Here is a 544215-nt window from a genome sequence, read left to right as displayed (position 1 = left end):
CGCATCTTGGGGATACAGAGTCCTATTGCGGTCATCATCGAGGAAGAAGTCCCAGGCGGCATTGGCCTGTACTCCGTCTCTCTGCAGCTCCGCCTTATTCTCTGCCCACACCGACTGAGTAAAGTCGCGAGGCGGCTCGCTGGGACTGCCAGGAGTATACATCCATTTGGTCGACAGGCGGATAGATTGGAGGCTGCTGAGGCGCAGGGGAATGTCTTTGTGGCTGAACCGCACGTACGGAAACGAGTGTACGTCTTGGATATCTTTATCCCAGTTCCATAAAGCGTCGTAAGCAGGAGTGGAATTGTCGACTCTCATGCACACGAAGCCGTCTTTGGGACTTTTATCGTTCCATGCATTTGGATAGTCTGTGTGAAGAGTCAGCTAGGTGCAGATTGGTGTGTCATCGGTTGTTTACTCACACATGAGCGAATCGTTCAACTCGCCAAACCTCTGCTTATCACAAATTGTTGTGACATGATCGGATGTGGCTGAAACAACCCCAAGCAGCAACGCGACCGCGTTGGCGGCGACTACAACCAACCTCATATCGATGGTTGTTGGCCCTTTTCCTCCACAGACAAAAAGAAGGTGGCTAGGGGTTAGTAGCGGTCATAGAAAAAAACGCGTCGTCGTCCGACTTTTTGGCTCTGTTGCATGGTCAACGATAACCCCGCTCTCACCACAGCCCAGACTCTTGGAAAGTCTTGGCCCACAAATTGGACATACGTGAACATGCTGGATACGCCAGGTTCAACTTTGAAACCTTGGCAAAACACGCGCTGTAATTTATTTAAGAGCTCGCTAGATGGTTGCGTCACTTGGCTCTCGAGATCCCTGTTGACGCGAGATAGTGGGCAGCCAATCAGAGCCACCGAAAAGGCTGACGTGGCCTTATTGGCAGAGCTCGGCATCCTCGGCAACGTCATAGCCACCTTGGAACTGGAGACGAAAAGTGGCTGTAATCTCGCATATCTACGAAGATGGGTGGCTTTACAGGTTATCTTCCCAGTATGCAACTATCGCCGATGGAACAGTTGAGCTGCGGTGACCTTAACCTCATGGAACAGTAAGAGCTCAATATCGTCCCCTTTCTGGCCAGACTTGTACATAGGAGGACAGACTGTATTCTCGCTTGAAACGTTGGAGGACACTTTCGTTAGAATTAATGAGATAGCAATAATAGGCGAGGAGTGCTTTCTTCTAAGTAGGCTTTTTGTGCTGGATTGTATGACTTTCTCTATGTGGATGGGAAGAAGGGCGTTAGGTTACTAAAACTTTAGCTGCTCTTTTGCTTTAGACGGTGTTTATGCACCACACGCGAACCACGTGCTCATAGAAACAATTTTCTAAAACTCTTACAGCTGCGAGGACATTTTTATGCTTTGACCTGGTACACTGAACCAATAATGGTAGCCTCTTTCCGTTATATAGTTGCTAATGCCTAATTCTATTTCATTCTAGGGTAGGTGGTTGGCTTGAGGGGCTCACCTTTGTGGCTGGGTCGATTGATTGATGGTCTGTGGCCGATCTGCGCGACCCGTCCCGAGCCCCTCATCAAGCAGCAGAATGCTCTTCCTGCAGGAGACGCGCCTTAGTATCTCGCAACAGACGCGCGATGCTGAAGACACCTCGAGTCGGCACTGCAAACAAAGCCTACTCGAACGAGACACAAAAAAACGCGATGAACTAACGGTTGGCAGTGCATCGGAAGCGCGGTCGCGTCAATCGCCCAACGACTCCAACCTGCTCCGATCACACAATCATCCCCGCGTCCGTCGATACCTCCCCTTCCCAATCCGACTCTGTCCCCCTAATGCTGTTCCAGCGCCTCCTCGACGATGCCGAAAGCCCTCCTAAGACACCAGAGTCCCCGTGAACAGTCGGCTCCCCATCGACGTGCGACTCCCTCCTCCAAACGAACGAACCATCGATCGAACTCGAACCCTGAAAGCTGAGGGCTGCATTGATCGAAGAACATCGCTGTAGGCCGGCATCCCCTGTGATGTCCCCTCTATACCCCTTGCTCTAGACTGAGCATGGCGTCCTCGCCATCGCATCGTCCTTGATATGATCAACGGCTCCTGTGACATTGCCCCGCCATACCTTGCAGACACGCGCGATGCTGGATACTGCTGCTATCGTGGGGTCAACGCTTGCCCATGTTGGTGCATCTCCGTTGTGAACTGTAGATAAGGTGCAAGCCAAGCAAATATCCGGCCCTCCATCAGAATCGCTTAGAAGAACAGCTGCTTCTAGATCCCAATGCCATCCGTAGCTTTCTGCCCATGCTCTGATGGCTGGATATAGCTCCCACTCTCCAGTGGGCCAACAACCATTGTCTCCGCCATGCTACCGCCCTGATGGGCTCCCTGAATGCTGTCTAGCCTGTCTCAATAGCCTCTCCCCCGTCGAATGGCATGAAAACCCCGCACGCGGTATTGTGTGGTGATCGTTCACCAGCCATCATCTCACATGCTGTGCTCTCAGACTGTGGCTTGCATTAATGCTTGCCAAGACTGGTTCTCCTGCAGGGACTCGTAGATTTGGTGTTAGCGTTAAGCTGTATTGCTCCAAGCCGAACCCAACAATTGCACCCTACGATGCCGGACAGTTCAGCGGCTGCATAGGCGGAATTTACAAAGCAAGCCATCAGCATTCATGCTACTAGTTAAGCTTGTGACAAAATTCCTAGCGTGAGAGTGTCCAGCTGAGCGGTGAGGGTGTACGGTAAACGCGGCATATGTCTGAGACGACGGCGTCTAACACACAATGATCCCGCCATCCTCAGAAGAGGGACAGTAGCGACTGCAGACCACCTGCCGAGTGTCTGACGGCGATATGCTTACGCGGAGATGGTGGAGTCTGGCGTTGAGAGCTGAACATGACGTATTCTGGGGGCGCCGAATATCCGAGTCTTCGGCACGGCGCTTGCCGAGAGCATCACGAACCGAGCCGTGAGATCCGATGTGCCCTATCATGATCTGGAACAGGTATTGAAATTGTCTGAGAATGTCAGGAATACGCAAGAGGCTTTCGTTTGAGACGACTCCGCAATGACAGCATTGCACCCTGTTGTCGTGCATACACCAACTCTGTCTTTGCTTAAGAAGGGACCATCTCCACCCTTTTTGGTGTCTAGGTTCTCTAAGCTGGTTCTTCACCATTAAACACTGCACTCTAAACTCTCGATACATCTTCATCTTCCATTTTAAAGTATCCACCATGGGCTGGTTTGATAGTGAGACGATCTCCAAATATGTGGCTAGCTCCCCAACTCACACACACCAGGCGACTCCGATCAGGCTCAGGCCTACGACCAGGTTGTGAACCGTCCTCACGAAGCCGAGTGGTCTCACGAACTTCTCGGAGGCGCTGCCGCCTTCGAGGCCGCCAAGGCGTATGAGAATCACGTCTCTCGGAACGGTTAGTGACAAAAATACCGTAGACTATCGTCACGACTTGGCTAACACAATCACCAGGCCACCCGGACTCTCACGCAAAAGCAAAGGAGATTCTTGCAGGAGCCATTGGTGCCTTTGTGGACCGTGAGGTTGAGACTAGGGGCCTGGACTATGTCGATCGCGAGAAGGCAAAGCACCATGCTCAGCGACAGGCTGAGGAGCAACTCGCTCAGGAAGGCCGTTGGTAAATATCGTCAAAACTAGCGTTGCACTTGAATCCTGGAATAGTTAAATATGACAAACTTTCTATGTCAACAAGCATTGCTCAGCATCACTTGACGTAAACCATGAATATATTGAGCGGCTTACTTTCCCATATGAATAGGGAGAAATTAGCATATTGGATGAAGCTGGGTCATCAAGAGTCGTATTTTCTTTTTATACTTGAGGCTTATGGGCCACGTTTCAAGTGCTACGTACCCGGCGACCAAACCTACTGCTATTCTGCTAGCAGTCAAAACCCCAATGTGTGAGATTGTCTGGGAGCCACCGCTTCAAGCCATCATCCCATTTGATAGTTTGTCTCCATACATCATTCTCTCATAGATTTGTAACTGAAAGGCTTGTCCTCGCCATGGCTTTTAAATCAAATCATGATCGCAGAACTTGCCCAAAACCGCCGTAAAGTCATGCTCGTGAAGTGAAGCAGCGTCTCGCACCTTGATGGACGCCGTGGTAGAGTTGGCAGGAGTCTTTGGGATCAGGTCCTTACCGTCAACGGCAAGGATACTGAGAACATGGGCTGCTGCCTTGGCGTTGATGGTGATTGTCTCAGGAACTGGGTTGGTGATGTTGTCGCAGGCTTGGTGGTAGCAGGCATCCTGCTCCGCTCCAGTGCCGGTGAAGAGACCGCCAACGGGCTTCTTGATGACCTCGAGGAAAGGAACGTAGTCAGTGCCGCCAGTGAGACCTACGGGAGTGACCTCGATGCCCTTGGAAGTAAAGTGCTCCACGAAAAGATCCTCAACCACATCGGATCCAGGAGGCCCACCAGGGCCAATCTTCTCGCCGGTACCATCGAAAACTCCATAGAAACCACGCGAAACCATGTCAAAGTTGAGGTAGACCAGAAGCTTGTCAACCTCTTTGGGAGTCAGACTGTTGACATATGCCTTGCTTCCCCACAGGCCGTTCTCCTCTGCTCCCCACCAGCCGAATCGGACCTTGAGGTTGGTTGAGAAGTGCTGCAGACCCTTGGCAACCTCGAGGATAAGAGAAGTACCCGATCCATCATCGTTGATGCCGGGGCCGGCCTTGACGGAATCGAGATGGGCTCCAAGCATAACCACGTTGGTGCCATCGCCTCCCTTGGTCTCAGCAAACACATTCTGCGTGATGCGCTCCTCAATGAGCTGTTGAATCTGGACGTAAGCCTCGACTGTCTCTCCCGCCTCGAGTCGGGCTTTCAACGCCTGTCCCGGCTCTTGGTCGATGAGAGCCGCGGGAACATATTCATCAGGGTTGGGAGTTGAGAGAGATCCAGCGGTGAGCTTGGCAGGATCAGAGTTGTAGAGAACAACAGCAACGGCACCTGCCTTGGCAGCAGCCTTCAACTTTCCAGCAAAGGTTGTGGCATCAGGGCAACGACCGCGCTCAACAAGGACAATCTTGCCCTCTGCACCGAGGCCTTCGTAGTTGTCGGCCGAACATCCAGCCTCACCCTCGGGTCCGTGGACTAGCTCTCTCGTGATACCTTCCTCGGGAGTGCTGGGAGTATAGGTCAGGGCGACGGTGCGGAACGTCTCATCATCGACTGTGACCTCCGCCGCTGTGGTGTCGGTATAGAGGGCAGGGAAATCCTCCTTCCACGCCTTGAAACCCTTGAGCTTCTTAAGCTCCTTGTAAATGAAATCGACAGATGCGTCATATCCAGGAAGACCAAAAGCGCGGTTTCCGCCATTGGCATAGGCGATGTCATTGAGCTTTTGCAGGTTCCTCATCAAACTGAGACGGTTAGTATGCAAGCCTCAGGCCACTAGATGAGAACATACCCCTTTTCAGTAATGAGCTTCTGGAGCTTGTGAGACTTGACCTGTGGTCTGCGGTCCTTGCCAGCTGCCCCCAAAGACGGGAGCAGCGTCAGAAGAGTAGCTGCCGTGGTCAACTTCATTGTCGACTTCAAGGTAGGATTCCTGTCTCAAGACAATGATGGGAACACCACATAAGACTGAGGAGGGGGATGCAGCTTAATATACTCCATATATGATACCACTGGCTCAATCCATCGACATCAACAAGTCCCTCATCAACGTCACGCAGGGCTTCTCGCGCAATAACCCCACCTCGTGAGTTATCGCGGAGCTATCGACCTTTGGAAGGTGGCTCGGGAGTTCCATCGGCCGCCAGGAAGATCAGGCTTGAATCGGGAAGGTCGAAAAAGAAGCTGTGCTGACATTCTTTTATCAGCGTTACATGCCAAGACGACACTAGGAATATGCATAATCCCGGGCCTGCCAGGGGCAAGGATCCCCGCCTCGGAGTTTCATTGATGGATTGACGTTTTTTTTGCAAAGAAACATCTGCAAAGAAACATCTGAGGGGTGGATGAGCAGCTATTGGCCATTTTACTATGATTCTTGGGAGTTAGTGGCAAGGTAGACATGATATGAGAGCAAGGGTCAAACACCAAGCCCAGTTCGAGTTACTCGGGTGATGACGCAAGTACAAGGTAGTCGTGATACGCTACTCCGCAGCACGCCTAGGGGACTTTTGTCAGGCTTGGCTACCTGGTCTCGGAGGTGGATATCTGATGGGGAAGCTCAAGTCCTTTTGTTCCGCGCATCTGACCTGGAAGCGATGTACCTGTACCAACAAGGCAGATATTTGAGGATCGTAGTCAGGTGATATCAGTTCGGGATCAATCCTCCAGGCGACTACGCTTTGCGAGCAACTATCTTTTGAACAATAATTGAACGCTCGTTTCAGCAATCTCGGAATTGTCGGGTCTTGCTTGATGGAAGAGACTTATTGCGTTGTGAGAAAAAATCTACCTGGTTGATGAGCACCTTCATCTCATGAGTTCGTGCGCCTTTCGTCACCGCCTTCTGGCCTAGTTATCGTCTCCCCTTACAATACGAGAGATTTCTGCATCTAGTTCTATAGGATATATGAAGCAATTTTTACGAAGCAATTTGAACTGTGTTGGGTAGAAGATAGCGAGGGCAATAATAGGCTTACATCCTAGCACTGGTCATACTATATTACATGCCTGCTTTATTTAGTAGAATATCAAAACATCATGGGATTTTTTAGAGGATAAAATAGAGTTGCAAATATAAGCGACCGCCTATAAGATACACCGGATAGATGGTATTTAAGATGATACTTAGTATTGGACTCCACGAGGTGGCTGAGGCTTAGCGGATATAGAGAAACCTTCAATCTTGGAAGATATCCGGGTAGCCGAGTTAGGTTGCAATAGAGACCTACTAGAGCTAGAACCGTCTCCAGTGAGATGGCATTCATTTAGAATTGCGCTAATGCAAGGGCGATTTATGGCAGGGTGTGGGAAGAGTGGTTGCCGGTTCCGTCCACCCATCAAGGTGGCGTGCCTGAGTAGCAACTATCAAGTCCGGTACGTTATGCATGGGCGATCTCTGCATGAGTGAAAGACGATTGAAATATAAAGACTAAGGGAATCTGAACTGCTAACTAATCTGAAAACGTAACTCATCACTCTCATCAAACTCGACAAACATGATCGGGAACTTGACATTTAGACCAAATGATACTCGTGCAACATCTGTCCAATCTGAGATCCTTGCAACTTGGACATCAGGAACGCACGAATGCGCTCCGGCAGCCAGGGCGCCAACTCCTTACCATCTCTCAACTGAGACATGGCATCCAGCAAGACTCTGACGTCGTACGTCGAGCCAAACACCTCTGGGACAGCGCGGTCAACGCCGGTGAGCTGGTAGACAGACTCCATTCCCGTACGCACAGCATACTCGGTCGTGAAGATGCAGTCACGGGTCGTCTCGGCGAACTGACCGATAAAGGCAAAGTTCTGTGACCCATCCGGAACAACGTCAGGACGATCTCCAGCCTGTCGTGGCATGAAGAAAGCAGTGATGTATGGCATCATTGTAGGAACGCACTTGACAGCGTCAGCAGCCAGAGTAGCGATCTCGCTGGTTGGCACGCCCAGATGGTATAGCCACTCCTGGACAATCTCTTCTCCGGTGCACTCCTGCATGGGCTTCTTGACATAGTCTCCCTCCTTTTCGACGAGCAGACCATAGATCCAGCCGACAACCGAACCCTTGGGCTGGTTCTTGAAGTGAGGCTGTCGATTCACGGTCCAGCTCATGATCCAGCTCGAGTCACGGACAGTGACAATACCTCCAGTGACGACCTTGCCGCTGAGGGGGTCCCGCTTGCACACCTTTTGGATGTACTCAGGGATACGACCATCCAGAGTCTGGAACGTGGCCGACTCCCACTTTGTGGCCTTGATGTCTCCGCAGAAGACCTCAGGACGTCCAAAGGCGGGATCCTTGGCTGCGATGCGGCGCCACAGATCCCATGCTGGAGCTGGGCCCTCGTGAAGCTTAGGAACAGTGTGGTGATCACCATAGCCCGTGTTTTCAGTCAGAGATCCAATGGTCATGAAGACCAGATCATCAGGGCTCAGAGCTTGGCCGGACTTTTCGCCATCCTTGATCCAATGGATGTAAGTGGCCGTCTTCTTATCCTCCTTGATGTCAAAGTCGACATCCTGAACTTCGGTGTTGTACTGGAACACAACCCCCTTATCCTCAAGCCACGTATGCAGCGGCACCACCAGAGACTCGTACTGGTTGTACCTCGTGAATTTCAAGGTTGAAAAGTCGGGCATGCCACGAATGTGGTTGACGAATCGGTGCAGGTACAGCTTCATCTCCAAAGCTGAATGCCAGGTCTGAAAGGCAAACATGGTCTGCCAGTACATCCAAAAGTTGCTCTCGAAAAATTCTTGGCTAAAGACTTGATCGATCCTCACGTTCTCAACCTCCTTTCGCGTGGCCAAGAACAACTTGGTCACCTCGGCCTGTGCCTTTTCGCTGAGGGTAAAGAGCTTGCCGGTCTCAGCGTCTTGACCTTGCTTAATGGTGGCTCGCTGAAGGGAAAAGTTGGGGTCTTTCTTGTTGAGCCAGTAGAATTCATCGAGAACGCTGGCTTCGTTTTCTTCAAGGGAGGGAACAGATCGGAAGAGGTCCCAAAGACACTCAAAGTGAGACTCCATCTCTCGACCACCTCGCATGACGAACCCCTTCTCAGAATCATGAATTCCGTCGAGGGCACCACCAGAGATGTTGAGCTCTTCAAGGATGGTGATGTTCTTGCCTGGCATCTGAGCGTCACGGACAAGGAATGCGGCTGTGGAGAGACCAGACAGTCCAGAGCCAACAATCCAAGCCTTCTTCTTCTCGATGCCCTCAGGCTTGAGAGGACGAGCAAAGGCTTCGTAGTTTCCCTTGCTGTAGTACATTGTGAAAAGATGTAATATTCAATGTGAACTTGTTGATGCTTGTTTCGTTGTCGTTATGATAGACATTTTCGCAAATCGACGCGATGAAGCATAGTATTTATGCTTAGGCATCTCGTGACAATATCCAAGCAAAAAATGGAATTCTCACGACAATCAGATCATACACAGCCTGTGATGCAATTGAATTCGTCGCGTCCGAGGCTTCAATTCCAGACCGAGGATCACATGCTAGCGAAGACCGAGAGTGGGTCAGTCGCGATAGTTATCGTGAAGCTTACGTCGCCTGCTTTCAGTAACGAACGGGTGACGGTGGGGAGATCATACGCGGGACTCGATAGCAGCGTGACTTGTTGTTCTTGGCTTAGTTGATGGGCTTTAAGGAACGTGCGGCGGTGTGAGGCTCTTTTGCAGCCCATTGTGTCCGTTGCCAAGCTGTCGGTAGTGACGCGCCGCGTCCACGGTACTGAAGGATTCTAGAAGCCGAGGTGACAGCTTTCGGCCCTTCAGGGGCTGAGGTGCATGAATTTGGCAGTTGACAATGATGCTATTGGTCAGTATGATAAGACTACTTGTGAGCATGGCCACGAAAGTCTCCAAGGTTCTCGACATTCCCACTGCATTCACATTTTCGTTCGTATTTCCATTCATGTGATTTCCCATTGACATTGTTTTACTGTATGGTCCGTGTCACTCAGTGTCCATTTACAGAAGCAGCACCTATTCCTCTTTTGCTCCATCAACACTTAGAAGCGCATCTGCTGAAACCCCTTCTCCAACAAGACCTGCTCCATCTCTCTATGGCCTTTGGATATGGCCAAATCAAGCGGCGTCCTTCCGTTATTATTCTTGAGGTTCTGGTTCGCTCCCGCTCTCAACAACGCTCGTGCAGCCTCAATGTGATTCTCGTAGGCTGCCATGTGCAAGGGAGTCCACCCCTCTTCCTGCGCGATATTTGGATTCGCTCCAGATGAGAGTAGGTATTGAATGGCATTAGTATTGCCATGGTTTGCAGCAAGACTCAATGGGGTCCATCCAACGTTGGTTTGAACAGATGTGTCGCATCCATGCGCGAGCAGAACCTGCACGACGTCTACCCGGTTCTTCTTGGCGGCCACATGCAACGGCGTCCAGCTGCTGCTATTCGGGGCCCTCATGTTGGCGCCGCGCTTGATGAGCATCTTGACAGTCTCAGGATAACCCTCGCCTGCTGCAACACCCAGTGGTGTCCACCCACTATCATTGCGAGTTTCGATATCCGTCTTTCGGTCCAGAAGGGCCTCCACAATTTCCGTGTGCCCATTGCCCGCGGCCGATGTGATGGCGGCCCAACCATCGCTGCTGCGAGTGTCGAGAGGAGCACCCTTCCTCAGCAGCATCCTCACAATCTCCAGGTGACCGTTGCAGGAGGCTGAATGCAAAGGTGTCATGTTTTCCTTGTTCTGAGTGGCAACAACTGCTCCAAATCCAAGTAAACTCCGAGCTATCTCAGAATAGCCGCGATTCGCAGCAGCGTGTATCGGAGTCCATCCGTCCTTGTTTGCCTTATTCGGATCCGCACCAAACTCCAGAAGCAAGACGACTGTTTCTTTGAAGCCACAGAGTACCGCCGTGTAGAGTGGAGAGTGACCACGGTTGTCAGCCAAGTCCTTGTCTGCTCCAGCGTGAAGAAGCGCCTTGACAATCTCGACGTTGCCCTCGCTTGCAGCCGAGTTGAGAGGCGTCCAGTTATTCTTGTTGGGGGTTCTGGGGTCTGCGCCTCTTTGAAGAAGCAGCTTGATGACTTCAGTATGATTCTCATTTGCTGCCGCATTGATAGGAGTCCAGTAATTCTCCCCTGCAGCTCTAGAGATATCTGCTCCGTAGTCGAGGAGAACACGGACGATATCGGCATGGCCAGCGTCAGCGGCCAGATACAGCGGAGTGCATCCAATCGGCGTGAGAGCGTGAACACTTGCTCCATAGCTCAGAAGCAGCTTGACCACTTCAAGATGGCCGTTGGTGCATGCATTGTGCAGAGCTGTATGGCCCTTATGCGAGACATGGTGAATGTTTGCCCCGTATTGAAGAAGAAGCCGTACTACCTCAACATGACCATCGTCCGCCGCTGTACCAACTGGAATCCATCCGGCAGAGTTGGAGATGTTCATGTCCGCGCCTTGCTCTAGCAAGTACCTCACGACGTCGAGATGACCATTGCCAGCCGCTGCATTGAGTGGAGTCATCTTGATCTCGTGGTCCTTGTGAATCAAGTTCTTGTCGACGCCATGTTCAACGAGAATTCTGACTGAGCGGAGATGGCCAAATTTGGCTGCGCAGTAAATAGGTGATTGGCCGTCGGTTGAAGCTGTGTGCATGTCTGCGCCGTATCGTAGCAACATGAGGAGAGCATCCGGTTGGCCGTGGTTGGCTGCGGCATTTAAGGGCGTAAAGCCATGTTCGTTGCCTGACTGATAGTCTCCTCCATGATTGATGAGGTATTCCAGAGTGTGTAATTGTCCAGTTACAGCAGCCGAGAACGCAGGTGATTGGCCATGTTCTCCAGTGGCCAAGATATCTGCCCCCATTGCGACAAGTCTCTGGAGTTCACCAAGATCGCCTTCTCGAGCGGCTACATTGAAAGGAGACGGCTGAGGTCCATCATCGGATTCATCGTCAGAGTCGGCGTTTGGTGGCGCATTGACCGCCTGAACGTATGAGGGTGGAGGAATAGAGGCATGGGCATCCTCTATCTGGTTCCAAGATGGCTGAGGAGGACGAGGAGTCGCGGCAAATCTATGAAACGACTTGGCGGCTTCGACCATGCGCTCCATAGCCAAAGCCAGACCTTGGCGCTCGGCTTCTTCTTCGCTCCCTACAAATGAGAGCTGCTTGGTGGTCTGAATAGCTGTCTCGAGCTGTTGGATCTCAATGGTTAGAACAGCTAATGCTGAGTGAATCTCCTGCTGAGGGGCTTGCCGGAGAAGGGCGAGGCACCTATGAAGAGAGCCAGGTCAGTGCATTGCAGATGCGTCAAAAGAGAAAAAAGTACTTGCATCCGTATCATATTAGCACCGACTTTGAAAGCCATGTGATGACCTTGCAGACGCTTCCGATTGTTCGTGATAGCCCTGATACGCCGACCCATGGTCCACGCCTGTGCACCGGCTTTGAGGAAACTATTTTTGCGGCCACTCTCAATAATGGGAACAAGATCTCTCTTTAGGCCCTGAAGAGTGCCACCTGCGTGATTGAGGTTGTTCTGAAGATTGGGCCACATGCCTAGGCTCGCTGATGGATGTACCATGAGCGTAGACGAGTGGGATCCCCAATTGAGGTTGATCTCATCCAGGGCCTGAGAGGCATAGTGAAGATCCCATCCTAGGCCTGCTAGAGTTGAGTCTTCATCTGGTACCTTGTCTTGAATGAGGCTGTTTGTGAAGCCAACAAGCTGTGACGGGTTAGCCTGCTGCCCCATGAGACACGCATATTGGTGAGATAAGTACCTCGTAGCAGGATCCTTTCAGAGCGGCCGAGCTGCTTGCGATTGACGAAGGATCCATGGCTCCATTCATAGATATGCTCGTGGTGGTGATGGGCGGGTATTCAGACAGTTCTCTTGGCCCTGCCGCTTCATCATCAGGAATTGAAGGGTTTGCTCTGGTCAGGGGCATCTGGCTTATGTTGGCTTGGCCTAGTGGGGAACGGCAGATGAACTAGGAGCGGCTTATTGTTATCTGGTCGATCCTTAGCACGGCAGTGTTGTCTTGTTAATTAAAGCGCCAGGAGAAGTGGAAATTTGACCTCCATTACTGGTAAGACGGTTCAACTTCCGGCCGACGATGGACCAACGGGCTGATCACTAGCTAGCAGGACCAACAGTAGGTCTTGATTGGCTGTGGAATCCACTAGGATATTCTGCCTTTCCATTCGGGCTGAAGACCCTGTTGCATGCTGACAACGCGCTCCATGAGGATTGGGTCAATTCTATGGTGTGGACCGGCGTGCATAGCTAGGCGCTACGACGGTTCTGCTAATCAAAGAAATCTTAATGTGTACTTGATAGACTGTTTCAGCATGCAGCATAGGGATGATGCTCTACCTCTTCTGTGGGCTTTAGGCTCGATGATTCCTGATGGAGGGCAATCTAAACATGAAGAAGGTAAGGAGGCTATTGATAGGAGCTCCTGCCGAGAATTTCCTGATGTCTATTCATGATTTTAACTTTGTTTATAAGCTTTATTTGGCCTGGCCAATAGTGCACAGCCATCTCGCCAACTCTACTCCAAGCTGAGCACCTTGATCCAGCATAATCAGATGGCCTGCATCTTCGATGACTACAACCTCTTGAGCATTAAGGGTCTTTCCCAGCCTGTGCGCATCCTCTGCTGGGATCCATTTATCTTCAGCTCCCCAGATGACCTTGACTGGAATACTCGTTCCAACCTCCTCGTATCTCCCTTCCACCTCGTCTGTGGTCCTTGAGCTTGCCTGACATAGCTCCCGAATGAAGCCTTCCTTTCCACCCTTTCTAAGCCAGGGTGCCTTGAGAGTCTCCATGGTTTCTTTCGACAACTCAGAGAATGCGGCGTTGTGAATGTAACTCTCCAGGATGCCGTCAAAGGCCATGTCGGGCAACTGCTGGAAGTGGTGGGGAGCATCGGCGACAACTTTGAACAGTGGCTTTCCGAATGGCCCAATCGCAACAACATCAATCAGACAGAGACTTGCGTATTGGCAGTCATGGAGTAGGTAGGCCCGCAGACTGACCAAGCCGGCATTGTCGTGAGCGACGACATGGGGCTTCTGATTGCCCCAGTCGGCTTGCCAGGATTTGAAGAGCGCTGCGTAAACTTTGGATTGCCGAGCAAGGTCACCGTCGTACTCTACCACAGGGCTGGAGGTGGCGGCTGTTCCGGGCAGTTTACGCTCTGCGGGTGATTCTCCAAAGCCTGGTCTATCAAAGATGTAGACGTGGAACTGGCGTGCTAGAGATAGAGCAAAAGGTTCCCATAGGCGGGATGTCCATGGGGTTCCATGGATCAAGATGAGTGGTGGGGAAGTCGGGTCACCTAGTGAACCCCATTTGACGGTGTAACTATGAGTCGAGAGTTCATAGTGAAAGGTGTGGTTCAAGGCGGTGCTGTTTGTGGATGTAGCCATCTTTTCTTATGACGAATTATGGTCAAAATGCCAAATCTATGTTGAACGGCGATAGGGTGTAGTGTTTGTATGAGAAATAAGCTTACAAGTGAAGCATGATTAGAGGTTAATATGAGGTGAGAAGCTGGGATATTTATTCCGACAATATGTGACGTAGAAACAGCAGGATTTGACGTGGCTTTTTCGATTGGTAATATGACGAAGCCGATCTTGCATCCGTCCTATCATTTATCGTCTCGGCTCGGGAAGCCTACCCGTTGGTGGTGTTAAGGTGCCTACAATGCTTGATAACCTCCAAAGTGAAACCGAGGCTACAAGTAGCATATCCACATGGACCAGCGTGTTTTATCACCGCCCTCGAGATATTTTATAAAATATTTCACACATGCAACTCGTTTAAATTGTTTAAGATGCTCATATTCCAGTCTCAGACCCTAGCTCCTCGTGGCTGGCCCCTCTTGATGGATGATGTAACCGCGCCCTTCGCTTGACAGAAAGAATCGAGGAAAGAAATTTCCCGCACACATTGTCCCTTCACGCCCTTTCTTCGACAGAAATATTTCCTGATTTTTACAGGAACCCGTCAATTCATCCGATTCCTTGATGTCATCCCTTGGGAAGTACAGCCGACACCACAACTGAGCAAGGAAAACACCATGTCAACAACGACGGCCGTCCAGTTGGAGGTTCTTGGCGGAGGTTACGAAGAAGCTGCACCTCATTCCACGAGATCAAGTCTCCGCTCAACCCGAATTCGTCATTCGGAAAACGCCAGATCGCTTCAGCAAGATGCCTCTGATGATCCAGCTCTCGAAGCCTCGCGCATCGCCGACAGCACCGTTCCAGATGGTGGCTATGGCTGGGTTATCATCCTCGCCTGTGCTGTCATTGGTTGGTGGACCATAGGTCTCAGCTATGTTTGGGGTGTCTACCAACGTGCGCTCCTAGAGAAAGGAGTCGGATCTCCTCTGGCCTTGTCCTTTTGCGGCTCTCTCTCGCCAGCGCTGATGGCATCAATAGGCATGCTCGTGTCTCGGGTGATGCGATCTCTCGGCACTCGCAAGCTCTGCTTCGTGGGCATCACGCTGATTGCACTTGCAGAGATTGGCGCAAGCTTTGTGACGGATCATCTCGTCGGCTTGTTCTTTCTCCCTGGAGTGCCGCTTGGACTCGGAATGAGCGCATGTTTCATGTCCTTCTCAGTTGCTCCAGCTCAGTATTTCTGCCGGAAAAGAGGATTGGCAAATGGAATAGTCATGGCTGGAGGTGGTTTTGGGGGCGCTATTATGAGCGTCGCAACCAACAACATGATTGAACGATACGGTGTTGAATGGGCTTTTCGAATTACTGGCTTTCTCATTGCTGGTACTGGACTTCCTGCAGCTTGGTTGATCAAAGAGAGAACACCGATTCACACGACTGGGCTCATCGACTGGACTCTCTTCCGACAGGCCAACTTTGCTCTCCTATTCTTGGCTGGCGGTATTGGCATCTTTCCACTTCTTGTGCCACCCTTCTTCATCCCCCTCTACACTCAATCCATGGGACTCAGCACTAGCACAGGTGCAGCATTGTTGGCGGGATTCAGTTGCTCATCAGCCGTCGGCCGGATCATTAGTGGTCAACTCTGCGATATCCTCGGGCCATTGAACACGCTTGGGGCATTCTTCCTTGGCAACTCCCTCACCATGATTGCGCTATGGCCAGCTTCGACTACCTTGGCCCCCCTTGCTGTCTTCGCAGTGTTAAATGGGCTGATGAATGGAGGCTTCTTTTCGTGCATGCCTACTGCTGTTGGCAACGTCTTTGGGTCGACTCGTGTCTCGACGGCGGTGGGCATGATAATTGTTGGATGGGTCGCAGGTTATCTTTTTGTGAGTTGTGATCCCCTGTGATTCTTAGACAGATGCTAACAATGAATTATCAGGGATCTCCCATTGCAGGATACCTCCTTGAGGCGTATGGCGGTGCTGATGAAGGACTCCACGCTTACCGACCAGCCATGTTTTATGCTGGCTCCGTGTCCTTGGTTGCTACTGCTCTTGTTGCTATTTTGAGACTACGAATCAGCAAGAAGCCTTTCGCAAAGATCTGAGGCATTGCAAGGATAGGGGCAGTAATTGATGGGAGCAGAGTCTATGGCGGTAGAGGTCCTGGGCGACCACTCCCCGGCAGGATCTGGTTACCTTGTTTAACATCTAGATTAATTGGCATCTCAAACTTGAATCAATCCAAGTAAATACCCTTGATTACCCTGAAGCGCCCGACAGATGTATCTGGTCCAAGAATTGCAGCGCAGATTGCCGAGGCCGCCTTGACACTATCCGGAACGCCTCAGCCAAACGCGTCCAAAACACCTGATTGGAAAAAGGTTCACCAATTCTCCCGGAAATGGAAGTGGCGCAATCGGCCAATTGCGTCGTGTGACGAGCATGAACGCCTGTCTCAGCGTTGGTGGCAACATCACGCCAACTCAGGACCTTGTCTGACAAATCTGCTCGGTTAAAATCATTCAGGAACAAATGCACTGTGATCGATAAGGTACGTATATGGCGAAGCTGACGAGTGAGGACGCGTTTTCTCCAATTGTACCTGATCTACGATCAACAGACGCGTTTTCGAGGTATCGACGTTATCAGACATCAAACGACCAACTCCAGACAAGGCAATTCCAATGACTCAGGGCAAGATTAAGATTGAACGATTCTTGACCGCTTCTTCATGCCTTGTCACGCCATTCACGCCCGAGTCACGAGGAATCGCGTCCGACTCGCGGACGAGCCAAGGTTCATCAGGCGAGTTAATCTCCTGGTCAACGCGCGAAAAGCGTGTTTCGAGGAACATATGACAGTCCAATTGCCAGGGCCACACCCAGATACGGCCTTGTACCACCGAGTCTTGCCGTCAGAATCGGACGAGAGCTCGGTAGATTAGCTTGTGCAGTTCCAGGTATAACAATGCGTAAACAAAGGCCTGCCAACTGAATAAATACCTTGTTAGGCCCGGAAGAAGCTAGCATATCCCGTGTCGATGCACTTCCAAGCACGCGATTTATGAACCATCAACTCTTGGATTAATAACAACACACACACAATGACTGCGGCCACAGCATCCCACATTGGTCTCGTTGACGAGTACCTTGCCAAAGGAACATGGAAGGTTTCTGAGAATTCAAACTCGACATACTCGCACCAGGGCCTAATGCAGTATGTCTCCAATCACATCATCTCCCAGTACTGGTTGGACAAAGTCTACACTGAGGAGATTCGCAAGTACGATAGCGAGAATCGCTTCCATATCCATGATCTGGGATTTTTGAGCGCCTATTGCTCAGGCTGGAGCATTGAAGATATCCTTCTTCAGGGATTCGGAGGCGTCGAGAACAAGATCCAATGTCGTCCACCAAAGCATCTGAATACCGCCCTCAACCAGATTGTCAATTTCCTCTTCACTCTCCAGGGCGAGCTTGCAGGAGCCCAAGCCCTCTCCAGCTTCGATACCTACCTTGCCCCATTTATTCGAAGCGACAACTTGTCTTACGTGGAGGTCTTTAAATACCTGCAGAGTTTCGTCTACTCCTTGAACGTGCCAACTCGAAGTGGATTCCAAGCGCCCTTCACCAACCTCTCTCTGGATCTCATCTGCCCAAGTCGGCTTGGCGATCAGTCCGTGATCCTCGGCGGACAGCTTCATGAAGAATGGGTCTACAGTGACTTTCAGGAAGAGATGGACATGCTCAACAAGGCCTTTGCTGAGGTCATGATGCAAGGCGACGGAAATGGCAACATCTTTTCGTTCCCCATTCCCACCTACAACCTCTGCGAGGGTATTGACTGGGAGTCGCCTCGCTGGAAGTCCATCTGGGAGATGACAGCTAAGTACGGCGTCCCGTATTTTGCCAACTTTATCAACAGCGACCTGGACCCTGAAGATTTTCGATCCATGTGCTGCCGACTTAGACTCGACCTCAGCAAACTCCATTGTCGAGTTGGTGGTCAGTATGGCGCAAGCCCTCTGACTGGATCTATTGGAGTAGTGACTGTGAACCTGCCCAATCTCGCCTACAGATCCAACGGCTCTAAAGAAACATTCTTGGCCGAGCTTTCAGATACTCTGAGGGTTGCTAAGGACTCACTGGAGATCAAGCGGAAACTCGTGGACTCGAATGCGGCTCTTTACCCATACGCGGCTCACTATCTCTCTGCAACAAAGGGCCGGACCGGATCTTACTGGACGAACCACTTCAGCACCATTGGAGTTAACGGCATGAATGAGGCCTTGGTCGCGTTGTTTGGAGAGACCATCGTCAAGCAAAAGACGTTTGCTTTTGAAGTCTTGGACTTTATCAAAGAGCGTCTTCAAGAGTTTCAGAACGAGACGGGCAACCTCTACAACCTGGAAGCGAGTCCTGCAGAGAGTACATGCTACAAGTTTGCGCGACAAGACAAGATACTCTTCCCGGACCGGAAGATTCCGACCTTTTACACCAACTCGACCATGCTTCCAGTTGACACTACCGAGGATCTCTTTGAGGCCCTGGATCACCAAGAGGATCTTCAGTGTTCATACACGGGCGGAACTGTCTTCCATGCCTTTTTGGGTGAGCGCTTACCGGAGTGGAAGTTGGCCCGAGACTTGATCAAGCTCTTGACATCGCGCTTCCGCATCCCGTACATCACCCTCACGCCAACTTTCAGCATCTGCAAGACGCATGGCTACCGCGCAGGAGAAGAACCTGAATGTTTGCTCTGCGGGGAGCAATGCCTCGTCTACTCTCGAATCGTCGGCTACTTCCGCCCCACTAGAGACTGGAACAAAGGCAAAGCTGAGGAATTTACTGCTCGCAAGGTCTACCGGTACATCTCGGACTCGCCACTATCGGAAGCTGGAAAAGGAGAGACGAAGCTTCAAGAGCTTGAACGGCAGGTTGCTGAGATTGATGATATTCCCGTGGCGGGACACATCAAGAGCACTCTGAGCGACTATCCTGGCAAGATGCAAGCGTCCATCATGTTTACCTCGCGTTGCAACCTGGCTTGTCCTTGGTGCCACAATGGACCTGTTGTTAATGGTGTGCGTGACGACGTGACAGCTCAAGATGTCTTTAGGCACATCACTTCAACCTCTCACAAGTGCTTGGTCATCTCTGGAGGTGAGCCAACCATCCACAAGGGTCTCCTACCCTTCATGCGACTCCTTAAGAAGGCAGGAGTGACTATCAAGCTCGACACAAACGGAACTTCTCCCGAAATACTACGCCAGGTCTTTTCAGAGAAGCTGGTTGACTTTGTTGCAATGGACATCAAGTGTGCCCTGGAAAAGTACAAGACGGTTGCCGGCAAGAGAATCAAGCCCAAGGTTCTCCAAGCGAGCATCACTCTCATAAAAGAGAGTGGAGTCCCATATGAGTTCCGTACAACAGTCGTTCCGTCACTCGTTGACATGGAGGATCTATTTGAGGCGAAGCGCTTGGCTGGAGGGGACTTGAAGATGCAGCGTTTCCGCAATGGAGATACGATCTTGGGAGAGGACTATCGAGACTTCCCGGAACATACGGAGGAAGAGTTTGATGCTCTGGTTGCTCAAGTGGCCTAGGAGTGAAGGGCCGTGTGATAGAATGTTTGATGACTTATTGAAGGGTGGCTTTTTGATATTTTAGATTTAAGTATGCTCGCTGCGTGTCTCTTTGGATTGGAATCTCATCGTATTATATACAAAAATATCATATATATACATCTTCTCGAGGTCGTATACTTTTATCCCATCCTACTTCTTCCTTACCGCCATCACCAAATACACCGGCCTTTGCAATACCCGATGCCCCGAGTAAGGGTACGTCTTCAGCTCCTCTGGTGTCGGACGCCACTCGTCGAACCCAGTCAGCTCAAAGCCCGCTTGTAGAAAGGTATTGATGTAGGTTGCAACCGTGCGATGATGCTTCTCAACCCCTTCGATGAGCCATTTCGTCAACCGCACGCCCTCCTTGTGGTAGCTGTCCAGTGGCCAATACTCTCTTCCCGAGGCTTCGTCCGTTATGAAAGCTGGATGGGATGGTGCCGTGTAAACTGGATGCTCGACGGAAAAGACAAACAAGCCTCCACGTTTCAGGCCCCGATGCACATGTTTGACAAAGTCTGTTAGGTGAGCAAGGTAATGGATCGTAAGAGAGCTAAAAGCCACTTCGTATCTATTCACGCAGCTCTCCGGAAGCATCATAGAGTCCATGTCGCCTCGTTCGTATCTGATATTCGGGTCGTCGGTCATGGCTTGCGCTCGGTCAAGCATGTTTTGTGAGATGTCGATTCCGAGGACAAACTCGGCTCCGGCCTTGCGAGCCCATCGAGCAAACCATCCGAAACCACATCCGAGATCCAGTACGCTTAATCCTTTGAGATCGGGGAGGTAGGATTGCATTCTTGGCCATTCTGCGGCACTGCCGAGGCCGTTGACTGAGCGATCGAGGGCGGCGTATTCGGCAAAGAACTTGCCGTTATCGTAGATGTTTTGCGGCATTTTCCGTAAATCGACCACCTCGAGTTATCGTAGTTTTGAAGCAGTATTGAATGAAGTGTCAAGTATTTGTTGGCTCTTGGCTAGTCGGAGAATTCTCCGAGAGGATTAAATCGAGGATATAACGAATATTAACGCGTTGAGAATTAACGCGCCTCTTCGGCCTTTATGACCAATGAGTCAATTCTCCGCTTATGGGCCCTTTTGCATGAGTCATTTGACAAAAAGAGACTGCAGGCCAATAGGTTGCATAATAGCAAGGCAAATCAGGTTTAGTTGGCATGGCATCATTTGAAATCCACAAGACGTATTACTGCCTATGTACCTACGCCATCACTCTATATACAGGGTACTCGTCTCCCTCGTTGACAGGGAGAATATTGAACGTGACATACGAGTCGATGCCCTCGGGCTCCAGCGTCACCAGAGCGTGTGCCGCGTTCTTTTGTCTTGTGCTGACCCAGAAGCTTCCTGCAGGCATTCTGATTTCCTTTCGGATCGTTTCTGTCGTGACGGTCGTCAAAGCGGTACCTTGATAGAGTGTCTTTCCCACTGAAGCGCTCGTGATGTTCAGCGCCTCAACCTCGCCGACAAAGTCTGCCTTGAGGGTATCGACCTTGACTCCGGCGATTTGAAGTCTTTCCGCGGCATCCTTCCACGCTCTGGGGAACACGTAGGCCTCGGGTCGGGTACGAGTGAGATTGGCAAGAACTGGAGTGGTGCTGAGGAATTGGACTGGAAGTTCCACGAGCTTTCCAGACTCGAGCTCAATGAACTGCCAAGTTCTGTTGGTAGGTTGAGGGGCATCGGAGATGACGATATCATCATTGCTCTCTGCAAACTTCTCACGTGCGCCCTCAACGACCTTGTACACCTCATCCGCGTTATCCGCAGCCGTCTGGATGAGAGACTCAACCATGATCAACCCGGCTGCGACTCGTCGCTGGAAGTGCTGACCACCAAGCATGATACCTCTGGTCTCAGTGAGGAAGACAAGAGCCTGGCTCAGGGCAAGAGAGACATCGCCGGCTCGAGCCTCAGTGTTGAGTTCAGTGAAAACCAGAGGTTCCTCCTTCAGAACACCTGTGATGTAAGGGCTCCAGCGCAAGTCATGAGCTTCCATCGCAGCAGCAACGTTGGGCACAAAAGTCTCCTCAGCCAACTCCCGAATATCCTTGTGAATGTTCAAATTCTTCATGGCCGAGATCTGACCATCTACAGCCTGAGCCCACTGATCCTTGGTGCCATATGCGCGGTTGGCGCTATACTCGTGAGAATCAACACCAATGTGAGGGTTAAACTCCGAAATCAACTTCTTGACTTCTCGAGTTTGTGAGCTTGCTTGCTTGATGTGATCTCTGTTGGGGTCGAAACCGGTTGCAAGGAAGCGTTGAAAGTAGGCCACACCATCGGGGTTATAACGAGGAAGAATCATAATGTCCATCTTCTTCAGGATGGATTCAGCCCAAGTAGAGTTGGTATCAAACTTTCCGAGCAAAGCAAGGAGAAGTTGATCGCCGCCTGGCTCGTTGCCATGGACGCCACCTTGAAGATAGACACGGAGCTTCTCGGACGCAGAGGCGTTTGTCTTAGGCTGCGTTGAGGTAGATAGGAAGACATATGGGATTGAACGGCCATCTTCAGACTTGAAAGATGGGTTTGTGTATGTCATCCAGTCATTGCGAGCAGCAAGAGTTTGGAGAAAGTAGTCTAGGGTCGATCAGCGGAACGTCCGGAAGTAGAGTCACATCCCCATACCTAATGTGGCATCGTCGGTTGGGCCACTTGTGCCGTTTTCAAATCCTGCTGGAACGCTCTTGGGGTCCGTGAAAGGTGGAGAGTAAAGTTCAACACCCTCAACGTCTGGAAAGTGCTTGGCGGCCTCATCGCTGTCTCTGACGAGAGCGACCTGGTTGTCTGCGTAGCGGTGCGCTGCCATAGCCAGGCCTACATAGAGTAGGCCAGCGGTGAGAGTGGCTCGGATCGTCATTGTGTCTCCTGCCGTCTTGATGCGATTGACAGTTGTGAGTGCTGGACACCCTCTTCTATGGACGATCGTGAAGGAAGCTGAGCTCTTATAGACTCGTCGGCTGCAGATTTCCATCTCGTGTCCTTGGCCGGCGGCCGGCGGCCAGAGCGTCGCCTGGACCTTCTCCAAATCACAGCGTCTTCAGACTCATCCCCACCGATCTGCGCATAATTAAGTGATAAAGAGATAGGACTACATCCCAAAAAGGTGGTGTTCATCGCCGGGAAACATAAACCATCTCCTGACGCCGGGCCAACCAACGACTGCGACAGATAAGCTTAAACCGATTAAAGAAGGTGCTTAATAGTTTGGCATGTTTAGAAGCTGGGATAGTCGCTGTCTAGGTTGCAATACCAAGGCGGGGGACGTGGATTATGGGGTGTGCCAAGACGCCGGAATGCCTGCCCAAATGGATCCTTCGTTTATTACCCCTCCTTGGATCATTCTTTTCTGGAAAGGTCTTGTGATTGTCATGGCATGATGTCAAGGATTTTAATTATGCCGTTGATATCCTCGGATCTCGCTGTCTATAGTCGACACTTGCGGGATATAACTTGATGTACGTGGGGAGGCTGGGTGATGAAGGAATAAACCCCGGTGTAACCAGTCTTTGGGGCATTTGTATTAGCTATCACTAAGATTAGAGTGTGTGTGTCTATGACTAAATAGGTATGGCTGGTGAAGATTAACATAACGTCGTTTGAGTGCGTAACATCATCAAGCCGACCTCATGTGACGCGCAAGTATCCTGTATTTCTGTTTGCTCTCATGATCCTTCCCGTGAACTTTTCCAACCCAAGCACCCAAGGCAAGAAATTGCCTCATATGCATCACCCATCTCCGGCCAAGGTAGTCCTGGAAGCTTAGCACTTGACATGCGGTTTCCATCCTACCTTTAGCACTCGGGCCAATAGAAGCAAACCAACACAAACTGAACTGCAGAGAGCGGCCCAGATATGCGCACCAGTGTAGTCATCCTTGGTTGCAGACTGTATACGACCACCAATGGGGGGACCGGTCAAACCGGCAAACGAGATGATGCTAAAACACATGCCAATTCGTGTGCCCATGGCATCCAGTCTCTTGGTGATACTTGCGACTCCAGTTGGCATGAGACTTTGGAATGCACCAGACGCAAGGCCGTAAAAGGTCGTGAAAACCCAAATGCCCGCCACGTCGTGGACTGCCAGCCAAGAAAAGGCAACGACAGCCACGCAAAATCCAGCTGGCGCTATCGTGTTGAGGGGCCCAATGCGGTCGGCGATGATGGGCACCAGAACTCGTGCGGGTAGACCTGCACCGTTGATCAGGGTAGTGAGGAGCGAAGCATCAGAGTACGAGAGACCCAGGGCATCTCGGCCATACGAAGCGAGCTACAGTCTGGTCAGCACAGTCACTTTTGGTCTTAGGGCATATGGAGGTATGCCACTCACATAATAGAAGGTGTAGTAGACAGGCAACACGAAAAAGAACAGGCCCGCTACATAAGAGATGTAGAGCTTGTCCTTGAAGGCGTCCCAGTCAATGATTGGTCCAGACTTGCGTGGGGGAAGTCTTGGACGCATAAAGACAGCCACAAAGCAGAACCCGGTCAAGTTGATAAAGCCAAGCACTCTAGCTGTCCAAGGCATTCCCAATATGGGAAGCAGCTCTCGGACGACAAGTGGATATACAAGACCACCAAGAGAGTTTCCAGTTGTCACAAGTCCTATTGCGATGCCTCGGTGTTTGTCAAAATATGTGGCGACCAAGGCAAGTGACGGGGCAAAGATGATGCCTCCGCCAAAGCCAGTCAGGATACCCTGAGTAAGCATCAACTGCCAGTACTTTGTCGAGATGCTCATTAGAAATATCCCAAGAAGTTGCATCGTAGAGCCAATGAGAAAAGTCGGGACAAAGAGGCCAGCATCCAGGAGTCGGCCAGAAAAGGCACTCCCGAAGAACGTTAACCAGACTTGCAAGGAGCCAATCCACGATATGTCAAACGATGATTGAGGCAGCACCGATGTGTAGTAGGATTGAAAACTTCCAAAAGAGTTGACATAGCCCCAGGTTGTGAAAATGACAATCCAGCCCATGGCAACTTGTGTCCATGCCCGTAGACCGCCATCCGGAGGTTCTGGCAGGACGATGGACGATTGATGGGTTCTTCTCGTTCCAATTCTCTCAAGATCTTGTGCCTCCATCGCACTCAAGTTCTGGACAGGTGCCGTTTCAGCCCTATGATGATTGACGTTAGTCGAGATGATGCGATTCTTCACAGACGTTGGGGCAGTTGGGAACTAACGGTGTCGCCGCCGGTATCGGGCTGGGGCTGGGAGATCCGATGTGAGGGGTTGAGCGAGCCATGATTCACAAGGTATGAGGCTTTACAAAGATCACCTTGCAATATTTCTGTGAACAGAAGAACGAAGGATGATCATCAGTATTTACATTCAGGCTCCTATTTCGGAGTGGAGAAACAGGTTACATTTACCTGATGCTTCAAATTCTTCACCATGGATCGGAAATCATAGGCCGACTCGGCTAAATTGCGCATTTGAAGCCCACAAAAAAAGGTGGTTCTCTACGATAAGGATATTTCGGCTGTCGTGGTCGGGAATAACGGTTGCAACGGCCAACGCCTAACAGAGGCATCTAGCAAAGCTGCTAGAACATGTTGGGCAAAAGGCTGAGTTTAGTGAATGTACTGGGACTGTGCTTTTTGGTCCTGACAATAGCGAAGATCTTTATCATGAAGTTGAGACATGTTGAAGGAGGCCAACCACTGGAAATGACTTGTACTTTATGTGACCCATGATAAATACGATGTCACGAGTCCGACTCTCTGGATAAGATAGCATGATTGCAGGGGAATTGTTCCGTAGTACTGCCACGTCGTTGGTTTGAAAGACACGTCATTAATGACAAAGAACAGCTGGCGAGGTGGATGCAAATCAACAAAAAGTCGGTAACACACGATTAATTTTCAAGGCTTCATGCCTACCGATATGATCTTTTCTATAGTGAAGACAATGTTCTATCTGGCCTTACAAACTCGAGTTCCTCTCCGGTTGTGAATTTCTCCAGGGTAACTTTGGGTCATTACCCAACATCAGCCCAATGGCAACGTCAGCCATTCCATCAGTCTAGCAGTGGGTTAACTCGAACATGGAACGTATAGAACTGTAATAAGAGACATTTCAATTGTTTATTGGTGCACGTACTATCAGCCTCTGGATTAGGCAGCGGGGACTTTTCCGATCCATCGGCAAGACCAATCCCGCTCTTCGGAGTTGGCGTCCTATGCAGTAACACACCCACTAGCAACACCACAAGGAGAACTATTTTTAGGTCCTGCCTACTATCGCAATAGAATGAATCTATATGAATGGCTCAATAACTCCTGACTTGGCAGCATTTTGCTGTTTATTCCTCTTTTCCGTGGCGCAATCTTCCGACGTCGCGGAATCCCGCCGCTCAACTCCCGCCCAACAATCTTGACACACGATCCTATTGGACACAGGCGTCTTGGCAAGGCAGCTTCAGCTCATCAACACACGTAAGCGGGTTGTTTTCTTGCGGCCTCGAAGTTCAGCTGGCCAACGGAACATCGTCGTTGAAGCATGTGCTCGACAGGGAATTCAGCCTCACTGGAGTCTGGAAATGCAGTTCAGCTCGCAACAGCTGATAAAATGAGAATGCAATGTCTGTTTGGCAAGATCATGCCTGGATCTCTTTGACACTCAGTCGCGTCAAAATGTCGGAATACACGCACGTCAATACCCGGCCTATGGTCTGGGTCTCGCGCAAGATCATGACCATCTTTTCGATTCTCATCTTTTTCGACATTGGCATGATGGTCATCACTATCATGGCCGTGACTGGCGCTGAAACTGCTGACCCACGGGATGTTGCGCAGGGGGCAAAGATCGATTTCCCCCCGCCAGGTGAACAGATTCAAGCTCTTGAGATTGGCCTGGTAAGCTTCCTAACTAATTTGCTCCCATTCATAAAGTCGGTATTGACTAAGTGATTCCAAGGCGGCATTTGGCCTGTTCTTCCACATCTTGTTCGCTCTCATCTTCCTAGACCGGGTGAAGAAGGCAAAGCAGGCAATGGACTATGCAAGCGGCATTCGACTGACAAAATTTGTACTCTACATTGTTCTACCATTTCTGGTAATCGAGGTGGCTGGCTGGGCAGTCTGTCTCGGGTTCCAGAGCTTATACGCCCCCGTCATCAAACCCCGGAAGCTTCTCGCGTGCCATTACCTCGGACCAGATCTGGTTCAGTGTGGAATGGTTTCTTCATCTTGGGTTGGAGCTATTGTTTATAGGCAAGTCTATAGCCTCTATGAAATATCATCTTCTGACCTTGACTTAGCTTCGTTCATTTCATCTTGCTCATGCTGGTCCTTCGAGCTTACTACCGTATGGACCCAGTGGCCGAGCCCCCACCCCAGTACGCAGGCGTACCATCAGCAGACGATACGCACCCGTCTCTGTCGCAAGACCAAGATGCCCCTCCATCTTATGAAGAGAGGGAATCGGGCTATCTTATCGGCAAATCGACCAAGGCGCAGCCTCAAGCTGTGGAGGTGTCAAGAATGACAACGTTACCGGAGTAAAGCAAGAAAAGGGATTCTGTATTTTGAAAGATAATCAAAGGTAAAACACAAAAAAATCCGTCAATGTTGCGTTACTCGCAAAACGGTGAGGGATCTTTTCGAACCGAAGTTACCAATTCCACCACTTACACCTATGGCTTGCACAGTAGAGAAACCAGCTCCTGAACTAATATTAGGTTTAGTCTGCATGTGACGGAAAACTATGCTGATAAAGTGGTTTTATTTGTCGCACTCTGTTAGCCTAGGTGTGTGACTGTGTGTTCAGCTCTGATAAGCATAAATGAACGAGCCCTTTGTTGTCGTCAGTGTATTCTGTCCGAGGGCCCGACCAGCGATTTCCTAGTTGGCGTTTTAACACATAAATCAAACAAAAGAGATTGAGAGTCTCAACTCTCACTGACTGACGCCAATACGGTCTGGTCAGCCTGCATGTTGACGTACGCTCAAGACAACCCCTTGTCGCCTCGAACTTCATGGTTTTACCCCAGTCTTCTCTTCCACTGCAATTTTAACCAAGCCCAAGGGAACGAATTGTACAGTGTAGTTCCTAGGCTGCCTGAAAGCTCTGGTTGGTTACTCGTTGTCTCGTCTTACCCAATGAAACTACGGCTAGATGTTGCACAGCCGGCCCCTGAAAGCTGTGACTGTCATCCACACAACCACCTGGAGGGATAAATAATCAGTCCTTTTCGGCCGAGTTCTAGACTGGCCAAGGCAGAATGAGCAAGCAATTCCTACTCGCTTGTCGGTAGATCGGCGAGCCTTGCGACCTTAACTATCCAATGATGGTGTCGAGTGGCGTCGATAGTTGCATGCGGCTGAGCATCAGGTGCCCCCTTAGGATGAGACACGTCGAGCGTCTCGCCACCTCAAGGAACCATTTGAGCTTGGGTATCTCAAAATGGGAGAAGATCAAGGAGGCTTGGAAGTTGTGCTGAAGAGATTTTCTTCTTTCCATCAACCGTCTGTCTCGCTCGCAGCATTACGATCGTTGGCAAGCAGTAGGCAATCCCTTGTTGCCCACAAGGCTTTGGATCAGCCACTCATTAAACCCCCTGGTCAACGGTTTGATAAGCCCCTCCTTTTGACCTTATCTGTATCCTTAGGTGCTCATACCTTCTTTCCTGTTTCTTCCCTCCCTTCTCCGCTTTGCTCTGCGGCGCTGCTCCACCGCTTGTCGACAGACTCACGAGCCTTGGAACACGCGTCAAGATGCTGCCAAAGATAGTGTTACTCGCTGGCTGGGCATTTTCTACTGTCGCGGCCAGACTCGTCTTTACCAACAGCAACTGGGATGTCGAGCAGGGGACGCCTTTCACGCTCCACTACGAAGGCTGTGATGATGGCTGCACCATCGCCCTTATGACAGGCGCTTCTGATAACCTGAGAGTCGCGAAAGTAATAACAAGTGAGTTATTATCTTACCTACTCTAGACCTATGCGCTGGGGGCGTGTTTAGGCTTATGGTTAACGATTGCAGCGAGTGCGACCGGCGATAGCTTCACTTTCACTCTGAATCGCCTTGACGCAGGAACATACGCTTTTAGAATTACCAATGGAGAGGATATCTCATACAGTGAACAGTTTGAACTAGATGGAGACTCAAATTCATCTGAGTCGGAAACGGCCGCTTCCTCCGAAACCCTGGCCGAGTCGACAACCACGTTAGAAACGTCAACGTCAACGTCGGCATCAACTGCATCTAGTTCGAGTATCACTGGGCCCGGTATGGGAATTGAAGCATCTCATGCGGTGCATATTGCTAACTAAGCTCCAGCATCTTCGGCTGACTCTAAAGATACTGTGACGTCCACATCATCTGGGACATCCTCAACCCTATCAACGGCCGCACAAGCAACTACAACAGCACCTAGCCCTCCCAAGCATGGACTAAGTGCGGGCGCAATTGCTGGAATTGTAGTTGGAGTAGTAGTTGTCATCCTCATCGTCCTTGGAGCTTTGTTCTTCTGGATGAGGAGGAGAAAGCAGAGGGCGGCCAAAGGATCAACGTCAAATACTGACCCACGCGATTTACAGCCTCAAATTGCTGAGTTGGAACAGCCAAAGAAGATTGATATCGTCGTCACCCCAGCCACGCCGGCTGAGATGCGCGGGTCTACGCCGCCACCTCCGGCTGCGGAGCTTGCAGGCCAGGGAAGATTGCCAGAGTTGCCGAACACGGAGAAAGCCACCGAGAAAGAGTTAGAAGGAAACGTGGCTGCTATTGTACCTGAGTTACAGGGAGATGAGAAGCAGACTGAAAAGGAACTGGAGGGCGACGTGGCTCGTCCTGTGCCAGAACTGCAAGCAGAGGATAAAGCGCTGCCTGCTGAGCTTCCCGCCGAAACCGCACGAAAGGACAATGAAGAGCAGCAGAAACAGTCCCCTGTCTTGCCGTTCACAGAATTACCGACCTCTACCGAGGAGCCACAGAAAAAGGAGACCGAAACGCCTTCCGCAGCCCAAACACAGACCGATACATCAGCATCTCTGTTGCCCAAACCATCTAGCGAAGCTGGATCGACACCTGTTACTGAAACAATTTCTCCAGTGTCACCAGTGTCGGATGAAGCGAGCCACGCAATGCTCATGGAGCAGTATGCACAGCTGGAAGCACGCAGGCAAAGGATCCTAGAGCTCAAGACGATCGAGGAGGAGCAAGCAGCATTACGAGCACGACTGAGCAAGATGCAAGGAGGTAATGGAATAGAGTAACTTTTCAAAGCGATTAAGGAAGCTAGTCGAATTAATTAATTATTTACGGGCCCAAAAAGAGGTATACCTGCTAGAGGGTTCTTCTCATCGGGACTCACCGCAATGCAGCCAAGCTTGAGATGTGTGGCAAACAGCTCATAGTTGTCAGGGCTCTGCAAGCTCGAGTTGCGATCCAAAGCAAGAATCTTTGGGAGTCCCGGCTCCGCATCCAGAGACATGTTTCCAGGCAACCCGGATTTCCGCAGGTTCGCGTGGACCGTCTTTTGAATGACGGTGGATGCTCGGGAGGGAAACCAGCCCCAGGCGTCGGGCCTATCGTAGACGTAGCACCTCTTGGGCAAGATTGGGAGGTCGAAGAATGGGTCGCAGTAACCAATCTGGAGCGATGGCTCTCTAAGGTAAGCCATGAGAATTCTGTCATTGGAGACGCAGTCCCTGTAATACTCGCGACAGAACTCCTGGATGCGGGTAGAGTCTGTTCGGCATTTGTCTGCCGTGTCGGAAAAGATTTTGGCGACATGTTGACGGATCGGCCCGTCCGAGAAGCCAAAAGCTTCCTCCATCCTCCACGCGGGGCCGTTGAGTGCCGCTTCCTGGGCAGCGAGAGACAGTTGAAGGCAGTGGGAGAGCGACTCTCGCATCCTGGGAACTCTCCCGCCACTGCAGTTCTCACGTCGAATCCTCCGTCGTTCCCGGAGGTACTTTGCACGCACGCCCTCGGCAGCTTCACCGTTGACCATGAACTGAAGCTTGTTGGACTGGTAGGGGATGAACCCTGCGATGTGGCGCCCCTTGATCTGTGCGAACGGCAAAGAACCCAGTAACTGGATCGTATGTTCACCGCCGGCCGTGAGGTCGTAGTTTTCAGCAACGTCGAACTTGACACTGATCGTTTTGCCGCTGGGGATGGTGGTGAAATGCTTCCTCTTGAGCCTTGTATAGTCCATTTTCGGCACTATTCCCAAGAAGGCCACGCGTTTGCCTGCCACAAAGTTAGCACGTAGAACAAAGTGCAAAAGACCATTAACGAGCCTCTGGCAAAGATCTCGGCTCTCTTGATTGGAGCCCACTTGTGAAGAAAGGTGGCATAGTTGAGGACCTTGATGCTCTCCACGTTGTGGTTGAATATGGTTGCCTCAAACTCGAACCCGCCCTCACGAACACGCTTCAAGATGACATCCAAAGGAATGGGGTACGAAACATGCACGTTTCCTTGCGCCCCTCCTTTCTGCGGGGAAGCTGTTACCCACGACGCCAGGGCAGTCAGCGCCGTGAGGAAGAAGGTGACTCTCATCGTTGGGAGTATGCCCTGTGTGAAAGGCTGGTAGAGTTGGGGTCAATATTCATAAAGACAGTCACGGCGAGAACCAAGCCGAGACTTAGACCCCCTTGTACAAGAACAAAGGGGGCTGGGGAGCAAGGGTAAAAGTGAACAGCGAACGTGAATAGAAGGGGAGAAAAGGTGAATCGCCAAAAGAGCAGAACACCACGTTGTGGTACTGGGAAGGTCCCCGGTTTATCTAGCTTCCCAAGAGCGGAACTGCCGAAACAATGGAAGTATTCCCAAGCTTGTTGAAGACAGATCACCATTTCCCACTCCGTCTATGATGCTTTTCCGGCAAGAACATTTTCTGGTTCGGAACCCACTCTGCAGAGGGGGGATTTTAAGTTGATCGGGTCTGCTGTGTGAAGCAGGTGAGTGGAGGCTATGATGCGGCTCATGACGCCCTTGACTTGTGCCTGGACAAATCCCGAGATTACGCCTGTGAAAAACGAAGGTGTCTGTAGTTCGGAAATGTTCCCAACATGGTACAATTGGTTCTATCGGTGATTGAAGTTCACGCGAGGTTCAGGTCTTAAATCTCGTTTTCATCTGGTTCCTCACCGTTAGAACCGCACGTAGCGCCCCTCCACTCTCGTACGGATGTTTCTAAACCGAGTTCAGACAGCTAAGGAAATCCCCCATGAGTGGATGTAGATTTGCGCCTCATCTGAGCTTTGACTTGTCGCTTCCTCAATACTGCCACCTCCGCTACCACCCAACGATTGGGCCTCCTCCACTGTTTTGAGGAATTTCCTTGATGCATAGGATGCCACGGTTTGACCATTGAAAGCGGCTGCCACCCAGAAGGGATATGTGGCTTCCAAAAAGACAAAATTGTGGCACCAGCTGTAGATATCTGAAGGCAACCCCTAGTGATTCAATCGATGCGAGTACGCAGCGCAGCTTGGGGTCGGAAAATACTGGAGGGGTGATTGGATCCTGCGAGTGATGAAAACTGATACCCTTGAAGGGGCACAGATGGCTACTTATCCACGGGAAGGTCGCTTTGTATCATTTTTCAAAGCATTCTGGTGACATGCACGAGGCATCATGGCTCTGTCATCACTTGGGAAGGGCCGATCAACTGCATTTTCGACTGATTGCAGCGTAATGATGCATCGGCATGTGAAGTAGCTCCTTCACTGTCTTTTGAGAAGATGTAGTTGTGACGTTTAAGACTTGTCAACAGCTTGATGACACTCAGAAAGAATTCAACTTGGTACATAAGTACTATTGCGTAGGACCGACAATTGGACGGCCGCTTGCCATAACCTCGGATGTCCCGACTGACGCCTTGCCACGTTCTTGACCGGTAAAATAATGCACACAAACGAGTTGGGTTTTGAGAAGCCAACCGGAGCTGGTTGGCGCGCAAGTGAGCATCGCAGGACATGGCATAATTTAAAGGTCTGAAGGTCAACACAGCCACAGCACACATCTTAGCCTCCACCAAATGACTCAAGAACCGCATATCTCTGCCAAGTATCTCCTTATTTGATGTGATTTGACGACAGACACGGAGTTAGAGATCAGATTGTTGTGCATAGACCCTGGTTTGGCCAACTGATATCACATGAGTTCGTTGGGTAGGTGATGTAAACGAATAATTGACGTCGATGAGCGGGATGTCTCCGTCGCAGGGGCTGCCCCTGAGATGTACACACTCGACGAAGGTCTTTGGTTGAACTCGGTGGTTCGTCTATCTTTTCGATACACAGACCATTCTAATAGCGGGATGTCGTCGATGTGCCCCCAACTCCACCTCACGGCTGATCAAGCAGTTTATATCCGTCACTGTGCGGTAGTATCCGGCCCGGAAGCTCGGAAACGTGCCGAGGAAAATGGCCGGCCAAGGCCTCCATTTCCGACCGTGTTCCGGGAAACGTCTGCCGAGACCGGCCCCGAAAGCGGGTCCCATCAAGATGGACGAAGATCTCAGTCTCAGGAAAGATTGGGGAGATTCTCCTTTCGATGGACGGGGTCTGGGCTTCTTGTTCTGTTCATGATCTATCGTGGCGACTCTGTTGAATCGGCAAGCTTCCTCTGCGTCAAGACCATTCCCAACTGCCCTGGGGTGCACCAGAAAGCCCCTGGGCTCTTTCCACAACAAGACGACAATGATACACCAATCTTGACGCTTGAATTCTCAAAATGACGCAAAATAACCGAAATGATCAGGTCTTGAAAGCAGAACGTGCTCTTCATGACCAATACAACCTCCTACCTCGGTCGCAGCTGGTACCCTGCTTAGGAATCCTCTCTTTCTGCATGCTGATCAGTTTCATCGACCAGAACGGAATCAGTATCACTCAACCCACGATTGCCAAAGATCTCGATGCGTCGGCAACAATTTCTTGGGCGGGCACCTCGTCATTAATTGCGAATACCACTTTCCAGATGCTATATGGCCGTCTATCCGATATATTTGGACGAAAGGCTGTCTTTCTCGGGGCTGTTGCTTTGCTCGCCATTGCAGACCTTCTATGTGGTCTGTCGCAAAATCCTGCCATGTTCTACGTATTTCGAGGTGTGTCTGGAATCGGCAGCGGCGGCATCGCCAACATCGCCATGATCATCGTTAGTGACGTCGTCACCCTTGAGGAGCGAGGCAAATATCAAGGGATCTTCGGCACTATGGTAGGCTTAGGCAATCTGATAGGACCATTTCTTGCCGCCGCTTTCATCAAGCGTTCAACCTGGAGAGCCTTCTTCTACATGCTGGCACCCCTTGGTGCCATTGCAGGGGTGGTTTCATATTTGTTTCTGGCGAACACGCCACCTACAGCGACCTTCAAAGAGAGTGCAGCAAGGATTGATTACGGAGGTTCATTCACAATATCCCTAGGAATCATACTTCTGCTCATACCGATATCTGGAGGTAACTACCAACCCGTTAATGCCCCTCTGTTCGGCAGCCATTATTGACTGCATGTTTGTTACAGGCGGCGCCTATTTTGACTGGAACTCGCCAATGGTCATCAGCATGCTTGCGATTGGGTCCCTCTCTTGTCTTCTCTTCCTGCTCATAGAATGGAAGATTGCCAAGCTACCAATGATGCCTGGTAGGTCTCTTGGCGGTCAGATGCTAAGAGTATACTGACATAATAAGTAACCATATTCGCAAACAAGGAAGTTGTGATCTTATTGATCCACTCCTTTCTCTTCGGCGCCGTGTATCAATCGTACATTTATTATCTCCCCCTTTACCTACTAAACGCCCGGCAATTTGAAGTACTCGAGGCGGCAGCAATATCAACCGCCTTGTTCACCTTTCAAGCTGTATTCTCTACACTTAGTGGCTTATATATATCTCACTTTAATCGTTATGGTGAGGTGATCTGGTTCGGGTTCGCCACATGGACACTGTAAGTTATCTTCGCGAGCAATACTCTTTATTATCATGCTAACCCTGAGGTTCCTTCTAGTGGAGCGGGTCTCTGTCTAACCTTCGATCGCGATACTTCACCCGGAGCCATAATTGGACCTTTGATGGTGATTGGCGTCGGAGTGGGCTGCATCTTTCAGCCGACGTTGGTGGCGCTGCAAGCCCACTCACCCAAATCTCGACGAGCCGTCATTATTTCAAACCGTAACTTCTTTCGATGTTGTGGTGGGGCTGTTGGACTGGCGATCTCGGCGGCTATACTTCAAGCCGCCCTTCGATCCAAGTTACCAGCAGAATACGCATACCTGGCTGACAGCACCTATGCGCTCCCGACTGACTTGGAGCCGGGGCCCAGCGCAGAAAGAGTGTATGATGCTTATATGAATGCGAGCCATACTGTGTTCTTGATGCAGGTTCCAATGATAGGTGTGTCTTTGATTGGATGTTTATTTATTAGGGATCAGGGCTTGGAAGCAAGAGTAGAAACGAATCACGGCGAGGAGGAGCCTCAAGGGACGATGTTGGGATCGCAAGACAATACACCAAAAGTCTCATAGCACGGAAAAGGAAATTCTCCCATAGTCTCTGTTCTATCAAGTATAAATAATGTCCACAATCACCAAGGCTTGATATGGGTGATTGGCTTCTCCTTTTATAGGCTATTACTATTAGTTTAGACCATATATATAGCTTTAAGGATAACTATATATATACATATACATATAACATACATGATAAGCATGCCAGACAGACAAGTATGCCGGACAAAAATCCCTCATCCTACATCCTCTCTATTTAATCAATTGATTCTCAACCACCCAGTATATCACAGGCAAATAATAAGGCTAGAATCCTTCTTGCCCTTCAAGCCTATCGAAACAACCCAAAAATAAGTCTCCGACGCGCTGCAGAGCTCTATAAAGTCCATCATAGTACTCTCTTTAATCAAGAGAATGGCATTACTACGCGCTATGATTAGATCCCTAAGTCACGCAAGCTATCCAATCTAGAGGAACAGATCATTATTCAGTTCATTCTCGACCTAGATTCGCGAGGATTCCCCCCCCCGGCTGCGTAGTATAAAAGAAATAACTAATCAATTGCTTACTGACCTCGACGCACCACCAGTCGGCATATGCTAGGCTTTAAACTTTATTAAGCGACACCTAGAGCTTAAGACGCATTTTTTTCAGAGATATAATTACCAGAGAGCTAAGTGCGAAGACCTAATCATTATATATAACTAGTTTACGCTTATAGCGAATACGATTATAAAGTATAGTATCTAATTAGATAATATCTATAACGTTGATAAGACTGGCTTTATGATAGGTATAATTTAGAGCGGAATAGTCGTCATAGGCATAGATAAGCGTGGAAAGCCAAAATCAGTGCAGCCTAGAAATCGAGAATAGATTACGGTCATTCAGGCGATTAATGCGGATAGCCAAGCGATCCCGCCATTCATCATCGGTGTAGGCTAATATCACCTCGCTAACTAGTACCAAGAAAGCAACCTCCCGGGCGATTAGGCTATTACGACGACCTAAAATAGCTAGACCGATAACGGGACCGGTCTCGAGTGGCTCAAGCACTTTGATTAATATATAGCCAAGCAAATAAATAGTCGCTATTATCTTCTAATCCTTAATAACCATAAAAGTCACTACTCTATCGAATTTGAGAGATATTGCGAGGAGAATAAGATCATTAGGCTTTATATGCCGCCTCATTCATCTCATCTACTTTAGCCCCTTGACGTCGGGTACTTTAGCGTGCTTAAGAACGCTTATGGTTAAGAAATAAAGCATCTAATTAGATGCTCTATAACCCACGTTTCAAAGACCAAGTTCTTTCCGGCCTTCTATGCCACATTTCAGGCCACCATGACGGAAAAGAATATCAAGTCAGCCTTCAGAGGGGCCGGGCTTATTCCTCTTAACCCAGAAAGTATAGTCTCGAAGCTTAATATGCAGTTACGGACTCCAACGCCGCCTAAGGAGGAGGCTAAACCGTCGACCCCTTGGGTCTCAAAGACCCCAAAAACTATGCTTAAGGCTCAATCTCAGTCCGAATACCTTAAGAGACGAGTTATAAGGCATAAAAGTAGCTCCCCAGAGTTAATTCTAGAAGCTATACGGTCTTCTTCTAAGGGAACAAAGATAATTATACATAAGGTTGCCTTACTCAAGGCTAGGGTCAAAGAACTTGAACAGGCAAATAAGATACTAAGCCGGCGCCGGAGGGCAAAAAGAACCCGACTCCAGAAAAGAGGGGTAATAACAATAGAGGAAGGTAGGCAGGCAATTGATCAAATGGATATAGATACTCAGGTAGTAGCAGAATCATCGCGGAGTAGTAGTCAAAGAAGGTCAGCGCGACCGGGTATTAGGCGTTATGGTGTCTACGGCAAGTCCGGGCATAATGCAAGGACATATCAGGTAGTGATTAAGATATCTAGGGAAGAGTATAGCAATTAGTTTTAATTAATTAAATAGCTTATCGTATTTTTATTACGGTTTTAGTCTTAGAGGTATAAGATTTCTGTCCCACTTGCTTGACTATCCTACTTGCTTATCATATACGTTAGCCTAACTTTCTAATAGTTATAAGCTAGATATAAACCTTACGCATTAAAATCATATTTACTAGACTTTAACGATAGGCTACTATTAGCGACTTCTCTAGTATTAATATATGCTCTTTTAGTTACTTTAAAACTCGTTTTAAAAAGGCTAATTGACCTGTAATGTTTTTTCTAAAGGCAATACCCCCCGGGTAAAGGTCGAAATGTCCTCCATCGACTCGAAGCGCCTCCCCACGCGGCGCCCGGAAAACGGCTTTTTCCGCAGCCTCCAAAGGTGCCTGGTGATCCCAAGTTGGAAGCACGACGAGGTACGGCCGGGTGCTTGCGTGGATATTTAAGACAGGACGGCTGGTGGAGAAGCTGAGGAGTGAGCGGGCAGTTATCATGTTGGGGAAGTCCACGCCCTCCGGTGTGATTCTCTTCCAGCCCTCGATAACTTCCTCCCCCATCATCAAAGCCATGGGCGAACCAGGTTGTCCGTCGGAAATTAGAGGTATGTAAACGGGCTGGCGACCCAAAAGGCCAGCGAACGTGTCAGAGATTGCCGCCACAGAGAGACGCAGTGATGTCATGAGTGGTGCCTTGGTGACAGCAGCGAATCCATCCACACAGGGACACTGCGCAATGCCCGCAGCTATCGAGTGATCTTCTGCGAGGAGAGCTGTGACGTGCATGCCGCCGAAGCTGCTGCCCCAGACAACTATGCGTTCGCTGTCGAACATCTCGGGTCGCTGCCTCACCCACGCGAAGACATCTCGAAAGTCTTGCAACTCTCCCGCCACTGACATGAGATTGCGTGGCTCGCCGTCGCTGTCACCAAAATGTAGGTAGTCGAATGCCACGGCGTGATATCCCTCAGCAGCGAAGGCGGCCGCGAAAGTAGGGATGCCCCCCGCTTTAATGGCACCTATGCCGTGGCCCATGATGATAACAGGACATGGTGACAGCCCGGCCGGTGCTTGTGACTTGTAAAGGGTGAGGGCAATACGGAAGTTAGGGTGTCGGGAGCTTGGGATCCGAATGTCCTCAGTGGCCACCATGGTGTAGATAAGGGGGCCTGGAAGCAGAAGCGGGAATTGACAGGCAGGAGCCGGAGTTGATAATGGTTTAATTGGCTTGAAGCGTCCCTCTTCAATAAATATGTTTCAACTTTTGGTGGTGCGGAGCTCCGGGGAAACGCAAGGCTCCGGAGAGTTGCCAGCTCCGAAGAGTTTCAAGCTCCGGAGGGTTTCAAGACCCGAAGAGCTCCAAGCTCCGGAGCGTTTCAAGCTCCGATGAGCGAGCTCTGGTGGTGGACGAGCCGCGGCCCGAGGTTTGAGGCCTCGTCCAGGGAACAGACAAATACCATTCAGATGACATCATGACTCCAATTTGACTTCTAGCAGAAGCCCTTCCTACAATTCCGACCAAGCGCCATGGTTTCGTTCAGGGACCTGGAAACCGCTCTTCGGCATGGGCTGAGCAACCCGACGACCCAGCAGCTGCGCCTTTTGGCTGTCTTGGCCGCCCTAGTCTCCGTCTATGGCCTTAATTCCACGCTGAATGCACGGTCCTTGAGCAATCTCTCCAAAGCCCGCACCTGGAACTGGAGGAAAGAGATCATCCTGATTACCGGTGGCTCTAGCAGAATCGGTGAGCTCGTCGTCCGGAGGCTTGCCAAGCGTGGCATCAGGGTCGTCGTGCTCGATGTCGTTGAGCCATCAACGCCCTTTCCCTCCAACGTTTACTTCTTCAAGGCGGATATCACCTCCCCCGATGCGGTCCGCGATGTTGCCGCGGCCATTCGTCAAGATGTCGGTGAGCCTACCGTTTTAATCAACAACGCTGGCATCGCTACTATGCGCACGATCTTAGACCAGACGAATACCGAAACGCAGCGAACGTTTGAGATGAACGCCATCTCTCTATTCACTCTTGCCAGGGAATTCCTACCGCACATGATCAAACATGATCATGGCCACATCATCACGGTAGCGAGCATGGCAAGCTTTTTTACTTGCGCGGCGAACGTGGACTACTCCTGCACTAAGGCTGCCGCTTTGGCCTTCCATGAGGGTCTCACCCAGGAGCTGAGGCATAGATACAACGCCCCACATGTTCGAACCAGGCATGGAGTCACCTCTCACGGTATATTTGGCTGTATAGCAGGCTGACCCGGTGGCGTCCCAGTATCCTTCATCCCATATGGGCTCGTACGCCCATGATCGAGAGTCTATATCAAGGAAGAAAATTCCCAGACACTCTCGTCGAGGCCAGCGTCGTGGCGGACGCGATCGTCGCCCAGGTTCTCCAAGGGAAAAGCGACCAGGTGATCGTCCCGGGGAGACTTAGTTTCGGTTCGATGATCCGAGCATTCCCTACGTGGTTGCAAGAGATACTCCGGGACTCGAGAGCGCAGCTTTTACCTGGGCGGGATCGACCGCATGCTGCTAGTTGATTGCGCTCGAGCGAGTCCTCGGGTGTCACTGACGGCGGGTCTCAAGGAGTGAGATGCTTCTTCACTCTAGTCAAATTGATATTACTGAGACATTATATGATCACAATCGTGCCTCTGATGATACCTATGCAGAGCTATGCACGGCACGGCAGAGGATACGAGCGGTACCTGCTTTACTTCCTGGCTCACTTCTAGCCTAGACGTGATCCACAGCAAGTTATTGGAGCGTTTCGCTTAGGAGATAACATGGGACACTTACTAGCCGTCCATGGAGGCGCATTACACATATACTCCTCCCCGCTTACATTGTCGTCTTTCAAATGCCATCAAGAGAGGTGATAAAATGATGGCATGTAGATTTGCTGCTAGATCTACTCTCGCACGGCTCCAGGAGTCCCTCGGCATCCCATGCTTGAGGATGCTACGTATCTGCCGAGAGGTCCCGCATATAGCTGTGCTGAGTTTAGCAAGGAGGGGGATTATGCGAGGGATTATATAAGGGATGATACTCCGGAAGTTGCCAACGGCAGTCCGTTGTCAAAGGCCAACAAAGCCAATTTTAATGCCCAAGGTTCACATCTAGCTTGCAATAGCTTGCAAAGGCAGCTTGCAGAGGTCGCGAAGCTGGCTGGGCGAGGGTTTAATCCGCGAGGCAGGGCGTTTTTAGTTTGTCCACTCGATCCCTCGAGACCGGTTGCGCTTCCTTCGCGACTGGATTTTTAAAACACATCTCTCAAGTCGGTCTGCGGTGCTGTCTTTGAGACCATGTGGCAAGTCGTATTTCGTGATGGACAGTTCGGAAACAAAACATTCTTCTCTACACCGGCAGAGTATTACCGTGAGCTATATGGCATGTGTTTGAGAGAGCATAGACTGCCATTGGAGAGAGTGGAAGTGTTATTGGAGGCGGCGCAACTGATGATGGGGCACTTGCTCGACCACTAGAGTTGCCAGAAAAGCAGGATATATACTCAATTACACAATCTTTTACCTCTTCGTGCTATCAAGGCTGGTCTCTTAACCAAGCTTGTAGCACCGACCAACACGATATGCACTAAAGCATGGTTTGCAATTCGAGTACAAGGATGTCATCCTGATCCTTCTGATGAGTAATAATTGTGCAACTTGCGACGCTGGCATCATCTCCCTTCTGAACAACAGATAATGATCCCATCAGCGCTCAACGCCCGACGATAGAGTTAAAAAAAAAAAAAAAAAAAAAAAGTCGCCCGATATCACGCTGTAGTGGCCATTTTCAGCAATGGCTCGCAAACCTCGAGGGCTTTCGCTACCCTTCGCTCTAACGTTGACCCTCACCATCACTATCGTCAACGCGAATTATCGGCCACGATGGACTCGTCAAGATCCCTGCCCAGACAAGATCAACGCCGTCATCCCCGTGGGCTCACCATTCGGCAATCATGAGGCTGTTCATGAAGCCATGAAAACGTGCACAAACATCACCGAGCTATCCATCTATACTGGCTTCTTCGGATGCACCGGATTCCCCGACCGCTATAGCCTGCCCTTCGCACTTGACGCCAGTGATCGCTATCTTTCGGCCCCTCAAGTCTTGACACTGGACGCCTACGAATTTGACTACAAGGAGTGGCAGAGCGTTCTCCCTCCCAGGCCGCATTGGTCTAATGATGACGGAAGCTGGCCTTCCTCATCCTCATCCAACTCCATCGTTGTGATGGCTGTCGAGCTATACTATCATGCCCGCTGGTCGCTTGATCGTCTTTTTTATCCATTGATGGGAATATTCAGAGGTGGCAAATCGTGGGAGTGGTGGACTTCTCGCGAGTCGACCAAGTGGCGGCGGTGGAATTCTGGCAAGGCAGCCAAGTGGTACAGATGGAGAAGGCTACCAGCCGAGTACCGATCAAAAGACAACATGGAGCTATGGCTTGAAGCCATGGACTTTTCTCATGTCCACACTCTTTCCATCAAGCAGCATGGGACTCCCAAGCCGAAAGGAGACGCCCTTTTTCATCGTCTGCCACTGGCGCTCACCAGTCTTCGCTCGCTCACGATTGGCGGTCGATGGGTGGACTGGAAAACTGAGCTGGAGAGGTGGGAGGCCGAACCTGGACCCCTTCCAAAACAAAAGTTAAAGTCCCCGAGGCCGCCGCGTGCTCTTGAATTTACCATGGCTTTGCCAGCCTCGTCTTTGACCAATTTTACCTGGATCGAAAGTGCAACTATCGATGTCGACGTCTTTGACGCTGTGCTTCAATACCATCATGGCCCGTCACTGAGACAGCTCAAGTGGATCAATGCAGAGGTCGAGAGAGATCCAAGGCCTACTTTATCAACAGAACAGTTGCAAAATCTGGGGAAATGGGCCCCAGGGCTGGCGGACCTGACAATAGACCTGGACCGCGAGTAGGAGGACTGGCCTAGAGAAAAGCTCAGGACGCTAGGGAAAAGTCTACCAAAGCTGAAGAACCTGACAATCTACCTCAACTTGGAAGCCGTCAATGGCCAGAACGATACGATGCATCCTATCACCCACTACGGCTTTCCGTTCGCGCCACAGTCTCTCTCGCAGCCTCTGTTGGACGCCAACGGGGCACGCGACATGTTTCTGTTGCTTCAAGAATCCCAGCCTGGGTATGAATTAGAGGCTGTCCTGTTCAGAGAGGGAGACTGGGACGGTCTGGACAATTTAGCCACACGCTCCTACGATCTTTGGTCGGAAGGCTTGCGTAACTGGGCAAGGTGCACCATCCTTGAGCAAGACGGAGGCCGACTAAAAGATGGTCCGAGATGCTACGCAGAGTACAACATCGAGTACGAGAGATTTAAGGAAGGTCGACAGGGGGAGGGTTTATACTAAAATAGCACTCGTGTTTGCTGGCCGAAGGATTGGGGCTCTGCTCGTGAGCCTCCGAGGTGGCCGACTCAATCTACCTACCTATGCAACGTTGCAGTGCTGTCGAGATGCGACTATTCTTATCCCGGCGATAGAGTACTAACCAATACAGAACGGCTCTCAGAACAAAGTTAATGACTTATTCAGAGGTACATGATGTAGCAAGTGATAGAGCACTTTCGTTGACGTCCAAGCTTGAGAGCCGCCTTCTATGTCATCATCTGCCTTCCCCTCCGTCCTAATACCTCTCATACAGCCACAGATGTCTCGGCCACACAATGAGCTATCTTTACTCCGACCAAGTATATCCCTCATCCTTCTGCAGGAACACTTGGCAGTGAGACACGAGATCAACTGACACTAATCGATCTCGCAAAAACTGGCCGGCTGAGTAAGATAGGATGGATCAAAGTGGCAGAGGCAGAAGTGGAGTTTTGGTTTATAATCTGGCAAAGATGATCTCGTTGCTGCACGTGTACCGGTGCCATGAAGAAGCCTCCACGGATTCCCTTTCTTTCCATGGCTTGGTACTTGGCACAATCCTTTGCGCAGCTGATCAGCTTACTCCTCGTATAGACAGTCCTAGCCATGGCCTGGATCACACAATCCAAGCTGGACACTCTCCAGCCTTCAACTTGCAAGTCGAGGCCTCCCGAGCACTATTCTAGTCTTGAATGTCCCAACGAATCAAGAACTTCAACTCGAGTCTTACAATGGATAGTTCAAGAAGTGCAGCCAGCCCTATCGCCCGAAACCGCAATAGGTGTCCCTGGCCGAAGCCACTATTTCATCGCCGCTGACAGGCTCAGCCCCTCCACCAAATTAGTGCCCGGCGCCGAAGCAGATGGAGCCTGCTCACCGATTCCGCTTACCTGCTGTAAACTTCTGACTTGCGTCATTTCAATTAAATGGGATCTTGGTGTCGGATTGCGAGATCGCAAGGACTGTGCCGTGGAGCTGCCAAGCTGTTTAATCGGCGAACAACGGGGAATACAATCCTATTCGGGGCATGAATTCGCGGGAAGCATTCCTTCCTGATGCGTGTCTTGTCTATTCTAAGAGTACAATTACCAATCTTCCCAAAACGAGTAACTGTCAACTCGTGATGCTACGCCGTAGGGCTGTTCCTTGAGCACAGCCCCCCTTGGTCCAAGGCTCTCTGCGGGGGTCACCGACGCCATGGTTAAGCTTGGGGGAGTGGGCGGAGCTGAGCCTCGCCAACTCTGTTGTGCCGCTGTTAGTGCTGATTTCAGCGAGATACGATTTCATTGGGACGGGCCTGGGCGCAGCTGAAAGCCTCTGATGCCGATGGGTGCAAAATAAGCGGCAAGAGGCTTGAGATTAGGCTCAACAGTACCTAGTGGGCCCCGAAAATAGCATCATCGGCCACTGTCTCACTGCCCTCTCGCAAACTGTGAGATGGATCTAGATCCCCGATGATGGCTTCGGAGCTGCGCCCTCTGTCGTGATGACTTTGGAAAGAGGCACATTGGAGTGAGAGCTTCAATGATAAAAGGGACTGGACATTCCGTCGTTGAATCCATTCTCATTCTCATCATCAACACCATCCTCCTCTCACTTCAACAACCAACACAACTCACATACACAACCTTTCAATCGTTGCTTCTTTCAGCTTCATCTTCAGCTTCAATTTCCTTCTTCTCTTAATCTTTCTTTTCAACTTCACCCAAAATGCGCTACTCCTACACTCTTCTCGCCTTTGCCGTCACGGCTCTGGCTCTCCCTACAGCCAAGCCCGCCGACGATGGCAAGTGGACTCCCGGCAAGTACGAAGGCAAGGGCACTGGCTTCGACGATGGCAAGTGGACGCCTGAAAAGTACGACAAGAGGAACGACGACGGTTCCTGGAAGCCCGGCAAGTATGAGGGCGAGGGAACCGGCTTCGATGACGGAAAGTGGACTCCCACCAAGTACCCTGGCGACAAGCCTAAGACCAAGAGAAACGACGATGGCTCTTGGAAGCCTGGAAAGTACGAGGGCGAGGGCACCGGCTTTGATGATGGCAAGTGGACGCCTGAGAAGTATGACAAGCGCAACGACGACGGCAGCTGGCGCCCTGGTAAATACGAGGGTGAGGGAACTGGCCATGATGATGGCAAGTGGAATCCCACCAAGTACGATAAGAACCACAAGCGCAACGATGACGGTAGCTGGCGCCCTGGCAAGTATGAGGGTGAAGGCACTGGCTTTGATGATGGCAAGTGGACTCCTGAGAAGTACGACAAGCACCACAAGAGGAATGATGACGGCTCTTGGCGCCCCGGCAAGTACGAGGGTGAGGGAACTGGTCACGATGACGGAAAATGGACTCCTGAGAAGTACGACAAGAAGAACACCAAGCGCAACGATGATGGTTCTTGGAAGCCCGGAAAGTATGAGGGCGAGGGTACTGGCTTCGACGATGGCAAGTGGACACCCGAGAAGTATGACAAGAAGAACACCAAGAGGAACGACGATGGCAAGTGGGCCCCTGGAAAGTACGAGGGTGAGGGCACCGGCTTTGATGATGGCAAGTGGACGCCTGAGAAGTACGACAAGAAGAACACCAAGCGCAATGACGATGGCAGCTGGCACCCTGGCAAGTATGAGGGTGAGGGTACTCCCTACGACGACGGCAAGTGGAAGGGCAACTAATGGACTTAATGTCTGGTGATAGACTGGGGTTGACTTTGACTGTACATATTGGGCATCTTGTTTGGAGTTTTTCCTTGTCCTTTTCAAGTATTTAGATTTATTCCTTTTTCTGCATATATAGAGTGTAGACATAGCATAATCTGCATATAGAACATACAGCTTGGTTACTTCACTTTCCTGACTATCGATAATATTATTGCACTTTCATAATTGCCTGGCATGTTTAAAGCACCTGATTTGACTTACGCATCCTGGCAACACGATCTTATACAAGTCCACCAAACAGTTCAAACTCGCAGATCACTCTATTTCCCAAACTTTCGCATCAAAAGAGACAATCAAGCTTGCTATAATTTGGCCTCTTCAATTTTAATATTGTCTATAGAGATCTGGTGGTTTTTCTTTCGGACAAGTTGAATTGCGGGTGAATCCTGTCGCTGAAAGCCTCTTCGTTCAGAAGAAGGCCCAAACCAAGGAAAAAGTTCATCCCTCCGTGTTCTCACTGGTGCATAGGTATGCATCATCTCCCAAACCCATCCTACAAATAGAGGCTTAGCATACAATAGAAAATTTATTAAATAATACATACAGACTATCTTGCGTTAGTTAAATCGACCTACCGTCTTTCTCAAACCTCACAACCAACTCCGTCGGCGTAGGGTAAGTAGGAACGGAACTCCGTCTCACGAAGGAGGCTAAGACGGGCTAGTCCGCCAGGGTGATCCCTGTGCTCGCCAGTTGGCACATGGCTTGCCTCAAAAATCAAGGTTCGGTCGATGCCGAACGCTCAAAAGATGGATGGACCAACATTACTCCGTCAATGGCCTGTTCAACCCGAGATCCAAATGCCGAAGAAGCGGCTGCCAATCAGCGAGAAATGGCATCTCAAGGCAGAATGTTGACTTGCATAGATGGCTGATGACTAGAGACTGTGGCTGCATATCTTCAAGGCAGCTGAGCTCTTGGTGTGACTCTAGATGCAAGATACAGGGGTCAGAAGTGGCTCACTTTTAGCCCCCAACTTCGGTGGCTGTGTCAGCAGAACGCCCGTGAAGAGAGGGGCCTGTTGCCTAGGGTGGGTGGCATTGCTATCTGTTGGCGTGCTTGTGTAGATCTATATGAGCGGTGTCTGTCGCTCAGGGTCTCTCGCTTTCGTGCCAAGGACTTCCATCTTTCTCAATCCATCACACCCAACAGCACGACACCGGCCATCATGGACAATCTGGAGAACGAGCATCTGATAAGGTACAAGGTCAAGTACATCGGCAAAGGAGGAGGCGATGTGATTCTCGACAAGAACCCAGACTTCGTCTATGACGCAGAAGAGCCCCCCATTTTCGAGCACATCGACGTTCGACTGTCAAGCCTGAGCACCATCTCAGACAAGGTAGACTACAGCACTCTTGCCAAAACCGAGGTTGCATCCGGACATTGCTACATCAACATCTTTTCGCCTGTTGTTGCCGAAGCCCTGCGATGCGTTGTCGACTACTTTCCGGGCGTCTACCTGTCGGAGATTGTCATCAGAGTCCCTGAGCCGTACAACATCTTTGTCTTTTTCGAGAAAGAGCTCACAGAGTACCGCGAGAGACTCGAAAAGGCTGCCGAGACGGATCCATTGACCTGCACGAACCGTTTCGCGAGCAAGCACATCGCCATCGTCCAAGACTTTGTCAAGAAGCGGATCCAGGCGCAAGTCGACGCAGAGAGAGAGCGCCATGCCAGAGGATACGCCAGCTTTGACATGCTCTGGCTGCTCTATAAGCCAGGAGCCGACATGTACTTTGACCGCTGGAACATCAACGAGCATGAACCTTTTGTCATGACTGGCGTCGAGTTCACTTTCATCAACGACGCTGCCGACTTTTACAAGGTTCGGCTCTGGAATATGGACGCCGACTTTGACCGAGTTGGACCCGCGCCTTGGGAGTTCAAGGTGGATCGCTTTCCCGGAGAAAGGAAGATTGTTGACCTGCCCGCGTTCCCCTGCGAGTATCTTCACTTCTCCGAAGATGTTGAGAGCGAAAGCATTCCTGCCATCAAGAAGCATCTCGTCAACCGTGGAAAGAAGTGGTACAGCCTCAGACGCGAGGTTCGCCCCTATCACTTTGATGGCTTCACAACCACTTTCCCCCGAAAATCCTTCAACGACCTTGCCATTGTGGACAGCCGTCCATTCCCCCGACATCCAGAAGACCGCAAGATTCTCATTGACTCTATCGCCCATCCTTCAAGCCCGCTCAAGATCTGCAGCTGCGAAAAATGCGAGGAGCGCATCTATCGCCATGCGGTCAAGCCAAAGTTTGTTGGCTACTCCAACATCAATCCTCAGAGCGTGGAGACCTTGACAGAGCATCAGTATTTCCTCTGCGATTCCATTGTTGAGGCTTTCTTGTTCAAGGCAAAGTCATGGCGTGAGTTATCCCACTTGAGAGGTAAATCCAAGATACTAATAGTTGTGTATAGGCTACCTTCATGTTGATGGGTTCCAAGAGGCTTCCTTTGATGGCCCTCTCTTTGATGACCTGGTCCTCAAGGATTCCTCAAAGATGTACATTCAAGATCTCGCAAAGCCTTATATTAGAGGCATCCAAGAGAACAAGCCACAGAAGCAGCTTCGCTCCGGACTTGGTCAAATTCACAAGCCCTCCAAGCAGAAGCAGCCATGGCCACCCGAGGCGACTACGATCAAGGGCGACGGACTGACCATGCTCCTCCACGGGCGACCTGGAGTTGGCAAGTCGTATACGGCAGGTTAGTATTTAAAAGCCGGCAGAGATATGAGTTACAAGCTAACAGATCTTAGAATGCATTGCCCAGTACACAAGAAGGCCTTTACTTTCACTGGATACTTCAGACCTAGGCCCCAGACCAGACCGAAAGGACGAGAGCCTCGTGAGATGGTTCAAGCTCGCCGAAAAATGGGGAGCCATTGTCCTCATCGATGATGCCGAAGTCTTTCTAGACTTTGGCCGCACTGATCTTGTCGCCAACTTTCTCCGAGCCTCGAGCTACTTCAAGGGCATCTTGATTCTCACTACCAACCGGCTCAAGGCATTTGACCACGTTCTCATGTCGCATGTCAACGCACAGATCCTGTATCCTCACTTTGATGATGAGGAACGTACTAAGCTTTGGGGACATTTCTTCCAGAAGCTGGAAGCCGACGCTGACGTGAACATGAGTGTGATGGAAGAAGTCAAGGACTATGTCAAGTCCGAGGAGATCCAGGCTCTGGAATGGAATGGCAGAGAGATTCAAAGTGGTAAGCAGCCATTCAATAACAAACAAAATTAATGACACTAACACTGAAATAGCCTTCCAAGTCGCTGTCAAATTGGCTGAAGCCAAGGGCGAAAAGAATGATCAAGGACGCATCCTCGTTACCGTTGACAATCTCAAGCCCACGGTGCAAAACGCAATCGGCCTTCGGGAGTACATCCTGAGTGAAAGACGTCGCGATTGGCGCCCACAGCGCCCGCTGAGAGAGCATAGCTACGATGCAGTTGAAAGGGAAGAGGTGCGCTCGCAACCTGAGCACTAGGACCAGGATAAGGACCAGGATAAGGACCAGGGTGTTCAGGGTTGTGATTTTGCCAAGATTGAAATGTCATGAAGTAACGAAGGTTTAATACGGCCGGTAACAGGTTGGAATAGTTTGTTAGTTTATGGTATCTGCAATAGCCGCTTTATGAATCACGATCACTACAACCTTTTGTCGCACCCTTGTTTCTCACTCCCCGTGACATGCTGGAGGATCATTCTTAGTGTCAGTCTGATTGGCTCACTCGGTCTACGGTCTCGGACCCACAAAAGGAGCCGTTAAATTCCTCACAGCAGTTGTTGCCTAGCATGCATCCTTCAACCTGTCTCCTTTATATGCGTCTTACCTCCCTTTGATCTAGGCCCATTAACCTTAAGATCAATTTTTCTCTGTTTACCATGGAGTCCCTACCTGACGAAATATGGCGCGACATCTTTGCCAACTTCGAAGGGTATCTCCCATACGAAAAATGGTGGATGTACGGAGTTGAAGTCGACCTTTCACCCGTCAAGACCCTCATGTCGATATCTCGCGCGTGCAAAAGATTTCATCGCATAGTCGAGCCTCTGCTTTACCGCACGATTCTGGTTGCGGCACATGATAATGATAATGAGGAATCCCTCGTTCAGTTGACCAAAAGCCTGGTCTCTAACCCACATCTGGGACACGACATTCGTACCATCACGCTGGGCAACGGCTGTCGACAAGGAGATGACGACTTTCGGGAAGCCCTGAGGTCAACTTGGCTCTCCCTGGATGCACCTATATCCTTCAAGAGACAGCTTGGGAAGGAAATCGCCGACCACAGAGTGGTAGGGATGGCGCCTCTCATCTTGGCCCTGTCACCTCAGGTGCGGTTGGTTGACTATACCTTCGACAACACATCGCCGTGTACAATGTGGATTTTGAGTGGACGCCCAGATTTGGAAATGAGTCTCAAGGAAGACTATTACGACGACACTGAGTTGGCCGAGGAAGACGAGGGAGCCTTGAAGGAATATGAACTTACGCAAGGAGAGACCTATGCACACTATGGCCTACCGCATCTGGAAGAGGTACGCATTAGGCATGGGGACTGCACCGACAGTCACACCCCCATGGATGAACTTGAGCCAGTCCTGCTTCATCCTAACCTCAAGACCCTGCGTCTGCTCGGAATTGGCTGGCTATCGAACCCGATCAGCAACTTCAAGTTCCCAAACGAGCCATGCAACTTGGAAACCCTTGAGCTCAAGGAATGTCTCTTTGACCATTCGACCCTGGAAAACATCCTGACCCGCTGCAAGAGGCTGAAGTGGTTGTGCATGGAAACGGCTGGCGCTCGAAGACACGACCTGTATGTTGACGAAGAAGATTGGGATCTCGACCTGAGCAAAGTCGGAGACGTTCTCAGGAGGCTCGGTCACAAGCTGGAATTCTTCAATCTTCATACCATTGAGTATGACAACTGGGGTTTCTTCGACGGACGTCTCGGCTCCCTTCGCGATCTCAAAGCACTTCGACACCTTAAAGTCATTCTGAACAACTTTACCGGACGTGTCAGAGCCCCCTGGGATACTGATGGAGAACAAGAGATACCACTGGCTGAAGCCCTACCTCCGATGATTGAGACGCTGCACCTGCACTGGGACGAGGAGTACTACAGCCACGTCGAGTACAAGCGCTTCTGCGACAACATTAACGGGGCCGTGTTCAAACTTCTCATGGCAGCGGATGGTTTTCCAAATTTGCGCAAGATCAGTATAGAGAGGCATGAAGGGAAGAGACAGAAGGGAGAGTCTGAGTGGGACAAGAGCGTTGATGGGTGGGAGGTTGAGGTGACAGAGAAGCATTTGTGGCAGAGATACAGTTCGAGTGGATGCATGCGGACTCTCATTTACCTGACAAAGACGAGTTAGAAGTTACGCGAGGTCATTGATACTGTAAACAGATAAACAACCGATGTTCACGGTGAAAAACGCCAAGAGTTGTTGGTTGCTCAGTGTCTCCAACACGAGCCATGACCTGACAGGTCAAGACCCTTGTCCATGTGCTGTTGCCTGACTCCACCACAGTCGCTATTTAATTAACGGTCTTCCTGCACTGGTTCACGCTGTCCTCTTCCCTTCATCTCAACTCCAGAGCCAGTCCTGGAGTTGTTTCTTGCTCTGCACTCTTCCAATCAATCTAACTTTGAACCTCATTTTTTACATCATGCCAAAGTCAGTCAAGACGGCGGATGAGTACGATTTTGTGGAGCATGAAGAGACCGCCGTAAGCCCCGAGATCCTCGCCAAGATCCGTGAATGGCTCCAACCCACCGATTATCTCGCCGACTCGGGTGAGTTCCGACGTCATCTCGCCTCGCAGGCTCTTGGCACAGGACTCTGGATCTGCGAGACGGATGAGTACAAAAAATGGCACGACTCTCCCGACCACGGCAGCCTTTGGATCAAGGGTGTTCCAGGTGCTGGCAAGTCCGTCATGGCAGCGTCCATCATCCACCATTTGAAGACAACTGAGAACTGTCCTGTTCTATTCTTCTTCTTCAGAAACATTGTCGCAGCCAACTTTTCTCCACGTGCTCTCATCCAAGACTGGCTGGCCCAGCTTCTCCCGCATTCCCCCAAGCTGCAATACGTCCTTCAATCCCGCCTCGAGACCAAACTGGAGGAGACTTCAGACAACGATCTCATCGACATCTTCCTCAATGGAGCCTCTCGACTTCCAAAACTCTACTGCGTGGGAGATGCTCTCGATGAGATGACGACCGAAAATAGGCCTTTCCTCGACAAGCTCAACAGTCTCGCCACTCACCGCCCTCAGTCGTTGAAGCTTCTCATCACCAGCAGGCCTAAGCAACATCTGCAAAGTGCTTTGCGCGACTCTTCAATCGTCCACATCAGTCTTCAGCAACGTCTTGTGGATGTCGACATCATCTCGTATCTTCGTCATCGATTTGATACAGCCGTCATGTCCGAGGACAAGCTTCAGATCAAAGAGGAGCTCATTGACATGGTCGCCAAAAGGTCTGAAGGCCTGTTTCTTTATGCCAAGCTCACCATGGACCAAATCGAAGCTTCTCTTGCCGACGATGGTCCAGAAGATATCGGCGCACTTGAGAAATCTCTTCCTATTGGCTTGGAGCAGACATACACCAGCATGTTGGCCAAGCAGCGCCAGGAGAAGGGCATCAGTACAGATCTTCAAGTGCTTGTTCTTGAAGCCGTCACTCATTCATCCCGACCTTTCCGGTTGAGCGAGCTAGCGAGTTTTGTCAAGTTCATCAGTGCGGATCTCGATGCACCCACTGGCTTCAAGGACCTTGTTGTTACCTGCTGCGGACCGCTGATTGAAATTTTGGAGGATGAGACTCTGCAAGTTATTCATCACTCTTTCACCGAATTTCTACGCGGTGATACCCGCACCGTCTCAAAGGATGGCGCATCCTCTGACTTTCCAGTCATTGACTCTCTCGAGGCACACAAGAAGATGGCCATCAACTGCCTCCAGTACCTCCAATCTGGAACTCTACGCCTCCGTTCTGAACCTCCCATCATCTCGGCTGAAAACTTGGGAACAAGGCCAGATGAGAATGATAAAGAGTCTCGAGAGTTATGGGAAATGCATATGTTCATCCGCGCGGACTACGGCAAGAATGGGAAAGATGACGAGAAATACCGAGAGGCTCGCCTGCGCCATCCATTTTTGGGCTATGCCGTGGAGAACTGGTCATACCACGCCAGCAATTACGACGTGAAAGACAACGAGTTTTTCGACACTGTCCAAGAATTCGTCAGGCCTGAAGTTTTGGCCTTTCGAAGATGGCTGTCTCTCGAGTGGGGTTCGGCAGCGTGGGTGGATGGGTTATGGCAGGATATCCCGACAGTGCTTCACATTGCGGCTTTTGCTGGCATGTCTGAGCTTGTCTCAGAGTTGATACAGAAAGGAGCATCTGTGTCGGCTCAAGATGACCGAGAGCGCATTCCCCTCCATTGGGCAGCTGAAAATGGACATGCAAAGGTTGCATCGCTGCTCATCCAGCATGGATGTGATCCCAATGCTGAAGACGCGGATGGTCTGAAGCCACTTCACATTGCCGCCAAGAAGAACCATGCGTCAGTGGTGACGGTTCTCTTGGAAGCCGGTGTCAAGCCTAGCACAGGCAAGACAAAGATTCCCAAGGGGGCATTATACTGGGAGGTCATTGAGGGAGAAAACGCGCTTCTACACGCCAGTCAAGCCGGACACACAGAGACTGTTGAAGCACTGATCCCATTCTGCAGCTCAGAGGAACTGGAACAACTCCTCTGCGAATGCTGCCGATTCTCTCGGACTGACTCCGTCCTGAGCATTCTCGAAAAGACTGATGTCTCCGTCAACGTCATGTGTCACGGAGGGTCTCCCCTGCACTATGCTTGTGTCTCAGCCAATGTCAAATGCGTCGAGGCTCTGATCAAGCGTGGCGCGGATCTCAACAAGATGGCAAGTTTGGGAACCTCACAGTCAAGGCTCAGAGTCTATCCTCCTCCAGGCATGACACCTCCGTTACTGGATTTGATAGGTGTATGGAACAAGAGCAACAACACTGCGTGCCGCTCCATCCTGAAGATTTTGGTCAAGGCTGGGGTTGATCTCGATCAGACTAGCAGCTCCGGAGACACCGCCCTGAGGAAATTGGTCCAACCTACACAACGTTTGACTGGTGGCCTCTATGTGCCAGCACTCAATGCCTTGTTGAATGCAGGAGCCAATCCCAAGATAGGAGACAGCAGTGGAAGTGCTCCTTTGCATATTGTTGCCGCGAGGAATCGCAGCCTTAAAGGTGTGCAACTGCTCATCGAACACGGAGCTGATCCGAATCAAAGAGACAGTGCTGGAAGGACACCTTTCGACGAATTGATTGGTTCATTCCACTATGACAAACCAGCGCATATTGAGTATGCAAAGCCCATCATCAAGTTCTTCCTTGACAACGGGGCTGATCCAGAGTGCCGAGATAACGACGGGGTGACCCCAATGGCCCTTGGCCCGCACAAGTTTGGGCCCGAGATCTTTGGCCTGTTGGTCTCAAAGTGCAAGTCTGACTCGACCAAGAAGGAGTGCTGGTTCGGCTTGTCCCGTGAGTGGGACATGGCCAAATTTACTGAGACTCTTGGGGGTATGCTTGCTGCTGGAATGGAGATTGATCAACGAGATGAGAATGGTCGTACTCTTTACCTTCACTCTCTGACCCATGCAGAGAAACGACGTATCCTTAAAGAACACGGCGCGACACCTGGCCTCTCAGACAACCAAGGCAATAATGCCATCCATCTTCTTACTGCCGGGAATCGTGGGGATCGCAAAGTGCTGGAGAGTCTCTTTGCAGATGGATTGGATCCTCTCAGTACGAACAACAACGGAGACACACTCCTCCATCATTGCGCCGCTGTCTATCACAAGACACCAATCAACTGGAAGTATGTGAGGTGGCTGCTCAGTCTCGGCATACCCGTCAATGCTGTCAACAAACACGGTCACACTGCCTTGCATGTGTTCATAGACAAGTTTTGCGAAGAGAGCAAATCCAAGGAAAAGCGAACCGACTTTATCTACGCCATAAATGATAGCGCCAGCGTTGACTTTGAGATCCGAAACAACGATGGCTTGACTGCCATACACATGGCTGCGATGAGGTCTGCGGTGCAAGTATTCCAACTAGTGGACGCTGGGGCTAATCTCTGCTCCTTGACAAGAGACTCTCAGAATGTTCTTCATCTAGCTTGCCGAGCTCGAAAGAGCAACATTTTGGCTCAAATCCTTAGCCATCTGGGCAACCTCGACGTGAACCAAGCGGATGACTTTGGCAGAACACCGCTTCACTATGCTTGTGCCTCGGGAGGAGCAGAGTCGGTAGCACTTCTCCTCAAGCACGGTGGCAATGTCAAGGCCATTGACTCGCACGGATGCACTCTCCTTCACGCTTGCGCAGAGTGCGCGGCAGAGCAGAAGACCTGGGAGATCCAAGCTCATACATCTGAATGGATGCGAAGCCCACGGGATCCTTTTCGGCCGAGAGGCTCTGTCAAGTACCCTCGAAGACACCGGTGGGACGCAGATATGCACAGCAAACCACCAGCGCCGGCCTCGGCTGTTGGTACCATCTTGAAGCTGCTCCTGGATGCCAACGTGGACTCAGCTGTCGTCGATCAGTCGCGCAGCACCGCCTTGGACATTGCAATCCAAGAAGGCTGCGTCGAATTTGTTGAAATGTTCTATCGCGACGAGAAGCTATTCAATGCAGCAACAAAATCTCTCGAAGAGAATCACGGTGCTACTCCTTTCGTTGACGCGACTCGGCGACGCATAAAAGCTGAGATGGCGCTGATGCTGCCGAGGTCTTGTTTGGCGATGCTGGAACAGGACAAGTCTATCTTTGACTACATCATCCGCTGTCCATCACGCTTATTGTTTCTCATGCCTCGGGACGACGTTGTGAAGCTGGTCGACCAAGGCTTCGAAATTTCTCCGAAGAAACCTGCCTACTACGTTCTTCTGCAGGAACTCATGAAGCCCGGCCACCTCCAGCTCATTGAGAGACTACCCCATGTCATAGCTCAGTATGGCACTTACGAGGCAGTAAAAGAGTTGCTGAGCAAAGCAAGGGTCGGCGATGATGGTGCCGAAATGCTAACTCCCCTCCAATTTGCCTGTCGTGAGTCAGAATGCAACATGCTCACGATTCAATACCTCGTGGAGAAGCTCCATGTTGACATCAACGTCCGATGTGCGCATATGGACGCAGAAGACAGATACGATGAGGACGAACCTTCTCCAGGAGGGACTGCACTTCATATACTTGCGTCAGCCGATCGCTATTGGCAGCTGGATGCTATGAGGTACCTTATCGCCCACGGAGCTGATGTCAATGCTCTCAATGGGAAGAATGAGTCTCCAATTCACGTTGCGGCCTCTGGAAAGCAGAATGACAGTGGAGATGGGGGCTTCTGGAGGTCGGAGGCTGTGAACATCCTTCTTGACCACGGTGCTGACCTCAACATTGTGGACGAAGAAGGCCACACTCCGCTCCACAAGGCGGCCGATTCGGGAGATGCCACTAAGCAGCTCCTCCACAAGGGGGCGGACCCTACTGTGGGACGTCGAAGCCCAGTGTTCCAAGCCATCTATCATCAGAACCTGGAAGCGCTCGAGGCGCTCCTTGACCACGGCCTTAGTGTGAACGCTGTCGACGGTGACTACGATACCAGCAGTTTCCGCCATTCATCGAGTGGGCCCCCTCGCAAGCGGTATCCGGTTATGCGCGCTGCCTTTGCCGATAAGATGTGCACCAGCGTCCCAGGTTCCATGCCATTACTTCGTACCCTTGTGGAGCGAGGAGCAGATTTGTATCTGCCGTTGAACGACGAGGAGACTATCATTCAGTATCTCTTTGAGGTACCGAGCTGGTACGAGGTTTCAGATACCCTGCTACAGGAACCATGTGTTTCACGAATCGACTTCAACCATTGTGACCAGATTGGTCGAACTGTCCTGATGGCTGCCTGTCGCTGGGAGGGCCGTGTCCCTGGATACTTTGAGCGTGGAAGAGTGGTTCCCAAGGCTCAAGGTGCTCCTATTCGTATCTTGGATCAAGGAGCGGACGCCACATCAGTTGATGACGATGGAAAGACGGCACTTCATCATCTCCTTGACAACGCTGCCATGCCAGAAGAAATCGTCATTAACTTCATCAACAGAGAAGAAGTCGTCCCTACCCTCTGGTTGGAAGACAATGACGGCTTCACACCATTTCACCGTGCTCTCCGTACGCTTCGACCTAGTGTTTGCAGCTTGTTCCTCGACAAAGGCGCATCAGCCTCTGAACCCGATCCTGAGGGCCTCACACCACTGCATCACATCGCGACTCAGTGTTTGAAGATTGAGAGAGAGTTACGCCACACATCTTCCCACGAGGAACTTCCAAGCGACTACTTTGATCAAAGCTTGTCCCTCTGGAAAAATATCATTGCCAAGGGAGGCTCTATCAACGCTACCGACAACGCTGGAAACACTCCTCTGCACACGTACCTGTCGACCCCAGAACGGTCTAGCAACAGACGCAAGGATCCAGGAGTGTGCCATGTTGATCACTTTGACAAGCTATTCCCACCAGACAGCGACGTCGATTTCTCAGCCGCGAATGAGGCGGGCGAAACGGGACTTCACGTCATCACTTTACGAAAGAAGCCGAAGTTCGGCAAGCCTGGACACGACAAACCTCTCTTTGAAGTATTATTGAATAGAGGAGTAGACCCGCTGAAGGAGGATACAAAGGGGAGGACCGCTTTGGATATTGCGAGCGCTTGTGGGAAGGATGAGATTGTGGGAGTTCTGCAAAGAAAGTAGTTGGCGGTGGTGAGGGGCAGGAAGAGTTTAGCTTCGTGAACACAATAACTAGATTTAAGACAGATCCTTGTATGGCGACTTATGTTGATCGAGAAATAATTTGAGCCTCCTGGTGCCATATGCCATCTTGAGATCTAACCCCCGACTTTACGGATGTTTCCTTCTGGTGATTGTCAGCCCAGGTTTTCTCAAGCGTCTTTCAGTTTCTATTCTTCACTCCCACTCTTCCAGAATGCAGCCCTCCTGCAATTGCTGCTCTACAGCCGAGCACGACCATTCAAAGAATACTCGGCTACAATCTTCTCCGCTGCAAGCATGCCGACTTGGTAAGCCGTCGACTGCGTGTGGCAACTGTATCAAGTTAGTATCCTGAATCATGCAACATCCGTACTAACATACCTCGCAATGATGGGCATGACGCTCAAATCAGCAACTCTTAGTCCGCTCACGCCAAAGACCTTAAACCCAGTGTCGACAACCGCACCATCCTCTTCACTACGCCCTATGCTGCATGTGCCACTCATATGCCATGTGCTGGTGCAGTTCTTGCGCCAATAGTCGAGGATGTCTTCGTCACTGTCGCTCGCGGGGACGTCAAAGTTGCCTTGTGTAGGATGGGCGTCCTTCTGGAACTCCGGGCTTCTAGAAACCTTCATAACATCTTTGGTCGCCTCGATGATGACCCTTTTGTCGTATGGGTGCGAGGCAAATGAAGGGTTGAAGATCAACGGCTTTGCAGGATCTGTAGACGCCAACTGTACGTTTCCGACGCCCTGGGAGTTGTGCACAAAGACCATGATTGCCAACAAAGGCGGCACCGTATGAGGATCTGTGTAATACTCTTGCGCGATGCCTGCTGTTGCGATCTCATAAGTGGGGATAGTAGGCCGTTGAAGTCGTTTCTTCTCACTTGCCGGGAGGTTCTCAAATTCCTTGCTCTGGAGCACAGCATCGCTCTTGAAGAAGCCCATATTCATGCTTGTACCAGTGGTCACGTAAGGACCAGTCCGATATAGTTCCCACTCACGCTTGGCAGCGTCTTGAAGGGCCTTGCTGCGGAAGAAAGCCGTGATGTTGTCGGTGTGCTCGGCACGGCCGAACTTGAGTGCAACATGGTAGTGGTCCTTGTAGTTCTGACCAACATTTGGATTCTCGAGAATCTGTTGAATTCCAAACTTTTCCAACTGGTCTCTGGGTCCAATACCAGAGTGCATCAAGATCTTGGGAGTGTCGAGACTACCAGCTGAGAGAATGACCTCCTTCGTTGCCCTGAGAATGGTTCCATCCAGCAGGGAGATCCCGACGGCCTTCTTGTTCTCGAAAATGACGCGATGAACTGGTAAATCTGTCTTCATATGCAGGTTGTCTGGAGTAGGATATAGCAAGTCGGCGGCCGTGGCTCTTGTTCCTCGATACATGGTCTTTGGGGCGACGAAGATGCCCAAGCATTCGCCGTTGCCGGCGTCAGTGTTGATATCATAGCCATTGGCCTCCCAAATTTCCATCGAAGAAGTGGCATAGCCATCCCACTTATCCTCGAACCCGATGTGTAGTGGTCCCTGGTAGCCGTGATCGTCACTCTTTGGATCCAGGTATTTCTTGACTCCCTCAGGTACCTCGGGGACCTTGTCGTGATACGTTTCGAGCTTCTTGAAACGTTCCTTGGCATTGTCCCAGCTCCAAGCAGAGTCACCGGTGATCTCAGCCATCGTATCCCAATCATCGCGAGGCCCGATTGTCCATGTGGTAAAGTTGACGGTTGATGAGCCCCCCAGACCTTTGCCTCTCATGAGGTCTATCTCGCGGCCAGCGAGGTGTTCTTGGGGACTGCTCTTGTATGGGTTTGCTAAAGATGGTTCCATCATTTGAACGAACAGGTTTCCCATGATTCGGTGGTCAACATCGCTGCTCTCACCGCCAGCTTCGACTAACAAAACCGAGGGGCGAGTTGTGGCATGTGCAAGGCCTCTGGCAACACTGCAGCCAGCGGGACCAGCACCGACGACGATAAAGTCATATTGGATTTCCGAAGAGGTCATTTTTCGTGAAGAAGGGTGAGAAATGAATCACAAAGTTGCAATTGAGATCGTCGCTTGCGCCTCAGAGAGAGGCGCCCCCTCTTTTGTACCCCTACGCCAAACCCCAGCCATGAAGCGCCCCCTCGGGATCGGCTTTTGTCGCGGCAGATACAAGCGGCATATCCATGTGGCATCCAATGACAAAACAATAGCATGGTACTAGACGAGCCAGGGGACATTTGGACTCAACTAGGAAACGTGAGTGTCTTGATAAGTGAGACAATCGCGTTACTGAACCAACCAAAGAGCAGCGGGCTGGGCCATTTCCCGCAGTGAAATATTTTAGACCTGCAAAAGTGGGCGGAACTATCGTTCCGATGTGGGTGCTCTGTGAGTGCTCTGTGACAACCTCGCATTTCCTTTGCCATTGCCTAAGAGACAGACTGAATTCGTCTTAGCTCGTACCCTCTTTCAGCCCGCTCATGGCATGGGAGGCAACGAACTTCGCAACCAGGACAGATAATATCGTCAAACTGAGCATTGAAGAAAACCAGTGCGCGGGATCAAAACCCAATGATGACAAGGCATGGCAGATCTTTGAGCCAGGCTACCAACTCGATCTAACTTCACTCTGGCTCTTTCCAGTTGGTCCTAGCCAGCCATTCTTCAAACGTGCTCGCCTTAACCCCAAGATCTTGCCAAGAAGTATCCTCATCCTTGTCCATGGTCCCATAGCAAATCCTTTCCTCTGGCGCCTCGGCGATCCACTGCATCATCTGCTTTATGTCCTCTCTGTACCCTTCGCCCACAGTCGCCGCGACTGTGTCTCCCCATTGGTCGATGGTTGTCGACTTGAAGGAAGATGGTGTCGAGGTTGACTTTGTAAAGATGTCGGAAAAGTCAGAAAACCGGACCTTTGGGCTCACGACAGGATACGTTTTGGATTTGGTTTTTTCCGGTCCAACTGCGAACACCTCTGCCCTTGATTTAGCATCTACTCAATCGGTATCACGTCAGATAAAGAGCTGTGCTTACCTGCCGCAAAGACTCCAATATCATATGCTGGATCGACCCAATCTGCAAGTGCATTACCGGGAACGGGAGCGCAAAATCGCACAGTTCCATCTTCTAAAACTCGGAGCATCAGCACAAGTCCCCAACTATTTTTGTCAAGGTTGTCACACCTTCTTTACGGCAGTACTGTGGCCACAGCATGTTGCTGTAGAAGAGACCTGATACAGCCCGTCAGTTTATCGATAGCAACGCCTCGTGTCGTGGGCCCTACCAGGTAACAAAGCAGTGACGGCGGGCAAACGCTGTCGAGCCCACTGCTCAATCTGATGCTTATAGTCAAAGTGATAGACTTTGGTAAAGCGTCCGCCACTAGCTTTGGTCAAGTTCGGCAGGCTGCTCATTACAAAATGCTGTATCTTGCAGGCCCCTGCTGCATCGACAATGTTTCGACCTGCTTGGAGCTCATGCTTCATGTCGTCTTCGGTATCGACGGTTCCGCCCGCAATTCGGTTTTGGGTAACGGCAAAGACACCGTATGCATCCTTGAAGGCCGAATGCAAACTCGGCCCATCGTATACGTCTCCTTTGACGAGACGCAGTCGATCTGTTGATCCAAACTCAGACACCAATCGTTTAGCGCTGGAGCCCTCGATATCTCGTGTCACGGCCCGGACGTTGAATGCTGGAGAGGTCTTTTGGAGTAGAGCTCTCACTACTCCTCGGCCTTGGTTCCCGGTGGCCCCAAGGACGACGATGGTACGAGTTTGCGGAGCTGACTGCATGGTGGTTAGAGGTGTGACGAAACAGTAAAGTTCGTCATCAATCGTCAACGAGCGAACGGAACCCTTTTAAGCTTGGCCCCCATACCCGCGGATTACATCATTAATCGGAATCGGACCCTGTAATTGGTTCCCAAGCAGGCTTCGAGTTCGATATCAGTTCATTTCATTGTCTTTCTTCTCCAACATTTCATGCAGGACAGCAGACTTCCGGATATAGACTCCAAATGAATCCACAAACCGGAGATACGGATTTACCCTGCATCAAGAGCCATTTGACCGAGATCGTAGGGCTGCAATTCAATACCTATCGTGGAACGGACCAAGTTTAAATGCTCGCAAAAAAAGGACCTATTGAAGGAGGAATGCCAAGGGCCGTTGCGAAGTGTAACAAGGGTCGGTTGGGAGGGGGCTTATCTGCTGATTAACAGCACCTTTATCGTCTGACGTGTTCCAGACCCAAACGGCAAAGTTGGACTTGGCCATGCAGGAAATCAGCGAGGAGTCATTGGGTGTGCGTTTGGCAAAATACAATTTGCTAGCATAGCACAGCCCTCTTCTTTCAACCTTGGGCCATGTATCTAATCTAATGAACAGAAAGAACTGGAACGAGGATGTCAGCCTGCATGAAACATTCTGCCCAGCTGTCGTGTCTACAAGTATATAGCATACACCCCATTTTCTAGGGATTTAGGTACTCGAGCCTCATCCTGTCACATCCAAACCTAGTCCATTCCAACCTTTCTCATTCGGATGGGAAATCTCATCATGGCTGACACTCCTCAACCTGCTGCTCCCAACCTCACCAATCTCATCTCATCGTACTCTATTCTGACAACACTCTCATCATGGATCTCAACCCTCGACCTATATCATCTCGCTCCCACCATTCATTCATCCTAGCCTCGCCACAAATCTTCAAAGTCATAACTCGTCAATCTCTCTGTGATGGACGGGGACTAGCTGATCGGCAAGAATTCCGCGGCCTGTATAAAATCTACGATTTCGACAAGGGTAGTGGATTACTTCGACGCGATGAGCCGGTTGAGGTTCGTCTCTACAACCTCAAGTGCGACGAAGCCGGTGCCCTTCCCTGCGTCAAATGTGGTATCAACGTTTGCGAGGAATGCAGGTACTACCCTCGGACCTTACCCGAAGGGAAAGGCAGAGACCCCAAAGGAAGGCCCCATCTCAACGGGTCATTTCAGATTGGAGCCGTCATGTGCCTATGCCCCCCTTGCGATGCTGTGATGGAGGAGGAGGTCAAAGGCAAATTCCTCAATGAGTTATGCGACTGTGACGCCCTGAGATACTGGATATGCTCTAAATGTAGGCAAGAGGTGGTCGATTTCACAGGATATTACCGGGGTGAGCATACCGCGTTAGAAGGAGAAATTGAAGGTTTTGGTCCTCTACCAACTAAGCATATCGATGATGCGGGTTGGATAAGGGCGGTATGTCCCAACTTCATCTTGAAACAAAAGAAAATGCACTAAAGAGACTCGTCTAGGCGTGGTGCATGTGTGGTGCAAGTGTTCCTCGGCATACACGGATTAGATGCACTTGGTGCAAGAGGCGTCATCTGCCAGAGTCGGAGTGGTTTAATGAGTTCAAAAGAATAGGGTCCAAGGTGCCTTGGTTTGATGATGTATGTTTGTTATATTGCCTCATGTTTCCAGCCAGGTTTCCCTTGACTGACTTTTGTATAGGACCCCGACTATCCGCACTGGCGGACTGACGATCATGGCAAATATCCGGTGCCATATCCAAGGCTGGGCTATAAACGACCTGCAGACAAGTATTGAAAGTAAATGGGTTGATATCAAAGAGTCATAACGAGTCATTTACCACGCTGGGGGAGATAAGTTCCAGGTGTGCTCGGATTTACTCTAGGAGCCGACAAGCCCCGGATATTTTAGATAGCAGGGGACATTTGAAGATGCCAGCCATCCACATTCGATAAAAACGATATCTGTCAAGAGAGACACCAGAGTTCGGGCGATGATAACGGAACTAAATTAGGTATGTTGCGTAAGCCTATTATGGCCTTAAAGCAATGAGGCAATAGTCAGATCAAACTGGACTCACAGAAAGTCTCTCATAAAGCTATGAATACGACACCCATTTGGGGTCTTTACACTATGAGAGCTCACTCATAAGCTCACTCACTTCTCATATGAAAGCTGATAAATCTCAGTGAGCACATTTCGCCGTGTGACCAACCTCGTGATAAATGTGGGGCTGAGTCAATTGTGCGGTTTTGCTTTGGCGCGTGAAAAAACACATCCTCTCATCTCTGCTATTACGATACTCTTACCGTTTTTAGTTCTGTTCATTTGGCCTCATTCTCCGTGTTTTATCTTGCCTTTGGAAGAAAAATGAACGGCATCGCCCATCACGCTCGCCTTTGTGGGACCAAGTTACTCTCACGTTCACCTCACATCAACATGGCTGCTTTCATCAACGCACCCTCAATAGGCCTGAGTTTACAGAAGCAATGGACAAGCAGTCAATCATGCAGCAAGAAAACACCCTGCCAAAAGTCGGCTCCTCTCTCCGCGACATCCGCTGCCTTCTGGAGCTCTAGACCAACATGGAACCGAGCTTCTGTCAACACGTTGCGCTGTCTCGCAGGCTGCACGTTGGGCGACTTCACGGCCATGTGGTTGTTGCAAGCCTACTATCCGGATCTTAGCATGGGCGTCGTAATGCCAATATCCAGTAAGGAAGATCTCATCAACACTGCATCTTCTTCCTTCTAACGAGAACAGTGGCTTCTGGCATCTCAAGCTCCATCCTGTTGGAGACCGTCATGCTTCGTATCGGCCGTGATGGATTATCATGGCTCACAGCTGCAAAGACGGCCATTGGCATGAGTTTCATATCCATGATCACGATGGAGGCAGCCGAGAATGCGGTTGACTACTACCTCACCGGCGGAACTGTCTCCCTCAACGACCCTGCGTTCTGGCTCGCTGCTGGCCTGTCCATAATTGCAGGGTTCTTTGCTCCTCTTCCGTATAACTACATTCGCCTACGCAAGTATGGAAAGGCTTGTCACTGATCGGATCCTTGATGTGGCCGTTACTGGTAGCATCGGGCTTCGGTACACGCATCCTCACTCCCTGTACAATATTCAATGTCATAATAAACCAAGTAGAATTAACGCTATCATGTGCTTCTCATACAAATGTTTTTCGATGCCCAACTCAGAAACTCTTCCCTAGTTCCTGTACCCTCTACTTCCTCCTCTGAATACCCAGGCACTCGAGGAAGGGACTATCGTGACAAGCCACCAGATAAGCCTTTTCTGTTGAAGACTCATTAATGTGCTTGATCTTGCACCACGAAGGAATGGCAAAAGTGTCACGAGCCTCCCACTTGAAGACCATCTTCTCGCCCGATGGAGCCTCAACCTCTGTTCGGCCAGTTCCTTCGTAGCAGTGGTAGAGGTATGACTGGCTCTCTTGCGACTCCACCGAAGCACCGGGGTTCAAACGCTCGGCTTGGACAGTAAGGATGTTTGATAGAGGCTTGCCATCTGCAAGAGTGTATTGATAGATGGCGTAGTCGTCCTTGCTGGCGTTGAGGGCCTTCTCTACCGGGCCCCATGGGAAACGCCACTCGCAGGGGTCACAGTGCCTTTGGGGGAAAGGTTAGGTCATGATCAAAGAAAGTATAGAAAATAAAAACATCATTTACTTACTCGCTAGGGTAACGAGGGTCAGAGTAACCCTCGGCAAAGTGCACTGGGGCGAAGCGGAAGAGGGGGAGGTTCAGCATGTCCAACCAAATGACAGGCTTATCACTCTCATTTCCATGGTCATGCCAGTGCCAGATGGGTGTGACAACAACATCTCCCCGAACAAGAGGCATCTTCTTTCCCTCGACGGCAGTGAAGCCTTCACCATCCATGATGAAACGACAGGCAAAGGCAAGATGTCTGTGTGCTGGGGCAGTCTCGCCCGGATTGACGATTTGCAAGCCGCCATAGATGGTGTCTGTAGTATAGGGAGCCTCTAAGGAAAAGTGTAAGTACACGATGAAGAATCGACTATGACTCGGCAGGGGGCTTACGCATGCTGGGGTTCACTAGCATCAGGACTCTTCTCTCGGCCTTCTCCTCGGGCACCAACCGAGCAGCTGTTTCCAGATGCGGTAGAGCGTCTCGGTATTTCCACATGTGAGGCTTCGTGGCAGGGTTAGGCGTGGGAGGCACCATCATGTTCATCTGCGACCACAGAGGATCGAGGTGTTGGGCAGGGAGAGCACTGAGATAGGACTTCATCTCCTCTGTCTCGCCGTCGGTGGCGCCGGCGCTCACGGTGCTAGTGTAGTTTCCCATCGTGATAGTTGGTGTTTAGATGTGTGTTTTCGTAGTGACTGGTTGTTGTCTGGAGCTAGTCGGTCTCGATTCTTTATAATATTACTCGAGAGTCGTAAGCATCGAACGATTACACAGATACCGGTACCACTGCCGCATCTCAAGAATGGAGAAAGGATGAAGGTCGGGAAAGTCAAACAAACATGGACTAATCACAAGTCTCCCAGTGCTGAGCCACGCTTAGGGGAAACGACTTGCAGCCCGGAACAAAGTCCGCCGAGCACAACCGAGGCGATTCCGAAATCCCGGAAGCTCCGTCCAAGATCCGCATTCCGATCGGACCACGACGTGGTTGGCTCCCCACGTGGATCCTCTCCCATGACGCTTTTCGGCAATCTATTGTACAATTACCTTCCACTAGACATTGATGAGAGGGGTTTAAAATCAAGACTTGGACCATCAGAAGCTGAGAAATGCGTCACCTTACCAGTAAACTCGCTTCACTATCACGCACAATGTCTACCACTTCTTGGACACGTCTTATCCGTTTTGTCGATGACAACGGCAACGAGACTTTTGGCGAGCCAATCATTCAGGATGACAAGGAATTCTCTGATCGTCTAGCCAAAAATGACCTTTGGGCGGTTGAGTACAAGGGCACAAGTCCTGTTGCTGAGCTCACCAAGGGCGAGAAGATCCATGTCACGACTGTTCGGGAACTTCTCCGACCTTCCGATGTGCCGATTATTCGATGCATCGGCCTCAACTACATCAAGCACAGTATGTCACAATGTTTTGAAGAAAAGGGCTCCATACTAACACCCAACTAGTCAAGGAGGGTGGCCGAACACCGCCTCCATACCCCTCAGTCTTCATCAAGCCCGCGACTTGTGTCACTGGCTTCAACGATGACGTTCCCATTCCCAAGATTGCCCAGGACGGCACCGTAGACTACGAGGGAGAGCTGGTGAGTTATCATCCGGATATTTCGTAAACTACGACTAATGTGATTATGTAGGGCATCGTTATTGGCAAGACCGGCAAGAACATCCCCAAGGAGTCTGCCCTCTCACACATTGCTGGATACGTCGTTTCCAACGATGTCTCTGCCCGAGCGTGGCAGCGTGACCCCAAGAAGGCCGGTGGTGTTCCCCAGTGGTGCTTCAGCAAGGGCTTCGACAAGTTCGCCCCTCTCGGTCCTCTTCTCGTCTCTCCCGCTGTTGTTGGAAACGCCTCCACCCTCAACTTGAGGACAACCGTCAACGGCGAGGAGAGGCAAAACTCCGATACTGGCGATCTTCTCTTTGGTGTTGAGGAGATTGTCAGCTTTATCAGCCAGGGAACTACCCTCGAGGCTGGCACCGTTGTTCTCACTGGCACACCCTCCGGAGTTGCCATGGGTATGAAGGAGCCCAAGTACCTTAACGACGGCGATATTGTGGAGGTTAGCATTACTGGACTGGGAAGCGTGAGGAACAAGATGGTTTTCGAGTAGATATAGAACTCAAAGATGGAATAATAAAAGTACATTTAGACCTAAGAATTTCACACAAATAGTGCTGGGTATTGTCTTGAACTCGTCCATTTTGCTAGTTACTCATTAAGTAGTTCCCAAACCCCCTGCATGTCGTTCAACCATGACATATCGTTTACATCAAAATTGAAATCAGCCAGATCTTGGTAAGAAAGATCCGGCATTGGAGTCTCAAACTCGTCAGCCAACTGCTGTACCAAGTCAGGCAGCTCGATGTCAGCAGGGACATCTGGCCCTCCCCCAGTTTGGCTCCCTTCGCTTGTTCGACAAGAAGTCCTCTTGCTTCCCCCTTCATGCCCGGGCAAGCCCCCAGGCACAGCCTGCAAGATCTTAGACGAAAGAATATGCAACGCCGCCACGCACCTTCGTGCAGATTGACCGAACTTCTCGTGAGCTTTCAGTACTGAAATAGCTTGGCCCCAAGAGCGCCCAATTTCAACCGCAGGAAAGGCATCTGGTCTTAACTTTGCGGCGATGAGGACAGTGGCAGCTGAGTACACATAGTAGACGCGATACCACCATGCAGGTAGAAGACCAACGGTGCTGTCCAGAGTTTGGTGCGTGAGAAGTGTGGTAATAATATTCTGAGCCGTGGCAACGCAGAACATTGCGCCTTGCTGGATGACGCGGATCTGTAAAGTGTCGTCGGCCAGACTGTTTTCTGCCGGTGATTGTGTAAGGCAGAATCGCGACAGCAATGGTCGGAGAAGCAGAATCCGAGCATGAAGAAAGCTATGTCCGTTCTTAGCCATTCGTACCGAGGATATCTTCTTGGGGGTACTTACCGCATCCGGAGGATCACAGCCTGACGACGTGATATTTCGTCCTTGTTCGCCTCCAGCATGTTCCACTTCAGGTGATCTGGAAGTTTCTTCTCCCATTTACTAAGCGAACGGTCCAGCTGAACGACCTTGTCGAGATCTTCGTCATCGTTATCTAAACTATCATGGTCGGGGACGTGATGCTCTTTTGCTTTGCATCGTCCACTATGAGAGCCTCCGTAGAGCGCTATCATGGTTTGGTGAATTATCTCATAGAGTCGGACTGACTCGACAAAGAAGCTGTAGTAACCTGTGTCTCTTCCCGATGTCACATCTCTCGGGTCAACAGGTGGTGATTTGTTGGGTAACGGTACGGCCATTGCAGGACGCTTTGAGATCATGGCAGGACGTCCATGAGTCACAGACACCATCCTACTTGTGTTAGCTATGCTTGACAACAATTCTTCGTACATACCTATCCATGAGAATACACCCATACCATATTCGTCGCAATAGTTCTCGCTCCCCTAGATCAGATCGATCTGCTGATGTCTCTGGTAGGTGAAGACCCAAGCCTTGAGCCATTCTAATTGCTGAGCCAACAACCATCCACGTCTGATGCGGATTGTAAGTGCTCTGAAGGTATTGGCTCGTAACCAACAGACACTGCACTAGCTCAAGAGATCCAGACTCCCAGGGGCTCATTGGTAATAAATCTTGGGCTCGGCGGAAGTAGGTCTCGCTTGACTGTTCTCGTTGCTCAAGAGACTGAGACTCATGTAGCTGTGTGGAAAGAGCAAAGATGATGTTGAGGGTAGCAACAAAGATGCGTTCGTTGAAATCGATGACTGTCCCGGCAAAGATGGCATTGTATGCATTGGTCCAACGCTTTCGGTCAAGGAATGGATATAAAGGGTCTACATAGAACCAGTACAGTTCCATGAGATGATCTGCTTGCCGACGTGGAGGGAGAACGTAGGAAAGTTCAGGAGCTGGTGCATCACCGGCGCCTGCGACCCCTAGAACCGAACGTGAGGTAGCCGGGATACTGTTGGACGGACCTGTCCCTGGTTTTCCCAGGCGAATATCGATAGCCTTTTTAATTTGAGCGGTGAAGGAACCAGCACTACTGATTCCAAAGAACTCTCCAGTGTTGGTCCCTTCGTCAACGACAGCCGTCATGGAGTCGATAACAGATGGACTCGTTGAGCATGCCGATGCCCCAAGTTGCCTTTGACCTTGTGCCTCGTGTCTACTCCCAGGTGTTGTCCCAGCCGGAGATGAATGTTGTTGTTGAGGAGGTGGGTTAGACATAGCTTGCACTCGTATCTGAGCTTCAGACATGTGCGCTACACGTCCTAGTTCAGGGCTTCTTGCAGAACCAACATTTGGAAGAGTCTGAGGATTTGCTCCCTGTGGCACGATATTGTTGGTATCACGACTCAGCCTGATGGATGGGCCTTCGGAGTCGCGAACACGGACAAGACTGCCTGCACTATATTTGCATTGGTCTCGCAAGCTCAGCTTCCTGGAACATGATCCACAGACTATACGATGTTGTTAGTCAAAAATTTTTGAAGTAATTAATCCATTATCAACATTTGATATGGCTGTCGCCAAGTCTCGTCATCCCACACCACTGGGACATCAGGTGATGACTTGCCTGGACGTACACCATCACATTTGACCTTTTTCGCACGACAGGTATCACAAGCGACGTCAATCTTGAGTCGCTTCGACCCACTTTGCCTACTTCCAGGGCCCTCGACAACTCTCTGGGGAGGCTCCATCGGTTGCTATGCCGCCGTCTCCCTTAACGAGCTCGGGACAGGTCCGGAACAGGTGCACGTGACTTGACGCGATCCGTTGAGAAATGAGAGAGACCAAGAGATAAGCAGGCTGTAATGAGACGTGTGGAGTTGCCCCGGAGGATCAGGGCCTTGATGAGCGAGAAATCCGGGGTCGGAGGACGTGGATAAGGAAAGATTTCGGAATCAGATGAAGTTGAGTTCCGAGGTTGAGTTCGTCCCGAAAGTTCGTTCCGAACCAATCGGAAGCCTTGTTTATTCATAAGCTAATTACTCCACATCTGAGTGTCCCAGTGTCACCACCCCGTCCATCAACTCCTCCTCCGCAAATTCTTACTTTCTCATCTCTTCCCACTGGCCAACTCCCTCGACCGGCTCCATCCATTTCGGCCGGTTCTTGACAAAGATCTCGTTTGCCGGCTTGAGATTTAGCCTAAAGATAAGTCAGCTTGCTGTTACCAAGTGCACGGTAACGCCTCCACTTACCCTCCGTCAAGGAGTGGCAGCCGAATGAGATGAAAGGTTCCTTTGGCTGCGGCTGGAATCGTCCATAACGTGCATCCACATGTTCGACAAAAGTGCTTTTCCTTCTTATTTCCGCTGGCTGTATCAGAGAGGATGAATTCGCCGATGGCGTCGTCGGCAGCGGTTATTTGGACATCCTTTGTAGCAAACTTGCCAATCTATTATCTTGGGTTAGAAATTTGCCCTGGATATAAATCAACGCTTGGTTCTTACCAATTGGTGTGCTCCTCCAGCTCCTTTGCTACAATGCTCACAAAAGCATGACAGAACTGTGACTGGCTCTGAGGAGATGCTGAACTTGACAGCGGCACAGAGGCACTGTCCGGAATATGGGGCTGGCATAGTGATTGTGAATTTCTTCGTGACTTGGATAAGGTTATGTCTTGTAAACAACCTTGATGGCATCATGATATATATGAGTATTTCAACTTATGTATATGTGGTCAACGTGGAAACTTACACACATCATCCACTCGGTGTGGCGGTTTGAGTCCCAAGTCCACAGTTCCAGCGTTCTCGGAACCGGAACTCCTGCCTGGACAGGTTCCGGCCGACCAAAGCCGCCGACCCAGTGACACATCTTCCGAAGGCCCGGGATCATGTCTGCTACAGGTCCACCTTTCGGGTATCCATCCTCTGATCTTGGCCAGAAACGACCATACCCTGAACGCATCTAGGGACGGCGACAACGGTAACAGGGACTTGATCTCCATCTATTTAGATTACAAACGTTGGTAGTTGGGTTTCATAGATTAGAGTATGAAATACTTATCAACCCTAGCTAATTGTCGTAACGGTACTAAGAACAAGAGTTATAGATTGTAGAGTCTCTATCATTGGGCGGGGTATTTAGTTGACCATACCTTGTCATAATCTATTTTCTACTCCTGATCATGCAATTTTATCTAGCTTTTTATGGATCAAAAGTCAACTTCTCCAACTTCACAACAACCTCTCTCACGATATCAGCCGCCGAAGAACCCAGAGAGAAGCGGTATTCTCCTTCATCGACCACCCACTTCTTAAGACCAGTGTCATAGTAAGCCAAGTCTCTATCCTTGACCGAAAGTTGCGCCGTCTTCTTCTCGCCAGGCTGTAGCTGCACCTTGCTAAAGGCCACGAGAGCCTTGATCGGGTGGTCTGCACAGGAGGAAGCTCGTCCGGCGTAAATCTGCACCAACGAACCTCCGGCCTTGCTTCCTGTGTTTGAGACTTCAGCTGTGACAGCCCAGGCTCCGTTGTCTCTCGTGACATTCTTCAAATCGTATGTAAAAGTCGTGTAAGACAAGCCGTGACCAAAGGGGAAGTTGACCTTGTCCTTGTCAAGGCGATCAAAGTGGCGATATCCAATAAAGACTCCTTCCTCGTACTTGACCTTGAGTTGGTCATTAATGTACTCGCCAGGGAAGTTCCCGTGCGCGGGGCAATCCTCGAGACGCTTGGGGAAGCTGACTGGCAGTCGACCTTCGGGGTTGACGGCTCCAGTGAGAACGTCAGCGATGGAGTAACCGCACTCTTGACCGGGGAACCAGGCTTGCATGACGGCAGATACCTGATCGAGCCAGGGCATGGCGATAGCAACGCCGGTGGAGTTCACCACGATGGTGTTCTTATTGGCAGCCGCAACAGTCGAGACCATGGCATCCTGAGTTCCCTTGCGAGGCAGGTTGAAAGAGTCCTGATCGCGACCCTCAGTCTCCCATTGGGGGTCGTGACCAGTAAAGACAATAGCGTAATCAGCATTCTTGGCAACCTCGGAAGCTTCTCCGAGGAGATCAGCATCATGGTCAGACTCGAGCGAGAAGCCGAGACGAACACCACTGCGACCTTCAAGAATGGTCAAGCCAATCTTTGTCGGGGGGTCACTACAGATACGCAGACGGTATGTCTTGCCAGCCTCGAAGCTATATCGGAACTCAGGCTCCGGAGCTGCCAAGAACAGCGAGCCCATGGGGTCCGAGCAGTTTCCAGGCTGCTCAAAAATGAGGTCATCGTCAACAAAGACGCGGGTAGGTCCCAGTCCAGAGCAGGCGATGTAATGTGTACCTGTCTCGGCTGGCGTAAAGTCTCCAACAATCTCAAGTCTTCGCCAGAGGGACTCTTGAGATCCTAGAGGCGAATACACCGAGGTTGGCTGAGAGATGACTGACACAGGCTCAGTCTTGCCGCTCTCGAACAACTGTCGACTGAAACCCGGTTGTCCATCAAGGCCGACCACAGTACCACAAGAGCCATCCTTGCTAATCGCTGGAAGAAGACGCTCACGGTGAGCTCCTTTGGCAAAGGTAAACTCGACATCATCTCCAAGAGCTTCATGTAGGGCGTCCCAAGGTGTGACTTTTCGGTAAGCATTGACCGCAGCACTACCACCACCGTGGGCCATAGCATCCTTGGCGAAGCCAATGAGAGCAATCTTCTTCTTGCTAACCTTGTCCTTTGACAGGGGCAGAAGGTTTCCCTCGTTCTTCAACAGCACGATACCTCGCGCACCAGCTTCTCGAATCATGTTCCGGAGTTCGGGGCTATCAGTAGACTGTCCGAGAACAGCGGGATCCGCCTCATCCTCGAGGGCCTTGAGCTTGAGAGCGAACTGAATAACAGACTTTGCGCGCTCGTTGATAACCTCTTCTGTGACTTCTCCCTTCTTGAGTGCTTCGATGACGTCGGCCTCCTTGCGAAGTCGAGGAGGGCCGGGCATCTCCAAGTCTAGTCCGGCGTTGAGGGCGGAAGCGACCGAGTTTGTACCACCCCAGTCACTCATGACGAGGCCATTCCAACCCCAGTTTCCGCGAAGAACGTCCTTTAAAAGCCAGTTGTGTTCGTCGCAGTGAACTCCGTTGACGTGGTTGTATGCTGTCATGATGGCCCAGGGCTTGGCCTCCTTGATGGCAATCTCGAAGGGGCGAAGATAAATCTCACGGAGAGCCCGCTCGTCGATAGTCTCATCAACCGTCGTTCTAGCCGTCTCCTGCTCGTTGGCCACAAAATGCTTAATCGTTGCGGAAACACCAACACTCTGCAGACCCTGAATGACTCGAGAAGACATTTTTCCCGCGAGGAAAGGATCTTCACTGAAGCTCTCAAAGTTTCGTCCTCCAAGAGGATGTCGATGAATGCAAACCGTAGGTCCTAGGATGCAGTGGGCTCTCTTGCCCCTCGCCTCCTTGGCGAGAGCCCGGCCAAATCTCTCGGCGAGCTCTGTGTCGAAGCTCGCTGCGAGATTGCATGCTGCTGGGAAACAGGCGGATTTGATACTAAGGTCTGTAGCTGCCGAACGGACTCCATTGGGGCCATCAGCTGTCTGAGGATATGTTAATGTGTTTTGTGTAATGGGAGCTTGGATCTTACCTTGATCGCTGGAACTCCCTTTTCGGGCAGACCGACAGTCTCGGAGAAGTTTTGGCCGGCGAGCAGGGATATCTGAAAATAACGATATTAGCTCCAAGACTAGGGCATGGTTGGATTGCTGACGTACCTTCTCCTCCAACGTCAGCGACTTGATGATCGCATCAATGTCAGTATTCTTGGCCATCTTGTAATCTCGTTATGCCAGAATAGCTAGTTTCAGACTTGATCGAGAATCACGAGTGATTGACACAACACCAGCTCACTTTATCAACGTGCTCCATTCAGCTATGGGTCGAAGCTAACTGGAGAGCTAGAGGTAACAGCCAATCATGCTCAGATCCGAGATCCTTTCCGGAGGGTCCAACTCCACTTGCATGAGGAGTTGGTGATTCTCGGCTAAGAAGTTCGGCTATTACGACATCGAATATTACGCGACCAAGGTATTCGAGGTCTGTCTTGAGGTTGAAGAGATCAGTTAATTTTGGTGGCCGTCGTTCTCGCCGTAGTCTTTATAGCCGATGCTAAGTGTCTATCTGAATGGTGTCAAGCGATGGACGAAAAAGTGCGGAGATCCCTGCAGGTCTACGGGTACCAGGGGGTGTGTGTTCAAAGCCTCAGTCAGGTCAATAATTGCTTCTTATTCCTCGGCATCCGGAACTACGAGCTAGGCACTGCATCTATTTAACATCGTATAGTGGGGACTTCGGAGCTGAGGGGAAAAGGAAGACTAGTATCCACGGCTACGAGACATGGCCTCTTCAGAGCATCCCGGTAGCCAGTTTCGGGTGAGGCTCTGTACTGGCAGAACCATTTTCTGGTATCCCATAGACCTTTTAACTGAGTGGAAACTCTGTTCAAATGTGCACAGTTTCGTATATCCAAAGTGTGATTCAGGCTTACACTTTAGATGGCGAACATCGACTGCACGAAAAAGCTGAAGATGGGATCCAAAAGATCAATTATCTAGCCAAGGTCTGGATCCTCTTCCTAGACTATACTATATGAGCTTGAAAGTTCTCAAGCAATTAAGGCCGTCTGATTAAGCAAGCTCAACCTGATCGACCTGCTTGTCCTTCTTGTTGTCCTTCTCCAAATCTCCACCCTCGATATCCGCAAGCTTTCCAGCGAGAGCACCATTCGACTTGCCCTCAAACACTTCCTGGATCTCCTCAAGAGTGTGGCCCTTGGTCTCTGGGAAAAGGAACCAGATGACAACAATGAGCATGGCCAAAATGCAGCAGAAGACGATGTAGTACTTCCAGCCAATCTTACCCATGGCGATGGGGTTGACCTGGTTTCCAACCACCAATCCAACAAAAGTGCTGATGTACATGATGGAAACACCACGACCACGAAGAGTGTAGGGGTAAATCTCGACGATGTATGCTTGAAGCAGAGGAGCCCACGCGATGGCGTAGAAGAAGAAAGTGATAAATACGAAGCCAACGATAGCTCGGCCAGTTTCCTCACTCCTTGTCGAAGCAAAGTGGGAGCTAAGGGCGGTCCAGATGACATACGAGACACACATGCCGCATGTCGAGGTAAGGAACAGGGTTCGGCGTCCGAGACGATCGACCAACATGGCACCAACAAAGATGGCAGCCAACCAGTTGGAAATCTGCAGCAGACCGTTGATGAGAGTCTGGTCCTTGGCGTTGGTGATGCCGATAGTGTTAAGAACGAGGACGAGATAGTAGCTGCATATGGTTAGCATATTATCAACAGCCGAGGAGAAAGCCACACTGACCTGACAAGGTTGATTCCGTTCCACTGAGCAAACCAGCCAACAATAACAGCGATAAGAGTACGCCTGCGGTTCGCAGGTGTACGGACAAGTTCGAGCCAAGAGTTCTGCGACATGGCATCGGCCTCGTGCGTCAAAGCACCCTCAATCTCTGCCATCTCAAAGTGGACAAGAGGAGCATCAAAGTCACCTCCAGCATGGTATTCGGCCAGGATTTTCCGAGCTTCTTCCCTTCGACCGTGTGCGACGAGCCATCGAGGTGATTCGGGGAGGAAGTAGATCGTGAGAAGCTGAAGAGCGGGGAGAGCTCCCTGGAGAAGAGAGGGGATTCTCCAGCTCCATGTTGTGTCGAGCTTGAATGTTCCAAAGGTGCACCACGCGGCAATGATACCTCCCAAGTACTGTCATCCTCCAGTTAGTTGACGCGTTCCCATATTCCATCAAAGGGCTTAAGACTCACGAAAGAAGTGTTGTAGAGAGCTGTCAACTTGCCACGATGCGTCGGGTACGCAAGCTCAGTAATGAGAATAGGGCTAGGCTGAGCAAGGAAACTGGTGAAGAATCCGAGAATCGCTCTCGCCGCGATGAACGTGTGAAGGTTCTGAGACACGGCTTGCATGATGGCAAAAGCAACACATGTCAAGGCGCCAATGGTCATGGCCGTCTTTCTACCAAATCGATCGCAGACGTAGGTGACGAGGAAAAGGGCAACGACTTTGCCGGCAGGGTAGACCGAGTTCATGGCTCCGAGCATTGCACCTTGAGGGTTGCCAAAGTATTGTCGCCACTGAGGGAGTGTTTGAAGACCGTTCATCATGGATCCTGAGATGTTAGCGACCATGACGCGCAATTGGGGTCGTCGTAGAGCTCACCATCGTATCCAATTGCGCCGGATGACACGAGAGGGATCAGAAGAAGGAGGTTGAGCTTGAGGAGATGAGGCGTGCGATACCATGGTCGAGGATCGTTGGGAAGGACCTAAGATGGTCAGTACTCGTGATAATCAAGTCGATTGGAATATTTGACTCACTGCAGCGAGCTCAGGGCCGACGACTGCGGCCGCCCCTTTTCTCTCCTTGTGCGATGAAGAACCCATGATGTCGTCGAGGGTGAATGAAGCGATTCCAAGACAGGGATTGAACAGATACCTTTGGGTCAGACAAAGATCGATGGATGCAACGCAAACACCAAGGATGCAGGTCTCGATTCTCTTATATCTTTGGAGATGCAGGCAAAAAAGAAAGGATCAAGATTTCCCCCAACCCCACACATTTTCTATGAGGAGTGACCCCACGGGGAGGGATAGTTCGGGGGATGGCCTGTCAAAGGGTGGAGTTTGACCGTCAAAATCTGGACAAGGATCCGACGCTACCGTTTAAGCCTTGGTCTCTTCCGAGTTTTCGGACCGGATTATGATTGGTTCTTGGCTTCTAGTTCCGATAATGACGGCTTGTGATTTGACAGAGCCTGACTCGTGACTCTAACCCCGACGCGTCAAAGCAAGGTCTCACGGGAGATGCCCATTTTTAGCGGCCAAACTCCGAGGCCTCTTCCACGTGGGCATCAAGATTCTTTGAGGCTGAATGAATGATCAAGACCGGTTAAATAACGAGTCGATACATAAGCTGGAACTAGTATTGCCACACGGACACATAGCTCGGTTGAACGGGGTCGCGTGTTGAGATCCAGAACTTCAAGGTAGCCGAAGAGAACCGAGATCGCGAAAACCATCCGGTCTGCCTCCTGTCTCTTTATGGATGTTTTCCATCATGATGAAAAATAACAATTACGTGTCTTTTGGCAATTTATCTCATAATGTTGGAAGATTCTTGCGTCTGTAATGCTTTGTTGTCGGGCAAAAAGCTCTTGAGAGATGCTCCAGTTCTCTAGGGTAGGCTGGTTTTGTGCAGCAACAAGAAGGTGGCATGAACATGGTGATGTGATGCCAAGCAACAATACCTCTCATAATGCAGATAGGTGTAAGTCTTCTACTGCAGGAAATAGAAAAAAACTATAAAAAAAATGCGGCCACCATGTTAGCATGGATACGGATATGTTTCACTAAAGTGTTATTTGTCTTTTTTATTTGAGTTGAAGCGCAGCCCTTGATGTGATAACTGAGTCGATAGATAGCCGTGCAACAAGTAGTCAGGCATTTATCAACGTCAGAGACCCATTAATGGGCTCATGCCATATTCAGTGCGAAATCTTGCAAGTTTGCAAGTCATGTGATGCCAGCTGTATGTTCAGATGGGACTGCCAAAGAAGCCACTGCTTGAATAGTAATCATCGGATCGCCGACAAATCCGCCCGTTTCGCTAGACACAAAGAACTCATACGAATTTCTGCATTTGGATTTGCGACATATAATTTTTCCTTCCGCTTACGAACTTTTTGCTGCCCATGTGTCGCTTGACCACCCGACACTTAGCAAAGCACCCCGCGCAGTGGTGATGATGGCATGCCCTCGATGTAGCCCGCTCGGGCTTGTCTGACATATTTAATCGCAGTGTCAGAATGTCATAGTTTCCCAATGACTCTGAAACAGTGTGATTAGTCACACCGTCCGAACTTGTCGGTGATGGTGCGCCTTTCGCCGAATGGCTTCGGAGGTTATGACACTCAACCAGCAGCACCACCACAATTGGATAGTAATCTTGATCATCGTGCACTATTTGGAACCATTTCCTGATTACTCATGATTATAATGATGAAGGTGATGCGATTAAAAGCCACTCCCCCACAGTATCCGACCCCTCCGACGCCGGGCATGAGAAGAAGAAGCCTTCATAAAAACCTCTCAGCTGAACCAGCATTCATCTCTTGCGATTTGCTAGCATACAGCACTATCTCACTTCTGAAGAAACTCAGCACTAAAACATGTCGTCTCAAAATAGCAACCCCCCCACAGTCTTTGTCGTTGGTGCAACTGGCGCACAAGGCATTCCTATTGTTCGCCACCTCGTCAAAGACCGCGCTTACAAAGTCCGCTTTCTAACGCGCGACGCCAATTCCCCACGAGCAAAAGCCCTCATCGCCCTCGGGAATGTCGAGCCCCTTGTTGGGACCTTTGCCAGCGAGGAGGACCTCCGAAAGGGCTACCGTGGTGCGCAGTATGCATTCATCAACATCGACGGGTTCAACTGTGGAGAGAAGACGGAGACATTCTGGGCCATACGAAGCTATGAGCTCGCTCTCGAAGAAGGCATTAAGTTCTTCGTCTATGGAAACCTCGACTTTTCGTATAAGAAGAGCGGATATAACCCGAAGTTCCGGACTGGCCATTACGACGGCAAAGGTCGAATCGCCGAATGGATCTTGCAACAGAATAAGGATCCGCAAAATGCGGCACGAATGGGTGCTGCTATCTTCACTACTGGACCTTACATGACCATGTCAATTGCGGCGCATACTCCCATGAGTCCCCGGATTGAGGATGGAGTCGTCACATGGAGGGTTCCCCTCGGGGATGGCGCCGTGTGTCACGTTGACTTGGATGATTGTGGACATTATGTCCGTTGGCTCTTTGAGCACCAAGAAAGAGCAAATGGAATGGATCTTGAGGTCGCCATTGACCTGATCGGCTATAACGACCTGGCCAAGGCCTTTGAGAAGGTGTCTGGACACCCAGCCCGATATATCGACACCGACCTCGAAACCTATTGGACTTCTGGTCCTCTTGGAGATGGAACTCCAAGCAGCGCATACAACTCTGACCTCAATGATCCCGCTGCAATGACAATGCGCCAGAACTTTACCGGGTTTTGGAACATTTGGAAGGCGTCTGGAGGAAACAAGGGTTTGGTCCAGCGAGACTTTAAGCTTCTAGATGAGATTCACCCTGGAAGAGTCAAGTCGGCCGAGGAATGGTTTAGGAAGGAAGAGAAGAAGGGAATTGAGCAAGGCTTGGGGAGTTTGTGGGACAGGGTCAACAATCTCAGGCCAGTGTTGAAGCTTGTCGAGGATCGGCGGAAGGGTCGTCTATGACAAAGGTCAACAACACGCTTGATGTGTAAGAGCAGCGAACACGCCCTTCTTCACTCTTCGAATTGAGACATGGTGTTTTATGTCACTCTTTGTGGATATTTATTTGCTGAAATCTCCCTCTCAGCACCCCGCGCGAGTTAGAACCTCGACGACCTTCACTACTAAGATAATTGCTACACAATTGCATCATTTGAATTCAGGTGATGCTATGTTGACCAATCCAACCACCACATCCTATCAAACCCAAGCAACTGGGCACATGACTCACAGACTCAACCTGCACTGGGCTAGAACAGTCGGCGCAACTGCAGGGGATGATTAAGCCACAGCACCCGTTGGTCCAGACTCTGTGGAGCACACGTGGGAATGCGCCATTGTTTCGGAGGTTGATTAGCCCCCCGAGCAGGGCTGAAGTCAACCTGCGAAGCTGTTCGACGAGGTCACGGAGTGTAAAGTAGGCTCCGTTAAAGTCCATCGCCGACAGCTGGCAGCTTCTTCTCCTCACGTCGGACATATTTCGAGTTTGGCTAAGCGTTGAGGGCGTTGGAGAAGGATGGGTAAGGGCTTTTGTTGACGCTGGGGGAGCCAACTCCCCGTTTGCCTGTATGCTTACCCCTACGCTTACCCTGGCGCCAGAGCTAAGCACTACGCTACCAGAGAGCTGGTTGTACAAGGCTTCTGGAACACCAGTACAAAAGGGCTGTGTAAAATTCCAAAGAAAGATCCTGATGATATCGTTCAACAACACATCCATGGCCTCGGTGCAATGCTGAGAAACATGGTTCGATCCTCGCCCGCAAAAACCTGGGGTTACATGAACCACCAATCTCAACCTCACCTACGCCATCTTCCCCATATCCGTTCTCATAGCGGGTCCTTCAAGATCTCTAGCGTCTCCTACCGGTCAATAGCCATGCATCTCCCCCGCAAATGAGACAATATCGTCGCATCTCGCGCGACAAGAAGCCCTCGGAGCCCAGTTCTGAAGCCGACCTCCCCCATCTTCGCGTTCATTTCCCCAGGTTTTAGTGTCGTTTTCCCCGCCCTCGGCTTTTCCCTTGCTCCCCACAAGGGAGATCTTGCCCTATTCCGGGGTTGAGGTCATCTGGTCAGTCAGTTCGAGGGACATAAATACAAAGCATTGACCTTGTGAAGTTTTAATTTTTTGCAAAGTCAGGGCTCCAGTGAGATCAGCATTGACTTCAGAGAAGCACTCCAGTTCCCTTTCTTTAACATGACAGCCGCGCAAGACAATCGTCAGCTTGCTGACTCCAAGGAGGCGCCAGACTTTGCTCATGTCAACAGCGTGCTTGAAGATGAGAAGCCCTCGGCGGTGGAAGAGCGGGACTACACCGGCACCGCGAAGAAGACAGATCCTGAGGAGATTCGTCTCGTGAGGAAACTCGATCTCTGGATTATGGTAAGTGGCATTGAGCGTCTACACTTGACCATGGCTAACATTTGACAGCCATGCCTCTGCCTCATGTATTTCCTCAACTACGTCGATCGAAATGCCATCGCCCAGGCCCGACTGAACAATCTCGAGGAAGATCTCAACATGACCGGCACCGAGTTTAACACAACCGTCTCAATGTATGTTCAAACGCAGGAGCTGAGACTTCTCAGACTGACACAGTTCACAGTCTGTTTGTTGGCTACGTCTTGATGCAGGTCCCCAGCAACATGTTGATCACCAAGGTCAGGCCGGGTATCTACATGAGCGCATGGATGTTGGTCTGGGCAGTTGTTTCTGGTAAGTCTATCCCTGCAAGATCGAGCTTGGCTGCTTGGCATCAGATCTCTAACCCCATTCCAGGATGCACAGCACTTGTCAAGAACTATCAGGGTCTCTTGGTTTGCCGATTCTTCCTCGGCATCACTGAAGCACCCGTGAGTGCCCAATTGTTCGATCCCACGGCTTATTATTGACTTGAGAAGTTCTACCCAGGAGCTACCTACATCCTATCTATTTTCTACACCAGAAAAGGTTTGTGGGACATGCTGTCGGGAAACGCAAAGACTAACTAATGGCCGAAACAGAGGTCGCCTCTCGAATTGCCCTTCTCTACTGTGCCCAGATCCTTGCTACCGGTTTCTCTGGGCTCATCGCCGCTGGTATCTTTGCCGGTATGGACGGTCTCAAGGGAATCGAGGGATGGAGATGGTACGTCCCCAACGCCAAGCACACAGCCCCAAACTAACCCCATACCAGGCTCTTCATCGTCGAGGGTGCTGCGACTGGTCTCGTCTCTCTCATTGGCTTTGTCCTTCTCCCCAACACCCCCCTCACGACCCACTGGCTCAACGAGCGCGAGAAGCAGCTTGCTCACTCTCGCATGGAGAAGGACAAGCTCTCTGATGCTTCTGATGAGAAGGCTTCTTCTTGGGAGGGTCTCAAGCAGGCTTGCTCTGATAAGAGGACTTGGCTCTTCTGCCTTATGCAGAACTTCCATCTGTCGGCTTGCTCATTCAACTCTTTCTTCCCTACGTGAGCCCCCACCCTTTTACTGCATATATACGAGTTTAAACACTGACTTGTTCGTCCATCAGTGTCGTCAAGACCCTCGGTTTCAACACAACCATCACCCTTGTCATGACCTGCCCTCCCTTCATCTTCGCTGGTGCCGCTGGTATTGGCTTTGGATGGAGCTCTGGTCGCTTCCACGAGCGCACATGGCATATTACTGCCGGTCTTAGCATTGCCATAGCCGGTTTCGCCCTCGCTGCCGCAACCTTGAACACGGCTGCTCGCTACGTGGCTTGCTTCATCTTCCCTGTTGGCGCTTATGCTGTCAACTCCGTTATCATTGGATGGGCCGCATCTACTCTGTCTCAGACAAAGGAGAAGAAGGCTGTAAGTCTGCCATTGACGCACAAGCCCCCGAGAGTATCGACGCTAACTATCTCAGGTTGTTCTGGCAATGACCAATGTCGGCGGCCAGATCGGCTACATCTATGGTGCCTACCTCTGGCCTAAGAGTGACGGACCCCGATATGGCATTGGTTTTGGCGCTTCTGCCGGTTTCGCCTTCTGCTCTATCATCTGCGCCTGGTGCATCCGAATCCTCCTGGTTCGGGAGAACCGCAGAATCCGCGCTTCCACTTCCGAGCATGTCAACCTTTATGGATATTAAAAAGCTGGGAGGTATCAGCTCCCTTACGGGCCATTAATAGGTACCTGGGACGCGGTGGGCTCGTGTATTTTCATCTCGAGTTTATGATGATTAAAGCCGAATGTTTTACGGTGCTGAGAGAGGGATTTGATGATATTATGAACAGGATGTTCTTCATTTGGGATAAGGAATAGGCCGGAGGAGGTGTTGGGCAACGAGTGGCAGACAGTCGAAGTCACAGGAAATCTTAGGTTCAACAGTAACTGGAAGATATGACACATTTGATCCAAAAGCTTTCACCGCATAATGACTCTGTAGATGCCAATTGAAGCTACGAGAAAACAACCAGTGAGCCGAACTCCTATTGTACATGACCCCAAACAAATCATCACGCTTAAGCAATGTTAACACGGACCGTACTTCCATCAACCTTGAAGTCAGACACAATATCAGAAGGCCACCTGGGCAAAGCCACAAAGTGATCTTCCCACACTTGCTTGCCCGAGCCGCGTCTCGCCATCGTCACCTCATCCTGCCGTGTCTTTCGTACAGCAGGACTAACCTTATAAAGGCTCTTGTAGATACTTGTATGCCGAGTGGCGTCTCGCAAAGCCAAGTGGGACGCCCTCAATACGGTGGGCTTCGTATCCTTCGCATCCAACCATTTGCTGCCCTTCGACCAGTCCTTGCCATTGTATCCCCACTCCGCATACAGCTCTGTGCACTCCTTGTTGAACAACTTTCGATCCTTGGCTTGGACCGTAATCTCGACGTAGTCGCCCCGAACTCTCGGCGTGAATTTCGGGTCCAGGCAGGCAAGATAGTATTCCATAAACCCTGGCTTGGAGCCACGAGCGTCATTGAACACGCCCTGGAAGGCTTGCAAGATTTTGGCCTCGCTAACAGACCCGGGCTTCCACTCTGACTGGCTTCGCACAAAGAGCCGAGAGAGCGAAGAAGGATGACGATAAAGCGACGAGGAAATGTCGATTGACTGAAGCGTCTGATGAAGACTTGTCTGCAGATCGTTGAGGAACACACTTCTTCCAAGCAAAGTGGAAGTTTTCGAGTCCAAGTCATTTGGAGACTCCACAACGCGTCCTTTGTCAATAAGAGAGCGCATCCGTGAGGAAATCGGTAGCTGGGCCGAGGACGACTGGAAGCAGACGTGGTAGGCGCATGTCAGGAGTCTGTAAGTTCCTGGTTTACCAATCTCTCGCAGGATCAGGAATAGACAGGAAGATTTCCCTTCGTCCAGGATAAAAATGTGGTCTTGTTCGGGCTTGATGTGTTGGTGGAGAGGGATGTTTGCCGTCAGGTACATGGATACGGTTGGACCCTTGACCTTGAAGAGCGACAGCCCACCCAGCTCTTGGACAAACTTGGGAGCCGAAGGGAACGCTAGAAGGTGGATCAAGTTGATACCCAGAGTACCCGTTGCGGCATCAACGGTCGCGTTGAGGAACCATGGTCTCTCAACTTGGGCAATTGTGCTCTCTCGCATAGTGTGCCAAGTGAATCTTCCCGGCATCAAGTCCGATTTGGGGAAGTCATCTCTCTCCTTCTCGATCTCATCGTCAGTCTTCCACTTTGCTGAGTGGGCGCTGACATTGAGGAAGACGGTGCCCTTCCGGTCCTTGAGCTTACTCCACCAGGACTCGAAGGTGAAGTATTCCCAATCGTGAAAGTTCAAATCGGGTGCCTTGAAGATCCAGTTGGGTCCAGTGGACCTCCAGTTGGGCACCCAGGAGGGACTTCGATCCCAGACCTCCATAGCAGCTGCGTTACGCAAGACATCGATATTCCGCAGCTTGAGAAGCATGTGGGCGAAAACGCCCAAGAACATGTGCTGGCACGAGAGGCTGTAGTTGGCATGGAAATTGAACCCAGAAGAAGGGTTGCTTCCAATCAAAGCCATGATTCCAAAGATTTTATCGCGAGGGTCGGTGCATTGCGACTTGGAAACTGCTCGCAGAGTCTTGAATAGGCTCTGGTCCTTGAACGCCTGCTGGCCAAGATATTCAAGCCAAGGAGCCCTGGTGTTTTCCCACTTGATGGAGAGACGAGAGGAAAGTGACTTGATCGTTGAAGCGTTCATCCAGAACTCGACGTCGCCAAGCTGGAAAACGGCTTGTCGTGAAAGGATGAGCTCTTGGATCACCCAGATGCGACTAAAGTACCGATATTGAAGGAGGGTGGCCAGGTCGACGACAGGAACTGTCGGTTTCGACTTTCCATCTGACAATTGGAGTTGTCGTCGCAGAGGGTATGGCTGTGTCGTTGGTGTGGTACCAAGATAGAGATACACAGACCGACAGGCCGAATAGATCTGTGCCATCTTGGAGACCTGAGCGTCACGCTCTTTGACATCATTCTGATTGATGCAAATAGCGTCTACCCAAATCATGCGGCATCCCCTCACTGGCCGCATGAGCCGAAGCATTGACCAGCAATTCTTCGTCTGTATTAAGACATCCCACCAAGGGCCGACATAGATTGGCATGGAAAAGGAACCGTCTCCGTTCTCCCCGGCCCATGTGTAAGAAGTGGCTTCGTACTCGGGGCATCTTTCGTTCTTGTAAACTTCAAGATCGAGGTGGATAGGATCATCCGCGCTGATGGGTGCCGTGAGGGAGATCAAACGGAACTCATCCAGGGCCAGCCTGGATGGGTAAACTGGTGAGATTGGCACTTTCCCGTTGCCTGCAACGGGAGCAGCCGGCTTTGCAGCTCCCTTGGGGGCTGTCGTGACATAAGGGACCGTGCTGGGCCAGGAAAGGTTTAACTGTCCCAACGGTTCATCGCGTGGTGGCGGCGTAAACGGGCCGGTGGACTTTTGCTGCAGGATGAGGCTTTTGAGATCTGGCGCAGCACCGCAAGTCTTGCACCAGGGTGTCCCCTTCTGGACCACAATAAGTGGTGCTTTGCATGTGGGTTTATGCCAGCGGGTCATGATGTGATAAGGATGGAGAAAGGGGATAATTTGTGCACATTACAACCGAGATGGCAAGCGATCTACGGCAATTCTTAAGTACTCACCAGAGAAATCTTCAGCGCCAGATTGCACAGTCGTATCAGCGCCAAAGGGTGAGACGGCAGTTCTTGGCTTCAGGCATGCTGAATGTGTTATTGGTCTCATTGAGAACGGGCAATGCATGCATAAGCGCCCTGATGGAGATAGCGGGCCGATGCGGGTTGGGCGGGAGCATCCGCAATAATTACGAAACAACTGCGCCTCACGCGATATTATCCCAGTCCTTGCAGTTAAAAAGTACTTGGATTAGAGACTGAAGACCACACCACCGAAAGTAGCTTTTATCAGGTCTTTCTTGTCCTTCCCACCAACAGATACACCCTTTTCTTCAGTCTGTCTCACGGCTGAAGGGAAGCGGATTCATCATGCCATCGAGGCGCTTACTGTGCATCGGGGCGCCTACGAATTCGGCATTAGGCGCGATGTCGAGATAATCATTGGATTGATCGTGTAAGGGTCCCTTGTGCCAGTAAGCAAAAGTCATTCAGCCCTCCAGGGCTGCAGTAGCTAAAAATGTACTTGACGGCTTGACAGATGTCAACGCATGACACTACGCATGTGTCGGCATATCATGTGGTGGGCAGCTTCTTGGCAGGAGATGACCTGAGCAAGAAGTTCATAATCACTGAAGGGGGAGATGCTCTACTTTTAGAGGGAACAAAACCTTCTTTCCATGTGAGGGAGCAACCTTCAAATATTGCTATACATGGATGAGTTCCCAGGGCCCCGGACGGACGGTGGCAGACTTGAAAAAAAAAAGACAAAACTTGCAAAATAAGGTTCCTACAATCCCCTAGATCTAGTTCAATTCCTGCCATATAACCATATTCTGCTATCTCTATAATTTTGCAGTTTTCTACAGTATCTCATGGCTTTACCTCAGAGAACCCTGACTGACAACAAATTTTCTCCACAAGACCTACCAAAGGCAACGTTCTACCTACCTAAATAACTTGCTTTAAAGAGATAATCAAGCAATTTGAAACAGCTTAGATCAAGCCCAGCACTTTCATCTGCCGCCTGGAGGACCTGGAGAAGAGAACAAACTGGCAGTCCGATGGTCGGAGGCAGCCGGACAGTTTACCCTGGGCCGACACCGGACCCTCTTATCTCGGTGTCCTTTTCCCCGATGCCGAATGCCGCGACCAATAGCACTTGACATGTTGATATTTAACCAACAAATATTGACGAGCTTTTGACATGAAAGATTAAGGAACTTTATTAATATTAGTTCTTCTAGAACTAGCAAGGCTTTGAATTATTCTGGTTGCTACCATTCTGTCACAGTGAACCTTCAAGACTACGAGTGAAACAGCTCTCTGGCTCGATCACACAGAACGCAGCGCACCATGGTCCACGCAAACCCTTACGGATCCTGGGTCATAGGATGTCCTAGATATTGAAACTCCTAGCTACCGCTTGTACCTTTTGGGGTATGAAGGCCAAGTAATACCCCAAATCGCCAAGATGTTGGAGTTGGCTGCCAATGTCGCCAAGAGCGCCCACGAGGCAGACGCCAAGCTCCTACGAAAGGATTGCATGACTTGGAGACTTGAGAACGCATTACTAAGCTTCTAGAGAGCAGGAGACAAAGATTCTGATGGTTCTGAAAACATGGGAGATCGAGGCCAGTCTCAAGAATTAAGATCTGGACTTCAGGCAGGGATGCCAACAGCCAAAGTCCCGCGCCAATTAAGAGATTAAAATTCACGTCACACCATTTCCAGCTATGCAGTGGACACACTCCAGGCATAATGGGCCCCAGTTTGTCGGGATGGGCTGAGGCAAGGCAGGTTTCCGTTAACTATAGCCCTACCAGCCAGGAGTCCGACGCTTAACCATTGAACAAAACGTCCCGTAGAAGTTGCTGTGTAATATGCAAGATGACTTTGATAAATCATCTCGCCACTTCTTTCATCCATCAGCAGCACTCCGCGGGTTCCGAGGCCAGGGACTTTGGAAGACGCAGGGAGGGCGGCACTCCGCTCCGGATGGTTCGATCTGTAGTTATAGACGCTATTCCAGGTTTAAGGCCTAATGATACAATGGACCGCTGCGACAGATAAAACAGCCACAGCTCGCCGGAGCCGAAATATCAAGCTTGAAAGGGATTGGACGATGTCATAGCCAAAGAGGAGTGCTTGTACTGAAGTTGTATTGAAAGTGGCGACAACGGTGCATGATGGCCTTCAGCAAAAGCTTGACTGGTTGACAAGAGTCGACAAAATCAGATGATCGGTTATGTCGACAACCATAAATGGAATGTGACAGACGCATGTAAGAAGCCAAGATCAGCAACATGGTTGGTGGCAGCTTGGGAGTTCCTAGTGGAAAGGAACTTTGGGAGCCCACTGAAACCAGGCCCATGGAAACGTGGTCCATTTGTAAGCCAGGTTTCTTCAATATGGCCGACCTAGCTTTGACAGCCATTAATTGCTAGGGTCTGAACTTTGGGATCATCTAAAAGGGTGGAGTTTCAGCTGAAGACTTGGGGAAGATGTTGTTACGCATTAAGTGATAGATGAAGCATCTGGAATCTCATTGAATTTTTTATACGGGTTTGTTGGTTCAGTAGGGACCTCGGTGACTTTTGGGTCAACTTTTTACCGTGACAGGGCAGGATACGTCAGGTGCAGTCAGCATCCTTCGCCCACATTCCTGGATTCCAATCCCGTAGCGAGGCTGACGCAGCATTGAAAAGTGATATGCTGCTCGGACTTTGTTGGCAGACGAGTCCGAGGTTCCTAACATAGCATCGTTCTCTGAAGAACGTTTGTTTGACCACTTGGTTGGGTTGTCAGCGATCACCATAGGGTTTTATCCAATGGGATAATGCCAAGTCCGGTGAAATCTTGTAATAGTACTGGTGCAACACAACATCAGACCATAGTGTTTCCCAACTGGGACTCATTTTTCGATCAAGCTGTGATGTGTGCACCATGATCGTGATGATACCCTTACATTCCCTCTCCCTGTCTACATCAGCTGCATCAAATGCATTTCATGGGCCCAAGAATAGATGCAAGAAGATATCCCGTTCACAGTCCGTCCAGCTGGCAGATATATCTTGGCTTGGTTATCCCCATCTTTCGACCTGCCGTGGCTTCATCTCAGACACAACGCACTCATACCCAAAAAACAACGTTTCACCCGCCCCCCGCCATTTCTCCAGCTACAAATCACTAAACCTATAAGCCTATCAAGACCCAAGTTACATATTTTTTTTTTAGCTTGAGAGACTGTTATTAGCAAGGGGCAACCGAAATTGTCACCCCAACTCGAGTCTCACAGCGACAACCACCCGAAAACCAGCACAATAACCACACAATCAGCAAAATGCCATCCGCAACTCGTAGCGGCAACAAAAGAGGAATGGGCAAGTTCAGGAACAAGCTGAATCAATCTCTCGAGGAGAAGAGGAGGGAGAGGGAAGCTGCCGCTGCTGCTGCGGCCGCTGAGGAAGAAGAGCAAGAAGAGGAGGAATTGGAGGAAGAGAATGAGGAAGAAGAAGATGAAGAGAATGGGGACGACGAGGAAGAAGAGAATGAAGGCGAGGAGGATGAAGATGAGGAGGAAGAGGACGAAGAAGAATACGACGATGAATAGAGAAACACCATCAATAATTACTGAAACACCAGAGAAGTTCTTTAATACCCATATCAGCCATCCTATCAATGTCATACCTCCCCTAGCGACATCAGGTCTACCAGTTCGCGCCGTTCTTTCCTTCCTCCTTCGTCTTAGCTCACCAATGGCCACATCGCCTTAGTCAGCCAATAAAATTCTTTCTTATCTCGCGTTCAACCACAAGATCTTTATCATTCACCGCATCAACTCTACTCGAACACTCACCAATGGCAGTCACCGAATCAGTCAGCACTGGCCGCGTAGTCGGCGCCTTGGCTTGCCAGTTGGACTCGTATCTTAAGACTCTTGATGCCGAAGTCATTTCGTGCGTCAAGGCGCCGGCAGAAGCTAGCAAAGGCTCCAAGAAGAAGAAGCAAGAGGTTGCTCCGCAAGATGAGTGGTTAATTGAGTGTGCCGATTCTGTCCTGTTCCCTGAAGGTGCGAAAGCTGTTCGTTGTCAATCAGGATGAGTCTAACTTGGCTATCTCAGGTGGCGGTCAACCTTCAGATCACGGCACTATCACTCTCTTATCTGGTTCTGATCAGACCCCAATCCCCATCAAAAACGTTCAAAGACATGGCCTGCGATGCGTCATCTACTCTCCTCAGCCTCTATCTCCTGGAGATAAAATTCGTCAAGAGGTAGACTGGGCTCGTCGATGGGACCACATGCAGCAACACACTGGTCAACATCTTCTCTCCGCCATCATGATGAACGACCATGGCCTCAAGACACTTGGTTGGGGCATGAGTGCTGCCGGAACTATGAATTATGTTGACATTCCTCGAAAACCAACCGAGGAGGAGATGCAGAGCATCCAGTCTCGGTGCAGCCAGTTCATCCGTGATAATCTTCCCATCAAAGTCGAAACCCCAGATGATGCCAAGCACGAGAAACTTCCTGGAGATTATGACAAGTCTGAAGGCGTCATTCGTGTCATCCACATTGGCGATATTGATGTCAATACGTAGGTCTTCGCTACCCAATTTACCGCCTTAGTACTGACCAATAACAATAGCTGCTGCGGTACTCATCTTTCTCAAACTTCTCATATCTCTCTCGTCATACTCGGCTCTACCCAGTCAGTGCATGGAAAGAACTGTCGTCTCTCGTTCATGACTGGAGATAAGGCCGTATCACTCGCCAATGCATCTGTTGGCGCCGTCGGCTCCATCGCAAAGCTCATGTCATCCAGCAGTGCACCGACTGAAGTTCTTGCAAAAACTTCAACAATGTGCGATACTGTAACAGAGTTACGAAGAGTCGAGAGAAAGCTCATGCTTGAGATTGCCAAATACGAGAGTGATCGAGTCAACGCAGTTATCCGCAGCGAAAAGAATGCCTATGTCTACCGCTCGGATGGCGGGATGGATTTCATCAACAAGATTATAAGCGAGACGAAGGAGTCAGTTCAGGGAACTGGACTTGTGGTTGTGTTTGCTATAGGAGAGTCTAAGGGCACTGGCCCAGTGGTCATTGTTGGCGATAAAGAAGCAGTAGAGGACATGGCGACTAAAGTCAAGGGAGTCGTCAAAGACATCAAGGGCGGAGGTGGCGGCGGTAAATGGCAAGGAAAGGTCAAGGAATGGCAGCACTCTGAGTTGACGGCGCTGAAAGAACTGGTAGAATGATAGATAGAATTCGAATAGACTGTACAAAGAAGATACACGACTAGATACACAATATCATGAACAGGGAAATGGAAGAGAAGTCTTGAATTATTGTCTGTTTCCTTGAAAAATTGTTCATTCTGACCAGCCATTGGGCCAATCATTCACGGATGGGTATGTAACTAACTCACACAACATCATAACACGTTCATGTTCTCGCTTACAAAGAGCTCGCCTTTTCCACCATATCATCAAACTATCACAAACTCTTCATCCTTGACTTCTCCATTCTGTTCCCACGTCCTTTTCTCCTCGAAATCTTCCAATGCTTCTCCATCCATCTTTCCATGCACATACGCTTCGCCAATCAATGTCATATAGGGACCAGAGCCAGACTCTCTCATCACCACGGGCACAGAGCAGCCATACAGGATGCAAATAAAGTCACCCTCTCTGGACTTTGGCGGGCAAAGACCAAAAAGAGGCCACTCAGTTTCCTGAACAGTCGCTGTGAAGAACCTTCTGTTCCACGTCACGTTTCGAACACGTGTGAGATACTTGCGAAGCATCTCAGAGTGCCCTTGCAGGATCTCTCCAATGTTGAGATCTCCGTTGTTGAAGACGTCGGCAATCTCCAGACACCTCAGGCAGGCTCTCTGATACCACGGCGGGGGCACTTGGCCGTTGTGGTTTCTGTCAGCAACTAGAGTCCTCCAGATAGGGTCCGGGACACTGTCCGTGTCTTTTCCAAATCCAGGCCACTTGCCCATATCCAGAGACTCTTTTGTGATAACACCACCTGTGTTTCGCGCCGAGACATCCTCGATTTTGGCCAGTCTAAATCCTCGTGCAAAAAGTACCTCTCTCCGTGTAGAGGCACTGCCTCCTTTACCCCCTGAGCTTGAATCCTCATCCTGGGGCACACGGTCAAATCGGACATTGCATGGCTCTTGAGAGGAGGCCGCGTAGTTCGGCTGTCCAGCGTGACCGACCAATACCTCTCCGTTCTTGCGTCCACTATAAATCTCGTCAGGAAGGCCAAACTCAGAGCTCGATAAGAGAGGTATCCAAGAGGGCAGCGTCTTTCCTCCTTTTACCGGCATTGCCCAAGGACGGCAGATAATGTCCAGTGAGTTGGAAGACCTAACGCAAAACTCGGTAAAGTCCTTGTAGACTTCAATCTCACTCTTGGAGTAGTCGGCAGGAAGATCATCGCGTCCGCCTTTGTCGTATTGCCACAAGTGTCTAGATGTGTCGCTGGCAATGCATTTGAGGCTGTAGATGAGGTCTCTTTGATCACTGGTGTCGAATGTCTTGAGAGACGTTACCAGCGACTCGATGGACTTGATAGGTCTCTTGATATCTCCATTGTGCTTCCTCAGAAAGAGATTGTTTGTTGCTTCGAGAAGGATCGATGCACCGGAAGCTTCAATGTCTCCCAGAGTGTTGGGGCCCTCTCTCCAGTCAGAGAAGTCAAACAGAGACTTGATGGTGTCCTGGTTCGAGACCAAGAGGGAGGCAGCATCAGCAAAGTCAGACCAACGCACTATAGCTCCCCCACAGTGTACTGTCGCGTCCTTGGCCAGGGCAATCTCTTGGACGATCCAGCGCCTCGAGAACCAGCGATCTCGCATGAGTTCTCCCAAGGCATACCACTTTCTTGCCTGCTTCCGATCATTTGCGTGCCTGTCAAACACTGCAAAGTCCATCAAAGTAGGGATAAACTCCATGGCCTCATCGCTTCTCCTATCGCGGTCACTTTCACCCAGCCAGATACAGACATTGCTCGCACTGCTGTAGATGTTAACCATGCGAGATAGCTGCTTTGTTTTCTCCGCCGAGTTGGCTTGATTGATGCACAGGAAGTCAACCCATAAAGCCACCTTTTGAGCGCCCTTCCCATGACTTCGGAGACGGAGAAGAGCTCGGAAGAGATTGTTTCGAATGCGCACCGAGGTCGCTCTCCTCGCCGCTGAACCCCATCGTTCTGGGTTGGTCACACTCGGTTCATCGTCGTTGTCTCCGAGGAAATAGATGCGTCCATTATGGCCCTCCGATCCCCAAGAGTACGAAAGAGCCGCATATTGACGAGTCTCTCCCCGGCCGTTCAACGGCCACGTGTCCATTTTGCAAATCAGGGGGTAGTGAGGCTCGGGGGCTGGCAGCAAGATCAACACTCGGAAGCTGTCGCCCTCGAGATCCTTGTAGGTTATCTTGTCCGTGACACGTTCGCCCGAAAGGTGATTGTGCTTCAGTGAGTCCGAGCAGCCGTCACCAGGTTCCAACGTGCTGTGGGCCTCGACATGCTCAAGCCACCTCCTCTCCAACCTCATCTCTGACTGAAGTATCTGCTTCATGTCTGCCACCCGGCTCATCTTTTCCCGTTGCTCCAGAATCGCCCGGATGTGTGCCTCGAGATCTTCAGTTTCTTTAATCATTAGTTCCAGCAACTCCAAGAATCTCTGGCGGGAAGGATCCTCAGCCTCATCGTTCGTAGAGTCAGAGTCGTCGGGATCAAGAAACTCGCGCATGCCTCTAGGCAAGGCATCGAAGCCTTGCAATCGCTCCGGACGGCCGAGGAGAGAAACGGGTCTCCTTTCACGAGCCCAGCGTGGCCCACCTCGCCGATGTTCCCGTTCCTCTCGGCGAAATGCAGGATGGGGAGCTCGCTTGGAGAGAACCAAGTCCCTCACCTCTCGGAGTTCCTTCTCTCTCACATCCTGCTCAACCATCTCCTCAAACTCTTGCGTATCCTTACGCTTCAGTATCTCACCATCGTTTTCGACTTGGCTTTCCTCATCCTTGTCGTCTTTCTTCTCCTCTTGCTTCTTTTTCAAGTCCTTCAACTCTCTCTCCAAACGTTTGATCTCACGATACTCTGTCGAAATCTCGTGCTGGCATCTTTCCTCCTTCAGCCTTTCAGTTTCTAGCTTCGTTGAGACTTCGCTCGCCTTCTTAAGTCTCTCAACTCTGTGTAGTTCGGCTTCTTTCTTCTCAAGTCTTTGTCGTTGCTTGCGGCTGTCCTTTTTGACCTGTTCCAGTTTCTCCGCCTCTTTTTGTTGCTCTTGTTTATGTCTTATTTCTTGGCTCCTTTCATCTATGGCATCCACCTTCGTGTCGCCCTTTTCACTCTCTTCGTGCTCAACTAGCACTTCATCATCCGCTATCTTTTCCTCCGCGTCATGAGCTGCGTCTCCCGTTTCAGCCTTCTCGCTAATTTGTGAACCCTTTTCGTGCCCTTCCTCCACTTTCTTTGGCTCTTTGTCGTCGCCAATCTCCAAATCTCTATCTGGGCTCATGGGTCGGCTGCGGCTGCTGGCCCATGACTCCGAGTCACTCGAGTCTTCCTCGGGCTCGTTAGGGGCGTTGAGGGCCTTCAACTCAGCCTCTAGTTCCTTCACGCTTTGTGTGAGAATCGCTTTCTTCTGCGTCAATTCCTCCTTGTTCCTTCTCCTTTGGGATAATTTCTTCTGGACTACCAGAGGGCTCTGTTTCCCTGGCTCTTGCCATATCTTCTTCATCGTTTGATGAATCTCGCCGACTTCAAGTCTATCGAGAGTGAGCTTTAATGCTGACTCTGTTTCTTTGAATCTGTCCGCGAGATTCCGTTGAAGACTGTCAATGTCTGGGTCATTGGCCTTCTTAAGCTGCTGTCGAATAGCCCTATTCTTCGAAATGGCGTCATCTCGTTCCTTGCCGGCAGCGTTCGATATCTCATCTTGCTCGCTCTTCAACTTTTTCTCCTTTTCTTCCCAGGCTCTTATCTCAGCCTCGAGGGCTTTGATTCTCTCATCAGCGACATCGGTACCTTGCTCCCGAAATCCCAAATGATCCCATCGGGGTCTGGCCTTGGATGGCAGCTTGGGCAGCATGGTGGTGGAAACTCATGGGACAGTGAAAACTATGAAGAATCGCAGGAGGTGCCCGAAGTGATGATAGATGCAAACGCACGGTCACCAGAACAATGGTGGGAATTTGAGAGTTGATACTTGCTAGGTTCTTGAAAGAGGGGAACACCATCGCAATCGAGAGCTCGCCATTCGCCTTCTCAGCCTGCATTTCCGCCGTCAACACCAGCTGCATGTCAGCAGCCACTCGAAATCCAGTGACCACACTCCAGTTCATTAGTGTATTTAAATACCACGAATCAAGTCCTAGAAACAGGAAGCCTGCTTTTCCCCTCTGCTTTCGCTGTCCACAGTGGTGGCTAAACAAGAGCTGAAAACAAGGGGCTGCATCTGACGAATGATGCTCGTCCAACGAATCACCCCCACAAAGTTTACAAGGTAGCATCCGGACATCCGCTGCATGCAGATGTCAGTGAGAATTTGGACTATTTACGCACCTGTGCGGTTGTGTGCTAACATGGGGGTTGAAAATGCCGATCCATCAGCTTTCTCCCATTTGTTATCCTCCTGTCTTCTGCCATTCAGTCCAGACAATTGAAAGCGTTTGTAATTCCTTGAATTGAGATGAATTGTTTCAGATAGATGACGGATTACCCACCTCTTTTACAGATATCCTTATAGTTGCTGCGTGGTAAAACATCCCCCAGTTCTCTCGCAGCCACTGGCTTGCACAATGCCCCCAGATAGCTACCCTCCAATAGAATCAGGTGAGACCATGCATTTCCACTTGCAGACACGACCAGTCAGCCACTCTAGCTAGGGAGGCTTGTAAACAAAGCCGTGCTGAATAATTGAAGAGCATGCCATATCGGCAGGTCTCCATGTCAGATCAAATCCCACACTCGCTTCAAGCTGACAGGACGTTTCGGTACTCGAAAGACCCTTCCACACGCTTGAGCTACCCACACGATCGCTCCACATCCATACATTGGATTATACTATCATTGAACCTGAGGTATATCGGTTTCGTTCTTGTGCGAGCAAATGTCGAAGCCATGTACGTCCCGTCCGACGAAAAGGTAGGTGCTCCTCTGCGTTTTGTGCCCATCATTCTGTCTGACAGCCGATGGGCATTTCAGCGCTCTGTTGGGATCCCTCTTCTCCCAAGCACACCCAATGTGTCTCTCGATGCTGCCGGCCTAGTCGCCTTGGCCGATCTCACCACGATTCAGGAGCGAACGGTCCTAACTGGGACAGCTACCTTCCTAGACGCGTTCATCATATGTCCTGGGATACATATGCAGCAAAAGTCGACAAACCTCAATGGCGGAGAGCATCCTGTCTGCGCCAACATGAACACAGGAGACGTCTTTCGAATCGAGAACCCTGCCACAGTCTTTTATCTGCAGCAAGTCAGCAAAACCGGACATCTTACGAATTTGGCAGTGTCAGAGCTTGGAGAAGATTGGTGGTCCAAGGTCTTCTCTATGTTCTTTACAGCCCAGAATGCATCAGTGGCTTCTACCCTGGCTTATGGGACAGCAGTTCTCTGGACCATCTCGGTCGTTATTCTCCTAGCTTGTTCATACGATTGGTGGGGCCTGGTTATCGTTCTTGTGCTCATGGCTGCACGTCTTTGCAACGTCATCGTCGTTCGCCGAAGGGCTACTCCAGGTTGGTCTGGAGCAAAGGAGGGATTTGTGACGGGCGACCTTCTGGTCCTACTAAGCCAGGATCGTTGGGTGAGGATCCAAGGGAAAGTTGACCACCTCAAAGCTGTTACGTCTGGTCAGTGGCTGCGAGATCAGAGAAATGTCGAGGGCTGGATGACGGCTCTGGCAACACTGGCTGTCTATCTCGCTGCAGCCTTGGTTAGTAACGCAACTCAGTTCGGGAAGATCTTGATCTTGGTCCACCTTGGAGGCTCGGCGGGATTGTTGGCTGTTGCAAACTCGACCACCAAGAATATCCTGGTGATGCACGGCCATAGTCTTGCAGTTCAGGGGAGCAGGTCCAAGTATCAAAGACGTAAGGAGCTGATTCTCGAGCTGATCAAGGAAACCGGCCGATACGATTGGGCGCTGTCGATGGACGTGATCAAGGAGGAGGACATCCGGAAGCTCTCGGCCTACGAGCCAAAAATGGACCATCATGAAGTGAGTACGTTGCGGCATTATGCGACATCAGTGGAGGTTTAATGCCAAGGTTGTATTAAACAATATGTTCGTTTGCTGGTTTGCCTAACACTCAATTTATATGTCGTCGTTAGAATCACAAATGGTTGCGCCGCTATCGAACGATTCTCAAATTCTTGGATCGGCCAACGTTTATTACCGCCGAAGAACATGATCCGCAACAAGGTACCGTAGGTGACCAAGATAGAAAGTTTGAGAAGAGATAATCCATCCCGAGAGCGGGGGAGCAGGTCCTGACGTAATCAGTTTTGTCTTGCCCACTCGGATCCATGATATCACGCGTTCTGGATATAACATCATTCGACCAGTATCCAACAGCAGTCAACCTCCATTAGGTCTGCCCTTCCCCAGCTCGATCTTTTGACTCCTCAAGATGGTCCGCGTCTTCATCACAGGCTCAAGCGACGGAATCGGCCAAGCAGCCGCCAAGCTGTTAGCTGAGCAGGGCCACCAAGTCACGCTTCACGCTCGGAATGCAGACCGGGCTGCCTCTGCTCAAGCCGCCATACCAAAAGCAAAGGCAGTTCTCATCGGCGATCTTTCATCCATCGCAGAGACGAAGAAACTCGCTCAAGAAGCCAATGCCGCGGGGCCTTTTGACGCCATCATCCACAATGCAGGCATCGGCTACGGCGCTACATCGTCCCGGCAGATTACCCCTGACAAAATCTCGGCAGTCTTTGCAGTCAACACGCTGGCGCCATACATTTTGACTTGTCTCATGGACAAGCCCACGTCGAGGCTACTCTTTATGAGTTCGGATAGCCACTACAGCGGCGACGAGACACTACGAAACGCTACGCAATCTTACTCGTATGGCGACAGCAAGCTCCATGATGTCATGCTCGCCAAGGCCTTTGCCCGACGCTGGGAGGACATTCAGGTCTTGAGCATGCACCCTGGATGGGTGAGGACGAAAATGGGCGGCAGGGCTGCGCCAGGGGGAACAGATAAGCCGGCAGTGGCCCTAGCGGACTGGGCGGCTGGCGAAGGTGTCTTGGCAAGGATAAAGTCGGGTGCTTTCGTGTCGACAAGCAGGGAATCGACGTCGCATCCAGGGGCTGGTGTCGTGAGCAAACAAGAGGAGCTCCTCGACATTTGCAAGCAAGTTTCTGGAGTTTCTATTCCAGGGGAATAAGGCCAATATCACCAACACCTCAGGTATCTATAATGAGATGACAAATCAACCAAATCATCGGGTCCGGTCATTTCCCCATTGGGGGGTACGTACTTGTGATTGTGTGCTTGTGCTCCCAACGCGCATATTCTGCCAGAACTTAACATGGATCCAACAGCCATAGCCAGATGTAAAGACATTCGTTGAGGAAGAACAGTGAACTTTATTGCTTCACCATCAAGAGAGATTACAAGGTCGTAATAGGCCCGCCGCGTCAGCACTTAGCAGGACTAACGTTAGTTGATGCCTACCAAGACACGGATAAACACTTTTTGCAGGACCCGCTCCCTAGTCCGAAACAAGTCTCCCGCGATCCTTCCAAGGAGAAACTCATCCATCGACAATACCAGCTTCCTTGGCAGCTCCCTCTCTCCAGAAGCCGATGTACGGCCAAGTAGCTCTTTATAGACGGTAGACAGATACAATGCTCTAGCCATGACTGATCTACCCCTTCGCCCTTCAAGGTAGGCTCCGAGTATCAGCTCAAACAAGACCCCAGTCCCTCAAGGCTCATCCCTGCAGATCACCACCAGAGGGCAACAAGCCAAAGCTCTCTCGCACAAGCACGCAAAAGGTGCGGACTGGCTGCATCACGTGCAAGAAGCGACATATCAAATGTGACGAGAAGAAGCCCAGCTGTGGCAACTGTCTCAAGAACAGACGCCGCTGCGAGGGTTACATTGAGCAGCAATCCAAGACAAAGAGTCCTCCCGGCGTCATTCAGTTTCGTCTCGATTCAAAACAGGCTACACGTGCCTCTCCTTCGCTAAGCCAGATCCGCATCAGTCAGGACCCCCTCGATGTGCGGGACGCAAAGAGTGTCTTGTACTTTCACGAATTTATCAACTTGGTCCAGGGGCCTTGGTTCTCAACTGGTTCCAATGGGGACCTGTGGACTGCGACGTTGCCTCAGTTGGCTCATAGTAACAGCACTATTCGTCATGCCGCAATAGCCATCGGTGCCCTAAGTAAGTGGCTCACTTACTCCAACCATGACACACTCCGGGACGCATCAGTACCGGTTCAGCCTGTCACTGAAGGCGATACGCATTACTTCCGAGCCGTATCTCACTACTGCCATTCTCTCAAGCTTCAGAGCCAACAACAGTCGATGCAAGACGCAGTCTTCCTCTCAGTCTTGTTCCTATGCTTCGAGACACTGCGAGGCCACAGCAAGGCAGCGTTGGATCATGTCAACCACGGTTTGGCTGTCTTGCTTGCCCTGTTGACAGACCGAGATTCAACTCGCCATATCAATGCCCTGGCTCCCAACCCTAAGCCCCTTATAGCAACAGTCGGGGATATCTTTACTCAGCTGGTAACCCAGGCCCGTTTCGTTCTTCGAGGAAGCCTCGGCACCAGCCCGCCGTTACCGCACTTTACCAAAGGACTCCGAGATAAGAAGCACACTTTTGAGTCCTTCATGACTCTAATAAGCCAGCTACCCCGTGGACCTGCAACCAAAGGGAACATTCCCACTCTGTTCAATAGCCTGGACGAATTCGAGCTGTACTTGATCATCGCTCGACGGATAAGGCCCGAGGTGGGCATCATATCAATTGATATTGTGCAGAAGTCGGGGATTCTTTATTCAAGTGACCCATTCATCATCACCGCCTTCTGGCGCGCTCTCACAAGCGATCCCCGAATCCAGAAGGTCTGCGATGAGTTGTCCGCCGAGATGCGGGCCTTGGATGCCGCCTACTTGCCTCTATTCAACCAAATTATCATGTCCAATCAAGACTCTCCGACTTATCTGAGAGCCATTCATCTACGTTTACAGTTCCTCGATATCTACACATTTGAAAATCCAACACACTACCACGACCTCAACATATTACAAACTCAGACCCCGTTATTCCGAGAGTATCTTTCCCTGGCAAACATAGCTCTACGCATTGCGAGACAGAACTTGAAGAACCCAGCACAGCGGCTCTCGCTACAGTGCGGCCTGTCATGGCACCTACTCCTCGTGGTCTTCTTCTGTCGTGACCCTCTGCTGCGTGACGAGGCCATCTGGATGCTTAAGAGTTACCCAGGTCAGGACGGGCTTTGGAACGCGCAGTCCATGTATGTGTTGGCCCTGAGGACCAGGGAGTTGGAGCGAACCAATTCCGTCGAGGGAACACCTACAGAACAATGGGAACGCCTTTGGAGACGAGAATACCTCTTTGAAGAGGGTGGAGAGCGTGTTGTATTCTGTTTCCTCGACAAGAACGAGACGACTGGCGAGTGGGAAGTTGTTGAAGAGGTGGCCGAGGTTCGCGGAGACCTTGATAATGTGCCCTGGAAGAGACGGCCGCTTACATCTTCTGGGAGGCTACTTATATCAGATATCATTGTTCTTTGAGCATTTCCGAGGTCACGGGCCCCTGGCTGCCTCTCGCGCTTTGTTGTTCGTATTACTTTTCGGATACATGCAAGACGTTACACGAAGATACACAAACTGGTAGAAGGTCGCGGGCAAAGTCAAACTAATTCACCAAGGGGGGTAGTATTGCAGGCAATGCTGATTTAGATTAAAGAAAATTATAAGGATAAACAGTCTTGTGTATGGAACCTCTGAGCCTGAGCTTGATGGGACCATGGCGGTTGTTCCAAGTCCGTCCACCACTCTATCGCCGCCGTGTTTATAGCCTCTACTGATCCAATGCTTGGCTTTGGCACTGCAGGGAGTTAGCATGAGCCTATTGTTAGCTGAGGTGAAACTGACCATTTCGAAATAAACGCCCTGCTTGTTGATAAGCTCCGTATGAGTACCCTTTTCAACCACCCTCCCCTGATCAAACACAAAAATGACATCAGCATTCTGGATAGTCGCCAGCCGATGAGCTACGGCAATCATTGTTCGTCCCTTGCGAGCCTTCTCAAAAGCAGCCTGAACAATCTTTTCAGACTCGGAGTCGAGTGCAGAGGTTGCTTCGTCGAGCAGCAAAATCTTGGGGTCTCGGATCAAGGCGCGGGCGATGGCGATTCGCTGCTTCTGGCCTCCAGACATGGAAACGCCCCTGTTACCAACATCGGTGTTGTAGCCTTCGGGGAGGGAGACGATAAAATCGTGGATAAAAGCGTCGCGGCAGACTTCATGGATTCTTTCGTCGGAGATGGAGCTTGGGTCAGCGATACCGAACAGGATGTTGTCTCTGATGGTTCCTCTAAACATGGTCGGCTCTTGAGGGACAAGAGATAGGTTGTCTCGGTACTCGTAGATGTTGAGGTCGTTGATGTTGGTGCCGTTGCAAAGTAGAGCGCCCTTGTTGGGTTCCAGATCGTAGAAGCGCTCGAGAAGAGAAATAATGGTGGTCTTTCCGCATCCAGAGGGACCGACAAAGGCTGCGTACTGACCTTTCTCGATGGTCAAGCTCAGGGACTTGAACACAGGAACATCCCGCGTGGGATACTTGAACGAAGCGTTCTTCAGCTCGATCTTGACGCCACCTTCTGTGTCAGTGATACCTCCCTTGCGGCCCTTGGAATGAGACTCCTCGACGTCTGCTGACTGGTGAACATCGAGAATGCGGTTGGCTGCTGCCTTTGCCTGCGCTGCGTTGGGCGCCATGGCGAATCCGTAACTGGCAGCCTCCGCACCCTGGATGATGGCGATGAAACAGACAAAGAAAGCCTCCATAGAATACTCCCCCTTGGCCAAAAGGTTACCGCCATACCAAAATATTAGAGCCTGACATCCAAGACCAGCACTATCCGCAAACCCAAAGATGGCCGAAGTCCAGCGAGCCTTGTTGTTAGCAGCTTTGACGTGACCATCCAAGAGCTGGCGGTACCGGTTGTTGATGGAATCTTCCATGGTGAGAGCTGAGACGGTTCGAATTGCTCCGATAGCCTCAGTGGCAAACTGTGAACTTTCCGCAAAGACAGCCGAGTTCATTTGGTCAAACTGTACTTCATGTCTGAACTTCCAGAAGCCAGCGCCCAACATGACAGGCAAGGCGACAAACATGGCAATTATGCCGAGCTTCCAGCCGAAGATGAGCGCAATGATGATGCAGCCCGTGACGTTGAATATGGCCGAGATCAGGAAGGCGAGGTTCAGGCCTAGAAGCTCCTCCAGCTGCTTCGCGTCGCTCGAGATGCGAGAGCTCAGGGAACCGTGGGAGTTGTCGTCGTCGTCAAAGTATGCGAGCTTCTGATAGAGCATGTCGTGGAGATACTGCGCCTTGTAAGCTGCGCTAATGCAGTACTGGACACGAAGGCCGATCCATCCTTCACAGAAATACGACAGGCCAACGCCGCCGGCCAGGGCAAACCACATAAGACCCCAGAAGTTGCTCTCGCTTTTGATGTCGCCGCCCTCAAGGAGAAAAACACCAAGGACTTTGGCAAAGAGCCAGGCTTGAAGGGGAGTGCCGGCGGCCACGGCCATGGCAGAGAAGACGATACCGATGTAGAAGGGGAACTGTTCTCGCTGCTCGTAGAGAAGCCTTCCAAAGCTACGGGCCAAGCTTCGAGGCTCTACTGGCTCATGCGTTTGACTCTCCTCGATGGTTGTAGGGACCCGGTTCACATCGTCCAGATGATCCATCTTCTCTGATTCGGCATCAGACACCACCGGAGTCTCGCCTTCTGGTTTATCGCTGAATCGCAGCGACTGAGCCTGGACCAAGGCACTGTACACTCCCGACAATTCCATGAGACTTGCGTGAGTACCCTCTTCAACAGCGCGACCCTTCTGAAGGACAATGATGTTGTCGGCCTTCTTGATAGTAGACAGTCGATGGGCGATGGTGATGGAAGTACGGTTTTGAGTGATCCTGTCGAGGGCAGCTTGGACGATCTTTTCACTCTTGGCGTCAATGGCACTGGTGGCTTCGTCGAGGATGATGATCTGAGGCTTCTTGATAATACTTCTGGCGATGGCTAGACGTTGCTTTTGGCCTCCGGACATCTTGGCGCCACCATCACCGACCTTGGTATCGTATCCCTGAAGAGTTAGATTATTGCAAAGATACGAGAGGCAAAACTTACATCTGGCAGGCGGTTGATGAACTCGTCGGCGTAGGCTTCTTGGCAAGCTTCCTTGACCAGCTCTCGCTTCTTCTCCTCGGGCGCATCTTCAAACTCGGTTCCTACAAGACCGTTGGCAACGTTCTTGAAGATGGTGTCGTTGAAAAGGAAAGGCTCTTGCTGAACCAAGCCGATCTGAGCTCTCCACCACTTGAGGTGTAGCTCCTCGAGGTTGTGGCCGCCGACTGTGACTTTGCCACCCATGGTGGGATTCAGAGGGCCTTCTTGCTTCTCGCTCTCTTCCTGCTTATCCTTCTCCTCATCTTTGTTGTCTTTCTTAGCCTCGATAACCTGCGGCAGAACTTGGTGGTTGCTCAAAGAATACCATCGCTCCAACAGGCCCACAACCGTGCTCTTTCCAGATCCCGAGGGTCCAACAAGGGCAGTGTTCTGTCCCGATCGAATGCGAAGATTAAGTCCGTCCAAGATCCTGACGCCAGGTCGGCTAGGATACTCAAAGGTGACGTTGTCAAAGATGAGATCTTCAGAGGTGATGTCCGGCTTGAGGTCTCCAGAAGCAGGGAGGGGTGCGTCGATGACGGCAAAGAATTCGCATGCGGCAACCATGGCCTTGCTGACGGCCAGGAGAGGTGTCGAGATTCGTTCCATGGCGGTGAGTACCAACATGACCGACATAAGCACGATGATGACGGGAGCAGGGCTGCTCATGGCACCGGCGGCATATCGTTGAGTACCGTACCAAAAGGCAAGGCCAAAGGCGCCAAAGATACCAAAGAACTATATCATGTCAGCATATTTTTGCAGATCCATCAGAGTCAACATACCACCAGACCAAACTGAAGACCTGCAACTGGGGCAAGCTTGTGACCCTCCTTCATGGCCTTTTCCACCCACTCCCTATAACGAGAGATGATGCGTGACTGAGCACCACAGGCCATGACCAGGCGAATACGTTCAAGTGCTTCACTCGCAACAGCAGTGCCCTCAGCATCGGCCGCAGAAGTAGCAGACTGGCCCTTGACGATCAATGGCAGAACCACCGCCAACACAATGAGGATATACAGGACCAGTGAAGACGTCACCAAGGTAAGGTCCCAGCTCCAGACAAAGGCGATGATCAATGAGGCCCAGATAGTACCGTTGTACTCGAGAAATGTTCCCAGACGCTCGGAAACGCCGACTTGCAGGGTGTTGGATGTCGAAGTGATAGCTGTGGCAGGGGCACCTGCAGGCATCGAGTCGATGGCGTGGATAGACTGAGAAAAGAGCGAGCGGATGTAGTGAAGACGGATGGCGGATGAAAGTCGGATACCAATCATCCTGAAGCAGTACTTGTTGATGGTGTTCAAAGTCCAACGGCCCAGGAAGAGCGCCATGATGTACAGAGCTTGCTTGTTGAGAATACTCTTAAACTTGTCTGGCGACATGGTAGACGAGTCCCTAAAGTAGTCTGTAAACTGACCAACGAGCTGGCCAAACACAATGTTCATGAGGGGCATGGTGATTCCAGCGCCTATGGACGCCACCGAGGCGATGGCGTAGACACAAAAGTCCCATTTCGTCGCATAGGTGAACACTCGAAAGTAGTCGGAGATGGCTGGCGTTCGTTGCGGTCGAGAGTCTGCGTCTGCGGTTTCGTTGGTAAGGATGGGTATCTCTGTGCTTCCCTCGCGTCCATCGAGAGTGTAGGACTCAGGAGATGGAGGGGCGACGGCCATGTTGGTGGCTTGATACTATTACTCGACTGTTTGGAGAAGATGGTGAGCTTGGTCGTAGTGTTGCAGGGGGACTTCTTTGTGAGGAGAAGCAACAACTCACGATTGCCGTAGTCCAAACCCCTCCTCAATGGTATTGGCAACGAGTATTGTCTCGGTATTAAAACCAAGACCCTCAATCATGCAAGGGAAAGGAGAAGAAGGAATGGTAGGTAAGGAGTGTGTAGAAGTGAACAAAAATACGAGTATAGGACTCAATATAAGGGAACAACCAACAAAGCAAGGAAAAGAAGAGCAGAAGAAGAGATCTTTTCAAACGCAGGAGAAACAGACATGTCATCAATCAATCCATATTGATAGAAATAATTACCTGCGAAGCTATCCCTGCCTCGTTCGGTCCCGCACATCTCGTAAACTCGATTTCCTCTTTGGGCTTCTTACGAACGCAAGGATCACCCGACCCACCAATTTCGCGAAACAGTCTCGGACTCGAGTACAAGCCGTTTTGCCTGCTTACACACACAAACACAAGTACCCTTTCTGTCGGGTACGGGGTTTACATAGGACCCGGCAGTCGCTTGGTATTACGCACATTGAGATGGAAGTTTTTGTCCAATGAGAAAGGACGTGAAAGAAGCCAAGCACGCGTATCTGCCCCTAAGAGGGTATTTTGCGCTGGGCATCGTGAGCGACGTTTGGCAGATGATGACCAACAGGTCACACAGGAGGCGGGGTCCGTCAAGTGTCCGCCTCCCGTCATTAAATTCGTGGTGAGACGGGACGGTGACGAGGAGAGGGCCGTTGGCGGAGTGTCGATGTGGCAGTGGCATGTGCTTGTTGTTGATGGCGAGGTTAGTGAGGCAAGATGATGATCTTGCTGACAACCTAAGCAAGCGAAAGAGTCAGTGAGGCCATGTTATCATAGTCTAGTCAATAATATCAAGCCTGGCATCAATAAATGACAACAAAAAAGAGAAGTAAAAAAATCAGCAAAAAAGACAAAAAGAAAGGGTCTGGCCGGGGATTGAACCCGGGACCTCTCGCAAGCTTGCTTTCGGGTTTGCCCTAAGCGAGAATCATACCACTAGACCACCAGACCGGATAAGCGTCTTGAGCTCTTGTTGATGCCGGCCGGTCTCGAATTGCGCCCCTTGAGCTGGAGGGAGTTGGGGAGACCATCACTCCATCCAGCCATCCGCTTCCATCACCATCCTCAGAGCCGACAAGGAGTCAGCGGCTCGGCCAAAAACGACAAAGAAAGGTGAGAGATTTGAGGAACGTATTTTGAGATATTGGTAATAAAGATCTTCCAAAAGAATGGGAGACGTCCAGGGAACAAACGCAAGGGAACCCCTCAATCACGTTCCAAGGGTTGATGCCTCAGGCACACACGCTACGACGCGGATCTCTCAAGCTGAGGAGCTGAGGTCGACGTCTCAGGGTCAAGCATCAAGTATTTACTATTAAATTCTTCAAGAATGGTACATAGGCATGAGCTGAAGCTTGGTTTTCTGACGTAATTGCATTTCATTGTAGGTTTTGGGGCTTCCTCGTCACTCAGTCCAAGTTGCTCTCTCTGTGTTGAGCTGTCGCATGATAAGCCAGCCAAAACCTCACTAACATTTGATCAATCACACAATGCCCACGAAATCGTATCTAAAAATACTAGGAATAAGATTCAAGATATCCACACATAATAAATAAAAACGCTCTCTTTCGCATTTGCATTAGTTGCAAGCTGCTAGAGCAAAACCCGTGGTTGCCAATCTGATGAAGTTACCCTAGAGAAGCATATGTGCCTTAATGATAAGGCCTTGACAGAGTCACTGCAAAACAAGTCGTGTGGCAGTTAGCGCTCTAGCAGCAGGCTGGGCCTCCGTGTAGGCAAAAAGCACGTGCTATGTCACCTCCAGACGCACAAGCCACAGCCAAGGCGGCCCCACAACTCAGCCCCTCAGCTCCTTGGCCCCTGAATGCAGACGATCTTTGCATGGACCTCCACTTTGCCCTACCCGCCCCTTAACTAGCGCCTTAAGATGGCTTCACACGCGCTATCAGATCGAAGATATCTGAAGGTCGTTGCCCGTGGTGATCATAACTGGCGTGCGCTTATTAATTAACATATAGCCTCCACAACCTAATCGAGAATATCTGTTACAAATGTGATCAAAACGATCGGAAGAGAGACAATAGTTCTGATGAGGATTGATCGCTATCGTGCGGCGAAGTGGGGATCCTCTCACTCATGCCCAGAACCATAGCAAGTACGACAGAAATGAACTTTGAGAATGATCTTTTTGAAACGAATGTTTAAACTCCCAACCTCGACCAACCACCTTGACTCATAACCGTATCGCCACCTGAATATTCCCCATCACCTTTTAACCCTTCAAGAACCCCACCCTCATATGTCCATTGCCCCCTCTGTTGGCTCTAAAGTAATATGGCACAAATGTAATCTCCCGCTCATCTCCCACCTCTTGATCAGCAGCCGCCATCCCGGGTGCGACGCCGCGAGGCTTTGAATCCCAGTTCGTCAATTGCCTCTGCCAGCACTTTGACTTGAGCACAATGTATTCTTCACCAGTCTGCTCGCTCACTCGCTTCTCTTCGGTTACTGGAGTATCTCGCTTGAGAATGGTGTCCTTGAAGTGGTTCTTCTCCCACTCGTTGTCGACGTCTTCCGCGCAGTAGATGATAGGTCCACGAGCCAAGGTGAGGGTGTTTTGGTTGGTATGAGGGTGTGGTGAAATGTATCGTGGCTCAAAGTTGCCAATCCCAAGGGTGAAAGAGGGGCTGGCTGAGACATAAGCAGGGCTGAGGCTAATGTACCCCTTGGAGATGTTAACTTGGTCTGCACTTGGGCTTGGTGTCAGCGTGTATTGGCCTTGGGCCCACGCGGGCAGACGAAGACGGATCGTGGTCTGAGTCTCGGGCGCCGAAAGCCGGAACTTGATGTTTCCCTCAAGAGGCCAGTTGGACTCCTGCTCAAGAGCAACAGTTTTCCCTTCAGCCTCAAATGTCAACTTTGCAGACGTGTAAAGATGGACATTGACGTATGCCCCGCCATCTTGGGCTCCGTAGTCCCAGAGGTAACCTCCCAGGCTTCCGTACAACCTCGCCAAGTTGGGGGGACAACAGGCACACCAGAACCAATCGTACCGAACACTCTTGTCAGCCTCTGAGCTGGCGAGTTGGTTGACGTATGTAAACTCCTTGCCGTTGAGGCTCATGGCTGTCATGACCACATTGTAGAGACTGAGCTCAAGGATATCACCGTAACGCCCATCGAGGTCAAGGTGAAGGAGTCGCTCCGCTAGCATCATCACGGCAATGGAGGCACAAGTTTCAGAGTAACAACCTCCTTCGTCGGTGGACTGGGGAAGGTAGTGATCAACGCTGAAGCCCTCCCATTGCTTGATGGAACCGATTCCGCCTGTCAGATACATCTTTTGATCAACCATGTTATCCCAAAGGCGGGACAGAGCCTCAGTCCATTCCCTGGGAGCGGGAATCTCTTGGCTCTTGATTTGATGGTTGTAGATGAGATCTGCCACAGCAACCAAGAGATACACAGCGCGGACACTATGCCCTTCAATGGTCTTTTGTTCGAGAATTGGGAGATGAGCCTGATTAACCCAATACGAGTCATGCTCAGGATAAGAATCAGGCCGAGCCCAAAAATTATCCTTTCGCTGCTCCGTCTCCCACACGTAATAGTGCTTCCCGTCTTGACCCTTGGGGTTACCTCTCTCTTCGAGGAAATACTTGGCGAGGTTGTAGGCCTGCTGGCTGCCGGTCGCGCTATATAGACGGAAGAGTGCGAGCTCGATCTCTGGGTGTCCGGGATAGGCATGTAGTTGGTTATCGGCAGGGCCAAAAGTCTTGTCGATGTGGTTGATGTATTTGAGGATAGGTTCCATTAGGAGGTCATTCTTGTAGTAACTCTTGTGGGCAAGGGCAGCTTCGAGAAGATGACCAGCGTTGTAACTGCAATAGAGGTTAGTATTGTGGTTGAGACTTGATCAAGTCCACTTACAGCTCGTGCATATCCTTGACGTTGGTCCATCGCTTGTCAGGCTCGACAACCGTATAGTGAACGTTGAGGTATCCATCTTCATGCTGGGCACTGCGTATCATCTCGACAAGCTCCTGAACGGCCTTGTCTATTTCCTCATCATGGTTCTCCCCTAGCCAGTAACAGGCTGCCTCAATCCACTTGGCAATGTCACTATCCCAGAAGAGGTGGAAAGGAACAGGCCACATGGCATGGTCATCATAGATGGGGTGCCATTTCAGCTTGAAGCAGTCATAACGTCCAGTTGTCTTCAACTGTTCAAGCTGAGTATGGATAGAAGTCTTGCGGATCGTGTCTCTCCTAACAGACAACAAAGTCTTGCCTGTAAAGGCAGACTGAGAGAAGACCGACTGAGGATGGGACATGACAAAGGGGCAAGCTGAGGTCTCAGTAAAGATTCAGGTCAGTATGGAGGAGATAAGATGCTACGGAGAAACGGGTAGCTAAACACAGATCTCGAGCTGACAACGTATCATGGACTTATATCCAGCTGAGGCTATCACGGACCCACGACTCGCGCCTGAAGCCCCAACACCCCCCCGCAGCTTCCAGCCCATCTTCCGCATCTAGACATACCAGCTTGATAAGCGGAGAGGCCAATGAGCTTAGGTCGGCGCCCTTCCACCGGTCGGACGAAGCAGCCGATGCGGGGGTCGGGGTGTGCCACCGACGGCCGGGAATAGCGCCCTTGTAACTTGGTAATAAGCGGCGGCTCGTCATTGGGCACGGCGTGTCACAAGGGGCACCCGGGCAGTTTAACCTGCCCACTAGCAGCTATCATGAACTAGTTGGTTGACTCGCGATAGTGGCCCACTAACCCAGCCCAGCCCCTTGTTGCTTCAAGGAAGGCCATCCAACCTTCGCTGTGTGTTGGGACGTGAAGTATTCTATCTCAGGGCTTGTTTTAGTGTGGATAGCGGCATCAGTCCCCATTGGAGCGCATAGATCAACAGAGATTATGATGTAGTTCTCTCCCCATTTGTCCTTGTTCCATGCCGGTGCAAAAGGTCCACCTCCGTATCTCCAAACTCTCCCCCGCAAACCCAATCCTGCATGGGTTTATCCACTTCCCCGGAATCTGCCAAGGCTGTGCTGGATAAGAGAGTTGCTTCAACAAATGTTCAAGGGCCATCCGAGTATATATATCCTGGGTGCTGCCTCGAGTTGAGGATCCTGATCAGCCTCGACAGCCTTATCACCATCATCACAAGCTACGCCTATTCCTGACTCTCACTGCAAAGTCAACTTGAATATCATGGCGCCGCCTGAGAAAGTCATCCCGACTGAGGTCGAGCTTGAACAGCTGGACTTGGATGATCAGCATACTCAAGACCTCATCCAGCGTGCTCAAGCCAGTGATGCAGCTGACCGGCAATTGACGGTGCGACAGGCACTGAAGAAGTACAAGAAGGCTGTTGCCTGGGCTCTTTTCCTGTCCACCAGCCTTATCATGGAGGGTTACGACCTTGTCATTGTTAGTTACCCCAAATCTGATATATGACGAGATTTAACACTGACATGTGGCGAAGATCACCTCATTTTACGGCCAGACACAGTTCAGAGAGCGATTTGGTGTCTGGGACCCCAAGACTGAGCAGAAGCAGATTACCCCTGCCTGGCAGTCTGGCCTCTCCAACTCGGCCTTGGTTGGTCAGCTTGCTGGTCTTGTAGCCAACGCCTTCTGCCAGGATAGGTTTGGTGCTCGATACACCATGATGTTCTTCCTGGCTTGGATGGCTGTTATGATTGCTATTCCCTGCTTTGCGCCCTCGCTGCCTATTCTTGCATGGGGTGAGGCGATGTGTGGTGTCTCTTGGGGTGTTTTCCAGGTGGGTTGACTCAACTTGTCAATTTGCTGGTTGCCAAAGACCTTAAGCTAACATGTGTGTGTTCAAACAGACTCTTTCTACTACTTACGCCTCCGAAGTTGTCCCTACTGTTCTTCGACCCTATGTCACTGCTTACGTCTGCATGTGCTGGGGCGCCGGTATCCTTCTCTCCGGTGGTGTCGTCCGTGCTGTAGCCGGCATCGAGGGTGACATGGGCTGGCGACTTCCCTTCCTCCTCCAGTGGATCTGGCCTCTTCCTCTCTTCATCGGAGCCTACTTTGCCCCCGAGTCTCCCTGGAACGCTGTCCGACGAAACAAGCTTGATGTGGCAAAGAAGAGTTTGATGCGACTTCACGAGGCCAATGCCGAGAGGGAGGCTGAGGTTGAGGCTACGCTTGCTTATATCCGACATACTACTGCTCTGGAGAGGGCTGAGACGCATGAGGCTAGCTTTCTGGACTGCTTCCGTGGAACCAACCTTTGGAGAACTGAGATTGTGAGTAGATTTCGGATTCAATGTTTGCGCAAATGGCTAACTCTTGGCAGAACTGTGTCGTCTGGGCTGCTCAGATTCTCGGCGGCAACGCTCTCGTCGCTTATGGAGTCACTTTCCTCCAGTCCGCAGGCTTTTCCGAGATTGCCTCCCTGAACCTCAACATCTCTCTATCCGCTTGCTATGTCGTCGGTGGCATCATCTCCTGGTTCCTCTTCCCTCACCTTGGCCGAGCGACTCTCTACATGAGCGGTCTGACATTCCTCTTCTTTGCGAACCTTGTTATCGGAGGACTTGGCTTCACCAAGAGTGAAGGAGCCCAGATGGCTATTGGTATCATCCTGGTGGTCTCCAACTTGGTCAACATGGTCACCGTTGGTCCTGTTTGTTATCCCATCGTTGCTGAGACTCCTTCTGGACGTCTCCGTTACAAGACCATTGTTATTGGAAGATCCGTGTATAACCTCACTGGTCTTGTTGAGCATACTATCACTCCTCGAATGATCTCTCCTCTTGGTAAGGCCCTTCTTCATTGACGCTCTGTGGCAAAGATACACTAACTATCTGCAGGTTGGAACTGGGGAGCTAAGGCTGGTCTCTTCTATGCAGGCACCAACCTTCTCTGTAACACTTGGTGCTACTTCCGTCTTCCCGAGACCAAGGACCGCACCTTTGGTGAGCTCGATGTGCTCTTCGAGAACAGGATCCCCGCTCGCAAGTTCAAGTACACTGCTGTCGACCGTGAGTATATGCCTCTCCCACTGAACATGTGGCATAAACTGACTCATGAATAGAATTCGCCCAGTCACACGACGTCAAGGGCGAGGATGCCGCTTAATTGTTTTCTGGCCCATGGTTCTGGTCATGGTATTACACACTAATCAGTTGCAAGGGATGGGAGCTACATCTTTGCTTTAGATACAGTCATGTAGATAAAAGACCGAGTCCCTTCTTATCTTCAATCTGATTCATCCCTGATTCCGACTTGCCCAGTTCCAGACTCAGCTGCTGAGTGGCTGGAAGCGGCGTGAAATAGCCATCTTAGCCTTGAAGCAATCGCCAGCCACAGTATGAACTAGCGTCGACTGGGCTGAAACTGACTCGGAATTCATCCACGGAGAAAAACGGTTGTTGGGGGGAATCTCCGCACGCACAAAAGCAGGGCCATCCCTGTCTCCCTCGACAGAAGGGGAATCTTACGAGAATCTTAGCCCGCATCAACTGGAGGTGGTGTCAACCCCTGTAGATGGCAAGGCGACTCGCCTGGAAGGGATGTCTTTTATGTAAATCCTTCCCTTAACCGCGTGATTGAGACTGGGATGGGCATTTCCCGAGTATTTCCCCAGACGGAAGCTCCAGTGAAAACGGTGGGGCTGGGCTTTGTGATCAACCTGATGCTTGAAGCCGAGTTGGGACTTTGTCTGGTGACTAGGGTCGGCATCGACTCAAGGATGAAATTTGTGGCTATGACAAGAGATTTTGTTGCTCAAAGCTTGGCGTTGGGCGATGGAGTTAGATGTGTTTCTACCCTCGGAGAAGTCATGTAGATACCCGATAAACTGTATCGTTTCCTTATCTGTCAAACATGATATGATATCGTCTGACTGATATCGGCTCTCTTGAATACGAGGTAGCATAGAAAGCTCAAGTCGCATCCAAGACCTCCAGCCCGTTATACCCCGCCTCTCGACTCAATCCTAAGACTGTGCGAATCTGCCCCATCCTCAACTCCTTTTCCTCCTTTGCCTCCCAAAACATCGAAATCTTGACCGAAATCCGGATCTCACGACCATTCATAAGGAGCTGCGAGAGGCACTCGTGGGATGAGTCATTTAGAGCATTGCGCGGCCCAGCATTGGCAGCGAACCGTCTCCAGTTTTGCTCCCTTGTCGTCTTATCTAGCTCAGGGCAGTGTAGTGTCAAGTGCATCCTGTTCTAGAAAGCTGGGTCTATGGGACAGTCACGATTCGAAGTCATGATCAAGAGGCCGCGGTAGCATTCGAGTTCCTTCATCACTCGGTCAGCGACGAGCTTAGGATTAGGGAATTAGAAATACCAACCGATGAAACACGGCAGCAATCTCATTGTGTGTCAGCTCGTTCGAGGATCGTTCCTACAGGAAGACCTCGCACTCGTCAAGCAGAGCTATGGCATCCCAACTTTCGGCCATTTTAACGACTTCGGGTAGCCTAGATTCGACACTGTCTGGTTACTGACCGAGCTCTCCTGCACTGAGAAGGTAAAGGGGTTTGCGGGCCTCTTCAGCTCCGGCTTCAGCTGTAGGGGTTTTGCCAATGCCTGGGCTGCTGAGCAATAGTATAATAATGCCGAGCTTCTTGTCCTCAAAAATGCCGTCGAATGCAACTTCGCTGGCAGCATGGCCTTCTACGAAGGAGAGCATCAGGTTCTTGTAGACTGGTGGAAGTAGGAGCTTCTAAAAGACGTCGTCGTTTCAGGTTATGTCAGACAGGTGATCAATGTCGAATTCGCACCGGAGCTTTGTTTTGAGTCAGTATCCTAGCACTTTTGAGTTGCAAAGAAGAAAATGATGATCTTCGAGATGGACCGAAATAAATCTAGCCATCTACAGAGGGACTCTGTCTGTCGACAGCCCACCGGAATCTGCTCCATGTCGAACCTGGGCATCGAGATGGAGTTCCTCCTCCGAGAGGGTTGTTGAACTTGAATCCGAATCTCTGCGAGTGCTATTCTTGACACAGATCTGAGGTAAAATAGATACAGAACCGAGAGACTCAAGTTTATAACGTTTATGCGAGTGGGAGTCCAAGTATGCCGCAGCATCTCCCATGACTTGCTCCTCAATTTTTTAATGCCCCATATTAGCTTTGAACTGACTCAGATCACACATAATATGTCGTACAGAGCGCCTGCGGTCACCTTAAAGCATAAAAAATAGTAGTTAAAAGAGCCTTATTCTTCTAAAAATAAAGGCATCGCCTAATACGGTAATATAACGGCGCATTGCCCCTTTAGTGGGACTGCTCTGACTAATTAGAGCGCGCTTTCGTTTAACATAATGATTGTACCCTACATTTATCTGGCAGTCTTTGCCTCTGCTCGGGTCGATGAAGGTAACTCGCCCAGAGTATGTCCTATGTTGAACACCTTGGAGGTTATGAACCTTCCTACCTCATGCAATGAGCCTTGATATTGTCTCGCCTGGAGATTGTAGTAGGCTGACGGGATAGACTTCGAGCTCTGTAAGCCTTCGGATCCTAGTAAACTGGTGGAACTTGAGTTCTGTGGTCACATAACCGCATCGTTCTCCGTCACAGTCGACGTACTTGACGGTCACGAGCGAGTGCTTCTCCGAGTGACTGTATTGATAGTCAATGGTAATAAAAAAGCGTCCATAGCCGTCTCATGCGTGAAAAAAAAGTTTTCCAGGCTCAGATCGTTCGGTTGGATCGCCGATGTGTGTAGAAATCGAGATGAATCTCTGGTCAAGGACTGCGGCTGCCCTTGATTTGGGCGGAGTTAAGTTCTTCACTTGAAGGATGACAGAGCAAATGCTCGGCCATTGTCCGCCCAAGAAGTTTAGTGAGGCACTCGTATTTGGGTGTATTCAGATTGATGTGAGGCCAGATGCCTTGGTGGCTTTGCCGTGGTACAAAGATTGCCTGTACGCCCAGCTGCTGCTATGATTGTCATGTCAGACCACATGGAGGACTTGGATTAATACGCTCTGCACGAGTTCGATGAAAACAAGTCCAACCATCGCTCGCCTTTAGAATCTTGAGTGTATTCTCGTCTAGATCGATCTTCAAGTAGTCAAACTCTCTAGATGTAGCAGCCCTCTAACCCTCGAACTCTATGCCTTCTCGCACAATTGAACGTATATTATTAATATCTACCCCCTGGGTGACCAGTCCTTCGCTACCCGCAGCGTAAACGCGATCACGCTCTAATAGCTTCTAGCATCGCAGTACATTCCAAACGTCTTCTTTGACGTTAGGCGCGACTCTCACACCTTATATCGCTATTCCAGCGTGGACCTAGTTGGCATTTGACACCTACAACTCGTGGAGTTTACAGCTCGATCGGGCGCCAGGAGGTTCCTTAACGGCCCGTTAAATTGTGTTGAAATGGACGCTGGTCTCGCAACGGAGGGTAGACGCGCCTGCGCGGAAGTTTAGGAGAGGGACATCGGGCACTTTTTACCTAACAAAGGGTAAAGCTACGGTTTTCAATTCAGCCGCTATTACAGTAGACATAAAGCCGAAACGTGGTGGCAGTGAGCTTGGCAAATTGGCGAATTGGTAATCAAGAAATAAACGCCGGTGGGATAAGTTACGGAACGGAACCCCAAGTAGTTAACGGCCTAGACCCTTGCAGTGTCGGACCGAACCAGCTCACTTGCAGTATTAAGCGCGCGCGACATCCATCTGGCCTAGATCATCTACTGGTACGCGTCAGCACCTCTATGAATTTCAGACCCTCGTGGATCTTGATGCCGGTGACATAGCCCCTGGTCTGTTCCATAGCAGTATAGGCAGCTACTTATTACTAATTATTTGAGATGTCCTTTAATTATCGCCAAATTGATTGTGCAACCGTCCGTAGCATCTTCTAAGCAGCTAGGAACGCCCAGAATCTGATAGGGTTAGAGACAATTAGTAACCCTGGTTGTTCAGAAAAGACGTCTACAAATGAGGGCATTCGGCACCCTTTGGCACCCCTGTTGCAAACCCAGTTTATAAACTTTAGCCTATACCAGGATGCAGTCACGGGGAGAAAAATTACAACTCTATTCCAAACGATGAGGTGCTTCCCCAACTTTACCTGGACGACGGAGCAGTCTCGGAACGGCAACCGTGAGAACAAGGGGGAAGATAGCTCCTCCAACCAGAGATGCTTCCGGGTTTTGATATCGGAAATGGGCCGACTACCTCGACTTAACTGGGGATCTGAGTATGAAGGTCCTATACTTTCGTTGCTTATGTGATGGTGATCCGAGAATAGATGGGTTGACCAGATCCAGCCCATCGTTCTTCTGGCGACGCGTATGCACCGGTTATGGCGAAAGAGGGTTTCCGAGAGCTCGACTGATTTCTCAGAATCAACCTCGCCTAAGCTTGTGGCCTTGTGGCTGTGTCATCTTTCCAATCCTCTTCACCTTGTTTAGACCGCACCATATTGTCAAGTATAAAGAGGGCCCAGAGGTCATGCCTTGATGAGTTTGCATTTACCATCAGTCTCTCACTTGCTGAGCCTTCTCATTGTTCAAATTATCACGTCAACACTATCAAAATTGTCACCAGTGCACGGTATCACCCACAATGACGCTCGTCTCAATGCTGCGATGCGCCGGGGCACTCATAGCCACAGGCATGGTGTCCTATGCCACTGCCAAGGGACCACCCCATCGTTCAGGACGTCCTGTTGCCGACTTTGTTTTCCAGAATGGATCCATCTATACCCTTAACGCGGCATCGACCAAAGTCAGCTCTCTGGCCGTCAAAGACGGAGAAATCATCTACGTTGGTAACGACGCCAAGGTCGTGCCCCTGATCGGGAACGCAACGCAGGTCGTGGATCTGGAAGGCCGCATGGTCATGCCTGGCTTCGTGGATCCGCATATGCACGTCCTGCAAGCTGGGCAAGATCTGCTCAAATGCAACTTCAACTATCAACGACTCAACGTGGAGCAGATTCTCGAGCACTTGCAGACCTGTCTCGATAGCGACCCAGACAGCACTGACGATGACTGGCTTGACGGCGTTGCCCTCAACTACATCCCTCTGGCCCTTTCTGGCGAGACGCTTACCAAGGAAGAACTCGACACCTTGAACACCAACCGCCCTGTCTTTGTTCGTTCCAGTGATTACCATACCTTTGTTCTAAACTCGCGAGCCCTGGCTCTGTCTAACATCACTGCGAGCACTCCGAATCCCCCTGGTGGGATTATCGAGCACGTTTCGGGATCCCAGGAACCGTCTGGCGTGCTCCTAGATGGCGCCAATATTCTCATTGCTGGGCCTCCGCGGCCTTCCGAAAAGCAGAATGCTGATGCCGGCCGCGCTGCGCTCCAGATTCTACGCGAGAATGGCATTACAACCTGGCAAGATGCACTGGCGACCAATGAGCACTGGGGTCCGTGGCAGATCATCAAGGAGCAGGGCGAACTCAGCTCGCGCGGGTACTTTGACTATCGCATCCAGCCCCCGTCAACGCTAGAGGAGGTTGATGCGGTAGTTGATGAGACGGTAGAGTTACTCGCGTCCCGTAACGACAACACCACCATCGGACCCGAGCCAACGCTGAAATGGCAGTCGATCAAAGCACTCTTGGATGGCATCATGCCCTATTCCGCCAGGACGGCCGCCAATACGGATCCTTACTGGCTTCCTACCAATGGTACAAACGGTACTGTAGAGTGGGCGCCTGACCCGGACGAGTTGGCCCGCACGTATTGGGAGGCCGACATTCTCTCCAAGACCCTCGGAGGCTTGTTCCTTAAGGGGGTCGACGCGCAGCTGCACACCGACGGTGACAGGGCTGTCCACATCAGCTTGGATGCGGCAGAAGACTACCGTAGAGCTCACCCAGACGCACCTCCGATCCGCCTTGCCCTGGCCCATGCTTCCTTGACGCTGGAGGAGGATTGGCCGCGCTTTGCCGAACTTGGCGTTGATGCCGTCTTCAGTTTCCAATGGTCCCAGCTCGCCCCCATGTGGGTGCCCGAAACGCTGCTGAGCCTGGGTGAGTACCGGATGGATAACTTGGACGCGTATGCGCGCATCGAAGAGGCTGGAAGGCCACCTGTATATGGTAGTGACTGGCCTGTAAGTAGCTGGATGCCCCGCCTGTTTTCCACCGCCCTAGCTAACGTTATACTTGTAGGTCGATCCTCTTGACATCTGGTTGGCCCTGAAGGCGGGAGTGACTCGCAGAGGTGACCCAGAGAACCCCAACTCGCCGGCGTCCATCGGTGAAGACTATAGGGGCCCCTTCCCTGGTCGCGGCATCACTCGCGAGTCCGCTCTTCGAGCCATGACAATAAACCCCGCCAGACTGCTCCGAGCTGATAAGCAGATTGGATCGCTAGAGAAAGGCAAGGTTGCAGATATCATCGTGCTTGACAAGAACTACTTCGAAGTGCCGGAAGAGGAGTTGGGCCGGAACCGAGTACTCCTTACCATGGTAGGCGGAGAGGTAGTCTACGTCGAGGATAGTGCGCAGACGACCTTTGCCCAAGAGATCACGCCAAAGTTTCCCAACGACAATGAGGCTGCTGTCAGGATGGCACGCAGGTCGCTGGGTGGTGTTGGTGGTAGGAATCTGGGTGAAGAAGGGCGCGCCGAGATGGCTAGGCTGATGAAGCGAGGAGAGTGTGGCCACGGTTCGCACGCGCATAAGCATTAGTGGTCATCCATAGCTGCCGCCATGGAAGGTTGATAAAACCTAGGTTATGGTATTTTCCAGCATTGGGTTTTAGCGATGGCCTATGTCAACAACTGTCTTCTTCGTTATAGGGGCTGATGGCTTCCTTTAGATACATTATTATAGTTAAGATTACGGTGTTTTGTAGCATTGGGTTTTGATGCTATCATGTGTTTATAAGTGTGTTCTTTAATCTCGTGTACGACCAAGACGTCATTGAAAAAGAAGAATAGTTAACATGGAGAAAATAAAACCAGTAGAGGCCTCCTCGAGGTGAGATTTCTATCATTAGTAGTTCTGAAAAGATCAACCAGTCCATGCTGCAACTGCACCTTACAGAATTCTACAAGGGCCTTGTGCCTTTTATGAGTCCTTGACGACTTCTCACACTTGTAATATTAAGATTATAGCAAGCTTATATACTGCGGTATAGAAAAGCAACGTTGTTTTAACTAGGTCACCAAGAATTAGATAAGAGAGAAGCTTTCTTGCCCTTACAAACAGGGGCGCTTAAAAATCTTATTGATTCTAAATTCTCCACCGAAACCGCGGGTGCTTCCAGTCTAGATCCTCAATACCCTCGGCATCAACATTGCCCAACGCGGCTTCCGCCTCCCTTTGCCTTATATCCCTTCCTCTATTATCCCGCTTCATCCACAACAAGGTCAAATACATAACAGACATTATGACGACCTGCCCGGCCAGGTTTATCCCGTTACCAATCGGATAGTCAGGGCCATCGGAGGGCAGAAACGACCACATTGCAATGAGCCCACCAATATTCCCTATCATAACGTTCCATCCGATGGCAGATGATCGAGCTGTATCAGAAACAACATTGGCAGAGACCTGGCCATTCGATAGAGGCGCGTAGGAAAAGATGAGGGCAGCCACGAAGAAAAAGGCTGCGTACCTCACCATCAAGTCCTTAGATGCGAGGAACATGATATAACCAATGGCGGTAGGTATCGAGCATAGGGCCAAGAAGATTTGTCGCTTGTCAAGTTTCCAGCTGAAATATGGTACCAGAAGCGTGAAGAAGGCCCCAACAATGTACGGTGGCGCAGTATAGAGCTGCTGCTGAACCACACTCCGGTCGCTATAAATCGTGCGTACAATCGTTGGCGCAAACACGCTAAGACCTTGGACCGTGATGTTATTGAAGAAGAAGGCCACGGAGGTTGCCATCGTCACCGGGTTGATAATGCCCCTGAGGAGCTTCTTCTTGTCGATTCGATCCAGAACCTGTGACTGGCTAACACGCTCAGATCGCAAACGGTCCTCGGCGAGCTTCTTCTCCTCTGCCGTAAGCCAGCGAGCCGTGGCAGGGCTATCGGTCAAGATGAATAGAGAGATCAGGCCAAGGACCATAGTGATCATCCCCTCGATGCCAAATATCATCCGCCAGGTACGAAGAGATCCGAAGCTATCCATGGTGAGGATAGCCGACGCAAGCAAGGCACCGAATGCTCCAGCCAAAGCGGCTGTCACGATGTAGCAAGCGATTCGGAAGACCAATTCAGACGCTCGATACCATCGCGAGAGGTAATAGGCAATGCCAGGTAACATTCCAGCTTCGAAGATGCCCAGAAGGAAGCGAATCGCCATAGCCTGTGGCACGTTTGTCACAAAAGCATTTGCAACTGAGCAGCCGCCAAAGAGGATGGTTAAAATGGGTAAGAACCAGCCAGGTCCGATTATCTTGCAGAGGATGTTGGAGGGGATTTCGGATATGATATAAGAGACATAGAACAGGGAAAGGGTGGCGTTGTAGTCGATGCCCTTCATCCCCAAGTCTTGCTCGAAACCGGCTAGACGAGCGTTTCCTGGATCCGTACAGATAAGCTTGAGTCCTCTGGAGGGGAACAAAAAAAAAAGGAGACCTACCGATATTCGAACGGTCGATAAAGCAGAACAAGTAGAGAATGCTGACAATCGGCAGGATGTGCAAGTCAATTCTCCTTCGAAGTCGGGCCTCAGCGGCTGGGTCAAGATGAGCTTGGGCGGTGTCGGCGGCCAGGAATAGTTTCCCAACACTAGAAGAAAGAGAGGATGTGAGTAACAGTCGGAAAGAATATAAAGACGGGACAAGGACATACTCTTCACGCAGGTCGACGGCAGTGTCTGCCTTTGGTGAATCAGAATCGGTCATGTTGAAGTGAAGATGAATGGTCGTTCGTTAACAACTGCAGGTACACTTTGGAAGAGTCTGGCAAGTGTAGATATTCCAAGGGGACAGGACCGGGGGTATTAATAAATGCCCATAAGGCATTCGTCGGGCTGGATTCAACTCAACATTCGGAACGAGACTCGTTCGGCGATTAGAGTATAGTAGATCCGGGACTGTCCAAGACAAAGCCACGGAACTAGGTACCGGATTCCGAGACAACTAGCATGGGGAGTAATGTTTCTACTCGTTTGATTAGAGCAGCCGAGGTTCGTAGACCTCATATCTACCACACACTTCTTTTCAGGGACCCCTGTCGGCCTAGTCGCTGTACCCAGGCAATCTAAGTTAGACTTTTTTTTGGAGCGGGGGCCGTGGCATCGCCGGGAGGGTCTGTGAGGCGGCCAGTGACGCGTTGCCGGATGCATGGATAACGCAAGAAACGCAGGGTGATGAGGCCTAATCGGAGCGCATCCCGCTCGGGATTGAACGTGAGGGGCTGGGTTGGTAAGAATCCATGTCGTGATATGCGGCTGAGATTTCTAATGGCTGAGTAAAATTATTAGGAATCTAAGGTATATATATATATTAATACGGAGGTTTATCTTGAAAGTTTCATCTAGAAAAGATGCAGCTCCCCAAAGCCAGTCTCTTTGACGTTCGCCCTTTGCCTTTGGGTTCTCGGCATGGGTCGAGATCCTCGGCGTGAGAGGCCAGCCTGCGGATATAATTGAAGTGGCCGGGCCTGTTTAGGACACCGTAAGGGTCAGAGAGTAATTGAGTACCGTAGACTTTAGCGATGAGGTCCTGAGCTTCCCTGATGGTATCCCTGTGTCGGTCTTCCAAGCCTGGGGGTCCGTAGCACCCGTGCATCGCGAAGGCACTTGCCCGGTCTTCTGGCTCAGTTATCCCATCGAGGGCCGGGCTTCAACTATAAAAAAGAACACATTAGAAGGCACTTACCCATTTGCCGACCAATCTCGGGTCAAAGTACTCTGGCGCACAATATTAATGGATGCTGTCACTTGCGGCCTCATAAAGACCCCTTTCATCTTGAGCGAATTCCACCTGCTCTCAGACCCCAGAATCTGACCCAAATGTTTGAGCCATGGGGGATTCGTTGCTAATTTCCACCCAAAACACAGCACGTAGAGTTGCTCTTGATGCATTACGTGCACATGGAAGCAGCCCAGTGTGGCACTGGGAGACCAATCTCTATTGCATAACACCACGCCCGTTCAGGACGAAAAAGGGCTACGTTTGACTCTATCACCCAAAGGCTTGACCGGGAGACGAGGTCGCGACATGTTTCGGGGCACCTGTCCCGGTTATGCTAAGAGAATTTGACGAAGGATACGTGGTTATTGGAACAAGGTCTGTTTGGAATTTTCCCCTGACAACAAGTCGACACAGGAGCTTCATTAGTTACGTGCACGGTATTATGGACGGTGAGGTTATTCAGGATCTTCGAGACCAGGGGAAAGGGATGAATGAGACAGACTTTAAGCTGTTCAAGATTGTTTAGATTGGAAAAGTATTGACTCGGAACTTGACTGTTAACTCTTTGCTTCACATACTCGCCCAGGTGCGATTCCTGCCTGAAATGCCCTCGATTCTACGTGTTTCCATAAAATCTGCAAGGCAATCAACCTGCCTCAAACGTAGCGAATTGACGCTGGCGCTACTTGTCATCTCTTATTTAATTCGTTCAGCTTGCAGGAAACGCTGCAAACCCCTCCCCAAGGTAAGGCAGGCTGACACCATGTACGCGCCCAACATTCTGACCAAGGGCTACAAAATGCTCATGCGTGGATATTCTTCTCAGAGCGTGACACAACACGCATCTCAACTTGGACACCTTCGGAGCCATTCCTAGAACCATCCCAACGATGAATCCGATATCAGTGTTTAGCGCGACTGCCGGTGGCATGCGACTTCTAGACTACTCATGCAACATCATCAAGGTGGCCTCGAAATCGATCGAATCACCGGAAGGAGTTCCCATTGATATGCATGAAATGGAAACGGCAGCCGAAGATCTAGCCGAGTCAATCAAGCAACTATCCATAGATGCTTGCCAGGAAAGTGATAAAGCTCTCATGACCATTTGTGCTTTATCTTGCGATATAACACAAGCATTCTTGGCGATGGCTGGAGCTTTTAAGCAAAATGTGCTCGGTAGTAAGCGGGAGATAGTTTCCGCAGTTCTCCGGGAAGATGGATGGGAACGAAACATGAAAGCCTTTCAAGGCAGGCTTTTAGAACTACAGCTTCGACTCAGGCGCCACGTCGAAATGGAGTCACAGTAAGTGAGAATTTGACGTTCCACGGAAAAGTAATGAGAAGGACCGTCTAATCCAAGCCAGAAAGCGCAACCACCACCCGCAAGTGGCCCTGGTGTCTATGGCTGCAAAGGTTATCAGTGTTGAAAACAAGGGGGATTCTAACGGGGTTTGTGCCAATGGCGCAACCTCTATTGCGGATGAACTCGTCGGAGTATGTTCGATCAAGTGGCTACTTACTGAAACTCTATTAACCACGACTTATTAGACCCCCTCGAATACAATGATGCTGTCTTGGACTCTAGAAGCAAGTCCATCAAGACCGCCAGCTAAGGAGAACGCTCAAATACTGGCCGAGGCATTGGAAAAGCCTTGCACTACAACACGAATTGATGCATTCTCTAGTCAGATGTTATTGATACACCACAAGTTGTATTTGAAACATGGGCATTTGTTTCATGGGACTGTTTAGTAATGCGAGTAGTCATGGCGTTGATATGAAAAGTGTTGGATTGAAGAGGTGGATGCGTAGAGCCCATCAGCTCATCCCATAGCTAGCTCAATTTAAATACATCCATCACCTGCCATAGCATCGCTGCCTCTCTGGCTTGAGGAGCTGCAATTAAAAATCCTATTGGCTATCTTAAGCCTATATAAGCAGCGGTACTTGTCCTTTGGCCAAGGTTACCAAATTAAGAATCCTTGCGGTAAAAAGCGACCACCTTGCCCCAGAACGTCTTAGGCTGGTCGGCATTCTCGTCTCGTCGGGGCACATCAACCCTCTCACCGTCGAGACCAGTGCTGGTGACAGCGTTCTGCTGCTTGCCGAGGTAAAAGTCGGGCATGAAGAATGTGGCGATCAGAGGCACGGCAGCGAGAACAAGCGCACAGGTTGCGATGTGGCCATTGATAGCGGAATAGGCACGAATGGCGCCCTGGCGGACGGGGTCGTTGAAGGCGTAGTCGCTGCGGAGCGCCTTGATGTCGTTGTAGAGCTCCAGCACCTTCTCTTGGCTAACGCCGGGCAGCTCCTTGTACATGCGGTCAAGCATCTCGTTGGTCCAGATGGCGGATGACACGGCACTTCCAATGGACGAGCCAAGAGTAGACCACAGAGTGAGCAGAGAGATCATGGAGGCCATGTCCTCATGAGGCACCGAGGCCTGACTGCCGACACGAACACCCACAACGTTGAATGAGCCCAGACAGAAGATGAGCTGAGCGAGCACGAGGCGGGCCGTGTCCTGGACCATGTCGCCGTTGGGCTTGACCAACAGCCCGTAGGCAAGCAGTCTCGCCGCAGCACCAAAGACCATCAGACTCTTGTATCGGTGAGTCTTTCGCTGGATGAGACCGACGATAGGGCCAATAAGACTCAGTCCCATGGTGGTAATGCCCAGGAAGATGATCCACTGGTAGTTGGTCCAGTTCTTGATGATGAGAATGTATGACGAGAAGTACGTGTTGCGGACGGATGAAGCCATCTGATTGAAGGTGTAGATGGTGACGGCAGCGAGGAACGTGCGGTTCTGGATAATTCGCTTCGTCATGAGAGGCTTCTTGGCGACGTACATCTCAAAGAGGACAAAGAGGATGAGCAAGACGAAGCCAACGACGAGCATGGCAATGATACTCGCGTTGCCCCAGCCACCCTTGGCTGTCTTGGCGAGAGTGAAGGGCAGAAGGATGAGCGAAAAGGCAAAGCCGAGGATGATGAGACCAATGATGTCGATGTCGATCAGGCCCTGGTAGAGGAGCTTGGCCCAGTATCCGAAACCCCTCGAGGAAGTCTCGTCCACGCCAGTTCGAACGCGCGCCGAGTCGGCCATTGTGACCATGCCCAGCTTCTCTCCACGTCTCTGCATGGAGTACAGAGTGAAGATGGCGGGCATGAGCAGCACAGGAACGATGATGGCAAACATACCCAGACCCCATCTCCAGTTGTCGTAAAAGCCGTCGGCGATGAAGCCATTGACGGGCACAGTGACGACAAAGGGCAGAGCCAGGGCAGCACCGAAGAAGCCTCGCCACTCGAGAGGAGTCAAGTCTCCCACAATGATATCGCTCAGAAGATCGAGACCGGACTTTCCGACCGACGTGAAGGAGACACCGATCGTGTACGCGGCAAAGGTGTTTGCACTGGCAGCGACGACAAAGCCGACGACGTAGAAGACGAGAATGACGACGTAGGTGGTCGGTCGCGAGGTGATGTCGGCCAACTTGCCGATGAAGGGCTTGCTGATAGCTCGAATGATCTGACTGGCGGTGCTCACGGCGGCGAGCGAGCTGTGCGTTCCAAAGGTCGAAGAAGCGAGGACATTGAAGACGGAAGTGGTGATGCCCTGATCGAGCGCGTAGGCAAACATGGTCAGGCCAATTGACACGCCCAGAAGCCAGAGCAAGATCTTGCCAGACTTGCCCGACTGGTAGAGGACCTTGTTGAAGGCCTCGACCTTGCTCACGCCGACTTCAGTGTGGCCTTCAGAGTCTGAGGCTGGGTTGGGCTTCGAGTCTTCTCGGGAGAGGACGGTGCCGACTGGCCCGCCATCTTTTCCGGCGGCATTGGCGTCCATCTGTGACGAACCCGCGGCGTTGACCTCGGGCTGGCCAGCGTCTGGAGCAGCTGGCTTAGACATGGTGATGGCTTAGCTTGAGCTCTCTCGAGTCTGAGGAATGAGAAGGAAGAAACTGGAGAATATTCACGCAGATCCCGAGGAGACACGAAAAGAAATACCCAAAAATTGTGGTACAAAGTTCGCCTCCCCCCATGCTTCCATTTTATCTGATCAAGGATGATCTGTACCAATCCAGGTTAACAAGTCCCCACGCCGTAACCAACGCCAACGTTGGGACGGGTCAAGAATGTAACGTCCAAGAACCAACAGTTCGACGCTAATCCCACGCATCACCCACGCGTTCCAACAAATGGGCCACCGGAGAAAGATGCGGGGACCTTCGGATGTGGTGAGTGCCCCGAGAGATTATCAAGGATCTGATAAAAGAAAGTTTTTTTCCTCCTCAAGTGTGGGTAATACCGACTTCGGCTCTGTACGCGAACTCAACTTGTCAGATGGGACTTCTAGTGCTGATCCTGCCCTTGTTCGGTACGAACGAGTTTTTTATTCACTTGCTTGGCGCCCACATGGTTCGTTACCTCTTTGGGCCAGGAGGGATGTAGCCCCGGTCAAAAGAATGCTAAATTAGAGCGTTCACGAGGTAAAATCTGTTGGTACAAGTCCAACCAAAGGAGACGCTGCCTGGTTGAATAACGGCCAAGATCGGGCTTGACACAGGAGAATATCGGACCATTCTCGCCGTTCCTGGACGAGGTCGTAGCGCTTACCTCGTTTTAAGTAATTATGCACTCATTAGTAATAGCCGAGAGACTTGATCGACTGACTTATCATGCACGTTATCGTGTAGGTACTTGATCCTGGTCCTTCATTGCTACTGAAGCGGATGTTGCCTCTTGACAGAAGAAGTGTTGCCATCACCATCGACCCCAGGCCTTCGTTACTAAAAGTCGAGCCACTGGACTCTTGCTATTAAAAATGTGCGTGCTCTTTGGCTCGAGTGCTCTACGTAGATATTGATGGGGTTTGGGATCTATCTGGTATCGAGATTCAACAACAGGACATTGAGGGGAATCGTCTATGCAATCAACCACCTCGTTTACACCTCTCGAACAGTAATCCTTGCGGCATCGCAGAGGACCCTGAACAAACTGTCTGGCCTGGAATAGAGCGTTGGGATGGTGTCAAACTCTGCCACCTTACCACTGTCCATCACCACTACCCTATCACACGTGGAAATGATGGTGTCCAGTCGATGAGCTACAGTCAGAACTGTGGCATCACCCATAACCTCATTCAGCATCACTTGAAGCTCCATGTCGGTCCTGCCGTCGATAGATGCCGTGGCTTCGTCAAGAATGACAATCTTGGACCGTCGGACGAGAGCGCGGGCAATCGAGATCAGCGACCGTTGGCCATGAGAGATGTTGGCACCATTCTCCTTGACCTCCGAGTCTAGAGTCAGACTCGGGCTGGCACTGACAAGCTCGGACCCATGGTTCTTCTCAAAATCACTTCCCTGTTCCACGCTGGAGCTAGAGTCTGGTTGGTCAAGTCCAACCCTTCTCAAGCATTGGCGCAGCCAGTCATCGTCGTACTGCTGGAATGGATCCAGGTTGTATCGGATGGTGCCGGCCAGGAGGATGGCGTCTTGGCTGATGACGGACAAGCTTGATCGGAGCAGATGAAGACCGACCGTGTGAATGTCCACACCATCGATAAGGATCCTGCCACTTGTTGGCTCCGTGATCCTCAGCAAAGCAGTAATTACTGTTGTATGGTTAGTTATTGCTTGGAAAATACAGCCTGCATGGAAAAGCGTTGGGGATATTGCTTACAAGTTGTCTTTCCTGCTCCGGTGCGGCCAACGATGCCTACCTTCTCACCCGGCTTTATATCCAACGTCACATCTCTCAGTGCAGGTTCCAACCCAGGACGATGACTGAGAGTTAGAGACTGGAATTGGACATGCCCATCACGCGGCCATTCACCATTCTTCAGGCCCTTGTCCACGTCCTTGACCTCATGGGCAGGCTCTTGCTGAATGTCAAACACATAGTGAAGCATCCTCTCGACCGAGTTCATGTTATTCTCAATCTCGGCGCTCTGTCGAATCATGTTGCCAAAGACGGCCTGAGCTGTGACAACGTATGACAGCACTACACCTCCCGATGATGGAGGGATCGTGTCTCGAAGCCCCACAACAAGCAGGCCAGCGACGAGCACGAGTGTCGCGCCGCAGAGGTCCAGACGGAGATTGAGCCAGCGTTGACACGCCACCGAGAGCCAGTAGGCCGTATTCTCGGTGTCGATCTTGCGTGAATTATCCGCGACGAAGCGCGACACAGCGCCAAAGGCCTTCAGGGTGGGCAGACCAGATAGTGACTCGCCGAAATGTTCGTAGATGCGGCTGCGGAGCAGATTGTTGAGACGACGCAACTCGCGCGATGAGGGTCGGAAGTACATGCCCGTCCAGGTGTAAGCGAGTAGCAGCGCAGCAGCGATGGCTATGAAGGGTGGTAGGATGATGGTCACGACAATGATAGTGCCAATGGCTTGTACCGAAGTTGAGATGAAGAGACGCAAGGTCTCACCCACGACGTTATCCACGGCATCAACGTCTTTGCTGAACCGATGCGTGATACGTCCCTGGGGCGTCGTATCGAAGAAAGCCACGGGCGCGAGGAGTACACTCGACATAGCCGCACGGTGAAGATTGTTGGAGCACCAGAAGCAGAAGAGAGCAAATGTAGCGTTCATGAAGAACAGACCCAGAGACTGTCCAATGCCAAACGCCGCATAGCCTCCCATGTATCCGTCTTCCGAGATGGACGTGTACTTGGTATCTTGCCACCAGCTCAGCCACAGCGGCGAGACGATGCTTGAGCCTTGATAGATGAAGATGGACGTGATGAAGAAGGGAACCGTGAGCCAGGCGTTGCCAAACTGCACGTAGCGGATGTAGGTCCTGCCGCTGACGGAACCGACGAGTCTCTCCTCGCTTTGCATGATCTCATTGCCTCGGCCCTTGGGCTTTTTCGTGAGGATGCCCTCCTCCTTGGCCTTGACTTCTGAGTCCTCCAGCTGCTCGGAGTCACCGCCAGACTGAGTTGACTCAGAGTCTGAGTCAGGGGCTCCTGCAAAGCGAGAAAAGGGACCGTCTCGACCAGAGAGAAGTTCATACGAGCCTTGTTCCACAATGCGACCTCCTTCCATGTAGGCGATATGATCCGCCTGCCGAGCGAAAACCATGGAGTGCGTCACCAGAACAATAGTACCTTCATTGTTTCTCCGCGCTTGGTTGATCACCATGTCAAAGACCCGGGATCCAACATGCGCATCCAGAGCTGAGAAACAGTCGTCAAGAAAGAGTAGCGGACTCTTCCCGTAGATGGCTCTAGCGAGACTCACACGCTGCTTCTGGCCGCCTGACAAAGACACGCCCATCTCGCCGACGACCGTCATGTCGCCGTCGGGGAGTCTCTCCAGGTCCTGGTGCAGACAGCACCGCCTGAGAACTTCATTGTACCAAGCCAAATCCAATGGCCTGCCAAAGACGATGTTCTCTCGCACTGTCTCGCTGAGCAGCCAGGCTGTCTGCGGGGCATAGGAGAGCTGGGACGATAGCGACGAGGTTTCGAGGTTGAGCTGGCACGAACGCGCCTGAACAAGTTGCATGTCTCCCAGGAGCGCTCTGAGAACTGAGGTCTTGCCTGATGCCACAGGGCCAACGATGCAGACAAGCTGGTTCTTCTTGACCACGAGTGAATCAAGGCGTAGTCTTTGGCTTTGGCTCTTGCTCTTATTGGCTTGCACAGCTTTCTCATTCGGGTCGTCTGCCAGGAGTTCCTCGTCATCGTGATACGCAAACGTGGCGTCTTCGACTTGAATCACCACATCAGTTGATGATCCCTCACTACGACCTGAGTGCAGTCCAGAGTCATTCTTCGGGACCACATCAGACGCGAGCATAAAGGCAGATAGACGCTCAAGTGCCGCGCGAGCATCCGCTATCGCCGAAAGTGCAACGGGCAGAGCCTGCAGCGGCGTCCTCAGAAGCAAGAAGAAGGCGAGCGCAGAGAAGACGACACTTGGCTCCATGCCATTCTTGCTCGTCGCTCCATAGCACACGATGCTAACAACAGAGGCGAGCGTGGGAGCAGTGTATGAGACGGCGATGTTGAGAGCCCGGAGAAGCATCCTCTTGCGGATGTAGACGACCTCGTCAGACCTCAGTTTTCCGACCTTTGCGAGCAGGCTCTTCTCATACGCGTTGGTCTTGACGAGGCGGATCGTTGATACGGCCTCAACGACGGCCTTGACTCGCGCGTCGGTAAAGGGCATGCTGCCTCGTCGCAGGCGTAGTAGCATCCCCATCATGTAAGTCTGCAGCGGATAGAGCAGCGCCAGAAGGCCGAATCCAGGGAGTGCGCTGTAGCCCAGCGACCACACCGTCAAGGCGAAGCAGAGAAGGATCTGGAGGATACTGGTCCACGCTGAGTGAAAGAAGCCGCAGCAAAAGTCCACACGCGTCACGTCGGCGCTCATCAAGCTCATCAACTTTCCCGTGCCAAGCCCGTGTTTGAGTTTGGCCCTCTCAGTGAGCTGCGTCGTCGCCCTGCGATAAATGGCATGCATGAGGGCGCCTCGCAGGAGAATGCCCGTCGTGTAAGAGCGGTAGAAGCCATGGACATTGGACGTGACGGAGAAGATGAGTAGAGCAAACAGGCCAACCGCGTAGCCAAAGCCTGAACGCAAAGCCGACTGCGATGGGTCTTTCAATGTCGCGATGAGAAATCTGATGAGAACTGGAGAGACCATTTGCGACAAGTCGCCGCACAACTTGAAGAAACCGCCTATCCAGAACCAGCGGAAGCAGACGTCGTTGAGAGCCAGGGTCAAGACAGTGGCGTCAGTTGTACGCCTCGCCCAGAAGGGTCTCCATGTGATCAGCCCAGAGGGAACTTTTTGGTTACTGTTCTTCTCCAGCCTCTCAGACCAGCATTTTTCGAGTTTATCTGCATGATCCTCGGCCAATCTGTTGCCGGGCATGTCATACAGGTCGTCGGTCTGAAGAGGTCTGGTGTAGCCCGTTCTCAAAAGAGGAGCCAGCCAGTTGAATAACAATATTGATAACCAGTTTGCTGTCGACTCTGGCAACGCTGTCTTTTCTCTGATGCCGGCATCTTCTGCGCTTGAAGACGAATGTGAGTGCCGTTCCGTGAGTGGTGTGTCGATGGGCTTGGTTGACAGGAATGGCACCCTCCTGTACCATTTCCTCGGTGGGAAGCTTTTCCCATCGTTGGGCGCCATGTTGGATGCCGAGGATGGGTCGAACTTGTCGCTCAGCAGCAGCCTGCGTCGAGTCCCATAAGAGGCGCACTCCCGTGAGCTTGATCGATAACCCACATCTCACTGATTTTTTCGATAAGGGGGAGAAACTCTCGGATCTCTCCGATTGCGGAGCCACGGCACATGGGATGTACATGCCAGGTAGTGCATTACGCTAAGTGTGATGAAATCCTCCGTCTTGGCTCAGCGTTGCAACCGAGTCTTGGCATTAGTCAAGATCCAGCGGTGCCAAGTTGTCAGCATTATATAAAGTGAAGATCTGCGGATCACGCAACAGGGTGTGTGCCAGTTCGGGAAGGTGTCCGGCGGGTGAGAGAATTGTGGTGAAGAGTGACATTCAAAGGAGCCTTTCGTTCGTCCCACAAGTTCTTTCGTATTCATCATCCATGGGGGTACCCATTTAGTCAAGGTCAAGCCGTCCAATAACCATGTCCAGGGGGCGGGATGACGACAGGGCCCCGGGGAAAATCTGGGTTACATAATCGGACACGGAAATCCGTCTCTTCTTAATCGAGGGAAGATCAGCGATCATGGCACGTACTAGAGCATCCATGTCACTAGCACATCCAATGAAGGAGCAAGTTTGATATTAGTAATCGGCAGCGGAAATAAAGAGCTTGCTGTTGAGTGACGTCGACACGGCCGGCTTTGGTTAATTTATGCTTAATACGCCACCCTCCAGGGGCGCAGCTAAGTGCCGAAAGCTTGACATTGTGACATGCGGAGTACATACGCACTGTGAGCACCTCGCTTGCACAATTGAGCAACTTGGTTTGGACGTCGACCACTCGCATCGGGGGAATAGCAAAGCCGTGTCATTGTGAATTGTAGAGTTGAATAAGTAGCCATGTTTTAGATACTTTAGATGGACTGGTTGCCCGTCCAAGAAATATTACTTTTCTATTACAAGAATCCGCTGTGCTATTATCCCTGTGCGCTGTAAGTATTTGTTTGATTTGTGAATAAACCAGCACCCATATCAACTACCAGGTTACCCGAGACCTCGATGTCATTTACTAACAGTGCTTACGCAGGTCATTAACTCTCGAAAATGGGCATTTACATCGAAGACACAGAGTCTCACGTCGAGACGCTTCTGGGCAAGCCCAACAAGATATCTTTCAAACTACCCGACGGCAAGACCGAAATATGGATCGAGACCACCAAGAACAACACTGGCACCGACCATGTTGTCGGATCCGGAGACCGAGCCTTGGCTCGTTGGGCAACGGATGGTACAAAGACTAGAATCTCCCCGGCCATGGTCAACGATGATAGAGCCGAGTTTGATCAAGTCTTTGCACTCGAGCTGCTAAGCTTTGATGAAGGTTTTTCTCGCTCGCCGTTTGCCTCTGAAGGCCAACAACAAGACCTTGCTCTGGCATGGGCATCGGTATACGCCTTGTGGCTTCATCCTGACCACAGAGAAGATGACCTTATTGCTATCTCGGTGGACAGCGAGCGAGTAGGTGAATACGTGCGATGCACTGGCTTGGGAGTGCTATCACCATTCTCCCCAAGCACAACCCCAAAGGATGCCATCTACTGGATCTCTCGCGACGTGTTCTGGCAGGGCGCAGGTGCACCAGACTCGCAGCACTGGCTCCGTTCCCGGCCAGAGGTGACGAACTTCCCAGGCTTCAATGGCACCATGGGCGTCTTTGCAAACCAGATGGGCTTCACGCGCAAAGGCAACGTCTGCACCGTCCATCCAGTGCGGCCAGCCAAGCCCAAGCCTGGCACCGTCATCTACTCACGCTTCATCGTTGAGCTTGGACAGTTGCTGCAGATCCGGCATATCGATGCCGAGAACCCTGTCCATTTTGAAACGTACAAGCGGTGGCAGAACTCGGACCGCGTTAACGCGTCATGGAAGGAGCGCGGACCGGACGAACATCATCGCAAGTATCTGGCCGAGCAGCTTGCCGATCCGCACACCATGTCGTGCGTGTTTGAGTGGGACGGCGAACTGGCTGGGTACACGGAGCTGGGGTGGGCCAAGGAAGACAATGCAGCCTGCTTCTTCAACTCCAACTGCAATATCACCGTCGGAGATCACGACCAGAACTCGCACATCATCGTGGGCGAGGAGAGGTTCCGTGGGGGTAAGCGGTACCAGGCTGTGGCGACGTCGATCAAGCACTGCTGTTTCCTTCGGGATCCGCGGACAAAGCAGGTCATTGCCGAGCCTCGCTTCGACTTGAGCCATGTTCACATCCAGGACAAGTATTTGCCGCAGGAGAAGAAGAAGCGGTTCCATCTGCCGCACAAGACGGCGATTCTATTCGCTCTTCAGAGGGAGAGATTCTTCCAAGAGGGGCATTTTGTCTAGGTAGTTAGCTTGGTACAGTATGTGGGTAGCAAGTAGTCATCGTATGGATCATCAATGTCAGGAACTTGAATATCAAATGGAAACAGCCGAGCCAAGCCGAGTGATCGTCGAGTCGGAGTGAAATTGATCCGATAAATATCTGGATCTGGAGTCAACTGCGTAAACTGCCCCATTCGGCAGGTAGGTCAACAAGGTTCACTAGTATCGGCCGAGTTAAAAAAGCCGCCAAGTTGATCCCCGTGTTCGGTAGAGGAAAAGGGGTAGTGATATTCCTTCAATGTAACACTCCCACCCCCATTGGAGCGCAACAGAATTTTTAGCAAATTTTCATCTCCGACAAAGATGAGCGATTATCAATCAGGAAAATCAGGATAATCTAATCAGATGATCACTTCAATTGCCTCATCTCACAAAACAACAAGGAATTCACCCCGCCCCCACGAACCATGACGAGCTTAATGTAAAGTACCGAGGGCGATGAGGTAATATGGATGGCGAGATACATGGGAAATACTTGGAGGCAAGTACAGCATAGGTACCTCGATTGTTCCACCGTGTGACCGATCGCGGCACTTGCTCGGTAGTGTTTGAATATGTAGTCGCGCATAATACACCAAAGAGTAGACTTTTCTAATGATTATGCGCTCTCTAGATAGTTGCAAGATCAACAGCAACATGAACGACATGGCATCCAAGCCTCAGCCACCAGTCACGCGGCTCCGGCCACTACATTCTCTCCAACAATTGGGTACCCTATACTCAGAAACACCTGGAGATGAGCCTCAACTACTGCATTGGACAAGTTCTCTCAAGGCAATCTCGGAGGAGAAGACATCTGTGAAAGCCTTTGTAGAGCTAGTCTCACGCATTGTGATCCTTGATCAAGACGAGACGTACTGTATTCAAGATTCTACACGCGGCGGGATCATCTTGGCCCGCTTCAGCCATGATGGGAGCCAAACATTTGACTTCCTTAAATGTGATGATGTCGATGACATCCCGACTGACTTTTCGATTGGCAAGGGAAAGGTGCGTTAATTCAACGAAGATCAGTAGTTCATGGGTTAACACTAGGTCAGGCCTTGCAGCTGCACACAGATGCAGCAACCGGACAAGTAGCGTTGGCCGCTCAGGCCAACCTCATACCTGCAGCAGCTCTTGATGCCTTGGGCAGGATGCTGGATGACCTCATCCTTGGTCTGAAAGGAGAATGGACACAACCTTCTGTGCTCAACTTTCCATCAAAGTCCAGACCACTGCCTTTGTGCCCTGAAGAGTCAGATGGACCGGCTTTACTTCACCAGTGGTTCGAGCAACGCGCTGCAGAATATCCTCATAGGACGGCCCTGGACTTTCTCGTCAGCCTCGAAAGTGGCAAGAGGATCCAGTATACGTATCAGCAGGTTGAGAACGCTGCCAACGCCCTGGCGGCAGATCTTGCTGTACAGTCACAGCCGTCTGCTAGAACAGTTGCTGTCCTGATAGGACCCTGCCCGGAGCTGTACATCAGCTACCTGGCTGTTCTGAAGGCTGGCATGGCCTTCTGTCCTATTCCGGTGGACGCCCCTGAAGAGAGGAAGGTGGCGCTGATGGAAGACTTGAAGCCAGCCGCAGTCCTCGTGGCTTCATCAGCGCAGTCAGTGTTTACCAGAAGCACCACAATCAGTGCGACTCCCTATCTTGCAGCATGCGACACCATTTCGGAAAGACAGCTGTCCTCATCTATCAAGGAAACTGACGCCGCCTACATCCTATACACATCTGGAACCACTGGCATGCCGAAAGGTGTAGTTGTGAGCCACATCTCGGCAGCATGCACCATCTCCGCCCTGAGCGTCCACTATGGCTTTCCCTCACCTACATCACAAGAGCCCATCAGATGGTTCCAAGGCGCAGCTCCAACCTTTGACATTTCCCTCTTCGAGATCTTTTGGACACTCAGCTCGGGTGCAACGCTCTGCTGCGCCCCTCGCGAGTCGACTCTGCAGGACATTGACAAGATTGTTACAACTGTTGAGGCCGACATAACCAATATCACCCCTTCTTTTGCCAACTTGTTGGACCCGACGTCGCTCCAAGGTCTCATGGTTGGCGGAGAGATACTGAATGCACGTCTACTGCAAGACTTTGCACGCAAAAATCCAACCGAGGACCATGGCCGTAAACCTAGCGGCATCTACAACGGGTACGGACCTACCGAGACAGCCATCTACTGCATCGCCCAGGCCCATGTTCCAGCAGATCAGCGAGGCTCCGTCCTAGGAACGCCCCTAGCTACGTGCGGCACCCTCATCGTCGATGAGCAGTCGACAACCCTGAGCCCGGTGCCTATGGGCTCGATAGGAGAACTCGTCATCACCGGCCCACAGGTGAGCAGGGATGGCTACCTCAACCGTCCCGACGAGACAAGCCGCGCTTTTGTTGACGATGAGAGATGGGGTAGAGCGTACAGAACAGGTGACAGAGCTAGGATAGTTTGGGACCCCTCTGGCAAGCCCGTGGTTGAGTTTCTGGGAAGAATCTCAGATGATCAGGTCAAGCTGAGTGGGAGACGCGTCGAGCTAGGTGAGATCGACAGCGTGCTGGGCAGCAGAGTCGAGAACGTGCGAGAGGTGCTATCTTGTGTCTGGAAACAAGAGACTTTGGGCACTGGCTCCGAAAAGGTTGTGAGCCTCGTCGTCTGTTCCGAACTTGACTTCGAGGCTGTCCGCCAGAAATGTCTCGAGGCTGCTGAACGATACCTCCCCGACTACATGAGGCCCTTCAAGCTCCTTCGGGTCGACGCACTCCCAAAGTCTGCATCTGGCAAGGCCGACCGCAAGGCTGCTTCGGCCTACGTGCGGGAGACTCTGAAACACGACCACGTATCGCAACAGCCAGAGCCTGCTCAAGAAGAACCCCTGGCGGACGCCCAAGATGCCGAGTTGGAGCAAGAGCTCCTCAGAATCGTGTCTGGCATTCTTAGTGACAGCTCGGCCACTATTACGGCCACCACGCCGCTCGCTGATGCTGGCATGGACAGTCTCCGCGCAATGAGGCTCCTGCGTGATATCAGGAAGAAATGGCCCAGCGCCGGATCTACAGAACACCTGCAGCCATCTTTGGCCTCGCTTCTTGACTCTGGAGCGAGTATCCGCTCCGTATTCTTCCCCTCGGTGCGAAATGGAGATGTGTTGGCCAAGGCGCAGCGTCAACTCGCCGACTTTTCATCCAGACACATGCCTGAGGCCCTCGAAAAGCTCAATATCACCAGTGAGATCGATGTTGAGATGGTTCTTCCCGCAACATGCACGCAGAGTCAACTGGCTGTGAGCATGGCAATGGACAAACGCAGTTACATCAGCCATTCTGTTCTGAACCTCAAGCCTGACGTCTCGTCTGAGACTCTGAAGGAGGCTGTTGAGGCTGTGATGACTGAACAGGCCATCTATCGATGTGCAATGCTTCCATGTGACGATCCACTGTCACCGTTTGCCCAAGCCATCCTATCCCCTGAGGCATGGCGTCGATGGGACAGCAACTCAAACCGGGTTGTACACAGAAGAGAAAGTATTGGCGATGTCAAGACCTGGCTCGACTGGGCTGAAGAGAATATCTCCCTCGATTCTCAGAAACTGTACCATGCACAAATAATTGAGCCTGAGTCCGGTGCTGGTCTCTTGATCATCAGCGTTGCCCACTGCATCTGCGACGGCGCATCGCTTGAGGCGCTCATGAGCGATATAGCCAGGCGGTATGCTGGTTTGGAACCTCTACCGAGACAAGGCATCTACGAGGCCATGTTGGAGTGGATGTCCAACATAAACCCCGAGACGGACAACTTGTGGCGAGAGTTGGTGAAAGACTGGGAAACTGAGAGCTTTGATGCCCTGAGCGGTAATGGATCCAAGGCATCAGAGTCTGGGCATGGCATGGTCCAGTTCACGAGCGACCTCTCGTGGCAAGCTTTGGAAGACAAGAGCAGGGCCTTGGGCGCATCTCCTCTGTCCATCCTACAGGCGTCTTGGTCCCTGCTCTTGCAACTCTTTTCAGAAGCAAATACCGGAGACATCGTCTTTGGAAGCGTCATATCAGGCTCTCATCTGCCCTCCCACGCACCCACCTTTTCTGTGGTGCCATGCCGCGTAGCCCTACCTGAGAAGCAGACCATCAGCGACCTTGTCACAAACCTTGCATCTTCCTCGAGGCTAGCGCAGAGCCACCGACACACATCGTTTGGCATCTTCAAGACGTTGCCGTATAGAACTGCCCTGGCCTTGCAAGCATATGCTCAATCTGATCATGAGGCAGTCCCTGTCCCTTGGACTGAGATCCAGAATCCGGCCATACGTTACGACTTTGCCATGTTTGCCGAGGTCTTGCCAGGGCGGCTCGACAAGATGACGTTCAAGCTGACATATCGCGGGGATGCCCTCTCAGCGCCCTCGGCGACATGCATCGTGAGGCAGTTTGCAGCACTCTCCGAGGCCATTCTTGACTCGTTCCCTGATGAAATGGCCCAAAAGCTACCAGCACGCCTGCCTAGGAGCTTGCTCTCTGCAGAAGGGACAGTTCCGGCTGTAAAGCCAGAAGGGGTCAAGGATCGAGCAGAGCTACTACACTCCCAATTCGAGGACCAAGCCGTGTCAACCCCTGACCGTTTAGCCTTGAGCTTCTACACGTCTCTAGACTCGCCTCCAGTGGAGATGAGCTATGCAGAGCTAGATGCTAGAGCCAATGGCTTAGCAAACATCTTGCGCGAGGAAGATATTGACATCATCCCACTCTGCCTCCAACGCAGCGTTGAACTCTACGTCGCCATCTTGGCCATCTTGAAGGCTGGATCAGCCTGGTGCCCCATTGATGATACATCCCCTGTGCAGAGGAGGACTTCGCTGATAGCTCGGACCCAGAGCAAGGTATTGCTCACAACCACTGAATCATTGCATTTGGTCCAGCCTTGCCTCGACCACGAAAGCCTGGAAGGTGTGCGAATTATTCTTCTCGACCAGTACGCCTACCACAAGTCCTCAACAAGGCCCGACCCGCGTCGCAGCGTCATGTCTTCAGGCGCCCTCGGCGGTAAAGATTTGGCCTATCTTCTGTGGACATCAGGCACCACTGGCGAACCAAAGGGAGTCATGATTCAGCATTCCGCGGCGGCAGAAGCCATGCGCGACCTGCAAGTTCAAGTTGAACATGACGACAAGACTGAGCAAGTACGCACGCTACAATTCTGCGCCTACAGCTTCGACGTCTTTGTGCAGGACCTCTTCTACACCTGGGGTCTGGCAGGCAGCGTCATCAGCGGCACAAGAGAACTGATGCTTGGCACATTCGTCGAGTTCATTTGGAAATCCTGTCCCACTCATGCTCATCTCACCCCGTCCTTTGGTGCCAGCATCGACGTTGAAGAGATCAGGGGATCGACTCTACAATACGTCACCTTCATTGGTGAGAAGCTCACAGAAGACGTCGCCGAGGCATGGGCGGCTCCTGGTATCACCACCCGCGCGTACAACACCTACGGCCCGGCTGAAAACGCTGTCGTTTCTACCCTGAGACGCTTCTACGGTAGGAGCAGGGATCAGGCCAAGGCTGCCAACGTTGGCTTCCCTCTCACAAACTGCACGGCCTATGTTGTCCGCGAGGTTGATAACCGCTGGGAGCTCGTCCCACGATACGGAGTCGGCGAGTTAGCTCTGGGCGGCGCGCAGGTCGCAAAGGGCTATCTAGCAAATGAAGCCAAAACGACCAAGGCCTTTATCCAGGGAGGTCCCGGTATTGACGAGCGCATCTACCTCACAGGGGACATGGTGCGTCTCAACGACCACGGCTTCGAGTTTCTCGGAAGAAACGATGACTTGATCAAGATCACTGGCGTCCGCATTGAGCTGAGTGAGATCAGCGCTGCCTGTGCGAGTGTGAAAGACGAGGAGGCGGCTGTTGAGCACGTCGAGACGCTGTATCTCCCTCGTCCAGGCGACAACAGCAACAATAAAGTCGTCGTCACGTTCGTCTCCGTCAAGAAAGCTGCTGTTGACACAAGCAGTATTAGAACACAGGTCTTCCAGAGGGCCAGAGATGTGCTACCTACGTACATGGTACCCGGACACGTCGTGGTGCTCGAAACCACGATGCCGAGGACAGCGTCCAACAAGGTCGACCGCAAGGCTCTGCAAAAGATCTACGAGGAGTCGGACCCAAGTAGCTTGGTTGTAAAAGATGGCCCAACAGAATCTGACGGCCAGCAGATGAAGCTACAATGGACCGAGGAGCAACTCTCTGTTCTCCAGATCATCGCCGACCATTTCCAGGTGGCAGCTGAATCATTGGCCCCAGATGATAGCTTGGCCTCATTGGGTTTCAGTTCTCTGCAAGTCACCAAGCTAGCGTGGTCCCTGAGGCGGCAGCTGAATCGCATGATCGGGGTTCTGGATCTAATGCGGTGCCGATATCTCGGCGAGTTGGTTGACGTCGTTGTCGGCGAGCAGCCAAACCAGCCGGAGCAGCCCAACGGTGTGGTGCCACCGGAAGCTCCCTCCTGGATAGCTTCTATCAAGGACACATTGACCAGCAAGCTCCGTGGCGAAATGCGTCCTCAAGACACACTGTACATCCTACCGGCGACTCCAGTGCAGGAATCGCTCATCGTGGAGACCATGCTCGAGCCTAAGGCGTACTGGGCCCATCGTGTGTTTGACTTGAGCCACCTGGGCGAGATTGATGGCCATCGATTGAAGAAGGCGTGGACAGCGGTTGCCAAGAGGTTCGACATTCTTCGAACCATTTTCGTTCCTCTCACACAACTAAACACAGAGGACAATGGAAACACCGTCGCGTGGTCCTCTCAACTCGGAATCCAGTCCACGATCCTCCAGATTGTTCGTCGTGAGCCAACTGTGGGCTGGACCTGGCTATCCAAAGACAAAGAACAGGACCTAGCCAGCTGGGCTGAGAGGCTGCAGACGGAACTCACGCCGACAAGAACAACTCAACCCCCCTGGTCCGTCACATTTGCCGAGGGCGGTTGCAAGCTCATGCTAAGCATGCATCACGCTCTCTACGACGCTGTCGCGTCAGAGATCCTCCTTGACACAGTCGCGAAGCTCTACGAGGAGCAAGTTGAAGGCAGCTCTGACGGCGTCTTACAACTCGAGACGGGTATGGAGCTAGGTCTTCTGCCAACCGCTGCCCAGCGGAGCGAGGCTTCTTCCTTGTGGCACAGTCATCTAGCGGATCTCAGGAAGAGCGTTGGTGCCTTGAACGCCCCATTCCCTGACCTGACACAATCCCGACAAAAGCAGATACAGAGAATCCTCAGCTCAAGGAGGGCCATCCCTCATACATTTACCTCTGCCTCACCCACCCTCCCCACACTGCTGCAATCTGCATTCGGATGTGTCCTTGCTTCATACCTGGAGCTCAAGGCCGTCATGTTTGGTCAGGTCGTGTCGCAGAGGATTCTTCACCCAGATCTCGCCCGCGTAATGGGCCCTGCCATGGCCACCATTCCCGTCGTTGTCCGAGGCAATGCCTCCTCGGCCGAGGAGCTCTGGAGCGAGATGACGGGCGATTCGTCCAAGCTCTTCCGGAGCGCGCATGCCCTGCATCCCGTGGACATCAAGAAAATGCTCAATGAGAGCAGCGGGAGTAGCAACGCCCCCTTCCCAGGCCTCTTTGTGTATCACCCGGCCACTGAGGAGGACAATACCACTCAGAACATGTTCCGGGAGGAAGGGCAAGCTCTGTCGCTCAACGTGGAACATCCCCTTGCCTTGAACATCTTCGAGGCCGACGGCACTATCGAACTCACTGGCGACGGGCGTCGCATCTCGCAGGAACAGCTTGATCTCATGATGGGTCAGATCATCGGCCAGGCCCAGGCTATGCTGGACTCACCACAGCTCGCTCTTGAGCAACTTCAAAATACAATAGACCGCAGTCTCATTTCCATCAGTGGTCAAGCCACCTCGGACCACGTCAACACGGTCAACCCAACGGAGAGACTCTCCCTGCATGCATCTGAGCATCCTGAATGGATCGCAGCCGAGGAGGTCATTTTCCAAGACTCGGACGAGGATCAAGATGAGATCGTTACCAAGACCATAACCTACGCCCAGCTGGACAGTCTCACCAACGCCATCGTCTCCAAGCTCTCATCTCACGAGTCCCGTCTCCAGCCCGACGACGTCGTTGCTCTGTACATGAGCAGAGACCTCAAGTCCCTTGCAGCAACCCTGGCCATCTTCAGGGCTGGCTATATCTATCTCCCCGTGGACGAGGAGCTACCTCTAGAGCGAAAGAGGCTCCTCATCCGTGACGCCAACGCAAAGCTAATCGTTACCACGGAGGAACTAGTTGGTGGCCTGGGCTTGAACCTCGGCAGTGACCCAACGGCGTTGCTGATCCCAGATCTCGACGCGATACTCTCTTGGCCCATTTCTCAGGGACAGCGTGAACAGCCCGGCGACAGCGGCTACCTTCTCTATACATCGGGCTCCACGGGTCGTCCCAAGGGCGTTCGCGTTTCCAACAAGAGCCTTTGTCACTTCATTGACTCTTTCAGTTCTCGCTTGATCGAGTCATCACCCAGCACGGCCAACCTCGGGGGTGCCGGCAAGTATCTCAACCTCACGTCCCGGGCCTTCGATCCCCATTTGACACAGCTCTTTGTACCCTGGCACCTTGGCTATCGCGTCGTCATTGGCAAGGACCGTACGGCCATGATCGGTAGCATGAAGGAAGTCATCAATCAGCTGGGGGTTACGCACTTTGGTTCCGTTCCCTCCGTCTTGACTCAGCTGGGACTGGGGCCTGAGCAAGTGCCCTCGGTCAAGGTGGTGACGACTGGCGGAGAAAAGGCGTCGAGTGAACTTCTAGACCTGTGGTCGAGCCGCCAAGAGGGTCAGCAGCATGAGCCTGTTCTGTTCAATTTCTACGGGCCAACTGAAGTCACCATCGGCTGCTTGGGTCACGCCGTGCATCACGACTCCAACGCCCGTAATCTCGGACTTCCGCTACAGGGCCTTGAAGCCCTGCTCTTATGTCCTGATACTGGGGACAGACAGGTCATTGCCAAGAGAGGACAGCCCGGAGAGCTCTGCATTGCTGGTCCGCAGGTGGCCATGGGCTATCTGAATAGACCTATTGAGAACGCGAAGAGCTTCCAGACCACCACGCTACTGGGTGGCGGTGAGAAGAGAATGTACAGAACAGGCGACATGATGAGGATGATGCACGATGGTACCCTCGAATTCTTGGGAAGAGCGGACCAACAGGCCAAGATCCGTGGTCAAAGGCTAGAACTCGACGAGGTCGTCTCTTTTCTGAAGCAAGCTGCTGCAGGCGAGGGCGACCTTGACTTTGCCGCTACCGTGGCTGGCAATGGCACCGACAGCTCACAGCAACTATTGGGATTCGTGGCTCGGAAGGCGACAAGTCTGCTGAAAGGCGAGATTGAAGCCGAGGTCGAGCCCTTGAGAAACCAAAGCCGAGCGATGATAGCACTACTAGAGAGGATCCAGCAGAAGTGCGAAGCTGGGCTGCCGGCCTTCATGGTGCCCACCATGCACTGGGTCTCGAGGATCCCATACTTGGCCGCCTCGGGTAAGGTCGACACCAAGCAGCTGGCCAAGTTGGCAACCGACATCCTCAATTTCGAAGACGAGCCTGCATCTCCATACACTGATGACACTCTGACTGCTAAAGAGTCGGCAGTCGTGGCTGCCGTGGAGGAGGCTGTGGGCGTCAATGTCAAGGCTACAGCGACAAGCAACATCCATCGCCTGGGCATCGACAGTCTTTCGGCTGTCCATCTACTGTCCCTTCTGAGAATTCGAGGCTTTCCCAATCTCAAAATGGCAGAAATTCTGTCATCTTCGTGCACAGTGGGATCACTAGCTCAACTGGCCGACAAAGACTCGAGCAGTACATGGCCAACGACAGACACACCGCAAGAGGTCGATACGGCCAAGAGAGTGGATCTTGGGCCAGTTCCTGTCGGTCTCAGTACTGAAGAGATCGAAGCTGTCTTGCCCTGCTTGCCTCTGCAATCCGCCCTTGTCGCCCGGTCTCTGGTCTGGCTGAGCGCTAACAACGTGGGTGACAAAGACAAGGACGTCCCGTACGTGGCACAGTTCCACTACCGTCTCTGCCACGGCACCGATGTCGCTAGGTGGAAGGAAGCAGCCGAGAGAGTCGTTGCATCTGAGGCCATGCTGAGAACATGTTTCGTTCAGCGTGAAGATGATGGTCGGATCCTGCAAGTTGTCCTCAAATCGCCTCCCTCACCTTTCGACGGCGGAGAAGATCTAGCCGATATCGTGGCCCAGATGAATGTACGACCACCAATCAGGCTGCAAATTGGAGACACAGATGAGTCCGGCGAAACGGTCGTCTCACTGAAGATCCACCACGCCTTGTTCGATGGCGTGGCTATCGATGTGCTTCGGAAGAGGCTGGAGCAGAGCTACAGCGGACAGGACACCATCGACAGTACAAGTCTCAGTGCATTGACGAGCCTCTCTAATCATTGCAACCTCTCAGGTGCACAGATGGAAAATACAAGACACTCGTGGCAGGCAAGGCTACACGGTCTGCGACCGTGCCGTGTTGGGGCCGACAACAACAGCGGCGCCATGGCTCGTTCGACTCTACGTCTTGGCTACACAATTCCTCAGCTCAAGACCAAGCTACAGTCTCAAGCGGCTGACATGCCAGTATCAATCTCTTCCGTCTTCCAGTTAGCAACTGCCCTCTGTTTAGCTCAGGTTACTCGACAAACATCGATCATCTACGGTTTCGTCTTGTCACTGCGGCCTCTCCTTGATCATGTCGCCCCAGGTGTGGAAAGTTTCGTCGGTCCGTGCCTCAACACATTGATCCAGACTCTCAGTCTCCAAGGGAACGAGACACTACCCGCGATTGCCAGGAGAGTCCACGAAGCACACATTGACGCCTGCCAGGGCGGGATGCCGCTTGTCGGCGTGGAAATAGTACAGCGCTGGTCTGGATCCGAGGATAAGCTGTTCGACAGCTTGCTCAGCATCAACGTTGTCCCTGAGCAGGAGGCGAAGCTTGAAACAGGGCAGATGAGTCTTTTGCGTACCCAGAGCAAGAGTGATCTGGCCTTGGCTATTGACGTCGACCTGCATGCCGACGGCAAGATCACCTTGACGCTCTCTTCGGGTGGTGCCTTGACAACGCCGCAGCTGGATGACATTGGCCAGCTGTTCGAGAAGATTGTGGGCAGCTCAACCGACGAGAACGCGAGAGTCGAGGACTTTGTCTCAGTGCCGCATGACGCAAACACGTCTACTCACATTGCCCAACACTCCCCTGCTGCAGCCGTGTCAGAGCCAGTTTCGACAGACAAAGGCTATCAAGAGTCCCTGGCCTGCGTGAAGAGAATCGTCAGTCGTCTCCTGCATCTGAACGTGGCAGACATACCGGACAAGAGCTCGCTGTATCAGATCGGACTGGACTCCATCACCATTCTTCCATTCGTCAAGCTCATCAACAGGAAAGAGAAGATCAAGCTCTCTCCTGATGCTGTCATCAAGGCCCGAACCATCCAAGGTACTGCAAGACTTGTTCAAGAAGCAATGGCTGAGGCTATCCGCCCCGATGAGAAACAAGATACACAAGGCGGACTCAACAACAACGTCAACGAGCAAGACATGTACGACAAGACTCTACAACGACTGGCCAAGGAGCTCATGTTCGTAGCAACGCCCCTTCAGGAGGGTATGCTCAGTGCATCTTTAGCCATCGAGGACAACGCTTACACCTATATCCACACCGTCCAACTCTCCGAACGCGCTCTCGCAGTAGACACTCCCAGCCTAGACAACTTCTTTGCTGCCTTTGGCGATACAGTGCAAGCCTGCGAGATCCTGAGGACGCGCTTCGTATTCACAGAAGATGATGAAGCGCCTTGGGTTGGTATTGTGTCTCCTACTGAACAGAGCGATCTTGTCAGTTGTCAGGTAGTCAAAACCGGCAGGGTGCAGCTAAGGATTCATCACGCCCTGTACGACGCAACATCGATCCAGGCCTTGTGGCGTATCCTGGGCGAAAACTACCATAAGCGACTCCAAGGCCATGATCAAGAAGCTACACTGCATCTGTTCAGGCCATTTGCGAAGACAGTCGCCACTGCGCAGAGAGCCTCGGTCTCCTTCTGGACTAACCTGGTTCAAGACTACAAATACACGCCACTTGATTTCCCCGAAGACTCACTTCAGGCGTCATCCGCCTTCCATTTTACGCTGGGTGAGCAGGAGTTGTCGCTTCTACAGACAAGATGCAGGGAACTCAGCGTCACGGTCAAGGCGGCGCTTCAGCTAGCTTGGGCCAAGGTACTATGCGAGTCCCTGTACCGACAAGGAGATGTTGTCTACGGAGAGGTCATCACGACTGGCGGCGGTTTCGTTGACGATGCCATGCTTGGCCCCACCATCAACACGATACCCATGAGGGTCAATCTGGCGGATCAAGGGACCGCCGTCGGTGTTGCAGAGGCATTGGCTCGGGTACAAAGACTAAACGACGAGGTGAATGGTGACAGCTCTATGGCCTCTCTCAGAAAGGTCCAGACACTGTGGAGGTCTTCAAGCCGAGATGCCCCTACGAGCCTGTTCCAGAGTCTGTTTGTGTTTGATGGTGTTGTGGGATCTGCAGAGACCGACGGCGACGAACCGTTGTTCAAGCCTGCTCAAACTCAGGCAGAAGACAATGGACCTGCTTATGACGAATACCCTCTCATTGCCAGCTTCCAGATCAAGAACAGCGCCCTTCGTGGTAAACTGAGAGCCAAGATGGCACCAAAGGAAGCGAGAGCCTTGGGGAGTCGCCTAGAGGCTGCGGTAAGATTCATCATCGCGGGTGAGCCAGAGGGTCCGATGCTTGATATGAGTCTCATGAAGGCGGACGCAAAGAAAGAGCCCGCCCCTAACGGAAGCGCTCCGAGCGACAAAGTTGATCTGAACGGTCTAGCTCCAACTGCCGATGCTGTTCTGGAGTTGGTCAAGAAGGTGCTCGATACAAGATGTAAAGGAAAGCACGTCGACTATGATACCAATCTGGTCAATGTCGGCCTTGACTCGATCTTGGCCATTCGCCTGTCAAAGCTCCTAAGGAAGAAGATGGGAATCACCATGAGCGTCTTTGACATGATCAAAGGTGCCAGCGTCCGTGACATGGCCAAGAGAATGACATCGGCACCAAAGGTCGTGGCACAAAAGCCGGAACGACAGGTGGTCGCCCAAGAAGACGAGCAAAAGGAGTTGGTGGCGAAGCATCTTGGGCTTACAAAGGAGCACGTCAAGTCCGTCCTGCCAACCCTCACAGGACAGCGTGCGCACTTGGAGCAGTGGCTACACAGCGGCAAGAGGTTCTTCGAAGCTCCATGGGTATACCGGGTTGCTGACTCCATCGATACACAGAGAGTTGTGAGCTGCTGGGCTGAGCTTTGCCAGGTCCACGAGGCTCTCCGGACAACTTTTGTCTGGACAGGCAAGGCCTTGGTCCAAGTTACGCTGAGTGGGCAAGAGGGACGGGGCTTTACAGCACTCAAGGACACGTCAAAACCCATCCAAGCCTTAATCGAAGAACACGTCGGCGAGGAGAATCGCAAGCCATCCGATCTTAGGCAGCCTCCTGCTCGCCTCTCGTTCCTAGAGGCCTCAGACGGAAAGGCAGTTGTGCTCCGTCTGCATCACGCGCTGTACGACGCATGGAGTATCAAGATGATTGAGAAGGATTTGAATGACATCTTGAGTATCGGCAAAGCACTAGAGGCTCGTGTGTCTCTCGGAGACGCAGTTGATCAAATCAAGGACATCAGACAACCTGATGCCGAAAACGCGTACTGGAGAAATTCTCTCTCGCACGCTCAAGACACTGTCCTCGCCGGCGATACATCGACATCGGAACAGAAGTCGCCTCTCGGTCGGCATTTCAAAACCAGCTATCCCGATATCATCCCCAGGAACGCCATCAAGCGCAATGCACGCACATCAGCCGCCATCCTCCTCGCCTACGCAAAGGCACTAGGTCATGTCACGAAATGCTCCCGCCCTACCTTCGGTTTGAATCATGCTTCGCGGTCCCTTTCCTCCGCAGACGGGACGCAGACTCTTGACTTGACGGCCGCGAGTGTGCCGACTCTGACTGTTACGCCGTGTTGCGTGGACCTGGGGTCTGAACATGCGCTGGACTGTGTGCAGGATCATTTAGCACAGCTCACCAAGTTTGCGCAGGCAGATGGTGCGCAGAGTTTTGGTCCCAAGTTCAACTCGTACCTCAACGTCATCTACGCGGGAGAAAACGCCAAAAATGAGCGAGAAAGCAAGGTGCTCAGCAGGTTCAGGCTCAGCGAGCCTCTCGCTTCAGATTACTTCACTGTCACGGAGCCGTCGTCCACTATATCTACCATCGAAGGGCTTGAGACATCCCCCTTGTGCCCGCACCAATTCTTCTTCACTGTCATTGTTGGTCGAGATCAAGATGTCAGAGTCTCGGTAAGTGGTAGTGATGTGGGAGACAGAATCATGGTTGCCAAGATGGTATCGCATTTCGGATCTGAGTTGGTCAAGATCATCGAGAGCGGGGATAAAGACCAGACAGGGAAATAAAACGGTAGAGAAGAGGGTGGAGAAGGCAAGGGAAGCGAGTGGTCTGACACCACTAACAAGCTGAGAAGGGGATGTCACCTCTGATCCTTGCCAAGAAAAGTCGTTGCATTCCGCGACGGGGCGAAGGCCTGCCCCCTTCGCTCTCTGCTGCAGAAAGACTAGGCATGGGTCGCCTCAGTGTTGGACCGCATCACTCGCTTATGCACCAGGCCGGGGGTTGTGGTGATGTAGGGTAGGTAGCACGAAACGCAGTGAAAGAACTGCTAGGATGCGAGGGTTTGTCGCAAGTCTTACTGCTTATTAGAGGTTATGGTAGTTATCATTATTCTTTTCTACAGCATTTCTCATAGATTTGAGAAGGGTATTGTTTTATTTGTTGGCATCGACGTCTAATATCCTTACTTGACTCCAAAACTATTCCTTTCCCACCACCCGAGCAAGATATCAGACCCATGCCCAATTATCCACCAAAGGACTGAAAGAAAGTTTACATGAATGCCCCATACATAGGTACCAACATAAAAAGATATAGGCTTTCAGAGTAGCGGGCACTCAAGAGGCCGTCCTACTCCAACTTGAAGGATCCGGCGTTGGCTTGACAGCTTGAAGTCTTGGAGCTGCCAACGACACCTTGCACAGGCGCTCCACCAACATCACATGTCTCTGCAAGGAACCTCTCCATAGGAAGCATGTTGGTATAAGCTACCACTACCTTGACGGCAACAGCTTGCGGCATATCAAGGCCAAGCAAGTGGAGGCCCCTTGCTACCTCCGGAGATATGTTGGGTCGTTGTGGCTCGATGAGGGGGCTTGTTGGAGGCATTCTGATAGAGGAACAGCCGAGCCTCGGGGCGGTGTGTCGAGGAAAAGGGGGAGACTTAAGAGATGGCGTCGTGGATGTGGAGGTACTGGCTCAGGAAATCTGTTAGAACGATCGAAGAAAAGCAACGGCACATAGACCAAAGCTGGGGTGATTGTGTTTGAGGCCCCCTAGAATATCAAGGGATGAGTAGAAGAGATGGTACGAACGAATTGGTGTTTGCCGGCATGGAGTCGCTCTTGGTCTGACATTGACCTGTGGTGTCGGATCTAGAGGCCATGTTTGTGACAAGAGACGGCTGTAAGTGAAGGAAAACAGTACGCTTTTTGTGGCTTTGTTTAAAGGGCTCCGGGGAAGCTTGCAAGGAAATGGGGAAAAGACGAAGAGCATGCTAAATTGAAGAGAACGACGGCTTGCTATTTATGTTTCTTCTAGGCGAAAGCAGATGGAAAGGAGCGTCCTCGACAAAAAGGCGAACCTAGAGGCAGACGGAGCCAGGCGCAGCCAAGGCCCATTTACCGCCTCATCTCTAACCGGTTCGAATGAGCAAAACGTAAAATGCTGTTTTCTACATCCGAATGGTAGGCGCGCGACTGACCTAGCCTGGGAGGAAAGTGAATGAGAGTAATGTGGCTAAATCTGCTTTTTGCAGTTTTGAACACTGGTGGGTTGCAAACTGCAGATTTTAATCTGCAAAGTGCATAAATTTGGGCTTAGGCCGAGTTTTTGCAGGGAGGAGTCCGCAAACGGTTACAACGCAACACATGCCATAATTTTTGCATCTTGCATTTTGCCGAAGTTTAGACTGTGGTAAAGGTGCGCTGGCCCTGATTGTTAGTGGCTGCCGACGCATGCGTGTCTCATCAGCTCGCCGTTCCACTGAGTTGTTGGCTGCAACCCCTGGTCAGGTCATCACAGTGAGTCTGGAGCTGGCTGTCTTTCGGCCTTTAAGAATAGGGCCATCGCCCTCAGCCTCCCTCCTGACAACAAAAAGCTCGACCCTGCTTTTTTGTGAGCTTGGTGGCGCGATCAAAAGAAGTCATCAGCCACAATACCAAAGAGGACAGTTGTTGATTCCCAATCGAAAAACAACACAACATAGAATCGACCCTGCCCACGATTCCACAAAAACTACAAGTTGATAACCGACTCTCACATCTCAATAATTATTCCCCGCCATTGCGATTATATAATGACAAAGGATTGGGAACCTCTTCGGGAGGAGATCCGAAAGCTGTATATGTCTGAGGACAAGCCGCTTGACGAGGTAATGCGCTTGGTCAGGGGCAGGCACAATTTCATTGCATCGTAAGTCTTGATTACCCTTCTTGAAGTATGACTAGATAGACGCCCTTCTAATACTTGGAATCAGCGAACGATCCTATCGAACCCAGCTCAAAAAATGGGGCTACATGAAGTATAGCACTCAGGCCTTTCCCAAGCCTAACAAGAGAGCACATGCATCCAAACGTTCACGCCAACGCCCTACGGCAGCATTATCAAACCCAGAGGGGATGGGCATCTTTCCAGGCGAAGTAAGTCTAACGGAAGGCTTGCCCGCCTTCTCCACGCTCGATGCTGGCCGTGTCAACTTCTTCTTCACAACGCCTGATGTGCCATCGGCAGGTGTCTCGGCACCTCAACCCAACGCTCTTAGTCACGAAACTCAGACGCCTGCGCTGTTCCACCTTGGCCAGAATGATCAAGATGGTGAAGGCAGGACTCAACTTCATCGAGCGGCGTTGGGTGGAGACCTCGACCAAGTGCGGATGCTGCTCAATGCCGGAGTTTCTGTTGAGACTCAGGATCATTTGGGGAACACGCCCCTTCACTGCGGCGTGACTTCTCAGAATGTTGCGATTGTTGAGCTCATTTTGAAATTCGGCGCCGATATCGACGCACAAAACCACCTGGGGCTCGCCCCTCTGCACCTGGCTACTTCTAGACCTGATCTTGTCCGGGCACTTGTTAATCAAGGTGCTAACTCATCGATCCAAGATGAAAAAGGTGACACGCCTCTTCATCTTCTTATCCCTATGGATTTTAGGAGAGAATCTAACGACTTCTATATCGCTGCTTACACATTACTGAAGTCGGGAGCGGATATCAACAGAGGAAACAAAGCCGGTACGACTCCGTTTCTCCAACTTTTGGACCAGCCGTATTCCGTGAGATTATCTGAAACTATCCAAATCTTCTTGCAGGCGGGCGGCTCCGTGCACCAGAATCTACCAGACGGCAGGACGCCTTTGCAGATATTCCTTTCCCGGGCAAGAACAACTACACTGTATTGGAACGCTCGGCACATGAAGGCGCTTGAAAACGACATACTGAAGCATTTCCTTGCCAATGGAGCCTCAAGCATCACGCCACTGCCGTGTGGACGACCACTCATCTCTGCCTACTGCCAGGGATATATCACTTGTTGGAGGAGCGACATAACTATTGGGAAAGAAATCTTCAAGCGTGTTACTCCTGATGAAGTAAAAAAAGAAGGCGATTCATGTCTTCTGGAGCTCGCATCCGGCCTTCATAGTTGGCAAAGGACTGAGATTGGGGCATTTATGCGAGTTCTTCTTCGTCATGGCGCAGACCCCAATTGCCAAAGCTTTAAAGGAAAAAATCCCCTAATTTTCCTATTTCAAAGCTCCAAAGGCACACCACTGGTCATCGCGAGCGCCCTCTCTTGTTTGCTGGAGTATGGAGCCGACCCTTGGCGCCAGGATTTTGATGGGGCATGCGCGCTTTTCGAAGTCGCGAAAACATTTCCGGAAGAGAAGTTCGTGCGGATGATGCTCAAAGCAGACCTTCCGAGACAACAAAGCACACATGGTCCAGATCTCGAAAGCTCTGGTGCCACAGGAAGCGAGGTTTGGGATGAATGGCAGCAGGCAGCGCGAGCAGCAGACTGGAACGAGGCGAAGCAGCTCATCCTTCGTGAACCTAGCTCTCTTGGCAACAAGATCAGCAAAGTGATCAGAGATTCCGCGTTAGTTGTCTTGGCAGAAAAACACGTGCAGCTCGCTAAGGATAAGTTCGAGAGAGACGACAACGCGACGGAGCTTCGGCGCAGATTCGTGGCTGGCATCTTTCGTGATTGTAGACAAAGTGGGGTTATTCCTGACGCGGGCTGTACAAACTATCTAGTTGACCTTTGTTTGTAATGACTGGGATATGTTCTGGGGTTATGAGTTTTGAGACGTCATGATGTTATATGACGCTCGTCTTATTCGTTTGGGTCACAGTTATTCTCCATTCTAAGGACTTGATTGCGATGCCTTGTCTACCACTAAGTGCTTAAACTATTCGCCTGCACCCTGGTCCAAATCGCGCTGAAAGAAGCTGACGTTCTTTTACTTCCTATTTTGTGCTTCGTTGTCGTCATCTTATGCAGCTTGGGGGAGGAGCCTATTACAGTCGCCAAAGGGTAATCGCCGCGTCAGACCTCTATTTAGCCAGAATGTCCAAATAAGCACTTGACAAATCAGGCAAATCGACCCCAGATGATGACCTTACGCAGCCCTGGCGCGTCCTTTGATATCAAAACGTCGATCCCCCGCAGTTTTTTTTGTATTCTTGGTCCTCTCGTTCTTTAACATCATTGCACACCTCACTGGTAAATCATGGCGACCGATACAACTCACGAACTGTCCCAAGTGATATCTCAAGGGCGTACAAGCCTGACACAGCCGGCGATACCTACCGAGCAATTCGAGGTCCAAGAGGCGGAGGGTGGGCAGAGCGAAATTATCTACCCCAAAGGATGGAAGCTGTGGTCGACAATGGCCTCGCTCTGCATTGCGTGTTTTCTTAGCGGTCTGGTAAGTTTCTGACCCCATTTAACTCTTTAATGAAGCTCGTTGTCCTGTAGCCTTAGCCATTTACTTTGCTGACGGGTCTCGCAGGATCTAACCATTGTCGCGGTTACGGTCCCAAGTCTTACCGATCAGTTCCAGACGATATCAGATATCGGATGGTACTCGGCTGCATAGTAAGAATCCCCTCATCTTGACGGACGAGATTCTAACGCAACCTTCAGTGGCATGACCATGAGCGCTTTCGTATTTTTGTATGAACCCTTGGCCTCCATGCAGTCAAAAGATCTTCTAACGCCGGCTTCAGCATTGGTCAAGTCTATACCCTCTTCTCCGTTAAGCCCATCTTCCTCATCGGCCTCGTGGTGTTCGAGATCGGCTCCCTCATCTGCACCCTCGCCCCGAGCTCTGCCGTCTTCATTTTTGGCCGCGCCATCAGCGGACTTGGTCGCGGCGCCATCAATGGTGGCATCTTCAAGCTTTTGCGTCACTGCTTCCCTCTTTCGCAGCAGGCTCTCATGCACAGCTTCGTTGGTGCATTTCAGAGCGCGGGTCTGGTTTCTGCGCCTACAGTTGGCGGCGCATTGGTCGACGCCTTCTCGTGGAGAGCGTGCTTTGGCATCAACGTTCCGCTTGGCGTGGCTTGTATCGTTTTGACAGCCGTTGGCATTCATGATCCTGCCGGCAATCAAAATGAGGGACTGACTCTCAAAGAAAAGCTCAAGAAGATCAATCTCATGGGAACTATCCTTATTGTACCCGCTATCACTTGTCTTCTCATGGCCCTGCAATGGGGAGGATCAAAGTACGGCTGGGGCAACTGGCGAATCATCTTGCTCCTTGTCTTCTGCGCAGTCTTGTTCGCGGCATTCGGCTATCTGCAGCATATCCAGAAAGAAGAGGGCATTTTGCCTCCCAGAATCTGGAAGCAGAGAAGCATTCTCGCAGGAACTTGGTACTCGGCATGCGCTGAAGGTGTTCTCGCCGTGACCGAGTACTACATGTCCATCTACTTCCAGGGCGTACGAGGCTACTCGCCTACTCAATCAGGTCTTTTTGCTCTTCCTATGATCGGCGGTCTGGCGGTGGCTATGGTTATCTCTGGTGTTGGAGCAACCATGTTTGGATATTATTACCGTAAGCCATTCTTTAACCACTCATCGGCCCAATACTGACATCGACAGCTTTCATGTTGGCGTCGAGCGTTCTGGCACCTATCGCTTCTGGTCTACTTACAACTCTCAACCTGGAAGAACACGTAGCTAAAGGCGTTGCCCTCCTAGGCTTCCTTGGTGCAGCAGTTGGCCTGGGCCTCCAGGGTCCACAAGTTGCGCTCCAAGCCGTGCTGCCTATCGATGATGTGTCTCTCGGCGGAGCATTTATCAACTTTGGATCAGGCATGGGCTCAGCTTTGTGGATATGTGCCTCGGCAACAATGTTCCAGAGTCGCCTGGTTGATGAAATCCATTCTTCTTCGCCTGGCACCAATGCTACGGAGGTCCAGGATGCCGGGCTCACAGGACTACGAGAACGCATCGGTCCTGAGAGATTGGGGAGTGTTCTTGCTGGATATGAGAATGCCGTTGTGCAGACACTGTATATCCCGTTGGCACTGGCGATACTCACCATCGCTGGCTCGCTCGCCATGGAGCGAAAGTCTCTTAAGAAGAAGCAATCTTGAGGGCTTATGGATGGCTGCTTGGGACACATGCATTACGCCAAAACGCTGCACACAATTTCTGGGCCTGGTCCTGAAGAGGTATTCAGCTGTTCGATTCGCTGACAAGCTTCTCTGTCGCGCAATACCTTCATGGTTAGGGGGATAACGTTAGACAACAACTCATCAAGACATCCGGGAATCTAAGGATACTTGATTTCTAGTCAATTAAGCTTTTTGGTATAATGGCTCTCTACCTTCGAGACAAGGAGACAGCAAATCGGGGTTGGAGTTCGTGTCTTGTACGGTCGAACAATTCAAGTTAGCCAAGTCGAGGAACGAGCCGCGGGATCGAAAGCTAAAGAAAGAGGGCGTTTGCTGTATGCAGTCATGCCTAATCAGAAAGGAACTTTCAAACAGGCTGGCAACCGTGCTTGGGAGCCTTGTCGTCGCTCCCTGCTTAGTCTGCCTCTCGTCGGGCATGATGGTTAACCCAATGTGTAGGTTGGGTATAATAGTACTCTCGAACGACGTTGGTGATAATTACTGCCTGGCTCATCCACCAGCTTCTATAGCTATCCTACACCACGACAGAGTTTATCTATGACGACTAGAATCCATGTGCATTAAACGATGTCAATCATTACACGCGAGATAAGGAGTTGCTCCCAGTGCAGGAGTCAATGAGTGCCTGCTCGTCTGACGATAACTTCGGCCGCCGCCGCAGGCTGGACAATAAGGGACTGATGCACACAAAAATTATCCATTCTAGTGTGGTACAGACTCAGAAACATTACCAAGTGCTTTGTTGCGCGTTAATTATCGGCCAATTTAGTCTTATGGGTAAGGGAAAAACAAGTGTCCAGCTGGTCTTTTAAGGGCGCAAAACCGTTTCCCAAGATCTTTGCGAGGTGATGTAAATACCTTGATAGAAAACATCTACCTTTGTGCTACCATTGACAGATAGCAATACAATAGATGCAGGATCAAATGCTTCGTGTGGACGGTTGGAGAAGCTAAGCACATCACTCCCTTCGTTCATCATTCTTAGACTCGTATGAACTTGAGTTGATTCTCAGTAGATTCAGCATTGGGAGCCCACCCAGAGTGAAACCATATCACTGCGTGGTGTTGGCATGTCTTCCCGATCTTCAGAGCTGCCCACCATAGTGGCGGCACTTACACTGAAATAGTTCTCTTACGACTAAACATAAAACTCAAGGGGGAATATTGCAGAAAGGCTCATCTGGAACGGTAGTGTTATCGCAAACCAGCCCTGCATCGCTTGGGCAGCATTCCGTGCCGCCGCATAAACTACCGCAACATCAGCTCTGCTAACCATATAGAGCAAGAATAACTGTAAATGGGGCTGAGAGTGTGAGCAGAGAGGACACTTACAAGGACTTTCCAGGACAACTGGTTGCACTCGGGACAAGAAACGTGGCTGGAGCACCCGTGCAGAGGCCAGAGGACTGACCTTCACGGCCGATTGTTGGGCTACAAATAGCTAGATGGTTGAAACCTCTGTTAGCTCCAACGGCATATTGTCCATAGTTGGCGTATAGTATACTCACGGTCTCCAATGAGGTCCTGAACAAGGTCACAGCATATTCCGTAGCAGGAACTAGGCGATGGGTCAGTTGATGCACGCTTCTGGGAAAGGAAGGGAAGATGAGGTTCACACTGAGCATCCTGGAATCGGAGCAGTGTCACATTGCGGGCCGGTCCTTGATCTCTTTAGCGTTTATTCACGGGGGACAGGAAGGAAGGGATACATACAGTGGGCAGCACCCAAGGACTCCATTTCTGATTCCACAGTAGTTTCCAAGTTCGCAACAACCACCATCAGGGCACTATCGCTTAGCATCCATGCCATGGCATGGCAACCTTGAAGAGACAAACATACCTGGATGCTTGTGGGGCCTACTGTCATGTTAAGATGGAGAAACTAACTACAGGCGCTACTGTAACTTACAAAGAAAAGTAAAGCAATTGTTTGTCTCTAGACTGCAGCCGTCGTTACGACGTATCAAGCCCCTCGGGTGTGTTCTGGTTGGCACAAGGCTGTCGGTTGTGAGCGAGGGAGGGACAGCATTGTGTCCATGAAAGGCGGCTGGCTCTCGTCCAAAGAAGCCATGCTCGCTGTCTTCGTCCCAAGGAATGTCGCGGTACGCCCTGTCGCTGAATGGTTGGTCGTTTTGCTGACGTGCGCAAATGGCCACCACTGCAAGTACCTGGATGAATAGAAGATGGCTCTGCATCCTTGCTGCTTTGGATATCAAGATGATCAAAAGTTGACAGCTGTCATCCCTGGAAGAGTAGAAACTGGCAAGCTGTTAATAAATGGTGTCTGGGCTCGACCCATGGCATTCTCCGTCGTGGCTTCTGGGGTTCTGGCTAACCCTGCCGATGTTCCGTCAGCTAATACCGCCACTTGACGGGATAATGATGGGACGCCCTCAACAGCAGTATTGCAGTACAGTGCTTTAAAGTACGTTTCTTAAACCGTTGCCCACCATTGGCCGCCAGCCGCCCTCTCCCTCGTGATCGTCAGCCACCCCCGTTGCCGTGATATCCGATCGAAACCGGCTCTCTCCATTGTTGCACATTGCTATTGGCTATTTTACAATCTACCTTTCATTGTGCCAAATTCAAGGCTCCCCACTTGCAACACCAAGAAATATCTCCTCAGACGGGTCTCGAAGAGTACGACTACGACCGATAGGGGCGATAGCCCTGCAGAAGCTCCTGCTCTCCGTCTGCCTGGTTCTCAATGTTCTTATACCCCGACCGAACGCGCCTCATGACATAGACATCTAAAAGAACCGCAAGAATAGCAGCAACTCTGCCAGCCTATTAGAGGCAATGCAACATGGGAGGGCAACATGGGGCAAGCTCACAGTCCGACAGTCGCAGAAGCGAACATCACCTTGTAGAGCGTGCAGATCAAGTGTCCGCTGCAGCGCGCCAGGATCTTATGCTTCACGTCGTAGGCGGCCATGAAGACAAACCCAGCGATCCAGAGCGTACAGCCAACAGCGTCGATGATGAGGCGTATTTTCGGAGGCAAGCGATAGAAGCGGGAGAGAATAGTTACAGCGACTAGTTGCAGGAGGGTGAAATACGAGGCTGCAGAGAGCTATATTGGCGGAATGATCAGTCATTAAGCAGATTACCGGTTGTGTTGAACTGATTGTTTCTCACCAGGTGAAGGAAGAGATGCCGGTTGTGCAAGTGAAATACAAGATAGGAGACGATGGAGATCACGATAAGAAAGGAGGCCGTCTGGAGGACACGGACGATGAGAAGAGGTAGGAGAGGATATGGCGAGTCATGCGGGCGGTGTTTACCGTGCATCGCAAGTGACTGCATTGTAGTCAAAAAGATCCCAGTGCGGAGGTAGCTATGGTTGAGGACTGGGCTTGTCTCAGGGGGAAGCGATTGATTGTTCACGAAAAGGAGAATGGAAGGAAGAGTATCTTGACAACCTTGTAGTAAATAAGTAAATACCATGCTCGCCGATGTACTTATGTGATAGAGAGAGGTGGCTGAATTCTGGTGAGGCCCGTGAGGGTAGGTGGCAGACCTAAGTCTAAAGTATTTCTCTTTCCACGGTGCTAAAGCGGTCAGGTCGAGGGGGCGAGTCTGATTTGGGGATGGATGAGATGTGGTGGAACGAGGAGGGTCGCACGCGAGGGTGCATCTGATTATTTTACGGCTGTGTTATTTCCGTTGGGTTGCTCAGAAGCCCACCCCCCACCGCTTCTTCGAGCCCTTGACCGAGCATATGATTATCCATTGCCCCAATCGCAATCAGGTCGTTTCAAGAACCAGAGGAACGCCATCTGCGCCACGATTCTACTCAGGTGATCTGTCTTGCGCGTAACCGTCTCTATCTCTATGCGGAACACGTCTAGGCTTGATGGCATAGCTGCCGCAACTCCTTTGATCTAGTTGGCCTCGAATCGGAGCGGCTCGTCATTCCCTCAGCACCACCAGTCCGCACGGTGTATGGTCAAGATAAGACGGCGTAGATGGAGTTGTTTCGTCCAGAGGAGCGTCGCGAGATCGCCGGCTTCTAGCTTCCACATCTAGGTAAATACGCGGAGTCTTTCAATCTCAACCTTGGACTGGCCCTGTTGCCACGCAATTGCGCATAGCAGCGGGCGAAGCCGATTTGGTCCACCATATATGTTATACTCGGGCGGTGCGCGGTCTGGGACTGTTATCAAGCGGATTTGCTCGCGGAGGAGGGGCGGAGGAAGATACGTCACGTTCAACATGTCGTGGCTAGTACGAAGCTTGTTGCCTCGACCTTGAGGCAGTAGAGGGCCAGATGGCCAGTCAATTTTCTCATAGGAGGAAGAGTGGTTTCATCTTCTTATGGAGCTCATGGATGATTGGTCAACTTCATTGTCAGTGGCTTGCTTACCGGCTGCACCCAAGGCAGCTGATCACAATGCCCCAGCCCCTGACACCCGATTTCTGTGGCTGGAACACGTTGGAACCACCGTTTACCTGCCGGTACTCCTATTAGCCGGTGTAATTAATCTGCGCCGAGGCTGCTCCTTCCGAGAGATTTGTCACAACCTATCATTTTCTTTTGAGCTTCTAGTTCTCTCTAAGTAGGCCCTCAAAATTTGAGACAGGATTCTACTTATACATCGGGTTCTATGGATGTTCGCATGCTTCACCAAAGACCATCCCGAGTCACCAGCAGTCTCGTTCTTGTGCTTCAGTCTGTCAGTTCTGATTCATCCTACTCAGGAGCTCTTGATGTGGTGTTGGGATGTTGCGACATGTGGAGCGGCTGGTTGTTTTCCCTGACCCCATTTCGCGACTTGGTTGCAAAGCTCCACTGCTAATATGCCTCGTCTTTTTGAAGGGTTGTGGTCTCTCATCATCTTCATCTAACGGCCGTTTCTTCCTGCTTATTTGCCCTAGAGAGTTATTAGATGCAGATGTAAAAGCGCTAGGTGAGACACCCGATGCTGCTGGACATCCTTTCAGGGGCCGATGATCATCGTAGTCGTTAAGTGCTCGCTCCTTCTGGTTCCCTGGAATCATCATTACTTCTCACCATTTCTTGACTTTTCCAGACTTTGTAACCCTGTCTTATGCTCCTGATGATCACTACTCATCTGTCGCTGCTTGATGAAAAGACTTGCCACCAGTCCAAGCCCTGCAAAGACTGCAAACATGATGTACATAGTCCTTAAGGCCGTAAGAAAAGCTCCTCTGGCAACTCTTCCTTTCTCGCCCTGTAGCTCAGCTACCGTGAACACGTTTGACGAGGCGCTGGACCCTGACAGCATCTTTGCCAGTTTTGGACCCAATGCCTTTCTCAGCTTGTCCTGCTGTGCCTGCATTTTGTTGTTAAATACCACTCCACCAATGACGATAGATATTGCGCTGGCCAACTGCCGGATGAATCCATAGGTCGAGGTGGCAGATCCAATATCGTGTGGCTCAACATTATTTTGGAGGGCGATGAGTGGTGACTGATAGTTAGGGCCCACACCGATACCTGCAACGAGTTGATAGAGAATGATTTTGGTAAAGTCCTTGTTGAGGGAGAGATCGACGAAAAGTCCGAAACCGACGGTAGCGATCGCCATGCCGGCGCTGACAACGTAGAAATAGTTCCCGGTGAGGCGGATGATGAAGCCCGAGGCTGCTGACATGATGCACGTTGCCAGGAGGTAGGGGAGGATATAGACGCCTGACATGAGAGAAGAAGCAGTTATAACACCTTGGAAGTAGAGGGGTAGCCAGTATGACGCTGATAGTGCTATAAGGGCATGGCAGAAGCATGTGGCAAACGCTCCAATGTTGGATCGACTAGCGAATAGCCGTAGAGGAACAATTGGGTATTTAGCATGCTTAGCCTCGACGACAACAAAGAGACATGCCATCAAGGTGCCAAAGATGATGAGGCAAATGGTTGTTGGTGAGTTCCAAGGAAAGATGACGCCTCCAAGCTCCAAGCCAAGTAACAGAAGGATAGTACCGCCAATGACAGTCAAACTCCCAAGCCAGTCAAGAGCCTTGAGTCCGTCGACCATTGGTGTGCGAGGGTTGTGAAGTTTGAGGACAAAGTAAAGAACAACTATACCGACTCCGGATATCGGCAGGTTGATATAGAAGCACCACCTCCAAGAGGCTCGGTATGCAAAGACGCCACCGATGACAGGTCCCAGGGCACTCGATACTCCCCAAACGGCGCCAACTAGACCATAATAGAAGCCTCTCTCACGGACTGAGAAGAGATCTCCGATGCAGATATTGACCAGTGTGTTGACCCCGCCACCTCCAATGCCTTGAACAGCACGACCAACAATGAGCATGGTCATGTTGACAGCAGCGCCGCACAACAAGGATCCAACCCAAAAGATGATGAGTGTATCCAAGAGAATTGACTTGCGGCCCCATATATCGGACAATGTTCCCCATGTCGGGGCGCAAGCAGCATTGGCTAGTACATAGGATGCGCCAATCCAGACATAGCCGGTGCTGGAGTGCAAATCTTCCGAGATGGTTGGTATGGCGGTGGCGACAATTGTAACGTCCAGAGCCGCGAGGAATAGGGCGGCTAGAAGCGAGGTAGTAATTATTGTGTTTTCGAGCTTGCTTCGTTGCGTTTGAAGCGGCTCAGGCGGAGGAGAGTCGGGACTCGTTTGTTCCACATCATCGAGACTTGAATGTCTTGATTGAGTGTTGGCCTGAATCTCATCTTCTCCTGTGATTACTGCCATTCTGAATAATTGCTGTCATTGGGCAAGGCAAGGATGTAGTTCAATTCGACTGGAAAGCCTCCTGTTGTGGCTACAAAAGAGTCAGCGAAGATGACGAACGGGGGCAAACACGCAAGTGGGATTTCCGAAGAATGGCGCCATCTCGGTCCGCTGAAAGCCGTTCTCGGAGAGAAGCACCAGATCCGTCCCCGAGACCCCGATCAGAAGATGTAAAAAACGATCATCTGACATGTTCTCGTATTGGCCAAGACTGCGGGGACGGCAGCGGGTAAAGTCATCCTTGGCTAGCGTTGCAATGCTTGCATTCCGAGGTGGATTGGAGAACTGAGGTGCTTGTGGCTATTGGCCACCAGATCGTGACGTGTACTGGCTTGACTCAAACATAGAGATCAGGTTATGGTTTAGTTAGATACCATCCAACAACTATTAGGACAAAAAATGCATCTGATTCAATTGTAAAGGCCTCAATTGGGCGACATAGCAATTATGCATCCTCTGCACAGTGATGGCACTAGCTCCGGCCGATTGTAAAGCCACAGTAACGATGCCTTTAAACAGAATATTTGCTGGTCATTGATGTTATGTCCTATTCTGAGACGACGTTCTTGCGTCCTCCCCGAAGAAACTCTTTCAAATTCTCGACAATGATTTCCTGCATGTTAACCGTCGTCTGATCCGCACACCAAGCCAGATGAGGAGTGAGGGTCAAGTTAAGCTCCTTCGCCTCCTCGCTGAGCAGAACACTGTCTTGGTCGCTACCAGCAGGCTCATGCTCAAACACATCAGTAGCTGCTCCATGGATGAGCCTCTGCCGGAGAGCTTGTACCAGTGCTGTTTCGTCCACCAAGCCTCCACGGCCAACATTAATCAGCACTGCATCGTGTCTCATACACTGAAGTTCCTCTGATCCTATCGTGTTTCGGGTCTGTGGTGTGAGGGGAAGTGTGATGAAGAGCACGGTAGCTCGACGCAAAACTTCATCAAAGGCGATACGTTTTTCGCCAGGACCACTTCCACCTTCTTTTCTTGCGGCGACGAGAACCTTCATTCCCAAGGCTTCACAAAGACGGGCTATCCGCTGTCCCAAAGCCCCGAAACCAAGAATACCAACGGTTTCATTACCGCAAGTATGGGGCGGCTGGCCCTGGGTATCTTTCAATATGTTGGACATACTGCCAGATGATGCCCAAGCGTTAGGGGAATGGTCGAACAACGAGTTGTGGAGACGGACGAAAGAGCGTCTGACTGAAAAGTACTGTTGCTGTTAGAAACCATCTGGCTATTACCGAGGGCAAAACTTACAAGTCCGAGGGCGTGCTCGGATACAGCTTCAGTCGCCGCGTGTGGTGAGAACATGACGGTGATATTTCGTTTCTTGCACTCTTCCAGATCAATATGGTTGGTTCCAGTTGTCTCGGATATCACGCATTTCCTTCTCCTCAATCAGACCCTTGTCCTTTGGCAGGGGACGGGACTTACAGGTACGGCGCCTCACCCAGCGTCTCTGCGTTGATAGGAACAGTTGTGAGCGTTACAATACTCGCATCGTGAATCCTCGCAGCGATGAGAGCTTTGGCAGCTGGCGGAGTGTACTCGTATGTGATGAGCTCATGTGTGAGCGGTGAAAGGTCAATTGCCGGTGCGGGGACGTGGATGGTTTCCAGCTTGACAATGACATGGTGAGTGTCATCAGGTAGTCTTGCGGGACTCTGTACTTCTTCTGCGGCTTGACTGGCCATTTTTTTGAGCTTAAAAGGGAACAAAACCTGTGAGTGGGAGGGTGAAGATGAGGGGTTTGGAGAGGCCACCAAACGATAAGGTCGACCTTGACGGAGAGATAAGCTTTGTGGATTCCACCAAGGTGGAAACGCTACTACGCACTTGTCGGCTCTAGCAGCTTTTTGTTACACAAGGGAGGCCTCGGAGAAAGATGGCCCGCAGTGACTAGGGAATTCCTGTTTCTCACAGGAGGTAGGTGGGAAAGCAATGTTCAATCTGGTCAATGGATAGTGGCTTGACGATTGGCTCCTCAATAGAATCAAAATTAGCATGGAAGCTGGTTCATGTATGGACTGCAGGCTGTTTCTTTCACTTAGCAATGTTATAAGATAGATGGAAGGCGGCCTAAAACGAGTTGTTGGATCTGAAGAGCTGTGTTGGTTCTGATAGCAGGTGAAGTGTTGCGCAAAGTTTCAGTAGCTACAAAGCAGCTCAAAAAGCACCCAGCCTGTAACTTTGCTGTTCGTAGAACCTGCTGTTGGTCAAAACTTCATCTCGCAACTCCAGTATCTCAGCCAACTCACCCATGCTTCGTAAATGAGCTGATCGTTGACCCCGGAATTTCTAGGCAACCATAAACATCTCAGACAAGATTCGTAGCGATCAGTGGGGTTTAATGTCTTCATTCTCGCGGGCTGGTCCCTTCTGTAAAGTGACTTCATGGTTCAAGTTATAAAAAAAAGCCCGCATTGGAGCCCTCTACTGGTTTTCATTAGCCGGATCTGGATATCACTGAGATGGGGGACGAATGTGAAACGGAAAACATTCGAAACTGGTATGGCTGGTGGGGAAACGACTCTTTGACAAGATATGAGGATTTGAGCCCTAGGACCTAGATCCGAGGAGGATGCAATAGTAAGGGCACTCCTTGTGCTGAGAAAGTTACCATCCACTCCTTAGTCTCAGCTCATCGACAAGGAATACCTGGCGGTGGTCTTCCCGCTGCTCATTTCGCCAAGAAGTACCAGATGCTCGGAATTGGAAGGGCGATGCCAGTTGATGAGGCTGGAATCTTGGAGATCTTGTAGCAAGAATCCACAAGCTTTATCAGCCCGAAGAGCTTGAAGGAACGCGTGGTGGCTATGCTACTTCTTGGTACTGCTGGCCAGTCATGTACAGACTATTTCCTAAGCAGCAAACTGGCTAGCACAACCTTAATGGTAGAAGAAGAATGAGTGTAGACTCACAGGGACACTCGTTTGGTGATGCTCCGTCTCGGTGGACTAAGGAACTTCAAACACGACGTTTCGGTCGCACACGCAGCCGATGCCCGACACCCTCAGCTCGTGTTGGTGAAGACATGATTAGTACTCCGTACTGCTGAGTCTTTTCCTTGGAGCTTCAACAGTAACCAGCCAGGCCACGTTTTACCTTGGCCCACTCTGTCCGATCAAACATCGTCAAGAAAGATGGGTAGATAAGACGGTAGCTATTTCAATAGCCAGGTACTCCGTAGGTAGGCAGAAAAAACAGATGGACCCTTTGGGGGTTTCTGTGTGATGGTGATGCCTCAAGGTTTCAAGTCAAGATCCCCAGCGCACAAGTGGCCAGGTACCCCTGACGAGCTAAGAGAGAGTGGATCAGAATGGGGCTTATCACGTGAAGGCACGCCTGCCTACTGGCTCGGTAACTCTGCTAAGCAGAGTGTGTCCCCACCAGTCCCACTTGGCGCTCCTGTCAAGTGTCAGGCACGATCTTGCCTCGATCTAATTCTCCACTGCATCTAAAACATAGTTAACAATCCCATCATTCATTATCGCTATCTACCTAAGGTGGATTATCATATCTTGAGCCGCTTGCAGATTCGCCTTGATCTCTGGGGGCATATCCACACCTCGATTTTCAGCATTTTGTACCTAGCCGTTACACTGAACCTTAGGCACTCTCTGCTATCTCTACAACAAAGCAGACTGCTCTGCTGGCTGTTTTATTGTCTGCCTCCTCACGATTGACGAGAAACATCAAAATTCAGCACTCCTCCATCCAGAATCGGCCCAGCCGGCGCGCCCTCCTCACCTCGTCGTCCACTGCTGGCAGTACCCCCTCGAAGGGTAGAAGTAGAACCCCACACAATCCTTGTCTATTCATTGCTACCCTCGATCGCATGTCTTGCATCACTGACGTCCACGAATCAGTACCCTCGACCAGCTTTCATTCCAGTGCATAAAGACGAGACCCCAGCCACAAGAAGAAAACTTTTCAGCCTTAGCAATCCAGAATCAACATGGGCTGTGAAGACAAAGACAATGACCATTACCCAGCACCAGGCACGAGATTCGGTGATGCATCCAAGCCAAGAGGCTCCGCGGTCGGCTTTTTGGATCTGCCTGGAACGATTCGCCGGCGCATTTACGAACATGTGCTCGCCGTGGAACGCCCCGTCTATCTTTTCCAAGATTTCGTACCTCGTGTTGAGGCCTTTGCCCCCGACAAACCCAAGTGGTGGATTGCTTTGTTGTACACCAACCGACAAATCTCCAGCGAGGCCAAAACAGTCCTATACGGCAACAACAATTTCCATTTGATGGACAACCCTCAGAAGCATGGCACCCTTTTACAATCTTTCTTGGAATGCGTTGGATCTTCCAATGCGACGTTCCTGTCCCGCCTCTGCATCAGCTTCCCGGTCGCGGAGAAGGCACAGGGGCAACCTCACGCAGTCACCATCAGACAAGACAGCCTTCACACCTTGAACATTGTTCAAGAAAAGTGCACCGGCCTCAAGACACTGGAAATGCAACTTTGCAGAGAAAATTCCGGACTCCTGGCTGGGGCACGTGAAGAAGACGCGCAGCGTGTTCGGGACGCGTTGGCGCGAATTGATGCCCAGTTGAAGGCCATTCCCTCGGTCAAGAAGGTTGTCGTCAGACTCTACATCAAGAATTTACCCTCTCTGATCATTGATGCAATGCGAGGACTTGCATGGGCGGTTCTAGACGGCTAATGTAGCTGCTGGACAGGCGGTCCAAGCATGGCTGTAGATCGATCCGGGCAAGCACCGTTGCAGTTACGGTGTTTTACGGTACCGGATAGCATTTCCGTCATGTGTTGGCAGTTCCGTTCTTTGTTGTTAGGTCAGATGGTGTCTTTGAGAGACACTATCAAGGATAGCAATCTCACTGTTGCAGGGACTTCGCATGGTGTTCATTGGGTACGGAAAATCATCTTTTGCTAGCTGTGGCCGGGCTTGCATGGGATTGAGGGAGATACCACCGCATCATTGGCATTTCAAGGAAAACTGGATAACATTGATCGTCTAAAACTAGTGTTGGCCACACTGCCGATTCCAAAAGCTGGAATGATGCGCATCATCCGTAGGGGGGTTGCAACGTGAACATGCTGCCTGATGGCTGCCAGCCTCTCCTTGAACGGCAGCTTCTCTTGGCGATTATTGTAATCCAAGCCCAACAGGTGAATTGGTGTGCTAACAACCTGGATAGCAGCAGGCATAATCATCTGCGCAGTCCTCAAGCTTGCCTCCTCTGAGCTGAATAGAGGGGACAGTGAGCCATTTACGGGAAGTTGATGTAGCTTGGGGGCAATGATGCTTGGCATGTTGAAGGATGCAAAGACGGTAACGGCGTCTCTTGTGGTAAATAGAGCAAAACTCCGTCGTGGAACAGCTGCTTTGACGGCGGAAGACCCTAGGAGTTTTGCAAAGTATCCGTCTTTGTAGACGCAAAGTCCAGTGCTGACGGCGGTTGTGGCAAGGAACTTGGGCATGGTGGATGAAATAGTGGTGATGTCTAGTTCGTTTGAAGCGGCGTATATGGAATCGCACAAGTTGGCTGTTGAATATGTCCCAAAGTAGACGAGGAATGGAATGATGATTCCTCCAACTGGTGGCATCTTGGGCCGGCTGAGAAAAGACCGTATAGTTGCGCCCAGCGAGGCTCCTGTAGCTGCTTTGCGGACAACGACACTACTCCGTGAATTAGCAAAGATAGAGTAGATTATCAATGGAACGAGTACGCACACATCAATTGCCGTGACCCATGGTGAGACGAGGGCCGAGGCACATGTCGCAGAGAGAAGATCAACGCCAAAGATTGCCCATATCGGACGTTTCTGGGCCTGGACATCTGGGACCGTAGCCATGATTGCCTCCGACTTATCCAATCTTGACAAGTCAAGAGTATTGCACGCCTGGATGTTGAAAGCGAGTGAGCTCAGGTGAATATGGATGCCATCAAACGAAAGAAGAAAATGAGTTTGCTGCGATAACCTTGGATAATTCCGCTAATAAAGTCAACCACTGTCGTCGGCTACGCTAACCTTTGTCTGAGCCACCCTCCCCAGTTTCTCCCAATGTGGGGAAGATCCATGACCAATAGCGAGGTTCCAGCGCCCCCTCTTCAAGACGCACTTCCACAGCAAAACCTGGAACTATTTAAGGGCGGTATTTGACGGTATAAGAGGTGAATACGTCGCCAAGCTGATAATATTCTTCTCATTGACTCAGACGCTTCTCCGTAAAACGAACTCTGTCACGTTACCTCCTCTTGTCTATACTCCGATGCATCCACAAACTCATCATCAGAACCACCAGAGTCTTGACCATCACCTCTGCTCAAGTTATTAGACGCAACCACTTCCAGCAATCGATAAAAAGCCACCCTCACCTCTTCCGTCACAGGCTGCTCACGCGTTTCAAATTCTTCCCTCGCCGTCAAACCATTCTTATCTCGAGCCTCCACATCCAAACCCTTCAGACCAAAGCTCGCCAGCGTCTCGAGAGTCCTTTCATCACCAGACTCTGCGGCGGCGTGGAGAACGGTGGTGCCTTGGCTGTCACGCAAATAATCTGCACCTAGTCGGAGAAGCATCGCTTGTCCTTGATGAGCGTTAAAACCCACGGCCATGAGAAGTGGCGTGATGCCATTGTTCTGGGAAGCGTTGATGTCTGCTCCTTCTTCATACAAGAGTTGAAGCACGTCGACGGCGTTGTACCGTGCAGCAAATGCTAGTGGTGTAGCTGGCATTTTAGCAGTTTGAGGATCAATCTTGGCACCAGCCGCCAACAACCTCTTGACGGCAGGAGCATTGTTTCTTTCGGCTGCAAAGTGCATAAAGTTTCTGCCCTGTCTCTCATCAACCATGTCAATATCCGTTCCCGCCTCTAGGAACAGGTCCACCAGCTGTAAACACGTGGACTGCGGCATGTCCGAATCGAGCGCAAATCCAAGCGCTGAGCTTCCGCCTGACGACTTGATGTTCACATCTGCGCCGGCATTGACAAGAGCTCGAGCCTTGACTACGTCGCCCCGTTCGGCCGCGTACATCAGGGGTGTGCGGCCGGATCCGTCTTTTGCGTCGAGTTGGGCGAGAATTTCAGGGCTCCGACTTTCGAGGATTGGGGCGAGATCGACGTGACAATGTCCAACAACAATCTTGTGGAGGAATGTGAGACCTAAGTCATCTATACAGCCGGACAGGGGGAAAATTCTTTCTAGCTCCTCAAAATAGGCCGGTGGCCCGTCTCTTGATAGGAGCATCCTCCCTACTTGGTGTCGCGCCGAGGTGCCGAACATGTCTTCTTGATCAGGGTCCGCGCCAGAGACAAGAAGAAGCTTGATGATTTCGACTTTTGTAGTCCAAGGCAAGGGTCCAGTCAAAGCCAGGTGCAGCACTGATCGGTCGTCCCCATAGTAAACTTCGATGACTGCTGACTTGTGGACTTGAAGAATATGTCGGATATTTTCCATAGTGCCTACCTGCACCTGGTATAAGATATTCATTGGAGACAAGAAGTATTCCATACGACGGCGAGGTACGATGGCCAGCGTGAACCTTTCGGTGGTGTCGACGAGCCCATGGATAGCGTAGTTGAGGAACCAGAGTGGAAAGGCGTATGTGAACCTCAAACGTACGTATCTGCCATTCGAGCATGAGGACAAGTTGCAAGCAGGTCTTGATACTGGACAGCCAGTGTATCCAACGAAAAGAGAGCCAATGATAGACCGAAGAACTCGGGGTAGTCGGAGCGAGAGACCTTGATTTGACGTGGCGTGACATTTGCATCGGCAGTTGCTCAAGCACCGAGAGCCCATCAGTCGGAGGGAAAAGTACAGCACAGAGTTCAAGAATTCAGGACAGAAGGTTGCAGTCAGTGTTGGCCCAATACTGGCGGGCTCTTGAGAGCCGAATTGGCTTGCACGTAGCGTTTGCTGGGCCAAGACGTCGGACACCAACCTTTGGATGATGGCAATTCGTTCCCCGGCCTCTTGTTCTAGCAGCGACGGTTCTGGAAGCCGTGTCTCGTCCTGAGGTTCAATTGCTGAAGCCTGATGGCCTCCCTGTTGGGGCGATCCAGAAGCGTGATCCACGATGGTCTCTTCTGAGGCACTCTGCTCGGTGCTCACCGACGTTGCATCGTGAATGTCGGAACTCCTGCGCCCGCTGCCATGTGGTCTGTTTTCCTCCAGTCTTTGGACTATCACAGTCTGACTGTGGTGGACATCAAGACGAACATCTCGCAGCTCCAATAAAATTCTAGTCGACATGGAACTATACTGCAGTTAGACATCAGCCTTGCGATTAGTGGGGTTACTTACGTATTGTGAGCCACGAGTAACTCGTTGATCTTCAGCCGAACCTCTTTCAGTCGGGTTTGAAGCTCCGAAGCTCGTGACTTCCTGAGACACCATTTGACTCTCTTAAGCGTCATCTTCTCCCCAAGAAGCTTTTGTGCCAGTGCATCCAGATCAGCCAAGATGGACTCGGCCTTCGAGAGCTGCGCCTCCAAATCGTCAAGAGCCGCCACGCCATCTGGTGTGTCGAGTCCGGTAGCTTCAGCAGTTTTTCTCACGTCGTCAACACGCGCCAGTACAGCCTTGAGGTCTGCAGCCTCGTTAGACAGCGCTCGAATAAGATCAGGTGCATTTCTGAGTTCAGTCTGCAGATCGCGAAGAGCGCTGAATGCTCGGGTAGCGACGTCAAGCAGCCCAGCCACAGAGGCTACCAAGGAAATTGCCTCGGCCATTTTTACGAGAGACGCTGGCTCCGTGAGATTCAAAGAATGTGGATTATCGGATCAAGTTGCGTCCTGCTTTGAGGGTTCCCCTCTTCTTCAGGTAAGCCTCAAACTTGGAGTCTGCCTTGGGTCTAGTATTTTCAGCTCGGCTGCATCTCGACGCCCGCTATTGGTTTGGCAACCAATGACCAGGCACCGTAGCCCTCCATCTCAAGACGCTCTTAGTGAGAGAAATGATTGCATAAGAGGTCGACATGGCAATAGCGTGTGTCGTGCTGTAGTCGCAAACCTTGTCGTTATTGATCACCAGGATTTGCGCACGACACGTGGCGCACCATTGCTTTTCTAGGCTACTCTTATCCCCAATTAGGTTCCTCTAGCTTCTTTAAGATGGTACCATTAGATGAAGTCCGCAGTAGCATCCTTGGAGCACCTGGCATCGTATGAGTTGCCATAAGTCCCCTCTCCGCAACCCCCCTCAGGGTTAGAACTCCAACAGACAAAGGTACCCTTAGGATAGATGATCATATATGTCGATGACGAGGCAAACTGTCCACATTATTAATCCACTTGAAATGAATCACATTAGTCCACGACTCAGTCTTCCTTCGACATGCGGCCTTGCTTCCAATGTGCACCAAGGAGCAGCTGTTTTCAAGCCCACCCTTAGCGGCTGTCCTGTCAACGCCATGTTCACTGAGAGACAAATCACATGTTCATTAGAATAGAAGTGCATCAGCAGCATCGCCATAATGAGGCGAGCAGATCAATTCATCAAAAACTTTTCTCAAAATGCCAATAAACTTTTCCCATACCCATCTATGTCCCTTTTTTATGCCCCATTTTCATCATTCGTCTCGTTTTCCCAGAATTAGGATTAAGTATAAGGTACCAGCCAATAGACCGGTAGTTTTTGAATCAAAAAAGCAAAGGCAGTACGTGACGCGTTCACATCTTGCGCTTGAGAACAAAGAAGTTGCCGATAAGCAAGCCTCTTGCGACGATGAAGGAAATGCCTGCTAGCACGATCATACCGAGGTAGAAGCAGGCAAGGAGCTGAGAGCCCAGCTTCTCTAGCATCATTCCGCTCAAGGGGATGGCGAGAAGCAGGGCAACAGCGACGCACATATTAGAAGAGCCTGTGGTAGGGTTAGCGATGTCCATGGGCTGTAAGTAGATAGAACGTACCAAAGTAGCGTGCGTAATCCTTGGGATCGCATGTCTTTCCAGTACATACTACAACACGTTAGTCATAGCACAAGAGATTCCAATTAGGATACAAACATACCTGGAGAAAGGACGTAGAAAGATCCAGAAAAGTACCCCCAGAGTGCGGTAAAGATGTACAGCAGAGTGGCCGATGAAGTGGCAAATGGGATGAAGAGTGATGCCATCAAAATGACAATGATAACCATAGTTGTAACCATGGCATTGAAGGGTCCGACCTTGTCGCCGATGAAACCTGTCGAGAAACGACCAACGCATGAGCAGGCGCCGAGGATGGAAATAAGCATGTAGCCGTCCTCAGTGGAAAAGCCTGCACCTGCGGAGATGGTAGGTAGAAGGCCGCCAATGCCGTAGACGACAAACTCGACAATGCAGACACCAAGGGAAGTAAAGACAAACTTGGGGGACTTGAAAGCAGACAAGTCCAGGCCGACACCCCCCTCCTTCTTGCTAGCGGACTGACCCTCTGTGAGTCGACGGAAAGGGAGGAAGCAGACCACACCAAGTGATGTGAAGCATGCGACAATGAGGGCGACGAGTCTCATGGACCAGGCCCAACCAAGGCTCTCAAATGTAGCTCGAAGAGTCATTGGGTAAACGATGGATCCAAGGGACGTGCCCATCACGGCAATACCCATGGCGAGACCCCGGCGGCGGATAAAAAGCTTACCAACGACACTGACTGCAGTGACAGCGCCAATGCTGGTACCAATGCTTCCAAAGACACCAAGGCAGAGCATGAACTGCCAGTAGGTCTTGCATTGAGCCAAGAGCAGAAATGTAGCGGTCGAAAAGAAGGCGGCGATGGTGCTGAGAAGCTGAGGGCCATAGCGGTCCAGAATAGAACCAATTTGAAAGTTGAAGATGAGGGAAAGGAACAAGTACACTCCGTTGATCCATCCGACCTCACTGGTTGAAAAGTCACTCAGTTGGTTGAGGCTCAGGTGGGACTGGACTGTTCCAAGGGAGTTCATGAATCCTACACCGTGTTAGTGCCTACCACCATCCACATGCACAAACACTTACCATAGGAGGAAATAAGGAAAAACATTGCTGCCAAGACACAGAGCCATGCTCCAATGTCTGACTCAATGTCCTTCTTCTTCTCCAACTCCTTTTCAGAGTCAGAGTGCGAGTTATCAGGCTCGGAAGGAGGAGCAGAAGGCATGGCGCTCTCGAGGTCCACGGTTGGGACCTTGTCGGTGAAGAGCATTGCCGTGGGAGACTGTGGTCGCTCCATCTTTGTTATGAAGGGCTGGTTAATGAACAAAGCTCTGAAATTGCTGTGATGTTTGTTGCCAATCTACAAAACCCATCACCAAGAGCACCCTGTATTTATATGACCTAGACAGATGCCTCTTCTCCCGGGGTCCCACAACATCATGATTTTCACTCCCGGCCGAGAAAGCAATGTCACGACCAAAAAAACAATTAAGCTTGTTGACGATCGTATCAAGACGGATTGTGGTCCACATCTCGAGACTCTGTTGGTCCCTGAGCAGGGAAGAGTTTTGAAGACCAGTCATCAAAAATCTAATAATGGCCCAAGCTCGTGCGATCAGAGCGGCCAGACCCGCTCCATTGGGCTGGCACGTTGCGAATTGTCTGGTCAGGCGGTAGCACGAACCCGCTGAGGGGAGTCCACCCAGTGGGCCGTGTTGCCAGAAGATGCTCTCTTGTGACTGTCAGAGGCGGAAACTCGATGGTAATAGTATCCATGAGTACGTAGTGACGTCGCTACAAGGGGCCTCGGTGAGCTCACCATGGGCTGCCAGGTACCACGCGGCGCCAGGCACAGGCACCATGGTACATGACGGAGACGGCGGAGGTTCAAGACCGCCAAGTAAGCCCCTGTCACGCCCAACGCCACTTTCTGTCGAGCCGCCATGGATCGAATGCCGGCGATCTGGCTTTGGATCGGTGTGTGCCGCAAAGGTTTCTTCAGCCGCAAAGTTGCAAGGATCACTCGCCTATGACTGTTTATTTCGTGATGTTTTCTGATGGCTCAGGAACCCTCATATTCACATCATCCACTTGAGACGTACCGTAGGCCCGAGTACCAACGCCACAGACCCATGGCATTGCGCCCCGTGCAGAGTTTTTACTACTTGGACCCGGTAGCTATTTGTAAACGGTCCCCAGCACGCCATCTCCCGGGTCCTCGCTTGTCCAACAGATGGTATTTGTGTGACAGTGCAAAACAAGGTCTGAGCATTGACTGGTCTCGTCTCCGAGCACGGAGCCACGCGGCTCAGGATCATGGATCATCGGATCAATTGAAAGGTCAAGATCGGAGGCTCGGAGTCATTGATCCCATGTTTTTTTTTTCTTTTCGTTCCAGATGGGACAAGGGACACACCGAAATACGCCAAGCTTCGAGCCAAGATTCATGGTCCAATGCTCCCCTTGTAGACCCTGTTGGGTCAGCCCAGTAGGAATTAATTCTTCGCATCCCGCCGGGAATTTGACGGTTGGTTCCTTTCATCCACATCGTGAAAATCTTTTAGAAAGTCTCGACTTTGCTGACTCCCGCGTAACTCGGACAATGCGCCAGGGTCAGATTTGAAATTTGGGTTCCGAGTCCTGATCATCTTGTTGCCACACGCATTGGCGGGATGGGCAGACTCTGGCGCGTATTTTAGAGTGCGAGCGCTCCTCAATGCCAATATTTGTAGTCTTTGCATTGCAGCTACAGGTAGGTAATACTGTGCTCTCATAGGATCATCGTGACGGAACTGATCACGTCAAGGTCCATATGCGCCATGCGAGCGACGTCGCGAAGAGTGCGCAAGGCATTGATGCCTCCCATCTCGTTACATGTGGGGATCGCAAACCTGGTGTATAATGATTAATTACCACTTTAGCCTCTCCCTTTCCATCAACTAGCCGAAAAGTAAATGAGAGGTTGGGCAGCTTTGACGGCCCAAGACCAGGCTCAGACTTGCGTTTGTGAAGGTATCGCCCGTAGCCCGCGTTCGCTGAAGTTTTGACCAGATAGTCCTCCTACTCCTCCCCTTTTCAGGTCCCTCTCTGCTGGTCGGCAAGTGCATCACGACGATCAGTCGATACGCTGCACCATCGAGTAGAGATATCAAAGAATCCTTGGTGCGTTGAGAAAATAAAGTGCGCTCGTACCGCTAGATGTAGATTGAATTTATCAAACACGTACCATGAGTGATTCTGGCTCCCATTGTCCACCGATGCGTAATGTGCCCGTGCTCGGTTCCTGATGCAAATACCGACGGCCAAGGTCAAGGCAAGTTCAAGTCGGGTTAATATTTTGTGGAGCTGCCATGCATGGGCTGGGTCCGTAATCTGTGCCGTTAATTCGTTACAGCTGTTCAGTCTTTTTATCAAGATTATCGTTATCAATCAGTTGCCGCAGGGTAGCTGGCCACCAGATGAAAGAGCCACAGCACCCCAGCCTTTGCCAGCACTCAGAAAGTCGAAGTGATTGAATCTGCAATGGAGAAATTACGAGAAAAATGATTGTGTCTAAAATGCGATTTTTTTTTTTTTTCCCTTTCCCCAAATGAGGGAGAACCTCATCCCGAGCACCAGGTCTTTTTACTGTTTACATCTCTCACATTAGGTATGCGATGCACAAGATTGCACAAACTGCGCAGTCTCCAAATATCGACATAAGAAGGTATGTATACATCGAACCAAAACCTCTAAAGTCTTGATGGGGATGCTGAGTTACGAGTAGAGATCCATTTACACCAGGAAAATTTTGTAAATTTCACGTCTTTCGAGTTTATCGCTCGTTACAGGAGTGGCTGATTATTCACGCGTAGCACATGCAAGGATCGAACGTACATTGTCTTGATAGCGGGCCTTGTAACCACAAAGAATTGAGACATGGTTTTATGTGACACGCCGTTCGTTGAGTTTCTTGTTATGGCTGAATTTGCAGTGTGTAATTCCGCACCGTCACGTGACGGTGATAAGTGATGAGGATCGAGGGGGGTTAAATTTGCAGTGAAAATTGCTCATCACAGCCGAGACGGAGCGGCCATAGCACGGGTATTCCCCAATAAGGAGCGGCAAGGGGGCGGAAGCGCCTTAGGCTGTTTCACTGAAAGTTTAGCCCCGCTTGATGGTTATGATTACGCAGCAAAGTATCCCAACTACCTCTGGGATTAAATTCACATTGTATTTCTTTTTTCATGCTCGTCACGTCGGAGTGTGTAGTAATAAGAATTAAAGGGCTATGAATCTGCAGCCAAATAACTTCAGTCGCAGTTATAATATACATACCTAGGTAGCTGAGAAGTACTTATAGGTTAGCTTTCTTCAAGCGTCTGTAAGAGTACCTCTTTCCAGGTCTTCGAGTCTGAAAGATTTGAGGGAGAGGTCGACCAAGAACAGAAAAAAAAAGAAAAAATTTAAAGGGAGTGTCTCTCACTTTCACTACTTATCGACACCTTGAGGGCAAATGCTCTCACTGAATGGGATTTACCTAAGCTTTAATGATTTCTGCCTTTTGCACGGTTGTGGTATTAAATTTACGGAAAAAAATACAAGTCAGACAAACAGTTCCACTCGATATAAAGCAAAGCTATATTGTGCGTCAAATTTAACTTAATTAATTCAAGAATGTAATGTTTGGCTGTTGCCTTTTCCCATGATCTTCCTGTCTCCAACCGCCGCAGGATCATATGCAGCAATCTTACAATTCGTTACAGATTGCGGTAGACAGAAGTTATTTATCCCAGTGCGACGCTGATGCTCGGCAGAAGAATTACTCGTCCTTGAGACCCAAGTTCCAACCCTCGAGCTCTGCGGTACTGTTGAATGCGGCCAGGTCGACGTAGTGAACCTGGCGATTACCTCCTCGGCCAAACTCCTCTCCAGTAATATTCAGCAGCGTCAAAGACGTCGTTGATGTCTTAGATGCGAGAAGCCCTGGGAATTTGTTGTCGATGAGCTTGAAAATCTCCTCTGGGGTGTAGAAATCCTCTCCCTTTGACTCGATCTCATCCTTGAAGAATTTGACGTAATCCCTGGAATGTTTCAGGTCGATTTTAGGCCCAAAGCTGCGCAGGGTCAAGGAGTGGCCAGGAATGATTCTCTTCGGCGCCAGACTTTCAACAAAGTCAAGTGTAGACAGCCAACCCTCCGTCAACGCGGGGGAGAGAAGGTCGGCCAACCAAAGGTGAACTGTATGGCTGTAGACGGCGTCTCCAGCGATGAGTGTAGAGATCGAAGGAATCCAAAAGAGTGTCTCGTCTATGGTGTCGGCAACAAGGGGGCTGATGAGATGAATTGGGGTGGACTCGTCGCCGGGGAGCGTGAAAAAGGTAAAGTCGTAAGGAGTCGGGATCGCAGGTTTGTCGACGACGGCGTCAGAGCCCAGAATACCCTTCCAGGTGGCAATCTGTGAGACCAAGTTAGCGGTAAAAGACAACAAAGGATCTCCGAGCACTGAACCCAACCTTTTGTTCAACCTCGTTCTCAATCAACGTGACTGCCCTGGAATTGGCATAGAGCTTAGTCTCGGGGAACCGAGCGAGGAAAGCAGCGCCGCTAAGGTAATGATCAGGATGGAAATGAGTTGAGAATGCGGCGACAAGGGGCTTGTCGGTGGTGTTGGCCACCCAGTCCGCCAAAGCGACGGCCTGCGGAACTGCAAGAGGCAGATCAACGATCATTGCAGCCTCTGAGCCGATGACCAGAGATGACACCATATCCAGTGATGGACCTGGATTGATAAAGTTTTCGACACGGAGCTTGGGCTTGCGGGATGCCGAGGCCGCACCCAAGCAAGCCATGGCCAATAGAATGAATTGCATCATGATGAAACGGGAAGATGAGAGATGTATTGAGATGGATGCTGCTTGTATTGAAAGCTGTTTCTGGCAAGGGGATAGCATTCACTTTAAATTACACTCGAGTAGTCGGAGATTTTACATGTACGATCCGAAATTTCATAAGTTTGTGAACTTTGAAAACATGTCGGCATTGGGTGGGATGTGATGAGGTGGGATATTGAGGTGGGATGATGATGTCGCACTACAGTAAGTGGGATAGGATGAGGAGATTTGGTACCAGCGCGCCCCCAGCGGCTCGGAAGGTTCGGGTTATGGTGGGATAATGGCAGGCTAGAGTATTACAAGATGTACAGTAAGGATTTCTTTTATTAGAAGGTAAGCTTTTTACCACCTATGATATTCGCCATAGACATGGACAGCCCGATTTACATCGAGACCAAGCAGAGGACACCGCTCGCGATGCCAGATGGTAGGATATCCTGAACCTTGCCGGATCTCTGAATCAGCAAATCTGGAAGGTCGCGCTCATCAAGGGTTTCGCTGTATGTTCAGTAATCTCTCGGGGGCCTGCTTGCTTTGGGACTGGTACCAACCACCATTTCCGTCGGACCGATCCTCCCCAGCACATACGCCTCGATTATAGTACCCGAATCATCATCATGTCCCTTTTCACGTACTGCATGCGTGTGGACCGGTTCCTGGGGCCCATTTCAATCCCCTGATCAGCCTGGCCACGCTGGCAGCTCGACTCTCGAGCCTCCCGAGGAATGTCTAATGTATTACTGTACACCAGCCGATGCGAGGGGACCTTGGCATTGAATGACGCTACTAAGTAGCTTAACTTTAGCTTAAGTACAGTGACATTTCGATGCGATGGTCACACCATTAAGCTCAAATAGCTGCAACCGATTCCCCCGGTTGAAACACAACTACTGAGCTAGGCTCTGGTTGGCTGCGTCAAAAGCTGCTCTGCAACCGCACACTCCATCTTGGTATGGAAAACTTTTCAAGACGAATAGGTAAGTTGATCACTTGAGTTTCACTTGAACGACGAGACGCTTCGTCGTCGCTGATGTTAAAAAAAAAGACCTCGTCTGTCTTTGGACTACCTACCCCCGATTGACCCTTGACACACAGCCTCGTCAAATACCGGAAATTTCACAAGTTTCATGGCTAATGGAATCTCTTTAATTGCTGACGTTAAGTAAAATGCATCTTTATTCGTTCAGGTTCATGTCCCTCTGATGAAGGAATGGCGGGTTATTTAGGGTTGCATGCAAGGGGCTCGAAGCCGATTGGAGGTCACTGATGTTTACCTCGGTTAAGCTGTGATTGCGCGTTGGGTCTCATCCCATGTAGGGAGTTAAGAAGGGCGGGATCAAGCATCCAAACTCACAGAATAAGTTATTCCTGAGACTAATTTGATTATTGGAGGATGCCATCGTGTGAACATGGACGCCTCGGCTGCTCAGTTTAGGAGACAATTCTCGTCTTTACGGTCAAGCTGACATCAACAATCATTGGCGTGTAGAGGGGGTGGCTGCTCAGGCTCTCGTTGTGACGCTCTCACGCCGAATTTAGCACCCTCTCTTCCATCACCATCTTCACAGGAACTGAACTTACCCACCCAATGGGAAGAGGAGATGAGAGGCGGTGAGGGAGTTGGCAGCTCTGAGTTGCACTGCAAATTTAACCCCTCTCAAGGCACATATGCTGCGGCTTCCATCCATTAGGAGCGCCACTGGGCTTCACTGCGAGTTTAACTGTGTTTGACGCGACGGCCATCTTGACTTAGAATGTTACCAACATAACCTAACCCAGGAAGGGCATAGCATAGCTCCGTCACTCGGGTGTGGTACCTGTGATTCACTGCAAATTTAACCCCCCTCGACGCTCATGACCGTGAAGCACCTCTCGGATTAAATTTGCAGCAATTCCCCCCTGTCATATGCCGGTGGCCCAGTGATTACTCTCTTGGGCGGTGAAAAAAAAAATCTACCTGCAGTGAGGTCTTCTCACCACGTCTTCAGAAGTACTCCCTGTCAGGGTTTACCGAATCCCAAGCTGGAGCCAGTGCTCTGTCAAGGGGCCCAAAGAAGCGGCAGGGAGCTTCTGAGAAACCCAACGGAAATAACACAGCCGTTACTGAAGCTAGTGCATCTCATTTGTGGGATGCGGTAACGATCGGATCACGGCAAATACGTGCAGGAAGGCTTCACTGCAAATTTAACCACCCTCGATGCTCATGACCGTGCAGCCGATTGTCCTGGTTGATTCTAAAAATAAGTTCCCAGCGCCTTTTGTGCCTGTCACGTGATGGTGCTTGGCTACGGAGGGAAGAGATCCAAGGGGCTTTACAATTGCAGTGAAGTTTTTGGTCTCTACGAGTGGTACAATGGGCAGTGCACTGCAAGTTTAAGCGTCCTTGAGACACAGTGGATGCCGCACAGGCCCGTAAACGGGCTTCACTGCAAGTTTAACTCCATTTAACGTGACAGCTCTCACTTGAAATCTCACCATCATACCGCTTAACCCAGGGAGGGCATAGCGTGGCTGCAAAAACCCCTGCCCCCTGTTGTCCTTCCCTTCTGCAACCCGCCTTCACTGCAAATTTAACCCCTCTCGATGCTCACTCATGACCACGAAGCACTCTCGGATTAAATTCGCAGCGACTTTCCCCTATCACGTGATGGTAGCACATCGATCCTCCGATCATCACCTGGGGGTTAAATTTGCAGTGAAAGCACTCTTTTTTGCTTCTTTTTTGGCCCCCACCGCCTTGAAATCATTTTTTTCGGCCCCCACCTCACGGACCCTCGGCCGTAAACACTCCCCAATCTTAAGTCGTTTTGAGCACCATCTCAAGATGAATAGACCAGTTCGTTTGGGCCAAATTAGTGAATACTTAATTAAATGGCGAGAATCTCAAAACCACTTTGTTGCCTGTGTTAAAAAAAAGACCTCGGCTCTCCTTACCAACCACCAATTACCCCCTGTAATGCAGCCCTGCCACAATTCAAACAATCACGCATCACCGTTTTATCAGATGAAGCAGCACGCGCGCTGGATCAGGCACATCCTCCGTGACTCGCCTTGTGGGCGTCTTCTCTAACCCCCGCATACCGAACGGCATCTTCCGCTTCACAGCAATAGCCGCCTGTTTCGAGAGCGGATGTTAGTGGTGCCGCTCTTGGCACGTCTCGACTGTCGTCTCAAGCTTACCAGACAAGCTTAAATTTGGTCGCGATGTAACGCTGTGGAGGAAATGGTCAAACCGCCAAAGGTTAGAGGAGCACCCCTTGTCGCGTTCCTGGGGATGACGCGACCTCGTGGCGATTGTTTATATTCCCGGATAAAGACAAAAGTTCCTTTCGTTCCTTCTTTTTTTCTCCGATTCAACTTCGACTCTGTGTGTCTCTGTTCATCAGCCCTGGTGGCGTTCTTTTCTCTGCCCAGGTGGCCATTAATTTCTCTTAATTATTATTCTACTACTGTCAATCATGTCGCTCGCATCTTGCCCCGTCTCCGGCTCAGCTGGTGGACAATGTCCTGTTAGCGGAACTTCACGCGCAGGTCAAATGCGCCGCGGATGCGCATTCTCAGGCATGGCCCAGCCTGGGGACATTCATGCCGCATTTGATGTATGTTTCCCCGAAACACTTACAAAGCAATCGCTAATCGTCTAGATTCCACGCGGTGTTGATGCTGAAGATTGGCTTCGCACGAGGTAAGTTGCACTATGTAACTAATAGACACAAGCCAACACATCAATCAGAGAACAAAAGTCAATCAACGAGCTCCTCTACACCAGCTACCCATCCCGAAAAGAAGTCGACGGAGTCAAGACCCAGCAAGAGCTCGACAACATGAACGCTGATGATCATCATCTTCTTGCTGTCGCCCTCGGAGCTCCAGCACGACAAGTAATGCGCCGGGCAGAGGAGATTGGTCCCCAGACTGGATGGCGCGATGGATACCTTAGCGTCGAGCACGGCTTCTGTCCTCCCGACTATGAAGAACCCGTTAGCGCTCTTGCGAGGTCGCCAGGAAGGATATGGTCCGATCTGTGTGAGCGTATGCCGGGATGTTGTGCGCGAGGAAGAGTGAGGGAGGCGGTTGCTGCGTTGCCCCTGGTCGAAGGCACCGAAGAGTTCATTCCCGACCAAGCTCTTTGGGCCGCTGTGGTGGCTCTCGGCATGCTCTGCTCCATCTACCGATTCGAGGACAAGCACGACGGAAAAGACGGAGTTGCAATCCAAACCAGCACATCAACCAGGCCCCAATGTCCCATGGGTGACGACCTCTGCGAGGAACTTGTGGGTATTCCTCTCTGCATTGCTCTCCCATACTTCCAGATTTCTCGAAGGATGGGCAGGATCTTGCCCCATCTCTCGTTTCCCGACCAGGCTTCGTACAACCTCAAGATTCGAGACCCCAAGTCCAACTATCCGTATCTTGCGAGATTCGAAAATACGGACCTCAGATGGCCAATGTTTGGAGAGAGGGCCGAGGTGGCGTTTCTCAAAGGATGCGCCGATACATCTGGTGAGTGCACTGACTTTGACGCAATATCACTACTGACGAGTTTCGAATAGCTTCCTTTCAGCACGGCCCAGACGCAATTGCCGCGTGTCAAGAGCATGTCATGACCGGCAACGTCGAGGGCCTACTCCACGAGATGATCCGTCTCAAGGAGATTCTTGAGCGGATGCCCAACGCCTTTCACAGCATCTCGCCAAATCCCAACGCAGGAGACAACTACGTCTCTGCTGATCGATGGGTCAGATGGGGACTCTTTTCTGCGCCCTTGTCCAGGCGATGCCCAGCAGCTTCTGGTCTGCAATTTCCCCCCTACCTAATGATGGATGCGTTCTTGGGCCGAAAGACGTAGGCTAGCCTCCCCTAACCTTGGATCTAATACTGACATGCATAGACACACATCTTTCCTCGGCATCGAGGCCGTCCATCTCAGAGCATGGCTCCCATCCAACCACCGCGCCTTCATAGCCGCCATCCAATACCACTACTCCATCCCCGAATTCGTCCAAAGATCCGGTGACCCCCGCCTCATGGGCGTTCTGGAAGGCATAGTCGAAGCCTACGCGGGTGAACGCGGCTTCATGGGCGTCCACAGATACAAGGTTTTCGGAATCCTTGAAATCGCTGGCAAAACAGGACGCACGGCGACAAATGGTCTTTCTGGGGCTGCTGATGCGACTAGACCTTGGGAGGAGACGCACCGGCAGTTTTCGGAGGCTATGAAGGAGCGACTTGAACCTTTCAGGGGGAAACTTGACATTGAACCGCATTCTATGCGTGGGACTTTTCAAGAGTGCCGGTATGTGGCCAAGGTGGCTGGTTGCTCTGCCATCGACAAGGATCCGAGCCGTTCGACTGCCCTGGTCACTCTTGATATCAGAGACACAGGTATCACCTTTGCTCCAGGTGATCGTGTCGCGGTGATGCCCCTGAACAGCTGGGAAGAATGCGCAAAGATGGTGGCAGCACTTGGACTTGATCAGCATCTTGAGGAGCCAGTCGACACCACCGGCATGTGGTCACGGTTCGAACAACACCTATCTTCCGTGAAAAGAAGTTCCCACAGGCAACTGACCGTCATCGACATTCTGCGACGTGGTCACCTCGCCCCCATCACCAAAGAGCTTGCTGTCAAGGTGCATGAGCTTCTCCATGCTTCGTCCAACACGGTACTGCAAGTTCTAGCGACTGAAGAGTGGCCTGTTGGAGGTTCTCTGGGCGACCTCCTCCAGAAAGCCATCACAGACACGCCGCCCCAAATCTGGGATAAGGCCTTTAGTCTCGACAATCTTGACTGGCTCCCTGAGCTTGTTCAGCTCGAAGTTCCGCGTACCTACTCCATCTCCAGCCACACCAACGAGTTGCTCCCAAACACAGTCGACTTGACCATTTCTCGTGCCGAGTACAAGCTCTGCTCCATGTTTTCCCAAGGACAGCACATTGCTCGGGCTGGTGTGTCGAGCGGCTTCTTCAATCCTCACCCGTCATCAGCCGAGACCTCAATCTTGTCAGACGATGTCTTGCTCGGTGTCTCAAGGCCGGTTGCCTTCCAGCTACCCATCGACCACATGGCTCCTTGTGCATTCTTCGCTGGAGGCAGCGGTATTGCACCCTTCCGGAGCTTCTGGCAGCACAGACTTCAAACATCGGGCTTGTCTGGAGGACGCAATCTGTTGTACCTCGGAGTTCAGTCCCGTGAGAGGTTCTGCTATGAGAGTGAACTTCGGAAGTTGGTCAACATGGGATTCATGGAGGTTCATCTCGCCTTCTCACGAGACCCCCGTGGTCTGGCGTATGACGATATCCTCCGAGATCTCGTGGAAAAGGAGACGCCGCCTCGTTATATCGATTCCTTGATCATTGAGCAGGGAGCCACGGTCTGCGACATGGTCATGTCTAAGAAGCAGGGCGGTCTCGGAGGCTACCTCTACGTCTGTGGTTCAGTGTCGGTGTTTGACTCTGTCATGAGCGGCATCCGCAAGGCCATGTACACGTACCGCACTGCAACCATGGAGACTGTCGACCTCATCATCAACAAGGCCTTTGCGGAGCGTCGGTTCATGCTCGATGTCTTCATGTCTCCCAAGGCTCTTCCCTGCAACCTTCCCACCATCTCTCTCTCCAACTTGGCTCTTCACACTGGTCATCGGCCAGGATCGCGGATGTGGATTGCCGTCCATGGGAGCGTCTACGATGTCACCGACTTCTGCCCCATGCACCCTGGAGGAACTCTCATCATCAAGTCCAACGCAGGTGTTGACTGCACCAAGTCGTTTGACAACCTTGCGCACACCAACAACCCCGAGGTATCGAGTCTCCTGACAAGGTACTTCATTGGCCACTTGTCTCCCAAGCCCGATTATCACGGAGACACGGAGCTGTCGACCCTCCATGATCTTTGGTCAGCCTACCTACGGGTCACCGTCGAGACTCTTGTGGCCCATCAATTCGAGATGCATGAGATTATGGGAGCTTCAATCGATTCACCATCAGCTCACGACCCCAATGGTATCACCAACATCTGGCTTCGCGAGGGTCTTCCCAATATCATTGCTCTTCGAACATTTTACGGCTACCAAAGTCGTCTCCTGCAAGGTGGCTTCGCAGCTCTCTTCGGCCCCAAGCTGGAGGAGCTCGTCCTTCGTCTCTCCTTCAGCTTTGCCAGCGCTGGAGGACCAGGTGCCGCATGGAAATTGCCCGATATTCTCGGGACCATTGCTCGAGCAAAAACAAGCCAAGACGCAGCTCACAGCACGAAAGAGATCAGCGCCCTCGGAGACTTCATCTGCGATCCAAGCTCCGAGTTGCGCTTCCAAGAGCGGGGTGTCTTTTCTTACGCTACAAAGAGCGTGCAACTCGACATTGAGCTTCTGGAAAATCTCCGACAAGAGGCCTGCAATGGTATGGATGCTTTTGAGAGTATCGCATCGGTCCTCGACTCTCCTGACAAGTTTGATGCTGACTCCACTCCTATCGCTGCTCTGTCTGCCTTCCTCCTGCAGACTCTTGAGAGGATGGCGCATCGCTTATCCATGTACTACGCCCAGTTGGCCCGTCTCTCAGTTTACCAGCCTGAGCTTGAGCATAACCCTGCGCGCACACGATGGGCTTTTGTCAGGCGATGCATCCGCGATGGCACCTTTTTCGTTCTTACTCAGGCTGTCGATACTGAGGCCCTGATGGACGGACAGTCAAACGCGTACTACATGTCGGGAAAGTCAAGGCAGAAGACTCACTTTGAGAGCATTCTGTCGCAAGTCAACGAGCGCATCACTTCGTCTTCTGCAGAGGAGCCTTCGAAGATAGTACAGCCGACTTCAGTCAATGCAATTCATCACGAGAGGGGAAGAACGGTTACCAAAGACACTACCGTCGCCTCGGCTGCATCCCGCCTGAACGTCGGAGCGATTGAGAGTATGGAAAGCTTCATGAAGAAGAACAAAACGGAAATCCGGCGTCTAAGCACCATGCCAAGTCCATTCCAGCTGGAACACCTTCAGAGGGCTCTTTCGTCAATGAACCCCAACGCTCTGACTCCCAGTCACGGGGTGCCCGTGGGTAAGATGCCTGGGTACGACAGTCTCATGTCTCTGGCCTCCCGGACAACTGGCTCTTCTAGAAAGAGCTCGTTCAGTGCCGCTTCCAGCGCAGGCTCTCTAACGCCATACCCCATCATGCAAGGACCACCAACGCCACCAAGTGATGCAAACATGGCCTTGCAAATGAAGCTGGTGGGACTAAACAGAAGGCAACGCACTCAGTCCACGACGTCCATGCACAACTTTCCGTCGGCCTCTGAGGTGAGGGATTCGAGGAGGAACAGATCTGTCTCGGGCACTAGGAATACCTCGAGGGGGCGGTCGTTGGACCATGGGCATGGGAGGGAACAATCGGCTAGCAGGTTGTTGGCGTTCAAGTTGGGTGCTTTGGCTGAGCAAAAACGATCAATGACAGCCCCGACGTTCTAGGCGGATAGTTTGTAGTATAATACAAGTGCGCTGGTCGCATCATACCAATAATGCAGGTTTTCTGGGGCTTTGGGTTGCCCCACTACGTACCTATCGTAACATGATCACAAGCGCCCTTGTATGTGTGTTTATTTATCGAAATCAAGAGTGCGTAAATATCGTAAATCCCAAAGGTGTGTGATACGTGTCCGGCTGCATTATCACAGCCCCGAGGCGCCTAATGAGGCCCACTCCAACACGTTGCGCCTGTCCTAAGACTGCTGTGCAACCGTGTCTCACAGCTCAGCCCCCATAGGCAGATTCGCCACGGAGAATTATTAAAAAAAAAAGGCTCTCATTCTCCAAATTTAAGAAATTTTCTGATCGTCCTTACTCCCTTCAAGACCTACTCAGCACACTTGGGATCCCAGCCCTTGCAATACCCCGCCAATATCCAGGGCCCTGACACCTTCAAGGTGTATTTTCCTAAGGACTCAGCAACAGGTGAGCACACAGACTGGAATCCACCAGACTATAGGGTTTACCAAATTTCTTATTGCTAGCTACTAACCCTAGGAAAGGCATATCTATTCCTCGAATTCACCGACGCTGAAGCCCAAGAGGCCCACTATTTAGCTCCCCGAGTAGTCGACGCTAAAACTCGACGGATCCAAGTCACTTGTGGGTGGTCTAGGGCCCTAGTCCCCTTGTGTGCTTGGAGTCGAAGCAAGCCCAAGGCATGGATGACAGAAATGCTCAAGATGGTTCCATCCATCGTCCCAACGAACAAGAGAGCGTCACCACAACCAACGTTCACGAAGTGGTCGTCGATCCGGAGGCAAATCCAACCAAGCAGCTAGAGTCCCCTGGTCCCGAAAAACTCCATCTCTCATTCGCTTCACAGCTGAGGAAACTTGTCAAGGAGCATTCAGAAACCATGGGTGACTCGGATGACCTCCGACGGATTCAAGATGTGGCATCTGAGATCCTATACTCCCGTCCGAGTACCATCAGGATTCTAAGCTACATAGAGATTTCTATGATTAACTTATTCTATTTATGGATTGCTATCGATCTTCTACTATGCTTTGGGCCCATTCTTCTCCATTTCCTATTTGCGTCAGTACAGCCCCCATCCCCTCATCTAGGGATCTGAAACGCTCATCTAAGTCAAATCAGACTTCGAAGTCCCATGGTCGACTTTCGATATAGTCTGTTGATGATACACAAGCTTTTATTTTTTATTGCATTAGCTTTTAGGGCTGGTCTGCAAATGCATTGGCGGCTTTCTTTCTTTGCTGCTTCAGTGGCGTATATGTTCGCCTCCTTTTTCGACTTTCGGCCGTTTTCCACATTTGAAACGTATTTAAAGATGTTTCTTGTTCCCTTGGTTTTTGTTGGACTCTTCCTCATTTCGGATGAGCGGAATATCAGTGCCGCTAACATTGAGCAACACTTCCTTTCCCTCATTGGCAGAATCAAAGATTGGTGGCGTGGGAGTATGCCAAGGGAATTCCCTCTTGAACCGGTTCAGTTGACCTGGGAATGCGTACGTACACTATTGAAAACGACTGTGAAAGAGTCGCTAATGAGTTCGAATGACAAGATATGTAGCAACACACGTATAGCGGTTGTTCCGCGGTCATTCGCGCAGCGTCTGGTGGAAATTAGAAAGCAAACATTGCCAGTCTCGCCGATCTCGGTTCCTAACACGCCGACGATTTGGGGCTTTCCCTCGACACCTACCTCATCTTCAAGCCATCAGAGCAATCCTTGGGCACGAGATACCCACAACTGGCAACCCCTGTCTCGGAAAATTCAGGGGCAAGCAAAGCAACCTCAAGCCGCAGCTACCAGCCTTCCTACCGCCATACCCATGACAGTGAAGTGCAGATATGTTCTCTTCATAGTCGACACAGATAGGCTTTATCTTCGCACAATCGAGTCTCAGTCCCTATCCAACGAGCAGCTCTTTGACAGAATGCGCCTTGAATACCGCCTGTTGAAAGGGTGGTTTAGGACATGGTTTGGGTTGTGGATATTCTCACACTGCGATTTTTACAAGGCAAGTTCGGATTGCCCTGTACCTTGACTAGACTTTCTAATATTATCCATTAGTTTGAGGCATGGACGAGGGAGCGATACTGTGAAAGGGGGCGCGGCATTCCTCCAGCGTCGGAAGCTGGATATTTCTACATGCCTCGACCCATGGACAACGAACCGCCGATTTCCAAACATGAGTTTTACGACCGTTTCTACAAAAGAATCACACCCGAGCAGCTCAGAGCAGTTCATGGAAGCTTTTACAATGGCCATGACGCCGTTGATCGGATCCCTCAGAAAAAGGGCCTCAACGAAATCACCGTCAACGGTCGGTCACAGTTTTGGGGGATTATCGCTCGAGAGAAGAAATCAGGGAAGAGAATGCTCATCTACATCTTTCTTTCCTCCCTGCCTGGTTTCGTATTTTTCTTCTTGTGGTTGTTCGTTTTGGACAAAGGCAGCCTCCAAGATGCCTCAACCTTGCTCATGGTTTCTTTCACGTTGCTCGGCATCCTCTACGCGGCACAACTGCTTTAGGATAGAAATCTCTAGCTCCACAATATGTTTTTACTTAAGAAGAAAACCGAGGTGCCCGTTCTGGTCCACCCTTAAACTCTCTTCTAATGGTCCGGTCAAGGTTCATTTTGACGAGATGCCTCTGTGACTCTCTTTCGATCAAAATGGCCAAAAGGGCAAAGATGAACGCACTCTAGGAGAAGACTGATAATACAGTTTCTATATCATAGCATTATATCCTAATACCAACATAGTGGCCTTTTTTTTTTTAACCTTCTGCCGCCTGCAGAAGAAGAGCTATACCTAGCTGCATTATCATGAAAGGTTAGTTCTAATACACGAGGCTGTCAAGACTGGGTACTACATGGTGGTTTGAAGGCTTCATGAATCTGGTTCTAATCCGGTCCGCGAGATCAAAATCGCAGATATCTATCACTGACCGCGGCTGGTCTGGGTGTTGGTTGGCAAGGGCGCTGACAGCCACATCACTCATAGGAAGACTTAAGAAAGTGCCACTTCCTTTTCACATCTGCTGTAAAAGGAATCTTCAACCAACAAATAGCAGTAATAAAGCAAACCCATCAAGCTAGATAAGAGCTGCATCAATCTTCACCCACACCCTCGCCATCCAACTCTTCCTCATTGACATAAGTATCCTCGTCAAACTCTTTGCCGTCACTATTCTGGACTCTTTGCGATCCATAGGCTTCCATGTCAGACTCAAACCACATGGTTGTTGACCGGTGCCCTTGAGCTAGGGGAGGAGATTGGGCATTGAGCTGGTGTTCCCTCTCAGAAATTAGGTCGTGCATGTCAGCAACGGCTCCAAACGGAAGCGAGTTCCGAGTTACGGTGTATCCCCACCAGGCTATCTTTTCAGAGGACCTGCGTGAATTGACTATCCGCCGCGCTGGCAGGATGAGGCGGTCCAGATGTTGTGCTGGTTCATCTGCTGTCTCACCAGAAAACTGGAAATCTCGAGCCGTCCAGGACCTTAGACCATGGCAGCCGGCATCTGGATTACGGAAGTAGTGTACGGCTTCGCTGGGAACACTCTCCAGCCAGAAAAACGGCAAACCGTCCTGCGAGATGGGGCCGACGCAAGCCGGTGATCGCCCACGCAGGTATTCATGAGCCCGACAATACTTGACAATGGGTCTATTGGCCTTGTTCGCCACAAAGTATTGGAGGTCTGATCCATCACGACTCTCGGCCACTCTCTGCACGGCGTATTCGAAGACGTGGAGATCTGGTCCATCACGGATCCCCACGTACATGCAAGTTGCCTGGATCGTTTCATGTACAGTGTTCAGTTCCTCCTCCCACGTCTCCAGAGTCGCGTAACCCCAAGTCGGTATTGTAACATCTTCGGTGTCGTCAAAGTTGATGTTGAGGGTAGAAGAGGAGGGGTCTTCTGATGGCCAAAGCTCCAAAGACTCAATCAATGCTTCCCCGATGAGGAGAAGCTCGTCCAGTGGTCTCTTGCTACGTTTCATCAGGGTCATCGTGTTGCGAAATACAACGTCCGCGCTGGCAGTGTAGTTGACCAGTGCAGGGTCTCCATCATCTGCCAATGACAGGAGGCCGTAAACACGGTCTTTCTTGTCTTTACAATCTGACCCGGCGAACGCTCGTATCAGTGACGCGAGCGATAAAGACTCATCCCTGGGGGGCCTTTCAGGGTGCATATCCTCGAAACGCATGTACCACCACCAAAAGTATCGCCATCCTGGGAGACCTTCCAGCCTTTCAGTGCCCTCGACAGACGCAATAAACAACGCCAGTTTATGGGCACTAGTTTGAAAGTTTCGAAAAAATAGTGTCGGGTCACCGGCTAGGATAAACTCTTGACCGATCCATAGCCGTGTCCAGTACCGAGCCTTGAGGATGTTCGACAGCGGTTCTAGCCAAACCTCTTCGGGAGTGCTTAAATCTAAGTTACCAAGGGGACCTGGACCTCTGCCGCTAAAAGGCGGGATTAGAAGGTTGTTTATATACGCCAATCTGAGTGCTTACCGGGAGGCTTCCTCTACAATTCCCGCCATTTTTTTCAAAGCGTGGATAGTCGGGTTATCGATCAAGTCACCAAGCCAAATAAACACTTTCTTGGCCTGCTCGTAAGTCTGGCCCATTTGCCTGACTTGTTGCTCTTTCTCAGTCACCTCCCCTTGGTTGATACACAAAGCATCAACCCAAAGCCAGCCGGTGAGGTTTGCGTCGCGAGCAGCACCGAGAAAGTCCCCAAGATTTTTCCCAACCTCTTTCACCCCTTCGTTGATATGTTCCCCTTCGATGTAGATGGGTCGTCCAGGCAGTTCCGGGTCCCATGTGTAGGACAGGCAGCTATAAGAGGATTCAGACCTTTTCACGGGTCTCCTCATGTGCTTCATTACACATCGAATTTTCTCTCCGCATCCTGGTCTGATCCGAATTACTCGAATGTGTGTCGATGTTTTGTCAGGGCCGAACGGCGTGTAAGAAAACGTGCGGGGGGGTTGTGGCGGCAACGGCATCCTAACCTTTGCCCATAGCACAAAGTGGTAAGGCAAAGAAATTCAGGCAGAAAAAAAATTAAGAAAAGAGCGCTGAGAATGAAAGACAACGGTAGTTGATCTGGTAGATGGGGTTGAGGTAGGGATAGCGTGACAAAAAAGAAAGAGGAAAAGCGTCATTGTATGGATGGACACTCGCTGCCTCGCTTGCAGCATCACTGTGATTGGGCGAAGTGATTGACTTGACGTGTCATTTATTTAGGCGCCTGCTTGAAAACTGAAACCCGATAAGAGGCTGTGCCCTGTTTTCTCAATGCTTGTGGAGCGAGAACTTCCTGACTGCAAGGTCGCTTATGCAGCCACCTGCCTCACTACCTTCAGCCCAGGCCGTTCAGACAATTCAGCGTTGCATAAGGCTGACATGCATGTGAGCGTGGCTCGACCCAACTGGGCATATCAGCCCTACCGCACGCAGTCTCACCGGGCGTTTAGTCTGTTGCCTGGAATATGAAGGAAGCCATGCTCTGATTTAGGCCCCAGTAGTCTTCTCGGTTTACCTTGTAGCCCCTAGCCCGAACTTAAGTCCCCGAAGCATCATATCATACTCCGGAGAGTCGTCATCCTCAAACTCTCAGCCGAAGCGGCCACTATTCCTGATTTGGAACGGGGATGGCCTCAAACTCCTACCCCGCTTTTCTGCCCTCTCGAGGCTCCACATTCAAAACATGGAGAGAAGAACACGATGAGATGATCTTGTTTATTAAATTAGTAAATGTTCTAGTTCATGTCTAAGCGCAAATGGCATCCACGGCCTTCTCAATAAACTCCTGGTTGGTGTCCTTCTTCATATCATCCTTTGCAATCTTCTTAAGATCCTCCATTCGGAGATATTCATCCAGGCCGATCTCCTCCCTAAGATAAGGGTTGAACCGGATATACTTCGTTTCCCTGTGCTCATCGCGTTGGTTGAGATGTGTCATGTGTCGCGAAAAGTCCTTGCCCTTGGCGTTTGTGTTTGTCGCAAAGTCCATCACCTTGGAAGCAACTCCAACAAGCTTGAACCAGGACTTCTTCGCCTTTGCAGGGCTCACATAGCCCGTACCCAGGCTGATAACACATGAGATGGCAGGGGCAGCGTCCTTGGGGTCAACGAGCTCAAATCTCGTGTACCACAGCTGATCGATGGGGTTGTTGTTAAGAAGACCGCCGTCCCAGAAGACCAACTCGGGGTTGGTTTCGGGGAACTTGACTTCAGGGAAGAAGGTAGGAGCAGCTGATGTAGCTCGGGCGGCCAAGCTGATGGTCATCTGGTCTCCGTGGTTCTGCATGGCAGTGTTGAGCTTTGACTTGGTGTAGATAGTCTTGTCCTTGTATGATCGAAGCAGCACTGACTCAGCTCTGTTTTGAGCAGTTGTGCAGCAGAACCTATGAGGCATTAGATGTGCACATCAATCGGGGGGTGGGTACTTACATCCGAGCACCTCCTTCATGCTGGAGAAGGGCGTTTCCCTTCAACCTCTTGTCGTTCTCATCAAGGCCGTACTTCTCAACAACGTCGTCAATGGCCTTGCTCAAAGCCCCACCATCGAAGCGGCTATCCGAGAAAACAGCCTTGCTGTTGTTGAGGTACGACGAAAATGGCGCCCAGCTAATATTGTAACCATAGAGCCGAGGGCTAAAGATGTCCTTAGCGATTTTGTCGTACTGGGCGATGGTGTCGTCGACGGACATGCGCAGACGGAAGAGCATGATACCCATGATACCGCCAGTGCTAGTGCCTCCAGCGAGCTCAAAGTAGTCTGCCGGGCGGGGAATCTCGGCAAGACCCTTTCGCTTCTGAACTCGGAGCATGAGTTCTCTGAGGACCTCGAGGGCCATGATGCCTCGGACACCACCTCCATCAAGAGCGAGGAGGCGCAGGCCCTTGGTGTGTCTTGTGATGGGAGCGTAGACCATTGTGATAATTGAAGGGGGGATAAGTTGAGGAGAGAGACGAGAGGCACACGACAGGAGAGGTCTGATATATATATTCACATGCTACAGATCTCGACCCCTTATCCGTCATAGCTCTAGCCCAATATGATTGTTCCAAGCCGAAACTATTGCTCCCTCCCGTCGATTCATGCCTCTTTTGGGGCGCCGTCGACGACAAATATTGGAAATAGGCGAGCTGAAGGGTCTGGGCGCACTCCACCCGCTGCGGGCCGCCACTAGTTTGCGCCTCTAGTGAAGACGAGCCCTGAAGAATTGCGCGGCACTTTCTTCGCTTGCTGAGTAGATGACGGGCTGAGACCAATTGCGCAAGTCAATTGGGCCTATCCTTGCCTTTGATCCATATTCAGCTCAGCTTGGAGCCAAAGAATGCAACCATACAGGACAGTCCTTATCAGTTCTGGAGCGATCGCTGAAGAGACCCTGGTTCACTTGCTGGAGCCGATGCCTCTGTAATATCCACTGTCTCACCTCGGGCTGTCCCTAGTGAGCCCCAGGACTTGGGCCCTGGGGATGGCAAAGTCGGAACGCGGTCTTTTCACAGTCGCATCTTCCTCTTTTCCCCTTATCTTATTACTACGGCGACATTAAGCAGCCAATGGCTTGGCAGAACCAAATCTCTTCTAATTGAGATTTGTGGAATCACATTCTTCTTTCGTGACACAAGTTCAGCTCTGACATTCCACGACTACAATCAGCCCGCCACAGTCATCTCAGATGGCTTATCAGAATGAATCCCTTGCATCAGTTGGCAAAGACAGCATATCACTAGAGTCAGTTAATACACGCCTTCTACCTCCCCTGACTAGCCTTGCGAGGAAGATTCCTGAGCCTACAGTTGCTGCAATTGACCGCTCTGACCAGGCACGCATGCGCCATCTGCCTCGCCAAGCTTCCACATAGATAAGCTCATGTGCCATCTCCAATGCAATGCACTGGTCAAATCAATGTTTGTGTTACGGAGGATGCCATTGTGGCTGATGGATCATTACATACAATAATAATAATAAGTGTTCCAGAGGATTTTTCTTGTCCAATCTCTATTGACATGGTCAGTTAAGAGGGAAGAAAAATGTCTACCTCGACTTATCAAAAAGCGTTGGTTGCCATCTACAAAGAGCTCAGACCAGAGCATCTTGTGGGCCACAATGGGCAGATAAACATGTTTTCTCGTGATTCAAGAGAAATTCGGAAGTTTCCTGTTGTGGTTAGTTCGTCGCGTCCAACATAAAAGACGAAAGCCAAGCCTTCACTTTTTCTTTCCTCTTCTCGTATTCTATTCCCGAGTCCATCCTCATCATGTGGGTTCCTGATTACCTCTTATTCTTAATTACATGTCCAGGTAACTTGCCTCATTCTATTTCCTTTCTTCAGCATGTTCAAGACTAATAACATATATAGCAATGGATCAGAGAGACATGGTGCTCGTGGAGCAGTGCTTCCTCGATATCTCTGTAGATGCCGTCCTCCATTACGATGGGGTACCAGCAGTCGAGCCCTGGGCGACCATGTATATCGACGCCATCCACGAGCAGAGGTTCGGTGATGCAATTTGGGCGCGCTATCAGATTTTTGGAGATGTGATAGATGGTATAATTGATGAAAGGCAGACTGTGCTCGAGAGCATTGAAGAGGATGCGGTGGGATACAAGAAGAATGCGCGAGAGGCGTTTGACGAGGCCGTGGCCTTCTACAAGAGTACTTCCAACAATACGGACGGACATCCTGAGGTTATCGAGATCATCATGCGCATTGATCAAGAAGATGTCAGTGATAGATATTTCCCAGAGGGTGGTTAGAGGAGTTTCAACTCCCCGCATCTGATAATTGACAGACAATCAGGATTTAATGCCAAAGACGGTTTTTTGCTGAAATAGGCGCTTAGCGTTGCTAGTGCTTATTGTACCAGATGACCGCGTCGAATTGAGGGTATAAATACAGGTCCATGGTGCCGGTGATCCGTTCGCTTCGGCAAGTTCACGCATAGCGGCATCTCAGCGAAAATGGCAGAAACAGCGCCCATTCCCATCATTTTGTGTGGAAAGACAGAAGGCATTGGCCGGGCAGTTATTGCGGCTCTGAAGCCTGAGATCGAAGGTGCTCTCCCTTTTAATTCCTTTAGAGCCTTGTTGACATGCACAGTCGTTCACTTTGTTCTCGCTGGAGAATCAGGTCAGGCCATTATTCCCCCTCTTCTGGCAGGCCAGTCTCCACCTTCGCATCCCGAGAGCAGCACCATCGGCAGCGGGAATTACTCTCAGGTTCCACGTACCATCCTTCTAGGCGGTGCGTACGATGAAGCGACGATAGCTCCGTTGCGAGATGCGGTCAAGGCGACTTCAGGGGCGCGTAAGGTTCCTTGGATTCTTCAAGATTTAACGCTGCCGGCTCCTCCGGTCGGCACGCCAGAGTACTCAGCGCTCATGACCAAGAGGTCCAAGGACGCTCTACTGAAGTTGGAACAAGATGGAAAGCTAGATGGAAGCCATGATGGAATTGAGTGGTACTAAGATAGGTTGGAAGGTATGATGAGTTAAATTGGTATTGAGCTTTGGAACCAGTTCCCCATTGCAATTGCAGCTCAATAAGATGTCAAAATATTTCATACTTTCACCGCATCTCCATATCACCACATGCATCAGCAAGTTTTCAGTTGATAGTCATATTCATTCAATTCCAGCGTCTAGAAAGTAATTCGTGCATACAAATGATCGAGCAGTTGGCTCAGTCTAGTTCTTGCCCACACCGTTGTTGATGAGCTTGTTAGGAGTTCCAGATCCAACACTGGAAACGACACCATCGAGAGCAGTCGAGACAATGTAGTCGCACAGACCCTCAGCCTTCTGGCCCAGACCCAGAAGATAAGCACCAAGGCCAGCCACATGGGGAGAGGCCATCGAGGTACCAGAGATGGTGTTGGTCTTGCCACCAGGCCAGGTGCTCAGGATATCGGTTCCAGGAGCAAGGACATCTACAATCTTGCCAGTGTTGGAGTAGTAGGCCAGGGTATCGTTCCTGGTGGTGGCTCCAACGGTGCAAGCACTGGGCTCAGAGGCAGGAGATGACTCAGATGCGTCGGCGCCGTCGTTTCCAGCAGCGACGGCAAGGAACAGGCCGGCATCGACAATGCTCTTGGCAGCGTTGTTGACAGCGCTAGAGAACTGTCCACCAAGAGACATGTTGACAACAACGCCCTTGGGGCAGTTGGCATCGGCGGCATGGCCAGCGACAAAGTCCATACCAGCAATGACACCGGAGCTAGACTTGTTAGCAAGTGTAAGATGTTTAGATTTGGGTACTTACTTGGTGCCCTCGCCATTGTCATCGAGAACCTTCACGGCAAAGAGGCTGGTCTTCTTGGCGACTCCATAGGTGGTAGAACCAATAGTTCCAGCAACATGGGTGCCGTGACCCTGGCCATCGTTGTCGCTGCCACCGGCAAAGTTCTTCAAGAACTTAGCGCGTCCATCAAAGTCCTACTATCATGTTAGCCACATACAGTTTTTCAGGGTCACGAGACTCACGGGGTGGTCGACGTCAATGCCGGTATCAACAACATAGGCGCAGGTACCCTCACCAGCGCTATCGTCGTAAGTGTAAGTCTTGCCACCGGCCTTGTCGCTAGAGATGCGGGCAAGACCCCAAGGAGCATTGTCCTGCTCAGTAGTAGCCTTGATGGTGATGACAGCGTCCTGCTCAATGTACTCGACCTATTCTTATTAGCCTCATTCATCAACCCCTCCCAGGTCACTCACATTAGGATCGTGCTTGAGCTTCTCAATCTCATCCTCCTTCAGAGTAGCAGCAAAGCCATTGAAGCTCTTGGAGTAGGTGTAATCGGCATCAGCCTCGATGGAAGACACAGCCGAAGAGACAGAAGTAGCCCGAACGCCACTCTTCATCTTGACAATGTACTTGCCATCAACAAGCTGGACGCCACGAGGGCGGAGAACGGGAGCAGGCTCGGCCCGCTTGGAGGGGGCGGCAAAGGCCAGGGGCAAAAGAGCGAGAAGAGTTGCGGTGCGCATATTGATAGTGAGCGTCAAGCTACAAAGTAAAAAAAGATCAAGTGAAAGAGTGTTGTTAGAGCGAGTGCTGAGAGCGAATGTTGCTGTGAGTCTGAAGAGCTGAGTTGCTTGATGATAGAATCTTGAGAGAAGAAGCCCATCTATTTATCTCCTCGATTCCCCTTTAACAACCCCCATGTCTTGGCTCCAACTTGAAGCTCTTGGATCTTCTCGGCACGTAGACCTATGGTGTCTAACATGTGCTCGCCGATCGCGCATGTCTTAGATCCCTTATCCCGGCATCGCAATCGAGACCTTCCTAAATCGAGCGCCGATCTCAAACGGCGCCTCCTTCAACAGGTATAGCATAACATGTAATGCAAGTGATGCAGCCAACAAGAGTTCTCACACTCGAATTCCCGGCAGAGTCCGTTTGCCATTTGCCACGAAAATCAGGAACGCGTTAAATATGAAGGAGTGCATAATCGTCGAGCCGAGCTGTTTGGCATGTTGTTTTGTCTTGTGAGTGGTGAGTTGATTTGGCGCCAGGCAGTGGGGTTGAATTAGCAGCTTCAAAGATGAGCCAATCATATAGCCGAAACGCGTCTCGCAGGGTTAAAGCTGTTGAAACGATGTCGTCCAAGGTTGCCGACCAATCACGGAGATTTCTGGCGATCTTTTTCCCGACAAGGGAGCTGGATTTCCCCCTGAACAAAAGTGCAAGGCTTTGCGATAGCTTCATTCAAAAGGTCCTAGATCAAACCAGATTCTAGAAAGCTGCCGAGGCCGGAAGATATGAAACACCAAGTTTGGCAGGTGTAGTGGTGTTCAAAAGTGCCAATCACGAGCACATGTCGTTGTTTGAGGCCATCCGAGGGGATGAAACGGGGATTTGACAGAAGTTACAGTGGGGGACATTTAGTTTGCATCGCGTGATTGCAGATCGATGCATTTGAGGGTTTTCAGACAATCCCTTTTCGTCTGATAACGGTTCGGGGTTTGATTGCAAAGGATCGTGACTGACAAAGGTACCCTCGACTTTGGGTTTGTAGCAAGGTATCAGCTTTGAAGACGCCCAAGACCTTAACTGATTACGATACCAAAAGTTCCCGAGATGGAGACCCATCAGTACCTAGTTATCAAGAGAGTTCCTGAAAGGAAGCTGGTGAGGATTAGGAATGCAATGCAGCACTGCGGGCTTCCTACCCTGTAGAATAGCAATGATGAGGAAGATTGGAGTTGTTTCTTGCTACCAAGTATCAAGAAATGGTTAATTGTTTAGATCATGAGGTACATTATTCATTCTTAACTTTTATCTGTCGGTTCTGGTGCTGAGCCCAGTGTTAGAAAGGGGAGATTGTTTAGTACTGCATTCCAAGCAAGAACAATAAATGCAACAGCAACATCACGTAACACCCGCTGAAATCTGTGTCCTGACTTTTTAGTAGAAAAGTTATTTTAGAATAATTTTTACCTAACGAAATTTAAGCAATCGCTGGTTGGTATTGCGGCACATCTGCAAAGAGAGCATCAGCCATTATTTAAAAGGAACACGGTCAACGAAACGCGTTACTCGAATGCAGGAGCTGGAGGGATAAGCGGCACCAGATGTGAAAAGGCAAAAGTCTACGCGTGCGTCAAGCGCCTCATTTATAACTCGTGAATGGCATTACAGGCAACCGAGGTGATATTGAGGGCAGGGCATCTTAGTTCCTCGTCTCACTAAGCTCTTTAACAGTACAAAGTGCGCACAAACACTGAACCCCTTTTCCCTCCAGCTATAAACCACACTACTTATTAAACCACTTCTATTTATATTTTTCATTCTGTCTCTATTTGACATGTTTCGCCGGTTGGTCCCGAAGAGGCGCCTCTCTCTCCTCCTCCGTATGGCCGTCTCCTGGTGGGCCCTACCATTGTGCCATAGCCGAGCGGCCTAAAATAACAAGGTGAAATGCCGCACTCATACACGGAATCCTGAGCTGATGAGCGCAAGATCTCACCCTCGCTAGGCAACCGAGGAGCCTCAATCCGACCTTGACTACTAATAATAGCCACCCCACCACGCGGCTTTATCCTACCTAGTCTCTCTTTTTTTCCATTGCTGCGTGCCCACTCACAACACCCTCAGCCAAAGACAACGCGCTGGCAAAGGTATCGGGTATCATGTACCTCAATATATCACAAATAAATCCCAGAATTAATCGGAAATACCTGTCACTCAGATACTGCGACTTGTCGGCATTTTCGGGGCTTGGGTTGATGATGGATGCTGATGTCATCCGTCAGCCGCAGCTGAGACCTGCTGTGTGAAATCGCTGTAGCGGGGGAGGATGCCTAGTTTATTTGCTGATTCGACTTCTCCAACTATTTTCATCGCGACCTTTACCCCTCGCAAAATAGCCTCATCAACGGCCATGTTCAGGAACCAACGGACAGACACGCAATATGTCTCCATTGCGCTCTCGGACGCGTCGACGTCCAAGTTGGTCACCGACCGAAACTCCCAGTTTGATGGTTTGCAGCCGCGTCCGGTCGCTGAGTCGAAATGGGGAATCGGCTGGAAGACCTTGACTTCAATTATCTTCTTTTATGTCTTGGGTACGCCACTCGTTGATCCACGTGCTCACAATCGTTGACAATATAGCACTGCTCATCGCCATTGCGCATTTGGTCCTATATCTCAAGTTGAATGGACGCCTCACTCATGGAGACGGCCTCCCTTCTCAAACCTACATTGCATCGGTTTCAACCTTTTTTGTCAACGCCTTTGGGGCTAGTTTAGTGGTTGCTCTAGGCTTTGCCTTTACGCAGTGTCTATGGCGCCTGTATCGCACCCAGCCCATGACTGTCAGGAACGTCGAAACCCTTTACTGCCTCCGATGGAGTCCCTCGCTTCTCCTGGACTGGAAGGCTTGGGCCGCGGCACCCTTCATGTGCCTGCTGGCCTCAACCATGCTCTTCCTTGCCATCGCTAGGATCTTCCCTCCCGGTGCTCTCACTGTTGTACCAAGAGATCTGGTAAACAGCACTAATCGAGCCGTCCCTACTTTCAAGTCAGACTTTGTGGGCAACACCTCCCGTGTCGATTCGGCAGCACATGCTCTTGGTTCCTATACTGTTACCACTTCAATATGGAGATACGTTGCTCCGCACTCTATTTTGAGAAGGATTGCTTATGCCTCCCTATCTACGGGTGAAGTCTTGCCGTCTCAGTCTCCGTGCGGACCGAATTGCACTTACCATCTGGTCTTTGAGGGTCCCTACTTTCAATGCGAGAACTTTACCGACATAATCTCGGAGGCGAACTATGCGTCCTTCGAAGGGTATCCTATATACAAGTACTTCTCGGCTGGCTACGTTCCCGACACCAGAGCCAATCCGCCGCCCCGGCTTGTGAGCGACAATGCAAAGAATCCCGAGAAATCAGTTGTCGCCTTTCCCGACTTCACCATGAATTTGACGTTACCCATTGGCAAAGATAGCGACGATACTCTCAACCTTGTATCAAAAACTCATCATCTCAAGTGTCAGTCCGCGGCAGTGACCTACGAACTCGACGTGAAATTCAGAAATGGAATTCGATCGCTCTCTTATTCTCTGCGGGATGATGTTCGCCTGGTCTCGAGCCTATACACACCATATATCGTGCCCCCGGGCCTGTTCAATGAAACCTACCTCGCAGCTGACTGGTCCAAGGAAGAACTTGGTAATTTCAGAGTCATGAACTTGCTCGCTCTAACGGATTCTGTGGCTAAGGCTATCGGGGGTATATACCCCATGGTTTCGAGCTTTGACAGCAGCGACGACACCGAGGAGAGCATCAAACTAACGAATGGAACCAAGCTAAAGTACAGGCCATCAAACAAACAGTTTAGACTCAACTATTATGGCATACTTGGTTAGTAGGGCTGCTTTCAATGCATGAGCTTGACTGATCCTCTTTGTAGAGCCCAATGGGACGATCGCTGCCAATACCTTCTTTAACAAGAACCGTGACAAATTCGACGAACTGTCTGCAGATCCTGACTTTGAAGTATCTGCAGAGATGCTCAATGATGCATTAGTCAACGTCACAATCTCGGCTCTCCACGCTTTCCAGTGGTGGAACACGACTGCCAACGTCACCATGTCAACGTCACGCAACTTCTACTCCTTCTCCAACCCCCTCAACTTCTACGTTCCCTACGGTGTCGCACTTCTTGTGGTTTTGCCCTTCCTGATCTTGGGTATCATCGCCCTGAAACAGAACGGCGTCTCGGCCATGGAGGGCAGCTTCCTGCAGGCCGTCATGACAACAACGGCGAGTCAAAGGCTCAATGAGGCCGCTGCTGCGGGATGTCTGGGAGGTGAGGGAAACATTCCGGGTCACCTCAAGGAGAGACGGGTCTTGTTTGGGGAGCTCGTCGGTTACGGCCAGGGTGAGCCAGTGAGACGAGCGGGCTTTGGGTTTGAAGATGAGGTTGTGCCACTGAGAAAAGGTGCGCGTTATGGTGCCGAAGTGAAGTGAGATCTGGATTCAGGATGCCACAAAATTTTAAGCTAGTCATCCAAAACCTATGTGTGTAGTTGTTAAAACCTATATAATCGAGGCTTGTTATGACTTGTAGGCAGATTATGGATTGGATCACGACCCTTTGCAGGCACTCACTACTAACACGAGAAGATGAGATTCAAGTCAGATGTCACATGTTGTAATACGAAATAAGCACGGCCATTGGGTGGACCTATTCTTGATAGCACTTGTTTATATTCACATGCAATATCACATCAGTGCAGCGAAATGCTAGTTGCTAAACTCGAGACACTGTAACAAGTCGAGTCTCATCAAATATCGTAACAAGAACATAATAATCATCTCATCTCATCTCCCATTCATCAAGCGCACATGCTTAGCAGTTCGTGGTGAAGCCAGTAACAGTGCAGTACTTGCCATCAGGGCCAGAGCCAATCTTGGTGGGCTCCTTGCCGCTCGAGTTGCCCTCGTAGCGGTCACAGTTCTTGCCCTTGTTCTGGCAAGAGTTGATGATCTTGCAGGTGTCGCCGTAGTTGGTGTTGATGCCGCAGAGGACACCGCCGTCGACGGCGACAGAGTTCTCAACGATGACGTTGCGGGGGCCGCCGTTGTCCTTGCAGTTTCCGCAGCTGCGGGAGAGCTTGCCGTAGTCCTCGGCGTCTGGAGTGTGTTAGTGAAGGCCGTGACTGGGAGTTGAGAGACTTACAGAAGTCCTTGACGTGGACGGTTCCGCGGCCGTTGAACTGAATGATCTTATCATCGGCGTGGAAAGCACCACCACCGTTGATGTAAGAGGTTCCGCTGGTCTGCTTGAGGGTGACAGCATCCTCACAGACATCGGCCCACCAGCTGTGTTATGTTAGAGACGAAGAGTAAACATGTCATGGAGACTTACACGTTGTTGAGGGTGCTGGAGAAGGTTAGCGAATCTGGTCACTTCTAGGGCTTGAAAACTTACCAAGTTCCCTTGCAGTGAACGCCCTCGGCCTGGGAAGCACCGATGATGACGTTGGACAGGGTGGCACCATCCTCAAGAATGAACATGGCATCCTTCTCACCAGTCTCCTCCTGACCCTTGCAGACGGAAGCTATCAAGATGTTAGTGCCGTTAGAAACAGACACGAGAAAACTTACGGTTTCGCTCGAATCGCTTCATGCCACCATCGTAGCTGCCCTTGACAGGAACGGCAGTGGGGAAAGAAGTAGAACCAGCACTCTTGGGGAGAGTCTTGGTGACGGCAGCAGAGCTGGTGCCAACGAGGGCAGCGACGAAAGCAGCAGTGAACTTCATGATGATGGTTGAGCTTGGTTGAGCTGGGTTGAGGGTGGTTGTTGAGATGAGGAAGCTTGATGAGTGATGAACTTTTCTTGGCTCAGCGGATGATCATCAGTTTAAATACTTTTACATCCTCTCAATCCTTCATGGCAAAGCAAAACGGCTAGAGTGAGCATTGATGAAGTGGTTAGCATCCAACAAGAACCCTTCCCATCTCGTCTGCATCAGCCACGAACCAATGAGAAGCCCAGTAAGCATCCAAGCTTCCAAATCCGGCAATGAAAGCTCTCAACTCGAAACTCCGGCTAGGGTTACATGATGAGTCTGTCGACGACGCCGATTCGAGGGAAAATTTAACCATAATCTTCCGTCAGCCCACGACAAGGTAGATCCCCAACCCCCAAAGACCCCTTACCTGTCGAATACCCGGATGATCAGTTTAAAGCCGAAGAGTGTGGGGTAAAACAGCCCGGTAGATGGAACCAGAAATCACGGAGTCGGACAGCGGTGTTTCCGCGTGTCTCTACCCCATGATTGGCGGGTCTTTTTGTTTCTTTTTGCGTCAAGGTTAATCCACCAGTGTGAGGAGTATAGAGCAACATGCATGATACACCTCGCTTCGTCGCACGGATGCTCACAGGTGCCGACTTCCGTTTCTTACGAGGTGTAGATGTTATTGCACCTAGGAGAAATCAGTATTTCTTTCACCGACCATTGATCGCCCCTATTTTAGTTTTCTGGGGTGCTGGGGAGCCTGGTTTTGGCCGCCGTGGTATGGTTTTGGCGTATTAACCTTATTAAAGGAGTTAAGAATATGCATATCGTTAGTCTGCGCCAGCGCTTGCTTGTCTGGGGATGGATGTTTTCGCTTGGCAGTGACAGTAATTACAGGAGAACCTATGACGGGACTAGCTCATACAGAACTAGAACCAAATGATCCATACATCATTCAAACCTGAGAAGACATATTCACATTCCCGTCTCTCCCTCGGAAGTTTGCATGAAGGACGACCTACTCTTGAGGACATGCTCTTCTCACTTCACCCTGTCTGCATGACACATCCAGGTAGCATCCAAGCTATTCATTAGTAAAAAATGCCATTCTACATATTTGTACGCCTCATACCGCCATTTCATCACACGTTCCCTTGAAGTCTATGGCCTGTCGTCTAGACTCCACTTATTGTTCCATGAACTCGCCCGCATTGTCGGGCCCGCCAAGCAACAAAATGCCGAAGAGAACCCCAGTTCTTGGCGGTGATTTCACAGATGGCCTTATCTCGAGATTAGATTAGATAGCAGGGCCCGATCAAGCGAAGTATAAAAAGCATGGACACCGAGCACGAGAGATTTATGGGTGCAAATAGAGTCACTTCTATGTCTATATCTAACAGTATGCTACACTCTATACATCATTTTACACATTCTCTCTTTGCAGACCGGCTGCTACAAATTACACGCAAGCAGCTTAAGACGAATGCTCCTCATCCGTCGTCTGACCTCCACGGCCCTTGTTGCTCTGGGTGTTGGGGTCCCACTTGCTCGAGGTGATGGGGTTGACGTGCTGCACATACATGGTGTCAATCTCCTCCAGAGTACGGTCCTTGGACTCGATGAGAAAGAAGAAGACAATGGCGACGAGGGCAGCACAACATCCGGCAAAGACGAGGCCGTAGAAGTAGTCGATGGCATCAACGATGAAGCGGGTGCTGTTCAAGTTAGTAAGCAGCTTTAGTGAGATTATCGAGGGACTTACAAGAAAGAGATGAGGAAGTTCCAGAGCCAGTTGGCAGCTGTAGCGAGAGCCATACAGCGGCTACGATACTGCGAGGGATAAAGCTCGGCAACAACAGCCCAGACGAGAGGACCCCAGGTGGTGGCAAAGGCAGCGATAGCCAGACAAGAAAAGGTGACGAGAACGGCACCAGCTGCAGGAGTGTTGAGAGGATCTTCACTGTCGAGGGCAAAGTGTCCGACAAAAGCGTAGACGCTGAAATTGTTAGCGACGTTATAAAGTAGATCCAGGGTCGACTTACAAGAAACACATCATCATCCAGGCACCGCCGACCATGAGAGCCATACGACGACCACACTTTTGCACAACGTAGAGACCGGCGAATGTGCAGGCGCAGTTGACGGATCCGAGGATGAGCTGGGTGACGTAACTGTTGCTCAGACCAGTAGAGGCAAAGATAGTGGTTCCAAAGTACTATCTCTGTTAGCATATCTCTGTGTAACGGAGTCGAGGAGACTTACGAAGAAGAAGTTGATACCAGTAAGCTGCTGACCAGCCTGGAGAACAATTCCGAGCACGGTACGGTAAAGCATACGGGGACCAGTGAAGATCTCGTGCCACTTTGTGTCAGGCAGAGCTCGCTCTTCGTCAAGCTTCTCCTGGATATCGGCGATCTGACGGTTGACACTAGGAGCATTGGGCTCAAGACCGGCCAGACGAGCAATAGTGTTTCGAGCTTCCTCCTCACGACCCTTTCGGTAGGCATATCGGGGACTCTCAGGGAGGAACAGAATACCAGCACCGAGGATCAGAGACCACAAGAAGGAGAGACCATTGGGGATTCTCCAAGATGCAGAGTCGGCCTTGGTTTCGGTACCCCAGTTGACCATCTCAGCAGTCCAGATACCAAGCGTGATAAAGAGCTGATATGTCGAAACGAGGATACCTCGAATGATGGCGGGAGAACTCTCACTCTGGTACATGGGAACCACGACAGACAGAGATCCAATTCCAAAGCCTGTAACAAGTCGACCGATGGCGAATTGAACCCAATGCGTCGTAGACGAGATTTCGATGATGGTACCAACACAGGTTGACAGAGCTGTGAAGGAGATGGTAAGGCGACGGCCAATAGAGTCGGCGAGGTTTCCAGCGATAAGAGATCCAATCAGACAGCCAGCGCTGAGCAGACCGACGATTGTTCCCTGGCGGACAGCACTAAAGGTGTATGATCCATCGTCTTGTAGTTCTCCGAAGCGGCGGGAGTAATCGTCCATCAAGAAGAAGCCGGAAATCTGGCCACTGGTACGTGTTAGAGGGATCAATTGCAAGAGTGTCAGTCAACATACCTGACATAGCCAAACTTGAAACCACCAATCGAGGCAACAAGACCCAAGAAGCAGGCAAGAAAGGTAACCTTTTGTTCAGCCGCATCGTTGGTGGTGTGCTTCCTCTCTAGGTGTTGCTCCTCACCCGCCTGTTCGTGGCGTTTAAAGAACTTCATGTTTGCTTTGATGTAAAAGATGTGTAATAGTAATCAATGGTTGTTATCAGTGATGAGTGATTGAACACAATCCATCGCAAAAGAAGCAGCGAAGGTCGGCCTTTTGGATGCCATTTTTGTGGACCTCCCTATCCCATCTGGCCATCGTGGGCACCGAACGATACACGACTAAGCAGAAAATCTACGGGTCCTTCGTCACGAGATGGCGGAGATGCCTATTGTATCATGCCTGCAGTTAGAAACGCCGGTGTCTGGGGTGGTCGGCAGTCTCGGCCTGAGGCCCATCACGTCACTGGATCTGATCACGAGAGAAGCGAGATGGGCCAAGCCAAGCAAAAAAAGTCAATCCAGATGATCTGCGTTCAAACTTTTTTTTTTCGTTATTACCGAAGAGGCCTCTAGCTTGGTCGGCAATTAAGGCCGGACCCGGCAGTGATGACGCAGTTCACTCGTGTCATTGGACGTGATGGCATGAGAGGCCCCAGTTGTTTTCTTCTAGGGTTCTTCTTTGTTATCTCTTGGCGTGGCGACCCTTGTCTGAGCGTGGTCTGACAGGAGTGGGATGGATGTTTCTTTTCGAATTTTGGCTGAAGACACCGGGTATTTAAGAATAATAGTATTCTCTTGAAGATATATCTTGACACTTCACACCTTCTCAGACCTTAAAGCTTCTCTTTCACCTGGAATGATCATCTTTTCCGCATTCTTCTTCCTTCACATTCCAGCTGTCGCCTCATCCACAGCCCCATTGGAATTCACCACTGGAACTGACCGAGCATCGGCCCGACTACCATTTTTCGCGCTCATTAACCCCGAAGGACCGACACTCGGAGTCGCGAAGAGCGTTTGCCATGATCGATCAACTGACAATTGAGATACGGGCTTTTTTTGGTGAACAGTGGTGTGACTTGATCTCGCAAGATCACCACGCTGCATCTGCCGATAGATTTACTGCAACGTCTTGTCAGATGCAGAGTCTCGAAGCTGGCGAAGATGCTGGAATGGCGCAAACTCGGTCAATTAGACAAGTTATCTATCCACACCGTTTTTCACCGAAGGTCCCGGCCGGAAAAGGCCGAGTAAAGACGTCACCTACCGGACCGACATCCACCAGGGGTCCGTCTTCAACGGAAGTCCGTTGATGCCCGTTGAAATGACACGGTCATGATAACGACGATGGCCATTTCAAGTCATTTGACTGTTTGTTCGCGTGTACTGAGCTGACTGCCGGTGTGAATGATCTGCATACTCACACCTGCGACCGAATCCTTCCAGAACCCGCAAGAAGCACAGTCATGATTCAGAAATTCTCGCAAATTCATCAATCCCACGTGCGCCATAAAACACTCTCCCCCTGACCGTCGTCACTATCTATGCGGCTCTGCGACGCCGAGATATCCACATGCGGCCCGAAACCACAACTCGGTGATTTTGTGGAGTTTGTGGAAAACGGGGGCACAACGTGTAGAAGCGTTGAGAGACTAAAGCAAGGAGTTTGTTTTTTTATCTACGGGGTTTAGAAAAGGCCGCATGCGACTGCAGTTCGCCTCATTTCAACCTGACTCTCGTGCGACTCTGAGTTTGACTCCATATGCAATCTTGACCCCGGGCCTGCGGTGTCACTTGAGGACGGCCATCGCAAACCTGTATAGCGGTAAACATTCATGAATCAGTTGCATATGGTTTCGCCAGGCCTATCTGTCAAGTCTTGTTCCAAAGCCCTTACAATTCCCCCAACTTCCTTTCCTGATCCTTCTTCCCTTTGGCGCTCCAAACCTCGATTCGATTGTACAGAGAGCCATTTACAGACTTACCCAACAGTCTCCTTTTCTTAGTTCCCCCATTCTCTCCACCCTCCACGTCCTCTTCCCCATCCTCCTCATTACCCCCCACATCTCTCAAGTCGCTGTTATCTACATTCGCAGAAGGACCAAAGTCCCCAAAATCTGTGATCGTCTTCATGTCTTGGAAGTTGTCAAAATCCCCCAGGGCCCCCAAGTCCAGGTCGCTTATCAGCTTCTGAAAGTCGGCGTACCGCACATCTGACTCCGCGACACTCTTCTTCAAATTATTCTTTTCTACTGTCTTTCTGGCTGCCTTTGTGATCGTCTTACTGCCACTAGGTTTGCCCTTCTTCCCTGACTTGGTGGCCTTGCTCCCAGGGGTTTTAATTGGTCCCAAGTCGTTCCAGTCTTCGACGAGATCCTGCTTCGCGGACCGATAAAGGTGGGCCAGGAGTTTCCGGTCGAGGTCCGTCTCAAACTTGTGTAGAAGCGGGCGCGAAAAGGGGTAGAAGTACGCCGTCTGCTGGAACCCGCGTCTTTTCAGCAAGCGAGACGTATGCTCAAACAACAACGAGTATTCGATTGTGTGCGCAGTGAAGAAGTAATCTTTTGCAGACTGGCGCATGTCTGCATCAGACAGTGTACCTCCAGGTACCTGCGTAAAGTCATTCCTCTGAGCCTGGGCCTTCTCTTCGTCCCATAGAGGGAACCTCTTCCTCTTGTATCTCTGTGTACCGGTCATGTCGCAGTAATAGTACTCGAGATCGACTTCCGGCACGTTGGTTCGGATCAGGAGTTGCCCATCAGAAGACATTATGCGAGGCATCTTGTGAGGGAATTCCTGTTTCGTAGCTACGAGTTGAATGATTTTGCTCACCTTCTGTAGCTCATACTCGTACAAAATGAAGGATTGCCAAGCTGCTTCATAACTAGATAGTTGGACTTTAGTCGCCGTTCATCGTGGGCGTGAGGGAACTCTTACCGTGTCATGAGAGAGTTGGTCTCAGAGGTGCCAAAGACGAGATTGTGAGGGTTCTGACTGGTCGACCATCCATTCTCGTCTCCAGTCATCATGAAGCCTCCATATGCAAATCCTGATAGGTGCAGCCACTGGAGTCGTAAGTCAGTTGCCTTGCTTGGGAGAGGGAGGCCCTACCTCGGCGTTACTAAATATGACCATCTCCTTGGCCCAGTTAAGCGAATCTGCAATCTATAACGAGCATTAGAAACAAGAAAGCTCGTAGATAAGGATGCACTTGCCTCGGGCGCTGACACATTGCCCATCACCGTCTTCTGGCTATCCTCACCAGTCCGCTTATTCACTGTATCCAAAATTTTCTGTGCGTCCAAATACACCTGCATGCCAACAGCATTTTCATGTGTTTCAATGTTTCCCTTTGGCGAGAAGCGAGAGTGGAATCGTTTGGAAAGAGCCTGCGCCTTTTGCTTTTTCGAGAGAGTAGTCGGTTTGTTGGGTCCATTTCCATTTTCTTTGGCGTTGAAAATCTTTTCGTATTCCTCTGCGATGCCATCGTAGCACTTGTCTATTGTTGGAGTGCCGTTCAAAATAAAGTCCCGGATCGAATTTGGTTTGCTGGTAGCCTTGGATCCGACCTTGGCCATCCATGCATCCCAGTCTTTGACATGTATATAGGTTCTGAAGATGCCAAACGGATCGATCGACATCTGTTGGCAGCATTAGTCTATGTGAAAGTCATTGGCGTCGGTTGCATATTGACATACAAGCATGTAATACAAAGGACTGGGTGCTGTTTTGGATAGCATGAGGTGGTCTCCGCCGTTGTCCAGGTTAACCAGATCCACGCACTCCTCCAACGCCGTCAACAAGCGATCAACCTTTGGAATTGGGACGATATACAACGGCTCCATGAGTTCAAAGTTGGTGGATCGAGACGGCCTCCCGCCTTTTCTTGGGATAGAAAACATCTTCTTGACCCAATTTAGCCAAAATGGCGCAGCTGAGCCGTCGGTTCCGACCCTGAGGGTTTCGGTTCCCTCAATCAATTTGCCATTCTTGTCTCGCACCCACACGTCGAGATGCTTTAGCTTTGTTTCGTTAGCACTCGTCGGTTTTGTATTCTGTAGCCAGTTCTTTTCCACCGCTGCATGCATGTCCATGAAAAAAATGTTGCTGGTTGAGCTGTCAGCAACGAACTGTCGACAGTTGCTGACATGACTTACGGGCACTCTTGGGTCCAGTTCTTGTTCTCGCCATTGATGAGATCCTTGACGAGCGACACAGAGACAAAAACCGAAGAGCTGCTGTCTCTAACTTGAGGCACGAATAAGTCCTCAAAGTCATCATGTAGGACCTGCAAGTAGTAGGCCGTCTCGGACGCCTGAGCGGGCTTTGGAGCATAAACATAGCTCTCGCCCTCATCCTTGGGTTTGTTCAAGCCATGCCCTAGAGAGATGGCTTGGCCCAGTTGCAAAGTAGGATGGCTTGGTTTGTACTCAAAGACAAGATTGTCTATCCCGGGAAGAATGTCCTTGTTTGGCACCATCAGCTGGAAGTTTCGCCTGGTGCCGGACGCCATGTTGACTGGTGGGTGGTATGAGTTTGACGCAGTAGGACTGGAAGTGGTGAAGAGTTGCGCTGGTCTTCCCAGAGGCATCCAAGGCTATTACTAGAATTAAGCAAACAGAGGGCTCCCCGTATCTAGGGTCCAGGAGAGTCTAGACTGTCTCCACGGGGTCAGTGTCTCGGTTCGGTCCGGGATCGAGCGGGTCAAAGCGGTTACGACGGCGAACAGGGCAGGAAATGGTCTAGTCTCAAGTCGCGACGCAAGCTGAATTGCGCCTGTCTAGGGAAAAGTAGCGCAAAAGAGAAAAGCTGGGGTTCAGCACTATCAGGTGGCGGCTCGTAAGCGTTGACATCACCCGAGTGTGCGGAATTGCGCGTCGCTCGTTTCTCCGCCACTCATTGGCTCTGGAGGGTTGCTCACCAGTTTCGAGCTCGTCTATTCTGGTGTGCTGGAGCTGTTATCGCTTCTCCTGTCACATAAACATGCGATTGCTCTCACATAGCCGCAACGAATTTCTCTCCAGCCAACTCTAACAATCCATAGCTGGAATTTGGAGCCAAAATGAACGATGCTCAACAGTCACTGAAACGTCGGAGATCCTTGACATCCGAGGATATCAACCCCCCAGCCAAAGTTCAAAAGCCAGACGTCGCATCCAATGACTCTGGGCTCAAACGACCCAGGTCACCATCTTCAGCAGATGGCGGCCCACCGGCCGAGCGCCCCAGATTGTCCGCCGAGTCGACTCTCGTGGAACCAGAAGACAAAGATGAAGAACCGCTCGAGATTGGCGGGCTCCAAGTTTACAACATTCGCCAAGCCCTTGTAGGCGCTCACGGCGAAGAGTTTCCTCTCCCAGCCTCAAACACAGAGAAAGAAGACAATCTTCCAACGCCGTCAGCCGTTCTTGGCCGAAAGAGCCCACTCGCCAAATCACTAACAGCTAGCGTCGCATTCGTGGGCGATACGAAGCTACTGAGGTTCATCCCTGCCAAGATTTACATTTACCAGAGCGCTGCCACTACCAAGGCTCTGCATTCGCAACCATATACTGAGATTGTCCGTGTTACCGGTACTGAGAAACTTTCCCTCGGTACCTTTGTGCCAACACTCGCCGGCAGCGGCTGGGATATTATCCAACTTGTTGATCCCAAGCTCGGCTTCGTCGAGACCACCAACGGGCTATTAGACGATCGGGGACTCTTTTTTGAGACTGATCTCGTCTTTACGGGGGCATTGCAACCTGTGTCAAACTTCCTTCGTGACTTTTTCCGACAGAAGGAGCCTGGCATTCGCTTTTCAGCAGGCTTGGCCGAGAGCGAGCATTTGACCGGATCGAGTTCCTGGAGACCCTTATGCTCTGAGGCACGCTTCGAGATGTGAGCGTCAACATCTTTGACATTCTCGAGTTTCGCGAGATTGGAGTTGAGCTGCTGGGGACTCGATTATACGATACGCAGAAACAGGGCATGAAGTGGCACTTTGGCTTTGGCTTTTTTGGCCGTTTACACGTCACGATGCCGAGATCAGTTGTGCCGCTACAGGTTGACTACAAGCTGCGCAAGATTCTGTCTGTTTGGGAGCTGGAGCTGTGTCTCAAAAACGATGATTGGGTGAATGTCATGGGCATCGAGGGACTTGCAGTGAGATTAACATTGATCCTTGGAACCTGGGACTGTGCCCCTACCAACACTGGCACTAGCTCTCTGAAGTCATGCTCATCAGCCGCCTTGATGGTAGCGACCCAAAGATCAGCAAGCTGACATTTGATGTTACCGCTCTCATGCAGCTTCGGAGCGCAACAATGCAGGTTCGCGGATTCTACAGCAAGGGTAGGTGTCATTCACCTGATGACAGATCCGTCCCCCAGTATACTAACGCAAAGAGAAAGAACACATGGAGCTTTCTGTCTTCCTTGGAAACTTGACACTCAGGGACGTCGGCGAGATCTTCTACGAGCTCACCAAAGTTCATCTTGACGTCTTTGACTACGATGTGACCTTTGACGCCTGTCCCTTACCATCTCATCTACGGAGCTACCTCTGTACGGAGCCGTTACTATCAACGGCCACACATCTATTCGAGGCTCCCTCAAACTGTCAAAGGATGGTATTGAGGTTCGAGGAGCTATTGGTGACATCGCTTTTGACGACTGGGACCTTTTAATCCGAGAGGCGGGCTTTGACGTCTTTATCGCCAGCAAGATGAAGGGAGAGAGTGCACGTTCAACAAAAGTCAGCATTTCAGGCGACGTCAGCTTCCACGGTATTGATGCCTGTGTTGCCTTGTTCACCGAGAAACACCCCAAGCTCGGATGGGTGTGGACGGTCTATGGCGAAGTATCAGGCGATTTGTCCACTTCCCGTCTTGTTCCAGCCCTCAAGGGCAACTCAATGCTCGATATCTCTCTCAAGCGTCTAGCGATCATCGCCTCGAGCCGTGATGCAGCTGCTGGAACGCTTCAGGGTGTCCCATTCAGCATTGTCAAGGGCGTGCAGCTGTGTGCTAGCATCGACAGCATCGCGGCCATAGAAGCACTTCTTGGTGGGAGCGTCAAGGGCATGGTTCTTCGGGCTGCTTATACCAACGGTGCTTTTGCACTTGGCATATCGCTTCCGGCTGCTCGTACCATCCGATTCAGCGATACTATCTGGACAGGTCCGATTGAGCTGAGCATTCTGGCTGATCCAGGTGTTCCAAGCCCCAAGTTGGTGATCGCGGCTGTATTGAATTTTCAAGTGGATGGGCAGCCAGACGACATGCCTTTGCAACTCGAGTTAACGCTTGGGGCTGATCTCATCGGAGCGACGGCATCTGCAAAGATGCTAACTCCATGGGTCAACCCGTTCGACGCTGGAAAGAATGTGGTGATCAAGACCTGCGTCATGGAAATTGGCATCATCTATACCTCATTCATCGCCTCTGGTACCCCTGGAAGCCTCGCTTTTGGGGGTCAGTTGGCAATAGGATCTAAGACAGCCGGTGCCACCTTCAAGTTCAGTCAAAACCCCAAAGAACAGCTCGTGGACATTTTTGTCGAGGACCTCGGCGCGTCCGATCTCATGAATTTTGCATCTCTTGTGGCAGATCGAGAGTTACCCACCGTTGCGGATGATCTCTTGCACTTTACCAAGCTCAATATGTACTTCTCAACGGGGACCACTATTGGGAAAGACGTATATCCACCAGGAATCTCAGCGAAGGGCGACTTGAAAGTATTCGGTAAACGAGCCCAGTTTAATTGCACATTGGGCAAGGCAGTCAAGATCATTGCAACGATCGAGCAGTTCTCACTTGGTCCTTTGACTGTTTGAGGCGCCACCAAACGAGATCCACTCGTCGACATTGAGTTCTCTGCACAAGCACAAAAGATCTTGATCGACGGGGCAGTGGATATTTGGGACGCGTCCGCCGCTCTTCACTTGGATATCGGTCTGCTACCAAAGGCAACATTTGACTTTTTTGTTTATCTCAAGCTATCCGACCTCTTCTTGCTGAAGCTCAAGGGCACAATCGACATCAAGGATTACAAGACATGGGCAAACACCGACTTTGCTATGTACGGACTTATGGAGCAGCGTGTTATCGACTACGTCACGGCCCAGCTCGACCAGCAGATCTTAGCTGCTCATGAAGCTGCCAAAGAGGGCTTTGAGATAGTCAAACAGGACTTGGAAGCTAAGGAAGCCGTCTTAAAGGCCGGCTGCGATGATGCAATCAAGAAACTTGAAATCGCCAAGGCTGTCTGGCTCGCCAAAAAGGCTCAGGTTGATAGTGGCTTTGCAAATGCCAGCGCGTCAGCTGCAGCAGAGAGGAAGCGTTTGCTAGGCAAGGTTGACGAGACAGAGCGCGACTTTAAGAGTCTCATCAGGAAAAAGCAGAAAGAACTGGAATAGGTTCGCGCCAATGCGGACAATGCCATACGCGTCGCTCAAGCTGCCGTCGACTTGAAGCAACGCGAACTGGACGATGGTGTCCGTGTGGCCCAAGCTGGGGCATAGGTCGCTCGAGCCGACTTCCTACGGAGAGCTGAGATTGTTACAAACGACATCAAAAACAAACAAGCAGAAGTCTACCAAGCCAAGAGAGACAAGGGACAGTTCAAGGACGCTATTTGGAGACTGGAGCGACAACGGGATGCGGCGGAATGGTTGGGCAAGTGGGAGTACAGAGGCCGGATTGCAACCGCAGAAGGACTTCTTTTTACGACTGATCAAGGTTTGAAATTATACGAGAAATATCTGGAAGAAGAACAGGGGGCTCGACTTGCTTCCGAGTACGTCCAGAGTGGAGGCGCGGTCCGGACAGCTGAATTGGCATTACAGACGGCGCAGCAAGTTCTTACGCCGGGACTAAACCTTGCAAAGTAGTCATTTACCGAGGTGAACACGACGCAGCAGGCCTTAATCCAGGGAGCTATCAGGGGGCTCAGATTAGCAGAGACGGTGAGTGACGAGCTGAAACTGTTTGAGCTGGCCAAACGTGGTCTTGCCGAGGGCGAGAGAGCAACACAGGCACTTCTCGACACCGCACAGAAGGCCGTCGATGAACTTTCAGATTGCGTCGAGTTCATCGGCTTCGAAACAGCAAAGAAGGGAGTCCAATTAAACACAAAAGAACTAAACCTAGCCCGACACGCCGTTGAGATAGCCGAGGATGCCGTCGAACTAGAGCTAGATCTCGCCAAATGGGCACCCGATCACGTCAAGAACACATTCAACATTCGAAAGGTTGAGTTTTCGGGTTCGGTGCGCAGTCTGGTGCACCCGGATGAAGGTGGACCGCCTCTGAGGGTCAAGATTGAGGGGACAATCTTGGGAGAGGAGACTAATTGGGAGATTGTGTGGAAGCCTAAGTTTGACTTGGTCAAGTTTATCAAGGAGCTGTTTACACTGTTATGGGAGAAGATCCAGGAGGGGATTGTTTAGCAGAGCCTTCTTGAGAGGTTATCTTTTAGCATGAACGAATGCATGAGAGCGCAATAGTTGTCAGTATTGGAGGGGTGAATACGCGAGTCAGGTTAATGGGTTATCGCCTTGTAGGAGGCTAGTAATGACATGACAGGACCAAGGTCAGGGCGGGTTGTGAGTAAAATACACGATTATGGCGTGTGTAAAGAGCGTTGTCGAAATGAAGGGTGCGCAGTGACAAGAAGTCAGAACACATAAGATGAAGATCAGAGGATGTGCAACAGTAGCTGTATCAGCCAACCCAAGTTCGTCTGCCGTTCACTTCATCAAATAACCGTTTGCTTGGCCCTCCACCTTTGTACCCGTTTCAGGGGAATTAAGCTTATATTCATCAAAAGCTCCGGCACCTTCTTGGGATGAGTCGGTCACAAGTTAAGCCGATCTTACTCGACTGCAGAATCTACCCCTGTAATATAAAAAGAATAAATGGCAATTTACCAGGGATCATTCAGAACGCCATCTTTGGCATCAACAAATCAGAGGGGCATGAAGATCAGACTATGCACCCCTAGCATCTGCACCATGCCCCAAGCGACATGGTGAGGCGTAGTCTAGCCAACAAATAAAACATGCATCACCCCGCGTCGCAACGCGTCGTCCTCACAGAAGTGCTTGTTTGCGCTGTTGAGAAAGCCCGAGAGCTTCAGAAGTTACGCGATCTTGTGAGCTCCGCATAGCTCTGCTCATCTACAATGCTCCTCGGTCGTTCGCTCACCTATGTCTTATCGGCCTTCTCCATCGGAAACGACAAGGAGAACCTGGACAAACCACAAGAAAATGGCATCACCTGGGTGACAAGAAACTGGCAGGTCAATCGTGATCAGCCCTTTACCATCGAATGGGATGGCCACGAAGGGCCAGTCTCCGTGACTCTTGTGAGACGGGCAGAAGATAAATGGCAGTCTTTGTGGAAAGTGGCCTGTAAGTATTGTCCCGTCATTGTTGTTCACTCACTAAATGGCTCTCAGCCGGCAACACAGAGAGCTCTCTGGTCTTCCGCGTACCAGAGCATCTCTCTGAAATCCTTGGAGACTCCGAGTACGCCTTTCAGATCAATGACACTTCTGGAAAGTCGGCAATATCACCGCGATGGACTGTCGAGGCCCGTCAAGCACAAGGCTCTGGGATAATCACGCAACCAGATCCAGCCGAGACCAGCACCTCAGAAAACAACCAACCGACAAGTTCCAGCAATGGCGATACCACCCAGACTTCGGATGGCGGGAGCCCACAAAGAACAGTATCAAATGGCAACAACCAAGATTCCGACTCGAACTCGGGGAATTCAGGCTCCGACTCAAACTCCAGCAGCGGCAACGACTCTAGTAGCAACAACTCATCGAGCTCTTCATCCTCCAAAGGTCTGAAGGCAGGGGCCAAGGCCGGTATTGGTATCGGCGCTGCTTTGGGTGCTGCCCTTGTTGCCGGTCTCATTTGGCTTTTCATGAAGAAGAACAGAGAGATCAAGGCGTTGAAGGCGGCTGCCGCTACATCAACACCAGGAGACAATGCTGGATTGGAAGTGGCAAAAGAGCCGCAACAGCAAACGCATCAAGATGGATACACGTACGACTCGACATACCAGGGCGGTCAAGGCCCTGTAGAGTTGCCATCACAGCACAATCAATTTCCACCGCCTGTCAGCGAGCTACATGACCAATCACGGCCGGCTGAGCTGGCGTATTCTGGGCCAACGGTACCTGAGCTACCAGCGAAGCGGGAGGGGTAGTGAAGACTTCGATTTCAGGCTGAAGACGGCAGGCGTCTTGGAAGGCGAGATTATGGTACAGCTTGGAGGATTGTTACGCTGTTCTTGAATCAGATACCCGAGGTTAATGTTGTTGTAATATCTGGAGGAGTTCAAGATGACCAAGGCTCAGAGTCGAAATCTAGACATGTAGTGACCCAAAGAGGGCCAAGATGTGAATTCCTTAATGGAGCCCGATCTTGAACGCAGATGAGAGTAGTTTCAGCAGGAGTTTGAATCTTATTCCCCTGACGATTTTGTCAAAGAAGGCACATGCTCGTTTGAATCCAACAGCCTCCTCGTCCTCCAGAGTTGCCCGAGACGCCCAAGTCCTGTTTTCAACTACGTGAGTGAATATCTAATGAACATGTATGTGCCATGTTCGTATCAATACCTCATGGCGTAGCATAAGCCACGATAACACACCTCCAATCGAACTAGGACATTCAACCCACTCACTCACTCATTCACACTCTCCTCCCCCTACAACCTTAGGGAGTATGAGAACATTCATATGCCATAGTTGATCCAAATTTTGACCCAAAGAAAAATTTAGCATGCTTCACTGGCATCTTTTGGGTTTCTTTCACATGTGTTTCAATAGCCGATGTTCCATGTTACAGTGATGAGATGTTAAGGACTCCAAAAGCAGTGCGGTTGCAGACGGATGGGCTTCACAAGTTCCAGCTTGAGATGCAAGACATGCAGGCCAATCCGCTCCGAATGTTTTTTAGACTTGAAGAGAAAACTGTAGTAATATCCTAATCGTTTGCAGCCCAACCCAAACTCATAACAAGGACCAGACTCACTCTCTCACCCTCAATGATTAAAAGAGAAGAAGGAACTGCCTAGACCTTCATCACCGATCTTAATGTCCCACCTTGAGCCCCATCTCTTTTGACATGCCACTGAAGGGACAAGTAGAAGGCCCGGTAGGTGCAGGTGCAGCAGCAGGCGCTGTGCTAGGCGCAGTGGCCGCAACACCAGCAGTACCATTTCCCCGAGGCACCTGTATCCTAGCGACAGCAGGATTATCTGGAAACTCCTCCCCGTCGCGGACATACCACCTAGCAAACAGATCATTCTGTATCCAGATGACCTTACTGAAAGACTTCACAATGGCGGCTCTCCTCGAAATCGGAATCGAGCTGTGGTCAAGGATGGCCTGTGACATGACGCTCTGTATCAGACTGAGAGTGAGACTGATGTGGATATAGTCGATGCGGAGCTCTCTGCTCTTTTGCAAGCCGACATGCATAGCACTGACTCGTCAGAAATATTCACATGGGAGAACAGAAGACCTACCCAACACTGTCGAGATACTCCCAAAATGCCATCTTGGACTGATCGGACGAGCCCTTGCTGAGTTGCGACATCTTGGTGAGGTACGAATTCAAGAAATTTTGCCGCTCCATCAGCAGAGAGCTGTCTGAACTAAGCTCATCCTTGGACGGCGACTCTGAGCTGGTGTTTCGGACTTCGAAAGCGCGGGCTGTGATGTCAAACTCGGAGAGCTTGTGGTAGATGATGTGAACGACGGCGGGGATGAGATTTTGGATGTGCTGGGCTCCATACGCGAGAGCCTCGATGTCTCCTGTGGCGTGTCAGCTGTGACTTCAATGGCATCTCCAAAAGACACCGTCAGCTTTGAGGTGAAAGACTTACGGTCATCCCAGTCGAGAAACTTGTGCAGGTAGTCAATCCTAGCTTCAAGACTTGTGTAGAGCGACTTGCGATCAACGTGATGCATATCAGGAGCCATGGTTGCGAAAGAGAATCAGACAAAAGACAAGCTCTGCCACGTAACAAGCTTCGATGGGTCGACCGGTATTTAACATCATCACCCCATCTGCAAGCGTCACCATGGCGTCTCGCCGATGGGCGCGCCACAGGGGATCATGCTCTACCGTCTGGAATGCAACACCCAAATCCCCCATTCAACCTTTTGTGGCTTCTTCAAAGGCATCCAACCCGCTCTCGTCTTGGGTTTAGCCCGTGCACGGATTCGTCTGGGCGGAAATGCAGTCCAGAGCCGAAGCGACCAATGCCAAGGCGGAGGGTTTCCGGGGTATCAAACTCTAGCTGTAGATCTGTTGCCCAGGATAACATTGAAGTAGCCGACTTGGAGTGATATTGTTGCACAGGTGGCGTTGGATGTGTCAGGGCTGTGCAGTAGAGGCCGGGGAATGAAAGACTGTTTCCGATGTAACCTGTGTAGCTAATCGGGGCGTGTTTATTGGCTGGTGATAGTCTGCCTTGCGTCACGTCACACCATCTTATGAGTCGCTTTGACTCACTGTTGACTCACGATGGGTGCCTGGAGGTCGATGCATTGAATTTCCAGTGAAGCCATCGTAGTGAGCATTAAATAGACTGAATTTCTCATGTTTTTGTGCTGAACATTAAGACACAGTCATGGCGACTTTAGACACTCTCACTATATCTGACGACCCGGCTGCCTCCACTCTCAAGATTGCAGTGGTTGGCTGCGTGAGTAGGCACCTTGAGTAACAAAGCGACTATGAATTGACGTACAAACCAGGGTCACGGGGAGTTGGACACAATCTATGCGAGGCTCGAAAGCCAATGTGGAGCAAAAGGATGGACTCTATCCGATATCGACTTTCTCATCATCTGTGGTGACTTTCAGGTGCAACCCCAAGACACCATTGCTAGTACCTAAACTCACATAATAGGCTGTTCGAAATGACCTCGACTTGAACTGCATGTCTGTTCCTCGACGGTATTTACGCATGGGAGACTTTCACAAGTACTACAGCGGTGCCGCAAAAGCTCCAGTCTTGACTTTGGTGATTGGCGGTAACCACGAAGCATCCAACTATCTTTTCGAGCTGTATCACGGAGGCTGGCTTGCACCAAACATATACTACCTCGGAGCGGCTGGAGTCATTAATTATGGACCTTGCCGCATTGCTGGACTTTCAGGAATCTACAACGCCTCGGATTACCGCAAACCTCACGAAGAGCGACTTCCGTACGACAGAGATCTCATCCGGTCGATTTATCATGTCCGGGAGTACGATGTGCAAAAGCTGCTTCAAGTCACTCAACCAGTTTACATTGCTCTTAGCCACGATTGGCCTACGTGGGTTGAGTTGTTCGGGAACCATGAGCAACTCTTTGCTGAGAAGCCTCACTTTTTCGCCAGTGCCAAAATCGATAACCTCGGAAGCAAACCAGCTGCAAAAGTTTTGAACCAGCTTCGACCTTCATACTGGTTTTCGGGGCACATGCATGCCAGATTCGAGGCTACAGTTGAGCATCGCGGTTTAAAGATGGAGGATTCAGTGAAACAGTTAGACCTCCCTGATACTCTCAAGGATGTGCTTCCGCTCTTCAAGTCTCGACGTGGACCTTCACAGGAGGTCTCACAGTCTTCAGACAAGAACCAGCAAACAAAATTCCTTGCCTTGAGCAAGGTCGGTCAAGACATTGCAAGTTACATGGAACTCAAGGAGCTAGAGGTCCCTACTCGCCCAACCGGTGGCCACGCGGAAATCACAAACGAAGGAAAGTTTCATCTTTCCTACGATGCAGAGTGGCTGGCTATTACTCGAGCCTACGATGACGCCCTGAGGATCCCAGATCCTGAGACCCTGATCGTACCTCCCCTCAAAGGCAAACAAAAGTCTCCCGCATCAAGCGTACCCAAACACAAAAATTGGGTCAAGGAGAACATCATTGACAAAGGTCTCTTGAGAATTCCCAACAACTTTGCCAAACATGCACCCGAGTACGATCCCAATATTGGCCAGAGACGAGAGCAGCCTCTGGAGTATCCAAACCACCAGACGGCTGAATTTGCCAAGTTGTTGGGAATTTCCAACAAGTTTCATCTAGAGGATAGTATTTGATTTACTTGGTACTGTCGGCGACTCTTACCGAAACCGAGGAGACTTCGTGTTGGGTTTGAGATGCAAATGGTAGCTCTTCAAATCAGCAGGTGGTTGGCGTTTGGAGTTTGGGCTGCATTTTAGAACTTGTACATGGGATTCCGGCCTACATAGAAGCTTCTTTTTCGGGTGCAATCAGGCAAATCATTACGAATTCTTGTTCTCGTGACACTGTACGCATGATCAAATGGTGGTTTTGACTGTTTCTTGAGTGTTTGAATACCCAAGACCACATGGTTGCTTTGGGTCTGCGTGTGCACCTAGCACTCAACGGTTACCATATACTATCCTGTCAAGTCCATGACAGATCATCGGATTCCACAGAAAATGCTCAATCATTATTGAATGCTGTTCCAGACAGCCCTTAGCCGAGTGGCGCAGATCAGAAGCCATGCTGATTACGAAGTCTTGGCGGTTCGAGACCTCGATCGAACACACGACAACCACGTCAGTCTGGAGCGATTTTCCAAATTGAGAAGATTTCAACGCCATTCACGTTGTATTGTTGAAGAATACAGTAAAGATTAACCGAGGGCCTGCAGAAAGACCGTGGTCTAGAACGTTGAATCATTGACGACCAACGCTGCGACGACATAGATCAGCAGGTCACTGATACATCTGGTCTCTGAATACGATATAAAGAGCATGAAAAAAGGTAATCAATAACTCCCCGGTCTATGACTCTCACCGCTTGTCTTCATCCATCACTCACAATGGCGCAACCCAAAGACACGTCCGACATACCCGACATGGCAGAAGACTTCTTCGACTGCGAATACCCAGACCCCAAAGACCTCTCTCCCGCCCAACACGAGGTATCAGAAATCATGCTCAAAATGAAAGACGACCCCACTCTAATGGGAGTCCGCATGCTCGGCAAAGATGGCATATTTCGATCCTTAGATGCCGACCGCAATGTCGTCGATGCCGTCGCTTGTACACCTCCCCTCATAAAAGCCCTCTTAGATCGCATGCCATATGATGCTGAGACTGAGAAGAGCTTCCGAGGTGTTGATGGAACAAAGACACCCAAAGCGCAGTGGTATAATCCACTACCCGGTATCTTGCCACCCCCATTGGAGGAGAAGCATCGCGAACGGTCAGAAGAAGTGCTTGAGGGATACAGAAAACAGTACTATGAGAGGAGAAAGAAGATTGACAATGGAACTGCCACACAGTGTGCTGTGTGTTTGATGTCAGATAACGATCTCGGCCCAGGACTTGGGAAACGCAAGGCACAAGATTAGGCACTCGAGGTGTACGCTGAGTGGTTAGTAATACCTTCGAAAGAGGACATTGGAAATGTTCCAAGGGGTTGATGTGTAGGCAGAGTCCATGAAGTTAGCATCCTATCTTATAGATGTGATTCATAGCCTCTTTAATATGCTAATAACGCCAGGGTTTGGTTCCAAGCTAAGAAAGATCTGACTGGTAATGCCAATTGGTAACTATTTCTATGGGACTCGCCGAAACCTCAAGTCGATGCATCTTTCTTCTTTTTCAATGACGTATCCGTCATACACAGGATCAAAGAACACACGAAGAGACACACGACAACATCAAAACCGTCGATGCACCTTTACGGCAAGAGATTATAGGAGATAAGAAATGTTTAATGATTGATAGGTTGGGGGAAAAACCTCTTTACGGATACAAAACCCCCTGACCATGGACAAGACTCCTCAAATATTACGACCTTGTCAAAGAGCTCAGACGATCAGTTCTAGCCCAAAAACTCCACCTTCTGATCATCTCAATCCGTCAAATATTCTCGTATCCCTCAAGCACAATCTTTGTCATTCAGTATGTCCGTCATGGAATCAGGGGCATCCAAGTCCTCTACAGACTTGTCGAAAAGGTTGCAAATGCTGTTGCATACGTAGTACCCATACGCCAAACACCTGCTGTTTTCCAAACACCTCTGCTTGCACCCTGGATGGGTTGTGGTATATTGCCCAATGGAGCCTCTGGCTCTTTTCCGAAGGTTGCATTTGCCGTTTGTCGAGGAAGACGCGGCGGCGGCTCTGCATTGTTCCAGCTCCTCCCTCAGAGACTGCTGGGTCTCGAGGCAAGACGTCTTTTCCGCCTCACAGTTCGGGGCAAAGGGGTCCTCCTCTGGCTCCTCGACCTTGAACATGTAGCTAACGCCAACACGGCTAATGTCCCTGCCGCCTTCCCTACCGACGATACAGCGTCGACTAGCAGCGTGGTAGCTGCAGACAGGGCGGGAAGCTGCCTGGCAGAGGAGGGCGCAGTCGCGGTCCGAACCAATGTTTTCGTGGAGATCGCCAGAGCGATAACTATCACACTTATACTCGACTGTGTAGCCGGGGGTGATGGTCTCGCGATGACCTTCGACACACGTAGCGGAGGTGCCTCGAGCGGCAAAGATGGTGAGGAGAGAATATATGACTGAAGACTTCATGGTGCTGTGTTTTGGGGTTTGTGTTTGATGCTTGGTAGGGGTGAGGAGTGATAGTGATGGGGAAAGGAAAATGGGTCTTTGGTTTAAATAGCTATCTAACAAGGTTTTTGCCTTCTTATTCATTCTATAACTCCTAGGTGCCGATCTCTCAAGACCCGATCTTTCCGCATATTCTCGGCCTTACTAGGTTTACTAACGCCGAGAACCATATCCATTCCAAGATCAGCCAATGTTCTATGAGTTTCCAAGATTCTCACTGGAAAAGAAAATTCTCTGGGAGGTACCAATAGTCAAGGTTCACTTTCACTGTCTCATATCGCCCAAGTCTAAAAGTGCCTCGACGTAAAGCTGAATACCATAGTTACTACTATGAGACAATGCCATCTCCACAGGATTTTACTTGGATTGTGTAGGTAGTTAGTATACCATGTCGACTCAATACATCTAGACTAGACAGTAGGTCTAAGTACCCCTGTTAAGCTCATTTATTGCTCATGGTCTGTTATCAAGGACCTTGACTATGAGAAGATTGTGGGATGGCCAATCGGACATTATAGAAGAGAGGCTAGCAAGGATCTTCCGGTCCGAATCCATTGAGTCGAGACGTAGGTGCACATCGCCATTCGCAAGATACCTGCTGTTGTGAGACTTGCATAAACCCATCACAGCACCGATGACCCGTCACATTACTGCTTGCGGGGAAGTCGCTGCAGTGAAACAATCCAAGACATGCATTAGGTCCTCCTCTTCATCCCTTACATATCACAAATTCGGACTTTATCAGGCACGGCCCGCTTTCCGTATTCTACCCATGTCTCTTGTATCCAAGATCTTTGATAGACGGAATGGTCCGTGTTTCAGGTCCCTTTGCACGCCCAGAAACTTTATGCTAAGAGTCTTCCCTGTAGACACAAAAGCGCCTAGCTCACCTCTAGGACCTCAGTGCCAGGTCAGCTGTGTACACATGCCAGCTAGCCTTCTCCTTTACTCACCTCCTCTTTTTGTTTTAGCTTTGCATTTTTTGACTGTGATAGCAGTTGGCTTGGACAAGGAACCCTCACATGCCAACCAGGGCGGTTAAGGACCTCACTTCCAATCATGAAAGTCACTGCGGGTCCAGCATTCTTTTGGACGCCCCAATAACTCCAATATGGCTAGTCGACATCTTTCTACCAATCAAGAAAGCTGTGAGGTCTAGGTCAGGACAAATGAGTACGTAGTTCTAAGTTGGATGAAACAGAGACAGAGGTTCCAGACAAGAAAGATGCAATGACGTGTCAACTATCATGTCTTTGCCCTGTCCGTAGATCTTGACTTGCAAATCATCTGCCGTGGCTGTCTCAATTGATTTATTGATGACTTTGAATAGCTGTCAAGTATCCGACTCGACGTCAGTAGACTTACGATCGGGGAACAGGAGCCGATGAGACTGCAAGGTCGATCATCGGGGATCATATGAATCACAGCCCTAATTGAGAAATGTGATTTTTGTTTCATAACATTGGTCTCAAAGAGTGAGCAAAAAGACATGGAAAGGTGCACTAGCTAGTGCCCGGTAGGTAGGATGAGCGAAACCGACCTAGCACTCTGGAGTCAACAGTCTCTAAACAGCAAAGATATTCTATAGGGCTTCAGATTTATCGAGCTGGATTGAGACATAGACACGGGATCTAAGACATACAGATCCTGTCTGTCAAGCTAAACCACTCGGAGGCGATTGTTGAGGCTGAGATGCTGGGCTTTTGCACATGATGCCAAGGGCTAGAGGTGCCTAAAAGCGTTATAGGCAGACGGAAAGATATTGGCTAGACTTCAGCCACCCTCGGATCTCAAGACAGCCACATTTCATACACGGCCGAGCTAGATGCGACAACAATAGGTTTCCTGAAAATCTGCGACCTCGAGAATTTACGGTATGACCAAGTAGCCCGTATTCGCTCAAGATGATCACAAGATTTGAGATGGTGTGCTTATCCCTAGAAGAAGGTCTCATAATGAATAGTAGGCGGCTTCTTCAAGAAGATCAACCTGGTAAACTCACCAAAATGAGAGGTTGACGCGTCTTCACAGTTACACACAGGAATGCTTAGGATCGAAATGATCAAGACTCATCGACTTGGACATGTGACGTATGTCAGAGACCACGATTCATTGCCTACCCAATGCGCAATATGTGAGACAGACCGAGCGTATGCAGGTCTAACAAAACGGGACTAAAAAAGAATCAACCCGCGGCGAAGAAGAGGGCCGTCTTAGATGGTCCCTCTCCTGTGTGTGTAACGTTAGCAGCTGATAGGCTAGTGGATGTGGCTAGATCTTGTCTCGAGTTACCTACTTGGTATGATTCTCTCCGTTCTAGATTCAGAGTACTCCCTTGCGATTTGAGACCTCGCATAGTAAAAACATTTGCAACAGCAGCCGCGATCTACCAAAGGCCGTGGCCCATTTCAAGACCTACAGAAGTCCTTCAGGATCATGGGCTTTGATTGGAGCATGATTACTGAACAGGGGAAGGTACAACTTGCTTTGACTCGGGAAAATAACTATGAGTAAGTCTCCGAAACAAAACCTGGACCTATGGTCGTCACGCACTTTGCTGAATCAACTAGACTTGGAGTTCAACAAGGGTTGAAAATTGTGAATCCTAAGAAGCAAGCTTCAAGTGAGACATATGATATCAGCGTTGATAAGAGCCGAGGCTGTTCTGCTTAGGGAGTCGCTATTACATCGGCCTGAATAGAAGTAGAAAAGCTAGGCCTTTGCCTTCAGCTTTGACCACAACTTCATACAAACTATCTGTTTTAAGAATCGCCCATCATGAGATATTCATCTGTACTCTTTGCCTTCGCCCTCAGCTTCACCCATGCCAACGCTGACTGTGTCGATGGTCATCGTGAGGTCATTAGCCCTGGCTACACGGTCGAATACAAGTGTGGGTTCCTCCGAGCAGGCGAGCTTCACAAAGGCATAACTTCAGAGAAAGCCTGTGCCGAGCTCTGCCGTGACATGGGACGTACTGTCTGTACCTTCCATGGCCCTACTCAGCGTTGTGTCACTGGCACTGAGGGCGGGAAGGAGAGTGCCCGAGCCGACGCTGTCTACATGGTCAAGGTTGAGGAACCTGAGACTGAAGATCCCTTTACGTTGGACTGCGAGGGAGACAAGGATGCTTGTCTTCAGCGTGAGGCTCTGCTTAACACCAAATACAAAGAGCTTTTGGCTGAAAGGAACGGCATGATGGCGGCGAACTGTAAGTGATCATGACACCTCCCGGCGACTTTACATTCTAATACACATATCACACAGGCCCTTCCCAACACACCAGGTATGGCATCATCAACAAAAGAGAATATCGAATCTGGTGCTCACGCCGTAAGTCACTCAAGCTCCACGCCTATCAAACAGGCTAACATATCAACAGACCATAACGTCGAGGGATTCAAGGAGGAGCATAAGAATATCTACACGCTTGCTGCCTGTGCCGACCTGTGCTCTCGTCGCGCTTGGTGTAACCACGTCTTGCATGGGCAGTTTTGGACGGTGTGCCGCCTGTACGAAACCCCCAAGGTCTCCCACACGGTTACACCCGAAACTGTTAGCCATGAATGGAACGCGGCCGTCAAAAAATGAAGCGCCTTTCAGAAATGCTAGAGAACATGCGTTCAACACGCCTTATGTTTAGAGGATACTCCTGATTGGGTTTCAACAACCGGTCCAATCTCAAGAATGACCACACCACCACACATCCAGATAGCTAGAAACACATAGCATTCCTTATTTTATCTTTTCTGCTTGGTCTCTTTTTCAATTTTTACCACTAAGTAGTCGTGCCGATATGATCAACCAACCACAATGGGGCTCAAGTGTCATTCCAAAACATGGCCGTTCTTACGCCTACCCGGGAGGCCGGTGTGAGTTTGGGCCAAACTACCATCTGGGGTTGCTGGCAAGAACCAATGGCCTCACAGGTAAAGTTACTTTGATGTACGAGGACGTCGGTTTAGTCGAACTCAGGGAGGGCTCAGGGAAGACTCGTGTTAAAATAGCGACTACATGGGATGGTGGACGGGAATGGAAATATTGGGAGTCAATCTTCACACTACGCATTAGGCTGTAGTCAACGATCTTGGCCCAGGGCTTGGGAAGCGCAAGGCATAAGAATAAACACTCGAGATGCGCCCTGAATAGTCACTCTTAATCAATTTTAGTGATACCTCCACAGGAGGACCGACATTGAAAATGTTCCAACAGGTTGAACCTAGAGCAGATCCTATGACGTCAGTGCATCTTATCTCACGGCTGTGATTCAGTCTCTTCAATAAGCAAGGCAAAACAGATGATGTAACCGCAATGAAGAATACTTTCGTTTGAATGGACCATTTTAGGTAATTAACTCAAAATGGTGTTTTCTTTATTTTATTTCTCCCATTTGGGATGCCTCACTTGAAGCGAAAATATCCAAGTGAAGCAACGACGCGCTAATTGGGAACAGTATCCTCAATTGTAGCATTCTACTTAATAAAATATGTCTGTTTACTCACAATTGAAAACTCAAGCAGTTGTTTATTATTTCTCTCTGTCTCGTCTCTCTTATTCTCTTCCCTTCACCACATAATTGCTGATCTTTTATCTCGCAACGCATCAAGCTTCGCACCAAACCTCGCTTTCTTTCGTCCTGCTGAGTGTCTCTTTGCTTTTTGCAACGAACTACCTTTTCGGTCAACATCTCGTAAGTTCCCGTATTTCACTTTGTGGCCCTGATGGCCTTGCTGCTGACCGTCTGTTATCAGGTCTCCTCTGCCCAACTCTTCATCTCACACCACCATCTCGTATCAGCCGGTAAGTACCTTCTTTCATTCCACGTTGTCTACAGACTCTTGAATTGTTGCCTGACTGATATTAGCTTCATCATGTAGGACATGTCGATCAGGGAAACCATCGAATTTGATGAAGTCACTCCCAGCTTGACCGAGCCGGCCAACGAGCATGTCAACGATTCCGACAATGAGACCGACGTTGGGAGCGACCATCTTGTTCAGCCTCCCGAATCCGACGACGATGACGACTCCTTCGGCGAATATTTCGATCACCACGATTCCAGCAGCCCGAGTACCTCCGACGATGAAGCCAACGAGTCCCTTCCCCTCGAGTCCGATTCCCGCACCCTCGTCGACGAAAACCATGGTTCACCTTCGTCCAAGACTAGTCGACTCTCCCAACTTTTCACCAACTTTACCGATGAATTCCTCGACATTGTCGAAGAAGACGCCCAAGAAGCTGTCATCGCAGCCGCCAAGGCTCAGAATACCGATCTGGGCAAGATGGTGAAGCAGCACGACCACGAGATTGGCAATCTGATGGACGAGTTTTATGATCATGTCTCTAGCCAGGAGAAGAGGGCCAAGGCAGAGTCAGAAAGGGTCAGAAGTGAGATGAAAAGCCTCAAGCGATCTATCGACAAGAGGGATCAGAGCCACATCGCATTCCAAACCGATGTCAGCGACCGATTCGCCAGCCTTGAGCAGAGCGTCGTCGACCGTATTCTTTTGTTGGGGAAGATTACCAGCAGCCGAATGACTCGTCTTGAGAAGAGCATCAATGCGAGGTTTGCTGAGCTTGAGGAGAGGATCGATTAGGAGTCGGAGCCTGGAAGCAAGCGTCGCCGTGTTGATTGAGTGATGGATGGTTTATGTTGTGGGAGAGCATGTTGGCGAGCGACGATTGAGGATAGATCGAGGAGACGCCAAAAGTATGAACTGCGACAGATAGTTAGTGCAGATAATAATGACGCATTCTTTGCCTTCTTGTAGTCGATCTTCTTGACTGCATTGCCCGGTGGCTTCTATAAAAATGCTACAGCCAACGTCTGACTCTTCCTCGTTCTATGCAAGCATGCATACAAATCTCCCTATCGTGGCTTAGATCTCGGACTCACAGCCATGACACAGCCCTCGTATCCCAGCCACTCCTGTTTCCACTAACAATGCATCCGGATAAACCTGCGACGATCCAAACAGCATCGCCCCTTAGCTAATCAACAAGGATACCCTGCTCATCTTAGCTTGTTTTGGATTTCAATGGCACAGAGCACAGACGAATGAATAAATAGTGCCGTCGCCCGCCTTGGAAGATTACGCAACCCAAGGTGAGGTCATTCTCAACCTGTCTGTCGCGCCCTCAGACAAGATGTCCAGCGTCAAGATCATTATTACCCCTCCAACGCCTTTGGAGGCTGAAGATCCATTTCGTCGTCGGCCTCCAGTCACTCCGCTACCTGATGTGCCTGAGAAGTTGCCACTGGAGTCTGGCGATGACGCAGAGAAAACAGACAATGGGAGGCCAATAATTGATCCAACGGAGAAAGAGGTCTATGTGACTCGGCCAGATGTCGAAGAATCCGAAAAAGAAGTCTACGAGCCCAGGACAACAGTATTATATGCCGACGCGGTTGAGAAGGAGGTTTATCACCCGACCCAATCTCAAGAGATTATTGTAGACGAGAAGGAAGTCTACGATCCCCAAGATGCAGCTCATCAGGCTTCTATCGATGCATCTGAGAAGGAAGTGTATCACTTTGAGACGGAATCCCATCGCGTCGATGCCGGGAAGGAGGTCTATGATGGGAACGCGCAGATTCCCAGCACTCAGCTGGTGTTACATGCTAGAAAGGATGCCTACAGCCCCGAGCCAACTCAACCTCCATCCAAACAGTCTCAACCACAGCCCACATTCTCTTCGCCTCAATCACAATACTCCGAATCCCAACTCAGCTACTCTCAACCAAGTTCACCCGCATACTCTCAACCTCAAACCGAAAGCTCGAATCAGAGCACGCCCGAGCCACAAGAGCCTCAGGCCCAGCCACAGCCAAAAGGTCGGCTCAAGAAACTTCACCAAACAGTCGTCAACAAACACAAGAAAGCTTGGGAGACACTTACCGACCAATCCAACGCCATCATCAACGAGCAACTGGCCTGGATCGAAAAGACACAGACCGACGTCACCAACAGTATCGTCACTGGGGCCACCACACGATACGCGCGCCTTGAAAAGAGCACCACTACGCGATATGCACAGCTGGAAAAGGGTACTACGAATCGATATAATCGTGTTGAGCAAAGCATCAACGACCAGATGGTTCGTGCAGGGCAGTGCGTCAACAATTATGCCAAGATCAAGGATAGTATTCCTGGGTTGAAGCAAAAGCCACAAGCTTCTCCTGAAGCAGAGAAGCTTAAGTAGATGTCATGTGTTCGTTTTGTAACAGAACGGACCGGTAGAGTTGTACTTGGATGAGGCGGGAAGCTCGGATTTGGTTGGATATGGGGTTGTAAAATAGCAGGATATGCACGTGGGGTTCTATATAATACCCGCCTAAGCAGTCTTTTCATTACGAATTAAGCCAGATTTTCAGAAAGATCTGTTGCAAGCATGGTGAGAGCTTCAAGTCAGTTTCGTTCAGTTACTTAAGGCACATCCTAAAAAGGCACCTTTGTAGTAAGCCAATTTCGAGATCAGAGTGCACGCCCCTGGGCTCGAGTCGGAAGGATATCCGAAGAGTGCAGCCCTAAACAAGGGCTGGGAATTCGAATTTAATATACTGTACACATCCTATCCCTATGCCATGTAGAACAGGCACCATAGGCCTGCCGTTGGAACAGAGAATTTGAATTCAGCAACCCCTCCATCTCTTCATACGTGAATGTCGTCAGTGGGTACCGTTTGCCATCCCGCTGCAGCTTCAAAACGAATAGAAAGCCCCGAGAACTGGCTCTTCCAACTCCCTGTTCATAAGCGTCGCCGGCGAAGCGCCCCATAGGAAAACCACAGACCTAAGTGTCCTTGGGCCTACTTGACGGCGTGCACGTAATGCTCAATGTGGGTTAGATTCACAATTTTATCAATGTAGTATACTTCTTCGTGGATGCTAAACAGCCTATGGCTAAACTAAAAAGTATTCACTTTTGGCATTATAGGCATCCTGTTCCAGAGATTTATCTTCAATTTCGTAGCCCAACTGCCACCCACTACTCCCCCTCAGAGACGCCTACACAGAGCCTCTGCAAAAAACTCGACAAGCTTCGGCGCCGTCTCTGAAAGATCATCATACAAATCAAAATGATTCTTCCCCTTGATAGTCACCAGCTCCTTGGGATCCTTGGCGGCTGCAACGGCATTCTTACTAAAGTGATGCGTCTGTGCCTCTGACCCCGCAATCATGAGCAAAGGTCGAGGCGAGATGAGATGCTGAAAGTTGAACGAGTCGTAGGACACCATCAGGTCGTAACTCGAGAGAGGCACCTTTTGATCCGATCTCTTGTGTTGTCCTCTCTTGGTGCCGTAATACTGAGCCGCATCCTTGAAGAACCCATCCGTCTCTTCAGGGACCTTTGACAAATCCGTCTCAAACATGGGAGGTGCTTCTTCCTGAGATCCGTTGGCGTGAGTTGTGCGCCATTTGCTAGCTCCTTCAAGAGCTGCTTCAATCGCAGTCCGGCTCTCTTTGTTGTGTTCGTAGAGACCTCCGTTTCGGGTCATCCTACCAACACAGGCAGCACTAACAGTTGCCAAAGCCTTGATGCGATTGTCCGACTGCGCAGCGTAAGAAGTATAGCCGCCCGATGCACAGATTCCAAGGACACCGATACGTTCCTGATCGACCTTGTCTTTCAAGGTCGTCAAATACGTAACGGCGGCCTTGTTGTCTTCAACCCTCTGGTGAGGGTCTTCAAGACCACGAGGTTTGCCGGTACTTTCACCCTGATAACCAGCATCAAACGTCAAGACTGCAAAGCCTGCTTTGGAGAGGGCGCGGGCGTAGTCGGCAGACGTCTGCTCTTTGACTCCAGTCATGGGATGACTAACGACAATAGCGGCTCCATTGCGAGGTTCTGATCCCTCGACGGGGTCATAGAACTCGCCGCAGATTTGCAGCTCAAAAGAGGGGAAGTAGACTTTGGTAGGTGAAGACATGGTAACAGATGATTGAATTGAGTGTTGAATTACTGTGACGAATCTGCTGCATTGGCCCTGCTTTTATATCCCCTCCTTGTACTTGGACATGTAATCCATTGTAATAACGTTGAAACTTTAAAGCGCCCGAGAACTTTCGGGTTTTTCGGGTAGAGAATTCAAATCATTACTGGTGTAGTCACGCGGGTCCTGTCATAGCAGCATCATTGCCTCCACCGGTTTGGCCGGATTTAACTCCGGCCTTATCGCCGTGGGGATGCGCTCATGTGCATGAAGGCACAGGCTTGTGATATTCGGAGCAGACCTGTTCTAATGCATTCACGTGATCCAAGGGCTTGAAGAGATGATGATTCTAGCAACCAACGGCAATAACACAGCCTTAACACAACTGAAGCTAACGTGAGAGGGCTGCAGACAGGCCCCGTTCAGCTTGGTTTCTGTTGCAGTTGGAAGTTGCTTGGCCTTCCAAGCACAATAAAGTTCGGAAGACAAAGAACGGAAATAGGCTTGACTATCCTATTCGCCGACAAAAACTTCCACGGCGGTCACAACGAGGGGTTCGAGTCAATCACATCTGTTTCTATTAGGGATACTTCAGTCAACATCGAGCTTTACCCAAGCAAGTACTCAAAGCATAAGGATATAAGAGATATGCTTATACTGAAAGCATAATCCAACCTCTTTGTTATTCCAATAACAGTGGGGTGAGGTACGGAGAGCAGGGTTCTGTCGGCTTATGGACAGACCTTCAGATACACCAAAACTTCAACAACCCACGGTGGACTTAGTCTTACGACCAATCTCACACAACAGGATGGTATCCTTACAGCCGCGACGGAATTCTTACTTAAGTGCTCCGTCTACGCCTCTAGCCCCGCAATCAGAGATGAGACGTTTATTTTAACCCAGCGGTCGATCAGGGCCTTAACAAGTGGAGGCAGACATGCTCTTGGCGCGCCCTTTACTTGACAAGATCAAGGCCAGAACCTTTGACTTCTTTGGAAGCGTTGCCAAGTTGACACACGAAAAATGCCAGAACTTTTGAATACCCTGATGCTGACTCTTGACAAATTGCAATGTCATCGCCACGCCCTTCAATGACATGGCCAAAGGGAAACAAGGTCATTCCTCACCCTATTATCCTCACAGCTAATTATATATGTAAACCTTGAACCTGTCTATCAGAAAAGCATCCTCAAATAAATCGACACATCAACATTTCTCCTCTCAAAACTGATCCTTCGCAAACTATGGCATCTTCAAAGACAAGCCTTTCAACTCGGGGCGACGTGTTTGCTACTCCGACCAGCAAGATTCCACTGTTGGATGTGGTTTGCGACTTGTGGCATCCAGAGACCAACCCGGGTGGATATGTTAGTCTCGGTGTTGCCGAGAACGTATGCTATCGAGACAACATGACGTGGGCTAGATGGCTGACGGCTCTTAGACTTTGATGCACGAGGAAGTCATCGAGCACATGACCAAGAATGTAGGCCCACCACAGAAATCACGATCACGCTGATACTAAATGTTTGCAGTTTAGCGTCGACAGTCATTCTCTGACTTATGGTGACGGTTTCTCCGGCTCCCATCGCCTTCGAGACACGATCGCGAGATTTGTCAATCGCAACTTTCACCCTCATGAACCCGTCACCAAGAACCAGCTCCTCATTACCTCTGGCGTGGGCCAGGCAATTGAGGTGACCGGCTTCTCAATCTGCGATAAAGGTGACGGAGTCTTGCTTGCCCGCCCGCATTATGGAAACTTTCCCATTGATTTGGGCTACCGAGTCGAGTGAGTAAAGATCTTGTGACACACATATTGATGAATGTAAGGCCTGCTAACTTGAGACCAGGGCAAAAATCATTAGCGTATCCTTTGAAGAAACAGATCCATTCAGCCTAGAAACTGTCGAGGTCTATGAGAAGACTCTTGCGAATGCTCAAGCGCAGGGAATCCGTGTCAAGGCACTTCTTCTCTGCAACCCGCACAATCCCCTGGGTAAGTCTGCGCCATACGCCCCGAGGCCTGTCCTAATTTTCTACGAGGCCGTTGCTATCCTCGAGAAGTCACTGAGGCATACATGAAATTCTGTCAAAAACACAGTCTTCATCTTATCAGTGACGAGATTTATGCTCTATCGGTTTGGAAGAACCCCGAGTTCCCTGACGCGCCCGAGTTCACCTCAGTACTAGCTATCAACCCTGATGGCATCATTGATCGAAGCCTGATCCATGTCTTTTGGGGAATGAGCAAGGTCAGGACTTGAGAACGCAAGCGCAACCAGTATGCTAACTTTTCAAGGACTTTGGATCCAATGGAATCAGACTGGGATGTGTCATAAGTCGAAATGAGGCTTTCATTCGGGCTTGCGAGGCAAACTCTTACTTCACCTGTCCCTCGTCTTTATCTGACCTGGCTACCTCGTGTATCCTCTCCGACGACGCCTTTGTCGAATCTCTCACCAAGACGAATCGTCTACGCCTAGCCGAGAACTACATCATGACTGCCAAGTTTCTAGAGAGTCACCAAATCCCTTACAAGAAAGGCTCTAATGCTGGCTTGTTTATCTGGGTTGACCTGTTTGCTCCCATCCAAACACAGATTTCAACCGCCTTGAAGAAGCAGGGAGACATTCCTTCTGAGAAGGCATTGGGGGATCTCCAGTCGAAGCTTTACACGACTTTACTGAAACATAGGATCTTTCTCGCACTTGGGGCTGACTTTGGGGGTAATATACCCGGCTGGTTTCGCATTGTGTTTGCTCACGAGAAGACGTACCTGCAGCTGGGACTGGACCGCATGATTGAAGGAGTTGAGGCATTCCGCCGTGAGCTTGAGGCGGATGGCATGGACTCCATCGCTACAACGCTTGATAGTGTCGTGGTATAGAGGCATGTGTGAATTTGACATACCTTCTTTCTCCTAGATCTCGGCAATGGGAATCCCACCCACATCAGTACAGTAAAGAGCCGGACAGCTTAGCCCACTTCCTCCATTACTTCAATCTACCGTAGAGGCTGTCTTTCTTTCTCGCAGCATCGCCAGTTTTACCACCTATTCCGCGACTCTTTGCACTGGCTCGTGGCGTTTTTCTTTTGACTATCGCTTCTCTGAGATTACTAATTGCTTAATGATGGACATCCATTGCTGCCCGGAAATAGACACTCCAGGGCCATGTTAGACTAAGCATTCATGATTTAAGGAGGGGTTGTTCTGCGGTACGCACACTGGGTTACAAGCTTGCAACCTCCCATATGCCAAGTCTCTTCCCGGATCCCACCCTTCCCTGCTGGTTCGCCCCGAGCTGAGGATAAAGCAGTACCAGTTCAGAATCATGACCCTGTAGGTTCGTAGGTAGTTATGGTAGTTATAAGTGTGTCCCGTAGTTACGCACCTCGGAACGATATTCTGTAAGCATGCTGACAGCTTCGGGTCAGCTACAACAAGCCACTCAAAGGGCATTTTGTATCACTACCCAGCATGCCAGCTCTGCCACGGGAACTATTACACAAACCATGGTTCCTGTAAGACCGCGTGTTACACTACTCCTTGTATCACTCAAAAGCTCATGATATGTTGAGCGTAGCAAGCGCGTCGTCAGCCCTTTTTCGGATCTCACCTAAGACAGCTACACGGCAGAACCGATCGACACTGCAGCTGGTAAATGATGATAATATGAGCTTTCAATCAACCGTCTTACCGTAAAACGGATCAACTGTCAACCTTGCCCCGCCTGCCAAGGCTCGGGGTTCCCGAGTGTTTTTTGTACTTAAACCATGCAGGTCCCAGCTAGTTTCCTGAGTCACATCATGATTGAGAAGTATCCTCATTATGAACCTGTTCACTTTGTTCACAACATTTATGTTCCAACTGGGACCGGTTGCTTCCGCCGATGCAAACCCCAAACCTTGTTCCAATCTGAAACTTGGAACTTTTCCTGGCTTCCGGATCCTCCACGTTGAGACATCTGAAAGACAAAACTATACACCTCCAGGCTCTCAGTTGACTGTCGACATCTGCAATCTCAGCCTCTCTTTGCAGCATCATAACTCCGATGATGTAGTTAGAGTGGGGATCTGTTTTCCACTTCACAATTGGAACGGTCGATTCATGGCAACAGGCGGATCAGGAATCTCAGCTGGTGATGAGATGAATCTGGCTATACCAGCGGCCCAGGGCTACGCGGCTGGATTCACAGATGCAGGCCTGACACTCAACAACACTATTGACTCCCAGACCACCAAATGGTTCCTCAGAGACGACGGCACAGTCAACGAAGTGCTGTTGGAGAACTTTGCCCACCGATCTGTCCACGACTTGGCCGTCATCGGGAAAGCTGCCGTCAAGGCATTCTACGGAAAACAGCCTGCGTACTCCTACTACTCCGGCTGTTCCCAAGGTGGTCGCCAAGGTTACTTTGCAGCTGAGAAACACCCCGAGGATTTTGACGGCATTTTGGCCAATGCTCCAGCCATCAACGCCCCTCAGCTCTCGCCTGCGGAGTTTTGGCCTTCAGTATTGATGACCAACATTGTCACGCCACCTCAGTGTGTGTTTAGAGCATATCAAGACGCCATTGTCGAAGAATGCGATGCACTAGATGGTGCTCGTGATGGCCTCATCTCTGCGCCTGAGAAGTGCTACTACGATACCTCGAGACTTGTATCGAAGAATATCGAGTGCACTGAGACCGGCAGCACAGTTATCATCACCAAAAAGCATGCTGAGTTGGTAGCCAAGATTCTCGAAGGCCCTGTTGACCCCAATGGCAAGACCCTCTGGTATGGAACTCCTCCCGGGGCCGACTTTGATGGTTTGGCCAACACAACAACTGTCAACGGCTCAACTGTTCCTATCCCATTCGTGACGGCCGAAGCATGGTTCAAGTACGCCATTGCCCAAGATCCCTCCCTCGATACGTCCAAGCTGTCCCTGTCGGATTTCTTTCACCTTTTCAGGCAGTCAGTCAATCGACTGACTGACTCGGTGGGATCAGACAATCCCGATCTCACGGCATTCAAAAACGCAGGCGGAAAGCTCCTCTCATGGCACGGCATGGCTGACCCTCTAATCATGCACGGTGGCACAGTACTTTACTGGAATAAGCTACGCAAAAAGGCCAGCAGCCAGGCCGAGTTGGATAGCTTCTACCGTTTGTTTCTGGCCCCCGGAGCAGGACATTGTTTCGGGGGAGCTGGTCCAAATCCAACGAAACCACTGTCATCTCTTGTGGACTGGGTTGAGAAGGGAATTTTCCCCGATACCCTCTTTGCGGAAACAACCATGGGTGGCAATTCTGTTACTCGCAATCTATGCCCGTATCCTAGCACTTTGCGATATGACGGGAAAGGAGATGTGAGCTCTTGGCAGAGCTTTACCTGTTCTCAGTGATAGCTCCGATACTGGATCAACCTCCTCCGGGTTTACCGTCGTTGCCCCATGATACCGGGTCCGGTCTCAACAGAGTAGACTTTCTAGTTTGGCAAAGAGCACCAGAACCCGCAACAAAACCTGCAAAGCTATATAATTGAGGTTAATCTTATGCCCACTGCACCGGTCGGACGGTGGCATAGTTGAAAAAAAAAGAATATTCCTAGAAAATAAAGTTTGCTATCCCTTCTATCCTGTTCAATTCCAGCCATATATCTTCTGCCATCTTTAATATTTTGCCATTTTTCCCTTTTGGATGTTGGTCTCTCTCATTCCCAGCGGAGTCCAACCCTTTCTAGAAATGTCGTCCGATTGAGGCTTTACAATGATCTGGTGGTCTGGAACACAATAAACTATTATGCCAACTGCAAAAGTTGAAGATTCGTTCTAACAACCGAGGCAACGTGGTCAATATGCCACTCAACAGCTAGCCTACAGCTACCCCCTTGCCTAGCTTTCATATTCTCCTCTTTCATAGCAATATCAACAAACTTGGCAATAGCTCTTTTTTATCGCCATAACCGATCCTGTCTTGAAGACGTGTCATGGTAAATGATCATGGATTCCACTGTCAGCTCAATGACTTAGCCACGCTTTTAACTTTTGCCAACTCCTATGATTCATCACTTTTGTCCCGCTTCACATCATCCCAACATTGAGAAACAATCGTTGATTCCATTCTTACTTCAACAAAGTTCCCTCACTCCTTCCAGCCATCTCCAGCCCCCAGCATCCAGTTCAAACCCACCAAGTGAAGATCGTGCTTTTCAACAAACTTGGCCGGATCAAAAGATCGTCTTTGCACGAATTCTTCACCTCCAACATCCTCCTTTGTCAGATCCAGCGTCGTGGGCTGTCGGAAAAGGAGAAACAAATATCGATGAGGCTTAGAGCTGCAAACGGTTACTCTCACATCTCGAACAGGCAGATATACCTACTCATCCTTGGGGCCGGGTCCAAGGTACTCTGTCAAGGCAGGTTGAACCTGTGCGACCATGCCCTCATCGCCGCTCAGAGGCATCAAGCCTGGAAGAACCCAGTGACGCCAGAAAGCAAACTTGGGATCATCTGGCGTGGGAGCATCAGGGTCGACGAGCAAGAGCATGTATGTCGCATCAGACGGGCTATCGGGCTAGAAGGCGTAAGCATCTTCCGTGAACTCGAACAAGCTCCAAACCTCTTTCGAGAAGCGAATACTCGGGGCCAGTCTGCATTGCGAAGCACGAAACAGGTTCCCCAACTTGAGGGCCGTCCCGTCGAACGCGACGTCGAGCTTTGTCGTAGGCTTGAAGTCCTCCGGAATGAGACTGGCTGCCACGCCGGGGACGAGCTTTGCCTCGGCCAGAGAGGCAGACAAGGCCTTTGCGTGCTCGTTGAGAACCATCTTGAAAGAATTGTGTAGCTTCAAAAGAGCAGCTGAAACAAGCTCGGTCGATGACGATGACCTTGGTTTTGATGCTACCCCACGTTTGGGGGTGCATCAGACTGTGATATGACTGGTGGAAGAAAGCCAGTTACGGTACATTGTCATCATGCCCCCAATGTTGGCAGAGGAATTCAGCCACAATCATAAGCTGCATTGTCTTGTGCAGTGCATAGCTGGCCGTGCGCAAGGACGGAGAGTCGGGGCAAGCGGGGTGCTGGTCATATCCAGTGAGAAGACAGAGAGGGCTGGCAGGATCATGTGCAGGGACCCTCAAGAAGCCTTTCAGACAAGCAGTGGACCCTCCAGGTGTGATTATCTTATCGAAACGTATCTGCTATCGAGATGCAGCAGGGCCAGGGGGCCTCTGTGTCTAGTTCAACCACTGGTTGATGTCGAGTAAATGCTCCCAATGTCTTAGACTTGATCTCCGTGGCGCATTGGGCGGAAATCCGGGGTAAATTAGCGGACAGGTCGAGAATAAACAAGAGGGGCAGTCCAAGAGGCGGATCCGCTGTGCTCAGCCGTCGGACGCGCAGAATCGATGGAGCCAAACCCTGGCGTCGGTAATTGAATCATCTCGCAGAGAATTCCCAAACAGACCAGACACGAAAGGAATGCCAGTCCATCAGGTTATCATGGCTTGTTTCACCGACACAATGAAGGGTCGAAGGAGCGTCTTTCTGACGCTTTCGTTTCATGTTAAAGAGTGTGGGTCGATCCCAGCTAATGAGAGCGAAACCCTTGAAAGCTCAGCCAATGTCTGCTCCTAACGAAACAAGCCTTGGGCCAACACAACTGGATCCCTGCAACACCACGGCATCGCTCGGAGCAGATCATTTCACGTTATCTCGACCATATCCAACACTCTTCATCTTCTTCACATTCATGCAACACCATCCGCAACGTCTTGCTTCCACCATGGCAGAACCCAACCCTCAGTCGAATTCTCCCCTTCTCAAACTCCCCCGCGAAGTCCGCGATGCCATCTACCTCGAAGTCTGGCGCTTCACCGGTCTTCGCCAACACATTGTAGCCCACTGGGGAGCCTCGGACTCTACAGACGCCAAACCCCATTACTGCCGCTGGAAATGCTGCACAGAATTCGAGGTTGAAGACCGGCTACAAGAGTTAATCGAAAACGTCCGCATCCAGAAAGGAATACCTCTAGGTCATAACATCTTGGGCAGCCCCGTCTCTCCTGGCCTTGACTACCAGGGTCTTCTCTCCTCGCCATGGGATAACCACTGGAAATGCTGGATTGAGATCGCAGAGGGGTACGGCAGAGAATATACAACGGCTTCTTATGGCCAGGTCAATGGTCATTCCACCAGCACGTCAGGCTGTCGCTGCTGGAAAGACATAGCCAAAGATCCCGAGGATTCCAAAGCATCCTGGGATCGAAAGCGTACACCACCACCCAAGCCTCCCAGTAGATGGAAACGAGCCATCGAAAAGGTCAAAAAAGCCAAGGAAGCAATTAGACCGCCTCCTTCCCTCGAACCGACTTGGACTGGTGGCCCTTATATGCCAATGTTGCTGTCTTGCAAGCTCTTGTAAGAACCTCCTAAAAATTCATAGCTTGACTGACTTTCTAGGTTTCCTGAAATCGTCCAGTCTCTGTACAGGTCAACCACCTTTATATTCACAGACCTGAAGGCTTGGCAGTTCTGGCTAGGGTACTGTGAACCACATCCTCAAAAGTCAGACTGGCCAGAGCTTGGAGAAGCACCTCGAGCTTTCCTCAACCACGCCAAGAGTATAGAGTTGTGCCTCCACCCATCTTTTAGGTTCGAGGTGCCCTGTACAGACCCAGGTCTGAGCGCTCATCCGGAACAGCTTCACGACCCGTACGACTTTCACTGGCTCAACATAGACCGGTTCCAAAACCTCAGGAGTCTGAAGATTTGGATGTCTGCCCGAACTCTCTCCCAGTTCAAAAATCCGGTCCTTCATCAGTGGAATCATCACAAGATGGATCAATTCAGCCTGGACGAGCTTCGAAAGACAATGTTGTCTTTTGATAACCTAGATAAATTCATCATTAGCACCCCTCTTGCTCAAAACATAGGACCAGAGGACGGATATGTGCAAGGCGTGATGAAGAAACCAAATCATCATATCTGGAAGAGAGGCACAGGTGATCATTTTCATCCGCTGATGGACATGGATCTTGGCGTAGGCGGACCCATCACTTCAGTCATCACAACTCCTGAAAGGTATGTTTGCTCTGATGCTCCTTGATTTGTCTAACGCTCTCAGAACGGTGCATCCGTGGAATCATCAACTATCCTTCTCTTACTCTTTCCGCCTGACGGGGCTCATATAACTATTGGTGGTCGAATACGTAATCGAGGAGAATTAAGTTGTGTTATGGAATCAGGTCAACAGCTTGATAAGATCAAGTCTACACTAGAACAACCTTCCTGATGAACCCCTCTACACTTTGTACTGCAGTCTCGTCCTCCGACCTTATAGTGATGATACCAGCCCTTTCCCATTCTTTCTCGCTCTTCTTGGTCAAGACAAGCCCGTTGTACTCTCTGCCTCCCAGCAAGAGCACCACGTCAACAGCACCACCACTCCCACGAGCTTTTCCTTCCACGGGCCTTCCCTGGTACAAACAATCCCATCCCGCAAATAGTCGGCTTGTACCCGGAATTTTCACTTGTAAGTGGTAAGGTACCATCTGTTCAGCCAGTTCGAGTTCGATCAGGGGCGCTTCAATCTCCAGTGTCTGTTCCAAACGGCTTCCGGGACTTGTCAGGCCATGGCTCTTTGGGAAAGGGTTGGGAAGAACCTGGCGAATCAGTGATTGCCTGGTATCTTGCTCCATCCGAGTGTTGGCCATCGACAATGTCGGGAAATCGATATTCTTCATGACTGAGAGCCAAGACCAGCCCGGATACTCGGTGTTCGAGTCTTCACTTGACCACCAGAGAAGACACTCTGCCAAGCTTGATCTGAAAGCGCCGTAAAAGTAGTCGTCGTGATGCTTTCGGGAAAGCAAAGTTGCAACTCCCGAGATGGCCACCATCCTATCCGAGGCAAAGGACAGCTTCATATTCGAGTAGTCGCGAACCAGTTCACACCATGCTTCTCCAAGAGCCTCCCTCTTACTCAGTGATAGAATATGGTGCCTAACGAGTTCCTTTTCCATCTCCTTTGGTTGGTCACTCTCAATAAGCGGGTGCGTCATTCGACACTCCTTGAACAAACCACTCAAAGTCCAGTGCAACACTCGTCGGGAGAGGACCCGCTCCTGGAGGCACCATCCACGCTCCATCAGAGGGTGTCTGACTCGGTAGGTCCAGCGAGCACTATCCAAGGTAGGCCGGAGCTGAGCCCACACATACCTCTGCCAGCCATTCTCGTCCCTGAATGGCACTGGAACTGGTTTGATCTTGAACCGTCCGAGTGTTCTCGCTCTCAGGAAGCCTTCGGTGCTGCTGTTAGCACAAGAAGCAGCAATGCAACATAGAGAACCAGAGTAGTAATCGCCCATCCTTCCCGCTTCAGTCGCCCAGTCCCCTGGGTCGTTTGGTCCATCTGATTGAACAATGCAGATAGCATCGATCCAAATGTACTTGACTTCCATCAGTCTGGTGATGATAATGGCATCTTGAATGGAGGCTGGTAGATCTTTCATCCAGATTCCGTTCAGGCGAGATTGTAGGTTCTTCGACGTCGTTCGTGCTTTGCTGTTCCCTGTTCCCTTTCCCCAGCAATAACTCAAGGCGATGTACTCAAGAGCTTTCTGGTCTGTTTGGATCAGCTTCACCATTTCGTCACCGTCCAGGCCAACATCGATGAGCCTTGTAGGGACCGCGGCTGCCACAGATGCTGCGCACTGTGGATGTTGGGACTCGCAATTCCGGATCCATGGCCAAATTTCCGTCCGAATAAGCTCCTTCAAGTCCTCGTTCTCAGGACCAGGCATTGATTCTACAGACGTCAGAGAGTTCTTCCACGAGCTAGGCATTATTCAATACCCTTGATTGAGATTGTTTTCATCTCCTGAAGATATTCTTGAACCAATTCGATGGTAGGAATGCCTACGTCGTGATAGGAAGGCGGGGGGAATTCAACGCCAAGAGCAAGTAGTTGAGGAGGGGGTTCATAAGCAGGGAATATGTTGGAAGAAGGGTTGGTGGTTGTTAATCTGACTTTTATGCTGGATCCCTCATATCGCCATTCTGTCATGAGTAGGTTCTGAAACGGTTCGCTCAGTTGGCAGTCCCAAACGACGTACTGCCATATCAACTGGCAGAGTGGACATCCCGCATCAGCAGAGGCTTGTAGCGATAGAAAATTTTCATGGTGGTCAAAGGGGCGAGGGTCTTTTGATGAGGTATAACTTGTGTTGAATGCGGAAGAGAACGCTTGGCATTTCTGGCACAACGATTCAAACACGCGGCGAGGGTTTAAATCGGTTATCGAAAAGGAAGCCGACATGCTGAGTTTGGTCTCAGGGAGCTTTGAGTATGGCCGTTGCGTTGTAATGCGAAGGAGGAGATGCGAAGCATGGGTTTCAGCGACTGAAGTCAATTAAATATCAGGCACCAATTTTTTTTCTTGGGCTATTACGCAAGCGCCACTTGATTAATCACACGTTTTCAAGTATTGTCGTTAATGTGGCTTGAAAATCGTGTCAGATGACTGGCCTCAGCCTGGTCCTGAGTTGCTTGTTCAGCCGCAGCACCAGCCCAGCTGAGGCAGCAACAGCTCACTTTGATGGCCTCTCTAAGACGTGAAAGATATGTGGTAGCCTTGCGAATTCGCCACTGCAGGCTGTCTCGACTCTCATAGCAAGAAGTCAAGGCTTCCAACTGCAACACTCTGGATGGGAGTAGAACGTAGTCCTTTAATATGAATCCAGACCCTGCCATTGGAGCCAAGAGTCAGAGAGCACCGTTTCGGGGTAGCAATAACCGATCCGATGTACCCTTACGGCGTCATCACCCGACAAACCGTTCAATCGCCAAGACAAGAATGTGATTACGTTCATCACTTGCAAATTTCATCTTTATGCCCATAAGACCTCGGTTCCGTGCTGTCATCCCACCATCAAGCAACATGCAGACCTCTTTAACCGTGGCTCAACGGAAGAATATACCCCACCAATTAGACAGCTCACCCACCTTTGGGGGTTCTTGGGGATTGACCCTTGCATGCAGTATCACAACTCTGAGACGATGGTTATTGGTGCTAATTAAGCTTCCGAACAAGCTTCCCCGCGTAAAGGTTGGAGACTGGGGTAGCTTGCCAAGCTCTGGGGAGCTCCGATGCAAAAGCTGTACCAAACGGGATGTTGTATACTTAAGGAATGATTCTGCCCATTGAACCCTCCCAGAATCTCACCAGTCTTCAGCTCTTCTCTCAATTGGCAGCATGAATCTGAAATTGTTCCTCTTTTACTTCTTCGCGGGCCTGGCCCTCGCCTTCCCTTCAGACTACCTCAAGTTGGCTACTTGGGGAGTTGAAGGGTATGCGAAAGACAACCCTATCGGTCCTACCACTGGTGGAAAAGGTGGCAAGACAGTCTTTGTGTCTACCGCTGAGGAACTTGTCGCTGCCGTTGCTGGCACTGATCCCAAGATCGTGAGGGTCAAGGGCAAGATCACTCTACCTGCGCGCCTCAAGGTCGGGTCCAACACGTCCCTTATTGGCGTCGGCGCGTCTGCCCATATCACAGGAAAGGGTGTCGACGTTTTTAACGGCGACAACGTCATTCTTCAGAACCTCAAGATCAGCCATATCCTCGACAATGATTGCATCACCATCCGGAACAGCACCCGCGTCTGGGTTGACCACAACGAGTTCTTCTCTGACATCAGCTACGGACCTGACCACTACGTAAGTTTCTTACTCTTGAGATCAATGATTTCTAGGTTGTGGTGTTTTGCGGTATTGGGTTCTGATGCCGTTATGTGTGTTTTGGTGTTATGGCGGCTTCCCCTCTGGGGACGCCATTGAAGACAAGAAAAATGCAACATGTGCTAACTTCTTTGTCAGGACGGACAAGTCGACATCATTCGTGCCTCAGACTTTATCACAGTGTCATGGAACTACTTCCACGACCACTGGAAGTCCTCCCTCGTGGGCAACGACGCGACCTTCCGAGACCTTGACTTCGGCCACCTCCACGTCACATACCACCACAACTATTGGCGAAACATGGGCACTAGGGGTCCTGCCGGGCGCTTTGGTCACCAACACGGCAGGTTCCCTCTGTTTATATGCAACGAAGCTTGAACTAATTGGCCTCTATAGTCTACAACAACCTCTACGAAGACTTTCTATATCAGGCCATCCACAGCCGATCCGATAATCAGGTGGGTTCTTCCTTGATTTCACATCACGAAAACTTACGCAGCCAGGTTCTCGTTGAGGGCAATGTCTTCCGGGGTAACACAAGCGAAGCCCTGAGCACATACGGACTTGTCATTCCCATGGATTCCCCCAACACCTGCACTTGCGGTGACGAGGAACTCGACGGATATGCCAATCTTGGAGCCAGTACGTGTTATGGCCTCTTACGCAGGAGCAATGCTGACTAGGAACAGAGAACGACTGGGGTTCTGCCGGTGTCAACATTACGCAGAAGGGAACCTTTTACAAGGCTGATTACAAGTACAAGCTGACTCCTCTCAAGCTCGTTCCAACTGTGTGCAAGCTTGGTGCTGGTGTTGGCAGGATCTTCACGTAATTTCTATCTTACAGGAAAAATGGATACGCCATGGGAACTGGAGAAATGTGACAAGGTGGTTTGGAGAATGTGTTACATGCTAACTTTTGTTTCTATTCCTACCCAATTTGTCAGTACCTTGTCTAAATAAAAAGAGGAGTTTAACCAAGACTCGTATAATGCTTCTCCCTGATTAGATTTTAGCTTTGTAAAGACTTAGAGCAGGATTTACAAGGCCAAGGATGAGGGCGACGTAGAGTTGTCTCGGCCACTGGATAAGATTACGGGGTGCCGCTATACACTCGTATGCAGACTTCGGATCATATCTCTTGCTCAATGGCGGCACGACAACAAGTTCCATACCTAGACAACGATGGTCGCCTACACAAACAAGAACATGCTGACAGGCACTGGCGAGACATGAACCAAGGTCACACACGCAGCAGAGGAAAGACATTTGTCCAGGCATGCACTTACATGGCAGCCTCAGTCGATCCACGCCCCTTAGTCAGAGGCCAAAGGGTTTGGTCTGGTTGCATCAGGCTCATTCAATGATCTTCTGCTAAGCGGGAGCCCATGATGAAATCAGCCATGGGTGGAGGCTGCTGGACCTTTGCGCCCACCCACTCACTGTCGAGAAGGTGGTGTCATGGCCTGCCCTCCTTATGCTCAAGCAGGAATGGTTTCTGCCGTGGCGGTGTGTGGGTTTTTTCGTCTCCGCCACTCTGCGTTCTTTCTCCTCCTTCCCCATTTTTCCCTTTCTCTTTCCTTTTTTCTCCATCGTACATTCATGAAAATCCCCACACTTGACAACCTCTGTCTTTTATCTTTTCCCCCATCGTGGTGAATTGTTGGGACCTTGCCCGCACTAGGTAAGCATCTCATGCTACGCGGTGAAGCAGGTAACCTATATATTGCACGAATTTGAGCAAGATTCCCGTCGTAGACTCGAAGCAACTTGGAGTGGTGCAGCGGCCTCCGAATGGAGTCATTAGCCTGGCCTCTTTCGAGGGGCCAACCTCCAAGGTGGCTTCGAGGACGTCTTGGCCTTTTTTGGAAGTCTTGACCTTTTTTTGTTTAAGCTTGAGTCAAGTGGTTCAATTCCCCGTCTGAATTCAACTCGCTCTTATGTTTTTTTTTTTCTCTATCTGCCTTGCTGCTGCTCGAGGCTAGGATGAACAATCGAAAAAGAAGCATGACAAAAGGGTCAGCCCTACGAGGTCAAAAAGGCGGATACCAGGAGACATCATCGGGGGAATTTGAAACAAGGGCTCCTGCAAGAACCCCCCCCATTGTCAGAGGTGCTGGTGATAATTCCGCAGCACCAGGTAGCTGAAGTCGTGGATTTCATAAATGTTGTGTCAAGTGGGCCTAGCATATTTTCATGGGAATTGGATTCTCACGCCGCAGATAAATCTTATGATAAAGCAAACACCATCAATCGCCCATGACCCGGACTTCAGATAATTGATCATTCAATACCCAACTAATTGCGGTTAAAAGTAGGCCAGATTTGGGTTCAAAAACCGTTCCTGTACCCACCAGAGGGTGCATGTGGAGTTGTACAGCGACTTGGGTGGATGCTCACTGCTGGCAGGGTGGGCGGTACAGGTACGGCGCGCCAAGCCGACTGGTGTCCCACCCAAGAAGCTTAAATGCTCAATTGACTGTGAGCTTGAACCACAACTTGACTCTGGGCATTGGCGTCATCATTCCTCCTTGCAGACTTGTACCCACTGGGTTAGCATCTCGTAATACACGGTGAGGCAGGTGACCTATTTGATGTTCAAAAAACAGCAGGACTCTCGCCGAAGACAAGAAGTAACTTGGAGTGGCTTCATGGTGTCCTGTTGGGATGATCTGCTTGGCGTTTCGCGTGGTCACGTCTGGCTGCTTCTACGGATTCGACAATACGGAATGGATCTCCTCCCACGGAAGGCTTAAGACTTAAGACAATCTAGAAACGTAATCCACGGCTTGTGCGTAGGCAGCCTCCTCCAGCAAACCCCAAATCTCATGGCGCTTTTCGGTGGAGTACATGTAGCAGCGCCGTCGGGTCTGAGGTTGGACTTATTCGGCGTTTATCGTATTCGCGGTGGTGGGCTTGGGGTCTTCTTTGGCCAGTATGGGAGCGGGCGAGTTGTCGGATGTCAGGATCGGCCACGCGCTGGAAGTCCATTGGATTCTTATTCGACGACAGCGAGAAGATGGGACATGGAGAGCAAGGCTCAGCTCTTCGAGCGACGATCGGGTTACGAGGCGCATCGCATATCGCTGTCTTCAAAGGCTGTAACAGGCCAAATGGCCTGTTCCCGCGAGAGCAGGTCGAGATATTCTGCTTATCCTTGAACTCGTTTGCCTGCTCCTTTCCTTTCTCAGTCTTCTCCGTGCTCCAACCCTTCTCTTCTGGTCTTCCAGAGATGCAGTGACGGGTTCGAGTCGGTCGAGTGATCAAGTGCTTGAGCATCGTTTTGCACTTTCGTAGGCGGGATCGATGGACGAGCGGACTAAAATAATAGAATAGTCAGCGAAGGATCTTTCCAAAAAGCCTGAAGGGTTTTGCCACTCTCGTATTTGCCCTCACATGGTCAATGAGTGATCAACGAGCACAGATAGTTCCAGCAAACGTCTCTCCGGGTAAAAGAAGCACATGGATGCTCGTCGTGCGGCGCCATGCATCCAGGGAGGCACTGAAGACAGACCCCAGTGGCGAGATCTCCTTCACCAGGGCGACGGCGCTTCGGGAGCTCTACAAAGAGCTGCATGCTTCTGGTCGGGTGGCGACGGCGGAGGCGCAGGACAAGCCGGTCGAGGAGACCAATGAGGAGAAGCAGGGCTAGGTTCGATCGAGCTAGGGACTGACGCCGGGGACGACAGAAGGATCAAGGAGGCCCTCTAAAAATGATATGAGGCCTTGGTAGTCTTAGGTAGAGAATTGGCAAAGTTTCAGCATAATAATGACAAGAATGTTCATAATACAAGCGATGCTTAGAGGAGCAAGAACAAGAGGTCGTCTTAGCTTAGGAGGAGATATTACAAGCATGATAAAAGTCACTTAAAACTTATGATAACAATTGTCAAAAGTACTCATAAATTGAAAGAGGCTCTTGACTATTTTAGGGCCCAACAGTCTGGCACATCAGTCAACTTCAAGACGGAACCCGGGAGTAGACTGTGTGACGGAAACTGGACCTGGCACGAGAACATGACGGAAACGTCGCGGCCATCAAGCGACTGGTGACGAACAACGATCGAGAGTTCCCAGATGACGAGAGCCCCATTAAGACATCGCGGCGGGAGCACGCCCGGCTGGTAGAGGTGTACGCATTCGCCCCTCTTACCCTCACACTTCCATCCGAGGATCCTGGACGTTCTTGTCCCTGCTGTTCGATGCTGTACATGAGCGATTTCAACGGGGATACCCATTTTCGCTTAGAGGTTGTCTGCCTTGGGACACTTGCCATCCCGATGGAGCTGGGCGACCGAGTTGACGCCTTCCTTTGGCAATACCCCTACAATCTGATTCCCTTGAACCTGACCCTTCAGGCAGTGTTGGTCTACAAGCGACCCAAGGATTCAAACGTCTGTGAACCTTACTCCTGTCTTTGAACAGGGAAGAGCCATGTAGCACCGATCGCTCGTCTCGTCCGCTTTCAAGAGCATTCATTGTAACCATTATCAAGAGACCAAGCGTTGAACCGTGATATCTTCATGGCAGCGAATGCCCTCATCGTGGCCCAACTCGCACCAGCTCCTGCTGCCGGGAGATGCATTCGCCGGGGCGACATGCGAGAGCCGTGACCGGAGATGAGCGGTCCCCGGGGCCGAAGCCGGTGAGTCTAGGGTAGCTCTGCCGGTAGGAACCTCAATTAACAGAACATGAAGAGCTCCCTCTTTTCGCAATATCTTGCGTAAAATTAAAATTTATATCAGATACCATGATTCTTCAAGTTTTGATGATTTCTGCAAGGGAAAAATACTCGGTTGGGTTGTTCTCGACGCATTGAACTTTGACAGTCTCATGTGGAAATGCACCAAAAGCTGGGCATTAGACTTGTACATTGTTGCAGGCATGCTGAGATGATTCACTTGCCCCACATGAACCATTTTCATTGGCCGATATGATGTCTGATAAGATCAAATATGACTGATAAGACCTGAGTCACGTGACAGTGCCACATCGTCAATGAGTGGCCCAAGCTCCGTGTCTGCCTGACTGCCTCACAGCGATGCTAGAGTTATTCGCAGCAAAGACTGCGGAACAACAGTCATCGTCTCGACTCTTAAGTGAAGTCTTGAATCCTCAACTAGTCCACATCTTCCAGTTGATGTGTGGTTAGCCTTTCAGTCTCTATCGACTTCCTGCTCCTCCTTCCCGCGCGAAATCGTGATCTCAACTCCGTTGTATTGCTCAAGCCCGTCATCTCAATCGTCCATTCATCACCCAGCCAGTTTCCTGAGTCCATTCGATTCCTTTCGCCATGGCGCATAACTCCACAAAGGCCAGGCATTCTCGCCAGCCCCTTCTCCACTTCCCCGTCATGGTCGAAGCCCCAGGTTCGCTGCACTGACGTCGCATCAGATGCCCAAACGCTTATGAAGGATTACACACTCGCGCCAACTCTGCCAGCCAGGCTGCATACCACGAAGGATAAGACACCACCTCTCTGAAATATGCCTCTTCTCCTGGTGCTAAGTAACGGACTTGAGGAGGCCCAGAGCATGTCGCACAGAACATCCAACACCGACACGAACCCACTGCCCCTCACTCATGATGCTTCAACCCGTCTCCATGAGCCCTCAAAGCGCACCACATTCCACCACGCATACCTCTTGTGACATGGAGTCAGAGAAAATTAAATAGTTTCATACAGTAGGGCCGCCCCATGAAGGAAAACTTGGGCAGTGCAGGTGTTGGCCGGCAGTCGCCAAGGCGGACTAACCCAGTGTATGATCGTCGTGTCCAATCTGCCTGGGGCCCATCTACGCATATGAGGAGGCTTACTCGCAGATCTTCCTGCCCTGTAATTCGATCCTTGTTTGTGCGGCAGCCAGCCTGGCTAGCCGTGACTCGTCTTTCGAAATGTGGCGCACCCAGTGAACAGTAATAATGAAGTGTACAGGGGCGCAGCCCTTTGCAACTGCAAGCCATGTTTTAAATAGCAGCCCACACCAATCCTACGTGCAGAAGAGAAAGGCCAAGGCCAGCTGAACAGCCTTGATGTAGGTATGTCGGTCGGAGCAGCACATGAAATAAACAACCAGAGCCCGATATGCACACAGCCGCACAATTGCTGCGGAGAACAGTTGTATTTTTCAAGGTGATTCTCCCTCACATCTTGATGAGTTACCCTCTTAATCTTACACTCTCCTTGTACTCCCAACCTCACACCCCGCCCCAGAATATCACCATGGCCTCTTACGAAGCAGTTAGTGACATGCCGGCCTCGCCCATCCAGAGCCCAAGAGGTTCTTTGGACCTGGGCCTCAATGCTCCTCTACGATACGAAGCCCTACCCGGCAATGAGATAGAACCCAAGCCCGACTCCGAAGACCCTGAGCCCCCCTCGATCTCGATGCCGATTTCTCTCAAGCCCCGCACCAGGAGCCAGCACCTGTGCGACAGGATTGGGTACAGTGGACTGCTTGTTCTCGTAGTTGGTAGCGCTGTCATCCTCGTTTCCTCCGCCATTCTTGTCTTCCTTTGGGCGGGAGCCGAGAACGCTCGGAACCGCCGCCGACACCCAGAATTCTGGAATGGCATCGTCTTCAACGATTGGTCAACTCGGGTCGTCACGATATGCTCTGCTATCATCCGCATATCACTGGCCTTTCAAATCGGTTTCATCACTGCGGCCATGTCAGCAATCATGCTTGAGGCATCCAGATGTAGATTCGCGACCTAGTTACTCTCTCTATACAAAGAGCCTCGAGCACCAATGCCAGCCCGAATCACAGCCCCAGCTATCACCGAGACCATTTCGGTGGGGATAAACTCGACATTATATGACCGTTCCGAAGAATTTGAAATTGGTATCTCGTCTTGCTTCAAGTCGAGGCCCTCCGCACACTGGCGATTTGCGGAAGCCAGAACAAGCCAAACTTCCTCGACAGAACTTGGGGATGCAGGAGATGTCTACCGGGCCTTGCTCCCGTTTAGTAGCCCGGAAGCCAGGACCTCTTTTGAGTACTACTCTGGCCCTGGGTTAGTCAATAACCACAGAACCGTTTGTGTCAGCCCAAAGCTTGGGTACATAGTGCTCAAGTACACTCGAACCTCGGAAGGATTTGATTTGGGAGGTAGGCTGTCTGCTGAGCTTCAAAACTCGAGTTTCGGGCCCGTAGCGATGGGCTGCTTCGTAGAGAGCACCTGGAACGGAGATGCGGATTGGCCGCCCTTAACATGCCGGTTATACGATCCCTTATCAGGATCAGTCGACTTTTACTCAGTACACACTGAAGACAAACTATTCGGACGTAAATATCTCTTATCCCCAATCATGCTTATCAACGCGAGTACACCCCTCGGGATATTCTACGGGACCGAGTATTACCTTAACGAGTATAGACGCAATCTTACCACGACAACAGAAGGCCTATGGACAAAAGTTTATATTTTGATTGGGACCCGGGTTCTGAGCGCCACTGTCTGCTTTGTCAATACAAAGTCAGTGCCAATTTTCAATATTACCATGTCTGGGCGGCCCATACCATCGGAACCTGCAGTTGATTGGCGTCGGCTCTTGAGCAAGGCGAATAGCACGGGACATCTACAGCAGCTTGGAATCGGTCTTTCGGCGGATAGCTTCGCAAGCCGTGGGATTTTAGAACTCCAGATTCAACCCAGCATTATACCGCCAGAGGACATGGGATATGAGGATACCTTGGCCCTCTGGGTGCATGAGCTTCTTCTTCAAGTCGCACTGTCCGAGGAGATCCCTTCCCAGAGTTGGAATTTAGTGACTAACGTCACATATTCGGACATGTTCCCGTTGACTGCGCACCCAGAGAACTCTGCCCTTGTTCAAACAGTTTTGCGGGTGACGCAAGATCCGGCGCAAGCCATTCATGCGTTAGCCTTTCGGTTCTCTCAGATGCTCTATCACGCTCAGCAGCCAAGGTTTAATATCAGACGGCCTATCACAACAATCAACACTTCCGAGATGCTTATCCCGACTCAATGGACCGGCCTCTCCGTTGTGTTAACAACGCTCTTAGTTCATTTCATTGTGCTTGTTGTTACGATAGTCTTGTTTGTACTCTAGACCAAGGCTTCGTTGTTGGGTAATGCTTGGCAGGTGGTCTCTCAGATGGTCTCGCCTCAGACGAGAGAGGTTATGGATACACCTAGCGTCGATGCTATGCGCGATAAGGATGTGGAGAAATGGGTAAAGGTTACGGGCCGTGATTCGCAGGTATACCATTTGTCACGCTCTGATGATCGAGGTCTAACAGAGATACGTCTGCGTTTGGGGTTGGGGCGGATGAAACTGTACATCAGATGCAGCGAGGCCGAGAAAGCCAGGAGTTCCAGAGGTCCTATGATCGCTCCCCAGAACTGATGGATTCTGGTCCATACGCTCGGACATCTAACGCAAGGCATCTATCCACAGAGGAACAGTGGAGACGTCAAAACCACTGCCTTAGTATATTTCTCGCTGTACGACTGGCAACGCTTCGAGGGCTTCTGTTGGAGAATTTTGTGGCTGTGGGTTTAGATATTCTCTGATGTTTATCTACTGGCTCGCGATCCGAGGCTCAAATGCGACTTCTTAATCTCGGGGTCGGAGGTGCAGAAGAGGGATGTCGGCATGCAGGCTTGAAGGGCTTTGGGTCGACCGGGGACGTCTTGCATTAGATAGAATATGAATCGTCATTTACGGTTTGTGAAAGTCCATGTCACTACTGAAAGATCAGTTAGGTACGGAAAAGAAGCCAAAACGGTATAGGCGGCCTTTGGTAGAAAAGTCACATCAGTCGGGTCGGGAGTTGCAGGTGTTTGGCTGGCTTCGTACGCCCGTCTAAGCTTCGCCGGATGATTGTATTGAATATTAAAAAAGAATGAAATCAGTTTGCCCAGGGGGCGGTGAAAGCGGGTTCCCAATGCAGAACTGCTTGTTTGTTATCAGGTGCATCGCGATGCACAGAGATATCAAGTACACCTGGTAGTGGCAGAGTTGCGTGGCTTTGCTCAACAGAAGAATCAACCAACAGTTTATCGTGACGTCATTTTACTCCCTCGGAACATTTGTGCCGTCCTTCGCAACAATTGGTGGCATCAACACGGGTGCCTTGTTACCGTGCCAATCTCGTGTGCTTTTCCAGATCATCGCAGCTCATTACAATCCTTGACTTTGACATCGAATATTAGTCTATGCGGTAATCTGCTCCATTAACCTACTATCCTCGCAGGCATTACATTCTTTTTATCAGAGCACCCAATCATGTCTCAAGCACGACCATCCTCCCCTTCTCCTCCTCGACGATACTCCCATACGAAGCGGCATCGGCTAGCTACGTCACGGTATTTCTCACTTTCATTTCGCATGTGTTGACTCTCGTTGCTTCCTAGAAGCCTCTTAGTTGGCTCAAACGCATTCCTACGATCAATTCCCTGTCGCCTTCGCCTTCAAGCCTCATGCCAATACCTACGATTTACTGTCGTCTACCATCGAAACTGGTCGCCGCTCAGCACCTACCCTCCTAATGTCGGCTTCACTCCCATTTGGCCCCGCGGTTCAAACCACTGAAGAACATTCGTCACGAGAGGGTAGCCCACACAAGTAACTGTGATACATCCCGCATTGTGAAGGAGACGTGCTCTCACAGCACTCGCATTCCTGGATCCTGTTATCTTTTGAGTCATATTGGGATCCATATTCATGTTGTACATCCACAGCAAAAGAAAAATTTGGTTCAAGATAAGAACACCATTATATTCCCATATGAAATATGACATCAGAGACCCGCCAACGTGGTTGACTTGTCCCTCGGACTGGTATCCCACAACCTCAAGGACGAGTTTCAGTACGCCGAATCTTATACCCTGACCAACTTCCCCTACGCTGCTGATTTCTGAGCGTATCACGAGCACACTGACGGCCTGGACCTGCCTCCCGAAACCATGGACCGCCCCCTCGCTCCTTCCCAGGCCAGCTCACATCGACACCACCACTCGACTTCTGTCACGCCCGCTCTTCTCCTTCCTTCTCTCGTCTCCTGCAAATCAACTCGACGAGAAGACCCGCGCTGTCAACGAGCGGTACAACAAGGGAAGGCAGCTCAGCGATTCGTGCCCACATCACCCCATCACCGACACATGTTCGTCCTCCGTGCCTGCAAGCCCGATGATGTAGCCCGATGATGTGGCCCTCGCCTTCCAGAACCTCCTCCGCAAGTCCAAGAGTTTAAAGAAGGCAACCCCCGGTTCATACTACCAGCCACCATCCAAGTGCAGGCTGCACCCATCGTGCACGTTCTGGCTCCTAATCTTGCGGCGATCCCCTCACGTCCGAGAGCTCCGCCGGGACGACAGCGAGGCACCCCTCAACCTCCTCAACTCTACGGTCAACTCCTCCCAATCGTTTATTTCCTCAGAGAACAATTACCAAAAGGGCAAGGGCGGGATGAAACCCGGGGCGATCTTAGGGTTCCTCCGTCCTATGGTTGTAACTGCGCCTACCCCCTCCGCCTCCCCCGCTTCCGGTTCCTCCGTCTCTGCCGGGCCATCCTCCGGTTCATCCGATCCCAACTCTGCTAGACTCAAGGTTTCAGACAGATCGACAACAGTCGTCCCTATCTCTGAGGGCATGATGGCTTTTACCATGTTTTCAGTCTTTCACTGGCTGCTTCTAGTCGCCGGCTCATCCTCAAAAGAGGCCAAGAGACCTCGAGTTGCGTCTCTCTTGCCTGACCACTTTTCTGTATCCGACAGACCCGAGAAGAAACAGCGCGTCGAGGACGAAAGCGAGTACGAGGACGAGGCCTTGTATCAGGTCGTTTGATACCATGCGTCCCACTCCGTAGTTCTTGATGGGCAGGTCTTGCATGGTCAGGTTAATGGCGCTTGGGTCGATTTGTGCGTGTTGCAGCCCATTGGAGAGGTTCTCGCGGCACCGACAGCGACTACGGAGATGGCGACTGGCTCGATTCCGCTGATCTTGCTGACCTCGACAAGCTCTAGGGCCAGGATGTAGACGTCGATCTCAAGGACCTGCTCGCCGACGGCGAATCAGACATTGTTGTCGAGACAGACGGCCTCATTCATGTGGGACCTCAACTTACGGTTCATTTGTTCAGCACCTCGTGACAATGTCAGACACAGGCTCAGAGAACGACTGACAGCAGTCCACCACATAACCGACCATCACCTACCCGGCTCGAGTTCGGATATCCTGGAGCAAGAACGCGACATCATGCTGGGGAGTCTCTGCGATTACTCCGGCCGCTAGATGTCTTGGACAGTCGGTCCTCACTTTCTGTCTGTGGAGTTCGCGGAACCCTTCATCGTCTCGGGAGGCCGCATCGCGCGCCGTCAGGACACTCGTCGGATAACCTCTTCAACCGAAGGCCAGCTTGTATATCTTCAGACACTGCAGCTCGCGCAGAAGTACGGCTTGACGCCAGCTGAGTTCGAGTACTACCTCACCATCAAGGCGCCCCGACAGGAGAGGATCTTCCACCCCTACCACGTGCTCTCGAGATGTCAAGCTGAGGCATACGGCTGGCTGGAATTAGTGGGCTATCATCGAGCTTTACATACAACCGCCACGCTGAGGAAGCTAGGTACGGTGAAGATGTCAACGCTCACGTCTGCACCGATGTTCTGGATGGTCCACTACTTCTGCAACAAGGACCAGGCCCTCAAGACGCAACGACCATCGGGTGCCAGTTGGGAAGAGATCCGCTTCCACATCCTCGATCGATGGAACCTCCATCTGGCGCCTTGAGGCCTGGAAGAGACACGCGTTCAAGGCTTCGCTGTACAAGGGACCCGACCACAGCATCGCGATGAAGCTCAGGCGCACTTCAGAGAACAGACGGGGTGCTGGCCGAACGACAGGAAAAGCGTATTTTATGATAAGATTATCCTTCTATCTATATAAATTAAAGCGAAATTCTCCATAAACTAGAACTAAGTTCTACATACTCTTATGATAACTATCATCTCAATATGAACTCATTGCCATATTTTTATGGTGTGGATTGTCTTGACTCGTCCCGAGATCCTCTCAGTGCTATGGCCAGAACACAGGGAAGACAATGGTACATTTGACAGCCGCCTGTGCACTATGGCGCCGGATGTACTCATGTACTCTAAAGTATCTCCGCACATGGCTCCATCAAAGATCTCACCCCAGAATGTCCAAAAAAGACACGGCGATATCTGCCAATGCGTCCCCGTTAACATACTGGGTAAGTCGGAACCTGGAAACAAGCCTGGAACAATGCGAATATCTTCATTTGATGTGTATACAATCAGCGAAGCCTCTGGCCTGGCCAAATAAGGAGGCTTTTCAACATTTATACCTTCCCTGGCGTGTTCTTTCATCAGAGAACTCAGCATGAATTGTTACTGTCCCATCACCGCCTACTCAATCAGGAACAGTGGTCCCGAAGAGCACCTTACCAATGTTCTTTTCTGCCCTGAGGCATTTTTCCACTTCTTCTTTTACGTTTTTTCTTTTCGCTCTTCTTCCCTTTATTCTCTGAGTACTTCGATGCCTTGACAAACGCAATCTGGTCTGCGCTATCTTCTTTTTCCTCATCGTCAATTCTTGAAGGCGCTCGACATGTGCCAGATGCCGCTTTGGACTGTGATGTGGGGCGGGCAACCTACTTGAGGTTGAAGCTCTCGCCCATTGAGCACCGATCTAATAAAGGCTAGCAACTGGTGTGGTGGTGTGCGCCCCTCAACCCAGGTTGGTCTCAAATACCTCGAGTGCATTGGAGTTATCCGGAGTTAGATCGGTACTTTTTTTTGGGTCCCGAGTCTATTGGTCAATCCCCACACTTTCCATTCTTTTGCTTTTTTTGGATTTCCCCCACTTATCTTGTCAATGCTTGTGTGGCTCCAGCACGTGACCCGGCCGTCCCTCCGGCATCGTCTCTCATGTCCCGGAAGGGTTGACCGATCTTGCTTGCATACGCAGCTGCAACTTGTCTCGGCACCTAATTAATGCATGGTTTTTTCCTTGAGAAAATCAAATTGAGGTTAATGACACTCACACAGCGTTTGTCACGCTCCCTTGTTTATTTTCACTGGTGATTCTGTCGCTGGGAGGCCAGCGGACCCTTGACACCTCATCTACAAACAGTCGCATCCTACAGAAAGGGCTTCAAGGTATCGGCCATTGATGACGAGTGCCTTGCGACTTTCCCTGGCTACTATCAAGGGAAAGACTTCCCGATCATTCGCTAACGTCCTGTCGCTGGCTTAAATATTTACCTTGTCACTGCAATGGTTGTAGTAGCCTCGCAACACCGCACGTAAACACAGTCATACACTACCAAGATGGTCTGAAAGCTTCAATCGCCAATGAGCAATGTCTTGCAGCATTGTCTACCCTCAAATGAATACGGACCAACCATCTGTACATGGCTGCGCATCCTTAGACACTAAACGCATGAACCCCCCGAGAAGATCGTAACTGGTCGGCAATGCCTGAGACACCTACACTCAAACACAGCTGTACCTGACAAAGATGGTCTCAAAACTCCAGTCGCTAACGAACCGAGTCTCACAAATAGTCGCTTGTGTCATGCATGGAATGGCCAACTACGTGCGCCACCGTTAATCACTCCAGCGTCAATTGCATGGCTCCTCTCATCTTAAGCATGCAGAGCGACACCGGCATCACGCGCGCGCAAGTGAACCATCAATTGAATCAAAACTTGTGCATTACTGTCATTCTCAAAGTGGTATTTTGCTTCATTCAGGCTCATAAATTACAGACGAGGAGAAACGTTCAGCGTAGGCGCCTTGCCAATGTCGAATCGGTCCAGGTTCATCACCTTGACCCAAGCAGCGACGAAGTCCTTGACCAGCTTCTCATCACCGCCAGCCTCGGCGTACACCTCAGACAGAGCGCGGAGCTCGGCGTGAGAGCCAAAGACGAGGTCGACGCGGGTACCGGTCCACTTCTTGGCTCCGGTCTTGCGGTCGGAGCCCTCAAAGAGGTCGCCGTCGCCGACGGGCTTCCAGACGGTGCCCATGTCGAGGAGGTTGACGAAGAAGTCGTTGGTGAGAGCACCGGGGCGGTCGGTGAAGATACCGTGGGAAGAGCCATCCCAGTTGGCGTTGAGGGCTCGGAGACCACCGATGAGGGCGGTCAGCTCGGGCAGGGACAGAGTCAGAAGCTGAGCACGATCAATGAGCAGGTGCTCAAGCTTGACACGTGGTGTCGACTGTCCGTAGTTTCGGAAGCCATCGACGGAGGGCTTGAGGTAGTTGGCGGACTGGATGTCGGTCTGCTCCTGGGTAGCATCGGTGCGGCCGGGAGTGAAGGGGACGGAGACAAAGAAGCCAGCCTCCTTGGCAGCCTTCTCAACACCAGCGGAACCAGCGAGGACAATGACATCAGCAAGAGAGATGCGCTTGCCGTTGGGCTGGTTGCTGTTGAACTTCTGCTGGATGCCCTCAAGCACGCTGAGGACCTTGCTAAGCTGGGCAGGGTTGTTGACCTCCCAGTTCTTCTGGGGCTCAAGGCGAATGCGGGCGCCGTTGGCGCCGCCGCGAAGGTCACTGCCTCGGAAGGTGGAGGCAGAGGCCCAAGCAGTAGAGGCCAGCTGGGTGGCACTCAAGCCGGACTTGAGGATCTCGTTCTTGATGGCAGCGACGTCGCCCTCATCGACCAGCTTAAAGTCGACTTCGGGAACGGGGTCCTGCCACAAGAAGCTCTCCTTGGGAACCTCGGGGCCGAGGTAGCGCGACACGGGACCCATGTCACGGTGGGTAAGCTTGAACCAAGCCTTGGCAAAGACCTCGGAGAACTCTTCAAAGTTGTTGAGGAAGCGTCGGGAGATCTTCTCATACTCGGGATCGAATCGGAGAGCAAGATCGGTGGTCAGCATGGTAGGGCGCTGCTTCTTGTTGGGGTCGTAGGCATTGGGGATGATCTCAGGAGCATCCTTGGCCACCCACTGGTGAGCACCAGCAGGACTCTTGGTGAGCTCCCACTCAAACTTGAAGAGGTACTCGAAGAAGTTGTTGCTCCACTTGGTGGGAGTCTTGGTCCAGGTCACCTCGAGTCCACTGGTGGTGGTGTCGGGACCCTTTCCGGACTTGTAAGAGTTGGCCCAGCCGAGGCCCTGGGCCTCAAGGCCTGCAGCCTCGGGCTCGGGACCGACGTGATCGGAGGAGCCTGCACCGTGGGTCTTGCCGAAAGAGTGGCCTCCGGCAATGAGGGCAACGGTCTCCTCATCGTTCATGGCCATGCGGCCAAATGTATCACGAATGTCTCGAGCAGCAGCAACAGGATCAGGATTACCATCAGGTCCCTCAGGGTTCACGTAGATAAGTCCCATATCTGATTACGTAATCGGTTATAATTAGCCATCTAGTCATAATGAAGCTATTCCCAGTTGTGGGGGTGGACTTACGGACTGCGCCGAGGGGTTCCTCCAGCTTGCGCGTGTGAATATTTTTATGTGGGACCTCATCAGAATCAATGGCTCCAGCCTTCGATGTGCCAGGATGACCGTCGGAGTAGCGAACGTCGTTGCCGAGCCAGGTGGTCTCGCCGCCCTGTATACCAAGTTAGCCATTGTCAACGCAAAGGATGCTGTTGTAAACGTGCGTAATAAGTGCTCTCGTCCGCTTCCCATGTGTCCTCGCGGCCACCGGCAAAGCCAATAGTCTTAAAGCCCATGGACTCAAGAGCGACATTGCCGGTGAGGACAATCAGATCCGACCAGGAGATCTTGTTTCCGTACTTCTGCTTGATCGGCCACAGCAGGCGACGGGCCTTATCGAGGGAGACGTTATCAGGCCAGCTGTTGAGGGGAGCGAATCGTTGTTGTCCCTGGCAAGGTATTGATGTTAGTCTTGTGTCAATTGATCCAGTTGTCGCCATCGCTTACCTGTCGGCCTCCACCACGACCATCAAACACTCGGTAGGTACCGACGCTGTGCCACGACATTCGGATGAAAAGACCACCGTAGTGGCCGAAATCAGCAGGCCAGTACTCCTGCGAGTCGGTCATAAGCTCTCGCAGGTCCTTCTTGAGACTCTCATAGTCGAGAGTCTTGAAAGCGGCAGCATAGTCGAAGTTCTCGCCTCGGGGGTTGGTGACGTTCGTGTGTTGTCTCAAGATGTTGGTCTTGAGAGAATCGGGCCACCAGTCGCGTCGCTGGGTTCCTTGTCCAGCGACATTGGGGACTGGGTGGGCAACGGGGCACTTGGACTCGGCCATGGTGACGATTGTGTTGATGGAGGTGTATCTTCTTCGCAATCCGCAGCAGATCAAAACCACGGGAGAAAGAAAAAAGAAGAGCAAGCTCACCGAGCACGGTTTGCGGGGGTGGAGCTGGGATTTATAACACGAGCTCGACGATTGGCAAACATGCAGGCACACAGTAGCCACCAACCCCGGCATCCGGGCTTCGGTATTACGCTCCTCGGGTACTTCTACCTAATCCGTGCAATGATTTGAGTTCTCTTACATCACGCACTGTCGCACTGCGGCGTCGCAACTGCGGGGAAGCTGTCCTAACTGAGGAGTTGGCCCAGCTTGTGCCTAGGTAGGGACCCGGCAAGCCATCGGTATCAGCAGAGGGCCCGGTGGATGACGAAGTGGGGACGGAGTCGCTGTGAGATTCCCGTGCTGGAGAAAGCAGAAGAGAAACGTCTAGAAAAGATAAGCTCTTTTCCTTTCACAAGAGCACTTCATAACGACAATTGACAGCGGGTGGCATCGTCATCATCTTGCTGCCACACTCAATGGATGGCCAATGCACACACTCACATCATCCCCTCACAAGCATCCCGTGATCGGCTTGGGTGCAACAGAGCCGAGTCAAGAAAAAGCCGGCACCTGGAAAACGATGACCGCATCTTCGGCTTAGCGCTGCCTCGGTCACCCCACCATGACACTGTAGCAACCAGGTTATGATTGCGCGTTAGCAACCCTTTTGGTGCTAGAACCAACCGACGTTTTTGCTTATTCATGCTGGGTCGGTGGACCATACGGATTGGTCCCCCGAGGCTCACGCTGCGGCGAGGGATGCGGCCAGAGTTGCGGCGAGAAGGCCATCGCGTCCGGGCTCAATGCGGCAGCTCACAGAGCGGGGTCAACTGCCGTAATGCCCGATTCGGTGAAAAGAATGAGAGGCATTTCCATGATAATTGCGTATTTATTTCCCATCAATTGAGGCTTGCCTGACGAGGTGAACCGGATGAGAGGAAATTTATCACAAGCCAGACTTGCCTGATTGAGTAGTTCGGGTGAGAGTCAACTGTCAATGATAAAAGGCTCGTCCCCATTGCGTGCGTGCTCTGCCTAGGTCCTCGGGCAATCCTGCGAACCTCACCGAGTCGACTTGGCTTGAAACACGTGCTATACCGAGGGATCCCTGAGCGAGTTTTACTAATGCCGATGGAGAAGACAGGGTACAGCTGTCGCCAGGGTCTGCGACATGTACGCGCTGTCCGTGGGTGAAGAAAAGAGACGACAATGAGGAAGAAGACAGCATACCCCTCCCTGAAGATAACGACGAATTGCAATAAAATTATAAAATAATACGCAAGGACCTGCAAAATACTACTTCGTTTAATAATATTATTTTATCATTTGAGTACTACTTTATAACAATTTCCTTACTGTGAAGGTCCATGGCCTTTGAGAGTAAAGAGGCTCTGCTCTGGTGTCTCATTATTTCTTGACCTGATTGGCGCGACCTGCAGGCTGGTTGCCAGCATTATTCCAAATCGTTATTCCAAATCATTATTCCAAATCATTATTCCAAATCAACCTCAGACCGCTTCAATCATTCAAGCTTGAGGATTTTCAGCCACATACCTGGTCAGTCCAATCAACAGAGCATTGATGACCCAAAGAAGCAAAAAGGATGGCCAGAATTTTGCTCACCTCAAACACCAGGCGGTAAGCTCCGAAGCGGGCTGTCCGTCGCTGCCAGGCACTCTTTCCGAAAATGGCAGTAATCCTGCACGAAACCGACGTCGTCAGCTTTATCGTTAATGCAGAGATGTGTAGAAATCTTCCCCAAGGTTCCGTTAGGCCGACATACAATCGGAGCATCAAATTCGTGGTGAGCCATTCATTTTGCTAGGTGAAGCGCCGGCGACGGAACGGAGCTCCGTAGAGTCGGGCCCGGCGCGGAAGCAAGCCGGAGATTTAGGGTAGCCGACTCGGAAAGACTTTCCGCAGCAGACAACGGCACCTGTTGACCGTTCTTTGGCGCGATTTTTTTGTAAGAAGTATGCGTGGACTGACACAAATGAGCTTCCATTTTCTAATTCTGCGTTGGCCTTTCCGATGATCCTTTTTCTCACTCTGCCCACGGGCAACATGCGTTTTGTTAAGGTTTTCTGGGTCAAATGGATGACCTCGCATGAGCTTTCATGATTGGCTCCGATTCGGATAGATAAGATGAGATCTCCCGATAAGATCTCATCCACGTGATAGGGCACGTGCATATCCTTCCTCAGATCTCAACAGCTCCGGACGAAATACTCCGTTCCACAAAGTACAAAAGTGGCACAACAACACGGGAGATTGATAGCAAGGCGCATGCGTTGATGAGTCTGTTTGCAGTCGTAGTTCACCTGTGGCCTTCAAATTCCCATACCCATTTATTCACATGCACCGAACCGCCACCTTGAGGACGCGCAAGAGTTGGTGGGTTATTCTCTTCCGAAGGGAGGTGAGACAAGGGGGCGTTAGATCCTCAACTCATATCATTCGGTCAGGTCATCCTCGAATATGCCCCCTTCGATATCTTGGATCAGTTCAGCTTGAAGAGCCATGAATGTAGCTTGGCCGGCCTGACCAAGGGTAGTCATCCAGTCCTGATTCCAGAGCGCCGGGATAGGTTGGCTCTCACGGTGTTCACATGCCGGATGAGATGAAAACATACCCAGCTCTGGGGAAAGTGCCTTCGTCCTTCATCTCGACCTCCTTTATGTCGCTCGTGCATGTTGCTCGGTGTATGTGGGGGAGTTGATTGACCATAGACCTAGCTTGGCTTGTCGATCTTCGAAAAGGGTTGGGAAAAGGGCCAGTGCTGATCGTGTTCCTGGGGGGGCATGATGACTGCAACGCTGGTAAGGGCACTGGCGGAGAGATGGCTGTCTTCCGAGCGAATAGGCTGTGTATGCCCATTGGCCGGTTCTTTGGGCATCTGTGATGACTGGGGGAGATTTGCGGGAGGGGGCGCTCGAGGAGGCAGCTGAGTTGATAATGGGGTTCGAGGTCCCGGCAGATGCCAAGTTCCCCCTAGGCTGAGCAGGAATAGAAGGTCCTCGAGATACCGGTCGAGGAGAGACCGCTCTGGCAAAGTGCACCACAGCTGGGTTGGCGAGATTCCCAAGGGCGAAAAGGTCCTCGGTGACGCCGTGGGTCTAGTTATCAACGTGATTGCCAGATTCCTGCTCGACAGATGATTTGGCGCTCGGGTATTCTTCATTCTCAGGGTCTTGTGGCGTGGAGGTTGTAGAGGGCACAGGATCGGTGATGGCTGGGGTAGGAAGTTTCGCGGCAGCATCCGTCACCAACTGGCTCAGTAGGGACTCGGTGAGAGCTTCTGGATCTCGCCGGGCGCCTGATGTGACCGCGTGCCCGATGTACTCACAGCTAGATCGCTAGCAGATCTGTGTCTATCGTCACAGCATCTGTGAATGGCATCGTGGAAGTCCGATCCGGATTGGTGGTAGGCTGCCGCGCTCTTATCGTTGGTACCAAGCAGCGATGGTACAGGTAGAAGAAAAGGTGGTCCAAACGATGCTGAAATGGATACGGCTGGTGATATTTTGGTATGATCTTGCTGACTTATGTGTTATGAGTTAGCATTGTTCATCGTTGATAGAAGTGGAACTGTTTCCTGCCGCTCAGATAGAGAAGATGGAGTAGACAAAAGGTAGGTGGTTGAGAACGAGGGAATCGGTAACTGAGATGAAGGAGGAGGACCCGTGGTAGAGTTTTCGTTGCTGCTCTTTGTTATTTCTCGGTAATGAAATAGGACCAGACTGTTTGCAGTTGTCAGTCGCAGGATCATAGTCGACTCTGAGTCTGCTCCTATCTCTCTCACGTCCAAGTGTCGATATTTCTACTTAGTCTTCGACCAAAAAGTAAGACAGCTACAGAGAATAACATGAAGCTCATCTCCGCTCTCATGTATTTCAGTCAAGACTGGCCATGCAAGCTTGGATCGCCAGTGTAGAAGCCCGAGTGAAGTCTCTCTCACTGGCCCAGGCTCTCATGAAGCGTTTTTGGCTGGTGTGCCAGACCGCATATGAATGATCATTTCACATAGCATAGGTAGAACTGTTGAATCACGCCAATATTTTGTATATTTATATCATGCGCTTAACAGCAAACAAACAACCGACTGTAACGTGCTTGCATCTACCCCTCAAGATGAGGTGGCTTGCCCTCCTTGCCCTCCTCAGTGTCCTTTATCCCCACTGTTGCCACACGATCAGAAGCATACAGTTCTTTGTAGAGCTCCTGAATCCTCGACGGGAACTTGTTCAGAACAGGTTTCTCACCATTCGTCACCCCACCCACCACCAACGCAGATGTCGCCAACGATGACGAGCCCACACTTTGCCGGGTGGATATGACGTTGAGGCGTTGTGAGTTCGACATGTTGACAGAGATTATCTTTTTTTATAAGCCCTATCCAGTGTATGTCTGGGGAAGGTCTTAAATATGCGGGTTCACTTGGAGGAGCCTTCACCTGCGAGCGACGGGGTGAGCACTCTCCTCCTCTTTACCAGGCCAAGACAGACCTCCTCGGACACAGCCTCTGGAGCACTCTTCGAGAACTTTTCGATCAGTTATCGGCTAAAGGTTTATGTGTCTGGTGTCTGCTGGTAGTGATATAGCCCTTAAGCGCCGCCATGGGGAGCGCCCTATGCCTAGTTGTGGAATGTCTTGATCTGCTAGGGTGGACTTGTGGCTGATAACTCCTTTTAGAGGCGTGATTGATACCAACATACTTCCTCAGATATTATGCATCATTCAGGGCGGCATAACACATTGTAGGATTGCACGGTCAGGTTGCAGACACAGCGAGGGTCTAACGTGACTTGATCTTCTTTCTTCTAAAGGGATGAGAGAGGAAAAATAAAGACAGACAACCGTAAACAATGCCAGAGGTATTCATACATTGATGATATTCACACAAGGGAGCATGCCATATTGTTGCAAAACAGACAATTTAGCGTGACGACTGTTGCATGATCATCATTAGCTTCAATTTAATGTTCTCGGGGGAATGCATTGTATGCCGAGAGAAGTCACAGTTGTGGTTGCAAGATCGGTGACCCTTTCCGTGACGAGAGCAAATGCGTTTGTGAGGCACAGGGTAGCAACCAGAGCCCTAAAGCCACCTCCGTCGGGTACCGGGACTCAGGTGCTGGGGGTCTCACTCTCGCAGCCAACGAAGTAAACAAACAATGCAAAGAACGAGCGACTGGCACCTCGTCATCGCATTCAGCTCCTCGATGCCGCGTTCCTCTCTCCCTCAGCACCTCGGCCTTCGGAATCCCCAGCTGCACCGCCGGAAGACTTTCCGAGCATGCCGATCATGTGAACGCTGGTGGCTGAGACAACGATCAGCAAAGCGACAGTGGCTCAGAAAAAGCTCAAGCCCCCTGGAAATAAACAACAGTTCGCCACGTGGAGACCAGCCCAACTCAATCTTTATCAATCAGTTCAATCTCCGACCACGAGGAACCGGGGGAGTCGCGTGCACCAGCGCCGCCGTTTATTTTTTCTTCTGCTTCCCCCTTTCCAATGCAGATTTGGTTCCTGGCTCGCCCCACTGGAGATCGATCCATGCCGAGGCTCAATCTTCAGAGACAAAATGCGTATTGTTCCTGATGGGCTCGCAAAGGTCCTGTCTTTTTGAGCGACTGTTGGTTCATGCTCTTGGTACGAGTCGCCTTTTGAGGAAAATGGCCTGTCCTGAAGAGGCATTTCTTGACAAGACCCTGGCAGCCCAGCAAGGACCACAGGGGGCACCGCGCCGGATCGGTCGCTTGGTTCAGCTGTTTTGGCCAAGGATCCAGGAGACTGCGGACATCGGCGAGAATTCCCAGAACCAGGGCATGACTGGCCATGAATTCAAGACGGAAAAATTACCTGAAAGTCCTTCATTGGGCGCTGAACGTGTGCAATTTCCTGTACCAAGAATGCGCTATGAATAACGCCTGCTGGGGTGCGGAGGCGGGCAAACAGTTAAAACCCCCACTCCGTGCCTTAACTGACAGCGCCAAAAGTCCCCCCGTCCGTCATTCCCAAAGCAGTTACTCGTACCATTGCCGAGTTGCACTAACAGACCATGTCCGCGGGATGCGCTCGGCCTGGACGTTGAAGTTTCTATTTGGGCCTGAACACCGAGTCAGGCGCTTGGAATTTCTCGTTGGCCGAGTCAACCGTAAGGATCGAGGCCGTGTTTGACTCGGCTTGATGATGGAAGCCTGGAACAGTGATGCTCAGGGAACACCATGGTGTCGAACCAACGGGTAGGACTTTGCATCAAGGTTTGGTTTGCCTCAGGCTCGTAAACTCGGGCTTAGAACAGGGATAAGCTATGAGAGGATCTCGATATTGGTGACTTGAAGGGACAGTTTAGTAGAGGCAGACATTGAATATCAACGGTTATGAATTCCATGGGCACTAGTGCATCGCCGGTGATATCTAGATCGAGATGCACTAGTTATCCTCGCCTTTACCCGTGTTGAGCTCGCAAGTGTCGGGTAGATCAAAGCTTGTGTCTACCCATATCGAATTATGGCTTAGTCTACAGATAACGGCAATACAGTCCACCAAGGCTACTTGATGGGTACTGATAGTCACGTTCATCCTGGCAGGTGCGTGTGATAGTATCTGGCATCGAGTAATAGCTTTCGAGAGTTATAAAACGTCAGATGGAGGCCATGCGTTTGCACTTTCAGTGGTGGTCCACCATCGTGAAATCAGAAGAGTATGTTCAGTGTAAGCAGTTAGCGTAAGCGGCTTCTGTCACAAAAACAACAAAATAGCCAGAGAGCTAATATTAAAAGAGAAGATCCCAGATTTCTTCAAAACTAGAGTAGTCTTAAAGCTGAAGAATCTCTTCGTTTGTCTTTAGAGTTGATACTAAATTGACTTGAAATTTAATTCCTAGGGCACAATACCGTGAACATGACGGTCACAACACCAAAACCCATGAAAATCAGGTTTTCATTGCCAGAATCCTCAACCCAAGCACCGATAACTCAGTTCCTCAGAGTTGAGCATCTGGTATCTCACTACCCACAACTTCGTCAAACCCGTTGTGCCATGTGTATCATGCTTTGTGCCATGTGCAATTAACAACTGACAACTTCCTGACAACCAGTTTAGAACCATCCCAAGTTCGTAATGAGACTACCCTGAACTCTCATGTCTTGGTTCAGCTTCTCAGATCAACTTGCTAGATCAACACCATCGTCACATGCTCAACTTCATGTCCCCACTGCCATCTTCCGCCTCATCCCGTTACCTGACCCAAAAAGGCTGCTGTTGGTCTTGATCTCTGAATACGAACTCATCATCTGATGCTACGCAAGCTCCCGAACATGCAGGAACCCACGAAATTCCGGGACCCATTCTCAGGGGAACTCCTGGCCAGCTGAAAGCTTGATTTAGAAGCTGCATGATGATATCAACCAAGATGAATGCGAGAGCTTACATGCACGATCGATGAGTCCAACCCTGTTCATCACCAACACCGCCAACACCACCATCAACGGTTGTGATGCTGCGCCATTTAAACCCTTGTCAGCCTAGTGACCCTTGTCTGGCGCATGAATTCCGTCCATGTGGGGAACGGACCATCGGACGGACTGCGTGATCCGAGAGACCCTGCCAACACCAGGGTCTGGATCATCAGATTCCACCTTCTAGATCAGGCTCAACAGCTGCTGGATGCTCGATGCACTGAAAATATCGGGTTCAGTGATTATTCATTCTATTCTACATGCTAAACAACAGTTTACACTGACGCGTTGTGCGTAAAGAAGATCGTTGCAAGACGGATCAGAGACCTAGATTAACCCCTGCCACATCCCGGCTTCCCCAAACCTTCCCCAGACTACAATTCGCCTAAAAGGCGGCGAGAAGACCCAGCACCATCATGCCGAAGCCGCCGATGGAGCCCATGGCAGCCGCTCCGTCGGGCGAGGCGGTTGAGCTGGTGGCACTGGCAGCAGCCTCAGGGGTGCCAGTCGACTCGGCTGCCTTGGTGGTAGCTGATCCAGTGGACTTGACGGTGGCCGACTCGTCGACTGGTGGAGCGGTGGCACCACCAGTCACGTCGTAACAGAACTGGGCAGCAGCTGGGAGGACATCCTCTGTGAGGTGTTAGTGGGGTTGCTTGATCAGGCTCTGAGGCAGGTCGACTTACCAACTGACTTGGCAGCACCGCATGCTTGAAGAACGCAGGCCTGGGCTCCAGTGTAGATGTTGCGGTAGTTGTCCACTTCGCAGAGACAGTCATTGTCCTCGGGCTTGCAGCTGGATGAACCCTTGATGGCCTTGGTGAGACAGTCATGTGAGCACTCAGGTAGCGCATCAAACATGGTCTTTTCAGCGGCGCTGGCGAGGCCAGCAATGGCGAGAACAACAAAAGCAGCCTTCATTTTTTCGAGTGGTAAAGTTTACTAGACCAACCGCTGGAAGCGGGCGATTTACCCGTCTTAATAGTAGGTGAGCCATCACAAAGGTTGCATGTCAAGTGCGGCTGTAGAGCATGGCCCTTGGCGACCTTGCCAAACTGAGCGAGAATGGGCTCTTGGTGAGTACGAGATGCCGTCCTAGTAGAGCGGTATGGCCATTCTTTGTGGCCGAGCAATCTCTCAGAGTCACTCCCCCCACTTCATGTTCCTTTTCAGCTGCCCTTCCTCGGCTGCACATGGTGCAACAATGAGCTCCCTAGCTTGGCTAGCCCGTCCGGCCGTCGGCTCGTGTGATTTTGGCTCGGCTATGCTGTCCAGGGTCAACGTATCGTTAGTGGCGTGAGAGGGTGGGATCTGATAAGATAATCATTTCATTAGTGCCAAATGCTTGACAGGGAGTTCGTGGGGTGAGTGGACGAAGGTCAATGAGGCCCACTGTTGCAGGCCTGTGTGTTAGTTCGGCTCGTCCGGAAAGGAGCTCGGCGTCCTCTTGGCCTCTTGAACGGGCCAGCTGCAGATGAGCTTGTGCCAATGAGTTTTCTGGGACCGATAGCGGAGTCCCTGCTGGTGTTGACAGGGTGTTTGACAGGGTAAGAAGCAAAAACTAGACTATCAGATGATCTGATAACTCTAATCGTATCCGTACAGGCTTCAATCGCCACCGCCAAGGTCAACTAGATCCAAAGCGAAATTAACGCCGCAGCCACAACTACAGGCCCAGGACCAGGAGCGCTTCGAAGCGGCCAATGATCGGAGATGAGGCCCTTGCATGCCTTCTTAGGCACCTCTAGACTTGATGAGATCCATGCCGGTAGAGGCCTTTCTCAGAGATATTAATACCCGGCATCTCTCGCCTCTCAACCCGATTCTCTTTCCAGCATCGCAATCCGTCTTCAACACTCGCTCACTACTTGCTTCCGTCGACAACGACCACACTCGCTAGAACATCACTCGTTCGATTTCAACAAACTCTCCAAGCAAGATGAAGACCTCCACCTCGATCCGCCTTGCCGCCGCCGGCGTCATCGGCCTGGCCTCCATGGCTCAGGCTCAGTCCGTCTGCGCCATCAACTGCTTCCAGGGCGTCATCACCGATCACCCCCCTCTGGACTGCACTGAGGAGAACATGTACCTGTGCTTCTGCAAGCGCTCCAACCTCCAGAACTGGTTCGCCGAGTGCATCTGGGACGAGTGTGGTAGCCAGTCCGAGGCCGCCATCGCCTTTGGCGTCAACCTGTGCGCTGGTAAGTCACAGAGTCATCGAAGTTGAACTTGTCTAATCATTTCAGACTACGGCATCACCATCACCCCTCCTACCAAGCCCGAGGAGCAGCCCACCACCACCAAGACCGAGCCCAAGCCTACCACCCAGGCCGAGGAGGAGCCCGAGTCCACCAAGGCTGAGGAGGAGCCCGAGTCTACCCAGGCCGAGACCCAGCCCACTTCCACCAAGGCTGAGGAGCAGCCTGAGGAGACCCAGGCCGAGGAGACTGAGGCTGAGGAGACCCAGCCCGCCGAGGAGACCAAGGCTACCACTGCTGCCGCTCCTGCCGAGACCTCTGCCGAGACCGAGAAGCCTGCTGCTCCCAAGCCCACCACCGTTGTCGTCAAGCCCTCGCACGCCGACAACACCACCGTCGTCAGCCCCACCAACCCTCCCACTGTTGTCAACATGGTAAGTTCACAGCATCTCAACTCACAGACTTGTACTAACAGACACAGGGTGCTTCCAACGCTGCCTCTGGCATCCTGGCCGCTGCCGGTCTTGCCGTCGCTGCCTTCCAGCTTCTGTAAGCATAGCTTCTTGGCTGACCAACCCCTAATGACCTGGGTTATGGCCCGGAACATTTAATATTCAATGTGTATACATCTTCTTTCCGGTTCGGGTCCGGCTGGGCTTGACTGGGTACATGTCAGGGTAGTTCTAGCTTAAGGCAATGAGCCTGACAATAATATTATTATCTATTACTGAACTTAACATGAACGGACGCAATGTGAAATGGTTGACCAGTGTGATACATGATACTTAACCTGATAGACCTGTCACTACGTGCAAGTCTTTAGGTATTATAAAGTTGCCATCTCTGTGCCACAAGCCAATACCGAGAGTGCTTGCAGGACTGCATGTCCCTGTTGAGCATGGAAGCTGACGCGATATCCTTTGCCTATGTAACACTGGGTTAGGCGAGTGAGGCGAAATAACTTTGTTGATCCTTCTGTCCCTTGTAGATCACCTCTGCAGCCGCCAAGACACCTCGAATCATGCACGCATCACTACTGCAAGTCGCACCCTGCGTTGTGATATGTAGTATTAAGTACAAGTCTATCAGATGAATGTGTAGTATGGCCCCTGTTTGAATGTGACAATACAATATGTTGAACGGCCCAGTAGCAGAAACTTCCTATCCTTGAATGCCATAAAACTAACTGAACCGCATCTTGGTAATTCGAGGCTAATGGCTGTTTGATCTGGTTCCCCCGGCCTCCTCATCTTGCAGCACTGATTGCTCTTGCATGGCTGCAGCATGCTGAGCTCGCATCTTCTGAAGAATCTGAACTGCCTCAGAGGCATATTGGCACTTGAGTCGAATCCGACGGCCATATTTGTAGAATAGGAACGGGAATGGTACACAGGCAAGAGCCAGAAACGCCGGAACGGAACCTGCCCATTGAACACCGAGATTCTCGTACATGTGCGGCGTGAATAGCGGAAAGGCTGCGCCAAAGAGGGAGCGAAGAACGGAATTGGCGGCCAAGACCGAAGCAGCAAAGACCACATCTGTTTCCTATTAGAGTTATGAATGTGTGTGAGGATGGCAACTTACAAGAGTCAATCAGATAGTTTAGTAGAGAAAGAAAGACCAGAACCAATCCCAGACCAAAGAAGACAGAGCCAACAATTGGCACAGCCCAGTGGATAGAAGGATAGGTAGTCCAAGCAAACCAAAACAGTCCAATGGGAATAAAGACAGACCCAAGCATTGCTAGAGTAAGTCTCACTTCTGGGTCAAGCATGCCACCCTTGGCAGCTGCTAAACGCGCGTAACGCTTGTTTTCGAAAATGGCCATCAGCGTGGCGAGTGACACACCAACTGCAGTCCCGATAAAGGCCAGGCCTCCAACTCCTGGGCTCCAGCCTCGTCCTACTTGAAAGACAATGGGAAAAGCGGCAAAGCACATGTACAGGGTGCCGTAGATGATGGAGATGTATATCGAGAGGAGCAGGACGATGGGCTCTTTGAATAACAAGATCCAGGGTCGTGTGAGAGCAACTTTGAGCTGGCTGGAAATGGACTTTTGAGGTTGGCCGGCGTCGAGGAGCGAGATGTAAACTCTGCCTGTTCTTTGAGAGAGCATTTGGGCACGTTGGCGAAGAAGATATGGGGCGTATGTTTCCGGAACAAGAAGTGTGATGAGAATCCAGAAAACGCCGGTGAAGATTGCCATCAAGCCTAGAAGCCAAGGCCAGCCCTCTGTCTCTCCGAGGAAGCCACCGACAATGGGGCCTATAAACGAGTCAGCGGATCATTCATGATATACACCATCTCTCATACCAATGGCTGGGCCCAAGAAGGGAGCAAGACCAAATAGACTGCCTGCCAGACCGCGCTCAGTATGGCTGAACATGTCCGCAATGACGCCTCCCGCGTTGGTCAATGGAGAAGAACCGAATGCGCCGGCGAGGAAGCGAAGGACGAGTAAAGTTGGCATTGTCTGCGCGCAAGCAGCTCCAACATTGAACGCAGTCAAGGCAAAGTACGTAACGACAAAGACCTTTTGCCTTCCATACAGCTCAGACAGAGGAGCCCAGAGCAGTGGCCCAACAGCAAAGCCCAATACAAAGAGCGACACACCAAGAGTGGCCACTTCCTGAGATACGCCAAAGGCACGGATTATTTCCCTTATGCCTCCAGTATATGCCGAGCTCACAAAGGTGACAGCCAAGGTTGCGATGGCCTGAAGAATGGTAATCATCCATTTCCTCCATGGCGCAAAAGTCATGGCATCTTGAGGATCGTTGGGGAGGAACTTGACGAGGAATGGGTTCGATTCTGTTCCCTCGCCTACGTATTTGTGCTCGGAGAACTTCTCCTCATCGATCGGACCTCGGACTCGGGCCTTTGCCCATTGAAAAGGTCTGAAGCTTGTGGTTTCTTCGATTTCGATGACATCGGCGATGGTCGTCGAGGAGGACGAGGGACTTGGGGGAGGAGGCGCCATGGCTTCGTTAGCGTCTGCGATCGGATCGAAAAGAGAAGATGCAAGCGTTACATGGCCACCTGAGATTGATGTCTTGTTAAAGTCTAGATCCCAGATCTCGAATGCGGAGGTCGGTATAAGTCAACCTTGTCCCTCGGCATTTCAGCTGATAACCCCGCGGAGTTTTCTTCGGGAATAACAACCAACACATGCAACGGCGATATAGAAAATCCCGACCCGTAGATGAAACCCCGAAAGACCGAGACGAGAAACTCCCGAACGACGACTTGTTTAAACTCCGTGAATCGATATGGACTACGAAACGCCCTCTCCCCAGCAGAATGCAGCAGGGAAACGTGGGAAGCCTAGTAAGGCGTGCGTTCCCTGTCGCGCACGCAAGATCAAGTGCGATGCTGCCGTGACTGGACTGCCTTGTAGCAGCTGTGTCAGCAGACAATGTGTCCCGAGCTGCGTCTTGTCGGCGCGCAAGCCCCGAAAACGGTCAGTGAGCACCTGGGACTTGAAACAAATGCACTTAGACTGATATGGTGTCACATTAGGATTGTACGCACAGTTTCCGTCGAAAAGGAGTCCAGAGTACTGCGACGCGACGAACATGTAGGTTAAGCCATGTCTCTCTATTCCCTGGCCACCCTCTTATGCTGCTTCTGTTTCCGCGTGACTATCGAAAGATAGATGCAGAGGCTGACATTCCCCGATAGACTCCAGAGCACGCAATAAACAACACCCAAACAACACGTACAGAGGCATCGGATCAGGTAACCCTACCTCAGACATCTCCTCTGGATCACAATAGCTCTACCCCTCGGGATCACCAGTCTCGGCCTGACCTACATTACCTCAATATTTTGCACGACGCCATCGCCGACTCGCCAACAAGTCCACAGCACGCCAGCAACGATACTCCCGGCAGCCGACCTGATGATGACCTCATCCCTCGGATCCGGCTCTGGAATAAGCCACCGGAACTAGATGAGGCGGACAACGAGTTTCTTACTAAAAAGGGAGTTTTTGACTTGCCTGCTCGATGCTATATGTGAGTCAGGGCTCGAAGCTTACGTCTGCATTGGCCATCTACTGACACAACTAGGGACATGCTTGTTAGGACGTATTATCATCAAGCCTGCTCTTGCAGTCCCGTCATCGAAAGAGTGGAGTTTCTCAGAAGCTATCAGTCGGGGGCCTGCTCCTTGTTTCTACTCTACGCCATCTTTGCAGCCGCAACTCTCTTTGCGCCACCAGAAGCCATATCCGGCTGTGGATTCACTCACCGTTCGGCTGCTCAAGAATCATTCTTCTCAAAGGCAAATCTGCTTTACGACTTTCAGTATGAAAAAGATACCCTGCGCATGTTGCAGGGTTCACTCATCTTGGGTGTCATCATTCTTGACCATCCAACAGATAGAGACTTTCAGTATTGGTTCCATAACTCGATCCGGCTTGCAGTCAAGCTTGATATACATAATACGTGGGCTCTTAACTATTCTTTCTAGCGGATAACAACTGACGATGCTATAGGTGTGCTAGAGGAGACGCATCTTTCAGACAGTTGAAGCTTTACAGGCGGATCTGGTGGGTTCTTTACGTATGCCACAGTCCCTTCTCGTCCTGCTCGGTTTTGACTTGGCTTATAGATTCGTGATGTCTTTCATTCGTTCGTCAACACACAGAATCTTCGACTCCTTGAGAGTGTTCCCCTGTTAAAACTCCTCAACAAAGATGACTGGGAAATCGACGACATACATGAAGAATCCGACTTGTGGTCACCGATATCCTACCAGCAAAAGACTTCACTAATTGCCCACTGCGAACTGGCCCAAATTTGTAGGTTATAAGCCAATCGCTAGTTGTGGAGCTTATAATAACCCAGTTACAGTTGGAAATTGCTTGTCGACAGTCAAGAATGGGTCTCATCAAGATGTACGCCAACTGATGCGTCCACTGGATGTTTGGCGTACGTCCCTCGCTAAGAAGATGGGTATTACCGACTCTTTTCATGATAGCGAGATATACTACCCAGAGACCCTCGCAATAAGCTACAGGTTTGAAGCCATCATGTGCCGCCTACTTCGTCGTTGCTGGCGTTCGCGAAATGTGAGTGGAAGTGAGTGGGCGAAACAGAGACTTCGGTCAGCCATCTTTGAGCTTGACACCATCGCCAAGAGAGTCCTGGCGAATGGAACTATCCAGAAGTTCCCAATGACTTTGTAAGTGCCAACTGCCATTTGATAGTAACCTTTTTATTAATCACCATTATAGTGTCAGTACAATGCCGGCTCTCCTGGCACTTCATATCGAAACAGCACTTGATCCGTCAGAGACAGATCTTGTCCGCTCAATGGCCAAACTGTCAATTAACCAGACAATGCTGGTTCTTGACCAAATCAAGGATATTCCTGCAATATCACGAGCCCTTCCGGCCTTTGAGATGGTGCTCTCTAAGAAGAACCTTTACTCGACTCCATCAAGTCATTCCGAGTCCATGCAGTCGCCCTCAGCCCAGGATCGCCCGAATCAATCGTCTGCGTTATTGCACGTGCATACTGGCATAGACTCGCACCTCGGTTTGGGGGAGCATCTTTCTCCTCATGGCGACTTTTTGGGATTCGATTTCTTGGATCGATGGGAGATGGAGGAGTTGGATTTTACTGGCATCTACTGATGTAGTCTATTTGGCCACGAGAGTAGGCATCGATGAAGAAACGATCCGATTTAGAAATAATACCTAGTTGGCCCGGGCCCTACTTTCCCTGAGCTGTAGATACTTTTCCCAATCACGCATACCCGAAATCCAGAACTTCATCTCGTCGGCCTCTTCCTGAACACTAAGGCGTGACAGTTGCTTTTGGTATTGCTCCCGCAACTCCTCCTTTCCGGCCACATCATAGAGAGATCTCAGGATTAAACGAGATATCCGTGAGCTCTCACTGGGGAATCTGTTGACAGTCTCCAAAGCCATGGTCCAGTATAAGCGTGCCTTGTCGAAGTTGGATATGACGTGGTAAATCTTGGCCAGAATGATGTAGGCCCGAATCTTCTCATACTTGAGACGAGGGGACTCCTTCAAGGCACTGAGACAAAGCATTTTAGCATTGTAGTATTGTCCTCGGGCAAAGAGTACTTCAGCTAGGGACAATTCCAAAAGGCCTTTGCCCATCACGGGGATGTAGGCTCCTTCACGGCGTTCGATCTCCGAGCGCAAAACGTTTTCGGCCCATGTATAAAGGGTATATTCTCGAAGCGAGTCAGCAAGCTCGCAAATGAGGTCGCGGAGATCTTCATCAAGGACAATGTCGCTAGGCTGTTGAGACAAACGACGCCCTGCCTCGAGTTGAATGATGGATTGTGGGAAATCCCCCCGTTGACGAAGAGACCTGCCCAGGATGATGGCCTTCCTGAAGTTCACCGCTTTCTCCATTGGAGATGGGGTCTCACTCAGGGGACTCCAAGCTTCAAGCACCTCTTCGGCTGATTTCAGTGCTTCGATTTGCATAAAGTTGAGAGCACGCTGGATTGCGTACTGACCAGCGATTGAATGCATTCTCTCATCAGGGGCAGTTTCTTCACTGCTTCTGGGGGTCAAGTTGGCCGCGGACCGAAGCATGGAGCCTTCGATGCGATTCAGGACGCATTCCGCCAGTGCAATGCGAGAGGCGAGATACGGACTCTCAACACCAACTGACACCCGCTTGGCTTGGCCAATGGCGAACTGCTTCCAAGCCATGTTGGAGAATCGGGATGACTCAACGAGGGTGAGTGCGAGATCGATCTTTGTAGCGTTGGAGAGGCCGGGGAAGTTGTATGGGCAGGCCTCAAGTGTATGCTTCAGATGTGGGAAGACCAGAGTTGGGTCATCAGAGCTGGAAGTCGTTAGCGGGTGGGTGGGTGTGTGTTGCGCTGAACCTACACAGGCTCCAGATACTTCCAAGGAATCGATCTGTACGTGACGATCAAGGCCCAGTTCTTCCAGCGTGCCTGATCATCGGGAGCGTGTCTCTGGCGAGCAAGATCGGCAATTTCCCCATCGACCTCATAGAGCTGATCTGAGATCTTGATGTAGGCGTGGGGCAGACGACTCATGGCAGATGTCAGACTTGGCTGGTTCGATAGAACGTTGGCTAGACCTGAAGGGAGACCAACAGTGCTTGCATCCACCCTCTCGATATCGCCCTGGGAATTCCATCGATTGCGGGATGATGAGCCTCGGATGAGGAGGCTGAAAGGGATCTTGGTAGGTGCAAGGAATGACGAGAGATTTAGCAGCTTGCTCGAGTTATCGTACCTCGAGAGCGCGGGCTGACGGGGCTCCAACGAAGCCATGATAACGTGGAGCAAGTGGAGCAAGTGGAGGAGTGTTGCTGAGTGCTCGCGTACTGGGTATGCAAGATGAGTTTGAACCCTAGCTGTCTGTGCCCAGGCAGATGGAGTCAAGATTGATGGAAGGACGATAGCTACTGATAGCTACTCACCCAGAATCAACTGAAGAAGAAGAAGGAAGTGCGGGGTCGACTCTAACCGCCAGCTCGAAGCTATTAATAAATCAGGCTGTGAAAGGGTGTCCTGGATTGGCCGAGTTGACGTTCAAGACATGCATGTTACTCGTGACCTGTGTGTGTAACCAAGACCTGAGCTAGTGTGGGAGACCTAACCAGGTGCAATTTGCTTCAGAGAAGTTCTTATGACAGGGTCGCTTTTTGTGGTTGTGATTTACGCGTGGTGCTTATCAATCACCCGTTGATAGTCGACCTACATATCTTGTATATCTACTCAAACTCTCATCAAGATGAATTCTCCACTGGGTAACTGAATAACTTGGTAAAAACTTGGCGACGCAACAATAATGCATGTGACTGCCGTCGTCTAGCTCAGCGACGTGGCTAGTTTGTATTGGCTGTAGGTGCATATGGCCCCCAATTTCTTATCATGCCTGGACAACGAAAACTGTCGCAATCGTCATATATCACTTTCTTAACAATTTTGTTCAAAATGCTGTATCGACATATCCCACTGACGAGCAACTCGCAAACAAGGATCTTGGTTCTCCAGCCTGCCCAAGACAAATCGGAGGTTCTGGTTGGATCTTTGAGAGTATGTGACCTACAAAAGCCGTCGGGATTCATCATTCCATCTTCTCCGTTTGAGGCACTCTCCTATGTCTGGGGTCCCCCAAGTTCGACGCATACGCTTACACTCGGTACTGCGTCTCTACCCATCACGGCCAACTGCGATAGTGCACTGAGAGAGCTGAGGTGGACCTCGAAAGAGCGCCATCTTTGGATCGATAGCATTTGTATAGACCAGACTGAGGGTGGCATCCAAGAAAGGAACATTCAAGTTGCTATGATGGGCGATATTTATGAAGCAGCTTCTGATGTCCTGGTTTGGCTTGGCCCAAGCGACGAGAAGACGACAGCACTGTTGCGACACTTTCAGCGGCTATATCTAATTCGGGATGAATTTTGGGAAGATGTGAGACACAACCTCTGTTCTAAATTCATGAATAAATGTGGTTAGTAGCTCTCGATACGATATTCAGCTTGGGCTCACATTTGCAGAGGACAAGTGGAAAACGTTGCAGATGTGGGCTGTCCAAGAAATCATCGAAGGACTCCTCAGCAGAACTTGGTTTGAGAGAATGTGGACTCTCCAAGAACTGCTTCTCGCAAACCACGCTACAATCATGTGTGGCACTCAGACCATGTCGTGGGATGCGCTTTGCCAGGCTCTCGAACTTATCGAGGCCTCATTTCCCTTGTCGAGCAAGGGAACTCGGAACTTTGTCAACTGCTTCTACGCATCCTCTGACTTTAAAGAGATGCTGGAGGATATTGAGAACAATGAGACTGGCGATCGGGCAAGAGTGCTTTCGAGAATGATTCATCACTCAAGAATCAGACATGCCACAAACCCCAAGGACAAGATCTTTGCACTCTACGGTCTCTCACAGAAGCTGAAGAAGCCCATGCCGCAGCCTGACTATACTCAGTCAATTGCAGAGATCTACACGAAGGCCACCGTTGCTATCATGCAACAAGACAATTCTCTCTGGCCCTTGGAAAACCTGTGGAGTGAGAACCGGCGAGACGATCTTCCTTCATGGGTCCCAGACTGGAGCGAGGACTCTCGGTGGTCCGATGACCTCAATCAGGACCTTGGGCATGTTCCTTTAGATTATGCAGATCGTGATATTCCTTCTCACTGGGACGGGCCAACTGAACCAGCCGCCTCGATCAAGATATCCTCCGACTACAAACAACTCACTCTCAGCGGCAGAGTACTAGGAGCCATTGCTCATGTGTTTGACGATTCCAACAGAGTGCAGGCTCAAACCGAAGCCCTCGCTGTAACTAATGGAACTGCCGAGTACGAGCTGGCAAGACGAAAGCACGGAGCAGAGACGATCAAGCTCTTCCGACACCTCTGCTCGCGTACCTCTGCGGGAGATCAGTCTGAAGCTCAACTTTGTCAGTTGTTGCTCACAAACAGCCCAACGCAACCCGAGACATCCTTCATGTCAGGGCTTCGAGCTCTGCGATGCGTATTTGATGTAGACTTATCTTTGAAGAATCAGCGATACATCTTTACTCGTGCGAGAAACAAACTGATGAGAGCTACCAATGAGATGAGCAGGCATCCTGACGTTCTCTCCTACATCGATTCTGATGTCGATGCCGCACTCGACGTCATCTTTGCCGAATCTAATGTTGCTAGTCACGAGTCATGGATAGAGGGCGACTGCGATAGATCGCTGTTCAACTCTTTGATGTCTGCTGCTAGCCTTTACCGCCTCATAAGAGGCCTTTGGATCAACAGGTCCATCTTCACAACGGACTCAGGGCTTCTCGGGTATGCCCATGGACGAGTCTTGAAAGGCGATAAGGTGGTCATTTTTGTTGGTGCTGAGGTTCCAAGTGTGATCAGGCCTCGCGGGGGAGAGTTTAAAATCCAGGGGCCTGCGGTTGTCAAGGCAAGAGGGAGCATAATGGATGTTCTACAAGGCTCACTGTTGAAGGAATTTGTTCTACTCTAGGATGAGCGTCATTACCTGGCTCACTGTTTGTCCTATGCATGGAATCTGGTAGGCATGCACTAAGTATGTGGAAGAAAGTCAACCACTTCCCAGGATTTTGTTCTCAAGACATCTGCACCTGCTCAAAACAACTTTTCTCTATCAATTGTAACAACCTAGACATCATCAGTACTGGTTTACATGAAGTACAGAGCCCAGGCAAACAAGGCCAGAACCACGTTCACCCCCGTAAGACGCGTAGCGGAGCTGTCATCGTCCTTGTCATCAGATGATGAACCGGCACTCCCCGAGTCAGAGCCGTTACCAGAACCAGAACCAGAGCCACCGGTCTTGGCCTTCTCGTCACCCCAAGAAACGGCAGCATGGGCATCTGAGATTAGCAGGTTCGAAACAACAGCCAGCTCACCCATGGTCTGCTCCAACGCATCGTCTCCGTCCTTGTCAGCGTCAGACTCTTCAGCTGACTTGCGGAGTGCCTTGAGGATGGGCTCAGCTGTGAAAGGCGCAATCTGACTCGTCACAGCAAGCCATCGCTGGGAGAGAGCCTTGAAGGTCAAGAGGTCCCTGGGACACTTGCTCTCACTGGGACAAGATGCTTCGGCGAAGCTTCCGTCTTTCTGGAAGAACGTATCGACGAAGGATGATGTGAGGTTCTGAACTCGGGACTTCCAGGTAGACGAGCCGTCGGTCTAGAAAAGTGTTAAACCCAAAAAGATATTTAACCTGACGAAACATACCTGGTTGTACATATAAGCCGCACCGAGAGCCAGTGAGGAAGCTGCTCCAGATCTTTGAACCTTGCTGGTCTGCGTACAGTTTGAATTGACGCTGCTTCCGTCATAGACGGCAAAGGTATCGTGGTCGATGAACTCAATGTCGTACAGCCAGTCCCACACTTTCTCGGCATACTCGATGTAGGTCTTGTTACCGGTCTGCCTGGCGAGACGGGAGCTGAGGGCGAAGAAAAAGGTATTGGCCTCGGCTGCTTGGATTAGTCCTTGAACCTTGGAGAAGCCGGATCAAAACTCACCCGACTTCCAATCATACCCTTTATTAATGGGCACAATCTGCCACCGCAAGCCTCCATCGCACGTCTTCTCCTTGACCTCGGCGTCCCACCTCCGGCGTTGTGCATTAAACACAGATTCTGCAAGGTCGAGCCACTGAGGCTCATCCTTGGGAGGATCAGGGAACCCATACTCAGCAGCAGTCAAAGCAGCCATGGCCCAGATGGACTGATCATCGTTGGCAGCGTTGAGGGTTTGATTCGGTGGGATAAAGACATCGTCAGAACCGACCTGGTGCAAGATGCCCTGCATCACCAAGTCATTGTACGTCTCGTCGCCCGTCAATTGCCAATAGTCGATGTAAGTGCTCATGAAAGCCCCAGACTGGTAATAGTAGTATGTGACATCGTTATCTTTCGTTTTGACTGTCTCCTGGGGCAGAAGGCCAGGTGCTTGGCCAGTTTCGTTGCCGTGGTAAAACTTGATGAGATCAGCAGCAAGTGACTTGGAAGTCTTGAGAATGTCATCTCGACTACCGATTTCCAAAGAATGAACGGGCAGTAGATGTGCCAGAAGCAGGAGGCCTGCGGCTCGGGTTTGGAGTGCAAGCATGTTGGCGAGGCCGAGAAATATAAATAAATGAATGACAATGAAATGACTGTGAGGATTGACGCCGTGGAACCGAAAGAGAAAACAGTGGTTCTTTAAAGCTGACGGGGGCATGATTAGCAGTTTAAGCGAGATGACCATCATTCTTGGCGTGATCCTTCAGAGTAAGCAGGGCCTAACACTGCCACCGCCGAGATGCAGCTGAAACACCACGATGGCTTCATTGTTCAAGACGAGCGGTGACTGCATACGTATCGAGCGTTTCCTGCATTAGATGAGCCTTGGACGAAGATGAAATGTCCAACGAATTTTGTATTGGTTCTTGTTCAATCTCTCGTGGTTCGAGATGTCGGCGATTACTCTTTTTGGTAGCGTCCCTGGGCTGACATCCAAGCCCAATACGAAGGAAACCCCGTCAAGACTTTAAACTAGCAACATCTCAAAAACTCCTGGCTCGTATTCTGTCCAATCCGTGGGATTCCACTTCTCCTGCTGCCTCGCCTTCTGAGACTCGTATCGATAGACACTCGCTCTGCCCACTAGCTTGTACCCCCTGCCTTTTCGCCTTACGATAAACTCGGAATTCGATCCCTCCATGGCGCAGATCCTGTCCCCAGCACGCACGTCCCCAGGGCTAGTTGCCAGGTTTCCCCTGCTTGTGAGAAACAAGACACATCTGTCAAGCCTACGTGCATCGTCGTCAAATGTAGAGGGAGTCTTTTCCGCTTCCTCCTTTTTCTCTTTCCTCTTCTTCCTCTTCTTCTTTTCAATCTCGCCCTCAGAATCCCATGGATTGGTTGGGCTTGCAATACTGACTTCATCTTCTGCTTGCTGTCTCACTCTGAGATAGTTCAGTCCCTTGGTGATGACTCGCAATGCTCGATAATTCGGGTCCAGAGCAGGGTCTGTTTCCTCTGACTGCGGGAAGCCGCCGAAGCGCTGGGGACGAACCAAATGATGAAATAGGTATGGTGATGTGATTTGCTTTGGTCGTGATTCATATCAATGTCTGCGACGAAAGCAGTCCAATCGCCCAGAGATTGTGAACGCTCTTGGTCGAGCTCCTTGGGGGGTATGCTGCCCGAGATAGGGTCCCATGGCATTCTCGTGCTCATTTGCGTGATGGTTCCAATCCTCTTGGCTCGCACGCGGAGCTGGCCTGTATCTTCTGTGGTCAAGGGGGTCTTCCTGACGTAGTCCCTTCCTTTGAAAGCGAAAAATTCCTTTCTTTCGCCGGGAAATATACTATCGGGGTTGCTGAGGTCCAGAACCCAAGAGGCTGAGGAATGAGACCCTGGACTGGAGGACCCAACTGTGATCTCCAGGGGCCATAGTCTCTTGGTGGTATTGATGAGGAACCTCGTGAACTGCTCATATACAGTTTCGACAGATAACGAATAGTCAACAACGGGAAGATCCAGCTCAGGCCATCTGATCTTGAGAAAAGCCAGCACACCGTAGACCTTGTCTCGCGGATCAGTCGCATTGTTGAGCGCTGAGAGCTGAATGACAAGGACCATGAAGCTGACAAAATATTGATCATATGTTGATGGCGGTATCATATTTATCAGTGTGTTCCGCATTCTAAAATGGGCCATGTCTGCTCGTCCGGTGAGTCTTTTACCGAAGCAGAAGTATGTAAAGAGCGATAACGAAGGGCACTGTAGATGCCCCATCATGAACACGGCTGACTTGGACAGAAGGAACTCTTGGATGGTCCATATCCTGAGAAACCATGGGTTTGAGACGACTCGGGTGATACGTTCAGTCTCAGCAGCGGCTTGGTATTGTTAGCCAGGTCAAGCTTTGTTATTAAGATGCTGTACTCACAAAGGATTGGCGCTTCAAAGACACTTTCAGTGTAAGGCAGACTATTGTCCGGCCGAATCTTTCTATATACCTTCCTGACGCCCTGATACATGTTTCCATATCGCGCAGCATGCCGCATTACCGCATCTAGGTCGGCGTTTGTCTTGGGCCCAAGCCAGAGGATGGTGCGGGTGGCAGAGGTGTAAATATCTCCCATCATCGAGACTTGCTGGTTCTTTTCTTTGATTGACTGCTGGTTGATGCAGATAGCATCGATCCAAAGGGTTCGCAACTTAAATCTCTGGCGGAGATGGAGCAGAGCTTGCTCGCAGTTGGGAGTGACAAGGTTTGTACGGCCCTCGCACTGGATCGGCTCCGTTCCCCGTGGAGCACCCCATGTATACGAGAGAGCTTCGTAGTCGACAGAGGTGACATTATCTTGGAGGGTGATCTCTGAATGAGCATTCAATAGGCTGGCTTGACCGCCGAGCGGGATGAAGGATGAGAGCGCGGGTATTCTTAGGCCCCGACAACGGGGTGTACTGAAAAGGGATCGTAGGGTCTACCATTGTGTGTCTTTGGGTCAGAGATGCGCATTGACAAGATATTGAAGAATGTCGGCTCATTTGAAGGAACGCCGAAGCGGAAGTGGGAGGGCTTTTCAGCTGGATGCAGGGGTGGTCCTCCAAGCCACCCCAAGGCAGTTTAAGCGCCCATGCAAGGCACTCTTAGTTTTAACTGGTTGGTAAGTGTACGAGACCTCAATAGCATCATGTCAAGGGGAAGATCTGCCTCAGCTGATTGTTACACCTTCAGCCTTCTTGGCAATCGCGCTGAAATTTTGGCAGGATTTGTACAAAACGCGCGTCGTTTGATGACATCAACAACTAGAGATCAACTTCATTTTATAGAAGGCTGAATCCAGGGCTGAGCCCATCAAGAGAATCAAGTTGCTCTATCGCCTGTTTACCAGTATGGAAAGAAACAGTTGTCGGTGTCCCTACCATCTGGTGAAGAGTAGCCCTGCGGACATTCTCGACGCTGGCCCTGAGGTTGATCTTGAATTCCATCCCTTAACGATGACCAAAAGCCTCGTTCAGCTTTCCGATAAGACTCTATCGTCTGCCCATCTTGGTCTCTAACCTCGACGTCAGCACCATTCTCAACCAGCAGGTCAAAGATGGCCTTGTATTTTCTCAGGACGGACGTAAACGGTTCGCGGTCGCGTGGTACATACTGAGAAATTAGCCCTAGTTAACATGAGCCTTGTTGGCAGATGCTCACCGCGCATTGGTCGGTACATTCACAAACCCCTCTGCTGTGCTTTGAGGTTTCCGAGTCAATCTCGTGAAGCTCAATCGCGATGAGATGTAGCTGGTATGCCGCCTCTAAGAGTGATGTCCGGCCACATTCGTCCTTGGAATCGATGTCGACTCCTGCCTGGACAAGAAGTTGGGCCATGGCTGAATGCCCATACCATGCTACCCAGGATAGGATTGAGCGGCTTCCATCATCTTTTGAGTCCACATCGGCTCCAGCCTCGACGAGAAGCTGAGCTATGGATAAATGCCCTCGCCCTCTATCCGCCACCCGCGATAAGGCTGAGCGTCCTTCATTGTCCCTCGAGTTGACGTCGACTCCATCCTTGGTGAGAAGGATCTTGACTGCCACCAAATAATTGTTTTCGGCAGCGTAGGAAAGTGGCGTTCGGCCAAGGCAGTCCGAACAGATGAAGTCAGTTCCAGTATCTGTGAGAAAGAAGTCTGCCACTTCCGCGCGATCCACGAGTTCGTCACGCAACGCGACCAACAGTGGCGTTCGACCGTCAGAGTCTTTGGAGTTTACATCCATATTATATTCGTCAACCAACAACTTGATTGCTGCCATGGAGCCACTGGAGGCGGCAAATGGTAGCAACCCGCGACAATCCTCCCTCGATTCCAGCCCGATTTGGTCCCTGCCAAGTAGCTGCCTCATCGCTGCGACATTATCATACCTTACCGCCCGTCTAAGCGGTGTGTCGTCCCAGAAGTCTTTGCTGTTCAAGTCTGCCCCATGGTCTAGAAGCCACTGCACTGCGGGGCCTTGCTCTTCACGAACGGCGAGGTGTAGCGGTGTGCAGCTCTGGACATCGCGAGCGTTGATGTCAGCACCGGCTATTGTAAGTAAAGCCTCCATAACACCCACGTGGCCTTTCCCTGCGGCGTGATGCAATGGTGTTCTCAATCTTGGACATCTGGACTCTGCGTCAACCTTGCCTGTGTTGAGGAGATACGATACCATATCGACCTGCCCGTTGGAGGCGGCCCATGATAATGGCGTTTGAAGAGCTTCATCTTTGGAATTCAGGCAGGTTTGATCTGCGAGGAGTTTTACTGCCTCCAAGAGTCCAAAATAGGCTGCCAAATGAAGCCCGATTGGTGTTGCTGGAGCACTCCCATAGGTAGTAGTATCGTCGAACACTAATTCCCTCAGGACGGCTTTTGATACTCCAATCTTTCCACACCTGAGAAATTCAAGTACGGTCGGAAGTAAGGCTGATGCTTCACAGGCATGATATCCCCAGTTTAGTGCAGCATACTCATGGAAAGGGTAGTCCGGGAACCGCACAAGATCCCGCTGGTATCCTCTCCAGGACATTCTTTCAAAGAAGTCAAGCGAAAGATAGGCGAGGCAGGAAGCAGTTATATGGCTCTGTGCATCCGGGAGCCGCTTACTCTTTTCCCGCTCAAAATATTCTTGAGTCGTATAGTGCACAAGCCGAACAATGTCGCGTCCTGGATCCACAACGACCAGACCGGCGCAAACAGAGACGACATCGTCCATGTCGGAGATATTGCACTGGTCAAAATGTGTCGAGCCGACAATGACGGCAAGAGCGTGCTGAAGCTGAACAGTGGTGAGGTGGACCCTTGCGCAGGCAACCCACGATAGAACTTCGATGGCAAGATCGCGCCTGTTCCGAGCTTGACCTTCAATTCGCTCTAGAGCAAGGTCATAGGCTCGATCGTACGCATTGTTGCCAGTTGGGAGACTTCCTAAAGCATCTCGAAATGCTGTCACGGACCGCGCGCCGACTAACGAGTCAAGGTGGAGGGTGGCCAGGAGAAACCTAAATGATATCAGCATCATATCACAGAAATTCGGGATAGACTACCTACATTCCATCGATAGCTTTGACGATTTCTGTCCTTGCATCCTCTTGCAGCTCCGGGCTCTGCCTGACAAAACGAGGGAGCTTGACCATGTAACTATCCACATAATTCCAAACATCCTCGTCAGCTGCCCGAATCTCGAGTTTTTGAGCTCCCTCGAATTGTCGTTCGATATCTGGGATATGTCTTGACGTTGCAAAGACATTGGCTCCATGTGCTTGCTGTACCCGGAAGACCTCATCTAGGAGTGTTTCACCAAGGTGGTGTTCAGCCTCGTCGAGGGCGTCTATGACAATGAAGAGCCTCGAGAAACTTGGGACGATGGAATGTAAAATATCTCGGACTTCATGAATGTAGACCTCTCGAGGTTGAGCCTTGCATGTATCATGAAGTTTTTTGATGCTGCCAAGAGCAGACGAATGATCGGCGGCTAGTTGTCTGAGAATGCTTCCAAGAAGTTGAACAAGCTCGAGCTGTTGTTTGAAGTCCAGGTATATGAATGCTACTCCAATCGGCTTGCTGTCGGCTTGCTCTCGTCTCCCAAGTAAGTTCTCAATGACGATTGATGCAAGAACCGTCTTGCCTGCTCCAGGTATACCTGGGCAGAAGAGAGTCTTGTTGCCAGCGTCAAGCCAACCTTGGAACTCTGGGGAATCCAAGAGCCATTTTCCGGCCCCAGTTCCGGGGTCCCGGCCCCGGGCCCTGTCGATCTGGGTCTTTACATGGTCAATCGGGGAAAGCCATTGCAGCAAATTCTCCTCTTCTTCGCTGCGTTGATGATGGAGGACCTCTTTCACACCCTCGCGGACTTCACCTAGAACTATACTTTGTCAGGACCTGGAACAGATAAGCAGATATTTAAATAACTGCACTAACGCAACTCCATTTTGCCTGCCCATGCTGGCTGTTGCGCTACCTTCTGAGGTCTCACAATACCCAGTAGATCTCTCGCATACGCAGCGGCCGTGAGAGCTGCATAATTATGCCATTCGTCATTCTTGTGGTCATCAGAGTAGTCGCAGATTCCCCGAATCACAAGGCAGGGGAAGTTGTTCATCAAACCTGCCGCCTCCATCTCGAAGCAGAGCACATTAAGCGCTGGGTCGTTGGCATATTGGTCTCTTTCGGCGGCATCCTTCATCACTGTATTGCCAGATGCGATGGTGCCATAGTGGATAGCGATTGTTCGATCCGACGGTCGTGGAGAGCGTTCTATCAGCCCACTGGAGTCGCATTCATCGCATGTCTTGCCACTGCGATGCCGAGATTCGACGCGATAGAGCTTATCAGAAGTAGGGCGTGAATATTCGGGCATATCATCCATGCGGGTCAGATTTTCAGCCATGGAATGCCTCTTCCTCGGATCATTGTGACGTCGTCGGACTTCGGGTAGGGCACCAAGAAGTACTCGTGGAGGAGCATTGAGCTGGCCTGTTCGTTTGAACTCGCCGTCTGACAATCGCTTCCCCAAGTCATATTGCAAAACCCCCCCAAGCTCGGCTTTGGGCTCACTGACCACCACATCGCCAAGGCGGATGTCCCTCTCACGCGTTGGAGCGCCTCCACCAATTCCGACCATGAGGGCAAACCTCAGGTTGGGAAAGGACCGGACCATGTCTCTGGCAACGCAGGCAGCAGAGGTAGTGCCGTAGATGCCGGACGGAAGACATCCAATGACAACATTGTGTTTATGGATGCGGCCGAAGACGTAGGTGTTGTCGTCGTTGGGGTCGGCAGCTTCTAGGCCATCAAACTCGTCGTCCAGCATCCGACAGGCGGCTTCAAATTCTTCCTGCAACGCGCAGATCCACCCAATCGTGTACTCCTCGGCGGCTGGTTCTGACATTGTTTTGTGATTGAAACGCGTGCTGGAAACAAGTAGCACTCGACCACTTGCAGCAGCTTAAGAATAACGGAGCTTACAAAAGAGGAAAAGGGGGGAGAGGTCACTGATATTGTAGACAAAAGCTTAGATGTGTTGAAGTCGTGTATGGGAGAACAAGCCTACAGCGTTAGCCGTCCGCAATCTAACCAAGGACGAAGGAGAAAGATTGAAAGAAGTCGGGGAAAAGATCAGATCAATCTAATGGAGGGGGATTTAAATACCTCAGGCATCAATGCATCGCCAGTGTGGCGTGGGAGTGGTTGTTGCGAATCAGGCTGTGGATTGCTCGCTTTGTATTGGCAGTTCGTCCAGCCAGGTTGCCTCAATCTGCCTTGGCGAACAACAGCTTGCTACTTACTCGACGATAGATTCATACCATTAGGCTTGGCCATTCCCAGTAAATGCATCAGTTTTTCTTTAAATTCTTACACAATAGTAATCCTCAAATCAGAAGACATCATACAAGGCAACAGAAAGTCTGGGCTCTTTTTTTTTTTGTCAACCCTTCTCAATGTCTCCTTATCCTGTTAGATGATAGCAACCTTAGAGTAAGGAGGGGTAAGCCAAGACAGGATCAAGGCTCTATTTACACTCGGACATGTTTAGTTCAGATAGCTAAGATACAAGAATGGCAGTCTGTCTCAGCCCCAGTTCAAGAGAAGGACTCATCGCCGGGAGCCCAATACCCACGGAGCCCAAGCTCGTAAAGGTCGAACCGGGTCCCAAAGGAATCATACGTATCGCGATCGTTCAAGAGGGTGTAGGGGTTCTCCTCTCGTTCTTCTTCGATGACTAAATAATCAACCCTCTCTTCCAAAGTGTAGCGCCAGGTACTCTCCGGGCCATTGTCGCCATCGTCGCCATCGTCGAAGAAAGGTGGAAGCTTGCGCATGGCCTTGGCAGCTTTCTTGTTGCCATGATCTATGTCGTAGATACTTCTGAAAGCGATGAGCAGAAACGCGTTGTTCATTCTGTCAATAGGGGCTCCGCCCCCGACTAGCCTAGATTTTTCTCCAAAGGTCTCACTGCGGGCAATCTCAAGAATCTTCGAGAGGCCTAGAGTCGGTAGGTGCTGAATTGCATAACCTCCATAGCCGTTGAGGGTAATACGATACGCGCCCCACACGATGTCATGCTCAGCAACGTAGTTGTAAACTGGGTAGAAGAGATGAGCTTCGGGTTGTAAAAAGAAGTCGATGTGACATACCTTGGCCGACCTCGCGGGCCAGGAAATCGTGGATACAGCCCAGCTGGGCATTCTCCCAAGGCGCAAACTTTTGAAAGAAGGACTTGGCCAAAGGCTTGAGTTTTCCTTCGCTTTGATGAAAGCGTCCAAAAAGCTTTCGAAACAGCTCGAAGCGATACAGCACCCGTTCGATTCTCTCCCACTCAGCCTAGGAAACAGGGCGTTCCTGGATGCTCTCCCAGAGTGGCTCTTGCCATTCGTATCGCTCGGTACAGATAACGACGAATCGTTCCGCGAAAGGCGAGACGGTGTGAACGTGGAAGTCGTTGAGGATAAAGTCTCAGTCATTGAGATGGCTGTATTTTCAAAGTTTTATCGATCAAGATCCCCAAGGAGTCTCAATATGTATCTACACTGTCCGTCCATTCTGTGGTGAATCGGTCGGGGTTGCAGCTCGACATGGTTGTTGCTTGGGTAGGGAGGGGTACATCGATGAGTGATGAGTGATGAGGGCTTCGGGAAGGTTGGCGGCTCCGATGCAGTTGATCAAGACTCTGCGAACGAGGGCAGACTCGGCATTCTTGACGGCGGCATAGAGCTGACGACAAGACAAGGCGGCTGCGGCTAGAGAAGGTATATCGGGGAGGAAGGCGAGGATGTGCTGGTGCACCTCCATGGGGGCCGCGAGAAGGCGGCTGTTGGATTCTGGCATGATGGAAGTCGTTCTTTTCTTGGCAAAAAGCGTCGGTCCGGTCCTAAGCTTGACTAAAATGACTGTTGGGAGGATAAAAGGAATAGGAAAAAGAGTGGGATGACAGAAATGAAATATCACCAATGCTCCTAGCCTAGAATTCAATGATGGATTAGGCAGATGTGTGTTTGTTTGCTTGATGCCTTTGTGTGAATGTATACCTTTGTTTTGTTGTTTTGTTGCCGTTTGCGTTATCACTGCAGCCGCACTGCCCATAACAAACAGGGCCAGTAGTGAACGACAGTGCCATATCTGCGACGTCACATTTGAGCAGTTGGATAAAGAAGGAGAAAAATAGACCGGGGCTTGATCCCTGGAGGGTTGTGGCGAAACTTGCCTTCTTTGTTCCTGTGCTTGATGATTCGGTTGGTGGGACTTGGGAAGCCTAACTGGCATTGACAAAACAAAGACCGAAGTGTTATATGTCACATAGACTATGATATATGCCATAAAGACTTCATTCAGTTAGAAGTACCGGCAATTTTCTTTGTTAAGAGGACTGATGTGCTCTACTGGCGATGCGTCACAATAATCGACAAATGCACTCCTCTTCAGACGCATCAGCGATCTAGCCAGTTTGAAACAGGGATACCAAGGTCATTCAACAATCCTTGCTGGACCTAATGATGGGAATCTATCTGGAAACAAGCTTCCTTAGCCTTGAGCAAAGACGCCGCCCAAGACACTTAGTTCCTTGAAACGGTCGTCTGTCACAACGTCTATCTTCATATCGGGCGACACAATCTTGTGCTGCTCAATTTGTCGAGTTCCAAAGTCAAAGTCCTTGTCGTTCTGGACAAATGCAACGAGATTTCCAATCCATGTACTCATCATAGCTTTCTCCTCCGCAGTCGGCCCGTGGTGGATAGAGAAACTGTCGAAACGTTAGTACAATACTCCTCGCTCAGACCTTGGCGTATCACTTACTTCCAGTATGACTTATCCATGGCGTGTGTCACACCATACGACAGAGGAGCGACTTTTTGAGGAATAAAGGAAAGCCGATAGCCGATCTGATATCTCCAAATATCCGAGACAGGAACGCCATGCTTGTGTAGATTGTCCACAAAGAAACGCCCCGGAGCGCGGACCTGTCCATCAGCGATGATGCTTCCAAAGACAGCCTTCCATTCATCGAGATCTGTGCCCTCAGGCAGTTTGTATTGCTTGATGACGCGGTCAGTTGTTGCCGGGGCGTAGTAGTTGGATGTTTGCAAGCGCAAAGCCTCGATGTTTCCTTGTTCAGGTGCGTTGAACTGAGCATAGAGTTTGTCCTCGTTCAGCACTTCGCCGATGAGGAGTTTCATTCCACGCCTCTTGAACTCGGCGGCGAATCCTCCGTCTCTCAGATATTCGACCATGCCGGAATGGAAGAATATGTCGTCGGTCACGGGACGGAAGGTATGATTGTCGAGATTGGGGATAGCGGCCAGAAGAGTTTCCTGGCTCACTTCTCGTAGCTTTGCTAGCCTCTCGGTTCTTGACAGGCTCAAGTTAATCCTCAGGTATTGGCAAACTTCATCGAACTGGCCCTCTGTCTCGGCAATGGTCTTGGGTTGTGCCGGAATCGCGTTTGACGTCATAAAGATGCGGTGAAAGGGCTCAGCCGGGCCATATTTGTTCTTCTTTCGAAACTCATAGAGAGTCTGGGCTTCGACCGAGTATGCGCCTGCACTCCGTCCAGAAAGGGTGATGTTGTTCACATCGCCTCCAAAGCTGGCAATGTTCTCGTAAACCCACTCGATGGCAAGCCTTTGGTCCCAAAGACCAAAGTTGCCAGCCGCTTCGCCTCTATTCTCGTCGGCTAGGGCTTGAGTCGCAAGAAACCCGAAAATGTTGAGGCGATATCCAACGGCAACAAAAATGGCATCCAACCCGCTCGTCCCAACAAGCTCAGTTGGATCCATGTCAAGATCTTGGGATGGATTGCCTATCTGGAACCAACCTCCGTGAATCCAAATCATCACAGGCCACTTCTTGGTTGGATCCTCCGGCTTCTTCACCGGCGTCCAAATATTCACAATTAGACAATCCTCAGACCCAGGCTTTGGGGCGGCGCCATGGATCTGGGCTCCTTGTGCACATGGAGGCCGAAAAGATGTGGCATCGTAAGAGCCGTCTGGCCCAGAATACGCATATGAGGGAGGAAGTGGTCGTGGTTTTCGCCATCGATTCTCTCCCGTTGGTGGTAAGGCATACGGGACTCCAGCATATCGTACCGCCTTGTCATCGTATTGGAGTCCCTTGATCTTGCCCTTGGGACCAAGGTCAATGACGGTTTCTTTGGTATCGTATGAAATAGTGTTTCCCATATTGTATTAATTCGAATTGAACGACTTTGGTTGCGGACAATCCTGACGTGACTCTGATCACGTCTTTATCCCCCTCATCGGAGGCCAGATCAAGCTCCGGACCAACAGTCGCCACATTCTATCGGTCTTTGAATGACGTACTGATTCTGAAAGATAAAGAACTCGCGAAAAAGGAAGTTACCAAGGTACTTGAGTATTTTGCCTCGCCGTATCTCGATGCTGATGGCACAGAGACCTGGGAGCTTAGCCAATGAGGGTGCGAGATGCAAAGTGAGAAGGAGGATGTTTTCCCCAATGCACCACACGTGACCTACTGGATCACGTGACACCACCAAGATCCTTCTTTCACACATCAGGTGGCTCGCCGTGGCTGTCCGGGCTTGTTGTGTCCGCTTCAGCTAGTCAACTTGGGCCTGCAAGTACTGTGCAACAGAAAGAACAAAGTGACTCATAAGATTCTATATTCTGGTTCGAGTAAAAAAAGTCCAAAAGCCATTTCAAGGCATCACTATTTACGCTCGCTTGGGTATTCCCATCCCAGAACCTCTAATTTCCTCGCTCCTTGAGACCTCAACTCAGTTCCCTTGGAAGCCATTGGATAACCGCCGATTGAACAGAAATCATAATTCCTCAGCCCTTAATAGCGCCGCCAAAACAACTTGTTGCGATACCGGATGACGTAGTAATAGAAGCTTCCCGCGAAACGGAGCAGGAAGCTAACCGAATTAGCCCAAAGCCAAAACTGAAAGAACCTAATCTTGTGCCAGTAGCTTGAGCCAAGAAACGACAGAGGCTTCAGGCTGTCGTTGAGGATGATGAGACAGAGGAAAAAGTTGGAAAAGATGTAGCTCGCGAGGAGGATTGTTCGGAACTCCAGTAGCGAGTCGTTTCGGTTAGGCCCTTTCTCCTTCTTCACCACTGGGTCTGGGGTTAAGGCCTGAATAACAATCTTTTCATACTCGGCGTCGATGATGTGAATGTCCTCATGAAAGCTTGTGTCGTTGGCTCCAGAAACACGATTTCGCGTTTCGGCTAGCAGCAGGTAATTCCGGGAAGGTTCATGTGTCGGAAGCTCTTGCCGCTTGCTTTTGTGGCCCCAGGAGACGTCGTGGACGTTGCTGAAAGCAAAGATGTTGAGGATGTTGACGTAGGAAGATGAGACAAACAGGAACTGGGCGTATGACGTGAAGAGGTGCCATGGATCCAATGCCAAGAATCCAACGGCGATATAGACCCCGAATATCGAAATGCCAGCTGTGATAATGGTCGCAGGTCCCAGGTCTGTAAAGTATTCATTGATATAGGCATAGTTACTACCGTTATCATTCTCCAGACGGAAATCGACCAGCCGTTTTGTGAGATATATCAGGTTCATCATCATGTAGACTTGGATAAAGCCAAACATGAGAAACGACACTGAATATCCAACGACATGATTCTTCGGTCGACTCCCCAAGGCCAAGATAAACTGAAACAGAATCATGGCCAGGTAGACGATCTGGAGGACGGCATTGACAGTTGGAGTAGCATTGCCGAAGGGGAATCCGCTAATTTGCTTACCTTCTGGGGGGTCGCCTGCGATATCGTTGATGGTAAAGGTTGTAAGCAGAAACGCCGCTAGGGAGAACCAGGCAAGGATGAGAGCGAGGATATTGTGGAACAGCTGTAGATGAAAAGCCGCCAGTCTCAAGATGTTGTGCCCAGAGTGATACATACGACTCCAGTGTGTAACGACATAGATGGTTGAGAAAAACGCGCCATTCAACCACCTTCTGCGTTGGTTGATGAAGTCCACTACGCTCGTAGGGATGTCCGTTCTGGCAACGATCGAACTGTCGTACTCAAGATGCCATTTTTGACCAGCTTTGCTGACGACCTGGAAGCAAATGACACGATCGTCGGCCAAGTATCTGTTAAGATTCCACGGCCTCTGAGAGCTCCTTGTCTGCATTACGGTTGGGTCTCCGAGAAGAGTGTCTTCGAGAGGCTTTCCCATCTGTCCTCGGAATCTATAAGGTGTTAGCATGAGGTGTTAGCAGGAGGGGTTTGCTTGTCAGACTGGTTACCTACCTCCAGGCAGAAAAGGCTCCTGGTAGTAGAGCCAAGTATCCTGTAGCTGACTCGAACGTCCTATCAAGCTGGAACCCGATTTTATACTCAAAGTGTTGAGCCGCGACCAAGGGGTTCAGGATGTTGGTCCAAGTCTTGCCAGTAGAAGCCTTCAATTCACCACACACCCCGCCGAGATCCTTGTCGTTGTTGAACTTGTTCCAGACTGCCATTAACCCGTCAGGTTCGATCTTGGTACCTGTGTCGAGGTGGACAACGACCTCCGGGTTCAAGATTCTAGACACTGAGTTGTATAGCCATCGGTAGGAGTTGAGCTTTCCATAGTTTTCGTTCTTGATGATTAGGATGAACTGAACAGGACCAGGGGAGGGATCCGTCAAGTTGGCGAACTGTGAGTCCTTCAGTCCTCCAATCTTGAGATCTTCGGTCACAGAGAGTTCGGTGGTGTATTCGAACTAGCTCGTTAGCTTCCTGAACTTAACATGAGCACTTTTCACTTACCACATGTGCGCGAACGGGCTTATCGTTGACAGTCTCTCGCAGCAAACCACGTCGGTAAACTCCGATAGCAGCAAGCACATCCAAGGCCCCGCGATCGGCAGCTCTGAGCCCATCAATGGTGATGCAGACAACGAGCTTTTGCCAAGCGGGTCCAGCCTTGTTCCAAAAGTGATGGCGTTTGCGAGTTTGAATGATGCGACAGGCCGTAATTATGCTGTGCAGGCTTCGACATAACAGGGATTTTTCTTCGTTGTAGTATGTGATGCCAACCATGAGCTCAGTGTGTCTGTTCCGGCTTCTTGCATGCAGATCGTAGCCGTTCTTAAGTGTAAAGTCGTTGGCATCGTCTACAACCGCCGTGTCTGGATACTGTGAGCATCTAATAAAGCGAAGATCAGGGTAGACGTACATCTGAGGTTGCTAATCTCCTCTTGTTCCTCCCGGCTGTTATCTTGGCTGGCCCAAGTCTGGTTTGAGGCAATCAAGGAAGGGACGGGGTGAAGGGAGTCCCATGGGTCCATGCCCTCCCGGGAGAATCTGGTCGGGCGACTATCAAGATTGACTGATACTATTAGTCTCCTTATTCACCTTGTTAAGATAGAGTGTGAGAGAAAACTGGCTTACTTGAGCTATCCGTCTCTGGTTCTCGATAAGCGTCGTAGCTCAGATCACCATAGGCGTCTTCCGGCCCTTGAGCGGCCTGGGTATACGAGCCGTAAGAATTCCAAGCCATGATGCACGCCAAGTTGAAGAAGCCAAAATCTCAAGAGCCAAGAACCAGATGCATCTCCGTTCTTAAACACCCCTGAATGCCGCGTGAGTCGTTCGGGGGGGCTGAAGGCTTCAGCCCCAAGCCACCAAACGTGTCGCAAGCCTCCAACTAAAGAAGCTAGCCGGTGTCTGGCATGCGTCCAGATGCTTCGATCTATTGGCTGGCCGCCCACCATCAACTGTGAAGAACGCCTGTAAAGTCAGCCTTGGCGGCAAAGCAGTGCACTACTCCGTAGGGGTGAGGGAAATGGATTAATTGGCAGGCACCTATCTGTAGAGGGTGCTGAAGATTGGTGAATGCGAGCCTGCATTTCCCGTGTCCGACGGAGACGGGATAGAAGCGGCTTGGACAAGCTCACCTTTAATGCTTGTGGATGCCGACCTGTGGCGATTCCATGACACAGAAAGACAACTGATTGCTCAAAATACGGAGTTACAGTGTTTCAGACCAGCATTCAGGTGCAGCGAATTGATCGTGTGCCAAGGCTCTCACGAGTCTAGAATCCGCCCCCGCCCGAATATCGATTTGTGAACCCCTGGTCCACGCCACTAGCTACAAGGCTAGACCGTGTCAGGTGAGCTCAGAGTTCAGACTATCAATTCGCGACTTCCTTTGATTCGCTTGCTCCTGAGACACCGCGGCTGAGGCCTTTTCAATGTTGGTTCCAGGGTAAACCGCCGGTTCAGGAAGATGTGTGATGGGCAGAATTGGCTTGCTTGGAACGTCGTTGTTTGTCAACCAACACTGTTCCCGCCCAAGTTCTGTCATGTCTTTCACCCAGTTTTGGGATAAACGTGTGTAGAAGGCTCCTAAGACGGAGGATGGTCCTTGGGGAGTGCCGTCTTTGACCTGGAGGAAATCTCCATTCACCTTGTCGCGGCAACGCCCGAGCTATTCGAACAGAACATTAACTTCGGGGTTTTCCCTTTCTTTTTTTCCTTCTTTTTTGAAGTCTTAATATGTCACGTCAAGTATTCTGCTTCATAACATCGTTTATTTTTAATACATCTCGCATTTCCCCTCGATGGCTACCCAAGAATTACCTTGGCCAGGTATGTAGTTAGTTTAGGCTCACATTCATGCATAATCGTAGATATCAGTGCGTTTCTCTATCATCACATGTGGACTTTGTCAGTCTCTTTCACTTGCCTTCAACACGTAGGGAATGTGCGCTTGTCGTTGGTCTTTGATGTTAGGGAAAGTTTCATGTCCTAGCTCGTCTTTTAATAAACGGCGACAAGCTGAGTACCTAGATGTCATGATGGTCCTATCAGTTCAACATATTGCTCTCTACACAAAGAGATTGATGGCTTTCGTCGAGGCCAGTGCTAATTTCATGGATACGCACGGAAGAGATACTCGGAATGTTAATAGTAAAGAGGTCAGTCTCAGATAATGCGCAACAACTCCCGGACTGCGCGTGATTAGAGCACACCTTATCAAGACACAAACCCGTCACTCAGTCCTCGATTAATTGGAATTATCACTATCAAGACTGACAAGATCAACGCCGGCTAACCCAATCTGCCCGAGGCACGTCGCCAAGGTGAGGGGTTCACAGATTCGTTCATTGGCCCAGTCAAGACACCATGTTCCCATTAAAGTCAAACAAGCGAGAAATGGACGATTGCGACAGAAACCCCGCGCATGGCGATTGCGAAATGCCCAGAAATGGGCTGAAACGAGGACATATAAACCCTTCTCGGTCGCGATAAACACCTTGATGGGCAATTATCCCTGACTTGAGATCCTATTTTGGCTTTTACCATGTCTTCTATCGTTCCCGAATTCGAAGCTGCCAATGCGCAGTATGCTGCGGCTTTTGACAAGGGAGACCTGGCTCTCCCGCCCTCTCGGTACAGTCCCCGGTTGCACTCATCATGCATGCATCAAGTCTAACTGGCCATAGGCACGTTGCAATTGTCGCATGCATGGATGCACGACTCGATCCAGCCCAGGTCCTCGGCATCGAGTTGGGATCTGCCCATGTGATCCGCAATGCAGGCGGTCGTGCAACCGACGCGTTGCGATCAGTCATCATCTCCCAACAGCTGCTCGGCACTCGAGAAATTGTCATTGTTCATCATGTGAGTGCATCAACCATCTCGTTGTGCCGAACGGTGCTGACGAAACAGACCGACTGTGGCATGCTCACCTTTTCCGACCTCGACATCAAGGCCAAGGTCCGAAAAGACCTGAATGAGGATGTCGATCACATTGCGTTCCTTCCATTTGGGGATCTCAAGCAAAGTGTTCGGGACGACATTGCGTTCTTCAAGAAGAGCCCTTTGGTGTTGGATGTCCCCATCACTGGCTACATCTACGATGTCAAGACTGGCAAGATTGAGAAGGTTGATGCCTAATGAATCATGATTTTGTTGATTTATTGTTGCTAGCGAGTTGGAAGTTATACTCTTGGTGGCACTGGATTTGTTTCGGATACTGAACCATTCTAATATTGTCAGTGTTGGTGGCTGAACCGCCAAGGCTGCAGTCACCGTGACAGAATCAGGTTATCCTTTTTAATTAAAGTTGATCGTATCAAATATTGAGCTGCCTTTGCAATTTCCACCTCATCTCATCCAGTTGATCTGGGCGCTTACCAGCGGCCAATTGACGACCTACCCTGGCCTTGTATCTACCTACCTATCTCGGAACCGAGGCAACAGGAGATCACGTGTGAAAAATATCAAGCCTTGTCGCGCCTGTTGGAGATCTGACATCAATTTCAACAGCATTCGCCTTGACGGCCTTTCATTTCTCTTCAACTCTCTCCTCTTTCGCGTCATTTTTACGAAAACTGTGTACAACATCATGACATTATTACACCATACCTTGCTCGTCCTCTCCCTCACGGCAGCCGTGAGCTATGGCCTCAATAACCGCACACCGCCCAGCGTCTCACGCATGATCAAAAAGACATCTGCAATCGGAATATTATCCATCCTGAGCATCACTCTTCACGCTCCTCTTTTCCTTGTCGCAGCTCAGTCCTTTGGCGCCATTGGGGACAGCTTTCTCGCCTGGGAAGGAGCTGAAGCGTTCCTTTGCGGCCTGGGAAGCTTTTTGATTGCACACCTCTTCTACATCGCCCTATTCGTTCAAAGTGGTGGTGGCATAGAAGCCCTTTTGACTGAAAATTGGAGGGTCTTTTCTGCCTCTCTCATGATCGCGCTTGCTGCTGGCATGCTTACAAAACTGCTGCCTACCCATAGAGTGAAAAGAGATGGGCTCCAAATTCCGATTCTCGTTTACTCCATGGCAATTTGCGCCATGGTTCTCGCGGCACTGACGATGGATGGTAGTCGTTTGATCTTTGGTGCAATCATGTTTACTTTTTCGGATACTCTGCTGGCCATTGAGAGATTTCTACTTCCTCCCATTTCACGACATCGAGCTTGGATGGAGCATACTGTTTGGGCACTTTATTATCTTGGGCAACTCTTGATCATGGTAGGATTGTTGGATTTCCTCTAATTCCTTTCAGAATTTAGCATTTTCACTTGGAGAACAGCTTTGGAGGCAGGATAACTTTGGAGGCAGGCCATCAGGACGGAGATTAGGTGGATAGAGCAAGCGCGAGATTCTTCTACAAGAAATCTGGTTCTTACCCGTGCCTCCTACCCCATTGCATTTAATTAAGTACGGTATGAGCCGGCTGGATGTGATTTATGGGAATGGCGGATATGATTTACGCTTTCAAATCGGCTAACTGTATGTGTCATGAATTTGATTTATCGAGGCTGTACAGTATCCTTTCTACCTCGAAATCTCTCCACGACTAAGACCCAGTTCCATCTCAGCTAGCATCACCCTCACCGTTGCATCCATTCTAATCTGACTCTTGTACTTAGAGTCTACTGAAACAGACAGTTGATACGAAGACCAGTAGCAAAGTAGGGACCAGCAATCGGGATGAAGTCAGCAACCATGGCAGCAATAGTCCCTGCCTTTCCACAGCCGCCAGAACCAAGGGCCACGGAGGAGACTCGCGCTTGATAGGCATCGGCACGGAGCGATCCGTCGCGGTTGTAGACGTTCATGCGCATGATACTAGGAAGCCAGGTGCCCCATTTCATGCCAGTGCACTCCATACCCTCCAAGGGGCAGTCGTCGTTCTTCGGACATTTGGTCTTTGACTTGCCGCCACAGGCCGAGTTGGCCTTGTTCGGCTTGGACTCCTGCCAGGTAAAGCCGTAGCAATTGTTGTAGACAGTGTAGCCGTTCTTCTGGCCAAGTCCATCAGCCATCTTCCACATGGAGCGAATCAAGGCATCTCGCATCGACCAGCCAGTCACACGGCCCACAGCGCCCCATTGACCATCAAGGACAAAGTTCGTGTTGACGCCGGCGCCTGCGGAAGGACCGTTGCAAAACTTGCTCCAAGCACCACGGCTGACATCGGAGAGACCTCCGCGGTCGTTGCTTACGTCGTACATGCGCTGCCAGAGCATGTAGAAGGTATCGACATCACCCACGTTGACCAGGCGGTCAGTGTACATGCCATAGACTTGGAAGATCCAACTAGCTCTGGACTCGAGGGTGTCGGTTTCGTTGGCGGCTAATGCTTCCTGCTTGGCAGCTTCTTCCTTGACCGCCTGGAGCCAGTGGTCAGGGTCGACTTGATGGACCTTGGCCAGCGCGTCAGGCAGCTTTGCTTCTTCGACAGAGGGTTGAACTTCAGCTGGCAGAGCGAGAGCCAGAGGAATGCTTGCAATAATTGCAAGGGAAGTAGAGGAGAACTTCATGATGATCGACAGTTGAAGACCAGATAGGTAATTGAGGAATGAATGTTTGGGTACGGATTCTAAGTTATCTGTGGGAAGTGAGTACTGTTTTTATACTGCTGGGAACCATAGCACCGGGAAATCTCCCCCAACTGTAATTATCACAGCTTCCTCATGTACAAGGAAGCAATACCAATCTCTAGACTGGGCCTAGCTACCGCTCTTGATCCAAACTTAGCTTGGTAATAAATCTGGTTACCGAGAGCTTGTGCACAACCACCTTCCCCATGAAGCCCATCCACTTAGCGGTGACTGAAGATGAAGACTAGTCGATATCTCAATGAGCTATTTTGGGGGCAACAAGGCTACCATCACAAACCACACCAGCTGTTACTCCGCAATCGATATATGACTTTTAGCGACTGACAACTGCTATGACATTTGGCCGAAAATGAGGTTACGGCTTGTACCAGAGCGCTGATAAGGCACTTCCTTCAAAATGACGCTGCCCATATTTTGAAATTACTCGTCTTAGTATTGTGTTTGATTGGATTGTCGATGTTAGAATATCTGGAAGCCTATTCGGACAGGGGCAGGATACCTTGTCCTGATGGTCATGTTATCACCGACAAGGGGATGTCATTGAACTCCACAAGCCACAGGGGTTCCAAGGAGGGAAACTTTTAAGAACATTGTGGAAGCAAGGATTGTGATTGGTGGATAAAGGAGCCCCGTGTGTATGTTGGGTCTTGTAAGCTCGAGCCAGCTATTGAATTCACATTCTATTCTTCTTCCAAGTTTTGATGAAATTCATCACGTCTACTTTACCTTGTGGCAAGGTCCTTGCCGATGGCTATGGGTACTTTTTACACTAATCATACAGGAACGAATACGGAGAGACCGAAACTCTACCACTTTGTCTTATCAAAGTCTAGTCCTCTCTAAGTAGCGATCTCGAGATGAAGTTCAAACCTTAAAGCTAAGCGTGATCAATTTCCTAGGATCTTGCGATAATTAACATGTTAAGGGTCTGCCCCTGCAATCGTACCCCTTGTAGGCTTTTAGCTTTCAGATGGAGCCATGAACGGTTCTATTCGCATTCCAGAACGTGCTAAAAGTGGGCATTAGTGCCGTTAACCGATCCCGGTGTAATAATGGGGCACTAGCCGTTCGACAGTTGTGAAACGGTTTACAATACCTGCCGTTATGAGCTAGCTTTGGGATGAAAATTGCGCAGTTTATAGTTTGTGCTAACCTTCAGTCGCACGGTCACCTGAGACAGCAAAAACCAACGCGTTGTCTCTTATCTGACTGAAATAAGATGGCTAGACAGACCAGTCGTGGTAATTCGTATACCAAGATAGGCAATTCGTATCATGATATAGAAGCTTCATGAATGGGCACTTGTTTGAATATATGCTTCAAGCTTTCAACCTACTTTCTGATAAGCTTCAAATTCTCACCCCCCTTTCTAAACCCGTTCATCGCATCACCATGCGTCTCTTTGCCCTTCCCTTACTTGCTGCTCTTTGCACTCCAACGACATGCATCAAACTTCGCAAAGCAGAGTTCAACGTTTTGATATCCTCAAGACAATCGCTCATTCTGTTCACAGCAGACGGCTGTAAGGAATGCGATCGAGTACAAGGGTTGCTGGACAGTGCATCCTCAGTACTCACCAAAACAGCCATTGCCTCAGTCAATTGCAACGAGGAGCCGTCTGCCTGTGATGATGCACAGGTATTCACCGTCCCTACGTTGAAGTATACAACAGGCGATGGCAACTTGGTTACGTACAAGGAAGCTTTGGACGCGTCTTCGTAGGTTTCTTGGCATCTCCTTGTGCACTGCTGACCATGATGGCAGAGTTGTCAAGTATATCGAAAGACAATCTGGCTCTCCAGTCACGGATCTGACCAGTAAGGGTCACCTTGATTTCGCAACTTCAGCCCGAGTGGAGGTCGTTGCATTTCTTGGCTCATCAGCCCGTCAACAAGACCGCAAGAATTTTAACAATGTTGCTGAGCGGTGGCGGGCGCATTACAGCTTTGGTTCTGTTGATGCTTTAGACGGACACAGTACGCAACCTTCCATCGCTGTTTATACACAGGAGGAAGACGATCCTGTCTACTACCGCGGACCCTTCAACGTGGACGATATTAACACTTTCTTGCAAAACGCAACTACGCCTCTGATCCGTGAACATGATCCGGCAATTTATGAACAAGCCATTGCAGTAAGTCATCCTTACTTGACACATTATTCCCGCTAACCGATTTAGGATGGAAAACCACTGGCTCAAATCTTCTTCAGTAAACGTGAAGAAAGGGTTGAGCTTACCAAGTCTTTGATTCCTCTTGCCAAAAAGTATCAGTATCAAATGACATTTCTGACAGTCTTTGCACCGGATTACCCTGCGAGATGCAAGCAGATGCATCTAAGCAATGATGTCAAGCGTGGGTTCGCTATTGCAGATCCTCAAGGAAGGGCGTATCCTATGTCGACATCGGCATTCAATGCCAATAGGATTGCCAAGCACATATCTGCATACTTGAAAGGGACATTAACACCGACTATCAAATCCGAGCCAGTACCTACACCATCTGCTTCCCAGCCCTTCTTGACCACCTTGGTTGGCAGCAACTTTGACGAGTTCGTCTATGACAAGACTCGAGATGTCCTTGTTGAGTTCCACGTCCCATGGTGTCAATACTGCACAGAGTAAGTTCACCAATCTCCAAAGTCGCTCTACATAATAACTGACAGGCTTGGATAGGCTTCATGGGAAGATGAATGAGCTTGGGTCCAGATACTCAAAGTCGGGCCTTTCTAAGCAGGTTTCTATAGCTGTGATCAACGTCGATGCTAATGATGTGCCGATTGAGATTGACTCATATCCGTCGATCAGGTTGTATCGCGCTGGCACGAATGAGATCGTATCTTTCCAAGGCAACTTTACTCAGATGCTGACAGAAGAACAACTGGATAATTTTATCTTTACAAGCGGAAGTCATGGAGTTAGTGTATTTAATCAGGATAGAGTAAAAAACCATGATGAGCTGTAGTTTAGAAGAACTATAATACCTTTGTTAAGCTTTTTTACTTCTGTGTAGAATTCCTCTTAATTTCGATGTCCCCCCAAGACCAAGACCCAATTGCACACCACCCAGCGTCTCATACAAAGCTCAAGCCCCCTGATCCGGCACCTGTTGCTCGCTCGCCTCACCGACATACAGAGCTCTTCGCAGCTTCGACTTCAGAAAACATATAGCTTCTGCCCTCTCCTTCGCCTTTCACACTGCAGCTTTAAAGCTCCTCGTCTGCACAAACCCGTCCGTAAATGGGATCAGAACATCCATGACCGTACGGTCTCCTTCTCGTGCTGTAGTACACACCTTGTGGGACTCAAAGCTGTGCCAAGGGCGTCGGAGAAAATCGCTGCGGTGACAGCTTCTTGAGATGTGAATTGGCGCTTGAGGGCGTTGTTGAACGCTGTGAGTAGGATGTCTAGAATGGCTCCTAGTGTTCCGCCCATATCGCCGACAGTATCAGCGATTGCTCGGGGTATGTTGAGTTGCCGAATGCGTCTTTTTGTATACTTACCGAGGATACGACTTTTTTGGCCGTTGCTCTCCTTGATGTCAGAGAGAGGCTGTGTGATAGCTTCTGCCTTGAATTCCATTTGGAACTCATATTGGAGCAGGCCTGGTGAGGTGTTGTATTGCTTCATATAGCAGCCCACGAACATAACAACAGAATGAGACGAATCAAAAGATCATCGTGTGATCCCTTACCATAAACCCAAGACACCCTAGAATTCCCCGCATCCCCACACTTCTTCCCTAGCTCTCTACATCATGATCTTGTGTCTGGAGAATGTGCAAGGTATGTTGGGGTCTGGAAGCAACATTGGCTTACTAAAGACGGGATCATTTTTGATTAGATGTAGGTAGGCATGGCAGAACCTAGCATTAGTCTATGAGTACTGAAGAAACATTCTGTTCTGTGTGTACAACGATTATTAGGTGATTTCGCCATATTCATGTGCGCCCACTCATCATCAGCTTAGGTAGGCACAGGTGTCTATCGTAACCCCTAGATCTTAGCTCTGGCGCCGATGAATAACTTACTATCTCCAGAGCCATTTCTACATACCCACAGATACCTCTCGGTTCTCGTCGAAGCTTGAACCGAGCTGCAAGGGCCTCGGTTAAGCCTTTCTCCTCTCCTTGGTGATCGGGCATCGGTGTAAGTCAGGGCGAAATGATCGACAGACAACTATAGTTTTATAAGCGGCCAGGCTTCTGTGTGACCTTCAATGTACCACATCCATCATTACTCCTAATCGTTGCCCAATATGGCGCTGTGGAAACACGATTTGCGAGGTCAGACACTCGTTCTGGCCATCAACTTGGCATCATGCCAGGCTTTTCTCTTACTCGGTTTCGACCAAGGTGTTATGGTTGGGCTGATTGGAGCAGAAAATCGTTTTGGAAGAGACTTTAATCACCCTGGTGCCGATATGCAGGGCAATATCACAGCTTTGTACAACATTGGCTGTGTGGTCGGGTCGATCATATGCTACTTTATCGGCAAGAGATTTGGTCGCAGAGCCATGTTGATCGCTGGCGGTAGTATCATGATTGTTGGAGCTGCAGTTTTGGCTTCATCTTACGCGGTTGCACAACTCATCGTCGGTCGCATCGTCACGGGGATTGGGAACGGAATGAACTCTTCGACGGCTCCCGTTTATCAGAGCGAATGTTCACCGGCTGCTATCCGAGGTGCGCTGTTGACCCTAAAGGGCACAGTGACGATTCTAGGAGTTGTGATTTCTTACTGATGAGTACACGTCGGTGGCTTGGACATGGTATGGTGTCGCTAACTCGAGTTTCCCCAGGATGGACTATTGGACTAGCTTCACCGAGTCCTCGCTTCAGTGGAGATTCCCTCTTGCATTCCAAGCTTTATTTGCCATCTTGCTCATCTTTCAAGTCATTGGTCTTCCCGAATCCCCTCGATGGCTCGTCCAGCACGAGCAATACGAAGAGGCTCGCCATATCATCGCGGCCATTCCCGATAAGCCCGATGATGATGCGGATGTTAATCGAACCTTGCCCGATATCCGCAGTGGCTTGGAAGAAGAGCAAAAAGATGGCCCTTCAGCATCAAGGAACTTTTCTCCTGCGGCGAGGTCCAGAACTTGCGGAGACTGCTCATCGCCATCTCCATCCAGCTTGCACAGCAGTTCTCGGGCAGCAACATGATCCACTACTATGCGCCCGTAATCTTCCAAGGTAGCATGGGACTCAGTCGAAACACTTCCCTCATTGTCGGAGGATGTTCGCAAATCACCTACTTATTGGCAGCTGCATTCCATTCTTCTGGATGGATCGCTATGGCCGACGGACACTTCTCATGGCGTGTTCAGCGGGACTTAGCTTCTGTTTCGTCATGGCCTCAATCCTGCTCTCTCTCGGATCTACAGGCTCTGCAAATGGGGCCACCGCCTTTATCTTTCTCTTTCAGCTCATTATTGGAGTCGGATGGTTGCCTGTGCCTTGGTTCTATCCCACCAAGATCAACACTACCCGGGTTAGAGCCAGAATGCAAGCCATCGCCTCCGGTTGGAACTGGATGGCGGTTTTTGCCGTCGTAGAAACCACGCCGATTGCCTTTGGTACGTTCTACAACATACTGATGATATATCTCACTAACCCCTGCAGAAAATATTGGATGGAAGACCTTTATCATCTTCGCAGTCCTCAACGCCTGCTTCCTTCCAATAGTGTACTACTTCTACCCCAAGACGAAGGGTATTGAGCTGGAAGATATTCCGTTGTTGTTTGTTAAGGGCGGTGTCACTGGAGGTGTCTTGTCTTCTAAAGGTGGACGCACTGTCATACCGCACCAACATGCACAGGAAATGCAGCTTGACGCCAAGGTCGGTGGGGTTCGCAAAGAGGTTGAGGATGTCCAGGCGTAGGTAGCTACATAGCGGCAGGGGACACATGTGTTAGTCTACGGCAGCCATATCGCCGAGAACCTATCGTATTCCTTGTCCAGTTCCACGACGTTCTGCGCAAATTCGGACTTTCTCTTGAATGTAATGAAGTGGGCACGGTGGGGTGTCTCTATGGGATCTTTGCACCTTTCAGCTCGTTGACAAGGATTTTTGCTTCGCCACAACACCCCCTGAACTCTTACTTGGCCCTCACGACCCTCCCTGTATCCACAAGCGCAGATCAGCTTCAGGCACCCTTCCTTCTCCATCGTCGATCAATTCTGCCGTACATCACCGCCTCACTGGCTATGAGTAGGATCGTGTGCCACCTTCTCTGCTAACATGCACGTTCTTCTTACTCTTCTCGTCGACAGGTTCATCTTTTTCTAAAATGCTTCGAGATGAACTGCTCAAACTGCGGGGAGAGCTGGGACGGCTTGACTTTAACGTCCTCAAAGCAGCTATTCGAGGAGAGGCTGTCCCGCAAGATTTGTCCCATGATGTGACGATTCGCTGCGTGGTGAGCGGTATTCGCCAACATGATGGATTTGCCGAGGAGCTACGAGGCAAGACACAGCATCCGTCAGTCATACGAGCACTCAACGCTCGGGCTATCATGAGCAACCGTCTCCTAGAGCCAAATCCACCAACACAAGAGCTCCCCTATTGCTTCTGGTATCCCGATATACCCAACGAACAGACTCTACGGCATTTGTTAAAAGCTCATCCGAACCCTATAATGCCCTACTTGGTCGCCCGTGCGTGTGCGGCTGGCGGGTATACGGAATTGTATGATGAACTGGATGTGTTACCTGATGTTGCCATTGCCGAGGAAGCCCGAGACAACAAGGCGAGCGGCAAAGAAATCTACGACAGGATCATGAGCGCACCGACAAGGTACAAGGTCATGGATGATTACAACTGCACGGTTTCCCTTCACCCGAAGTCTGGGGTTTTTCTCAACGGCGATACTTGCGTGCGATCAACTCTGGACAAGAAGCAGCCAATTGGCGGAGACCTCTACCCGCCTTCTTTTGATATTACCGAAGACTGGAGCTTGGGAGCTGAGGGTTCTCATCCAGGGACGCGGCCAGTTCCGGACGATGTGGTCTCCCTGTTGTGGAATCCCTTGCCTCTCGATCTTCCAACCGTGGACAAGGATCTCTTGATCCTTATGGCGGCGTATTCGGGCAACATTGATCGATACGCTCGTCTGCGACGGCCACAACTCATCAATGGTGAAGCTCAGTGCATCGTCCGTGGGATCTACCGCAACACTTTCTTTGCCAAGTGGTGTTCCCAACAACCCGATCTCGAGCGCTTCCGAAAGTTTGTCTACGCTCGTTTCATCATGAACGATGATCTTACCTGGGTCGATGATATCGACGTCTCTCTGCCTCAAGAGCACCTGCCGTATACAATCTGGTACCCGCAGCTGGCAAGCCCCGAGACCTACATGGAGCTCGTCCAAAGAGTGCCCGTCATGAAGCAAGCAGCTGCTCACGCAATGATCGTGGCCAAAGACTTTGACCGCTTCGTCGAGCTTCAACCCAAGATTAACAACCTTTTGTACGAGGAGGTACAAAATCAAGGCTGTTACGACAACTTTATGGGATACATCAAAGAACACGCCTCTGCGGAATCCATGGCGCAGTGGAATTCTTTCTCTGAGATCCCGGATGTCGACGAGGTAGCCATGGACGAAGCTTTGCTGTGGAAGGAGATGAAGCCGTCGACACCGACGCCCTTGGAGGAGGTCACTCTAGACAATGTTGGCGTCAGCAATCGAAGGATGCCTCGTTCATACGAGCAGAATGTGGCGGATATCATGAATTATGCCTCCGCTTTCCCGAAGAAGCAAAGAGACTCGAGCCGAGGTGGGCGGGGAGGTCGAGGGGGCCGTAGGGGAAGAGGACGATAGTCAATCAGATAGATCAACCTGCATTTAATCACATTCTTATTGATTTTAAATTTTTATCATACAGTATTCTTCTACGAAATTCCCTCCATCTTCTTCCTTGCACGCGATGATGCACTACATCAAGACGATAGATATATAAACACCCAGCAGCGGTCGAACCACTCGGCAGTCTAAGCCAAGTCGGCCTATGGGCTATTTAGACCGCCTATCCGATCTTGCAGGTCTGCTTCTTCAAGAGGTTCTGAACTGCCTCATCCTTGCGTCTAAAAGCAGGAGAAAACAGCTTGAGCTTGCCAGCATCAAGGGCACGGCGAGCTTCAGCCGCATCGTTGAAGGCCTTGCGAGGGCCCTTGGTCTTGATGCCGCCCGCACCGATGAGCATGCCGAGAATGGCAAACGGTGCCGAGAGAGGATCATCGACGATCTCAACGATGCTGAGCGCTGCGTTACCAGCTTCACCGACGATCAGAGCGGCACGCGCAATGACCGCGGCGCCACCGAGAGCGGAGGCTGCTTGGCCGACAAAGGGGATAACGGCAAAGACGATGGTCAGGATGTTCATGACCAACTCCTTCGTCTTAGTCTCTTTCTGCTTCTCGCCAATCTCCTTGACCGTCTTGATAGACTCAATGGCATCCTCCAGCATGAAGACGGGCATACTGAAAGCAGTGGCAGCATCGTCACCAGACGCGTCGAGGCTCCTGTCCTTGCTCTTGCTGTACGTATCGTCCAAAAGCTTAGCAAGCTCATCCGTCTTGGGAATGGCCTCGTCGATCATCTCCTTGGGGTTGGGCACATTGATCTTGCCCGTATCCCTTCTCCGACGAGGATAGTTCTTGAACATGGTAGCATCGTTGAGGCAAGGACAGAAAGCCGCCGCCTTGGCTTCCGCCTTGACTTCCTCCTTGGCGTCTCGGGCCTTGAGGGGTCCTGTTGCGCAGGGACAAGGATCAGGCTGAGCGTAGTCGCGCCACTCGATCCAGTCCTTCTCGATGCCCGTGTGCTCCAGGAGGGCCTTGTAGAAGCCATCTTCATCAACCATCTTGTACTTAATCACCCTCAATCCACCTCCCATGCCTGGTGGCACCTTGAGGTAGACCTTGGTGCAGGAGCCGGACCCTTCGTTGAACTGGGAGGACCACTCACAGTCCATGTACTTATTGCCTTCACCGGCAATGATTTGCATGAACTTATCCAGAGCAGGGTCGATGCCGTCCTTGACCCAGTCGACGTACCACTTAAACTATTGTGTGTCAGCGAAAAGGTCTCGAAGTGAGGATTAAAAGTGCCCGCTTACCTTGTCGTCGTAACCTTTGGACACCTCCTTGTAATCCGTAATGGCGGTGGCAAGTTCCTTCTTAAGGCCACCCAAAATGTACGATGGAATGCACTTTCCGGGGCTCGAGTCGGGAATGTCTTCAACCGAGTCGTACTCCTTGTCACACCACTCGTAGGTTCCATCGGTTCCTTCGGTAAAGTTGCTTCGAGTGTCATCGATGTTCTCGGTATCGGCCCAGAATTGTTGAAGATCGATGGCCCAGTCTGAGGTACCGCCAAAATTTAGGCCCTGAAAATTCGTCAGTCTACATGTTCGGTGGGTGTATGAAGCAAACTCACCTTGTACTTGGAGATCCTGCGGTTCTTCGTTGTTTCGGTCATGTACGCGACCCATTCCGTGTCTAGAACCGTGTCAACCACTGCCCTCTTGACTCACTGTCCACCCTGCCACTTACTGTCGTAAATCATGTAGTCAGTGTCCGTGGTCTGATCCCACCAGGAGTTGACATTCTTCTCAGCCTTGATGGTTTCGATCTCGGCATTGGAGATGTAGCCAGAAGTATCTGTGCACTTCCCCTTCTTCGCCCCGTTTCCGGTAAAAGTACACATGGGACCTTTGCAGTTGGCGTTGCTCATCTGGAACGATCGTCCGTAGCTGGAAACACCGACGACGACTTGTCGGGCTTCGACGCCAGCCTTGGTGATCATGGCCAGCGAGTTCATGGTCTCCGTCATGTTGACTATAGTTGTGTTAGCCGTCAAGCTGGCACGGGAGAAAGGGGCCATTTACCATGAGATCTGAGACAACTGCCCTTGGGACAACCCTCAGCTCCCCATGATGACTCGAAATCCCATTGGCCTATGACTAGTTAGCTATCAGTCAATCAAAAAAGGATTCAGTGTCTTACCGTGAAGATCATACGTCATGTAGACAATCTTTTTGGGAGATATTAGCTTACCACTCTCGTCTAGGCCAAGGTCAACTTACATAGTCCACTATCTTTGAGATTTCACCAATGGGAAACTGCTTGAGGTACCAGAAAGAAGCTGGGGCTGCGATAGAAAGAGACTTCTCCTTGCCTAGCTTCTTCCTGACCAGCTTCAAGAACTCAAGATAGTCATCTGGCTCTTTCTCGCCTCCGGCAGGGATATCCGGGAGATCTGGGGCACCTGGATACTCCCAATCAAAGTCGACACCGTCAAGCTTGTTGTTGTTGACAAAGTTGACAATCTCAGTGGAAAAGGCCTCTCGCTTGGCCGGCTTCACAGCCTCACGGAGAATGGCATAAGTGGGAATGCCGACAGAGAAGGACCATCCACCAAAGGCAACAACGCGCTTAACGCCCTTGAGGCCCTTGAAGTTCTTGAACTGGCCGTATGTGTCCTCAACATTGACCTTGTAGTCCTTGGTGATGTTGGCAAAGGCAAAGTGAACGTGAGTCCAACCAGATGTGAAGGCGGACGTGATGGTGCGCACATCCATGTGTAAACACGGCCTGTCTTGATTCCAGGACTCAAAGTAGGCGATCTTCTTGTACTCGGAGGGTGCTTTGCCGTTGTTGACAATATCCATGCCGCAGTTGGACACGCATCCGTTCTCGCCTGGCTTGGCGGTGCCTGGGTTGCCCGTTTCAGACTTGGACTTGGTGCAGTAGTCCTTGGTAGTTCCTGGCAGATCTTGTTAGCCTTACTTTCACGTGGTAACCGATCTCGACATCAACCTACCACATTGACCCCAGATGTTGCAGCAGACATTGAGAGGGCACGGATTGAGATCGGCCAGCTTCTTGTCTCCAGAGGGCTTCTTGGTTCCCTTCTTGGTCGGTCCACACTGAGCGTTGGAAACAGGTGCGGGGAGTGGAGGTGTTCCCTTGCTCAGGCAGATGGTTTGTCCGACCAAGAGGTTCTTGCATCCGTTCCAGCCCCTACGGTTAACCATGAGCATACAGCCAAGCTGCAGATATGACGTACTTACCAAGTCTCCTTGTTGAATCCATCGAGATCAGTCGCCTTGAGACCGTTGGCAGCAGCAATCTTCGAGCAGCTGTCATCTTTCTACAAATCATGCGTCAGCTTGAAACTATGCACTTTCCAATGATGAAGGGCTCGTACCTGAGTAGTATATGAAAAGCATTCGCCGTCTGCCTTGGGCTTTGGTCTCAGATCAGGCAAGGAACCTGATGAACAGCACACGGCCTGGCCCTCTACCAGCTTCGAACACAACGCTTTGTCGTAGCTGTTGTACTTTGTAAAGTCGGCGCCACTGATGCCGCACTTTGTGGCAAGGGAACCACAGGAATCTCCAGAGATGACCTTCCGGGTGGTGCAAGTAGCTCGTGACATCAGGGCGTTGTGGTGAGAGTGGAGGTGTGAGTGGGAGTGGCCATGGGAGTGAGCGTGTCGAGAGAGGAGACTCCTGGCCTCCTTGGTCGGTGTCAACTTGATCTTGAGATGGTCAAGGTTCTCTTCGTCAGAGGCATCGCCAGTGGTGACACACTTGGCCTCAACCCACGACTTGATCGTCTTCTGGATGAAGATGAGGTCATTCTCGGTGGAGATTGCAACTCCGACGGTGTAGTCAGCCGTGAGGTTACCGCCACAGACCTGAATGACGCCTCTGGATGCATCAGTAGCTTGGGGTCGCTGGCTAATCTCCTCTAGAAGGGAAGACACGGCATTGGTCTTGTCGACCAGCCCGCCAAGGTAGAAACCGACAACAGTGCCCTTGAAGCTATCCAATCAGGTTAGATGCAATGCAAAAGATAGATGAGAAGCGAAAAGGTTGACGTACTAGCTGAAGAAAATAGTGTCCTTCTTGGCCTTTTCATCACGGTGAAGCTGGTTCTCGATGTGTTCAATACCAGCAACAACGTGCTGCTCCTTTCCGGCTGCCCGAATCTCGGAAGACCACCAGGCACCGCGGGCACCCTTCAAAGAATCTCCATCATACGGCAGCTCAGCTTCGGTACGACGCGCAAGCCGAGAGGTAGTCTTCTCATCGGAAGTACAAGCTCTGAACTTGGTAGTTGTCTCAGGGTCATCCAGAGGGTTCAAGACAGCAAAGTCAAACAACATGGGCTTCTCGCAGCGTGAAAGGCTTTCAAGAGAGCCATAGACGGCCCAGTCACTAGGACCAGTACCGTCACAAGCTGAGGGACATGGGGAGAAGTCGGTACCGGCCACGACCTTCTCGGCCTTGGTGAAGCCGAGGGTGGCCGCTAGCAGCAACGACTGAAGATTGGAGCTGAGCTTCATCTCCAGTCAGCAGTAAAGAAAAAGGAATAAGGGTTGTTCTCAATGAGAGTAGATGTGAAGAAGTCTTAACGAAGGTAAAATTTGAGAAAAGAATGAATGGCAGAAAAAGAGTGAAGATTGATCTGAAAAGAATGTCATGCAATGAAAGGTTGGCAGCGAGGCTTGTTCGACAGATTCAGAGTGGACGATTCCAACATTATATGCCACCCTCCAAAAGCCTCGAACAATCATCTTAGTAACCGTTCGACTACGATCTCGCCGTCGCATCATCGACCCCTGTACCAAGCCGGACTAGCTGAACCGAATAAACTCCACTCGCAAAGGATCCTTCTGTTTGGGAGATATTGTCCGTCAGCTTGCCATGACCATCGAGAAGGATTTTTTCCTGCTCCTAATTTTAAGATTGTTTGTTTCAACACGGACATGATCACCAGACCGAGCCATCACAGCCTCACAGGGCAGACTGGGTCTGGGAGATAATCAGTGGAGAAGATACCACCTATCAGATGGTCAAGAGGAGCACTGATCACTTCTGCATCGCTGCGTTTCTCCAGGAACAGAAAAGTGTCGGAATCCTTGGTCCTAGCGCTGAGACAGGAGTTTCTTCATGCAGGGCAGCGCGAATTAATCAAGGGTCGGACAAGGTCAATCAATCTGAGCAGGTAGGGCAAGGCTGAGCCGCGGATGAGCTGACCTCGGTGCCACATTATTCGAGACCTGAAGTCTCATCCTTCATTTGAGATGAGCCTCTGCTCATTAATACGTCTCCTCATCCGGCCCATGGGAAGTCTACAGGGCAAGTCACTCGTTAACGTCGTTTGTCTGTAAAGTCCTGGCGTCTTTACAGCCGCGACAACACTCCTTCTCATTCATTCATTTTTGGCAATTTTCACCATTACATATTCACTCTTTTACACAGTCATTGAGTCGCTCTTTATCACCCCCACTCTTTGAGAATGAAACTTTCTTTGGGCTTCCTTCTCTTCTTTCTCTCCGTCTATGTCATTGCCGGTGGCATAGGCGGAGCCTACGAACGCATCTTCATCTGGTTCGCGTACCAAGCAACCATAGATGCGTGGTATGCGGACGAAAAGAAAGTTGACGTCAACAAATTGGACATTTGCAAGGGCAAAAAGGGCAACGGACGCTACGGCACCCTCAACTACAACGAGTTCATCCAGTTCACCAACAAATTCGACAGGAATGGTGCGATTACTCTGCCTGCTCTCAAGTCCTTCACTACTCCGGACAACAATATCGACCGCGCTGCTCAGAATCTGCTCGATAACGGCGGCGTGCGCCCGACGTGGTTTTCTACAAGGGACGTTGTCCAAGGTGCCAATACCTACGACTCTCTCGTGCGCAAAGCTGGCGGCGTTCTTTGGGATGCCAAGGGTTATCTCCCCGAAAATGGCGCCAAGAGCAACTTCGTCATCAAGGCCGAAGACGCCGTTCACAAGGTGGTCCAGTGCCGTACTGTGGCATACGACTTCTACAGAATTCCAGAGATGAAAAAGTACCCCGGCTTTGAAAAGTACAAGATTGAGCCCTTTTACTACAACCTCGGCACCGTCAAGGGGAGTCAGAATGCGTACATCGACATTCCCCAGATGGCCCACGACAACGGCGTCTCCGAAGCGACCCTGAGGCAGGAGATTGCCGACTTTGAAAAGAACCATCTCTTCCAGGACCAGACTGGTAGCGGTCAGTTTGACAGGAACGGTGTTGAGAAGACCAAGGGTAAGAGTGCTGAAGGGCACAAGTGGGCCATTGAAGGGGCTGAGGATGGAGAGCAGATTGCCAAGACTGGGTCTTGCTAGAGGCGCTGCTGCAGGGGAAGTCGATCGCCTTCTTTTTGTAGCTATGAGAGGGTCGTTTGTCACATTTGAGTAGTCAAGTTCCACTGTCTAACTTGAAGGAGTAGATAGAGTTTCGCGTAGGTAGTTGCAATTCCTTTGTCAGAGTGCACAGTAGATGCTGGCCAAGCCGGCATCAGATCCGAATCTGGTGAGACCCAGCGAATGTGCCTTGCCCAAAGTAAACTCGATCCACTTGGTTCTCGCCCGGTCCTTGCAGGATGCAATCTCTTCTCTTTCCGCCGTCCGATCTCCAGATGATTGATTATCTTTGGGGCTTGTTCGTTTCATGTCAAAAGTACATACCCTGCTCGGGTGGCGGAGCAGCCGCGGCCCCTCCCGCCCGATGTGGGGGCGTGTTCGGGCCGCCTCGGTGAGCTTACCGTTTCCGGACGTCCTACCCTAAATTCCCGAGGTAAGCATGTGCGATTGAAGTAGGTAACCAGAGTTCTAGAATCCTTGAATCCTGGGATTGTTATGATCCATCATACTTTTCCTGATGGGGTTGTAATTGCAACTATGCAGCAACATCCGCCGTGGCTATAGCTCATACCGTACTTAGCTAACCACTAACCCCAAGGGCAGGAAAGGCACTTTGTCAAAAGGCTGCACGAGGCTAAGGGGCAGGGGCCTCGGAGCAACTCAATAGAAATAATACAACCGTAACACAACCAAGAGGGCAGGAAAGGCACAGCTGCATCCTGTTACGGCTTTATTGATTGCCCGTCCTTAGCTAAGCCTCCTTGAGAAGGTCTCAATTGTGCTTAATTAGTATTAATTATCTTCGCCTGGTGTCGGCATGCATGCCCCGGCGTTGTCACCTTTGAAAGGACTCAAAGATGTTTCGCTCCAAAGTGGTGTCAGGGGCCATGGCAAATGAGATGTCTAGTCTCGTGGATCAGTAACACCTCTAATATGTTTCACTGTTTACTCTCGTCATGTACATGATGGAATACATGGTCCAAGAAACCATTTTGGTTGATATAGTTGTGGTATTGGCTTTCTAGACGTTTGGCGCCTCCCAGGCTCATGTTGCATTGGGGCAAGGTTATCCTTGCGTGTTCTCCTGCAGCTGCAGCAATTTTCTAAAGACTTGCAAGAGAGTGCAGCAAGGGTAGGCCACGTGTTTGTTGCATCTGTGACACCAAACAACAGCAGCTTCCGTCCAAGACAGAGTCTTGTGCCAACTAAACACCACGGCGGTGATTGGTTCACCTTTCATCCAGTTTCATCACGGTAATTGACCTACAAAGTAATTACCGTGTTCTCGATCTATTGTATTATATGCAAGAGTCAGGTCATAGATTTCCATAGCTCAATTGGGACATCGCATTAAAGAAACGTCGCTCATTTTCATTATCCCAGTCTTCCCAAAGCAAGACCCTAACTCCTCAATTCCTCATTAAGAACCTCTGCAATATCCTTCGCCATCTGCGATTTGCGACCCAAAGACCAAAGCGCCCCAATACAATATTCCGTCCGTTTAAGACTCTGCTGCAAATCCTCATTATCATGCCCCAGCGACAACTCATGCTGCCTCAAGTCCTCTGCTACCCCCAGGTGAAAGATTGCCGCCTTGGCGAACCCACGAATCAAGAGAATGGTCCACGGTTCTGTAAGCAGTGGACCTTGGTTAACGGCGAAGTGGAAGTTTGGGAGTTGGTCTGCTGGACTTCCGGCCATGTCTAGTGGTGGCGATGTAACTCGTGCCAGATCGGCCAGTTCAATGGCGCTTGACTTGCGTATCCGGGCCGTCATTTTGGAGTTGATGCGAGACATTGTGGCTTCCTTGCGTCCCAAGTTGTTCCTGTCCACAAAGTCGATCAAGTCGGAGAGCATAAGAGAAGCCAGGTGCCACGGTATTGCGATGCAAACGAACCACGACTTCATCCTGGGAGGCACTGAATCGTAATCCCGGACCAAATCTCGGAAGAAGGCGCCGTACGTTGTGTTCCAGTATCGATACGTGGAGATAGTGCTCTGGATGATCTCCTCCACTTGCTGGTAAAACTTCTTCCGCAGGGCGTTTTGTAGGTATGAGACGTGCCGAAATAGCAACACTTTGATCGGTGCTGCCCGTGTCACAACCTCAGCCGCCACCTCCTGCGGACAAGGCCAATGTAGTGTGTTTGGACCGTCTTGAGCGAACAGATTGAGGTCCCAACGCATGTTGGCCTGTTGTGGCTCCGATGCAGCCTTGCTCGCTAGCTGTTCTTGAGCTGCGTCATGCTCGCAATCCTCATCAGCCAGAGCGATCGGTCTTTCGTTCATGGATGAAGAGACAGTATCAAACATGACGGCAAGCCAGAACAACAGCCCGATAGTGCCTCTCTCCTCCATATCAACACGAATCTCGTTGTGCTGTTGATATAGCTGACTCGTCTCCAAGAAGCCCGATTCATTCGCTTCAAAATTGTACTTCAGAGCCTGCATCTTTCGAGCAGCCCTCTCCATAAATGTCGGTGGCCCATCTTCAGACATGAGCTCCAACACTCGAGGCAATGCCGAAATCTTGGCGTTCCCAACCTTGCTCTTCCGGGGTCTGAAGTCGTCCAAAGAGTCATCGTTGGTTCGCGGTCGTTGCGTGAGCCCGAATATCAGCTCTGCGTAAACGACTCTATAAGATTCGACTTCCGAGACATCTTGCAAAGCCTTCTTTGCTTGCTCCCAAACAGACAACTGCAGGTTCTGCTCAAACTCGTCGGCGAGCTCATCAGCGATGTCCCTTGGCGGTTCTGGCTCCAGAGGGTCGATGGATCCCAGACGGTGTCGCCGCCGATTCTTGCTTCCTTGAGAGAACTGTGTTGCAAAGGCCATGATAACCAAGTCAAGGGCTCTCGATGCAGACTGGCTCTCAGCGCGTGTAAGGCGGACCAGCTTGGCTGCACGTGCAACCTGATCAAGATGCACAACCCGACGGTAGATTCGGTTGGACCATACTGTTCCCCACTCAGGTAGTATTGGGGCATCCCCTGGCATGAAGGCTGCTGCCACTGAATTCATCCGTCCGCGCCGGCTGCTTTTGCTCTGCATCTTGTATGGACAAGTGTCGTCTGCGAGCCAGCATGCAAGATTGTTCTCCAAGACATCATGATAGACTTGCAACAGACTTTCCGTCATGAGTTTGCTATTCTGTCGTTCCATCAATCCAAACTCGGGATGAAAAGGTGAGGGCGATGCGCTGGTGTTGTCAAGCCAGGTTGGAGGCCGAGGTCGACGATGCCGATGATCTCTTCGGACATTTCCCCTCAGAGGTGCCGACCGAGTGGAAAGCCCGGAGCCGTAACTTGTCGAGAGTTGCTGCGTAAAGTCCCATGAGGCTTGAAAGTCAAACTCTGACGGTTGTGATCCAAAGGTAGCTGTGAGGTTGGACAAAGCGTCCTGCAAAGACTCGTTGGATCCATCGGTGGAACCGCCGGGCTCTTCGGAATTGACATCCCCAAGACCAATCTCGGAAGGATTATCCGGGGATTCCGTCTCCAATCCGAGAAAAGCAAAAGTATCGTCCGCCGGAAAAGCCTCAGGGCCTTCCAAGCTTGGAATGGGAGCCTCCCAGTACTGAAAGTTGCTCGGAGACGGGGTCGGAAGTAGGTTGAGCATGTCGCTCGAGCTGAGATCAAAGTCTCTGGATGCAGAAGTCGATGCATCTCGATGTTCCGTTCTCTGTCGCTTGCTGCGAGAGTTTTTTCGTGCGCTATTTTCGGCTGCTGGAGACGCAGACGACTCGCTCTTTGGGGCGGCTCCAGCGGACCTTGCTCGAACCCAATGAGGATTTAGAGGGCATTGCTTCTTTGTCCTGACGCAATAGGAGCAAGGCAAGATCTTGGGGTCTGCTCTTTGTCAGAAAAAGTCGTGAATATCCGAGACAGTTTGGGACATACCTGTTGCATCACCAGAAGCCTCTGCTTGGGCCTTTGCACTGTTGAGCGCGTAGCCATCGCAAAGCTTTTTCGACCTTTTGCAAAAATCACAACTGTGGTTTTGCCGTCGAACCCTGGTAGTCGACATTGAAACGAGCAGCCCTGGGGTATTGTCAAGTTACAAGCGGTGCCGTGGCAGATATAATAAATGTGCCAGGAACTAGGGCTTCAACGATGCATGATAGAGGAGTCGCGATGAGGGCCTGGGTGGACTCTCCCCTATTAATACTCGATTCCGGTCCACCGAAAATCCCTTCCCCGCATTGCACTAAGGTGTTGGGACTGCGCTGAAAAGTGAGGCCTTGCCATTTGCTGAGGCTCTCATTGGAGAAGGGCGGCAGTAGCTAAACCGGGGGGGAGCGTAGTGCGTGTCCCAACTGCGGGGGAAGATGGGGGGGGGGGGGTTCATGAATTGCCTCTCTCCGCAAACGTCGGCATGGCTGGCCCAGTGAGCATGACTAGTAGGGCTTGTGAAGGCTTCAATTTGTGGTGGGTGAGTGGATGATCGGCAGATGCTATAGGAGAGGCTTATCGCATAGTCCTGGTTCTCGGTTTAACGGAAATGCATTCTATTGACGCCTTCTCAATAGTTCATCCAGTTGTTGTTCGTTGGATACCCCTGCTACGTGATACGTAAGATCCGGCGGGCATTTCCAGGATAGGCAATAGATCGATGTGCGGAAACCAGTAGATTTTCAAGCTATCTCAACTTCTCCATCTCGAGTATGGACCTTAGAGTAACTACCTAATCAGGCGGCCTCGGGCATCGCTTTTAACAGTTCAGAAGCTGCGCCATCGCAGACACGAGTCATAACTAGAACCCCACCCATCCCACCCAACATTCCATCACCACAACAACATTTTACAACACGACTAAAGCATCGTCCTTAAACCTCATCCACATCCTGTTTGATCTGATCGCCACGTCCTCTAATGACAGTCGAAAGGTCTCCAAGAGGGAGGCACAGGGGAAAGTCGACCGACAAGAGCACAAGAGCAAAGAAGATATACCACCCAAGAAGCGACACGGCGAGGAGCAGCCCAGCACCGACATGTTGAAAGGTCAGAGCGCTATCAGAGGCACCATGGGCGACGGCAAAGAACGAGGCGGAGAGGCAGCTGACTGTTAACAAATGGGTTAGCTATTGTCGGTGTTGTAAGGGAGGAGGTCTTACAGCAAGGAACAAGCAGGAGGAAGATGAGGAAGAAGATGATGTTCGTTCGGATACTCGCCACCAAGAAGATCGCACAAAGAATCGCCATGGCAATGAGGAAGAAGGAGAAAGTCGAGTAGAACTGGGGCTCGGTCATGCCATCGGCCACGTTCCCCGTGGTCGAGTATGAACCGTAGGCGCCGGATCCTGGGACGACAGTTGCACCAAAAGTAAGCCAGAAGCCTCCAAAGAGACAAAATACCGTCGCGGGGAACGTGTTGCCTGAAGAAGTCAGCTTGTGGGCCGTCAGTACTAGGCAAGCAACTTACCAAGGATCCATTCACCAATTCCTCCCAGAGTGAGGAACAGACCACCGAGACCGAAGTAGGCACCAACGTTGGCTGCAGCAGAAAATCCACCAGCTCCCTGCCACCCTAGCAGCGACATGGAGACGGGCGTGGTGCATAGTAGGAAACCTCCAAGAGCTTTCATCCTGTCAGCGAGATACAAGACCTGAAACGGTTGCAGCCATCCTTACCCACTGGTGTCGGGTTGCCAAACTTTTGCCTGAGCTCTCCCTTGACCTTGTTCTTCGGCGACAGATACAACTGCTCAAACAGCTCGGGCGAGATGGGTATGCTGGCCGCCGTCTGGATCTTGTCGAGGTCATCGCGGTGCTCATTGTGAGGCTTTCCGTTGGAGCTTGGGCTTGGGCTGGACATTGTGCCGGGAAGTCGCGAAAAGGCAGGAGTGAGCTGAGAGGAGTGAGCTGAGAGACAGTAGTACGCTGAAGAAAAGAGGCAAAGAGGCTACGTGTTAAGGAGCTTCCCCACACCAGGGGGATGAACAAGTTAATATAGTTCCTGCAACAGTCAATCACAGGCAAATACGATCGACCCAGCCATTCCATTACCCCGGATTAGTTGTGGAGGGCGACGGCGGGGATTCGGGGAGTAAACGCGGAGAGAATCAAAAGCGAGCAAGGAAAAGATGCACCCCGCAAATTGTCAAATTACAGAGAGCTCTGGAACAACATGTCCGGAACCCGACTCCAGGATGCTTTTGCAAATGCCGAGCGGGTGCAAGATCGGCTGGAGACAGGCTCCGGGGTTGGCTTGGTTGGTTCAGGCGGAGATGGGACTTGACAAGCCTGAGACCGGATGTTGGCAGGGGTTCCTTTCCGGCATGGATGCAATCTGAGTGGCGTTTGGGGCAAGACAATGATTGCTTCTGGGCAGTAGGACCATTACTCCAACCCAACAATGCCGCTCAAATGCCATATCGGAACAGGTACACCATCTCGTATTCCTTCGGACAAAAGGGAAGATGCAAATGCATCATCTAGACCAAACTCTCTTTTCTCCTTACCGTCCTTTTGTCTATCAAAGCCCATCCCCCCTCTACAATCTCCCAACATTACCCCAATGTCCCAAGATGATACCCCAGATAATCACCAAGCACGTGGCACACGGCTCACCTCCCTAGCGAAACCTACCATTCCAATTCAGGACAAGCCAAGGCGGCTTAACAAGGTCGCGCGGAGTCGGTGCCGATCAGAGAGACGTGCCGACTCGGTCGGTCGGCTCCGCGTGGAATCGGCTCCGCACCCGCAATCGCAGCCTCAATTTTGATGGTTTGTTTTCGGTGTTGAATCATGAATGGACGAATATGGCTTGGTTGAAATGACCACTCGGATGCCGTGGAAGGGCAATGGGGAAATACGAGGGGGGAAATACGATGCTACCGCGTTCCGTCTCCTCCTCTTTCAAGTCCGCCCGAGTCATTCGCTATAATCTGGGGTATTCGGCATCAACGCCAAGATGATGCATCTGGCATAGCGGATCTGTTGAGATCCCCATTACGCTTCAACAAATACGACTTCCCCCACGTCATGTGAGTTACCACCCAAGGATGCTGCAGGCAACTGCTAAGGTCACGCCTGTTTCTGACAATTCTAATGCTTGGAGCTGCAGTACTAGCTACCTACTTTCAATCTGCCCATCACCCTCGCTCTGTGTACAATCTGATCTTACACCTTCGACTTCCTCGCTTTCCACGAACCCGCATATTCCTACTACCACTCGCCATCTCGACCGCAACAACTTGAGAGTTGCGACACGTTTTCAGGAGCGCCGAGAATGTTACAAGCTGTCAGGTTCATCAATCTTGCTGCTTTATCTGCTTCTCGCCCCCTTAGGTAAGGTGTCTCCTGGCCTTGCGTTGCGGAGGTTACTCCGCAAGCTTCGCGCTGATCAGTTGTTGCAGCTGGCGCAGCGTATCAGCGCTCATGGTGACATTGACCATCTCCGCTCCCTCCAGGCCGTTAGAAGTGGCCACGTCGGGGTTGGGATAGTAATAGCTGGCAATCGCCACGATGGCATAAATAACCTAACGAAGTCAGCATCGTCAACAAAAACCAAGGTGAGTGACACATACAACAAGCAGAGCGCCTTCCAACCAGTTGGATTCACCATCTCGAAGGAAGTTTCCAACCACGAGGATTGACAGGACGAGCAGAACAATCATAAAGATCTCAAAGTTCAGGTCCAGAGGCTTGCCCATAGCCCAGGCGATGAGGACGACCAGAGGACCGTTGAAAAGGGCTGTCTGGATGCTGGGCCCAATGCAATGGAAGAGAGCTACGTTGATGACGCCATCTGGAAGGAATGTGTGTCAGTAAAAAAAGCTACTCCAAGAGATGCTTGCCTGGTAGAACTCACCCCATGCCTCATCAATGGCAGTCAAGTGTTCGGCCGCCTTCTCCACAAGAGGCAGCAGAATCAAGCCCAGAAACTGGTCGGGAACACCGCTTTCCACAACATGCTCAATCTTTTCAACCAGGAACACGAGAAGCAGAGTCACAAAGACGAGCGCGATGCCAATGGCAAGCAACGCCTCAGTCATGGTGAACTTGGGCTTCTCCATATCCGCCTCGCGGTCTGCATCACGGTGCTCATCCATCTCAATAACCTCGTCAAAGATGCTATGCTGGCTGCTAGCCTGATACCAGATGTAGAGGAAGAAGGCCACAATTAGGGCAATAGAGGTGGCCTGGCTGATACGCAGAACATCTTCCTGCAGTTTACCCTCGGTGAACTTTTCGTGTAGCACGTGTAGACCTGGAATATCAGGCACCACCTCAGACTTGAGGGCAGAGTAGAACGCGCTGGGGATGAGGAGACCAAAGGCAGCGACCAGCAGCAAACCCGTACCAACCTCACTCACGATGGCGTGGAACTTTTGAGTGGCCTGTCGAAGTCCGCCGAAAAAGAAGCACAGTCCAAGGCAGAGGAGCAGGTTTGTAAGGATGCTGCCGAGAATTGCGGCTTGGATGATGGGAATAAGGTTGTTTTCATCCCCATTTCCTTCCGAAGAGTCCGCGTCGTGCTTCACGATCAAGACAATGAACAGGATAATCTCAATGATGGATCCAAAGGTCGTCTCGATGAGAATACCAGCCACCTTTGGCATCTTTCGCGCAAACTCTTGACCCGCAAAGCCGAGAAGATTAGCGCTAGGAATGACGGCGATGTACGCGGTTGCAAACTTCCAGAGATGCAGACCGGGGAAGAACTGGAGGATGATGGCGATGGGGACAAACGGCCAGAGCACGTTGACGAGCATTGAAGCCGTGCATGAGCTCCTCCAAAGCACAGTCAGGAAGTGACGAGGATGGAAGCCTCTTCTACCACTCTCGCCTTCATGCGCGATGGTCGGAAGGCGACTCGTCACGGTGGGAAGAAGCGGGGTCGATTCAGAATCGCCATGTCCCGAGCCATTGGCAGAGTGGCCGGGAAGAGCGGAGCTGATATTGCTCGTCATGGTGGTGATGCCTCTCACAAGAGTCACGTAACAAACAGCAAAACAGTCTCAACAGAGGAGATACAATCAGACAGAAGCTCCTCAAGAGAGGTTGAAAGAAAGATCAAAGACTGAACAGACAAGCGTGATGCCTCGTCACCGCAATAACAAACCTGTTTTAGCCCGTCCCTGGTGGTGGCGCAGCATTGTCCAGTCACAGCGCGCCAGTGAGACACTGGACATGGGCTCTACGCAATAGTCTAAACTCTAAACTGAAGCTCGTTTGGGCGTCGGCGCTTCTTTTGAGACAGGGGTGATTGTGCGACTGCACAAAGTGTTGCACAAAGTGCACAAGCATCACATTGTGCTGGGATGATCTGATTTATGACGGTAATGAAGCATTTGTGATCTTGAATAAAAGAGATGATTGGCTGATCTGCGTATTGCTTTTGTTTGTCCACCAATCTGAACCATCCCGTCTCGTGTCATCTCATTCCAGCCATCTCCGTGACAACTAGGCTTGATCCTTCTGGGACAATTCCCAATATTGACCAGCGACCTCTTTTACCACGTCTTCAAAGCTTTGCAGTTTCAAGCCCAACACACTCTCTGCCGTCTCATTATTCTGAGGAATGCGTGTAGTTGCTTGTCGACACGTGTCAGAGAAGATGCCCTTCGCGAAAGCTTCTGGAAAGTGCTTGCGTGCAATGCCGTTCGCATCTTCGAGGCGCTCAAGTTGGCCAGCAATGAAGGCTTGACCACCTTCCACGGACGGGTTAAGCGCCAATAGATGTGCCTGAGCACAGTCATGAACAGAGACAACAGCTGAGTTGACTGGAACCTTAAATTCTGTGCCCTTCAGGACGTTGAGCAAGGTCGAGTTAGATCCGCCCATCAAATCGTCGGCCTTTGTGGCAAATTCGTTCGTCCCAAAGATCCAGGCTGGGAGGCAGCTAATCATGTCGAATTGGGGGTTGTGCTTCTTCATCCAGGCTTCCGATGCATTCAGAGCAGCAATCTTGCTGGCTTGGTAGGCGAATCCTGGAGGGTACGGGGGAGCTGGATTCTCCAGTCGCGAGTTGGCATCAAACACGTGATCTTGAGGAGGTGTCTCCCCCATGAAGAATTTGGTCGGGAAAATTGCGACAACTGAGCTGGTCACGACGATGCGCTTCAAAGTTGGGCTATGTGCTGCTGCGCTTTCCAACATGCCGATGACACCAGAAACAGCAGGTTTGACGAAAGCTTCCTCGTCAGTCAAGCCTGCTAAATCACCCCAGGTTCGAATATCGCCTACAGGTGAAGCGACATGTAGAATATACTGGACATCAATAACAGCTTCATCGTAAGCTCCGGGTGCCGTAATATCAGGTACGATAACCCAAGAAAGTCTTAGAGTGAGAGATCCAAGCTTCTTGACGCTTTCTGTGGCGAGAATCTTGTCAACGCCCTTTGCTGAGCGGACAGCGCAGCGAACACGGTATCCAGCTTGCAGGGCGAGGACCAGGATACGATGGCCAAGGAAGCCAGTGGCGCCGGTCAAAAGAATCAATTCGTTTGTCATAGTGACGGGTAGGGTTTTGTTCTTTGTTATAGTTGAAGCCCGGCCCTTGATGGGATAACTGCGCCGATAGGTAGTGACGGGTAAGAATGTCGATATCAATCGCCCAGCTATTGTCCGTCCCGATGGAAGCTTTATATAGGAATATCGAGACATTGTAATCCCGGAATCACGGAGCAACTGGGTCAGGGAGTATCGGAAAGCCAAAGGAATCGTAGCGATTGGCAGACTCTCCCTATGTATTTCTAATCCTGTGGACGTCAGCCATAGGATGCAACCCGTCTCCATTGTTAACTCCGGATTCTCACCAGGCTGACCGGACTTATCGACCAAAGTCCGTCTTGGCTAAAGACGGTTTTGTTTGGTAAATAGTGTGCTATATCTAGTTATCTGGCACGAGGCTGAGCTTCTTTTGTCCCTAAGGGCGCCTACCAATGTGACTGTTTCGCGCATCATGCCGTTGAAGCAAGTGGGGATAAAGACAACCCCGGTATCTTGGGGCGAGTTGATTTGCCTTTCGCGAGTCCTGACTAATAGTTCAAAATCAAGAACTATGAGACCAAATAGTTTTGCTTGGTAACTGAGGAGCATTCTACCTCTCCGCATCTGTATCCGCATCCTTTTCACTCGATAGATCCGGTTCGCCTTCATCTGATCCAGTGTCTTCGGGCAATTGCTTCTTCAACCCCTCGAGAATAGATGTCAATCCTTCCTTGACTCGAGGGTTCGCCGCTGCTTCAATGCGATGCTCCAGTTCTCGGATCTTGACCTGCAACTCTTTGCGTTTGACCTCTTCGGGGTCAACATCCTCGTCCCCCACGTCCTCATTAGCATCAGGACTTTCATCTCGCATGAGTCCTTCCCCAAATGCTTCTGCAAAGGCTTCAGCCATGCCTGCATCCTTGATGGCAAACACGACTTCTTCCACTCCATCCCACGTCTCCTTGGCTCCTTTTTGCTTGCCCTTACCGTTCTTTCTTGGTGGCAACAGAACCTTCTTCCATGCGCGAGCAATCTCACCGACAGGATTGGCATATGCACCGCAACCCCAGGCACCCGCCACCAGCCTCTTGACGCCTTTGGCCTGGCAAATCCGCATCACCATTTTCATCTTCTGAAGAACCAACTCGCGGTCTTTCTCGTGCGTGTAGCTCCCTCTCCCCAGCTCGTTGACGTCTATCTCTGGACCTCGGAGCATGGCTGCGGTAATGCAGTCGACATGCCAACGGAAATTCTTCTCAAGCACATCCTCTGCTTCTTCGTCGCGGAAAACCAACACATCTGGTGTGAATATTGCACCAACTTCTGGGAGTCGGTAGTATTCGTCCTTTAATGAGGGCAGTAGCGTTGTTCGCATGCAGAGAGATTCCTCCTGACTACCAGCACCATTCAGGAACCCGCCACCAGGAGACAAAGGAGAGGCCATGTTCAAAATAGCAACTCTGGCATTCTTGTTGCCAAGATCAAGGGTAACTCCTGAAGGAGTATCACGCGTCAGGAGAGAACGAGCTACCGTGAGTGTGTCGGCCACTTGGAGGCAAAGCCGGGGCCCCGGTGGATCAGATTCGGCTTGGCCGTTTGACTTTTTGATCTCGGCTTTGCGGTCCCCGGGAGACGGATTGACGATCAACTCCGCCGCCTCGATGCCTCGTCGGGCACGGGGATGTGCCGACAGGAGCTGGGGAATCGTTTGATTGAGAGTGGCTTTGGCCTTCTTGGCGCGTGCATCCTTGCGAAAGGCCGCTGGGGGTCGGCCGATAGAAGGTTCAGTTCGACCCATGATAATTGATCAATCTCCGTGTCGCGGAGATTTTGTAAGTTGATGCGGTGTTCACGTGAAGTGTTGATGACGAGTATTGACGTGTTGATGGAGTCGCGAGAATTGACGTGGTGACTCTTGTGAGGACCTTGATGACCTAAGCTAAGGGCATCTCCTCTCACCCACAAGAGATGCAGTCATCCATGCAATAGGGAGTCACAATCATTGGGTACCATTTCGAGATACGATTGATTGCCTGAGGTGGCGATTCTGCTCCCGTAAGCCTGTTCCAAGGTCAAGATCTAATCGTCACGAGAATTCAAGTTTTGACTCCACGTGATCCAGGGTAGCTCGGAAGCAAGTCACGATACCAAGAAGTTACGAGAAATATGACAAACAACGGAAATTTTGGCCCGATTTATCCCGTAACGCCCACTTTTGGGGGCATATACGTCATTTTTCCCATTTTTTAGTATCGAATGTCCCAGAGGCATTCGGAAACATCTATGGATCGCATTTAACTTCAAGCCGCACACTCGGAGTTCCATGCAGCGAGGCTCTGACAGCGCTTACTGGGGTATTTTCGTTCCCGAACCACGCTAATTTTTGGGCACGCACGCACCCAAGTCGATTAATTTGACTTCCTGTATGCTTATTTCCTTAATAAGAACGTTATTCTAACCAGCTCTCATTATTGACCTAACTTGAGAAAAGAACTCAAGATGACTATGCCCATAAATAGAAGGTGCATAACCCAAGGCACAATTGTGCCGGATAAGCGGTTGTGCCCAATTATGAACCCTTGGGCTTCCACGTAACCACCGAACCAACACCGACAACTCTTACCAAGACCAATCAATACAGCCTCAGTTATCGCCTTGAGTGACTTGTCAGGCATAGGGTAAAGAGATAAACCCAGAGTCGGCATTCGCTAGTATGCGTCGCTCCGTGCCGTCTCCACCTCCCGTCGGATCGCTCCCAGCATAAAGACCGTCGGGGATTATACATCATGTGTCTGGGGGACGATGCAGCCAAGAATACCGACCCGTCGGTCTCAGCCCTTTTGAAGCTCGGTAAAAAGAGCCCCTTTGGCTATCACATGCTAAGTCAAGCCCTGTACCAACTCAGATCCTCCAGGGGTCAGGCCCACATCGTTGCCTATGAGCCGGAGGATCGCGTGGTTTTGGCCGCCCAAAATCCGGGTCTTACGACGCCACCCAATCGCGGCCTGCGCCGCGACCAAGGGGCCTCTGCTGCCATTTCGAATACGGTCGGGGGTCTGATAGACGCCGAAGGGGAGAAATCACATTATTCTTCGTCATGTTACATGTCATGGTGCAGCCGAAGCTGCCGGAGAGATTTGATCCAAACCTTGGCAGATTCGTCCCAGATCGTATAAAGGGTTGCCTCCTGAAGCTTCACCTACATATACATATCTAGGTGGCAGACCAAGATCCAAACCCCTCGGTATGGGATGATAATACAACATACTCTAGTTCAGAGCACACTTCACCATGAACGGCCACAACGCCTGTCCATCAACCAGCGACGACGACACTCTCCGACAGGCCCCCGAGCCTACTCCTCGACCCCGATCTCTACTCAACCTCCTTCTTGATCGGACCCGAATCGACGATGCTGTAGAGTACCACGAGTACCCTGGCAAAGGGACAGTTGAGGAACCTTACATCGTCTCTTTTATACCAGATGATGCAGGAAATCCTTTCAACTGGTCCAAACTCGCACGATGGCGGATCACCATGGTTTCCGCCGCGACCTGTTTCGCTGTCGCATTCAGCTCCAGTGCCTACACAGGTGAGTGAGTCTTCTTCGATGCAAAGTCTATACTGACCACGATCAGGAACTATGAAGGAGCTCATGTTTCACTTCCGTGCAAGCAACACCCTCATCACCGGCGGCGTGAGCTTGTATGTGTTGGGCTTCGCTCTCGGACCTCTTCTCTGGGCACCACTATCAGAAATCTACGGACGCCAAATCGTGTTCTTCATCAGCTACGGCCTGTACGTCGTCTTCAGCGCAGCATGCACAGCCGATGATGGCGTAGCTACTCTTCTGGTTCTCCGTTTCTTTGCAGGAACATTCGGTTCTTCGCCGCTTACAAACGCTGGTGGTGTCATTTCTGATGTTTTCCGCGCGGATGAGCGAAGTATCGCCATGGGACTGTTTTCTTTGGCGCCTGCAATGGGACCTACTCTGGGACCATTCATTGGCGGCTATCTTGGCGAAGATGAGGGATGGCGATGGGTGAGTTCAGCGAGCTAACTTCTTAAAAATGCGTGCTAACAATTTTCAGGTCATGGGACTGATGGGCATCATTGCCGGAGCTTTCTGGCTCCTAGGAATCTTCCTCGTCCCGGAGACTTACGGTCCTCTTATCTTGAAGAACCGAGCTCAAGTGCTTTCCGAAAAGACCGGAAAATTCTACATCTCCGAGTACGATCACGCGGGCAAGGCCGACCCTCCATCCGTCGTTCTCAAGAAAGCTCTTGTCCGACCCTGGTTGCTTCTATTCGTCGAGCCCATCGTCCTCATCCTTTCCATCTACACAGCCATCGTGTACGGTACTCTGTACATGCTCTTTGGCGCGTATCCAGTTGTTTTCCAGCTTGAACGGGGCTGGTCAGCTGGAAAGGGAGGATTGGCCTTCCTGGGTGTCGCAGTGGGCATGTTTTCCGCCGTGCCAACCGTCTCTCTGATAAACCTGTGGTACATGAAGATCACGAAAGCAGCAAAGGGTGGCATGGTTCCCCCTGAGTACCGTCTACCTGGCAGCATGATTGGTGGCATCTGTGTGCCAGTGGGGATGTTCTGGTTTGCATGGTAAGTTTGAGTCGATCACGAGATTCTCCTTTAATCTCGACTAACAACGGAAATAGGACATCATACACTGACATCCATTGGATGTCCCCCGTGGCAGCTGGTATACCCTTCGGTCTCGGCATGACGCTCATTTTCCACTCCATCTTCAATTACCTTATCGACGCCTATGCCGTCTACGCCGCCTCTGTCTTGGCAGCGAACACTGTGCTACGATCACTCTTCGGCGCCGCATTCCCGCTATTTACCAAGCAGATGTACGATAAGCTGGGTACCCAATGGGCAAGCTCAGTACCCGCCTTCCTCGCTCTCGCCTGTCTCCCGATGCCCTTTATCCTCTGGAAGTACGGCCCTGCGATTCGATCAAGATGCAAGTACTCTGCCAAGGCCGCGACGGCGACGGGATCGCAGGAGACCAAGGGCTGATCTCTCCTGCAACTCTACTCTGCCTACTATTTCTTTTTAATACCTAGAGGGTTTTCTTTTCGACATTTACCGGGATAGACGCTGGCTTTTGAGTCGCTGGTTAGACTTTTTATTAGACTGGACTAGATTATAAGAGAACTAGACACGAGGCGACTCGAGGCCGCTGGATAGTGAATAGGGCTGAAGCAAGTATATAGACGTACATAGCATTAAAGTATTTACACCATAACATCTTTAGCCATTACCAGTTTCTAGCCTCCGAACATACCAAGGCCCATTGCTTCATCGACGAAAAGAGGATGCTCTCCCAGGGCCACAATAGGGTGCTTTGTACTTGGAAAGACTGGCCAATACTAAGACAGCCTCACTCAAGAGGTGCGCCACCTTTGTTGCTGCCTGACACTGCCATGTCCAAAGTGTAGACACCAATAAATACCAGCTCCTCATTGGCCTGTTGGAAGTGCTTCAAGCGCAGCTTGCATTCCAGCTCTAATCAAGCCACTTTCCCGCACAGCCACCTCAGGAAGTTGTTGCCCAATGATGAGGCAGCAGAGTGAGGGGGCATCAGGTCTTCAAAATGAGGCTCTCCTTGCCCATTTTCAACCAGTTTGATCATCATCAACCATCCTCGAGCCACTCCCGCCGAGTGCCCATCGCTGACGATGGATCCAGTCTCGGCCATAGGACTCGCGTCCACCATCATCACCTTCATCGATCTCGGCTCGAAGCTCTTGAAGGGCGCTAAAGAGATCCGCGACTCTGCCAATGACAGCCTCGAGAAGAATGAGTCGAGGGAAGTCATCGCCGAAGCGATGACAGAATTCGTAGCCAAATTAAAGACGCCGGAGCCAGCACAAATATCGCCGGAGCAGCAAAAGCTGTGTGATCTCGCTGTTAAATGCAACGATCTCTCACAACGCATCCTTGAGCTTTTGAACAAGATCAAGCCCAAGAATAAGAAGCCACTTCATGTGTATCGTGCAGCATTCCAAGCCTGGCGCAAGGAGGATGACATCAAGGTGCTGGAAAAAAGTCTGAGCGATTGTCGTAGCCAGCTTGCGTTGAGTCTCAGCCATCTGGCCAGGTCGGTAGACACCTATTGTTAGTTTTGTACGAGGGAAAGCTCTAACATGTCATCCAAGCAAAAATTCGGCAGAGAGCTCGGACAGAATTTTTACCCTGGTTCAAGAAGACTCATCCAAGCTCGAACAGCTTCAGACTCACATGAAGCAACTGAGGAAGGGCTTGGACACCCAGGTTATCGGGGACGAAGCCCTTGAGCAACTGCGTCTCGTGCTTGGCATACACGACGAAGCCCTGAGTGCCATATACCAAGACCGGATCCTGCGCAGTCTCCAATTTGATGACATGCATCGCAGAGACGACAGGGTTCAAGATCCATACCAGAACACTTTCAAGTGGATTCTGGAGGATGACGAGGAGATCATGTCCGACGATACTTCTTCGCAATCATCTGAATCTTCGCTTTCATTTGAATCTTTGCTATCATCTGATTCTTCGCTATCAGACGAAAGCCCATATGACCGCTTTCGAAAAGAGAGAATACGCCAGTCGAGAGACATCTTCTTGAATTGGCTCTCTTCAGGGTCTGGCATCTTCCATATCAGTGGAAAGCTGGGATCGGGCAAAAGCACGCTGATGAGGTACCTTTCCGCACACACCCGCACTCGGATCGAAATCGAGAAATGGGCCGGTAAGCTAAGTTACTCTATACCTTGGAACTACCACTGACTTTCGGTTAAAAGAAGATAAAACTCTGGTTCTAGCCAGCTTCTTCTTCTGGAAGCCAGGTTCGGAACTGCAAAAGTCCCTGGAAGGCCTTTTCCGATCACTGCTATGTGACATCTTGACGGCTTGCCCGGATTTAATCCGAGATACACTACCGGAGTATTGGCGTCTTGCGGAACAAGCCCCATGGCAGATTCAAACCAGATTCAACATTCCCTCTTCCACCGTCAATTCTGCACTACACAAGGTCATTTCAAACGAGCGTCTATACCAAGGTCGCCGCTTCTGCTTCTTCATTGACGGCCTCGATGAGTATGAGGGGACCGACGGACAAGACCCTACGCACCTAGTGACGCTGTTGAAGAACTGGATCAAGGACTCTCACGGATGTCTAAAGTTGTGTGTATCGAGCAGGGAGCACAATGTCTTTATGAACGCTCTCTCTAACGATCAGCGTCTCAGACTCCACGAGTTGACCATGTTCGATATGCAGGAATATGTTGCAGGCCACCTCAAAGACATGCAGAGCGACACACTCAGTGAGCGTCTGAGGAGCGATTTGGTCACCTCTATACCAGAAAAGGCTGATGGCATCTTAATCTGGACCATACTCGTCGTGAGGACCATCCGTCGCAAGATCGAGGACGGAGAGCCCGAGAGAAGTCTGATCAAGCTCCTGGACAGTCTTCCGCAAGGTATGAGTAGCATCCTTCAGCGCATTCTGGAAGATCTTGATGCAGACAACCGGAGAAGGTTATATCAGACCATGGCCGTGCTCCGTGTGGCAAAAGCCCACTCGTTCTGGTTCTCATTGCTTGCCTTCTCATTCCTGGACGACTACGAACAAGACGCCGAGTTCTCCATGAAAGGCCACATCCCGACAGACAAGGCTGAAGAAACTACCCGGCGGCGGCTTCGCGGTGCATGTGGAGGATTGATTGAGGACAGAGGGCCCGGAGGTTGGCCGAAGGCTCGCCGACTACTCTCACCCTTTACAACGTGGCCTTATGCCCAACCTTGACAAGCAATCTAATATCCTTCACAAGAATTCAAAAACGAGGGTTATGGTGGGATATAAGACCAGGGAGAAACTGCCTAAGGCGGGCAGATGGCAGTTACCTCGGCGAGGTCTCGGAGATACAAGGGCAGCAAGTCCTTGAGTTTAGGGAACCCGTAAAGAACCAGACCCTAAAGAAAGCGGCTTTTATAGCCGATAACTAACCGAGGCGTCGCCGAAGGAGGGCCTATACCACCTGGATAATACGATGCCCCTTACTAGGGGATACTCCCACCTAGCATAGACGGCTAGGACACCCTGGCCCTGAACCCCTTTAATACCTAGCAATAGCTGCCCGCGGGGTGAGGTTAAAAGGGGAGATTCCCTAAGGCACTTAACGTATAACTATGGTGGACTGCGAAGTATATGGCGTGGCGAAGGCTCGCCGAATGATTAGAAGAGCTCCGCGAGAAGCCATGGCAGAGGCATAACCTAGCGAAAGAATAGCCCTAGACTTCTACCTAATAACCTAGGGTTACGCAGGCTATACCTCTATATGGCTATTTATTAATAGAGCGATAAGCTACTTATAGGACTACTATGCGACTAATTACTCTACCTCTATAATACTCTCGGCGATTAATAGGTTCCTTAAGATACTAGAGGTATAATATTCTATCTAGGTTAGGGTTATTAAGTATAATAATAAAATTATAATAACCTATCCGCGAGTGGCCGCTAAACTATAAGAAAAGGGGATATAATATAAACCCTCTGCCCTAAATATATAAGCCTAAAACGAGGGCGCAGAGAAAGTAGCAGCGGTTATTATATAGAAGAGTAGGGCTATAAGGATAGGGGCAAAGTTGCCTAAATACCTCTAGCTAGAGATAATTAAGGCCGCGATATACCTCTATAACCGCATGCTATTTATTTGCTAAAGGCGGAAGACCTTATATAAGCTCTTCTATAAATATTTTTAAACCGAGGCCTTAGCGAAGCCTAACCTATCCCACTTATAATTATATAGCTATAAAGCCTTTGCCCTTATAGCAGAGGCATAACTATAAAAAATAGGCTTTAAAGGCAGGCGCCTAGGGCCTAGATGGGGTTCCTTATAGGCTATATATCTAGTAACTCCTTCTAAATTTAGAACCCCTTATAGAAGGAAGTATTTACTATAAGAGATATAACTTTTAATGAGAAGTAATACTTTAATAGGAAGTTAGAGAGCCTTTGGGATAACTTGCTAAAAGAAGACCTAGAAGTAATATAGAGGCGTATTAGTAAACTAATAATAGCCTAAGAGCTACCATAGTAATAGGCGCTATAGCTACCTAATGAGGAACTAAATGAAATCTCTAATGACCCTAGGGACCTTCTCTAGGGAAGCAAAGAGTATTTAATAATAGTTAGCGAAGCCTTAGGCGAGTATATATAAGCAAAGTTTAAGTTATTACTAATACTACTTTAACTGTGGAGGAATAACAACACAACACACAGACCACCCACAGCCAATTAAGGCTGCGAGGGCTGCTTAATAAGCAGTTGAAAAAGAGGTAAATTAGAAGGTAAAGATGAAAAGGATCGCTAGCTAAGAGCTGCGGCGGAAGATGCCTTTTTTGATCAAGTGGTCACGTGTTCAAGCACGTGACTAACAGGCTCGCCCGAGCCCCAATTCACTACCTAATTCCCTGCTAGTAATATGCTTCCACGCCTTAGCTAATAGCCTAGGCATAAAGGGGCAAGGGGAGAGAGATAAAGAATAAACTAGAAAGCTAGCAAGTTAGAGATTACTCGCCGAAGGCGCGGTAATGGATAAAATACTATTTAATATAACATTCTTAGCGAGTATATATAAGAAATATAAGAGCACTTAATAAAAGACTAGGATAGGTTATTAGATTTAATAAGGCCTAGCTAGCCCTAAAGGACCACTAAAGAAAGAGAGGTTATTATCCCCTTAATACTAATTAAGTGCGGGAAAGTAAGATACCTAAAGGGATAGGATAAGCTCTATACTTAGCGAGGCATTAAGGCCTAGGGTTAGTATATACTAGAAGCTCTTAGAGCGACTCCTTAGCTTATATGCTAATATTAGAAGTTATTTATACTAGGATATAATTATTAAAGCTAAGAAGGTATATCTTTAGAGTTATAAATACTTATAGTTATAGTTTAAAGTTTCTAGAGAGTTAGTAAGAGGTTATTAAATACTTAGATATTACTAGGTCTATATCTATAAGTTAGATAAATATAGCTAGTTTATTAAGATTAAAGCACGCCTAGTAGTCTATAGCGACTAATAAGTAAAGGATAGCTAAGAAACCTATATAATAACCCTCGCAGGGATATTATTTAAAATGCTAATAGCGATAATAAATAGGTTTAATTATAAGATATTATAGTATGATATAGTTAATGCCTTTATATATATTACCTTAGATAAGAATATCTATATAAAAATACTAAGGGGTTATTAAAAGCCTAGTAGTATTCTTAAACTATATAAAGCACTCTATGGGCTATAAAGATCTCCCTTATTATAGTAAAAGTATTTTAAAAAGGGCTTACTAGAGATAGGATTTTATTAAGTACCTAGTAAAGACTATTACTAGACCTATAAAGATATTATATTTTTCTTTTATATAAATAATTATATCTTATATTTTCTAAAGTCTTTTAAAGAAAAGGCCTATAATTTAATAAAGAGCCTATAAAGCCTTTATTATATAAAAGGCAAAAAGCCCCTATAGTAGTTCCTAGGCATTAAAGTTATTAGGGATAAGAAGAACTAATGCCTATAGTTATCTTAATTAATATATATTAATAAGATAAAGTAATTACTCGCCGAAGGATTACTAATATATTAAGCCTTAATTCTAATAGCCCAAGGGAAGCTATTGCTATACTAAGGGCTCGCGAGTAAGAAAAGCATATAAGCTTACTAATAAAAGGTCAGGACGATTATATATGCTTTGGTGATAACTTAGCTAGATATTGCCTTCGCCTTAAGCCGGCTGGCAAGGTTTAATTAGAACCTAGGCCTAGAGCACTATTAAGTAGGATATAATTATAATATTAATAATAAAAGCTAAACTACTAGCCTTATTATAGGCTATAAAAGAGGCGCTATTTACTAATAGATTAATTTCTACTTTATAAATTAATTTATCTTTATTAAACCCTCGATAAGGCTATACTATACCTATAATAGTAATTATTTAATATAATAATAAATAAATAATACGCCTAGTAAAATAAAAGCTTATATAATTATAAACTAAGCTAAGATATATTAATATTTATAATTATTAACTTAGGTAAGAAATTAAATATAAAAAGATAGATATTATATATACCCCCTTAGCCTAATTCCTTACTAATAGCTTTATAAAGAATTTAAATATAAAGTTATTTTAAAACTTTATAAGTTAGCTATACCTTACTAATATTTTAGCGAGGTTAAAGTAAAATAAAAAAAAAGAGAAAGATAATTATATATAAATAGATTTATAAGAGATAATATAAAAGATAAATACTTACTAAGACCTAGGCGAGCTATTAATATAAGAACTATTTATATAAATATTAAAACTCTTAAAATTAAAGGCATAAAACCCGCATATATATAATATAAATCTATAAATACTAAATAAGAATAAGTAGAGACTTACTAATAGGCTAACTAAGGGTTAGCGACAGGGAGAGTAAGAGGCTAGCGGCGCTTATTAGGTCAACTACTAGTAGGAGCAGCGCGCTTTTTCGGCGTAGTCTTATTAGTGGTTCGGCTAGTAGGCGTATTACCTATAAAGTCTATAGGGCAGAGAGGCGCTGCGTTAGCAATGCAGCGGTTAAGGGCAGCCTTTAGAGCAGCGTGCTTAGGCTAATTAAACTCCTTAGGGAGAGTAGTCGCTAAACCCTCGGTCTCGAGATTGATATCCTCGCAGTTAGCCAGGGCTAGGATGGCGATCTTTAGGGAATAGCGGGCGAACCATCGGTGGGGGGAGCAGAGATAGCAGCCATGCGGTCAGAGATACTATTAAGAGCCTCCTAGTATGCCTAGGCGGCGCCGAGGAACTCGCAAGGGATCTATAAAAGTCAATATAAGAATTAGACCAGGGAAGAAGACTCATAGCGCTATATTTCTTCTTATCAAAGGTATATATAACGCAATGGGTCGCCAAAGTATTAATGACGCACTAGAGGAGAAGATAGTAAGAAATATACTAGATATAGTAAAAGCAGGGGGTCTCCCTAGGGTTATAGGCGGTCTAGGTCTTCAGAGGGTCATAGGAGAAGGCCTTTAAGACCTCGGCGAAAGTAAAGAGACGAGATATAGCGAATAGTCAGCAAGACTACGACGACGGAAAAGCGAGGGCCAAGAGGCAAAGAAGAGAGTTATAGGTTAAGCGGGAAGATAAGAAGACTAAGGAAAATAAAATAAGGGAATCTAATATATAGATATTTAGGAGGCTAATTAAGAGGGTAATATATAGTTTTAAAGCTATTACTAGCCGTTATTATTAAGCACCGATAACCTAGCGAAGCATTAATAATATCTCGCTTAGACTAATTATAAGACTATATTTACTAAATAACTAAGGTAAATAATAAAATACTTTATTTACTATAAAAAAGAGATAAAGAACTAGGCGATTATTTGCTATTAAATCGCCGAATATATAGTAAAACTATTAAATAAGAAATAAAAGGTAAAAGGCATTGCCCGCAGCATAAAGCCTATGTCTTTATGCTAAAGGGGCGTATTAGATATGGCTATGTACAATATGATTAGTCAGAGCCGGCAAAAGGTCGCTAAAGTCTCGGCGAATCCCCGGACCTTGAGCTGCCTTTGTGGGCAGCCCCTGTGGCAATTGGGAACGAGGAACAATGGAGAACACACAATTCTGGCTTGACCCGACTTTCCGACAAAACCGGTCGTACTGGTTTATGTTGGCAGAGGGGATGCTAGCGTTGTCTTGAACGGGGTGTAAGTCACGTCTGGTAATGTGCTCAAGGTATTGAGTGTAACCAAGTTGTATTAATAGCTAAGGTAGCTAGTACATAAGAAAGTGCAATGAGTGTGTTCTATATACTTGACGTGGATAGGATCGTGGGGATCACTTCGTGATCTCGGTGATCCTGAGATGATTGGTCCTTCGACCCTGCGTCTTATGTCACGTGACCTAACCGCTGTTTGGGTTATCCCAGGTCGTGACAATACAGTATGGTGCGACGCTCGCTTGACTGCGACGCTCGCTTATCATATACGTTAATAGACTTAATAAAGCTTCTTTCAAGGCCACTGTCTTTCACATGACAGGGGATAAACGGCACGTACGATCCCTTGGAGGAGGGCTATGGGAAGTTGTAGTACCAGAATATGGGCGACTTCGTGGTTCGTATCAATGGTTGCCAAGATTGGGACAAGATTGATGGAATGTATGCCTTGTGCAGGTCACATTACGGAAACCGGATTTTTTTCTGCAGTGAAGGGGGTCGACATTACATTGATGAAACGATGGAGATGATAGAACGAAGGCGACAATGTGGTTTATTGAATGAGAGCACCTTTGAAAGGCTTCGGAAAGACTGGAATTAGATCGCCAATAGAGTTCTGATTTCCCTTTTGTCATAGTATGACTGTTTGTCGGCACGATTAGTTTTCCTCAGCTCAAAGGTTGAAAGTGATATTATTACTGCGTACGATGCAAATATTAGCTGGTTTTGGGCTGGCCCTGAAGCTCACGGATTCACATGACACATGAGCAACGAATTACCCTTCGTGGAAGTGGGGAATCTGAGGCTTCTGGTCAATTCTCTCACCTATTGTTTGCCATCCCCAGCCTTGTCTTTCCAAGACCAAGTTCTTGGAAGAGATAGAGTTGCCACCTGAAGGAGCGTCTTCCCTGTCGACTTGTCTCAGCTGCGACCTTCGTGGCTGGACAAGTAGGGCTGTCAGATTTTAGCGTTGCGAGGTGCATGCTTGTGTTGGCCATTTGTGGACCGTTGTTGAGCTGAAATGGGAATTGCTTCCTGGTTCTCGATGGCAGATCAGCCTTATGTGGGCTCAAATTGAAGGTCTTAGGCGCATTAATTACATACTGAGTCTCTCCTTCCTGCACGTATAATGCGTGCACGTATAGTGACACGAAAAGCCAAGTCTGCATTTCCTAGGCTGTTGGGCCCAAACAACGGCCCCGTTTTGGCCCCCATCTGCCAAGCCGGCTGAGGTCTTTACTCTGCCTCTAAGCCCAAAGTGACTCTGTGTAAGCGAGACGCAATCTTTCAAGATCCATTATTAAGGCTCTTCAAGCCCTTTCCCCGTCATGGGTTCTGATCTCAGATCGTCTCTCCTCACTCGGTTCCCGGCTTCTCTCCTCAACCATACACCATGCATGAGTTGAGAAACTTCTCCGATGACGAGCAACGTTTGCTCCCTGCCGACGACTATGCCTTCCCACAGAAACAATCGCATGCCCCTACTCGTCCACTTCCCGCTAAAAATGGAGCTGCGCAACTCCCAGGCCGTCGATACTGGTTCCGATCGCTGGTACTGATCTTATGCCCCTTGATCATTATGGGATACTTTGTTGTCATCTGCTACTGGCTCAATCCCGAAGGTGGTGACGGCGCCGTAAATTTTGGCAGACACGGAGGAAGATGGGTTTTCTACTCTTGGTTTTTTATCGGCGTCATCGGACTGGATCTCTCGCGGTATGGTCTCCTCGGAGCTGAAGCAGCAATGCTTGAGCGGACACCCTGGGAAGTTCCCAGCCTCGTCGCCCTCCTTCAGCATAGCAACAACACTTGGAGCTCTCCTTCAGGATGGGGTCGCTTTTTTGCGAGGCTGTTCCTCCGCAAGAGACGAGACACACATCGCCTATGGATCATCCTTGCTTCTCTGAGCATTGTCTTTTTCGTTGCCTTGCCCATCTCTGGTCTTGCAATCGAGCAAGCTGACGGTTACACCTACACATCCGGAAGACCTACAGTGGTCGGTCGCCAATGGAAAGACTTTCACAGCAGAGACAAGGCGCACTACTATCCAAATGCGAAAACCATCTGGGAGAGCGGGTCTCCTCCCAGTCTGCCCGGCTTCGGTGTCATTTATACTCAAAAGGGCCTTGACCGGGAAGAGTATAGTGGTCTCGAAAAGGTCCCCAACACTCTCCCCCTCAACGAAAGCATGCCCGAAATATTTCTCGCACCCCAGGCCGAGAATCCTGTGGGAGACAAGGCCTGGGGTCTGAGGACAAGCTATCGTTGCGAGATCATTGACAATGTCGACGATTTCGTCCTCCTCAACCCGAAAGTCACGCCCGACGCCTGGAAGGATTGGCGAGCACATCCAGTCTCAGAAACAGGCTACTCTGAAGTGACCCAACGGGGTCGCGGTATCTTTGACTATTTCGAAAGGGCCGGCAACATTTTGGCCTACGGTCAAGTCGCGTTTGGTCAGAGGTGGTCAACCTACAATGGAAGCGAGGTGGAAGACTACAAACCGGATGACTTGGACAAGGGAGATCTCCTGGAGTATGCTCTTTGGCAATACCGTATTCCAACCGCGTACGAGGAAATCGAGGACTTTTCCAATGACCTTGATCCCATCGTCAAAGGCCTGGATGGCAATCCTCTTGTCAAGGCACAAAATGGCTCTTTAATCCCAAATACGACATTTTTCGGTGCACTTTCCAAGATTCAAAACAACATGTCCGACACGAAGAGCCTTTTTAACGACCGCGGCCCCCCCGGCCTTAACAACAGTTTATATTTCGACGTCATTGAATCTGCTGCACCCATTGGCGTCCAATGCCGGATGATGTCCACTCTCGGGTACGCCATCTTGGACCCATGGGGATCTACCTTTGACTCTTTTGAGCCTATGAGTGACCCCCTCTTCAACGTGAACATTACTGAGAGTCGCATGCCGACACTCGGTGCCATGGCCGCCACTACACTGCGCAGAGGACAATACAGCAAGATCTTTTCTTCCCTTAACCACCCTGCAGCGATCATACAGTCAAATTCTCATGCTTATGATGGGTATATTAAGCCCATGGATCTAAAGAGGACTGTCATGCGGGCGTATGCCATGGATTTGCTACAGCTCATGTACGACGGCAAGTATGGCTTCGAAGGCGGCTGGCTACACCCGAACCTTACCGCGACGGAAGAGTCGAAGGTACTCACACCAGGCGAATTCCCGATCCTGGTACCTATTCTGATGGTTATGTTCGGTTACTGGGCCCTTGGGTGCCTGCTGTTGGGAATATTCTACGGCTTCAGGCGGCGACAAAACGAGACGATGGATGGGTATGCGTACTTCCGACTTTCTACGGACTTAGCGGATGATGTCAAGCCACTAGTGGGCGCTTTGATGAAGAGCAAGCCTGATGAGATTGACGGCTTGTGGAATGTTCCGGGGTCTATTGTGCGCCGTATGCGGTAAAGCATACCGCGCGCAGCATTTTTGCGAATACGAATTGCTAGCTTGGATTAGTTAATGAATTATTATACAAACAATGCTGCATAAAGCGACTTGTTTGTAAAACCACCCGGTGATTATCTGGGAACATTCGCTGTTCTTCCTGTGGCAGGGTTGTTCAGCTCACTTCAAACAAACAGGCGGGTGTTGGCGAATTTCCATCCAATGTCGGCACCTGCACCATTGAAACGTGTCTAAGGATGTAGCAGTATGTTGCTCCTGCCTGGCAAAATTCTCTCCCTTCGGCTGGCCGGTATCGATTCGATGCATGCAAACCGAAGTGGCCGCTTCAAACTGCTGTCGCCCTCCCCCAGCCACACGCACCGCCACGTGCCAAGGTACTTCAGTACTTGGACCTTGAATTAAGCTCACAAGCTTAATTCGGCGACACCGTTCAACGACGAGGAAGGTGCAAACTGACCAGTTATCCAGGTTTGAAGGACCCAACAATAGGTACACAATTGATGGAAACAACTTTGCTTCGGGAAGCAGGCCGCGGAAGGGCCCTTTGAAGCCAAGTCATCTTGGTGTGGGGCGATCTGCTTGAGACCGCCCACTGGGCAAGTTGACACAAACAGAGGCTGGACAACGGCAAGCCAACAATTGGGCTGTGCATTCAGTTTGCCGTGACAATATTTTCCTGACGTATCATAAATTATCCAAATTTGCTATCAGCAGGCAAAATGGCCGTGATTGGTCAACAAGATCTGTTGCCTTGGCAAGCGAGGCAAGATTCAGCAGACCAACGGCACCTTGCAGATATGACACCACTCACCGCTGCAGAAAACAGGGGGAAAGTACCTGCAATTGCGTTTGCTAAGATGCGTCCCTGGCACATATCACATCACATTGCGGGGTCGCCAAACGGAAGCCACACGTTGGAGCACCACCAATCTCCAGACGTTCATCTCAGACTTCAACATCTGATGGACGCCGTTCAGTTCTTCATCGCTGGGCGTAAAAAGATAATTAATTAGATTAGGACCTTTTAAGTACGTCCTCGTAAAGAAATGACCACGCGTTTTCATTGGCTACGTTCTGGCACTGGCAAACACTGCTCCTGCACATCATCACAACGGCTACGTGCGTCCCTAGCACTGTCGGCTATGAAGCCACAGAGCAAACGGAACGGCACAAACTGGATTCTCAAAAATACCCGAAACAGATATGAAAAGCGAATCTGTCTTTCTTCCTCCATGTTTCTTTGTTCATTTTCACCTCCCTCTTTCCTCTGCCGATTCTCTTCGTCACTGAATCACGTCTGCCCAACGTCACCCACGACAGGAGCACGTACTCCTCATTGCAACGTTCTTTAGTCTGAAGAAGGACTGCCCTTGCCTAGCACTTTCAGCCGCCAGACTCTGGTACGTCCAACGTCTAATCTCATTTCTTATGACCCACCCAGAGCCCTTGGTCCCATGCTTCCCTCTATCTGCTGTCTCATGCTTCACCCATGCTGACATTCAAGTCAGAAGCCCAACCTTGAGCGACAATGAACAGCCCACCGACCGAAAGATCTACCACTGCCGATATTCACTTTCCAGCCACGCATGACGAGCGAGTCTTTTGGCTTGACCAGGCCTGGAAAGGTCCGTGGTTTCCAGTAGATGCTAGGATCGGCTGGCTAGGCACAGATTCTTCCCTTGCGTTCTACATGGTCAGGATCACTCACGCCGCGATCGATCGAGGGATCCCACTCGCTTCTCTCTGGGATGCCGAGTCGCCTCATGGGCACCTACGTAGAGCTGTCATGAGGGATTCTGCTGCCAGGAAGGAGTCTGAGGGTCCTCAGCCTCAGCTTTTGACTCCCGATATTGTCACCGAGGTTTACGAAATCATCATGGCCTCTGAGAAAACTGCAACAAATGACACACCATCCGAACACTCCAGTGACAAGTCTGATGATGGAGATTCCATCGACTTGCCTCCCCCTCCTCAGGCGCAAGCGACGACGACCGCGCGGTTCAAACCGTTCTCCAAGACCGAGCACGAGTTTCAACTCAAGCGTCCCATCGAATACCAAGATGGGTTCTCGGCAATGCCTCTTCATGACCGTCATAAGGACCAGTCTAGTCCTCTGAAGCGTATCTTTCGAACAACTACATATGGCTCTTCCGGCACAGCAGGCCAGAAACCCACCGCGGAAGTCCCTACGATGACTGGTATCGCGACCCAGGAAGAGCCGATCGACAAGGACCGCCAGGTCCAGCTAGCACCAGAAGCATACATGGGCTCCCCAGACCTGTCGACACGTCCCGAAACGTTTGTCAGTCCCAATGGACTGCTCCAGCTCCCCTCCTCGCCCATGCGATCACCTGAGCACTCCCTCCTCCCCTATGTTCCATTGCCCCCGGCCGATGAGCCACTGAACAAGGCTCCAACGCCCACTTCTCCGATGACACCAACCAAGAAGCGCAAGAGGGCCATGATCAGCGTGCCCTCAACGCCGACACGCTCAGTCAAAGGCGAGCGACTCACGGGGCCACTGACAGTTGAAAAGATCCTCCGTCAGCTCACCTGTGACGTCCAGCTCACCGACGATGTTGTCGAACTCGTCTGTCAAGCCATCGTTGTCGAACACGGCGGGGACAATGTACGAGTGCTCAGCCCTCTGTGGTTCGAAGCAGACGAGCTCAGTGCTTTGCCCCAAACGATTCGGAATCTAGATCAGGAGCAGACTATCTGTTTTCCCATTCACCACAAGTTCCCCAAGCACTGGACAATGGGTGTTGCGCGTGTGACTGCCGACCAAGTGGTGCTGACCTTTCACGATTCCATGCAATGCAGTGAACGTGCCAATGCTGTTCGACGACGTTTCCGGGCATGGATGGAAACAGTCCAACTCGAGCAGCCTCTTGTGTTTCAGACCAAGGTTCGTGCATACTCCGATATCCCCATACTTTATCAATTCATTAACTCCATCAGGAGTGTATACAGCAGAAGGACGGCACCAGCTGCGGCGTTCACGCTACCGTTTGCCTCCGCCGTGACCTGCGCAGGGAAACTTGCTGCGACCCGATCGAGCCGTTTTTGGAGAAACGAGCAATGCTGGAGGGCCTTAGAACTGTCAGGGAGACTTCACCAATCCATTCGACCACCTTTCCCCTTCTCCGAGAGCTCCGAAGCCGACAGAGTCTGGGTGCAGACGCGACTATCGTCTCGACACCTTGTCGTGGAGGCAGCGCCATGCCCGTCACGGATCGGCAAGAATCCGAGGTCCAAGTCATTCAACCTCAGATGGGTCTTGGGTATTTGCTCGATGGCCTCAGCCTGGAGACACTGCAAGACCGTCTCAAGGATGCAGAGACTCGACTCGATGAAGCGATCAATGCCCGCGATAACGCCCAGGACACGCTCCGAGAGCTAGAGCTCAGCCAGAGACTGATCCATGACATGTACCCTCGCATCATCACATACGTTCGGTCTTGCGGTATCAATATGGATGAATACAGCGACGCCACGATGGCGGTGGAGGGGAACATGATGCTCGAGGCTTCAAACCATGGCCAACTCTTCCAACAACGACGAAACATCATAGGGGACTTTCTGAAGGCTGCTGAACGTGAAGGAGTTGAGTGCTCTCTCGCGGGGGTCCGAGAGACTCAGGCTCGGATTTTTGCGGAAATTGGGAACACCCAGCAGATCCTCGACCAGCGGAATGAGGAGATTACGAGCGTCGAGAGCGAGGTTGCGAGTCTTCAAGAGATTTGCGAGGCTAAGAAAGCATTGGAAAAGTACTCTGGGCCCGATTGTCTGGCCTATTTCCGGTCCTTGCAAGGTCTGTGAATTGGTACTCAAGGGCACAGAGAACGATTCTTGTGCATGGGGGACGGAAATGGGCCCAGTATGGGGGAGGTTTACAGAGGTGAACACAATAATGATGGCTGGGGAAAAGGGATCGAAACAAGTTTTGAGGTTGCTACTTGTAATAGAAGTGTATGTCTTGCAAAACTGTGCCAAGTGACCTCGATCACATTGATGTGCACGAATGTTGACCCTGATGCATGCCTGGCAGAAACGTGAAAGAAACAAGAGTCGTCAGATTATGTGCTATGACTCGCAATATTTACAAGTACATAAGTTGATAACACCCAGTCCATATCTTCCATCATCGTGCATCCAATGCCTTCTCTCATACAAAGTCTCAATCATCTCCCTAAGCAGGGCAAATGCTCGCCTGTCGGCCAGCGCCCTCACCAACAATCTTGGGAACATCCTCAGCAGCATCAGCAGTGTAGTCATAAAACTCCTTGGGATCAAACACATCGCCAGTGTTCTTGGCAGTGGTGCCCTTGGTGTTCTTGAAGACGCTGCCAGACTGGTTGAGCTTGGCGGTGCTGTCGGCGGTGATGGGGTTCTTGACGTTCTCGAAGTAGCAGTTCTCGAGGCGCATCTCGGTGCTTCCGCGGGCGTAGTGGCCGTACGAGGTCTGGCCGACGAGGTAGTTGTTGTACAGATGGGCGTGCTTGACATTGTCGACCGAGGGGTTGCGCTGGGTGGTTGAGTCGAAGTAGTTGTGGTGGATGGTCATTTCCGTGACGACGTTGTCAGTCCAGCCTGGATGGTCGGTCAGTCACGTACGTGATATTCGGTGTGCTCGATTACTTACCAATGCCGAAGGCCTTGTTGTGGTTGCGGAGAATAGTCCAGGAGACGGTAAGGAAGGTCGTATCCTTTCGGCTATCAATGAGACCATCACCACCCTTCTCGAGGTGAACGTGGTCAATCCAGATGTTCTCACAAGTGTCCTATAAAAGTCAGTGCTAACTCAAACAAATATCCCAAAGAACATACCATCTGGATACCATCAAAGTCCTGGGTCTTGCCCTCCTCATCACCCTCGACGTAGGTGTTGCCGATCTTGAGGTTTCGGAAGATGATGTTACGTTGGCTCTTGACGATGAAACCACCCTCGTTGATCTCGGCGTCGGCACCGATACCGACAATGGTCTTGTCAGACTTGACCTCGACCTCCTTGCCCTTAGGGGCGATGGTGATGGTTCCCTTGACCTTGATGACGTACTTGCCCTCCGAGCCGGCATACTTCTCAAGATCCTCCTGGGTGGAAACGACGACGACTTCTCCGCCCTTGCCACCGGTGGTTCCTCCGTTCAGGGAAGCGAAGCCATCGGGGGTGCCGCTGCAGTCATCGTCGGAAGAGACGGGAACAGCAGAAGCAGAAGCGGCAGGCTCAGCGACCTCTACGGCCTCAGTGGGAGCCTCAACGGGAGCTTTAGCAACGGGAGTGTTGACCTCCTCAGACACAGCAGTGTTAACCTCGGCAGCCTCGGTCTGGCGAACAAGAGTCTGGAGAGTGGTAGGGTTCTGCTTGTCCATCTGAGGGAAGAAGCCACCCCAGTTCCAAGTAGGCTGAGCACCGTTCCACCAGTCATTTCCGTTGTTGTTGTTGCCGCCGTTGTTGTTGTCAGCTGGCTGGGTCACAACGGGATCGGCAACCTCTTGAGCAGAGGTGGCCTCAACAGGGGCAGGGTTGACGGCTTCATCGGCACCAGTAGGGACAGCAGCAGCGGCGCTGGTCTGCTCATCAGCGATGGGCTCAACGGCCTCAGCAGCGGTAGTAGGGACGGAGGCAGCAGGCTCCTCGGTTTCGGGGGAAGAATCACCGCTGCTAGGCTGCTCAGAGGATCCAGTGCCGCTGACGTAGCTCGAGTCGATCCAAGAGATGGAACCGAGGATCTCATCAATAGACACAGCGGCGCTCAGCTGTTTGGAGAAGCTGGCACGGTCACCGCTGGCACCGGCGCCAGTGTTTCCGAACTCGCCGTACTCGACGTTGTTGGTAGGGTTGTCACCCCAGGGAAGCCAACCAGCAGAGTTGACAACGCTGCCGAGCTCGGTGTTCTGGAAGACAACGCGGGCAAACTCCCGCCACGGGCGGCCAAGATAGGTCTCGCCGTCTCCGGCACCAGCAGCCTTGACAACTGACTTGTTGATGACGTAGTAGGAAGGGTTCTCCGCGCTGTCACGACCGTTGGCGGTGATGTACCCCTTGGCGACGACTCCGATGTCACATTGCTCAAACCAAGCAACGGACTCTTGGCCAAAGATGAAGTCGGTAGCACCCTCGATGTAGCTGGCGTGGAAATAGTGCTTGCCCTTGTTTGTCAAAATGGTGTCTTGGTAACCAGTGAATTGGCAGCCGTAGTAACCCTGCTCATCACCGTAGGCGCTCAGGGCAATGGCCTGAACACCCTTGCCTCGCGAGTTGGTGACGTTGATGTTGTAAACCTTGAGGCCGTTGTTCTTGGCTCGCAGCGTACCAGACGAGTCGTTGTTTCCAGCCTCGTCGGCTCCGAGGCTGTGGGTAAGAGTGACCTGGTTCTTGGAGTAATCCTGGTCATCCTCGGTGTATCCGTAGATGGTAAGAGCCCCAGCAGATTCGGGAATGAGAACCTGCTCCTCGTAGGTTCCAGGCTTGACGAAAATGACAGAATCGGAGCCGGAAACGGAGTTGACGGCTTCCTGTATCGAAGTGAAATCGCCACCTTCACCAACAACGATGGCACCACTGGGGGCTTCAGTTCGAGCAGCGGCAAAAGCGCCGGCCACCAGAGATGACACGAGAAGGAGAGAAGAGGTGAACATGGCTCAAAACTGTTCCGTATCCGGACGGAACAAACGAAGAAACGAATGAGTGTGAAATGAAACGAGTGATAGAAAAAACACAAGAAAAAAACGAAAGACGCGTATGACGAAAAACAAGTAGTCCAAAAACAACGCGAAGCCCCCCAAGCATTTATACAAACTATAAACGAGCTATAAATCACCAGTTAAGGTGAGACAAGGTGCCCCAGTAAAAAACCCCTGAGCAGAGAGTCGTCTCGCTGAAACGAACAAGTTTCAAAACGCGCTTTTCCACCAATTGACTAGGTCCGCAGACACATCGACCCATGCGAGGTTGCATCGGGACCTGAAACGACGTCCGATGTCCACGACGGAAAATTTACTTTGACTGTTGCGCTTGTTGTTTAGCTTAAATATAGAGCTGGTTTTAGTGTTGGTCTGGAGGTTTTCTCTGCGGCGTGGTCGGCTGACGTTTCAGGTATCAGCTTGCGTTCATCGGCTCATATTTACAGCCCATCAAGATCCATTTCAGTGTAAGGCACGGCAGTTGATGAACTTTAATACCGATCTGACGCCTGGTGTTAAACATGCTCTGCGCCTTCTTGCATTCTGTTTAGACATGCAGATCTACTTCAGCTGCTCATATCATTCACGTATCCCAAGAACCTTTGTCTGGGTACTTGTGGTGTGCCCTTCTGATGGACTCGAATACAGAGCCAGGTCCTTTACCAGCCAAACCTCAATCTCTTCCAAAATCTCCAAGAATTTCCTCTTGGTACAAAGGCCATTGTCCAAATCTACCATGTCGGTGTCATAGGCCTGTTGATGAAGCACATGAGGTAAAAGCTTCTCCCGAGCTTTCCGCACGCGCGGCTGTTCGGAACAGAGACGAGCCCAAGAAGAAGACACCAGTTCTACCGCGGTTGACAAGGCTTTTTGTCGTTCTTCAGGATCCATCGTTCGTCTTACAGCTTGCTGGACGAGTCTATGGGCTTGGACTCCATCGCGAGCAGCGGATCTCTTCAATAAGGATCTTTGGAGCAACTCTTGTCGACACTCAACCAGGTCAACCTCGCTCATGGGGAAATCGGCTAGCGGCATCGTCGATGATGCAACGAAGATCGAATCCTCGATGAAATCAGGGTCCAAATATGAGATGACTTGTAGGACTGCGAGGCTCGAAGAAGATATGCCGTTGAAAGCGCTTTCCCAGCACAAGGATAGAGTATCTTGGTTGTCAAACTGTTGGGGCTGATCGTCGATCTCGGCTTGGTTAAACAGACGGGTGAATTCGTCCAGGGATAATCCACGTCTGACAATAACCGCAGCAACTTGTGATAGCGCAAGTGGGAGCCCTCCAAGGTCTTTGCTTATGTCTGTAAAATCTTCATCAATTCTCGTGAGGGTTCTAAGAAATCCTGATGATTCTTGAGTTGTGAAGGGCTCAACCGTAACATTATCAGATCCAATCATGAACCATAAGCCGGGATCTCGGCTAGTGACTAGCACACAGCCAGTCCCATTCGATGGCAAAAAAGGGGTAAGCAACGACGCATCGTCAACGTTGTCAAAAACGAGCAGCCAGTCGTCCGAGTGTGTCATGGTGCTTAGGACATCCGTGCTCGGGTTCAGGTTTGATAGCCACAGTTTGACAGCCTCGATTATTGCTTCGTCAGAAGATCCCGGTCGTACGAGACTGAATTTGGAAGCTATTGTCGAGAAGCTCTTGATCAATGATGTGTAAGAGTCAGCTCGGATCCATACTACCGTGTCAAAGATGTGATGTTGAACACAATGATGACTAAATTCGATGGCAATTTGCGTCTTTCCAATACCTCCCATCCCTGATAGGGTACACACAGTCGGGCCTGTTCTGACAATTCTCTCAGATGGGAAGAATGTGTCTGTGAGGCTCTGCAAGACATTTGCACGACCGTAGAAGAACCTGTTGCGTGCCGGTAATGTCGTCAACGAAAATCGCAGACGAAGCTTGAACCGGTCAACTAGTTTATCGGCCTGTCGTGTGTGGATCATTTGATGAGCCTGGTGTAGGAATGTGAGTTCGTTGATGCCAGGATCCGGGACATGCTGCACGCGGTCCAGTACTTGGGTTGCGACGAGGCCGGCCCCAACCTCGCTTCCAACCCCTTCCATGTCGACTCTCTCCCATGGGGGCTCAATCTTTTGTTCAGACACAGACGTAAACCTCGGCAAGACGTAGATGTCTTGTGCGGTAATGGCCTCTCGACCAGAGACCTGAAACCACCGCTGAAGGCTGCGCTCGATGGGCCCATTGCTCGAGTTTGTCCTCCAGAAGTGACCGGGTGGCACGTCGGTGCTGGTTCTCAGCAAGATTGCCGATGGGACTCGATCCTTACTCTCGGTGCAAGCGAGAAAGGCAGCGTATAGCCCTTCAACTGCATGGATCTTGAACAAAGGCAGACGTATTGCCAATCCAGAGTTTGTCGTGGCATAGTCCAGCTTGCACCCGCCCATTGCTAAAAACTTGTTGTGCTCTCCATGAGAGAGTGGCTCGAAACGGGACGAATCTTCGAACTGGCGAGGAGACAGCGCTAGCATGGTTGAAACGTGTTCGAATCCATAGCTAAGGGGACCGGCAGGTGGAGAGGTCCAGGCAAAGATTGTTTGATCGTTTGACGTTTTCATAATAGCCTCTTGAAGGCGGATAAAGGCATGCGTGCCCTCTCCATATAGCGGTGGCATATACACGCCAAAGATGCCCATCAAAGAATAAGCCATGTCCTCGACCCGAGTCGTCTGTCTCCGAGAAGCCCATGACATTTTCTTGGCGATGCTCATCACCTTTGTCGTAGCAGGGACATTCAGTACGATCGAATCAACGTTGGTCGCGTTTTCTATGATGGGTAAAAGGCGTTTGTCGGTTTTGTATCCCAAGAAGTACCATGACTGATCGAAGAACTTGACATGTTTCGGCGCTATGAGTTCTTGTAGAGTCCATCCTCGAGTGAACCAAGCACTCTGCCCAAACAGTTTTGGAGGACGCCCGGTGGTATATCCGGGCTCAAAAGAAACATCGTCTAGAAAAGCGTAGCAGACTTTGGCTCGTTCGTAATAGGCAAACATTGAAGTGATGGCCTCAGAAAGTTCAGCACTGCTGGACTTGTTGATGCAACAGGTATCAACCCAAACATGATGCAGTCCATCTCTGCGTGCTTGTTTGCAGCAACCCACAAGCTTCGCATAGCCCTGTTTGTGTTCATATCCGCCGGTCAACATGTCTTCGTAAGACACCTCGTCTTCGGGTTTGCCCCATCTGTGAGAAAGGATGGCATAGTCGGAAACAAAGGTGTCTCGCTGGAGTTGTATCTTGATCTGGTCTGCATCCCCATCAAGGGTTTCCCAGCTTATGAGATGCATGTCGGAACTGGTGTGATGTCGTGATCTGGAGATCTAGGGTAGGGACCCAGCCGGGAGTGAGGGAAATATGAGGGGTTCTTGACAAGCCACAACACCACCGTCCACACGTGCACGGGTCGGGAAAATGAGTTGAAGCAAACTAGAAGTAGGAAAAAGAGGCTCAAGTAATCCTCCTTTGTCAACATTCTTAAGATACAGTTGTCCAAAGGCGGATATGCCTTGTGGGATGCCCTTTATGCGTGCTCCGCCACACTTGTGCTGACCCCGCCTCAAGTCAACCACCCAGGTCAAGGAAAAAAGGAGACATCAGTATAGACCAGTTAGCTGACTCTCCCCTAAAGATAATAATAAGAATTGAAAAAAAGGGCTCTAAATTATTACCTTTATTATGATATATCTTGAGTTCCTCTATTGTATTTTATATGATCTTATTTATGATAATTACGAGGAGTTAGGTATCTCTTGATATTCTAGTGTCTCGTTTATTCCTCGACTCCCTCGTCAACGCCGCGTTCAGTCGCGGATCGTGTTCATCGAACAAACATCGCAAAAGTATCATCCATGGACATCATCGTAGTCCCGTGATTCGGAGGTGATGCTCCCAAATTGCCATCCGGACCAGAAACATGGGCTTGACCATTGAGGGCTAGCGAGCCCGTATTACCCCTGGTGGAGATCGGCTGTCGGATGCGATCCGACCAGTCAGAATCTCGCTTCAAGGCGGCTTCAACGCTAACATCAATAGTTCCAAATCTGAAATTACAGTCTGTTCGGAATAACATCAGCGGCTGACTGCTAATTTACGATCTTGGCGTAAATATGAACGGGTCCCACCGTCCCCGGAAGCCATCCTTGATCAACTTCGATCTGACACAATTCAGATATCCACTCGTTCATCATCAATAATGGCTCGCTTCTTACTCCTCGCCCTTGTCGCGGGCGCTTTTGCCCGCGACTGTCGCCCCCGTATCAACGACGACAAACCGCTCAGAGACGGCGACTTTGAGGGTGGCAGAAACCCCTTCACAACCTCTGGCGACGATGAAGTCGGAGGCCACATCGTCTCTCCTGGATACAACTCGGAACACAAGTTTCAATCTTACAACATGATCAACAACAACCTGCTCGAGATGTACCAAGACGTCTACACCTCGGGTGGTATCACCTATACGTGCACCTACAACTGGTACTTTGACAACTACTACGAGACCACATACAAGAACGGGAGAACTTATGTTCCCTACCTCCGATTCTATCAGAACAACGACTTGATTGGCAACCGCTATCCGACGGGAGAGTCTCAGGTGGGCCACTGGCTGTCTGGCAGCATCACCTTTACCACATCGGAGGGTGGATACGATCGTATCTGGATCGATGCTGCTAGTCCACAGCCCCCTACTGGAGAGGGCTCCGGTGACAACGCCCTCTCAATAGACAACATTCAGTGTGTGAGGCACTAATGGCACGAGCCACGGCTTGTTGGGGGCACGGATTCGTTGGATTTGGTTGTGGTTTAATAGTCTTGTCATCACATTCTTCATACCTAATCACAGAGTCTGTACCCTCTCATCCTCCCTTGGACAAGATGTAACCGCGTGATCCTCCCACAACAACGAGCCTTGTTTCTCACCAGCCCAAATTCTCAAAGCAGCATGAATATCCAGTGAGAAATACTGCAAGTCGAAAAATTCCACAGGCAGTGGGTGTGAAACTTGACTCCCAGCATGCTCAGCGGAAGCAACCTCAAGTACCATGTGAAGCAATTTTGCAAGATGCCAAATCTGCCCACAGACACGGAGAGCATAGATGAAGAGGTAGAGCTTATTGGGCAGAGGTAGATCCATAGCCTTCGAATAGATGAGATAGAACCTTGCCGCGATGAAGACGCAGTAGATGACGTGAGGGTTGATGATCCCAAGAGTGTCGTCGTTGGCGCCTCTAATTACTTCAGCCATTTGATCACAGCTGGATAGGCATCTCTCTGCTGCTGCCTCCCAGTGAGTGACATCCTCATCGGCCAGAGAGACAGGGAATATGAGTCTTTGGTGGAGTGATATGATAGCACTATGTATTGTGCAATGAATGAGAATCGAATTGGGCTGCTGCGTAGGAGTTCCGGAATGTGTGAGCAAGTCAGTGTAGAGCGGCGTGTGTACCGTCAAGAGTTGCTCGAAATCGTTCTGCCACGATTTGAGCCTCTGATAAACGGAATCACATTCTTCCTGCCTTTGAGACAGAGATATTATGGAAAACGGCTCGCAAGACTGTTGTAGAAAATTGTGGACATGCCAAAGCTCGTTGGTAACCAGCCGGACGTACAGGGAGAAAGACGACGGGGCTTCAGAGCTACCAAATTGGTACATGTCAATGACCGACTCTGGGAATCGCCAAATTTCCTCGTCGCAGGGCAGGTTAGCAGCTGGTTCCGGTCTGGACACGGTGAGATGCCATGCGACTCCCAGCGTCGAGGCAGAGTCAAGAGCGTCGATAGCCCAGAAGGCGCGGATCTTTTCTTCGCGTTCAACGGCAGTGGTAGGGATCTGGAGCATCCGAGGCGGCAAGACGGAAGGAAAGCCAAAGTTCATGGCACTGTAGGCGACCAAGTCTCGTAGCCCAAGCTGTGTGCTGATTCTATGGTGGTGCCCATGTCAGCACGTCTTCAGTGGTGAGTGGACCGGTAAAATACATGCCTCTTGCATAGCGAGATCAGGTTCCAAAAGTCAATCATCCTGCCGCTGCCATACTCCGCCATGGTCAAAATCAAGAGGGCCTGCAGTTTGCGAAAAGACATATCGTGGATTGCCGCGAGAATGATCTGGTCGGTGAGATAGCGACAGAACTGATCCCGGTCCAGACCTGTATCGACGGGAGCCTGCTGAGTTGAGATGATGACTACAGCAATGGCGTCGAGAATTAGAGAAGCCGGGCCCCGGGGCTGACTTGAGTCATCTTCACACAACCCTAGGATAGTAGGCTGGTGGAGAATCGGGAACCAGGAGTGGTATCGGTCAAACCAAATTCTGCAGTAATTTCTATAGGTCTCCGAAGATGGCCTGCTGAGTGGGTTTCCATGAGCAGCACTTTCTGATGGAGTTTGTGCTGGACCAGAGTTCACTGTTGTATGTGACTCTGGACTCTGAGGCTGCTGGGGAGTAGTGGTAGCGGCGAGATGCTGATTAACATGAGACTTGAAAGCTTGGAACTCTTGCTCGAGATCAACTAATGCGCCGCTGTTAGCAATAGCCAGACGAAAAACAATCCTTCCAAGCCTCACTGATGCGCTGCTCCAGCTGGTTGACGTAGCCGGCCCGGAGTCCAGGAGTTCTGTCGCGTTTGATGTATTCACAACGGAAGGCGTTTTTAATGCAAAAAGTACAGCTTGGACGCCGACGATCGCATTTGATCTTTCGCGAGCGGCATGCGTTGCAACTGTGACACGGTTAGTAGGCATAGCAAGACGAGAGATGACTCACACCGTGGAACCACTACCAATCTCCTGCGGCGAGCTGGGCATTTTGGTTGCAAGTGGCTGGTTATTTCCAAGTTGTGGAGGCTAGTCGTTCTGTGCTGGGATGTGGATATGGGAGGAGAGATGCATTGGGAAGAAGAGATGAAGAAAGGGTTGGCAAGGTTGTTGCGGGGTTTTACCTAGCACATGCGGGGACGCCTGGGGGCATGTGCATGAACGAGGATATTATTGGAAGATAAAGAAGCTGCAGCTTGAGCAACATGCCGGCGTCTTCTTCCGGAAGAGATGACTTCTGAGGAACATTGGGGTTGACAAGGCATTTAAGCGTAGGGCTGAAGGTGACCACGACGTGACTTCAAGATTAACCACAAGCGTTTACCGGTTTTCATTAATCATATAAATTATAACTACTTGTATATTATCCAGTTCTACTACTCTTCGATTTCCTAGGATTACTGCTTGAATAGTCCTTCCTCTACTGCCTTGATCTGAAGAGCAAGGAGCCGCGAGTAACTGCGGCACAAAGCCAGGTTACCTCCCATGCACCAAAAATGAGGGTGACCACTGGATCGCCACATCTGTAAAGAGTCAGCTTTGTCCTCGACATTGCATTCAGCAGCAAACTCACCGATCTGATTTCGCCTTGCTCATCCAGGTCCCAAATATCATCAAGTCTATCGGCAACCTTCTTCCCCAGTGCCCTCAGCGCTGTAGATCGCATGCCATCATAGCCAGTTGCGAGCACAACAATGTCGGCATCCAACCTTGATTCATCGGCAAGAACTATGCCATCGGCGTCAAAGTTCTTGATGCCGTCTGAACACTGACGGACTTGGATCTTTCCATCGATGATCAACTTACTGCAGCCGACGTCGATGTAGTAGCCACCACCTTTAGTGATGTACTTGCGAAAGATGCCGCTCTTGTCTGGACCGGAGTCGACAAGGAAACCTGCCTTGGCCAGTCCTTCCAGTGATTCCTTGTCCACCTCACTAATCTTTTGGGCCTCAAAGACTTTGAGAGCAAACTGAATGGGGATGGGGAGACTCTGAGCGTAAATGTCTGCATCCTCAGTCGGCGGTCCACCCTCATCATACATGCCCGCATGCTGGAGTGCTACCCCTTTGTCAACTGAGATGACGTATGTGCCTCCTCGCTGGAGCATGGTAACTTGAGTAGCCCCATTCTCGTAAAAGTTCTGGCAAATATCATGACTGCTGTTGCCGGAACCAACGACCACCACCTTCTTCTGACTCAAGTCACCAAAAGCAGTGGCATCCTTGTGGTTGATACCATGATATAACATCCCCTTGTAATATTCCGTACCAGGGAACATTGGAGTGATGGGATCGCCAGATTGCCCCGTTGCAAGGACGATATGCCTAGGCCTGAGAGTTCTGTCCTTACCTTGACGACTGATAGTAACGGTCCAGATCTTATTCTGTTCATCGTACTCGGCTGTCTTGACAAACGTCCTGTTCCAGACGTTCAACTCCATGATGTTTGCGTATGACTCAAGCCAGTCAGCCAGTTTGTCTTTGGGGACAAACATGGGCCAGTCGGAGGGGAACGGGATGAATGGTAGGTGACAGTAGTGAATGGGGTCGTGTGTCATGAGAGTCTTTAGCGGTGTTAGCATCAGAGCCGACATGAATAGAAAGAGAACGCACCCGGTATCGCTGCCGCCAGTTATCGCCAACTCGCTCATTCTTGTCAATGATCAAAGTAGGCAGTCCAACGTGTCGCAGGCGGACTGCGATTTCGAGACCAGCTTGCCCTGAAAAGTATTAGACAAAGGCAACTAGACCAAAAGACTGACTTGCCAGCTCCAATCACAAAGACAGTGGGATCCTCGTCGAGAAACTCCTTCTGTCTCTCTCGCCTCTCTCCCCAAGTTCCTCCTCGCGGGTCAACATAACCGTGCGGGCGACGCAGTCCCGATCGCTCCTCAGCTCCCTTAAGCTCTTGAAGAGTAAAGTTGATGAGGTAGGCTTTCCAACCGGGCTTGTCACCTGAGACGAGACGCACCATCCCCTTGCCCCGGCCAATTGAGGTCTCGAACTCAAACATTGACTCAACCCAATTCGTTCCTGGAGCGGGCGTCTTGAAAGTGGGTTGGAATATCCCATGGTCACGGGCGCTGATTGCGACGAGACTTGCTGCATCCTGGCTCTGTTTGATGTGTTCGGATACCTTGTTTGACCCTTGAATCGTGCGAAAGTCCCATGAAAATGTCAAAAAATCTCGGATCCAAGCATCTTCATTGAACAACTCGGCAAGGTCGTCAACACTTCCGTTTCTTACGGCTTGTTGGAAACTGCCAAGCCATTGGATGACGATGAGGCGGGCAGTCTCTGGAGACTTGTCCTGGTGCTCTGGGAAGTGAGGGAGGGAGACAATGTGCTCGTAGCCAGACATGACGGGCGATTTGAATGGATAGGAGTTTTTTGAGAAGTTGAAAGGAGGAATGCGCACCTCTTTAAACTTGAGCAACCATTGCCATGGAGGCGCTATCTGCAAACCCGAGAGGGGAAATGGATGCGTGATCGGCCACGCTGCGGAGGCTATCAGTCGCTGTCCAACGCCGCGAGGGATTCCGCCTGCGCGTAGTTGAACGTATCACGGCAATCATTGCGACGTCCGCGAATGGGGGGGTTGCACTTCGGGCCGTGTCTCCTCCTCGGCCGAGACACGGCCCGCGTCTGGATGGCCTCAGGCTTGAAGACAGTGGGGGAGCTCATGCATGGGATCGTCACGAGACGGCGAAGCATCGGGAGAATGCGAACCGAGGGCGCCAAGAGTTGGCCGCTACGAGCTATCGGGTGCCCCAAAGATACTGATTTGTCAGCTCGAAAAGAGAGGGAAGAGAGAGGATGTAGGAGTTGCATGAAGGGAATTGCAGCAGAGTTGCCTTTGCTTAAGCTAGAATTGTTGTCATGATCAAATGTCAGCAGAAAGAAGCAAAGATAATCCCGGCGAATCGATTACAAAACGCACAGAGTTGCGCAGAGTAGGCGACCAGGGAATAGAGCAACCCCCCCGCCAATCAAGATGTCAAGATCCCAAAAACATCGACGTTTGTGCGTGCCTAGCGTTTTATCGGCATGATTGATATGCTGCTATAACTTTGCACTCTTGCAATGCACTCTTGCTAATGTCCGACTACCATAGGAGCTATTTGGAAGAGAAGTTGATGTTCACCTTGAATTCAGGAAAATCAGGATCTCAGGTGAAGGAATCGCAGGATTAGCCTACACGTTACTCAATCTAACCCTAAGCTGCACGGGTATTCTATAATGCACATGCTATAAAAGGTTTGGAAATATGCTCTGTGTATTCATCCTACGGTATTGCTGTACATGTTGAACCTCAACGCCTCATCGTCTTGATCATAACATCTCTTGTGTGCGCCAATTGTCCCAGCCAAGCCGCGCTCTGTCTTACATTGGAAAGGTCTTATATCAAAGGTTCCTTGGAGCCCGTCGTGTTCACATAGGGCTTCATAGGATTTTCGACAAGTGTCATCAAATTTTCAGCGCATTGGACCCAGGCAAGGGTCGGCCCTGTAGCGTTCCAGTCTACATACTCGGCATGCAAACACCCATTGCTTCTCTATCCAGGCATGTTCCAAGATGACCCATGCCCTTGATCCATGAAACAGCCAATTGTTATATAGATATTACGCACTGCTCAGATAAACATCCTCCAAAGTCATCCCTCCTCCCGCGTAAGCACCACAAACTTCCATCGCCGATCCCAAGTTCCTCGCCAAGCCCACTTTTCCGACGGATATCCAACATCCCTTAATTAAAACCTGAACAAGAGTGAAACGAAACGAGCAAGTTACAAACCAGAGAAACGCGATAGGAAGGAGCTTACGCACGGGGAGTTTAATCGAAACTCCGCCAATAGCAAAAATGCGATTTGAAACGATGCGGCAGCAAGCGCCGTTGGTGCGCTTCAGGAACAAGGTTGTACCAGGGGTTCGTTCCAAAACAAATCCTTGATGACAGAGTGGATCCCGATAGAGAATGTAGTTGACGGAGCATCTCGAATTAGGGTGATCTGCAACACGGAGGATCTACCGAGTCTTGATCCGTCGGCTTGGCCCTTGCTTGTTCGGTTGTGCCGCAGAGCACGTACGTATGCGTGCGTTTGACCGATATGAAGGAACTATGCTTTTGTGGGCCGAAGGCAGAGATATAATACTTGTAAAGAGCCGCCAATTCTTGTCCTTCTTTTCTTTAACCTCAGCCGTGTACTCTGTGTTCGCTTTTCCTTTCGCCGCAAGTTCGGTGCCCTCACTCTTTTCTACCGCTAGCTCGGTATCTTCGTTCTTTTCATTGACCCTGGCGGTCCTCCATTCTCTAGCTCTCCTTCGCTGTAAATACTAGCCGCTCTTTCATCGACGAAACCGTTCAAGTCTGCATCATGCGATTCAATCTCTCCAGCATGGCGGCCCTCCTTGGGCTCGCCGGAACGACGACAGCTCAACTACGAACCACACCTCATACCGATCCCAACACCGGCATCGACTTTCAGCAATACCTCAGCGCCAGCTACAGCTTCGGTATCGCCCTTCCCGAGACTGTCGGCTCTGACTTTATCGGCCAGATGGTCATCCCGACTACCGGTACCAACAAGGAAGGATGGGGTGCTGTCTCTCTCCGTGGCGGCATGTTGAGAGGTCTCCTCTTTGTCGCTTGGGTTGATGGCGAGGACATCATCACATCGTTCCGTATCGCCGGATCTTACGCCAACCCCGATGTTTACACTGAAACCGAAGTCAAGGCTTTGCCCATTGCCAACGGTACCTTTATCAACAGCACCCACATCTCGTACACCTTCCTTTGTGAGGGCTGTCTCGTTGAGGGCAAGACAAGCATCAACACCGAATCGCCTGTTCTCGGATGGGCCATCTCCGAGACCAACCCTACCGACCCCTCCGACCCTGCGAGTGCTCTCTCCTACCATGCTGCTGGCTTTGGTCAGTTCGGTGTTGATGTTGATGCCGCCAAGTCCGCCAAGTATGCTCAGTGGGCTTCTTGGGCTGCTGAGACTGTTCCTACTCCCGACCCTGGCAACGGCGGTGGTAACGGCACTATCCCTGGAAATGGTACATTCCCTCTTCCCACTACCTCCAACCAGACCTATGATGCTATCGTTGTTGGTGGTGGCCCTGCCGGTATCATCGCCGCTGAGCGACTTGCCGAGAAGGGCATCAGCGTTCTCCTCATTGAGCGCGGTCCTGCCAACACAGTTGCTCTCGGAAACGCTGCTCAAGCGCTGCCTTGGAACGATACCCTGACCCCCTACGATGTTCCCGCCCTTGGCAGCGGCATGACCAGTCTCTCTGGCACCAAGTTCTGCAGCGACACTGCCTCCACTGCCGGTTGTCTCCTGGGAGGCTCCTCATCGATCAACGGACTCAACTTCATCCACCCGCCCGAGCATGACTGGCAGCGTTGGCCAGCTGGATGGAAGTGGGATGAGGTTAAGGAGGCTGCTTCGCGTCTGTATGAGCGCAACCCCGGCACCACCAAGCCTTCTACGGACGGCAAGTACTATGATGACCACGCTTACAAGGTCCTTCAAAGCTTCCTTGACTCCAAGGGATGGTCCGAGATTGACTCGATTGAGGAGCCTAACAACAAGCACAACATCTACTCTCGCCCCTCTTGGTCTATCAAGAACAACAAGCGTGCTGGCCCTGCTCGCACCTACATGCCTTTCGCCAAGGACCTCCCCAACTTTACTCTCAAGCTAGAGACCAAGGTCGTTCAGCCCCTCCGAACTGGCAGCCATATTACTGGTGTCCTTACCCAGGCCGCAGATGGCAGCCGACAGATCATCAAGGTCAACAAGGGCGGCAAGGTGATCCTCGCTGCTGGTGCCATGTCTACCCCCCGTCTTCTCTGGAACGCAGGTATCGGCAAGTCTGATGCTTTGGCTATTGTCAAGCAGGGAGCTTCTCGAACTGGTGTGACTCTTCCCACCGAGTCCAGCTGGATTGACCTCCCTGTTGGCCACCACCTCCAAGACCACGCCCAGGTTATGCTTCAGTTCAACGCTAAGACCAACTTCTCTGCCTACAACTTCAACGGCATCGCCACCAACCCCATTGAGTCTGATCTTGACCTGTACCTCCAGGGATCTGGTCCCATCACTCAAGCTGCTCAGCGCATGCATCTTTGGACTTCGGCCAAGGGTGCCGACGGCCGTGTTCGTTACCTCCAGGGCACAGCCAGTGCCATGGCCTCTGGCGTCATCACTGTCCGCACCTTCTTGACCCACGGAACCACCACCGTCGGTGAGCTCGGTATCACTGCTGCCGGCAACACTGTCCTCAACACTAAACCCTGGCTCATTGACCAGGAGGACCGCAAGGCCATGTCTGACTTTGTCCAGTGGTGGCTGGACCTCACTAGCGGTAGCAACTCGACACTCTCCTATGTCACCCCCGGTGCCACTCCCGAGGAAATCATCGCTTCCAAGATGATCAGTGGCGACCACTGGGTCGGAAGTGCCAAGATGGGAGTCGACGACGGCCGAAGCGGCAACGGCACCAGCGTCGTGGACCTCGACACCAAGGTGTACGGCACCGACAACCTGTTTGTCGTTGACGCGTCTATCCACCCCGACCTGCCCACTGGCAACACCCAGTCCATCATCATGATCACTGCCGAGCACGCCGCCGAGAAGATTTTCGCTTCTGGCTCTGGCAACTCGACTATCCCGGCTGCTCCCACCCCGACTCCTGTTGCGACCAAGTGCAAGCGGGGAGTTACTCGACGCGCGGCTCGACAGCCGGTGTACCTGAGGAGGAGATCGTGGTACTAAGCGGACTCTGGTTGACAACTTGTCATCCGACAATCTTTACAAGCTTTTGTAGATACATCTTCTGTTCAAAATTACATAGTAGTCCTCCGTAAATAAATGCCCGTGTGCTTGCCTATCTTTGCTCAGGAACTTGTCAGCAAGTATCCAGGACACCCCCCTGATTCCTCTTGCAAATAGCCAGTTCGGAGCTCATTGGCATGGGCGCTGGGTTTAGCGCAGCCTCCGCTTCTTCACATCGGTATGGATATAAACAAGAGCCCGCGCCAAGGGTGTAAAATCCCGCTCCTCCTTAGCCACCGTCTCAACACAGCTAGCAACACGCTCCAGCAACTCAAAATCCGACATCAATGCTCTAGGGTCCGGAGACGAGATGATATAATTTGCGACAAATGAATATGCAAGATGGGCTCGGAAAGTTCCAAGAACAAGAGAGAGAGTCTCGAGTCCAGGTTGCTTCACCTCGTGAAGCATGTGATATATGAGCTCCAAGATTCGGCGAGAGGCTCGCATTGCTGTTTCCGTCAGGGGAATGAGTTGAGCGGATGACGGATTACCGGGAGAGCTAAGGTCAATGTCCATCGCTTTCCGCAACATGAAGAGGATGGACGTGTATCCGGCCAGCGCAAGGTCAACGAGAATCCACGTATATACATGGTCATTCCTTAAGGCCTGTATCCATTCATGCTAGGGTAAAACGTCGTTAGTCATAAACTTTTTCGGTCTTGACTATGCCACGAACCAATTTCCAGTCTTGAAATACGTCTTCAATTTGCTGGCACAGAGGCTCAACCGCTTCCACGGCGTCCACTCTGTCTTCTTCGTCATCCAATAACTGGAAGAATGACGCAAGAATTAAAGCTAATCGGCTTCGTAGTATGAAAGTCATGGTGGGTACGGGTGCGTTGTTGTCTGGAGGCGAGTCGACGGAGAGCCATGGTAGGTTGACCCGCCAGTCTTGAATGCTCGATGAGAAGGCTGCTGGCTTATTGTAAATCAGTCTGTAAAAGAGATCCATCTGGATCAGCTCCCACATGCCTTTGCGGTCATCATCAGTTGAAGGGGGCTTATCGGGTGATGAGCGGCTGTCTCGGTCAAGGTTATGCATCTGTAGGCCTTCGGCGTATTCGCATGCCAAGTTGTGCATCTCCAAGGCCGTCTCAAAGTCGAAGCTTTCTGCAGCAGTTCGCATCTAATATTTGCCTATTAACGACTACTGTTGCAGGGAAGAAAGTTTGCTGGGCGTCGGCCAACCTACCATGTACAGGGCAGCGACGAGGTCAGTCACACTCCCGGCAGACTCTCTCTGCCAACTAGGTATGATACGCAAGCAGCAGAGATAAAGCTGTCTTGCATACTTCCTGTCAGGGCCTATGAATGAGCGTTTGCCAGGCAAGAAGCAACCCTGCCAGAGTATGGCGTAGTAGATAAGGAGCATGCAAGCATCCAAGTGAACATGGCGCATAGTGACCAAGTCAGGCATCATTTCAAGAAGCCTTCTATCGACCAAGGTCAAGAAGAGCTCGGCGGACATGTGCGCAAAGTAGTCTAGGCAAGCGATTAGCATCAAAGTCCCACGGCTGGGTATAGCACTGACTTTGCATCCAGGTCCTCGCCAGTTCTGGTGGAATCGAGACGCCTTCTATGGCGATGCGATGTGCACTTCTTGCTCCAGCTTTTCTGCGAGCTTGAACCTGTTTGATAGCCATTTCAAGTATAGAGGTATTTCCCATATGCTTCCAGGCGTCGTCTTCACTTAGGTCTGGGTCATTAAGCGAATTGCTGATCCAAGGAGTCGGTGACGCAACATTGGACACTTCGGTGTCTTGGGGAACGAAAACCTCGTCATTCGGGGAATATGTGGTATCAGCATGTGGCCTAGATTCAGGGCTCCGAGCTGAAGGATCTCCGGCTGTCTCGTCTGGAGGCTGATCACAAGCTCCCTCCTCGGATGAAGAACTGGATAAATCCTGGGCGGCTGAAGGCCGTTGCTCGATCCGGTCAAGGCGCTCAAGTATCCGTGACAAAGCGGCATTCTCGGCTCTGAGACACGGTCAGCTTTACACATATATCGTCAAACCGTGCTGCTCTTCCGACTTTTTGGGTTGAGGTCTTCTCGGTCGCCTCATCCTCATTTTTCTGCGAGGATAGTCACATTGAATGGTATTGATCCTGCAGTTTTCACAACAAGGTAACTGACGAGTGCAACGGATCTGAAGTTGGCGAACACAGAGACGAGGTTAGTCACGGATGATTTGTAGTCGCCGCCCTCAGGCCCGAGAGAAGGCATGGATGGATAAAATTATGCAGGGATTTAGGTACCTTCTTTTGTCGGCAACTGGTACACTGAGTAGATTAAAGGAATCAGTTAGTTACGGCACGATACGTTTTGACGATAGTAAGGTTGATGCAAAAAGGAGTGATGAGCAGCCGCATGCATCCTGGCGAGAGAGCGAGCGATTGACAATGCAGGTTCAAGTCAGCTGCCCCTGGACAGTAAACTTACAGCAATCCCGCTCAGGTTTATGACATTGACTCGGTCCATATTGATGGCTACTATAAATTTGCACGATAAATCTGGCGTGAAGCGCAGCTGTTTGTTGCGATGCGCGACAGCAGGGGATGAGAAAAGATGGGGCTGGACTTGGGCGTCGCAATGGTCCGTAAGGTTGTAGCTACCGGGTAGGGATGCTTACCGGGGCTCGAACTATGCGGTTGTCTACGATATATTCAAGTATCCGCAACCACTGATGAGAGCGTCATTTAGTCGATATCGATCAAGCAGCAGCTTCTTGACTCGTGTCCCAAAAAAACGAATAGAATTAATGTCAAGAGATACTACGATCGGAGATATTCCGCAACGCTTTTCCCCCAGCGAACCGCACTTTTGTACTTAAACATGCCGGGGGCATTTCCCGTCCTCAATCCTTCGATGGCATCTGCAAGGGCCGGTCCCGAGCCCTCCTCTTTGACATCCTTGAGCGGGTAGAGATATGTCTTGAAGCAAAAAAGGACGAATCGCGTTTGGGGAAGTCGCGTGAGTGTCTGAAGCTCGATTCGCAAATGGGCCTAAAAGATGATAATGTCGGTGATGGTTTTGTAAAGGAAAGCGAGGTAACTTGCCTTGGAACAGTCTACTTCCTCATCGGCAACGAATTCGTCGCCGTCCTTGATGTGATTTCCCGATGTGTTGATGAGGTCTCCATGTGTTTGGACCACCCACCACGGTAGAGTCAGCAATAGCCCTAACCTTGAGCAGCTACCGTGATGATACTTACGTTCATGCGCTTGACACTCTTGCCTACTTGCAGCTTTCGAAAAAATCGCTCCATGCTTGGCCCAATCTTCTCATATGACGGAACCGGATCATGAATCCCCTTCAAATCTTGGCCTAACTTGGTCGATGGATCAAAGCCGGTGGGGAAGCAACACGTAAAAGCCAAGCAAACGTGTGTTGTGTCTGTTTCTTTCAAGAGAAATATGTCTTCCTCGACCGTTTCTGCAAGCGTCCGCAAGCAGATCTCAGGGTCGGAAGGGGGGCTTAGCGGAAATGTTGCGCCGGTGACCGTGTTCTGAAAGGAGCCCTTTCCGGTGGTTTTGAACATGGATGGAAAACGAGTTGGTAGGTGGTGTCCGAGAAGGTATGAGTAAAGTTCCTTCACGGCGGTTTCACCACCTGGAAGACAGCCATGGACTGTGTTCTTATAGTTGGAAACAATAGAACGGCGAGTGGTCACTCGGTCCAGGTAGTCTTGGTCTATGGTGATTAGTTCGGATAAGTCATCGGCTTGTATGCCTATTTGGACAAGCTCTTGTCAGCAACATTCTTCTTATGGGTGAATCGCTCTCAAACGTACCCATGGTGATGTTGTAAGTCGGCTTGAAAGGGCGTAGTTGTTTCGGCGTCTGTGCTCTCCAATCGAAGTGGTGGTGAGGTTCAATGGGAACGATGCTTTGCCCAGGCTTATTCTTCCATCTGCTGAGTGTCGCCTGGGTGAAGTTGAAGTCAGCGGCCAAAAGTGACGTCCACAAGGTAACGCAAAGCTTGGATGAAACTCACATTCCCTTTCTCCCACGATAGATACAGAAGCCCCACGAAAATGCAGGCTGCAATGACAGCCACCAAGAGTGTGTGATGGGTGTTTGTGTTGAATAATCGAAACGTCATGTTGCCAGACATCAAGTTCGAACAAGATCTGGAAGAAAAGGAGGAAAGATGAAAACGAAGTAGTGTCTATGATTGAATGGGATCTACCTTATATGTATGTGGACTCCACTCTGAAAATACTTGTACGTCAAAGCCTCAACCCCTCCCTGGATCGTGACCTGCCCCAACCTAGGAAACCGCAGATAAGGTACGTTAGAGCCATTGCGGGGTTGACCAGTCAGCTGGCTTACCGCGTTTGTTTGTGGATAGCCTGCAATGCCCTCGCAGATATCGGCTAGGTGGTCTCGAAATGGAAGGCCCACACGAGAGATGTTACCGAGTGGTCGATCTCTTCATTGATGTCTGATGACGAAAGGGTGGCTTAGGCGATCACTTGACTATCCTTTAAGATCAAAACATGAGTTGAGGTGAGAAATACAAGCTGAGGCTGCGCTTCTGAGAACCTATTCTTTGTTGATGTGCAATCTGCCTCCTCGCTTACAAGTCGCTGGACAAGGGAATCCCGGAGGTTAAAACGATCAAAATCCTAAAATAATCATGTGTGAAGGCTTGTAGTAGTGGCTTACAACCGGTTGAACGGTTCTGATAAGAGTGATTGGTAACCCACCAACTGGAGAGCCAAGAGGGGAAAGGTGAGCACTTGGCCGGACTTTCGGACTCTCCGGCACAATCCGGAGTGTCCGAACATCGGACTGACCGCACTTTCCGGACCATTCTTGGCATGCCACCACTATCTCCTCTTGAGCAGCGAAACGAATAGAATAAATTCATAAGGCAAGAGTTATTGGACAGTATCAATGAATATTAGATGTTTTTAATAATCTTTTAACATTCTTAGTATATTTTTTATGTCTTGTTTTTAGAGTCATAGTCAAGTACTAGACCCAAGTGCCTGCTTTCTGGCGTCGTGAACCATCTGGCCTGGTTCATGGTGTGGAGAGCGCACAACGCAACCATAGAACAAAGCCGTAGAATGTGCGCTTTAGAATCGAACCAGCAGTTTTCCTTATTTCGAGGTTATTAAAACGCCATGGCTGGCAGCTTGAGACTGATAACTTACCAGTGTTAGTCCCGCTAAATAGTCCTCGCAAAGCCTCTTCAGCAACCTTCAGGCCACCATCAATAACGGTCGCTCTTGTGCGGATTTTTCCATCCGCGATCCACTCGGCGATTTGGCGTCTGGCATCATCGAATTCGTCCGCGTAGTCAACAACGATGAATCCTTGCAATCTGGAAAGGTTAGCTATTCCCTTGGGCGTCAGATTTCAAACTTGCCTGATACGCTTAACTGACGCCCATACCAAGTTCTAGCGAGTCCGTTAGAGGGGCCGAATCCTTGAGTCATGATGGCATCCATGATACATACCTTGGGGCCAGTGGGTGATGCCGAGTTGTATTGACTGATTGCCCCCGACATGACGAAACGAGAAAAGAGATTGGCTCTCGAGAGGGCCAGATCTAGGATCTCGCCTCCGACTTACGATGAGTGTTACAAAATTTTTCCTGCGGGCCATGGTGATCGGAGAACTCTTACCATTGTCGAAAAAGACATCAATGAGATCCGGAGTAGCCTCCTCAAACTGACTCTTGAAGTCCAGGTCTTTGTAGTTTAGAGCAACGTCGAACCCTAGTTTCTTGATCCATTCGCACTTTTCGTCACTCCCAACGATACCCACGACCCTGGCTCCAGCAATCTTGGCAATCTGACCAGCGACGCTTCCCGTGGCGCCGGCCGCGCCTGAAATAACGACAGTCTCCCCCGGCTTTGGCTGGCCGATTTTGTTAAGTCCAAAGTAGGCAGTCAGTCCAGTCCAGTGGTAGATACCCAGAAGATCGGTTATTTCGGAGCCAGGTCCTAGCTCCGGTGCTTTCTCGAACTGTTCTTCTGTGAGGATGGCTTCCTCGCGCCACCCCACTTGATCAGACAGGACACTATCGCCGACCTCGATCTGCGAGTTCTTTGACGCAACGACGCGAGCGAGAACGAAACCGCGCATGACTTCGCCGATTTTGACAGCTGGGAAATAAGTGTCGACATCTAGAGAATGCTTGTGAGCCATGTGGATTTACCTCTTGATTTGAGATACTATACCCATGAGCCATGCTCGCATCGCCGGTTCGAGACCCAGGTAGAGGGTTTTCACGAGTATCTCGCCAGGTTTCAAGTCATCTTCGCTCTGAGCCGGCAGGAGCTTCTGCTTAAAGGTTTGGCCAGGAATAATGTTACCGGTCGGCCTTTCAGCGAGCACAACGGAAAGAGTGGTTCCCGACATGATTAGAAAAGAAGCAGGATGTGTTCAAGATAGTTGATATCACGTGAGGTGCGAAGGTTCGTGGCAAGCTTCAGGGAATACGAATGGTCACATTAAAGTAAATCGGGCTCTTATAAGACATTGTTGATTACCTACGAAACAAGAGGGTCGGGAGATTATATCGGCCACCGGAACCTCGGGTGCTGGCAGCAGCCCGAGACTCAAGACCTTCACTGTCTAGGATATAGAATATGATGAGTATTTGAACTGCTCAGACCGCCATTAAGGGAATACTTTATTACAGATGAGAGCGTCCCAAGATGCTCAATGGGATCACAAATCGGGGCAGTTAACTAATTTCACCGACGACACGGATATCATTTATGCCGTGCCCTCGGACGCGGGCAAACCTCTTTGCCGAAGTGGCTCGCACCAAAATGGCACAATTCTACCCATCGGTTATTCGGCAAACACTAATAGACAAGCGGGCTATTTCAGAAGTCGTATGGAGGTCCTCTGCTCACTCTTTGACTGCCTCTTTGGCTGTGCCGAGACCTGTTGGGGGAGGCACATGAGAACTATCCGCACTCATGCGATTGGCTTTTTAATTCATCAAAGTCAGCCTGTATGAATTATTAATAAGTTTCACGGATGTTCATTGCACCGGTCCAGACAGGTAACGTTAGTATTCCGTTTCCTAAACGCTTGAGTGGGCAGTCGACGGCATCAACACCAAAAGGCCCATTTCCGACCCGTCGTCTGTGCCACAGCTCCGCTAACTCAGTAGCAGTACATGAGTGAGTGGTTAGATTTGTAAGGTGAAGTGCTATCCAAAATACAATGGCGAAAAAAAGCAAGAAAAAAATAGCCAAACACTTTGATGGAATGCATCAAAATATCGTTTACATACCAATCATCCTCATCCACACCCCAGTGACCGAAAGCAGTGTTTGGCAGCCTCTAACGCCCATGGCAGCTGTAATCATCATGTCCCTTTCACGTGTCTAATTTGCTATAACGTGAACCGAACATTGTAGGTCGATTACATTGGGAATCCCACCACCGTCACATACCCTACATTGCTATGGTATTATGAGACGAAACTCAAGCGACACGTGATATACCACAAGTCGCTGCTTTTAAGGCTTTCTCGCTCGCTGGCTCAGCTTCGGCTCAGCTATTCATCAGCCCTCCTCAGCCCCCCATCGGCCCCGTCAGCTTGGATCCCCCCTTTGGCTGAGCCGAGCTCACCGGCTGCTCTTGATCCCATTTCTGGGCTCTCAACCTCTGGGTCTTGCCACCCCCTTCAACTACCACGGGCGTCATGGCATCCCAACTAAACTCGGCCTCGGATCCCCTTTTGGGACTGGGATCCTAGTTTTTGATCCTTAATAAAAGTCCCGGAACTTGACCATAATTGAATCCTTCTGTGCCCGGAAGCAGTGCGTTCCGATGTAAGGCTCCTCGCTCCTGAGTTTTGACCGCATCGTGGAGACAGGCAATCCACGTAGACCCACGTGATGCCTTTCCCCCTATTCGCGTCTAGACCTCTGCGTGGTATTTAGACTCGACTTCAGTCATCAATTCGTCCTCAAGCCTCGCCGTGGTATTTATACCCGAATATCCTAACCGAACCCTCCAACACGATTTAGCTCCCTTAACTCCTTGCCCCTGCCCCCTTATAAACTCGGCTCTATCTAATAGGAAAAGCTAAGAGTATAGCTAACGCTCTGCGCCTAGGCTCCGAAAGGAGCGCAGCGGTAGAGAGTAATATCGTGAATGGCGAGTTAGTCTATAGGATACTTTAGCCCGCGGTAGAGCGAAATTATAAGAAGATAATAGAATTCTGGTTTAAGTGAGTATATTCGCATTATTTCTACGTCTAAATACTTAGCTAACTCAAGTCCATAGGTACTAGAGGATAGAGAGCGGGGCTTCTATATATGACTTAGAGTCTCTAAAAGACTTTATGAGAAAGGTGGCCTATAGCATTAATAGAGAAGATGCTAAGGATCGAGAATTTGATGTCCCTGGATGGGAAACTATGCGGAAATACTGGAACGCATTCATAGCAGCCTAGCAGCGTGCTTATCCTTTAGAATCAATACCACGTGGTCTATCCCAGTCCGTGACAGAGGCAAGTAACTCAATATTAGCGTGCCATCAGATATCGGGAAATGCTAACTTCGTTGCCAGTTCATTAAGGGACCTCTTGCAAAAGAAATAGGCATGCCGAAGCACAAAAGGCGTCATAGGTTTACTACGAAAAATATCATACTTAACTACGCCAGATAGCTCTAGGCGGCAGATTGGATTAAGCATAGACACCCAGCAACACCCGTTGATGACTGGGGTCTCTTATTGGGGAACACCTACTCCTCTTCCCGGATTAGGGAGTACATTAAGTCCACCTGCCGCGTGGGTACAGGTCGAGGCCTCTACTTCAAGGTAATGATATTACCCTTGGCTCAGCAATCTAGACACTCGCTAAACAGCCCCTAGGATCTCATATTTGTGGCATTCATTAACGAGGAAGGGGCGCCAGAGTTCGCCATTTAGCTAACCCGAGACGCCAAAAATATGACTAGTACGCCTAATAAAAGGTAGGAATTATCACTCGCCTCTTAAATTACTCTTCTTATCCGTCTTTACTTTAGACCGCAATACGCCTTATATAAAGGTATAGAGCCCGGAGTGCTCTGCTTTAATCCTATGCTTCTATTTCTAGCTAGACTCCTCGCATATAAAGCTTTCAGGGACTACAAAACCATTAATAAGCTCCTTATAATCGTGCCACCGGAAGGTGAGATATAGGTGGTATAATAGAAGGAATATCTTCTTAAGACCTTATTCTTTAGAAGTTAGTTAAGTGAGGATATCAAGACTGCCGGTGCCTTTAGCTATTGACTATGGTCACTAGGTCTCTGAGTAGGATACCTAATACCACCGAGATATTATGATATTTGGGCAGAGGGCCTTCACCTTATGAGTATGTATTATATTTTCTTTCCCCTTGCTTTCTACTTCTAATATGCCCTCATTAATAGATTAGTTTGAATCGGAAGCCACGCGGATGGTCTATGCCGGATATACCGACCTAAATATACTTCCTATATATTACCTACCCCGAAACGGCGTAGATGGCTAGGCGGCCTACCACGGCTAGGAGAGGCGCACTTTAGTCCTTAACCTCTTCCGAGGTTTAATGATACCTTGAAACCCGAGGCTTTAGTAATGCCTTCCAGCTAAATAGCAATATGACTATGATACTAGCCCTGAAATAATATATATTAATCAATAAATCCTTACGCTACGGGGCATAACTAATAAAAAGTCCCAGGAGTAGCGTAAGAAGCTTTACGCGGAGAAGCGGATACTCATTGCTAAGCAATTACGAAAGTAGCAAAAAACTTAGCTAGTTAAGCATGATAATTCACTAGGATACCATAGAGCGATATTCGATCGTGTCTGGTTCTTGATGCCAGAACGAGACCGGCTGGCATAAAACCTTTTCCTGATTGATAAGCTACGGAGCCTTGCAGGTCTTACTGTGCTCTATGATATGTTGGCTCTTTACCAGAAGCGTCGCAATGTGGAGTATCGGCTAGGGCTAGAGTTAGATAAGTGCCACTGCAGGAAGGACAGCGACGGCTCTCCTTACGACTAGAGACATATCTACGACTGCCATAGGATAGCCGCTGAGAAGGTCGATAGCTTTGCAGAGCTATGCTTCCTCTGCAACGAATAGTTCTATGGCATCGGGGCCTAGGAAATGCACTATCAACATCACTTAGATCACCCGGACAGCCTTCCGACATGGTGCGATCCTCTGGCTTACGGCGGGGTTCTCGCCAGGGCTGGGTACTATCTATTCTGCCTCGGAGATAAGCGAATGCTAGCTTCTATGCGGATGTACTAATTTAAGAAGCGGTGGACCTGGCTTGATTATATTTAAACCCATATCAGAGAACTCAGCAATATAACTAGGCCCTTAAACTGCCCACGTCCGCATACCCACTATCCAGGAAAATTTAATTCGGTGTTAGATTTACAATTTCATCTTTAAGATGCTTTCAGTGTCGAGCGCAATGATGATACCAAGAAGATAAAAAGACCGAGACATAGAGTCGACGATATCCCACCTTCGAAGAGGAAGAAAGTGCAGCAGTTTCGCAATAACTCTGAAGAAAATGACAGGATGACCGCCTTGCAAACCCAATACACCTTCCATAACACCTATTCAGATGGCAAAAAGAGGCAGCCATCTCCCGAATCGTCAGGCCTTTCCCAAGAGTCCACGCCTTTCTGCAGCTCAGGTACTACTGACTGCGAAGATGCCGCGCCATCCGGCTATAGCACTCCACTATCATCCGTCCCGCCAGAGGATATAATTGATCCTGCCATGTCCCTAACAGAAACGTGGCCGGATGATAAGCTTACAGGCTGCACGGCTACCGTTGATCCACTAGAGGCAACACCAGACACTTTCCAAGAAAGCCGAGGTAAGATAATCCCTTGAGGCTAATAAAATAGCTAGTTCTCACCATTATCACAGGGGATCTCTACGACTCTTCCTCTGCTACGTCAGACATTACGAGAGAATAGGGTGCGACTAGCACCACCAATTCCATGAATGTTAATATGTCATTCCAAGAACCACCAGCTAGTCAAATAAACGAAGTTCCTAACAGCAAAGAACTTATCAGCAGAGCCCCTCCACAAGACAACCAAGGTAAAGAATATTATAATAGGCCTCTCGCTCTAGACCAAGAAGATACCGAGTTCGAAGTTGAAAGATTAGTGGCCAAGGGGCGCATCGGAAGGCGCGTGTAGTACAAGGTCAAGTGGAAGGGCTACCCCGAGAGCGATAACAGCTGGGTGAAGAAAAAGGATATCGGCACGGGGGCTATAGCAAATTACGAAGCGATGCCCCCTTATGGTCAGGACGAATTCAAATTTGAGCGATTAGTCTCAAAGCAGGAGGTGGAAGGAGTCACTCTATACGAGGCCAAGTGGCAAGGGCAACCGGAATCTGAGAACATCTGGGTCAATAAGTGGGATCTTGGTGCCAAGGCTGTTGCAGCTTTTGAGACCAGTTTATCTACGTAGAATGGGTTTGAGCATAAGGCAAGCACGAGTAAAACTAGATACAAAAGTACTAAAGATGAGACCTAAGAGGATCAGGCCAATACCGAGTGATAATCGCCTCCACCAACGCTTCCATCCAACCGGCGCACTCTCTCGGCGTTGTGCTGATTGTGAGTCGAGGATTCGGACGATTTTTTCGTGCCCGTTCTGTCTCGCCATTGAGATCGCGGTTCTTCCATTGGCATCAATGAAGTGTAATTTCGCCCCAGCAGACACAAGGATGTTGACTATATCCTCATATCCATAGGCGGAAGGCCAGAAAATCGGTGACTGCCAGGACGCTGACAAAGAGTTGATATCGGCATGCTGTCTACGTGCCAGAATTCTCACTACATCCGTTTGCCTGTTAAATGCGGCAATCCAAAGGGGCGTTTAGCCTTTGCTGTTCTTAGTATCGAATGGGATTAGTTCACGCAGGAGTTAGTTAACTTGGTCGACGTCACCGTTCTGTGCAGCTTAATAGAAACGAGCGATAGAGTCCCAACTCGGGTCGACATTCGTAGCCGGGATGTGTTAGCAAAGGTAATGAAGAGAATCTAGCTGCCCGCTAGAGGCGGCGGCGAAGCATACTCTATCCGTAATGGCCGCGATGGTGTCTCTCTTCCGGGTTTTCATAAGTAAGCCAACAACACGTGCACATGCCCCAGTCTCAGCCGCGGCCCTAACTATCCCTTCCGTGATCTGGATCTCGGCCCCTCGCTTGTCGAGAAGTAGCGCCAGTATTTCCTTGCCGCTTCTAGAGTTCCCAGCTGCTGCCTTGATGACCTCTTCCGTGATTGGGATCTCGGCCCCTCGCTTGTCGAGAAGTAGCGCTAGTATTTCCTTGCCGCTTCTAGAGTTCCTAGCTGCTGCCTCGATGACCTCTCCCGTGATTGGGATCTCGGCCCCTCGCTTGTCAAGAAGTAGCGCCAGTATTTCCTTGCCGCTTCTAGAGTTCCCAGCTGCTGCCTTGATGACCTCTCCCGTGATTGGGATCTCGGCCCCGCGCTTGTCGAGAAGTAGCGCCAGTATTTCCTTGCCGCTCCAAGAGTTCCTAGCTGCTGCCTTGATGACCTCTTCCGTGATCTGGACCTTGGCCCCTCGCTTGTCGAGAAGTCGCCTGAAGATGGTTTGGTCGAAACTCCTCACAACTGCCTTGACGACCTCTTCCGTGATTGGGATCTCGGCCCCGCGCTTATCGAGAAGTAGCGCCAATATTTCCTCGCCGCTTTCCTTGTTCTTAGCTGCTGCCTTGATGACCTCTTCCGTGACCTGGATCTCGGCCCCGCGCTTGTCGAGAAGTAGCGCCAGTATTTCCTTGCCGCTCCAAGAGTTCCCAGCTGCTGCCTTAATGACCTTTTCCGTGATCTGGATCTCGGCCCCGCGCTTGTCGAGGAGTAGCGCCAGTATGTCCTTGCCGCTTTCCTCGTTCTCAGCTGCTGCCTCGACGACCTCTTCGGTCACTTCAAAGGGAATTCCGTTATTGAAATGCCATTGTAGAATATCACCGCTGCCGTAACGGACCGCAGCTTCTTGGTATGTTACGCCCTTCTTGTTTCTGGGCCGTTTTTGTGCCAACTGCCTCCATTGTTCCGGGCTAAGAACACCAGACAAGTCATATGCACAAATAACAAGCAGAACTCGAGGCGTGTAAGATATGGCAGCCGTGAGCTTCGACCCAGTTTTCTAGCCCGTCATTGGATCATTCAAAAGTTTCTTAACCATCCTATGCCAATAATAGAAGCATGTTTGATCCTGCTCATCAGATAAGAACTTGCGCAGAAGTTCAATCAGTCGCGTCTGTCTTTCCTAAGCAGCTGCGCAGGCATGCTCTGCCCAAAATAAGCACGAGTACTTCAGAAGCGGTGTCCATGGCGAAGCGTCGGGTGCCATCTTATCGAGATTAAAAAGACAAGCTTCTGCCACGAGAGCATTTGCGGATGCTAGTTAGTACGTCGCCTGGTTTTCAAGAAACTCTCTAACCGACAAGTATGAGAACCGAAACGCATCAATAGCGGAGTCAAAGATAACCAAGTTGCAGCATAAGTGTAAGAGCTAATCCCTCGAGATTATAGGGGCGGATCCATCCTTTGTTACAGACACAGCGGCTAGAAAGACGTCCGATGGGAGTTACTCCTGGGCACAAAGCAGCCAGCTAAGAGCACTCTGAGCGAACTGCCTGTCTACATCCGCGTCAAGATTTTCGATTTTCGCAAGAATATCTTAGTAAAGCTCTGCCAATGTCTTCGGTAGTCGTCCGAGTCTCTCTAGAATCACATCGTCGGTGGTCAGTTGGCAGAGAGCCTCCAATTGCAAGCTCACCCAGCGGAACCTGATTCTGTCAGCCGTCTGCGACCATCCTATCCCCGTGAAGAAAAAGAAGAAAAACAAAAACTTACATGCCTTGCGCCTTGGAAGTGAGCTCGTTGATGATTTTATCGCGTATGTCTTCTTTTCGCGTGATGAACCGCAGCAAAGACCCTTTGTCGATAAGGCGGCTTGTCTCCGAATGTACGAACAGATCTATGTCTGCCGAGTTGCGGTTGGAGTTAAGGTGCAAGTTTGGATAATTATCTAGTTTACAGACAATATCCTGATCTGTCCGGCTCGACACGAATATCTTCAAAAGACATGGAGATGTCTTCAAAAGGTCCTCCAACGCATCCAACAGATCTCCCCGAGTTGCCGGGTTGCATTCGTCTAGGGCGTCGATAATAATCGTCATTGTCGCGTCCTGGTATCGCTCAAGCAGCTTAATAATCAACCCCTTGCTTTCATCAAGATGGAGTGGCCCGGATGCGAATGCGTCTGCTTCCCGTCTTTTATACATCTCGATTGCGGCATCGAGAAGTGGTCCCCTAGTTTAAGGAGTAGAGAGCTGCCTCGCAATGCTAGCCGCTATCCTTGAAGGATCGGAGCGCCCAGGCTCGGCTGGGTTACGGGAACAATAGAAATACACCGGGGCCAGGGTCTGGTTCATCCGGAATGCCTCCTCGGCGTCCTCAACAACCATAGACCTATGATTTTACAGTTAGATCCGAACATCACAAATTGCTCTTAACTTACGCTAGCTTACTCTTACCGGACCCCGGAATGCCATGAAGCCATAGAATGGAGGAAGCGCTTTCGTTCTTCCACTGTAAAAAAGTTAGGTCGTGCAGAAGCCACTTCCCTATGCCCTCCAAAACCTCACTCCTCGTCTGCATATGATGTTGTCTGTAAGGCTCTTTGGAGATCCAACTCAAAATCTCGGTTCTTCTTATTGCTGGGTGTGTTAGCAGTAACGAGACATTCTGGACCAGAGACTTACCATGGAGTTAATCTATGATAGCATGGAGTGCTTTATCCCATCGTTTTATAGGGGCATCAAAGTCTTTCAGCATCCGCTTAAGCTCGGCATGGCTTTCCAGCTGGTCTTTATGGTATAAGCATAGCATTTTTTCGATATAGATGATAACCGACCTTGTAAGCCGAAGGAAGTGGCATAATGGTCCATATGTGTCTGGGCTTCACTAATAGCTATGAAGGCTGACTCTAAGTCGGAAGAGGCAAGGATTCCATGCTTAACAACACGCTCTAGCCAGGTCAGTGACTGTCCGTAACGAGTATGCGCCAACTTACTGAGACTATTCTGCTCGTAGTATGACTTTGCCTTGGCGAGATAGGCCAGAATGCTTGCGTATAACTTAACCAACGCACGGTTTAGTTCCTTTGCGGTTTGCGACTAGGAATCTTTCAGCAGACTTTCAATAAGGGCGTTTCGACATATTGTTTCCGCAATGTCGACGGTTCTCTCTAGTAAACTGTTATATATGTCCAAGTCTCCAATCGCGACCTACTTAGATGTGAGCGTGACCGCATCGAATGGAAATGAACGAAGAGCGTCGCTCACGTTCAACAAGAATCGAACACCCGCCCAAGGCAGAGCAGCGTAGACCGGATCGTATTGCACGACAGTGTCGCCTACTGCCTTGAAGTGATTGACCCACTTGGCCGCCTTGGCCAACAAGTCACGTACGAAAACAACCTTGCCGTTCTTCCGCTTAAAGGACCACGACTTATCGACCAAGCGTTTCCTCTCCTGCTCAGTCACCGCTAGCAGCTCATCTAGCGTCTTTTTCTTGCTGTCCTGGGCAAAATCTATCTGAGACGTCAGTTCGTCTCCGAGCGTGCGGATGGCGGCGGACCACAGGTCGTCGCTGCGATGGCTCGTTAGAAGGAGGAACAAAAGCGGGGGTACGGCAGCCTAATCACCCGCTAGCCCTGAGGGACTCGGAGACATCCATTTTAGCGGAAAGACCGTGCAATAGATGAATTCTTCGTCAGGTTTTGCTTTCGTAGATGTACGTGTCGGGTTTTTCCTCTTCGTTGCAATAAAGCAGAGGAAATAGAGGTGTAGTTGCTGGCAGACGTGAGAGTGCGAGAGGAGGGGCATCTAGGTCAATTAAGGATGAGGCCCGTGGCTTTTGCGAGGCAGTCAGCGTGCCTAGTTGGCCCGAAAGTGGTCCAGGGCGAACGCGGCGCACACAAAGTGGCTGGTCAGGTGTCAGCACAATCCAGAAATCAAGCCAATGGCGCTGTCTGATAAGTGGCTACTCAGGTCGCCTTGTTATGCTTTCTCCTGCAGCCACCTTCACACAAACCCGTGCGCCAATAATCCTCGGGGTTTCAAGCGTGGACGCTGTGCTGTCCAAGGAATTTGGTTGGCGTGGGTGTGACCCACGATGCGGCCTGTGCCTTGAGCTGAGAGGCAAGTAGAATCCTGTTGGTGTCAAGCATAGCCGAGTCTGCCTACAGAGCTCGGCTCGGTGATTATTTCGCAAGGCATGCTGATCGGCACTGATAAGGCAGACTGGACTATTGATTATCGGCAGCGAAAGCGGCCTTTTTGGGCAGTACCAGCGCAGGGCCCGTACCACAGCCACGTTGATGAGATGCTGGAAAGTGCCCCTACCCCGCCCTCGTCCTTTTGTCTCGTACCCCAATCTAGGCTGGCGACGCCACCCCTCTAATCCTCACAATCCCTCAAGCAATCCCTTACCTATTGGTGTCCTCTGGCCGCCTTGGTCACCGATGACGGTTTCTCATGTTAATTCACTTTTGGAGGGTTGCAAGCCGACACGAAACTAGAAATAATATCTAAGAACAGGGGCCAATCGTCAAGGTAGATCAGACAACCACAGATGATGTTGCTGCCCGACCCATGCACACACTGCCACCACCAGCTGGCGCTGCCACCGCCACTTCTCCCTTCCCCCTTTCCTGCCATGCTTCCTCAACTTCCCCGATTAGGACCGGTTACCCCAGAGATTGACGTTGTGGATGAAAGGGCATTCTATCTTCTTACGGGGAGTTTCCTCTTCAATTTAGGCACTATTTACCACGTGGACTAGTTCGGGGCCGAGCGGCCCGTCCCTTGCATACTAATTCGAGGATGTAACGCGGTGTGGTGCTAGCGAGTTGATCGTCTCACACATCCCAGCTGTATACGGCGGCGTTCAGTAACCAATTAAGCGCCTACATAGAATAAGTTCTCGTGCTTATTTCTAGTATAAGTCGTCTTATATCTCCTAATAATAATGTATTGTCTCATGCCCATCGTTGCGAAATGCATAAAGCGGCACTGCCTTATAGGATCCATAGTTTAAGAATCCATATCAGTGCTCCCAGCGCATCAGAGTTGTTCCTCGGTCAGGCGAATTGGCATTCTTATCCACGAGGCGCGCGCGTAGGCATGGGCAAGGATGGTTACGCAGTCAGCCACGGTGAGGGCTCCGGCCTGGCAGGTAACCCCTGGCTGCCGCTTTAGCACCCCGCTAGTCTAGCAAACGCAGGTCCCAGCTTAAATGCTCTATCCTCCTACCGTCAATGCCATGACCACGCCTCCTCCACCCTCTAGGCCCGCGCCGAGACGTGTTCTAGTTCCACACATTCAGGTACTTCTACGTCAGAGACGCTAAACACGAGGTACAGTAGCAGCCTAGTTGTGCCGATGCTAGCACCACGTGATTTTCCACCCCAGCCCGCGCCTAAACTATCCACGCTCCAGCATTCAAATGGGATAGCTCTACTATATAATAACCTTCATCTTAGCGGCAGTTACTATCATGTTCCCGTATGGTTGACGCTTTTTTGGTTCCACCTCCTGTCGACTACTCAGTATTGCAAACGGGTGGCTGCGCAGCGGCGGGCTAGGACCTGGGTAGGTTGTTATGTGTAATCCCAGCTTGATCAGACCGGCAAAAGTTGAATGGCCCAGGCCGCGGTGAGCACTTACCACTGGTTGCACTGCATGCTTCAGCCGCAATCCAGGAGACAACCCTGGCGGGTTTCCTCTCCTCACTGCCCATTTATAGGCGTCGAGCACCTATATCCCCGACTCTGTAGTCGCTTACCCTGTAGCAACGGGCTGGCCCGGAGCGCCAATACCTTCATAATCACTTTCCTGGCACGTAAGTGTTAAGAAAGTAGCTTTATCTATACCTTAATCCTTAATAAGTACACTAAAAGGCATCCGCGCTCAATATTACTCTGTCTTAGTGAAGCTATTCTTGTTTGTTATTTTCGAGTGCAAGCAAGTATAGTATAATTAACCTTTAATTTATTGCTCTGAGGGTCCCATTTCTGGGATAGCCGCAAGAGGGCCTGAATCTGGTTACCACTCCCCGCCGCGGCTGAATAAGCTACTATATAGTATAATACTCTCGAAACTGTTTCATAAATGTGCGTCGGTACTGTACTGTCAAATTCCGCTACGGCCATTAAATCAGCGCCTGTCTGTCCCTGGCTCTCGCGCGACTGTGGGCTAATTTTGACACCAAGTGGTGTGTGCATGTATGAATTGAAAATCCGTAACCGGTTCTTCATCAAACTCGGGCAGCGAGTTTGCTGAGGCGCATGGAACCAGTCTGTGGAGTCCCGTAAGTTCAATTATCTCGGGATTGTATGGAACAAATGCTTATTCTTACCACAGTTCTTTTCCAGCTTAACCTGACGCCCACCCGAACACTCGAAATCACCTGCAAGCTCCCCAACGCCACCTATCACTGCCTCCTTCACAAAGCCCATCAGCCAGCTCGCGACTCTTCCCCCTCAGCATTTCCGGAACTAGCACGTCCAACAAAAGATCTTGCCCACCGCCGCAACGGCCGCAACGGCCGCCACGACCCTCAACCAACACTCACCACCACCACCACCGCTGACACCAGACTACGAAGCGCCCAGGCGGCGGAGACGGCTGCCCAGACAGAGCCCGTTGTCACGAGGCGCGCAAGTTCTGCTACCGCACCATGCTGCGACCCGGTATTATCTGTGGAGGTATCCCCATCCATAAGTAGATCGGCCTCTGGGCATGGGTATAACCCCTCATATTGACAGATGCCCGTGACAGATACTGACGAGATTACCAGGCAGTAGGAGCTGCAGGGGCCGCAAGGGTTAACCCAACCCTAATCCAGATGTTTACCATCCCCTCAATTCTCCAGAGACACAACGACGCGGGACCTTACCCCTGTTATGCTGGGGAATATGTCTGCGGTTTTGATAACCTAACCCCAATCCAGAAGTTTACTATCCCCTTAATTCTCCAGAGACACAATGCCATTGGAATTGCTCAGACATGTAAGCTCTTTGTTTCGTGTCACTGATGACTATGCTAACGAGGCATGTAGGCTCTGAGAAACAGCTGCTTACTTGATTCCTATCCTGAGCAAGCTCATGGGGAAGGCCAAGAAGCTAGCTACGGCACGTCTTAGCCTCCCTAACCTTCCAAGGGAGTCTCGATAAGGTTACCACCAAACCTCTAATTCTCATTGTCGTCCCGCCCGTGAAGGGAACTATGGGAGCTGTGGGAGCTGCGGGAGCTGCGGGAGCTGTGGGAGCTGCCGAACCTCTGATTCTCATTGTCGCCCCCACCCGTGAACTTGCCATTCAAATCCCGAACGAGGCGCGCGAGTTTTGCTATCGAACCATGCTGCGACCTAGTGTTATCTACGGAGGTATTCTAATCCGTGAGTAGATCGGTCTACTGGTCAAGGGCTGCGATGTGCTTGTCGGAACCCTAGGACGCCTGGTCGACTTCATCTAGCGTCCTAAGTACCTCACCCTTCGATGCCTCTGATATATGGTGTCTACGCGCCGTCGGTACGTAACTAAATGATATAAAATCCCTAGCTAACTTTTACTCTAGCTCTTCCCTCCTCGTTCTCATTGTTATTCCCACCCGTGAACTCTTTGGCCTCAGCATGCATTTTGCCGGTGGCTCATTCTAGAGCAAGGTAAGTGAGCGGACCAAATCTGATTGAAACTTGCTAACGGTAATAAGATGATCACGGATCCAAATGCATTCAAGGCATTTGGAGAAGTTGTTTCAAGGGTCAAACAGCTGTCCGGCACCGTCGAGACTTCCACATCCCTCTACAGCACTATTTCCGATGCCCAGACCGAAGAGTATGACACCAATTCACCCTTTTGATAAGATCCCATCCTCACAGATTAACAGGGCTATGAATGCGCTTGAGATCCTCACAGATGTCAGCAAAGCAGGTGACGAGTTTGCCAAGCAGGTTCGCCAGACGCTCGACAAATTCCTCAAGCAGATCTTTGATGGAAGCTACCTGTCAACAAGACGCCTTTACCCCATGATTGCGGACGGAACTTGGCTCGACGCCCCCAAAGTTTCCATCTTTGACTTTCACAAGAACATCGAACCCATCATGAACGCCATGCTCATCAACAAGGCCTGGACCACCGGAGCCAACGGAAACGCCATTGTGATCCTCGTCAGGAGGGTCATGTGACATATCCAAAACCTCGACGTGGCAACGCTGCTCTCATGACGAACGACGACGGTGAGGCTACGCAGCACTTTTACACGAGTGAGACGGGCGAAAAGTGGACGCTGTGGATAGCCCAAGTCGACGTTTGCACGCAGAACCGCTGTGATCGTCGATTCAAGGCGCCCAAGGGTCTCGACGAGATCAGAAAGGAGAACGACTATGGCGTTACCCTTGAAAACATGATTCTGTCACCTTTCTTCAACTGGCGGAGGCAGGGTAACCAGAACTATCATCCGACAAAGCTTGATCCATATGCCAAGAATGGTGATGAGTCGGCGTCGTCGCGGGTCCCGTTCTCAGTTGGTCTCAACCATCCCGGCGCCATCCCGATCCCGGTTTGCGATATCGAGACAGCCTAGCAGAACATTGCCAAGTGGTGGAGGTACCCCAGCGAAGCTCCTTGCGATTACTATCCCTGCTGCAGTTACTAGTCTCAAACGCAGGATAGGTAAGTAAAAGCTAGCTATCTGTTTTGAAACAGAGTGTACGTTTTGTTCGAGGATATGCAGCACCGACTTGGCCAATCCGGGCCTTGACAGATATCTCTTGTATCCGTGGAAACGGCCATCATTATCTTCACCACCATAGGCACCATTCTCTAGCTCGTGGTTTTCTTCTGTATTAATTAACCATTCCATGCCCAATCTTGACTTTTATTATCACCAATTGAGGGGCTTTTACAGCCTCTCCATTTTCCCAGGCCGTTGAAAGCGCTAAGTGGGTAGGGATTGTAGAAGCGTTCATTCTGTTCCGCACACAGGATAAGATGATATCGATGGCGTCCGTATTTTGACCGCGTGTGATTATTTGATGCTTGCCAGCTATCCGAGTACCCATAACTTGGTAGTCTCCCATCTGGAACCCCTTCATGTCAAGGTTGGGGGAGGTTTGAGCAGAAGCATCCTAACCCTACACACCAAGCATGAAGCGAAGTATCTGACATACTATGTAGAAGCGCCCCTATCAAATTTGGAATCACCATCCCCAAAATGCCCCTTTCGCCCATTCCCCGGCAAGATGGAACGAGTCATTGCAAGCGCCACTGACGAAAAGCTGCAGACTAACCTTCGCGCCACACATGGTTTCCACGTGGCTCTCTACGGTGAGCATCACATGTTCTATACAATGTCTGGCTCATCTGACTTGGAGATGGTTGCCGCTAAATGCAGCAGAGGCAACGATCAACGAAGCCAAAGGCTTGCAATGTCAGACTTTAGGGCAGACCCTGTCTGCTCTCCCCCGGGATAATCGGGAGTTCCCCGCATGTTCCACGCGTTCTGGAGACAATTTTCCCTTTTCATTGTTGCCAGCTGACCTCTCTGCATGTATGGATTCAAGAATTGGACCAGTTGAGGGAGTGTTGATGCCAGATACTCCTTCGTCCCTGCTGATCTTGATCCTCATCGCGCCCGAGGCTCCCTTGCGCGTGGTCGCGCACCAATTCAGCCGAGAGCCGTTCGTTCGACGAAAACATGTCCAGTGAGGTTGCAACGCTGATAGGGGTGAGCTCGATGCTTCTGGCGCTGGTTACAATATTCGTCACGATCCGATTCTTTGTGCGTAGCGTTCTGCTACGGAGCCTTGACTGGGACGATGGTAAGGACCCCAGTTCCCGTTTCTGCCCGTCATGGAGTCTAACGTGGTGAAAGCACTCGTCCTTCTTAGCTGGGTACGACACTTGTTCTTGATACCTTGAATACTCGCTCATCCTTCTAGTGCCTGATGGTGGTCTTCTTGAGCACAGTAATAGCCAGTGAGTTCATCAGTTCAAATTGAAGCATACCCGAGCTGATAGTAATACCAGTGACCAAAGTCGGATTGGGGTCCTATGTCGACACGGTGTCGGAAGACCACCTCCGTACGTTTCTCAAGGCAAGAGACTTCATGGCATGATAAATTTCTACGAATACTGACTCACCTCTTTACAGCTCCGAATCGTCATCTCGCTCGCATATATTTGGGGTTTTGTTACCGTCAAGATGTCATTTGCGGTCCTCTACTTGAGGTTACTCCCTGGCACCATCTATCGACGCCTCAACCAGGTATTGCTTGTTTTACTAGTCGCCCAAGGCCTTGAAGAGTCCCTGGTTGTCATTTTTGGGTGCAACCCAGTTGATAAAGCATGGACGCCCGCTAAAAGGGGTCATTGCCTAGACTTGAGAAGCTTCTACTATACTTCTGTAAGATCAAGACCGAGGAGAGCTTCGCGGTACAGATTCTGATATTAGCAGTTCGGTATCAAACTCGTTACAGACATCGTCCTCTTTGCTCAGCCTATTCCGATGGTTTGGAGAATGCAGCTATCTAGGCCGAAAAAGATGGGTGTAGTGTTGATGCTTTCACTCGGCCTGTTGTAAGTCCACCAAACACCCATACATGAGACGAAACTGATGAGAGTAGCGTCTGTGTCATATCGATCGTCAGAGTTACCTACATTTCCGTGCTAAATACCGATGTCACACGTAAGTAGCCGCCTTAATCACGCTGACTATCCGCCACTAACAAGCTACAAGGTGCAATTGTTTCCTCGCTTCTTTGGTCAGAGGTTGAGGTCAGCGCACTTGTCCTCTGCGCCTGCATTCCCTCACTACGGCCGTTCCTTCGATGTTTCCCAAGAGTCAACAAAGCACTCGGACTCTCATCGGGTGAGGACTCGAACATGCGGTATAATCGACGTGTGAGCCAAAATCGGCGGCCGGTTCTGTTGAAGAGCCAGAGCGGGAGCCATAAACACTCGCGAAGGGCAACATGTGAGTCATCAGAGGTTAGACGGGCTGAGGGGGATTCTGATGAGTAGCCCAGGATATCATATGAGCTAGATTCTAGAAACGAGGAGGTTCGACCTCTGGACCTGCACGACAAAATTTTGGATTAGACCAGATAATGGGGGAGGATGAATTTTGCAGAATCGGCGCACAGGCTGTGTAACAGGTTCGAAGCTGAGAACATCTATCGTGGTTCGTTCGAAATATTAGAGATTTCCTATCTGTGGGTTTTAATTATTGATGCAAGGCCACGTTACCGATCTGACTCTTTTATTAGGCCGGAAAGCCTTCAATTGGTGAATCACCTGGTCCTCTCCCCCAATGAGCAAAAGCGATACTTTTTCGCTGCTAAGTAAGATGTTCCATTAGGTGTTCCCTACTTATGTCCCTCAGCCTTGCTGCTTAATAGCATTTCGGCCTAAAACATCGCTGCCTAACGCAACAATCACCTCATCCACCCGCTTGTATAGTCTTATTCCTTGTTGATCTCAGCGAATCAAGACTCTCAGTCGCGCATTGAAAGATACGGATTATCAGAGACTCAGACACAGTTAACCGCGTTGCCGGATGTACTAGCCGCTCGGCCGTTCGCAACCAGAGGTCACACTGAAGCGCGCCAGCTCACACTCCGCTTCAAAAGCCACGACTCCCGCCTTGGCATGGTTGGTCGGATAGTGTATGCACAAGTTCAACTGCAAGCTCCTGGCAGAGTCTGAACAGCCAACCAACGTAAGATGGATTTAAGGTTCATCTTGAATCCCACGTGCCCAACGTCTGAAGCCGAGGGCACGCAACCTCAAAATCTACAACATGCTCCTACAACCTATCACTATACTCCTCTAAAACATCCGGATGAGATACGCATGCTCATAATCGAGCCCGGAAGACCACCAGAAGCCGTGAAATGCAACCTTGTTCACACTCGCCTTTCTCATACACCGTCATATGAAGCCTTGTCATACACATGGGGGACAGAGGAAAGGCCAAGTCAGATCTATTGTGGGCAAGATGGACACATTTCGGTTACTCAAAACTGCCTTGAAGCCATCAAGAGCCTGCGGTACAAAGATCGCCAAAGAGTCACATGGATAGACGCCGTCTGCATCGATCAGCCTAGCATTGCCGAGCGTGGTCACCAAGTTGCAATCATGCCGTGTATCTACCGACAGGCAAGCAAAGTGATCGTGTACCTGGGTGAGTCGACAGAAGATAGTGGTATCGCTATGGAATACCTCAAAAGCCACGAATTCATCAACGACGATGAAACGTCCTTCTTACCTTCACACTCCCAACTAGCTTTAGGGAAACTGATTTCGCGACCTTGGTTCTCTAGGCTATGGGTCCTTCAAGAAATATTCATGTCTGCATCTGCAGAGGTGATCTGCGGTCACAAGCGCGTTCCATGGGCCTGTTTCCGGCGGCTTGCAAAATGGAATCCCCAAAACTCGCCCCTAAAGATACCTCTTGTTATGTCTGTCAACAGCTATCGCAGCACACAAGATCCTTCTATTCAAGATTTCTTTAGGCTTCTTTGCAACACCCGTGATTGTAGATACAAAGACCCTCGAGACAGAATATTTGCCCTCTTTTCGATGGGCCCCAAGGACTTGCACAAGAATCTGAACATCGACTACACAGACTCTACTGAGACGGTCTTTACGAATGCAGCCATCTATCTGATCAACTCTATCGGCTTGGATGCGTTGTGTGGGGTAGAAGGAAGGGATGAAAGCCACAGTCTTCCTTCTTGGGCACCTGACTGGAGAATACCAGTCAGTTCAACACCAATGATGGACTTAGTTGATGAAGCCGGCTCTGCTGGAGGAGGGCGGCACGACCAGGTCTTTCAGTTCTTCAACTCACACCGAACACAACAGCAGACTGTTCTCCAAACCTTTGGCTACCACTTCGGAAACGTTGAATCTGTGGGAGACATCTTCTCGCCAGACCGAAGCAACTTGGGTGATGTTATTAGCCGAGGCTGGAAAGATTTCGCTTTTTTGGCATGGAGCTTCTGAGAGGCGCAGTCCCAACGTCTTAAAACTTCAATCCGTCCCTTATAGGCAGAAATTCTTTTGGACTCTGTACATGAACGCTAAAAACGCTACTTCATGGGGTGGGAAGCGCCTAGAGGTATTACGAGGTGGTTATGACGTGGGTATTGAAGGCCGAGAAGGCCCGATCAACCACAGCGAGACACGAGCAGTCCACTTGGAGGAGATGGTGGATGCATGGGAGAAACTGAGCCATGAATTGTCTTGCGAAAAATTTCCCTTCACTAAGCGGAAGAGACTCTATTCATGTTGTACAGGACGTCGGCTATGCCTTGTTCGAGGGTCTCCGGCAACAGAGTCAACCAAATCGTTTGTTGGGTTAGTGCCGGCACAAACCCAGCGACAAGATAAGATAGTTATCCTGAGGGGCGCCAGATGCCCTTTTGTTCTTCGCCGGGAGCGTGATCACCTCATCATGGTAGGACCTTGCTTTGTTTGGGAAGCTATGGATCGGCGCTATTCTCGTGCCCAATTCACGAAAATCGAAATTTGGTAAGTGTGTGCCGGGAGTATCAGAATAGGCAGCCGAGTATGTATCATCGCCGTTATTATGGTTATCGAGGCCACCAAGCCGATCACTTCTGGCAGTGCCATAAGCTAGATAGTCCAGCCCAAAGTTGTGAGTGCCAAGTGGACCGTGGGAAGTCGGGGGCGTGTCTCCTAGAGACTAATCGGCCTAGCACCGGTCATGCCAAACCCTTGGCTACACCACAGATCCCTTTGTTGTGGGACATGGCAAACTTTATCGTGATTGAAATGAAGCTACCTTCTACAGGGGGTCTATCTTTCCATTAGCCAAGCGTCCAGGCTCTTGGCATATTAACGCTCTTTAACTGGCGACCTTCTGCAATCGCCATGGCAGGCGGTGTGGCTCGACGGAGCTCCGCGAAATAATGCTCGTACCTAGGTTTACTTGGTTAATCACGAGAAAATGACCTTTGGCTGCGGTTATCTAAGGTCCCCGAGTTGCTCTGGCAGGTAATGAAAGGACTTGAACACATTTTAGCTTATGTGGACAAGCTTGACCTCAGTAGAGGTCTTCTACTATATAGCCCTCGCCGTGGTCGATTTTAGAGGAGCAACTTCTTATCCCCCTCATGAGCATAATTTTTACTACCACAAAAATCAATAATGAAATGAAGCTCCAGACCTCTGCCCTTCTTTTCTTCCTCTCCGCAGTCCTGGGCTGGTGGGTACGTATCACTCATCCTCACACGCTGACAATTGCTAATGCCACGCAGAACTGCAACTTGCCCGCTAGCACTAGAGACTATGTCACCTGCGTCGAAGATTGAAATGCTAGAACAGCACTTCCTTGTACCAACGTAGGTTCCCTTTTCTACTCTTCACACTCACCAGACATATGCCAACGTGACGAACCCACTCAGGACCTTCCCTTCAAGAGACAGGGAAACAGATGTATTGATGTTGGGGGTGGTACTGCCCACTGTTCGTGAAAAAATCCGCCTTTGATCTCATTTTTTTTGGGGGGGGGGGGGGGAGATATGGGAATAGACACATGTGCAACTTGCCTTACATTGGGGAAGCGTACAGCGAGGCTATTATTTCGAGAGTATGGTGGGTGCTAGAGTAGAGTCTTAAGCAAAACTTAATTGGCATATTACTGCCATAGTTCCGCCGCCCTCGTAATCCTGCCACTGGATCGTATTGGTCGTTTCCCTTCGGATGTTGAGTTCACCGACTCTTGTGCACGACAGGGCTTAGGGCAACGACAGGACAGCACCAGAACCCCGTGTCCAAAGCCAAGGACTCCAGGAAAAGAATCCTTCGCTGGCAAGGCCAGAAAGTATAAACCAAGCCTAGTGAATTAGAGTTTATGGTTGGCAATAACCGTCCCAGGTATGACCGGGGTTGATATAGTGACGCATCTTGTGTCGATCGTTATTTGTTTCGGTAGTTGCGGGCTTGACAGGTTTCCGAAGGCCACCCGGGCAGGGTTCTCGTGGAAGAGTGGATGCGAAGGGAACAGCCTCTGTCTTGACTTGCTTCGTACAGAAGTGGTCGGCCTGAAGATTGTGTTACATTAATAATCCGGTCATACCTAGACCACGGGTTAAAGGGATCGTATCGAGCTTTGACGGCCGTCAGATCGTGTAGGCAGTATATGTGGAAAGGAGAAGCGTTTTGGGTTTTGACTCGTTTCACCGTTCCAAAAAGAAAGGATAGCAAAGACGTCTAATGCTATAAGACGGTTTTACGATTATTTGTAGTCTTGGATTCATCTTCCTCGGCGTTTTACATGGATAGATCTCGGTCATCCAGATAGCTTCAACAGTTCTCTTGAAATGCCACGAGTCAATTATCAGGCAGAGGCGACGCCCAACAAGACTAACTGTACTCCCCGAAGAAGATATGAGGTAGAAATAGACTTTAGTCAACCAAAGAAGCAACATCCAATACAATATTGGTATGAAGGGAACCCCCAACACCCATCTCAGACACTAAAATGTGACACTCTCAGGCTGGACAAGCCGATGATTTACTCGAGCCCGTCTTTTTTTTCTGGCTTTTAGCCTCTAAAGGCCGGAATCTCTATTTCACGCATCTGTCCACCTAAACTTCCCTTATCATGGAGTCTCGTGAGGCCTCCGATGGCGTTCACAGCCTCAGGCGGGGTAGCACGTGACTGGCGAATAACCTCCAGGCATCAGTCCATGAGTGACTTGTCATCCTTACAACTCCCTTGCTCACTCTAAAATCATCCATAGCCCTTTCTGCAGCCGCGAAAATCCCATGTCCATCGCACATTGCGCCCTGTGTGGCTTGAATATCCCTTCTAACAATTCATCTCTCTGGAACAGCAAGTTCCGAGCGGGTTGGTGTTCAACTGCCTGATCGATGATCTCTACTGACGGGAGCCAGTCTACACCGATAAGGAAAATTGGAATCAAGCCAGGCTATCTGGTGTCGGTACTATCAATAATGATGGAGCAAAAGCTCCTAGGGACTCCAAGCGTCGATCTGACGATGACGACATCCAACCGACAGACTTGATCACGATAGATTTAGCCACCAGGTCTTTTAACAAGTTCATAGGCCCCAACCCAAATGCCCAAGAGCCGGGATTCTGGGGCTTTGGGTTTCATGCGAGTTGTTGGGGTATCCTCACGCACCTTTTTCAACCTAATCTTAACGAGCTTCTGCAGGCGTGCCTCTCTTTCCCGCTTAGGGACCGTGGCATCCTTGACTGGGGACACACCTATGGTGGAGCGATAGTTATCAAAGAGGACGATGGTCTGCCTATGCTGCTCCCACGGTACTTCAGGGGAGCCAACACAATGGACCCTATGCGTCAAGATCCTTTCAACCTTTCTGCAATACTGGAGCTGGCGAGATCTGCGATACCCGAGCACCCGATTGATAAGACCAGCGCAATCGAGGTCTCTTGCCAGGCCTCAGGGGTTGATCCCTTCAACTCATTACCACCCGAGCTCATTGCGGCAATTCTAGAGTTCGTGCCATCTCGTTACGTGCTATGCGTGAAGCTTGCCTCGCGTCCATTCGCAGCGTGCCCGTTGACAGAATCGTTTTGGGCGTCACGATTCCTCGAGGGGAATGATTTTCACCATGTGTTTGAGGTCTGGAAGTCAAAGCCCAAATCTTGGGCAAGTATGCACCAAGCTTTGAGGGGTATCAGACATCATCGCAAACTACTCAGCCGAAAGCGTGTCTGGGATCTGTCTCTGAAATTGCGAGATCTATTGGACCAGTTAGCACCAATTTGCCATGGAGATCCCTTGCAAAGCTACTTTGAACCAGTGGGGAAGCATGATCACCTGGACTGGCAAGTTGCAAGTCGAGGTCTTGCGAGACCTGAGGACGAGTTCAGGCAAGGCACTAGGTCTCTTCGAACTCGAGTTATCGACATCCCCCAAGATGTTAAGGAAGTCTTCATCAGCTTCGTCCAGCTTAGCCTTGGCGAGTTTGTTTCTGGGATTCGATTTCAACGTCAGAACGGAGAAGATGTACAAATTGGGTACTCGGAGCCTAGCCGAGAATTCCCTCTTGGTATTCCATCTGGCCTCGAAATTCGCGGCTTGTTTTTGGCGTTTAGCGAAATGGGTGTTCAAGCCATTTCCGCGCTTATGGAAGACGACACTCGTTCTCCTTGGAGAGGCGCAGAACAAGGGCTTCCCAAAATGCGATTGAGTACGATGTCTAGGTTGGCCGCACTGAAAGGAGAGTTTGATGTCTGTATACCCTACCCAAGATCACATTTTCCGTACGGCAACGCTAACTAATTACTTGTCGCATTCAGGCCTTCAAGCTGGTGGCCCTCAGCATCCCTATTATCTCTACCAACAAGATTCCACCCCAGGAGACACACTTATGGGATGACATTCCACCAGATCACCTTTATCTCAATGGAAGTGATGACGACTTTCCCAAGACTGATTACCGGCACATTCCTTTGCCGTACTCTACTGTGTTCTTTGGTGGAGCTTACGGACAAGACTTGGCCCAGCTCGTGCAAATCAGGTGGACTTTTTACATCGATGTGATTTCTGCTCTGCAGTTCATCTACACGGACTCCTCAAAGAACAAGTATTTTGGAGGAAGAGATCCTTTTGCAGAATCTGGAAGAGAGAGGAGACCTACAAATGTTCGGGATAATGAACAGCTCTTCTCTATCGACGGACCAGCTGGGGAACTCATCACATCGATCGAGGTGCAAGGCGGCAAGGACCGAGTCGAGGGCATGACTGTAAGTGTGCCACTCCCCTGGGCTAATTGGTAACTGACCATGTGCCAAACAGCTCAAAACCAACTTTGGAAGAAAGGTTACGTTCCCCCAGAATTATCTGAGGGGCGGCTCCGTCTGGACAGTCATTGAACCTGAGGGTGATGTGATTGTTGGGTTCTATTCCGTTGTTGTGAGTGTCTTGCAACCTACACTATGGAACTGGGTGGCCACTAACAATACTCAGGAACGCGGCTTGAGGAATGTCGGCTTAATGTCTATGAATGGATCTGCTGCAAACAAACACCCAGTTATACGAACAGTGAGTAATACAACTTCCCAAGGTTAATATCGTGGAGGTAGCTTACATGGAACCTACTATATAGCCGGATTGCTCCATTTTGTGAGGCAATCCTGTACAGATCATTCACATCGGCAAAACGAAGAAATAGGAAGCCCGAATGGGCGTCAAGTAACATCAAACGATTCACCAAATCGTGGATTAGGCTAGACATAACTATTGTACAGGGATCATCACGGCGTATTCCATGACAAAAGAAGACTGATATCTACTCGAATCCACGAGGAGACTTTGTGGTCCCGGAAGAAAGAGGCTAGAAGAGTGAAAAAGGTCGTGCCTTAGGCAGAGGCGACGCACTGGGAGTACCAGGGGTTCTGCTCCTTGCAGGTGTAGCCAGAGACGCAGGTGGTGGCGCCAGTCCAGCCCTGGCCACCGCATCGCTGGTAGGCACCGGCAGCAGAGGAAGAATCGGAACCGCTGGAGGGCTGAGCAGAGGGCTGAGCAGCGGAGGGCTTGGCCGAAGGCTGGGATCCGGAGCCGGCGGTGGTGGCAGGCTTGGCACTAGTGGGCTGCGCGTCCTCAGGGTCAGCCTCGCACTCCTCCTCCTCATCTTCAGTTGCAACGGGGGTGTTCACCTCAGTAGTGGCGGGCTTGTTGGAGGGAACAGCAGCGGCCTGGGAAGAGGAAGCCTTGGAGACCTCGGCGGCGGCGGAAGAAGGCGACTGAGCGGCGACGGAAGAGGGCTTGATCGACTGGACAACGGTGGTCTGGGGCTTGCTGGCGGCAACACTAGTCTGGGCACCGGCGGAAGCGGACTTGGAGGCAACGGGAGAAGCGCTGGCGGCCTTGCTGGGGGAGGTGGAACCGGAACCGGAACTGGCTTCCTTGCCACCCTCGAAGGTGGTGCCGATGGGACCGAACTTGATGTTGGAGAAGCTGACCTTGGAGTTGGGAGCCTCGGCTTCGACCTCCTTGGGGACACCAGAGTCAGTAGAGCAGGTTCCGCGCTTGGCACCAGCACCAGTAGCATCAACGGGGTAGGTAGAGTCGAGCCAGAGAAGGTTAGCCTTGTGCTGTTGAATAGTTAGCATCACCTTGCATCAGACAGTGTATCTCTATGAAAACTCACGTCGTCCCACAGACTCATGGTCAGGACCATGGGGGCAGCAAGAGCATCGCTCATCTGGGAGAAGCCACCCTTGGCAACAAAGTCATCATCATCGCCAAAGGCCTTCTTCTGGGCAGAGCAGAACTCCTCAGTGACAGAGTTGCCGGCGTTGTTGGCGACCTTGGACTCGGGGTTGCCAATGACCTTGCCGTTCTGGACGTAGAAGCGCTTGATCTCGGAGAGACCACCGCTGCTTCCCTTGATGAACTGAGTGACAACAGTAACCTTCTTGGTGGTATCGACAGTAAACTCAGAGCCGGGTCCGTAGAATGTCTCGTTGCCCTGGCGGAAGGGGTTGAAGTCACAACCATCGGGGTCACAGGTGCCGGCGTAGCGGGTCTTGGAGTAAGTTCCGCCGCAGTTGTCGCCCTCGCATGTGTGGTAGGTGAGGGTCTTGCAAGGGTGAGGAGTGTAGGCAGTAGAGATGTCGTTGGCCTCCCAGATATCCATCTCAGGGCAGCAAGCACCGAGGTTGCCGGTTCCGGAGTTGGGGTCGGTCTCGGAGGGGGTCCAGTTCTCGACGTTGGCCTCGCCGTTGATGAACTTGACATCGCGGGCACACTGAGCATCACAGTAACCAGTGCCGTACTTGGCGCCAGCCTTGTTGCCGTCGCTCTTGGCCTTGCCACCGTCCTCGTCCATGGAGACAAAGTACAGGGCACCGTTGACACCACAGCTGATCTGAGAGACGTCGACGTCAAAGGTGAACTCGTTGCCGAGCAGAGAGAACATCTGGTAGGTCTCATCGTCCTCCATGAGATACAGGCGGCTGCCCACATTGGTGGCATAAGCGCCTTTTGTCACGAAGCTCAGGCTAAGCTGGTCACCACTGGTAGTCACACCATAGGTGGAAGCATAGTCGGCGCCGTCAACGCAGCACTTCTCTGCGCAAGTCTTGCCGTCGGGGCAGATGGAGGTATCCCACTTGTTACCGGTGTAACAGTTGGTGCTACCCTCAACGGTGTGAGTCCATCGCCAATTGGCGTCGACGACGACCGAGCCGGAAACCTCGGTGCAGCCGTTCTCGGTACACTTGGACCAGGTCAGGGGTGGGTGAGTCTCTTGAGTCGAGGTGCAGGCCTGCTGCGCGCGAACACTGGCGATCAACGCCGTAGCGAGCGAGATAGCGCGGTACATTTTGAAGGAGTGTAAAGGGTTGGAAGTGTTAGAAAGGAATGTAAAGGGTAGGTAAAAGAAAGAAGGTAAGGAACGAAAGCGCCAGGCTTGTGGTCCAAATGAAGGTGAGATCCGTGATGTGATGATGAGGAATAGATGCCATCTGGAGGCGAAGCATAGAACTTATATAGCCTCACTCTAATCTGTGAACCACTTGAGCGGGTTTCGGATTCCCCATCGTATCTCGCTCATATTCCCGCTTTCCTCGGTTAGCGGCCCGAAATGTCGGGATCATCAGCCTGGATCCCATGGGGCTCATACCTGTATCTTACCACGGAAGTATTCCAGCAACCAGAGCCTCGCTCAGGGACTCACAAATGGGCTCAGAAGTGGCGTGGACGTTGCAATATGCTGAGAGAACCTCACGATTCCGGTGAGGGGGGCCAGCCCTTCATAGTTCCAGAGGTTCTCGATCTTGGGACCCTGATTAATTACTCCGTGGCGCACTCGACGAGATTTCAAGAGCTATCAGAGCGTGGAATGGGTGGATAGTGAGCCCAATGTCGCCTGTTTGTGATGATATTGAGCGTGGTCTGTGGTGAGCGCTGTCGCAGGGAAGGGATCTGATTGGAGGCATTTCTATGCTTGTCGAGATGGTGGGCTGTCAGCTTGCAGGGGTTCTCCTGAAACAGGGGCCGCTCTGACAGGCCGGGGGTGGTCTCGTGGTCTGAAGAAGGGATGAATTTTGGTTTAAATGGTGGATGTCACCCAAGATGAGATGGACAGTCTTCACTTGAACGATACAGAAACCTGGTTGACATGATGGCTGCCAAGGAACATGCTGTCGTTTGTAGAGATGTGGGTACTGATTGGTCTTTGAGATGTCACCATATCTTGTCGATCATTGCACACTCGAACTCTTGATAGTCTGCTTGAAAAAACTTGAGGCAGTTCCTGAGAGCATATTGTTTTCAAGTCTGAATCTAGATAGTTACACATTCCATCATCACCTGACTCTCACAGGATCACGCTGCTGCCTGTTCCGGATTAATTCAAACACCGAAGAGGCGTCGCACATTGACCACCAGCCTTTCATTTCCCTGCTGACGCGGCATTTGACTTGACCACTTCTAAAGACACACTCAGCAAACATGTCGGAAGATCAAGTGCCCAGCCAAGAACTCTTTTTCCGTTCATACAATGAATCTTCACCAATTACTGTCGTCCTCCTCCATGGCCTCTTTTCTTGCAGCCTCGAGTGGGAACACGTCGTGCCTCATCTGAAAGACTATCATGTCATAGTTCCCGACCTCCCCAAGCATTCCCAGTCACGAAATGTCGGTCCATTTTCACTAGGCTTGGCTGCGGACAGTGTCGCAAACCTCATCAAGAATCATGCGCACGGCGGAAAAGCCCACGTCGTCGGCCTATCGCTAGGCGGCTTTGTCACCATGGAACTCATCCACCGTCATCCAACCCTTGTCAAGTCTGCCTTTGTTACCGGATCGGCACCCTTTTTGCCTTGGCAAGTCTGGGCGGCAAAGCGACCGAGCTTGCTACACTATGGCCTCTCGTTTGTGCACTCCACGGGACTCTACGCGTTTATGGTGTGGAAAGCCGGCCTCAAGAGTCATGGAGAGTTGTCAAAGGAGATTGTTGCCAACAACGACTGGAACTTGGTAAACGACGCTTATGGTGAACTCGCCGATTGGCAACAGGATGCTGTTAAGAGAGTTGCTGCGCAAGATAAGCGGATCCTGGTGGCTGGAGGCGATCAAGGTGACAACCTTGAGGGCACAAAAGAATTGGCTCTCGAGCTTCAACGACAAGGACTCAACGATGGCAAAAAGAGCTGCGCTTACGTGGTCAAGGGCGCTACTCATGCATGGGATTTGCAGTTTCCAGAACTTTTTGCTGATGGGATCAAAGCCTGGATTGAAGAACGGCCTTTGCCCAAGGGCTTTGAGAGTCTGCTATAGGGTTGCTGGAAGAGATCGCCTTGCTGGGCTGGGCAGTGGAGCTAGACAGGGATTTTGTGACTGATCACCGCGCTAAGTTTCGTTCAATAATGAAACATGGACCTGATAAGATCACCTCTTAAATGGTCTCATTACTTGCCATCCACTGTCCTATTATTCATTGAGTTCTGCTAGTCTTCATACATCCCCATCATCCAAAATGGTGTGTCAAGATAAAAGATCAACGATAGGTGTGCTCGTCTAGGTAAAAACAGCCGCGATTTATGCAGTCTTATGCATTCTCAAATCATATTTGAAATGCTAACGTTTCGATAGAAGGTTTTCATGGGCAATACTGATAGGGCAGGGAGGAGGAAAAACCATGAGTCAAGAGACAAATCGAGATGGGGACCACGAAAGCTACGCTCAAGGTCGCTTAGATTCGGTACGATAAATACGTATTTGCAAGAGGAAGTGCATGGCTCCCGCGCTATGTACGACCAAGGACCGGCATGGGAGTCGGGCTTGGCAAGCGTCGGTCGGTGCGGGTTAAAATTGCAGTGAAGTTTTTGCACGAAACTTGGTGTTTGCGCAAAAACTGCCAAAAAGCGGGTTTTAACTTCTATAATGAACAAACTCAAGGTGAAAAATCTTAAAAATAATTAGCGCATTCAAGTATATGTTATTTTCTAATATATATAAATTAAAGATCATAATCTTCACCTAACAGAATACTCTGCTATATCGACTCAGCATATTCAGTACGAACTGTGGGTCCTCCAAAGGCGAGTCCTGTTTATTGGCTGGGCTGGTCCAGGCTAAATCGGGGTCTCGGGGGAATGGAGAGCGAGCCGCAAGAGGCATGGTTCACGTTTGTAAATATGAGTCGACATTATTTCATTGAAGGACATCTAATTCACGTGTTCCGTCAATTCTAGCTCGCTTTCAACCTCGTCTGCAACTATTAGCCATCAACATGGCATCTGTTGATATCGATGCCACCTTGGCCAACCTGTCTCTTGAAGAAAAGGTTGACCTCTTGCCAGTTATGGTGCCTTTCAGCCCAGGACTAACACGGGAACCAGATTTCATTACTAGCCGGTGGTGATGTATGGTTGACTGTACCAATTACTGACAAAGGAATCCCATGTGTCAAGGTACTTGAAAGTCTCCTCGAATATCCAAGTCCTCCTGCCTGATTCTCCACAGACAACCGATGGTCCAAACGGTGCCCGGGGCAGCAAAATCAAGGATGGCAAGAGTGCAGCCTGCTTTCCCGCTGCTTGCAGTGTGGCCTCGACATTTGACGTCGATGTTGCTCGTCGCATTGGCGTAGCCCTCGGCGAGGAAACACTAACGAAGGGGGCTCGTTGCCTGCTAGCTCCGACAGTTTGCATTCATCGACACCCCCTTGGCGGTCGCAACTTTGAGAGCTTCTCCGAGGATCCCTTCCTCACCGGTCAGATGGGCATCGCCAACATCATTGGTCTGCAATCCACTGGTGTGTCCGCCACTGTCAAGCACTTTACCGTGAATGAGCAAGAAACGCAGCGCCTCAACGTCAACGCCGTCGTCGCTGAACGGCCCCTTCGCGAGATATACCTCAAGCCATTCGAGCTCATCGTCAAGAACGCCAACCCATGGGCTATCATGACGGCATACAACAAGGTCAACGGCCACCACGCCGATTCCAACGAGTACTTGCTGAAGAAAGTTCTCCGCGGTGATTGGGGCTGGACTGATGGCTTGGTCATGAGTGACTGGGGCTGCGTTAATTCTACGGCCGAGTCCATCAACGCTGGCGTGGATCTTGAGATGCCGGGGCCCGCGCGTTGGAGAAAACCAGAAGTGGTGATTGAAGCTGTTAATCAGGGCAAACTGACAGAAGAAACAATCACCGACAGAGCTCGCAATGTGCTTACCTTCCTTCAGCGACTGAATGCCTTCGAAAACCCGATCTGGAGTGATCCAGAGGAACACGCCATAGTCAACCCCCAACACTCGGCTCTTATCCGTGAGGCCGGCGCCAAAGGCATCGTGCTTCTCAAGAACAAGAAAAATTGCTTACCTCTGACTAAAGAAGAGGTGCAGGGCAAGAGGATCGCTCTACTTGGCTACGCGAAGGAGTGCCTCGCTCACGGCGGCGGGAGCGCGTCAGTCAAGCCGCATTATAGGGTCGCTCCGTGGGACGCCTTCCACGAGGCCTTCAAGGGCCAAGATGTGGAGTTTGTTTACTCTAAAGGTATGGCATCGTGCTTCGTTAATAGTTCTTGTTTTGACATGTCTAGGTGCACATACGTTCCGTCAACTCCCTCTTCTCGTCGACCACATTCTCGATCTCGAGGGGAACCCGGGCTTCACTTACCACATCTATGAACCTGGCAACTCGACACCCACCAAGACAATTCACGGCTATGACAAGTCTGAGATGTCGCTCTTGGATGGACACATTCTCCAAAACGTCGAGATAGATCTCATCGGCACATTCCACCCGCCCGAGTCCGCCAGCTACTACCTCACTTTATCTAGCCTGGGTCCATCTCAATTGTTTATCAACGACGAGCTTATACTGGAGCAAAAGGCCAATTGTCCAGACGCAATGGGCTTCCTGTTTGGAGGGGTCACTGTCCCCAAAGTCTGCGTCCCCATGGAAGCGGGCAAGGAGTACACAATTCGAGTTCATGCTTCACCGCCTGTCCCCGACGGAGACAAGGACCTTGGCTTTCTGGAAGGCCAGGTTGGAGTGCGATTAGGCTACATGTCCCCAACGGAGCATGACTCCGATATCTTGTCTGAAGCTATTGACCTTGCCAAATCAAGCGACTACTCCATCATCTTTACCGGAAACGATCCGGCATGGGAGACAGAGGGCCAAGACCAAGCAAGCTTCCATCTGCCAAAGGATGGCAGCCAAGACCGCCTTGTCTCCGCTATAGCAGCTGTATGCTCGAAAACAATCGTCGTGAACAGCACCGGCGTCGCAGTGGCTTTTCCCTGGTTGCACCAAGTCCAAGGCCTCCTTCAGACGTGGTTCCCGGGGCAAGAAGCCGGAAACTCCATCGTCGACGTGCTGACAGGTGTGCAAAACCCCGAGGGCAATCTGACGTGTACGTTCCCGAAGAGACTCCACGACTGTCCTGCGTACGGCAACTTTCCCGGGGCCAACCACAGCACTCACGGCTTGGAGGTCAAGTACGAGGAGGGCGTGTTCGTGGGCTATCGACACTTTGATCGGCTGCCAGCTGATGCAGTCAACTTTCCGTTTGGCTTCGGCTTATCTTACACGACCTTTGACTTTGATGAGTTTACTGTGAGTAATCAATCGAAAGATGTATTCGCAGTTCAACTCAGGGTACGGAACACTGGGGCTGTCAAGGGCGCGACGGCGGTACAGATTTACGTTGGCAGCAAGAACCCATCTCCCAGCGACCCTATCAAAGTTCTCGCTGGCCTAAGGAAGGTGACTTTGGAGCCAGAATCATCCACCATGGTCGACATTATTGTTGAGGCGCGTGACTTTGCCTTCTGGGATGAGGAGACTCATGGGTGGGTTGTTGAGGCTGGGGAGTACGAATTCAGCGTCGGCAGATCGTCCGCAGAGCTTGTGGCAAAGTCGGTGGTTCAGCTTGACCACAAGACCTTTACATCTTGAGACTTTTACTAAAAGGTTTTCATTCATCTTTGTATATAGGAGAAGGGTTGTTCGAGGTCATAATGCTCATAAAGACTGCACTTTTTGAGTTAGCACGAGGCTCCTTTACTCGATTCACAGAAAATTTTAAAAATCTCTGTCATCAAAGAAGCTTACAAAGCGTCCGAGAATGGGACGATGGGAACCATGCCTGCTGACTTTGCCAAGCACAAGCGGTCGCGAGGAGTCGTCCCAGGCACAGTCCACTCTCGCATCTTGATACGATTAATCGTATTCATGACTTGTTGGATCAAGGACCCACTAAACTCGGTACAATTCAAGCCGAGACCAGCTTCTCCAAACTCTAAAACCATGGCGAGCCTTACATTTTGAAGCAGACATGTACTTGGCGCTCCAGCTGAGCTGATAACGGTCTTATTTATCATTGCACAATAAAACACACTGCCATGTAGCATCGAGTATGGATCCAAGTCGTCGAAATAAAGTTCTCTAGTGATCATCTCATCTGTCTGCCTTCACATGCATATGGGAATGCAAGTGCTAAAACTATCTGTAGAATTGAACTACATCCCAGCTTATCCCTCCTAAGTGCTAACCCCGAAGACGCTCAGCATCCTTCAGCAATCACACGAATTCAGTCACAGTCCACAAGTCGAGATAGCCGACATTATTAAACAGTCTCGATGACATCCTCGGTCGGACCCGATTTGGCGTTCATGTGAGCAGTAGCAGTAACGTTGACTTGGTCTCCATCGAAAATCTGACTGACTTCCTCAAGGGTCCGACCAGCAGTCTCAGGGAACAAGAAATAAACGAGAACCAGCCAGACGCAGAGCATGACGATCCAAACAATGTAATACTTCCACTCGAGAGCTTCCATGGCAACAGGGTTGGCGAAGCCGTTGAAGAGACCAGCTCCATAGGTGAAGATCTGTTCAATGGTATAGCCCTTGGCACGAAGCGTGTAAGGCATGATCTCGAGGATATATGTGGGCAGGACTGGGCCGATGCTGAGGTTGTAGAAGAGCTGAAAGACAAAAATCATGGCGACAACGCCGATGCCCAGACTCCCATCCTCAAAGTTGCGCTGCTGGTTGATGGATGAGAGAACAGTCCAGATCAAGTAGGCAGATGCCATGCCAGCGAAGCCTGCCAGCAGAATAGTCCTGCGTCCAAAGCGGAGGATACCTGTAGCGCCGATGATAGCGATACCATAGCAAAAGATGGTGAGACCGCCATTGATTAGGTTCTGGCGCTCGGGATCCTCAATGCCGATGCTTCTAAGGACGATGACCAGGTAGAAGGAGACGAGACCGTTACCGGACCACTGAGCAGAAAGACCAAGAATAATGGCAATGGCGAGACGCCAGCGGTTTCCCTCTGATGCTTTTGTTAGCATGCGAGTTGCATAAAGTAAACTCTGGCGCTTACTGGTTGAGAAAAAGTCGAGGTATGACTTTGTGTTCTGAAGCTTCTCAAGCTCAATAGCCGCTTCAATCTCGGCCATTTCATATCGCACAAGTGGCGAAACGTCCGCATCCGTATTCTCACCAGCATGGTAGCGGTTTAGAACCTTTCTCGCCTCTTCAAGCTTGCCGTGGCTCACCAGCCATCGGGGCGATTCAGGCACCAAGTAGATGAAGCAGCCTTGGTAAAGCGAGGGAATGCACTGCAGCAGAGAGGGAATCTTCCAGCTCCAGCTGTTGCTCATTTTAAAAGTGCCGTAAGTACTCCAAGCTGCAACAATTGCTCCAAGGAACTAGCAATGGCTGTTAGTGTCATTCACTCTTCAAGGGGAATGTGGCATACCCAGGTCGTAGAAGCAAACGAAGTGATAAAAGGTCGATGCGTAGGATAAGACAGCTCTGCCATGAGCGGGTTGGCGGCAACTCCCACCATTCCAGTGCCAAAGCCCACGAAAAAGCGACCGGCCAGGAAAAGGTCGAGGTTGGTGGCGGCTGTCTGTAGAGTTGTCCCCAAAATGGCAAGCAACGAGCCGACAAACACAGGAAGCCGGCGGCCAAAGCGATCAGCGACGTATGGAACGATTGGCAAGCATACAACGGCGCCAATGATCTGCATGGTGTTGAGGACACCGAGGCGGGCCCCGGTAGGATTGTCAAAGTCTGCGAATGTCAGCTTCGATCGACAGCACCACGATTTGAACTCACCTGAGATCCAAACTGGAACAGATTGCAACCCATTCATCATGCTTGAGTCGAATCCGATGAGATATCCCGTCATCATTGGCACCGAAAGCAAAAGGTTGAGCTTGACCAGGTGTGGTGTCTTCCACCATGGCTGTGTTCGTTGCGGCAGAACACTGCTCAAGTCGGTATAGTGGGTCGTTCCTCCCACATTTTCAGATGTAGAAGTAAGCTTGGGTGCCATCTTGAATTGAGGGAAATGCGCTTGCTCAGTATCGTTGTCGAAATGGTCAGTTGATGAAATTGGAACCTCTGATGAGACAATGGGGAAATACAGGGCCAAGAGGCAGCTGGATGCTTTTATAGAAGATAAACTGTGCATTTTAAAGTCTTCCTAGCGCCTCCAACATGTTCATAACCGAGGTAACGAGATCCAGTCTCGTTCTCTGATACCCCGAACCATTTACTAACACTTCATAACGGGAGCATGGTATCCATGCCATCAACCGACTTCTAGCTCGAGCCTAAATCCCAACAACACCCTCCACATGACTCTATCACGTTAGAGTCGTGTGCTTTGACAGTGGCGAGCTTGTTCAAGTAGTACGTGGATCTGCATCATGACCCCATGGGGCTTCGGGGTTGGCGTCGACCGAATTAAACGTATTCAATACGGAAAATCGGCATTAGCCTAAACGGTTGCAGCGATTCGGCGGAGGTGCACGCCCAGCACTCGGTTCGATGCAGGCACAAAACCCGTCACGCCGTTCGTTATTCAGAGGTCGAGATTCTACACTCGCAGTTTTACCCATTCAGCCCCAGTCCGGACCCCTTACGCACAGTTTCTTCTCCAATCATGGCCAATGAGACGTCCCCCACCTGTGTCAACCCCATTCTCTGGGAAGATTTGCCAGATATGGAAGTCATCCGCGTCGACGACGTCTACTACATGAGCGCGTCGTCTTTTCACTTTTCACCTGGTGCACCACTTCTTCGGTCATACAATCTTGTAGACTGGGAATACATCGGCCACTCGGTCCCAGACCTGGCTGCGTTTAGCCCCAAGTTCCGCCTCGATGGCAAGAATGCTCTCGGTTACATCAAAGGCGTCTGGGCATCTACTCTCAAATATCGAAAGAGTAACGGCTTGTTTTACTGGTACGGCGCCATTCAGGGGACCAATGAGACCTTTGTATACACAGCCAAGAACCCCGAGGGCCCATGGAATGCGCATCCTCCCATTGAGCACTACTACTATGACTGCGGTGTGCTTATTGATGAGGATGAGTCTTTTTACATGGCCTATGGGACAAAGACAATTCACGTTGCCAGGCTGTCTGCTGACGGTCTCACACAAGTTTCGACTCAAGTAGGTACCAACCTTGGATGTCCTGAAGACGCGGAAGTTAACTTGGATGAATCCAGCTCGTGCATGAGTCCGAGCATTTTCTCGAAGGTGCCCGAATGTACAACATCAAGGGCAAATACTACATCTGGCTGACAAAGCCTTGGGCTGGACAATATGTGCTCAAGTCTGAGAACGGACCCCTCGGGCCCTATGAGTGCCGCAACGTTGTGGGAAGCATTCGTGCTCCAGTTCCAGGCGCTGGACCACCGCATCAAGGCGGTCTGGTAGAGACGACGGACGGCAAGTGGTACTATATCGCTTTTATTGATGCTTTCCCCGCTGGTCGCATCCCCGTGTTAGCGCCTGTCGAGTTCGACAGCGAAGGCTGGCCAAGCGTCGTGGCTGATTATCCTGACGAGTGTGGACAATGGCGGGTGGAATACCCCCCTGCTGTTGAGCACTGCCGTGCCGAGAAGCCTAAGACATGCTGGAGAGAGCATTCCTTCACCGGCGAGCTGGAACATTGCTGGGAGTGGAATCAAAGCCCTGACAACACCAAGTGGTGCATTCAAGACAATCAGTTAGTCCTCGAAACCGCCGCAGTGACCGACTGCCTCTATCTGGCGCCCAACATCCTCACCCACCGAACCCTGGGACCAAGCAGCACGGCTACCTTTTGTGTAAACTGGTCCCAGCTCAAGGATGGAGACAGGGCTGGTGTGTCAATCTTTCGCGATCACAGTGCTTATATCGGCATTCATAGGGACGGCGACAAGGCGAAGTTGGTGTACGTTGACGATCTGACACTTGGACCTGTCGGGAAGTTGGCCAATTGGTTAGACGGCCGACCAGTTGCCGGCGACTGGGGGGTTACTTCAAAGGGTTCTGTCAAGGCAGAGGCACCATTGACGCAGCAACGATTGTGGTTGCGGATTCACGTCAACGTCGCAGCTGCATGCGCTGACGGATATGAGAAAGATCCCAGAGAGGCGACATTCGAGTACAGTGTCAAAGGCTCCACCTTTGAGCACTTTGGTCCTGTTTTTACGCTCGTCAATGCGGGTGATGGCTGGATTGGCTATCGTTTTGGTGTGTTTAACTTCGCGACCAAAACTTTGGGAGGACAGCTGGCTGTGGAATCCTGCACGATTGAGAAATGAGCGGCTGCATATAAATGCACTTGCGCTACATAGACAGCAGAAATGCTAAGCGTGTACTCCATTTAATCTCACAGCCCGGATTTATTGAGTAGTGTCCTGTCAAAATGGTGGTTGAGGTGCAGGGGGCAAAGGGTGTCTCACGGAAGAGGTCTTTGCGGGAGCGACTCATCCATTTCTAGGCCTTTGTCAGAGGGGCTTGTGCATGATTCAGCCTCCCATAGGTTTTCTCTGTCTTTATTCGATTCGGGAATCTTTCCAATACTGGCTCAAGACTCACCTGCAGTGCTGGACCTCTCTCGCCGCAATGAAGGAGCAAGGCCTCCATACGCGTATTCGATGAGTGGGTCCAAAAGAGCGCTCAGGCTCCACTTTGAGCGCCACCTGGCGGGAGCTAAATAAGATTGACCAATGACAGCGCTTTCTTACCGTTTTCTGACGGTAACTGCAGAGCTGACGTTAGTCCCAGACAAATGTTAGCCTCTGATTGGCGGTAGTCTGATGGTTAGGCCAGTACGTACCGTAAAAATATACTGACCGTTAGCTAAGGAATTGCCCTAAAGTCAAAACCGAGGATTATGAGACTAAGAAATGTGAGGAAATGGGTTCACATTGAGTCTGGGAAGAATTAAATATATTTGTGTAGAATTATATAAGCTTTTTGGGCCTACTTGAGAGCGTGTGCTATTGAATGCCGTCCTTGTTAAACCGTTAACGCCCCTCTTGGTGAGCCGAGCGCATTCATGAGCGGAGAGTTAAGAGGACAAGCCTTAATAGTATATGTAGATTGGCAAAGCTTCTTAGGTGAAAGGACATTTGGCTTGACATACATTCAATTATTATTTGGGAGAGCACAGTCTTCACTCTAAAGTACAGTGATCTTATCCAACGAACGAGTCTTGGTCTGTCCCGCCCTGGTGGAAGAACGAGAACACATCGCCAGCTAACTCTTGCTTGGTCAATCTTAGTATGACTTAGAAACTGTACCACTAACTCCGATAACTCCAGGACCAATTAAGGTTCCGAGTCGTCGAGGCTGGCTGGGGCGCTCAGTTGGGGACTGACACTAGGGGCAGGTGACGCCCTCCAACTACGAGTGCAAGCGATGGATCCAAGAGCCGTAATGGCATGGATGCGGAGTTTCTGCGGAGATTGAGCGTACCAGAGAGTCTGTAAAGCAACCGAGCCCGGTTTCATATTGTGAAGGTCTGTTGCTTTTGCGCTTGTGCTTCTGTACGCTACTTGGTGGCACCTACGGTAAATTATTCAATGGGTTTGGTGTCAGCATTTCCATGACATCCGGCTGAATCGCATCTCACATTAGCCGCAATGGCGCTGCACCAGGGATACTGGCATTGGAGCGCAAGAAACCTCATCTGCCCGCCACAAGTTCCTGGACCATGGACCTGGTACGCCATGTTTCCGTGACGCGGACTCGGGACAACTTCTGCATGGGCAGCATGTCTGTGCTTGCTCCTCCATTGGCTACCATATGTCCCAGCTGAGATAGTTTGGACAGGATCGACTTAGCCTTCGGCTGAATAGTCGTATTTCGACACGATAGATCGCCTCGTTCGTTTGGCGCAGAGCATACGCTACATGTAGGCTTGCGAGTATTCTTGCAAATGTCAAGTATGCGATACTACTTAGTACCTGGGGCGTTCAAACCAGTATCCCCCGCTACCAAAAGAACTCTCACCTTCGCCGTTCTCCATCCCACTTCACGCCGAGGGGACCATCTGCCAAAGTGCTCTTCTCGAGGCGATCCGCCCTGGTCATAGCAACACTGAACCGTACTACGGCCGCTACCGGCCGCGATGTTCCTCAAGCCGAGGCTACGATCGAAAAGATGATCGGCTTTGACGCCAGTGAGGATGTGTTTGTCATAATCGAGCATGACAGAGGCCTCTTGGACGTGATTGACTTTTCCCCAAAGAAGACCAATGAGTGGAAGGAGAAGGGATGGAAGGATACTAGTCGGTGAAGGTTTTTGAAGGATTCTACAGGTGCCCTTCCCAGTACCTGAAGCGCTTCTGTGTAGGCAGATGAGAAACTCCTCTGCAGTCGAGATATAGCAGACCTTGATGATAGTGTGCTTTCTGTGATTCCTATGGGGCTATGGGCTTTCTCCATCAACAGCTCTTAATCTCAACCAGTCTATGTTCATTGGCGTATTGAATCTTCGCCGAGATACTGGTAAAATATTATTTTAGACTGCAACAAGAAGATCAACGGAATAGAACAACAGCGGCCGGACATGACGTTTTTCACAAACAAGACGTGTGGGATAATAGGACATTCAATAAAAGTCATACGCAGAGTATTAAACCTTTATAATGGGTTCAAAGATTCAAGTAACACTGGAAAGTAAATATAAAGCGCTATTATTACTCAAGAAATGAATCTACCGTGTTATGCTGCAGAGAACCGAGCATTCCCAGTTTCCACTATCTGCCACCATGCAGAACATGGTCCTTGACAAGATACGAGCCCCTCCTCTCGTGCTCTGTGAGAAATTGAAGCAATTCGTCTCCCCTCTGTTTCACGCGGAGAGGCCAATCTTGACTGTTATCCTCATTTAACCACCTTCGCAACTCCTTGATCCCCCCCGCATCGTACCTGACCATGGTCTCAGCCACGTCCATGACTTGGACCAATTCATCGTCCGTCCAAACTTCACGTGTGAGTCCCGACGGGTCCTGCAGCCAGAGCAGCCAGGGCGTGAATACGCTGTCTCCAAGTCGAGGATTGGCCCCGGACCTCAAAAGCAGTGAGACGCCTTCGGGTGAAGGGCGGCTTCTTGTAGCTAGGCGGAATAGTGACTTGAATTCGAGCGACAATAACGGGGGACAGCCGCATGCAGGCATTTTGGAACCGTTGAGCGTCAAAAACTCGGGGCTCCTTATCATGTATTCTCGGGCACCGACGTCAGCGGCTAGGAGGAGAGCCGAGTGCAGATAATTCCTCGTTGTGGTATCCGGCACCGGGGGGCAAGCTTGAGCCAGAAATGAGAGATCCTCATCTTGGAGTTTATCTCTGCAAGCGTTGAGCTCGCTCAGGAAGTGAGGTAACTGCCCAAAGAAGGACACTTGCGACCCGGTGTCGCCCATCTGAACCCAGAAGAGGCCACTGCGGAGAAATTCAGACAGCATTTCCTGAATTATATCAGCAATTGTGCTTTCTTCCCGTTTCAGTTGAAAAACGTAAAGAATCATAAGATAAAGGTCTCTCGTCGATAGGTCTGTAGCCACGGTCCGTCCAGGAGAGTCCACCTTCAAGCAATCGCGCTCCCATACCCGCTCATCACTCAAATACTCAAAGACGGTGCGATGCATGAATACGACATTTCCACCCACGAGTAAATCATCCTCAATTGAAGCCCCTGGGTTGTCAGGATCGACATGGTTCCAATTTGACTGAGTCTCCAGAAGCCCACCACATCGACTGCGTAGCCGCCCTTCAAGTATGGCGCAGAGATCTATCTTGTCCTGCGTAGAGAGGTCCACGATGCCACTTGCAGAAATTTCCGAGTCGTCAATAAGTGCAAGGGCGAGTGTGCTCATGTATGCGAGGGCCGGGCAATCCGGGTTTCTCGAGGCTCGTTGGCTTTCGTAACACAGACGCAGCAAGTAAGCCCCTTGGTGTTTATATCGTTGATTGATCTTGGCGAGCATAAGATCAAAGAGATCCTCGAGTTCCGGTGGCAGCTCATCTACCCTCCTCCTAAGTTCTGGTAACCGATCACAATCTTCGAATCCAAATAGAAGCGATCGACATGCCAGAACAACCCAGAGAAACACGCCAGATGACTTGTTGACCAGGTCTTCCATCATGCCCTTTGCTCCCTCAGGAGATCGCTTGAGAAGCCGCTTTATGTACTGGTGGCCACCAATAACATCCTCCACATATGCCCTGATGTCCTTCCGCGTGAGGTCTTGCAGGTGCAGCTTGGGAAGGTTCTCGTATGCAGCCACACAAGCCGGGATAGGCCGGCTCGAGACAAGGACTTTGATGTGGCGGGAGCGACCAAGCTCTTGGATCAGCGAAATGCTTTCCCGAATGTTGCCTTCAAACTCATCAAGCCCGTCTATGAATATGCAAGACTTGCCCACGGTAGGTTCACGGGTAAGGACCCGGAAAGCATATCGAATCTCTGACAGAGATGGCAAACTCGGGTCATTGTCGGTTTCTTTGAGTTCTTTGACCATATCCGGAAGCGCTTGGTGAATGAGAGACGGATTGGGCTTCAGCAATTGGTACAAGAGTGCCCGTGATAGCCCCTCAAAAGACTTTTGCTCCTGGGCGCCGAGATTGAAGAAGAAAAAGTCGACCAGCGTGTACGAGCCTGCGCCAGACCACTCTCGGAGAAGGCTACGGGTGCGCTCTTGTGAATGAAGATACTTCATAAGAGTCGACTTGCCGCTCCCAGCCTTGCCAGATATCCAGTATATGCCATGTTGGGGATCTTGTCGGAGCCACTGAGATAAATCATCCCAGCGAGCCTCACCCTTTGGTGGATAGAGAGCCCACTGGAGGGTATCAAGATGTGCATCGGCCACGTCTTCCCTCCTGTCATGGATCTTCCTGAACCAGAGCCGGCTGAGTATCATCTCCTCACAGGTGCAAGATATGCTTCGCTGAGTTGACTCAGAAATGAGTTTGTGTGAGTCTCGGGAGGCTTCAAGCAACAGCTTGAGGTCCGGCAAACCGCGAATAGTCTTCACGTCGTCATCGGCCATGTTCCGGAGGGAGGGCTGTCCACGAGTAACCGGCGAGAGCTTATCGAGGCTCGCGATGAAATCAGCCAGATCCCTGACAAGGCCCTCAAACTTTTGCTTGTCACGAACAGCCCAGCGGGCCCTGGTGCGAAAACTTTTGTCGTTGTGCTGCGAGATTCGCTTCTTAAAATCTTCGTATTGGCCGTTGAACACTCTCATACGCCAGGCGCTGATTGAGGGGATGGAGGTGATCTCTGAGACAGGCTCTTGATCATCCTCCTGGGAGAGACCATACTTGCTTTTCAAAGCGGAAGCATCCGTCAACAAGAGTCGAATGCAGCTTAGGATCTGACCGATAGCTTCCTGGATGTGAACTTGATCGAGACATGGGTCGTAGTCGTGTTGGCGCAAGAGACCCACTCGATCAGTCCACTGAAGGAGAAGGGCCTTTTGTATGTCGAATTTAATCTCTAAGATCTCGTAGTCTCGCCCCAGGCCACGGGAGTCGGCCAAGAGACCGAAGAGATCGATAGTGTCCTTGAAAGCGCCGATGAGGCCTGCGACCCCGACGGCCCCGAGTGCGAGTCCTGCAACCTCGGCCATTTGATACCTGTTGTCTACCTCGCTCCTAGGAAAGTTGGGCGTGGATTGAAATGCTATGGAGCAATGTTCAACTTGAGGCCCAACGCTTACGCAGCAGATTGAGGCGCAAGGCGACAGGCATCCCCTCACGCTGCAAAATTCAATAATGAGTGTGTGGCTTGGACTTCATGCAGGTATTTGAATATCCGCCAAAGCAATCATGCGATTTTTTGATCAACGTTATTCTGCAGACATTGTTGGATTCCCTTAACAAACTCGAGGGAATCCTTGCACGCACCTTGCCTAACAAGACGGCCGTTATTATGAGCTTGGATAAAAATGATGACGAAGAAACTCGAACCGAGCAAGATGAGTTGATTCGTGGTTTAAGTTTATGGGGTCTCATAGGAGGAATATTATAGCCTGTGGTTATTGGATATCCTGGATCATATAGCATGAGGTGTGTGTTATTATTCCCTGTCACCCCTGGTTATTTGAGCTGAGGCCTCTAACGTTACAGTATTCCAGTTGTTGAGAGAGGAGTTGGCAGCAGGTTAGTTAGGACCAAGCGAGGCTGTGGTGCACCGAACTCGCACGAGTCCCTGTGTACCAAATGTGAATATTTGGTATGTGTGAAACCTGTCTTTCGTAAACGTAGTGACGTCTCCAAAAGAGCCATCGGCCACAATAAAAAACGAACTATCAAACTCCCCTAATGAGGTCATAGTACGATGGCTCTCTGTTCAAGGGACCCTGGTACGATGGATCCTTTGGCGGGCCTGGTTATGTGGTTTACCTGCATACTGCTGCCTATGCTTACCCCCGACAGGCAATTGGCGCACCACAATTAACTCATGTCAACACCTTAACCCTTCTCTTGATATGGCATCGCCTTGTTGAGTCAACATTATGTTTCTCTACGATCACCTTTCACGAGATGAGTCGGAAATCAGACTTGTTCGTTTCCATGAACACTATAGTTCTAAGCCTGGCCTTTCGCTCGAACTGCGCCATGTCTCGATGAGCGAGACCAGCTATTCAGCTCTATCCTACGTCTGGGGAGACGTCTCAGACACGATCGAAATTAACGTCAATGACTCCTCTCTTAAAATTGGTCGCAATCTCCATGCTGGACTTGAGCAACTGCAAGAAAATGGCGTTTGCGACTGGCTCTGGATCGACTCGATATGCATTCAACAGTCTGATCTCGATGAAAAGAGCTATCAAGTTGGCCTAATGCGAGCCATCTTTAGCAATGCAGATCGCGTGTACTCTTGGTTGGGCCAGGGCTCAAATGGGAGTGACGCAGCAATGGACTTTATCTCTCGCATCGGCCCAACAGCAATGAAGTTTGAGGGATTAGATTTGCTGCCGAGGGATGAAAGGGTCATTGCTTACCTCAACAATCCAACTTCCTACAAGGAATCTGCAGGGAATGATGGCAATATCTTGGGATATGCACGCCTTATACACGATCTCCTCCACCAGCCAGATCTACGAGGCAAAGATCATGGTGACGAGGGTCTCGCCGCCGGGATTCAAGGCCTGATGGAAAGAGACTACTGGCAACGGATCTGGATCAATCAAGAAGTTGCTCTTGCGAAAGAGGTCGTCATCGTGTGTGGCACCAGAACTATGCCGTTGAGAATTCTTGAAGCTACTCTGAGCGTCATCGATGCTTGCTATGCTCGCTATCGCTTTCACAGCTCCGAAACGAGAGACTTTGGCTGGGGCTTGCACAGTAACTTTTCCTACAATTTGGCTATGGCAACACGTTCTCGGAAGCTTCATGGGCGCCCGATATACCTGGACAACCTCCTCTTTCACCATATGGACCCTCCAGATCGTCCATTTTACTCAGCTACAGACCCTAGAGATATTGTATTTGGGCTACTGGGCGTCACTACAGACAACGATCGTCTGGGTATTCAGGTAGACTACAGAGCGAGCATGGCTGAAGTGTTTACCGCCACGACGAGAGCTTTTATAGAAAGCGATGGCAGGCACTGGGGATCGTACAAGCTCGACAGCTGCGTTCCAAAAGAGCAGGGTGATGATGGCTTGCCTTCCTGGGTCCCCGACTGGCGAGAGATGGGGAGAAATGGAATCTCGGAAGACTCAATTAACATGTCCATACAATTCGACGCGACTCAAGGAGTTCCAGTACCTCCTGTTACGCGAACTAGCACCGATGACAGCCTCGGAATTCTTCGCCGCCATGGGTGCCGGGTTGATATTATTATGGAAGTCATGCAGCCACACAAAGAGACTGGTGGAACAGACCGCCCAGCTATTGATCTCGCAAATTCGGAGTCTCGACTAGAGTCGATTTGCGATTTCATGAATCTTGGAAGTGAAACCGGCCCTGGAGAGGACTACATATGGCGAGTTCTTCTGGCGCCCATTTGGTACAGGAGAATAAACGCCTCCATGAGCAAAGACATTGCAACCTTGGTCCGAAAGATTATGCGCCGAAGTTCCATTGATACCGATAGGTTGATTTTAGAACAGACAAACTTTATCCATGATCTACGCGATTTCTGGAATAAGCCCCCTGAGGTCGATGATGTTTCAGCTCAGCTTGCTAATGCTCGCAAGAGACTCCAAGAGCACGAGAGACATTTCAACTACCATAGGACTCTCTTCAAGACACCTAAGAGCATGCTTGGGCTCGGATACAGGATGGTTCGACCTGGTGATTTGGTTACTTTGCTCTGGGGAGTGAAGTCGCCAATCATCTTACGACCGCGAGAGGGTGGAGGGTTTACTTATGTGGGAGATGCGTACATCGATGGGATTATGCATGGAGAGTTTCTAAAAACCCAGCCTGTTGACGAGGAATTTGAGATTTATTGAGCATCGAGATGGACGGTTTCTAATCATACGCCGGCCCGTGACTAGTATGTGTTGGTAGAAGATCATCGCCTAAGACTGGGCAGAGTCAAGAAAGTCTTTTCGCTTTCTAGTGGTTATCCACGTGTTTTTAGCATCCGGCCCCTGGACCGGATGCTAAAACTAATAAATAATAAATGTATTGCATTTTATGTAAATAGTTCGTGGCTAGTTTACGTTGAAAGGGATCATAGCTATTACGGCTTGGCTCCCCGTGAGGAATAGGGGCTCTATAAGGCAACTGGTACATCTGCTTGATTGCCACAATTGCGATCAAGGCCCAATCTTTTACCCTGTAGCGTAGCAGCATAGGTGCCCGTAACAATGGCCTAAGACTGAGCAGAGTAGAGACCTATTACATCTGGTAGTGCGTAGCTTGTGCAATTAAATGCAAGTCCGCGTTTCTCAGTAACAGCATCTCTAACCGTCCTGCACCCTCCCCCGATACTACAGGGTCAGTAAACAGCCGGCAGGAGACTGGGGCGGTGCAGGATGCACTCGAGTAATTCTACAGTAGGCGAATGCGCCACCTCATAGAGTGTCTGTTGAACGGAAACGGGTATCCTCCCCTTGAAATCTCAGCCTCAGAAGCTGAAGCATTGGGAGCACTGCCCTGGTCACGGCCATACCTGATGATAGGCCTTCTCCATGACTACGGTGCCATTAAACCACGTTCAACCACCCAGCAATAGCTAGACTCACCGGGCTGCAGGCAGACGCCCAAGCCCAAGAATAGAGAACAGAGCTCTCCAGTGTGGGCTCTGCAGTACATCAAGACGGGTTTTTTTCTCTATCGACCAAGCTTGCAAGTGCTTCACTGGTAAACATCAGCAAGGATTCCTATCCACCGACCGCAACCGCACAGGAGGGAGCATCCCCAAGCGTGCATATACTAAATCTTGGGCGGGAAACCCAAAGACCCAGCCCCAGGCACAGCAAAGGCCCGCGCGTCGTACGACTCTGGCCAGATCCCGTTCTTCCCCGGAGCCAGAATCCCCTTAGGGTCGAGCGCCTCCTTGATAGCCGAATTGAGATGCATCTGCGCATTATTGTTAAAGTTGTATGTCCCGGCGATCTGATCCATTAGCGCGAGGTGAGTGCGGTACTCGCCCTAGCCTCTCTTCGCGCAGTCATCGATCAAGGTTGTGATGGCCCACTGGGCCCGTCGGCACGACTCAGGGTCGAGGCGATTAGATACCAGATAGACGATGTGGTGCATATCGCGCATGCTAATGATAAAGGTTCCGATAAAGTCGAAGCCTGCCTCCTCGCATCTCTTGCGGGTGACCTCGTACTGCTCTGTGGCGTCTTGGCCGGTGACCATTGAGATGGGCGAGAAGAATAGATGTGCGCTATTGGGGAGCTAGTTACTAGAGGATGCTGCATTAGGTTTGCGAGTCCTAACTTCGAAGCTGGCGTCGGAACGGAGGAGGGGAATCTACTTACACTCATTTGAGCTCTGTAAAGGTTGGGATTCCTTGTAGAGTGAGGTGGCGAGTTTGAAGAACGATATTGTCGGGCATCTCCTCGGGACTGAAGAACTTGGCCCCCGGAATAGCAGAAAATGCACCCTGAATCACCTGCCATATGGCGCGTCGAATGGGTTCTGGGCCATATAGGGCGCCGTAGAAGTTCTAGCGTCCGAGGTTTAGTCTCTTCGCAATCTCCTTAATCTCGGCGTCGGTCAGTGGGTTCTTGGACGATGCGTATGAAGCGCGGTTGCCCTATTCCAGATTAGCATAGCCGCATCTAGAAGGACATGGCGGACTGTCGGGACGTTGTGTATAGCCATGGAGGTGCGGAGCGGGCGGATAATCTCGATAGTCTGGTGGAGGTCTTGATCCCTTGGGAGAGTGATGAGGTAGGATTAATAACCCCGGGGTTGGTTATGAGCTAAATGCCCATCTTGACGACGATGCCTACTGAAGACTGGCTGAAAATGCTGTCATTGTAGGGGCCGATCCCATTGTTGAATAGCTGCTAGTAGCTATTTGGCTCTTACTCGTGCGGCGGCGCGTTAGAGTTGGCAGCAGGGTTGGGGAGCGCACCTATCCCGGTGCGGACAAGAGTGCCATCCGGCAGGACGACTAGTTTGCAGCAGAGAATTAGTTTCCAGATCGGGGGCTCACGTCTTTACTGAAACAGGGCCTACCTTCCATTCCGCAGTGCATAGAGAAGTGGTCTCCTATATAAGCGCGTTAGCAAAAAAAAGTCTCGCCACTGCCGGGGTGATTTGTGTTGCCAACCGTAAGGTGTGTGTAGCCAACGCCTCGCTCAATGGCATTGCCCAGAATAGATCCCCCTTCTAGGTCTGGCATATCAACCTAGAGCTTATCACGGAGGTTATTATCCGCCAGGTATTGCGGAAATGACGGGGACGTTTTGGGCGCCGACGATATCTGTCGCTGCAGCGATAAACTTGTTGAAGGTGGCCATGTCAATGCCGGGGGGGAGAGCCAAGGGGGCCCCGGGCTCGGCACTAGTTGCCTTATTGGGCATCTTCAAGAGGTTGGCCATGGTGAGGATGCAAGTGGTGTGGTTGGTGCTCTTTGGACAGGACGGTCCTGCTCTAGTGAGCCTAGAAATCGTGGATAGTTGTCCCATGTACTGGGTATTCAAACGAGGAGCAAGGTGCGGTATCAGTACACGCCGAACCCATTGCCAGATGGACGGAATGCCAATGTGAACGGGGGACTTTGCCGCCCCACGAACTGATCAGCGAGGGGGAGGGGAATTGCCGTTCCGCCGTGGGCCCGCTCCTACATAAACCACGACGGATCTGCCTGATCATGGCTATACACATCAGCCGGAAATTCGACAGGGCCTTGGACCCCGAGCCTAGCTGGCGAGGCTCTCGGTGTTAGGGCGGGGTTTTTCGACTTGAGCCCCGTTGGGAATCGTCAACAAAGAGCACTCTCAACAGCCGAGCAGACACCGACATCACAAAGGACGGATGGGAAGCTTTTCGTACGCTTGGGTTTTAGAGCGAGCTATTTTAAGTCTAATACATAGGCGTCTTGCACATTCAGGTCTTGATATTGCGTGATTAGCTCATTGACCTGCTGCATGTTTGAGCTATCGAATTCCTTGAACAGGCTCGCTCGCCGCACCCCGCCGAATCCCTGGTTGCCGTGCACAATGGCTTGTTGGCCGTCGCGGGAAACTTTGAAGACAACGACGGCCAGCCGCCAGAATTCGGGGGCGTACTTCATGAACCCGATCCTCCTCCACCAGTCAAAGACGTCGGGTTGGGCGGTGTCGACGTCGTCTGGAGTCAGGACACGGGTATCCCATGCTCGTATCCAGTTTCGTAAGCCGCAAGACAGGTACGGGTTATTCAACTGACGTGCGGGGCCGGTGCTGTGGTGGAAGATGAGATTGTGGAACGCTTCAGTGAGAGTCAGCTAGTCAATTCCTCTTGTAACCCTCTTGTATCTCCAAAGGGATAGATTAGGGTCCGAGCCAGCATCGGGCCATACTCAGAAACCCTACACGAGCACGGCGGCAAACTTCAAAAGACGTACCGCTTGCAATGGTAAACAAGTTGACAAGGTTTGTGTGCTGGAAAAGGCCGGCTTCTTTGGCTGTCAGCTCGGCCTTGAGCATCGTGTCTATCGCGTCGGAGAGGCGCATGGCCCCGTATGTAGACTGGCTTTGTAAATATGTCGACATCGAGGCCAGCCACACGTCGAGCTTTGTTGCCTTGAAGCAGGACTCTGGGCAAGCCAGTCCGAACTGAAGCTCGCTGGTGACCATGCGTGGCGGCGTGTTGTTGAACATGACGTAACCACAGTCAAGGAGAAAGACATACATTAATGTGCGGATGCACTCCTCCTTGAGGGCAAAGTCACGCCAGCTCTTGATCTGGACCATAGACGTGGAGCGGTCGAAGCTTTGAGGGGCCGCCGCAGCCTGGTAGAGGCTGCGGGCCACCCAGACTACCTGGGCGAACCGATTCCTCCGTCCTCGGCAGGTTTGGTCTCCGGATCCCTCCCACGACAACAGCAGCACGACAGCATAGGCTGCACGTAAAGCGTCGAGGCGTGATTCGACGTTTGCGTGCCGAGCGTGGTTGTCGTCGTCCTGGAGGTGGATGGGGCGCTCGGAGAAATCGGGGTGAGAAAAGACCCACTTCTCCACGACGGCCAGCCACATCAGGGCCTGGCTGCGGTCGCTCTCGTCCGAGGTCAGGCAAGCACTGATCAAGGATAGCGAAGCAACGAGCTGGGCCGACTTTTGGCTGATGCTGAAGGTGGGCTTGTGGAAGACGGGCCAGTTGGGGTACCAGAAGGACCAGAAGGTGGTCATGAACCGTTCAAGGTTGCGTGGAGAGAAGAATCGATAGCAGGCGTTCTCTCTTGCCTGAGTCCACACGGGTGCGTTGAGGCTGCCTCGAATCTCGGCGCAGAGTGTGTTTTTGATACCAAGCACTATTTCGCATGACTTGGCCTCGAGGGGATGGTGGGCGACCAGCTCGGAGTCGGGATAGCCCCTAGGTACCGCCATCTCGCCGTCGAGGCTGTCGAGCCGCAACAGCAGCGCTTGTATGGTGTTTTGGCATTGGGAATCCAACCCGGCGGGGGATTCCAGGTTGAACGTTTGGCCGGTATTGGTCCAAGACGGCGCAGGCCTACTGCACGGGACAGTCGAGTCGTGAGCCGTGAGCGTTGGGAGGTGCAGCTGGGGAGCCAGCACGCCCAAGACATGCCGGCGAAGGTCGGCATCGCCGCAGTCAAACGAGTCTGCCATGCCATGAGTTGACGTGAATCTCGACAGGAAAGCAAAGCGCCATGTCGAGATGCCGGACAAGGAGGGGATGAAGGAAAACATGTCTGCCGCTGCCCATGGGATGTCCTGAATCTGAGGCGGGTGCTCCGACACCGCCAGCGACGTCAAGATGGGCAGGGAATCGGGCAACGAACAAGACACGTCGCCGCCGTGCTCGCCCTGCCTGACGCGCGTAAGAGTCGGCGATGGCGCAGCGCTGCACTCGTCCAGCCCAGCTGGAAGCAAGTTCCAGAGCGAGAGCTGCTCGCCGAGAAAATCCCCAAATGGGTCAATGCCGCGGACGAGGTCTTCCAAGCCGCCCATCTGCGAGAGCATGGCGCTGCTCGTGTGGTCGGCATCCGCGGTCGAGGCGGATTTCCGGCGCGGCGGTCTGAGGTAGCTGCACTCGCGGCCGGTAGCGGAGCACGAGTCGCACGGAAACGACCCCGTGCATTTCTTCTTGAGCTGCGCACATCTGTTGCACGCATTCTGCTTTCGACCACGCTGCCGCGTCTCCAAGAGAGGTGCCGCCGCGCCCGCCTCTAGCCGTGGCTCGCACGTCCGCCAGTGGCGAAGCAGAGCATCGCTAGACAGAGAGTTGGTTAGTAGAGGGACTGGTTTGTTGGGCCTGTCTCTGCAAGGGCTGCCTTTACCGGCGGCGGAAGCTCAAGGAGCAAAAGTCGCAGTGGAACGGGCGCTCATCGCCGTCTAGAAATGCGTGGCTTTGCTTAGCAGGCTGGATGGGGCTTGGAAGCTGCCGCGTAAGGTTGGGGCAACAGCAGGGCACTTACGCGACAGCTGATGACGGTTAAGGTGATCTAGATCGAGTTGAAGGTGAGCGACTTAGTAATGCAAGAGTAACTCGAAGGTGGAGGCCCGACTCGATCATGTCCACACCCCAAGCCCCGGACTAGAAACGCGGAGCCGCGAAGATGAAGAGGGGCGAGGAGGACAAAGACGGGGGAGTGGTTTTGTTGCTCTCACCTAGTTTCTTGAAACGCACCGAGCACACTGGGCATTCAAACCGTGGTCTAGCGGTGGGCATCGTTGCGCAATCCAGGGCGTATCCAGAAGCCGGAGGGGATGGATGGGACGTGGACATGAAGATGTAGAGGAGAGGATGGGTGGAGATTCCAACTGGGATGCTGTAGCTAGGAAGTGGCCTCCAATGGCTCCGCGCAGGGGGTGAGCATCTGGATCTGGGCCGCTAGGCTGCCCTGGGCTATGGCGATAAAATCGCTGCAGGCCCCCGCCCCTTCAGCGAACAGACAGCCCGCCACCTCATGCAAACCTCTCTGGAAGCACGGGCAGCAGCGCGTGTCTCGACTCGCTCATGGCATAACATTACTCGAGGCCGCTATCTAACGTTAGGTAGGCAGCTATGCACTGCGCAGCACGTACTAGATTTTTGCCCCATTCCTTCCTTACCTAGCCAACATCACATTTCCCCAGATTCCCAAGGGTCGGAAAATGCCCCTCCCCCGCAACGGCACCCCACGGCAACCCGCAGCATGCCTGTCGCGCAGGTGCCGTGCCTGTGCCACTGTATGAGCCTGCAGTCCCGTCAGGTCGCCCGTATTCTTTTCAATGATCTGGCCCGAGGTTATGTACCTTGCCCGGGGGGCAAAGATCTCCCAACTAGTTACCGGCAGAGGACGTCGCGGTGCATCGTCGGCTTAGTCCGCTGCCCGTGTTTCATCAAGATTCAAGGCCTCTACTCCGTACTTCATATGCGCTTGCAGAGAGCCCATATCGTCGGTACTGGCAGTTTCCAGCTCCCCGCCAGCTGAGCCGGACCGTCCCCACCTCCGCGCTCTAACGGCTTCCTCAGTCAAGCACAACACATCTCGAGGCTAACGACAAGTCCCCGACACCGCGTTAATCACATAGGCACCCAGTAAACCTCGTCCCGCTGGCTCCCCAGAGCACACTCGCAACTGCGAAATGGATAAATTCGAGCCGTCACCCACACTCAGTAGTCCGCTGTCTGGCGTCCCCTCAACTCGCATTAAGCCGCAGGCGCATCTTCAGACATGTCCTTCCAGAACTACACTATCCCGGAGCACCTATCGAGGATTATGCTACCCATTATCGCATCACCCGGCTCCTCACTGGCCAGACGCCTCGCCGCCCTCCTGAACCTCCGCAGCCTTGCCATCCTTGCTGTCGGCTTCGTCCTGGCCAACATCGTCAAGGACATCTGGTTCCATCCCCTACGCAAGGTGCCAGGGCCCTTCTTAGCCAAGGTTAGCCAAGCGTGGCGCAACCAGAGGTACTTCCGGGGGACATGGCATGACGATGTGCTGGGCCTCCATCGCAAGTACGGAAGGGTGGTCCGGATCGCGCCCAACGAAGTCAGCTTTGTCGACGAGAGTGGTCTCAGGAGCCTGTACGGCCATGGAAAGCAGATCAGCAAGGCAAGCCCATGGAACCCCGGCGAATGAAGAAAGTTGTATCCAAGCTGCTAACTAACGCACACAACTTTGTTCGAAATAGACAAGCTGGTACGACTCGTGGATCGTTCCCAACATGACCGTCAGCTTCTTTGCCGCCACCGATGTCAAGGTCCACCGCCATCTTCGCTCTCGCGTCTCGGGCGCATACTCCATGACGGCCATCCTCGCCATGGAGCCCCTGGTCCAGGACGTCATGGACCTCAACCTGCGCAAGCTCGGAGAGTTTGCAGACCGAGACGAAATAGTCCCCCTAGACAGATGGGCAAACTACTTTACCTTTGACACTGTCGGCAAGCTAGCCATGGGTGGGACCATTGGTTTTCTCGAGCAGGGCAAGGATGTCGACGGCATCATTCAGTCCATCCACGACGGCTTCTACCTCATGGCCAACATGGGCAACATGCCGCTGCAGATGTTCTGGTTCAACAACTCGGCCGCCAGGTGGGTCGTCCGGACCTTTGGCGGCGGCAGGCTGAACGCCTTCGACGTCTTCCTGCAGTGGCTGGAGAAGAGGGTGGAGCAGCGGATGGAGGCTGGGCTTGCGCCGGGCCAGCGCAGGGATATGCTCCAGCATTTCATCGAGGCCAAGGACCCCCAGGGGCTCCCTGTCAAGAAGGGGGATGTCATGATCGAAGGGGTCAACATCCTCGGAGCCGGGGCGGACACCACCACGATAGGCATCCTCGCATGCCTCGGGGCTATCCTCACCCACCCGTCCGTCAAGCAGAAGCTTGTCGACGAAATCGACCGCGCCTACGACACGCTCGGGGTTGCCCGGGAGGGTCGCGAAATCACTTTCAGGGAGGCCGAAAAGCTGCCCTACCTCTCTGCTGTCGTCCGCGAGAGCACCCGGCTGCACCCCTCTATTCAATATCAACTCCCGCGATACTCGCCGGCTGAGGGCGTCCAGATTGGCCCACACTATCTGCCCTCAGGGACCATCTGCAGCATGAGCCCCAGGAGCATGAATCGCGACAGGGACATCTTCGGCGCAGACGCAGACGCCTTCCGCCCCGAACGATGGATCCCAGAGCTTCCCGGGGACGATGAGAAGATCAAGGCCCAGAATTCGCTTTTGACAACTGTAAGTCATCCCTCTCAGCCCCGAAAAACCGCGTTGATTTAGTGCTAATTCAAAACTTCCTAGTTTGGGATGGGTAGCAGGAGCTGCGTTGGGAAGAACCTCGCCACTGTCGAGATGTTCAAGTACATTGCGCAATTCTTCCGGCATTTTGACGCCCAGGTCGTTGATGAGCGCGAGCCTTGGCTCACAAAGACGCAATGGTTCGCGTTTCAACGAAACTTTAACATCAAGATTCGAAGAAGGGAGCATTGATGCAGGGCACAATACGCGGGTGCTTTGTCTGCTTCTCTGGCCCTATGGCTTGGAACAAGGGCTGCCTCTCCACCTACTAGATCAAGAACGGGCGGTTTGGAGGGAATTGAACTTGCGGAATGTTTGATAAAGAAACTGGTAGCCAAGTTACGGCTTGAATCCAACGTAACTTACTGGCCCCGTGTCACCACCCGGCCCCAGAGAGCAACACACCGTGGGCTTCATCAAGCAGCCATCAAAGACCTCTAGACGACAAGTATGGTAAATGGCTCTTGTCGGCCGTCTCTCTGTGGCATCTGTTTCAAAGCTCTTTTACTACTCCATTGCTTAACAAGATCACACAACTCCCCACACTCTCAGTAGGCGTCATGTTCAAAGGAATTGAGACGCCCAGTAAGAAGTCAGAGTCCTGGAGGCTCCAAGCTAGTCTGTTGGGGCAGGTAGGTGCAATTACGGCTAAAAAGAAGAAGAAAAACGAATACTGGGCTCATGATTTCATCATAGTCAGTATCTTGCAGTTGAAGCGAGGCCAGCTCAGTCATGCCGACCCATTCGCTTACGCGTGCCTTCGACCAGCAACACACCGGTGTCTACAACAAGAGGGACTTTGTAATAGTAGCTAGGTGGCCTCGGTGTTTCCTTGTAGGCCCGGCCGATTCCTGTTCACCCTCGAGAGCTGAGAGCCGTTCTTTGGGCTGAAAAAGATGAGAGGCATGTGTCTTTATCAACCAGACCCTCAGCAGGACCCTTCGTCCGCCTCCGCAGTTGGATCATCTCATCAAACCTGGATGGGCCCTCAGGGTCTTTAGAAGCTATTTGCTATTACTTTCAACTCTTCTTCCTTGTCATCGCAAGTTGGTTTATTCTATAGCGTAACGATAGAATGGCGTAAGACAGCCCTGTTTTCAAACGGCCTCACATAGTCGAGCTTGTCCTGCCGCGTCATGTCGGCATACCGGGACATCGTGGCCCTACTCTTTAGTCCCCGTTATTAAATCCAGAAACCCAATCACCTTCTTCAGGCCCAGTACCGCCTCCGAGTCTGGCACCGTCGACGGCTGGCTCTCCAGGTCAACGGGACCCAGCAAGACGTCGAAGCCATGCGGGGCATCGCCTGGGAACTCGGCCGTGACCCATACACCAGCGTCCGCCAGCTTTGCCATGACTGACAGGCTCGTCTCGAACGGCGTCCCGGTGTCGTTTCGGCCATGTAAGAGGAGCGTCGGCGGGAGGCTGCCGAGTGGCCCAAACGTAGCTGGGAACAGCGGCCGTGCCTCGACCGGGATGGCCTCTTTCGGCCCCTGTGCTGCGATGGCCTCCTCGACATGCAGAGCCGCAACGAGTCCGAAGCGGGAATCCTTGGCCAGGTCTAGCGGCCAGGGATATCCGGAGAGGACGGCGGCTCCAGCCCTGTGTCCCGCGAGAAACTGATCCAGTATCGGCCCGCCGTTGACGGGCGGCAGGCCCATGATGTTGGTTCCCTTGCACGTGTACCGCTCGTGTGCGAGATCCAGCATGCCATAGATTGAAATCAACGCGAGCGGCCTAGTGGTTGCCCGGGTCGCTGCCGCCAGCGCGAGGAACCCACCGGCGCTGGAGCCGGCGAGGATGACGCCGCCGGTCCGGATGCCCAGCTGCGCCGCCAGCCTTGCCGCGACCCATTCGTAGGCGTGGACCGCATCTTCCAAGGCGTCATGGCCTGTTGCCTCTGGGATCAGCCGGTAGTCGGGGCTGACGAAGATCCATCTTCGTCTCACGCACGCCTTGATCAGCCAGTACGGTTGGATGCTGTATCGGTCCCCGATGACCTACATCTTCAAGTCAGCGATGGCGTCTTCTGCCAAGGATTCGCTAGGCTCACAAGGAAGCCTCCGTGGATGTGGACAACGACCGGGACTTGGTCCGGGGCGTCCAGAGGGATCAAGGCGTCTAGTTTAAGGTCCAGGCCATCTACGGATTTGTAGATGAAGGTTTTGAAACTGTAGCCCTCAAAGGAAGGCAGAGAAGGGGCATCCATGATTCCGACAAGCCGGTGCTACATGGCCATCACAGGAACACGGACGGGCATGACCGGCCCCTTTATGTCGACCTGGTTGGGGGTATGTGGCTGTTGGAGCACGATGCCGATGCAGTTGACCCATCTCCCTCGCAACAACCCTGCCCTCAGATACACGTCGTCCCCGCCCAGTCGTGCTGAGGCCCATGATATTTGGTACCCTGTCCCATCAGCCCGCGCCGGGGTCCGAAAGGGCGTGCGGAGGGGGGATTTCCCGCAACCCCAGAGTTTGCGGGGGTGGGGAAGCCGACGCTACGGCAGAGCCACTCAATTCCCAAAGGCTGACCTCAGCTCCGAGCCTATCTCACGGCGCTGGCCTCCTTGGCCATCCATCACCTCCAATAGCACCGGATAACAACTCTCTTCTCGAGGGGCACCTGCGACAAGATGGTTAAGCGAGGAGACATGGCAGCTCTCTCTCACCCACCACCCTGGCACGCCTCAAACAAGGGGACAGTGCGGTCGAGAGGCTGCGGCTTTGCCCCTGAGTTTTGCCTCTGGTGGTAGATGGAATGGCCAACAAAGTATAGCACATGTAACCCTACAAATTATATATAGCAGACCCTCAGGAAAGATGCGTAGCTCACGTCGCCCCCCTTCCCATCGTACGAGCACTACATCGCGAGATCTGCTTCCCGCCCCCAGGACTCCGCTCCTGCTTTACGCCATGGGCAATCAGGCTTCCCCACAACTGCTCGACAAGCTCCCGGAGTGTGTGGTACGTCGCGTGTTGTCCGCATCCCTCGTTCCCAGGGACTCCCCCGGCTCACTTGAGCAGCGCAGCACGTCGGCTTCACTCCTTACCTCGGATCCGTGCCACGTCCAAACAGCCTCCTGCACTTGCCGCTTTGATGTGCTGCAGAGATGTATTGGCTCTATAGCAGAGCCCTGCTCGGTTGAGCAACAGCTGGGTGGGTAGCTGGCTTGCCAGTCTCTACCTGTTTTCCAAATTCCAACCGGGGCATCATGCTTACAAAGGACGCATCTAACAACACAAAAGATCATCAATGACATCTGCCAAATGCCTCCTCGAGACAACCGCCTACCGTTTCTCGTCCTGATGCCCATCTTTCTGTTCTTGGCCACGGTATTCATCGTCTTGCGTGCCGTGGCCCGCTTCCGCCTGTCAGGATCATGGTGGTGGGACGACGCCGTGATTGCCTTAGGATACGTCAGTGTCATTGTGTGGTCTTGCTGCCTAGTTGCTCCAGGCTGACACGAGATACACCAGGCCGCCTCAGTAGGCACCACTTTGTTGGGCTTCTCGAGTACGGTCTTTTAGGAGTCTGCTTTGCAGCCTAGAGAATAGACGGCTCACAGTTTGAATAGTTACACAGGCGGGTGGCCGAGACTTGTGGGCTCTCGAAGCAGACGGAATCACGCGCTTCTTCTGGGTAAGTCGACCTCGACCTTTTTCTGCTGGTGACGCGAAAGCCTGATGTGTCTATAAAACCTAGCTATTCTGGATGGCAGAATGGGTTTACACCATTTCCATGGCAGCCATCAAGATATCCATCCTCCTCGGCTTTTATCGAATCTTCCCCAGCAAAGCCTTCCGCCGTCTCGTCATCCTCAGCATAGTCTTCACAGCCATCTGGGGCGCCGTCTTCAGTATCATATACATGGTGCAGTGCAGGCCGCTGGGCTTCTTCTGGCATGCATGGAAAGGTAAGGACGACGGCTCGTGCCTCTCCACAAGCGCGCTGATCTGGTCGGCGTCCCTCATTGCCATTATCACCGACTTCTTCATGATGGCAATGCCCGTTTTCCAGCTCTGGCCGCTGCAAATGGAATACAAGAAGAAGGTCCTCGTGGCCTTTATGCTTTGCATAGGTCTGTTGTAAGCACGTCCCTCGTGTCGTAGCAGCGACACTCTAGCTCCGCGGCCGCTTGCCAGCATGCGACTCATTTATCTTAAAGCATAACCATCATCAGCATCATCCGTCTCTACGCTATCGCCCGATATCAACACTCGAAAAATATCACATGTTCGTACCGGCTTCCTCGGCGACGCTCTACCTTTGATACCGCGTCCTAACAAGCTACAGATGACTTCACCCCCCTTCGCCTCTGGTCAGTGATTGAAGGTGATATGGGTGTAGTGTGTGCTTGTCTTCCGCAGGCACGGCAACTACTTGGTCGATGGTTCCCCAAGATGCTCGGATCTACTGCCAACGAACATCAGGCTTCATCAGGCAGCCCCCGCCATGTATCGAGGAGCGTGCGAGGCCGGGTTCTCGCCAAGCGGCATCTGGCGTCGACGCTCTGCGGAAGCAGTGGTCACCACAATCCACGTTCGCTAGATGCCGCCAGAGTTTCTGACAGTGTTGTGGAGCTCATCCAGCTTGAGAGTTTGCGCATGGGAATACCTTAATTAGCTTGCGTGACAAACAAGCATGCGTGATATAGGTATTTGTACCTTATAAAGAGAAATTAAAAAAGCTCTTAAAATTTAAGGTAAAGGTCAAAATAGATAAAGTTTTAATATTAGACTTATTATATAGTAACGTACATGATAAGCATGCGCCGCAGGCAAGTATGCGCCGCACTTTTCCCTCCTGCACCTAACTTTTCATTTGATCAATTGATTTCTTAACCACCAAATATGTCAGACTTAAATACTGAGGCTAGAACCCTTCTCGCTCTTTAAGCCCTCCAAAATAACCTAAAACTCAGCGTCCGACGCGCTGCAGCCCTCTATAGAGTCGATGAGCGACGGCTATGTCGCCGTAAGCAAGGCATTCAATCCCGATGCGATTGGATCCCCTAATCGCGCTGACTATCTGATCTTGAAGAATAGATCATTATTCAGTTCATTCTTAACCTAGATTCACGAGGATTCCCCCCTTGACTGCGTGGTATGAAAGAAATAGCTAATTAATTACTTGCCAACTGCGACGCGCTACTAGTTGGCATACATTAGGCTTTAAACTTCGTTAGGCGATACCTAGAGCTTAAGACGTATTTTTTTTAGAAATATAACTATTAGAGAGCTAAGTGCAAAGATCTAGCTATTATCTATAATTAGTTTATGCTTATGGCGAATATAATCGCGAAGTATAGTATTTAATTAGAGGATATCTATAATATTAATAAGACTAGCTTTATAATAGGCATAATTTAGAACGGAATAGTTATTATAGGCATAGATAAGCATAGAAAGCTAAAATCAATATAGCCTAGAAATTAGGAATAGATTATAGTTATTTAAGCGATTAATGCGGAAAGCTAGCTGATTCCGCTGTTTATTATTAGTGCAGGCTAATATTACCTTACTAACTGGTATCGAAAAAGCAACCTCCCGGGCGATTAGGCTATTGCAATGACCTAAAATGGCTAGACTAATAATAAGACTAGTCTCGAGTGGCTCAAGCACTTTGACCGGTGCATAACCAATTAATTAATTAGTTATTATTATCTCTTAATCCTTAATAGCTATAAAAGTCACTACTCTATTAAATTCGAGAGATATTATAAGGAGAATAAAATTATTAGGCTTTATATGCCACCTTATTTATCTTATCTACTTTAGCCACTTAATATTAGGTACTTTAGCGTACTTAAGAATACTTATAGTTAAGAAATAAAGCTTCTAATTAGATACTTTATAACCTATGTTTTAAAGACTGAGTTCTTCTTGGCCTTCTACGCCGCATTTTAGGCTACTATAATAAAAAAAAATATTAAATTAACCTTTAAAGGTGTAACGGGCTGAGCCCGTGGGGGTCTCGGCTTGCACTCTCGACCAAGACCCACATAAGCACCAAGGCCCACATAAGCTCAACAGCTAAAAGGGGGGTTCTTTCCGCTTCTTCTCCTTTACTTTCTTTTCCTTTCTTCCTTAGCTTTAGGATACTCGTTAGAGTCGTTCAGCTAGTTGTCAATATACTCAGCTGGACCGTTACAAAAGGGGCTAGCCTTATTCCTCTTAACCCGGAAAGTATAGTCTTAAAGCTTAACATATAGCTATGGACTCCAATACCGGCTAAGGAGGTGGCTAAACCGTCGACCCCTTAGGTTTTAAAGACCCTAAAGACTATACTTAAGGCTTAATCTTAGTCTGAATACCTCGAGAAATAAGTTATAAGGCATAAAAGTAGCTCCTTAGAGTTAATTCTAGAAGCTATATGGTCTTCTTCTAAGGGAATAAAGATAGTTATGCATAAGGTTGCCTTATTAAAGGCTAGGGTTAAAGACCTTAAATAGGCGAATAAGATATTAAGTTAGCGCTAGAGGGCAAAAAGAACCTAACTATAGAAAAGAGGGGTAATAATAGTAGAGGAAGGAAGGTAAGTAATTAATTAAATAGATATTAATACGTAGGTAGTAGCGGAATTATCGAGAAGTAGTGGTTAAGGAAGGTCGGCGCGACCGGGGGGTTTAGCATTATGGTATCTGCGGTAAGCCCGGTCATAATATAAGAATATATTAGGTAATAATTAAGATATCTAGGGAAGAGTATAGCGAGTAATTTTAATTAATTAAATAGTTTATTATATTTTTATTGCGATTTCTAACTAGAAGGTTAAGAAAAGTAGCTAACTCGCTTGCCTAGCTAACTCGCTTGCCTAGCTAACTCGCTTATTATATATATTATATATTTAATTATTTCTCTATAAAGGGCTTTTTTAAAAAGTCTAAAAAAACTATTATAAGGTTTCTTAAAAGATTAGGTTTATAAAAATGCTTTTTTTTAGGTTTCTAGCTATTTTATAGAAAAAGTTAAGAGGTCATAAGTATTTAAGAAAATATAATACAAGATTAAGGTACAAAACTGGTTTCTAGAGAGCCAGGGGGCTTGCCACATATACGTGCGCCTTTCAAAACTGGTAAAGGCTCTCAAGCTGCCTCTGAGATCATTGAAAGTCACCTGGGGGGTGGTGCAACCTTCATGGACCACATCCAATGGCAGCAAGTTCAACGGCGCAGCACATGGGACAAAGACGAGCGCTGGTTTACAACCTAACAACTTCAGACGCGGATGAAGAAACGATATTTGATACGGAAAAATATCAGTGTATCGGAATCAATTGTAATTGTATTGGAAATAAACTAACCCAAGACAAGGACTCATACTTGAGAGAGTTGAGTTTCAGCTTTAACCATATTTCAACGAGGACTGCTTGACCCAAGGTCGGCGGAAATTTTTGTTGACTATGAAGTGGTCACACCAATATAGGCAGATCTAGTCCCAGGTTGTTGATCACTTTGAGCTGATCTGACGCACATATTGAATGAAATCTCAACTCAAACTGCTTTGGTGCGACATGACTTTGCTTTTCTTTTCGAGCAATGCAAATGGGCTCCTTAAAATAAGCGCGAGCACAAAATTTTAGCGCGCGCTAAGCCCCAATCGGGTTATGTGCTTGAAAAGTTGTGCCCGCTGCCAACAGCGGCCTGATGGTCTAGTGGTAGTAAGTCAACTGTTCTCGCTTCACGAGACTCATAATTAACAAGTTTCCAGGGATTTGCGTTTCGGGACAACTCCCTGCTCTTTCAAAGAGAATATGCAAGGTCCCGGGTTCAATCCCCGGTTAGGCCCCTTTTTTGTATTATTTTTATAGGATTTTTTTAAGGATTTTATCGTCTTATTACTTCATGCTCTTAAGTAAGAGATATCCCCTTTCGTGATAGCAGCTGCCATATTTCTCTTTAGAGGTTTTTTAGTAATTAAAAAGATATATATTATAATTATTTTTACTTAATTATTTTAGCAAGGGTAGAGTTGCTCTTGCCCATTTCCTATCCCAGTATATACTATCTTACACAAACACGCTGCCACGCACTGCAATATAAGACCCGTGTTACTATGTATAATGAGCTGGCTGTAGTCGTATATGAAGTGTCATTTATGAGCCCTCGTTGTGCTTGTCCTCGTCCATTCCTATGTCTTGGCGCTTCGCCAATGTCTCAGCGGTTTCCATGGCAGCATACGCATCTCCAGCTTCTTTTCGAAGGTGTGTATCCAAAGCTTCGGTATCTCGGAAAACAGCAAGCCTGTCCTTCCATAATTGCCACCTTAGAGGACACAGACCGTCTGTTCCCTTGTATCTGCGCCGTAACCTCAGCCCCCCTTTCTTCGGAAGCATCCATAACGGCCCGCCTCCACCCCCGCGAATCTCCTCATCTCGTCCGTAAAAGACATGAGCTGCGTGGATCATCCAGGCCGCGGCAGCCTTAATCTCATGTTTGTCGACTGCGGCCGGGTCCTCGTTTATCACATCTGGAGCACCCCAGACAAACGTCATGGTGCCTTCTAGCCCGTTGACCATGGCCCAGAGAAAGTACATCTCGGTGGAAAGATTCAGTAGTAATGTAACTCTTGCCGCAAAGGCGTTGAGATTGAGTTTCCGCTGCTTTCGGTATTCTTCGCCCGAAGCAGGTAGATCGGCTTACAGACAACACTGTTAGCTACGTTGTTTGTGGATGAGCAGAACTTACAGTCACCAAAGGTATCGTAAAAATGTGCAGCCACAGTCTCCCTTAGGTTCTCCCAGAGAGGGCCAGCATGATCAGCAGTTTCGCCCCATCCCGCTTTGAATGTCACTGTCCTGGGAGGTAACTCGTCAAGCGCCTGAACAACTGCTGCCAAAAGGTCCTGGTCTTGACTATCATAGGGAATTTGGCGAGCTAGCGGATGAAACAATTCCCAGAAAAGTGCAAGAAAAATTGCCGGGTCCGATTCTTCGGTGCAAAGAGAGTCCAAGGCCTTGGCGGCTTGGACGGGTGTCGACTTAGTGGCGAGCACTGAATTGAGAATGTCGACTACGTCGTCAGCAAAGTCTGGTGCGTTTTCGACCTCAACCTTGAGTTGGATGGACGACATTGTGTCTCACTCGTCAATTCCTGCGAAATGATTATAAAATTAGGATCAAAATTGAGAGAGGTCGGTGCTTTGTAAATGATAGAATGCTGCTCGAAGGATCTGGCGAATGAGTAATACTGAAGTTGATTATGCATTTAACGGAAACTACTATTCTCTCTACTTAGGTAGGCCACCGGGTCCCATCTTGGTAGGCTGTGCGAGCAGGTGTGGCTATGCATTCAGGTTGTGTTTTGGCCTCAAGCTCGAGGGCACTCAAAGGCGCTAATCAGATGCCCTGTGCCTTTGAGATTCGTTGATGGTATTGATTGGCTATTTCTCAATAAGAAAAAGGTGCGTTAATATTGTCGTTGTCAAAATCTAACCTTAGAGAGCGTTGTTGACTTCATCTAAGTGATCATGCCGTTTCCTCTGGGACTCCAAGAAGTGTTCAGGTTCTTTGTTACCATCGTATTGAAGTGCCGGGGTGCACTTGATGAAAATCTCATTTACTCTTCTTCCAGAGACACCGGCACCCCAACCAAGAAAAAAATCGGATACTGTAGGGAGGCAACGAGAACTTTGCTAAGCTATAGGGGCGTGATTTAGAGTAAAATAAATAAATAAAAATATTAAATAAATAAATTATACTCTAAAGTCTATATATAATCTTAGATTTATAATCATAAACCTTTTATGTTATGATTCTGTAAATTAAAAAGGTAGAGCACTTGCGAACTGTGACATTTTCTTCTTAGACCACTAGACCGGACCCCAATCGGTGAGCATGGCCAGTATGGGGGTGACTGGTACTCAGCCACGTCAGCCTGCATGAAATATGCCAAGGGCGTCAAGAAGTGAGGCTTCAGGCTGACTGATGGCAGCAGGCTGGACTGCAGGTCGTGGTTTGCCCCGCCCAGGCGTTTTGCACAGCCCGCTATGCCTTTCTTCTCATTCTCACACTTGAATTCCACTCTTTACCACTCGATCCTTCAACCTCTTTTGCGCCTCAAGATGGATCCCGTTTCCCTCGCATTCGGCGTCGTCTCCCTGGCGATGCAGCTGGTGCAAACGACGACCGCGATCAAGAAGCTGATTGCCGATTACAAGTCTGCCGCCAAAGACCTCGCAGTCCTCTCGGACAAGCTCGACGACATTGAGGCAGTCTGCCACTCGCTCGAAGTTGTCCTAGCCAACTTTGACGAAATCCAAAACCCATGGGAGGCCACGCTTTTGAGCAAGTTGTACAAAGCTATCAGCGACTGCCGTGATAAAGTGTCTCTTGCGTACGATGCTGTTCACAAAGTCACGGCCCGTCACAAGAATGGGCGCGCCTCTTTTGCCACAGTTGGCAGCTTATTTCTGAAACACAGAGCCGAGATCCGGCAGTGTAATGATGATCTGGATCGATCTCTGTCTTCACTTCAACTACACATGACTACTAATATCTTGTGAGTATCTGTCATAAACAAAGAGCCAGGGCTAATCCAGCGACTTCGTAGGGCTGCAAATATGAGGCCTTCGGTCCTGCCTAGCAAAGGCCATGCATTAATACCTGCTTCTCCCGTGGTAGAGGGCCGATCGGAAGAAACAGTCTCTGTTACGCATCGGAACCGCATATTCTCATCATACAAAGGCAACTCAGATACTCACGTGACGCGGTGGCGATGGGGCTGGAGCACACTCGGTTACCTTCAAACGAAGCAAACCCTCAAGACAACTCCTGGACTTAGCGAGACCGACTCTCCGAGAACCGAACAAGATCTATCCTTCTTGGCAGCTCTTCCGATGCTGAAGATATACGTCAAACTATCGGTTCGGCGAGGGTCACTCTCTCCCTTGTCCTTTTCCCTCCACTTCCCACACGTTATCGACTTAACCCCCGGGTCGAGTGAGATTGGTGATCGACTACCCGATGCCCTTCTCTATGATGACGTGGAAGTGGTGAGAGATTACTTCTGCAAAGGCTTACTCACCTCATTCTCAACTGTGACATGGAGCAGTTGGAAGAATGCCGACGATGAGACGACTTTCTACGGGGTAGGATAAACTAAGCCTACACGTGTCTAGGTAATGCAACTGATGGTCTAACAGTATGCTATTTTGTACAATGCCAATGATGTCTGTCGATTTCTAGTTGAACAGCTACCAGATTCGCTCCGAAGGTTCGTCGGGGTTTTATGCAGTACCGGTTATCAGGCTGACAAGTATAGAACTTCGAGTCACATATCGCCGGCACCTCCACTCGTTTCTGCTGGTGTTTATTATGGACTGAAGCAGCTAGCGCTTGACTATGTTGATTTGAGAGGCGATTCGCTCACCCCCGGCGAGTTTTCAACCATGCTCATTGCCATCTCCTCGCCAGCCCGCGATGTCAAGACTTACGTTGATTATTGCAAACAACGCCTTCCAGACAGGTGGAAGCCCTTCAATTTATGCCTTTACTCATATCTTGTGAGTACGTTTGAACTATGGTACAATTTGCAGCGGTATGACATTATGGACGACTGGACTCCCATCCTTGCTGATGTGTTGTCGAACGGTGTCGACATCCATACGACTACCTGGCTGGATGAACGACAATTGAAAGAACTTGAAGGGCTCAGTGCCGTTCACAGAATACTTGCCTCGGCAGATTCGCCTCAAATGGCCATGGAACGCTGCCGCCAATGGCTAGACTTGTTGGAGCGAGTTGGTGTTGACATCGAGCAGTATCTTGATGTCGAAATTGAGCACTGTATTGCGACGTGGGGCCAAAAGGGCACAGATATGGGTACCGGATTCCGCAAGATATTTGCTATCCAGGAGTTCGGAGGTAGGCGTGTACCATGCTGGACTCCAGAGATCGATGACATATGCCCGATACGAGAGCTGCTATTGGAGTTTCCTCATTTCCAAAAGGCAGAGATTTATAGAGTTCAGCTGGAATGTTCGAATGAATTGGAGATGCACAGAGCCTGGAAAGACCCTGCGGCTCGGAAAAGTCCGGATGGCTCATCATCCTGGCCCTTCTGTCCTACCCTAGCCCGGACCATCATGGACGGCTTGAGCGGGCCCTGGCAATCAGATTTGATAAAACAGCAGATTGCTAGCCTCGACTGGGCTTGTTATCTCATGGAAAGTCGATTTGAACGGAGGCAAATGCGGAAGTTGCGAAAGACTGGGCAGAGGTGTCCTAATCGCATGCCTGGAGCTTGGGTTAATGGATGGTAAGGTGGGCTATGGTTAGGCAGATTGAGCTGGTTTTAGGAATAGTTGCACATATCTGCATCCAAGTCCCATATCAGAAACGTTGTATCACCATTTCTGCCAAACTTCTCGTATTCCCTGACCAAGCGAGAAGCTCCGTGCTGATGGTCTCTCCTGTAATTTCATGCCCGTCTGTGATTGGTGGACCGTGACGCGGTCCATGACGAAACAAAACTTTCGCCATTGGCGAGTTCTCATCCAAAACCTCACAAATCTCACCATACGACGCCATTTCGCATCGATATGAGCCCCTAATATGCCGTCCAGTTGGCTCAAGATATGGCGCCAAAGCGAGGTCCTTCAAGGGACCCCGAGGGACCCCCCTCAGTCGAAGAATCTGGCCTGATTCCGCTCCTGCTAGACATCCAAAAATGCCGTATTCCCCAGCAAAAAATGATCTGGATCGTCGAAAATCTCGAATGCCTGGGTCTTAGGCAATCGAAGAAACGAAAACTTGGCTCTTTGAAACAGAAAGAGTCCGCCGACGCCGACGAAGAACCCTTTTGGTTCCGACAAGAGATCGACGCCTTCAACGACAGCAATTTTGTGGCGTTGTCTTATACCTGGGAAGCATCAGAAACCGAAGTGCAAAATCCAAAAGAGGAGGGCCACCTTATCGAAACGAGGGACAGAAAGAATGCGTACCGCTCCAGCGTGCGTAACTCTGTACTAGAACGCATCATGAGATACATGCAACGGCATCAGGTTCCGTTGCTGTGGATCGATCGGCACAGCATTCCTCAAAAGGTCTGCCAGCAGCCGACGTGTAAGCATGAAGCATGCAACAAGAAGCAGCACGCATTGGATGCAATGGACCGAGTTTACTCCCTGAGCGACCATCCCGTTGCTCTCCTTGGGCGGCCGATTGAGAAAGAGAGTGAGATGGCAACTCTCGCTGCCATACTCAAAGGCGAACTGGTGGAATGCGTGGATGGAGAGTTCCGGCTGAAAGAGACAACGGCGTTCGAAAAAGCTCAGGAGGCTCTGCAGCTACTCTACGAAATAACCACAGACAAGTGGTGGTCGCGAGCGTGGACGTTCCAGGAGAATTACCGTGCCGGGTTGAAAATGACACTCCTGATTCATCACAGCCCAGACCTGGAGAAGCCAAAACGAATATTCCGTCACTCAGGAAAGGCGCTGTTCAATCTTATCCCTGGAGAATTGAGTGTTCAGTCGGTCAGGTTTTCTGAGAATGCGACCAAGTTCTGTATCGCTTTTAAAAAACTCGCCAAGAAGACGAAGGAGGACGAAGAGAAGATCCAACACATATTGAGAACTGCTGGAAAGTATACATTGCTACTTCAAAAGTCGACCTCAATGTCCGGCATCATCGTCTCAGATGTCCTCGCCAGAGGAGTCACGGAGCCCTGGGATCTTCTGGCCATCATCGCCAACTGTTGTCAATATGCAACACGTCTCAAAAGCACCATGTTACAGGAAAAGAGCAAAAAAGGCGTTACTCTCAGTCTCTCGATTATAGCACTGCGACTATTAAACGGAGAGATTTTGAGGAATGACTCAGCTATTCCTGCGAGTCCTATTGATTGCATTCACGATCTCTTCTTTGATGGCTTCCGGGCACCTCAAGGTGAAAGAAGTCTCACCTTCAACAAGGGCTGCCGTTTTGTCCATGTGCAACTCACAACTGACGGCATTAAAACGACCGGCCACTTGTGGAAACTAGAAGAGCCGCTCAAAGCGCCGAGGTCGTCGCCGCGATTATCGCAAGAGAGCCAGAAAGGACAACAGCAACTACCGGATTACCACCGAACACGTCTACTACAGCTCATGGAGCTTTTGAAAGCAAATAAACGCAAGAGTTTCACGGCTCTGATCAATGATTTAAAGGCGTTCCTCGACGAGGACGCCATGATTGAGGATGAAGGCTCGTTCAGCCTCAGATATCGCAGGATGATGGCCAAGGAGCTAGTGAGAGCCATGGATGCGGATGAAGGGTTATCACTCGGCTGCCTTTGCGACAGTAGTGGGAATACCACTGTCCATCGTGGAATTTTTATAGCCGGGCCAAAATCAGGCACTTTGGATAACCAGTCCGTCACACACGTCTTTACCTCGCTTTGGTCTGAAACAAACGAGAGCGACGAGTACTACGGCAATGACCTCGATCATCATGTTTCCCTTGGAGTTGAAACGGGAGATTTAAGCATCGACGGACCGTGTCATTTGTATACGAAGAAATGGGTTCTTGGTCTATGTTTCTTCGAAGGCGTTGCGGCATACGATGTCGTCTTCCCGTGGCCGTCAGGGTTGCTGGAACAGAGCGTCAAAAGCGATGCAGAAGGGGTAATGGAAATTTTATCATAACCTCCGGATCAAGGTAGGCGTCAGGCATGTAATTAGTTTTATAAAAAAAAAGGCGAATTAATAGATAATTATAGAATTTAATTCCATGATAACAGAGCACGGTAGAGCAGAGCGAATAAGTAAAAGTGGCCTCGGCTTAATCTTTTATTTAGTCCAAATCTACCTTAGCTAAGCATTATATCGCAATCACACCATACAGCTGCAATTTCATACTCAAGTTCTTGGGGGACTCGTTGTGTGTCGCAATAACCCAAGCTTCGGCGATCCTCCGGACCTGAAAGTTCGTCCCGTAAATCTGTATCAGAGCGCTTTCTAGTTTTTGCTCGTCAAATATGCGATCTCTTTCAATCGTGTGGGAGATTCTGGATCTGGTGAATGGCGTTGTTTTTTGTTGTGATGACAGTGATTTAGTGGTATATCTATACAGACGCCTCGATCGATGTGCTGGTGTGGCTCGATTATTGGTTGGCCATTTACATCAACATGCTTGACGAGGAGCTTATTTGTAGATAAAAGATAAAGCGTCCTGAATTCAGAGATATCCTGTCAGTAGGTTGGCAGTGCATCCTGAAGCCGTGGCTGACTGTCGCCCAGCCAGTGAAAGGGTGGCGCAAGCTTCCAGTGAAACGAGGACAAGGCCGCTCAACCGCTGCACATGCTTGTGCATTTCTCAGTGTTGTTATGTACTCTAAGCCAGCAGCTGATTCACGGACCTGGGGAGTGACAGTTAGATCGTCAAGGCTGAGCCGCGCGTCTCCCAGCAGAAAACAACGAATCTACTGTTGGTTTGCCTTAAGGAGGGTGGGGCGAGGAGTCACCGAGTGTCGGCTTCACAAGTTTTGCCGAAGAAGCGAGTATCAGGGGTTAGGGGGAAGCTTGGACTGTTAGGAGGAAATGGCTGCTGGGGCTTGGTCTCCAGAACTATCCTGGAAATACCTTCCCTCACTGCTGACCTGGTGAGAGCCCGATACGGCTACTCGGTGCGACAATGTTTGCCTGGGTACTAGGATGAGAGCGTCGAGTGTGTTAAGAATCCGCGGCAGAACACATCCAGTAGATAGGTGGTATTGACTGAAACATCACAGCAAAGGTTCAGGCCATGGTATCGCGTTTCATTACGTCTAGGTTCTAATCATAGATTCACTATTATAAAGCCATTAATCATCCAAGCATCTCCGTCTTACAAGACGTATCGGAAGTGAGGGTTCTGAAGCACTGGTTAGTACAAGCGTGATGCACAGTTGCGTAGAGCTCTTACCTCAAAGTCAGTGATATCAGCTCCCTCGGTAGCCGCGGCGTCGGTATCAACTTCTCCGATTGCGGCCATGGCGGCATCACGTCGCTTGTTGCGGCTGATCAACAGAAGTCGGAGAGTAATGGCAACCAGGACTTGGCCAACGGAGCAGCCAAGAATAGTGATGCAGCCAGTCTGATAGTTGGGTGCCTCCCTGCCCAAGAAGGCGTGAGGACCGATGATGTTACCGGCGCAGTAACTAAGGAAGAGTTAGCTACGAACTTCCATTTCATGGGGTAGTGAGAGACTTACGCGATGAAGACCATGGCAGAGGCAGTGATACGCTTGGTGTAGCCACCGAGGTTGGTAGCAGGCATCTGCATCGCGAGCACAAGCGACGTAACGAAGGCACCGACAATGTAGTAGCTAAAGAGAACGCCGACCTTATGACTACGATCAAGCTTCCACATGAGGCAGACGCCAACCACAGTTGGCAGCAGGTAGATCATCATGATGATGGTTCGCCAGTTCTTGATGCGAGAAGCAAGGTATGTGCCCGAGAGGATGTAGAACACCTGGAAAGCTCCCTGAGGGATACCAAGCGCAACAGTCTGGAGAGGATCGTGTACAACACCCTTGATGATGAGCTTTCCGAAGTTGGCGATTCCACCGTTGATAACCTCGTTAAGAAGCATAAACAGGAACAGAAGCCAGACCTGGGGATCGATAAAGGCCTCACGGACTTGGTACCACTTGATGGTCTGGTTGAGAATTCCGGTTCGGGCAAGACGACCGCGGCCGATGAGGAGAGCGCGCTCTTCGAGGGTGAATCGCTTGGCTGTGAGGATGCTGTCGGGGAGGAAGAAGAGGAGGATGAGACCCCAGACGACCGTCATGCCACCGCAGACGAGGAAGACCGCCTTCCAGATGGGGAAGCCGGTGTTGATCTGTCCGATGCCGAAGGTGAGAATACCGCCGACCTATGTATCTTGTTAAAACTGTCCATTTGGAAGCTGCAGATCTGTCTTACCATGGAGCCAACACCGTTACAGCAGTAAAAGATACCAGCTCGGAATGGTTGCTGCTCACGGGTATACCACATGGAAACAATCATCATGAAACATGTGGTAATGGGCGCCTCAAAAACACCAAGGAAGAATCGGCAAGCCGCAAGACCACCAAAGTTGTGTCCAGCAGCCGTCAGCATGAGAACGCTGCCCCAGGCCAAAACGCAGCCGGAAATGACCTTGCCCATGCGCGTCTTTTGCGCGAGGAACAGCCACGGATACTCTGCCACCATGTAGGCAAAGTAAAAAATACTTGCGAACCAACTGTACTGATCTGACGAGATGCCGGTGTCAGTGAAGAGATCGAACACGGCAGAGTAGGCCATCGTGGTCTTGTCGATGTACTGCATCATGTAGGTTCCCATGAGCAACGGAAGGAGCACCATGTCGACCTTGCGGATCAACCGCTTGTTGAGATCCGCGTCGCTCATGAGCTCCTCAATGTACTCATTGGTAAAGTTGTGCTCGCGAAGAAAAGTCTCGGTGGCATCGAGCTCAACCACCTCGCCAGGTGTGATGGACTCGAGCTTGCTCATGGCGATGTTCTCCTCGGCCTCGGCGGCCTTGGCGGAGCGCTTCTCGTCAGGCAATTGAGCGCCGGTAGTTTTGGCGTCTTGTGGCGACATTGCAACGAAATTGGAGAAAAGGGGGAAAGGTGAGAAACCCTGTAGTATTGACTGTTTGAGCCCTTCTCGCCTTGTCGCTGAATAGAGTTCAGTAACGAGTCAAGGTTGAAACTTGAGAGGGATGGAGGAGCATGGAAGATTCTGTGGGTCGACGTCCTTCTATTTATCCCATTTCAATGGCAATGGAGGGAACAGAATCTGGGGTACATGACACGAACAAGCTGGGACCAGACGCGTATCTGGTTAGCATCTCCATGGCTATCTCCAAGCGTTTCCCCCCGTTATCAAGCCGCTCCACTCTGAGCCCAATCGAGCCATGGTTATCTGCGATTACTGCGCGGGGTCTGGGTCTAGCGAGTCGCCTCCGGTCCTCGGAGTCCAGATCTAGGATCCGGGCTCCGTCCTCAAGAGCCGTCGAGATATAGACGGGTCGGTTTTGCGGGGTATAAGAAGGATCAGGGCGGCTTTATCGCGCGGAACCTGATTGTCGGGATCTAATAGTGTCCTCTGCTATCTCCGTCGGCCCATAGTCTCTTGATAAGTGAGCTGTTCAGGCCTACCGGCATCGTTATCCGCAGGGTCCATACATCCCGAACCCCAGATTTCCACGGAGCGCAGTTTGGACTCCGATCTACGGGCTCCACCTTTACTCCGAATCACGGTGCTTTCGCCTCTGGTTTCGTCAGTCTTTTGGGTTCTCGGCTTGTATTTAACGCAGCCAGCGTGACGGCTGTCTTTGCCCCTGCTTATCTCGTTTCGAACTTGGAAATCAAATCATCCACCGAAAGATCCGATACCATGGGAAGCCAGATTGAACCAACCGTCACCCTCCCTCAGGGTAAGATTATCGGCGTCCAGCTGCAGGACGCGCTTCCGCAGCCAGTTGACGGCTGGTTGGGCGTCCCCTATGCCTTGCCACCCACCGGCGATCGACGCTTTCGGCTGCCGGCCAAGATTCCTCCCTCCTCTGACACTGTCATTCACGCTTCCAAGTATGGTCCTGCAGGTCCCGGCAAGCCACTCTTGGCGGGAAGTGCCCCCCTTGAGTACAGCGAAGACTGCTTGACTGCGAACATCTTCCGCCAGTCATCAGGTTCGCATGCCAAGCTCCCCGTTGCGCTATATATCCACGGTGGAGCGTTCAATAGAGGCACTGCATCAATGCACAAGACTGCATCAATGGTAGCCAATGCTCCTGAGCCATTTATCGCCGTTAGCTTCAACTATCGTATCGGAGCCCTTGGATTTTTGCCGTCTAGCCTCAGTGCCAAGGAAGGCGTGCTTAATCTTGGGCTCCGAGACCAGATTCTCATGATGGAGTGGGTTCAAGAGAATATTGCAGCCTTTGGTGGCGACCCGGATAATGTTACCTTGTTTGGTCTTTCAGCTGGAGCCCACTCTGTAAGTTGTGTCCCATTTCTGCACATGTGCTGTATCAATCGTGTTAATATGTGATTAATAGATTGGTCATCATTTGATGCACTACAAGGAAGGTGTTGCGCCTCTCTTCCACAAGGCCATTCTCGAGTCTGGAGCCCCCACCTCTCGAGCAGTCAGACCATACGACGCACCTATTCACGAAGCCCAATTCAAGGACTTCCTTCAGCAAGTTGGTGTGCCCGAAGACTTGCCTGAGGACGAGATCTTCCCCTACCTGCGGAAGCAACCCGAGAACGTCATTACCACCGCTCAAACGGCCACCTTCGATAAATACAACCCTTCCCTTCGTTGGGCCTTCCAGCCAGTTATCGATGGCGACATCATCGCCCGACCGCCCCTGGAGACGTGGAAGCAGGGCAAGTGGCACAAGGTGCCCATCATGACCGGCTTCACCACCAACGAGGGCTCTCTCTACGTGGACAAGAAGATGTCCACTGGATCTGAGTTCCGACACTTCTTCGAGGAGTTGCTGCCTCTTCTCTCTAAGGAAGATATTAACACCATCGACAACCTTTACCCTGATCCGGCCACCTCTGATGAGTACAAGGAGACACGAGAGGGCATGGGCGCTCAGTATAAGCGTATCGAGGCTGCATACGCACATTATGCTTACGTGGCACCTGTCCGCCAGACGGCAGAGCTAGCTTCTCCCTCAGCCCCTGTATACCTTTATCACTGGGCCCTGGTGTCCTCTGTTAACAACGGTGCTCAGCACGGCGACAACATGAGGTATGAGGTCTGTGATCCAAATGTCGTGAAGATCTCTCCAGCGCAGAAGGAGGTGGCAGGCACCACAAACGCCTACGTCACGAGCTTCATCACCAAGGGTGACCCCAATGCCGTCGGTGGTGAATATGCCGGCCGACCAAAGTGGGAGCCATATGACGGCAAGGCACCCAAGGTACTTCAGTTTGGCCCTGGAAATGAGGAACTGATTGGAGGCGGTGTTGGTAGCCCTGCTGCGTTTGTGGATGATGTCTGGGGACGAAAGCAGTCCGAGTTTTGGTGGAGCAAGGTGGACATCTCGCAACAATGAGAAGGGATTCCGCTACCTGAGAATGATGAAATGTAAAATTGTAGCTGTACCTACAGCATGATAGACGGTTAACAAGAGTTATAACTTCAATATCACCTTTAAAGAGCAATCCCCTTGGGAGTCTTCACCCTTAAAGTTCAGGCAAAACAAGGCCAACATGGCCATCGTATCCCGTATTGGACCACTACGAGTTTCACACTGAATTGATGAGCTGACGCCGGTTCTCCCCGGGTCTCAGCCCGAGACATCCCGACCAATAAGAAGGGGCCTGAAATTGATCAACACCAAGAGAATAAGCGCTATGCCTAAAGCGGCTGCCTCCACGAGCTCTAGGGTGGGGACGGATACGTGATACGAATGCAATGAGCTTCTTCTGAAGGACTCATATAAGGACAGTAACATTCAACTGAGGGCTTTGTGATGTTCTTCATTCTTTTTATCTTCTATAAACCTCTGGTTGTTGCTTACATCTACGTCTCTTCAACATCTCCTCATCTTAATATCCGGCGGTCTCTTGATCTCCATCATTCCACCATGTCATTACCACTTGCACCATTGCGTAATCGATTTTTGCGCACCAACAACATGCAAGTAGGATTTTCGAGACTCTCGATTTCTCCACGACAACTATCGACAACAAGAAACATGCGGGCTGCCCAAAAAGAACAGAGGGCGAGCAAACAACCCCAGCCACATCAGCCACAAGACTCAGGCAATCCTTCATACCCTGCCTTCAGTCTCGACGCCTTGGGTCTCAGCAAGAATATGAAGGTGGTTGTCCTTGTACTCATCAGCATTTTCGGAACGATTGAAACGTGGTTTTACTGCCAAGCCATTTGGCGGTGGTGGAAGGGTCGGCAAGAGTCGCAGCAGGCTTGAGCCAACGCTCTGCAAGAGAATATCCGATAACTCCTCTTTGTTCACCCCACTCCCTGTACTATGTGTTGGGATACCAGATAGAATGGCCTTTGACTACGTTGGAAATTGAGAGAAAGAATCGAGGGGCAGGGTGTTATTGGACGAGGCCATAGCTAGCTTGAAGCCTCAAAGACATCGCCACACGGGCAAACTTTACATACAATGTACCTAATACAAACACTCATTGGTCGATCATATAGTATTTCCTTGTGCCTTTAAGAAAAGGGTTCATGTTGGCCCTTGTTTATCGAAATTACTTAACAGCGCGCAAGAGGATTTCTCCAAGATCGAGGGTCCAGGATCGAGAATTTGCCAGAAAGGAGTGAGAGGGGACTTATGGCAATGTCCCATTTTCTTTGCAATAATAAACTGACAAACGAAAAACGGTTTCTCTACTTGCTGTCGTGTGGTTACGTACCCGTTGATGGAGCCCTTCACTGCATTTAAAGCGCCGTGAGAGGAGTGATATTAAATTAAAAGAACTCTAGACATGTTAACTCTTACAGTAATATTCCCTCCATTAAACTAGCTCTACTCCAAAGAAAAAATCAGTTTATTTCTTGCCCCTTGCTAATTTTCTCTTCCCACAACCGGATTTCGTTAAGCTGAAAACTATCGACCTATCTTTCGCTGCATCACAGCCACCCCCTTTAATTACACAAGCACACCCTCATACCTCTTCACAAACATGCGTCTCATCAACGCAAGCACCCTCGAGCTCGAAGAGTTCAATGAAACCAACCGGCCGCCCTACGCGATTCTCTCTCATTCTTGGGGAGACGAAGAGCTCACATTCCAGGACATGCAAGGCGATACAGGACGACATTATTGGAAAGCCGGTTACCGTAAAATTGTCGGAACATGCGAAGTGGCCTTGGATTTCGGCATAGAGTACGCCTGGGTCGACACCTGCTGCATAGACAAGACAAGCAGCGCCGAACTGTCCGAGGCCATCAACTCCATGTTCAGGTGGTATGAGGATGCCGAGATATGCTACGCTTATCTATCTGATATTTATGATCCACCTTATGCAGAGGTTGCTGTCGTTCAAAGCCGCTGGTTTACTAGGGGCTGGACGCTACAGGAGCTCATCGCGACTCGACACCTCGTCTTTTATGCGACCAACTGGAAATACATCAATTCTCGAAGCAAACTCAGCAAGGCCATCTCAAGTGCCACTAGGATTGATGAGAGGCTTCTCCAGGATAATCGCGCCAAGGCTGGTTCGATACTAAGAAGCTCAAGCATAGCCCAGCGAATGAGTTGGGCGTCCAGACGGCAAACAACTCGTACAGAAGACCTCGCCTACTGTCTGTTGGGAATATTTGACATCAATATGCCTCTCCTCTACGGGGAAGGTACCAAGGCTTTTACCCGGCTCCAAGAACAGATCATCCAGCACACAGATGATCAGTCAATATTCGCATGGGGTCTTCACAACGACATTAAAACCTTGTCCGGACCCGACACGAGCACCAGTGTCCTCGCTCCTTCACCGGCAGCTTTTGTTGCATCAGGAGACATCGTTCAAGTCGACACCGGGGAGGTGTCTACACCCTTCTCATTGACCAACCGTGGAATTCGAATTGACCTCCGCGTAGGGTGGATTCGTGGCCGTCGGTACGGCATAATCCCCTGTCGACGAAACAAAGCAACGGATCTTCTGATGATCCAGCTTCAGGAACTGCAGGGCAATCGGTTCTTCAGAGTCTCCGACGCGCCAGTCACGTGGAGGAACTGTCTGGCATGGAAGCGGACACCCAAGATTCCCGTTTATCTGATGACAGTCCCTCCCCCTGAAAAACATCGGATCCCGCCTGGCTCCTTTCTTGTCGAGCTCCCCCGCGGCAAGATCGCAGTGCACAGAGTCTCTGAAGGATACACCTGGTCTCCAGTGACAGGCCTGATCACCATGAACGAGCTCGAACCTCGGTTTGGGAGAGAAACCAAGCTGCGTCTGGTCTTAAAGCCAATAATCAACAGGGGTCTTTCATGCTCAGAATCATTAACTGTCTCCATTTGGATCTGTTGGCCATCCAAGTACTTCAAAGAATGCGAGTGGGTAACTTACGATGTGAAGTACTCCAGTCACAAAGAACAGCTCCGAATGCGCAGTCAATCTGTTGGGCCATTTTTCGCGAAAGTCGAGAAACAAGTTGTGTTTGGCCAGCGGGTTATTGTCATTGAAGTATTCTCATGGGAGAGTGAGAATAAAATGCTTAACCAGTTGCAATGGGCCCGAATGTGCCTCGGAAGGGTTCTGGACAGATGTCTCTTCGGCGTCCTTGGTGTTCGAGGGTCCTGGTTCATCATTTTATCACCCCAATTGATCCAGGGCCCCGTCGGGTTCAAACCAGCTCTGAAACTCGCCCTAACTCTCGTCATAATGTCCGGACAGGATTTGCAGCTTGAGCCGAGGTTGTTAGATGTCATCGGAACTCTTTTCACGTCTAAGATTTGCGGTGCATGCTATCTCCTCTATATTTCGCTCGATTCCCCTTATATCTACGATCTCATTGCACCGATTGTTTGTTGCGTTGTCGCATGGATCTGCTTGTCTATCTGGACTGTCCGACTCTTCCTCGGCACATACTTGATTCTCACACTGGGCTTACTGTGTCATCGGTCATGGTGCGATCACGCGGTGTACTACCGGTAGTACATTGAAACTTTACAAGTATTTAAACAGCAAGAAAGGTCTGAAACAATCTAGAACTTCGTGACTCTTTGATATGCGAATCCCTGGGGTGGCCGCTCTTGGACAGAATTCACGTGCCATGAAGCTGAACATATTACGGTTAGGGCAGAATGGCTATTCTAAGTTAGGGCAATGGACTCAGTCAACCCGGAGAAGAGTGTCATCAAAGAACTATCACTTGACGAGTCGACACACTCCGGCGGTGGAAGTTCTGGTGGATCATAAGTGTGCCACTGCTGTTGTCCGAAGGCCGTCGAGTGTCGGAAGAGGTCAGTTGTTGAACACCATACACTAAGGATCAACAAGCTTAAGATAACGAACCAGAATTCAGATAACCTTGTTACAGAATATCTGATCACCTCAAGCTGCACTGTTCCTCCCGCGGGATCCTAGAAATGCAAACCATGGCCTTGGCTGCCAATGGCCAGACCCAACTGCCGTTCCTCCTTCAACTGCATAAGCCATGTCTGTGGCTACCGACCCGTTGGGTCTTTGCTCGGACCCGTCTTGTCCTCCTAAATTGTCCTGCTGTACAGCTATAGGCTGCTCACGCGTTTCACGACCCTCCACTGGCCTCTGGCGTCTTCGTCGCGTCCCAACTCCTTGACCTTCCGTGAGGGTCTTGATGAGGTTACTGCGGAACCTCTTATTCCTATCGTCACTTGGCCCTTTGTACATGGAACTCCTCAAGAGTATCCTGAATTCGCCCGACTCATCCCTTTGCAAGAGGATCCTGGCAATCGCCGCAGTTGTTTTTCATCCAGTCACCTTGAAGGAATTAAGGAACCTCGACTTTGAACTGCAAGACGTCAATGAGGGGCTTTTGGAAGAACTCATCTCGACCTGCGGCTCCTTTTTGACTCTCCAGGAAAGGACAATATGCTTTGTACACCTTTCAGCCAAGGAGTTCTTGCTGTCAGATGCGTCTCGTCTCATCATGCCTTTAGGGCTTGCCGATCAACATTCCCGTGTCTTCTTTGCGTCAATAAAATGCCTCGACAACATGCTCCGCGAGGATATCTACAGCCTCCGGAACCCGGGAGTACGTATTGATGAGGTCCCACGTCTTGATCCCGACCCCTTGCTTGCAGTTCGATATTCTTGCATCAACTGGGCTGGCCATCTAGAGTGTGTCGGCGTAGAGTCGCCTTTGCATCAAGATCCTTGGCATAGTCGTGGTGCCTTATATAGCTTTCTCAAGGCACACCTCTTGCATTGGTTTGAGGCTTTGAGCCTGTTGTATGCCATTTTAGAATCCCTCGCAGCCTTGTAAAATCTGCTAGAGTCTAGTGTAAGTTGTTGTCGCCGTTTTTATTCGAGAAGAAACCCTCTAACTTAGAAACAGTCAATCTTGAAGTCAGCAGTGTTGCCTCTGATTGATGATGCATACAGATTTCTTCTTCACCACAAGGAGACGATAACCCATTTCCCATTACAGGTCTATGCTTCGGTGCTCGTGTTCAGTCCTGATCAGATCATGGTCAAGCAACTCTTCGATCACCAAACCTCCACTTGGATCGCATCCTTGCCGAGAATTAGAGGAAACTGGAATCCCCAATCAGTCGAGGTTCACGATAGCCGGCTGCTCTCAATTACACACCCAGCGAGTTGCCTCCGGCTCACGCGATGGTACAATCACCATGTGGGATACCGACGCAGATGTTTGCGTGGGAAATATCAGGAACCATGGCACCAGGGTGAACTTGGTTGCTTTCTCTACAGGTGGCCAACGTTTCGCATCGGCCTCCTCGGATGGCCTGATCAAGATTTGGGACACCGACACCTGTGAGTGCCGAATGGGGCTCTTTGGAAATGCCGGCCCAGCAAACCAGGTTGTGTTTTCGGCCGATGGGACACTTATCGCCGCAGCCTTCTCAACTGGACTGGTTAAGATCTGGCGCGGCAGCGGCACTAACGTGCAGGTCCTCGACGGGCATTGCGGGTCAACAGAATCAGTTGCGTTCTCGACTGATGGCCAGATACTCGCATCAGGCTCGATTGAGGGACGTATTCTCCTCTGGGACGTGGCTACGAGCCAGATCATGCAGGACCTCGAAGCTCATGGCCACTCGGCGGTCTCGATGTCCTTCTCAGGAGATGGCCAGCAACTCGCATCAAGTTTCATCAACGGGACGCTTAGGGTATGGGCCACTGCCACGGGTTCTCAACTCCAAGTGGTTGAAGTCGGAAGGGCAATGTGTCTCCTTTCGTTTGACCCGAAGGCCAGGCACTGTCTCTCTACGGACATAGGTCGTCTCGAGATATCTCCCTCAGGGGAGGCCAGCTTTCCAGGCTACAGCCTCAGTGCTGACAATTGTTGGATTTTGAAAGATGGGAAGCGTGTACTCTTGATACCTTCGAAGTACTGCTCGGACTTACCAAGCAGATCGGTGGTGAGAGGACCAATGGTTGGCCTTGTCAGTGACTCTGGTGATATTCTAACGATGCGGTTCGCATGAGGCGGGGTTGGTAGTGCCAGACAATCTTAGATACCAGCAGGTAGTCTTCCGATTCAATCGTACGTGGTTCCTAGATTTTGACGCAATGCACGTGATACAGTGGCGATGATGTATCAAAGGATTCATGGTGCGATGTATGACTCTTTTCTTTGCCCATGTCAACGGGTCGGAGTTGAACTCCCGAAGATCACGACAGATCCACACTGAAGCCCGTCACTTTCAACAAACTAGGTAGTCTAGTAAGCGACCCAATCGCTCACACAATGCTGGAGACATATCGCAAAGAGTCACAAAAGATGGGATGTTTCTCGCTTCGAAGCTCGACGGAGGACCTGCATATGCAAGATGCCGATGATGCCGACAATGTTTTGCCGGCCTCAGTACCTACACCGGACCTCGTTGGATCTCACGACAAGGGACGTGAGAAAAGGGCCGTTGAGAGATAACATTGCGGATTGGTTGATTGATTGAGTAATTAGATTGTCGAGATCCGTTCAACTACCCTACATGCTGCCACAAATGAGGTGGATTCGGACCTTTTATGAGTCGGTGTGAAATACTCCGAGATGGAATTTTGTTTACCCGAGAGCTGGCCGAGAGAATTGGCGAAAATGAGTGGATGGAGAAGAATTGGAGTCGCCAAGTTGGAATTGAATTATGGGAACTCGTATCGCTTTATTTGTTCCGAGTAAGAAGCCGATTGGGAATGCGGAACCCATTTTTGATAGCATATGCTTTTGATTGAGTCCTGTTTATTTGAATCTCCACCTATCTCACCTTACCCTCGCTCTTCGGTATCCTCGGAGATATTGCCCCTCAACTCTGCACGGAGATGCTTGCCCTGCCAAGACGATTTTACCTTTCGCGACTCATGCCAAGGGAAAATATCGGAAGTTGTTCACTCCGTCTCTCCCGGCGGGGGAGTGAATTACATTCCCCCTCGTTTCCCCAACTCTTTACCCCCACAAGATCATCCCCCCCATTCTCCAACAGACGGGACTGGGATGGCCTGGCCAAGCTGGACGGACATGAACGGCCGGCAGCCTCGTTTTCTAGACGTCGAACCTCGTTCTTGGGCTTCCGCTGGGACGCATGACACGCTGCACATGGTTCGAGGGGGGCGTTTCATGTGGGTGAGGTTGCTAACCGCCGAAATGGCGAGATGCAGACAGGGCCTGCAGAAGCACGTGGTTTCTGGATATATACAGTAACTCTGATCATACAGCACCTTATCAAGAACCACTTGTTAGACATAAGCTGGACAAAGACCGCCTTTCACCGCCTTGACCATGTCCGCAACGGTACACTCCGCTCTCCCATCCCGTCAACCGTCCTCTCCGTCCTCCAATGAAAGCTTGAGTATTCCCCCTGAGAAAATACATGCCCTGGTTGGTCGTTACCCAGGTGCTACGGCACGCCCTTCACCAACAAGCGATGGAGCCAACACCTATTCCCGGGATCCACATGGACTCTGTTTAAATGTGTCAAAACAACCTATTTTTTCGTAATCGAAATATCTACCGTCTCCGACCTCTTGCTTTTCGCCTCTAGAGTTTGAGCGGCTTTGGATAAGCTTGGACCTGGCATGGCCTTGTCCTGGACGCCTTTCCCGCAGATGCATCAAGATCAAACTCCGAGATTTCAACGACTTGCGATATCGCAGTGACTATGACTACAACTTTCTACGTCTCATGTAGAAGAGCAAACTCGACGATCAACTCCATTCAGAGCAAACAACCCCGTCCATGCCATCCTTCCCCAACTCCTTGTCCCAGCGACTCTGGGGTCGAGATTGAGAGCCCTTTTGACCCGCAGCCCCATTAATCTCCTCATCTCACAGAGGAGATTTTCGGGGAAAGATCGCTGAGGGGTGACGTAAAAAGGATGCATCTCAGACGACCCAGCGTCCATCACAGCGCCGCTAACGGAACAGAACACTCGCCTTCCTCGCAAGGATACGGAGGGTCAACGTTACCGTCAGCGTTTTCCATGACCTGATGGTTTTTGTATATTTGCTAACTTTTACGTGAGAGAAGCTGTTGATGTCTCCATTCCCCAAGGTGACTCCGTGCCAAGCGACGGTGTCCCATGGGGCTCCACGATGGAGAATCGTCTTGTCCTTGTTCTAAGCAGGTGACGGCGTCAAGGGTTTTTTTTCTGGAGTTTTTTAATTGTCTCATCCGGAGTCTAGTCACCTTCTCAACAAAATCCAGAACATCTTGGCACATGTATATATTGGATGACGCCTCCTCTGCTTAAGGTTCCTGCGGTCCTCCCAACTCTAAGTCACATCCCCCTCAACGTGATTGACCTACTTCTACCTCGAGTCCTTCCCCTCTTTGTCTTTAAATACATTTGTTGGGAGGCTGGTTCCCTGACGCCTTGTACATTCAGGCGAATCACACTCCTCCCCTCGATCGAGCCTCACAGCATCCTCCATCTACCTGCCACACACCCACACCCACACACAATGTCCATGGACAACAAGCAAGACAAGTCTCAAGGCGAGATGGCCGCTCCCGAGAGACAGCGCCAATACTCCCTCCAAGGCGCCGATGACATCAACACTGTCAACGAAGGCGGCGACATCATGGAGACCAAGGAACAATCGGACGAGCCCGTACAAAACATCTTCAACCAAGGCGGCAAGAACTACCGAACACTCGGTCGATGGGACACCGTCTTCGTCCTGGTCACGAACCAGGTCGGCCTCGGCGTTCTATCTCTCCCAGGCTGTCTCAAGGTTCTCGGTGTCGTCCCCGGTATCATCGCCATCATCGGTCTTGGTTCTCTCTCTGCCTACACTGCTTTCGAGTTGCTACAGTTCTACCGGCGCTATCCCCATGTCGTCAACGTCGTCGACATGTGTGGTATCGTTGCTGGTAGGCCACTTGAAATCATTGCGGGTATTGGATTAATGATCAAGGTCATGATGACTTGCGCCTCTGCCAGTGTTACCCTGTCCGTCTCGTTTAATACACTTAGCAACCATGCTATCTGCACAGTCGGCTTCGTCAGCATTGCCGTTGTCGCTTGCTGGGTTCTCTGCCTTCCCCGGACAGTCCAGTTTGTGTCACAGTCCGGTATTCCCTCTACCATTAGTATCATGGCTGCTGCTCTTATTGTCATGATTGGCCTCGGTGTTGCCCAGCCTTCCCAGGCCCCTCCTGGCTGGGAAAAGGAAATCGAAATCATCGGCCACCCTACCTTCCGTCAAGGTCTTAACGCCTGTCTCAAGATCTGCTACGCCTATGCCGGCAATATCAGCTTCGTCTCGTACATGGCTGAGATGAAGAACCCAAGCAAGGACTTCCCTATGGCCCTGGCTTGCCTCGAGGTCTTCTCTATCACTCTTTATACTATCGTCGCTATCGCCATCTACTGTCTTGCTGGAGAATATACCACCTCCCCGGCCCTCGGTTCTGCGCCTAAGATCCCTGCTATGGCTGCTTACGGTGTTGTCTTGCCTGCTGTCTTTGCCACGGCCATGGCCTTCGGACACACCGGCATCAAGTACATGTACGTTGTGGTTATGCGAGCCATCAAGGCCACAGACCAGGTCACCGACAAGAGCTTCAAGTCCTGGGGCATTTGGGTAGCTTGCGTGACCCTTTACTGGATCATCGTGTGGGTGATTTCCAACGCTATCCCCATCTTTGATTCTATTCTCTCTATCTCCTCGGCGACAACGATCGCTTGGTTCACTTTCGGTCTGAGTGCCATCTTCTGGTTCCACCTCAACTGGGGTAACCTCACCAAGGACTGGAAGAAGATCACTCTGAGCATTATCAATGGCCTTCTCATCGTCCAATCCGTTTTCATGAATGCTGGCGGTTTGTGGTCTTCAATCTCCGAGTTGATTGCCATTTTCGCGGACGACAAGAGCTCGGTCAGGGGCGCCTTTTCTTGCGGTGACAACTCTGTTGTATAAAAAGGCGAACCTTGTACACGTATATAGTAGACTCTCTCATGATATAGAAGCGAAATGAAAGTTAATGAATGAAAGTTTGCAATTGACATTACTTGCTGCACTGCCTCGTTTTTTCAACCTCTGAATAGTGTTAGTCTGGCAATAGGTGAATGGGTGAGCCAGGCCAAGGAGGCTAGGTGGAAGATCAAATACACCTTGGACACTCGTAGGACGCTACTACTACTAGATGAACTAGCAGATTACCTTATTATTGATAATCAGCAAGTTTAGAGCGCAATACGTGTCTTCATATAAAGGGGCTACTGTAAGCTCAGCCACCTCCACACCTCCACAAGAGTGCACCCATCGGCCCGTGCCACTTATGCTTATGTCCACTACCAAGTGCATGGTATCATTCTGTTGGAGCTTTGAACGCCTTTCCTATGCGTATTTCTCAACACGTCCCAACAATGGTTAAATGGTTGGACTGCAGGTTATATGTGGTTGTTAGTAGTATGCAACGGCATTTGAACACCTTGAAGACGAGAACCAAATCAGAAATACTTCTGATGATGTATGAATTGGTAAGAAATAACCAACTCATTAGTATAAATTGAATAGACACTAATGGCATTCATCGATGTCTATTTCCATGCCGTCTATTTCCGCGAGCAAGTGCTCTGGGACATGGGGAGAATCCTGTACCGGACACAGTGATTGAACGCTTGGTTCTGCGGCTATCCAGAACTTTGAAGAATGTATCGCTAGTGCCAACTGCCTACAGTTACATTCCACGAGAAATAAGGACAAGACAACCTGTCTGCTTGGCAAGGTAGGGCAGCTTTAGCGTGCTGTCTCCGCCACATTTCCCAGACAAGTCCGAGATTAATCTGATGCCTGTTTTAGTCAAAACTTCTCTAAAGAGGTATAGACCAGGTTTGAAAGACTATTGAAGGAGACCTGCAATGACGGTCTTGCCTGCACACTAGGCAATGATGCCGGGACGGGGAATAGGACTCCAACTGCGAGTGACACTGTGTGATGGCCGGGTTTCGGCAATATATGGTGATGGCGTTCTTGGCGTTGACAATAGTGAGAAACAGGGGTTAGAGGGACATGTAGCCTGGAGTGATGTACTCACATCGGCAGCAATAAATCCTCGTTGATAAATACATCTGCAAAATTCCGGCAACTACCCCGTCAACAGGCTAGTCAAGGAAGCTAGCAAGGGTGGAGGGGGTTTCTAATCTCAACTTTCTCCTGAAAATACCCCGACTGTTTGTTCCTTCGATAAGGATTCAACCGCTGGTGCCTCGTGTAAAATATCTAATGTCATCTGGGAATTGACTCCTGACCAAATAACTACAGGAAACCCTTGACCGACTTTTTGATCCTACAGTCTATTATCTCAAATGCGGAGAGACGGAGCAAGGAGCAGTTCTTTGCGCGGTTTGGCTCTCAGCCAGCCACGTTTGACTCGGAGATGTTGTGATCCATAGCAATATATTCCCTCGGCTTAGCGACCGGATCTTTTGCTCAGCTGAGATATTCGTACCTGGATACCCCTACTTCAATGCCAATCGGATTCCCAAAGAGGATCCGAGATCAGGCCATCATGCATGCTTGTGAGACATCTTGGCAAAATGCCCTATTGGGCGTCGTACAGAGATGCGCCCAGTGATGCTCAACTGAGACCCGCTGCGGCATGAGCTGCAAGACCGCGGCATTGTAAGACAAGCAGGAATTCATCTTCGTCGGCTGGCAGCTGTAAAGTATGGAAGAGATGGGATATTTAAACAGCTGACAAACACCAACTATGACTTTCCTCCTCATGCCTAGCACCAACTCTCTTTGAGACTCCACATCTTTGGTCCTCGTTCAATATGCGTCACTCTTACTCGCAACTCCTCGCAGTCTTCTGCGGAGTCCTTCTAGGCACAAGCCAAGCCATTGCCGTCCCCCGGGGAGGCACGTGCAAGAAAACCAAGATCGCTATCCTTGGTGCCGGTGTAGCTGGAATCACAGCTGCCCAAACCCTGTCCAACGCCTCCATCCATGACTTCCTGATTGTCGAGCACAACGACTATGTCGGTGGACGCTTGAGGAAGACCTCTTTCGGCGAGGGTCCTGACGGCAAGCCTTTGACCGTTGAGCTCGGTGCCAACTGGGTTGAAGGTCTCGAGTCTGAGAAGGGAAACCAGAACCCCATCTGGCGTCTCGCTCAGAAGCACGGTATCAAGAACACTCAGTCAAACTACACCAAGCTCCTTACCTATGATGAGAATGGCCCTGCCGACTTCTCAGAAGAAATCGACGAGTTTGATGGGAAGCTCGAGATTGCCATGGCGGATGCTGGTCTCCTTCTGAAGAACAACCTCCAAGATACGTCGACACGTGCAGGCCTTGGCCTTGCTGGCTGGAGACCTGGCTGGGACATGAAGAAGCAGGCTGCTGAGTGGTGGGGGTGGGACTTTGAGATGGTGTATCCTCCTGAGCAGTGTGGCTTTTTGTACACCATTGCAGTCCAGAACGCTACGTTTGACCATTTCAGCGACGAGACGAATCTTGTCATTGATCAGCGTGGCTTCAGTGCTTGGCTTCTTGGAGAGGCGGACGAGTTCTTGAAAGAGAACGACCCTAGACTCCTGCTCAACACCACCGTCGACAAGATTGCGTACGATACCAATGGGGTCAAGATCATCACCAAAGACGGTGACTGCATCGAAGCCGACTACGCCATCTGCACCTTCTCTGTCGGAGTTCTCCAGAACGATGTCATCACATTTGAGCCTGAGCTACCTCGATGGAAGCAAGAGCCCATTCAGCAGTTCCAAATGGGTACCTATACCAAGATCTTTATGCAGTTCAACGAGTCTTTCTGGCCTAAGGACACCGAGTTCTTCCTCTACGCCGATCCCAAGGAGCGTGGCTACTATCCTTTGTTCCAAGCGCTGGACGCCCCTGGCTTTTTTGAAGGTTCCAATGTGCTCTTTGGAACTGTGACGGGACAGCAGTCGTACCATGCTGAACAACAGTCTGATGAGGAGACGTTGGAAGAGATCATGGAGGTTCTTCGCACCATCTTCCCTGATACGGAGATCCCTGAGCCTACAGCCTTCATGTACCCCAGATGGAGTCAGGAAGAGTGAGTTATCCTCTCATTGAGTGTGTCTCAGTAACTAATCAGATATAGGTGGGCATTTGGATCCTTCAGCAACTGGCCCCCAGGCATGACCCTGGAGAAGCACCAGAACATGCGAGCCAACGTCGATCGTCTCTGGTTTGCCGGCGAAGCCAACTCTGCTCAGTTTTTCGGTTACCTCCAGGGCGCCTATTTTGAGGGCCAAGAGATTGGCGACCGGATCGCCAGGATCATTGGAGGCAAGGGCACTGAGGCAGCCCTCCAGATGAGGAGATACGAGGTCCTTGAGGGGACTACGACGCCTGATGAGTATAATGAGTCTAATGGATGGTCGGTGCCTTCGGAGTAATTGTGTACATGTTACCGTTCTGTTGTTGATATAGAAGGATATGCCTGTTTATAAACTTTCGAATTGTTCTTGATTATCTTGTTTACGCTAGGTTTCCTCTAGATAGCCTTCTCTTCAGACAAGGGGCGGCTATCCTCCAGATGCACTGGGGGTTGTTCATCACTAAATATGCACCTGATCTCTCCACTGACGGGAGGAGACTGCTAAGAATGGATAAACTCCTCATCCATTACAGCTGACAGCTCCAACTGTCTGGATCCTTCGCATCACCAACACGATCCCAGACGTTCCTGTATGGGTAACGGCAGTGTCTCCTCTTGTAATCAACTCCCTTCTCTCGCTCTCCATCCACGTATCGATATCCCATGATGGTCTCAGGCGGAATACCCTCTTCGACCCATCTCACGATGGCGAGAAGCAGGTTGCTCTCAGGGTCCAACCCACCGATATTGATCAGCTTCGATCCAATATGCGAGGCTCCATCGCCCCAAGCGCAGTGTCCACAGCCGCTAATGCGGAAGAGCCTGTAGAACTTGTCTAGCTCTGTGCTGCTCAGGCCCATTGTCCGCGAGACGTAGTCGTAGTAGATCTGAGAGATTTCACTGCTGATCATGCCGTCTTGAAGACCATGATAGTGAAGGATCTTAGCCCCACGATCTCTAATTCCCGAGAGATCTCCCTTCCACGTCTGGACATTATATGGGTTCTTCTCGATCATGGCCTCGTAGTCTTTTATGTTGGTCGTACTGGGATCCCAATCCGCATTCTCGTAGATGACGAATCTGAGCCATTCCGTAGAGTAGGGGAAAGGATTGTCGTTAACAACATAATGAAAACCATGCGTGCCTCCAGGCTGAAGTCTGGGGTAGATGAAGTTTCCGTCAGATCCGAACAGGGGAGAGAAGATGCGTTGAACAGCCTCAGCCTGATGTGATGTCAAGCACTTTTCAGTTTGTTCTGCCGTGCAAATGAGAGATTCCGCACGATATTGGCAGAGGTTGGGATCCTCAATGACGCCGTCTTCAACTCCATCCAAACGATCGCACTGTGTAAGCACATCCTTGTGGACCATGTCCCAGTCATCAAGGCTGAGATATGAGGGGGAACCAGGAGGGCCGTCAATAGCCCAAAAGCTCGCAGAACGGGACATAAGACCTCCAAAAGCAAATGCTGGAGCTCCAGCAACGATACCATCGAAATCCTCCGGAAAGTCTTGGGCTTCTTTGAATCCCTGACGACCACCAGTAGAACATCCCAGATAGTAAGACTTGGTGTGGTCTTGGCCGTAAAACTGCTTGGTGACTTGCTTTCCAACAACAACGCCGGTGTGGACGGAGCGATAGGCATAGTCCTCTACCACTTCTGGGTGGTGAAACATGGGTAGGGCCGATGTACCATTGAGACCGTTGTTCGCACCGACAGTTGCGAAACCGAGTCCTACTCCGTAGGCTATGTCCTCATATTGGATACATCCAGACATACCCCCATTGCCGGTGCTCAAGAACCGACCCGTCCAGTTGGAAGGAAGCCAAGCCTCAAGGCTGATATTCGAGATGGGAGATGTGGCGACCGACATGACGACACGGCATAACTCAACGTCGACAACCTGCTCGGGTCGCCGACAGGTTTCATGGTTATCCGGAAAGCTGATTTTGGTGCCAGGCGATACATGTTCGGTGAACCACACCTTGGTGTCTGGCAGTTGGAGTGACGTCGCGAAATCGGCGCACCGGGTAGCAAAGTCGACACCAGTTTCAGAGAACACATGAGATCCCTGCAACAAAGAGGGGAAAAGAAGAGAGGAGAGATTCATGACGACTTGAGACACCATGATTGTGTAGATTACACCAAAGGTCACGAAAGTAACCCTTCACCCAGAAAGAAGAGTAAGCCTACCATCAAGGAAAATAATGGTGAGAAGAGGAGGTTAGCCCCTCACGCCACTACACCAGACATACGGTGTAAAATGCCCCGAGCTTCGATGGCGGAATTGTGGATATTATCCGACGTCTCCATAGAGGAGAAGATCCCCACCCGCAAATGGGCAGAAACCGGAGTTGCACGCCGGAATTACATGTTGAATCCCGTGCGGCATGTACAGTCGGCAGTTGGATGCGAATCCTAGTCTGACGGGTGCACAACAGGAATAACCTCCTCGTATTTCACCCACTCTTGACTATTCGCCAAGTATTAGGAATAAACGACGATTATTTCTAGGAGTTTTATTCCGGTGTCAAAACTCTATGAAGTGATCGGCAGTATGAGCCTAAACGCGGGCCTCGCAATCCCTCGTGCTTCTACTGCCGCGACATCCATCTCCATGTAAGGTTGAAGGTTAAACCGCCTCTGACGTATCACTCCCTCGCTCAAGTCAAGTGTCCCAGCAAGATCGCGTAGATGCGCCCTTAAACTCCTTGCATTGTCCAAGGTTCCATTGGTTGCTCAACTGTGCCGCTCTGAGGCTGATCCTGGCAATCAGAACCCTGACAGGGTAGAACAACCTGTATACTGTCAGCCAGTCCTACCAATAGGGTTGCACGCAAAGTAAGCTTACCTGCCACATATCGATCAATACATATTTGCCCTTATGGTCGCCTGTAGGACGTTGCAACACCCCGATGGCCACGATATAGTTTAACCACTCATAGTCGGGGTGCCCTGTCTGAAATATTCCCCTCAGCAGAGTGCGACCATCTGGCTGTGTCGGGCCAGCCGTTTGGATAAAAATATCGGCACCATCGTGCGTTCGCAGATTGTATCTCGTATCAGGGAAAAAGACACCCTTGCTATCCGTGAGGCCCCAGTCGGCACCGAGGTTGTTGATAGTCCCGGACAGACGAGGACCATTGAAGGTACCCCCGGTGATGGGGATAACAACTCGACTCCCCTGGCCGTAGTCTCCAACTGGCCAACGCTCACCCAATGTTGCGTTGACTGTATATAAAAATTCGTAGGAAGGCGTACCGAGACGCTGGGCCGCAGTAAAACATGGCTCAATGGCCAGAAGGGCGAAGGACATAAAAGAAGTGATTCTCATCTTAAGAAATATTTTAATAAAATATCCAGTATTATTTTCTCGTTGGCTCAACCGTCAATGACTTCTTTAATCTGGTCTCGATGATACTCACGGCTGTCAATGACCGCGGTTGTTAGTGTTGTGAGGGGTTGAGGCAGCCCCCGCACGTAAACGGCAGTTGTCGACGGCAACGGTTTGTAATGCCGGTGAAGAAAGGGAGGAATGCTTCGCGTAATGAGGCACAGGAAAGTGATACCGGCTTACTGAGACCAAACGGCAATAGTCGAACAGGCATCTCACTGGAATCTGACCGAGCTCTCCTGTGCCAGTGAGACCGCAGCCCATCGTGGGATCTGCCGCCTAGGCTATCTATCTTCTCACCGCCAATAGACGGCGAATTACCTCTTCAAGGATCGCATTTACGGACTGGTGTTCTGGTTACTGAGGTGGGACTGACATTCAGCTTCCCTCAGTTGAGTGTCAGCAGAGGACTAGCACAAGCCGTTGGGGGTCAGTCGTTCTTGCAATTCGAGCTGAGATATTGCAAAAAGAGCGGTGTACATGGCAAGAGATTATATCAGCCAGGTTTTAGCTACAAGAGGCTTGTAAAACAATGCTGAAGCAATCATATTAGTGGCTTGCAGAAAGTTCCTCACACACAGCCTCCTCACAGCACAAAAGCTCATTGTGTATGTATTTATGCAACACGATGATCCATCAATCCATGGACCTCAACGGAATGCAACAACACCTGATACCTTCCGCTAAAGCCTTATCATGGCTAGGTTCTCACTCACCATTGCATTGCAAATATCAAGATAACATGGAGCAAGGGCACACTGTAGCTTTAAGAGCTCAAAAGATCATTGCTAAAAACTCAAGTCTACTATTGCGGTCAACCTCCTAGTATGCCATCTCTATCTGCTGTTTCTAAGTATCAATGGGCTCTGAGCTTGCTTATGTTGCGACTTCGCTTAGAAAGGGCGTGGTCCTTTCAAGCGACCCTACTGAGATATTTCGGCGGCTGGTGCCCTCATACAGTACATCTCTGTGCAGCTACACAACCTTGACCGCTTTGGACTTTTTGATACAACCCAAGTCAGCAAGGCAATACAGGATGGCAAATGTTACGATGAGGGTGGCTCCAAGGCCACAGTCTCAGCTCACATCAACCACAGACAAATACAAAAGACTGCGTTGTCCCCATGAAAGTTCAGAGTGTCTACTCACTATATCTGCCTCAAATTGGATATAACTATATTATGATACCTCTTCGAGCAACCCTTGTGAGCCTTTTGGCTCTACTTGCAACTATAGTCGTTGCCAACGACCCCATCCCCGAGAGTGCTTTCGAAAGTAAGCAAGTGCGAAAACCTCTCATGACCAGTGATTCTAATCAAGCTCCGAAACAGATGGAGGCCATGAGGCTGCTGTTGCAGCTGCTCCCATGTACCACTTCGGCCGTTCCTGGGACAGGGCACCATGCTACCCAGAAGCTGCTGAAATTGACGGCGAACAAGTCCAGGGCCACCATTCCGATGAGTGCGTCGGCAATCAGAACGATGGATGCGCTGATCCAGGCCCGTGGAACGGCGTCAACTCGCCCGGAAACGGGTTCCCTGTTTACTACACGGTTCGAAAGTGCGGTGACAACGAGTGGCGAGTCGCTTATAGCATCTACTTCAAGAAGGATTCGGGGCATATGAATGACTGGGAGAACTCGATCGTCATCTGGAATGGTGATGGAAACGGTGGTTGGATTCGGGCTGGAACTTTGCTTGGGTTTCACGGGGGCTGGGATTATTTCGCCTGGGGGGATATTCAGAACACTGTGAACAAGTAAGTCAACTCCCCATACCATTTCTGGGTCTTTCGATGGCCGTTGTACGTAAGATACTGACATTTACCAGCGACGGCGACCTGCTGGACCAAGGTGCTCAGGATCGCAACCATGCCAAGATCTATCAGGGATTCTTCTACCACGCAACCTTCCAGACACGCAAGACGTCCCTCAACACTTGCGCCAACACCCATGACGAGTTCCGTTCTTGGGACTGGTACTTCCTCCCTGACTCGGCGTGGCTGTATGACGGCGAGCTCATCAAGGATGAGTGGGACTGGGGCTCCGCCAATACCAACCCGTCCAGCTTGCGAAACGATGCCCGTTGGATCTGCAGTCGTGGATGAAAGCTGGACTGGCGAGCACGCGGGGTTCGGCCGATGCCTTAATGTTGCTTCGGAAGCGGAGGGGAGTGTTCGGAGCATGGCTAAACACAAGGTAGCGGTTTGAATTGGCTTTGGAGATGGGATCTCTCTGTTTTCAACAACAGCGTTCAGGCTGAGTCGTAGGGCACGAGTCTAAGATTGGGCCATCAATCGTTATGTTTTTCTCTTATAACTTTAGCTCATCTTCTTCCAAAAACAAGGGAAGATCTTGAATGACGTCCACCTCTACAACAGAAGATTCCTTTTCCACATCTCTCAACTCATTCTTTTGCTTCCACATGGCCGCCTTGTCCGCTTGGCCTGCTACACTCTCCCGTGTTCTTCCTTGCAGATGCCTCAGACAGAGCTGCTTCCCGTCTTCAGGATAGTAAAGCCAAGTGGCCCATTTATTCCACTGGAAATTTCGGCCGTTAACTCGTGGTGGAGTGTCTTCAGGATATGTGAATACTCACATCGCCCTCCTTCATCTGGGCACGAGCTCGTTGACCAATCTTATCCTCGATAAAATCTCCCCGAAACATGGCCAGTCGTGTAGGAAAGACACGATTCAAATAGTGAGCGGTCGAGGCAACGTGCGGCTTATCATGCCAAAAGTACATCGGTGTCAGAGGAACCTTGATATCCGGATGTGATGCGGTGGAAAAGTCCCCCGTGAGAGAAGCCGTCAAGTTTCTGAGAGCCGGGAAGCGAGCGACGTCCATGGACGTTGCATATGAAAGCATTCGAACTGCCGCGAGGCATATGTACTTGATAGGTACTTCTTGCTCAGACTCGTGAGCCTTCATGATTTGCAGCATGGGCTCGATTGGTAGGTCGGATAACAGAGCCCAGTCATGCTGCTGGACCCAGACGTAAGGAGTCTCGGTGGCTCTCAAAGCAGATCTCACAGCGAGACCAAAGCCAAGACGTCTCGATGGTTCTATGAAGGTCACCGACTTATCACATGTTTGTGATATTGTGTAGCTCACTTCGTTGTCCCCGCGAGTGCTGCCGTATTCCGCCTTGGCATGGCTGTTTGTAAAGGTGGACCCCTCGCCATGCCGTTGGTATCTGCCAAGGATGAGGTTCTTTACACTTTGTTTGTAGCTGGTGAAGTTTTCGGCTTGTTGAGGAGTAGCTTGTCCCTTCTTGAGACGAGCTGTTGGGACAACCTTGTCGTAACCATCAAAGACCACGATGACCTTGCATGATAGCAGGGTTGGGCAATGACGGTCGAAAGACTCAAGGATAGCCTCGAGCAGTTCGGTTGAAGGGGCAGATGGCGTAACTGAGGTGGTTATTATGACCGTCAGCAGATCGCTAACAGAGACCTTCTCCGGCATCTTCTAGTAGACTATGCCAGCGCCTTAGTCGATGAGCTTGGGTTGTCTCAGGACGGCCAAACGCACCTTCTAGCCACAGTGATGGGTCATGTTAGATCCCGCACTCACGTTTGTACACTGCGAAAATTGTAGTCACCAATCGCTACTACATCTGCTCGCCCAATGACACTACAGACGTCTCTCTTGAGAACGGTGCGGCCCGACGGAGCGGATGATGGCAAGGGTGTGAGGAGGGAGAGGACAGGGAAAACTCTGATTGGTGTGGCGGTGCACGGACATGATGGGTGCACAGCCACATCTTCACTTGACCGGGAGGTTCTGTTTGCTGTGTTCAAGATGCCGATAATTGGTATTAGATAGAGAGAACTACTAGAGCAATTGAATGGAGCTGGCCCCAGTAACCAAGAGCTGCTCATGAACTGGTCCGATTGAGCTGGAGCCATGTTCATCGATCCCGGAGCAGACACGGTTTGTGGCACGGTGACGCGTAACACAAACGGACGAGCAGGGGGTTGGCAAACACGAGAGAGTTAAGTTGCCAGTTGCTGACTGATGTTGAATGACTAAACTGTCTATATAAAGCGAATACCATCAATAGCATCCAAAGTTTAGTCATGATATCCCTGGTCGAAGCAATAGCCAAGCCTATATCGAGCAAGACACACTTCTCTCGTCGGGCAAATTCCCCCAATTCTGCGGCGGTACCTGAAACCAGCCACTGGATAATGATTGGCATGGGTCTTGCAGGGGAAGCCTATGCATGCTTCCGTTTCAGCAGGTCTCGATCAATCGCAGTGCTCCAAGTTTCGACGCGACAGAGACATGGTCAGTCTCCGCCATTTCATGCATAGCCGATCCTCAACGGTCGCTTAACGACGGGGCACCTGGTCTTTTTTATCTGGAGGCGAAGGCTTCATTTTCAAGGAGCCGCCCTCGGCAGGGTAAATAGACGCTGGGTGGTGCATATTGGCTTGCGTCAATGTTACGACTTGATGCATGCGACGAAACTCGTAAAAGAGAGGGCGGGAAAGTCACAAAATGGGAAGACACGGTGTAACACGCACTGTCCTATTTTTAGCACCCCTCTCAGTGCAATTCAGGCGGTTGGGGGTGTCCCCTTTAGTGGTCCCATCCCACGGCGGGCATGGGATAGCGCACAAAAAGGCTGATCAACACCAACCTCCCCTTTCCAGCCATCGAGTTTTCATCTTTTATTTCCCCAAACAAAAGTAGCCACCCGTCGGTGTTCAATTCGTGTCTCTCTTTCTTGCTCTTCCAGAATTTATGTCATTTCTTCATACTCTCCTTTGTCCCTGTTGAATCTCCCAGATGGCCACCATGGCAGCTCCTCATCAGCCCCGATACGACCTCGAGGATCCGGGATTCCCTCGCAACGCCCGCGAGGCCCGTGAAGCTGCCCGCGCCGCGAGAAATGGCTCAAGCCCTCGCTACAGGCGCACGCAGTCTCCCGAGCAGGTCGACGACTACCGCTTTGCCGGAGAGGACGACATGCGCTCTCCTACGTCTGACGTGGCATTGCAGGATGCCATGCTCGCACAGGCACAGCAGCAGCAGGTTGGTCCAAAACTCTCTCCCCCCTCACTAGAGGGGAATAACATTTGTTCCGCGGCTAACCTTGTGTCCTGCAGCAGCGTGTGGTTCCGGTTGGTCAGAATGGCCGTAGTGGAGGGCAGCGCAGACAACCTCCGGGTCCCAACAACATGAACGGACCCCCCGGACGTGGTGGTCCTCATCCTTCTTACTCTGGCGGCATGGAGAATGGTCCTGAGCAGCAAGGTCCCAGAGAGGGAGGTCGATACAGGCGACAATCACGACGTCCTTCAGACGGAGGTCAGTCAAGGTCAGGTCCTTCTGACTCGCCACCCGGACAAGCTCCAAACACTCAGCAGAACCGCTCCCAAGCGATGGCGTCGGAGCACCACCAGCAGTCGCGCCGCGGCCCATCACCGGAGCGACTAGCTGTCCCCAGCGACATTAATCGCCTCAACAGCCCCAGCATCCAAAAGATTGTTCTCCAACCGCTAGAGCAAAAGATCCAGGAGTATGATCACCTGATGAACGAGGCTCAATCGCAAATGGCCCAGCTCGATGAAGAACTCCGAATTCTCCAAGAGCGACGACGCCAAGCTGAGGACCGCTTCATGGAAGCCAAGGCCAAGCACGACGAGTACGAGCGACAGCACCTAGACGTCGGCAAGGCCCTCCGCGGTGAGCTCGTAAGACAGCAAGCGCCCCCACCAGTCCGACCCATGGCGCGCATGGAGAGCGTCGAGAGTTTCGGCCCGCGACCAGTGAGCGAGCAGAGCTCATTCCACCAGAAACCAAAAGGCAGAGGAATGCTCCGGATGAGTCTGTTCAACAAGAGCTCCTAAACAAGATGATGAAAAAATGTGGGAAAATGGTACACATAGAGAGATTCATGATTTATGCGTTTATGACCTGGGGGATATTTCTTGTCTTGAAAATTACGACCTATTTTCAATACTTTTTCTTGTTTTTATTTCTTCATGTCCGCGCAAAAGGACGGGTTGGTTTATCTTACATGTTTTACATAATGATACTGGGTCGGCATTTTAGTGTACAGCTTCAATTCATTCTCGACGATTTCATGCTTCAAACATTTGATCCTTCTGGAGTGACTGGTTAGATGAATATTGCATCGGCATGAGCAAAACCGTTTGATGCTGCTTGGATGACGATGATAGTGGAGGTCAAGGCATCATAGACGTGGCTCAACAAAGGAAACCAAGCATGTGTCAACTGATTATATGGCTCAGTCTGCGGAGAGAGAAGTTGACACAGACGAAGCTGATTCAGATATCTGGGGAGCATACCCTTTTCTAGCCATCCAATACATCGGTGACGCTTCACATAGGATGCTTAATAACCACCTTCTCCCTGCTCGTCTTCCCACTAAACACATCCTTGATAGCCTGAATACCCTCCTCCGCCGTCTCAACAACCCTCGTCCGAGGAGCCTGCCAATATTTCGCATGATTCTTGATCAACCAACGAATTGTATGATCATTGCGAGCTCCCCATTGTCTAATCTTTGCCTCCTCAGCCTGCCTCTCATCAGAACTCATCTCTTGGTCACCAACACCGTGATCCATCGTGTCGACAGTTCGAAACATGAGAGTAAACTTCCAGGTTGGGTCTTTGGCAACGACAAGCGATGCGCTCAACCGTAGCTCATCTTCCGGGATGTCGGGGTCACAGCATCGACGAGCGATTCCAGGAGAGCTATCGTCGTATTTCGCTTGGATTACTTCCTCCTGTTCCTTTGTGAGGCCTTCAAAGACGCCCAAGCCAGTCGCGACGCTATCAAAGACAGTTTTGAGCTTCTTGTTCAACCCCTTCATGGTGGTTTGAACATCTTGCACGACCGTAGGACTCCGGTAGTCGAAACAATGCGTTGCGCCCAGCTTCTTCAAGGCGTCGTGATTGTGTGGTGAAGCCGTGGTGAGAATGGGGTTGAAACCTGCGGCCTTGGCCAGCTTGATAGCACCCTGGCCTACAACACTAGAACCGCCCCAGATCAAGATCGGCACACCGGTCGGATCGTCGCCCTCGAGACCGGCAGCAGGGAAGCCATACTCAAGTGTGTTGAACAAAGCGTCGATGGCGGTAAGGGCTCCAGCAAGCATGGTGACAGCCGAAGTAGGATCCATGTCCTCAGGTCTCTCATACGTCAATAAATTCTCAGCCAAGAGAAAATCCTGATGAGCTCCCAGATGAAGAGGACGACGATCACCAGGGATGGAAAAACCAAACACTTCCTGGCCGGGCTTGAAGGGTGAGTCTGGGCCGGCTTCTCGAACAGTGCCTGCAAACTCGTAACCTGAGACGACTTCTGAGATGCCCATGTAGTAGTGACGAGTATCGGCGGGGTTGATGGCCGAGTACTTCACTTCCACAAGTGACTGAGCTCCGGTGGGCACATATTGTTCTTTGATGATGCGGATAGTATGTTTGCCCTGGGAGTCCAGGTAGATGACCTTGTTGGGCGGGTGAGGCATGATGAGATTTTTCAACTTGATTCTGTAGAACTGTGTCTATAGTAGTTTAGTGTACAAATTTGGAGCTATTCCCTTCTGCCGATTTATATGATATGCCATAACGTTATGTCGGAGTGGACTGAGGCCGAGATTATCAACACTTGCTTACAAATTGTCAACTGCAACTCATGTTCGTTCGGTCAGTTGAAGAACGGCCTTTCTCGAGTGATTTATAATCTTCAGTCCGTTTACTATTGATATGTACCCTGAGAGACAAGTTGTTATCATCGTTGTCGTTGTTCTCAATCACGCCTCTCAAGAGGCCATCAGCCACAATAGCAAAATGAAGAGTTATCAATACATGACGGCATTGAACCCCAGTACTGCGAGGCATCGTAATAAGCTCAACGTCATTTCCCCGGAGATCTTTGATCAAAAGTGGTGTGATCTTATGTGTTGCCTACCTCCCTCCTTTGCAATGGTCGGCGATGCTCAGTGATGGACTCATTTCGGAGAACGCGCACCTCCAATTCAGGCAGCCAGAAGTCTAATCACTCACACTCAACAATCAACTCAATGCGTATCGTTTGGAGCAACGTTGCTTCTGCTGAACTTCTTTGTTGTAGTCTCGCCGTCAACCCCGGATATGAACGCCGCTGACTTGCCACAAAAAGCCACAAATCACTTTGGAATTCGCCGTCTGACAACCTAGCTCAAGACGATTAAAATAGTCTCCCACATTCCACAGACCAAGAGGCGCACCCTCTATACGAAAAGCACAAACCCAACTCCGCGAGAAAAACTCCAATAAGCTCTACTAGCGCAAGCCGTCAACCAAAATAACCAGCAATACGACTGGCTCGCTAAGCACATCCTAACCGTCTCAAGCAAGGGACGTCATTCCTGGATTCGGCGGTTTTTCCCCTGATGAGTGAGCGCTAGGCCTAGACTCGGTCTATCCGAGCTGGTGAGCGGAAGTCGGCAGGTGTGAGCCAAGAGTTGACGAGAATTGAAGATTAGCAGATCAAGTTGATCGTATAGCATCATATTGGGGACGCATTCCATAGATCTCATACCAGAAACAGCTATATAATGGCAGTTGTCCAACGTTCTGATATTTCCTCATCAACAGGTTCAACCATCACTTCACAGCTCAAGCATCAAACCAACACTCTTCATCCTCGCAACAACTTTACACGCTGCATTCTTTCAGCCAATCCTGCATTCGCATCTCTTCAGCACTTCACAAAACACCTATTCAACTATCAAAATGAAGTTCTCTCTCGCCTTCGTCGCCACCCTTCTCTCGGCCACCAATGTCGCCGCCGCTCCCTCCGCCGACCCCGGTGCCATCTCCATGATGGCCGCTACTCCCCAGTGGACCATCCAAAACATGCAGCGCACCTGCGACAAGGGCGACACGACCTGCACCTGGAACTTCAAGATCAACACTGGCAAGGGAACCCCGACGACTTGCAAGTACGTTGTCAAGGGACATCCCGCTTCGCAGACCAACGGCGGCCCGGCCAAGTGCGGCACCTTCACTATCACTTCTGGCTGGAGCGGTCAGTTCGGTCCTGGCAATGGATTCACCGTCTTGTCGGTTATCAGCAGCAACAAGCAAATCATCTGGCCTGGCTACACCGATAAGCAGCTCGCTAGCGGCAAGGTTGTGAAGCCTGACCAGTCTTATGCTCCTGCCAACCTTCCCAACTAAGTGTTTTTGGTGTCAGAGTGGTAGTAGAACATGGTACATATGAGGGACAGAGGTGGTTGTCCAAGACATTCATTAAGAGTACATCGGTATATAGGGTTATTGGTTATTATAATAGAGGTAGACCAGACTAAATTAAGCCTCGCAATCTTTTCAAACAAACGTTGTTCACCAAATGTCGCTACTAGCTTTCATAATTACACTGCGGAACGACTCGGGACATTCAGGCTTGAAAGGCGCTGTGGTTGAGCCAGAGTCGGGTCATCCTTGCTCCGATATCCAAGCTAAATATCTCCCCTCTCAACCCGAAGGATGTCTGCTTTCCCTGCTACAATTATATCCCCAGCCACTTCTAGTAACCGATCGCAATATGGCCTCCCTCTCTCCATCAACCTGGAACACTCTTGGACTTGGAGTCGCAGCAGGATGGGCCACGCTGGGCCTTGTCGGTTTCTTCCAGCCAGCTCGGTCGGCCGAGTTGTTTGGCGTCGTACCTACAGAAAAAGACACCAGCACGGAAACCAACCGGGCTATGGCACTTATCCTGGGTTCTCGGGACTTTTCTATCGCTACAGCATTGTTCGTGCTTGGCAGGGCGGGCAGGAATGAAGAGATGGGCGCGTTGATTCTCAGCACTCTGGTCATCTGCGGGGCTGATATCTACCTTGTTTGGAAGGCAAAGCGATATGCTGAGTAAGTGCACCAAAGGAACAATAGATCTATGTTAACCTGACTTGGCCAGGACCATCACTTTCACAGTTGGTGCTGCTATATGGGGAGCTATCGGGTTGGGACTTTGGGCATCTCCGCTCAAGTAGACGCGAAGCAAGATAATTCCAGTCTTTCGCTGTCATTATTATCTCCACTATCCTGTTATGTGTGGTTGATATTGATTCCACTGTCGTGTCAAAAGCAAGCCTCTGCCCTTCGATTGTGATACAATTCTCACGGGTAGTTTATTGTTTCTGACTCGACATCAGGATATTTGTGATGTTGCGGTTGTAATTATCCTATAAAATTTTTGTGTGAAGTTGAGCCAAATGTGATGATTAATTCATATTACTTGTAATTCACTTAAACTACGTTGCTTCCATTTAATTCAACCTGAAAGAGCTTTTCGTTTTGCAAGTATAGGTTATGCCGTCATGTTGACTCTCAAGAAATGATCCACAGATGAGCCGGAATGTTTTGCCCGCCCCCCGTCCACTCAGCACGAACCAGAGCATGGAATCGTTACGTGATTGGCTTGCAAGCCGTATTCGACTCCACTGTTAGTGCCTCGTCAAGCTTGGTTCAGGCACCGGATCCATGTCAAATTTGCAGGGGGGGCGCATTTCATCCTGTTTATGCGACTGCTTGAACCAGAGGCTTGACACTTTAATGACTGTATGAATATGCGTTTAAATAGACATGCTCTTGAATATGGCATTGTCTACATATACTCCAATGTCACTTGTGAGCAAGAAAGCAAGAAACAGTAACGAAAAGGCATCGTTGGTCCAAACAGAGCTAAGGTGACCTAATACGAGGGTGGAAATTAACATGTTATCATCGTACATGCTCCCCGATGAATAATCCATAACAATTTCCATCCCTTCGTATTCCAGTTTCTCACTTTTCTGCCCTTGTTTTTGGCGTTTTCAAGCCTCCCGGGTGTGTTTCTCACCATCTGCCACTCGTTCAATTTTTGGCTCATTTTGCGCCAGCCACTCTTTTGTTCATTCTCACCATGTTTTTCGCTCTTTTTGCTGGCTTCGTCGCTGCGACGCAGGCCCAGCACCTCTCAGTGCAGGGAGACGGGCTCCTCCGATTTCCGCTCCGCGTGTCCAGCGGCGCTCCCGTCGTCAAGGGCGTCACGAAGCGACAGGAGGAGGTTGCGCTGGAAGCCCAGCTGAATGGCAATTTTTACAGCATCGACTTGACGATTGGTACACCAGGCCAGACTGTTACCGTTAATTTTGATACTGGATCTCCAGAGCTTTGGGTGAATCCCGATTGCAGCCAGGCCGATAACCCCGAGTTTTGCGAGTCGTTCGGGCATTTTAATGAGAGTAGTACTTTTACGGATCTTGGGACGCAGGGGACTATCATTTACGGTACTGGAATGGTCAGGTTCAACCGTAGCACTGATTACATTGCGGTCGGTGGTAGGTGTTCTTTGTTCTGATCTGGTACGGCCATCGCTGATGTGCCTTCTCTTTAGCTGCGAGAATTTCGCAACAAATCTTTGGAGTCGCAGACAGCAGTTTCGTCACCAATGTTGGTGTTATGGGTGCCAGCCCATGGCTGAGCGGCTGGGAAGGTGACTATCCTTTGGTCCTTGACAACCTAGCCACCCAGGGCTTCATCAACAGCCGAGCTTTTAGTCTTGATATCCGAAGTATTGGTAGCGATAGAGGTAAGTCTCGAGACATAGCTGGGTACGTGGCAACATGCTGATCTTCTCAGGCTCCGTCATCTTTGGTGGTATCGACACACGCAAGTTCTCTGGTCAACTTGAGAAGCGTCCCATCATTCCTGGCGACGATTCTCCTGACGGATATACTCGGTTGGTATCACATTCTTATCGTTTCACTACCTTGTCTAATGTTCACAGTTACTGGGTCTATCTCGACGGCCTCACCCTTGTCCAGAACGGCAAGAAGATTCCCATCTTCTCCAAGCCCACCCGACAGGCCGTCATGCTTGATAGCGGTTACACCTTGAGCACCCTCCCCGGTCCTATCGTCCAGGCTATTGTCGACTCTTTCCCTACAGCCAAGACCATCCCCGAGTCTCCTCTGTACTCAGTGGACTGCTCGGTGATGGACATGGCCGGCACCGTCGACTTTCTCTTTGGAGAAACTGTCATCAAGGTTCCGTACGCAGACTTTATCTGGAAGCGCCCTGACGGTGCTTGTAGACTTGGAGTCTTTCAAGATGATAGTAAGTCTTGTAAAAAAAAACCTCGAGCCCAGCATCATGGCTGACATATCACCAGACTTCCCCGTCCTAGGAGACACCTTCCTACGTGCCGCTTATGTTGTTTACGACTGGGATAACCGCAACATCTGGCTTGCCAACAACGAGGATTGCGGCTCCAAACTTGTTGCTATTGGAAAGGGTCCCAATGCTGTCCCTGCTCTCACCGGGGAGTGCAGCCGCTCTGATGGCAACACTACGACTGTCTCAACGACTTCGGTTCGAGCCAACTCAACGACGGTCCCCTCTACTCTTTCTTCGACGCAATATCACAACACGTCCATGGCTCTCACCACTTCCAATTCATACCCGACGGTGACTTATCCCATGGGACATGCGAGTGTGACCTCGACAGTCACATACAGCGAGGTGCACACAATTACTTCGTGTCCCCCTACTGTGATCAACTGCCCAGTTGGTTCAGTCACCACGGAGCTGGTCACATCCTACCATGTCATCAACTGCCCCGGAAATGGTGCCTGTGGCGGCAAGGCAACGCGTCCCGTTACTGCCAAGGCTCCTCAATCGACCGCAATCTACACGATCCACATGCCTACCATGTGCAGATGCCAAACTGGCTGCCCCAAGGAGGCTTACAAGACTCAGAACCAAGTCATCACGGTCAAGCCTGTCAAGGAGAACCCTTATCCTACTCCCATCCATGGGCCTGTTAGCCATCCCTCCAACCACACCGTCACAGGCATTCACCCTGCGAGCACCACCTCCAGCAGCTCCAACCCTGATGGCTGCACAACTTGCCACGGTCAGAATGAGCCTACTGGTGTCCCTGCCACTGATGTCGTTCCCTCTGGTGCGGTTCCCGCCGGTGTTGCGCCAGTGAGTGCTGGGGCTCTTTCCAAGGCCCCTGGTATCTTACTCGCTGCTGTCGGACTTGTGGCTGTTGTAATGTTGTAGTTGCGACATGCAAGTCAGCGCGAAGTTAGAAAATAGTATCCCCTCCTCTTGGAAAAAGAAGATGCATTTCTCTCATGAAAAGACGTAAGCATGGTTAAGGCGCTGCAGATATCTCCGTTTTGCTGCAAGTGGTCTGAATCGAGCGTTCAGCTTTAGGCAGAAAGCGACCTAAATGGGCTCGTGAACGGCCAAAGGTACCGTAGCGCAGAAGTTCTGCCTGTGATAAAAACCGTGAATCCAGACGAATTCTCTATGTTGACTAGAGCGGCGGTTGCCTGAATGTGCACGCTTGGACTCACCCTAGCGCATCGTGCGGTTGATGACCGCCAACGACTAACTATAAGATCACCCTTTTGTGCGCTATTACATCAATTGTAACTCATCACTCTTCACCTTACAAAATGGCAGACTCCAATCATATCGACTCTTCCTTCACCGTCACTTCTGGCGCTCTTTGTTTCGGCACCTTGAGCAACATGCTGGGAGGTGCTCAAGCCCCCATCCAATCACCACCAACACCCAGTCCTCGTCTTACAGGCACGGTTGTAGCTCACCAGTTTGAGCACAACGTCCCAGCTAAAAATGGAAACTGGAATGTCTACAAGCTTCACGACATAGACAGTCTGCGCGTGGACGGATGGTTCGCGGCTCATCAAGAGGTCGATCCTCTGCCAGAACTCACCAAGATCTTGCGGGTGGCTGGCTCTCCATACGAAGAAACCGAAAACACATTTAACAACGATGCGACGAGAGCTGAAAAGATTTTTCTCGTCAATCGATATGACTGGGGTTACTACGTCGGAGGCAATGGGGTCGAAGAGGTCGAAGACGAGGAGGATGAGCTCGCCGCTAGTAACACTGTTGGCCTTGTGGACTATGCACACGGAAATGCCCTCGTTCAGAAGTGGGCGCGACAAAAGTCCAGAAAGAGGAAATCCTCTGAGAATGGCGTCTGGATGTATATTCCAGATGCCGAATACATGTGGGGACGTTTCGGCTTCGACGATGACTACACGGAGGCACGTTCCTTTTTGTACTTTACTCAACGAACCGACTTTTGCAAGACGGTGTTTCCGGGTCAGACAGAGCCGTTAAAGGAGAATTAAGCTCGTGTTGAGGGCTTCGGCGTGGCTGAAGGAGAAACGGGGCTATCATGGACAGAAGCGCCAAAGGCACCTTAGGCAGACCATGAATATCGTTTAAATCTTCCGAGACGGAGTAGCTCGTAAAGCCCCCTCAGCTGAGCGGGTCGTCGCCTACCAGATTGCGCTGGTCTATTGATTCTTGGCGCGATAGCGCAACAGACTATCGAGGGCCACAACGTTCCCGAACGCCTCCAGGGTCCACAGCCGCGGGAGTGGAAAATTTCCGCAGGGGTTCAGACAGCCTTTCAGAGGGAGCTCATGCTAAATCTAGGTGAGTCTGGACATTTGCTGTGCGCCTGCATCGGACGAGGCCTGCATTTGGACTCGGATCCCCTGTCTGGAGAGGGAGTTTGGGGTTCACATGGGGCCTTTCCCACGGGTGTCCAAGTCTAGATTGACGAGGACCCGTAATTAAGGCGTCGCTGACTGGGGTACCACCAGCTGAATGTCCTTTCTCAAGGCGCCCCATGAAGCTATCGATATTCTTGCCGGGGCCACAACGTTCTGGCTAGAGACCATCGTGAGCCTATCTCCATCAGGCTCAGCCGTCGATCCGCTCTCTCGCTTGGCATGTCCCTTAAAATGAAGACCTGCCCCATCTCCGAGGACCCTCATCGTTAGACGTTTCTCTCAGGAAATTTGCTTTCGACCTTCATCCACGATGCGTTCTCTCGTGGCATTGGCGGCTCTGGCCCTCTCGGGCACCGTCAATCTAGCCGCAGCGAGTGTCTGCAGACCTAAAAACCCTGCTTCTACGCTGGCGTCTACTCTGGCTTCCACCAGCACGGCCACCGGTTCTGAGCCTACCCAGACCGGCGCCCTCCCCAAGGTGCGCAACCTCGCTAGCAACGGTAACATGGGCGAGATCGACCCAGAGGATCCCACAGCATTCCCCGACTGGGATGTTGATGGAGATGGAAAGATCGTCGGAGGCCAGGGCCGTCCAGAACCTGGCAGCAACGAACGAGGCGCCGCCGCCATGAGCGCCTCTAACACCGGCTCCAGAAAGCGAGACATGGGTATCTCGGTCAGTATCTCCCAGACGATCGCCAACCTCGACCTTTCGACACCTTATACCATTCGCTTCTACTACCTCGTCGTCACATCGCCTCAAGCCATCAATCTCTGCGAGCTGACAGCCTACCTCGGTGGTACCGTCTTCCACCAGAGCTGGGTCTTCAGCCAAGGCACCGCTATCTCATGGAACGAAGTCCTCAAGTCTGTTCAGCCCGCCCAAGTCAACGCGCCTCTACGCATCGGAATGAACTGTCTCCTGGGTGGAGGCGCTACCATCCTCGTCGACTCGGTCTTTATTTCGAACCTCGTTACACCCGAGACCATTAACGACTTTGTCATTGACTTTGGCAACTCTGGCACTGGAGAGAACCCTCCTCTCACGCCCCCTGCAGTGGGGCCTACCAGTGCTATTCCTGGTGAGAGCACCAGCTTTCCTGCCAATGAAGAGCAGGGCACCTCGACGTGGTTCACCAGTGGTGAGGAGGAGACTGCGACCCCTACATGGTTCACTACTGGCTCTGGAGAGCAAGAAACTTCGCGGTTCACCGGTGGCTCCGAAGAGGCTTCGACTTGGGCCACGAGCGCCCCTGAAGAGACCTCCACGTGGTATACCAGTGGAGCTGAAGAACACTCAACATGGTACACTAGCGGCTCTGAGCAAGAAGTTTCGACCTGGTACACTAGCGGTGTCGAGGAAGCTTCGACATGGTACACTACTACCCCCGAGCAACAGCAGACAACCGAACCAGAGTCTCAATTCACTACCGCCTGGACCGAGCCCGGCACACAGTCATCCCCAACTCGGCCAGACACCACATCATCCGCCCCTCCTACTTTCTGCTCCAAGGCCCTCAACGGCGGCTGCTGGTGGAAGCGCCCCTGGAGTGGCGATGATATGGTCAACTGCGCCAGCCGAGGTTCCTGGCCCGGCCCCGACGGTCAAGGCTGGGAGGTCACAGAACATCCTGACAACTGGCCCCAGCCACTGAGCCAGCTGTGGTGTCTGGGCTGGTGCTCCCTCACTCCCGGCTGCAAGTCTGTCGCTTACATGCCCGACACTCGAACTTGTCGGTTCTCGAAGTTTGAAGTGCAAGACTCCAGCTTTGTTCACGGCCCTAACCCTAATGTCGATACCGCTGGCGTCTACTACTGGCATGATCTTTCATGCTTCAACTGTCCCTGTAACGACGAGGACGATGTGACAACCGTGCCGGAGATCCCAAGCACAGCAGTCACACCTGAGCCTGAGGCCACTACCCAAGCCGAGCCTACTCAGGAGCCAACTACCGCTCTTACGCTCCCTGCTGCTTCTACCTGTCCCAAGTCTCTCAACGAAGGCTGCCAGTGGTCCAACAAGCAGATCGGCCACGCCTTCTGCGCCTACCGAGGCTCTTGGCCGGGAGATGGCGGTGCTGGCTGGGCCGTCGAGCAGCCTAAGGACTACCCCACGCCTTGGAGTCAGATGTGGTGTGTGGCTTGGTGCTCTCTCTATCCTGGTTGCAAGTCTGCCGCTTGGATCCCCGCTGATCGCTCGTGCCGCTTCTCGACTCATGAGGTCCAAGACGCCGACTTCATACCTGCTGCCAATCCCAACCAGGACTCGCCCGAAGAGGGCATATACTATTGGCACGACCTGTCTTGCATGACCTGTGCCTGTAATGATGAGCCCTCAACCACCACCTTTATCCGCTCAACCACGACGCAACCTTCCCTCCCAGGCGGTGATGAGGAGACGTGGATCTGGCTCACCCCGACCCCAGAGCCTCCTGTTGAGGAGCAAGCCTGCGAGTGGGACTGGGGTCAGGGTATCTGCTACAGACCCTTTGAAAAGGAACAAGGTCCCTGCGGTGGCTCGCTCAAGATTGTCAACCCTGCGCAGTACACAAAGCTGCCCTATGATTGGGTACCTCAAGTCTCGGAGCCGGTTCACTGTGCTATCCTTTGTCACACGAACCCCGACTGTGGCGCCTGGGGATTTGAGTGGAGCATGAACATGAACTGCGTTCTTTCTCTTAACAAGAGAAGTGTCGATGAGCTTGAAGTTGTCCCTTCGGGAGCGGAGTGGCGCTGGTATGATCGTGACTGCTGGGTGTGCAAAGACTGCGTTACCTCTTGGGACTGGACCTGGGGATCTCAGCCCTCAACAGCTCTGCCTGCCGAGGAATACACAACCACATACCCAACAACTACAGAAGAACCAGTTTACACCACTACCACAGCAGAGCCTGCAGAGACAACCTGCCCCACGCTCGACGAGCCCATCAAGCTCTGCCAGCGCACCGGCCACACGGGCAACTGCGAGGGCAAGGTTGACTGGGTCAACCCTACCAACTACTACAAGGCATCCATGGACCGCTTCCCCGAGCAAAAGGACGCGGTCGACGCCCTCACATGTGCCGCTATCTGCAAGGCCAACCCAGACTGCCGGGCCTTTGGCTGGTATCCCGACATTGAGTGTGTCATTGCCGTTGACCAGAAGACCATGGACGACCTTGAATGGGGCGTTAGGTCACCGCAGTGGTACCTGTGGTTCAACCTTGATTGCTTTGAGTGCGATGAGACTTGTGTCGCGGGACAGTATGCGTGGAGTCTCGAGGCACCTGAGGAGACACACCCGGCTGTGAACCCGACAGTATTCCGGATGTAATGGGGAGACTTCATAGACATATGTTATTTAATAGACGTACATAAATTCTACGCTCAGTCATCTTCTCAATGTTATTCCTGTAGTAATGTGTTCTTTATTATAGTAGAAGCCCGGCCCTCGATGGAATAACTAAGCCAGAAGACCCCAGCAGTCAGAAACAAAATGGAAACGCCCCCTGTCTCTCGTGCCCTTTCAAACCAAGAATAAACTTCCCTCTAACTCCCATACCAACTGGCCTCATGGGTATTAGTACGCCATGTCTATGAAATATTCCCCTTCGAAGCATAGCGAGGGGTCTAGACATCGGAACTAGAGGTAATCCGACTAATCCCCCTATCATGTTCCGCCTGCTTTGCCTTCTTGGTCCTCAATAAACCTGTCAATAACTCAAGATGCAATAGATGACCCCTACGGAGATAGACATATATCGTGTATGCTACACTCGCTGAAGTGACGGCCACAAAAGAAAGAAGCGAGGGCCACTTGAACTCATTGGGACGGTAAAAAAGTATAGTTGAAGCGTATGAGAGAAGCTCAAAGGCATTTTGCCAAGCGGCCTCAATAGAGGAAAACGCACCGCGACTTTCAGCCTCGACGTCCTGAGTAGGCGGTCAGCATCACTAAACACGGGGTGGGGTGGTTGAAGCCTTACCTCTTGGACGATGAGTTGAATGCAGAGATCAAATCCACGGAGGCCCAAACGACTCAATATGGTTCCCACAACAAGACCACTTGCCGAGAGAAAGGACTTGTCCTCACAAATCCAAAACACAGCAAATCCAGCAGCCAGCGTGATAACCTGACTAGTACTGAGCCAGAGGCCAGCTCTCACGACACCGATCCGGCCCATGAGCCAAGGCGCAAACCACGTTGCTAGAACTTCGAAGACAACACTCAAGGTCCGAGCAAAACCGATCTGCATCGAGCTATAGCCGGCGGAAAGAAGGTATGTAACCATTTGGCCAGCAAAGCTAAGCACCGTGAGGTAGAGTATCGCGCCAGCAAAAGATGGAAGAAAGGCGCGGTGGTTAAAGTAAAAAGCAAAGTCGGTGGCAGACTTGATGACAACAACCTTGAGCCGTTGCCAGCTTCTCCTACCCAAGCCACCAGAATCCTGCGACGAGCCGGACTGAACTGATGGCTGATGCTCCTGTTTGGACCTCTGTAGTTCCGGGACCTCCCAGTAAACTCTCGCGATTGCGAAGTACTCGACAACGACTGATGCCGCATTCATGGCGAAATTGACGACGATGGCTACCTCTGAGGAATATCCATCTATCAAGGCGATGAATAGGGGGCCGAGTAGTTTGCACAGCAAGTCGATACGTCGCATCTGTGCATTGATGATTCGAAGGGCCTCAGGATCTTTCCCTGCAACAACTACCACCTACCGTAGAGTCAGCCCCAAAGCCGATCCATAGAGTGGTGCGAACGGAAAACATACCCAGTCCTTCTCGACCGACACGAGGTTCATTATAGAGGAAAGCTTCTCGATGCAGGCGAACAAGGTGGCGACTAGGAGCAGTCCGAGTCCTGCGGGAGAGCCGGCGGGAAGGCCTTTGAGGAGGATATAGAAGATGGCACATGAGGCAGCGACGACGACTCTCTGAAAGACTGGGTATAGGTAGGCAAAAGTCAGCAAGAGTACTGGTATAGGGAGCAATCTGGATATAACAGACCAATAGACACTCGAGCGACCTGCAGACGATTACCAGTATCAATGTACAGGCCAACCGCCGGCGCAAGAGCAATAGCAGATAGTCCACGTACGAAGGCGTACACAGACATGGGCATAAGCGTCCCGGGGAATATGGTGGCCATGTACAAAACAGCACCGAACTCGAAAACGCGTGAGTTCCATGTTGACAAGAAATGTGATAAATAGAGACGCCGTGCTATCGAAGCTGGGACGCGATGGTCTGGAGGGTGCTGAACGCCCGCAAGGAGCGGCGAGCGTTCGTCATGGTCAGTCGACGAGTTTGGCTGCATGATTTGGCTGTGATGAAAAGAAGCCAATGATGAGGATGATGGATTCTAATCATGAATGTACGTCGCCCGATGACTTAAAAGATGAGGCACCATGCGTGGACGATTTCCAATGCCCGTTGCCACACCGCAATCCCCACTTGCAGGTAATCCAAGTCTATTAACCCATGCAGGCTCCCCACAAGGTTTTCGGAGGTGCGGACTCCGTGTTTTCTTGTCTTCATGGCAACTCTCATTTCGAATGACGAAGCCAGTGGGGGGAGTCTTTTATCCACATCAGTACCGAGTACGGATTTTGCTGCAACCATCTCATCCCATAAAAAAGCAAGGGGTGTGGATAAGGGGGCAAATAGACTGTCGACCCGAACCGGTTCCCTCATCATGCCCACCCCAAAGGCGAATCCCGTACCCCTCCCTTGCCGGACTTGCCCTACAGGGGAAATGTGATAGACTGTATGGTTCGATTAGGTCCGACGACCCTTAAACGACTTGACCGCGGCCGACACAAGCTACAAATGTTAATCCTTTATCAGTTTCATCATACCCTACCAACACTTGATATATTATCATTCAGTTTCTCTATATTAATGGCAGTCAGATAGACAGAATGATAACCCATCGTCTTTTCTTTGCATTGTCGCTAATTACACGCGGTGCCACTCGGACTACAGCCATTACCTATCACCAGCATCATGGCCAGAGACCGCTTGGCTCTCTGATGATAACTCTTCAAGTTTCCAAAGGCCTTGACATGCCACCTTTGCACTACATGCTGGCGACATTGCCTCAGACTGGCAACACAAGTCAAGAAGATGTGGTACAGAACAACTCGGTCCAGTCTCGCTTCCAGGTTCTAACTGTCCTTCTGTGTAGGAACTCGATATTGAGGGCGTCATGGTATCTGTCCGGGCGTCAAACGTCAATTCATCTACTGGTCCAGGCTCAATGGCGTACTTGTCCTGCGACATTGAACCGACCAGCTCAAGCCCCAGCACATTACTCAACAAGGTGCTTGATTCTGAGCCGAACGCCATCGTCTTATATACCACATCCGGCGACTGGTGTTGGCTGGAGGGATCATCCGTCGTTGGCAAAATATTCACTACGGTGAACGCAAGCGACGCTCGGCGCAGTATCTCTTACCTTGAAGAAGCTATCAAGCTCTCAGCCAGTGTCCAGGTATCTATTACCGGAAACCTAGGCTCTCTTGACCAGTCTGGTGAAGGGGAAAAGGGAGAAGCTGGTGGAGGTGATAAGGTTCTGGTCGTCGTATCTAGCATTGGTGGATCAGTATTCGCCTTGTTTGTCCTGACTACTCTCGCGGGTGCTATTCGCGCGTACCGACACCCAGAACGATATGGACCACGAGACGGGCAGGATGGGCACTCTTCACAGACCCGGATCCAAGGTCTCACTCGAGCCGTCTTGGATACATTCCCTGTGGTAAAGTTCGCCCACAAAGGGGCCTCTATGACTGCGAGCACCGATCTTGAGGTACAACCAAGGGAAGCGCGCAAGGACTCTACACCCGGCTTTGTTGCTCGTACAACCGAGTCTGGACCTCCTGCTTGCTCTATCTGCACCGAAAACTTTGCCGCGCAAGAAGACGTGCGTATCTTGCCTTGCAAGCACGAGTTTCACCGGAGTTGCATTGATCCGTGGCTGGTCAAACAATCAACCAAGTGTCCGTTGTGGTACGTTGTCAGCCCCTTGTTCAATTTACCCATGAGTTACATTACTAACAGCACCACTCCTTCAATCCATAGTCGTTGCGACTTTGGTCCCAAGGATCCATCTAGTAGAGGCCAAGGGGATCAAGACCAGGGGTCCAACGGAGAGGACCAATTGCCAGAGCGACGGCAGACCTTGATGCTTCGGTTGCTCACTATCCCAGGGTAAAGTTGGGCCAAAATTGGGGCTTCGCGGTCTAAAATTGGCGGATCTGCATTGTTGTGTCTCACCTTGGCGAGAGCGTGGAAGGGATTGACAAACATACCTCTCGATGTTACCGAGTGTCACGCCAGACTGCGGATAGCGTCTCCGTGAGTTGCATGGGCTCTTCTACAGTTACTCAAACAAGCTTTTACAGTTACAAGTGGAAAAGGTGGGTCAGTGAGTCAACTGGTGGTTATTGATGCACAGCTCAGTGTGAGAATGACTCGGCCTTGTCATCCACGGAGGCCGCGCCTCCGATTACTCAGCAGGCACGGAAGGGCTCCGTACTTTTCGTCTCGGAGCCAGCTCTCCGCTTAGGTATCTCATCAACAATACGAGATGTTGGTATAGGTGCATGTAATCCTGGAGCCAATGATGATCTGATAGTGGCTCATAACCAAGACACTTTTGAAAAGATCAGCAGTGCAAAAATCGCCCTTGAACCTTCGCCACGGCAATTGTTGATGTCTCGCGGCCCTTCAAGCTGGCGAACAAAGTTCCATCACGGTTTGGATCACTTGCTATGACGGGCCAGTCCAGTCAACCTGAAACACGATAAGGTCAGATCGAGGAAACTCAGAGTGGGTAGCTGAGTCGGTGAAAAATTCCCAGCGTTCAATAACCCCAAGACCATCCGGTAGTGTGATGGAGGAAATCCCATATCCCAGCTATTCACCCAGTCACATCCACGACATAAGTAAGCTTATTTCAAGCGACCTCTTTTGCTCCGCCTTATGATGTGGCGTTGCTTGATTCAGACAAGAGTCGCTGATGACGCGGCCTTGAGGACATTGGTGGGAGTAACCCCTGTCGCTTCAGTCAACCGCAGCGACATGACTCGATGACCCGGAATTTCTCGACGTGCTGGAGGAGTACCTCAAGGCCCAAGACGATTGGGATTCACTACGAGGTTATACCTCCATCAACCACATGGAGGGAGATGTTGATAGTGTGGGTGCCATCCTCGAATTCTTTAGATCAGATTATAGGCGTTCCTGGCAAGCTAGATCTTGGCCATGCCAGTATTCGCCGCCTGGGACTTCTCTATCATTGAATGCGTAAATTAGGAGCGGCTTCGAAGGCCTTATACAAACATAGAAGGTAAATCTCTCGCGATGAGTAGACTAGCTTAAACCACACAATGCTGCCCATATGTTAACCTACGGATCATTCCACTATGGTGACTTGGCCACAGAGATGCGCTCATACTCGCATTTTGAACTGCTTAGAGGCGAAACTAATAGCGAGCCAACTGCTAGAACCTCAACATGACCAAAACGGGTTTTTTCGTACTCGAACGCCTGTAGCAACCGTTTCCTTGGTTGATTGCAGCATGAGGTAGAGACATGAAATACCTTGATCCTATTCAGCCCTCAGAGCAAACGGCCGTCCAACGTCCAGCCAATCGTTGGAATAAGTCTCCCATTGGAAACGGCAGAGTTCATCAGTATCTTAAATTGGTATTCTACGCCCTTGCGATGTATGCATACCTATATGTCGGGTTCTGCATCATAACATTTGTGAACCTCTTGACTGTTCTCGAAGTTATCCTTGCTTCAGTCTCTCTTGATCACCTTGGTGTCCACATCAATCGCCGCCGGCAAAGCATGCAGGTTAGCACTGTTATTACTATCCATCGTCGGAGTATGATATCAGAGTCGCCGAGGCTGGCAAGTTAGTCTCGTTGGGCCTCAGGGTAAGAGGCCTTGTTAGGCCGACTCGAACAACCAAGATATTGAGCCAAGAATTACAATCAGTGTTTTATTGACGCATGCAGAGGGTAAAAATAGTTCGGAATAAGCGGGGGGGTACGCGGTAAGTATCTCGAGGACATTCATCTCTGCTCTCTTCGTATTGTTCTATGTCGCTGTACGCCGCCGCTTTGGTGTCCCAGATCATGCTGAGCTACACAGCCTAGTTTTCTATCCGGAGTATGCCTTTTCCGATGACGGCAGCGCAGGTAGGGCGGCAAAGGCAGACACTTCTCATCTAATATGAGAGGAGTCTCTCATGTCAACTGTTAAGCTCCGTTTCAGAACCGTGGGGGCACGGAAGCCCTGAGACAGCACCCGAGGCCTGATTTCGAGAAAGTGAAACCCGGAATGAACCATATGCTCATCATCCTCTCTCAGCCTTTTACTGCCTACTAGATGAAGAGTCCATGATGTTATTTACCTAACGTCACTAACGTGAAGCATGCAGGGCATCAGTTTCGTGGCCATTTTGCCAGTATTAGACATTAACTCATTATTTAGATATCTACGAAATAAAGGTGTGCATTCGGCGATCAGTTAATGGAATCCATCATCTCGCCGTGCTCGCTGAAACGGTAAACTCGACCTCTTTGGTGATGCCATCATGCCGCGAAGGAATAATCTCATCCGAACTGGCTTCCCCAGCATGTATGAAGATGTTGCGATCATGAACACTCTGGTTCCTGGTACCCGACTTGAGTGACCGTCCGTTATGGCTTCTCCAGCCCGATCCACCTTGATCTCCAAGCATGATGCTTCCAGGCTCGGGTCCTCCCTTATACTTGGTGCTCGTGTTGTTTGATGATAGGAGAGAGCCGAATAGGGGCTTGAGTTTCTGTCGCATCCATCCCCATGTGCTTGGCAGGTTGGACGTGACGACAGCGACGAATGACTCTCGGACAGCCCACGAAGATCCTTCTGAAGGTCCAGTGCGGGGGTTCTGTAAGAGTCAGCCTTGGTAGCAGTGCCGACGATTACTGGGACATACCTTGAGAATAAGAATACATCGTAGCAGACCAGCGACCATAACAAAGATTCCACCAGAGAAGAGTACCACGAGGCCATACTTTTTAACCGTCGGAATGCGGGCACCCCATAGCATGGGAAGTGGAATGAGAAGGAGATATGTGTCGGTGACGATGTTGAGAACAACTATAATGAAGATGTAAAGCTTTGAAGATGCGGCTTGGCAGAGGTCTAAAGGTGGTCAGTTCAGATGGCCCTCGTAGCAAGAATCAAGATAGAGAGGATGGGACATACTTCCTGGGTCAGGGTTGATCTGCCAAAAGCGGTGGAACGGATGGCAGCTGAACAAAATGCAACAGATGATGACGATATAGGTCGTGATGATCAAGCCAAAGCCAATGTGGATGCGAATCTTGTAATTGGCAAGTCCAGACTGAGGTCATTAGCACTGCAGCGTATTCCACACGTAAATAAACCTACCGTAAGTCGAAAGTAGAACGCGCACAGCGCGCTCTTGATGACCCATAGAACAGTCGCGTACATGGCCCAACCGGCGACCTGGATCTTGGATCCGCCAACCCTACGATAAGCTTGTGTTAACTGGGCCCTCCCGTACGAATCAAGGACCACACTAACCTCCACGCGTATTCCTCGCTGTCGGGGGATAAAGACGCTCGCTCTTCGTCCGTCATGGCACTGTTGGTATATCCGTGGTACTTTGCGCTGACCGTATACGCGAGGGCCGTCTCGATCGAGTAGGGTATAATCGCCAGCAGCATCAGGTAATCGTCGGCCTCGAAGTTGCGGATGCCCACTTGTCGGATGCGGGCGTATGTTCGGAGGATGATGACCATGATACCCACCGAGAGGAGGGTAAAGGCCTCGGCGGCAAACGACGTAATGTCTCTAGCCATGGCGGGAAACGGTGATACGTAAAATCGTAGAATCGGGGACAAGAGCGGACGCGCAGGACGCATGGGAGCAGCCTCTTTAACATCAACACCAACGCATGCTTACGGTCGCCACCTCCAGGGCTCATCCAGGCACGCGTCGACATGGACCATCTTGGTTGTCCCCGCAAAAGTCCACCGTCGCTGAGACGCCAATCGTGGCTCCGAGGCCAAATCTTCACGGCAATGATGCACGGCAGGATGTGAGACGGCATGGGATGAACCCCTGCCGGCCAACGGGAATTACCAGAAGCCGCCCGGCCTCCCTATTCCCAGCGAGAGGGAGATCGACATTGCGCTAACCCGCTATCTGCAAGGCACGAGTCATTCGTCGTCAAAGCGTTCCATGCTAAATCCCTGCTGACGGCCTCGAGAAAAACGTGGCCGCGAGTAAGAAGTGTTTCTTCTCCATGCTGTCTAACCAACAGATTCCCTGCCGTGCCAATGGGGATGGCTCCTCCTGGCATGTCATTCGAGGTCGGAAACACGCCACGTGGATGTACGGTTGTTGCCGACCCGGATGTAGCATCGAGCGCGAACTTGGGTAGAGCCTTTGACACAAGAGCCTCATCAGAAGCCACGGCAGTGTCACTCAGAGATGGTCAGCGAATCTCGGCAGACGTTTTCCACCGTAGCGAGGACTTTGCCGGGCGGATCTGTTCCGCCGAGTAGTTAAAACTCAGGGGGGCATCTCTTGTGTGGAGTGAGAGAATCTCCATGGCTGGCCCTGGCAGAGCACGCTTCACCTGTGGCGTGATGGATCCCCATCATCCACTCTGCACTCTTTTGTTTATCTCCATCCATGGTTCAGGGGCCTTTCTTTCCTCAGGCTCACGTTTCGGTCGACATCCGAGTCATGTTTTTGTCATGGTGTACTCAGCAGGACAAAACAGAAAGGGCCCGATCCCCGCGAACCCCATAGTTATGCGCTGGATTTGTCACTTGGGAGATCGCTGGGTTTTTTGCTTTTGTTTCCGGAGAGCCAAGGATCTAGCTATTCGTTAGTGTGAGAGGCTACGCCGTATTCATCGCAGCAGCATCCGTGCAGAGTCCCGCCAGTCCTATCTCGCGATCAGGCTTCAATCGGATTCTCTGGAGCCGTGGCGGATGAAGCACCCGAGGCGTCGGATCATGCACTAGTGGTAGGCTCTAGGACACAATGACGTTAGGTCATTACGGTGTTCCACCCACGCGGATACTTGTTACCCGCTGAGGAGCCGCATCCGCAGTGTCGATCAGCACCCTGAAGAATGTCAACAGGGGTCTTGCAGCCTCTGAGGTACAATTTGTAAGCCTTTATATCTAGGCTGTAGGTCCATTAAGCGCTACTACTTCAGATTCTCGACGTGTAGACACTGCGTTTGGGGCCCAAGCTCGTCTTCATTGTTACAGCTTGTTAGAGATTTGTCGTCATCGTAGAGTCGGAACACAGTCGCACCACGCAATGAGGACTCAGTCGAGTTCAGGTGTCTTCCAGTACCTTTTTTAATCTCGCAAAGTTCTAGTACATGCCCGGTAAGGTTAAGTTAGCTTGTCCCAAGCTCTTTGTAGCCAAACTTAGTACGCGAAAGTGTCGAGCTTCGCTGCACGTGATCGAAGACCATCAAACTGGACCAGGTAGTTCGAAATGCACTGGAGTGTCTACCTGAATCAAAGTGAAACAAATTAATATGAAACTACTGTTTTGCACAGCTCGTCACAGAATCCTCACACCTTGGTTGTTGGCTCCGTGTCTCAAAGTTCCACCAATGTCCGAGGAGCCTACCCTACACCTAGCGGCAAAAAAGCCCGAGCTCTTGACACCTGGATTCATGATCTAGTATCGTACCTATGTGGCGATGAAACATCTGACTAAGGGCTCATGAGTTTATTTAGGGCACAAGCAGGGAAAACACGTTCGCTAATGACAGTGTGACTTCTAGGTTCATTCGCTAAGCTGGCTGGAGCTGGCAGCATCATGACGAAGTGACAGATGAGGTAGATCCGAAAGCTGCCTAGGAGAACGTTTACCTTTGCTTTTATAATGAAAAAGGTATTTTGTAGGGTGTAAATCCTGGGTTAGCAGGCTAGCAGTTTGCATTTGAAGTACACAAGTGTAATGTGAACGAGTTTTCACTGAGTGCCTTACCCGCCTTGCTCGTTGTTATGAACAATGTCGTGGACATGACCTAAAACTGTGTTCAGAGAATGAGAGGTATGAAAATATGATGCCACGGAATATTTGATATTCTGACATTTTTGCACTGGGCGGTGAAACGTGGAGGTATGCTATAGGCGGATGTTCTCAATTAATCAGGTCTACGCCTCATCTCTCATTTGCTCCGGGTTACCATTTCCACCTCAATTTCGGTTACCATTGGGAATATGTACAAAGCGACAAGGCTGGCAATCCCGAAAGAGTCGAACAAAACTGGGGTATGAACAACCGAGGCAAAGGGTCCGTTTCCCCCGGAGATGTTGAAAAGAGGATCTCCGATCTTACTGTCTCTTAGTAGACAACGTGATTGGACCCTGAACTCCATGTGTATCTGCTGTGAACCATGGGGAGTCGTGCAAGGGACCTCTACCAGAGGGTTGAAAGATGAGGTCCAGAGTAGAGCCTTTGATTGGTGGGCATTGGCAATAAGTTCTTTTGGAATGGACTATAGAACTCACTTGAAGTTCCAGTTGATCTGAGCTATCAAGTCTTGTGAAATTTCCTTAGCGGGCAGATGCACGACTGGCTATTCATCAAACGGGTTGCTTAGAGAAAGAAAATCTGCCAAGCTAGGTCTGGGGATTCAGTTGAGAAAAGTTCACTGGAAACTGTTGGTCTTTGTCTACTTGGCATTAGGCATAATTGCAACCGAGGTAGTTTTCCCGTAGGATCAGACAAGGCGCAGTAAATGCTACCTAAATTGTGCCAAGATCAGGTGCTGTGCTGTTAAGACGGTTCAACGGCACAAAAGCTCATTACAATGGACTGTATAACAGGGATATCTCGGACCTTGACCACTGGGAGTTGAGTTTTCTCCCCACTCTTCAAGGGCAACACGGCGTAGCCCAATCACGGCAACTCTTGGCAACTAATCCCCTGATGAGGCCCCAAGGCAACCGACGAATGGCTATTTAGCATTGCCTCGCCTGACTTTGCCCCTGAAGGAGCGAAACGGTGCCCAGAGTTTGCCTTGGGCTGTTTTTTCAGAAGCGATGCACGAGTATATGTCCAAGCACAATTCCACATTTCCCTAGCAACGCCAGTTCCACATGGCGCAGATCAATTTGTCAAGATGTATCTCCAACGTATTGGCGCCGTCGTCGCCTTTCTCTGCTTCTTCCTAGGTGAGCACGTATCGAGCAGGTGCAAAACTCTGTCGAACTGACTTTTCTTGTAGAAGCTGTTTGGGCTGCGGGATGTGCTAATGTTACAATCAAATCCCAGGATGACGCTGATGAAGTTCGAAAGAACTGCAAAGACATCCAGGGATACCTGACTTTTGACGACTACCTCGACGAGTCCATTAATCTCGATGGTATCGAGTTCATCAACGGGGATATCACGTACACGGGAGAGTCCGAATGGGGGAATGAAACAGAAATCGGCGGACCGTATCCCACAACGTTGAAGCCCATCACAATCGAATGTTCAACTCTCAAGACGATCAACGGCTCCATCTACTTCTGGGCCTTTGAGGGCCTTTCGGAATTCCTGCTTCCCAAGCTTACTAGAGTCGAGGAGTCTTTTGTCCTGCAACGCATGCACTACCTCAGGAAGCTCGACATTACCAAACTCACGCACCTGGGGTCCTTCAACATTGAGGCGAACCACCTCACCGAGCTGAAACACGAGGGTCTCAAGGGTTTCACAGACGGCGCTTGGTCGCAAGGTCTTCAGTTCTGGGGGGTCAGGGTTTCATCGCTCGACAGCTGGTTCAAGTATCCCCTCACAGCCATATCTCGAGAGTCGGGGTACGATCGCCTCATGTCGTGGGCGCCAGTGCATATCAACGCCAACCGCCTTCCAAAACTCAAGAGCGTCACAATCGGATATGCAAATACCAGCAAGATCTGGATAAGGGCAAACAACACTGAGCTGACGCTCGGCAGCTCAGAAACAGAGACGATGAATATTGGGCTCCTGCAAATTGAGGGTGAACTCACAAAGATCACACGCGCATCCAACGTCAAGGAGATCAATGTCGGGGAGCTCTATTTTGATGGTTCTCCTTTGAAGGAGATTGATCTGACCATGTTTGACAAGATCACCAACCTCACGATTTCTGGCCATGGAAATCTGCAGAGGATTCGAATGCCGGCCAAAGCCGTTGACTGGAAGGACATGACAATCAAGATTGAGAGAAATCAGAACCTCACCCTGATATCAGAGTATCGCGACCCCGAGAACAAGAAAGACCAGTTCTGGTACTGGCCTAAAGGAAACATCAGCAGAATCAGCATCATCGGTAACCCTCTCTCCACCGGATTCTTGTGAGTTTCCTCATCTTCTGACGCTGGATCCATCTAAAGTGTGTGTTTTTAGCGACTCGTTCCTAGCAGCTCGCAACGGCTCGAATCCGGCCAAGGTCTTGGACTCTTTCTACTTGGAGCAGGCAGTACTCCAATATTCAGAACCAATGGGATTCAACTGCACGCCTTTTGAGGAGCTTCGTAACAGGTCGGTCCTTCCCAAGGACTATGAATGCTTGAATTACGACTCGCTGTCCTCTGCGAGTCATGCCTGGATGAGTTGGGGTTTTGTCGGGGTAGCATTTCTTTCAAGTGTTTTCTATTTATCCTAGTGGTAATCTGTATTAATATGACTTCATTGCCGACATTGGGATCGTGTAGGCTGGCAATTCCGTACCGTATTGAGGCACTCACGAAACATTGTTTACTATATTCGTAGGCGGCTCTTCCGTTTTGGTCCATTACTAAGCCTAATAGTATATGTCGAATAGTATCTTGGCCACCTAGAGTTGTAACATCCAGTCTTCCGCAGTAACACGCCTCTTAGACGCCCGTGATGTCAACGCCTCCTGCATACAGCCGCTCAGGCCCATCTCGATGTCCCAAGCCAAAGCCCCTTGCCGCGTTCGCCAGTTGATGTTTCAAATATTAAGCAATCGAGATTCCTCGATGCGACGAACCTTGCTCCATCATCACTTGAACAAACCCGCGGCCGAACATGCTCCGCCTCGTGCTGGACCTCCTATTCAGCTTCGCCATCGGTAAGAGCTTCCACGGCGCCCCGTTACCAGTGACTGACTGGACAGGTCCCACCTTGGGAGCGACGCGAACACCCAATTGGATCTGTGACCGATGGTGCTCCAGCAACTTCCCTGTCTCGTCCGCTCGCAGCGCGTGCATAAGAGATGCCAAAGCAGGCAAAGGAGTCTGCTTCAACTGTGGACCCAAGGCCAGCACCCGTGGCAAGACGCTGTGCGGCAACAGCTGTGTCGACACGAAGAAGGATAAGAATAACTGTGGAGCATGTCGCAATGTCGTAAGTGTGTGTTTATGAGGATTCTCGAGGGCCTGATTAATCATTTCAACATGGCTGGTGCAAAAAGTATCAGTCTTGTGATCAGGGCTCCTGCATCTGCTCAGCCGGATTGACCCTGTGTGGCGACGCTTGCAAGAACCTCTTAACAGACAAGAAGAACTGCGGCTCCTGTGGCAACATAGTATGTTAATCTCTTATCTCTTGTTATATCTTCTTACCTTAGTTCTAGTGTTTAGGTGGGACGATCTGTTCTGCAGGTAACTGCGTCTGCCCGGCCGGCATGTTCCCCTGCAATGGCGTATGCAAGAATCTTTCAAAAGACAAGAACAATTGTGGCACTTGTGGCAGTGCGGTAAGTTAATCTCTTCCCAGCTTCTGTGTCATCTTCTCACCCTCATGTGTAGTGTCAAGGCGACTCGGTTTGCCTCGGAGGCAGCTGCGGCTGTCCCAGCGGCAAAACCTGGTGCAATGACGGGTACTTTAACCTCAATACCGACTCAAGTAGCTGCGGAGTCTGCAAACTCCAGGTATCTTCATTTTCTTCATTCATTGTTACTTTGGCCCTGCTGACACATGCTTCAGTGTAGAGGCGGAGCCTCTTGTGTTGGGGGCGCCTGTGTCTGTCCTGGTGGCGCTGAAAACCAATCCTGCGATGGCCAATGCACCAACGTTAATACTGACTCTTGGCATTGTGGGAGATGCTACAACTACGTCTGTTTCCTTACTCCTCCTAAGACTTGTCCTTTCTCTAATGCCTTGTAGTGTGGGATGGGAGGCCCTTGCATTGGAGGCACCTGCACATGCCCTGCTGGCCAAACTATTTGCTTTGGCATTGCCTGCACCAACTTGGAGAATAATGACAGGAATTGTGGTAGCTGTGGCAAAATGGTACGTGTCTCTCCTTTCTCCCAGTCATTGTTTGTTTGTCTCATGTCCTATATTGTACAGGCGGAACCACTTGCGTTGGACGCAGCTGCCAGTGTCCTGCCAACCAAAAGCTCTGTGGTTACTGGTGCGCCACTGTTGATCGTGACCCGTTGAACTGCGGAGACTGTGGAAACAAGGTAGGCCTGCTCCCGTTCCTTCTATATCCGATTTTCTTGATCTGGTACTCCGTAGTGCCCAGATAATGGCTGGTGCAGCGGAGGCGTTTGCAAATGCGGCCCTGGCCAAACTGCATGGAGCGGTGTGTGCAGGTCCCTTGACTGGGACACGTACAACTGAGGAGCCTGTAGTAGAGCAGTATGATTTCTCCCTTTCCCTATACCTGGCTTTCTGAACTGATACTCTCTAGTGCGCACTTGATGGACGATGCTCAGATGGCTCTTGGGACCTTGAGACGGCGATGTATGCCCTCAAGACGGGATACGGTGCGCAGGCAGATGTATCGACCCTAATATCGATCCCTTTAACTGCGGACGATGCAGCAATATTGTAGGTCTCCTGCAATCGTTATCCTCTGCCCTGGCTTTCTTGATCCTTCTGCTGGGACGGTCAAATACAAAGTACATCCACAACTACTTTAGGATCCATGCTGATCCATGACTGGTGCGACAATAACTGCGTAGGAGGGCAATGTCAGTGATCAGCCTGTAAGTTAATGTATTTCCCTCTTGCCGCAGGAACTGACAGGAAAACAGCATACTGCATTGACGTCGGCAAATACTGCTCTCACAGGGGAGATTTGAACCTCGTCGCTACTTGTTTGGCTAAATATTGGCCCCTGAAACGGTCGCCTGGGGTTTACATAGTAGGGCAATCCTGCAATTCCGACTATGGCTACTCAACTACATTGTTTGACAAACGAGTCGCAGGTTGGAGCTTGAACTTGGACGGTGCTCAATACAGACAACTTATAGACATGTTTCTTAGAGAGCACGGATATATTCATCTTTGGCTTGTAGAGAAAAAGTGAAGGCGCAAATATAAATTTCGTCAACTTTCGAGTGTGAGCATGTTCATGGCGGGTAGCCTCCCGCGTCTAGACAACTGCCCGCATTCCGTCTATTGGCAATAGTCGCAGCCACGTTGCACGCGGTTCGCGTATCGAGTGCGCCAAGCCGCTCTGGGCCAGGACGCAAGTCTTGGCCTTCGGGTATTAGGCCTAGATCGCACTAATATTGCCCACCTGAATATCTGGATACGGATCTCTGTTCAGTCAGTGGCTGGCTGTCGTTTTCCAGCTAGCACCAATTACCTCAGTTGGAGGGGGAAGCCCAGGGCTGCATAAAAAGACGGCCATCTCCTCGCCCATGCCGAAGGTGACAGTCATCTTTAGCTTACCTATTTCTCGTAGCTATATTTTTCCATTAGTCAAGAATGTCTCTCTCTTCTGGTACTAACCGGGCCGCAACCTGGAAACTGTCGGATCCTGGAACCTCTCAACCCGTCGAGTCGATTGTGTTGCCTGACGATGGCAGTCGGGGTGGAGAGTCCGTTTTTGACCCGGATAAGCGGATTCTAGTCGATCGCGCCGATTTCCAGGATGGTGGAAAGTACCGCTGTAGGTAAACTTAATGAAGCGAGACAAACACCCAGCTGACAGCTCTCGCTTGGTTCCAGCCATTGTCAAGATCCAGAGTAGGTTCGAGAACACAAAAACGGGCCACTCCATCTGGAAAATAGGGACCGGCTGGCTCGTCCGCCCCGACCTCATCGTCACGGGTGGCGATGTCGTCTACTCCACGAGCCTCGACCTCGGTGCGTGCACGCAAATGAAGTGCTATATCGGCTACAACGGACGTGATTCAGTCAAGTCTCCTGGTGTTCAGAGCCGATATGGTGTCAACGTCGCCACGACGGCCAAGTGGGTTGAGACGAACCAAAACCGCTCGCGCGACGTGGCGTTCATTAAGGTAAATCGCCCTTTCGAGGGGAACCTCGGCACTTTCAAGTTCGAGACCACACCCTTGTCAGGCGAAAACGTCAAACTCGGAGTCGTCGGGTATCCTGGTGACAAGTCCTTCGATGATGAGCGCGGCGGGCAGATGTACGCCGAGTTCGCCAGCACCAGCTACGACCTCAATAAGAGTCCTCGTAACTTGATCGAGTACCAAGTCTCTACATTCGGGGGTAAGTTGCCATTCACACACGTTGATCATTTCTGACCGCCACATTAGGGCAAAATGGGGCTCCTATTTTACGAAAGGATGGTGGACAGATTGTTTCCATTGGCACCCACTGCTACGGCGACAGTGAGCACTGCAACTCGGGCACCTCGATTGGCAGCAAGTACGGGAATAACTATGACAGCTACATTCGCCTTTTTAATGATTCATCAGCCTTTGGAAATCAAGTCAACTTCGTCGAGGTGCCGCCTCAGTGATGGCGAGTATGATGCTAGGGTGAGTAACGTGTCTACCTACCTACAATGTATCTTTCCTATATTTTGATCAAGCGGAGGTATAATGAGAGCATTGACTCGAGGAGTTGGTAGCGTAGTTTTCTCTAAATACGATACATCTATATAACAAGCTGCTGTTTTCGCTCAGAATCATACGTATCCTATTAGCATTTGTCAACGTCCATGGTTATAGCTCATAAATATTAACTTGGTTGTCCATAATTGACTTGATTAGCACGCATGATGTCCATATTCAAACAACCCTCTGCTTCAGCCCCGTTTAACCGCAAAAGAAATACTTCTATTCATAGCAAAGCTTGATTTGGATTTCAGCTCATCTCCGCTACGGCACGAGGCGTCATCGCAGTCTAATTCATATCCCTCGGCCTCATCAACATCCACTTCAGCTAGTTTCCTCTACCTCCCCAGCATCAACCCATCACGGAACAGCTCACTCGGCTACCCATACTTGTCCCTCATACGTGGCTCCCTCTGTGCCGGGCGGATACCAACCAACAGGTGAAGGTGAATGTGGAAATGATGGGAATGGCCACGTTGTCCGTCTTTGACCAAAGTCCTCAGGAGGATTGCGATGAACGGTCCAGGTTGCGACTTCGGTGTCTATGTTGTGGACATAGTCTGGAAATCTGCACTGTGGAGGCCCGCCGTGGATGCAGCTCTGGATAGCCGTGCCATCAGGCGCCTGACCAGTCTCCCTGTTCTGGGTGCAATGATGCCCATAGATACAGTATGGCAGGTCGCAGGCATGTCCCTTTTCGCAGCAGAGTCGTCTTCTAAGGGTGCGGAGGATGCTGACATTCTCTTCCGTCCTGGGCATATCATGTCTGTAGGTACAGTTTGGTTGGCAGCTCCCCCCTAGGAGGTAGTAGCTGTTGCATAGACGGTAGTTCTCTACCTCGCTGAATTTCTGTCTGTCGTACTTTGGTACTACTTCGCCGGCAGCGACGTCAATCCTTGGACCCTTTGCGTTGTGACGGATCGTGACTTGTGGCCGTGGGGAGGCCAGCGCGAGATTCAACATGTTTGCGTGCTTGGCAAAGAATCCCTCCACGGGCTGGCAGCAGCGGCCGAAGAGCGACGAGACATCATTGTTGGCGGATGGTGCCGTCTGGTCAATAAGACAGAGTCTCAGACTCAGTTGGTTTGCCCTTGGCCGGGCATCTGGGTCATCCCTGTTGCACATTTCGGCAATGAGCGTTCGTAGTTCAGCCCCAACATGCAAGCCTGGTGTTTGCGACATCAGACTCCTCAAGTTCTCGTAGACCCGTCCCAGAGAGTATACGTCGCCAGAATGACCTGATGGGACCTCGGGAGGCCGATAGCCATCTGTGCCAAAGGTATCAGCCGTCTTGGAATTGTCCTCGTGGCCCCAGGCCTTGGATCCATCAAAGTCGGTCAGCCGAATCCCGTCAAGGATGGTCGTCTCCCCGCCTTGCTGACCGTCCTTTACCACCGAGTATTGGCCATTGCTCGGAAAGATGAGGATGTTGGATGGTTTGATGTCCTTGTGCCGAACGCCCTGGCCGTGCATGTATGAGACGGCTTCGGCCAAGCAGCCAAAACTCGCGGCGACGCGACGGCCAGCCTTGAGCACGATATCGTCGAGTTTCCCGGTGGGCGTGAGAGTTGTGTTGGTGATGAGGAGGAGCCGGTCGACATGCAACCCGGTTTCGGTTGGAACGTCGATTACAGGAGTCTCGGGGTTTGCTTTGTAGTATCGCAACACCAAGTAATATCGCGCATGAACTCTCTCAGAGAGCAGACGGCGACTGGCCAGAAGAGAACCTCGAGTTGCTGTGGGCTTCCATACGTGTATGATCCGACCAGTTCAATGATATGCTTATGTCGAAGTCGCCTCAGTACCTGAACCTCTTTGCGCAGCTCGATCACATCCCTCTCTCTCTGGGTGCTCATAGGTCCGACGTTATACGTCTTCTTTGCAAGGGACGTTCCACGGCATTTCACCTCTGTGACGGCGCCATTGCTAATGCCCAAGTGCCTGCCAGGAGTCAATGGTGGAGAATCTTCTCCAAAGTCGACGTGGCGACTGACGATGCTGCCGCTCATGCTCCAGTCCTGCATGACGATGTCGTTAAACCCCTCAACCAACTTTTGGACGAGGCCATGGTGCGCTGGCTCGGGGGCTGCAGTCTGCGTCATCTCGGCGCTTGTAAGGTGTGACAGGTGTGACTGGTTTGATTGTGGACGGGGTGGGTGAAATGTAGGAGAAGAAGTTGGTGCCCAGTACATAGGCAGAGTCCGTAACAGCGTCTTATATCCCCAGAAGGAGGACTAGGTCGCTATACAGGCTGCAGGCCTTGCCGCTGTCATGAGACAAGACGGCCAGTCAACAGTTGCACTTGTCGCCCCCCTTGCCCAAGAACAAACGAATTATCATGGTGCTTGTGGATCAATGGCGGTGATCATCGTCTATCCTAAAAATAGCATGGAAGCCATTGGGGGAATTGTGCTGAATGCATTGTTAGGGCAATCATATAACCGCCAGCCTCGTGCGGCTGAAGCTAGATTATGCCCATGAGTGGGTGGGCTATACGTGTGCCGTTGGGGGCATCGATGAAGCTGCAGGTGGCGTTCATTGGGCTACACCTAACCGACCAATGATTCCACCAGAATTTGAAAGCCTAGAGTCCTTTTTGTTGGTATTTGTAGCAGCTGAAATGTAGCAGCGATCTTAGCAACATGGCCTCGTGACATCGAGATGGATGGACGGCATCGACTTGGCGTATTACTCCTGCACGAGTTGCTTTTGGTTACGACGTGTTTGTCCGTGGGTCTGTCTATACAGACAGGGCAAAAATCGTCAAGGCCAAGACGGCCCTCGACTTTCGTGCCAGCCTTGAGGGGATCCTTTGGCGCGTAATAGCCGTCCAGCATAAAAGACAGCCAACAAGAAACTCCCCCCTTGTTAATTTTCGACCAATACTGGAGTGTGGAAAAACTGTGGTTGTAACTTATCTAGATACTCAAAATCTAATCTATCGAGTTGCATGCTGCTTCAGGTACTCCTAAGGAAACGCATGAGTGAAGAGCTGGTTTCCACTCTCATCATATCTCTTGGGAATAACGTTTTGAACACCCTTAATGTCCCTTGGCTCAAAGTCCAACATAGAGCCTCCATGAGCGAGCACATCCGATCCATAGTTCTCCTTGATCCAGTAGGAAAACATGTCCATACCAGCTACGGCACCACCGCCAGTCCAGATGTTTCCGTCAACAACCCACTTCTTGTCGCTGACCCAATTGACGTTGGGATACGTTTGCTTCATCAGATTGAACGCCAAGTTGTTGATGGTGGCATTCTTTCCGTCCAAGACACCTGTTGACGCTACAACTGCTGCGCCGGTGCAGTTGGTGAAGAGCAGCTTTCCAGCAGCAACGTGCTTTCGAAGAAAGTCGGCATGCTTAGGGTGCAGCTTGAAGTTGACAGGGTCAGGACCTCCAAGCAAGAGGATGTCGAGCTCGGGGCAGTCATCCACAGTCGCGGAGGGCACGATGGTGAGGTCGCTCGAGAGCAGCTGGAAGGGCTCTTTATCGACGCCGATATGGTAGAAGGTGAATTCGGGGGCACGGGAAATCGTTTCATCCGTTACTCCACTCAAGGGCTGGAGCGCTTTCATGTACCGCTTGGTGCAGGAGTTGAGGATGTCAATTGGGCCAAGGACATCGATGGCCTGGTAGTCGTAGAGGAGAGCGCCGATGTTGAGGGGAGTCATTGTGTATTCGTGTAGAAGTGATGATATAGAAGAGGGGTAATGGAGGATGAGTAACCTGAGAATGATAGAGTGAAGTGCTGGAGGGATTCAGATCTTATATAACCTTAGATCTGCATGCATGTGTTGCGTGTCATGCTGCTACAAGGTGTATATATCCGGAAAGGCTCGGTGGTTAACCATCTATCCTTACTGGCTCGGTTCTTGATACCTAGATGGGAATTAGTGTGATCAACTCCATGAAAGACGTGAGGATTGGCGGGGGCTGGGCCTGAGGAGTCGGAACATCGGGTGAATGGGAGTGAGAAATAGGCCGTAAGGTTTCGGAGGAATCAAAGACATCAACTTGAAACACGTAAGGGCTAGTCAGAGTTTCCGAAGGGCTTCGGATCATCAAAACAACGATATAACAGTTCCTCCAACGGCGCTACATAGTTTCGGCCTGGTAGTTGGACAATACATACTCTCGGTCCTATCGCATAGCACCTAGTGGTTAGTTAAGTAATTCTAAGAAGCTGGAAACCTGAACATGAAAACGAATTTTCGACGCGAATTTCCATCAGCTTCGGGCCCTCGCAAGACAAACTGTGGGGTTGGCATAACATCCGAAGCTCATCGGATCTTAACAAATTTGGCCCGACCCCGACTGCTAAGGGTAAGCGAACAGTCAACCGACAGAAGTGAGACTCTGAATGTGACGGTGTTCCTTGTCAGGAGTATTCTGCTCACGAATGAAACCCTTGTTTTGAGTTCTTCTCTCAATGCAGATTCCCGGCCTTGAGCGATCCAGTGTTGCAAAGGGCATGAGGTCTACGAATAGTCGCATTTCTACCGCTAAAGTTCTGTCACCACAACCCCATTCTTGTGCGTGAAAAAATAGCGTCATCTCTATTTCCTACTCGTTGTGGGTAATGAATCGATTTAGGGCGCAAGCTATCGGGATTTTGGGATACACCCCCCTACCAAGCACGTGGTCAACCGCAGTTCCGAATGTACAAGTTATGAGGGAGGAAGATCGTCTAACACAGATGTCACCAATCTGGGCCGCCCAATCTAGGCAGTACGTCATGTCGGCATCGATAGAGCAAATGACATTGGAATCTGTTCAGGAAACGTTGCGTACAGTGAAGGAATGGCTTCCTTGACGAAACATCGGCACATCTAATGCGTCTATGGGAGCACCGAGGGCTCTGAGCCGAACCTCCAAATACCCTGTGGGCATTCTCCCTTGGATAATGTTCGCTATTAATGGGAGGTATTGAAAATTAGTTAATACAAAACTAGCATGGAATACGATGTGACAGGGTATCAGGGTCCTGATATCGCGGATGATGGTCCTTAAGGTCTATCATCTCCGGCATTATAGATACCTACCCTGAAGAACCGCCACAACCGCCGCGAAGAGTAGGTATGATCCTTAAGTATAAATAGAGATCTTTTAAATCAAATGAAGACGAGGCAAGAGTTGATTCTGGTCTGTCAGTCGTCAAAGACTTGAAGAGATTGGCGTCTACAGGTCAGGGCCACCATCCTCTCTCTTCAGCCAAGAGGAAAACGGATAAACGGCTCCGCCTCGAGTAATCTGAAAGCACCTGAATAAAAATCGTCATAATGTCGTGACTAAATCGGGGACTCGGCCCAATACCACTGTCTTGAAGCTTGTTGCAGTAACCATCAAGGTCAATTTACATCAGTGGCCAACAACTGTGCTTATGAACTTTGACTAGTTTAATTCGGAGTTTAACTAGGATATAGGTGGTTCCTATGAGCCTTGGAGAGAATTGAGAGAACGATTGCGGCTGTCTCGGATAAGCTGAGGGCTGTCGCATCAAATTGAGATCGGCCGCTGACTCTCCAGACTCTGGTGACGGCTGATACCTTGACGCAGCATTCCTTCATGCATATTGTCAACAAGTTGCGGGATGACTCTTGAGTCTTTGATCGCCGACTTTAACTCTCGTGTGTTCTTTTTTGCTTTTTTCTACATAGGCCCAATTGACCTAACTTGATAGGCACATCAGTACCGGGTGGCTGGTTTTTCCAACTGCTCGACCACTACTTCACCCTATAACATCGGTAATTCTTATACATACTCATTAATTATTTTAGTGTGATTTTAATTATATAGTTGGGCAAGAACGCTTTGTCTCTTGTCGGATCCGTATCCTCAAACTTTTGCGGAGGCCGCGGGGCACCGTCGGTGCTGATCATTCAGTGGTGACATTGCTTGAGGGCACCATGCAACCGTGAAACTTCGACACTAGATGAATATGAGAGTTGCTGGATTGTAACTATGTCACGAAACAAAGCAAGGACGAGGATAGGTTGCTAGTTGAAGTCAAATTTTCCGAACAATCCGACGCGTCGTTGGGAAGTGGCAAATTGTCTGTTTCTCCTTCAAGGTCCAAGACCATCGCGTTGGGGGTTGGACCCTTGAATTTTGGCTTGGCTGTCAAACGAACACCAAGATAACGCGGCTTGTCGAAATCCACGAATCGTATTTCTCCGAGGATTGCGTCTTAGTTCCTGTACGCCACGCAAAACAACTACCGACAATTTGCCTAACCACACAGGCCAAGTCGTATTCAATAAAACACACACAAAAACTGAGTCAGGAATATTCATGCCATGCACTGCTAATGACCCTGATTGCGTATTTGCCGAGGTGTTTCAGGATTGTTTTTCCAGCCGAAGGGGCGCGGCGTCCATCAAAGAAAACTAGCGCAGCGCCAAAGTTGAAGCCATCGCCAAACACAGTTAAGCCCCAATCTGATAATGGTCTAGTGAGGGACGTTTGCCAACGAGGCACCGTTACATGGCCGAGAAAACTGACTCGTGCTAGCGACGCCACTTGTCAAAATGCCCTTGTCCACAGCAATCTGGATGGTTACATGATAGGATTTGAGGCGAGCTGCCCTGGTTGATGTCGTTACAGGGTCTTGTTCCTGCTGCATGGTTGAGCTGGAGCATCTCCAGACATAAGCGAGTGATCGATCTGCACAACAGATCGGATTCGCGAGACTCGAGCAGCAATAGCGTTGTCCATCACCTACGAGTGGGCCATTAGTCACAGCTTTCCATTAAAGAATCCGTAATTGTTCTGGTCCAGCGTCTAGAAGCTCTGAAAAAACCCTTCGTCTCGGCGTTATTCTGCACCGAACGGCGGTCAAAGCGGTGTTCGAAAAGAATGTGTCAACGCTAGCCTCGGCCGGGAAGGTTCTGGTTCAGGGGCATATCGCCGAGAGCCTCAAGCAGCTTGGCAGAGAGCTAGGATGTTCTGCATCCGAGCGTAGACGCAGGGGACCCTTTTAAACTCAATGGTTTGCGCGCCCAGCTGACTGGTTAACGTAACATCGCTCTGTGTTGCCCCGAAAGACAAAAGAGTCTGGTTCCTGCACTTCGGAGGCTCTGCATCTGTCAGGATGCTGTTCTCTTGTCATTGTCTTTAACACAAGTTGGACACGAGTGTTTCTTGCCTGCTCACTCCCGCTGGCATCCTCACCATGGCTTGGGGCGACCTCCCTGCCGAGAGCCGAACTCTAGAGCCCCTCGGATCCGATCTACGTAACGGCTTGACCGCCATCACCGTCCTCGCCTTCATTTCCTTTTTTGCTTCTAGCGGACTTTTCTTCTACCTCGTGTATAAGCTTGCGACATGGCATTTCTTCATTAGGAATCAGCCAGCCGGACATATTCAACAACAGACCGGCACAATACAGAGAGCCCTCGACTTTACGCTTGGTATCGACGGAATTTTCACCGATAACAACGCCAACAATGGAGATAATCAGGATGCTGGGAAGGCGGATGGTGAAGAACGGCGGAAGCGACCCAATCAGTTCCTTATCCTCATCATCAACCTACTTCTGGCCGACATGCATCAGGGAGTAGCCTTCTTCCTCAATGCCGAATGGCTAAGGAGAGATGCCATCGTCGTCGGCACTGCAACCTGCTACACCCAAGGACTGTTTGTATCGCTAGGCGACTTAGCATCAAGCATGTTCATCACTGCCATCGCTTTGCACACCTACCTAGCAGTGGTTTCGCGCCGTCGCACGCCTCAGCTGGCGCTGTACCTGGCCATCGTCGCCATCTGGATATTCGTCTATGTCATATCGTTTGCACCTATCGCTGCGACTAGTAACGGAGCCGAGTATGGTGGATTCTTTGTCCGCGCCGGGAGTTGGGTACGTATCACTGTCTCTCAGAGTGAACTGTGACACTGACTTGAACCAGTGCTGGATGAACCGACGATATGAGAACCTGCGACTACTAACACACTACCTCTTTATCTTTCTCGCCCTTGGTACAACCTCGATCCTTTACACTATCATATTCCTCAACATTCGCCGCCAAGCTCGATCTGGATCTTCCAACGACGATGAGGACAACGCTCAGCTCCAGCTTAGTCGCAACCCTGCCTTCCTCATCTACCCCGTCATCTACGTTCTCTGCACCCTTCCTCTAGCCGCGGGCCGTATCGCGACGATGGCTGGGGCCAAAGTTCCCAACGGCTACTTTTGTTTCGCCGGTGCAATGATTGCCTCGAACGGATCTTTCGACTGCCTCCTCTTTGGCACGACACGAAACGTCATCATCTTTGCATCCAAATACGAAGTCGACTCGAAGGACATTGGCTTAGGAACCTTTGCATTCTTAAAGACACCCATGAACCGCCGTTACGGCAACACCATCTCAATCCAGGGCGGTCATCAACACAGCCAAGAAAACGACAACGCAGGAGGTTGGTGGACATGGTCAGGACGATCAAGCGGCCATGAACCACGAAGTCGGAAGGGTTTGGCACGGACTATCAGCCAAGAGTCACTTCGAGGACCTGCCATCCAGATGGACATGGTCACGTCTGTGGTTGTTGAAGTCGACGATGGTGCGGAAAGGGATCCTAGATATCCTGATCCTTCGTTGAGCTCTAATCCGTCGCTGAATAGCACCGAGAAGGATTTTACAAAGGTGATAGAGAGGACGTCATATACAAAGTCATAGTACACAGTTAATAATGCAATTGAATCAGCCAAGTATCAGACCTGGATTTCATCTGCTGTGTCGTGTTCTTTCCTTTTTCTCTCAGTTCGTGACTTTTGTGGATTACCCACACCGGCTTGAGAGACTTTATCACTGATCGCGTTGACAATCAGGGCAATATTGTTGAGCAGTGAGCCTATCCCCTTCTGTGCTGACGATGATTACTGATTTCCTAGTAATGGAAAAATGAGGTGGAATGTTGCTCACGGACGTAAATACACGAGCTATAAAATCTGCCTCTTGGGTGACCTTCTATGTACTAACTTGGGTCTCCGATCCACTAAAGAGAAGGGCCATTGACACCGACAACAATAACAAGGCTGAAGAAACTCCAAGTTCATACTGAAACCTACGCATCTTTAAGATGACCCGTCTCCAGGTAATTTTGCTCGTCTCTCACGAGTACGTCCCCATCCCCGGCCACTGGGCAATCCTCGTCTCCCCAGACATGACAATAGAAGGAACGCTATTCAACACCCTGGGAAATCACTTTCGCGGATTTTACGTCGATGTCAAGAAGAACATTTGCCCCAATCCCGGTGAGTGTGTCAGCTCGTTTGTCTTGGGCTCTGTCGATAAGCCAAAACTTGCACGTATGGAGGAGATCGCCAACTCGACCCCCGAACCTGCTCCTGACTGTCAAACTTGGGCACAGTGGTTTGCTCAAAGGTTGGTTGATGAGGGAATCTTGCACGCTTCGGCAATGGAAAAGTTTGAGACGGCACCCAGAACCTAGTTTGACGGAGTAACTACAGTTGCCTGGCACGTGTGTGGTATGCGTCTCGTAGGAGCTTGTTATTTTCGTAAGCCCAGAGGCGGGGAATCATTATAGATGTCTGTAATCACAGGAACTATCAACAAGTACGGAGGCTGAATTTTAGGATTATTTTCGCGGGCTGTCTGCTGAGTCAAAGTAGACATCTAAGTATTGGTGCCCCGATAGCCCCCAAGGTAACTGTTGAACAGGCCAACGTAGGTCTGATCCCTTGGTATGTCTACGTAATTCAGGCTTTGCTCCAGTTCCTACATGTTAGTTCTTCAAGCTTACACAATGCACTGCTCACATTGCTGCTCATAATCGCAATAGTAACAACGCTATACCTGTAATTGCCTTGACCGGCTCGAGAGACCCTTATCACTGATCGTATTGATTAAGCGGTGAAGTGTTTAGCAGTGAGACTATTCCCAAGAGTCACCTTCTGACCGAGTGACGATAGCCTGTCGTGACGAACAGATATCCACAGTGGTAAGTTAATCACACACGTAGATACACATGGGTAGTATAAATTCTGTTTGTCCCGTGGACCTGCCATCGAGCCACGCAAATCTCTCATCTACCAAAGCAATCTCAACAACAAGAACGACTCCAACTAACACCAACACTCGAGTATTCCCAAGATGGCTGTCACGGTATGGTTGCTCGTCAGCCACGACACCGCCGCTATACCTGGCCAGTGGTCAGTCTTTGTAGCAGGAGACAGGAACAAGGCAGGAATCTTATTCAACAATCACGGGATCGCAACGGGGTATGTCCTCACTAGCGTGGTGACATCCAGCATCATCATGCTGGGCGTCATCGTTGACCCAGGACCTCGCTGTTCGGAGAAGATGCGAGAGACCGCTAAGGCCATTGTCATGCCAGAGAAACCCGCGGGTGCTCTTCCCAGTGTATTGTCTTTCTCTTTTGAAAAATGATGCTTGCGCTAACCGTTTACTTAGGTGGCCGACAGCGAAGTGTGGGTGTCCGCGTTTATCCAAGGCCTGATTAAGCAGGGTTATCTGGAACAAGTCACGATGGAAAAGTTGCGGGTGGCACGTCAACTGCATCTGAATGGACCACCTATCGATGTCTGATGTCTGGGGCTTGTAATGGCACGCGCTGTATGTCATGGAAGGTGATCATTAGCTGAGGCGAGTCGGTATGCAAATCACAAACGCAAATGCATATGAATGCTATAAAACCTGACCCTTCCTCGGATCTGCTATCAACTAACGTGAACTTCTAATCTACCACAGTGTCATCTTTATCAAAAACAACTACTCTAACTTACATCAAAGCCCGAGCATTCTTAAGATGGCTCCCCTCAGCGTAATGTTGCTTATCAACCACGACGATGCATCTATACCTGGCCAATGGGCAATTTTTATAGCAACGGATAGGAGACAGTCTGGAACCCTATTCCGCGCTGTAGAAAAACGATCCGATGGGATTAATCGTGAACTCAGAAAGGGTTTTGTTATTAATCCCCAAGAGACGGTCAGCGTCGTCACTCTAGGGGCTATCGTTGACTCGGATCTTTGCCTTCTAGAAGAAATTGCCGCCGAAGTCGTCATGCCCTGGGCCAAGGGCGCTTTGTCCAAGGTATCATCTTTCTCTTTGCATCTTGGTTGGAGAAATGAGGTTTGTGCTGACGGTTTATTCAGAAAGCTGATTGCCGAGAATGGGTCTTCTTGTTCGTTCAAGGGCTGGTTCGGGATGGCTTTTTGAGACCTGTTGTAATGGAGAAGTTGCGCTTGGCACGTGAACTGCAGTTAGACGGACTAGCTATACGTGTCTAAGGCTTGTGGATGTTATATGCAACATCTCATGAAAGCTGACCATTGACTGGGCCCAGCGTCTGGCAATATTGTAGTAGGTAGTTGGTCCAGATGCTAGCAATCAGGCAGTCCACCTAACTATCCATTCTTAGACAAAATTCTACGTATCTACTTGAAATATTCTTTTTTTTAGCGAAATATTTCTTTCAACGGGGAATGTAGGTACCTGGATGGTCTCTCCAGGTAACAGCACTGTGCCTAATTACGTTGACCCAGATGACTCAGCGTGTGCTATGAAATACCGCCACCCGGCAACCACCAAGGTCGCGTCTCATCTCACCAACAACATCAACCATGAATGAGAAACGACCACTCAATCCCGTCATCTTGGACGGATCCAAGCCCAAGTCAGGCCTCGGACGATGGAAGTACCTCTGCATCGGCGTCACTGTCCTCGCCGTGTGGCATTTCCTCGTCCCTCACGTGAGGTGCCCGCATCACCACCATTCGCGTCTCACGTATCCTGGCGAGAGCATCACCTGGGAACCGTGTGGAAGCATCAAGGATCGCCCTCTAGAGTGCAGCAGCGTTGATGTCCCGATTGACCAGTTCAACAAGGATGCAAGCGACAAGACTTTCACCATCCCCATTATTCGTCTGCGCGGAAAGGAGGGGAGCCAGAACATCCTACTGAACCCCGGAGGTCCCGGCGGCAGCGGCTTCGAGTTTATCCATCGACGAGGCGAGCAACTCAGCACCATCATCGGCGATGACCTCCACCTCTTGACTTTTGATCCCCGAGGTGTCAACTCGTCCAAGCCTCACGCTTCGTGCTATCCCACCAAGGAGGCCCGCAGGCAGCTGAGCTCTGTAAACACCGCAGACCTCACCCAGAATGGCCCCGAAATGTATGCCTGGACTCACAACTTTGTCAGGGCGTGCGATGACACGATGGGCGAATACGGAAAGTACATCAACACCCCACAGACTGCTGCCGACATGAACAGCATTCTGGACGCTGTTGGCCAGAAAGACATGTACTATTGGGGCTTCAGCTACGGGACGCTGCTCGGCCAGACCTACGCCACCCTCTTCCCGGAACGTTCCCACCGAGTGATCATTGATGGCGTCGTTAACCAGTTCAACTGGTACGGAGAACGCATCGACATGGAAGATATGGTCGATACCGAGAATGTCCTTGACGGTCTTTTGAAGGAGTGCATCAAGTCTGGTGATGAATGCGCGATGTCATCTCTCGCAGACTCTTGGGAAGGGCTCAAGACAAAGTTTCTCACTTTCATGAGCGAGCTCAAGCAGCAGCCCCTCAATGTCTACGTCAACAACAGCGTATACGGCCTCTTGGACTACCAAAAGATTTGGTACGGAGCACTCTTCCCAGTTCTTTATAAGCCGGCCAACTGGTACAACTTTGCCGACCGTATTGGCAAGCTAATGAACGGGAACGCGACCGCTGCCCTTCAGGACTACGGACTGGATGATTCACCCGATGGCGATGATTCTTTCTACACCATCAGCCTCAACGATGGTGTTTCTGGTCCCAAGTACTGGCCTCAGGATCTTGATTCGCTTTTGAACGTCATTGTTCCCTCGTTCAATCGCAGTGTCTTTGCCCAGGATGATCTCGTCTATTTCTTTGCCAAGCAACAGTGGCAGATCCCCAAGACGCACAACTACGTCCCGCGCAATGGCGTTCAGACCGCCCACCCTCTTCTGATTCTCACCACCACCTACGACCCCGTCTGTCCTCTTGTTTCAGCACGATCTGCTCGAGCTGCCTTTGAAGGTTCCAGGATTGTCGAGGTTGAGGGCTACGGTCACTGCTCCGTCGCAGTTCCGTCGCTCTGCCTTGCCAAGCACGCCCGGGACTTCCTTTATCGTGGAATCCTACCTGAGAATGACACCAAGTGCGAGGTTGATGAACCATATTTTGTCAAGCCCAACGCATCTGCGACTGTCAAGATATTTGACAACGATGAAGACCAGGCTATTCACTTGGCTCAGATTGAGTTGGCCAGTGACCCTGAGTGGCCACGACCTCGAGGCCCTTGGTGAAGCTGCGGGGATGGGTACTGTACGTGATGTTTGCTTTTGGTAACGAGGAGTGATGTAAGATAGCTTGTGCGTAGGCTTCAAATTGCGAACAAGTTTCGATCGATTGATGAGCTTCTTATGCTTCGCTTGAGCGTTGACTGCGCCATATTTAGGGATGAAATTCCAAACATCCCTGTCTGAGCGATTACAGCCATCGAGCGGATCTCTGCTCTGTCTACCTACCGAAGAGGTGAGTGGTAGACACTACTTGGCTCAGGCCTTGGCGCATAATCCTCAATTGCAATCCCGACTCACAAGCGACACCAAGATTGGTCGCGTGGCCCAATGGCAAGGCGTCTGACTACGAATCAGAAGATTCTGGGTTCGATCCCCAGCGTGATCATTTTTTTTTGTTACGCTCCTCAGCTTTCGTGAAACACCTATAACACACTGTCTACATCTTTTTTACTCTACTGCAGAAATGAGAGAATAACCCGGGTGTGCATTATCTGCCGGCAGTTCAATGTCTGACACGGATCAGCAAGTTCACGTTACATCCGGTTGTCATCATCTCCACTCTGTGTTAATGTGTAACCCTTCCTGTCTCTTAAGTATGATGAGATACTGCGCTCCCCTTGCTTTTGGGCATTGGGATTGATGGAAACTCTATGAAGGAATAGCTGTATATTTTATCGTATGACAGAGATTGGCAGTAGGAATATTGGGCTCTGAGCCGGTGTCCCCTCTCCGCGATTATAAAACAGTTGACCCCCAGTCCGCCTTTTTAATAAAGTCTGCTGGACAAACTTCCCTTAGAGCTTCATATTTCTTTTAAAGCTTCTCAAAGGGAATATTAATCTATCACTCGTTGCATTTTATGCCCAATTTTTTTGCGCTCTCAATTGCAATCGCAAAGTCAGCCACCATGCAAGTGTTGATCAAGATCCCAACCCTATACCGCCTCCTCTTTCTGTACCTTGAACCTTTTTGCGCTATCGGCGCAGCCATACAGACGCATTTCGCTCCTGCAATCTTCCTAAACACCATGTCTCAGACGAGCAAGTACGCACCCGACAATCAGGTTATTTATGACCAAGTTGCCGCTCTTTACACACTCTTTGCCTTCAACGAAGCTGTCCTTTTGAGATTGACAAACGATATTCGTGTGTGGAAGGGTGTATTTGTTGGGATATTTCTCTGCGATATTCTCCACCTGTATGCGAGTTGGGCCTCTCTTGGGAATGATGTGTTCTGGAATCCTCTTGCATGGAGAGTCGAGGACTGGGCGAATCTGGGGGCGCTTTGGGGACTGGGAGTCGTTCGCATTGCTTTTCTGGCTGGAGTCGGGCTTCAGAAAACCAACGCCAGCATCAAGAGAAAATAGGAATGGTCTGGTAGCTTTGCTTACCCACTAGGTTATGAATTATCGTATGGGTATTGGTTAGCTCAGAAGTAAGACATTTGACTAGGCTTCCATTGCTTACGTTGCTGATCTTCACTGCGAATTGCCCACGTCAGGCCTCAGCCTTGCTCAAACAGAGTTGTCACGGTCGCAGACCATGGATCTATTTTGCTCACCAGACTTTGCCTTGCATATCGAGGAGCTTGCACGCCGCAACCGAGTACCTGGCTTCTCCATTGCAGTTGTTCAAAATGACCGAGTCGAGTCTGCGGGGTTTGGAATGGCTTCTGTTGAACATGACAAACCATGTACAGCTGACACACTGTTTGACATTGCGTCATCCTCAAAGTCCTTGACTGCTGCCTCGATCGCATTGTTGGTCGATGACAAGAAGAATTATCCTGAGATCCAGTATGATTCTGTCATGTCCAAGCTGTTGCCTGACGACTTTGTCATGGCCGAGGATGAATACACCAAGGGCATCACTATTGACGATATCCTCGGACACCGAACTGGCATGCCTGGGTAAGTATGCTCTCCAAGGTCAAAGTAACCCACTTACCGGCTTCTAGACATGACGACTCCTACATGGGCGAGCACTCAACGCAGCCAGACAATGCAAAGTCCATCACCCGAAACCTGAGAAATCTTGCCCCCGCTGCTCCTCTGCGCTCGAGATACATCTACTGCAACATAATGTACACCGTCGCGACGCACCTGGTAGAGGTGAAGACCAATAAACCTTTCAGCGAATTCCTGGAAGAACGCTTCTTCCAACCTCTTGGTATGGACTCGAGTAGCCTTCAACCCGACGGGGCTAAAGCAAAGGGGTTGGGAGACGGACTAGCCAAGGGGCATATTTGGGACAAAACAACCTCGTCGTACCGTGAAATCGAAGCCAGGAACTGTCCCGAGGGCCAAGGCGCTGGCTCAGTCATCTCAAGCGCCAACGACATGATCAAATGGATCAAAGCGATCATCAACCATGAAGGTCCTATCAACGAGAACGTGTACCAAGGTCTGACCAAGGAGCGATCTTCTCGAGAACCAAAAGGTAGGAAGCTCAAGCATCATATGTCTTCGACAAAGTACACCGCGGGAATGGAAGTTTACTGGTACCGTGACCATGCTGTCTACGGTCACAATGGAGTCGTGTCTGGCTTTGGAAGTCGCTTCATCTTCCTCCCAGAGTTCAAGTTTGGCGCTGTTGTTCTTGGGAACGCGGAGGGGACAAACTCTGTGGCCGCACAACTGTTCCGGGATCTCATAGACGAGGTCGTCGGTGTGGCGAAAGAGGAGCGTACCCAACTTCTCACCAAGCAAATGATTGCGAAAAGTCAGAAAGATGGGAAGGCAAAGAATAGAACGCAAGGGAAACAAAGAAACGAAGGAGGAAGTATCACGAAAAAGCCTAAGGAGAAGCAAAAAGACAACCGGAGCGAAACCGCCCCGTCCCAGACAAGACCCCTCGGTCAATACACGGGCTACTACTGGAACGCCGGGTATCATGGTATGAAGGTCGAGATCAAGGACGACGATTTGTTCATAGATGCTACGGACCGCTCGATGGCTTTCACTCTCGTCTTTGAGCATCAGCGAGACCAGACAAAGTACATTGCACATCTGTCTGATTTCTGGGAGGGAGGTGATGACCTGATCCCGGCCGAGTTTGCGTTCGATGGTGATTGGGCCGTCAAAATGGGATTGGAATTGGAGCCTCTCATTGGGGATAAGATTTGGTTTGAGAGGAAAGACTCGGTGGGACAGTGACGATTTGGTACTTGAAAATTGAAACCGGTCTATATTATACAGTGCTTGATTTGTCCAGTATCACTGAGATTATGAACTCATGAATGCCCGTCCTGCCCCATACCCTGGCTCAACGCCCATCATGACAGCTCCAGGAGAAGTTAAACCATAGTTCCCATGACTGTCTACGGCCCTCTCCCACACTTCTAACGGGATGGTGTTTAACCTCGACCCTGTCTTTGTCTGAGTGCTTTTTCGCACACCGCTCCAATCACTGTGCCTGATTTGCTTCTGCGTCTTGTCGACAATAGTTCTCGTAATCTCAACGACATCTTTGGTGTTTGCGTCGTGCTGACGGCGTAGTTCTGCCAACTGATTCTCCATAATGACGGTTTCCTCCAGGCATTTCTCGTAGGTGCTGATAAGGTTCCATTCCTTGAGGCGGTCCATTCTCTCGGTGAATTGCTCGATACGATGGACTTTTGCTTTTATCTTTTGGCATATGCTGCATGGTGTTGGTTTGTAGTTGCATTGGGAGACGAGCTTGAGGCCGCAGGTTTCGCCGACTCGACGTTCTTTGTGGCATCGTTGTTGGAAGCCGGCCCATTTCCAGTAGCCGCAGGACCAGACAGATTGGTTGAAGAAGCACATGGTGACGGATGTAAAAAGTAGTAGATCAAGAGCAAGGGAAACAGTTGCTTTGCCGCTGGACATGGTGTACCTCTCCCATGCTTAAGTATCCATGCATCTTGTGTTGATTCAGGAAACCGCAATTTGCCCATGCGTTAGTTAGTTCCTCTTCTTGGTATAGACTGAACGGTTGCAAGCATGGATGTCCACCCATCACCCCACCGCAGAACCAACAACAGTCAGAACCAACACACACACAACGTCGGCAAATCCGACAATTTTGGAAATGTGACCCGTTTTACTGTTGGTTCGGTACCCCTTTTCTTAGGTCTGTGCATGTGATGATGCAGGACATACGAGGACTTGGCCAGGGCTTGTCCACTTTTGGTGTTTACAGGGGGTTGTTTCCGAATCCCAGCGGCAAGACATCTTGACGGAGCGCACTCTGGGCGTCTAGCATGTGCCTGTTGGTTCATTGTCCAGGTCCCAACCACCTTGGCAAAGCTCCCTGTCAAAGTCGGGGCTCGGGGTTCATGCACACCATTCTTGCCAATTATAGCATACTACGTAGTAGCATTGGCTTCTAAGAGGAGATGGCGTTGCGGACCGGGTAGGATCAATTGAAGCCGACACCGATAAGAACGACCCTTGATTGTTAGTGCCAATCGGCTTCATATCCGAGAGCTTTATAATCCACCTCAAGCACCAATGCGGGGTGATGGGCAGCATCACACTCCTCAACCACAATCACACAGGTTCTTTTGCTTTCCTGAGAGTGTAGTATTGAGTTATTCTTCCGATATATCATCGATATTTGTCATACAGAGAACAGATTTCAAAGCACTCCGCAATCAACACGACCATGTCAGCAGACCCAAGCCAGAACCTTACAATCACGGCTCAGTGCCTCTGCAAAGCCCATTCCTACTCGACCTCGATCTCCCGCTCTAGTCTGCCTTTCCAAGGATCGATATGTCACTGCAAGTCCTGCCGACATGTCACCGGAGCCATGTACACTAGTCATATCAAATGGCCTGGCCTGACTCGCGAGATTCTTAGCTCTAACCTAGCCCGGTACGAGTTCACGTCAAATGTCAGCCTGCTGTTCTGCGGGACTTGCTCTAGTCCACTGTTCTGGGAAGAATACTACAAGGATAAACCAGAGGTGCTTGATGTGTTTACGGGAGCATTGGACAATGCTGCAGTAAAGAACCTGATCATCTTCCCGGATCAGATCTTTGTCGGAGATACCAAGGATGGGGGCCTTTCTCAATGGCTTCTGAACGTGAGTGAAGACGACATAGAGTCAAAGCGCTGGAAAACAAGAGCTATCAAAAGCGAGACATTCGATCACGACAGGCCGGCGCTAGTGGCCGCATCGAATGAAGACCTTCAAAGCCCAAGGGATATCCCCATTCAGTGCCGTTGCAAGGGCGTTGATCTTGTTCTTCGGCGGATCCCAGACGACTTCTCACCTAATGAATCTGGTTCACTACCCTTTTTCGTTGATCCAACAACTCACAAACACCTCACGACATTTGACGCATGCAACACTTGCCGCTCTGTGTTTGGCGCTGAAATCGTCAACTGGACCTTTGTTCTGCTTCGCCAAATGCACTATGCGAGCGACACGGAGCAGCCTGATTTCCCGCAATCAGTGCAAGAGCTCCAAAAAGCTGTCTCCAGCCCCAATCGAGATGTTCGTCTTGGGACCCTGTCACTGTACAAGAGCTCGCCAGACGTTCAGCGGTACTTTTGCTCGCGATGCTCCGCTTCCGTCTTTTACGCCGTTGATGATCGTCCTGATCTAGTTGATGTGGCGGTTGGTCTTCTGGATGCACTGGAGGGGGCCAGGGCTGAAAGAGATTTGATTTGGAACCTGGGCTCAAGAGTTGGTGGCGAAGACGATGTTGTTGGTGGATGGCGGGAGGGATTTGTCAACCGGGTCAAAGAAACAGCGGAGAAATGGAGAGTCGATAGAGGCTATCCCAAGACCTGGAGGAGACTTGCAGCAGAGAAGAGTGCTTGAACGGTACTTTTGACTTGTAGCGCGACCCGGGGGATTATGTATTTGCAAGTTAAAACGAACCTGCACCTGTAGTTACTATATCTCATTCATCTTCTCATCAATGAAGTCTCCAAAGAGCCATCAGCCATACCGTATCTCATACTATTGGGCTAATGCTCCATCTCCCTCGCAAACGGACTCCGCGACCGAATCTTGCGACCAAAGAAATACAATAACCAGGGAATAGAGGTTAACAGCAATCCAAGACCACCGAGTAAACCTCCTGTACCCCCCAATGTCAAGCTTGAGATCATGCGCGCTGTGATGAGCGGAAACACTCCTCCCAATAGATTCCGGCAGAGACTCTGAGCCGCCAGGGCTGATGAGGCATATTGATGATAGGTGTCGGCCAGGTAATTGAAGACTGCCAGATAAATGCTGAAAATTCCCATTGTGCAGGAGCCCACGGCCAGTGCTGGTGAAACCCAAGATACGCTGGTTTTCGCACTGAATCCGAACCAGAATAAGCCAATAGGTAGCAAGATCGACTGGACGCAGGGAGAGAAGAGACGCTGTTCGGGCGTACTTGATGGTGCCTTGTGAGGAAAGACTCTTCGAACAATAGGCTCTTGAACGAGTGCCAAAAAGATGCTGAGAATCGATCCAACGATGACAGCTGTGTAAACCGCTCCCACCTGGGTGCTGTTGAAGCCGTACACGCCTCTAAAAACAATTCCGATACTGCTGAACTGCATGTATAGAATAGCCCAAGCGAACGAAGCCCAGACAGAAAACCAAAACACGACAGACTCGGTGACTAGCAGCTTAAGGGGGAACGCAAAGCTTCTCCAGATGATGCTGATGTCAAGGTGCAGGGCTTCTGCGACAGAGGGAGAGAATTGCACAATCGCTCCAGTCGCCGTTTCGTACTGCATGGTGTTGAGCTCTTTGCACATTCTCCTTAAGAGCACGTTGCTGCGCGTCTCTCCGAAGAAGAGGAAGAGAACTGCGGTCGTGGCTCCGATGGCGATGAGTTGAAGATAAAAGATCCATCTCCACCCCAAGTGATCGACGGCAATACCACTGACCAGTGGTCCAAGGCCTGTGCCGACCATGATTGAGAGAGAGTAAAGCGCCATAGGTGTATTGCGATCCTGTTTGTGATAGAGATCGCTCACAACACCCCCTGTCAACGTCGCAAAGACAGCGGCACCACATCCGGTCACAAAGCGTGAGACCAACATGCCGGGGTAACTATCCGTGAGTGCGCACCCTAAGGTACCAAGAAAGAAGACAACTCCAGAGCCGACAAAGACCCAGTATCGACCGTGCAGTTCGCTCACGGGCGCAAGGATCATGGGCGTACAGCCAAAGCCGCCCACAAACAACGTGATACCTGCGTTGAACGCCGTGTCGCCGACATTCCACTTGTGCCTCAGCGGTTCTGAGGCAAGGGCGTAAGCACCGGCAGAGTATGCGGCGAGCATTGAAGCCATAAAGGTTCCTGACAGGATGGTTATTTTTTTCTTGGTCGACCAGGTAAAAGGCGATTGGAACTTGGAGAGATCGATTGATGCATTGTCTTTAACGGCAACGTCTATCTGACGAGACAAAAGGTATTGCGGAAGTGAAAAGTCAGGATTGAGCGAGTCAAGCCCAAGTTGAGCTCGAATGAAGTTTGACCCGTCAACGGAAGAGTCATCGAGAGAGGGGTTCCTGGCATCGTTGGGTTCCAACGCCGACCCCTTTTCCAAAGTCTGCCCCTCCTGCCCAGGAGCGCTTTCTTTCAAAGGTTGGTCTGGAAACAAAGAAGTCATTGTGATTGTGTAGTTGCCAAAAACAAAGTCCGTAAGATGGACTCGGCTAAAGATAAATGTTGTCGGCAACGACTCGGTAAACTAGGCCTTTGCCAGCCGCTGAATGTGGACTAGACATTTCGGACTTTGAAGTATGCCAAGACCCGAGGATGCGACTCGGATTGAGGTAGCCGAGTGTCGATCACGCCCTAGGTTAGGTTGGCCGGGGAGAGACGGACTACTCCGGTCGGTGGCTGTTGGGTAGTCAGCATCGTGCATCAAAAGGAGTCAGCCATGTTGTCATCAGAATGAGACCATGATGAGTCTTTTTTGTCTGTGTTCAATAATTTCCAGGGCAAACTCTTTATGGAAAAGCTATAAATAGGGGACCTGTCTGGAAAACTTGTTCGATACTCTCTTCACTAGATGTTACTAGTCGCCTGTAGGCACTTCTTGCTCCAGCCTCCAGAGGCGGGCTCATTCCCTACCTAGAGATTGACACCACTAATCACCTCACATGCTGTACCAATTTTGTCGCTCATACTTGTTCTGTCTGCGCTGTCCCGGCGCTGTGATGATATCTCATCCCTATCGTAGAGCCTTTCTGGACTCAAACTACCTATCTGCGATTATCTATCGGCTTGGAAGCCGAAGGATGATTAATCAGTCGGGTTCTAAAGCCGGAATTGTCTCGGGAGCCATCGTGAGGATTGAGGAGCCTGCATGTATAAAAGAAGAATAAATAAGAAAAAGAAAATGAATTAAGACCCTGTCTACTCGAGCGAAAGACACAGTTTTCTAGACAAGTACAAGTTTTCATTATGTCGACGCTGGCAGCGGAACTAACACCTCAAATCCCAGCTCTCGACCTCTTTTCTCTCAGCGGCAAAAACGCCTTTGTCACGGGAGGATCACGAGGCATTGGGGCCGCTATTGCCATTGCGTTGGCTGATGTGGGAGCCTCAGTCTGCATCGCCCAACGTGATACGACCAATACTGACACAGCTGATGCCATTCGGGATAGAGGGGCAAGAGCAGAGATTGTTTCGTGCGACCTGGGTGACATGGACGCGGTCAAGGGTGTCTTTCAGCAAGCACTGGATGCCATGGAAGGACGAATCGATATCCTCGTCAACTGTGGGGGTATCTTGAAGAGAAAAGAGGTCCTGTCGGTATCGGAGGAAGAATGGGATGCCGCAAGGACCAGCATCACCCCATTGCATTTTCAAACTTACAGACAGCAGGTGATGGATGTCAACCTCAAGGCACTATTCTTTCTCTGCCAGGCAGCCGGGCGACACATGGTTCCTCGACGATCAGGCAAAATCGTCAACATCGCTTCCATCAATAGTTTTATAGGCGGTGAAAACTACGCTCCGTACTCATCTTCAAAGGGTGGAGTATCGCAGTTGACAAAGGCTCTGAGCAACGAGTGGGCAAAGCACAACGTTCAAGTCAACGCCATCGCGCCAGGATATGTGGCTACAGATATGTAGGAACGGCCTTTCATTGTGCTTTGTAAGAATAAATGTGCTGATTTGGGTGTTGATAGGAACACTGCATTGCGACCGAATGCAGAGATTACAGCCGCTGCGATAACTGGCTGCCCTGCTGGGAGATGGGGCACACCCGCTGATTACGCTGGACCTGCTGTGTTTCTCTGCAGCGATGCCGCTCAATACGTGACAGGCGAGGTTCTCGTGGTTGACGGCGGGCTACTAGGCAAATGAGATAGATCTGAGCGTTGATTACAAGGTAGCAGAGTTCTCTAGTGGCTGAATCATTCGACAAATTGCATTTCGACTTTTGGAAAGAAACTCGCAGTTTGCCCTAATCGAAGCGAGTTACAAACCCTTGCCAGCGACGATCCCTCCCTTCACCGTCATTTCAGCCCAACTCCTGAATAAAATAAAAGACCAGGGAGTCTTGTCTGCACGTGACTTTCTTTGTCACATCATTTGTGATAACACGCACCCCCTCGCATCCCCCGCCCACGTCACTCTTCTCCCCCTCTTGCAGCCCGTCGACCAAACTCCCGGAACCGCTCTGATTGTTGGTAACAAACCATGTCGTCTCCTAAATCGCCTCCAAAGTCATCTCCCAGGTCGCCCGAGAGCCCTGAAGCGGCGGCGGCTCCGCACGCTGATGACAATATCGAGGCTGTTGGTTCAACCCTGCCAAGCATCTGCATGATTCCCCGCTTGGGTTCATGTTGGCTGATCGCGATTTATTGCGCAGGACACGGATAGCGATTCGGCTTACTCTGTGGGGTAAGAGGATGTTGGAGATGCGATTTTTGCTGTGCCTGTTCTAATATGGCGTATAAGTGCGGTCACCGATACCGAATCGCTGAGGTCTTCTATTCTCGACTATAAATGGGAGAATGGCAGAAGATACCATTCGTACGGAGATGGCACCTACTGGCGAGCATCCAGAATACAAAGGAACTTGGTTCTTTATTCTAACTTGAAATAGGGGACCCAATGATGATCGTCAACAAGAGGCTGAAGACTTGATGTGAGATCTCTTTAAAGTGCGCATGTTGGCCTTCATCTAACTTGGAGTTAGTCATGAGCTATTCCGGATTGTTCTCGACGGTAAACTTTATAAAGCTCCTATCGGTGACCACCCACAGGTCTGTTCTGGATTGCTTAACTCAAATTTTGTCACGACTGACGAGAAGTAGGATGTTCTAGATATCGGCTGCGGTACCGGTATCTGGGCCATGTAGGTTCTCACCATAGCCCGCTCTTCTTAAGAGAGTCCCAGTTGACGTTTTCTAGCGAAATGGCAGACTTACACCCAGGCGCCGAGGTTGTTGGTGTCGACCTGTCGCCTATCCAGCCAAACTTTGTCCCTCCTAACTGCAAGTTCGAGGTGGACGATATCAATAAGGACTGGACCTTTCCAGAGAACAAGTTTGACTTGATCCATATTCGCTACATGACAGGCACTGTGCCGGACTGGACCGAGCTCCTGAAGAAAGTCCAGAAGTGGGTTGATCTATCACGCAAAATACCATACTGGCTTTGTCTAATTATAGTGTAGGCACCTTAAGCCTGGCGGCTGGGTAGAACATGTCGAGCTATGGGGCGACGCCAGATCCGATGACGAGACCCTTACCCCCGAATCCCCCCTCAAGACGTGGGTGAAGATCTTCAACGAGGTCGGCGAAAAGATCAACAGGCCATTCTTCTGGAATCCAGTCGACCCCTTCAAAGAAGCCGGCTTCACCAACATCACCGAAGACAAGGTCAAGGTTCCAATCGGTACCTGGCCAAAGGACAAGCATCTCAAGCAGTGGGGTGCTTGGAACCGACAGTTTCTGCTGCAGGGTCTTGAAGGATTCTCTATTCGCAGCTTGACTGAGCTTTTGGGCGTAAGTTAGACTTTATACTTGGCATATTAGATGTTGAGCTAATGTTGTTGTGATAGTGGGAGTATGAGAAGGCGCAGATGTTCTTGGTGGATATGCGCAAGGAGATTCTGAGCCGGGATGTTCATTCCTATGTGCTGGTGTAAGTTGACTTATTCTCACTCATTCCAAGACAGGATACTCATTCAATCTAGAACTACCGTCTATGGCCAAAAGCCTGAAGCCTGAAAGAAAGATACTGCACTGCATGTCTGGCCAGGCGACGCCGTCCGTCACCCTTGATACAGAATTGGACTAAACTTGCGGCCCCTTCGCACGTTTTAAATGATGGAAATCGACATATGAACTGTCATTTGTGCGGTTCTATTGCTCGAGGGACGGAAGGGGGCACGATTTTAACGTTTTTGGAGGGTTTGTAATGGCATTTCTGCAATGGACTCATCTCAAATACATAGATTGCTAGACATAGTAGCGAGCGCGATATTTCTGACACGATATTGTTATCACGCCTGATTTCGCATAATATTACCTAACGGACTAACCAAGGTTCCACAGAGCACTTGTGTCAGCCCATAACTAACCCTCCGCCTTCTATAACCCTCCACATCTCTCTGCTCAAATCCGATACCACTCAAGCAACCCCCTCAAGCTATCCATCCAGATGAAGGAAGCCATTGTCGCAGAGGGCCCCATTGTGGTCACCCAGGATGTCCCCATGCCCCAAACCTCAGATTACCCATAGGATTGCCATGACCTCGGCGCCGCCCGGATATGTTAAGCCAACCTCTCGAGCTAGATACCACAACAGCCCGTCATTCGAAGAATTTCCCGGTCCATCAGAGTTGATGCCAGAGCTCTACAGACTGTTTATGTCGGCTTGCCACAAGACATCCTACTCCCACGTTAGATCCGGACACCCATTTCACAAGGTCAACTTTGTTTCAGCGCTATTGTCAACTTACTAGAACATGCCCAAAAGAAAAGTCCATTGTCTATCATGCAATTCCAGGTCTAACTCCAAAGAAATACAAGTAGCAAGTGTTGAAAGGAGATATCATATGATTGGGGATGGTGTTTGGGGTGATGGACACAACTGTCCCAAGAAACATCCACAGAAAAAGGAAACTTGAGTGTACGTCTCTCCAAGGAGGGGATCGAGACCCATACTAGGGCATAAACATCCCATGACGCTCCAATGCCTCACGTGTAAGGGCAATGCGTGATGCTTCAGCCAAATGCCTAGACTTCAGTGTAAACTGCGCTCGCTGGTAGATCGAAGCGTTTGCGCATCGAAATATGGTGCTTGTAAACAACTTGGCCGTCCGGTCCCACAGATCTTGACCAAGCGTTGAGCGGAACGAGCTCAGTCGAGCGGCAAATTGGCCAATGGTCGTCATTCAAGCTCATCATGGCCAAGAACCAGAGTCCAAGGTTCACCGTGAGGACGTTCTCCCCAGATGCGTCCCACGGAATAGCCTGTCATTCAACTTGGAAAGGTCTCGCTGTGTTGTTTGTAGAGAGACGAATAACAACAACCTCGCTACTGGCGAAAACAAAACCGTAACGGGTGTTTGCATTGTTGCAGCATGTGATGAGCCGGCCGACTGGGCGCTTGGCAGTCATCGAAGTTCCTAGCAGGTCACTCGAGTGCCACTGCTTAGCAGACTGGACACAGCCAACCATATGTGCCTTCTCATTGCCGGAGCACAAGGCGAATGTCGGATAGCAAGTCTGGTCACCTGGAAGGCGAAGTGAGGGGCGAAAGTCAAAGGTTGGCAGATGACGCTCCTGCCGGATGCCAATGTGACGAGCACCCGCTTCTGTGGTGTACTGAAGAGTAGGGAAAATACAGGTCTGCGCAACTGTCTTGAGATCAGCAAGGTATCTGATGCTAGGCAGCTGCGTTGGTGCGTGGTTCTTGACCCGAACTTGTTCGCTCAGGATGTCTCCGTACGCCTCCATAAGCGTTTCCAAGTTGAATTCGGTCCATTTGGTCACTTCGAAACTGTCGACGGAGACCGCAGTCTGGCCTCGTCGTACGTTCCTCGGTGGACTCGACTCGTCCCGAATCGGCGGGTTGGTCTTGGTGAGTATGGCCTGCAGGGACTCGAAAGGGGCAGCCCAGGGAAACATGATGGAAGGGATGAGTGCAAAAATGTTGAACGCCATGGTGTTCCGGGGGATGACGTTACGGCCAAGACAGGAAGAAGGGCTGGGGACTGCGCGAGAAGAATTGACAAGGATGCGATCATGAGGTGAGCGTCTAGGATGGAGCTGAAACTAGGTATTTTATACTCAGACCACCTCCATAGTCTGACCCATCATCAACTAGAGGTGAAGCACAATGCTTGAGACATTACTCTGTGCCTCTCAAGACGAGAGTTGCCTTGTGACAGGCACACAAAGTGCTAGAAACTCAAAGAGTTGCGTCTTGCCAGCATTCCCTACGTAGGCAAGGTCTAGCATGGAAATCTCCCCGAACCAGTGTCATGTGTCTGGCCTCCTTGTTTTACCTTTGCTTCTGACCTGTGCAAAGCTGAAAGTCTTCAAACCCACGGGCCGGCCTTATCCACTTGAGGGGCCACATAGCTACGTTGCTGTGAGCTGCCGAGGGCCAGGTTGCCTTGCTGTCAGGTATTCAATCAAGCATTTGACGCAACAAGGGAGACAAACAAAAGGCGCCGACAGCCATCCAGATGTATCCTTTAAACTGGTACCCTTTGGACTGTTCTTAATGAAGTCTCCAAAAGAAGCCACTAGCTACACTAAAAAAAGAAGACGCTTATTAGCAGACGCACTCTTTGGGTCCTCTCTGCTTTGTTCTAGCCTACCGCAGCGGCCGGGCCAACTTGCAGTGACAGAGGCATATAAAGCATCCACCACAAAGGGGCTTTTTTTTTTTTTTTTTTTTTTTTGGAAACGTCACCAAATTGACAGACAAAGAACACGAAGCATCTGCAAAGGCGTCCTCTAACCGGCGCTTGCATGATTTATCGGCAGCCTTTAACAGCCCTTTGAGCTGCAACGCTGCAAAGACAAGCCTCAAGTCAAAGCTGCCCTCTAGTCCATTCTAGCTAGCTTTCGACACGTTGGTTAATGCTCAGCCTTTGTTGCTTTGTTTCCACCCGGATGGATGTGAGATGACGTCAAATAGATACCGAGGTGAACGGGCTAACTTTTCCCATCCTTTGTTTGCTCTTGCTGCTTATGGAAAGTTGAATGGTTCATCATCTATCCTTAAAACAACCGCCTGTCCAACTCTACCTCATCAACTTCTTGTACCGAACGAAACTACTTAATTACACTTGACCATCATACAAGACGGCCCTTGCTCTTATCTATTACCTTCTTTCTATTTTGACCCTTCGACATGCCTACCCTCAAGCCCCTCCCTGATTGCGAGGGTCCGAAGCTCGAATGCTTCACCGATGACCTCCTTGCCCATGACTTCAAGTTTCTGGACATCGCCGGCGTGGGGACCCACGGTGCCACTGTCAAAGCTGAGATTGACGGAAAGCTGTATGCCATCAAGATTGTTAGTTTGTGCCGTCCCCATACTTCGCCCCAGATATCGGCTAACTCCTAACCCCAGTTCCACTCCGAGGGAACCACCCAGCCTTGTGCGCATCTGTGCCCCCTCCAAGAAGATCCATACGAAGACGGAGAGGATTATAACCATAAAGAGAGATACGGTTGGTCTGACTCGTTGATCGAGACCTTGGTTCTTTACACCACGTCCTTCAACAACGAGTGTCGCGTGTTTGGGAGGTTGAAGGAAGTGGGCCGCGAGGATCTTGCCGTTCGTGTGTATGGCTACATGCCGGTGTATCTGAATGAGCAGGTGGAAGAACAGTTCAAGATTGCACTCGACAACTGTCCTAATCTCAGATCAACATCTGGAGCCCAATTGTTGGAGCACCTGGACCCCGAAGAGCCACTCATGGCCATCGTCAAGGACTGGGTCCCGGGAGGATTCCCGGCTCATAATGAAAAAGCCCAGAAGGAGGGGGGGTGGTTACGGCCTACCAAGTTTCCTAAAATGCTACGCGACCTCAAGGAGCTACACAAATGTGGCATCGTTGTTCGCGACCTCAAGTACCAGCAGTACATCAACGGTACGCTCGTCGACTTCAGCCACGCCTGGACAATCCCACACATCTGGGGTCCTGAGGAAGGGCTTCAACCACGCTGGGCATTCGCGAGCATGGCGGCCTGGGACTTGTACTGCTTCCAGTATCAGGTGATTGGAGAGTGGAACTGGTGGGCCAACTTCCCCAAATCTCGACAGAAACCTTGCCGACTCGTCGCTTACAGGGGCATCAATGGGCGGAGCATCCGAGAGTATGGACAGACGAACTACGGGCCCTCGGTGTACGACCGTCTTCGGCCGCGTCCAGGCAGGCAGGGGCCTTTCCTCCCTTTGTTAAACTACGAAGGTGCCCTCGTGTACATGACCCAGGATGCACCATACGACCCATCTCTTTTCGACTGGAGAAATGTCGGAAAACAAGTCAGCAGGAACACAAAGGGGGCAGTGACGAGAACGAGAAAGGCGGCGGCTCAGCAACCCCGACAAGCAAAGAAGGTCAAGCCAGCAGACGAACCGAAGAAGAAGACCAAGCCGACATCAAAGGCTTAGAGGTCAAGCCAAGAGTCTGAGCCCAAGGGAACGTCCACTCTTGCCCCTTTCACATCTTTTTGAAACCACCCATTTGTAGCCATTCTTGATTTGGTTACTTTGGGACTTGTCCTTTTTAGATAGATGCATTATAACTATTGCGACGTGTACTAATAATTACTTCCATGCATCGAATAACAGCCAATGTGGTGATGTTGAAATACATTCTGATGACTCCTGCATGGCCCAGGCTCCCTTACCTCCGCATCGGATATGCTTAGCCAGCTCACCGAGTGCCGTGCCGTATCAAATCAATGTCTAAATCATCCCTCGCACTGCCAGGACCGATCTTGCCTCTTTAAAAATCTTGAAAATCATCAAGGCAAGTCCGATAATGTTGAGTTCTAGACAGGTTGACAGTTGGGAGTAAGGGAACCGCGAGCTATTACTCCCCCGTTTCAAACCTACCCACTAAATAACTCGCAAACAAGGTATATTCCTATCAAGTTATTTCCTTTATTCTGTTTTTCTAGCAGTGCCACAAAGTTGTATCCACACATGTTATTCTCACGTTGACTCTAACAGTGCCTCGATCCCTATTCGGCGCCCTGCTCAAGTCGTTAGGGTTCGTCGTTGTGAATCCAGAAAGCAAGTCGGATGCTTACCTGCAGTCCGCGGGTCAAACTTTTCGTAGTAGCTCCCAAGATATAGCATCTGGCGCAGAAGATGAGGGTTGTCATTGAACATTCTTGCCCAGATCGACTTGTCGCGACTGAACATGTTTACAAACGTTTCCAAGTGTTGATGCTTTATAACTCCGTTAGCGACATACGAAACTCTTTCAAGGTCAACTTTGCTTACTACCCATATGAACATTCGCGTATGGTTCTGAATGCGGTGTATGCAACCCGTCAGAATGGTTATTTGATCGTGTAGTTGTTGAATTGCCTCGGTTGTAGAAGCTTCCAGGAGAGCATGAGCATATACCACAACCGCCGTGGTAAGAATCTTGCCGACAGAAAAGTTGTGTAGATCAAAGCCGGCCCGGTCCCATAGAGTCTCGACAATTACTGCAATTGAGTTGGCATGGCGGTGGCATTCTGCAGCTGACTCTCTCTGTGCTTGACTTTGGGTCGAAGTTGGCCTGAGGGCTTTAAAGTGGACTAGTTGGCCGATATGGTGATATAGCAGGTGCATGTATGCAAACTGCCGAAGGGTATCGTGGCGTAAGTGATGAGAGATGTTTGAGGGAATCCAAAGAAGGTTGGCACTTCTTGTTGCTGAATGACGGGTGAACTTGGACAGAACTTGATTCACGTCATCCTGGCCATCATGGAACAGCTCATAAAGCTCAGCTAGTATCTCTGAAAGGAACATGACTTCCTGAGACACACTGACAACTTTGACATTTGAATGAGCTCCTAAAGTCTGACTTGCTCTGCCTCGCTTCAAGGCTAGAAACTCATCGTCGTGCAGCATATGGGGAATCTTGTCTCGGCGAGAAAAGTGCGGTGTCAGCCTGAGTGGAAAGGATATCAGTCTATCCATTAGTGCCATGGTACAAATGAGCCGTCGGTGTGTCTCCACAGACACAGATGGCTCGCCCTCACTGATATCCAGTAGTCTCAGAGCTCTGAGCATATTCGCCGCGAAGCCTTGGGGAAGTCAGTTAGTTGGCAGATTAAAGATGAGTTTGACTAACCAAGAAACACATATGCTTGTCTTGAGCCGCCAAACACTAGTTTATAGGTACCCAGCAAGAGGTAAGCTTGGATTGTCGGAACAGACGGCCAATCAAAGTCTTCGACAAGGAGGCTTCGGGCGTGCTTAAAAAGAAGCTCCCCCCTATGACACGGTGGTAGATCTTCGGTGAATGGCGCCATTGAGAACCTTGGATATGTGTAAGAGCGAGTGAGCATCAATTATGTGCCAGTATAAAACCTACCGAATGCTCAGAGCCATGATGGAGTAGAGGATAACCTTGGGGATCTGGCTGGTGGAAAAGTCGGCAAGGAATAGCTCCTCGTCGAACATGAAGTGAATATCGCTGAAGTTGCTGAAATACAGGAGTATTAGAGAGTGAGTAAACTCTCCCTCTCTGAGGAGATCCTCTGGGCGGCCTTTTCCAACGTCTAGCCCCAGAGTCCCACGTTCCATCCGATAGTCTTGGTTAGCTTGTTTCATCGGAGGAGGCTCAAATACGCTTTGCTCTGCCGGCGCCCATGGGGAACTGGGGATTACATCTGAGCGGGATGAAGACTGGGATTTGGGCGTGTAGGAGCAGTGAAGCTTTCTCGCCACACATCTTTCGCAGCCGGTTCTACCATCCTGGACTTTACAGCGGACCTTGCTAGACCTTGACTCACTGGTCAACTATTATCACCACTTGATTCAGCCTGGGCATATTCTTCGCTTACCGGCACGTATAACACGCTCTCCGCGGCATCTTGGGCAAGTGGTGAGGGATCACAAGTATCTGCCCTCGTTGAGAAGACGGACTGCGAAGAAGAGATTAGTACCCATGGCGACATGCGGTTTGCGGAGCACGCCATCCTACGTACCTCGTGTACGACAGTGTCTAGGTAGCTAGCGCGTGAGAACAGCTGGCGAATGCCAACCTGTGAGAAAACATCATGGAAATCACACGGCTTCGGTCGTTGGATCCAGATGACTCAGATGAGTGAGTGGCACATATTTAATCATCCTGATCTACCTCTGCATCACAAGACAGATGCGTTTAAGTACCAAGTTACCATTTCTATAGGCCTATCCAGGTAAAGGTGTCTGGTACTGAGAATGACACTTCAGTATGTGCTTGATCGCTTGATAAGCCGATGTGGACCGTATACACCCCCTTCTCCGCATGCCATCTGCCTGCAGCCGAATCATAGACACTCACACTATACTTGTCCAGGCGCGCCTCGACAATTTGCGTCTCCCCTGGCTCAATCTCAACCTTTTCAAATGCTTGTAGCTCCTTTACAGGCCGTAAAAGTCCAGGGATTGAACTATCGTGAGGTGCAGACACGTAAAACTGGACTACGGTCTTGCCTCGTCGAGGGCCAACGTTTGAGACTCTAGCTCTAACCACGACCTCCTCTTCAAGGCCCAGTGTCTGTCTTCCATCTTGGATCTCAGCGTCGAAAACCTCAAAGCGTGTGTAGGAAAGTCCGAAGCCGAATGGGTACAAAGGCTCAGGCTTGCTCTCTTGATCATACCACCGATAGCCCACGTCAAGCCCCTCTTCATATCGAAGAATGTCATCAGGACCAGCGGGGAAATTTCCAAACGATGGGTTATCTTCAAGCTTGCGTGGCCATGTCAGCGGCAGTCTACCACTAGGGTTCACCTGCCCAGAGAGAACGGCTGCAACTGACAGCCCTGCTTCTTGTCCGGGGAACCAAGCCTGGACAATTCCAGGAACGGCGTCGACGATCTGCGAAAGACCAACAGGTGCGCCCGAAAAGTTTACAACCACCGTCTTGGGGTTTGAAGAGGCAACTGTCTTGATCAAGTCGTATTGTTCCGGTGTGAGGTCCATCGTGTCCCGATCGAAGCCCTCCGACTCAATCTCGTTGGTCGTTCCGACGCAGACCACAGCATACTCGGCTTCTGACGCCACCGCCTTTGCATCGTTCAATGAGGCTTGCAAGTTGATCTCCTCATGGAAGCGAATGGAGCTTCCTTGAAACATCTTTCCAAACAAAGGCGGTCCAGCCAAGATATCAGGGTCGCAAGCCCAAGACTCGAGCCTGATATTGTAACGATGACCCTCTTCCACGTGATGGGTGAAACGTCTCTCCAGCTGCTTTTTAAAGAAGTAGAAAGACTCGGGTCGCAGTTTGGTCTCTTGTGGTCTTTCAAAGACCAGCTGATCGTTCATATAGCATCTCGCTCGTCCTGTGCTGATGACCGACAAGATTGCGTTGCCTGTTGAAGGTGCCACCAGATCGAATGTGGTTCGTGTACAGTACTTGAGCTTGTCAAGATACTCTGGCCACTGTTCCTTGATCATGTACTCGGCTTGAGGGCGGAACTCTTCGTGAACGAGATTCTCGCCAATCACGGAGCCGTTGAACCACTCCAACCGAACAGGAAGTTCCGAGTGTTGCGACTGATCGGTAGGAAAGATAAATCCGGGATCAGCATGCGGAACAGCTCCAAAGACAGGCACTCCGGCCGCCGTCCTGGTGTCGTAGCCGAGCCTTTTGAATCCTTCGATTGGAGTAATCGCATGCAAAGCATCGACTCGGGCACTTCCTCCACCTCCGAGAATAACGGAGCTCGCATGCTGACCGATCAATGCGACAGTTGAGCTCTGGGGTATGGGTAAGATGTCTCCAGCGTTTTTGAGCAAGACGATTCCATCTGCTGCGGCTTCTTTGATAAGATTATCGCGAGCCTGGTCTTCAACCGCGCGCTCGGGAGGCTCCTCGGGGTTCTCGAATCGACCGAGCCGATAAGCCAACTTGAGAATGCGCAGAACGCTCTTGTTGATAACCTCTTCAGAAATGTTGCCCTGCCGAACAAGCTTCAACACCGCGTCCGGGGTGCGCCATTTCGGTGGACCGGGCATCTCGATGTCGACACCAGCATTTATGCCAGGTGCAACGGAGTAAGTTCCCATCCAGTCTGAGATAACGGGCCCTTGGAAGCCCCATTCTTCTCTCAAGGTGCCGTTGATGAGCTCGTCACTGTCAGCGACATAGGTTCCCCGAACCCGGTTGTAGCTACACAGATCAACAGTTAGCAAATACGAACAGCAACGTTAATCACTCGAGATCAAGTACCTTGACATGATGCACCAGGGGTCTGAGAGCTTCAACACCAGCTGGAATGGCTTCAGGTAAATCTCTCTCAACACTTGCTCCTCAACTTCGACACTTAGTGTCGTCCGTTGATTCTCAGCATCATTTGCCACAAAGTGCTTTGGAGTTGCCGCGACACGGCCCGTCGACTGGCATCCACGGACATAAGCAGCTGCCAGATGACCCAGAACGAGAGGATCCTCGCTATAGGTCTCGTAGTTTCGGCCTCCTAGCGGTGAACGGATCACGTTGAGGGTTGGACCCAAAAGGACATTTGCAGACTTTGTCTCTGCTTCTTTTGCGATCGCGGTGCCGATTCTCTCCAGGATTGACGTGTCGAATGTCGAGCCGAGACATGTCCCGCATGGGAAGCATGCAGCCTTGATACCAGACACATAGCTTTCTCCCCGGGCACCGTTGGGCCCATCAGTGAACTGAGATAAAGGATGTCAATTTGTGTCCATGTTTGACAAACTGAGAACAAAGAGGTACCTTGATATGGGGTACAAAGACCCCGTCCTTTTGTATGACTGGGGTGCGCCACCAGTCAACACCCGAAAGGAAACTTATCTTTTCCTCAAGCGTGAGAGATGAAAGAATCTTGTGAAGAGAATCGGGACTCATTGTGGCGAGCTGTGGAGGATGCGGTGTGGTGAACCGAGATCGGTCATTTCGGCGGCGTCTTCCCCTCTTATGCCCTTGCAACACATCCCATTCGTACATGTTCCCTCTAAATGCAACCCTGCAATTCGTTACCGAGCGCGGAAATAGGCCCGTGGAGCCTGAACAAGTGGATTCTTGGCTCTCCGAACTGTGATCGGCGTGGGCGACCAGCCATTGGTTCACCGGCCGAAGCTTCGGAGTCCTTTCGGAGTCTTGGTGCATTGATTGGCTCAAGCTGAGGGGCCGCGAAGTGGGCAGACGATCGCGATCCGGGGATGAATGGCATCATCTCGCAGGCCAACCTTGTCTAGCCAATCCCAGACCGCTATTCAAGATCCAGCCTGGTCAAGTTTGCCGATAGATCGAATGCTCTCCCCGCGCCACGCATTGAACTATAGCTTCTTTCAACAGTCAACGCGTTGGAGGTTAATCTGCTCTCATCAACTGGGAGGGATGACGCGATCTGAACCAACAAGCGAGACTTCACAAGGTTGTCACTTCACGTCGTGTATAAGTTGAAGCAACCTCCCACAGCAAGAGGATCATCAGCTCACCATCACACGGCCTTCAACACTTGATCATCTTATTCAATCAAGACCGCCATGGCGTCCTCACAAAGCAAAGAGGCAAGCTCTGTTAATGTTTCTGCGACTGGTCATGAAACAGTCGAGGAGCTGGATCAGCGCATCCAGGAACTCGCCCATCATGCGCCGCCGTTCTACCAAAGCCGCAACTTGTTCAAGCTCTATCTCCTCATGATCCCTGGATGTCTTGTCCCTGCTGTAACGCTAGGATTTGACGGGGCGATGATGAGCGGTCTTCAAGCAGTACCAGCTTGGGATTCTTGTAAGTTCACCCTGTTCAGCTCCAACGAGAAACAGTCAGGCTGACAGCTTCGGCTCAACCATCAGATTTCAACAGTCCCCGCGGCAGTATTCTCGGCCTTCTGAATGCAATTCTAGGCCTTGGGTGCATCGTTGCAACGCCTTTCATCAGCGTCGTTGGTGATCGCTGGGGTCGTCGTATGGGCATATTTCTTGGAGCAGTGATCATGTTGATCGGAGGTGTCATTCAAGGCGCATGCGTTCACAGTAAGAAGAAACCAGAAATGGTATCCGTTAGTATTCTTCTTACTAATTCATCTTGACAGTTTCCATGTTCTTGATCTCTCGCTTCGTCATTGGCTTCGGTCTTGTCTTTGCCAACACCTACGCTCCCATGCTCATCGGCGAGTTGGCCCATCCCAAGGATCGGCAAGTCGCTACGTCTTTGTACCAGACTTCCTGGTATCTTGGAGCCATAGCTGCTGCATGGACAACGTTTGGAACATTCAGGATCCCCAACAACTGGGCATGGCGAATCCCGTCTTATCTGCAAGCCGCGCCAGCTCTTGTCCAGATCTTGGGTATCTGGTTCCTCCCAGAGTCTCCACGCTTCCTCATAGCAAAGGGACAAGCCGAAAAAGCAAGGGAGATCTTGATCAAGTACCACGCTAATGGAGATGCCTCCTCCGAGTTTGTCGAGTTGGAGTATCGCCAGATGCGTGGTGTCATTGAAGCGGAACTTGCGAACGCTACCGGATGGGTATCTCTGCTCAAAACCCCCGGCAACCGTCATCGCCTGCTTGTTATCGTTCTTTTGGGCCTCTTCTCCCAATGGTCCGGAAACGGTCTTGTTTCGTATTATCTGGTCCGAGTCCTCGAAACGGTTGGAATCACGAATGCCAGACACACCAACATCATCAACGGTTGCTTGATGATCTTCAACTGGCTCACATCTGTGGCTTCCGCCTTTGCTTCAGGTCGCCTCAAGCGTCGAACACAGTTTATGATTTCCGTTGTCGGTATGCTCCTCGTGTTCAGCAGCCAGACTCTTTGTGCGGGCCTGTTCAACGAAAGAGGCAACAAAGCCGCTGGTCACGGTGTTCTGGCGATGCTCTTCATCTTTTACGCATTCTTCAACTTTGCCTTCAACGCTCTACTCTACTCATATCCCGTCGAGATCTTGCCCTATCCCATCCGAGCCAAGGGGTTTTCGGTTCTCATGTTTTTTGGCAAGGGAGCAGGATTCGTCAACTCTTTTGTCAACCCCATCGGTCTCCAGGCCTTGGCATGGAAGTACTACGGAGTTTATGTAGGCTGGCTGTGCATTGAAGTTGCCTGTGTCTATTTCCTCTTCCCAGAGACATCTGGCCGAAGTCTTGAGGCCATCGCCAGCGTGTTTGACGGGGATATTAAGCTGGACTCTGAGAAGCTGGTTGAAAGTAAGGAAAGATCGAAGGAGATTAAGGAGCTTTGATGAGGAGTTGAAGAGTTGCATATTGTAGGTACATGATGCAATCTTTTCCATGGAAACTAGCTGCGTTCATCAAGAGCAATGAATAAAGACTACGTTTTTTTTATTCTTTTCGTACTAAAACTCTCCGTAGTGTGACTAACAATCTGACTTGCCTACGTTACCTACGTTCTACCATAAAAATCACACATTTACAAAAACATGCCACACAAAACAAAGAAAATCAGGACACAAGGAGCATCTACGTACGGCCCGGTTCCATCATCTCGGCCATTGTCGGGTATTTTCCATCATTGACAGCCCGAACCCAGTCGGCAACATTGCGCAACAACCAACTTCCGTCGCAGCGCAAGGCCCCCTCATAGAAATCCCTCTTCAGCCCGCAATCGGCAACTGCCTCTGCCCATGCAGGACACAGTTCAGACAAACGGTCCGAGTACACCTTTCTGAGCTTTGTCTGCTCATATTCCATGAGGTGCTCCCAGTAGAGGGGGTTCTTGCCTTCGCTTTCGAGATAATAGTCGCCTTCGAGAATTCGGTCTTGAGCCTCCATCTCTGGATCAGCGTCCATGTAGCAATCGCGATCCGGCTCTTCTTCGTGGTCCACCCCAACGAGGAACTGGGGCATATGCGTAGTGGCCCAGATAGGCACCGCCGAGACGCATTCCCAGTCTAAGATAGCTGTGATAGCTCCATCGTCGTCGACCAAGATGTTGCTCAGAGAAAGGTCATCGTGCAGCAGTACTGTTCGCTCTGGCGGGTTCAGGACTTTGGGGAAGATGTCAGGAAGCAGATCGAGGAGCATCTTAGCCACTTTCAGGCTGCACCTGGCGTAGTCCTTGTCCCCCGAGTCTGAATCTGTGTCTGAATCTGAATCTGAGCTATCGTCTGAGGATGATTCCGGGGGTGAGTCTGGGTCAGAGCTGAAGTCTGAGTTTAAGTTGGAGTCGGAGTTTAAGCTGGAGTTAGAGCCTGAGCTAAAATCGGAGTCGGAGTTGGAGTCGGAGGATGAGCCTGGGCTATCGTCTGAATCCGAGTCAGAGGATGAATCCGAATCTGGGTCAGAGTCCGAGCTCCAGTCTGAGTCTTCGCCTATCACTCTCTTTTGAGCTTCAATGATAACAGAGATGATCGACTTGAGCCAGTCGTAGCTGGAACGAAATGGCCCTCGAGGGATATCAAAGTCATAGCGCGGACCCCAGACCAACATGGCAGCAACAAAATGTCCGAGTTCCAATTTAGAATCGGCATCGAGGCTGGCATCCTTCAAGGTACCAATGGCACGAAACTTGGACGCGTTGAAGATCTGTGCTTGATATTCGGCAATCTTCTCAACAAATGTCGTTTTGGCCTCCATCGACATCTGGCTAAAGGACGCCAAGATCGCTTTTTGCAGGCAGATGACACTGAGCGTTATCGGCAACGCAACACAAGAAATGATCAACAACAATGAAAGTGTAGGCTACCGCAACAGCCATATCGAAGTTTCTAACTTCGTTTCCGGTGACTTGGCAGAGAACCTCTATGATTTTAGGCAAGCTTTTCAAGATTCCAACAGCCAAGTTTACCTTTTCCAAGGAGAGACTAGTGACAAGCACCTCAACTGTGAAACAGCCAGACAAGAACTCTTGGAATCTATTCAGAAGCTTTACAATCTTTGGGAAACAGAAGAAAGGCAGCACCAACGAGAAAGAGACGGGGACGAAGAGGAGGAACCACGCCAAGTTTTTGTGCGGCCCTATACAAACCAGCATCCTCTAGACGACCTGTTGATTTACCGGTCAGTGCTAATAGTCTTGCTGTATTCTTTGGCTATCGACAGTAGCGACCTACTTGAGAAGGATTCCTATGGACTGGTGGTTCCAATCATGTAGTATAGTAGGTGCTAAACTAAGTGACGCATATCACCACTAGGTTCGTGCGACTGGATATGAAACGCGGCCCGTACTTTGGGGTTGTATATCCGGTTTCACATCCAACTTGTCGCATCAAGGATTCCAATCCTAACGACATGAGCTTAAATAGCTGTACCCGAACACATGGCTGTTCAATTTCTTTTGTTCTTTAGATAATTCTCATCAATTGACTGGTGCCATCAATGATCCCTGTGGAGCCAATCGTCTGACAGAGGTCTCAGGGGTGTGAAAGTGTGCTAACTTTATTAGGAAAATGTAACGCTCACAACAAAGGTTACTAACCCAGAATAGGAAATTGTAACGCTCTACCGCGCTCTGTTCTCCGACGGCTTTCGAGGTCACTGAGTTCAACCGTGTGATACAACAGCAACATAGATTTGAAGAAAAAAGAATGCGTTTCTACATTGTTGAGGTATTTAGCTACCCAATCAAACTATATAAGATGAGTATTTCTGGTTGTGGTGTTGAAAACCTAAGTGCTGGTTCCCCTCTAGACGCTATGCCTTCGTTGACTTCTATGTTGATGTTGGCGCCATAGTCGTACGCGTGGAAGGCGGGCTAATAATTAGTCTAAAAAGGGTCGTCTTCTATAGAGAACCTTTCGAGGAACTCCGTCTAGCTATCTATGAATAGTATCTAGAATACGACCCACTTATCAAAGGCAATCATCTGCGTCTCCTTGCCTCCGAGGGCCCACCTCGGCTCAACACCTTCACCAAGGAGCTCACCTTGAAGGAAGATGTCCTTGATGTACGATGCGAGTAACAGAGCACGGCCCTGTACGAGGGCAGTCCTCGTATATGTTGTATCGTGTCGTCGGCGGGGGTTATTGGTCCCAGCAGCTCTCTGGCTCGGATGCATGACGATGAACCAAGCTTCTCGAGTGGCGCCGGTGGCAATGCGGAAGGTACGGCCGCTTAGGTCGAAATCGATGCCCTGCACATGCTTTGCGGCATATGGGGCACTCCAGTGGCGAAAGGATATTGTGATATTGTCAAAGAAGTGGCTAGACCGGCAGATCGGCCGACGCGGTAGACCGACGATGCTAACGAAATCGAGCCGAAATACGGGGTAATAATCGTCGTCCTCGCTCGCCGCCTTTGACCCTGTCTTCTTGCTCCCATAGCCCAATACAACTCGGCGCTGGAGGAGGTCAAGAGCACGTGCCCTAGACGATATGTGAAGGTCTCAATCGGCCTCTTCAGAGGATTCATCGTCGCAATGGCCATCCTCGTCGAGTGCTATGAAGCAACCATTCTCTTCGCCCCCATCCGTGTTGTAGGCGCACTCATCACTTCGAACAACCCTTTGTGGAGGCTCTGTCTGTGATAGAAAACATCGCAGAAGTGGATCGGCTTGATCCCTTTCAGCCGTGGCTGTAGCTTTGGCATTCAGATGACTGCGAAGAGCGAATTGGCCCTCGTTGTTGTCAAGAACCTTGTCCATCCATCGGATCTGTTCCTGAGTACGTTCACAAAGATCGGGGACGGATTCAACGACATTAAGCAACCACATCATGTTATGTCGGGTAGGCAGCAGTATTGTCGGTCGAAAGTGCTTGGTCCCTTCGTACTCCTTTAAGACGATGCTAGCTGAAATGGGCAGAAGCAAGAAGTCCTCTCTTCCTCGTTCCCGGTCCTCCCAATGTGGCAGGTGCCAAGGGAGCAGATAGGGTCGTCCATGTTCTGCATACCATCGTGGGCCGACAAGTCTCGAGAAGTGCTTAAGGACAGACAAGCAGATCAAACTCCGCCGTGCTAGTCCGGTATTACATAAGCGATCCGTCTCGAACATGCATTTCCACCATAATCTACAAAGCACCCTTTCTAAGGAGTAGAAATATTCTACTATTATATCCTCGGACTTCGTATCTAGTGCGATGTCTCGGTGTCGGGTCTCATGGTCACGGACCCATTGCCATGGAATACGAACGTTATCTTCTAGTAGAGAGAAGTATAGCGCCCAAAATTGGATCTTAAAGAATGTTGGTTTTCCCTGGTACCAAGACTTATCATATTGATAGGTGCCGACCTCGTTTCTCTGACTACTATTAAGAGCAACTATGATATAATCTCCAATTATATGACGAAACCGGCGATCGAATGGCCCTGCATATTGCTGAACTGTCTCCTAAGACTCTTTGAACGCCTAGTAGAGTCTAAGGAAGTAAAGATGATTCCATGACGGTGGGCTAGGTCGGTGGAAAAGATAATAGAATACGAAAGACGACTAGCCATCGTGAGGTGGTACGTACTTTTATGTAGTTATCTAGTAGGGTAACTCTTAGGGTAGCTTATCTGGGTCGGTATCTAAGTAGAGCTGAGCATAGAGAGCCCATGCCTTAGCATAAACTTCCCATATTCTCTAAGCGGTCACAATCTAACCGTCTTTAGCCGCTAATTCCTCCATACCTTCTTATAACCATATAAGGGGGGGCACTTTATCTTAACTAAGTCTTAAATGATCTTATTCCCAGTATAATTATAACTTTAAGAGAATATATTAATAATACGCTCTTATAATTTCTTTAACTACGAGAGAGAATGCCCATTCCACGAGTTCCTCTACCTCCTAGTTCTAATCACTTTTGAATGCTACCTGAGCTTCCTTTAGCCATTGCTAAAAAAACACATCAACCGTGATTTTAGATATAGTCAGGGTTTAAATATTAACCTGCGAGGCGAGTCAGGGATACAAAGGGTTACGCGGAATATATAAGCCAACAAGTATATCAAGTACGAGATAGCCACGCTGCCAGTCTATCTTAGCAGAAGGGATCCATAGCATCCTAGAAGTCATTATAATATCTTTTAGTCCTAGACCCTGCCGTTTAAGTAGCTCCTCACGACGCCGAGAGGGTCTATTGAGAACCATCCAGCGTGAAAGCCAGATCCACTAGTCGTAATACAGCATTTTCTCACCAATGAAGCTATGGACTAAGAGTCGATAAAGCATCTAAGCCATGTAAAAGCCGAGGATACTCTAGACATAACGCTCTGCTACGTTAGACTATACTGGTTGCTTAGTGAAGCCGGTGCCGGCTCGGAAAAATAAGTGGTCCAGCGGAAGAACAAAGCGAGCGGCCTGCGTAAATAGAATTGCGTTTATTTCTTTGGTAGGAATCGTCTAGAAGGGCAAATAATGAAGACCGAGTTCGTCTACAAGAGGAGCCGTCCGATTAAGTGGCCCGGTGTGGCTTTCATGAGTAGCCTAGAAATAGCCATTGGCCCACATCATCAGTATGATATCGAAGCGCAAGGTGACCTCTTTTCGAACCCCATAATTTGATAGCATCTTTGGATCTGATATAGACCTCAGGTATCGCTTATTCGCATTCCAGGCCTTCAGAATTGCGGCACGGGACAGCTGCGTTCTAGTGCCCCGTTCGCGACTCTGACTAGAAGAAGAGAGATCATCGATCATCTCGTCATCGAACGCTAGTAAAGGAAGGTATCCAGACCCGAAAAGACGATAGTTGCTGTACATAACCAAGAAGAGTTCTTTGTTGCAGTTATATGCCTTGGCACGGATAACGGCAGGCTCACGACTCCTGGGGCAGCCTGGGGTGACGGCTCCCGTCGCCTTGATTCGAGAGTGGTACGTTCCGATATCTCAAAGGAGAAACGAGCGGAAGTGACTTGCCGCAAGAGGCATTGCAGGGGCAATTGCAGAAAGTCTCCGATGTAGGTGTTGATGGCAATCACTTTTCCATAGCAGTGTAAAAGGCTTAACCCTATTATCGCTGCCGCGTTTTTGGTTAGGGACATAGTCACGCGTCCCGATATCGAGCCAGCAAGAGTGCAGGTCCATCTTCTCAGGGTCTATGCCGCTAAGGATAGTATCGTGGATAAGCGTCATGGTTTCATGAAGGCTTGGTATTGCAAAGATATTCTTAAGGTCATAGGACTAAAAGAGCAACCGTGGATTCTTAAAGTATGCAACACTTTCTCCACTCTTGGTCCGGATAAGAAAAGAATCGGCCTTCTGAACGATAGAACTCTAAAACGGCGCGAGATCGTCGGTCGGCAGCGTATATTGTAAGTGGCAAGCCCTACTATCATCTCCTGCTCTCCATTGACCTATCTCGGGCCGCTCCTAAAAGGAACGAGACTTTGCGTAGGCAATATCAAACGACCTAGGAAGTTCTTAGCGGAGAGGATCAGAGATGCTACTAAACGCCGCCGGGATGATTATACTGTCGTAGAGGTCCTTCTGGCGATCCAGAGACAATCCGTTGCGTGATGCAGACGCTTTGGAGGCCTCGGGGAAGAATAGATATACGTCAAAGCGAACCCCTGATGTGTTCACTGATCCAAACAGAATATGTCGGCTAGTGGCAAGATCGAGGCCGTGCGGCCGGATTACCTGATCCGTGGATAGATTGCGTTTGAACGGCGGCATAAAAGACAAGCGGAAAATGCCGGGTTTGCGGACAGCCTATAGGCTCTTAGGCCCAAACCAAATACTATCGATGTCCCACCGCTGTTCGACATGGGCTAGACTACGCTCTAGAGTAGCTTCGGTTTTATGGAAAGATAAAGGCTCAGCAGGTTCATTAGAAAGAAATTCCTTCTATTGGTGAAGGTATTTGGTGGCTTCATGGGCAAAGCGCTCGTTAAAGATAGTCGTGAGCGGTGGTAATGAATTTTGGAGGAACCACGCCCTTTCTTAAAGGCTATGAGACCGTGCATGATCATGAGTCTCATCTGAACCTGAACCTGAAAAAGCCTCCTATCAGATGATGGCCTGAAGAGCCTTAATAAAGCTATCGAGGTATAGAAGATCTACCTATATTCAGTCGGCGGCTGGGAATATTGGGTCCTTCCTTATCGAGCGGTCAGGTAAAAGCGAACAGTAATAATCGTCTGCTATGGGGTAGTGATCATTAGTATCAAACGGAGCGAGAGCAAAGTCCAAGGTTAAGATCGTCAAAGAGGCCAAAGAGCTCAAATTAATTCATCTCCAGTCGCTTATTGCCTATTATGCGTCGTCACCTTAATAGAAACAAACAGGCAAGGTCGGATCATTCTATAGAGAATATAGATTATCCTAGGCAGAACACTGGTTTTCTAAATTAATCTAGTTTAAAAAAAGGGCATTATCCTGGGGTTAGGCAGTCTATAGAATCCTTGATGAATGTTGACGGGCTTGATAGGCTTGGACGCGGAGTCGTGTGAGGTCACGTTCCGATAAGGCTAGGTCTCTTCCTAGACGGCCCACTATTGCTTGCACCTCTTTGTCTGCATCCAAAAGACCCGATACGGCGGTAGCTGCCGTCTCGGATGACCCTTGCATCAACGGTTCTCCCGCGCTTGTTAAATCAGCGACGGCTTTAAACGCACCGCTCGTTTGTCTTATATCTCTCGGAGAATGCGTCACTAGAGGGCCCAATGACGCAGCTATGGGAGGACATAATCGTGGAGGAGTATAATTATTGATAGAGGAATCTCAAAAAGTAGAGGTCTCTTGTAGGAGGTGCTAAATACTGGCCGACGAGGTGGCAGGATGGCCTTGATAGGAGTGCTCGTGTGGATGATCTAATAAGATGCGGGACTATGAGTTTAATAGCAGGTAGAGGTATCTTGGATTGGTAAGTCTAACTTACGGCTAATAATCTCGTCCTCTACGTCATAGACCTGGCTTACTAGCCGGATGGTTCCATAGCTATTAACTTCCCGGAGTTATCGCGCTTAACCCTGCCGACGCAACTATTAACGCCGTTTTCTACCACGATCCCGTTCTTTCTGCTTCTTAGACTCGACCAAAACCGATGGAGGCGGCATGATCTTAGAGCGCGAAGGATCTCGAGAGGATACGGCAGAATAAATCGCATGCTTCCGGCGGTATTTTAGTTATCTTTACTTTTAATATCCCTCTACGTATCGGTGCGACGCGTATTCTATAATATACCTAGTAAAGGGGTGAGCTTAATTTTAAGACTCAATATATAATTAGATAGGCTAATAGGGTTAAGAAACGATTACTAGCTTTAGAGGGACGGAAGCGCTTATTAAGAGTTTGCGAGCTAATTATGACGATCGTGTGTTTCCCAAGGGATAAACCGGTCGTGCTGGGTTTATATTAGCAGAGAGTGCTAGGCGTAGTCTAAGTAATAGGTTATAAGTCACGTCTAGTAATATACTTAAAGGTATTAAGTATAACTAAGTTATATTAATAGCTAAGGTAGCTAATACATAAGAAAGTTATAAGTGAGCATATCTATATACTAAGGTTATTACGGATAGATCACGATAGATTATAGGCCGTAGGTCGTGATTTATTATGATCTTGCCTTAGATTACTAATAGATTATAATATCTTAGTATAATCTATTATAATCCTCTAGTAATTAATTCACGCGGTGGGTTAACTTTTATTATATAAGTATAAGTTTATCTAGGTCATAATATAATATCTCCCCTCTATTAGTCTTATCCTTAAGGCTATATTTATAACCTTATATTTATTATTAATGCATTCTTAACTTAGACTTATAAAATTTTTCTTATTAATATATCTAGTCGCTTATCTCTTTTAAAAAAGCATTTAGTTATTATTAAGTTAGGTAATATTATTAACCGCTTTAGTTTTTAGATTATGCTATGCTCTTTTTATTATTCCTAAGGTCTATACTATATAGCTTTACCTAAGAAATCTAATTACTATAGTAAGTATACCTATTAGGGCTATTCTTATAATATATTAAAGAATATATTAGGTACTTATATATAATTTTATTTATATTTATGGGGTTTTTTTACTAATTATTTTAGTGACTTATATTAATAAGGAGTTAGATTATTTAGATTTTAAGGAAGAGTATACTAAGGAGGATTTCCTTTAATTATAGCGGGAGGCTTAGGAGGCTTAAGCGAGGGTAAATAAGGTTTTAGCTTATCTAACTTATCTCTATTACTAAAAGTATTAGTTATATACTAAGGGTATAGAGATGGTTTCTTATAGTCTTTAATCCCTAGATAAGTTAAAGGAGGCTAAGAGGGTAGAGTTAAAGGCTATAATTACTGCGTAGTTTATAGGTGCTATGGATACTATTAATTAAAATATTATTAGTCTAGAGTTTATTTCTCTTTTTAATATTATTAATAAAAATCCTTTAAAAGGCGCTATGTATTAATAAGGTATTCTAGGGGTTCTTATATATTTTCTAAGTCTAGGTAGTATTTTTATTTAATAAAATATATTATTTTATTATTAATTTTATTTATATTAAGGATAGCTTTAATAATATACTCTTTTAGTCCCTTAACTTCTATATCTAGTTCTTTACTTATTTTTACCTAGATAGTATATTATATTAGTTTAAGTAATAAAATATAAAAGATTAAATAGAGCTTAACCTTAGGTAATAAGTCTAGTTTATAGTTATATTTTAAAATTTTTTACTTAATTTTATATAATCTAATATATTTATAATTAAGTTTTTTATTTTATTATTTTATTTTAATATTTTTTATCGCGAGGTAAATTATATCTCCCTCTAAGAAGATTAATCCCTTAATTCTTTTCTTATTAGTATATGCTATTATCTTATTTCTAATAAATTTAAGTTTTATTTTTATTTCTTTATATAGGTTTTATAATTAATCGCTAGTAAGAATTGCTTTAGGGTTAATAATAGCATCTTAGGATTATTAGTAAATATCTAATATAAATTTAAAATTAATATATATTAGTATAACCTTAGTGCTTTTATTAATTACTATATTATAAGCTAGCTAAGTAGCTAGTAGCTTTTTAATCTAATTAGTTTATTTATAGTTAATATAACATACATATATAGCGAGCCAGACAGCAAGCAAACCAGATAAAAAATCCCTTAACCTATATTATCTCTATTTAATTAATTAATTCTTAACCACCCAGCATATCATAGTTTAATAAAGAGGCTAGAATCCTTCTTACACTTTAAGCCCATTAAAATATACTAAAACTAAGTCTTAGAGGTGCCACAAAGCTCTACTAAGTCAAGTATTTAATACTATTTAACCGATATAATAGCATCTAAGCCTAAGTTAATATTATTCCTAATTCACGCCGACTATCTAATCTAGAGGAATAGATCCTTATTTACTTTATTCTCGACCTAGATTCGCGAGGATTTCCCCCCCGGCTTCGTGGTATAAAGGAAATAGCTAATTAATTACTTACTGACCGCGACGCGTTACTAGTTAGCGCGTATTAGGCTTTAAACTTTATTAAGCGATACCTAGACCTTAAGATATATTTTTTTTAGAAGTATAACTACTAGAGAGCTAAGTATAAAAATCTAGCTATTATTTATAATTAATTTATACTTATAGTAAATATAATTATAAAGTATAATATCTAATTAGATAATTTCTATAATATTAATAAGACTAGCTTTATAATAGGTATAATTTAGAGTAAAATAGTTATTATAGGTATAAATAGGTATAGAAAGCTAAAATTAATATAGCTTAGAAACCGGGAATAGATTATAATTATTTAGGCGATTAATATAAATAGCTAAGTAATTATGCTATTTATTATTAGTGCTAGCTAATATTACCTCGCTAACTAGTACTAGGATAGTAACCTCTTAGGCGATTAGGCTATTATAATAACCTAAAATAGCTAGACTAATAATAAGACTAGTCTTAAGTGGCTTAAGCACTTTAATTAATATATAGCTAAGTAATTAAATAATTACTATTATTTTCTAATCCTTAATAGCTATAAAAGTTACTACTTAATTAAATTTAAGAGATATTATAAGGAAAAGAAGATTATTAAGCTTTATATATTACCTTATTTATCTTATATATTTTAGCCCCTTAATATTAGGTACTTTAGCGTGCTTAAAAATACTTATAGCTAAGAAATAAAGCATTTAATTAAATACTTTATAACTTATATTTTAAAGACTAAGTTCTTTCTAGCCTTTTATGCTATATTTTAGGCCACTATAATAAAAAGAATATTAAGTTAGCCTTTAGAGGAGCTAGGCTTATTCCTCTTAACCCAGAAAGTATAGTCTCAAAGCTTAATATATAGCTATAGACTCTAATGCCGCCTAAGGAGGTAGCTAAACCATTGACCCCTTAGGTCTTAAAGACCCTAAAGACTATGCTTAAGGCTTAATCTTAGTTAGATTACCTCGAGAGATAAGTTATAAGGCATAAAAGTAGCTCCCTAGAGTTAATTTTAGAAGCTATATAGTTTTCTTCTAAGGGAATAAAGATAGTTATATATAAGGTTGCCTTACTTAAGGCTAGGGTTAAAGAACTTAAATAGGCAAATAAGATACTAAGCCGGCGCCGGAGGGTAAAAAAGACTTAATTATAGAAAAGAGAGGTAATAATAGTAGAGGAAAGAAGGTAAGTAATTAATTAGATAGATATAGATATATAGGTAGTAGTAGAATTATCAAGAAGTAATAATTAAGGGAGGTTAGCGCGACTAGGGGTTTAGTATTATAGTATTTATAGTAAGCCCGGTTATAATATAAGAATATATTAGGTAATAATTAAGATATCTAGGGAAGAGTATAGCGAGTAATTTTAATTAATTAAATAGTTTATTATGTTTTTATAATAATTTCTATCTTAAAGGTTAAAAAAAGTATTTAATTTACTTATTATCTAGCTTGTTATATATATATATTAGTAATAAAGGTATTATTTTAATATCTAGTTTATTTGCTTTGTTTATCTATTAGTCTCTTTATAGTATATAATAGAGAGTTTATAATTAATTCCTAAGTATCTTATAAGACTTTATTAGAATTTTAATATAAATAATAGTCCTTAATTTATAATAATTTTAGTTAGTAATTTATATATTTTAGTAATATAAAAATAAAAGAAATAAGTAAATTCTTTAGCTATTATTAATTTTTATAAGGTATAAAATAAGAAAATTTTATAAGTTTATCTATAATAATAAGAATGCTATTATAAAAGTTTCTAATAGCTAGTTTTTCTAATAGGGTAGTTTAGTAATAAAATCTATAGTAATTAAGTCCTATAGTTATTATATAACTAAGAGTAATTATAGCTTTCTATATAGTTTATGGTATTATGCCTTAGTTTTCATGTAAAGGTTATATTAGTTAGCGATAATTAAAATAATTTTCTTTATATTAAGAAAAGTAAATATTATTTTAACTTATTTTAAGGTTTTATTAATTCCTTAGTATTTATATAATAGGTATTTATATATTTCACGTATAAGGTTATATTATAATTCTTATAGTATTTATTATTTATTTATTTTCTTATTATCTAAGAGGTATTTATTATATTCTAGGATTTCTATAAGTAATAAATTGCCTTATTTTATTATATAAGTTATTGCGATAATTTATTATATAAGGTATCTTTCTTATATAAACTATAAGAGTTGTTTTTATCTTAGTTCTTCCTATATCTAGGTCAGGGCATTAGCTAATAGCATTAGCTCTATTATTCTTTATTCCTTTGATATAAATAATAATATAGTTAAATTCTAAGAGGTATTTAATATATTAGAGTTATTATTTACTAAGTTCTTATATTTTTGCGAAGTAGGTAATATTCTTATAGTCTATATATACCTTAATCTAGTATTAGCTTCCTAGGAGGTAATACCTAAATTCTTTAAAGGTATTAATAATTATAAGGAATTCTTTATTATAAATAGGGTAGTTTAATTCTACTTTATATAGCTTATAGGAGTAAAATATAATTAGGTATAGGAGTCTTTTATTATCTTATTATCTAATCTATGCGCCTAGGGCAAAGTCTAAGGCATTGGTTTTAAGTTTAATTAGTCGAGATAGGTTAAATATCTTAAGTACTAGTTTGCTTAGGATAAGTTCTTTAATTTTATTAAAGGCATTCTTAGCTTTATTCTTAAATATAAAGGTTTTATCTTTCTTTATGAGTTTTATTAATAGTATAGCTATTTATTTAAAAGCTTTAAGGAATTTATAGTAATAATTAGTAAATCTAAGGAAGGCTTATACTTCCTTAATATTAGTTAGTTCCTTTTAGTCCCTAATTACTAAAACCTTCTTAGGGTCTATTTATATTTTATTATAAGAGATAATATATCTAAGGAATTCCACTTCTAAGGCATAAAATTTACTTTTCTCAGGTTTTATTAATAACTTAGTATTTTATAGTATTTATAGTACCTTATAGATATATTCTATATATTCTTCTTTTATTCTAGAAAATAAGGATATTATCTAGGTAATATATAATAAATATATCTAGATATTTTATAGTATATTATTAATTATTTATTAAAATATAATAAGTATATTAATAAGTCTAAAGGGCATAATAAAATACTTAAATAATCTATACTTAGTATAAAAAGCGGTTTTTATTTATATCTTTCTTTAATCTAAATAAGGTTATAGGCTCCTTTAAGGTTAAGTACTATAAAATACTTTATACTAAAAAGTTAATCTTTTAACTCGCTAATAAGAGGTAGCGGTATATAATCCTTAACTATAATAGCATTAAGCATTTTAAAGTTAATATAAAGTTAGAGCTTTTTATTCTTCTTTAAAATAAATATAATAAGGTATCTAATAAATAACTTACTTTCCCTAATATATCCTTTTTATATTATATCTTTAATATATCCCTTTAATACTAGTAGCTATACTTTATTAAGTAGGTAGAGTTTACTAAAGCTAGGTTACTTCTTATTAATAAACTTAATTTCTAGGTTATAATATATATACTTAGGTAAGCCTATTTTAAGTTCTTCTATAAAGAGTTTCTTATAGATATAATATTACTATAAGATATTCTTAAGTCAGCTTTTCTTCTCCCAGGTTATCTTATAGTTTCTTCTATAAAGCTAGGTCCTTTTTAAGTTTATAAAACTATTATATAACTTATATAATTATTCTTTATTATTATTATTTTTATTCTTTTTAATATTTATATCTTATCTCTATAGGTAAAGAGGTATCTTATATTTACCTTTACCTAACTTCTTTAGTTCTTTTAATAAAAGTTTAAGATCTTATATTATATTCTAAGTTATTATTTATTATAAAAGGTATCTTATTATTAAAAGAGAGCACTTAGTTAATCTTTTAGTTAAAATATAAGTTAAATTATTATAACTATAGGTACCTAAGTATAAGATTATATTACTTATTTAATATAATATTAAATAAAATACCTTAGTTTTTTCTTTTAATAAAAACTTTAAGGTAATTAATCTCACTATTAATAATACTATTATTATAATTAAAAGGGGTTCCTTCTAGGTTAATAACTAAGTAAGGCATCTATTTATACCTTTATAATAGCTTAAGTTTATTTGCTATTATTAGGTTAAAGTAGTTTTACTTAGCTCTGCTATCTACTAAAGTATTTAATTATTCTCCTCTAACTTATACTTTTAGTTCTAGGTATTATTACCTATATACTCTGGTGGTAAAGTAAAGGGCCTTCTAGGGTAATATATTCCCTTATTTATCCACCTATCGCCTTATATTAGATAAGGTAGCTAGTTTTTAATATTACTAGAGTATAGTTAATATAATTAAATTTATACTTGCTATTTGCGTAGGCATTATAGTTATATATATTATCCTAGCTATATAGCTAGTCCTGGTATTACTATTCTTATTTAGCTCTTAGGTTTTCTTTATTTTTTTAGCTAATTATTTTCTATTAGTCCTTAATCTTATAAGTGATTTATTTCTTCTCCATAAGTAGTATAATAAAGTTTTAAAAGAATATCGCGTATTTATAATACTAATAGATTTATACTAATATACTACTTTATACCCTTTTATTTTATATTATAAATAGGGTTTATTATTTAATTAATATAGTAGTAAGATAAGAAAGTAATTTTATTCTTATTTTTCCTCTTAATAGGTTTTATACTAATAGTATTAATATAATATCTAAGAGATATTAGCATACTCCTAGTATATTAGGTATATCTTTATATTATCTCATAGATTAAAAGGTACTTTTAGATATTAGGGGTTTTTAGCTAATTCCTAGTAATAAGCTTAAATATAGATTTCTTACTTATTTAATATTTTTATATATTCTCATGCGGTCTAAATATACCTTTCCCTTAGGCTATTTTAGTATTTATTATTATTTTTATTATATAGTTAAGGGTAGTCTTTCTCCTCCCATAGTTCTTTATTACTCTTCTAGGGCTTCTTAAAATACTCTAGTATATTTCTCTCTATAGTTTTTAGGCCTTATATTTAAACTTAGTTTAATTAATATTATTACTACTAGTCTTAGTAATCTAATTATTATATAGTAGTCTATTATATTAGTCTATTTTTATTATTTATAGATTTTATTATATTCTTATAATACCTTAATCTAATATTAAGGGCATAAGGTATAGTTATACCACATGGGGTTATCTTATTAATAGTCCCTTTAGTAGATTATAGTAGGCACTAAAAGTTATTCCTTCTCTTTATATCCTATAATTTATTTCTTATAGT

General features: G+C 50.2%; 164 protein-coding genes and 3 non-coding genes across 167 annotated transcripts in view; 85 read left to right on the top strand and 82 right to left on the bottom strand.

The window, feature by feature from the left end:
- The window catches only part of LRP88_00280 (concanavalin A-like lectin/glucanase domain-containing protein), a gene marked incomplete at both ends in the record, with an annotated part of 2757 nt that extends 2208 nt beyond the window's left edge, over nt 1-549 (bottom strand). The window contains 2 exons of the mRNA XM_083236996.1: nt 1-368; nt 423-549. The exon at nt 1-368 is cut by the window's left edge and continues 104 nt beyond it. Coding sequence (XP_083107365.1) covers nt 1-368; nt 423-549 — 495 coding nt within the window. The remainder of the gene's footprint in view (nt 369-422) is intronic.
- Nucleotides 550-3225: 2676 nt separating this feature from the next.
- On the top strand, nt 3226-3652 carry LRP88_00279 (DUF3759 domain-containing protein; the record flags this gene model as incomplete). The annotated part of the gene is made up of 3 exons (XM_083236995.1): nt 3226-3241; nt 3292-3426; nt 3483-3652. The coding sequence occupies 3 exons, from the start codon at nt 3226-3228 to the stop codon at nt 3650-3652; spliced, it is 321 nt and encodes a 106-aa protein (XP_083107364.1).
- Nucleotides 3653-4045: 393 nt separating this feature from the next.
- On the bottom strand, nt 4046-5574 carry LRP88_00278 (uncharacterized protein; the record flags this gene model as incomplete). The annotated part of the gene is made up of 3 exons (XM_083236994.1): nt 4046-5399; nt 5452-5457; nt 5534-5574. 3 exons carry the CDS (start codon nt 5572-5574, stop codon nt 4046-4048), a joined length of 1401 nt encoding a protein of 466 aa, XP_083107363.1.
- Nucleotides 5575-7179: 1605 nt separating this feature from the next.
- LRP88_00277 (myosin-crossreactive antigen) lies at nt 7180-8937 on the bottom strand (the record flags this gene model as incomplete). The annotated part of the gene is made up of 1 exon (XM_083236993.1): nt 7180-8937. The coding sequence occupies one exon, from the start codon at nt 8935-8937 to the stop codon at nt 7180-7182; it is 1758 nt and encodes a 585-aa protein (XP_083107362.1).
- A 743-nt stretch (nt 8938-9680) lies between these two features.
- LRP88_00276 (ankyrin repeat domain-containing protein) lies at nt 9681-12476 on the bottom strand (the record flags this gene model as incomplete). The annotated part of the gene is made up of 3 exons (XM_083236992.1): nt 9681-11910; nt 12231-12364; nt 12420-12476. 3 exons carry the CDS (start codon nt 12474-12476, stop codon nt 9681-9683), a joined length of 2421 nt encoding a protein of 806 aa, XP_083107361.1.
- A 676-nt stretch (nt 12477-13152) lies between these two features.
- On the bottom strand, nt 13153-14076 carry LRP88_00275 (Alpha/Beta hydrolase protein; the record flags this gene model as incomplete). The annotated part of the gene is made up of 1 exon (XM_083236991.1): nt 13153-14076. One exon carries the CDS (start codon nt 14074-14076, stop codon nt 13153-13155), a length of 924 nt encoding a protein of 307 aa, XP_083107360.1.
- Nucleotides 14077-14732: 656 nt separating this feature from the next.
- LRP88_00274 (major facilitator superfamily domain-containing protein) lies at nt 14733-16171 on the top strand (the record flags this gene model as incomplete). Its single annotated transcript, XM_083236990.1, has 2 exons — nt 14733-15950; nt 16004-16171. The coding sequence occupies 2 exons, from the start codon at nt 14733-14735 to the stop codon at nt 16169-16171; spliced, it is 1386 nt and encodes a 461-aa protein (XP_083107359.1).
- A 998-nt stretch (nt 16172-17169) lies between these two features.
- On the top strand, nt 17170-19671 carry LRP88_00273 (anaerobic ribonucleoside-triphosphate reductase-domain-containing protein; the record flags this gene model as incomplete). The annotated part of the gene is made up of 1 exon (XM_083236989.1): nt 17170-19671. The coding sequence occupies one exon, from the start codon at nt 17170-17172 to the stop codon at nt 19669-19671; it is 2502 nt and encodes an 833-aa protein (XP_083107358.1).
- Nucleotides 19672-19842: 171 nt separating this feature from the next.
- LRP88_00272 (class I SAM-dependent methyltransferase) lies at nt 19843-20589 on the bottom strand (the record flags this gene model as incomplete). The annotated part of the gene is made up of 1 exon (XM_083236988.1): nt 19843-20589. The coding sequence occupies one exon, from the start codon at nt 20587-20589 to the stop codon at nt 19843-19845; it is 747 nt and encodes a 248-aa protein (XP_083107357.1).
- Nucleotides 20590-20911: 322 nt separating this feature from the next.
- On the bottom strand, nt 20912-22576 carry LRP88_00271 (uncharacterized protein; the record flags this gene model as incomplete). Its single annotated transcript, XM_083236987.1, has 2 exons — nt 20912-22296; nt 22345-22576. 2 exons carry the CDS (start codon nt 22574-22576, stop codon nt 20912-20914), a joined length of 1617 nt encoding a protein of 538 aa, XP_083107356.1.
- A 902-nt stretch (nt 22577-23478) lies between these two features.
- Nucleotides 23479-24801, bottom strand: LRP88_00270 (major facilitator superfamily domain-containing protein; the record flags this gene model as incomplete). Its single annotated transcript, XM_083236986.1, has 2 exons — nt 23479-23988; nt 24049-24801. The coding sequence occupies 2 exons, from the start codon at nt 24799-24801 to the stop codon at nt 23479-23481; spliced, it is 1263 nt and encodes a 420-aa protein (XP_083107355.1).
- A 1553-nt stretch (nt 24802-26354) lies between these two features.
- Nucleotides 26355-27224, top strand: LRP88_00269 (uncharacterized protein; the record flags this gene model as incomplete). Its single annotated transcript, XM_083236985.1, has 3 exons — nt 26355-26576; nt 26638-26888; nt 26981-27224. 3 exons carry the CDS (start codon nt 26355-26357, stop codon nt 27222-27224), a joined length of 717 nt encoding a protein of 238 aa, XP_083107354.1.
- A 1212-nt stretch (nt 27225-28436) lies between these two features.
- On the top strand, nt 28437-29939 carry LRP88_00268 (uncharacterized protein; the record flags this gene model as incomplete). The annotated part of the gene is made up of 2 exons (XM_083236984.1): nt 28437-28632; nt 29002-29939. The coding sequence occupies 2 exons, from the start codon at nt 28437-28439 to the stop codon at nt 29937-29939; spliced, it is 1134 nt and encodes a 377-aa protein (XP_083107353.1).
- A 35-nt stretch (nt 29940-29974) lies between these two features.
- Nucleotides 29975-30886, bottom strand: LRP88_00267 (M35 family metalloendopeptidase; the record flags this gene model as incomplete). The annotated part of the gene is made up of 1 exon (XM_083236983.1): nt 29975-30886. One exon carries the CDS (start codon nt 30884-30886, stop codon nt 29975-29977), a length of 912 nt encoding a protein of 303 aa, XP_083107352.1.
- Nucleotides 30887-37357: 6471 nt separating this feature from the next.
- On the bottom strand, nt 37358-38275 carry LRP88_00266 (putative alpha/beta fold family hydrolase; the record flags this gene model as incomplete). The annotated part of the gene is made up of 1 exon (XM_083236982.1): nt 37358-38275. The coding sequence occupies one exon, from the start codon at nt 38273-38275 to the stop codon at nt 37358-37360; it is 918 nt and encodes a 305-aa protein (XP_083107351.1).
- A 375-nt stretch (nt 38276-38650) lies between these two features.
- LRP88_00265 (uncharacterized protein) lies at nt 38651-39388 on the top strand (the record flags this gene model as incomplete). Its single annotated transcript, XM_083236981.1, has 1 exon — nt 38651-39388. One exon carries the CDS (start codon nt 38651-38653, stop codon nt 39386-39388), a length of 738 nt encoding a protein of 245 aa, XP_083107350.1.
- A 4854-nt stretch (nt 39389-44242) lies between these two features.
- Nucleotides 44243-45205, top strand: LRP88_00264 (uncharacterized protein; the record flags this gene model as incomplete). The annotated part of the gene is made up of 1 exon (XM_083236980.1): nt 44243-45205. One exon carries the CDS (start codon nt 44243-44245, stop codon nt 45203-45205), a length of 963 nt encoding a protein of 320 aa, XP_083107349.1.
- A 1213-nt stretch (nt 45206-46418) lies between these two features.
- On the top strand, nt 46419-48749 carry LRP88_00263 (uncharacterized protein; the record flags this gene model as incomplete). The annotated part of the gene is made up of 4 exons (XM_083236979.1): nt 46419-47619; nt 47672-47959; nt 48012-48470; nt 48523-48749. 4 exons carry the CDS (start codon nt 46419-46421, stop codon nt 48747-48749), a joined length of 2175 nt encoding a protein of 724 aa, XP_083107348.1.
- Nucleotides 48750-49147: 398 nt separating this feature from the next.
- Nucleotides 49148-50647, top strand: LRP88_00262 (F-box protein; the record flags this gene model as incomplete). The annotated part of the gene is made up of 1 exon (XM_083236978.1): nt 49148-50647. One exon carries the CDS (start codon nt 49148-49150, stop codon nt 50645-50647), a length of 1500 nt encoding a protein of 499 aa, XP_083107347.1.
- Nucleotides 50648-50942: 295 nt separating this feature from the next.
- Nucleotides 50943-57116, top strand: LRP88_00261 (ankyrin repeat-containing domain protein; the record flags this gene model as incomplete). Its single annotated transcript, XM_083236977.1, has 1 exon — nt 50943-57116. The coding sequence occupies one exon, from the start codon at nt 50943-50945 to the stop codon at nt 57114-57116; it is 6174 nt and encodes a 2057-aa protein (XP_083107346.1).
- Nucleotides 57117-57373: 257 nt separating this feature from the next.
- On the bottom strand, nt 57374-59155 carry LRP88_00260 (GMC family oxidoreductase; the record flags this gene model as incomplete). The annotated part of the gene is made up of 2 exons (XM_083236976.1): nt 57374-57467; nt 57516-59155. 2 exons carry the CDS (start codon nt 59153-59155, stop codon nt 57374-57376), a joined length of 1734 nt encoding a protein of 577 aa, XP_083107345.1.
- Nucleotides 59156-59760: 605 nt separating this feature from the next.
- Nucleotides 59761-60930, bottom strand: LRP88_00259 (NmrA/HSCARG family protein; the record flags this gene model as incomplete). The annotated part of the gene is made up of 4 exons (XM_083236975.1): nt 59761-60110; nt 60170-60262; nt 60319-60366; nt 60420-60930. The coding sequence occupies 4 exons, from the start codon at nt 60928-60930 to the stop codon at nt 59761-59763; spliced, it is 1002 nt and encodes a 333-aa protein (XP_083107344.1).
- Nucleotides 60931-63374: 2444 nt separating this feature from the next.
- On the top strand, nt 63375-63991 carry LRP88_00258 (DUF4396 domain-containing protein; the record flags this gene model as incomplete). Its single annotated transcript, XM_083236974.1, has 2 exons — nt 63375-63648; nt 63699-63991. 2 exons carry the CDS (start codon nt 63375-63377, stop codon nt 63989-63991), a joined length of 567 nt encoding a protein of 188 aa, XP_083107343.1.
- Nucleotides 63992-64166: 175 nt separating this feature from the next.
- LRP88_00257 (RmlC-like cupin domain-containing protein) lies at nt 64167-65272 on the bottom strand (the record flags this gene model as incomplete). The annotated part of the gene is made up of 4 exons (XM_083236973.1): nt 64167-64460; nt 64530-64569; nt 64634-64946; nt 65005-65272. 4 exons carry the CDS (start codon nt 65270-65272, stop codon nt 64167-64169), a joined length of 915 nt encoding a protein of 304 aa, XP_083107342.1.
- Nucleotides 65273-65766: 494 nt separating this feature from the next.
- LRP88_00256 (fumarylacetoacetate hydrolase family protein) lies at nt 65767-66746 on the top strand (the record flags this gene model as incomplete). The annotated part of the gene is made up of 3 exons (XM_083236972.1): nt 65767-66031; nt 66082-66218; nt 66270-66746. 3 exons carry the CDS (start codon nt 65767-65769, stop codon nt 66744-66746), a joined length of 879 nt encoding a protein of 292 aa, XP_083107341.1.
- A 219-nt stretch (nt 66747-66965) lies between these two features.
- LRP88_00255 (fungal specific transcription factor domain-containing protein) lies at nt 66966-68728 on the bottom strand (the record flags this gene model as incomplete). Its single annotated transcript, XM_083236971.1, has 5 exons — nt 66966-66973; nt 67165-67517; nt 67571-67721; nt 67773-67978; nt 68046-68728. The coding sequence occupies 5 exons, from the start codon at nt 68726-68728 to the stop codon at nt 66966-66968; spliced, it is 1401 nt and encodes a 466-aa protein (XP_083107340.1).
- Nucleotides 68729-69687: 959 nt separating this feature from the next.
- LRP88_00254 (GFA family protein) lies at nt 69688-70221 on the bottom strand (the record flags this gene model as incomplete). Its single annotated transcript, XM_083236970.1, has 3 exons — nt 69688-69787; nt 69841-70037; nt 70093-70221. 3 exons carry the CDS (start codon nt 70219-70221, stop codon nt 69688-69690), a joined length of 426 nt encoding a protein of 141 aa, XP_083107339.1.
- A 571-nt stretch (nt 70222-70792) lies between these two features.
- On the bottom strand, nt 70793-73411 carry LRP88_00253 (beta-glucosidase; the record flags this gene model as incomplete). Its single annotated transcript, XM_083236969.1, has 3 exons — nt 70793-73180; nt 73228-73299; nt 73355-73411. The coding sequence occupies 3 exons, from the start codon at nt 73409-73411 to the stop codon at nt 70793-70795; spliced, it is 2517 nt and encodes an 838-aa protein (XP_083107338.1).
- An 855-nt stretch (nt 73412-74266) lies between these two features.
- On the bottom strand, nt 74267-76067 carry LRP88_00252 (general substrate transporter; the record flags this gene model as incomplete). The annotated part of the gene is made up of 5 exons (XM_083236968.1): nt 74267-74924; nt 74975-75372; nt 75432-75793; nt 75844-75949; nt 76002-76067. The coding sequence occupies 5 exons, from the start codon at nt 76065-76067 to the stop codon at nt 74267-74269; spliced, it is 1590 nt and encodes a 529-aa protein (XP_083107337.1).
- A 1784-nt stretch (nt 76068-77851) lies between these two features.
- Nucleotides 77852-78958, top strand: LRP88_00251 (uncharacterized protein; the record flags this gene model as incomplete). Its single annotated transcript, XM_083236967.1, has 1 exon — nt 77852-78958. The coding sequence occupies one exon, from the start codon at nt 77852-77854 to the stop codon at nt 78956-78958; it is 1107 nt and encodes a 368-aa protein (XP_083107336.1).
- Nucleotides 78959-80192: 1234 nt separating this feature from the next.
- On the top strand, nt 80193-82092 carry LRP88_00250 (major facilitator superfamily domain-containing protein; the record flags this gene model as incomplete). The annotated part of the gene is made up of 9 exons (XM_083236966.1): nt 80193-80378; nt 80427-80551; nt 80602-80711; nt 80775-80848; nt 80897-80945; nt 80999-81122; nt 81171-81446; nt 81509-81812; nt 81868-82092. The coding sequence occupies 9 exons, from the start codon at nt 80193-80195 to the stop codon at nt 82090-82092; spliced, it is 1473 nt and encodes a 490-aa protein (XP_083107335.1).
- Nucleotides 82093-82465: 373 nt separating this feature from the next.
- On the bottom strand, nt 82466-85024 carry LRP88_00249 (uncharacterized protein; the record flags this gene model as incomplete). Its single annotated transcript, XM_083236965.1, has 1 exon — nt 82466-85024. One exon carries the CDS (start codon nt 85022-85024, stop codon nt 82466-82468), a length of 2559 nt encoding a protein of 852 aa, XP_083107334.1.
- A 3417-nt stretch (nt 85025-88441) lies between these two features.
- Nucleotides 88442-88711, top strand: LRP88_00248 (uncharacterized protein; the record flags this gene model as incomplete). Its single annotated transcript, XM_083236964.1, has 1 exon — nt 88442-88711. One exon carries the CDS (start codon nt 88442-88444, stop codon nt 88709-88711), a length of 270 nt encoding a protein of 89 aa, XP_083107333.1.
- Nucleotides 88712-88959: 248 nt separating this feature from the next.
- On the top strand, nt 88960-90364 carry LRP88_00247 (Threonyl/alanyl tRNA synthetase; the record flags this gene model as incomplete). Its single annotated transcript, XM_083236963.1, has 3 exons — nt 88960-89170; nt 89223-89700; nt 89752-90364. The coding sequence occupies 3 exons, from the start codon at nt 88960-88962 to the stop codon at nt 90362-90364; spliced, it is 1302 nt and encodes a 433-aa protein (XP_083107332.1).
- Nucleotides 90365-90594: 230 nt separating this feature from the next.
- Nucleotides 90595-94215, bottom strand: LRP88_00246 (HET domain-containing protein; the record flags this gene model as incomplete). Its single annotated transcript, XM_083236962.1, has 1 exon — nt 90595-94215. The coding sequence occupies one exon, from the start codon at nt 94213-94215 to the stop codon at nt 90595-90597; it is 3621 nt and encodes a 1206-aa protein (XP_083107331.1).
- A 1031-nt stretch (nt 94216-95246) lies between these two features.
- On the top strand, nt 95247-96389 carry LRP88_00245 (uncharacterized protein; the record flags this gene model as incomplete). The annotated part of the gene is made up of 2 exons (XM_083236961.1): nt 95247-95270; nt 95331-96389. The coding sequence occupies 2 exons, from the start codon at nt 95247-95249 to the stop codon at nt 96387-96389; spliced, it is 1083 nt and encodes a 360-aa protein (XP_083107330.1).
- A 370-nt stretch (nt 96390-96759) lies between these two features.
- On the top strand, nt 96760-97524 carry LRP88_00244 (uncharacterized protein; the record flags this gene model as incomplete). Its single annotated transcript, XM_083236960.1, has 1 exon — nt 96760-97524. The coding sequence occupies one exon, from the start codon at nt 96760-96762 to the stop codon at nt 97522-97524; it is 765 nt and encodes a 254-aa protein (XP_083107329.1).
- A 474-nt stretch (nt 97525-97998) lies between these two features.
- On the top strand, nt 97999-99913 carry LRP88_00243 (Zn(II)2Cys6 transcription factor; the record flags this gene model as incomplete). The annotated part of the gene is made up of 2 exons (XM_083236959.1): nt 97999-98027; nt 98086-99913. The coding sequence occupies 2 exons, from the start codon at nt 97999-98001 to the stop codon at nt 99911-99913; spliced, it is 1857 nt and encodes a 618-aa protein (XP_083107328.1).
- A 289-nt stretch (nt 99914-100202) lies between these two features.
- Nucleotides 100203-104264, bottom strand: LRP88_00242 (P-loop containing nucleoside triphosphate hydrolase protein; the record flags this gene model as incomplete). Its single annotated transcript, XM_083236958.1, has 4 exons — nt 100203-100229; nt 100277-102487; nt 102547-103323; nt 103371-104264. 4 exons carry the CDS (start codon nt 104262-104264, stop codon nt 100203-100205), a joined length of 3909 nt encoding a protein of 1302 aa, XP_083107327.1.
- A 1006-nt stretch (nt 104265-105270) lies between these two features.
- LRP88_00241 lies at nt 105271-105360 on the bottom strand. The gene has a single exon. It is a non-coding gene; the product is annotated as a tRNA-Pro (tRNA).
- Nucleotides 105361-106642: 1282 nt separating this feature from the next.
- LRP88_00240 (glycoside hydrolase family 127 protein) lies at nt 106643-108704 on the bottom strand (the record flags this gene model as incomplete). The annotated part of the gene is made up of 2 exons (XM_083236957.1): nt 106643-108251; nt 108304-108704. The coding sequence occupies 2 exons, from the start codon at nt 108702-108704 to the stop codon at nt 106643-106645; spliced, it is 2010 nt and encodes a 669-aa protein (XP_083107326.1).
- Nucleotides 108705-109594: 890 nt separating this feature from the next.
- LRP88_00239 (uncharacterized protein) lies at nt 109595-111499 on the top strand (the record flags this gene model as incomplete). Its single annotated transcript, XM_083236956.1, has 6 exons — nt 109595-109813; nt 109869-110168; nt 110239-110664; nt 110715-111177; nt 111232-111402; nt 111456-111499. The coding sequence occupies 6 exons, from the start codon at nt 109595-109597 to the stop codon at nt 111497-111499; spliced, it is 1623 nt and encodes a 540-aa protein (XP_083107325.1).
- A 4462-nt stretch (nt 111500-115961) lies between these two features.
- LRP88_00238 (amidohydrolase) lies at nt 115962-118047 on the top strand (the record flags this gene model as incomplete). The annotated part of the gene is made up of 2 exons (XM_083236955.1): nt 115962-117467; nt 117526-118047. 2 exons carry the CDS (start codon nt 115962-115964, stop codon nt 118045-118047), a joined length of 2028 nt encoding a protein of 675 aa, XP_083107324.1.
- A 546-nt stretch (nt 118048-118593) lies between these two features.
- On the bottom strand, nt 118594-120217 carry LRP88_00237 (uncharacterized protein; the record flags this gene model as incomplete). Its single annotated transcript, XM_083236954.1, has 3 exons — nt 118594-119891; nt 119953-120101; nt 120165-120217. The coding sequence occupies 3 exons, from the start codon at nt 120215-120217 to the stop codon at nt 118594-118596; spliced, it is 1500 nt and encodes a 499-aa protein (XP_083107323.1).
- A 2989-nt stretch (nt 120218-123206) lies between these two features.
- On the bottom strand, nt 123207-125150 carry LRP88_00236 (major facilitator superfamily domain-containing protein; the record flags this gene model as incomplete). Its single annotated transcript, XM_083236953.1, has 1 exon — nt 123207-125150. The coding sequence occupies one exon, from the start codon at nt 125148-125150 to the stop codon at nt 123207-123209; it is 1944 nt and encodes a 647-aa protein (XP_083107322.1).
- A 1036-nt stretch (nt 125151-126186) lies between these two features.
- Nucleotides 126187-130400, bottom strand: LRP88_00235 (P-loop containing nucleoside triphosphate hydrolase protein; the record flags this gene model as incomplete). The annotated part of the gene is made up of 2 exons (XM_083236952.1): nt 126187-126857; nt 126926-130400. 2 exons carry the CDS (start codon nt 130398-130400, stop codon nt 126187-126189), a joined length of 4146 nt encoding a protein of 1381 aa, XP_083107321.1.
- Nucleotides 130401-131490: 1090 nt separating this feature from the next.
- LRP88_00234 (acyl-CoA N-acyltransferase) lies at nt 131491-132771 on the top strand (the record flags this gene model as incomplete). The annotated part of the gene is made up of 1 exon (XM_083236951.1): nt 131491-132771. One exon carries the CDS (start codon nt 131491-131493, stop codon nt 132769-132771), a length of 1281 nt encoding a protein of 426 aa, XP_083107320.1.
- Nucleotides 132772-133455: 684 nt separating this feature from the next.
- On the top strand, nt 133456-147389 carry LRP88_00233 (uncharacterized protein; the record flags this gene model as incomplete). Its single annotated transcript, XM_083236950.1, has 2 exons — nt 133456-133800; nt 133851-147389. The coding sequence occupies 2 exons, from the start codon at nt 133456-133458 to the stop codon at nt 147387-147389; spliced, it is 13884 nt and encodes a 4627-aa protein (XP_083107319.1).
- Nucleotides 147390-151832: 4443 nt separating this feature from the next.
- On the top strand, nt 151833-153705 carry LRP88_00232 (uncharacterized protein; the record flags this gene model as incomplete). Its single annotated transcript, XM_083236949.1, has 5 exons — nt 151833-152030; nt 152115-152200; nt 152249-152278; nt 152332-153161; nt 153209-153705. 5 exons carry the CDS (start codon nt 151833-151835, stop codon nt 153703-153705), a joined length of 1641 nt encoding a protein of 546 aa, XP_083107318.1.
- Nucleotides 153706-158750: 5045 nt separating this feature from the next.
- Nucleotides 158751-160436, bottom strand: LRP88_00231 (MDR family MFS transporter; the record flags this gene model as incomplete). The annotated part of the gene is made up of 1 exon (XM_083236948.1): nt 158751-160436. The coding sequence occupies one exon, from the start codon at nt 160434-160436 to the stop codon at nt 158751-158753; it is 1686 nt and encodes a 561-aa protein (XP_083107317.1).
- A 586-nt stretch (nt 160437-161022) lies between these two features.
- LRP88_00230 (D-isomer specific 2-hydroxyacid dehydrogenase family protein) lies at nt 161023-162175 on the bottom strand (the record flags this gene model as incomplete). The annotated part of the gene is made up of 3 exons (XM_083236947.1): nt 161023-161691; nt 161739-161868; nt 161916-162175. The coding sequence occupies 3 exons, from the start codon at nt 162173-162175 to the stop codon at nt 161023-161025; spliced, it is 1059 nt and encodes a 352-aa protein (XP_083107316.1).
- Nucleotides 162176-164439: 2264 nt separating this feature from the next.
- On the top strand, nt 164440-165159 carry LRP88_00229 (uncharacterized protein; the record flags this gene model as incomplete). The annotated part of the gene is made up of 1 exon (XM_083236946.1): nt 164440-165159. One exon carries the CDS (start codon nt 164440-164442, stop codon nt 165157-165159), a length of 720 nt encoding a protein of 239 aa, XP_083107315.1.
- Nucleotides 165160-165443: 284 nt separating this feature from the next.
- On the bottom strand, nt 165444-166313 carry LRP88_00228 (uncharacterized protein; the record flags this gene model as incomplete). Its single annotated transcript, XM_083236945.1, has 2 exons — nt 165444-166137; nt 166192-166313. 2 exons carry the CDS (start codon nt 166311-166313, stop codon nt 165444-165446), a joined length of 816 nt encoding a protein of 271 aa, XP_083107314.1.
- A 389-nt stretch (nt 166314-166702) lies between these two features.
- Nucleotides 166703-169197, bottom strand: LRP88_00227 (ankyrin repeat domain-containing protein; the record flags this gene model as incomplete). Its single annotated transcript, XM_083236944.1, has 3 exons — nt 166703-168089; nt 168408-168722; nt 168770-169197. The coding sequence occupies 3 exons, from the start codon at nt 169195-169197 to the stop codon at nt 166703-166705; spliced, it is 2130 nt and encodes a 709-aa protein (XP_083107313.1).
- A 939-nt stretch (nt 169198-170136) lies between these two features.
- On the bottom strand, nt 170137-171655 carry LRP88_00226 (uncharacterized protein; the record flags this gene model as incomplete). The annotated part of the gene is made up of 4 exons (XM_083236943.1): nt 170137-170327; nt 170377-170424; nt 170477-171394; nt 171442-171655. 4 exons carry the CDS (start codon nt 171653-171655, stop codon nt 170137-170139), a joined length of 1371 nt encoding a protein of 456 aa, XP_083107312.1.
- Nucleotides 171656-175159: 3504 nt separating this feature from the next.
- LRP88_00225 (MBL fold metallo-hydrolase) lies at nt 175160-176213 on the bottom strand (the record flags this gene model as incomplete). The annotated part of the gene is made up of 2 exons (XM_083236942.1): nt 175160-175795; nt 175854-176213. The coding sequence occupies 2 exons, from the start codon at nt 176211-176213 to the stop codon at nt 175160-175162; spliced, it is 996 nt and encodes a 331-aa protein (XP_083107311.1).
- Nucleotides 176214-180055: 3842 nt separating this feature from the next.
- On the top strand, nt 180056-184388 carry LRP88_00224 (uncharacterized protein; the record flags this gene model as incomplete). Its single annotated transcript, XM_083236941.1, has 4 exons — nt 180056-180734; nt 180785-180998; nt 181123-184286; nt 184348-184388. The coding sequence occupies 4 exons, from the start codon at nt 180056-180058 to the stop codon at nt 184386-184388; spliced, it is 4098 nt and encodes a 1365-aa protein (XP_083107310.1).
- A 3448-nt stretch (nt 184389-187836) lies between these two features.
- Nucleotides 187837-188739, bottom strand: LRP88_00223 (uncharacterized protein; the record flags this gene model as incomplete). Its single annotated transcript, XM_083236940.1, has 1 exon — nt 187837-188739. The coding sequence occupies one exon, from the start codon at nt 188737-188739 to the stop codon at nt 187837-187839; it is 903 nt and encodes a 300-aa protein (XP_083107309.1).
- Nucleotides 188740-190514: 1775 nt separating this feature from the next.
- Nucleotides 190515-191682, bottom strand: LRP88_00222 (uncharacterized protein; the record flags this gene model as incomplete). The annotated part of the gene is made up of 2 exons (XM_083236939.1): nt 190515-191124; nt 191198-191682. 2 exons carry the CDS (start codon nt 191680-191682, stop codon nt 190515-190517), a joined length of 1095 nt encoding a protein of 364 aa, XP_083107308.1.
- A 1335-nt stretch (nt 191683-193017) lies between these two features.
- Nucleotides 193018-193517, top strand: LRP88_00221 (uncharacterized protein; the record flags this gene model as incomplete). Its single annotated transcript, XM_083236938.1, has 2 exons — nt 193018-193060; nt 193120-193517. 2 exons carry the CDS (start codon nt 193018-193020, stop codon nt 193515-193517), a joined length of 441 nt encoding a protein of 146 aa, XP_083107307.1.
- A 204-nt stretch (nt 193518-193721) lies between these two features.
- On the top strand, nt 193722-194228 carry LRP88_00220 (uncharacterized protein; the record flags this gene model as incomplete). The annotated part of the gene is made up of 1 exon (XM_083236937.1): nt 193722-194228. One exon carries the CDS (start codon nt 193722-193724, stop codon nt 194226-194228), a length of 507 nt encoding a protein of 168 aa, XP_083107306.1.
- A 219-nt stretch (nt 194229-194447) lies between these two features.
- On the bottom strand, nt 194448-195746 carry LRP88_00219 (peptidase S8/S53 domain-containing protein; the record flags this gene model as incomplete). The annotated part of the gene is made up of 4 exons (XM_083236936.1): nt 194448-194981; nt 195057-195194; nt 195243-195422; nt 195474-195746. The coding sequence occupies 4 exons, from the start codon at nt 195744-195746 to the stop codon at nt 194448-194450; spliced, it is 1125 nt and encodes a 374-aa protein (XP_083107305.1).
- Nucleotides 195747-198142: 2396 nt separating this feature from the next.
- LRP88_00218 (uncharacterized protein) lies at nt 198143-200235 on the top strand (the record flags this gene model as incomplete). The annotated part of the gene is made up of 3 exons (XM_083236935.1): nt 198143-198242; nt 198373-199626; nt 199676-200235. 3 exons carry the CDS (start codon nt 198143-198145, stop codon nt 200233-200235), a joined length of 1914 nt encoding a protein of 637 aa, XP_083107304.1.
- Nucleotides 200236-200617: 382 nt separating this feature from the next.
- On the bottom strand, nt 200618-201532 carry LRP88_00217 (pectate lyase; the record flags this gene model as incomplete). The annotated part of the gene is made up of 4 exons (XM_083236934.1): nt 200618-200893; nt 200961-201090; nt 201200-201329; nt 201403-201532. The coding sequence occupies 4 exons, from the start codon at nt 201530-201532 to the stop codon at nt 200618-200620; spliced, it is 666 nt and encodes a 221-aa protein (XP_083107303.1).
- A 1453-nt stretch (nt 201533-202985) lies between these two features.
- LRP88_00216 (general substrate transporter) lies at nt 202986-204756 on the bottom strand (the record flags this gene model as incomplete). The annotated part of the gene is made up of 5 exons (XM_083236933.1): nt 202986-203226; nt 203274-203507; nt 203563-203726; nt 203774-204554; nt 204602-204756. 5 exons carry the CDS (start codon nt 204754-204756, stop codon nt 202986-202988), a joined length of 1575 nt encoding a protein of 524 aa, XP_083107302.1.
- A 1669-nt stretch (nt 204757-206425) lies between these two features.
- Nucleotides 206426-209098, bottom strand: LRP88_00215 (uncharacterized protein; the record flags this gene model as incomplete). Its single annotated transcript, XM_083236932.1, has 6 exons — nt 206426-206454; nt 206571-207469; nt 207523-207650; nt 207828-208226; nt 208284-208692; nt 208743-209098. The coding sequence occupies 6 exons, from the start codon at nt 209096-209098 to the stop codon at nt 206426-206428; spliced, it is 2220 nt and encodes a 739-aa protein (XP_083107301.1).
- A 549-nt stretch (nt 209099-209647) lies between these two features.
- LRP88_00214 (uncharacterized protein) lies at nt 209648-214014 on the top strand (the record flags this gene model as incomplete). Its single annotated transcript, XM_083236931.1, has 7 exons — nt 209648-210425; nt 210617-210729; nt 210789-210918; nt 210978-211054; nt 211123-212308; nt 212402-212947; nt 213527-214014. 7 exons carry the CDS (start codon nt 209648-209650, stop codon nt 214012-214014), a joined length of 3318 nt encoding a protein of 1105 aa, XP_083107300.1.
- Nucleotides 214015-214748: 734 nt separating this feature from the next.
- On the top strand, nt 214749-215785 carry LRP88_00213 (uncharacterized protein; the record flags this gene model as incomplete). Its single annotated transcript, XM_083236930.1, has 2 exons — nt 214749-214977; nt 215025-215785. The coding sequence occupies 2 exons, from the start codon at nt 214749-214751 to the stop codon at nt 215783-215785; spliced, it is 990 nt and encodes a 329-aa protein (XP_083107299.1).
- A 1203-nt stretch (nt 215786-216988) lies between these two features.
- LRP88_00212 (protoglobin family protein) lies at nt 216989-217553 on the bottom strand (the record flags this gene model as incomplete). The annotated part of the gene is made up of 3 exons (XM_083236929.1): nt 216989-217065; nt 217116-217397; nt 217469-217553. The coding sequence occupies 3 exons, from the start codon at nt 217551-217553 to the stop codon at nt 216989-216991; spliced, it is 444 nt and encodes a 147-aa protein (XP_083107298.1).
- Nucleotides 217554-218218: 665 nt separating this feature from the next.
- LRP88_00211 (lariat debranching enzyme) lies at nt 218219-219678 on the top strand (the record flags this gene model as incomplete). Its single annotated transcript, XM_083236928.1, has 2 exons — nt 218219-218293; nt 218500-219678. The coding sequence occupies 2 exons, from the start codon at nt 218219-218221 to the stop codon at nt 219676-219678; spliced, it is 1254 nt and encodes a 417-aa protein (XP_083107297.1).
- A 752-nt stretch (nt 219679-220430) lies between these two features.
- LRP88_00210 (uncharacterized protein) lies at nt 220431-220964 on the top strand (the record flags this gene model as incomplete). The annotated part of the gene is made up of 1 exon (XM_083236927.1): nt 220431-220964. One exon carries the CDS (start codon nt 220431-220433, stop codon nt 220962-220964), a length of 534 nt encoding a protein of 177 aa, XP_083107296.1.
- Nucleotides 220965-221130: 166 nt separating this feature from the next.
- On the bottom strand, nt 221131-222142 carry LRP88_00209 (uncharacterized protein; the record flags this gene model as incomplete). Its single annotated transcript, XM_083236926.1, has 2 exons — nt 221131-221165; nt 221809-222142. 2 exons carry the CDS (start codon nt 222140-222142, stop codon nt 221131-221133), a joined length of 369 nt encoding a protein of 122 aa, XP_083107295.1.
- A 2817-nt stretch (nt 222143-224959) lies between these two features.
- LRP88_00208 (uncharacterized protein) lies at nt 224960-227778 on the top strand (the record flags this gene model as incomplete). Its single annotated transcript, XM_083236925.1, has 5 exons — nt 224960-225392; nt 225449-225514; nt 225564-225648; nt 226933-226981; nt 227059-227778. The coding sequence occupies 5 exons, from the start codon at nt 224960-224962 to the stop codon at nt 227776-227778; spliced, it is 1353 nt and encodes a 450-aa protein (XP_083107294.1).
- Nucleotides 227779-228328: 550 nt separating this feature from the next.
- On the top strand, nt 228329-229384 carry LRP88_00207 (uncharacterized protein; the record flags this gene model as incomplete). The annotated part of the gene is made up of 1 exon (XM_083236924.1): nt 228329-229384. One exon carries the CDS (start codon nt 228329-228331, stop codon nt 229382-229384), a length of 1056 nt encoding a protein of 351 aa, XP_083107293.1.
- A 795-nt stretch (nt 229385-230179) lies between these two features.
- LRP88_00206 (alpha/beta hydrolase) lies at nt 230180-231115 on the bottom strand (the record flags this gene model as incomplete). Its single annotated transcript, XM_083236923.1, has 1 exon — nt 230180-231115. One exon carries the CDS (start codon nt 231113-231115, stop codon nt 230180-230182), a length of 936 nt encoding a protein of 311 aa, XP_083107292.1.
- Nucleotides 231116-232365: 1250 nt separating this feature from the next.
- LRP88_00205 (pyridoxal phosphate-dependent transferase) lies at nt 232366-234008 on the top strand (the record flags this gene model as incomplete). The annotated part of the gene is made up of 6 exons (XM_083236922.1): nt 232366-232512; nt 232563-232604; nt 232654-232910; nt 232972-233184; nt 233238-233373; nt 233421-234008. 6 exons carry the CDS (start codon nt 232366-232368, stop codon nt 234006-234008), a joined length of 1383 nt encoding a protein of 460 aa, XP_083107291.1.
- A 1221-nt stretch (nt 234009-235229) lies between these two features.
- On the top strand, nt 235230-236510 carry LRP88_00204 (uncharacterized protein; the record flags this gene model as incomplete). Its single annotated transcript, XM_083236921.1, has 1 exon — nt 235230-236510. One exon carries the CDS (start codon nt 235230-235232, stop codon nt 236508-236510), a length of 1281 nt encoding a protein of 426 aa, XP_083107290.1.
- Nucleotides 236511-237383: 873 nt separating this feature from the next.
- On the bottom strand, nt 237384-237933 carry LRP88_00203 (phosphatidylethanolamine-binding protein; the record flags this gene model as incomplete). The annotated part of the gene is made up of 4 exons (XM_083236920.1): nt 237384-237435; nt 237488-237673; nt 237727-237757; nt 237858-237933. The coding sequence occupies 4 exons, from the start codon at nt 237931-237933 to the stop codon at nt 237384-237386; spliced, it is 345 nt and encodes a 114-aa protein (XP_083107289.1).
- A 960-nt stretch (nt 237934-238893) lies between these two features.
- Nucleotides 238894-239532, top strand: LRP88_00202 (uncharacterized protein; the record flags this gene model as incomplete). The annotated part of the gene is made up of 1 exon (XM_083236919.1): nt 238894-239532. One exon carries the CDS (start codon nt 238894-238896, stop codon nt 239530-239532), a length of 639 nt encoding a protein of 212 aa, XP_083107288.1.
- A 3831-nt stretch (nt 239533-243363) lies between these two features.
- On the top strand, nt 243364-244681 carry LRP88_00201 (pectin lyase fold/virulence factor; the record flags this gene model as incomplete). The annotated part of the gene is made up of 4 exons (XM_083236918.1): nt 243364-243828; nt 243988-244180; nt 244246-244491; nt 244539-244681. 4 exons carry the CDS (start codon nt 243364-243366, stop codon nt 244679-244681), a joined length of 1047 nt encoding a protein of 348 aa, XP_083107287.1.
- A 5390-nt stretch (nt 244682-250071) lies between these two features.
- On the top strand, nt 250072-250566 carry LRP88_00200 (uncharacterized protein; the record flags this gene model as incomplete). The annotated part of the gene is made up of 1 exon (XM_083236917.1): nt 250072-250566. The coding sequence occupies one exon, from the start codon at nt 250072-250074 to the stop codon at nt 250564-250566; it is 495 nt and encodes a 164-aa protein (XP_083107286.1).
- A 3218-nt stretch (nt 250567-253784) lies between these two features.
- Nucleotides 253785-255609, top strand: LRP88_00199 (uncharacterized protein; the record flags this gene model as incomplete). Its single annotated transcript, XM_083236916.1, has 4 exons — nt 253785-253874; nt 254017-254655; nt 254844-254927; nt 255112-255609. 4 exons carry the CDS (start codon nt 253785-253787, stop codon nt 255607-255609), a joined length of 1311 nt encoding a protein of 436 aa, XP_083107285.1.
- A 1999-nt stretch (nt 255610-257608) lies between these two features.
- On the bottom strand, nt 257609-260074 carry LRP88_00198 (peroxidase/catalase; the record flags this gene model as incomplete). Its single annotated transcript, XM_083236915.1, has 5 exons — nt 257609-259188; nt 259266-259286; nt 259377-259397; nt 259455-259683; nt 259742-260074. The coding sequence occupies 5 exons, from the start codon at nt 260072-260074 to the stop codon at nt 257609-257611; spliced, it is 2184 nt and encodes a 727-aa protein (XP_083107284.1).
- Nucleotides 260075-267973: 7899 nt separating this feature from the next.
- Nucleotides 267974-268509, bottom strand: LRP88_00197 (CFEM domain-containing protein; the record flags this gene model as incomplete). Its single annotated transcript, XM_083236914.1, has 2 exons — nt 267974-268221; nt 268275-268509. 2 exons carry the CDS (start codon nt 268507-268509, stop codon nt 267974-267976), a joined length of 483 nt encoding a protein of 160 aa, XP_083107283.1.
- Nucleotides 268510-269527: 1018 nt separating this feature from the next.
- LRP88_00196 (uncharacterized protein) lies at nt 269528-270339 on the top strand (the record flags this gene model as incomplete). The annotated part of the gene is made up of 3 exons (XM_083236913.1): nt 269528-269738; nt 269835-270220; nt 270268-270339. 3 exons carry the CDS (start codon nt 269528-269530, stop codon nt 270337-270339), a joined length of 669 nt encoding a protein of 222 aa, XP_083107282.1.
- A 659-nt stretch (nt 270340-270998) lies between these two features.
- On the bottom strand, nt 270999-272766 carry LRP88_00195 (MFS transporter; the record flags this gene model as incomplete). Its single annotated transcript, XM_083236912.1, has 3 exons — nt 270999-271331; nt 271408-272051; nt 272100-272766. 3 exons carry the CDS (start codon nt 272764-272766, stop codon nt 270999-271001), a joined length of 1644 nt encoding a protein of 547 aa, XP_083107281.1.
- A 2725-nt stretch (nt 272767-275491) lies between these two features.
- LRP88_00194 (uncharacterized protein) lies at nt 275492-277086 on the bottom strand (the record flags this gene model as incomplete). The annotated part of the gene is made up of 2 exons (XM_083236911.1): nt 275492-276626; nt 276674-277086. 2 exons carry the CDS (start codon nt 277084-277086, stop codon nt 275492-275494), a joined length of 1548 nt encoding a protein of 515 aa, XP_083107280.1.
- A 1360-nt stretch (nt 277087-278446) lies between these two features.
- On the top strand, nt 278447-279317 carry LRP88_00193 (uncharacterized protein; the record flags this gene model as incomplete). The annotated part of the gene is made up of 2 exons (XM_083236910.1): nt 278447-279194; nt 279253-279317. 2 exons carry the CDS (start codon nt 278447-278449, stop codon nt 279315-279317), a joined length of 813 nt encoding a protein of 270 aa, XP_083107279.1.
- Nucleotides 279318-279972: 655 nt separating this feature from the next.
- Nucleotides 279973-281415, bottom strand: LRP88_00192 (glycosyl hydrolase family 76-domain-containing protein; the record flags this gene model as incomplete). The annotated part of the gene is made up of 3 exons (XM_083236909.1): nt 279973-280485; nt 280534-280778; nt 280827-281415. The coding sequence occupies 3 exons, from the start codon at nt 281413-281415 to the stop codon at nt 279973-279975; spliced, it is 1347 nt and encodes a 448-aa protein (XP_083107278.1).
- Nucleotides 281416-285692: 4277 nt separating this feature from the next.
- Nucleotides 285693-288222, bottom strand: LRP88_00191 (uncharacterized protein; the record flags this gene model as incomplete). Its single annotated transcript, XM_083236908.1, has 4 exons — nt 285693-285727; nt 285939-286333; nt 286383-287190; nt 287253-288222. 4 exons carry the CDS (start codon nt 288220-288222, stop codon nt 285693-285695), a joined length of 2208 nt encoding a protein of 735 aa, XP_083107277.1.
- Nucleotides 288223-288913: 691 nt separating this feature from the next.
- LRP88_00190 (F-box protein) lies at nt 288914-290159 on the bottom strand (the record flags this gene model as incomplete). Its single annotated transcript, XM_083236907.1, has 3 exons — nt 288914-289416; nt 289469-289655; nt 289863-290159. The coding sequence occupies 3 exons, from the start codon at nt 290157-290159 to the stop codon at nt 288914-288916; spliced, it is 987 nt and encodes a 328-aa protein (XP_083107276.1).
- Nucleotides 290160-290852: 693 nt separating this feature from the next.
- On the bottom strand, nt 290853-292510 carry LRP88_00189 (uncharacterized protein; the record flags this gene model as incomplete). Its single annotated transcript, XM_083236906.1, has 2 exons — nt 290853-291072; nt 291126-292510. 2 exons carry the CDS (start codon nt 292508-292510, stop codon nt 290853-290855), a joined length of 1605 nt encoding a protein of 534 aa, XP_083107275.1.
- Nucleotides 292511-293147: 637 nt separating this feature from the next.
- Nucleotides 293148-295602, bottom strand: LRP88_00188 (uncharacterized protein; the record flags this gene model as incomplete). The annotated part of the gene is made up of 4 exons (XM_083236905.1): nt 293148-294519; nt 294581-295035; nt 295085-295443; nt 295491-295602. The coding sequence occupies 4 exons, from the start codon at nt 295600-295602 to the stop codon at nt 293148-293150; spliced, it is 2298 nt and encodes a 765-aa protein (XP_083107274.1).
- Nucleotides 295603-297620: 2018 nt separating this feature from the next.
- On the top strand, nt 297621-298216 carry LRP88_00187 (carbonic anhydrase; the record flags this gene model as incomplete). The annotated part of the gene is made up of 3 exons (XM_083236904.1): nt 297621-297709; nt 297763-297940; nt 297989-298216. 3 exons carry the CDS (start codon nt 297621-297623, stop codon nt 298214-298216), a joined length of 495 nt encoding a protein of 164 aa, XP_083107273.1.
- A 451-nt stretch (nt 298217-298667) lies between these two features.
- On the top strand, nt 298668-299330 carry LRP88_00186 (YhhN-like protein; the record flags this gene model as incomplete). The annotated part of the gene is made up of 1 exon (XM_083236903.1): nt 298668-299330. The coding sequence occupies one exon, from the start codon at nt 298668-298670 to the stop codon at nt 299328-299330; it is 663 nt and encodes a 220-aa protein (XP_083107272.1).
- Nucleotides 299331-299710: 380 nt separating this feature from the next.
- LRP88_00185 (uncharacterized protein) lies at nt 299711-300601 on the bottom strand (the record flags this gene model as incomplete). Its single annotated transcript, XM_083236902.1, has 1 exon — nt 299711-300601. One exon carries the CDS (start codon nt 300599-300601, stop codon nt 299711-299713), a length of 891 nt encoding a protein of 296 aa, XP_083107271.1.
- A 4336-nt stretch (nt 300602-304937) lies between these two features.
- LRP88_00184 (uncharacterized protein) lies at nt 304938-306566 on the top strand (the record flags this gene model as incomplete). Its single annotated transcript, XM_083236901.1, has 3 exons — nt 304938-305364; nt 305576-305710; nt 306307-306566. 3 exons carry the CDS (start codon nt 304938-304940, stop codon nt 306564-306566), a joined length of 822 nt encoding a protein of 273 aa, XP_083107270.1.
- Nucleotides 306567-307323: 757 nt separating this feature from the next.
- LRP88_00183 (uncharacterized protein) lies at nt 307324-308505 on the top strand (the record flags this gene model as incomplete). Its single annotated transcript, XM_083236900.1, has 1 exon — nt 307324-308505. One exon carries the CDS (start codon nt 307324-307326, stop codon nt 308503-308505), a length of 1182 nt encoding a protein of 393 aa, XP_083107269.1.
- Nucleotides 308506-308710: 205 nt separating this feature from the next.
- LRP88_00182 (glycoside hydrolase superfamily) lies at nt 308711-313038 on the bottom strand (the record flags this gene model as incomplete). The annotated part of the gene is made up of 11 exons (XM_083236899.1): nt 308711-309748; nt 309803-310072; nt 310123-310202; nt 310398-310523; nt 310574-310648; nt 310717-310737; nt 310798-311451; nt 311509-311708; nt 311759-311838; nt 311896-312514; nt 312575-313038. The coding sequence occupies 11 exons, from the start codon at nt 313036-313038 to the stop codon at nt 308711-308713; spliced, it is 3627 nt and encodes a 1208-aa protein (XP_083107268.1).
- A 956-nt stretch (nt 313039-313994) lies between these two features.
- Nucleotides 313995-314858, top strand: LRP88_00181 (uncharacterized protein; the record flags this gene model as incomplete). The annotated part of the gene is made up of 1 exon (XM_083236898.1): nt 313995-314858. The coding sequence occupies one exon, from the start codon at nt 313995-313997 to the stop codon at nt 314856-314858; it is 864 nt and encodes a 287-aa protein (XP_083107267.1).
- Nucleotides 314859-316277: 1419 nt separating this feature from the next.
- LRP88_00180 (uncharacterized protein) lies at nt 316278-318494 on the bottom strand (the record flags this gene model as incomplete). Its single annotated transcript, XM_083236897.1, has 1 exon — nt 316278-318494. The coding sequence occupies one exon, from the start codon at nt 318492-318494 to the stop codon at nt 316278-316280; it is 2217 nt and encodes a 738-aa protein (XP_083107266.1).
- A 1207-nt stretch (nt 318495-319701) lies between these two features.
- On the bottom strand, nt 319702-320690 carry LRP88_00179 (GPR1/FUN34/yaaH family-domain-containing protein; the record flags this gene model as incomplete). Its single annotated transcript, XM_083236896.1, has 4 exons — nt 319702-319937; nt 319990-320250; nt 320298-320453; nt 320507-320690. 4 exons carry the CDS (start codon nt 320688-320690, stop codon nt 319702-319704), a joined length of 837 nt encoding a protein of 278 aa, XP_083107265.1.
- Nucleotides 320691-322197: 1507 nt separating this feature from the next.
- LRP88_00178 (uncharacterized protein) lies at nt 322198-323790 on the bottom strand (the record flags this gene model as incomplete). Its single annotated transcript, XM_083236895.1, has 3 exons — nt 322198-322356; nt 322408-322625; nt 322689-323790. The coding sequence occupies 3 exons, from the start codon at nt 323788-323790 to the stop codon at nt 322198-322200; spliced, it is 1479 nt and encodes a 492-aa protein (XP_083107264.1).
- Nucleotides 323791-324283: 493 nt separating this feature from the next.
- Nucleotides 324284-325333, bottom strand: LRP88_00177 (uncharacterized protein; the record flags this gene model as incomplete). Its single annotated transcript, XM_083236894.1, has 1 exon — nt 324284-325333. The coding sequence occupies one exon, from the start codon at nt 325331-325333 to the stop codon at nt 324284-324286; it is 1050 nt and encodes a 349-aa protein (XP_083107263.1).
- Nucleotides 325334-325922: 589 nt separating this feature from the next.
- Nucleotides 325923-327110, bottom strand: LRP88_00176 (uncharacterized protein; the record flags this gene model as incomplete). Its single annotated transcript, XM_083236893.1, has 1 exon — nt 325923-327110. One exon carries the CDS (start codon nt 327108-327110, stop codon nt 325923-325925), a length of 1188 nt encoding a protein of 395 aa, XP_083107262.1.
- Nucleotides 327111-328603: 1493 nt separating this feature from the next.
- LRP88_00175 (major facilitator superfamily domain-containing protein) lies at nt 328604-330353 on the top strand (the record flags this gene model as incomplete). The annotated part of the gene is made up of 4 exons (XM_083236892.1): nt 328604-328892; nt 328951-329354; nt 329404-329930; nt 329987-330353. The coding sequence occupies 4 exons, from the start codon at nt 328604-328606 to the stop codon at nt 330351-330353; spliced, it is 1587 nt and encodes a 528-aa protein (XP_083107261.1).
- A 662-nt stretch (nt 330354-331015) lies between these two features.
- LRP88_00174 (uncharacterized protein) lies at nt 331016-333123 on the top strand (the record flags this gene model as incomplete). The annotated part of the gene is made up of 3 exons (XM_083236891.1): nt 331016-331437; nt 331496-332067; nt 332120-333123. 3 exons carry the CDS (start codon nt 331016-331018, stop codon nt 333121-333123), a joined length of 1998 nt encoding a protein of 665 aa, XP_083107260.1.
- Nucleotides 333124-339496: 6373 nt separating this feature from the next.
- On the top strand, nt 339497-341554 carry LRP88_00173 (uncharacterized protein; the record flags this gene model as incomplete). Its single annotated transcript, XM_083236890.1, has 1 exon — nt 339497-341554. The coding sequence occupies one exon, from the start codon at nt 339497-339499 to the stop codon at nt 341552-341554; it is 2058 nt and encodes a 685-aa protein (XP_083107259.1).
- Nucleotides 341555-343082: 1528 nt separating this feature from the next.
- LRP88_00172 (uncharacterized protein) lies at nt 343083-345376 on the top strand (the record flags this gene model as incomplete). Its single annotated transcript, XM_083236889.1, has 2 exons — nt 343083-344462; nt 344516-345376. 2 exons carry the CDS (start codon nt 343083-343085, stop codon nt 345374-345376), a joined length of 2241 nt encoding a protein of 746 aa, XP_083107258.1.
- A 370-nt stretch (nt 345377-345746) lies between these two features.
- On the bottom strand, nt 345747-348196 carry LRP88_00171 (uncharacterized protein; the record flags this gene model as incomplete). The annotated part of the gene is made up of 3 exons (XM_083236888.1): nt 345747-346147; nt 346200-346326; nt 346385-348196. 3 exons carry the CDS (start codon nt 348194-348196, stop codon nt 345747-345749), a joined length of 2340 nt encoding a protein of 779 aa, XP_083107257.1.
- A 4283-nt stretch (nt 348197-352479) lies between these two features.
- Nucleotides 352480-353034, top strand: LRP88_00170 (uncharacterized protein; the record flags this gene model as incomplete). The annotated part of the gene is made up of 1 exon (XM_083236887.1): nt 352480-353034. One exon carries the CDS (start codon nt 352480-352482, stop codon nt 353032-353034), a length of 555 nt encoding a protein of 184 aa, XP_083107256.1.
- Nucleotides 353035-353816: 782 nt separating this feature from the next.
- On the bottom strand, nt 353817-355088 carry LRP88_00169 (fungal specific transcription factor domain-containing protein; the record flags this gene model as incomplete). The annotated part of the gene is made up of 5 exons (XM_083236886.1): nt 353817-353838; nt 353894-354205; nt 354319-354793; nt 354849-354898; nt 355048-355088. 5 exons carry the CDS (start codon nt 355086-355088, stop codon nt 353817-353819), a joined length of 900 nt encoding a protein of 299 aa, XP_083107255.1.
- Nucleotides 355089-355495: 407 nt separating this feature from the next.
- Nucleotides 355496-357461, bottom strand: LRP88_00168 (flavin-containing monooxygenase; the record flags this gene model as incomplete). The annotated part of the gene is made up of 4 exons (XM_083236885.1): nt 355496-355621; nt 355672-356664; nt 356714-356796; nt 356846-357461. The coding sequence occupies 4 exons, from the start codon at nt 357459-357461 to the stop codon at nt 355496-355498; spliced, it is 1818 nt and encodes a 605-aa protein (XP_083107254.1).
- Nucleotides 357462-359474: 2013 nt separating this feature from the next.
- On the top strand, nt 359475-361883 carry LRP88_00167 (uncharacterized protein; the record flags this gene model as incomplete). The annotated part of the gene is made up of 2 exons (XM_083236884.1): nt 359475-361813; nt 361865-361883. The coding sequence occupies 2 exons, from the start codon at nt 359475-359477 to the stop codon at nt 361881-361883; spliced, it is 2358 nt and encodes a 785-aa protein (XP_083107253.1).
- Nucleotides 361884-367030: 5147 nt separating this feature from the next.
- LRP88_00166 (MDR family NADP-dependent oxidoreductase) lies at nt 367031-368321 on the bottom strand (the record flags this gene model as incomplete). Its single annotated transcript, XM_083236883.1, has 6 exons — nt 367031-367053; nt 367109-367278; nt 367342-367355; nt 367415-367524; nt 367583-368086; nt 368141-368321. The coding sequence occupies 6 exons, from the start codon at nt 368319-368321 to the stop codon at nt 367031-367033; spliced, it is 1002 nt and encodes a 333-aa protein (XP_083107252.1).
- Nucleotides 368322-373961: 5640 nt separating this feature from the next.
- On the bottom strand, nt 373962-375320 carry LRP88_00165 (uncharacterized protein; the record flags this gene model as incomplete). The annotated part of the gene is made up of 2 exons (XM_083236882.1): nt 373962-375024; nt 375283-375320. The coding sequence occupies 2 exons, from the start codon at nt 375318-375320 to the stop codon at nt 373962-373964; spliced, it is 1101 nt and encodes a 366-aa protein (XP_083107251.1).
- Nucleotides 375321-377262: 1942 nt separating this feature from the next.
- Nucleotides 377263-377713, bottom strand: LRP88_00164 (uncharacterized protein; the record flags this gene model as incomplete). The annotated part of the gene is made up of 2 exons (XM_083236881.1): nt 377263-377626; nt 377682-377713. The coding sequence occupies 2 exons, from the start codon at nt 377711-377713 to the stop codon at nt 377263-377265; spliced, it is 396 nt and encodes a 131-aa protein (XP_083107250.1).
- A 2668-nt stretch (nt 377714-380381) lies between these two features.
- Nucleotides 380382-382225, top strand: LRP88_00163 (uncharacterized protein; the record flags this gene model as incomplete). Its single annotated transcript, XM_083236880.1, has 6 exons — nt 380382-380729; nt 380837-381047; nt 381200-381436; nt 381523-381569; nt 381751-381875; nt 381928-382225. The coding sequence occupies 6 exons, from the start codon at nt 380382-380384 to the stop codon at nt 382223-382225; spliced, it is 1266 nt and encodes a 421-aa protein (XP_083107249.1).
- Nucleotides 382226-382260: 35 nt separating this feature from the next.
- LRP88_00162 (uncharacterized protein) lies at nt 382261-382623 on the top strand (the record flags this gene model as incomplete). Its single annotated transcript, XM_083236879.1, has 1 exon — nt 382261-382623. One exon carries the CDS (start codon nt 382261-382263, stop codon nt 382621-382623), a length of 363 nt encoding a protein of 120 aa, XP_083107248.1.
- Nucleotides 382624-390830: 8207 nt separating this feature from the next.
- On the top strand, nt 390831-392045 carry LRP88_00161 (uncharacterized protein; the record flags this gene model as incomplete). The annotated part of the gene is made up of 5 exons (XM_083236878.1): nt 390831-390892; nt 390946-391069; nt 391363-391809; nt 391862-391962; nt 392033-392045. The coding sequence occupies 5 exons, from the start codon at nt 390831-390833 to the stop codon at nt 392043-392045; spliced, it is 747 nt and encodes a 248-aa protein (XP_083107247.1).
- A 379-nt stretch (nt 392046-392424) lies between these two features.
- On the bottom strand, nt 392425-394391 carry LRP88_00160 (uncharacterized protein; the record flags this gene model as incomplete). The annotated part of the gene is made up of 2 exons (XM_083236877.1): nt 392425-393159; nt 393216-394391. The coding sequence occupies 2 exons, from the start codon at nt 394389-394391 to the stop codon at nt 392425-392427; spliced, it is 1911 nt and encodes a 636-aa protein (XP_083107246.1).
- Nucleotides 394392-395521: 1130 nt separating this feature from the next.
- On the top strand, nt 395522-396349 carry LRP88_00159 (alpha/beta hydrolase; the record flags this gene model as incomplete). The annotated part of the gene is made up of 1 exon (XM_083236876.1): nt 395522-396349. The coding sequence occupies one exon, from the start codon at nt 395522-395524 to the stop codon at nt 396347-396349; it is 828 nt and encodes a 275-aa protein (XP_083107245.1).
- A 1170-nt stretch (nt 396350-397519) lies between these two features.
- LRP88_00158 (beta-glucosidase) lies at nt 397520-399980 on the top strand (the record flags this gene model as incomplete). The annotated part of the gene is made up of 2 exons (XM_083236875.1): nt 397520-398342; nt 398617-399980. 2 exons carry the CDS (start codon nt 397520-397522, stop codon nt 399978-399980), a joined length of 2187 nt encoding a protein of 728 aa, XP_083107244.1.
- A 670-nt stretch (nt 399981-400650) lies between these two features.
- Nucleotides 400651-402371, bottom strand: LRP88_00157 (uncharacterized protein; the record flags this gene model as incomplete). Its single annotated transcript, XM_083236874.1, has 3 exons — nt 400651-401360; nt 401412-401739; nt 401790-402371. The coding sequence occupies 3 exons, from the start codon at nt 402369-402371 to the stop codon at nt 400651-400653; spliced, it is 1620 nt and encodes a 539-aa protein (XP_083107243.1).
- Nucleotides 402372-402983: 612 nt separating this feature from the next.
- On the top strand, nt 402984-404635 carry LRP88_00156 (glycoside hydrolase family 43 protein; the record flags this gene model as incomplete). Its single annotated transcript, XM_083236873.1, has 2 exons — nt 402984-403496; nt 403553-404635. 2 exons carry the CDS (start codon nt 402984-402986, stop codon nt 404633-404635), a joined length of 1596 nt encoding a protein of 531 aa, XP_083107242.1.
- Nucleotides 404636-408340: 3705 nt separating this feature from the next.
- Nucleotides 408341-409953, bottom strand: LRP88_00155 (HeLo domain-containing protein; the record flags this gene model as incomplete). Its single annotated transcript, XM_083236872.1, has 2 exons — nt 408341-408355; nt 408421-409953. 2 exons carry the CDS (start codon nt 409951-409953, stop codon nt 408341-408343), a joined length of 1548 nt encoding a protein of 515 aa, XP_083107241.1.
- Nucleotides 409954-413716: 3763 nt separating this feature from the next.
- Nucleotides 413717-414148, bottom strand: LRP88_00154 (uncharacterized protein; the record flags this gene model as incomplete). Its single annotated transcript, XM_083236871.1, has 2 exons — nt 413717-413899; nt 414023-414148. The coding sequence occupies 2 exons, from the start codon at nt 414146-414148 to the stop codon at nt 413717-413719; spliced, it is 309 nt and encodes a 102-aa protein (XP_083107240.1).
- Nucleotides 414149-415170: 1022 nt separating this feature from the next.
- LRP88_00153 (uncharacterized protein) lies at nt 415171-417927 on the bottom strand (the record flags this gene model as incomplete). The annotated part of the gene is made up of 3 exons (XM_083236870.1): nt 415171-415371; nt 415833-416212; nt 416349-417927. The coding sequence occupies 3 exons, from the start codon at nt 417925-417927 to the stop codon at nt 415171-415173; spliced, it is 2160 nt and encodes a 719-aa protein (XP_083107239.1).
- Nucleotides 417928-419624: 1697 nt separating this feature from the next.
- On the top strand, nt 419625-421383 carry LRP88_00152 (cytochrome P450; the record flags this gene model as incomplete). The annotated part of the gene is made up of 3 exons (XM_083236869.1): nt 419625-419980; nt 420093-421131; nt 421195-421383. 3 exons carry the CDS (start codon nt 419625-419627, stop codon nt 421381-421383), a joined length of 1584 nt encoding a protein of 527 aa, XP_083107238.1.
- A 971-nt stretch (nt 421384-422354) lies between these two features.
- Nucleotides 422355-423400, bottom strand: LRP88_00151 (uncharacterized protein; the record flags this gene model as incomplete). The annotated part of the gene is made up of 2 exons (XM_083236868.1): nt 422355-423191; nt 423245-423400. The coding sequence occupies 2 exons, from the start codon at nt 423398-423400 to the stop codon at nt 422355-422357; spliced, it is 993 nt and encodes a 330-aa protein (XP_083107237.1).
- Nucleotides 423401-424106: 706 nt separating this feature from the next.
- On the top strand, nt 424107-425283 carry LRP88_00150 (uncharacterized protein; the record flags this gene model as incomplete). The annotated part of the gene is made up of 5 exons (XM_083236867.1): nt 424107-424157; nt 424440-424610; nt 424671-424707; nt 424769-424833; nt 424897-425283. The coding sequence occupies 5 exons, from the start codon at nt 424107-424109 to the stop codon at nt 425281-425283; spliced, it is 711 nt and encodes a 236-aa protein (XP_083107236.1).
- Nucleotides 425284-428833: 3550 nt separating this feature from the next.
- On the top strand, nt 428834-428981 carry LRP88_00149. The gene has a single exon. It is a non-coding gene; the product is annotated as a tRNA-Ala (tRNA).
- A 307-nt stretch (nt 428982-429288) lies between these two features.
- Nucleotides 429289-430265, bottom strand: LRP88_00148 (DUF3632 domain-containing protein; the record flags this gene model as incomplete). The annotated part of the gene is made up of 2 exons (XM_083236866.1): nt 429289-429830; nt 429881-430265. 2 exons carry the CDS (start codon nt 430263-430265, stop codon nt 429289-429291), a joined length of 927 nt encoding a protein of 308 aa, XP_083107235.1.
- A 990-nt stretch (nt 430266-431255) lies between these two features.
- Nucleotides 431256-431635, top strand: LRP88_00147 (uncharacterized protein; the record flags this gene model as incomplete). The annotated part of the gene is made up of 2 exons (XM_083236865.1): nt 431256-431546; nt 431615-431635. 2 exons carry the CDS (start codon nt 431256-431258, stop codon nt 431633-431635), a joined length of 312 nt encoding a protein of 103 aa, XP_083107234.1.
- A 5363-nt stretch (nt 431636-436998) lies between these two features.
- LRP88_00146 (major facilitator superfamily domain-containing protein) lies at nt 436999-438745 on the bottom strand (the record flags this gene model as incomplete). Its single annotated transcript, XM_083236864.1, has 4 exons — nt 436999-437025; nt 437077-437311; nt 437365-438032; nt 438083-438745. 4 exons carry the CDS (start codon nt 438743-438745, stop codon nt 436999-437001), a joined length of 1593 nt encoding a protein of 530 aa, XP_083107233.1.
- Nucleotides 438746-439543: 798 nt separating this feature from the next.
- Nucleotides 439544-441221, top strand: LRP88_00145 (Alpha/Beta hydrolase protein; the record flags this gene model as incomplete). Its single annotated transcript, XM_083236863.1, has 2 exons — nt 439544-440146; nt 440208-441221. 2 exons carry the CDS (start codon nt 439544-439546, stop codon nt 441219-441221), a joined length of 1617 nt encoding a protein of 538 aa, XP_083107232.1.
- A 1606-nt stretch (nt 441222-442827) lies between these two features.
- Nucleotides 442828-443770, top strand: LRP88_00144 (uncharacterized protein; the record flags this gene model as incomplete). Its single annotated transcript, XM_083236862.1, has 2 exons — nt 442828-443670; nt 443741-443770. 2 exons carry the CDS (start codon nt 442828-442830, stop codon nt 443768-443770), a joined length of 873 nt encoding a protein of 290 aa, XP_083107231.1.
- A 5996-nt stretch (nt 443771-449766) lies between these two features.
- Nucleotides 449767-451227, top strand: LRP88_00143 (transmembrane amino acid transporter protein-domain-containing protein; the record flags this gene model as incomplete). Its single annotated transcript, XM_083236861.1, has 1 exon — nt 449767-451227. The coding sequence occupies one exon, from the start codon at nt 449767-449769 to the stop codon at nt 451225-451227; it is 1461 nt and encodes a 486-aa protein (XP_083107230.1).
- Nucleotides 451228-453089: 1862 nt separating this feature from the next.
- LRP88_00142 (uncharacterized protein) lies at nt 453090-454697 on the top strand (the record flags this gene model as incomplete). Its single annotated transcript, XM_083236860.1, has 2 exons — nt 453090-454351; nt 454400-454697. 2 exons carry the CDS (start codon nt 453090-453092, stop codon nt 454695-454697), a joined length of 1560 nt encoding a protein of 519 aa, XP_083107229.1.
- A 229-nt stretch (nt 454698-454926) lies between these two features.
- On the bottom strand, nt 454927-456510 carry LRP88_00141 (uncharacterized protein; the record flags this gene model as incomplete). The annotated part of the gene is made up of 1 exon (XM_083236859.1): nt 454927-456510. The coding sequence occupies one exon, from the start codon at nt 456508-456510 to the stop codon at nt 454927-454929; it is 1584 nt and encodes a 527-aa protein (XP_083107228.1).
- A 2408-nt stretch (nt 456511-458918) lies between these two features.
- LRP88_00140 (uncharacterized protein) lies at nt 458919-459900 on the top strand (the record flags this gene model as incomplete). The annotated part of the gene is made up of 3 exons (XM_083236858.1): nt 458919-459069; nt 459126-459552; nt 459624-459900. 3 exons carry the CDS (start codon nt 458919-458921, stop codon nt 459898-459900), a joined length of 855 nt encoding a protein of 284 aa, XP_083107227.1.
- Nucleotides 459901-460370: 470 nt separating this feature from the next.
- LRP88_00139 (uncharacterized protein) lies at nt 460371-461261 on the bottom strand (the record flags this gene model as incomplete). Its single annotated transcript, XM_083236857.1, has 1 exon — nt 460371-461261. One exon carries the CDS (start codon nt 461259-461261, stop codon nt 460371-460373), a length of 891 nt encoding a protein of 296 aa, XP_083107226.1.
- A 1329-nt stretch (nt 461262-462590) lies between these two features.
- Nucleotides 462591-463654, top strand: LRP88_00138 (uncharacterized protein; the record flags this gene model as incomplete). Its single annotated transcript, XM_083236856.1, has 2 exons — nt 462591-462836; nt 462911-463654. 2 exons carry the CDS (start codon nt 462591-462593, stop codon nt 463652-463654), a joined length of 990 nt encoding a protein of 329 aa, XP_083107225.1.
- A 495-nt stretch (nt 463655-464149) lies between these two features.
- LRP88_00137 (uncharacterized protein) lies at nt 464150-465301 on the bottom strand (the record flags this gene model as incomplete). Its single annotated transcript, XM_083236855.1, has 2 exons — nt 464150-464316; nt 464380-465301. The coding sequence occupies 2 exons, from the start codon at nt 465299-465301 to the stop codon at nt 464150-464152; spliced, it is 1089 nt and encodes a 362-aa protein (XP_083107224.1).
- Nucleotides 465302-466550: 1249 nt separating this feature from the next.
- On the top strand, nt 466551-466997 carry LRP88_00136 (uncharacterized protein; the record flags this gene model as incomplete). Its single annotated transcript, XM_083236854.1, has 1 exon — nt 466551-466997. One exon carries the CDS (start codon nt 466551-466553, stop codon nt 466995-466997), a length of 447 nt encoding a protein of 148 aa, XP_083107223.1.
- Nucleotides 466998-468723: 1726 nt separating this feature from the next.
- Nucleotides 468724-470870, top strand: LRP88_00135 (uncharacterized protein; the record flags this gene model as incomplete). Its single annotated transcript, XM_083236853.1, has 5 exons — nt 468724-469141; nt 469198-469392; nt 469443-469542; nt 469591-469919; nt 469975-470870. The coding sequence occupies 5 exons, from the start codon at nt 468724-468726 to the stop codon at nt 470868-470870; spliced, it is 1938 nt and encodes a 645-aa protein (XP_083107222.1).
- Nucleotides 470871-471271: 401 nt separating this feature from the next.
- Nucleotides 471272-471976, top strand: LRP88_00134 (uncharacterized protein; the record flags this gene model as incomplete). Its single annotated transcript, XM_083236852.1, has 1 exon — nt 471272-471976. The coding sequence occupies one exon, from the start codon at nt 471272-471274 to the stop codon at nt 471974-471976; it is 705 nt and encodes a 234-aa protein (XP_083107221.1).
- A 700-nt stretch (nt 471977-472676) lies between these two features.
- LRP88_00133 (uncharacterized protein) lies at nt 472677-475679 on the top strand (the record flags this gene model as incomplete). The annotated part of the gene is made up of 1 exon (XM_083236851.1): nt 472677-475679. The coding sequence occupies one exon, from the start codon at nt 472677-472679 to the stop codon at nt 475677-475679; it is 3003 nt and encodes a 1000-aa protein (XP_083107220.1).
- Nucleotides 475680-481904: 6225 nt separating this feature from the next.
- On the bottom strand, nt 481905-483234 carry LRP88_00131 (uncharacterized protein; the record flags this gene model as incomplete). The annotated part of the gene is made up of 5 exons (XM_083236850.1): nt 481905-482294; nt 482343-482551; nt 482615-482753; nt 482801-482900; nt 482957-483234. The coding sequence occupies 5 exons, from the start codon at nt 483232-483234 to the stop codon at nt 481905-481907; spliced, it is 1116 nt and encodes a 371-aa protein (XP_083107219.1).
- Nucleotides 483235-486539: 3305 nt separating this feature from the next.
- Nucleotides 486540-487741, top strand: LRP88_00130 (uncharacterized protein; the record flags this gene model as incomplete). Its single annotated transcript, XM_083236849.1, has 2 exons — nt 486540-486591; nt 486645-487741. The coding sequence occupies 2 exons, from the start codon at nt 486540-486542 to the stop codon at nt 487739-487741; spliced, it is 1149 nt and encodes a 382-aa protein (XP_083107218.1).
- Nucleotides 487742-491113: 3372 nt separating this feature from the next.
- On the top strand, nt 491114-492077 carry LRP88_00129 (trypsin-like serine peptidase; the record flags this gene model as incomplete). The annotated part of the gene is made up of 3 exons (XM_083236848.1): nt 491114-491255; nt 491315-491824; nt 491872-492077. The coding sequence occupies 3 exons, from the start codon at nt 491114-491116 to the stop codon at nt 492075-492077; spliced, it is 858 nt and encodes a 285-aa protein (XP_083107217.1).
- Nucleotides 492078-492546: 469 nt separating this feature from the next.
- On the bottom strand, nt 492547-494276 carry LRP88_00128 (uncharacterized protein; the record flags this gene model as incomplete). Its single annotated transcript, XM_083236847.1, has 2 exons — nt 492547-493917; nt 493980-494276. 2 exons carry the CDS (start codon nt 494274-494276, stop codon nt 492547-492549), a joined length of 1668 nt encoding a protein of 555 aa, XP_083107216.1.
- An 866-nt stretch (nt 494277-495142) lies between these two features.
- Nucleotides 495143-495850, bottom strand: LRP88_00127 (class I glutamine amidotransferase-like protein; the record flags this gene model as incomplete). Its single annotated transcript, XM_083236846.1, has 1 exon — nt 495143-495850. One exon carries the CDS (start codon nt 495848-495850, stop codon nt 495143-495145), a length of 708 nt encoding a protein of 235 aa, XP_083107215.1.
- Nucleotides 495851-499350: 3500 nt separating this feature from the next.
- Nucleotides 499351-500851, top strand: LRP88_00126 (uncharacterized protein; the record flags this gene model as incomplete). Its single annotated transcript, XM_083236845.1, has 2 exons — nt 499351-500034; nt 500084-500851. The coding sequence occupies 2 exons, from the start codon at nt 499351-499353 to the stop codon at nt 500849-500851; spliced, it is 1452 nt and encodes a 483-aa protein (XP_083107214.1).
- Nucleotides 500852-503782: 2931 nt separating this feature from the next.
- Nucleotides 503783-505501, top strand: LRP88_00125 (Alpha/Beta hydrolase protein; the record flags this gene model as incomplete). Its single annotated transcript, XM_083236844.1, has 1 exon — nt 503783-505501. The coding sequence occupies one exon, from the start codon at nt 503783-503785 to the stop codon at nt 505499-505501; it is 1719 nt and encodes a 572-aa protein (XP_083107213.1).
- Nucleotides 505502-505811: 310 nt separating this feature from the next.
- LRP88_00124 lies at nt 505812-505883 on the top strand. Its single transcript has one exon. It is a non-coding gene; the product is annotated as a tRNA-Arg (tRNA).
- Nucleotides 505884-507039: 1156 nt separating this feature from the next.
- LRP88_00123 (uncharacterized protein) lies at nt 507040-508652 on the top strand (the record flags this gene model as incomplete). The annotated part of the gene is made up of 2 exons (XM_083236843.1): nt 507040-507407; nt 507455-508652. The coding sequence occupies 2 exons, from the start codon at nt 507040-507042 to the stop codon at nt 508650-508652; spliced, it is 1566 nt and encodes a 521-aa protein (XP_083107212.1).
- A 69-nt stretch (nt 508653-508721) lies between these two features.
- On the bottom strand, nt 508722-509282 carry LRP88_00122 (uncharacterized protein; the record flags this gene model as incomplete). The annotated part of the gene is made up of 1 exon (XM_083236842.1): nt 508722-509282. One exon carries the CDS (start codon nt 509280-509282, stop codon nt 508722-508724), a length of 561 nt encoding a protein of 186 aa, XP_083107211.1.
- An 841-nt stretch (nt 509283-510123) lies between these two features.
- Nucleotides 510124-511290, top strand: LRP88_00121 (Mss4-like protein; the record flags this gene model as incomplete). Its single annotated transcript, XM_083236841.1, has 1 exon — nt 510124-511290. One exon carries the CDS (start codon nt 510124-510126, stop codon nt 511288-511290), a length of 1167 nt encoding a protein of 388 aa, XP_083107210.1.
- A 149-nt stretch (nt 511291-511439) lies between these two features.
- On the bottom strand, nt 511440-513086 carry LRP88_00120 (major facilitator superfamily domain-containing protein; the record flags this gene model as incomplete). The annotated part of the gene is made up of 1 exon (XM_083236840.1): nt 511440-513086. The coding sequence occupies one exon, from the start codon at nt 513084-513086 to the stop codon at nt 511440-511442; it is 1647 nt and encodes a 548-aa protein (XP_083107209.1).
- Nucleotides 513087-513886: 800 nt separating this feature from the next.
- On the top strand, nt 513887-514795 carry LRP88_00119 (uncharacterized protein; the record flags this gene model as incomplete). Its single annotated transcript, XM_083236839.1, has 3 exons — nt 513887-514258; nt 514310-514557; nt 514618-514795. The coding sequence occupies 3 exons, from the start codon at nt 513887-513889 to the stop codon at nt 514793-514795; spliced, it is 798 nt and encodes a 265-aa protein (XP_083107208.1).
- A 336-nt stretch (nt 514796-515131) lies between these two features.
- On the top strand, nt 515132-516669 carry LRP88_00118 (class I SAM-dependent methyltransferase; the record flags this gene model as incomplete). Its single annotated transcript, XM_083236838.1, has 10 exons — nt 515132-515227; nt 515304-515335; nt 515393-515488; nt 515541-515582; nt 515634-515700; nt 515752-515792; nt 515849-516058; nt 516114-516444; nt 516501-516583; nt 516636-516669. The coding sequence occupies 10 exons, from the start codon at nt 515132-515134 to the stop codon at nt 516667-516669; spliced, it is 1032 nt and encodes a 343-aa protein (XP_083107207.1).
- Nucleotides 516670-517920: 1251 nt separating this feature from the next.
- On the bottom strand, nt 517921-518574 carry LRP88_00117 (uncharacterized protein; the record flags this gene model as incomplete). Its single annotated transcript, XM_083236837.1, has 1 exon — nt 517921-518574. The coding sequence occupies one exon, from the start codon at nt 518572-518574 to the stop codon at nt 517921-517923; it is 654 nt and encodes a 217-aa protein (XP_083107206.1).
- A 1237-nt stretch (nt 518575-519811) lies between these two features.
- On the top strand, nt 519812-521080 carry LRP88_00116 (uncharacterized protein; the record flags this gene model as incomplete). The annotated part of the gene is made up of 2 exons (XM_083236836.1): nt 519812-519976; nt 520034-521080. The coding sequence occupies 2 exons, from the start codon at nt 519812-519814 to the stop codon at nt 521078-521080; spliced, it is 1212 nt and encodes a 403-aa protein (XP_083107205.1).
- Nucleotides 521081-522665: 1585 nt separating this feature from the next.
- On the bottom strand, nt 522666-526491 carry LRP88_00115 (glycoside hydrolase superfamily; the record flags this gene model as incomplete). Its single annotated transcript, XM_083236835.1, has 6 exons — nt 522666-522714; nt 523005-523115; nt 523621-523637; nt 523959-525789; nt 525850-526301; nt 526360-526491. 6 exons carry the CDS (start codon nt 526489-526491, stop codon nt 522666-522668), a joined length of 2592 nt encoding a protein of 863 aa, XP_083107204.1.
- Nucleotides 526492-527132: 641 nt separating this feature from the next.
- Nucleotides 527133-528828, top strand: LRP88_00114 (uncharacterized protein; the record flags this gene model as incomplete). Its single annotated transcript, XM_083236834.1, has 3 exons — nt 527133-527346; nt 527493-527621; nt 527681-528828. 3 exons carry the CDS (start codon nt 527133-527135, stop codon nt 528826-528828), a joined length of 1491 nt encoding a protein of 496 aa, XP_083107203.1.
- Nucleotides 528829-529066: 238 nt separating this feature from the next.
- Nucleotides 529067-530182, bottom strand: LRP88_00113 (uncharacterized protein; the record flags this gene model as incomplete). The annotated part of the gene is made up of 1 exon (XM_083236833.1): nt 529067-530182. The coding sequence occupies one exon, from the start codon at nt 530180-530182 to the stop codon at nt 529067-529069; it is 1116 nt and encodes a 371-aa protein (XP_083107202.1).
- Nucleotides 530183-544215: the final 14033 nt, after the last annotated feature.

The sequence above is a fragment of the Fusarium phalaenopsidis genome, assembly GCF_050370095.1.
Source record: "Fusarium phalaenopsidis strain FUZ10S chromosome Unknown contig_32274, whole genome shotgun sequence".
NCBI lineage: Eukaryota > Fungi > Ascomycota > Sordariomycetes > Hypocreales > Nectriaceae > Fusarium > Fusarium phalaenopsidis.
The sequence above is the reverse complement of the archived record's forward strand: the minus strand, read 5'-3'. Positions and strand labels throughout refer to the sequence as shown.